Source organism: Eleutherodactylus coqui, chromosome 6 (genome assembly GCF_035609145.1).
Source record: "Eleutherodactylus coqui strain aEleCoq1 chromosome 6, aEleCoq1.hap1, whole genome shotgun sequence".
In the NCBI taxonomy this organism is placed as follows: Eukaryota; Metazoa; Chordata; class Amphibia; order Anura; family Eleutherodactylidae; genus Eleutherodactylus; species Eleutherodactylus coqui.
In genome coordinates, this window is record NC_089842.1 from 82,996,635 (window position 1) to 83,549,768 (window position 553,134).

General features: G+C 45.9%; 12 protein-coding genes across 12 annotated transcripts; all 12 read right to left on the reverse strand.

The window, feature by feature from the left end:
- Window positions 1-25,986: 25,986 nt before the first annotated feature.
- LOC136633624 (formyl peptide receptor-related sequence 4-like) lies at window positions 25,987-30,565 on the reverse strand. The gene is made up of 2 exons (XM_066609383.1): window positions 30,480-30,565; window positions 25,987-26,989 (listed from the first exon to the last, which is right to left on the reverse strand). Exons 1-2 carry the CDS (start codon window positions 30,563-30,565, stop codon window positions 25,987-25,989), a joined length of 1,089 nt encoding a protein of 362 aa, XP_066465480.1.
- Window positions 30,566-36,085: 5,520 nt separating this feature from the next.
- On the reverse strand, window positions 36,086-37,507 carry LOC136633625 (formyl peptide receptor-related sequence 4-like). Its single transcript, XM_066609384.1, has 2 exons — window positions 37,449-37,507; window positions 36,086-37,088 (listed from the first exon to the last, which is right to left on the reverse strand). Exons 1-2 carry the CDS (start codon window positions 37,505-37,507, stop codon window positions 36,086-36,088), a joined length of 1,062 nt encoding a protein of 353 aa, XP_066465481.1.
- Window positions 37,508-57,448: 19,941 nt separating this feature from the next.
- Window positions 57,449-58,345, reverse strand: LOC136633626 (formyl peptide receptor 2-like). Its single transcript, XM_066609385.1, has one exon. The coding sequence runs from the start codon at window positions 58,343-58,345 to the stop codon at window positions 57,449-57,451; it is 897 nt and encodes a 298-aa protein (XP_066465482.1).
- A 53,722-nt stretch (window positions 58,346-112,067) lies between these two features.
- On the reverse strand, window positions 112,068-351,086 carry LOC136631374 (formyl peptide receptor 2-like). The gene is made up of 2 exons (XM_066605646.1): window positions 351,043-351,086; window positions 112,068-113,149 (listed from the first exon to the last, which is right to left on the reverse strand). The coding sequence occupies exon 2, from the start codon at window positions 113,116-113,118 to the stop codon at window positions 112,171-112,173; it is 948 nt and encodes a 315-aa protein (XP_066461743.1). The 5' UTR covers window positions 113,119-113,149; window positions 351,043-351,086; the 3' UTR covers window positions 112,068-112,170.
- LOC136631371 (C3a anaphylatoxin chemotactic receptor-like) lies at window positions 130,510-133,365 on the reverse strand. Its single transcript, XM_066605643.1, has 2 exons — window positions 133,285-133,365; window positions 130,510-131,826 (listed from the first exon to the last, which is right to left on the reverse strand). The coding sequence occupies exon 2, from the start codon at window positions 131,772-131,774 to the stop codon at window positions 130,731-130,733; it is 1,044 nt and encodes a 347-aa protein (XP_066461740.1). The 5' UTR covers window positions 131,775-131,826; window positions 133,285-133,365; the 3' UTR covers window positions 130,510-130,730.
- LOC136631372 (formyl peptide receptor-related sequence 1-like) lies at window positions 160,454-161,799 on the reverse strand. Its single transcript, XM_066605644.1, has one exon. It carries the CDS (start codon window positions 161,772-161,774, stop codon window positions 160,782-160,784), a length of 993 nt encoding a protein of 330 aa, XP_066461741.1. The 5' UTR covers window positions 161,775-161,799; the 3' UTR covers window positions 160,454-160,781.
- Window positions 198,568-199,857, reverse strand: LOC136631373 (chemerin-like receptor 1). Its single transcript, XM_066605645.1, has one exon. It carries the CDS (start codon window positions 199,827-199,829, stop codon window positions 198,825-198,827), a length of 1,005 nt encoding a protein of 334 aa, XP_066461742.1. The 5' UTR covers window positions 199,830-199,857; the 3' UTR covers window positions 198,568-198,824.
- LOC136633627 (formyl peptide receptor 2-like) lies at window positions 239,344-294,922 on the reverse strand. Its single transcript, XM_066609386.1, has 3 exons — window positions 294,030-294,922; window positions 244,413-244,484; window positions 239,344-240,355 (listed from the first exon to the last, which is right to left on the reverse strand). Exons 2-3 carry the CDS (start codon window positions 244,469-244,471, stop codon window positions 239,344-239,346), a joined length of 1,071 nt encoding a protein of 356 aa, XP_066465483.1. The 5' UTR covers window positions 244,472-244,484; window positions 294,030-294,922.
- LOC136633629 (C3a anaphylatoxin chemotactic receptor-like) lies at window positions 312,864-314,302 on the reverse strand. The gene is made up of 2 exons (XM_066609387.1): window positions 314,292-314,302; window positions 312,864-314,173 (listed from the first exon to the last, which is right to left on the reverse strand). Exons 1-2 carry the CDS (start codon window positions 314,300-314,302, stop codon window positions 313,159-313,161), a joined length of 1,026 nt encoding a protein of 341 aa, XP_066465484.1. The 3' UTR covers window positions 312,864-313,158.
- On the reverse strand, window positions 340,319-341,272 carry LOC136633630 (formyl peptide receptor 2-like). Its single transcript, XM_066609388.1, has one exon. The coding sequence runs from the start codon at window positions 341,270-341,272 to the stop codon at window positions 340,319-340,321; it is 954 nt and encodes a 317-aa protein (XP_066465485.1).
- A 109,715-nt stretch (window positions 351,087-460,801) lies between the features above and the next one.
- On the reverse strand, window positions 460,802-466,800 carry LOC136633631 (formyl peptide receptor 2-like). The gene is made up of 3 exons (XM_066609389.1): window positions 466,786-466,800; window positions 464,851-464,945; window positions 460,802-461,834 (listed from the first exon to the last, which is right to left on the reverse strand). The coding sequence occupies exons 1-3, from the start codon at window positions 466,798-466,800 to the stop codon at window positions 460,802-460,804; spliced, it is 1,143 nt and encodes a 380-aa protein (XP_066465486.1).
- Window positions 466,801-533,129: 66,329 nt separating this feature from the next.
- LOC136633632 (formyl peptide receptor 2-like) lies at window positions 533,130-534,083 on the reverse strand. Its single transcript, XM_066609391.1, has one exon. The coding sequence runs from the start codon at window positions 534,081-534,083 to the stop codon at window positions 533,130-533,132; it is 954 nt and encodes a 317-aa protein (XP_066465488.1).
- Between the last annotated feature and the right edge of the window lie 19,051 nt (window positions 534,084-553,134).

Below are 553,134 nucleotides of genomic sequence, written 5' to 3' on the forward strand. Positions count from 1 at the left end.
GGGCCTGTCTTGAGTGCTACTATTACTGAAATAGAACGAAGACTGCGCTCCCACTATACTGCTGCTTCGGAATTGTTACTGGGGCCTGTCTTGAGTGCTACTATTACTGAAATGGAACTAATACTGTGCTCCCCCTATAATGCTGCTAGTGATATGTTAGTGGGGCCTGTCCTAATGCTACGGCTGAAATAGGCTCTGCCTATACCGCTGCTAATGGTATGTCTCTGGGGTGTGGAAACAGAGGCTTCCCAAAGACATGATGGCGGCGAGGCCATTTCCCACCAACGCGGTTACTGTTAAGGTGCATATAACCACGGACACGTGGAGAGGACACGTAGTGCCTCAAAAACATCCCCCTCCTCCTCCAACAATGAAAACATTCTTGGCAAATGCCTTTGCATTGGTTCGTCTGGTGGCAGTCCAATAATTTCACCTTTACCGACACAACAAGAGAGCCCCCCCACCATCCCCCCGCCACGGCCCACTTAATCCTGGCCACATTCCGAAAACCAACAAAATAAAACCGCGCTACTAGGTCCGCAGTCACCACCACATTACCACCAACGCGGTTACTGTTAAGGTGCATATAACCACGAACACGTGGAGAGGACACGTAGTGCCTCAAAAACATCCCCGTCCTCCTTCTCCAACAATGAAAACATTCTTGGCAAATGCTTTCGCAGTGGTCTGTCTGGCGGCAGACCAAGAATTTCACCTTAAACGATACAATGAGAAATCCTGGCCACATTCCGAAAACCAACAAAATACAACCGCGCTACTAGGTCCGCAGTCACCACCACATTACCACCAACGCGGTTACTGTTAAGGTACATATTAACAGTCTGACTGGGGCATACAGACACCTTGACAGAATGAATAGTGTGTGGCACATAGGTTCCCCATTGCTATGCCCACGTGTGCAGCTCCTGGTGGAGGTGGCACAGGATTGGATTTCTCATTGCTTCTGTACAGCATTGTGGGCTATCGCCCCACCACTTTTAAAGAGGGTCGCTGCCTAGCCGTGCCAACCCTCTGCAGTGTGTGCCTGCAGTTCCTCCTCATGGCAGACGCACTTATAAATAGACATGAGGGTGGTGTGGCATGAGGGCAGCTGAAGTCTGCGCAGGGACAGTTTGGTGTGCGCTGTGGACACTGTGTCGTGCAGGGGGGAGGGGGGTTGGGCAGCATGTAACCCAGGAGAAGTGGCAGCAGAGTGTCATGCAGGCAGTGATTGTGCTTTGTTGTAGGTAGTGTGGTGCTTAGCTAAGGTATGCCATGCTAATGAGGGCTTTTCAGAAGTAAAAGTTGTTGGGAGGGGGGGGCCCACTGTTGCCGGTATTGTGGCTTAATAGTGGGACCTGTGAACTTGAGATGCAGCCCAACATGTAGCCCCTCGCCTGCCCTATCCGTTGCTGTGTCGTTCCCATCACTTTCTTGAATTGCCCAGATTTTCACACATGGAAACCTTAGCGAGCATCGGCGAAATACAAAAATGCTCGGGTCACCCATTGACTTCAATGGGGTTCGTTATTCGAAACGAACACCCAAGCATCGCGAAAATTTCGTCCCGAGTACCGAGCACCCGAGCATTTTGGTGCTCGCTCATCTCTAGTCTTGTGTTGATGCACTATGCAGAAAATGTCTTGTCATTTTGTTATCTGTATTACACAGCTGCAGCGTGGAATGGGTTAATGTCTGCAAAGTGTGAGCTGGCTGTCTACAAAAGTATCCATTCTATCCTGTCATGTGGTGTGAGAGCAGGTATAAATGTGAGTGCTTGAGAGCGCGAAAGGAGTCTTCAATCTGTCTTCTATCTTGAGTTCCACCTCAGGGAAAACACAGAGGCACATGGGGACACCTTCAGCCCTCATGTGTTGAAGATGGAAGAGGAGGAGAGGTTTCCTGAATGCAAGGACCTGCATGAATCGTAAGTGAGCCCCAGAGAGAGAGAGTGAGCAGAGAGCAAGTAGAGTTTGTCAAGGCCTAGTGCAGAAGTGCTCAATTATCTGTTTTTCATACCCTTGCATCCTGAAGTCTGAGACCACCCGGTGGAGGTACCTTATACTCTCATTGTTCACACTCAAGCTTGTGAGTCCCGCTGAGAGCAGGTACACATCTTTATTTAATCACACACAGGCATCCTGAAGTCTGGGTCTGCCATGTGGAGGTACTCTAGATTCTCTAATTCCTGCACTATTCAAACCTGTCATTTGTGCCTTGCATTGCTAAGGTTAAGTTTCCAAGTAAAAGTCATAGACCATTCCTGGGGACCTGAGGTACTACGCTACTGTCTGTGGCTTGTTTATTTCCCCGCCGATGTTCATGCCAAGGGGTACCGGAACGGTGGCGTCACTTGTGACAACTACAACCCCAGTTTCCCAGTTTATTGGTCATCCCCATGCCTGGGGTGTCTGGAAGAGGTCCAGTGCTGCCTTGGCCCTGGTTGCATGCGTCCTCCAGGATGGAGTGTGGTAAGTGCCGCCGTGAGAAGCCAGCATCTTGCCCTCCCAGCTCCTCAGCGTATTTCATGTGTCCGGGGTTACCCTACGGGATGCTGCACCTATAAGGTACTGTGTTCAGCTACATAAAAGTCAGTATTACTGCAGATCTGACTCTCTCTGCTAAATAAACTCTACCCCAGCCCTTTGTGCGCCCTGACCACTGCAGGCGTTACTGCAGCTGTTCCACACAGTATATTCTGTGCCACAGTATAAGCAAGTATTGACAACACTTGCAATGATATTGAATATATTGTATGCGGAAAAGTCAGCAGTAGTCAGCAGTCACGTCAGCTAGAAATAGCTATAAAACATAAATGGAACTTAGAATAGACACTGCCAGAGAGGGCAGCAGCTTGATGTCACGTTTTCATGTCATTCCTGCATTGGTAGGAAAGTAGAAGCTTAAGGCCGGTTTCACACAGGTGACAAAATTGTGCGATTTTCTAGCAATGCGACAGCGCTACAAATTGTATGTATGGGAAGCCCCTGCTTTCCAATAGGTTCTTTCACATTAGTGATGTTTTGTAGGCTGCTACATTGCAAGAATACGAAATCGTGAGTTGCTGAATATTGCCGCGATTTGCTATATTTTGTAGCCTTTTGTTGCCTATGGAGCCTTTCTTTCTATTGCATTGTATTGCATGAAAACACGGTTTTCGTGCAGTGCAATGCAACTTTTACAGTAGGAAGTTCAAAAACCCCACCTCCAGGAAGTGTTGGCTATGACTTGTTCATCGAGTGGTGCGGCTCAGCCAATCACTGCAGCACTCGATGAACCAATCACTGCCATTCAATGCAATGGCTGTGATTGGTTCATTGAGCGCTGCAGTGATTGGCTGAGCCAAGGCACTCAAGAACCAATCAGAGCCAGAAAGCGCTGGCTAAAGAATACAAGCAAGTGTGCTGTGGACCTTCGGATGGGACAATGCCTGTGAGATAATGTATTTTTTTTCCATACACCCAGGGCTTATTTTTGGGGTAGGGCTAATATTTCAAGCCCCCCCCCCCTCCAAAAAAATCCCGCCCAAAGAGCTCTATAACGTAGTACTCACAAAATGGCGATATTGCCGTTAGAAGATACAGCAATATTACACAGAACACAGATGCAACATTGCTGCTATTTTTTACGGTGATATTGCTGTAGCCCATATGAAAGTGGCTTAAAAACAGAGCTACACGTCAGGATGAAGTTAGGAGCAACACAGCGTTTCATCCATGCAGTTAAAGTCAAAGCTACACCTTACCTGATCCAGACAGCTGGTAGCATTCCAAATCTAGACTGTGGTCTGCAGTTGAGTACCCCTGATCTACAATAGGTTTAGAAGTTTGTTATTCTGGAAATTACCATTATTGCTCTTCCTTTCTAGTTTAAACTGCTACCTAATGCAAGCACTCATGAATATTCTTAGTTTGTGAAATGCTTTATTGATTTTTATTCTTTATCTCAAAATACTGAAAACAATATACACAAAATTTTCTAAGAATATTAATTTGTATAACTTTATAAAAAGCAAATACACACATTGTACAGCTTTACTTTCTATTAAAACACGTAGCAAAAGAATGAAAACAGAAGACACTATAAATACAGATTTTTTCCCCCCCAAAATTACAAATGAGTCTGGTAATACACTTTTAAAAACACTAGACAGGTAGATAGATATTTGGAGAGCGTTACAGCACTCTAGGTGGTGCAATAAAAGGGAAAAAATACTGTATTTACTCATGTTCGGTGCATTGCTTCAGTCCCACCATGGGAAGTTATTTTAGCCATTGACCTTGAAAAAAGTCTCATGATAGGACTGAAATGTCCTGCTGTACATGAGTGAATGAATTTCTATTAGACCTTTTGGATTGCTGCAACAATCTTCAGCTATTGGTTAAAAATGACATAACTGTCAGCTAAACTTCTCTCCATATATAGATATGTAATAATGCTTTTATTAAATATTTGAATTTCTAAAAATGTTTATAGTTAGTACTAGAGATGAGCGAGCATACTCGTCCGAGCTTGATACTCGTTCGAGTATTAGGGTGTTCGAGATGCTCGTTACTCGTAATGAGCACCACGTGATGTTCGAGTTACTTTCACTTTCTTCCCTGAGAAATGTGCGCGCTTTTCTGGCCAATAGAAAGACAGGGAAGGCATTACAACTTCCCCCTGCGACGTTTAAGCCCTATACCACCCCCCTGCAGTGAGTGGCTGGGGAGATCAGGTGTCACCCGAGTATAAAAATCGGCCCCTCCCGCGGCTCGCCTCAGATGCGTTGTGACTTAGCTGAGGGAAAGTGCTGCTGCTGGTGCTGCTGTAGGGAGAGTGTTAGGAGTTAGTGTAGGCTTCAAGAACCCCAACGGTCCTTCTTAGGGCCACATCTAACCGTGTGCAGTACTGTGGAGGCTGCTGTTAGCAGTGTTGCACTTTTTTTTTTTTGGTATATCGGCCGTGCAGAGCATTGCGCCCTGCAGTAATACTACAGGGACAGAAGTGGTGGTTAGGCAGGGAGAGTGTTAGGAGTTAGTGTAGGCTTCAAGAACCCCAACGGTCCTTCTTAGGGCCACATCTAACCGTGTGCAGTAGTGTGGAGGCTGCTGTTAGCAGTGTTGCACTTTTTTTTTTGGTATATCGGCCGTGCAGAGCATTGCACCCTGCAGTAATACTACAGGGACAGAATTGTGTAGGCAGGGCCAGAAGACATCTTATAGATTGAATATACGCAGTGGTCCTTTTGCAAAAAAAGATTTGAAAAAAATCTATTTGGCCTGCCTGTCACTCTGCTCAGTGTTGTGGGTCCGTGTCTGCTGCGGGTAAAATTTCTCCAAATAAATACGCAGCCAGCTAAGTGTTATAGCAGGCTTGCGCCAAATTATTTCCTGGCTCTGAAATCACCGCTCTGTTGCACTTAATAACAGTGCAACACTGCAGTTCCGTCACACACATCAGGGACAGAATTATGTAGGCAGGGCCAGAAGACATCTTATAGATTGAATATACGCAGTGGTCCTTTTGCAAAAAAAGATTTGAAAAAAATCTATTTGGCCTGCCTGTCACTCTGCTCAGTGTTGTGGGTCCGTGTCTGCTGCGGGTAAAATTTCTCCAAATAAATACGCAGCCAGCTAAGTGTTACAGCAGGCTTGCGCCAAATTATTTCCTGTCGTTCCGTAAGCGAACTCAGCCTCCAACCACAGGCCAATAAGAGGCACATTTAATTACAGTGTTGTGTTTCTGCATTCCTGGTAATACAGCATGCTGAGGGGTAGGGGTAGGCCTAGAGGACGTGGGCGCGGCCGAGGACGCGGAGGCCCTAGTCCGGGTGTGGGCACAGGCCGAGCTTCTGATGCAGGTGTATCGCAGCCGACTGCTGCGGGATTAGGAGAGAGGCACGTTTCTGGTGTCCCCACATTCATAGCACATTTAATGGGTCCACGCGGTAGACCTTTATTAGAAAATGAGCAGTGTGAGCAGGTCCTGTCGTGGATGGCAGAAAGTGCTTCCAGCAACCTATCATCCACCCAGAGTTCTGCGCTGTCCACTGCTGCAACTCAGAATCATCTGGCTGCTGCTCCTCCTTCCTCCCAGCCTCCTCACTCCATGAAAATGAGACATTCTGAGGAGTGGGCAGACTCCCTGGAACTGTTCTCGGGCCCCTGCTCAGATTGGGCAGCAGTGGTTCCTCTCCCACCAGAGGAGTTTATCATCACTGATGCCCAACCATTGGAAAGTTCCCGGGGTCCGGGGGATGAGGATGGGGACTTTCGGCAACTGTCTCAAGACCTCTCAGTGGGTGAGGAGGCCGATGACGATGAGACACAGTTGTCTATCAGTGAGGTAGTAGTAAGGGCATTAAGTCCGAGGGAGGAGCGCACCGAGGATTCTGAGGAGGAGCAGCAGGAGGACGATGAGGTGACTGCCCCCCCCTGGTTTGCTACGCCTACTGAGGACAGGTCTTCAGAGGGGGAGGCAAGGGCAGCAGCAGGGCAGGTTGCAAGAGGCAGTGCAGTGGCCAGGGGTAGAGGCAGGGCCAAACCGAATAATCCACCAACTGTTTCCCAAAGCGCCCCCTCGCGCCATGCCACCCTGCAGAGGCCGAGGTGCTCAAAGGTCTGGCAGTTTTTCACTGACAGTGCAGACGACCGACGAACAGTGGTGTGCAACCTTTGTCGCGCCAAAATCAGCCGGGGAGCCACCACCACCAGCCTCACCACCACCAGCATGCGCAGGCATATGATGGCCAAGCACCCCACAAGGTGGGAAGAAGGCCGTTCACCGCCTCCGGTTTGCACCGCTGCCTCTCCCCCTGTGCCCCAACCTGCCACTGAGATCCAACCCCGCTCTGAGGACACAGGCACTACCGTCTCCTGGCCTGCACCCACACCCTCACCTCCGCTGTCCTCGGCCCCATCCAGCAATGTCTGTCAGCGCAGCGTCCAGCCGTCGCTAGCGCAACTGTTTGAGCGCAAGTACGCCGGCACGCACCCGCACGCTCAAGCGGCCCCGCGCTACTCGGTTCCCAGTCGCCACTACTTTTCCCGATGTGCCGTCCCAGCCCTGCACGACCACGTCTCCCACAACATTGTACGCGCCCTCACCAACGCGGTTACTGCCAAGGTCCACTTAAAGGGGTTGTTCCGCGAAAGCAAGTGGGTCTATATACTTCTGTATGGCCATATTAATGCACTTTGTAATATACATTGTGCATTAATTATGAGCCATACAGAAGTTATCAGAAGTTTTTCACTTACCTGCTCCGTTGCTAGCGTCCTCGTTTCCATGGAGCCGTCTAATTTTCAGCATCTAATCGCCGGATTAGACGCGCTTGCGCAGTCCCGGTCTTCTTCTTTTCTGAATGGGGCCGCTCGTGCCGGAGATCAGCTCCGTGTAGCTCCGCCCCGTCACATGCCGATTCCAGCCAATCAGGAGGCTGGAACCGGCAATGGACCGCACAGAAGCCCTGCGGTCCACCGAGGGAGAAGATCTCGGCGGCCATCTTCACCAGGCAAGTAAGAAGTCACCAGAGCGTGGGGATTCAGGTAAGCGCTGTGCGTTTTTTTTTTTAAGTCCCTGCATCGGGTTTGTCTCGTGCCGAACGGGGGGGCTGTTGAAAAAAAAAAAAAACCCGTTTCGGCGCGGGACAACCCCTTTAACAGCGGACATGTGGACAAGCACAGGCGGGCAGGGCCACTATATCTCCCTGACCGCACATTGGGTGAATTTAGTGGAGGCTGGGACAGAGTCAGAGCCTGGGACCGCTCACGTCCTACTCACCCCCAGAATTGCGGGCCACAGCTCGGTGGTGGTATCTGCGGCGGTGTATGCTTCCTCCACTAAACCACACTCCTCCTCCTCCTCCTCCAACGCAACCTCTGTCTCGCAATCAAGATGTGTCAGCAGCAGCACGTCGGCAGCAGTCGGTGTCGCGCGTCGTGGCAGCACAGCGGTGGGCAAGCGTCAGCAGGCCGTGCTGAAACTACTCAGCTTAGGAGATAAGAGGCACACGGCCCACGAACTGCTGCAGGGTCTGACAGAGCAGACCGACTGCTGGCTTGCGCCGCTGAGCCTCCAACCGGGCATGGTCGTGTGTGACAACGGCCGTAACCTGGTGGCGGCTCTGCAGCTCGGCAGCCTCACGCACGTGCCATGCCTGGCCCACGTCTTTAATTTGGTGGTTCAGCGCTTTCTGAAAAGCTACCCACGCTTGGCAGACCTGCTCGGATAGGTGCGCCGGCTCTGCGCACATTTCCGCAAGTCCCACACGGACGCTGCCACCCTGCGCACCCTGCAACATCGGTTTAATCTGCCAGTGCACCGACTGCTGTGCGACGTGCCCACACAGTGGAACTCTACGCTCCACATGTTGGCCAGGCTCTATGAGCAGCGTATAGTGGAATATCAACTCCAACATGGGCGGCGCAGTGGGAGTCAGCCTCCTCAATTATTTTCAGAAGAGTGGGCCTGGTTGGCAGACATCTTCCAGGTCCTTCGAAACTTTGAGGAGTCTACCCAGGTGGTGAGCGGCGATGCTGCAATCATTAGCGTCACCATTCCTCTGCTATGCCTCTTGAGAAGTTCCCTGCAAAGCATAAAGGCAGACGCTTTGCACTCGGAAACAGAGCCGGGGGAAGACAGTATGTCGCTGGATAGTCAGAGCACCCTCTTGTCTATATCTCAGCGCGGTGAGGAGGAGGGGGAAGACACAGCTTGGCCCACTGGTGAGGGTACACATGCTGCTGGCCTGTCATCCTTTCAGCGTGTATGGCCTGAGGAGGAGGAGGAGGAGGAGGAGGGGGAGGATTCTGAAAGTGATCTTCCTAGTGAGGACAGCCATGTGTTGCGTACAGGTACCCTGGCACACATGGCTGACTTCATGTTAGGATGCCTTTCTCGTGACCCTCGCGTTACACGCATTCTGGCCACTACGGATTACTGGGTGTACACACTGCTCGACCCACGGTATAAGGAGAACCTTTCCACTCTCATACCCGAAGAGGAAAGGGGTTCGAGAGTGTTGCTATACCACAGGACCCTGGCGGACAAACTGATGGTAAAATTCCCATACGACAGCGCTAGTGGCCGAAGGCGCAGTTCCGAGGGACAGGTAGCAGGGGAGCCAACACTCTTTAAGGCCCTTGACAGCTTTATGGCTCCCCAGCAAGACTGTGTCACCGCTCCCCAGTCACGGCTGAGTCGGCGGGAGCACTGTAAAAGGATGGTGAGGGAGTACGTAGCCGATCGCACGACCGTCCTCCGTGACTCCTCTGCCCCCTACAACTAGTGGGTGTCGAAGCTGGACACGTGGCCTGAACTCGCGCTGTATGCCCTGGAGGTGCTTGCTTGTCCTGCGGCTAGCGTCTTGTCAGAGAGGGTGTTTAGTGCGGCTGGGGGAATCATCACAGATAAGCGTACCCGCCTGTCAACCGACAGTGACGATAGGCTAACACTCATCAAGATGAACAAAGCCTGGATTTCCCCAGACTTCTCTTCTCCACCAGCGGACAGCAGCGATACCTAAGCAATAGGTAGGCTGCACCCGCGGATGGAAGCATCGTTCTGTATCCCCATCAAAAACGGGGACCTTTTCGCTTCATCAATCTGTGTATAGTATTTTTCCTCCTCCTCCTGCTCCTCCTCCAGAAACCTCACATAATCACGCCGAACGGGCAATTTTTCTTAGGCCCACAAGGCTCAGTCATATAATTTTTCTAAACAATTTTTATATGTTTCAATGCTCATTAAAGCGTTGAAACTTTCACCTCCACCAATTTTTATTTTAACTGGGCTGCCTCCTGGCCTAGTTACCAATTAAGCCACATTAACCAAAGCGATTAATGGGTTTCACCTGCCCTCTTGGTTGGCCATAGCCAATTTTTCTGATGTACATTAGTACTTTTGATACAGCAATTTTTGTGGGCCCTCGCCTACAGTGTAATCAAATGAATTTTTAGTCCACCTGCATTACAGCTGACGTTACATCCGCTGTGTTGGGCAATGCAATGGGATATTTTTATGTACCGCCGGTGGGTTCCAGGGAGCCACCCATGCTGTGGGTCCACAGGGAGTTGTAAATGCATCTGTTTCCACTTCTAAAGAACCCCGGTCTGACTGGGGCATGCAGTGTGGGCCGAAGCCCACCTGCATTAAGCACGACATTACTACCTCAGCTGTGATGGGCAATGCAATGGGATATTGTTATGTACTGCCGGTGGCTTCCTGGCACCCACCCATGCTGTGGGTCCACAGGGAGTTGTAACTACATGTGTCCACTTCTAAAGAACCCCAGTCTGACTGGGGCATGCAGTGTGGGCCGAAGCCCACCTGCATTAAACATGACATTACTACCTCAACTGTGTTGGGCACTGCAATGGGATATATTTATGTACCACCGGTGGCTTCCTGGCACCCACCCATGCTGTGGGTCCACAGGGAGTTGTAAATGCAACTGTTTCCACTTCAAAAGAACCCCAGTCTGACTGGGGCATGCAGTGTGGGTCGAAGCCCACCTGCATTAAGCACGACATTACTACCTCAGCTGTGTTGGGCACTGCAATGGGATATATTTATGTACCGCCGGTGGGTTCCAGGGAGCCACCCATGCTGTGGGTGCACACGGAATTGCCATTGCGGAGTTGTACCTGCCTGTGACTATATATAAAAAAACGCGGTCTGACTGGGGCATGCAGACACCTTGACAGAATGAATAGTGTGTGGTACATAGGTTCCCCATTGCTATGCCCACGTGTGCAGCTCCAGATGGAGGTGGCACAGGATTGCATTTCTCATTGCTTCTGTACAGCATTGTGGACTATCGCCCCGCCCCTTTTAAAGAGGGTCGCTGCCTACCCGTGCCAACCCTCTGCAGTGTGTGCCTGCTTTTCCTGTGGCAGACGCACTTATAAATAGACATGAGGGTGGCGTGGCATGAGGGCAGCTGAAGGCTGGGCAGGGACAGTTTGGTGTGCGCTGTGGACACTGGGTCGTGGGGGGGGGGATTTGGCAGCATGTAACCCAGGAGAAGTGGCAGCGGAGTGTCATGCAGGCAGTGATTGTGCTTTGTTGGAGGTAGTGTGGTGCTTACCTAAGGTATGCATTGCTAATGAGGGCTTTTCAGATGTTAAAGTTGTTGGGGGGGGCCCACTCTTGCTGCTATTGTGGCTTAATAGTGGGACCTGGGAACTTGAGATGCAGCCCAACATGTAGCCCCTCGCCTGCCCTATCCGTTTCTGTGTCGTTCCCATCACTTTCTTGAATTGCCCGGATTTTCACAAATGAAAACCTTAGCGAGCATCGGCGATATACAAAAATGCTCGAGTCGCCCATTGACTTCAATGGGGTTCGTTACTCGAAACGAACCCTCGAGCATCGCGAAAAATTCGTCTCGAATAACGAGCACCCGAGCATTTTGGTGCTCGCTCATCTCTAATTCTGACATTAGTTCAGGGAAAGTGCTATCGTGTTGGAGCTGCTATAGGGAGAGTGTTAGGAGTATTTTAGGTTTCAAGAACCCCAATGGTCCTTCTTAAGGCCATAAATCTTCTCTATATGCGCTCAATGGGGCCGGCGGCAGCAGCGCCGACCCCATTGAGAACATATAGAAGACAAATCCTTTTTCTCTGCCACAGCTGTAACAGCTGTGGCAGAGAAGAACGATGTTTGCCCATTGAATTCAATGGAGCCAGCAATACAGCAGGTTCCACTGAAAGCAATGGGCTGCCGGCGATCGCAGGATGAATTGTCGGGAAGGGGTTAAATGTATAACCCCTTCCCTGCAATTCATCGAGAAATGTGTTACAATAAAAATATATACCGTATATACCGGCGTATAAGGCGACCGGGCGTATAAGACGACCCCCCAACTGTCACCTTATACGCCGGCAATACAGTGGAGCAAAGAATAAAAATCATTACTTACTTCTTCTGACGTTCTGCGGCGCTCCTGCAGGCTGTCACTCCCTCCTGGTGTTCTGCGGTGCTCCTGCAGGCTGTTGCTGCCTCCTGGTTCCCGGCAGAGCATTCATTTCTCTACGAAGGGTTTTAAATCCCCGCCTCCAGAAACACACGTGCCTTCAGCCAATCACAGCCAATGACAATGATGTCATTGAATGGCTGTGATTGGCTGTGTTTCTGGAGGCGGGGATTTCAAGCCCTGCCTCCAGAAAGCAATACTCTGCCGTGGACCAGGAGGGAGCAACAGCCTGCAGGAGCGCCGCAGAACGTCAGAAGAAGTAAGTAATGATTTTTATTCTTTGCTCCACTGTATTGCCGGCGTATAAGGTGACAGTTAGGGGGTCGTCTTATACACACCGTCGCCTTCTACGCCGGTATATATTTTTATTGTAACACATTTCTGGATGAATTGCAGGGAAGGGGTTATATATTTAACCCCTTCCCGACAATTCATCCTGCGATCGCCGGCAGCCCATTGCTTTCAGTGGAACCTGCTGTATTGCTGGCTCCATTGAATTCAATGGGCAAACATCGTTCTTCTCTGCCACAGCTGTTACAGCTATGGCAGAGGAGAGCGATCTTTACGCTGACAGTGCGGGGGGGGGCACTCTTGCCGCTATTGTGGCTTAATAGTGGGACCTGGGAACTTGAGATGCAGCCCACCATGTAGCCCCTCGCCTGCCCTATCCGTTGCTGTGTCGTTCCCATCACTTTGTAGAATTGCCCAGATTTTCACAAACAAAAACCTCAGCGAGCATCGGCGATATACAAAAATGCTCGGGTCGCCCATTGACTTCAATGGGGTTCGTTACTCAAAACGAACCCTCAAGCATTGCGAAAATTTCGTCCCGAGTAACGAGCACCCGAGCATTTTGGTGCTCGCTCATCTCTAGTTAGTACATTTTAATTTTCTTCTTTTTACACGTGTATAGAATAGTTTGTAATGTACTATATAAATACTTTTATATCAGTGTGGTATACATTTATGAAGTATGAGGCTGCACATTCTCTAAATTGTGATAACCTATCAAGATAAGACCGTCATATGATGATTTGTGCCACATATCAAATGCAGCACTGCCACATCTTAAAAAACTCATACAGCATGCCTCAAAATGTCTAATAAATAAAGTGTATAAAAGAGTGCTTAACAGCATTGTTCAGAAATAGCAGAAAATGGCTGCAGTGAGTGCTTGGAAAACCAATGCAGCATGTCTTGTTTTGCTCATTGTAGGTTTTGAGGATTTTTAAAAATGCAGTAAATACGCATGTTACATGTGTAGTTAACTGTGTACTGGATATTACACATATGAACAATACACGCGTAATATTGAGAACCCATAAACCCATGTGAGTGAACCCTTAGACTCCACTCTATCCACAGCCTTGCTCCTTCCTTGTTGCACATAAATTTACCTTTCAGTGCACCATTAGGCTCTGCTCAGTGCCCCACCCCTTTCCCTCTCTCATTTTGAATTCTCCCATTCTAGTATGCATTTCCACAAGCTGCTCTGACAATTGCCTTTTTATTCAATTCTGAGACAACACAGTTTAAGAAACATATTTAATATTGATAAAACCTTGATAAGACACCAGTGATAGTGAGATGAGCTTCCTGACTCAGTCCCAGTTTACACACCAAAATTGGAAAGTGAGTTGCATAAAGCCAAAAATGTCAGCATATTTTATGTGCTCCATTGGTCAGTATGAAAACTGGAATATTTCAGGATTTTTTCCATAAATAATAATCGTACGAAAACAACATGTTTTTAACATGTTAAAGAATAGACATGGGGCGTGGCTAGCGGATGGCCGAGCAGGACGCATAAGGAGAGCGCTCCCGGTCAGATTTCCCCCAGAGACCACCATTTTCCTCCGAAAAACGGCGAAAACGACAAAAATGAGTCAAGCAAGGAAGCGGGCGACGGCAGAGGCGAAGATTCCGGCGGATAGCAGAAAGAAAAGCGGCATGGAACGCTATCTCGGAGCGCCGGGGCCGCACGTGAGGAAGAGCACGATGGCGCCGGAGTGCTCCGAGACCTCCCTCCCACAGGCAGCCGGCTCACTACAACAGCGCTCACCACCGCAACCCCCGCAGGCTAAAGAGATGAGAGGAGCGGCAGCAGCGGACCACAATGTCGGCACCCCACAGAGGGGAAGTCAGAAGACAAAGGTGACGCCGGAGAGCTCCGAGACCTCCCTCCCACAGGCAGCCGGCTCGTCACAGCAGCGCTTACCACCGCAACCCCCGCAGGCTAAAACGATGAGGGGAGCTGCAGCAGTGGACCACAATGTCGGCACCCCACAGAGGGGAACACAGAAGATAAAGAAAATGCCGGCATCAGATAGCACACGTGGAACGGAGCCCCCCGCCGAGCAGACAGAACAGCAGCACTCACCCCTGCAGTGCTCACTGACAGGCAGCTCATCAGGAGAAGAGGAGCAGAGGGGACATCAAGAAACAGACAACGAGGACCAAGAGACTCCACAGACAACGCCAGAAAGCAGCAAAACAGTGAGTAAAGGGCACAGCAGCCCACCCACACTTACGCTGCACACAACACCCCACAGGGAACCACAAGCAGTCCCCAAAGTAAACAAGAAGGCAGACATTACGGGGTGGTCAATATCACCAGACCCAAGTCCCTATAGCAGCCCAGAGCGCGCCACAAACACAAAAAACGCAAGCAGAGAGGAAAATGATGCTTGGAAAGAGCGCATAATGTCCATACCCACTAAAGACGAACTACACGCCTTATTCGCCAGATTCGAGTCATCTAACAAAGAAGCGCTAGGGCGGATGCATACAGATATACAGCAAATGGGCCACAGACTTATAGAAGTAGAAGAAGCCCAGGAAGAAACAACGGCTATACTTGAATCACATAGGCAGGCCATTCAACATCAGGCAGACCAGATCCACAATCTTACAATGCATCTCGACGACCTCGAGAATAGAAATAGAAGAAATAATCTACGTATCCAAGGTCTAACAGAGGAAATTGAAGGCCATCAATTAGAAGACTGGGCACAAGCATTCTTCTCACAACTCCTGGGCCGCTCACCTGAAAACCCCATCATGATGGACAGAATCCATAGGGCTCTAGGGCCCAGAGCAACAGATCCAAAACGACCCCGGGATATAATCTGTAGAATTCATTTCTACAAAGAAAAAGATGCGATCCTGCGCGCCGCTAGGGAGAAGAGGGAGGTTCTACATAAGGACAGACCGATAATTATATTGCAAGATCTCGCTCGCCACACACTCCGGCTCAGAGGAGCGCTGAGACCGCTCCTGACAGCAGTTAAAGACAACAACATATCATATCGCTGGGGGTTCCCGTTCTCCCTGACGGCCACGAAAGAAGGCAAAACATCCACAATACGCTCACTAGGAGACCTGCCCAAGTTCTTAGTAACATTTCAGCTACCGCAGATAAACCTCCCACACTGGCCCACAATGCCAAATCTACTCACACAGAGGACCAAAGACCAGTGGCAAACAGCACAACCCAAGCATCGCCGTGATCGACGCAGAGGGCATGCAGCAGATATCTGAAAACTACATGACCTACATAGCTGCATGACTCTGATTAGGGGCCCGCACCCCACCACTGAATAGCTCAGGACCACTGATGACACTATTCGCCCGTTGATTATTTTGATTATTTTGTTTACGCTCATTTAAAGTTCGGATTCAGAATTTATTACAGTTTAAGCTTGCCAAAAATTCGGAGGACTCAAACATGACAAGGACCCCCGTGGGTTCCCCAGCTTACTCATATTCACTCTGGGGGGAAGGATGACCGGAGTCCGATCCCATCCTTGCAGACCTCCCTCCACTTCCCACCCAGGGTGAACCGTCGCAGAACACAGCGACTAATAGCATTATTGCTATCACTTTACCAAGAAGTCATTTGCAGCTGTCTTTAGCTGCATAAGGTTTAATAAACAAAACCTTACCCCCACTTCTTTCTACCCCCCCTCCAATTCTTTCCCTCTCCCTAACCTTCCTCTCTCCCCCTCAAAGCTACCTCTACCACCCCTAGCCAACCTAAAAACAACAGCAGTAACTGAGGCTACAAATGGAAGACATCTCGTTTGGCACATATAACGTGAGGGGGATGAACAGCCCCGCCTAGAGGGGACAGATTTTGGACCACCTCCACAGACACAAAATTAAGATAGCTCTTTTGCAAGAGACACATTTTCAGGCCAACAAAATTCTCAAAATTAGGAACAGCAACTACACTACCTGGCATCATAGTCCACATCCCACTAAAAAAGCGGGTGGTACTTCGATCGCAATTCACAGACAGTTCCCCCACAAACTCATCTCCTCATCAATAGATCCAGAGGGACGGTACCTGTTCTTAAAAGTTCAAACTGGAAGTGAAATCTTAACCCTCGCTAACGTATACTTTCCAAACCAAGCATACGCTACGGAATCCGGATACTGGGGGCACTGAGAGCCTTCGCCGACGGTTCCAACACAATTCTCGGAGGCGACCTCAACCTCAGCCTGGACCCCGCGCTCGACTCCTCTGGGGGTAAGTCTAAAACCACACACACAGCACTACGCAGACTCCGCAGGGAGCTCCACGACCTTAGGCTGGTTGACCTGTGGAGGACACTACATCCAAAAACAAAAGATTAGTTTCTTTTCCCCCTCCCACAACTGCTACCAGCGTTTAGACTACCTACTAGTCTCACATAGACTCCTAGACCGAAGCCCCCTCAGCTCGATAGGATCCTTTATATGGTCTGACCACGCTCTGGTATGGGGATCACTGAGAGGGACACAAGGGGAACAGAAAGAGTTTAACTGGCGCCTAAACGATAACCTGCTGAATGACACAACATGCGTGCAGGAAATTCAGCAGACTATCGAAAACTTTACAAACGATCACACCTCCGACCCCACCCCCGCACCGATAAAGTGGGAAGCACTTAAGTGCGTGATCCGCGGAATCCTCATCTCACACGGGGCGCGGTTAAAAAGAGAAAAGGCCAATACTCTAAAAGGTCTCCTTGATCAACTAAGTCACTTAGAAAACCTAAACAAAAAAGCAACCCTAAGCACCAGGACAGCGGAAATATCCGCCACCCGAAACAAAATACTCCTCCTGATGGACCAGATCTCATTGTGCCAACGGGACAGAGCCCATGGGAAATTTTATGAATACGGCAATAAATGCAGCAGAGGACTAGCCAGGGCCCTGAACCCCCGAACACCTCAGACATATATCTTCGCAACTCAAACCCCAGGGGGACAACTGACCCACACCAATATGGGAATAATAGACAATTTTTATAACTATTACCACAACCTATACAACCTGCCAGACAAATACAGGGAACAAAATACGGACTTGATTCAAGACAGAGATTAGTATCTAAATAATTACGCCCAAAAAGAGATAGCAGAGACCACACAAGAGGCCTTGGAGGAAGACATCTCCCCCCAGGAAATAAAAGAAGCGATCCACTCCCTCAAAAATGGCAAAAGCCCAGGACCCGACGGCTATACCCCTCGCTTCTTCAAACTAATGGGAGAAAAACTAGCCCCCTTGATGCTTAACGCATTCAACGCCGTATGAAAGACCTGCCCCTTCCCCGCTAAAGACTACAGGCAGTAATAACCGTAATACCCAAACCAGGCAAGGACCCAGCTGCCTGTAGTAGCTATAGGCCAATATCACTCTTAAACATAGACACGAAAATATTTGCAAAAATTTTGGCCACGCGTCTCCAGACATGTATTCCTACCCTGGTACACAGGGATCAAGTGGGCTTTGTCATGGGGAGGGAGGCAGGGGACAGTACAATAAGAACATTGGCCCTCATGTCCAGAGCCCGCAAAACCAGGGAGCCCCAGTGCCTACTCTCGGTGGACGCTGAGAAGGCGTTTGAAAGAGTGAGTTGGGGATTCATGGAGGCAACTTTGCAACGCACTGGCCTCGGCCCCAGGTTCATGGAATAGGTGATGGCACTCTATAGAGACCCCTCAGCTGGTGTGAGGGTTAACGGCCTACTATCACGCCCAATTAGCATCCATAACGGCACCCGACAGGGCTGCCCCCTGTCCCCCTCCCTGTACATCCTAGTAATGGAGACACTAGCAAGCGCACTTAGGACAAACCCCAACAGGCAGGGAATTAGAACAGGAGAAAACGAGCATAAGGTAGCTCTATATGCAGATGATCTACTGATCTATATAAGAAAACCAAGAATAGCACTCCCCAATATGCTAGAAGAATTTAAAAGATTTGGCAGACTATCCAATTTCAAAGTTAATCTAAGCAAATCAATGATCCTTAACGTGACTCTGCCAAACACAGAAGTCGAGCTCTTAAAACCATCCCTCCCATTTCAATGGAAATCAGAAGAAATAACATATTTGGGAACAGTACTTTCTACGGACCCAGACAAACTCTTTATAAAAAACTACACACCTCTCTTAACTAAATTAGAGTCAGACTTCGATAGATGGAAGGGCGTCCACCCATCCTGGTTCGGAAAGATCAGCACAGTAAAAATGAATGCGCTCCCGAGGTTTCTTTATATCCTCCAGACAGTTCCAATCGCCCTACCGAGCTCATTTTTAGCACGGGTCAGGAAGGCGATTATGAGCTTCATATGGGGAGGTACCAAACCTAGGCGTAGGTGGAAAGCCCTAACCAGCCTAAGAGAGTCAGGGGGCATGGGGGTCCCGAATATAGCCCTATACTACAAAGCGACGTTATCCAAACGCATACTGGATCTTTTTCACAGCAGATCACAGAAACTATGGGTGGAGACGGAGCAAGACATGACACATTTTCAAGGCAAAGGGATTATTTGGCTACTTGGCAAGGGGAAACATAGAGGGTTGGGATTATCCCCATTCATAGAAGACATGGTGACAGCCTGGATAGGCCCTGCAACCAAGACGGGTCTGATCAACAGGCCGGGCCCACTCACACCTCTGGTAGGAAACCCAGATGCTCCCTCTTTCTTGCGGGGATCCACGTTAACTAATACGATCACGAACACAATCCTAAGAGTACGAGACGTGATCTCTGACACTGGCATTAAACCGTTGCACGAGATGGTGGGGGAGCAGCGGCCCCATCCCAGAGCATGGTATCAGTACCTACAACTGTGCCACTATGTTGGCTCATTAGGGGACACACGACAGCTGAGGTGCTCCACCAGCCCCTTCGAGAATCTATGCATTTCAACATCCACAGATCATCACAAAATCTCAAATCTATACCGGATGCTCTTAGTTGAAGACACACAACATTGTAATAGAGTGCTGGAGCAGGAGTGGGAGGGCGAACTGAACATTACACCCTCAGAGGAGTCATGGTCAAAGGCCTATACGTTAACCCACAAAATAAATATATCCAGCAAGCTACAGGAACTAAATTATAAAATTTTAGCTAGATGGTATCAGACACCAGCAAAACTGGCAAGGATATTCTCCCTGTATCCGGATACCTGCTGGAGATGCATGACGGGAACAGGAACATTCACGCACATCTGGTGGGGCTGCCCACTGATCTGTCCCCTCTGGCGGGAAATCAACTCTCTCTATACCGCAGTTAGCAGAAACCAAATACAGCTCACCCCCGAAATCGCATTACTATCAATACTCCCGGGCCCCCTGACACAGTCAAAATGTTCTCTGCTAAGATTCTTCATACTGGCAATGCGACTGATAATCCCTAAAAAATGGAAATCCCCAACACCCCCCTCCAGACTAATGTGGCTAGAGGAGCTAGATCATATTAAATACATGGAGGAGCTCTGTGCCAGAGACGAGATGAAACTTGACAAACACCAAGCCACATGGATGTTGTGGAATCAATTCCGGTTCCCCCGCGACTTGGACCCATGGCTTGAAAGGGGGTTACTCCCCAACACAAATACAGCCAATAACCCCTCTGACATCACTAGACCTTGAAACGTAACCCTCATCTCGAGGTGCGAAACAACTCCCCTCCCCTCTCTCTCCCTACCCCTGACCAACCCTCTCTCCCCCTTCCTATTCTTAACACTCCAACCCTCCTTATCCCTCTCTCTATTCCCATTATTTTCTTTATAGGAAGTTACCATATTAGACTTGTTAAATCTTACTTTTTTTTCTTATCTCAACCAATCAGTAACTAGAATCAGAGATTTTAGATAAGTACTCGAGAGTTACAAGCTATAAATGTTGATAGAATTATAGTTAATGTTAATGCTTAAATAGTCTGTTTAAGAGAACAAGAAAATAGGTCAGGCAAAGAAAATCACTTTCGGTTAATGTAAAAATGTTTATTTGATGAAAATGACACTACAACCTTGTAACTTTCGTATACTCATAATAGACAAAATAAAAAACTTTTTGAACCATAAAGAATAGACATTTCTCTAATTTCCTTTTCAGTTTTTCATCACCACTTTCCAAGGGTTGCATTTTATTTTTTGTTGACATGGTTGTATGACTCTTTTTTGGCAGAATGAGTTGTATTTTTTAATATTTCTATTTAATGTACCATAAAACAATTTTTAAGTGGGGTGAAGAAGAAAACACTATTGCACCATTGCTTTTAGGGTTTTGTTTTTATGGTGTTTGTGGTGCAGCAAAATTAACTTTTTAACTTTATTTTGCAGTTCAGTACAAATGTGGCAATACTAAATTTATATCATTTTTAATATAAGATATAACAAAATAAAAACTTATTAATAAGGCAAATAGAATATGGGAAGAGGAAACCTGCAAATCTCACAAGGGTGATAAGTTCTTGAAAACAATTAAATATAAATACCCTATCGTTATAGTAATAGATGTGTATATATATATATATATATATATATACAGAGAGAGAGAGAGATTGGTACAGCTTCCTTCTTAGAGAATAGCTAGCATATAAATGGTTAACTTGTCCTTGGTATGCACTGGTATGTATTAGATGCTGGCACATACTCCCACATATCCATCTTTGGCTTTGAAATGTCCTGAGATAGCGGGGTCTGACCCCCTCCATTCAGGGAGGAGCTTTTAGAACAATGAACACAGAATAAGCCTATTCTTCCTCTTGAGTTTCATTTCCTAAGAAACACCTGTTTAGTAGTAACACACACCTTAAGGCGTTAACATATGTTAAACCATTAGCACCTAGAGCTAATCATGAGTTCTTGTGATTACAGGGGAGCATGTATTTCTGATCCTGCGTAATCTAGAGTATATTTGTATGTGTTGATGTTAATAAAGACAGAAGAGCTTTATTGTCATATGATACTAGCTGGTGTCATGTGTCAGGGATTTGTGTACACAACTTCTCAAGTGTAATTTGGAGCAGGCAATGAAGCAATGTATGGAGTTCCGTTGAAGCTCCGACAACAACACTTACCCAAATTGTATGGGAGCCAACCAGAGGGAGGGCTATTGTGAACTTATTATTAACTAACAAACTGGACAGAATCACGGGGGTGCAGATTGAGGGACACTTGGAAAATAGTGACCACAATATAATTAATTTCCAGCTGTCATTCAATAGGAAGCCTTATCAGGGAGTGACAAAAAACTAAACTTTAGCAAAGCAAAATTTGATCAGCTCAGAACTACTATCGGCAACATTAATTGGGATAGCGTCCTCAAAAATAATAGTACAAGCGACAAATGGAGGAAGTTTAAAAACATCGTAAATTCCTCATGGGAGCAGTTCATACCTTTTAAAAATAAAAGAACTACAAATAAAAAAAAAACAACGCGGCTCAATAAGACTGCAAGGGGGGGGCAATAAGTAAAAAAAAGGAAGCATTTAAATTATTAAAACAAGAAGGAAGTGAAGAAGCGCTAAAATATACATGAAAAAAAACATATAAGGAAAGGATAAAAAAGCAAAAGAGGAGGCAGAGGGACTTATTGCCAAAGAGAGCGAAAATAACCCTAAGCTATTTTTCAGTTATATAAGCGATAAAAAGGATTTGCACTGAGAGCACTGCCCCTTTAACAAATAATTAAGGAGAAATGATAGAAGATGATGGTGGAAGGGGAATCTATTAAATATTTTTTTTCTCTGGTGTATTCACGAAGAAAAAAGAATTGTCACATGGGATGCAAGGGCACAAAACGACACCCCCACTCCCCCTCAAAATATCACCTGCATAACTCAGGTGGAAGTTCATAACCGGTTAAAAAAGAAATAAAATTGACAAATCGCTGGGCTCTGAAGGAGTACACCCAAGGGTTCTAAAGGAACTATAACTCCTATCCCGCTGCTGGGCAATTCTTCACCAGCGGGGGGCAGTATGGGACTCTTTCCACCTCTCTCTCCAAGGGATTTCCCTATAGCGGGTAAAGAGTGGGGGTGGGGTTACAGGGCTTTCCCGAGAGCGTGGAAAGAGAGGGTGGGGCTATAAGGATCCACTATCTAGCAATGCCCTTCTAGCCCTGCCCCTTCTATATTTGCCATGGGGAATCTCTGTGAGAAGTCGTATAGACCCACCAACTCTCTCTGTGGTATGGGGATATCCCTCAGGTGTCCCCAGAGCAGGGAGAGAGAGAACAGCACTTTGGAATAATACCCCATAGCAGGGAGAGAGAGTGGAGCTATGGGGGATTAACCCATAGCCCCACTCTGTCTCACTCTTCTATGGGTTAATTTCCCATAGCTCCGCTCTCTCTCTCCCTGTTATGGGGAAATCCCAAAGCCCTGTGGGGCTTCTTCTCTCTCTCTCATCCTGGTGTGGCAGCACTTTTTAAAGCGCCGGTGCCCCAGTGAATGGACGATTTTCATGCACATGAAGCTCTGGTCTTCTGCGCATTAAACATTGCCCGTTCAAGTGATTGTTACTCATGTGAGCGGCATTTTTTTGCTCGCCTATTTATGCGCAAAAAACCCGCTCGTCTGACCGACGTTAGTAAGGAAAGCAGAAGACAAGTAGATCTGCATCATGGTATCAAAATAATAATACAGGCAGGATGGAAATTATTTGCATAGACATCTTATAAAAAGAAAACATAACTTAAGAGGGGAACAGGTATTGTACCATTTAGCAAATAAACAAAAATTTGGCCTCATAAGTTCAATGTAATTTAAAATTTAACCAGCAACAACAACAAGGAACACAAACAGACAAAGTCAGGTGAACACTAGAGTTGAGCGAATGTACACTGCCAAGCTTAATGCTCGTTCGAGTATTAGCGTACTCGATGGTGCTCATTACTCGAAGGAGCATCAAGTCGTGTTTGACCCCGCCCCTGTTTTTGGCTCCTCCCTGCTGTGACATGCTTGTTTTGCCCCTGCCCCTTCCCCCGCAATGCAGTGCGCGTCATTGGCAAATTTTTTGTCTGGTAGGGGAGAGAGAGAGAGAACACGAACCAAGGGAAAAAAAAATCTCGGGACCCGGCATCCCACATACAAAAATGCTCGAATCTCCCATTGTAGTCAATGGGGTTCGTTACTCGAGTAGAGCTCTCGAATTTTAGGAAAAGCTTGACTCGAATAACGCGGTCCTGAGCATTTGGGTGCTTGCTCATCTCTAGTGATCACATACCAGTCGCACAACAACAGCAGAACCATGAGAAGAATAAAGGGAGACTGAGAAAGAGAGACTTATATAAGTCATTAGCCATGTCCCCACTGTCCTTATATCTATCCAATAGCCCCAAGTGTGATAGAATGCATCAATCTTGTAATTATCAGCCATTATACTCTTCATGCATTGCAAGTAATTGACTTCTGATATCCATTCAGGGACAGATAGAACAGTGGGGGATTTCCAATATCTCAGAATGACTGTCCTTACTGCTGAAAGAAAATGTCACAGAAGCCTTTTCTTAATGCTAGAAAACAAGCTTGGAATGCTTCTTAAGGGCTCCCACTCACCTGCGTTTTTTTAACACTGCGATAACGCAGCGTTTTTTAAAAGTGAATGTTAATGGGACTTTCTAATGTTAAAAATGCATCGCACAAAAATCTCAAAGCACAAACTTACATAATTACAAAATACATAAAAAAGTCCATGTCACACCTGCCCTGGGATAGGGGAAAGGACACAAGAATCACAGATTCATTGCCTGCTGCTTTCTGCTCCCCCCTCCTACTTTGCTCTGTATGCACTGGAAAGAGACAGCTCTATATTCAGTATTCCCAACCCCATTCCAAATGGCTGCAGTCTCGGTTCCATTGGTAATTTTGACAGAATTAGGCCTTAGTCACACGGGCGTTTTTTTGCGCGATTTGCGCATCGCATGACGGATGCGCATGCGCAAATCGCGTGACCGTCGCCGAAAAATCGGCCCACAAATCGCCCGAAAATCTGCTGCTAGCCGCGTTTCATTAGAAACGGGCTGGAGCTGTCCAGCGCATTGCATTCAATGGAGCCGGCAATACAGCCGGCTCCATTGAAAGCAATGCGCTGCGGGCGAGTGTGGGATGAATTGTCGGGAAGGGCTTAAATATATAAGCCCTTCCCTGCAATTCATCCAGAAAAGTGTTAAAATAAAAAAATATATATATACTCACCTGCTCCCGGCAGCCGGAGATCCACACGGCCGGCCTGCAGTGGGTGTGAAGGAGGTGTGACTCAGACTTGCCCCTGATTGGCTCAGCGCTGAGCCAATCAGAGGCAAGTCTCAGTCACACCCATTCATGAATTCATGAATGGGTGTGACTGAGACTTGCCTCTGATTGGCTCTGGCTGAGCCAATCAGGGGCAAGTCTGAGTCACACCCCCTTCACACCCACTGCTGGCCGGCCGCGGAGATCTCCGGCTGCCGGGAGCAGGTGAGTATGTATATTTTTTTTTATTTTATCACTTTTCTGGATGAATTGCAGGGAAGGGCTTATATATTTAAGCCCTTCCCGACAATTCATCCAGCGCTGTCCGGCAGCCCATTGCTTTCAATGGAGCCGGCTGTATTGCCGGCTCCATTGAATTCAATGGGTAAACATCGTTCTTCTCTGCCACAGCTGTTACAGCTGTGGCAGAGAAGAATGATTTCTCTTCTATATGTTCTCAATGGGGTCGGCTGCCGCCGGCCCCATTGAGCGCATATAGAGAAGAGAACAGGAATCGCAGATCGCAGATAAGTGCGATCTGCGATTTCTGTTTTATAATTTATCAGTCGAGCGCATAAAAAGGGCTCATGTGTCCGATACCATTGCAAAGCAATGGTTTTAAAAAATCGCCGGACGCATGCGCAAATCGGGCAAAAAAACGCCCATCTGACTAAGGCCTTATAGTGTTATTTTAAAGACAAGAATCTCAACATGTCGGCAGCACTGATAGAACCAGAGCTACAGCTGTTTTAAGTAGAACAAGCTCTGTTTTTCCAAAACTATAATGTTCAATTTCTACAGAATAAACATAACTTGTCCTAAACTGTAGGGAGAGTTAAAGTCCAATTGTAGTCAACCGTTTTAGGCCGTTAAAATCATTGTATTGAGATGATAAAAGACAATAGCCTCATAAACTATAGGCCCATTTACACAGGGCGGGTTTTGGGCAAACGATGGCTGACACTCGTTCCTGTGTCTCCGTGCTCCTGTGCTCCTGCATGGGAGCTAGCAGAGCTGGCTAGGTCACAGAGTGGCCAGCAGGGGGGCAGGGCAGTGCAGGAGGTTTCTCTTCTCTCGCTCCCCCTCCTCCCTCCATTGAGATAACTACTGAACAGCCACTGTTTAAACTGCATGATGAGCGATGAGCTTCATCGTCTAATTGTTTATGCAGCAAAAAAGCTGAGCGATGAAGCTCATCACTCATCATGCAGTTTAAACAACGGCCGTTCAGTAGCGAACTGCTGCTGTGTTATCTAAATGGAGGGGGGCGGGGGAGCAAGAGGAGAGAAATCTCCTGCACTGCCCCGCCTCCCTGCTGGCTGCTTCATGTGCGAGCCAGCTCTGCTAGCTTCCATGCAGGAGCTCGGGAGCGCGGAGACACAGGGCCGAGTATCGGGCATCATTTGCACAACACTCGTCCTGTGTAAATTGGCATTTACTCTCTTGCCAGAGGAAAACACATTATGACTTCAACTGAGATATAATTTGCTAAGGATTTTTTACCTAATTACAAAAAACAATCAGAAGTTCCTCCAACAACAATCAGTGAAGAACCATGTGTTACAGTATTCGATGTGGTAGGTGGACTGACATCATAATCAATGTCTGTCCTTTCATTAAAAACTTTCTCCAGCATGGTTGGTATGGACTTCAAAAAATTTTTCAAAATTTTTTTCTGAAAATCTTGGGAAAATAAAATGTAAAGAATGGGGTTGACACAACTACTGAAGTAAGCCAGGCAGACAGATATTTCTGTAATTATCATATCTATTTGCCAGTATTCAGAACTGACTTTTACTAAAGGCCATGTGTTATATGGAAACCAGCATATAAAGAAACTCACAATGACAGTGGTGATGACTTTAAAAGGCCGTCGAGACTTCTTGTTTTTTTTCATTTTTCTCAACTTGAAAAAAAGTAATATATATGATAGGAGAATAATAGCAAATGGGAAAGCAAACATGCAGATATTTTTGGTGATAAACATCGCATTTCTCTTCCCAATTGTGTGAATTTCTTGAAAGCTATCATATTTTGGAATGCACTCAGTGACATCATCAAAAGCATGATTAAATACCATATAAGGGACACTTAGAAGAAGACTTAACATCCAAGTAAGTAAAGCAATAATGGTGGCCAACCAACGAGTTCTGTGATGTCTGGTCCATATTGGGCAAAAAATTGAGACACATCGATCAATGCTGATGACTGTCATAAAATACACACTACATAACATATTTATGAATAAAATAGTAATACCAGCTTTACATAAGAAATGATCATAAAGTATGTGCCAATACAAAGCCCACTCTGAAATACGCAAAGGAAGAGATATGCATGTAATGAAATCAGCGATGGCAAGGTTGAGGAACCATATAGCATTGACAGTCTTCATCCTGAAGCCAGCGATCCAGATGACCAAACCATTTCCGATAACCCCCAAAACTAAAGTGACGCTGTACCATACAATGCACAATCTTTGTATGTGATTTTGTACGATGAAGAAACTCCTGCAAAATAGGTTATATAAATATAATAGAATTAAAAGTAATAAGTATAATATTACCAAACAGCTAATATATTATTACTTCTGAAAATATACTGTAGTCATGTCTCTGTAGGTGCTTGTAATGAAAAAGGTTTGGTACCGTGTTAGCCAGTAGAGAAAAATGTGATGGTTCTCAGCAAGATTAACCAAGTAATCTTGTAGATATGATACCTTTTGATGGCTAACAAAAATACATGATGTTACAGCAACCTTTCGAACCTCTCAGGATTTGGATATAGCATTCGGAAATCTGAGAAATATTTCCCATTTTGATTACTTCAAGAAGATTTATTTTAATTATGCTACATAATAAGAATATTACCCAGAATCATCTGTCTCATATTCTTGACTGTGATTCAGCGTTATATTGGCTTTTTCCATATTGTCCGGGTCAATAACTATACTTTATATATAGGAAACCTAAAATGAATTCAAAAAGTTTAATGTTAGCTATACAGGTCATGCTGGGAGTCATATGCTTTATGAGTTTTAGAGATTTTTTATTGTAATGACATAACACACATTAGCAGAGGAGTTTCAGTGCAGGTGTTCCACTTAACATTTTTAGAAGAGTCTCTCTTATTTGAAATAGCATATATAAGGAATCTTGATTTGAAATTGATGGATCTGTAGTATAAACATTATCCTCTTCACATGTAAAAATAGCTAAGGTGGCTGTCTGGTGCAAAACCCCTATTTGCAAATACCCTATTAGGAAATTCTTGAGTTGATAGAGAGAGAGGGAAAACCTCAATTCAGGACCTCATCTATTAGCAAAAGTAGATAACGTTTATGGAAAGCATTTCCCCCCTCACTCTCTAGAGGACCTGTCACATCAGTGCATTAGATGGCAGCTCATTGATTTCAGAAGGCACTGTGTATTACCTCATTTCTCCTGTGGTGGCGCTGCAGGGGAAATGAACACTGTTTGCTGAGTCCCAAAAATAGGATACCTTGTTACCAAAGTGGACAAATCAATGAACTTTAAAATAAAGCAGTCATAGTGATTTACACTGTTTTATAAGACCGATTTGTGTTTTAGAGGGGTGGTCCTCTCAAAGAAGACCGCCAGTATGCATAGCTCAATATATCATGGAACTGGAAATCTTTGACAGAAAATCTGATTCAGATAAAGAGGTGGTTTTCTCAAAGAGAAGTGTAGAGGTATGAGAAAGGATATCTCTGCAAAACACAATACACAAGAAAATACACAAGATTCCTGACATTTATAACCCAGCAACACATTTTGGACCATGTCCAATAATAATAATAGTGTTACTCTGCCTCCGTCTGAATCAACTTGGGATTGTTAAAGCAACCCTCTGGTTTTGGGATAAAATTCTGTCCTGACTCAGGAGAGGGAGGGGGTTATATTACCTGAGGCTGTTCTACCCTGTCGTTCCTTCAATCTGCTAGTATCAAGCCTGTATCTGATAAGTATGTTTAACATGCACGAGAATTCTAGTGGTGAAAAGTCTCAATTTTGGTGCAAGTGCCAAAATTGTGACTTCTCTGACATTTACACTGTGCCTAGCCACGTTTTTAGGGTTTGGCATTAGAGGGCCATGGCCGTGTGTCACCTGTCATATTTACTATAATTTATGCCAGAAACTGCAGTAGATTGCAGCAAAACATTGTCTCCAGCTCCTAGCTGTTGTAGGTTTTCATGTGACGCACAGAGCTGCCGCCACATGAAACAAATATATTAAGAGGCTTACAGCTCTTAATACATTTGTTGCCCATAGCCAGATGTAGGCTTCACTTAGACAGGTGTGTGTAACATCGATTTAAGGAAATAAGTCTCATTGTCCATAACTCTAGTGAATTCAGTTCATGGTGCCCAGGATGTGAGCACTGGTATGGCCTCCAATTGGCTGCAGCAGTCACCTGACTTCCTGCAGTGGAGTATATGGATGGGCAGCAGGAGCCAGTTAGTTGTGCCCTGGGGGTATAAAGACAGGTGAGTATATGTTAATTTTTTATTTTAACTCATGCCCAGCCCTCGCGAATTTTAATAGTTAAACTACACAATTCTTTTCAGTAGAAATTCTAACACTGAAGTCCATTTAAATTAGAAGAAGCTTAGTATCTTACCTGATCTATTTGAAGAAATGATCTTGTAGAACCGTATTCGTCTCCTCTACAGCTGGTGTTAAAATGTCACAGAATTACTGAGAATGGTGTATGTAGAATCTTCTGTTTTGCAGTTCTAAGTCTCTCATGGGAACGTATCCTTGAGGCGGTACATCATTATCTGTTTTGGCATGACTTATTAAGTGATTAGATGTTCAGATATTGAAACGGCTGAAACCCTCAAGTCTGTTGAAATAACTACAGGAATTAAAGGGAATGAACACAAATTGAAATAAATACGAACATATAGTGATGTGGTTCTGTCCATATTCAGTCAAAATATCTGATCTGTCAATCAACATTCATTGCTGACAGAGGTGCATGAAAATATCTCGTCCACAGTGCCTGACCATGGTGGTCAATCACTGCATGTGTAGTAGCCCAGAGTTAGGGGCCCCTCCATCACTTTAGAGAGTATGTTATATGTATGTCTTGTGCACTGTCTTGAATGTAGAATGAGTCAGATTTATGTGTATTGGAAGTTTGCAGGCATGAATGGGTTAAAGTCTGGTCATGTCTGAGGTTGTCTGAAAAATGTATCATTTTGTCCTGCCTGTAGTATAAAAGTGTGGTCATGTGATAGTTAGTGTGAAGTGAAGGGAAAAGTCAGTCGGTAGAGTTTGTGTTGGAGAGAAGAGTGATGTGGTTCTGTTCATAGTCAGTTAAGCTATCTGATCTATCAATCAACACTCACTACTTACAGAGGTGCATGAAGATATCTCATCCGCAGTGCCTGACCATGGTGGTCAATTACTGCAGGCCATGTTGATATCACTATGGATAGTACAAATATTATGGAACAGCACTCGATACTATGGATAATATATATATGAAATGTTATTAATTTCTTAAGGACGCGGCTTAGTTTGCTAATTAATGAGGCAGTGATTTTTAGGACTTTTTCATCTCCACTTTTTAAAAGCCATAACTTTCTTATTCCCTTGCCATATAAGGGCTTGTTTGTTGTTTGGCAAACTGTAGTTTCTTTGATATCATAATAAGAATAATCACATACTGGTGCAGTGGCAAGGTCAGGCTTTTATAATGAGCCCAACCAGGAGCAGAGGCGAGGTCAGGACCAGGGGGCAGGAACTAGATAACCGGAATCAGGGAACAATGGAAAGAGTCATGCAGTGGAACTGTCCACAGGCTGGATGGCTCAGTAGTGCCATGAGGTCCCCCTTTCAATTCCTGACAGGAACTCATGAAAGACCAGTGTTTCCAAGATTCAGTGGACAACTTTGAGGCATGTGTGTGGTGGTTGTTTTGTATGGTTGTAAAGCATTTCCTTGGGAACTATAACTGTGGCCGAAAAATACGGTGAACTTCTGGAGAATATGTTCACTTCTGTTTCTGAACACTTGGGTGTAACACGAGCATCAAATTGCATGTTCTGCAGGGTCATTTTGGATCAAATTACATATTGCCTTGGTGATGTAAGTGATGAACAGGGTGAATGATTACACCAGGAAATGAGGACCATAGAAGAACAGTATTGCTGAAAAACCTAGAGCGAATGTCCAGAAACATCTAATTGCAGGAAATCATAGAAATGTAGTTTCAGCGATGTGTTTCAATGAAGAAACATTTTTGCTTTGTTTGTGTTCTAGGATTTATCTTACCTTCAACTTGTGGTTTGCAGTCATAACAGATACCATACAATATGTGTATATATATGTGTGTGTATATATATATATATATATATATATATATATATATATATATACAGAGAGAGAGAGATTGGTACAGCTTCCTTCTTAGAGAATAGCTAGCATATAAATGGTTAACTTGTCCTTGGTATGCACTGGTATGTATTAGATGCTGGCACATACTCCCACATATCCATCTTTGGCTTTGAAATGTCCTGAGATAGCGGGGTCTGACCCCCTCCATTCAGGGAGGAGCTTTTAGAACAATGAACACAGAATAAGCCTATTCTTCCTCTTGAGTTTCATTTCCTAGGAATCACCTGTTTAGTAGTAACACACACCTTAAGGCGTTAACATATGTTAAACCATTAGCACCTAGAGCTAATCATGAGTTCTTGTGATTACAGGGGAGCATGTATTTCTGATCCTGCGTAATCTAGAGTATATTTGTATGTGTTGATGTTAATAAAGACAGAAGAGCTTTATTGTCATATGATACTAGCTGGTGTCATGTGTCAGGGATTTGTGTACACAACTTCTCAAGTGTAATTTGGAGCAGGCAATGAAGCAATGTATGGAGTTCCGTTGAAGCTCCGACAACAACACTTACCCAAATTGTATGGGAGCCAACCAGAGGGAGGGCTATTGTGAACTTATTATTAACTAACAAACTGGACAGAATCACGGGGGTGCAGATTGAGGGACACTTGGAAAATAGTGACCACAATATAATTAATTTCCAGCTGTCATTCAATAGGAAGCCTTATCAGGGAGTGACAAAAAACTAAACTTTAGCAAAGCAAAATTTGATCAGCTCAGAACTACTATCGGCAACATTAATTGGGATAGCGTCCTCAAAAATAATAGTACAAGCGACAAATGGAGGAAGTTTAAAAACATCCTAATTACCTCATGGGAGCAGTTCATACCTTTTAAAAATAAAAGAACTACAAATAAAAAAAAACCAACGCGGCTCAATAAGACTGCAAGGGGGGGCAATAAGTAAAAAAAAGGAAGCATTTAAATTATTAAAACAAGAAGGAAGTGAAGAAGCGCTAAAATATACATGAAAAAAACATATAAGGAAAGGATAAAAAAGCAAAAGAGGAGGCAGAGGGACTTATTGCCAAAAAGAGCGAAAATAACCCTAAGCTATTTTTCAGTTATATAAGCGATAAAAAGGATTTGCACTGAGAGCACTGCCCCTTTAACAAATAATTAAGGAGAAATGATAGAAGATGATGGTGGAAGGGGAATCTATTAAATATTTTTTTTTCTCTGGTGTATTCACGAAGAAAAAAGAATTGTCACATGGGATGCAAGGGCACAAAACGACACCCCCACTCCCCCTCAAAATATCACCTGCATAACTCAGGTGGAAGTTCATAACCGGTTAAAAAAGAAATAAAATTGACAAATCGCTGGGCTCTGAAGGAGTACACCCAAGGGTTCTAAAGGAACTATAACTCCTATCCCGCTGCTGGGCAATTCTTCACCAGCGGGGAGCAGTATGGGACTCTTTCCACCTCTCTCTCCAAGGGATTTCCCTATAGCGGGTAAAGAGTGGGGGTGGGGTTACAGGGCTTTCCCGAGAGCGTGGAAAAAGAGGGTGGGGCTATAAGGATCCGCTATCTAGCAATGCCCTTCTAGCCCTGCCCCTTCTATATTTGCCATGGGGAATCTCTGTGAGAAGTCGTATAGACCCACCAACTCTCTCTGTGGTATGGGGATATCCCTCAGGTGTCCCCAGAGCAGGGAGAGAGAGAACAGCACTTTGGAATAATACCCCATAGCAGGGAGAGAGAGTGGAGCTATGGGGGATTAACCCATAGCCCCACTCTGTCTCACTCTTCTATGGGTTAATTTCCCATAGCTCCGCGCTCTCTCTCTCTGTTATGGGGAAATCCCAAAGCCCTGTGGGGCTTCTTCTCTCTCTCTCATCCTGGTGTGGCAGCACTTTTTAAAGCGCCGGTGCTCCAGTGAATGGACGATTTTCATGCACATGAAGCTCTGGTCTTCTGCGCATTAAACATTGCCCGTTCAAGTGATTGTTACTCATGTGAGCGGCATTTTTTTTGCTCGCCTATTTATGCGCAAAAAACCCGCTCGTCTGACCGACGTTAGTAAGGAAAGCAGAAGACAAGTAAATCTGCATCATGGTATCAAAATAATAATACAGGCAGGATGGAAATTATTTGCATAGACATCTTATAAAAAGAAAACATAACTTAAGAGGGGAACAGGTATTGTACCATTTAGCAAATAAACAAAAATTTGGCCTCATAAGTTCAATGTAATTTAAAATTTAACCAGCAACAACAACAAGGAACACAAACAGACAAAGTCAGGTGAACACTAGAGTTGAGCGAATGTACACTGCCAAGCTTAATGCTCGTTCGAGTATTAGCGTACTCGATGGTGCTCATTACTCGAACGAGCATCAAGTCGTGTTTGACCCCGCCCCTGTTTTTGGCTCCTCCCTGCTGTGACATGCTTGTTTTGCCCCTGCCCCTTCCCCCGCAATGCAGTGCGCGTCATTGGCAAATTTTTTGTCTGGTAGGGGAGAGAGAGAGAGAGAGAACACGAACCAAGGGAAAAAAAATCTCGGGACCCGGCATCCCACATACAAAAATGCTCGAATCTCCCATTGTAGTCAATGGGGTTCGTTACTCGAGTAGAGCTCTCGAATTTTAGGAAAAGCTTGACTCGAATAACGCGGTCCCGAGCATTTGGGTGCTTGCTCATCTCTAGTGATCACATACCAGTCGCACAACAACAGCAGAACCATGAGAAGAATAAAGGGAGACTGAGAAAGAGAGACTTATATAAGTCATTAGCCATGTCCCCACTGTCCTTATATCTATCCAATAGCCCCAAGTGTGATAGAATGCATCAATCTTGTAATTATCAGCCATTATACTCTTCATGCATTGCAAGTAATTGACTTCTGATATCCATTCAGGGACAGATAGAACAGTGGGGGATTTCCAATATCTCAGAATGACTGTCCTTACTGCTGAAAGAAAATGTCACAGAAGCCTTTTCTTAATGCTAGAAAACAAGCTTGGAATGCTTCTTAAGGGCTCCCACTCACCTGCGTTTTTTTAACACTGCGATAACGCAGCGTTTTTTAAAAGTGAATGTTAATGGGACTTTCTAATGTTAAAAATGCATCGCACAAAAATCTCAAAGCACAAACTTACATAATTACAAAATACATAAAAAAGTCCATGTCACACCTGCCCTGGGATATGGGAAAGGACACAAGAATCACAGATTCATTGCCTGCTGCTTTCTGCTCCCCCCTCCTACTTTGCTCTGTATGCACTGGAAAGAGACAGCTCTATATTCAGTATTCCCAACCCCATTCCAAATGGCTGCAGTCTCGGTTCCATTGGTAATTTTGACAGAATTAGGCCTTAGTCACACGGGCGTTTTTTCGCGCGATTTGCGCATCGCATGACGGATGCGCATGCGCAAATCGCGTGACCGTCGCCGAAAAATCGGCCCACAAATCGCCCGAAAATCTGCTGCTAGCCACGTTTCATTAGAAACGGGCTGGAGCTGTCCAGCGCATTGCATTCAATGGAGCCGGCAATACAGCCGGCTCCATTGAAAGCAATGCGCGGCGGGCGAGTGTGGGATGAATTGTCGGGAAGGGCTTAAATATATAAGCCCTTCCCTGCAATTCATCCAGAAAAGTGTTAAAATAAAAAAATATATATATACTCACCTGCTCCCGGCAGCCAGAGATCCACACGGCCGGCCTGCAGTGGGTGTGAAGGAGGTGTGACTCAGACTTGCCCCTGATTGGCTCAGCGCTGAGCCAATCAGAGGCAAGTCTCAGTCACACCCATTCATGAATTCATGAATGGGTGTGACTGAGACTTGCCTCTGATTGGCTCTGGCTGAGCCAATCAGGGGCAAGTCTGAGTCACACCCCCTTCACACCCACTGCTGGCCGGCCGCGCGGATCTCCGGCTGCCGGGAGCAGGTGAGTGTGTATATATTTTTTTATTTTAACACTTTTCTGGATGAATTGCAGGGAAGGGCTTATATATTTAAGCCCTTCCCGACAATTCATCCAGCGCTGTCCGGCAGCCCATTGCTTTCAATGGAGCCGGCTGTATTGCCGGCTCCATTGAATTCAATGGGCAAACATCGTTCTTCTCTGCCACAGCTGTTACAGCTGTGGCAGAGAAGAATGATTTCTCTTCTATATGTTCTCAATGGGGTCGGCTGCCGCCGGCCCCATTGAGCGCATATAGAGAAGAGAACAGGAATCGCAGATCGCAGATAAGTGCGATCTGCGATTTCTGTTTTATAATTTATCAGACGAGCGCATAAAAAGGGCTCATGTGTCCGATACCATTGCAAAGCAATGGTTTTAAAAAATCGCCGGACGCATGCGCAAATCGGGCGAAAAAACGCCCGTCTGACTAAGGCCTTATAGTGTTATTTTAAAGACAAGAATCTCAACATGTCGGCAGCACTGATAGAACCAGAGCTACAGCTGTTTTAAGTAGAACAAGCTCTGTTTTTCCAAAACTATAATGTTCAATTTCTACAGAATAAACATAACTTGTCCTAAACTGTAGGGAGAGTTAAAGTCCAATTGTAGTCAACCGGTTTAGGCCGTTAAAATCATTGTATTGAGATGATAAAAGACAATAGCCTCATAAACTATAGGCCCATTTACACAGGGCGGGTTTTGGGCAAACGATGGCTGACACTCGTTCCTGTGTCTCCGTGCTCCTGTGCTCCTGCATGGGAGCTAGCAGAGCTGGCTAGGTCATAGAGTGGCCAGCAGGGGGGCAGGGCAGTGCAGGAGGTTTCTCTTCTCTCGCTCCCCCTCCTCCCTCCATTGAGATAACTACTGAACAGCCACTGTTTAAACTGCATGATGAGCGATGAGCTTCATCGTCTAATTGTTTATGCAGCAAAAAAGCTGAGCGATGAAGCTCATCACTCATCATGCAGTTTAAACAACGGCCGTTCAGTAGCGAACTGCTGCTGTGTTATCTAAATGGAGGGGGGCGGGGGAGCAAGAGGAGAGAAATCTCCTGCACTGTCCCGCCCCCCTGCTGGCTGCTTCATGTGCGAGCCAGCTCTGCTAGCTTCCATGCAGGAGCTCGGGAGCGCGGAGACACAGGGCCGAGTATCGGGCATCATTTGCACAACACTCGTCCTGTGTAAATTGGCATTTACTCTCTTGCCAGAGGAAAACACATTATAACTTCAACTGAGATATAATTTGCTAAGGATTTTTTACCTAATTACAAAAAACAATCAGAAGTTCCTCCAACAACAATCAGTGAAGAACCATGTGTTACAGTATTCGATGTGGTAGCTGGACTGACATCATAATCAATGTCTGTCCTTTCATTAAAAACTTTCTCCAGCATGGTTGGTATGGACTTCAAAAAATTTTTCAAAATTTTTTTCTGAAAATCTTGGGAAAATAAAATGTAAAGAATGGGGTTGACACAACTACTGAAGTAAGCCAGGCAGACAGATATTTCTGTAATTATCATATCTATTTGCCAGTATTCAGAACTGACTTTTACTAAAGGCCATGTGTTATATGGAAACCGGCATATAAAGAAACTCACAATGACAGTGGTGATGACTTTAAAAGGCCGTCGAGACTTCTTGTTTTTTTTCATTTTTCTCAACTTGAAAAAAGGTAATATATATGATAGGAGAATAATAGCAAATGGGAAAGCAAACATGCAGATATTTTTGGTGATAAACATCGCATTTCTCTTCCCAATTGTGTGAATTTCTTGAAAGCTATCATATTTTGGAATGCACTCAGTGACATCATCAAAAGCGTGATTAAATACCATATAAGGGACACTTAGAAGAAGACTTAACATCCAAGTAAGTAAAGCAATAATGGTGGCCAACCAAAGAGTTCTGTGATGTCTGGTCCATATTGGGCAAAAAATTGAGACACATCGATCAATGCTGATGACTGTCATAAAATACACACTACATAACATATTTATGAATAAAATAGTAATACCAGCTTTACATAAGAAATGATCATAAAGTAAGTGCCAATACAAAGCCCACTCTGAAATACGCAAAGGAAGAGATATGCATGTAATGAAATCAGCGATGGCAAGGTTGAGGAACCATATAGCATTGACAGTCTTCATCCTGAAGCCAGCGATCCAGATGACCAAACCATTTCCGATAACCCCCAAAACTAAAGTGACGCTGTACCATACAATGCACAATCTTTGTATGTGATTTTGTACGATGAAGAAACTCCTGCAAAATAGGTTATATAAATATAATAGAATTAAAAGTAATAAGTATAATATTACCAAACAGCTAATATATTATTACTTCTGAAAATATACTGTAGTCATGTCTCTGTAGTTGCTTGTAATGAAAAAGGTTTGGTATCGTGTTAGCCAGTAGAGAAAAATGTGATGGTTCTCAGCAAGATTAACCAAGTAATCTTGTAGATATGATACCTTTTGATGGCTAACAAAAATACATGATGTTACAGCGAGCTTTCGGACCACTCAGGATTTGGATATAGCATTCGGAAATCTGAGAAATATTTCCCATTTTGATTACTTCAAGAAGATTTATTTTAATTATGCTACATAATAAGAATATTACCCAGAATCATCTGTCTCATAGTCTTGACTGTGATTCAGCGTTATACTGGCATTTTCCATATTGTCCGGGTCAATAACTATACTTTATATATAGGAAACCTAAAAAGAATTCAAAAAGTTTAATGTTAGCTATACAGGCCATGCTGGGAGTCATATGCTTTATGAGTTTTAGAGATTTTTTATTGTAATGACATAACACACATTAGCAGAGGAGTTCCAGTGCAGGTGCTCCACTTAACATTTTTAGAAGAGTCTCTCTTATTTGAAATAGCATATATAAGGAATCTTGATTTGAAATTGATGGATCTGTAGTATAAACATTATCCTCTTCACATGTAAAAATAGCTAAGGTGGCTGTCTGGTGCAAAACCCCTATTTGCAAATACCCTATTAGGAAATTCTTGAGTTGATAGAGAGAGAGGGAAAACCTCAATTCAGGACCTCATCTATTAGCAAAAGTAGATAACGTTTATGGAAAGCATTTCCCCCCTCACTCTCTAGAGGACCTGTCACATCAGTGCATTAGATGGCAGCTCATTGATTTCAGAAGGCACTGTGTATTACCTCATTTCTCCTGTGGTGGTGCTGCAGGGGAAATGAACACTGTTTGCTGAGTCCCAAAAATAGGATACCTTGTTACCAAAGTGGACAAATCAATGAACTTTAAAATGAAGCAGTCATAGTGATATACACTGTTTTATAAGACCGATTTGTGTTTTAGAGGGGTGGTCCTCTCAAAGAAGACGGCCAGTATGCATAGCTCAATATATCATGGAACTGGAAATCTTTGACAGAAAATCTGATTCAGATAAAGAGGTGGTTTTCTCAAAGAGAAGTGTAGAGGTATGAGAAAGGATATCTCTGCAAAACACAATACACAAGAAAATACACAAGATTCCTGACATTTATAACCCAGCAACACATTTTGGACCATGTCCAATAATAATAGTGTTACTCTGCCTCCGTCTGAATCAACTTGTGATTGTTAGAGCGACCCTCTGGTTTTGGGATAAAATTCTGTCCTGACTCAGGAGAGGGAGGGGGTTATATTACCTGAGGCTGTTCTACCCTGTCGTTCCTTCAATCTGCTAGTATCAAGCCTGCATCTGATAAGTATGTTTAACATGCACGAGAATTCTAGTGGTGAAAAGTCTCAATTTTGGTGCAAGTGCCAAAATTGTGACTTCTCTGACATTTACACTGTGCCTAGCCACGTTTTTAGGGTTTGGCATTAGAGGGCCATGGCCGTGTGTCACCTGTCATATTTACTATAATTTATGCCAGAAACTGCAGTAGATTGCAGCAAAACATTGTCTCCAGCTCCTAGCTGTTGTAGGTTTTCATGTGACGCACAGAGCTGCCGCCACATGAAACAAATATATTAAGAGGCTTACAGCTCTTAATACATTTGTTGCCCATAGCCAGATGTAGGCTTCACTTAGACAGGTGTGTGTAACATCGATTTAAGGAAATAAGTCTCATTGTCCATAACTCTAGTGAATTCAGTTCATGGTGCCCAGGATGTGAGCACTGGTATGGCCTCCAATTGGCTGCAGCAGTCACCTGACTTCCTGCAGTGGAGTATATGGATGGGCAGCAGGAGCCAGTTAGTTGTGCCCTGGGGGTATAAAGACAGGTGAGTATATGTTAATTTTTTATTTTAACTCATGCCCAGCCCTCGCGAATTTTAATAGTTAAACTACACAATTCTTTTCAGTAGAAATTCTAACACTGAAGTCCATTTAAATTAGAAGAAGCTTAGTATCTTACCTGATCTATTTGAAGAAATGATCTTGTAGAACCGTATTCGTCTCCTCTACAGCTGGTGTTAAAATGTCACAGAATTACTGAGAATGGTGTATGTAGAATCTTCTGTTTTGCAGTTCTAAGTCTCTCATGGGAACATATCCTTGAGGCGGTACATCATTATCTGCTTTGGCATGACTTATTAAATGATTAGATGTTCAGATATTGAAACGGCTGAAACCCTCAAGTCTGTTGAAATAACTACAGGAATTAAAGGGAACGAACACAAATTGAAATAAATACGAACATGTAGTGATGTGGTTCTGTCCATAGTCAGTCAAAATATCTGATCTGTCAATCAACATTCATTGCTGACAGAGGTGCATGAAAATATCTCGTCCACAGTGCCTGACCATGGTGGTCAATCACTGCATGTGTAGTAGCCCAGAGTTAGGGGCCCCTCCATCACTTTAGAGAGTATGTTATATGTATGTCTTGTGCACTGTCTTGAATGTAGAATGAGTCAGATTTATGTGTATTGGAAGTTTGCAGGCATGAATGGGTTAAAGTCTGGTCATGTCTGAGGTTGTCTGAAAAATGTATCATTTTGTCCTGCCTGTAGTATAAAAGTGTGGTCATGTGATAGTTAGTGTGAAGTGAAGGGAAAAGTCAGTCGGTAGAGTTTGAGTTGGAGAGAAGAGTGATGTGGTTCTGTTCATAGTCAGTTAAGCTATCTGATCTATCAATCAACACTCACTACTTACAGAGGTGCATGAAGATATCTCATCCGCAGTGCCTGACCATGGTGGTCAATTACTGCAGGCCATGTTGATATCACTATGGATAGTACAAATATTATGGAACAGCACTCGATACTATGGATAATATATATATGAAATGTTATTAATTTCTTAAGGACGCGGCTTAGTTTGCTAATTAATGAGGCAGTGATTTTTAGGACTTTTTCATCTCCACTTTTTAAAAGCCATAACTTTCTTATTCCCTTGCCATATAAGGGCTTGTTTGTTGTTTGGGAAACTGTAGTTTCTTTGATATCATAATAAGAATAATCACATACTGGTGCAGTGGCAAGGTCAGGCTTTTATAATGAGCCCAACCAGGAGCAGAGGCGAGGTCAGGACCAGGGGGCAGGAACTAGATAACCGGAATCAGGGAACAATGGAAAGAGTCATGCAGTGGAACTGTCCACAGGCTGGATGGCTCAGTAGTGCCATGAGGTCCCCCTTTCAATTCCTGACAGGAACTCATGAAAGACCAGTGTTTCCAAGATTCAGTGGACAACTTTGAGGCATGTGTGTGGTGGTTGTTTTGTATGGTTGTAAAGCATTTCCTTGGGAACTATAACTGTGGCCGCAAACTACGGTGAACTTCTGGAGAATATGTTCACTTCTGTTTCTGAACACTTGGGTGTTACACGAGCATCAAATTGCATGTTCTGCAGGGTCATTTTGGATCAAATTACATATTGCCTTGGTGATGTAAGTGATGAACAGGGTGAATGATTACACCAGGAAATGAGGACCATAGAAGAACAGTATTGCTGAAAAACCTAGAGCGAATGTCCAGAAACATCTAATTGCAGGAAATCATAGAAATGTAGTTTCAGCGATGTGTTTCAATGAAGAAACATTTTTGCTTTGTTTGTGTTCTAGGATTTATCTTACCTTCAACTTGTGGTTTGCAGTCATTACAGATACCATACAATATGTGTATATATGTGTGTGTGTATATATATATATATATATATATATATATATATATATATATATATATATATATGGACAAATGTCATATCTTGATAAACAGACCTGATGGAAAAATAACTAATATAAATTTTCCTCATCTATAACCCCAAAATAACCCTTAAAATGTTCTAACATCTCAGTTGTGTTCCCTAGTGTAATCATATGAAAACAACATGTTTTAACCTGTTAAAGAACAGACATTGCTGCGCATGCAGAAGACCTGTGCGGCGCGAGCACACCGGAGCTGGACAGAAGAGGGAAAACAGCCCAAGCGCATCTAATCGCGGCAGGAGAAGGCGTTAGTCGGAGCCATGGAGACGGGGACGCCAACGCCGGAGGGGGTAAGTATATAACTTCTGTATGGCCAATATTTAATGCACGATGTATATTACAAAGTAATAGGTAAAGGAAGCCTGGAAGAACATCCATTTTTACAGCATTTAGTCTGACAAACTACAACAAATGCTTTCTCTTATATTCTCTCAGAGTCAAAATAGTTTTCAGTAAAGATTGTGAGTAATTTACAGAATATAATTGTGGAAGTTGAGTAGGAATCTGAGTCCTGAGATACCCAAGCGAACGCGTATGCCACCAAATAAAAATGTCTGAGATAAATAAAGCACCTGAGAAGCAAGAATAAAGATATGAAGGGCTTCCATTTTTCATAATTTACCTTAAAATTACTAACTCTACCATATCTTTCAAATTCCTGGATCACAGAAGGAAAGGAAATACGGGGTGAGATAATAAACAGAAGCATATCATCACATTATAATGCTAGCTTGTGTGTCCGGCCAACCAGGTCCATCCCCTTAATACTGAGGCTTGCTCTCAATGCAAGTGCTAAATGTTCAATGAGCAAAGTATACAGGAGACTTAAAAAAAGGAGATCCAATTCAGACCTATTACAATCAAAATCAAAAATGCTCTTGGCAGGCCCTGTATAACCTTAACAAAGAGTCCTCCCTGTTACAGCCTTCTAAAAGCGAAATGGATCGCTTTCTGTCCTCCATTCAACTTCCAAAATTGAGTGAAAAACAGCTAGAGGATTTAAATGCCCCTATCTCCTTAAAAGAAATTCTGCATGTTATTAACAATTCCAAGAAAGATAAGGCCCCTGGCCCAGACGGCTTTACTAATGAATAGAGATGAGCGAACACCAAAATGTTCGGGTGTTCGTTATTCGGAACGAACTTCCCGCGATGCTCGAGGGTTCGTTTCGAACAACGAACCCCATTGAAGTCAATGGGCGACCAGAGCATTTTTGTATTTCGCCGATGCTCGCTAAGGTTTTCATGTGTGAAAATCTGGGCAATTCAAGAAAGTGATGGGAATGACACAGAAACGGATAGGGCAGGCGAGGGGCTACATGTTGGGCTGCATCTCAAGTTCACAGGTCCCACTATTAAGCCACAATACCGGCAAGAGTGGGCCCCCCCCCCCTCCCAACAACTTTTACTTCTGAAAAGCCCTCATTAGCATGGCATACCTTTGCTAAGCACCACACTAGCTACAACAAAGCACAATCACTGCCTGGATGACACTCCGCTGCCACTTCTCCTGGGTTACATGCTGACCAACCGCCCCCCCTCCCCCCCACAGCGCACACCAAAGTGTCCCTGCGCAGCCTTCAGCTGCCCTCATGCCACGCCACACTCATGTCTATTTAGAAGTGCGTCTGCCAGAGGAAAAGCAGGCACACACTGCAGAGGGTTGGCATGGCTAGGCAGCGGCCCTCTTTAAAAGGGGCGGGGCGATAGCCCACAATGCTGTACAGAAGCAATGAGAAATAGAATCCTGTGCCACCGCCATCAGGAGCTGCACACGTGGGCATAGCAATGGGGAACCTATGTGCCACACACTATTCATTCTGTCAAGGTGTCTGCATGCCCCAGTCAGACTGGTAATATGTACCTTAACAGTAACCGCGTTGGTGGTAATGTGGTGGTGACTGAGGACCTAGTAGCACGGTTGTATTTTGTTGGTTTTCGGAATGCGGCCAGGATTAAGTGGGCCGTGGCGGGGGGATGGTGTGGGGGCTCTCGTTGTGTCGGTAAAGGTGAAATTCTTGGACTGCCACCAGACGAACCAATGCAAAGACATTTGCCAAGAATGTTTTCCCTGTTGGAGGAGGAGGGGGATGTTTTTGAGGCACTACGTGTCCTCTCCACGTGTCTGTGGTTATATGCACCTTTACAGTAACCGCGTTGGTGGTAATGTGGTGGTGACTGCGGACCTAGTAGCACGGTTGTATTTTGTTGGTTTTCGGAATGCGGCCAGGATTAAGTGGGCCGTGGCGGGGGGATGGTGTGGGGGCTCTCGTTGTGTCGGTAAAGGTGAAATTCTTGGACTGCCACCAGACGAACCAATGCAAAGACATTTGCCAAGAATGTTTTCCCTGTTGGAGGAGGAGGGGGATGTTTTTGAGGCACTACGTGTCCTCTCCACGTGTCCGTGGTTATATGCACCTTTACAGTAACCGCGTTGGTGGTAATGTGGTGGTGACTGCGGACCTAGTAGCACGGTTGTATTTTGTTGGTTTTCGGAATGCGGCCAGGATTAAGTGGGCCGTGGCGGGGGGATGGTGTGGGGGCTCTCGTTGTGTCGGTAAAGGTGAAATTCTTGGACTGCCACCAGACGAACCAATGCAAAGACATTTGCCAAGAATGTTTTCCCTGTTGGAGGAGGAGGGGGATGTTTTTGAGGCACTACGTGTCCTCTCCACGTGTCCGTGGTTATATGCACCTTTACAGTAACCGCGTTGGTGGTAATGTGGTGGTGACTGCGGACCTAGTAGCACGGTTGTATTTTGTTGGTTTTCGGAATGCGGCCAGGATTAAGTGGGCCGTGGCGGGGGGATGGTGTGGGGGCTCTCGTTGTGTCGGTAAAGGTGAAATTCTTGGACTGCCACCAGACGAACCAATGCAAAGACATTTGCCAAGAATGTTTTCCCTGTTGGAGGAGGAGGGGGATGTTTTTGAGGCACTACGTGTCCTCTCCACGTGTCCGTGGTTATATGCACCTTTACAGTAACCGCGTTGGTGGTAATGTGGTGGTGACTGCGGACCTAGTAGCACGGTTGTATTTTGTTGGTTTTCGGAATGCGGCCAGGATTAAGTGGGCCGTGGCGGGGGGATGGTGTGGGGGCTCTCGTTGTGTCGGTAAAGGTGAAATTCTTGGACTGCCACCAGACGAACCAATGCAAAGACATTTGCCAAGAATGTTTTCCCTGTTGGAGGAGGAGGGGGATGTTTTTGAGGCACTACGTGTCCTCTCCACGTGTCCGTGGTTATATGCACCTTTACAGTAACCGCGTTGGTGGTAATGTGGTGGTGACTGCGGACCTAGTAGCACGGTTGTATTTTGTTGGTTTTCGGAATGCGGCCAGGATTAAGTGGGCCGTGGCGGGGGGATGGTGTGGGGGCTCTCATTGTGTCGGTAAAGGTGAAATTCTTGGACTGCCACCAGACGAACCAATGCAAAGACATTTGCCAAGAATGTTTTCCCTGTTGGAGGAGGAGGGGGATGTTTTTGAGGCACTACGTGTCCTCTCCACGTGTCCGTGGTTATATGCACCTTTACAGTAACCGCGTTGGTGGGAAATGGCCTCGCCGCCATCATGTCTTTGGGAAGCCTTTGTTTCCACACCCCAGAGACATACCATTAGCAGCGGTATAGGCAGAGGCCAGAATTCGTAACATTTCAGCCGCAGCATTAGGACAGGCCCCACTAACATATCACTAGCAGCAGTATAGCGGGAGCGCAGTCTTCGTTCCATGTCAGCAATAGTAGCACTCAAGACAGGCCCCAGTAACAATTCCGAAGCAGCAGTATAGCGGGAGCGCAGTCTTCGTTCCATGTCAGCAATAGTAGCACTCAAGACAGGCCCCAGTAACAATTCCGAAGCAGCAGTATAGCGGGAGCGCAGTCTTCGTTCCATGTCAGCAATAGTAGCACTCAAGACAGGCCCCAGTAACAATTCCGAAGCAGCAGTATAGCGGGAGCGCAGTCTTAGTTCCATTTCAGTAGCCTTAGTATAGCCAAGGCCCAAGTTACATTTATGTAGCTAAAGTGTAGGCCAACCCCACACACCTTTCTGTACCATGAGTGCAGGCGAAGAACATACAAATTGCTATGATTACACTGTAGGTGAGGGCCCCAAAAATTTGGTGTACCAACAGTACTAATGTACCTCAGTAAAAATTGGCCATGCCCAACCAAGATGGCAGGTGAATCGCTTTGGTTAATGTGGCTTAAGTGGTAACTAGGCCTGGAGGCAGCCCAGTGTAACGAAAAATTGGTTCAAGTTAAAGTTCCAACGCTTTTAAGCGCATTGAAACTTATAAAAATTGTTCAGAAAAATTATTTGAGTGAGCCTTGTGGCCCTAAGAAAAATTGCCCGTTCAGCGTGATTACGTGAGGTTTCAGGAGGAGTAGCAGGAGGAGGAGGAGGAATATTAGACACAGATTGATGAAGCAGAAATGTCCCCGTTTTGGATGGTGAGAGAGAACGTAGCTTCCATCCGCGGGTGCAGCCTACGTATTGCTTACGTATTGCTGCTGTCCGCTGGTGGAGAACAGAAGTCTGGGGAAATCCAGCCTTTGTTCATCTTGATGAGTGTTAGCCTGTCGGCACTGTCGGTTGACAAGCGGCTACGCTTATCTGTGATGATTCCCCCAGCCGCACTAAACACCCTCTCCGACAAGACGCTAGCCGCAGGACAAGCAAGCACCTCCAGGGCATACAGCGCGAGTTCAGGCCACGTGTCCAGCTTCGACACCCAGTAGTTGTAGGGGGCAGAGGCGTCACCAAGGATGGTCGTGCGATCCGCTACGTACTCCCTCACCATCCTTTTACAGTGCTCCCGCCGACTCAGCCGTGACTGGGGAGCGGTGACACAGTCTTGGTGGGGAGCCATAAAGCTGGCCAGGCCCTTAAAGACTGTTGCACTGCCTGGGATGTACATGCTGCTCGATCTACGCACATCCCCTGCTACCTTGCCCTCGGTACTGCGCCTTCTGCCACTAGCGCTGTCGGGTGGGAATTTTACCATCAGCTTGTCCGCAAGGGTCCTGTGGTATAGCAACACTCTCGAACCCCTTTCCTCTTCGGGAATCAGAGTGGGCAGGTTCTCCTTATACCGTGGATCGAGCAGTGTGTACACCCAGTAATCCGTCGTGGCCAGAATGCGTGCAACGCGAGGGTCACGAGAAAGGCATCCTAACATGAAGTCAGCCATGTGTGCCAGGGTACCTGTACGCAACACATGGCTGTCTTCACTAGGAAGATCACTTTCAGGATCCTCCTCCTCCTCCTCCTCCTCCTCCTCAGGCCATACACGCTGAAAGGATGACAGGCAATCAGCCGGTGTACCGTCAGCAGCGGCCCAAGCTGTCTCTTCCCCCTCCTCCTCATCCTCCTCATGCTCCTCCTCCTCCTCCTGTACGCGCTGAGAAATAGACAGGAGGGTGCCCTGACTATCCAGCGGCATACTGTCTTCCCCCGCCCCCGTTTCCGAGCGCAAAGCAGCTGCCTTTAGGCTTTGCAGGGAATTTCTCAAGATGCATAGCAGAGGAATGGTGACGCTAATGATTGTAGCATCGCCGCTCACCACCTGGGTAGACTCCTCAAAATTACCAAGGACATGGCAGATGTCTGCCAACCAGGCCCACTCTTCTGAAAGGAATTGAGGAGGCTGACTCCCACTGCGCCGCCCATGTTGGAGTTGGTATTCGACTATAGCTCTACGTTGTTCATAGAGCCTGGCCAACATGTGGAGCGTAGAGTTCCACCGTGTGGGCACGTCGCACAGCAGTCGGTGCACTGGCAGCTTAAAGTGATGTTGCAGGGTGCGCAGGGTGGCAGCGTCCGTGTGGGACTTGCGAAAATGTGCGCAGAGCCGGCGCGCCTTTACGAGCAGGTCTGACAAGCGTGGGTAGCTTTTCAGAAAGCGCTGAACCACCAAATTAAAGACGTGGGCCAGGCATGGCACGTGCGTGAGGCTGCCGAGCTGCAGAGCCGCCACCAGGTTACGGCCGTTGTCACACACGACCATGCCCGGTTGGAGGCTCAGCGGCGCAAGCCAGCGGTCGGTCTGCTGTGTCAGACCCTGCAGCAGTTCGTGGGCCGTGTGCCTCTTATCGCCTAAGCTGAGTAGTTTCAGCACGGCCTGCTGACGCTTGCCCACCGCTGTGCTGCCACACCGCGCGACACCGACTGCTGGCGACATGCTGCTGCTAACACATCTTGATTGCGAGACAGAGGAGGAGGAGGAGGAGGAGGAGGGTGCTTTAGTGGAGGAAGCATACACCTCCGCAGATACCACCACAGAGCTGGGGCCCGCAATTCTGGGGGTGGGTAGGACGTGAGCGGTCCCGGGCTCTGACTCTGTCCCAGCCTCCACTAAATTCACCCAATGTGCCGTCAGGGAGATGTAGTGGCCCTGCCCGCCTGTGCTTGTCCACGTGTCCGTAGTTAAGTGGACCGTGGCAGTAACCGCATTGGTGAGGGCGCGTACAATGTTGCGGGAGACGTGGTCGTGCAGGGCTGGGACGGCACATCGGGAAAAGTAGTGGCGACTGGGAACTGAGTAGCGCGGGGCCGCCGCCTCCATGATACTTTTGAAGGACTCCGTTTCCACAACCCTATACGGCAGCATCTCAAGGCTGATGAATTTTGCTATGCGGACGGTTAACGTTTGAGCGTGCGGGTGCGTGGCGGCGTACTTGCGCTTGCGCTCCAACAGTTGCGCAAGCGACGGCTGGACGGTGCGCTGAGCTACACTGCTGGATGGGGCCGAAGACAGCGGAGGTGAGGGTGTGGGTGCAGGCCAGGAGACGGTAGTGCCTGTGTCCTGAGAGGGCGGTTGCATCTCAGTGGCAGGTTGGGACACAGGGGGAGAGGCAGGGGTGCAAACCGGAGGCGCTGAACGGCCTTCGTCCCACCTTGCTGGGTGCTTGGCCATCATATGTCTGCGCATGGTGGTGGTGGTGAGGCTGTTGGTGTTGGCTCCCCGGCTGAGCTTTGCGAGACAAAGGTTGCACACCACTGTTCGTCGGTCGTCAGGTGTCTCTGTGAAAAACTGCCAGACCTTAGAGCACCTCGGCCTCTGCAGGGTGGCATGGCGCGAGGGGGCGCTTTGGGAAACAGTTGGTGGATTATTCGGTCTGGCCCTGCCTCTACCCCTGGCCACCGCACTGCCTCTTGCAACCTGCCCTGCTGATGCCCTTGACTCCCCCTCTGAAGACCTGTCCTCCTGAGTAAGCGTTGCACACCAGGTGGGGTCAGTCACCTCATCGTCCTGCTGCTCTTCCTCCGAATCCTCTGTGCGCTGCTCCCTCGGACTTACTGCCCTTACTACTACCTCACTGCAAGACAACTGTGTCTGATCGTCATCGTCCTCCTCACCCACAGAAAGTTGTTGAGACAGTTGGCGGAAGTCCCCAGCCTCTTCCCCCGGACCCCGGGAACTTTCGAATGGTTGGGCATCAGTGACGATAAACTCCTCTGGTGGGAGAGGAACCGCTGCTGCCCAATCTAAGCAGGGACCCGAGAACAGTTCCTGGGAGTGCTCCCGCTCCTGAGCAGGTGTTATTGTAGTGGAGTGAGGAGGCTGGGAGGAAGGAGGAGCAGCAGACAGAGGATTCGGATTGGCAGCAGTGGACGGCGCAGAACTGCGGGTAGACGATAGGTTGCTCGAAGCACTTTCTGCCATCCAGGACAGGACCTGCTCACACTGCTCATTTTCTAATAACCGTCTCCCGCGTGGACCCATTAATTGGGCGATGAATGTGGGGACGCCAGAAACGTGCCTCTCTCCTAATCGCGCAGCAGTCGGCTGCGACACACCTGGATCAGGAGCTTGGCCTGTGCCCACACCCTGACTTGGCCCTCCGCGTCCTCGGCCGCGTCCACGTCCTCTAGGCCTACCCCTACCCCTCAGCATGCTGTATTACCAGTGATTTGATTTCACAGGCAGGAAATAAATTGGCGCAAGACTGCAGGCCAAATATAATTTTTTCCCTTTTTTGAAAACGAAAGGCCCCACTGCCTCTAGTGAATGAATAATCTAAGTTTAATAACTGTGCTGTTTTCCTGCTAATGTGTCACAGAACGTGAGGGTAGCAGAGTTATTAACTGTGGCAGAGCAGGTATTTTTTTTCCCAATTAAGGAAAGCAAATGGCGAAGCCAGGAGTAAAACGTAGCTGGGTGCGTATGATTTTTAAAGGTGTCACACGCAGCCGACACGTGTCCACCGCCCTTAGGACGGACAGAGGCCGGACAAATAGAATTATTTTCCGTTTTTTGGCACCAAAAGGCAGCACTGCGTATATTCTATGAACATGAGAAGTTTAATAACTGTGCTGTGTCCCTGCTAATGTGTCACAGAACGTGAGGGTAGCAGAGTTATTAACTGTGGCAGAGCAGGTATTTTTTTTCCCAATTAAGGAAAGCAAATGGCGAAGCCAGGAGTAAAACGTAGCTGGGTGCGTATGATTTTTAAAGGTGTCACACGCAGCCGACACGTGTCCACCGCCCTTAGGACGGACAGAGGCCGGACAAATAGAATTATTTTCACTTGTTTTACAAGCAAAAGGCAGCACTGCATATATTCAATGAATAATAACTGTGTTGTGGCCCTGCCTATACAATTCTTTCCCTGCAGTATCAATGGAGGGTGCAATGCTCTGCAGAAGCGATTTTGAGAAGCAAAAAAAAATGCAGCACAGCTAACAGCAGCCTGGACAGTACTGCACACGGATAAATATGGCCCTAGAAAGGACCGTTGAGGTTCTTGAAGGCTACACTCACTCCTAACACTCTCCCTGCCTATGCAGCACTTCTGTCCCTAATGCCAGGTGCAACGGTCTGCAGAGGCGATTTTGAGAAAAAAAAAATTGCCACTGCTAACAGCAGCCAACACACAGCTATAAGTGGCCCTAATAAGGACCTTTGGGGGGTCTTGAAGCCTACACTAACTACCAATTCTTTCCCTACAGCAGCTCCGGTACAAACAGCACTGTCCCTCATCTAACTCACACGGCATCTGAGGCGAACCGCGGGAGGGGCCGACTTTTATGTTCGGGTGACACCTGATCTTCCCAGACACTCACAGCAGGGGGGTGGTATAGGGCTTGAACGTCACAGGGGGAAGTTGTAATGCCTTCCCTGTCTTTCAATTGGCCAGAAAAGCGCGCTAACGTCTCAGGGAAGGAAGTGAAAATAACCAGAACACCGCATGGTGTTCGTTACGAATAACGAACATCCCGAACACCCTAATATTCGCACGAATATCAAGCTCGGAAGAACACGTTCGCTCATCTCTACTAATGAATAATATAAAACTTTCAAATTACAACTAGCTACTCATTTGTTAACCCCTTGAGTGGCAGGTTTCCTACCACCCTGTCGTGCCCACCAGGGCAGGTTTTTTTTAATGGTCTAATCATTGAATTTCAACTAATTTTGCAGTTGCGTCTCAAGAGCCATAACTTTTTCATTTTTCCATTGACATGGCCATATGAGGGCTTGTTTTTTGCGGGACAAGTTGTGTTTTTTTTAAACAGGGGGGAGGAAAAAAAGAAATGGGGAAAAAAGAAAAAAAGGGGCCATGTCATTAAGGGGTTAAATAATGTATTAACTTCCTTCTCTGGGTCATTACGATGTATGGATACCACATGTGTGATTGTATTTTTGATTTTTTTACAAAATACAGGGAGACAAGTGTTTTTATAATTTTTTTAAATAATTTTTTACCTTTTTTTTTTTTTTTAATTTTTTTTTTTTGTCCCTTTAGGGGACTTCCACAGGGACCCATCAGGACCCCTGATCACATTCCAGGGGTCCGATGGTGACAGCCCTTTACATGCTGCAGTGACAGCCCTTTACATGCTGCAGTCACATAGACTGCAGCATGTAAAGGGTTAACACAGCAGAGATCGGAGGTTTTCTCTGATCTCTGCTGTAAGAGCAGGTACCTAGCTGTCCTCTGACAGCCAAGCACCAAGCTCTCCCTGCCACAGAGACCATCGGCTTGCTTCTGACAAGCCGATGGTCTCTATGGCAACCTGTAAACAAAGCAGGAGGTTGCCGACATATCGGCAATATCTTCTGCTGGTTTTTCAAAGCCCTTGCTTTGTTCTCTGTGGGTCTGTGCAGGCAGAGCACAATGTCACAGCTTGTGGCATTGTGCTCTGCAGCTCCCATAGTGATACATAGCCCGGAAATCTTCCGGGCTATGTCACTATGAGCAGTGGAGCTCGTCCCGGAAAAGTTGAAACCCTTTGCTGATTTACAGCGTAGATATGGTCTCTTAGATAGCGAATTTTTCATTTACTCTCAAATAAGTATCATCTGGACAAATCTCCCATCCTTAAAACTTTCGCTACCGGTATATTTATTTAGATTCATATCCAACCCTCCCCCTTATAAACTAAAGCTTAAGACTATTTACTAAACTTTCTGTAGTGAAGGAGACTATGACCCCAATCCTAATGAAAAAGCCCACATTCTAAATTGGGAGAGAGAGCTAGGATGACCCTTTTCATTAAACCAATGGAACATGGCGCACAGATGGTCAAATAAAGCGTCATCGTGTGCAACTTTAATGGAGGTTCGCAGCAAAGTAATCACAAGATGGTATAGGTCCCCTGCCAGACTTTCTGATTTTTTCCCAGAAATATCTGATAGATGTTGGAGGGGCTGTGGAGAACGTGGTTCTCTTCTGCACATTTTTTGGAATTGCCCCCATATACGAGGGGTTTGAGGAGAACTTTCCACCCTATTTCAAAGAATAGTGGGGATTGGCTTTCGTCCCTCGCCGAAGTTGGCAATCTATCCGATAGGTGTTGACGGAATCCCATTCGGATTCAGAAAACTAGTTATACATGGCCTCCTAGCGGTCAAATTACTAATCGTTAGAAACTGGAGATCTAATGTTATACCATCCATAACAGATATATCCCAATTGCTTTTTTAGAACATTGTTTCTATGAAAGTCTGTTTACTTTTAGGCAGGACAGAGTAAGCCAGGTTGAGAAGATTTGGAGGCCCTGGATGGATCATTTTCGAATGGAATATTCCAGGTCTTGATACGGTCCATGGAGTCGATTGCTCTGAAGCTTACCTTTCCACCTCTGGAGATCAATCTGTTACCAATTTATATAGTGCATTGGTCTGATCCTTTAACCTGTATTCTTCCTTCCATCCTATTTTTTCTTCCCCCCCTCCTCCCCTTTCATCCCTCCCTCTTTTACCCCATTCCTCCCCCCATGGTCATTTTATGCTTGCTTAATTTAAATAATTATTGAAGCCTTACAGCAGTTTATTACATATATGTAAAACACACCAGCTCTTTTCAATTGAGAATTTCTAGTCAGTCATGTACCTTTTGATATAACCAATCATTTCTGGTGATGATGTGTTTATACAATTGCCTTCAATAAAAAATGATTGAACAATAAAAATGCTCTTGGCATAAGCAATAACAAGGAATTGGTTCGCTTAAAAATAGTTTTATTGATTTATTGAATTACACAAAGATTGTACGTAGAACGAAAACATTTAAAAGCCCAGTATATGCTACAGACTATATATATATATATATATATATATATATATATATATATATATATATATATATATATATATATACACATATATAGTGGTTTATTACTATCCACATTATCAATGTTATCCCATATTCAGATAGCTGTCAGTCTATGGCTTGCATCTCAAGTCACAAATATTATTGTTGGTCGCATGCTTGATTTTCATTTTATATGCATAAATGTTATATTTTAGGTTCATAACTGCAAGATATTTAAAGCTTCTTTGAACCTAACACCAGCCCTTTGTGAATTTTTAACAAACTATTGAAAAGATCAATTACAAATATTTCTTTGATTCAGTCTTCAGATTCTACATTATTTATTGCATATGTCAATCATATAGATGTCATATGTTTTCATATAGACATAATAATCAGTCTGTTCATTCAAAATGAAGCAGTTAAAATACTATGGGATTTCTGTATACAAACAGACAAAGTCTTGGCCCATAACGCACCCAGTTTGACCATTATTGAAAAGTGTTCTACAAAGTTTTAGACTCTAAGCAACTGAGATCTGGGATATAGATCTATTTAAGGTGTTTATTTTCTTCAGTTGGTAAGGATCATCTTCAGTATGTAGTCAGTTATTCTGGAAATCACCACTTCCTTTCTATTTAAAATTTTTGCCTAATGCAAACAATTATAATAAGTCTTTGTTTTTAAAATGTATTTTATTGATTTTTATACATTAGTATTTCAAATTATTGAAAACAATAAACACAACATTTGCTTAGAATATCAATTTGTATAACATTTTGAAAAACAAATCTCTTTATAGTAAAAATGAACAAGCTATTAAAACATAACAAGAATTGAAACAAGAAACCTTTACATACAATATCTTTCTTTCCAAAAATTACAATTGAATCTGGTGCTATACCTTCAAAAACACATGATAGATAGATAGATAGATAGATAGATAGATAGATAGATAGATAGATAGATAGATAGATAGATAGATAGATATGAGATAGATAGATATGAGATAGATAGAAGATAGATAGATATGAGATAGATAGATAGATAGATAGATATGAGATAGATAGATAGATAGATTGATATGAGATGGATAGATAGATATGAGATAGATAGATATGAGATATGAGACAGATAGATAGATTGATAGATAGATAGATATGAGATAGATAGATAGATATGAGATAGGTAGATAGATAGATATGAGATAGGTAGATAGATAGATTGATATGAGATGGATAGATAGATATGAGATAGATAGATAGATAGATATGACATATGAGATAGATAGATAGATTGATAGATAGATATGAGATAGATAGATAGATAGATAGATAGATAGATAGATAGATAGATAGATAGATAGATAGATATGAGATAGATAGATAGATAGGTAGATAGATAGATATGAGATAGGTAGATAGATAGATAGATAGATAGATATGAGATAGATAGATAGATAGATATGAGATAGGTAGATAGATAGATATGAGATAGATAGATAGATAGATAAAACAAATTAATTTAAAAATGTAGTTGTTTATTTACTTATGTTCAGTGCATTTCAGTTTCACTATGGAAATGTATCTCTTCTCATGAAGCTTGAAAAAAGTCCCATGGTGGGACTGAAATGTTGCTCTGTACATGAGTAAATATGCACTGAATTTTTACAGCACTTTAGGACTGCTGCAGCATTCTTTAAATATTAGAGTGTATTTACATGGACAATACTCCCATTTGAGTTCTGTTTGATTGCGATATAGACGTAATTTGCATGGGAAAATAACCCGTTCATTTGAACAGATTCATGAAATACAAGCTATTTTTCTTTTTTGCTCTGGGATCAATGGTCTAATATAAAAACTCGCTGCATGTCCCAGTTTGGTGCGAGTCTGTAATGTGCGGTGCCCCACACATCAGACAGTGCAGGGACACAGTGTCTGTGCACTGTGCAATGCAAGTTGTGTGAGAGAATCTTGGGTGCAAAGTGAACTGCAGCCTTAGTTTATTGGAGGAAGGTTTATTTAGCTGCACCCATCACATGTGCTGAATTTAAAAAACTGCTGGTTTTCTCATGGCATAAATTTAAAGATTTCATAACATGTATAAAAAAAACTGCAGTACCTAAAGGGAACCTGTCACCAGCATATAGGTATCTAAGATGTCCCCACAGTGTAAATCAGCAAAGCTGCAGCATACCTTAGCTACCTCTGTGCTGGTGACAGGTTCTCTTTAAAGAAATATACAGTACTTTGCATTGATGAAACCTTGATAGGATAACAATGATAATGAAATGACTCTACTGACTGTACACAGTTTACACAACAAAGCTGGAATGCGAGTTTCAGAAAATCAGAAGCCTCAGCCTATTTTGTGTGCTCCACTGGTTAGTATGAAAACTGAAATATTTCAGGAATTTTTATAGAATAATCATATGAAAAGAAAAACATTTTTCTTTAAATATGCTTATGGTATGAACCTGATTTTAATGAAATATTAGCAAATGAAAGTTCCCTTTAAATCCTTAAAAACTCCTTTAAGAGGTTTCCATATAGATAACAGGAATATATTTTTAAAAAATCTTTAGTTGTAAATTTATACAATTTATGCATTAATTAAATTGTTTAAGTACAAAACTAATGCTCTATAATTATTTAATATAATGAAGTGAAACTGATCTTGATGTAATGCAATAAAGCTGCCAAACTATTTGCAAATCTTCAAGAGTGCTGTTGATTTCCCCTATAATTCTGAACTAGAAGAAAGAAAAGGTAGATACAAATAGTTAAAAACAAACAAGCTACAAGGCTAAAAGCAAAGATGGGAGTAGAAAATCAAAGGAGTAACACATAATGCCAAGAGACAAAGCTAGGAAGAAACAAAATTACTAGACACATACAAGGAATCACAAGGCTAGTCTAGCAACAAGCTACTAGAAGCAAATAAGAAATACTGGATTTTGAATGCGTACAGAATGTACTATAACCAGCAACCCACTGCAGATGTCAGGAAAAATTAAAGGAGATGTCTCGAGGAAGCAGTGATTTTTTTTTTTGCCCAGTCCCCCCCATTAAGTATACATTACTAAGCCCCCTTGTAAATGACATTTCTAGCTGGTTTGTACTTACCGTTCCGGCGTTTCAACAACTTATAAAAGTTTCCCCAAGATGGCCGCCGGCTCTTTTCCCGTCGCTCGCTGCAGCCCGACGTGCGCGCTCCCGAGACGCTGCCAGCTGTGTCTCCATGGCAACACGACGCCCCGCAGCCGCCGACCGGACCCACCGCAGCCGCCGACCAGTCACCCACCGCCAGGCAGCAGGTAACCGGCGCTAGCCCCCGGCTCCCCAGCGCTACGCTCCCGGCTCGCCAGCGCTACGCTCCCGGCTCGCCAGCGCTACGCTCCTGGCTCCCCAGCGCTAGACCCTCAGCCCAGGTGAAGGCCCCGGAGCCCAGCGCTAGGCCCCGGAGCCCAGCGCTAGGCCCCGGAGCCCAGCGCTAGGCCCCGGAGCCCAGCGCTGGGTTCCGGAGCCCAGCGCTGGGCTCCGGGGCCTTCACCTGTCAGTGAACATCACCCCCGACCCATCACTTACCTGGGCGGCTTCTCGGGACAGCTGGACACCTGGGCGGCTTCTCAGGACGGCAGCTCCAGTTTCTGCACCTTCCTCTAACAGAGGAAGGTACAGAATGGCCGCTCCAGCGCGCTCCCGAGCAGTGACAGCTCGTCTGCGCATGCGCAGAAGAGCTGTAGCGGGGAGCACACTGAAGCGGCTCGTGCTGGAAGGAGAAGACCGGACTGCGCAAGCGCGTCTAAAAAAGCAAGCTGCCAGCGAATTTAGACGGAACCATGGAGACGAGGACGCTAGCAACGGAGCAGGTAAGTGGAATAACTTCTGTATGGCTCATATTTAATGCACGATGTACATTACAAAGTGCATTAATATGGCCATACGGAAGTGTATAACCCCACTTGGTTTCGCGAGACCACCCCTTTAAGGACAGACAAGCCAAAGAAGAAATGTTCCCCCAAAAAGGTTGGGTTGTAACAGTGTGGTAAGCTGACCCCCTTTAATGGAACAGTTGTGCGACATTTGCACAGTAACTGTGCCATTAACAAGCTAGAAGACATGAGATGATGATGAAGCAGGAGAATTGCTGATGATTTACACAGTAGTGCAAGCATGTTCAAAATCCTCTTGTTTTCTGCATAGATCATAAGGCTGTTCACTTAAAGGGGTTCTGACATGAATAATTTTTTTATGCTTTAGCAGCCATTGTTCCCTGGTCTGCCTAATGGACCCAGGGAACCCATGGGTTAATGGCTTCTAAAGCATAAAAATCTTATACTTACCGGTTCTCCTGTTGTTGTTGACATCGGGGGGTCATCTCCCGGCAGCATATTAGCACTTTCTGCTTCGGTTAAGCAGCCTGACTAGAGCCACCTGATTGGTGCACGCTGTGCAGTCACGTGGTGCCGAAGAGCCAATCAGGTGGCTCTAATCAGCAGCGCTGCTTAACCTAAGCAGAAAGTGCTAGTATGCCTCCCGTTAGGCAGTCTTCTTCCTCCAGCAGCCGCGCCGCTCCGGGATCGCGCGCATGCGCAGTGGAGAGGTGCCCTCTGACAGGAGTCAGGACGGGCTGCGTCTCCACTGCGCATGCGCAGCACTCCGGAGTTCAGCCGGACGGACGGGCCGCCCACAGCAAGCACTGCTTGTGACGTGCTTGCTGTGGCGGTCCGTCCGTTGACCTCGGAAGTGCCTGACGGACGGACCAGAGCAGGAAGCGGTCTTTTTGACCGCTCCTGCTCTGCTTTAAAGGCACAGAAGAAGATGCCGGCTGGAGGGGACATGCCTGGCGATTGGGCCAGGCCAGGCAAGGTGAGTACAATTTTTTTTTTTTCATGTCAGAACCCCTTTAAGGCTTTTTCAAGCCTGAAGGGGATAGATCTTAAGAAACCATGTTTAAAATCTTGGCCCATAAAAACATAAATGATTGGATTGATGCAACTGTTAAGGCAAGCCAGGTTGATGATAATATTATTTAAAATAACTAAACGAGTGTTATCTGATTCATACTGCGTTGTTAGTGGCCAAATGTAATAAGGAAACCAGCAGATAAAGAAACACAATATAACCGCAGTGATGATCCTGTAGGGTCTCTGTGATCTCTGGGGTCTCCTCCTTTGTCTAAGTTTCAGGAAAATGGTAACATAACTGATAAGGATAACAAGAAAAGGGATGGCAAACATTATAGATAACCTGAGCAGTTGAAAGATCTGTGTACTCCTACTTGGTTGCTGTCCAAAGTCATAGATTACACACCATTCCTTTAAATCATTAAAATGGAATACATATAAGTAAAACAGTAAACCAGTAAAAAGTAAACTGAACACCCAAATGATTGCCACAGTGATTTTCACTAGTTTACTGATCCTATGAAATTTTGCCCAAAATGGCCACACGACAGATATACAGCGGTCAATACTCATGGCTGTCAAGAGAAGAACACTGACATTCATGTTTATACCAAACAAAAATATGCTCAGTATGCATAAAAGACCTTGTATGTCTGAGTTAATGTAAACCCACTCTGTTATTCTCAGAGGAAGAGATGCACAGCATAGGAAGTCTGCAATGGCCAGATTAAGGAACCACATGGCACTGATTGTCTTCTTCATCCTGAATCCGGCAATCCAGATGACTAATCCATTACCAATAGTCCCAAGAACAAAAATAATGCTGTATAAAGTAATTGACATCTTTGAAATTTCGAAACCACTAAAATCGCTGGAAGTTGTCATTTTACTTGTCTTGTATTCTTTGAAAGATGACCTTAGAAGATTTGATAAGGCAGAAGTTAGGCATATGAGAGATGTATGGCTTCATGAATATCTACTTTATAAAATGGGGTATACATGGTGAACAGAGAAAAAAACCAAGTAAAGTCACATTGTGCGGTCATCCCACCACATCCCCATATCTTGCTTTTAATTTTATTTTTGACTGGTAAGACACTATTGCCAGTTTCCTCTTTTACCTTTCTGCAATTTCTTTGAAGAGAAATAACCTTTTACTGGGTCCAAACTGAGCTGCACCCCTCCTTTGCAGCCATTTTACCTCTACCTTATGCTAATCTTTAGTTGCATTGATATAGAGAAGGAGGCACCAAGACTATTAGGAGGTAAGAATAGCATATATATGAAAAGGTCACAATTTTGGGGGCAGATGAGGCATGCATTAAAGTGCATCAAAATTTGCAACCTTTTATTGCCATAATTTTTCTAACAAAGCATGAAGAAAATTCCCTCCATGTCTTTCAGTTGCTTATAATTTTCAAGATCTGTGATGTCATTGACAGAGAACATATGTCTGCAAGACAGCATCCCTCCCGACTTGCAAGACAAACCACACAGATCTAATATTCCTGAAAGCACAGAGTTTGGTATGTTGGGTGAAGATGACAATTCATGTGAGCTAACATTCCTGAGTCCAGAGTGACATTCGGTACCTACACTGCTACATTGTGGCACAGCAGTACAGTGCAGTTGGCATAGACCCACTGTGCTATTTACTGTTTTGGCTTGGGCTACTACTAAAAAGGGGTTAAAGGGTGAAGAAATGGGACCCTTTAGAGCAGCCCTCAGGAGTAAAGGTAAAGTCCCCTGGTGCAAGCACCGAGTCATGACTGACGCCTTGGGTGATGTTACATGAGGACTCAGTCATGACTCGGTGCTTGCACCAGGGGACTTTACCTTTACTCCTGAGGGCAGTTCTAATGGGTTCCATTCCATCACCATTGAACCCCTTTTTAGAGGGATATAGCCTGTTCTGCAGGGAACCTCCAGGTTGTTTCCCCAGAAGTAGTTTCAGTACACCGGCAGCTGACTCGGGCAGGCCAGAAGTCATGTAGATGTAAATAAAGCCTTACATTATTTTAATGAATGTTGATTTTTTGCTTACTTTGATTAATAAAGACTGATGAATATAAACATACTTATAATCGAGAGTTATGGCAGGTAAATAACTTTCTCATTGTTAACCGAAAAGAACAATTAATAAAAAACAAAAAAAGAAACAGGTTAATGTAATCATCACAATTGTAGAAGGTGTTGCTGTACATTTGGCTCCCCTGTACGCTGCGTATACTATCTACATTATGTTGAGAAAAGTAATGGGACACATTTTGAGCTCTAGGGCTATTTAGACAGGCGTATGTCGGCCGCGTCTTCACGCCCGGCTGATATACGTTGTGCCTCTCTGCAATGGGAGGAGGTGGGCCTGGCTGGGAGCTAGTGCACCGAGCTTCGGCCTCCTCTCCGCCCTCTCCCCACCCCTTGCCACTGCTTGCAATAGGAGAGCTGGGACTGGGGAGGAGCTAAATTCACCCGTCCTGCCCCTTCCTATTGCAAACAGTGACGAGGGATGGAGAGGGAGCGGGAGCTCAGTGCACTTGCTTCCAGCCAGATCCGCCTCCTCCCCTTTGCAAAGAGGAACAGCGTATATCGGCTGGGTATGAAAATTCAGCCGATATACACCTCTCTGAATAAGCCCTTTATTGTGAAATAATAATGGTACCATAGCAACATTACTCGTGTACTTGGGTCGATCCAAAAGTGATTTTACCTGGATGCGCAATTGTCACTTGTATTTGGAAACTGTTTTTCAGAAAAAGTGCTTTATTATTCTATTTAGTAACGTGTCGGCCCTCCTTTTGCTTGTATTACAGCAACACATCGAGGCATACTTTTCACACATTTTCTGTACTTCTGGGCAAGAACAGCTTGTCATTCCTCGTGCAAGACTGTGAGAAGAGATTGTTCTGAAGATGGGCGTGGGTGGCGGTGTCGTACCCGTCACTCCAGTTCATCCCACAAGTGCACGATTGGATGAATGAATAGTTATTACAAGACGAGCAGCTTTTTATTTTAGTCATGCCCTTCCCAGCATTCCATTTGGCAAACTTAGCATTTACATATTTGCTAATTTTCTGCAGTGTCCAAATGCTTTTTTTCATATAGTGTATATTGCGTGAATAGTGTCACAAGCAAGTCAATAAAAGATCCTATTCCTTTCAAATATATATCAGAATAAACCTTTCTTCAAAAGGGGATTTAATGTCTATCAGAAATACTAAAGCAGTCAATTGTTTATGGGGTAGCAGGAAATGTGGATTAGATGGAGATCTTATGTCTATCAGTCTTTATTAATGAACAGACATTGTGCATAGTCCGCTTGCTAATATTAAGTGTATTGTTGTTATAAGTATCCACTGTACATGTGCATGTTAATAAACGTCTTTTTATTCACACATAGATTTTTCTAATGTAATGGATAACAGTAGACCCTGGATATACATAAAGCATCTATTCAGTTATCAAACGTGCATTATTAGTAAGCGGCAGTCTTTTAATATATAGGTGAACATAAACTAGTGGTCTCTTATGGTGTTAGGTGACATGAGGCAGAAAATCCTCAAACACTTCTGTTCCTTCAATAAATAGTTCCTGCTGTCTGCTAACTCAGAATGGCTGTCTATACCCTGCTTGATTAACTGCAGATGAAGACACCAGAGTGCCTCTAAATGCTGTCTGAACCCCCAGTAGTATCAGTCTATCAGCTGTCTACAGAAGTTGTAATAAACTCTCCCCTCAGCTGTCTATAAAGATCTCACTACAACTATTTCTCTAGTTGAATTATAAAAGAAAGAGAAATATATATATCATATCACCTGTGTATTATCCTGGATGAGGATCCATAAATCTGGGAAATATATAAGGTCGTGTATACCTGTGTGTTTAATGGCTGTGTCACCACAGTATTATAATCAACATTAATAAAAGTTAACTTTTAATTTTACTTCTCTTCGGTGAGTTTCATTACTATGATGATTTATATTTATAGTATACTAGACAAAAAAAAGCCATGCTTTAATGTATGCATTGAAAAATCTAATACAAATTATTTGGAGAAAAACATAAGTGTACTATAAAATTCACCTCTGGTATCTTCTTGACACGATGATCTCCTTCTTGTACAGTATACAAACAGATTCCAGCAGCACTCAATATATCTGCCAATCTTGCAGGGGTGAAGATATTCAAGCTCATGCAAAGTCACTTCCACTGGGACCATGGACCTCCGGCTTGACAAAGACTATATGTCGAAACGTTGCCTGTTCTGCTTTTAACATGGAGCAATAAAGAAGTACATTTACTTTACACCTTTGATGCTGCTGCATATCTTTACAACTTGATCTCCTTCTTGTAGACACTCAATGCAGACATTGATTCAGGCTTCATTCACCAGGATGTATATCAACCACGTTTTCATAGCCAGCTGATATACGCCACCCATCTGATGTATTAGTTTTCAATGCATGTGATTAAAAGTGACCAGCCGGCCAAAATAGTGCATATGGTGTGCAATCCAGCTGGACACTTTTACACCAGACAGAAAAGATAGTTCTGGGGCGTAGCATAACTGCAAGACAAGACGGACGCCACTGTGTGAGCTCCACACCAAGACAGCCGGCTAAAGATTTATAATATCTAACCAACCAGTAGTAAAGAACATTGAAGGAGGCCATCCTCTTGCTAAAGCTTCAGACATGACTAAAAGAAAATCTTCTAAAACACCACCGCAAAGGGTAGCTGACTTCTTTGCGGCACACACCGCTGACAAGGAGATGACTGGGGGGCCCACGTGAGCTCCCCTTCCTCGCTGATTCCTCCAGTGAAGACAAAGCAGTAAGAGCACTCACCAGCCCTGGACATCACAGCAGTGATCGGAGGTACACTGAGGAGGCCTGCTACACAGTGTCACAATCGGGGGGCGGGTGAGTGGAACAGAGGCATGCAAATAAATCCAAAATGGTGCTGAGGCACCCATCCCACTTTCCCCCCTCTTACCTCCACCTCTGCAAGCCCCTGAGAAATAGAGGATCAAGCATACACACCAGCCAGCCTCAGGGGAATATACCTCTGGTGAAGAAGACCCTTTAGCTTCTGTCCCCTCTTCCAGCCATCTGGCAACTGAAGATTTTATTAAGAATATGGTACTTGCTTTGATAGGATCTATACAAAGTGACATAAATCGTATGTCATCAATATTTAATGTATCCCTGAAGGAGCTGGGGTCCTGTACAGACCACGCTGAAAACAAAATAGAGGAGCTTACAACCTCTGACAACAGCTTCATAGATGGACATTATGCCTTAGAGGAACAGGTCACCTTCATGAAAAGCAGACTGGCTGATCTGGAGGATAGGAGCAGGAGGAACAACATTAAATTCAGAGGTGTCTCAGAAAATATTACCCAAGCTGGATTGAGTGAGTTTCTGATAAAATTAATGTCTGCCCTACCTTCAAATAGCTCTGAACAAGATTGCATAATCGATAGAGCACACAGATTGCCTAAACCAAGATCTCTCCCAGAAAATATGCCTCGTGACGTAATAGCGAGGATTAATTTTTTTTCACATAAAGGAAGCATTAATGTTTGCAGCTTGCAAGCTTCCCTCTTTACCCAGCCCTTTCTTTAACATTCAACTTTATGCAGACCTATCTTCTACCATAATTCAAGCAAGGAAAGCTCTTGCCCCCATTACATTGGCCCTGTGCTCCGCCGACATAACGTATAAGTGGGGTTTCGCAACAAAATTTCTAATACACAAAGACAGAACCCTACACATCAACCCCTCTGTAAAGGAAGGAGGAAAGTTCCTAGAATCATGGAACCTTTATCCAGAAAGCCAAAAGAGTAACGTCACAACTGGAACAAAAAAAGTTACCAAGGGCTGCAGCTTTCTTGTAAATGGCAAGGCCTACCTTTCATTTAAAATAGGCTAAAGCTCCACACCAACAGCTGGTTTGTAAAATTTCATAGAAACCCTGGGAAAGGCCGTCTACTGTGAGGCAAACTTTTATTGCTCTCTAACAATCTTTGCGGGTATTGAAACCTGTTTTTCCGATATATGGTTTAATTTTCTTACCTTTCAGGTTCGCCCAATCAGTCTGAACATAGGATCAATGTTGGATTCTACAGATGGGAGACACACCTTCTGTTCTAAGTATATCTTTCTTTTTAAGTTCTTTACCATGATTATAGAGTTTTTTAATGTTTTTTGCTGTAATCAAATGCCAGATATCTATGAGAATATGTCAGTTAACATACAGTCACAGAACACCAAAGGGTCAAATTCTCCTTTCAAAAGGGCCCAGGTCTGGACAGACGCAGAGAGGTCTAGTGCAGATATTGTGTGTCTGCAGGAGACACATTTTTCGGCAAAGGATTGCCCTAGATTTTCCAACAAAAAGTTCCCCAAGATTTATATGTCCTGCACCCCAAAAAAGCATGCAGGGGTCCTCATAGCCTTAAGAGAAAATTGACAATTTACTCTATGTGAACAGGTGATAGATCCGAAGGGAAGATACATATTCCTTACGGATTCCATTAATAGGAAACTTGTTACTTTGGCAAATATATATGCCCCAAACACCTCAGTTCTGAAGAAAATCAAGAAGATCCAAAAGGGATATCTAATTGTTGGTGGGGATTTTAACATGATTCCTGATAAATCCACAGACTTCACAACGAGCAACAGAACATTCTCTACACTATGCCCCTAGTTACATAATGTTGCCTTATAGGACACCTATAGATTTCCTAATTCCTCATCAAGGGAGTACACTTATTTTTCTCCATGCGATACATCTTTTTCATGTATAGATCTGTTTTTGGTGGACAGATAGATGCTACCCACAATTCTTTCATCAGATATAGGAATAACCACATGGTCTGACCATTCCCCCATATATTTGAAAATTGCCTTGGGCACTCCCCTGAACCATGCAAGAATATGGTGGAATAATGTAAACCTGCACTTAAATCTCCAAGGTATTAAACCCTAATAGGTGAAGCCTTGAAAGAGTATTTTGAACTAAATGACAATCCAGGGATAGGTAGGTTCTCTTTGTGGAACGCACATAAGGCAGTCATTAGAGGAATACTAATAAAATTTATTACCCAACTAAAGAAGGGAAAAAAATGTCAAAATAATGACTTGGTTGCCAAAATACAACTGCAGGAATCAGCTGTTCAAAATCCCCATCAGCCAGACAATCTAACAGCATTAAAGGGGTTGTCTCGCGAAAGCAAGTGGGGTTAAGCACTTCTGTATGGCCATATTAATGCACTTTGTAATATACATTGTGCATTAAATATGAGCCATACAGAAGTTATTCACTTACCTTCCCTGCGCTGGCGTCCCCGTCTCCATGGCTCCGTCTAACTTCAGCGTCTAATCGCCCGATTAGACGCGCTTGCGCAGAAGGGTCTTCTGCCTTCGGCTCAGTCTGGCATGAGCGGCGTTCTGGCTCCGCCCCTTCTACGCATCACCATGTAGCTCCGCCCCATCACGTGTGCCGATTCCAGCCTCCTGATTGGCTGAAATCGGCACACATGACGGGGCGGAGCTACGCGATGACGCGTAGAAGGGGGCAGAGACAGAATGCTGCTCATGCCAGACTGAGCCGAAGGCAGAAGACCCTTCTGCACAAGCGCGTCTAATCGGGTGATTAGACGCTGAAGTTAGATGGAGCCATGGAGACGGGGACGCCAGCGCAGGGAAGGTAAGTGAATAACTTCTGTATGGCTCATATTTAATGCACAATGTATATTACAAAGTGCATTAATATGGCCATACAGAAGTGCTTAACCCCACTTGCTTTCGCGAGACAACCCCTTTAATGGCACTTCAGCACAAACTATGAGCTCTTCTGTTGGAGGAATTCAGTAAAAATCGCAAGTTCATGCAAGCAAACTACTACACATCACAGAACAAACCCATAAAAGTGAATGGCAAATCTACTAAAAAAAATGTGAAGCACAAAATCCCATACCTCACAATGCCTAATAATCCACACGTTAAATTGTTTCATATTCAGACTATAGTCGAGGAATTTAAAAACTTCTATGCAGAATTATATCATTTAAAGGATGGCCCCTCAACTTCTCAACCCAGCGTAGATTATATAAAAGTATTCCTAAACAAAATATCCCTTCCCATCAAAGAAGATCCACAACACATCCTGGATAAACCAATATCAATGGAAGAAGTAATTAAAGCCATTAATATTTCCAAGAACAACAAATCACCAGGGCCTGATGGCTTCTATAATCAATATTACAAAATATTTTCACACATCTTAGTCTCACATGTCACCAAAATCTGCAATAAAGCAATGATTAATTGGAAGCTTCCAGTAGAAATGTAAGCCTTCAGATTCAGTAGCCAATTATAGACCAATTTCCCTCCCTAATTCAGACACCAAACTCTATTCTAAAATTCTGGCTACTAGACTTCTAGAAATTCTTCCTGAAATAATTCACAAAGACCAATTCGGATTCACAAAAGGTAGACAGGCCTCACATGGCACAAGAAGAACCTTTAACTTATTGGCTGCCATGGGGTCGAGTGGGTTGCTTTCTCTTCAGGGCGAAGAGATAAACTGTCTCTCTCTTCCTAATGGTATTCCGGGTGCAGCCGTGTCAAGCAGTGTCATATTTTGTAGCAAACCCTTCAAAATAGAGCATGTATAATCCACTGCGTTATTAGACAATAATAAGTGGCAAAAAGGGCCATCATTAAAAGTACTACTAAAAACAAATGTGGAAAGAAGGGAGGGAGAGGGAAGAAGGATAAATCTTGAGGTGAATAAGTGATTCACAAAGAAATGGAAAAGAGGCAAGCAAGGAAGGGCCATTGTGATGGCCAGGAGTGGCTAGTCAGAAACCTCTACATGTAGAGTAAAAAGAATTCTAGGTCAGCATCTTACCTACCAGCTTCCTAAGTCCTTCTATAACAGGCTTCTACTTTTTAAGATTATTTATGTTGTCCAGTTTTATTATTATTATTATTAATAGAGATGAGCGAGCACCAAAATGCTTGAGTGCTCGTTACTCGAGTCGAACTTTCAGTGATGCTCGAGAGTTCGTTTCGAGTAACGAACTCCATTGAAGTCAATGGGCGACTCGAGCATTTTTGTATATGACTGGTGCTCCGCTAAGGTTTTTATTTGTGAAAATCTTAGCAAATCACCAAAGTCATGTAAAAAACACAGAAATGGATAGGGCAGGCGAGGAGCAAAATGCAGGGCTGCATTTCGGGCTCCGAGGTCTCACTATTAAGCCACAATACTGGAGAAAAACGATGTTAGCTCATTGAATTCAATGGAGCCGGCAATACAGCCGGCTCCATTGAAAGCAATGGGCTGCCGGCGAGCGCGGGATGAATTTTCGGGAAGGGCTTAAAAATATAAGCTCTTCCCTGAAAAAGAAACATTTTAGTGCAAAACAAAAAAAGAATAAAATAAAACGTACCTCTCCGCCGCTGCTGTGACCCCCGCGGGCATGAAGAACACATCTGCCGCATGCAGCAGATGTATCCTTCACCCCCGCTAGTTAAAATAATTCCCTGCTGCTACATCTGCCACATCTGTGGCAGATGCAGCAAAAGGAATTCTTCAGTTCTCACACATGACAGCTACGGTAGAGAATCCTGCTGCCGGCATCCTGTCAATGGCTTTTCAGGGAAGGGCTTCATAAGCCCTTCCCTGAAAAGCCATTTAAATTAGTGCAAAAAATTTAAAAAAAACAATTCTCACCTCCCTTCAGTTGCCGGGGCTCAGTCGCGACTTCTAGCGCTGTCCCAGGCTCTGTAGTTCTGAGCTATCAGCAGCCGGGGATTTAAAATTCCCAGCTGCTGATAGCTCAGCAGCGCTACAGAGTCGGGGACAGCGGCAGGAGTCCCCGCTGAGCCCTGGCAGCTGTTAGTGGCTTTGCAGGGAAGGGCTTGAAGCCCTTCCCTGAAAAGCCTTTTAAAATAGTAAAAAAAAAATAAAATAGGTACTCACCTCCCTTCAGCTGCCGGAGCACAGCCGCGTCTTCTCCTGCTGTCCCCTGCACTGTGTTGCTGAACTGCTGATCTATCACGAGCCGGGGATTTAAAATCCCCGCCTGCTGAAAGAGCTGAATGTAATTGGCTGAGGTGCTCAGCCAATCACAGGCAGATCTCACCTGTCATTCATTCGGGGAGAGCTGCCTGTGATTGGCTGAGCACCTCAGCCAATCACATTCAGCTCTTTCAGCAGGCGGGGATTTTAAATCCCTGGCTGGTGATAGATCAGCAATTCAGCACCACAGTGCAGGGGACAGCAGGAGAAGACGCGGCTGTGCCCCGGCTGCTGAAGGGAGGTGAGTATTTATTTTTTTGTTTTTAAATCACTTTTAATTCATTTCCAGGGAATGGCTTATATGTAAAGCCCTTCCCTGAAAAAGAATTCAGGTGTGCCAGCAGACCATTGTCTTCAATGGAGTCGCCGGCAGCAGCAGCGGCTCCATTGAAGAGAATGCCTGCATTTTTATTCTTTTTTACACCAAAATCTTTCTTTTTTCAGGAAAGGGCTTATATGTAAAGTCCTTTCCTAAAAAGGAATGCAGGGAGCCAGCAGGCCATTGTTTTCAATGGAGCCGCCGGCAGCAGCCGCGGCTCCATTGAGAACAATGCGTGCATTCCCTATGGTGCATGCATGTCCTATCTTTGCAGGTACGCACCTGCAAAGTACGGATATGTGCACACACCATAGGGAATGCAGTGTTGTAAATACAAGCGTGCTTTTGTGCGTGCCTATGCACGCACCAAAACACGCAAGTCTGAACGTACCCTTAAGGATGATTTTCAGGTAAGGGCTTATATTTTTAAGCCCTTCCCGAAAATTCATCCCGCGCTCGTCGGCAGCCCATTGCTTTCAATGGAGCCGGCTGTATTGCCGGCTCCATTGAATTCAATGGGCTAACATCGTTCTTCTCTGCCACAGCTGTTACAGCTGTGGCAGAGGAGAACGATCTTTATGCTGACATAATTTTTTTTTTTTTTTTTTACACATCTTAGGATGATTTTCAGGTAAGGGCTTATATTTTTAAGCCCTTCCTGAAAATTCATCCCGCGCTCGCCTGCAGCCCATTGCTTTCAATGGAGCCGGCTGTATTGCCGGCTCCATTGAATTCAATGATCAGTGCTCGTTTAATCGAGACGAGTACCACATGGTGCTCGTCTCGAGTAACGAGCATCTCGAGCACCCTAATACTCGAACGAGCATCAAGCTCGGACGAGTCTGCTCGCTCATCTCTAATTATTAATAATAATAATAATTTATTATATATTTTTTTCTTATTTATATTGACTAGTATTCTTGCCTTGCGCATTCTTTCACAAGAATAACTACCTATTGAATTAATTGGATGTTATCTGTCTAGTTACCATATTTTCCAGCGCATAAGATGACTTTTTAACCCGGCAAAATCTTCTCCAAAGTCGGGGGTTGTCTTATACGCCGGGAATACGCTGTAGAAAAAAAAATCAATACTCATCTACCGTGGCGCTGCTGCAGGCTGTCGCTCCCTCCTCCACGCCAACAGAGCATTGCTTTCTGGATGTGGGGCTTGAATGCCCAACCTCCAGAGAGCTTATGCTCTGATTGGCTAATTCAGCGCAGCGTCAGCCAATGAAAGCCGGCGCTGGGTTAACCATTCACAGTCATTCAATGATGTCATGATGTATTCCCGGCATATAAGTTGACAGTTAGGGGTCATCTTATACGCTAGAAAATACGGTAAGTAATTATGCTGCAATAGGATTAATATATAATACCTCCTTTTTTCCTTTACCGGAACCATGAATGAGTTCAACATTATTTATCAGTTCTAGCTCTCTATTTGTTTAATCTCATTTGGAAGGATCAATCATGGAAATCTCTTTCATTCAGTCTTCAGATTCTAGCTCATTGTTTTCTTTTGTCAATCATATAGATATGTCATATGTGCTCAATACTGATACTGACACATAATGAGCAAGCTGTTCATCAAAAACAACATCAGCGATTTCAGGAAAACCAAGGGGTTACCAAGGGGGGTTTAGAAATGGGGTAAATGGAGAAGAATTTCCTATGCTAAATCAAACATATACTGTGGCTCACTCATTTCGATTTTAGTTTTAGTATTATTTACTGTACTGCATACATTTTCGTAGTATAGCTGGTATACTATTATTAGTATTAGTAGTTGTCTACTGAGGCACATTTATCAAGAGAAATACACCAAAAATGTGCCATGACATTTCAACTGTTAACCCTGAATATGCAGCTGTCAATTTTGACAGTAGCATTCAAACACTCCAATTGGAGTTCAGTGTCTTTGAACAGCCCCAGCAATGAGATCGCAGAGTGGCATTCAGTTGTCAAGACAGCTGGGAGCCTTCAGAAAGCCCACAGGGCTGTTAATGCAGATGGCCTGTCAGATCGCAATTTAATGTAATACTATGGTATTATACATACGGCAGGAGCAATCAAACCATCGCAAGTTCATGTTGAAAAAAATTAAATAAAAGTTTTAAAAAATCCATTTTCCTGCATTTATAATAAATGAATCTAAATTAAAAAAAAAAAAAAAACATATTTGGTATCACTAAATCTATGAAAGTCCAATCTATCAAAGTATTAAATTATTTATCCCGCACAGTGAACATCATCACAAAAAAAAGTAGACAAAGTCGGAACTTTTCTTTCTTAGTCATTCCATCTCCAAGAAAAAAATGTAATAAAAAGTGATCAAAAAATCATTTGCACTCCAAAATTGTACCAATAGAAACTACAGGATGTCCCACAAACAATGAGTCACAAGAACTAAAAAAAAATATGGCTGAGAAAAGATGGTGGCAGAAAATAACTTTTTTTTTCCAAAGACTTTTAATTTTTTTACAGCTGTACAACAAAAAAAAAACTATATAAATTTGCTATCATATTAATTGTACTGACGCATAGAATAAAGTTATCATGGCATTTTTGCTGCAGTACGTACACTGTGAAAACAAGAACCACTCTAAAGATGGCGGAATTGTGCTTCTTATTCCATTTCACTCAACTTAGAGGTTTTGTTTTATGTTTTTCGGTACATTTTATGGTGCATTGTATAATACAATTGAACGATACAACTCATCCTGCAGAAAAACAAGCCTCAGGCAGCGATGTTGATGCATAAATAAAAGAGTTATGATTTTTTTAAAGTGGGCAGGAAAAAAGAAAAAAGGGTGACGTCATTAAGGGGTTAATCTTTTTTTGCAACTTTTATGGAAACTTCCATTGAGGTTTCTTGGGCTTAATCCTAGATGGCTGCCACCAAGATGGCCAGCAGGCACCAACGTAGTGCCAAAGAATTCTTCATTAAGATATTGTACTTTATTTTGGCAGTAAAGTTTAATTAATGCATTTTGTGTTTAGTTATTAAAAAATGTGAAATTTACAGAAAGTTTCCAGTGTTCAAAGTTTAGAGTTTCCTGCTATTATTTCTAATATACACATAATCTGCAGAACCTCTTTTTAAATAGTAAGAGAGAGATATCTGACCACCATTGATTAATATGAAATTTCATATCTGCAGCAGTTAACATGTGTATTACATTGTTCTCCAGCGGCTGAGGTGTGTATTATAAGGTTCTGCAGATGCTAATGTTCTGTAGAGGCCCAATGCAGTAACATCACTTACAATGTAATAAAACTATAACGTAACATTTATATCTGCTGACTGAATTGTTTCTATAACATACTAGGCTCTAATATCAGGTTTTATCATGATGCCTTCATTCACTTACCTTAGAATTTCTCACTTTTCTTGTGCAGCAGTTAGAATGTATCAAGTTGATCATACAAGTCAACAAATGACTAATCAAGAAATTAAAGATGTGACTTCATATAGACTGACAATATGAAAAATAGCATGACAAGATAATGAGGCAATGTAACTGATTGGTTGGAGAAACCTTTACTGTTAGTCTATCTTGGCAGGCACATAAAGATAGGGCTGACTAATAAAACCACATTTTACAAGGAATTACTTACTTGATATGACTTGGCCACTAATCACATTGAGAAATCTCAGTATGGCTGGTAGCTCTAGTAAAGCTTCTTAGTATGGTAGACAGTGGTACTTTGCTTCCTGCTCAGTAGATAGATTCTTCCACTTCTAGTAGCAGCCATCATTGTACAGTATAAGAGATACGAGGATCAATAATTACCATTAAGGGTCAAGGGACATTATTACCCATTGGAAGGTAACGCTGTAATGGAGAACTGTAAGTGGCTGCATCTTCTGGCCAATACGGCATTCTATAAAATCAGTGAAGACAATCAATAGTTTATCATAGGGGATTGTTTGGATTTTAAACACAATCGTCCATATCCACAAAGCATTTCTGAATAGTTTGTGGCATAAACTGTCTCTAAAATGTTGCAAAAGATGGAATGCAACTTTTAGTCACAAAAGTTATGATTTTTCTCATCACCCACCAAATTTGGAAGTTGAAGAGAAAACATGGCGCAGTCTCCAAGAAATGTAGTATAGGTCAGATTTCTTGAGTGAAATGGATGTAAATGATGCAAATCTAGCAAATCCCGCTAGCTCATTTATTAATACGGCCGCTCTCAGATGAGCATATTAAATCTGTGCTGAGAGAAAAGTAATATAGAGCTAAATTAAATCTATAGGGCTAATGACAAGGCTGTATTTTTATGGACATTTTTCAAAAACACAGTGTGATTTTTTTTTTGCATATTTGCCTCCACATTTGTTTTTGTTTTTTTTGTATTGGGCAAATACGGATTGGTAGAATTGAAACTAATAAACACTCAGAGACAAATATGGATAAAAAATTGATCACATACAGATGTAATGACTTTGAGGCTGAGATCAGACGTACATGTTTTTTGTGCGCCTATGTGCGCAAAAAATGTGCTGCTTGCATAAGATGAAAATGTGTGAATGAGAAAAATTTCATATATGCAGCGCATGAAACTTTACCCTTTTACTGGAGCAGCTGTGCTTGTAGAAGAGCAGCTGCTCCATGAAAGTTCCTTCATCACTGAACACTGTGACAGCACTGACACAGAGTTCAGTTAAAAGGGGGGACTTCTTGTGGGAATGAAAGAATCATCATATCACAGCTCTGATCTTCTCCCATTGCTTTCAATGGGACAGGCACTGCTGCCACCCCATTAAGAGCAATAAGATGAAGGCAACCCAGCAGGGATTTTGGGGGAAGCACTTGAAATGTAATCCCTACCCTGAAAAAAAAAGCCCTAGCTGCATGAAAAAAAAACCAAAACATCATTGAATTGCTATGGTTGGTCAAAGCGCTCAGCTAATCAGAGACAGCGCTTCCAGGAGGTGGGGATTTTTTAATCCCCAGGCAGGTGTAATGAAGTACAGTGCCAGGGAGAGACAAAGCACCAGGGCTGGCCAACGCTTTTAGGTGATGTATTTTTTTTAAATTATTATTATTATTTTATGCAGCTTGGGCTTTTTTTTCAGGGTAGGGCTTATATTCCAATCCCTTCCCCAAAAATCTCTGTGGGGGTTGCCTTCATACAAATTCATATTACAGATGTGTTTTTACCCACTTATATGAAACCAGCCTAAAAGGAAGCTGATGACTCAAAAGGGTTAATTGAGTTTAAATCAGAAGAGATCTCATTTTCTTTCCCCATACAACAATGTCCTCCTTGTCTTTTGGCTGTATTTGATAGTGCTGCTACCTCTGGGCGATATGGCCTAAAATTAAAATCCCAATTACTTTTTCCCAAGTGGTTCTCAATTTTATTTTATTTTTTTTCTTCTAAAAAAGACATATTTTAATATATAAAGAATGCACAGCAAATCCTTAAAAGTGTTGTACCAGAATTACAAGTTATATCCTAACCAAAGAGTAGGTGATAACTTGCTGATCGATGGAGGTCTCACCGCTGAGACCCACACCGATCCCGAGAATTGAGGTCCTGTGTTCCCCTCTTATCATCATTGCGGGGATACTTCTCTCACTCACAGTAACATCACACTGAATGGAGCACCCTGTGCAATCGACATTCTATTCACTTTTAAGGGGCTGACAGATATACCTGACCACTTGCCGATTTGGCTATCTCCACAGTCCCATTGAAAGTGAATGGAGTGGCAGTGTGGTTGCATAACCGTCAATCCATTCTCCTTCTCACTGCAGGGTTGCAGTAAGCCTGTGAAAAATAATACGGAGGGACATGGGACCTCCATTCTCAGGATTGATATAAATCTCAGATTTGAAACCCTCACTGATCAGCAAGTTATCCACTATCCACATGACAGGGGATAGATTGTAATTCTGGTACAATCCCTTTAATCAATACTGTTTATCAGAATTATAAGGAGCAGTTGTGATAATTAGTACATATTAAAGAAAGCCTGTCATTATGGGGTTCAAAGTTGAGGGAACAGGGAGTCTGAGGAGTTGTGTTTCTTTTCAGAAGTCTCTCTATGCACATTCTCCCATAAAAGTGGTCCCGCCCGCGGCTCTCCTCAGACTCACATTGGGAGAGATTAGGGAAAGTGCTGCTGCTGATATAGGGAAAATGTTAGTGTAGAATCCTGTCCGCAAGAACCCCAAAGGTCCTTCTTAGGGCCACATCTGACCGTATGCATTACTGTTGTGGCGGCTGGGAGCAGTTTTGCACCAAAATCTTTTTTTTCATCTCGGGCTGTGCAGGCCATTACAACTATAGCGTTCTCAGTAGAGATGAGCGAGCACCAAAATGCTGGGGTGCTCGTTACTCGGGACGAACTTTTCGCGATGCTCTAGGGTTCGTTTCGAGTAATGAACCCCATTGAAGTCAATGGGCGACCCGAGCATTTTTGTATTTCGCCGATGCTCGCTAAGGTTTCCTTGTGTGAAAATCTGGGCAATTCAAGAAAGTGATGGGAACGACACAGCAACGGATAGGGCAGGCGAGGGGCTACATGTTGGGCTGCATCTCAAGTTCACAGGTCCCACTATTAAGCCACAATAGCGGCAAGAGTGGGCCCCCCCCTCCCAAAAACTTTTACTTCTGAAAAGCCCTCATTAGCATGGCATACCTTTGCTAACCACCACACTACCTCCAACAAAGCACAATCACTGCCTGCATGACACTCCACTGCCACTTCTCCTGGGTTACATGCTGCCCAACCGCCCCCCCTCCCCCCCACAGCGCACAACAAAGTGTCCCTGCGCAGCCTTCAGCTGCCCTAATGCCACACCACCCTCATGTCTATTTAGAAGTGCGTCTGCCATGAGGAGGAACCGCAGGCACACACTGCAGAGGGTTGGCACGGCTAGGCAGCGACCCTGTACAGAAGCAATGAGAAATAGAATCCTGTGCCACCGCCATCAGGAGCTGCACACGTGGGCATAGCAATGGGGAACCTATGTGCCACACACTATTCATTCTGTCAAGGTGTCTCTGCATGCCCCAGTCAGACCAGGCTTTTTAATTCATAGACACAGGCAGGTACAACTCCCTATTGTGAAGTCCCTGTCGACCGACAGCATGGGTGGCTCCCTGGAACCCACCGGCGATACACAAAAATATCCCATTGCATTGCCCAACACAGCTGAGGTAGTAATGTCGTGCTTAATGCAGGTGGGCTTCAGCCCACACTGCATGCCCCAGTCAGACTGGGGTTCTTTACAAGTCGAAACAGATGCATTTATAATTCCCTGTGGACCCACAGCATGGGTGGGTGCCAGGAAGCCACCGGCGGTACATAGAAATATCCCATTGCATTGCCCAACACAGCTGAGGTAGTAATGTCGTGCTTAATGCAGGTGGGCTTCGGCCCACACTGCATGCCCCAGTCAGACTGGGGTTCTTTACAAGTGGACACATGTAGGTTAAACTCCGTGTGCACCTACAGCATGGGTGGCTCCCTGGAACCCACCGGCGATACACAAAAATATCCCATTGCATTGCCCAACACAGCTGAGGTAGTAATGTCGTGCTTAATGCAGGTGGGCTTCGGCCCACCCTGCATGCCCCAGTCAGACTGGGGTTCTTTACAAGTGGACACATGTAGGTTAAACTCAGTGTGCACCTACAGCATGGGTGGCTCCCTGGAACCCATCGGCGATACACAAAAATATCCCATTGCATTGCCCAACACAGCTGAGGTAGTAATGTTGTGCTTAATGCAGGTGGGCTTCGGCCCACACTGCATGCCCCAGTCAGACTGGTAATATGTACCTTAACAGTAACCGCGTTGGTGGTAATGTGTTGGTGACTGCGGACCTAGTAGCGCGGTTTTATTTTGTTGGTTTTCGGAATGTGGCCAGGATTAAGTGGGCTGTGGCGGGGGATGTTTTTGAGGCAATACGTGTCCTCTCCACGTGTCCGTGGTTATATGCACCTTAACAGTAACAGCGTTGGTGGGAAATAGCCTCGCCGCCATCATGTCTTTGGGAAGCCTCTGTTTCCACACCCCAGAGACATACCATGAGCAGCGGTATAGGCAGAGCCCATAATTAGTAACATTTCAGCCGTAGCATTAGGACAGGCCCCACTAACATATCACTAGCAGCATTATAGGGGGAGCACAGTATGCGTTCCATTTCAGTAATAGTAGCACTCAAGACAGGCCCCAGTAACAATTCCGAAGCAGCAGTATAGTGGGAGCGCAGTCTTCGTTCCATTTCAGTAGCTGCAGTATAGACAAGGCACAAGTTACATTTATGTAGCTAAAGTGTAGGCCAACCCCACACACCTTTCTATACCATGAGTGCAGGCGAAGAACATAGAAATTGCTATGATTACACTGTAGGCGAGGGGCCACAAAAATTGCTGTATCAACAGTACTAATGTACATCCAAAAAATTGGCCATGGCCAACCAAGAGGGCAGGTGAAACCTATTAATCGCTTTGGTTAATGTGGCTTAAGTGGTAACTAGGCCTGGAGGCAGCCCAGTTTAACGAAAAATTGGTTCAAGTTAAAGTTTCAACACTTTTAAGAGCATTGAAACGTATAAAAATTGTTTAGAAAAATTATATGAGTGAGCCTTGTGGCCCCAAGAAAAATTGCCCGTTCGGCGTGATTACGTGAGGTTTCAGGAGGAGGAGCAGGAGGAGGAGGAGGAGGAATATTATACACAGATTGATGAAGCAGAAATGTCCCCGTTTTGGATGGTGAGAGAGAACGATGCTTCCATCCGCGGGTGCAGCCTACGTATTGCTTAGGTATCGCTGCTGTCCGCTGGTGCAGAAGAGAAGTCTGGGGAAATCCAGGCTTTGTTCATCTTGATGAGTGTAAGCCTGTCGGCACTGTCGGTTGACAGGTGGGTACGCTTATCCGTGATGATTCCCCCAGCCACACTAAACACACTCTCTGACAAGACGCTAGCCGCAGGACAAGCAAGCACCTCCAGGGCATACAGCGCGAGTTCAGGCCACGTGTCCAGCTTCGACACCCAGTAGTTGTAGGGGGCAGAGGCGTCACGGAGGACGGTCGTGCGATCGGCTACGTACTACCTCACCATCCTTTTACAGTGCTCCCGCCGACTCAGCCGTGACTGGGGAGCGGTGACACAGTCTTGCTGGGGAGCCATAAAGCTGGCAAAGGCCTTGGAGAATGTTCCCCTGCCTGCGCTGTACATGCTGCATGATCTCTGCGCCTCCCCTGCTACCTGGCCCTCGGAACTGCGCCTTCTGCCACTAGCGCTGTCGGATGGGAAGTTTACCATCAGTTTGTCCACCAGTGCCCTGTGGTATAGCATCATTCTCGAACCCCTTTCCTCTTCAGGAATGAGAGTGCAAAGGCTCTCCTTATACCGTGGGTCGAGCAGTGTGTACACCCACTAATCCGTAGTGGCCAGAATGCGTGTAACGCGAGGGTCACGAGAAAGGCATCCTAACATGAAGTCAGCCATGTGTGCCAGGGTACCTGTACGCAACACATGGCTGTCTTCACTAGGAAGATCACTTTCAGGATCCTCTTCCTCCTCCTCTTCCTCCTCCTCAGGCCATACACGCTGAAAGGATGACAGGCAAGCAGCATGGGTACCGTCAGCAGTGTGCCAAGCTGTCTCTTCCTCCTCCTCCTCATCCTCCTCATGCTCCTCCTCCTCCTCCTGAACGCGCTGAGATATAGACAGGAGGGTGCTCTGACTATCCAGCGACATACTGTCTTTCCCCGGCTCTGTTTCCGAGCGCAAAGCGTCTGCCTTTATGCTTTGCAGGGAACTTCTCAAGATGCATAGCAGAGGAATGGTGACGCTAATGATTGCAGCATCGCCGCTCACCACCTGGGTAGACTCCTCAAATTTTCCAAGGACCTGGCAGATGGCTGCCAACCAGGGCCACTCTTCTGTAAATAATTGAGGAGGCTGACTCACACTGCGCCGCGCAAGTTGGAGTTGGTATTCCACTATAGCTCTACGCTGCTCATAGAGTCTGGCCAACATGTGGAGCGAAGAGTTCCACTGTGTGGGCACGTCGCACAGCAGTCGGTGCACTGGCAGATTAAACCGATGTTGCAGTGTCCGCAGGGTGGCAGCATCCGTGTGGGATTTGCGGAAATGTGCGCAGAGCTGGCGCACCTTTCCGAGCAGGTATGACAAGTGGGGGTAGCTTTTCAGAAAGTGCTGAACCACCAAATTAAAGACATGGGCCAGGCATGGCACGTGCGTGAGGCCGCCGAGCTGCAGAGCCGCCACCAGCTTACGGCCGTTGTCACACACGACCATGCCCGGTTGGAGGCTCAGCGGCGCAAGCCAGCGGTCAGTCTGCTCTGTCAGACCCTGCAGCAGTTTGTGGGCCGTGTGCCTCTTCTCTCCTAAGCTGAGTAGTTTCAGCACGGCCTGCTGACGCTTGCCCACCGCTGTGCTGCCACGCCGCGTGACACCGACTGCTGGCGACGTGCTGCTGACACATCTTGATTGCGAGACAGAGGTTGCGTTGGAGGAGGAGGAGGAGGAAGGTGCTTTAGTGGAGGAAGCATACACCGCCGCAGATACCACCACCGAGCTGTGGCCCGCAATTCTGGGGGTGGGTAGGACGTGAGCGGTCCCAGGCTCTGACTCTGTCCCAGCCTCCACTAAATTCACCCAATGTGCCGTCAGGGAGATATAGTGGCCCTGCCCGCCTGTGCTTGTCCACGTGTCTGTTGCTAAGTGGACCTTGGCAGTAACCGCGTTGGTGAGGGCGCGTACAATGTTGCGGGAGACGTGGTCGTGCAGGCCTGGGACGGCACATCGGGAAAAGTAGTGGCGACTGGGTACAGAGTAGCGCGGGGCCGCCGCCGCCATCATGCTTTTGAAAGCCTCCGTTTCCACAAGCCTATACGGCAGCATCTCTAGGCTGATCAATTTTGCAATGTGCACGTTTAACACTTGAGCGTGCGGGTGCGTGGCGTCGTACTTGCGCTTGCACTCAAACTGTGGCGCTAGCGACGTCTGGACGCTACGCTGAGAGACATTGCTGGATGGGGCCGAGGACAGCGGAGGTGAGGGTGTGGGTGCAGGCCAGGAGACGGTAGTGCCTGTGTCCTCAGAGGGGGGTTGGATCTCAGTGGCAGGTTGGGGCACAGGGGGAGAGGCAGTGGTGCAAACCGGAGGCGGTGAACGGGCATCGTCCCACCTTGTGGGGTGCTTGGCCATCATATGCCTGCGCATGCTGTTGGTGGTGCCTCCCCAGCTGATCTTGGCGCGACAAAGGTTGCACACCACTGTTCGTCGGTCGTCAGGCGTCTCTGTGAAAAACTGCCACACCGTAGAGCACCTTGACCTGTGCAGGGTGGCATGGCGCGACGGGGCGCTTTGGGAAACAGTTGGTGGATTATTCGGTCTTGCCCTGCCTCTACCCCTGGCCACCGCACTGGCTCAGCCTGTGCCCACACCCTGACTTGGGCCTCCGCATCCTCGCCCGCGTCCACATCCTATAGGCCTACCCCTACCCCTCAGCATGGTGTATTACCAGTGATTTGATTTCCCAGGCAGGAAAGAAAGTGGCGCAAGCCTGCAGCCAAAATAGAATTTTTTCCCTTGTTTTTCAAAGGACAAGCCACACTGCGTGTATTCAATGAATACTACTAAGTTTAATAACTGTGTTGTGGCCCTGCAAATGTGTCACAGAACTGCAGTGATGCAAAGTTATTCGCTACAGCAGATCAGGGATTTCCCATGCAGGAAAGAAATTGGCGAAAGCCTGCAGCCAAAATAGAATTTTTTTCCCTTGTTTTTCAAAGGACAAGCCACACTGCGTGTATTCAATGAATACTACTAAGTTTAATAACTGTGTTGTGGCCCTGCAAATGTGTCACAGAACTGCAGTGATGCAAAGTTATTCGCTACAGCAGATCAGGGATTTCCCATGCAGGAAAAAAATTGGCGCAAGCCTGCAGTAAAACGTAGCTGGCTGCGTCTGATTTTTATTTAACGTTCTGCACACAGCACACACGTACCCAGAGCACTGAGGACTGTCAGAGGCAGGCGAAATAGAATTTTTTCCCTTGTTTTTCAAAGGACAAGCCACACTGCGTGTATTCAATGAATACTACTAAGTTTAATAACTGTGTTGTGGCCCTGCAAATGTGTCAGAGAACTGCAGTGATGCAAAGTTATTCGCTACAGCAGATCAGGGATTTCCCATGCAGGAAAAAAATTGGCGCAAGCCTGCAGTAAAACGTAGCTGGCTGCGTCTGATTATTTTTAACGTTCTGCACGCAGCACACACGTACCCAGAGCCCTGAGGACTTTCAGAGGCAGGCGAAATAGAATTTTTTCCCTTGTTTTTCAAAGGAAAACCCACACTGCGTCTATTCAATGAATAATGTATGTCTTCTGGCCCTGCCTACACAATTCTATCCCTGTAGTATTAATGCCGGGTGCAATGGTCTGCACAGCCGGTTTTGAGAAGAAAAAAAAATATGCAACACTGCTAACAGCAGCCTGGACAGTACTGCACACGGATAGATGTGGCCCTAGAAAGGACCGTTGGGGTTCTTGAAGCCTAACACTCTCCCTGCCTAACCACCACTTCTGTCCCTATTGCAGGGCGCAATGCTCTGCAGATCCAATTTTGAAAAAAAAAAAAAAATATACAGTGCTAACACAGTACTGCACACTATTAGATGTGGCCCTGAGAAGGACCGTTGGGGTTCTTGAAGCCTACACTAACTCCTAACGCTCTCCCTACAGCAGCTCCAGCACGATACCACTGTCCCTCAGCTAACTCACAAGGCATCTGAGCCGAGCCGCGGGAGGGGCCGATTTTTATACTCGGGTGACATCTGATCGCCCCAGCCACTCACAGCAGGGGGGTGGTATAGGGCTTGAACGTCACAGGGGGAAGTTGTAATGCCTTCCCTGTCTTTCAATTGGCCAGAAAAGCGCGCTAACGTCTCAGAGAGGAAACTGAAAGTAACCGGAACACCGCGTGGTACTCGTTACGAGTAACGAGCATCCCGAACACCCTAATATTCGCACAAATATCAAGCTCGGACGAGTACGTTCGCTCATCTTTAGTTCTCAGTCTGCAGTCTATTATACAGAGTATAGGGAAAGTGCTCCTGAGGGGACAGTGGTAGTGTAGGATCCTGTCTACAAGATCCCCAACGGTTCTTCTTAGGGCTACCTCTGACCGTCTGCATTTTACTGGGTGGCTGCTGGGAGTTGTAGTGCTTCACTATTACGCAGCTAGGCCTGTTTGCACCCTTCTGTATAATTTTTTTTCTGGCTGCAGTTTGCGTTACAATACCGCTGTCAGAGTGAAAGTGTACGCAAAAAATTCCATAATTATTAACACCGGTCTGTGTCTGCAGTGAATTATACGCACAGCCCAGGGCCAACACAGTATACAGCCTGTATTCTTTTTCGCAAAAAAAAACAAAAAAACCTTCGTTGGGCTGCCTCTCAGCGTCTGCATTTTACTGGGTGCCTGCTGGGAGTTGTACTGCTTCACTATTTTACAGCTAGGACTGTTTGCAGCCTTCCTTATAATTTTTTTCTGGCTGGAGTTTGCGTTACAATACCGCTGTCAGCGTGAAAGTGTACGCGAATAATATAATAATTATTTACACCGTTCTCTATCTGCAGTGAATTAGACTGCGGTCTCACCGCTAAACAGTGCTGTAATATTTCCTGGGCCATTGCAAAGTATTTCAGCTCAGCCGCTGTGCAGAGCGTCTCACAATACCATTTCCGTTGGTGGGGTTGAGATCGCCGCAGTTACCAGCACTATCCACTGGCTTTACAGTCTTCTCCCACTCCACACAGCCTCTATTATCTACAAGTCTCTGCGAGCGGTAAATTACCCTAAGGTATCAGCACGAGACAGCTGGTTTCTTTTTTTCTATTCACAGCATAGAGCCTCCGCTATCTACAAGTCTCTGTGTGCGGTGAATTAAGGCCCAGTTGTCAGTGCTGTACAGTGGAGTAATTTATTTGGCCCCTGCCCTATTTGTAATCCGCCGTGATAAGGGGTAGGGGTCGAGGACGTGGACGTGGATGCGGGCGAGGACGCGGAAGTCCAAGTGAGTGTGAATCACAGCCGGCTGCTGCGGGATTAGGAGAGAGGCAAGTTTCTGGGCTCCCCAGCTTCATATCACAATTTATGGGTCCACGTGGTAGACCTTTATTACAAACAGAGCAGTGTGAGCAGGTCCTGTCGTGGATGGCTGAAAATGCATCCAGCAATGTATCGACCACCCAGTCTTCTACGCAGTCCACTGCTGCAACTCTGAATCCTCTGGCTGCTGCTCCTCCTTCCTCCCAGCCTCCTCACTCCATGAAAATGACATATTCTGATGAGCAGGCAGACTCACGGGAACTGTTCTCAGGTCCCTGCCTTGAGTGGGAAAAAATGGTTCCTCTCTCTTACCTGAGGAGTTTGTCGTGACCGATGCCAAACCTTTGGAAAGTTCCGGGTCCGGGTGATGAGGCTGGGGACTTCCAGCAACTGTCTCAAGAGCTTTCAGTGGGTGAGGAGGACGATGATACTGAGACACAGTTGACTATCAGTGAGGTAGTAGTAAGGGCAGTAAGTCCGAGGGAGGAGTGCACAGAGGATTTGGAGGAAGAGCAGCTGGACGATGCGGTGACTGACCCCACCTGGTTTGCTAAGCCTACTGAGGACAGGGCTTCAGAGGGGGAGGAAAGTGCAGCAGCAGGACAGGTTGGAAGAGGCAGTGGGGTGGCCAGGGGTAGAGGCAGGGCCAGAACAAAGATTCCCCCAACTGTTTCCCAAAGCACCCCCTCACGCCAAGCCTCTGTGCAGAAGGCTAGGTGTTCAAGGGTGTGGATGTTTTACAGTGAGAGCCCGTACGACCGACGAACAGTGGTGTGCAACGTGTGTCGCACCAAGATCAGCCAGGGAGCCACCACAACCAGCCTCACCACCACCAGCATGCGCAGGCATATGATGGCCAAGCACCCCACAAGGTGGGACGAAGGCCATTCACCGCCTCCGGGTCACACAACTGCCTCTTCCCCTGTGCCCCAACCTGCCACTCAGATCCAACCCCCCTCTCAGGACACAGGCACAAGCACCTCCCGGCCTGCACCCACACCCTCACCTCCACTGTCCTCGACCCCATCCAGCAATTTTTGTTCAGCGCAGCGTTCAGCTGTCACTAGCACAAGCGTTGGAGCAAAAGTGCAAACGTGCACATCACCAAATTAATCAGCCTGGAGTTGCTGCCGTACAGGCTTGTGGAAACGGAGGCTTTCAAACACATGATGGTGGCGGCAGTCCCCTGCTACTCGGTCCTTAGTCGCCACTATTTTTCCCGGTGTGCCGTCCCAGCCCTACAACAGCACGTCTTCTGCAACATAAATCGTGCCCTCACCAACGCGGTTACTGGGAAGGTCCACTTAACCACGGACATGTGGACAACTACTGGCGGGCAGGACCATGTTATCTCCCTGATGGCACATTGGGTGAATTTGGTGGAGGCTGGGACTTTGTCAGAGCCTAGGACCGCTCACGTCCTACCCACACCAAGAATAGCGGGTCCTACCTCGGTGCTGGTATCTGCGGCGGTCTATGCCCCCTCCTCTAAACCCTCCCCCTCTTCCTTCTCCTACGCAACCTCTACCTCTCAATTAAGAAGTATGAGCAGCACGTTGCCAGCAGTCGGTGTGGCGTGATGCGGCAGCACAGCGGTGGGCAAGTGTCAGCAGGCCGTGCTGAAACTAGTCAGCTTAGGTGACAAGAGACACACGGCCCCCAAACTGTTCAGGGTCTGACAGAGCAGACTGACCTCTGGCTTTTGCCGCTGAGCCTCCAACTGGGCATGATCGTGTGTGACAACGGCCATAACCTGGTGGCGGCTCTGCAGCTTGGCAGCCTCACACACGTGCCATGCCTGACCCACGTCTTCAATCTGGTGGTTCAGCAGTTTCTGAAAAACTACCCACACATATCTGACCTGCTTGGCAAGGTGCGCCACATCTGCGCACATTTCCGCAAGTCCAACACGGATGCTGCCACCCTGAGGACCCTGCAACATTGGTTTAATCTGCCAGAGCACCAACTGCTGTGCGACGTGCCCACACGGTGGAATTCTACGCTGCACATGTTGGCCAGGCTCTATGAGCAGCGTAGAGCAACAGTGAAATACCAACTCCAACATGGGCGGCGTAGTGGTAGTCAGCCTCCCCAATTCTTTACCGAGGAGTGGGCCTGGATGGCAGATATCTGCCAGGTCCTCGGAAACTTTGAGGAGTCTACCCAGACAGTGAGTGGCGACGCTGCAATCAGTAGCATTACCATCCCGCTGCTATGCCTGCTGAGAAGTTCGCTGCAAGGCATAAAAGCCGATGCTTTGCGGTTGGAACAGGAGACGGGGGATGACAGTATGTCGCTTGATAGCCAGACCACCCTCATGTCTATATATCAGCGCGTTTTGGAGGAGGAGGAGGGGTAGGAGCAGGAGGAGGAGCAGGAGGAGGGGGAAGAGACAGCTGGGCACACTGCAGAGGGTACCCATGCTGCTTGCCTCTCATCTGTTCAGCGAGTATGGGCTGTAGAGGAGGAGGAGGATCCTAAAAGTCATCTTCCTAGCGAGGACAGCCATGTCTTGCATACTGGCACACTCGCACACATGGCTGACTTCATGTTAGGCTGCCTTTATCGTGTCCCTCACGTTAGACGCATTGTGGCCAACACAGATTAGTGGGTGTACTGCCTTCTCGACCCATGGTACAAGGAGAACCTTTCCACTCTCATTCCCGAAGAGAAAAGGGGTACGATAGTGATGCAATACCACAGGGCCCTGGTGGACAATGTGATGCTAAACTCTCCAAGGCTTTTGCCAGCTTTATGGCTCCACAGCAAGACTGCATCACCACTCCCAAGTCAAGGCTAAGTAGCAGGGAGCACTGTAAAAAGATGGTGAGGGAGGACGTAGCCGATCGTACCACCGTCCTCCGTGATGCCTCTGCTCCATACAACTAGTGGGTGTCAAAGCTGGACACGTGGCACAAACTTGCGCTGTATGCCCTGCAGGTGCTGGCTTGCCCTGCCACTAGCGTCTTGTCGGATAAGCATACCCGCTTGTCAACTGCCAGTGCCGACATGCTTACACTCATAAAGATGAACAAAGCCTGGATTTCCCCAGACTTCTCTTCTCCACCAGCGGAGAGCAGCGGAACCTAAAGATTCTTTTCGCTGCCACTGCAGATAAAAGCACCTGAAACATCTTGTCATCACGCTGAACTGCCAATTTTTCTGCGGCCCAAAAGGCTCATCTAACAATTTTTTTTCCAATTTTTCAAATTTTTAAAAATATTGATACTTTAACATGAACCAATTTTTTGAACAGGGCAGCCTCCAGGCTGTGTTACAAATTAAGCAACAGTGAGCTGTATCTTTAAACAAATATTTATAGGTTTCACCTGCCCTCTCGGTTGAGCAATTTTTCAGGGGTACATTTGTACTCTTGGTACACTAATTGTTCTGGCCCTCGCCTATACTGTTAACTTACTAATTTTTCCGCCCTTCGCCTACAGTCATGGTACCCCAATTTTCAGGGGTTTCGCCTATACTCTTGCTACAGAAATTTTACTGGGGTCTGACTATACTTCTCCTACATAAATATTACTGGGTCTGCCTAAACTTCTGCTACATACATGTTACTGGGGTCTTCCTATACTTCTGCCACATAAATGTTACAGTGGTCTGCCTATACTTCTGCTACAGAAATGTTACAGGGGTCTGCCTATACAGCTGCTACAGAAATGTTACAGGGGTCTGCCTATACTGCTGCTACAAAAAATGTTACAGTGGTCTGCCTATACTGCTGCTCCAAAAATGTTACATGGGTCTGCCTATACTTCTGCCACATAAATGTTACAGGGGTCTGCCTATACTTCTGCCACATAAATGTTACAGTGGTCTGCCTATACTTCTGCTACAGAAATGTTACAGGGGTCTGCCTATACAGCTGCTACAGAAATGTTACAGGGGTCTGCCTATACTGCTGCTACAAAAAATGTTACAGTGGTCTGCCTATACTGCTGCTCCAAAAATGTTACATGGGTCTGCCTATACTTCTGCCACATAAATGTTACAGGGGTCTGCCTATACTTCTGCCACATAAATGTTACAGGGGTCTGCCTATACTTCTGCCACATAAATGTTACAGGGGTCTGCCCATACTTCTGCTACAGAAATGTTACAGGGGTCTGCCTATACTTCTGCCACATAAATGGAAAAATGATGTAGTGGGTAGCGCTCCACGAAGTGGATAGAGAGTAAAACAAAAGAAAAGTATGTAGAATTTGGAATGCTGTAGAGAGATTACTCACCCCGTGACGCCGGGCCCGTGTATTGGGCTCCGGTACGTCAGAATCCAGGATGGCGTATCAATCCACAGTATGGGTAAAGCTTCCTTACACCGGTCACCAGGGACATCTTGAAGAGAGCGTCATGGTTGCTCCCGGAGGTGAAAAAACACACCACGGGATGGGAAACAAACCGGTAGAATACAAAGAAATAAACCAGCGCACCGGTGTTTTGGAAGATAGCAGTCAGAAGGTGCAGCTGTTTGTATTGAAATTTAAGTTATGCAATCGCTCCATAGATATAACCAACAGAGGCATGTGATCCACGTCATATCGCGTCACTGTTTCTCATGCGGTCATGTGACATTTCCCCATAGACACAACGAATAGAGTCACGTGACCTGCGTCATCAATGATTGTGTGTGGCACCGCCCCATGTGTCACGGCTTCACTGCTGGCGTCCCTGAGCGCACTTGGCGCTTACTGACACCCTTAGACACACCCACCATGAGCCGCGGCGCCACTAGTGACTTCTGCGACCATGTGATAACAGCCTTTGCTAGAGTGACGCCCCATATGCTACGTCACGTGACGGCATCTTTTGTCAAATTAAAATACTCATCGCAGGACTCTCGGATCGTTATATTACTTATTTTACAGTGTCTTTCACACAAACATCATTTGGCTATATAGATTGTTTCACCATTCATTATATAGCGAGGTATATATATATATATATATATATATACATACATTAAGCAGTCATCCAGCTCCATTCCATGATGTGTAATCCCCTCCATGTTTTCCAGCTAATCTGCTACAACGTCATTTCAGCAGGCCATGACTAGAGATGAGTGAACGTACTCGTCCGAGCTTGATATTCGTGCGAATATTAGGGTGTTCGGGATGCTCGTTACTCTTAACGAGTACCACGCGGTGTTCCGGTTACTTTCAGTTTCCTCTCTGAGACGTTAGCGCGCTTTTCTGGCCAATTGAAATACAGGGAAGGCATTACAACTTCCCCCTGTGACGTTCAAGCCTTATACCACCCCCCTGCTGTGAGTGGCTGGGGCGATCAGATGTCACCCGAGTATAAAAGTCGGCCCCTCCCGCGGCTCGCCACACATGCCTTGTGAGTTAGCTGAGGGACAGTGGTATCGTGCTGGAGCTGCTGTAGGGAGAGCGTTAGGAGTTAGTGTAGGCTTCAAGAACCCCAACGGTCCTTCTTAGGGCCACATCTACGTGTGTGCAGGCTGCTGTTAGCAGTGGAGAATTATTTTTTTTTCTCAAAATCGGCAGTGCAGAGCATTGCACCCGGCATTAGGGACAGAAGTGGTGCTTAGGCAGGGAGAGTGTTAGGAGTGAGTGTAGCCTTCAAGAACCTCAACGGTCCTTTCTAGGGCCACATTTAACTGTGTGGAGTACTGTGCAGGCTGCTGTTAGCTGTGTCGCTTTTTTTTTTTTTTTTCTCAAAATCGGCGGTGCAGAGCATTGCACCCTGCATTGATACTACAGGCACAGAATTGTGTAGGCAGGGCCACAACACAGTTATTAGTCATTGAATAGGCACAGTGGGCCTTTCCTTTTAAACAAAAGGGAAAAAAGTATATTTGCCCTGCCTCTGACAGCCGTCAGGGCTCTGGGTACGTGTGTGCTGCGTGGAGAACGTAAAAAAATCAGCCGCAACCAGCTACGGTTGAGTGCAGCCTTGCGCCAATTTCTTTCCTGCCTGGGAAATACCTGCTCTGCCACAGTTAATAACTCTGCAACAGTAAAGTTCTGTGACACTTTTGCAGGGCCGCAGCACAGTTATATTAGTCATTGAATAGGCACAGTGAGCGTTTCCTTTAAAACAGAAGGGAAAAAAGTATATTTGCCCTGCCTCTGACAGCCGTCAGGGCTCTGTGTATGTGTGTGCTGCGTGGAGAACGTAAAAAAATCAGACGCAACCAGCTACGGTTGAGTGCAGCCTTGCGCCAATTTCTTTCCTGCCTGGGAAATACCTGCTCTGCCACAGTTAATAACTCTGCAACAGTAAAGTTCTGTGACACTTTTGCAGGGCCGCAACACAGTTATTAAACTTAGTAGTATTCATTGAATACACGCAGTGTGGCTTGTCCTTTGAAAAACAAGGGAAAAAATTGTATTTTGGCTGCAGGCTTGCGCCACTTTCTTTCCTGCCTGGGAAATCAAATCACTGGTAATACACCATGCTGAGGGGTAGGGGTAGGCCTATAGGACATGGACGCGGGCGAGGACGCGGAGGCCCAAGTCAGGGTGTGGGCACAGGCCGAGCCAGTGTGGTGGCCAGGGGTAGAGGCAGGGCCAGACCGAATAATCCACCAACTGTTTCCCAAAGCGCCCCCTCGCGCCATGCCACCCTGCACAGGTCAAGGTGCTCTACGGTGTGGCAGTTTTTCACAGAGACGCCTGACGACCGACGAACAGTGGTGTGCAACCTTTGTCGCGCCAAGATCAGCTGGGGAGGCACCACCAACAGCATGCGCAGGCATATGATGGCCAAGCACCCCACAAGGTGGGACGATGCCCGTTCACCGCCTCCGGTTTGCACCACTGCCTCTCCCCCTGTGCCCCAACCTGCCACTGAGATCCAACCCCCCTCTGAGGACACAGGCACTACCGTCTCCTGGCCTGCACCCACACCCTCACCTCCGCTGTCCTCTGCCCCATCCAGCAATGTCTCTCAGCGTAGAGTCCAGACGTCGCTAGCGCCACAGTTTGAGCGCAAGCGCAAGTATGACGCCACGCACCCGCACGCTCAAGCGTTAAACGTGCACATTGCAAAATTGATCAGCCTAGAGATGCTGCCGTATAGGCTTGTGGAAACGGAGGCTTTCAAAAGCATGATGGCGGCGGCGGCCCCGCGCTACTCGGTTCCCAGTCGCCACTACTTTTCCCGATGTGCCGTCCCAGGCCTGCACGACCACGTCTCCCGCAACATTGTACGCGCCCTCACCAACGCGGTTAATGCCAAGGTCCACTTAACAACAGACACGTGGACAAGCACAGGCGGGCAGGGCCACTATATCTCCCTGACGGCACATTGGGTGAATTTAGTGGAGGCTGGGACAGAGTCAGAGCCTGGGACCGCTCATGTCCTACCCACCCCCAGAATTGCGGGCCACAGCTCGGTGGTGGTATCTGCGGTGGTGTATGCTTCCTCCACTAAAGCCCCTTCCTCCTCCTCCTCCAACGCAACCTCTGTCTCGCAATCAAGATGTGTCAGCAGCACGTCGCCAGCAGTCGGTGTAACGCGGCGTGGCAGCACAGCGGTGGGCAAGCGTCAGCAGGCCATGCTGAAACTACTCAGCTTAGGAGAGAAGAGGCACACGGCCCACAAACTGCTGCAGGGTCTGACAGAGCAGACCGACCGCTGGCTTGCGCCGCTGAGCCTCCAACCGGGCATGGTCGTGTGTGACAACGGCCGTAAGCTGGTGGCGGCTCTGCAGCTCGGCAGCCTCACGCACGTGCCATGCCTGGCCCGTGTGTTTAATTTGGTGGTTCAGCGCTTTCTGAAAAGCTACCCCCACTTGTCATACCTGCTCGGAAAGGTGCGCCAGCTCTGCGCACATTTCCGCAAATCCCACACGCACGCTGCCACCCTGCGGACACCGCAACATCGGTTTCATCTGCCAGTGCACCGACTGCTGTGCGACGTGCCCACACAGTGGAACTCTACGCTCCACATGTTGGCCAGACTCTATGAGCAGCGTAGAGCTATAGTGGAATACCAACTCCAACTTGCACGGCGCAGTGTGAGTCAGCCTCCTCAATTATTTACAGAAGAGTGGCCCTGGTTGGCAGCCATCTGCCAGGTCCTTGGAAAATTTGAGGAGTCTACCCAGGTGGTGAGCGGCGATGCTGCAATCATTAGCGTCACCATTCCTCTGCTATGCATCTTGAGAAGTTCCCTGCAAAGCATAAAGGCAGACGCTTTGCGCTCGGAAACAGAGCCGGGGGAAGACAGTATGTCGCTGGATAGTCAGAGCACCCTCCTGTCTATATCTCAGCACGTTCAGGAGGAGGAGGAGGAGCATGAGGAGGATGAGGAGGTGGGGGAAGAGACAGCTTGGCCCACTGCTGACGGTACCCATGCTGCTTGCCTGTCATCATTTCAGCGTGTACGGCCTGAGGAGGAGAAGGAGGAGGAGGAGGAGGATCCTGAAAGTGATCTTCCTAGTGAGGACAGCCATGTGTTGCGTACAGGTACCCTGGCACACATGGCTGACTTCATGTTAGGATGCCTTTCTCGTGACCCTCGCGTTACACGCATTCTGGCCACTACGGATTACTGGGTGTACACACTGCTCGACCCACGGTATAAGGAGAGCCTTTGCACTCTCATTCCCGAAGAGGAAAGGGGTTCGAGAATGATGCTATACCACAGGGCGCTGGTGGACAAACTGATGGTAAACTTCCCATCCGACAGCGCTAGTGGCAGAAGGCGTAGTTCCGAGGGCCAGGTAGCAGGGGAGGCGCAGAGATCAGGCAGCATGTACAGCGCAGGCAGGGGAACATTCTCCAAGGCCTTTGCCAGCTTTATGGCTCCCCAGCAAGACTGTGTCACCGCTCCCCATTCACGGCTGAGTCGGCGGGAGCACTGTAAAAGGATGGTGAGGGAGTACGTAGCTGATCGCACGACCGTCCTCCGTGACGCCTCTGCCCCCTACAACTACTGGGTGTCGAAGCTGGACACGTGGCCTGAACTCGCGCTGTATGCCCTGGAGGTGCTTGCTTGTCCTGCGGCTAGCGTCTTGTCAGAGAGTGTGTTTAGTGTGGCTGGGGGAATCATCACGGATAAGCGTACCCACCTGTCAACCGACAGTGCCGACAGGCTTACACTCATCAAGATGAACAAAGCCTGGATTTCCCCAGACTTCTCTTCTGCACCAGCGGACAGCAGCGATACCTAAGCAATACGTAGGCTGCACCCGCGGATGGAAGCATCGTTCTCTCTCACCATCCAAAACGGGGACATTTCTGCTTCATCAATCTGTGTATAATATTCCTCCTCCTCCTCCTCCTGCTCCTCCTCCTGAAACCTCACGTAATCACGCCGAACGGGCAATTTTTCTTGGGGCCACAAGGCTCACTCATATAATTTTTCTAAACAATTTTTATACGTTTCAATGCTCTTAAAAGCGTTGAAAGTTTAACTTGAACCAATTTTTCGTTAAACTGGGCTGCCTCCAGGCCTAGTTATCACTTAAGCCACATTAACCAAAGCGATTAATAGGTTTCACCTGCCCTCTTGGTTGGGCATGGGCAATTTGTCTGAGGTACATTAGTACTATTGATACACCAATTTTTGTGGGCCCTCGCCTACAGTGTAATCCAATTAATTTTTGGCCCACCTGCATTACAGCTGACGTTACATCAGCTGTGTTGGGCACTGCAATGGGATATATTTATGTACCGCCGATGGGTTCCAGGGAGCCACCCATGCCGTGGGTCCACATGGAGTTGTAACTACATGTGTCCACTTCTAAAGAGCCCCAGTCTGACTGGGGCATGCAGTGTGGGCCGAAGCCCACTTGCATTAAACATGACATTACCTCAGCTGTGATGGGCAATGCAATGGGATATATTTATCTACCACCGGTGGCTTCCTGGCACCCACCCATGCTGTGGGTCCACAGGGAATTATAAATGCATCTGTTTCCACTTGTAAAGAACCCCAGTCTGACTGGGGCATGCAGGGTGGGCCGAAGCCCACCTGCATTAAGCACGACATTACTACCTCAGCTGTGTTGGGCAATGCAATGGGATATTTTAGTGTATCGCCGGTGGGTTCCAGGGAGCCACCCATGCTGTAGGTGCACACGGAGTTTAACCTACATCTGTCCACTTGTAAAGAACCCCAGTCAGACTGGGGCATGCAGTGTGGGCCGAAGCCCACCTGCATTAAGCACGACATTACTACCTCAGCTGTGTTGGGCACTGCAATGGGATATTTCTATGTACCGCCGGTGGCTTCCTGGCATCCACCCATGCTGTGGGTCCACAGGGAATTATAAATGCATCTGTTTCCACTTGTAAAGAACCCCAGTCTGACTGGGGCATGCAGTGTGGGCCGAAGCCCACCTGCATTAAGCACGACATTACTACCTCAGCTGTGTTGGGCAATGCAATGGGATATTTTTGTGTATCGCCGGTGGGTTCCAGGGAGCCACCCATGCTGTCGGTCGACAGGGACTTCACAATAGGGAGTTGTACCTGCCTGTGTCTATGAATTAAAAAGCCCGGTCTGACTGGGGCATGCAGAGACACCTTGACAGAATGAATAGTGTGTGGCACATAGGTTCCCCATTGCTATGCCCACGTGTGCAGCTCCTGATGGCGGTGGCACAGGATTCTATTTCTCATTGCTTCTGTACAGCATTGTGGGCTATCGCCCCGCCCCTTTTAAAGAGGGTCGCTGCCTAGCCGTGCCAACCTCTGCAGTGTGTGCCTGCGGTTCCTCCTCATGGCAGACGCACTTCTAAATAGACATGAGGGTGGTGTGGCATTAGGGCAGCTGAAGGCTGCGCAGGGCACTTTGGTGTGCGCTGTGGGGGGGAGGGGGGGCGGTTGGGCAGCATGTAACCCAGGAGAAGTGGCAGTGGAGTGTCATGCAGGCAGTGATTGTGCTTTGTTGGAGGTAGTGTGGTGCTTAGCAAAGGTATGCCATGCTAATGAGGGCTTTTCAGAAGTAAAAGTTTTTGGGAGGGGGGGGCCCCACTCTTGCCGCTATTGTGGCTTAATAGTGGGACCTGTGAACTTGAGATGCAGCCCAACATGTAGCCCCTCGCCTGCCCTATCCGTTGCTGTGTCGTTCCCATCACTTTCTTGAATTGCCCAGATTTTCACACAAGGAAACCTTAGCGAGCATCGGCGAAATACAAAAATGCTCGGGTCGCCCATTGACTTCAATGGGGTTCGTTACTCGAAACGAACCCTCGAGCATCGCGAAAAGTTCGTCCCGAGTAACGAGCACCCGAGCATTTTGGTGCTCGCTCATCTCTAGCCATGACCTATTGTCTTTTAACTACATGCACTATAAATTGTTAGTATGTTCTATGTGTTTTATGCTTGAAAAAGGCCGAAATTACGGCCGAAACGCGTCGCAAATAAAGGATTATCTTATACATCGTTTGAATTCTGCCTGCCATCTTGGACCCAGGGGTGCTTTTTAACAAGCACCCCTGTGAAATAAGTAATACTCATTGCATAACTTAAATTTCAATACAAGCAGCTGCACCTTCTGACTGCTATCTTCCAAAACACTGGAGCGCGGGTTTATTTCTTTGTCTGCCACATAAATGGTACAGGGGTCTGCCTATACTGCTGCTACAGAAATGTTACAGTGGTCTGCCTATACTGCTGCTACAAAAATGTTACAGGGCACTACCTATACTTCTGCTACAGAAATGTTACTGGGGTCTTTGCTGGCACCGAGCCTGACCAAGGGCCCGCTCACATACTTCCCACACAGGCTACAGCGGGTCCTGGTCATGGTTTCTTGGCCTTGTAAGGCCACCTCCTCCTCATGCTTGGGGTCAGGGTTTCAGCACTGGGCATCATGTATTTTGTCTCGTGTTACCACAGTTATCTGAGACACAGGTTTGGGTGAAAGAAGAGGAGCGTTGCTGCTTTCATGACACATTCACTGCTGTACTAGCATCAGAGTCCGCTTCATGCTCGCGATTGCTGAGGGTGTGGGCAGAGGCCTATGTCCTGGGAGAACTGCAACTGCGCCAGGTTGGGCCCTTGGAACTTGTTCCTCGTTAATGCAGCCTTTGGAGCGGTGAAAGAAAACGTAACTGATTTAATGAGACCTTCACAGCTGTACTAGCATCGAAGTCCGCTTCATACCGCGTTTGCTGAAGGTGTGGGCTGAGGCCTATATCCTGGGGGAAATGGCAACTGCGCCAGGTTGGGCCTGTGGAACTTCTTCCAGGTTAATCCAGCCTTTGGAGCTGTGAAAGAAAAGGTAACTGATTTAATGAGACCTTCACAGATGGACTAGCATCGGAGTCCGCTTCATGCCCGCGTTTGCTGAGGGTGTGGGCTGAGGCCTATGTCCTGGGGGAACTGCAACTGCGCCAGGTTGGGCCTGTGGAACTTGTTCCAGATTAATCCAGTCTTTGGAGCGGTGAAAGCAACCGCAACTAATTTAATGAGACTTTCACAGCTGTACTAGCATCGAAGTCACCTTTATGCCCACGATTGCTGAGGGTGTGGGCCGAGGTCCTTGGCAGGGTGTAACTTTGCCAAGTTCTGGCGCTGTGATTTCTTTATGCGTAATACCATCCTTAAGTTCCTGGGGCTCGCCTATGCTGTGGGTGCACACAGACTTCCCATAACGGAATTGTACCTGCCTGTGACTATTAATGAAAAAACCCCAGTCTCACTCGGGCATGCAGTGTGGGCCGAAGCCCACCTGTATTTTATCTGGTGTTAGCTCAGCTGTCCGGGGCACTGCAATGGGATTTATAAATGTACCGTCGGTGGCTCCCTGGGACCCGCCCATGCTGTAGGTCCCCACACACTTCCCATAGCGGAGTTGTACCTGCCTGTGACTATTAATGAAAAAAACCAAGTCTGACTCAGGCATGCAGTGTGGGCCGAAGCCTACCTGTATTTTATCTGACGTTAGCTCAGCTGTCCGGGGCACTGCAATGGGATTTATTTATGTACCGCCGGAGGGTTCCAGGGAGCCACCCATGCTGTGGGTGCACACAGACTTCCCATAGCGGAGTTGTACCTGCCTGACACAAACCCACTGACTGACTAGGACAGAAAAGTAGGCCGAGGCCCTTTGCAGGGTGAAACTCTGCCATGTTTGGGAACTCTGATTTCGTCATGTGTAATACCATGCATGAGTTTCTTGGGCTAGCCTATGCTGTGCGTGTACAATGAGTTCCCATTGCGTTGCTTTACCTGTTTGGCACAAATACACTGACTGACTAGGGTAGAAATGTGGGCCGAGGTCCTTGGCGGGGTGAAAGTCTGCCATGTTTGGGCGCTCTGATTTCTTCTTGTGTAATACTATTTTTGTGCACCGACAGCATAGGCAAGCCAAAGGAACTCGAAGACTTTCCACTGCTGTGTTGAGCTATCTAACACCTACACAGAATGAATTGTGTGGGGACACATTGATTTCCCATTGCTCTGCAACTCGTGGCACCTTTGGTCACACAAGATGGAGGCTGGGACCGAGCCTGACCCTGGGCCCGCTCACGTTCTTCCCACACAGAATATTGCTGCATTGTGGAGATGTGTGAAAGTGCTGGCACCTAAGTCCCCTTTATGCCCACGTTTGCGGCTCCTGACTATTTTGCGACGGAGGTGGCACGGGATTGGAATGATGATCGTACATTAATTTATCATCGATTCTCAACAGCATTGCGGGCGATCGCCCCTCCTCCCCTTTTCAAAGAGGGTCGGCGCTGCCTGGCCCTGCCAACCCTCTGCAGTGTGTGCCTCCAGTTTATCCTCATGGCAGACGCACTTAGAAATAGACATAAGGGTGGTGTAGCTATGAAGCGAGCGTGTGGCATGAGGGCAGCTGAAGGCTGCACAGGGAAACTTTTGTGTGCGAAGTGGACGCAGGGTCGTGCGGGGGGTTGGGCAGCATGTAACCCAGGAGAAGAGGCAGCGGTGTGACCCCCAGGCAGTTATTGTCCTTAGTTGCAGGTAGTGTGGTGGTTTGCTAAGGTGTGCCTTGCTAATGAGGTTTTGTCCGAAGTAAAAATTGTTAGGGTGGGGGGTGGGGGCAGACTCTTGCCCCTATTGTGGCTTAATAGTGGGACCTGGGAGCCTGAGATGCAGCCCTGCATGCTGCCCCTGCCCTATCCGTTTCTGTGGTGTTTCCATGACTTTCGGATGTTTTCCAGAGTTACACAAGTCATGACCTATGCGGAGCATCGTTAACATACAAAAATGCTTGAGTTGCCTATTGACTTCAATGGGGTTCGTTACTCGAAACGAACTCTCGAGCATCGCGGAAAGTTCAACTCAAGCAATGAGTACCCGAGCATTTTGGTGCTCACTCATCTCTATTCTTTACTGTAAGAGCAGTGAGACAAGACGCTAGCTCCAGGGCGTACAGCGCAAGTACGTGGGACGTGTCCAGCTTTGACACCCAATAGTTGTATGTAACAGAGGCATCACGTAGGACGGTGGTACGATCGGCTTCGTACTCCCTCACCATCTTTTTACAGTGCTCCCTCCGACTTAGCCTTGACTGGGGAGTGGTGACACAGTCTTGCTGGGGAGCCATAAAGCTGGCAAAGGCCTTGGAGAGTGTTCCCCTGCCTGCGCTGTACATGCTGCCTGATCTCCGCGCCTCCCCTTCTACTTGGCCCTAGGAACTGCGCTGTCAGATGGGAAGTTTAGCATCACTTTTTCCACCAGGGCCCTGTGGTATTGCATCACTCTTGTACCCTTTTCCTCTTCGGGAATGAGAGTGGAAAGATTCTCCTTGTACTGTGGGTCGAGAAGGGTGTACACCCAGTAAACCGTGTTGGCCAGAATGCGTCTAACGCGAGGGTCACGAGAAAGGTGACCTAACATGAAGTCAGCCATGTGTGCCAGGGTACCAGTATGCAAGACATGGATGTCCTCACTTGGAAGATGACTTTCAGGATCCTCCTCCTCCTCCTCCACAGCCCATACACGCTGAAGAGATGACGAGCAAGCAGCATGGGTACCCTCTGCAGTGTGCCCAGCTGTCTCTTCCCCCTCCTCCTCCTCCTCCAAAACGCGCTGAGATATAGACATGAGGGTGGTCTGGCTATTAAGTGACATACTGTCATCCCCCGTCTCCTGTTCCAACCCCAAAGCGTCGGCCTTTATGCTTTGCAGCGAACTTCTCAGCAGGCATAGCAGGGGGATGGTAACACTAATGATTGCAGCATCACCGCTCACTATCTGGGTAGACTCCTCAAAGTTTCCGAGGACCTGGCAGATATCTGCCATCCAGGCCCACTCCTCGGTAAAGAATTGGGGAGGCTGACTACCACTACGCCGCCCATGTTGGAGTTGGTATTCCACTATTGCTCTACGCTGCTCATAGAGCCTGGCCAGCATGTGCAGCATAGAATTCCACCGTGTGGGCACGTCGCACAGCAGTTGGTGCTCTGGCAGATTAAACCAATGTTGCAGGGTCCTCAGGGTGGCAGCGTCCGTGTTGGACTTGCAGAAATATACACAGACGTGGCGCACCTTACCGAGCACGTCAGACAAGTGAGGGTAGTTTTTAAGAAACCGCTGACCAACCAGATTGAAGACGTGGGCGAGGAATGGCACGTGTGTGAGGCTGCCGAGCTGCAGACCCGCCACCAGCTTACGGCCGTTGTCACACAGGACCATGCCCAGTTGGAGGCTTAGCGGCGAAAGCCAGAGGTCGGTCTGCTCTGTCAGACCCTGAACAGTTCGGGGGCCGTGTGCCTCTTGTCACGTAAGCTGAGTAGTTACCCACTGCTGTGTTGCCACGCCGCGCCATACCGACTGCTGGCGATGGGCTGCTCACACTTCTTAATTGGGAGGCAGAGGTTGCGTAAGAGAAGGAGGAGGGGAAGGGTTTAGAGGAGGTGGCATAAACCGCCACAGATACCAGCACCGAGGTAGGACCCTCTAATCTGGGTGTGAATAGGACGTGAGCGGCCCCAGGCTCTGACTCGGTCCCAGCCTCCACCAAATACACCCAATGTGCCGTTAGGGAGATATAGTGGCCCTGCCTGCCAGTACTTGTCCACGTGTCCGTGGTTAAGTGGACCTTTCCAGTAACCGCGTTGGTGAGGGCACAATTTATGTTGCGGGAGACGTGCTGGTGTAGGGCTGGGACGGCACACCGGGAAAAATAGTGGCGTCTAAGGACCAGGTAGCGCGGAACCGCCGCAGACATCACATTTTATGAAAGCCTTTGTTTCCACAAGCCTGTACAGCAGCAACTCCAGGCTGAATAATTTGGCAATGTGCACGTTTAAAGCTTGTGCGTGCGGGTTGCGTTGCGGCGTATTTGTGCTTTCGCTCCAACGCTTGTGCTAGCGACAGCTGAACGCTGCGCTGAGAGACATTGCTGGATGGGATGGAGGACAGCGGAGGTGAGAGTGTGGGTGCAGGCTGGGAGGCGCTCGTGCCTGTGTCCTGAGAGGGGGGTTGGATCTGAGTGGCAGGTTGGGGCACAGGGGAAGAGGGAGTGGTGTCACCCGGAGGCGGTGAACGGCCTTCGTCCCACCTTGTGGGGTGCTTGGCCATCATATGCCTGCGCGTGCTGGTGGTGGTGAGGCTGGTAGTGGTGGCTCCCCGGCTGATCTTGGTGCGACACAGGTTGCACACCACTGTTCGTCGGTCGTCCGCACTCTCACTGAAAAACATCCACACCTTTCAACACCTAGCCCTCTGCACGGAGGCTTGGCGCGAGGGGGTGCTTTGGGAAACAGTTGGGGGATTCTTGGCTCTGGCTCTGGCTCTGCCTCTACCCCTGGCCACTCAACTGCCTCTTCCAACCTGTCCTGCTGCTGCACTTGCCTCCCCCTCTGAAGCCCTGTCCTCAGTAGGCGTAGCAAACCAGGTGGGGTTAGTCACCGCATCGTCCAGCTGCTCTTCCTCCGAATCCTCTGTGCACTCTTCCCTCAGACTTACTGTCCTTACTACTACCTCACTGATAGACAACTGTATCTCATCATCATCATCCTCCTCACACACTGAAAGCTCTTGAGACAGTTGCCGGAAGTCCCCAGCCTCATCACCCAGACTCTGGGAACTTTTCAAAGGTTGGGCATCACGACAAACTCCTCAGGTGAGAGAGGAACCATTTTTTCCCACTCAAGGCAGGGACCCGAGAACAGTTCCTGAGAATCTGCCTGCTCATCAGAATATGTCATTTTCATGGAGTGAGGAGGCTGGGAGGAAGGAGGAGCAGCAGCCAGAGGATTCAGAGTTGCAGTCCCTAAGCCTGGAGTAGTGGACTGCGTAGAAGACTGGGTGGTCGATACATTGCTGGATGCATTTTCAGCCATCCACGATAGGATCTGCTCACACTGCTCTGTTTGTAATAAAGGTCTACCACGTGGACCCATAAATTGTGATATGAAGCTGGGGAGCCCAGAAACTTGCCTCTCTCCTAATCCCGCAGCAGCCGGCTGTGATTCACCTGGACCAGGAACTCGGTCTGTGCCCACACACTCACTTGGACGTCCACGTCCTCGACCCTTACCCCTACTCCTCATCATGGCGGATTACGAATGGAGCAGGGGCCAAATAAATTACCCCACTGTACAGCACTGACAACTGGGCCTTAATTCACCGCACACAGAGACTTGTAGATAGCAAGGGCTCTATGCTGTGACTAGAAAAAAGTAACCCGCTGTCTTGCGCTGATACCTAGGGGTAATTTACTGCTCGCAGAGACTTGTAGATTATAGAGGCTGTGTGGAGTGGGAGAAGACTGTAAAGCCAGTGGATAGTGCTGCTAACTGCGGCGATCTCAACCCCACCAACGGAAATGGTATTGTGAGACGCTCTGCACAGCGGCTGAGTTAAAATACTTTGCAGTGGCCCCGGTAATATTACAGTACTATTTAGCGCTGAGAGTGGTATTTTACTGCACACTCCAGCCAGAAAAAAATTAAAAGGAAGGCTGCAAACAGGCCTAGCTGCGTAATACTAAAATGGAAGCACTACAACTCCCAGCAGCCACCCAGTAAAATGCACACAGTCAGATGTAGCCCAACGACGGAGCTTTTGGTTTTTTTGCACAGAGGATACAGGCTGTATAGTGTATATCACTTTCCCTCTGGATGTGGCTCTGGCCCTACGCTGTGCGTCTAATTCACTGCAGACACAGAATGGTATAAATAAGTATGGAATTATTTGCGTGCACTTTCACGCTGAGAGCGGTATTTTAATGCACACTCCAGCCAGAAAAAAATATTACGGAAGGCTGCAAACAGGCCTAGCAGCGTAATACTAAAATAGAAGCATTACAACTCCCAGCAGCCACCCAGTAAAATGCACACGGTCAGATGTAGCCCTAAGAAGGACCATTGGGGTTCTTGAAGACAGGATCCTACACTACCACTTTCCCTATCTCAGCAGCACTTTCCCTATACTCTGTATAATAGACTGCAGACTGAGAACGCTATAGCTGTAATGGCCTGCACAGCCCGAGATATAAAAAAACTGTGTGCAAAACTGCTCCCAGCCAGACACAATAGTAATGCACACGGTCAGATGTGGCCCTAAGAAGGACCGTTGGGGTTCTTGAAGACAGGATCCTACACTAACAGTTTCCCTATAGCACCAGCAGCACCCTCCCTAATCTCTGCCAGCGTGTGTCTGAGGCGACCCGCGGGCGAGACCGCTTCAAATACTCAGCGGGCACTTGATCTCGCCAGCCACTCACTGCAGGGAGGTGGGATAGGGCTGGCACGTCATAGGAGGAAGTGGTAGTGCCTTTCCTGCATGTCTATTGGCTTAAAAATGGCGCTAAACATGCGGGGAAGGAAATTGAATTGACTCGAGTACCGCGTGGTGCTCGTCTCGAGTAACGAGCAACTCGAGTACCCTAATGGTTGAACGAGCATCAAGCTGGGACGAGTGTGCTCGCTCATCTCTAGTAAAAAACCCTTTTCTGTGTTGGTGATGAAACCTGCTTTCTTCTAGACGTAGCGTATGCCCTCTTGTTACCGTCGCAGTCCTGGGTGTAAACAGATTGTGGGAGAGATCCTTCAATTTAATGTATTCATGTACACAAATGATTTTTCTTTCTTCTGGGTCAATGGTTCAATTTGAGAATAGGACATGTAATGTGCGGTGCCCCACATATCAAACAGTGCAGAGACACAGTGTCAGTGTGCCATGCGATGTCACTCATGCAGAAGAGTCTCGGGCACAACTTAAAATGCCGGTGTAAATGCAGCCTAACGGTCCATTTACACGGGACAATTCTCATTTGGAATAGTTCAGATTCCTGTGTTCCTGTGGGAATTTGAACAATATATTCCTATGTGAATGCATACAGCGACTGAACGAGAATTGTTTAGTCCTTTAGTTTTTGCAGAAAACTGAGCAATGTGCCGTTCAGTGTAAACAGCAGTCGTTCACTTCTGAATGACTGTCTACTTAGTTAATCGAGGCAGATGGGGGAGAACACTCCCCGACCCGCTCCGCCTCCATGCTGGCAGCGCTTGCAGCGATACTTGCTCCTGCGTAACACCACAGGGGCGAGCATCACTGGGACGAGCTGCTGGGCATCACTTGACCAACAGCTCGTCATGCCTAAATGGGCCATTAGTTAAAAGGTTTATTGGATGGAGGTCTATTTAGCTGCATCCATCACATGTGCTGCTAGAATTCTCTTTACATAGACAAAAGATATAAAATGATTTAATTAAATATATAAATTCCTCAAAATAATTTAAAATGTTTACATTTTGATTCTCCTCCTCTGACAAATGTACAATATATTTTGTGGTACATTAATGTTGTTATATCAATCTGGTATAAGTTTATGAAGTACAAGGCTCCATAGCTTGTAAATTATGATAACCCATCAAGATAAGACAGTCACATGACTATAAGTTGTGCCACATATCAAATGCAGCGCTGCCACCTCTGACAAACTTCTGTGTCTCAGAACGTCTAATACTTGTATAATGTGTATAAAACACTGCAGTACTTAAAGGGAACCTGTCACCAGTATATAGATATCAAAGATGTCCCCGCAGTGTAAATCCGCAAAGCCACACCACACCATGCATATATTTAGGTGAATGAATCCATTAGCTAAAACCCCAAAATCTTTTGCCGTGTGCCCAACAGACAAATGTGCTGCCTTGAGTCAAAGAGAAAGCGCCCTTCTAGTTCTGAGTCTGTCACTTTGAAAACAGATTCCAAAACACAAGATTTCTACAGCACTTATATGAAGTTAAAATCATAACTAGAGTATCCTTGAAAAGATCTTTAGAGATGGAAGAAAGGAGGAGAGGAGATCATAAGTGAAGATGTTGTGGCTCACAAATACCAAACCCATAAGGGGCAGCAAAACATTTTATGACTAATGATGAGGAGCATTTAACTGTGCTTAATTTATCTGCATCTTTATATTGTTCGATTCACAAATTAAATTACTGGAAAAAGGGTTAAACTTTGTACCGGATAGAGATTTTTGTTTGTACCGCACCCTACTAGATGTGAATAGGTTTGTGTGCTTGCTAACTGTAAGGAGACATTTTTTTGACGATAAAAAATCGTGATCTCCAACATAAGGGTATTAGTGAATCAGAGACTAACATTTTTACAAGTTTATCATTTTCGGAAAAGATGACCTTGAGGGATCCAAGGGTTAATGGGATTACGGCACGTACAAGATATTTCAGTGACTAATAAAGCTTTTTACACTATACATCAGATGCAGTCATGGAGGATTTCCAAAATCATACTGAATGTGAATTATGGCATTTATTCAATGCTAAACACAATAAACACCATAACTTGTCGGCAAAAGAGTTACAATACAACTCTATTGCTATCTATCCTGCAGACAAGGGAGGGTCAATTGCTATTTTGGATTAGGACACTCTGCAGCTTCACAACGTACCGGCGCTTAAGGGGAGACCCCACACCTGTAGTTCAAACTAAACTTCAAGTCCTACTGGAGGAGGGACTGAATATGGGTTTTATAACAGAGAACCAAAGGATTTTTTTCTAGAAGAAAATCCATCTGTTTCTATTTATTTAAAAACCTCTTTTTATTGGCATTTAGTTATACCTTAGCCATGAGAATAATAGAAATAATGGTACATAATAAGAATAATAAAAATAATGTTTATTTGTATAGCGCCAACGTATTCTGCAGCGCTTTCAGGCATGGATAAATGCAAAACAATACAACAATTACAATATGAGATACATTGGGGTAGACACAAATGGGTTGAGGGTGGTACAGGAGGTGCAGGGGGTGGGGAACACAGGCAATAGGAAATTTAATGTACAGATCATTTATTAGAAAGCAAACAGGGTGGGGCACCATAGGGAGGGGCGAGGGACTAGGTCAGGAGATTTGGTATGCTTCCCTGAAGAGGTGCGTTTTTAAGGCACGTCTGAAATTTCGTGCATCGGGAATTGTCCGGATGCCTTAGGGTAGAGCATTCCAGAGGATGGGTGCTGCTCTGGTGAAGTCCTGTAGGCGAGCATGTGAGGTTCGTATTACAGGGGTGTTTAGTCTGAGTATGTTAGCCGATCGGAGTGAGCGGGCTGGGTGGTGTACTGACAGTAGGGAGGCGTTGTATGGTGGTGCAGCGCCATGCAGAGCTTTGTGAGTGAGGTAGAGGAGTTTAAATTTAGTTCTGCAGTGGATGGGCAGCCAATGCAGTGACTGGCATAATGCAGAGGCGTCTGAATAAGACTGGATAGAAAAATGAGCCTAGCTGCTGCATTTAGTATGGATTGGAGTGGAGCGAGTCTAGTGCGGGGGAGGCCGATGAGTAGCATTACAATATGAAAACTGCGTGAGCTTGTACATAAACCTGTAAGATTCTGGTGGTTAGAGCTTCCAGTTACCTATATTCCAATGTCAGAACATACATTTAAAATAAAATGACAAGACATGAAATAGAGGAAGGAAAAAAGAAAAACAAAACCGGGATGTATTCATATACCTTACATAACGTCTTAAATGTATCACAAACATCCAAAAATTTAACTTTGGACCTCGGACTCTCCACTCTCGTTTATATGTGGACCATATTCAAAATATAGAAACCTGAGTTATTTGAAATTCCTTATAGTTTAGCCATGTAGTTTCAACCTCCCTAGCTGGCTGGCATTTTCCAAGGTGAGGTATCAGGTAGTATCTTTAAAGGAGTACACACATGATCTTATTTCTGAGGTAATGAGAAATGTTTCTATGAAGTAACACTATTGTCGGAAGAATCTTTTGGCCTGTGATTCTGCCCGTTGTTCTGTTCCTAGCCTATCCATATGGAGGAGGTGTTTGATCTGTTGTATTATATCACATTTTGTTGAAACCTGTGGTTGTGGGGGTGGAGCCTGACCGCGTAGCAACATGGCTGCTTGAGACCGGAGCTCCCTCAGCACAGCGCTCACCGAGGTCTCCCCGCTTCATCCACAGCCGCGGAAATGAGAAGGATCGCGAGGGACAAGGGAGGAGAACAACCCTGCACCCCCAAATCATCCAAAAATCAGACAGGCATGCAGCGCTACCTGAAGGAGCGAGGCTCCAGCTCTCCACATCTGTCCTCTAAGATGGCGCCAGCTCAAGGACCTGCTGCAGCTCACAGTAAGGAGGGGGAGGGTGACCTTTCCTCAGACGAGGAGGACTCTGAGAGTGTGTCCCGAGGTTTTTTGAGGGAGTTAATATCTAATGCCCTTAACCCTATCATGGCTGATCTCACAGAAATAAAAGAAGATATCAAACAGATGGGCCGCAGGGTGGAAGATTTAGAGACTGCCTCAGCCTCCTATACCTCCCATGCTTTAGCCACTGCCAATATACTAAAAGAACATCATGACTGTCTGAACCGTGCACTTATCCTCCAGGAGGACCTAGAAAAGCGCAACAGGAGATGCAATCTGCGATTCAAGGGACTCCCTGAGACCTGGGCCACTGAGTCTCTGCACAAGGTAACCTCAGAAATTTTTGTACAGCTCCTTGGTGCAGACAGAGCAGCCTAAATAACCATTAAAAGGGTGCACAGGGCCCTCAGACCCCCCCCTCCCCCTGCAGATCCTCCCCGGGATGTAGTCTGCAAACTGCTGTCTTTCCAGGACACTTCTGCTGTACTAAAAGCCGCAAGACTCAGCAAAGGTGTTAGGTACGGGGATTCCCCTATTCAGATTTACCAAGACCTTTCCCCGGCCACCCTAGCAAAACGCCGCATCCTCCGTCCCCTCCTGGAGGCTCTAAGAGCGAGGGACATACGTTATGCCTGGCTGTTTCCCTTCGGCATCAGCATATTTTATAAAAGCCGCAGACTCATTGTCCGCTCCCCAGAGGATCTTTGTAGCTGCTGGGAGCACCTGGAGATGGACCCTATAGAATAGCCTTGTTGGTTACCTCTCCCTGAGTTTCCAAGCCTGCCTAAGCTTTCTCCACCTGAAGCATGGCAGGTGGCTGGTAATTCTAAGTCCCCCAAAGGAAAAAGAAAGAAGATGAAGGAACCTCCAACCATTCAGGATACCTGAGCAAGAAGGTGCACCTTCTTCTTTCCTATGTCTGATGTTGCACTCAGCTGGACTGCCCTCAAGGACCTAGTTTTCAGGATTGTTCGAAGCAACGTGTCTGTCTGCTTTCACCCCTTTGACCAGGCCCTATGGGGTCTCGTTATCCATCAAGTGGTCCAGAGAAGATAGGCATTTCCCTCTCTACTCATCAGCCCAGCTGACTTGTGCATTGCTGTTGCATTGTTTAACTTTTGTCTCCTCCCTCTCCTCTCCTTTTCCTTTTTCTTTTTTAAGAAGGTTTCCTCTTCCCGCGACTGTTACATCTGTTCATTCAATGTTAAACGACCCGGTGAGCGCCTGTCTGACCAGGCTGATTTCATAGTTGTCTGTCCTTTGATTTTAAAGCACAGACAACTCGCTCCCACTTAGACCCAAGTCCACACCCACCTGGACTTGGTGTCACTAATTTACTATCTGTTCACATGATTGTAATTTTTGTCTGTCCGTCTCCTACTCCTACTCCTACCACCCATCCACCCCTATACCCCAACCCCCCCTTCCCGCTCTTTTCCTTACCACCCCTCCTGCTCTCCGAGTCCACTCCCTTTAGCCTCTGTCCGCATTTTGGCTAAAGTAGAGGTAAAATCAAGCTCTGTACGACATAGTTTATCAAGCGGGTAACTCTTCTTCCTTTTCTTCCCTTCAAGCAGGAGAAATACTCGTCTGCTCTGTCCTGGCAACATGAAGCACCTCCTTCGCGTCACCACACTTAACGTCAATGGCTTGAATTCCCCAGCTAAGAGGCACCACATAGCACTGCTGTTAAAGAGATACGGTTCCGGAGTCGTGTTCCTGCAGGAGACCCACTTCAGGGGAGACAGATGCCTGGCCCTACCAGGTAAGCAGTATCCACTCGCATTCCACAACTCTCACCCATCATCCGCCTCAAAAGGGGTCTCTACCTTGCTACACAAATCACTCAATTTCACTTGCGGGGCTCGCCACTCGGATGAGGAAGGTAGGGTTCTCTTCCTGAGAGGACTGCTTAACAATACCAAAATAACCCTTGCAAACTTATATACTCCAAATACTGACCAGGTAGCTTGGCTGACTAAACACTTAGAGACACTTAAACACTTCGCTAACGGCCTGATTATTCTCGGCGGCGACCTAAATCTCACTCTCTGTCGCCTGCTAGACTCCTCGGTAGGGAAATCGCACATATCCCAGAGAAAACTGAGCAAACTCATTCGTTCCCTCTCCGAGTTGGATCTGGTAGACAGCTGGAGATCTCTGAACCCGACTTCTAGGGACTACACCTTCCTATCGCGGGTCCACTCCTCCTTCCAACGCCTTTATTATGTATTTGTGTCCTCCCCCCTCCTCCAACACGTAGAAAAGGCCTCAATCGACCCTATAGTAATTTCGGACCACGCTCCGGTCCATCTGGACCTACACCTTCCGAACCTCCTCCCTCGCGAATGGCGCTGGAGACTCAACCCCTCCCTTCTGGACTCAGAAGAGGAAAGACTGCAGCTTAAGGAAAGGCTAGAAGAATTCTTTCAACTAAATACGTCAGACGATATCCCTCCCCCTGTAATATGGGAGGCCCAAAAGGCCTTTACAAGAGGTCTCTTGATTGCTGCTGGTTCTAGAGCAAAGAAAAAACAGCAAAAAGAAATCGACCACAAACTATCTCAAATCTCCAAACTTGAACGCGCTGTGAAACTTTCCCAGTGTAAGACCTCTTCTGAGGAATTGGCGTCCCTTAGAAGGGAACTCAAACTCATACTTGAATCCAAGTACAACAAAAAACACCTTTACCTCAGACATGTCACCTATGCACAGGGGAACAAGGGTAGTAGATATACGCCTGCACTTATTAAAAAGGCCCGAACTAGAAATTTCATTAAAACTATTAAAACCGCAGAAGGCCATAGAGTTTCCTCCACACCCGAAATCGCTAGGGAATTCCAAAGTTTCTACTCCCGCCTTTATAATCTTCGCGATCCCCTCTCCCCCAACGCTACTATCAACTTCAAGAAACAGGTTGACTCTTTCCTCAAAGAACTCGACCTCCCTAAATTAGATGAGGAAGAGGCTGCCTCCCTTTTGACTCCAATTACCTCCCAGGAAATTGAAGGTCTCATTAGTACTCCTCCTCCAGGCAAAAGCCCAGGCCCAGACGGCTTCCCCCTTATATATTATAAAACATTTAAAACCACTCTTATACCAAAGCTAACCGATCTCTTTAACTCACTCCTCCAGGGAACTCCCCTCCCAAGACAGGCGCAGGAAGCTCATATTGCTCTTGTCTTTAAGGAAAACAAGGACCCCGAATCCTGCGAGAGCTATCACCCTATTTCCCTCATCAACTTCGATATGAAGCTCTGGGCCAAAATTCTGACAAAACGACTCGAAAAATTCATCCCTAAACTAATCAACCCAGAACAATCGGGCTTCGTTAAGGGAAGGGAGGGCAGAGACGGTTGCCTCAGGCTCCTCCATGCAGCGAAATACTCCCAAACACATAATATACCTCTCGCCTTTGTCGGCACAGACGCCGAAAAGACGTTTGACCGAGTCAATTGGCTGTACATGGAGCAAGCTCTGAGGCAGTTTAACATCCCGCCGGAATTTGTTTCAGCAATATTTTCCCTATATGCGATGCCCCAAGGCTCTACGCACAATTTTTTCCAGATACCTATGGTCGGGAAAGAGACCCAGGCTTGCTCACTGTCTACTCATCAAGAGGCGATCGGAAGGTGGAGTGGACCTGCCATGCCCCCGGGAGCTTTATTTGGCTACCCAGCTCAACCACTGGTTAGAGCTGGTCCACCAGATTAAGGACCCTATGATCCAGTCCCTGGCTAAGGGAGCCTACGGTCCCACCTTCTGTGAGGATATGTGGTTCCCGCGGGGGAGAGGTAGGGGAAGACAGAGAAGCAACCCCCTTTTAAGAGGTGTAATAGAAACCTGGGCAACGCTAGGGAAGACTCTCGCCCCTGGTCCTTCCCCATTTGCACCCCTGTCAGCATTACATAGATTCATGGGCCTATCGATAGACTCTTGCTCCGCGGGAGTCTGGAAGACCCTAGACGGTAAAAACTTTCAAGATGCTTTGTCCCTAGCAAATGCGGCCCCCCTTTCCTCCCTAGAGGACCGTCTCCCGGGTCGCACGTTCTCGTTCCTCGTCTCTACCCATCTGTTGAAAGTCCTAAATGAATTTCTGAAATCACACAAAACCCCCAGACCACTCATCCCATTTGAATCGGTAATTGAGGGGCTTTCCCTCAATTCTAGAAAAATATCTTACATCCGCAAACACTTTATTTCCCCCTCAAAGCCTGCGAAGCCTGCCTTCCTCACCTCGTGGGAGAGAGAACTTCATATAGCATTATCTCCTAGTGAGACTAAGCTCATATTAAAGACTGCGTTTGGTCTCTCTCCTTGTGTCACCTCTCAGGAATCACATTACAAACTTCTAGCAAGGTGGTATAGAACCCCACAATGGCTTTATGACCACAAACTAGCTGCATTAGACAGTTGCTGGAGATGCGAGATGGATACTGGTTCATATCTACATATATGGTGGGAATGTCCCCGTATAACTCCCTTTTGGAGAGACGTGGGCGAGATTCTGAAAAAGCTGTCACCTGGTCTGTCGCTCTCCCCTGGGGTGGTTCTCCTGTGGAGACCGACCTCTACCTTTCACCCCATCAAACACAAATTGATCGCTCTGCTATTGGACACTGCCAAGGCCCTAATTCCCTTGCTTTGGAAACAAAAAGAGCCTCCCACTGTCGACTTATGGAGGGATAGAGTTAACCTCCTCGCTAACCTAGAGGAGCTTTCAAGCTGGGCGAATGGGACCCATGATAAATTTATTGAGACTTGGGCCCCCTGGCGAGCAGTGGGGTATGTCCGTCCTGGAGCCAACGTGGAGCAGACGACAACCTGAGATCCTTGCACTGACCCTGTACAATGTAAGTACTTTGGGCCTCCACGTAATCCCAACTCCCCGCGCCGTCACCCCCTCTCTTAGAGGCTTCTCCTCTCTGGAATTCATGCGTTGACCGCCTTTTCTCTGATACGCTCTAGGTTAAACCCCATGGAGCAGACTGAGCTTCTTAACCCAACCTAACCCCTCCCCCCCTCTCCCTACTCCCACCCCTCCCTTGCCCCCCCTAGCCCCCGCCCCCGTTTGTTTCCCCCTTTTCTCTTATGTATAAGGGGTCTACGTCTATGTTTATCTCTCCTTTTGAAAATGTTCTCTTGTGCCCAGGCGCGTCGTTTAAGTTAATTCCCGCATTGGGATTGCGTGCTAGCTCAAGCTTTTATTTGCTTCACTAACAGCATATATTATGTTTTGACGAGACGGGTGGATACCGTGCTCAGACCCATGTGTTTGTATGTATGTTTATATGAAAAATTTCAATAAATACTGATTAAAAAAAAAAAAAAATAAACTGCTACATAAGTATTTAAAAAAAAAAAAAAAAGAAACCTGTGGTTGTAGCCAATATTGTAATACACAGTGTTTACCTGTTCCCATTTTTCACGCAATACCAAAATTACATAAGCCGCAGTTCCCTCCTCCATTGAGGTCCATTGAAGTGTTGGGTCTCTCCTTGACAGATTATCTGCCACCCATAGTAAAGAAGCTACCTGGATTTATTAGTGACGCCGTTGATATTCTTAACATTTTGCAGACAATAACATGGCAGCATAATCCTATGTGGGTTACTTGTGATATTTCAGTGTTATAGTCATCAATACCCCATGACAAGGCATTGTCTGCTCTGTCACATTGCTTAAACACGTAGACCACTTTTTCAAATGAATTGAAAGAATATCTTATCTCTGTCACTTCTTTTCTGCTACAAAATAATTATTTCATGTTTGATCGAGATTTTTACCTCCAGGTATACAGCTGTCCTACGGGCTCTTCTTTGTCACCCACCCTGGCCAATCTGTATATTGTTATATAGGAGGAGTTTTCCATACATTTAGATGTGCTTTCCATGCGAGCGACTTTATTAACAGTTCCAATACACATGTAGTATATGTCAATAGTTGTTGCTCATGTAAATTACAATGCGTGGGCTAAACCATAAAACTGCTAAAAAAAACTATAGCGGAGCATATGTATGATACCTCTTATTTAGTACTTGCAGAATTTCTGCGATATCACAACAATTCAAATCTGTGCACTTGGGCACTCCTATATCATTTAAGGTTCTGGGTCTTGAGAGGATTAACAAGGGACAAAATTAAGAAATAGAGAAGCCTTTTGGATATTGGTTCTGGACAGTTGCCATTTACACTGATTGATGTTCGTGTTATCATGTTCTAGTATACGGTACTGTTGATTTGAGGTCATGTGCATCCTTAATGTGATTTATTATTAACCATATATGTAGTAATGGTTGATTTTTAGCCAGAGGCATGAGGTTGGGAATAACAATATGGGGAAGAGCCTGATTTAAATGAAATGTCATCAAAAAAGATCCCATTAAATCGTTAAATCTCCTTTAATCGTTTTTCATACAGATAAGAGGAATATTTTTAAAAAATCTGTAGTTGTAAAGACACCAGCTGGACACTAGATGGTAGATCTGGACTTTACCTACAGCAGTCACCCTTGCTGGGTATTAATGGTGTCTCCCAGTACTCACATACCTCAGTACTTACAGTGGAGTCAAATTTTGTAACAACCAGATAGTCTAATGAACAAATATATGAAGAAAAGAACCATACTGGCAGGAAATACTAAATTAGGAGCTCATAACAGATAACAGCAACAGGCATCAGATGATGAATGATGATGATGATGATAGTCAGCTAATAGAGCAGATGGGTGATGGAAACAAACATAATAACCTGATGATACCTAATTCTATCTCTAGCTCTCCCTAAAACCTTTTGCAAGCAAAAATTGGAAAGATAAAGAAAGAAATGTCCTTTTTTCTTTTTGCAAAATACTGTGTAATTTCTCTATTTTTTATAATATTAGGGATTCTTCTTTTTTTGTCTTTTTTTCTTTTCTTCGTTTGGCTCTTTTTCTACTTGATTTTTCTCTTGTCTGTTATAATACTGTATTGAAATTTTGAAATTCAAGAATACTTTATGATTGGTTTTAATTATACAGTATAACATACTCACACTCCCTGCGTTATAGATATAGCACCGAGGAAGGTCTTTTGACCGAAACATCCAGTACTTACTAGTCAAATAGATATTCTAACAACCTATGCATTAATTATATTGTTTAAGTATAGAACTGATACTCTATAATTTAGCAATATGATGAAATAAAACTGAACTTCAGGTTATGAAATAAAGCTAACAAATTATTTGAAAATCTTCAAGAGTGCTGCTGATTTCCTCTATAATACGGAACTAGAAGCTAAGATGTGAGTAGAAAACCAAAGGAGTAAACCATACTGACAAGTAATAAAGCTAGATAGAAACAAAAAAACTAGACCAATACAAGGAATCACAAGCCTAGACCAGCAACAAAGTGCAAGAAGCAAACAAGAAATTTTAAATGCATACAGTATGCAATATAACCAGCAGCATACTGCAAAAGGAATATTTAATAAGAGGCTAGGTAAAGAAGAACTGTTCCTCAAATAAGGTTGAGTTGCAACAGTGTGGTAAGCTGACCCACTTTAATGGAACAGTTGTGGGACAGTTGCACAGTAACTGCCCGTTAACAAGCTAGAAGACAGGAGATGATGATACAGCAGAAGAATCCCTGCTGATTTAAACAGTAGTGCAATCATGGTCAAAATCCTCTGGTTCTCTGCATAGGTCATTAGGTTGTTCACTTAACGCTTTTTCAAGCCTGAAGGGGATAGATCTTAAGAAACCATGTTTAAAATCTTGGCCGATAAAAACATAAATGATGGGATTGATGCAACTGTTAAGGCAAGCCAGGTTGATGATAATATTATTTAATATATAGAGAAGAATGTTATCTACTTTATACTGGGGTGTTAGTGGCCAGATGTAAAAAGGAAACCAGCAGATAAAGAAACACAATATAACAGCAGTGATGATCCTGTAGGACCTCTGTGATCTCTGGGGTCTCCTCCTTTGTCTAAGTTTGAGAAAAATAGTAACATAACTGATCAAGATGACAAGAAAAGGGATGGCAAACATTATAGATATCCTGATCAGTTGGAAGATCTGTTTCATCCCATAATTATATTTATAGTCAGGGAATAAACACCATTCCTTTAAATCATGAAAATAGAATACATATAAATAAAACAGTAAACCAGTAAAAAGTAAACTGAACACCCAAATGATTGCCACAGTGATTTTAACTAGTTTACTGGTCCTATTAAATTTCGCCCAAAATGGCCACATGACCGATATACAGCGGTCAATACTCATGGCTGTCAAGAGAAGAACACTGGCATTCATGTTTATGCTGAACAGAAAAATGCTCAGTATGCAAAAAATAATTTGCACGTATGAAAAAAAATAAAACCGTTCTACTATTCTCAGAGGAAGAGATGCACAGCATAGGAAGTCTGCAATGGCCAGATTAAGGAACCACGTGGCACTGGTTGTCTTCTTCATCCTGAATCCGGCAATCCAGATGACCAATCCATTACCAATAGTCCCAAGAAAAAAAACAATGCTGTATAAAGTAATCGACATATTCCGTATAATGTCTTCATCAATAAAATTGTAACTGGGCATAGTACGTGTCTCGAAGTCTTCGTAAGATGACCTTAGAAGATATAATAAGGCAAGAGTTAGGCATATGAAGGATGTATGGCTTCATAAATATCTGCTTTGTAAAATGGTGTATACATGGTGAACAGGGAGAAAAAACAAATAGTCACATTGTGCTGCTTTGTCATCCCACCCCACCCCCTAACCTCGTTTTTAATTTTATTTTTGACCAATAAGACACTTTTGCCAGTTTCCTATTTTACCTCTCTGCAATTCCTTTGAAGAGGAGGAACCTTATACTGGTTGACTCTTGTGGAGAGGATGGTTTACAGGGTCAAACTGAGCTGCACCCCCTGTTTGCAGTTATGCTACATATAGTTGAAAAACTTTTGTGCTTGAAAAATCTGCCATTTTCTTCATATACTATGTGGAGATTTACTAAAGACCTGATGCCAGCCTTTAGCAGCAGTGAGATGGAGAAAGATGCACCAACTCTATTAGAAGGGAAGAATTGTGTAGAAATAAAAAAATATACATTTTTAGGCAGATCGTGCATGTATCAAAATTTGTAACCTTTTACTGCCATTGCAGTAAAAGGTTGTTTATCATTGCTTATCATTTTCAAGATCTGTGATGTCATTGACAGAGAGCATACATAACTGCAAGGAAACCCTTACAGATCTAATATTCCTGATAGTGGAGAGCTTGGTAAATTGGCTGAAGACTGAACAATTCATGTGAACTTCCAGCGGCGAGTCCAGAGTGACATACTTCATCTACACTGGTACAATGTGGCATAGTAGTTCAGTGCAGCAGGCATAGACCAACTGTGTCATTTACTGTTTTGGCTTGGGCTGCTCCTAAGGCCTGCTCTAAGAGGTCCCTGTTCTACACTCTTTAACTCCTTTTTGGAGGGATCTAACTTATTCTGCAGGAAACCTCCATGTTGTTTACCCAGGAGTAGTTTCAGTACACTGACAGCTGACTGGCAGGCCAGAAGTCATGGAATTTTGGTACTAAAAGGACAGGTAAGGATGTAGTTAGTACAACAGGAAAAAGGTCAGGGCAGGTGGCAATCAGGCAAATCATAGTCAAGAACAAGGCTAAGGTCAGGACAAGAAGAGTTCAGGAAAACTGGGTGCACACACAGAGGGTAAACCAAGCATCAAGCACATACTGGAAAGCTTAACTTGGATCACTGGGAACCTCTTGACTTAAGTACCTTTCAGTGTGGGAGAATGCTTTAAATAATTATTTTAATCAGGGAAACAACTGTTTAGGCTAGAGAGAGAAAAGCTGGGTACGTGCACTGGCCTTTTAAGAGGTGAGCCGAGCATGTATGCATGTATTACTGGCAGAGGAAGCAACCAGGAGCATAGAGTGGCATCTGCCACATAGAAGACTAGGAGGATGCCAATGGTGGTAATAGGTAGAAGGGGAGGGGAAGAAAAGTACTGACGGCCATAACAAGTTGACAGATTTTTGTTGCTGATATGTCTTTATTGCATAGACTACACTGATACTGCTCTTTTAACAAACCGTCTTCTGGAAAGTATATAGAATTTGAAATACAAAGAATGTTATAACTTTTAACTATGTCCTATTACATATGTTTGCTTCATTTGTGCTACTAAATTCAATTTCCTGAAGTGCCACCACAGGAGAAATGATGATTCAATTAATTGTGTAATTGCAGCATTGGCCAATCAAAGCTGCATGTTGTCATGCACAGTGTCTATCAGATCATCAGAGAACAGTTACAGCCATCTTTTTTTCAGGAACAGAGGATTGTTTTCTAATGCAGTGAGAAGGTCTATGTGAGGACTCTTTTCCATGAGCATACATATACTGTGTGATCTGATGCATTCCCCGCCCATTGTCCATAGCCATCAATGGGAGGAGGCGGGACGGGACGGAGCTTAGTTCCATCCCCGCCCCCTCCCATTGCAAAGAACGAGCTGGGAGGAGAGCACAGGTGAGCCTTCGAGGGGGATAGGAGCGAAGGCATGGTGACCTCGGCACAAATGCGCCAGGGCCCATGCCGTGTGAATGGGTGCACAAACATTAGATTTGTGCACCCATTCACAAGCTTCTATGCCCCAGATGACAGCTTATATCGGCTGACCATGAAAACACTGGCCGATATGCGCTCGTGAGAAAGAGCCCTAAGGCTGCGTTCACACTTGTATCGTGATTATAAGCAAACTATGTTGCAGTATCTTATCCATTGCATGATGGACCCCAGCTTATAATGTGGTCTGACACGTTGAGGTTCTATGTATACTATCCAATTTGATGGAATTTACAACAGAGCTGCCAATGTAGATGTAAATAAAGCCTTACAGTATTTTGATTAATTTAGATTTTTTTTTTTTTACTTTGGTTAATAAAGACTGAGGAATATAAACATACTTATAGTAATCCAGAGTTATGGCAGGTGGGTTCAGGCTTAAATCAGCAGCATCCATTCTTATTGTTGACCTAAAAGAACAATTAATAAAAAACAAGCAAAGATTACTTTAATTATCACAACAGTAGAAGATGGTGTCATTGTATATTTAGCTCCACTGTACACTGTGTATACTATCTACATTATGATGACAAAAGTATTGGGACACACATGGAAGGTGATGAAATTCAATATTATTCATATTTTTCAGTACAGTGTTGGGCCACCTTTGGCCTCAGTGACTAAAGTAACCCTTGATTATAGGCATGATTTCTACCAAATTCCGATCAATGTGTGGAAGGACTCTATTCTTGGAGGAGAGCTTCAGATAGTGATGTGGACATGATGGACATTTCAGCATGCATGGATATGGAATTCTAGTTCATTCCAAAGATAGTCAATGGGATTAAGATTTGGGCTTTGAGCTGGCCAATGAAGTTCACAGACATTCTGCTCTTCAACATTGCTGTATTATATGGTGGCTGGTCATTTTGGTAGAGACACGGATCTGTAGCAAAGTATTGCCACAGGGTAGGTAATGCCACATTGCCCAGAATATCTCTGTGCACATTGGAGTTGAGGGTGGACTTCACTATAATGAATTACCTTAGTCCTTCCCAGCAGAAACACCCCACACCATAACAGAGCCTGTCCAAACTTCATTATTAGGACAATGCAGTCGCATAAAAATCATTCACCAGACAACCGCCACACCCAAATGTGGTCATCCAAAGACAGTGTATTGTGATTCAGTTGTCTACAACACTTGCTTCCACTTATTTACAGTCCAAGAACAACACTCCAAGCACCATCGCAGGTGCCTCTGTGCATTCACTGCTGTAAAGTAGGTGTCACACTTGACCTGGACGCAATTCACAGCTCACTCGGGACAGACGCAAGATTATGTCAACACTGGACAAATCAGAAGTGCAATGCTCTGATAAGTGCGAACCTGCTGAATGCCTCTCGGACTATGGGCTGATAGGGGGCAAGGGAGAATACTGAACCACAGTACGAATAACCAAGCCTGAGGGAAATAAATTGCAACTTAACTGAAAGATGCAAAACTAACTCCAGGAGGACTTGACATAGCTCAAACCACCATGACCAACTGAACTGCAATAAACAACAATGATCTAAGGAAGGGGTAGGAATATAAAGTCTTCCTACCTGCTGATCGGTAGACCAGAGAAGAAGCCACATCTAATAAAACCTCTCAGAGGTGGGGGACTCTGAAAGAAATACCAACATACAACAATATAGATACAGATAAAGTAACGGGCAACCCACACACAAAATGTGTCAACCAGCAACCTGTACAGGAGCAGAGCGACTAGTCTGCTTTCCCATTGTGGTTACCATGCCACGACACTGTCGCAACTGACAAGCTGCGAACGTGGGCTTGTGTGAGCTGCTCATCCATGTTAACCCTTTGCATGTAGTTCCCTACAGAAGGTTCTGGTGTTAATGAATGTTCCAAATGCCTTTCAGACCTGCTGAGCAAGTGTTTGCACATACAATGTGTAACCTTTTTTAACACGGGCTAGAATATTGCATGATTTTGTAGCAATGCGACATTGCTACAAAATGCATGTATGTGAAGCCCATGGTTTCCAATTGATTCTTTCACATGAGTGATGTTTTGTAGCCTGAAAGAACCCACTGGAAACCATTGCCTTCACATACATGTGTTTTGTAGTGATGATTTTGTAGTGCGATTCTGTAGCTCGTGTGAAAAAGCCTATTTCAAACTATGGGCTTCACATATATGTGTTTTGTAGCGATGTTGCATCGCTACAAAATCATGTCATTTTTTTTAGCCCATGTGAAACAGCCCTTATCTATATATATAAAAACGAAAGCCCTCACTGACTCACTCACTCACTCACTCACTCACTGACTGACTGACTGACTCGCCAAAAGTTCTCCAACTTCCCGATGTCGTAGAAACATGAAATTTGGCACACACATAGATTATCTCCCAAATAGGAAAAGTAATTGGGTCCCAACTCGATTATTCAATTCTAGCGCAAAAGAATTGGCGTCGAAATTTTACGTGCGTAATCTAAATCTGTCACTTTCCAATGTCATAGAAACTAAAAATTTGGCCCGAGCATTGATTTTGTCATAAATTGGAAAAGTTAATGGGTCCCAACTCGATTATTCAATTATATGCGCAAAAGAATTAGCATCCAAATTTTACGTACGGAATCTAATTCTCTCACTTCCCGGTGTTATAGAAACTCGAAATTTGGCAGGAGCATTAATTATGTCATAAATAGGAAAAGTTAATGGGTCCCAACATGATTATTCAATTCTATGCGCAAAAGAATTAGCGTCCAAATTTTACGTACGGAATCTAATTATCTCACTTTCTGGTGTCATAGAAACGTGAAATTTAGCACGAGCATTGATTATGTCATAAATAGGAAAAGTTCATAGGTCCCAACTCGATTATTCAATTCTAGCGCAAAAGAATTGGCGTCGAAATTTTACGTGCGGAATGTAATTTTTTCACTTTCCGGTGTCATAGAAACGTGAAATTTGGCACGAGCATTGATTATGTCATAAATAGGAAGCGCTAATGAGTCCCAACCAGATTATTCAATTCTATGCGCAAAAGAATTGGCGTCAAAATTTTACGTACAGAATCTAATTTTCTCACTTTCCGGTGTCATAGAAACGTGAAATTTGGCACGAGCATTGATTATGTCATAAATAGGAAAAGTTCATAGGTCCCAACTCGATTATTCAATTCCAGTGCAAAAGAATTGGCGTCGAAATTTTACATGCGGAATGTAATTTTTTCACTTTCCGGTGTCATAGAAACGGGAAATTTGGCACAAGCATGGATTATGTCATAAATAGGAAAAGCTAATGGGTCCCAACTCGATTATTCAATTCTATGCACAAAAGAATTAGCGTCCAAATTTTACGTGCGGAATGTAATATCTTCACTTTTCGGTATCATAGAAACAGGAAATTTGGCACGAGCATTGATTATGTCATAAGTAAGAAAAACTAATGGGCCTCAACTCGATTATTCTATTCTATGTGCAAAAGAATTAGCGTCCAAATTTTACGTACGGAATCTAATTTTCTCACTTTCCGGTTTCATAGAAATGTGAAATTTGGCACGAGCATTGATTATGTCATAAATAGGAAAAGCTAATGGGTCCAAACTCGATTATTAAATTCTAGCGCAAAAAAATTGGCGTCGAAATTTTACGTGCGGAATGTAATTTTTTCTCTTTGCGGTGTCATAGAAACGGGAAATTTGGCACGAGCATTGATTATGTCATAAATATTAAAAGCTAATGGGTCCCAACTTGATTATTCAATTCCATGCGCAAAAGAATTAGCGTCCAAATTTTACGTACGGAATCTAATTTTCTCACTTTCCGGTGTCATAGAAACGTGAAATTTGGCACGAGCATTGATTATGTCATAAATAGGTAAAGTTCATATGTCCCAACTCGATTATTCAATTCTAGCGTAAAAGAATTGGCGTCGAAATTTTACATGCGGAATGTAATTTTTTCACTTTCCGCTGTCATAGAAACGGGAAATTTGGTACGAGCATTGTTTATGTCATGAATAGGAAACGCTAATCGGTCCCAACTCGATTATTTAATTCTATGCGCAAAAGAATTAGTGTCTAAATTTTACGCGTGGAATGTAATTTTCTCACTTTCCGGTGTCATAGAAACAGGAAATTTGGCACGAGCATTGATTATGTCATAAATAGGAAAAGCTAATGGGTCCCAACTCCATTATTCAATTCCATGCGCAAAAGAATTAGCATCCAAATTTTAAGTGCGGAATGTAATTTTCTCACTTTCCGGTGTCATAGAAACGGGAAATTTGGCACGAGCATTGATTATGTCATAAATAGGAAAAGCTAATGGGTCCCAACTCCATTATTCAATTCTATGCGCAAAAGAATTAGCGTCCAAATTTTACGTACATAATCTAAATCTCTCACTTCCCAATGTGATAGAAACATGAAATTTGGCATGTGCATTGATTATGTCATAAATAGGAAAAGTTAATAGGTCCCAACTTGATTATTCAATTCTATGCGCAAAAGAATTAGCGTCCAAATTTTACGTACGGAATCTAATTTTTTCACTTTCCGGTGTCATAGAAACGGGAAATTTGGCACGAGCATTGATTATGTCATAAATAGGAAAAGCTAATGGGTCCCAACTCGATTATTCAATTCTATGCGCAAAAGAATTAACGTCCAAATTTTACGTGCGGAATGTAATATCTTCACTTTCCGGTGTCATAGAAACAGGAAATTTGGCACGAGTATTGATTATGTCATAAGTAAGAAAAACTAATGGGCCTCAACTCGATTATTCTATTCTATGCGCAAAAGAATTAGCGTCCAAATTTTACATACGGAATCTAATTTTCTCACTTTCTGGTGTCATAGAAACGTGAAATTTAGCACGAGCATTGATTATGTCATAAATAGGAAAAGTTCATAGGTCCCAACTCGATTATTCAATTCTAGCGCAAAAGAATTGGCGTCAAAATTTTACGTGCGGAATGTAATTTTTTCACTTTCCGGTGTCATAGAAACGGGAAATTTGCCACGAGCATTGATTATGTCATAAATAGGAAAAGCTAATGGGTCCCAACTCCATTATTCAATTCTATGCGCAAAAGAATTAGCGTCCAAATTTTACGTGCGGTGTCCAAATTTTATGTACGTAATCTAATTCTCTCACTTCCTGATGTCATTTTATATGAAGGAAACGTCGCATGTTTACCTCCACGTGGTGTTTCCTGGGTAACGCAGAGAACTATGCAAAATGGTGAACATATTTTTTTCCTCAGTATCTCTAAAGTAAGCACGACTTCATAAGATTTTCCGTGTGAACACCAGATAAACACCAGTACCAAATTAACTCGGGCGAAGCCGGGTATATCAGCTAGTACCTAATACTTACACATCCGATTTGCATATCCCCTTCACCTCCAGCAACTCCTGACTACACTATTGTTTCAATATCTATCTATCTATCTATCTATCTATCTATCTATCTATCTATCTATCTATCTATCTATCTGTCTGTCTGTCTGTCTATCTCATATCTATCTATATGGCCTCCAATTGATTTAAAATTAAGCCCTCAAGTTGCAACTAAAATATAACCTTTTTAAAGCGATTTCCCATTTTTTCTTTAAATATACCAGGCAGCCATCGGAGCAGGCACTTCAGTAATACAGGGGTTTTACCAGTCCTATGGCCATACTGACTGGCTGCACCTTTCAGCCAATTGCATGTGTACCACCGAAGTGGTACTGTGGCACTGTGGCACTGTATGCTGCTTGTGTTTTCAACTGACAATGGGCAATAAAAGACTATTATAATGTAACATGTGTGACCTCTCTCTCTCTCTCTCTCTCTCTCTCTCTCTCTCTCTCTGTATATATATATATATATATATATATATATATATATTTCAATTAAATTAGAATTTATTAATGACTTACCTTAAAAGTTCTTCTACTGTTTTGAAGGCAATGTTCTCACATTGTCTTTTTTGCTTCTTCTACAGCAGTCTATTACAGAACAACATAGCATGACTATAATCTACTTGTTCCTTTTCAATGTTCTCATGGGACTGGAATTTTATGCAACTCTATCACGTGCTGCATGACTCTTTGGCTGATTAGATGTCTGATAGATTAATTTTATAGCACTTTGTACTCTAAGTTTTTGACCAAGCTTGTATGAATATATATGTATATGGTAGGATAATTACAGATGTAGCAGACTTTAATTTAACCCCTTAGTGACGAAGCCTGTTTGCACCTTAGTGACGGAACCAAATTTTGGAAATCTGACATGTGTCACTTAACATAGCATAACTCCATAAAGGCTTTGCATATCCAAGTGGTCCTGACATTGTTTTTTCGCCACATATTGTACTTCATTTAAGTTGGAAAAATAGACCAATAGAACTTGTGTATATTTATTAAAAGTGCCAATATTGAGAAAATTTTGAAAAAATTGTCATTTTTTTCACATTTTTAACTGTAATATCTCAAATATGTACAGAAATACTGTTCACATTTTTGCTGATATATATTTTCATGTGTTTACTTTATTCTCAATGCACACTTGAAAAACTTTAGTATTTTTTTGTTTTAACATTTAGATTACGTACAAATTTAACATTACTTCTCAGCATTTTGAGGAACCCTTTGTTTTCCTACACTAAGCCAAGATTGCAATGGCTCATAGGTGTCAGAATGATAGATACCTCCACAAATCACTGTATTTTAAAAACGACACCCCTTAATGTATTCACTGAGGGGTGTTATGGTTATTTTTACTTCACAGTTTTTTTCAGGAATTAATGCAATTTAGAGGAGTAAAAAATATAATTTCATATTTTTGCAAATATGCCATTTTAAAGACATTTTTTTTCTATAGTGCACATGAAAATGAGGATTAACACCCCAAAATGGATACCTCTGTTTGTCCTGTGTTCAGAGAAATACCCATTGTGGCCCTAATCTTATGTCTGGATGCACAACGGGGCCGTAAAGGAAAGGAGTAGTCAGTGTATTTCCGGACAGAAATTTTGCTTGAAGGTCTTTTATGCCCCATAGCACACTTGTAGAGCTCTTGAGCAGTCAAAACCATAACGAAACCCCACAAATGACCCCGTTTTGAAAACTAAACCCCTTAAAGAATTTAGCTAGGGGTGTATTGCCTATTTTGACCCCCTAGTTTTTGAATAAATTTAAGCAAAGCAGAGGGAAAAAAGTATGAGTTTCGTTTTTTTGGCAATTCTGTCATTTTAAAAACAGCTTTTTTTGTACAGCACACATATGAAGGAAGACTTGTACCCCACAATGGATACCCATGTTTCTCCCATGTTCAGAAATATACGCATTGTGGCCCTAATCTTATGTCTAGATGCACAATGGGGCCCAAAATGAAAGGAGTAATCAGTGGCTTTCAGGACAGAAATTTTGTATGAAGGTGATTTAGGCCCCATTGCCCACTTGTAGAGCCCTTGAGCGGCCAAAACGATGAAGAACCCCAACAAATTATCTCATTTTGAAAACTAGACTCCTTAACTAATTTATATTGGCATCTAATAAGTATTTTTACCCTACAATTTTTGAATAAATCTAAGCAAAGCAGTAGGGAAAATTAGGATTTTCATTTTTTTGGCAATTGTGTCAATTTAAAATTGGTTTTCCTGTACAGCACGCATATGAATAAAGACTTTCACCCCAAAATGGATGCCCCTGTTTGTGCCGTGCTCAGAAACATATCCATTATGGCCCTAATCTACTTATAGGACACAATGCATGGCCTATAAGGGAAGGAACACCTGTTGGATTTCAGGGTACAACTGAATAAATTTCAGGCCCCATTGCTCACTTGTGTGGAAAAAAAATTGACTCCCTAAAAATAATTCCCCCGCCCGCTGCGCCCTTTTTGGCATTTCCCAAATCTTAGATAAAAGTAACAATGTAAACTGTGTGGTATTTCCAAAGACAGGGGTAATTATGGGGGCCTGGTTGGGATGGGCACATAGGGCAATAAAATTGGGTATTCCCCCTCCCCTAATGCTTTTTGGGAGGTATTTCTTGACCTCCGCAGCAGGGATGGGGTGTAAAAAGTGGCGCTATGTGAAGCTCTGTAAGCTGGCTAAGTTATGGTGGTCTCACACAGAAGGCGCTCAACAAGCTGCTCCTGGAACTGCAGGAAGGCTATCTGAATAACGCTGGGCTCACATGGCCGAATGTGGAATCCGCTTGAGGAGGCCCGCAGAGGATCCCAGCTGTGAGCCCGGCCTTGGCCCTGCATATGGCCGCATAATGTACTGCACATAACTGCGTACTCACACAAGCGGTCATGTACAGTACACCTTTTTTTATTTGTATTTCCCTCACCGTCAAAAACACAGGTACCCACAGCCCTAAACAATGTAGATACGTATGGGCGGCGGGTATAGCCGCGACCATAGAGCACAATGGGCTCTACGTTGCGGATATCCCTGGTAAAAGAGAAGATGCTGCGTTCTGTTTTCTGCAAGTGGATTACGTAATTCTAACCTGCTAATTTGAGTGGAATTGTGTAATCCAATGCCATTGATCTGCGTATTAACGCAGATCAGACGCATGTGGAATTCGTAATTCCTATCCGGTCATGTGAGACCGGCCTAACGTAGTTCGCTACCTTTTTATCATATGATCAGGGACCACTCAATGAGGCCACTGGTCACTGCTCCAGGATCTCGGCGACCTTTGGTCGCTAAGAGCAAGTAGATTTTAAATGATGACTGTCAAATGACTTTAAATGATGACTGTTATCCATTGGATAACAGTGATCACGTCACCGGGAACCGCATACAGAGGTCCCCGGTGACATCTCTCTGCTACTGGCTACACATGGTTGGAGGACTGGGACATTGCAGAGGACCCAGGGTGAGTATTTTCACTTCCCCTCATGGATTTGATCGTACTTAAAGCCCACTTAGCTAGGACATAAAATGGCAATTGGGCTGTCATTAAGGGGTTAAAATGTAATGCATTATGATAACTTAATGTGCCACGGTTTATTTATCCTTTTCATTGGGTTACAATGGGTTTTGTTGTGTTAAAGGTGTTTTCCAAGAAAAAATTAAAAAGGGTTAGAATAATGAGGAATTGAATACTCACCTACTCTTGCAGCTCCCCGTCCAGCTTTGCAGCCCTGTTGCCACTGCATAGAACCTGTAAGAAGCGGCTGGCGATCATGTGCTGAACATTGTGCACGTGATCACACATCCAATCATAGCCTTCAGCAGCCATAGAAGAATTACTGCTGAAGCCTGTGAGTGGCCTAGCGGTCATGTGCACAATGAATTGTATATGAACGCTACAGTTTCTTCCAGGTCCTGTGCAGCAGGCACATTCAACAACTGTCAGATGAACGATCATTTGTAGGACAATTGTTTACCCCAGCTGCCCCATACACATGAATATTCATGTGTTTGGGGAGGTAAGCTACAGGCAGACAGCTTTGACACTGGGTAATCTGCTGGAGAAAAATAGAATCAGGTGTTGATATCATCTGACTCCCATACAGATTAGACAGTTATGAGGGTAATGACTGTGCATAGATATCTATGGAGAAGGGAGTAAGGAAGAGGTAGAGACAGAAACAGAAACTCACACACACCGCAGCAGAGAATAGTGATTTACAGCTACTTAATTCACATCTACACTGATCAGTACTAATGTATCATGTTCCTCAATCCTGACATTATTTGTCCATGTGCAACAGAGATGTTAGAAAGCATAGTCTGCTGATTTCTTCCTCCCACCAGCTCATAGAAGTCTGAAAATCAGATATACAACCTGCAGGGGAATACTGATAAAAAATGCAGATTGCAAGTCATATAATAGCCAGAAATAGCTCATTGCTCGTGTTCACATGGTAGCTTATTCTGAAAAGTCACCTAAAAAGTTAAGTACTCTAAGGGCATTTAAACTGACAGATGATCGGGAACAAATGTTCATCAGAACATGGTTGCTCCATGTGAAGGTGTTTGCTTATTTGTCAGATGATAGCATCTTTTATGTAGCATCAACAAATTATCTATCGTCGGCAGCACGTCATCCTATGCTAATGGTCATTTTGGCATTTACTGATTGCTCCGTGTAAATGGAATTGAGCAAGTGCAAATTATGGTTGCAACTTTTTTAACAATAAAACTACAGAGTGAAGTAAAAAGGACAATTCTTTGGAGGCATGGTTTAACACAGTGTGTGATTTTGCCCATTTTTGACCCTACCTCAGTACTACTGCACCCTTTATGGCCTCCTCCACAGTAATAGTATATCCTATGTGGCCTCCACCACAGTTATAATGCCCCCTTTGTGGTATTACTTACTGTATTTCCTGACTGCTCAGTTACTGAACTCTGCCTTAGTGACCTGTTCGGAGTCTCACACATTGCGGTGCAAATGTTGGATCAAGCAGAGGTGAAGGTTAGGGTATGTCCCTATCCACCAGGGAGGCTAAAGCTATAGTATGTAGGCAGCTGGTGGAGCAGTGACTGGAGTAATGGGAGCTATCGCTGTCTGTATAGCAGTTCAGGCCTTTCTTTGGGTCCTTGTAGCTTTATCCGCAGTGGCAGGGAAGATCCTCATCAGGGCCTCACGGCCAGGGTTTGGCCAGCTGAGATGATATGGGGTCTGATGGAAAATCTCTTTATACTGATGTAGTGGCCCACAAAAACGGGGACCCTCCATAACTGTATGCATGCATTTGTCTATGTAATGTCAAAATCTTCAGTGTTGCATGAATGATGTGTATTGCATAACTGCAGCACTGAAAGGGCTAAGTGTCTGGTATGTGAACTGACTGTCTGGAGAATGTATCTGTTTATTTGTCACGTGACCTTGTATTTTATATGTAATTGCAAGGGGTGTACAAGTGTGTTCTTTTCTGGGCTTGAAACAGAGAGGAGTCAGATCTGGAGAGTTCTGCAAGAGGACCCCGCAGACACCTTGAGCCTGTGTGGCCCAGAATGGCAGCGGCTGAACGAAATCTACAGCCTGCCCTGGGATTGCGGTACCCAGGAAATATGAGAGAACTTCTATACCAAAAGTGAGAGAATGAGGAACCGCCATGCAGTGCACCCTGATTTATCAAATGTGAGTGTTGACCGGTAGAGTGTTGGAGAGAAGAAAGTGTGTTGCCGGGATCAGGAGCTACAGATAAGGAGCCTGAGATTTCTTCTGTTCACCCGTGAGTCCTCCCTGTCACACCACTTTGATGTGTGTGCACTGTTTTCCTGCTGACGTGTATTCTGCAGTTGTGATCAAGTTTTTACAAGTAAAGCGACTAGTCGCCCATCTGTTTCTGGAGGCTGTGTCTTAAAAGAACCCCGTGTGTGTGTGTGGATTTACTCCAACAACTAGGAATTCCCCCAAGGAGGCCACGTGAGGGTGAGTTTATTCCACCATCCAGGAATTCTCCCGCGGCAGAAGAAATGGTGGTGTCACGCGTGACATGAGAGACTAAGGTAATCCAGCATTGGGTTTCCTGTTTATTTACCTGCCCTTGGCCTTTGGACGTGTCACTGGTTACCCTCTGAGTGGGAGACAGTAGAGCCACCGTGACAATGCCCAAACTCTACTCCGCTGTCTCCTAGGCCGTGGCCCACTCCTCGGACGCTGCACTGAGCCCTAGGCGTAATGGGAATTTTGGAGCTACATGAATTACTGGTGAAAGGAATGCTGTCAGTCATGGCTGATGCTTAATAAACTTTAATAAAATAACAAAGCCAGTCTAGCTGCTTCTAATATGCTTCCACAACTGATAGAAAAAAGATCTGTGGAAAAGTGCAATGATACTTGTAAAGTTCCAAACAATATGAAGGCCATATAGGGCTCAAGTCCTCAACCCTGTGATATATCCAGCTTACTCCCAAAGGCCAGTCTGGCTGTGAATTAAACAATATAACTGTCTCAATGGATACAGTAACTGCTTAAATGAGTTTTTCTCATGATAGATTTCCAGTAACTTAACAGAGCTCAGAAGGAGGATTCCTCTCACCTCAATGCGCAGGTGTGAGGTTCTGTGCAGGAGAGATAAAGAGTGTGAAAATGCCGGGTATCATCCATTTCCGAAGGAGAGCGAGGATTGAAGTTTTATGTGCTCGCTCCATAATAAATGCAGGTATGCAGGTAGTTGACTCTAGGGCTATTAGCACTGGTTTCCTGCAAGGTCCATGCCACGGTGCAGACCTCCAGCTGCCTGCTTTGCTCTGCTCTGTGGCCAGATGCTGATCAGAGATTGCAGGAAGAAAGGGACCACACAAAAAAATCCTCGCTCCCCCTATGTACTCCAAGCTCTGTAAACTTAAACTAGTATAACAATAAAGAAACATCTTCTCCCCAAGCAATACCCCCTTACACATGGTCCGGCACCTTATGTATCTTCAATGCTGCTCTCCTGTACCCTGCTCTCTGGTTCGTCCTCCTCTGGGGTCCTGGAGAGGAGCTGAAGACAAGAGAGCACAACTGAAGATACAGAGACAGCTGCACCACAATGTGTGAGGCTCAGACTAGGGCATTAAGAAGGAGCTCAGTAACAAGTAACAGTGCAGTCAGACTCTGTTAATATTATCAGCAATTAATATAGTCAGTAAAAAATAGTTACTGACACCGACCTTTGATGGAATTCCTTTACCTTGGAACTGATTCCCGGGGTCCTGCCTTACACACATGAATGCTGAGTAGAGATGAGCGAGTATACTCGCTAAGGCACATTACTCGAGCGAGTAGTGCCTTAGCCGAGTATCTCCCCGCTCGTCTCTAAAGATTCGGGGGCCGGCGCGGGTGACAGGTAAGTTGCGGCGGGGAGACGAGCGGGGAGATACTCGGCTAAGGCACTATTCGATCGAGTAATGTGCCTTAGCAAGTATACTCGCTCATCTCTAATGCTGAGTCCAAAATGTCTCCCATTAACTAGTAAAAAAGAGCAAGAGAAGAAAAAAATACTTTGCTGATAAGGAGGATGATGAAGGTACTTATAACTTAAATGAATTGAGGAGGGGGTATGCAAGGTCTCAAATATAGAGAAAAACTCACTTCCCCTTAGGTTGGAGCATAACTTAATCAGGAGTAATCCACATGATTGTTACAATAGTCTTTAATCCAGGAGCGTGGGTAGAATGGTGTAGTGCGTTTTGCTACTGGCATACACCTTTATCAAGCCTTTGTTCGTATTCATTATTGGCACCTTTTTTGGCATATTTATGATGCGCTGTTCTGCTTACATATGTTAGTTTTTTCCATTGACTAGTGGAAACTACAAGGCAGATATTTTTGCACAAGAATCTGCATCAGTCATTTTGTATGTGGATGGGCCTCATTGAAAACGATCTGCTGTAAACTGAGGGCAGATCCTCAACTTAGCTGCAGGCTTGTAGTGGGTTTTGAGGTCGAATCTATGCAGAAAAATGCAATGTGATTCCACCATCTGAATGTAGCCAAAGACTCCACAGCAACACAGGCCGTTCAGCTTCTAAATCCTTCTAACAAACAAAACCGTTTTTGGAAGAAATATTGGATCCTATGACTTCTAAAAGATTTCCTTAATGAAGATCTTGATTAGAGAATGAGATCTATGTCCCCAGTGACTAACTGCTGGGTACATTATGAGATAAGATATCTGATACAGTAACAGTCGTAGGCTATATTAAGTGCAGAAACAACTGTTTTTAATCTTAAAGTGTTATTGCAGAACATCCCAATTCCATTTTCTCGTAAAATAATGCTTTTCCCTATAGATGCCCTTAATCACCTCCGTTGAAAGTCTACAAATGTATGTAACCAAATGCCTGTTGGTTGTCTTACCTGTTTTCTGGTACCTGTATATATAGATGTCTTAACTTTTAAGACTGATAGGATGAATTATTAATATGTACTGTATAGTGTTGGGTTTTTTACATATTTACAATTAAGTAAGTGCAAAAACATTTCAAGGCCAAAAAAAACCATTTTATAAACATTCAAAACATTTGACAAGATACACATGTATACACAACAAAATAAAAAATTGATGGCAGTAGCTTTCGGAGTCCATCTGGAGTAGAAAGTCCTATTATTTTAGGCCAATATTTATAAATTTTTTTTAGCTGTAGCATTTTCTTTTACAAAAACATACATTGTATATTTGAGATCGTCTATATCCCAAATAGCAGTCCATGTGGATGATAGGGGGCCCTTAGAAAGAGGGGGCCCATCCCTAGTTTATCCCATGCCATCAATAACTGAGTGGCTACAACCTGTGTGACGTTACCTTCTACAGGTAAACAAGGTGGTGGAAAATTTGCATGCCCAGAGGGCATAGAGTGGAAAGCGAATATTAGGGTCAACACCATAAAGACTCTTTCACAGAGGTAAAATATTTCTGCATTCTGCAGCTAAAAAGGCAGCTAAATCTGCTGTTGCAGATATCCACTTCCATTACTCATAAATATACATGCAAATTTTGGAGTGGAATTTTTATTCATTTTTAGCTGAAATATTCCACCTATGTGAAAGGTTGACTTCACACTGACGTTGGTGATATCATGGCCCGATATCACCCTTGCCATCCATGTGAAAGCCCTGTGGATGCAAGGTGTTTTTATGTGAAAACAGCATCACATCACTGTGGGGATGAAGGAAATATCCTACCACGGCTATCACAGCCACAGCAGAGGATTGAAGAGTTCTCCCATTGCTTTCAATGCTGCCGCCAGCCCCATTGACAACAATGGATGATATTATAGAAAGATAAGACATGCTGCGATTTGTTTTCTGCACAGCATTGCATTGTGTTCTCATACAGGAAAACATCGGTAATGTGTATGAACCCATTCAAAACAATGGGGTTCATATTTGTGCCTCTCCCAACACACAAATCTCACTCGATTTTCACGCCAGTGTGAGGGCAGCCTAATGGGGTTCTTTTTATCTTTGCAATATGGCCCCTTCTATTTCAAATACAGTACATCACTGCTTTTACCTTTAGGTGGTGTCACATACAGGTTCTGATGGCGCTTTTTATGACAGTTTTTAATGCCGTTTTTTGAGCCAAAGCAAGATGTGGATTCTAAAGATAAGGGAGGGGTAAAAGAAAGATTCATGCTTTTCTTTCCTGCTGGATCCACTTCTGGCTTTGGCTCAAAAAACCTGCCGCAAAAACCTGTGTGTGAAACCATCCTTAGGGTGCTTTCACACATACAAGAATATTACAACACACAGGGCATTATTCTGTAGTGCAGAAAAATCTACACCAAAATCTACATATCTAGCATGTGGATTTTGACACAAATTTAGAAATGGCTAAATTCTGTTTGCGGAATATTCCGGCAGGTGTGAAGGCACCCTTTCATTCTTTTTCATATGCTCATGAAGATAAAAGGAGCAGGCCCCACTCTTAGTGAGCTTGGTGAATCCATATATTGTATACATGATCCAGTAGTTTTAATGAGTGGCATATAATAGTTCATTATCATCCAGAAAGTGAAGGGGGCAAGTACGTTTGAACGCTGCTCTATCTTACAATAACAACTGTTCATTGAGGGTCCCACCAAGGAAGGCAAATTTTTGCTGAATCGAGGTTGTTAAAAAAATCAAAAATCACACATTTTTTGTGTTTATATTACACGCTGGTATCCAATGCTTTAGTTCTGTTATTTGTGTCATTTTCATAACTTCCATCAATGAAGTCACCAGGATCACTCAGGATAATTTCTACCCTTTTGGGTATGGATTTCACAAAGTTGTTTTTAAAGTCTTTGCCCAGAAAGACGTAGAGTATAGGATTGATGGCACAGTTGAAACATGCCAAAATGGTGGAAATTTCACTTATGATTAGATCAGTTTTCCAACTATAAATGTTGGTTAAAGACATCAGTGACCAAGCGTGGTATGGAAACCAACATACAAAGAAACTTATCAGAATTGCAACTATGATCATGAATGTTCGGGGTGACTGACGTCTTCGAAGGGTCTTTAGTTTTAATACAATGAGTCCATATGAAACAAAAATAGTAAGAAATGGTATGGCAAATATGAAAATATTCCGTACAATAATTGCTACATCTTCTAAAATTCTGTACCTGATTCTGTCTTGTGTATAAAAAGTCAAAGAGCATTCGGAAACACTTAAAATGTCAAACTCAAAAATGAATGGAAGGATAAAGATAATGATATTTAATAACCACATGAATCCTGAGAGGGTAAAGGCCATCCTTCTAGTTCTGTGTACTTTGGCCCATAAAGGCCACATGACTGATATGCAACGATCAAGACTTATGACGATTAGGAAATGGACGCTTGTTACCATGTTTGCCAACAGTGCCGTAAAACTAATAGTACACATGAAAAAAATATAGATTGAGTGAAGCTCCAAAATCCTTTGTATGACACGAAAAACGAGACAGATGCAAGATATAAAGTCAACAATGGCCAGGTTGAGGAACCACACAGAACTGACTGTCTTCATCTTAAATCCCGAAATCCAAATGACCAGAGCATTTCCTGCTAATCCCAACACAGTAGTGATACTGTAGCAAGTAATGGAGAGGATCTGTAGAAACCAATAGATGCTAAAGTATGATTCTGTCCAAATATTAATAAAATCATCATAATAGAAGTAGTCTGTGTAATTATAAAAATTCTTGGTTAGGTTATGAATCTCCATGACGGTTCTAAGCTTCCACCAGTGATGAGGTAATGGTAACTAATGATGAAGACTAAAAAAAAGAGAATGCAAAAAGCACCATCAACATTGAATGAAGGAGAAAACAAAGAGCCTAAATATAGATAAAAGCATGTCTTAGAATGGCCAAAACAAAGTAAAGATCTCAATGAAACTCAGGATCTGTGCATGAATTGAGGACTGCTATACACCAGCACAACTCATCTGACCCAGCTCCCTATCCCCTCCCCCCCTCTTCATTCATTCATTCACGGCTGCTGTTGACACCGAACGATCGTCGTTCAGGATTTTAAGCATGCTTGAAACTGAACAACTGGATGACTCTTGTCCAATCATTCAGTTTCTCAATGCTTTTACACAGGACAATTATTGTTCAAAACCCAGCTGGAGCGCAGGCTTTCGAATGACCAGAACAATAATTGTCCCGTGTAAAAATGCCTTTAGAGAAGAATTAGAAAGAATTTGAGTCTTCAAATATGCTAAGCTAATGGAGACAGCAATAGATATGCTGGAACGTGGGTGTCTATACAGTCAATAAGGTACTGATCTGTTACAATGGTCTCAATGGACTCCTATAGTTGCGTAGCCACTTAGAAGAATATGTACTCATTTTTCTATTACTGTTCTTATATTTTCATTCAGCGTTGTATGTTCTTTTTACTATTACAAGCATATTTGGCATTTTGTATGGTATATTTATTAGTTTTGCTTTTAATGTACTGTGACGTGAATTTGTAATTAGTGGGATGTCTCATCAGGCTTTCCCACTTTATCCATTATAAAAACAATGTTAAATATACCAATTTTTATGATCTGATGAAGAGACCATTCCCTAATATAGACTGCTTTCAAACAATCATATTGCACCCCTATTTGGTCTGTATTTTGGGGATCAGTAATACAGTGTTAGGCCTCAGTCACACGGGTGTAAATAAGCTCGTATATACGCGCGTATATACTCGCGTATATACGCACGTACAAAAAAGTGTGACCATGTCCATTGCCAGCAATATGTTCTATCTTTTGTAGGTGCATTTTTACGTTCGTATATACGCGCGTAAAAATGCCCGTGGGTTTTTATGCGCGTATTTATGCCCGTGTGACTGAGGCCTTAATGTAAGTCGTTAGGAATATTCACATGACCTATTTTTTGCTCATTTGCCTCCATATTTTATTATTTTCTATTGGGCAAATATGGATCAGTATTTGCTCAGTAGTAAGTAAAATATAAGAGGCAGGCAAATACTGATGAAATACAGTTGTAATATCTTCTGAAACACATCCATGATACACATCAGTATAACGGACGTATTATAATATACTCATCTTAAACCAGCCCTAGACTGTATCTCAGGGTCAGTAAAACATGAATAATACAATCTATATGTGAAGTGCCACAAAGTTTTATGCAGATGGATTCCATATATAAACTCAGAGCTGTTATTATAAAGTCAGAAATATAAATGTAAATGATCAGTAGAAACTACCTTACCTCTACTTGTGGAGTGGATGTGAGTCGTCTCAGATTTTCTTCCTTGTAGAAAAACAACTTGTTATGTCTTTCTGTTCTTGCAGTCCATCACGGAGGAGTTAGATTTTCATCTATCTAACCAGACTATATCAGTTTCTTTGTAGAGCAGATACAAGAACATGAAAAGACGATTAGATGATTCGATTATGAGTGTAGATCTTCTGGCTTTGTTACTTTACATTTTGTGTGCAATAGAGCTTGTTTATCTGCTAGTGTTGGTCTTAACAGGGGTTTCTGAAAAAAAAAACTTTTGAAGGGGTTATAACTAAAGATGAGCAAGCACAGAAATGCTTGGGTGCTCGTTGCTCAAGTCGAACTTTCCTTAATACTTGAGAGCTCGTTTCGAGGTTCAAACCCCATTGAAGTCAATGGGCGACTCAAGCATTTTTGTATGGGACCGATGCTCCGCATAGCTGATGACTTGTCAAACACCAGAAAACATCACAAAGTCATGGAAACACCACAGAAACTGATAAGGAAGGGCAGGGGCAGCATGCATGGCTGCATCTAAGGCTCCCAGGTCCCACTATTAAGCCAAAATGGGGGCAAGAGTCTGGCGTCACCCCCTAACAATTTTTACTTTGGACAAACCCTCATTAGCAAGGCACACCTTAGCTAAGCATCACACTAACTGCAACCAAGGACAATCATTGCCTGCGGGTGACACCGCTGCCTCTTCTCCTGGGTTACATGCTGGCATTGCTGCCCCCCCCCCCTTTCCCCGAACGATCCTGCGTCCACAGCGCACCCAAAAGTTTCCCTGCGCAGCGTTCAGCTGCCCTCATGCCACACGATCATGCCACTCCACCCTCATGTCTATTTATAAGCGCGTACTGGTTGAGGAGGAACCGGAGGCACACACTGCAGAGGGTTGGCAGGGCCAGGCAGCAACCCTCTTTAAAAGTGAGGGCGATAGCCCACAATACTGTTGAGAATTGATGATAAATTGACGTACGATCATCATTCCAATCCCGTGCCACCTCCATCACAAAACTGTCAGGAGCCGCAAACGTGGGCATAATGGGGACTCAGGTGCCAGCACTTCTACACATCTCCACAATGCAGCAATACTCTGTGTGGGAAGCACGTGAGCGTGCCCAGGGTCAGGCTCGGTTCCTCCTCCCCCTTGTGTGACCCAAGGTGCCCTGAGTTACATAGCAATGGGAAATCCATGTGTCCCCACACAATTCATTCTGTGTAGGTGTTAGATAGCTCAACACCGCAGTGGAAAGTCTTTCAGTTCCTTGGGCTTGCCTATGCTGTCGGTGCACAAAGATGGTATTACACAAGAAGAAATCAGAGCACCCAAACATGGCAGAGTTTCACCCTGCCAAGGACCTCGGCCCACATTTCTACCCTAGTCAGTCAGTGTATTTATGCCAGACAGGTAAAGCAACGCAATGGGAAGTCTTTGTGCATTCACAGCATAGGCGAGCCCAAGGAACGCAAGCATGGTATTACACATGGGGAAATCAGAGTGCCCAAACATGACAGATTTTCACCCTCCTAAGGGCCTCAGCCTACTTTTCTGCCCTAGTCAGTCAGTGTATTTGTGTTGGACAGGTAAAACACCGCTATGGGAAGTCTTTGTGCACTCACGGCATAGGCGAGCCAAAGGAACCCAAGGAAAGTATTAAACATGTAGCAATTACAGTGCCCAAACATGGCAGACTTTCACTCCCCTGAGGACCTTGGCCTCTGCTCACACCTCAGCAATCGTGAGCATAAAGCGGACACCGATGCTAGTACAACTGTGATCGTCTCATTTAATTAGCTGTGGTTGCTTTCATTGCTCCAAAGACTGAATTAACCAGGAAGATGTTCTACGGGCCAAACCTGGCGCAGTTGCATTTCCCCCATGACATAGGCCTCTCCCCACACCCTCAGCAATCGTGAGCATAAAGCGGACTCTGATGCTAGTACAGCTGTGAACGTCTCATTAATGCAGTAACACTTCTTTTGTTTGGCCCAAACCAGTGTTTTTAGTTAACTGTGGTAACACAGGAGAAAATATATGTTACCCAGTGCTGATCCCCTGACTCAAGCAGGAGGAGGAGGTGGCATTACAAGGCCAAGAAACCATGACCAGGACCCGCTATAGTCTGTGTGGGAAGTATGTGAGCGGGCCCTGGGTCAGGCTCGGTCCCAGCCTCCACCTTGTGACTCAAGGTGCCCTGAGTTACATAGCAATGGGAAATCCATGTGTCCACACACAATTCATTCTGTGTAGGTGTCAGATAGCTCAATTAACACCGCAAGGGGAAAGCCATCTGCACTTTGCACCCTACCCAAGTCAGTCAGTGTATTTGTGCCAGACAGGTAAAACACCGCTATGGGAAGTCTTTGTGCACCCACAGCATAGGCGAGCCAAAGGAACCCAAGGAAAGTATTAAACATGAAGTAATTACAGTGCCCAAGCATGCCAGACGTTCACTCCGCCGAGGACATCGGCCTCTGCCCACACCCTTAGCAATCGTGGGCATAAAGCGCACTCCGATGCTAGTACAGCAGTGAACGTCTCATTAATGCAGTAACGCTCCTTTTGTCTCAGATAACTGTGGTAACACAAGAGAAAATACATGTTGCCCAGTGCTGATCCCCCGACCCCAAGCAGGAGGAGGAGGTGGCATTACAAGGCCAAGAAACCAAAACCAGGACCCGCTATAGTCTGTGTGGGAAGTATGTGAGCAGGCCCTGGGTCAGGCTCGGTCCCAGCCTCCACCTTGTGTGACCCAGGGTGCCCTGAGTTACATAGCAATGGGAAATCCATGTGTTCCCACACAGATAGCTCAACACCGCAAGGGGAAGTCTTTGAGTTCCTTGGGCTCGCCTATGCTGTCAGTGCACAAAGATGGTATTACACAGGAAGAAATCAGAGTGCCCAAATATGGGAGAGTTTCACCCCGCCAAGGACCTTGGCCTCGGCCCACATTTCTGCCCTAGTCAGTCAGTGTATTTGTGCCAGATAGGTAAAACACTGCGATGGGAAGTCTTTGTGCACTTATAGTATAGGCAAACCCCAGCAACATTCTTGTAGCAAAGGTATAGGTGAACCCCAGTAACATTTCTGTAGCAGAGGTATAGGCAGACCCCTGTAACATTTCTGTAGTAAAAGTATAGGGAGATCCCAGTAACATTTCTGCACCAGAAGTATAGGCAGACCCTAGTAACATTTCTGTAGAAAAAGTGTAGGCAGACCCCAGTAACATTTCTGTAGCAGAAGTATAGGCAGACCCCAGTAACATTTCTGTAGTAAAAGTATAGGCGGACCCCAGTAACATCTCTGTGGTAAAAGTATAGGCAGACCCCTGTAACATTTCTGTAGTAAAAGTATAAGCAGACCCATGTAACATTTCTGTAGCAAAAGTATAAGCAGACCCCAGTAACATTTCTATAGTAAAAGTATAGGCAGACCCCTGTAATATTTCTGTAGTAAAAGTATAGGCAGACCCCTGTAACATTTCTGTAGTAAAAGTATAGGCAGACCCCTGTAACATTTCTGTAGCAGAAGTATAGGCAGACCCCTGTAACATTTCTGTAGCAGAAGTATAGGCAGACCCCTGTAACATTCCTGTAGCAAAGGTATAGGCAGACGCCAGTCACATTCCTGTAGCAGAAGTATAGGCAGACCCCTGTAACATTCCTGTAGCAAAGGTATAGGCGGACCCCAGTAACATTTCTGTAGCAGAAGTATAGGCAGACCCCTGTAACATTTCTGTAACAAGAGTGTAGGCGAACCCCTGAAACATTGGTGTACCATGAGTGTAGGCGATGGCTCGAAAAATTAGTTAGATAATAGTATAGCGAGGGCCAGAAAAATTTGTGTACCAAGAGTACAAGTGTACCCCTGAAAAATTGCTCAACCGCAAGGGCAGGTGAAACCCATAAACATTTTTTAAAGATACAGCTCGCTGTTGCTTAATTTGCAACAGAGCCTAGAGGCAGCCCTGTGAAAAAATTGGTTTCTGACTTGTAAAGTATCAATACAATACTTTTGAAATGTTAAAAAATTGTAAAAAAATTGTAAGCAAAGCTTTTTGGGGGGCAGAAAAATTGGCAGTTCAGCGTGATGACATGCTGTTTTAGGAGGAGGAGTGGGAGGAGTAATAATATCCGAGAGTGATTGACAAAGCTAATTCCCCCTTTTTTTCTGGTGATAGAGAATGCTTTTTTCTCTGGTTGCGGTGGTGGAGAAGACAAGTCTGGGGAAATCCAGGCTCTGTTCATCTTTATCAGTGTAAGCATGTTGGCACTGGCAGTTGACAGGCGGGTATGCTTATCCATGATAATTCCCCCAGCTGCACTAAGCACCCTCTCTGACAAGACGCTAGCGGCAGGGCAGGCCAGCACCTCCAGGGCATGCAGAGCAAGTTCATGCCCCGTGTCCAGCTTTGAAACCCAATAGTTGTATGGAGCAGAGGCATCACGGAGGACAGTGGTACGATCGGCTACGTACTCCCTCACCATCTTTTTACAGTCCTCCCTCCGACTCAGCCTTGACTGGGGAGTGGTGACACAGTCATACTGAGAAGCCATAAAGCTGGCAAAGGCCTTGGAGAGTGTTCCCCTTCCTGCGCTGGACATGCTGCCTTATCCCCGCGCCTCCCCTGCTAGTTGGCCCTCGGAACTGCGTCTTCTGCCGCTAGCGCTGTCAAAAGGGAAGTTTAGCAGCACTTTTTCCACCAGGGCCCTGTGGTATTGCATCACTCTCGTACCCCTTTCCTCTTCGGGAATGAGAGTGGAAAGGTTCTCCTTATACAGTGGGTCAAGAAGTATGTACACCCAGTAATCCATGTTGGCCAGAATGAGGGTCACGAGAAAGGCAGCCTAACATGAAGTCAGCCATGTGTGCCAGGGTACCAGTAAGCAACACATCGCTGTCCTCACTAGGAAGATCACTTTCAGGATCCTCCTCCTCCTCCTCCTCTACAGCCCATACACGCTAAAAAGATGACAAGCAAGCAGCATGGGTACCCTCTGCAGTGTGCCCAGCTGTCTCTTTCCCCTCCTCCTCCTGCTCCTCCCCCTTCTCCTCCTCCTCCAAAACGCGCTGAGTTATAGACATGAGGGTAGTCTGGCTATCAAGCGACATACTGTCATCCCCCATCTCCTGTTCCAAAGGCAAAGCGTCGGACTTTATGCTTTGCAGCGAACTTCTCAGCAGGCAAAGCAGCAGGATGGTAACCAGGTTGCGGCCGTTGTCACACATGACCATGCCCGGTTGGAGGCTCAGCGGCGAAAGCCAGAGGTTGGTCTGTTCTGTCAGACCTTGCAACAGTTCGTGGGTCGTGTGCCTCTTCTCTCCTAAGCTGAGTAGTATCAGCTTGGCCTGCAGACGCTTGCCCACCGCTGTGCTGCCGCTCCACACTATACCGACTGCTGGCGACGTGCTCACACTTCTTAATTGAGAGGTAGAGGTGGTGGAGGAGGAGGAAGGGGAGGGTTTGGAGGAGGTGGCATAAAACGCCGCAGATACCAGCACCGAGGTAGGACCCGCTATTCTGGGTGTGGGTAGGACGTGAGCGGTCCCAGGCTCTGACTCTGTCCCAGCCTCCACCAAATTCACCCAATTTGCCATCAGGGAGATATAGTGGCCCTGCCCGCCAGTACTTGCCCACGTGTCCGTGGTTAAGTGGACCTTCCCAGTAACCGCGTTGTGAGGGCACGATTAATGTTGCTGGAGACGTGCTGTTGTAGGGCTGGGACGGCACACCGTGAAAGATAGTGGCGACTGGGGAACGAGTAGCGCGGGACCACCGCATCCATCATGTTTTTGAAAGCCTCTGTTTCCACAAGCCTGTACAGCAGCATCTCCAGGCTGATTAATCTGGCAATGTGCACGTTTAAAGCTTGTGCGTGCGGGTGCGTGGCGGCATATATGCGCTTTCACTCCAACGCTTGTGTTAGCGGCAGCTGCCGGTGCGCTGAGAGACATTGCTGGATGGGGTCGAGGACAGTGGAGGTGAGGGTGTGGGTGCAGGCCGGGAGGCACTCGTGCCTGTGTCCTGAGAGGGGGGTTGGATCTGAGTGGCAGGTTGGGCCACAGGGGAAGTGGCAGTGGTGCGACCTGGAGACGGTGAACGGCCTTCGTCCCACCTTGTGGGGTGCTTGGTCATCATATGCCTGCGCATGCTGGTGGTGGTGAGGCTGGTAGTGGTGGCTCCCCGGCTGATCTTGGTGCAACACAGGTTGCACACCACTGTTCGTCAGTCGTCCGCGCTCTCACTGAAAAACATCCACACCTTTGAACACCTAGTCCTCTGCATGGAGGCTTGCCGCGAGGTGGTGCTTTGGGAAACAGCTGGGGGATTCTTCGCTCTGGCCCTGCCTCTTCCCCTGGCCACCCCAGTGCCTCTTCCAACCTGTCCTGCTGCTGCACTTGCCTCCCCCTCTGAAGCCCTGTCCTCAGTAGGCTTAGCAAACCAGGTGGGGTCAGTCACCTCATCGTCCAACTACTCTTCCCCTGAATTCTCTGTGCGCTCCTCCCTCGGACTTACTGCCCTTATTACCTCACTGAGAGACAACTGTGTCTCATCATCATCGTCCTCCTCACCCACAAAAAGCTCTTGAGACAGTTGCCGGAAGTCCCCAGCCTCATGACCCAGACCCCGAGAACTTTCCAAAAGTTGGGCATCGGTCACGACAAACTCCTCAAGTGAGAGAGGAACAATTTTTTCCCACTCATGGCAGGGACCTGAGAACAGTTCCTGGGAGTCTGCCTGCTCATCAGAATATATCATTTTCTTGGAGTGAGGAGGCTGGGAGGAAGGAGGGGCAGCAGCCAGAGGATTCAGAGTTGCAGTCCCTAAGCCGGGAGTAGTGGACTGCGCAGAAGACTGGGTGGTCGATACATTGTGGATGCATTTTCTGCCATCCACGACAGGAACTGCTCACACTGCTCTGTTTGTAATAAAGGTCCCCTACTCCTCATCATGGTGGATTAAGAATAGAGCAGGGCCCAAATAAATTACCCCACTGTACAGCACTGACAACTGTGGCTTAATTCACCACACATAGAGACTTTTAGATAGCGGAGGCTCTATGCTATGACTTGAAAAAAGTTACCCGCTGTCTAGTGCTGATACCTAGGGGTAATTTACCGCTCACAGAGACTTGTAGATAATAGAGGCTGTATGGAGTGGGAGAAGACTCTAAAGCCAGTGGATAGTGCTTGTAACTGCAGCTATCTCAACACCACAAAGGAAAGGGTATTGTGAGACGCTCTGCACAGCAGCAGAGCTGAAATACTTTGCAGTGGCCCCGGTAATATTACAGTACTGCTTAGGGGTGAGACCTCTGTATAATGCACTGCAGACACAGAACGGTATAAACAAAGTCGTTCGCAGTAGGCTAGGAAATATTTGAGTGCGTAATACAAAAACAGATCCATTACAACTCCCAGCAGGCCCCAACTAAAATGCACACCGTCTGATGTAGCCCAACGAAGGAGCTTTGGGGTTTTTGCACGGAGGATACGGACTGTATAGTGTATATAACTTTCCCTATAGAAGTGGCTGTGCCCCAACACTCTGTGTTTAATTCTCTATAGACAGAGAACGGTGTAAATGAAGTTGTTCGCAGCAGGCTAGGAGTTATTTGAGTGCAGTTTCACCATGAGAGCGGGATTGTACGGCACTGCAGCATGAAAAAAATATTACTGAAAGGCAACGAACAGGCCTAGATACGCAATACAAAAATGGATGCACTACTACTCCCAGCAGGCCCCAACTAAAATGCACACGGTCAGATGTAGCCTAACGAAGGAGCTTTGGGGTTTTTGAAGACAGGATCCCACTCTAATACTTTCCTGAAAAAGCTATTACTGAAAGGCTGCTAACAGGCCTAGATGCGTAATACAAAAATAGATGCACTACTACTCCCAGCAGGCACCAACTAAAATGCACACGGTCAGATGTAGCCCAACGAAGGAGCTTTGGGGCTTTTGAAGAAAGGATCCTACACTAACACTTCCCCCATATCAGCAGCAGCACTTTCCCTATACTCTGTATAATAGACTGCAGACTGAGAACGATATAGATGAAATGGCCTGCACAGCCCGAGATGAAAAAAAAATGGTGCACTACTGCTCCCAGCAGCAATAACAGTAATGCACACGGTCAGATGTAGCCCTAAGAAGGACCGTTGGGGTTCTTGAAGACAGGACCTACGCTAACACCTTTCCTATAGCAGCAGCAGCACTTTTCCTAACCTCTGCCAGCGTGTGTCTGAGGCGAGCCGCGGGCGGGACGGCTTTAAGTACTTGGCGGTCACTTGATCTCGCCAGCCACTCACTGCTGGGGGGTGGGATAGGGCTTGCACATCACAGGAGGAAGTGGTAATGCCTTCCCCGCATGTCTATTGGCTATAAAATGGCGCTAAACATGCAGGGAAGGAAATGGGATTGACTAGAGTACCGCGTGGTGTTCGACTCGAGTAACGAGCATCTCGAGTACCCTAATGCTCGAACGAGCATCAAGCGCGGACGAATGTTCTCGATCATCTCTAAAGGTAATGCACAGGGGCAGATAAAAGGGGGTTCTTTACTGTAAGGGCAATGCGACTTTGGAACTCTCTGCCTGAGGACATCATGGGGATGGCAAATTTGATAAGAGTTCAAGAGGAGCCTGGACGCCTTTCTTGAGCAATACAATATTATATGTTCTAATCATTAATAACTTCCAAAAGGTTGTTGATCCGGGGATTATTCCAATTGCCAGATTTGAGTCAGGAAGGATTTTTTTCCCTTAGATGGGGAAAATTGACTTCTACCTAATTGGTGTTTTTTATTGCCTTCTTCTGGATCAACATTGGGGGAAATAGGCTGAACCGGATGGACACATGTCTTTTTTCAGCCTTATATACTATGTTACTGTGAAGCGCAAAGGATGATTAGGTAGGAAAATGTTCATCTTCCCACCTTTGTAGTTAAAAAAATACCTCCCACATTTGTGACAATCATAGAGCACAAGGAAAGTTCCTGTATAAAGCCCCACACATAACAGTAACATGATAAATCTTTCCTCCTGCCTTTATCTAAGCTCCATCCCATACTTTTATTTTCCAGTTAGAACAAGGCTTTAAATCAATATTAAAAGATTTTTTTGAGGTTTACCTATAGGTGCAGAGGCAATAGTCATACACAGGCTTTGGTGACTGAGGAGGGCACAAAAGTCTTGGTGCCATATAAGACACCAGTATGATAAATAACACACAGATTTCACATTGGGACCCAGAGGCTTTAAGTTACACTTCTTTATGTATTACATTTTACAGTTATTGTTGGGACTTTCAAATTGTAGAACAGTTTAGCTATAAATACAGAATAATGGTAAATACATGAAGAGTCAATTTGTATATTGTTTTTATTCTTGTAAATTCTTTACAATTTTTGTCTCACACGAGTTTATTTGGATCGCAGATTCCGCGATCGCGGTCTGTATGAAAGATCCGCAGTAAAACGTGAACATTGAAAGGCATGTATTTTTAAAGTTTCTTTCACATTTGTGGGTTTGAATTGTGTATTCCGCGATCGAAAGAAAAATTGCAGCACGCTCTAATTTAGCGCGGATTCTGCATGGAAGGCCTCCATTGATCTCTATGGATGAGTTTAAATTGTAGTGCAGATGAAATTGCATTGCAGATGGATGCAGATTTTTATGCGGATTCATACACAGGTTGCTAGGAGACCAGATAGTAAATGGAATAAAAGAAAATAGGAATGTGTGGGCAGGTAGTGCAGGACAGAGTTTTGTCCACTATAGTAGCCATGGTTTTTGATATGGGCAGGTTCATTGATCTAATACAGGACTTTCCTGTAATCTCGAACACGAACAAGTCAGACTATCAGGAAAGGACTGTGAAGGACAGGGCCTGGGATGAGCTGGCATCCCAGAGCTATGGAGAGCAGTGGACCTCTACCCCCACTGACACCGAAAAGAATTTCTGTAAGTATTGTTTTACCCTAATGTTTTGCACATGTTTTGTATGATATTTATGCTTAGTAAATTTAATGCTGGGTGTGTTTGCAGTATCGTTAAAGTATTGTGTGGTTTTGGAGCATAGACAGAAAAAAATCTATATTTTTTTTAATATTACATCTTGACATAAGGGAATGGTTTAGGCCGGCTTCACATGGCCATGACGGGCTCCGCTGCGGAATTCCGCAGCGGAGCCCGTCACTGCGCCCCCGAGAGACCCCAATACTTACTTCCGGATCCGGCGTTCTACATCCCGCATGACGCTTCAGCGCGCATGCGCAATAGAGCTCACAGCGTCACATGATGCGCCGGCCGCGTCATACAACGCGGCTGGCGGTAGGCGGGAAAGCAGTTTCACGCTATCTTCCGCTGTGCTACAGCGGAAGATAGCATGACGTACGGCTTCCATTGACTGCAATGGAAGCCGTCCGCGCGTACACACCCGGCAAATAGAGCATGCCGTGGGTGAGGACGGGTGATTTAACGGTGCGGAATTCCGCGTTGGAATTCCGCCCTGTAAGCATTGTGCTATTAGGTTCAATAGAACCCAATAGCTGCGGGCAACGCCGTCCGTGGGAAGGAACCCTTAATTGCTTCTATTCTGTTTACTAGTGTGTGCCAAAAATAAATATTGCAGTATGCTGCGCAATTGTCTATTATCAAAGAAATAGGAAAGCAGATCTGCTCCTTATTGTACAGATGATGGAATGTTTTTGTGAGATAAGAAATGCATTAAATACTTATATGTATGTTTTTTGTTTCTTCCTGTTTTTGCAGTGGATGGAATCAAGCAGAAGTGGCAAACCATGCAACCAGCTCCATAAGGAGTACACAGCTATGCCCAGAAGAGGATCAGGAGGTACCAACTAGGAGCCTCTATTAGAGTAAGCTGCAATATCTCCAGCATTTCCTCGACCCTGGAAATGGGGCAGGTCAACAGCTTTAGTCAACATTCAAACAACAGAAATGCAGCAGTGAGTCCTGGACCTGCTACAGCATCAAAACCTGCTGCAGGACGTGGCTGAAAGTTTTGGACAGTATGTAGCGCAGGTTTCCATCGTCACCTGGAGAATGTTCAACTTGTCACCCAGAGTACATATTGTATTTGCTGAAGGTGTCCTTACCACCAAACGCCTCTTTCAAACTTCATTACATTGTTGACCAGTACAGTTGTCGAAGGTCTCAGCGCCAGTTCACCACACCACTGCCACCCCCATCCCACTCTACCCCAAGGTAGTCATGGCTATTTGTCTTTTGGGCATGGCTACCCAGAAAACCCAACTGCTGAGTATGCTCCTGTAATGGCCCACAGTTTCCCCGAGCCTTAACTTTAATAACAAGCCCTATAAATCACAGAACTGATATGCTAGTGTGTGCGTAATCATACACTGACATGCTGTTTGAGCATTTTGGTTCATCTGGCTATGATCCTAGGATCTAGTATCAGGATTTGCAAGGAGCCACATCCTATTAATCTGTCATGGAATAAAATAATTTTTTTGTTGTTTTTCTACTAAAGTTTTATTTTTAGACATTTGTTGTAGTTATGAAATAATTTTTTTGTTCAAGGACTGTGTTTGGTGAATTTTTTATGTTTTTATCTCAGCACTTCTCCTCTGTTAAATTCGGCTGAGATAAGGTATTGCATGCCAACTAGATTAGCCTTCTGGTGTACTTTTAACTACTCACCCGGTCTTTATCCACCACTGTAGAATAGACAATGCACATGGGTTATTTTTCAAAACATTTATTTTTTTTTTACATTTTTGGAGTGCCCAAGCAAAGGGTAAAATTAGGTATTAGTTTATAATATGGACACATTTTGCAAATGCAAAATAACTGTTAATAAAGCAATAGAACATTTTTAAGGAACACTTGAGCTAATTAGGCCATATTTTATAAGCTTGCAACCCACATCAATGGTTCTCATTGTCTTGCGAGTACCTAACTAAAAATGCAAAAAGACTAGTTAAAAAAATAATTTGGAAGCCAGTGGATAGAGTCCATCTTCATGGAACTTCTCCCTGAGGAGTCAGGAAGTAGTCTGCGAAGCGGTCTCTAACCTGAAGTCTAGATGATGCTGGCCTACGTTGTTGGTTCTGATCCATGTCTGCAGAACCACAGTGGCTTTAATTTCTGTACACATATTTTTGGACTCCATTTGAATGGTGCACAGTAAAACTCGCCACTTACTGGTAAGAATCCTGAAGGCGCATTTGACAAAACTCAAAGCGCGTGTGAAACGAGTTAAATACACGTCCTCTGGTGCCTAAGCCTCTGTGCAGAAATGGTCGCAGAATGTGGGTTGACAAGCCAAAGCTCTCATCTGCAACAATAGTGAATGGGGCTTGTGGACCTAAAGAACCAGGAAGCAGCCATGGCTCTGACAGGGACAGCCAATTGGAAAGAAGCCGCTGCCTCATTCTGGAAGACTTAAAAATGTGAGCATCCATAAAAGCTTACATAGGCCCAGATATCCACAAGTACAAACCGTTGGTTACTGTCGGCTGTGGCCAACAGAACTATGGAACAGTATTGCTTATAGTTGTAATATCGGGACCCTGGGTACGAAGGCTTCATTACAGATATGCTTACCATTCAGGGCCTTAATGTAACTCAGAAACTGTGCAGCAGCTTGAAATCCTACAACAATGTCAAGCCAGTCTTGCGTAGAGGGCAGCAACATCATCAATGGCTTCAACCACTCCCAAATAACATGGCAAGTCCTCCTGATGATCCCACAGATGATGGAGTGCCCCAACAGGAACTCGAAATGCAGTGACGCAAATGAGTTCCTGATGGTGAGAAATCAGAAATGACAAGATCGATACAAATATTTAGGATGTTACAAAAAAAATAATGGAAACACATTCTGGGAAAAAAAAGATCTCTAAACCACAAAACAAACATGAAAACCTACTTGCTCTTACCTCAGGGGGACCAGCAAACATTCCTCAGGGGAGATACACTGGAGCATGTTAGTGTCCGCATAGCTCAATCCAGGTCGCACCTCCTCCAGCAGCTTAGTAACATAGTGTATATAAGGCTAAAAGAAAAAATGTCCATCCAGTTCAGCCTGTTTCATAGTAACATAGTATAGTAACATAGCTTGTCAAATGATGACAGGGACATTCGACAGAAGGCTTAGATACCGAGTAGTGTTTTTATTTATTTATTTATTTAATACACTTATCTTACCCCCTGGTATATTTAAAAAAAAATGGAGAAGCACTTTAGAAAGTCTATACTTTAGTCGCAACTTAAGGGCTTTATTGCAAATCAATTATGGTGATGTACAGATAGATAGATAGATAGATAGATAGATAGATAGATAGATAGATAGATAGATAGATAGATAGATAGATAGATAGATAGATAGATAGATAGATAGATAGATAGATAGAAATTCTCTTGCGCGACCATATGCATTTTTCTTAAAATTCTTTATTAAGTCACTTTTTGTGTAAAACTGCGGTTCAACAATGACATAATGCAAAGGTTATACACAAGTATAAAAATTTAATCGTGTACCAGAACATCCGACAAAATATAAAACGGAAAGATCATGGCATAATATACTTCAGAAAAAAAATTCTATTTGGTGGTAAACAAATAAACGATAAAATAGTATTCTAATTTGCTGTAAGCCAATGTTCCCTTTAAAATACAAAACAGTGGTTAACCCCCATCTATTAAAAGTAGAGGAAGGGAGGGGGCGTGGCTTGTGCATGGACGGGTAAGCAGCTTCCTCTAGTAGCTCCCCGCCACTACCGACTAATCTTGCTGAAATAGGCACTTACCGGCAGCTGAAACAATCCCCTGCCAACAATGACGGGAAGGAGAAAGCGTCAGGAGGGTCCTGGAGCAGCGGAGGGGAAGGAGACTGGTCAAATCGGCCGCTACTTCGGAACACCGGAGGTCGCGCGACAGGCGTCCAAGATGGCGGCGGCACGTGGGCGCTCTACATCCCGGCAGCCTGCACATGAAGAGGAGCCCAGCGGAGCCGGCAGGAGCGCAGTGGAGGACACAGGAGAATGCCAGGAGTGGGGTAAGACGCCTCTCACACTACCAGCCAGCAGCAGAAGCAGGCAATCTCCCCCCTCCGGCATAGCAGAGACACATGGGCACTGTAACTCCCCACGGAGGGAGACACTTGCAGCGTCCTCAGCCCACAGTGAGAGGGAGAGGTCTCCCCCCTCCAGCCCCACAAATTCACAACAGCACAGCAGTCCTTCAGGTGGGAACTCACCCACAATAACTCCAGCTCTCAGTGTAAAAAGAAAACCCTCCATACCCAGAGCTGCAGACTATCCTGAAGCACAGAGCCTCTCACAGGAGAAATCATCTGCAGCTGCAGCAGCCCACAAGGCCAGAGGAAAGCCCCCCTCCCCCAACACTGCAAATCTACAAGGGACCTGCAGTCCTTTACAAAACAAAACAGGGAAAGTGTCTCCAACTCACAGTGACCTGGGAAAATCACATACCCACAGTGCAGCAGGAAGCTCTGGGACTTGTAGTTCTACACAGGAGAAAATGTATCCTGAACAATGCACATCCCCAGCATTAAATATTAGGTCACTTAGAAATGATGCCACACAGCAGGAAGTGGATTGGGACTGGAAACAACATCTAAAGACCCTTCCTACGACTGCTGATATTGTCCTGCTATTCCAGCAGTTCGAGGAGAAGCAACTGCAAACTCTGTCCTCCCTTCAAACTGAGGTCCACCAGATAGGGAACAGAGTAAACAAATTAGAGGAAATGCAGGAAGAAACACAATCCACCCTGTCTGCCCACGACCAAGCGATAACAACCCAGGCTGCGCAAATCACTGACATCATGTCCCATCTAGAAGATTTGGAAAACAGGCACCGCAGGAACAATCTGCGCATAAGGGGCCTACCCGAGGATATAGAGAACGAACAACTGGAATCATGGGCACAGAACTTTTTCTCCTCATTGCTACAAAGACCCGCAGACCAACAGCTCGACATTGACCGTATACATAGAGCCCTGGGTCCGAGATCTACAAACCCCAAAAGGCCGCGTGATATTATTTGCAGGATCCATTTCTTTAAAGAAAAAGAGGCAATTCTTAGGCGGGCGCGCTTCTGCAAAGATTTATCACATGAAGGTTCCACAATCCTGATATTGCCAGATCTGGCTAGACGCACACTTCAACAACGCAAAGCCCTAAAGCCGGTGGTGGACGCCCTGCGGGAACGAGATATTCCCTACCGCTGGGGCTTTCCCTTTCAACTCATAGCCACAAGAGAGGGGAGATCAGCCTCATTCCGAACCCTGAACGATCTCCCGAAGTTCCTCGAGACTCTAAACCTGCCACCAACTACACTACCGGACTGGCCGGTGCCGCTGTCGCTGCCCTCCAGACCACCAAGAGAGCAGTGGGAAACCATGAACCCAAAATCTCAAAGAAATGCAAGACGTCGCAAAGATAATCAAAACTAGAAGGAAATTAATAGAACTTTCCATAATACTACGTCATAATACATGCCAGCTATGAGCTTTGTGTACTTCCAGACACACTGTAAGAAAATACACCATAACGAACTCGACAATATAGGACATCTTTCGGGTCCTCTGGCATAACGCTGATGCCGCTGGGAGGAGGGAGACAACTTCTCCATGCATAATTTGAGAGGGACGCGGGTGGAGGGAGTGTGAGGGGTAGGGAGCAAACCCAGGGAGAGTTCTGTTTTGTTATGTTGTGCCCTGTTCTCCTCCTCCTTCTCTCCATCTTTTCCTCTGTCCCTGTCACCCAGGGTAGTCAGTCCCAGGGGAAAATGTAGGTCAGAGAGGAATAAGCACAAGAATGTAACATCCCTATTTGGAAGAGTTTAAAATTGGCGCAACTATTCAACATATAAGACAGGTCGTAGTATTTAGAGTGAAATGGGTTGTTTACCTAGTAAGCCGTAGTGTTTGCCTATTGATTGACAAGGTCCAGATAGGACCCCAACTGTCCGGTCGGAGTGAACGGGGACATATCCCTGCCATGCACCTCTTCGCCCCCCAAGGGATGGACGGACGTTTTTGCCGTCCCTGCACTAGTCGTCAACTAGTAGCATCCCAAACAACTCTGGACTGGTTTCCGGAGGTCCCTTCTCTTCCCACACCCCTCTTCGGGTGTGTTAGTGTTCATCTTTCTCTTACTCTTTATTTCTTTCTTTCTGTCTCCTTGTGCTCGGTGAATGGGGCCGTCTTTGCTACACCAATTACATGATGGAGCTGACGTTTTGCACATTTAACGCCAGGGGCCTAAACAAACCCGCAAAGAGAGGACAAATCTTGTCCCATTTGCATAGGAAGGGCATAATGATAGCGCTTCTACAAGAGACTCATTTTACCTTAGCCAGCACTCCAAGATGCACGACACGACATTACACCACGTGGCATCATAGCGCCCACAGGGACAAAAAAATCGGGGGGGTCTCGATTGCAATTCACAAGCAGCTCCCCCATCACCTACTGGGATCCAAGTTAGATCCCGAAGGCCGATATTTATTCATCAAAATTTCAGTTGGTTACCAAGTATTGACAATTGCTAATATGTATTTTCCCAATCAGGGACAGGTCCAGTTCGGTCTGAAAACCCTTGACGAGCTGGCGCAGTTCGCAGCGGGATCAAAAGTGGTCCTGGGCGGAGATCTCAACGTGTGCTTGGACCCCCTTTTAGACTCATCTACTGGTAAGTCTGGCGTCTCCTTTGCGGCACTGTGCAGACTTAAGAGGGTACTGACTTCTATGAAGTTAGTAGATCTTTGGAGAATCTTACATCCAGGATCTAGAGATTACAGTCACTACTCAGTAGCCCATAACAGCTACGGTAGATTAGACTACCTGTTGGTGTCACACACACTCCTAGACTCGTCCCCTACAAGCTCTATAGGAAACATTGTATGGTCGGACCACGCTCCGGTCTACGGATCGCTTAGAGTTCTTACGGGGGACCGAGGGGGAAGAAACACATGGCGGTTAAATGATAATATTCTAAACGATGCAATATGCCTGAGAGATATTCGGTCCACGATAAAAAATTTCGAGGAAGACCATAAATTAGATAGTACGGCAGCGCCGATAAAATGGGAGGCCTTAAAATGTGTGGTTCGGGGGGTGTGCATATCGCATGGCACAAGACTTAAAAAGGAGCGTTCTCAAAAGCTAGAAAGGAAACTGGAGGAATTGGGAGCTTTAGAAACCTCAAACAAAAAATCACCTTCAGATAAATTACGGGCGGACATATCGAACCTGCGTGGCCAGGTTTTGGACATATTAGATCAGGCAACCCTTTGCCACAGGGACAAAATTAAGGCGAGTTATTACGAATATGGCGACAAATGTGGCAAGTGGCTCGCAAAGGCTATAAACCCTAAGACCGCACAGTCCCATATATTTGCCATTAATTCTGCCAACAGTGGAACGCTGCATTCCACGGGAGAGATCCTTGACAGATTTCAAACATATTACCAAGGTTTATATAACATTAAAAGCGAAACAAATATTAGCCAGTCTAAAGACGATGCAATAGCACAAGCCTACCTAAACAAGAATGCACCTCCCGCTATCCCGACCGAAGAGGCCCAGGCATTAGAGATGGACTTCACGGATCAAGAGGTGTCGGCGGTAATTAAGGACCTAAAAGTGGGCAAGAGTCCGGGACCCGACGGGTTTACGCCGCGATTTTACAGACTATGCGGGGATCTGCTTGGCCCTATCCTAGCAAAAACCTTTAATACCATATCAAACAAGTGTCCCTTCCCCCCACAGGCCCTACAGGCCATCATTACGGTCTTGCCCAAACCAGGGAAAGACCCGCTAGAGTGCAGTAATTACCGCCCCATCTCACTTCTTAACCAGGATACAAAAATTTTCTCCAAAATAATAGCCACCCGACTGCAACCCCTGGTACCAACCCTAATACATAAAGAACAAGTGGGGTTTGTACCGGGTCGCGAGGCTAGGGATAATACCCTTAGAACCCTCTCCATCATCTTGAGGGCACAGAAATCCAGGGAGCCCCTTAGTTTACTGACAGTCGATGCTGAAAAAGCCTTCGATAGGGTCCACTGGGGCTTCCTAGAGGCAACACTACAAAAGATAGGCTTGGGAACTAGGGCTAGAGAGTGGATTATGGCCCTATACAAAAATCCATCGGCTAGAGTGAGGGTCAACGGATTCCTTTCACGGCCCTTAGAAGTGAGAAACGGGACCAGACAGGGGTGTCCGTTGTCACCCACACTCTACATACTCGTCATGGAATCCCTGGCAAATGCCATAAGGAATAACCCAAACATTAAGGGATACAGGACGGAAACCTCAGCACAGAAACTGGCCCTGTTTGCTGATGATTTGCTAATATTTATGACCAACCCCAGAATTGCCCTTCCCAGTATTCTTAAAGAATTTGAACAATTTGGGAGGTTAAGTAACTTTAAAGTTAATACACATAAATCCGAAATCCTTAATATTACGGTAAAACCAGAGGAAGCTGCTCACTTAAACGATTCCTTTCCCTTTCGGTGGCGCGCTGACAAAATAAACTACTTAGGAATAACTCTACCCTCAGACCCGGACCAACTCTTCGAACTTAACTTTAAACCAGCACTCTCCAAACTAGAGAAAGATTTACAACTTTGGAGGTCTCTAACAATGTCCTGGTTTGGCCGGATCAACGTCTTAAAAATGGTTTCACTCCCTAGACTTCTGTATCTATTCCAGACCCTTCCCATTAGGCTTCCCAGAAACTTTATGCTCCGCATCAGACGATTAACGACGAAATTTGTTTGGGGAAGATCTAGGCCGCGATTAAAATTCAAAACGCTCATTAGAATGAAAGAAGTGGGAGGAGTGGGTCTACCAGAATTTGACCTATATTACAAAGCGGCGATATGCAAATGCGTTCTGGATCTCCTACATAATAGAAACACCAACTTGTGGGTGGCTATGGAGCAGGACTCAGTACCAGGGCAGGCCCCGGGGTTGTTCTGGATACCTAGGGGAGAAAATAGGAAAGGACTGAGACTACCACCCCTCTTAACAGTAATCCTGGATATTTGGGATGGTTTTGCGAAAAGGAAAGGCTTGGTATCGTGTCCTGGACAACTCACCCCACTAATGGGAAACCCTGGACTGCCAATCCCAACAGGTGATAGATCATTGGTGGCTAGACTAGGGGCTACAACACCACGTATCAGAGATGTAATGGAGAACGGGAATTTTAAAAAGTTACAAGATATTCTGGGATCAGAGGGACCGGTGGTCGGAGCGTGGTTCCAGTACTTGCAGATCCGTTGTTATGCCCTCTCTCTGGGAACAATGACACTATTAAATAAGCCCTTGACGAGGTTCGAGGAGCTGTGTGTGGCCAAGGTCCCGCCAACAAACGAGATTTCCCTTTCATATCGCATCCTGCTAGCAGAGGAGACAAAGGATGAAACTGTGGGGTTTAAGGTACAGTGGGAGAAGGAACTGGGGAGACTAATCCCAGATGGAGAGTGGTCAAAGGCTTTGATCCTGACACATAAGGTGTCAATTTCAAGTAAATTGCAGGAAATGAATTACAAGTTAGTTTCCCAGTGGTATAAAACACCATACAAATTAGCTAGAATCTATCCCCAGCTATCAAATAGATGCTGGAGGTGCCTGACAGGCGAAGGGAATTTCCTTCATTTGTGGTGGTCTTGCCCTGGGATCCGGAACTTGTGGGAGGATGTCAATAGGCTATACAATGCTTTAACTCATGCTGGGATCGTCTTCTCCCCAGAAATAGCCTTGTTATCAATTTTTCCAGGCTCCATATCAGGGGCAAAAAAGGGTCTACTTAGATTCTTCATCTTGGCCATGAGACAGGCGATCCCAAGGCTATGGAAGTCAACAACATCTCCAACCAGAATTACCTGGCTGGAAAACATAGACCATTTAAGACAATTAGAAGAGACCATTGCCAGAGATGACAGTAGGCTTCAGAAGTTCTACGCGACGTGGACGATATGGTTGATGTTGAGACCATCTGATCGACTCAAGGAATGGCTCCTTAGAGGGGATATATCCAAGTAAACTGTCACAGTTCCAGTTTCCTAAACAAAGGTACAAACGAGCGAGCGGGGACGGTGCCCCTATTGGGCGCATCGGAGATCTTCTGTGTCTATTTCTTTTCTATCCCTTTTTTTTTTTCTTTCTCTCTCTTTTTCCTATTTTCTACTTCCATGCTCTAATTTCCGAAGTTTTTCTACAAGTATTTCGTTTGGAAAATATAGTCATCGTATTGCAAAGTAAGCTATTGGAACAGTGTTTAATGTTGGTGGCAGGGCATGATGGATAACTACATTATGTGATTGCCTGCGTTAGTTGAATGGATGACTAAATACAATTTGTTTGAACCATAAAAGTAGAGGAAGGAAGAGGGGTTCCACACTGCAGGGCAAAAGGAAGGGGACGGGAAAGGTTTGCGGTGGAGGGGGAAACCAAACAGACGAGACCCCAGGCTGATGAGGAAGAGGAGGAAAAAGAAAAAGAAAGAGGAAAAAAAAACAATTAATATATAAGGAAAGGGGGAGGTGCAAGTGCCTGTCCTTACATACCATTGAAGCGGTAACCGATGTTGGGGAATCTACTTAGCGCTCTGTCCAGCGAGGTTCTTATATTCATCTGAACCTTGGAACTCAACCCAATGATGCCATGTTTTGGTAAACTGTTCCTGAGTTTCTTTGAGAGATGCTGTTAGGTCCTCCATTTCCTTGATTTCGCGAATAAGATGGAACCACAAAACAATGGAGGGATACATGCCCTTGCTGCATTCACCAGATGTCTCACCTGTAAGTATATTCTGGATGTCACTGAGATGCAGGAGGAAGAATGCAGGAGATTTTGGCAAGGCAAAATCTGTGAATTTGGAGGTAATACGCCACACCTTCGACTAGAAACCTGTCAACACTAGGCGATCCTAGAAAATGTGCAGTAGGGTCCCCTGTCCTGCACCCCATCTCCAGCAAAGTGGGGAGATCGCGGGAAACATTTTATGTAACCGGGAGGGCACCCTGTACCACCAAGAGAGGATCTTGAATCCTGTTGTGTAAGCGAAATCCCCAACTCCTTCCCCCAGGCCAGGACATAAGACGGTGTAGTGTTCTCCATGTCAGACATCAAAATATTATACATGGAGAGAGGGTATGGCGAGAGGGGCCCATCCCACTACATAGTTGCTTAAATGGGGTCTTTGATCGCGAGAATCCCTGTGCTGGGGGTAGAGAAAGGAGGAAATTCCTAATTTGATGGATCTGCCAGATGTTCACTGATACCGGGTTTGTGACATTCGCCAGCTCTTCTACAGGCAGCCATTGCCCTTCCAAGATAAAGTGGAATGCTCTAAACCTACCATTGTGGAAGCAACATTGAAACCCACCACCCTCTAAACTCGAAGGGAAGGCCAGGTTACCCAAAATGGGAAATAAGGGAGAGAGCCCAAGTGAGACCCCTGTCTTGTGGAGAGATTAAGAGATTACTCTAAGGGTGGGCCCTATTGTGAGATGCAGCCTAATCCCTGGCAGGATGTCTCTCTGTATCCAAGGGAGGACCAACAAGGGTATTGAGGAAAATGTCTGTTCCATTGAGATCCATTGCTTACTATCTGAATGTCTAAGCCAGTCAACCACTCTCACTAGTTGGGAAGGCCTGATGGTAATCCACAAGGTCTGGGAGGCCGAGGCCCTCCATCAACTTGGGCCTTGACAGGAGGCTCCATGCAATCCGGGTTGGTTTATTGGCCCAGACAAACTTCGTGAGTAGGAAAGACAGGTGTCAGCTGACAGTCCACCACTAGGACAGTCATGCCACCGCTTTTCTCTTTCATTTATTTTGTTTTGCTGCTTATTTGATTTATCCTTTATCTAGACAGGAAAGGGACTCTATATTGTTACATTATGTAGAATCCTCCCTGTTATGTTGAGACAGCATATACAAGAAACGAGGAGCTTAGATAGATGAGTACTATAATCTATTCATCTCTGATAGGTACATACTAGCTCACTCTGGAAAGATTTTAATCTACGGCATATAGTTAATCTAGGAATAGCTCCAGGGTGCATACTATCTATGGGATTGAACTAGATAGTTCCCCAAAAGGAACTACCGCACCTGAGTCTATACCATTATTTCTAGATTATGCAATACTGCCTAATGCACTGACCAGTCTACAATAGGGACTAATTATAACCATCTGACCAACTATACTTAGCAGTGGGTACAGAACTAACTAAGTACCCGGTACAAAATTATCCGCACTGATTAACGGATTATAGTCATCTCCATTGAATACTATCGGTGGTTACGTTTTTCTACTAGACACACTCCAGGAAGATAGATCTGGAGAAATTGAAGCCCCTGAGGAGCCCACCCTGTGGGCGAAACGCGTAGGGAGACTAGGGGAGCTATCTCACAACTGTATCATCCATCATTCTTTATTTTGGACTATAAGGAATACATCTAATTCCGATTAGATATCAGTGTTTGGGAACATATTATTCTCAGACACTGTGAAGTCTCAGATTGCGGTCCTTTGCTGACTATTGGAATAAATGAGATATTATGCTGATCATAGCCAGATATAGATTGCATAAAGTCGTATGATAAGTACCGGTTGTTGAACTGTGATTGGACAGCATATCTATTCATCCCCTACCTTTTACCGGATATTTTTGTTTGTTTGTTTGAACATAAAGTTTTAACGATACTTTAATAAAGGTTAATTTTTATATTTCTATACTTTGGGTCCTAGTAGTAAGCACTACTACGTAGTCATGAAGGGCATCAGGTGGAATGTCCTCGGAAAGACCTCTGACTTTTAAGTTGTTACGGTTCCCCCTGCTTTCAATGTCATCAAGGTGCAGAGCAAAGTCTCTCTTCTGTGCCTCTTGTTACTTAGAGATTGGGATAAGTGCTGCACATCCAGGGAGGTAGTAGAAGAAGTTTGTTCTAGAGCCAGAAAACATTCTGTTAGGGATCAAATTGACTGATTCACGGCTTGGATTGCTAATGTGATAAAAGTTAGGGTGGAAAAATCTGTAACACTGATCTATGTTTGAACATTTTTATTTTGTGCTGAGCTATTTGTGCTATACAGTTTGAAGGCACTGATTCCAAATATGAAGTCAGAAAAGACACATAAGGTCAAATGCTTTTACAAGTGAGAAATAATTACATGTAATATTGGCCTAGTAAAAGGATACGTTTGTACATGAAAGAGAAGATGAATAGTTCTGTAAATTGTTTTTCTGTTATTCTGGAGATCGCCACTTCCTTTCTAGTTAAAATTTTTGGCTCAAACAATTATGAAAATTCTTAATTTTACAAATTAATTTTATTGATTTTTTTATGCATTGAAAACAATATATACAACATTTGCTTAGATCAGTTTGTACACAGAATCTTTCTTTCCAAAAATCTAAAATAAACCTGGTGCTGTACCTTTAAAAACAAACAGCAGATACATAGATAGATTTCAATAAAAAAAATAATTGTTGATTTATTCATGGTCAGTGTGTTTCAGTTCCACTATGGGAATGTATTTTTTTCCCATGTAGCTTGAAAAAGGTCCCATGATGGGACTGAAATGTTGCAATGTACATGAGTAAATACACAATGAATTATTACATGAGCCTTTTGGAGTGCTGCAGCATTCTTTAAATATTAGAGTGCATTTACATGCATAATACGCCCATGTGCTTTTCGTCCAATTGCTATATGGACAGAACTTTCATGAGAAAAAAAACTGTTTATTTGATTGGGATCATGCACATAAATTCTAGGCACTGCTAGATTTCTCTTTACATTGATTGAAAATATTTTTTTAAATACATGAATAGTTTTTGATTATCTTCCTTTGACATAAGTACAGTATATTGTGTGGTACATATATGTTTGTCATATCAATCTGGTATAAGTTTATGAAGTACAAGGCTGCATAGTTTGTACATTATGATAACCCATCAATATAAGGCAGTCATATGTACAAAAGTGTTGCCTGTAACTATCTATATACAAAAAGGAGTACAGAAGTGTTGCCTGTAACTACCTATATATAGATGTTAGTGCAAACCAATATTTGCTATACCATATGCTATTGGGGTCCAAATTCAATTGTTAGAGGTAAGCTGAGCTCAGAATACTAACATTAAGTCACACAGCATGGTATGTGATCCAAAGTAATTTATCTATTGAGTGACAGGTGACAGTTTATATAGAGTCACATGTTCAATTACAATAATTCAAGTCTATTATAATTCATTTATTACCATTGGTCAAAGAAACACAAACAAAATATAAATATACAAGATAAGGAATTTAACATCTAAAATGCCACCCAGACTGGCACAGGCGCAGAGTTGACCATACATGATTATCTTCTTGAAACAGCAAATCTAAACAATAAGTAATTTAGAGAGAATGTTTAGGAACATATCTGAACAGCTTGGAGCATGTCAGTTTGACCCGCTGCCCAGTCTAAATGCCATATATCTATCTTCTGGAACAAAAGCCCTAGTGTTTCACCTAAGGCTTATTAAATAATCATTTAATATCCATTAATTCTCCAGAAAAAGGACAAATTAATACAGTGAAAAGAGACACAGAAAATGGCTACTTGCTTACAAAATGGCTATGTATATGATAGAACATGGAGTCATATTCATTTCACTAACACAGAATTTACAGAAGTGTTGCCTGGAACTACCTATATAAAAGAAGATTACTGAAGTGCCTGCTGAAATCTCTACAAATAAATTATTGTTTATTGTTCAACTATTATCTGGTCTCTTGAAGCACCTTCTCACCCAAAGACCACTTGCACCGAGTACTACATCACCCTCCAGGGAAGGAACAACAACCGCCAACATCCTCCTTTTATTTTTCCCTTTTATTTTTGCTCGTAGCAGGTCTAGGCCTGTTTATGACCTGGTGTCATGACAAATATAACTTTAAATTACCACCACAGCCTACCCAGCCGCGGGTAGCCAAATCTGTTTTATAGTAATTACGCCATTTTTGTTATACCCTGTCAGCTGCCACCATTGTGAGGGACAGCAGAGTTTTTGCTGCCACAAGCTGCAAACCCCTGACAATTTCGGTCTGGCATGCCACAACAGTAGGGTTGAATTTTGTAACATTCAGACAGTCTAATGAAAAAATATGTGAAGCACACATCCATACTGGCAGGTAATACTAAATTAGGAACTCACAATAAATGACAGGAACAGGGTGGTGACAGGCATCAGATGATGAATCCATTGTGTGATGATGATTGTAGTCAGATAATGTAGCAGACGGTTGATGGGAACAAAAATAATAACCTAACTATACGTAACCCTAAGGCCTCATGTCCATGGGGAAAATCAGGCCCGCCGCGGATTCTTCATGCAGAATCCCGCAGTGGGTCCCTCCTTTCCCGCGGACATGAGGCTTAAAAGTAAGCATTACTTACCTGTCCGGACACTGCGGATCTGCCCTCCGTCATGGACAGATCTTCTTTCTTCGGCCCGGCGGATGTGCTCGGCACGCCAGCGTGCCGCGCGCATGCGCCGTGCACTTCAGTTTTTCTTTAACTCCTGCTTACCCGCGCTCCCATGCCGGAGAGCAGGAGTTCAGCTGCGTGTGTGCCGCGGATCCGGACGGCTTCCATAGGCTTCAATAGAAGCCTGCAGGAGCCGTCCCCGCGGGAGACCCGCACTAAAATGGAGCATGCACCGGGGGTTTTCCTGCACACGCAATCCACGCCTTAAGGGAAAATGACATCCGCAGGTATTTAATTACCTGAGGGTGTCCAATGCACCCCTATGGGGCGCGGATCACGCGTGCGGGTGACCCGCTGCGGATCTGTCCCCGTGGACATGAGGCCTAAGTCTAGCTCTCCCTAAACTTTTTACAAGAAGAAAAAAGGTAAACAAAGAAACAAATTTCCTTTTTTTCTTTGCAAAAGACAGTGTCACTTCTTACCTGTTTATTATTTGTGTTTCTTATTCCTTATTTTTCTCTTTTATCTTTTCTTGGTTTTGGCTCTAAATCTTATTCTACTTGTTTTTCTCTTGTCTATTATTATACTGGATTCAGATTTTGCACATAAACAATACTTCATGATTAGTTTCAATTATAGAGTATAACATACTAACACTTCTTGTGTTATAGATATACCACTGTGGAAGGTCTTTAAGACCAAAACGTCCAGTTCTTAATACTTTAACAGCTATTCTAACAACTTATGCATTAACTATTTTTTTAAGTATAGAACTAATAATCTATAATTCTATAATATGATGAAATGAAACTGAACTTGATAGTATATAATAAAACTACCAAACTATTTGCAAATCTTGAAGAGTGCTGTTAATTTCCTCTATAGAAGCAAGAGAAGTTGGATACAAACAAGGAAAAACAAGGTACAAGGCTAAAAGCAAAGACAACAGTAGAAAAACAAAGGAGTAAACCATACTAACAAGAGACAAAGTTAGGTAGAACCAAAAAAACTGGACACATACAAGGAATCACCAGGCTACACCAGGAACAAGGTACTAGAAGCAAGCAAGAAATACCGGATTTTAAACTCATACAGCATGCACTCTAACCACTAAAGAAGCCAGTAATATTTAAGCAGAAGCTTAAAATGAGACTGAGATGCAACATTGTGGTCTGTTGACACACTTTAATGAATTAGTTGTGGGACAGTTGCACAATAATTGCCCAATCAGCAAACCTGCTGATTATAACAGTAGTGCAGGCATGCTAAAATCCTCTTGTTCTCTGCATAGGTCGTTCGGCTGTTCACTTAAGGCTTTTTTAAGCCTGGAGGGGATAGATCTTAAGAAACCATGTTTAAAATCTTGGCCCATAAATACATAAATGATGGGATTGATGAAACTGTTAAGGCAAGCCAGGTTGAAAATAAAATTATTTAAAATCTCGAAACAACTATAATCTAATTTATAATTCTATAATATAATTAAAATAAACTAATCCTGAAGTTATGCAATTTAGCTACCAAACTACTTGCAAATCTTCAAGAGTGCTTTTGATTTCTTCTATAATACTGAACTAGAAGCAAGACAAGGTGGATACAAACAGGGGAAAATAAGCTAGAAGCAAAGATAGGCTAGAAGCAAAGATAGGAGTAGAAAACCAAAGGAGTTAAAGCATACTGACAAGAACTGAGGTAGAAGCAAAAACTAGATACATACAATGAATCACAAGGCTTGACCAGAAACAAGATAACAGAAGCTAACAAGAAATACTGGGTTTTAAATGCATACAGTATGCACTATAACCAGCACGCCGCTGCATAGGCCAGGACTATCTAAGAAGAGGCTAGCCAAAGAAGGATTGTTCCCCAAATGAGTTTGGGCTGCAACAGTGTCATAAGCTGACCCACTTTAATGGATCAGCTGTGGGCAGTTGCACAGTAACTGCTATATCAACAAGCTAGATGACAGGAGATGATGACAAAGCAGGAGAATTCCTGTTGATCATAACAGTAGTGCAAGCATGTTCAAAATCCTCCTGTTCTCTGCATAGGTCATTAGGCTGTTCACTTAAGGCTTTTGCAAGCCTGGAGGGGATAGATTTAAAGAAACCATGTTTAAAATCTTGTCCCATAAATACATAAATGATGGGATTGATGCAACTGTTAAGGCAAGCCAGGTTAAAAATAAAATTATTTAAAATCTCGAAACAACTATAATCTAATTTATACTGGGGTGTTAGTGGCCAGATGTAATAAGGAAACCAGCAGATAAAGAAACACAATATAACCGCAGTGATGATCCTGTAGGGTCTCTGTGATCTCTGGGGCCTTCTACTTTGTCTAAGTTTAAGGAAAATGGTAACATAACTGATAAAGATAACAAGAAAAGGGATGGCAAACATTATAGCTAACCTGGTCAGTTGAAAGATCTGTTTCATCCCATGAGGATCATGTACAGATATATTGAATAAACACCATTCTCTTAAATCATAAACATAGGCTGCATATAAGTAAAACACTAAACCAGAAAAAAGTAAACTGAACAACCAAATGATTGCCACAGTGATTTTCACTAGTTTACTGGTCCTATGAAATTTCACCCAAAATGGCCACATGACCGATATAAAGCGGTCAATACTCATGGCTGTCAAGAGAAGAACACTGGCATTCATGTTTATACTGAACAGAAAAATGCTCAGTATGCAACAAAAATCTTGTATGTCTGAGTAAAGCCACTCTGCTATTCGTAGAGGAAGAGATGCACAGCATAGGAAGTCTGCAATAGCTAGATGAAGGAACCATGTGGCACTTATTGTCTTCTTCATCCTGAATCCGGCAATCCAGATGACCAATCCATTACCAATAGTACCAAGAGCAAAAACAATGCTGTATAAAGTAATTGACATCTTCTGTATAATGTTGTAATCAATCAAATCACTGTAAGTAGGCATAATACTTGACTCGTAGTCTTTGTAAGATGACCTTAGAAGACATGATAAGGCAGAAGTCAGGCATATGAAGGATGTATGGCTTTATAAATATCTGCTTTGGTGAACAGGTGGGAAAACCAATTTAAAGTCACAATGTGCTGCTTGGTCATCCCACCACACTCCCATCCTTCGCTTTGAATTTTGTTCTGACCAGTCAGACACTTTTGCCAGTTTCCTGTTTTGCCTCTCTGCAATTCATTTGAAGAAAAGGAAACTTATACTGGTTGACTCTGGCAAAGAGAAAAGTTTATCGGGTCAAACTGAGCTGTACCCCTCTTTTGTAGCCATGTTACCTCTAGGACAAGAACTTTCTTGCTTGAAAATCCTGCAAGTTTTTTGCATATACTATAGGAAGATTTACTAAAGACCCTTTACCAGTCTTTATCAGAAGTGAGCTGGAGAATGATGCAGCAATGCTACCGTATTAAGAGGCAAGAATTTAGTAAAAATGAAAAAGTCAAAATTTTTTTGAGCAGATGAGGCATGAATTATAATGCATCAAAAATTTTTTACTGCCATAATCTTTTGAACAATGCATAAATAAATTTCCTTCTATGTATTTCAGGTGTTTATCATTTTCAAGATCTCTGATGTCATTGCCTGAGAACATACATGTCATAGTTAAGGACAAGGCTGAGGTCTGGACAAGAAGAGTTCAGGAAAACTGGGTATAAAGTTAGAAGGTCAAACCAAAAATCAAGCACATACTAAAACAGCTTAACTTGGATCACTGGGAACCTCATGACTCAACCAGCTTTCAGTGTGGGAAGATGCCTTAAATAATAAGGGAAGCAAATGTTCAGGCTGGAGATGATAAAGCCGTGTATGTGCACTGCCCTTTTAAGAGGTGAGCCGAGTATGCACACCTGTCCTTCTGGCAGAAGAAACTACCAGGAGCACAGAGTGGTATCTACCACATTGAAGACTAGGAGGATGCCAATGGAGGTAACAGGCAGAAGGGGAGGCAAAGAGAAGCACTTTACCTTTTAACAAACCCTCAGATAAAAAATATAGAGAAGATCAAATACAAAGAATGCTATAACTTTTAATATATGCCCTATTACATACGTTTGCTTCATTTATGCTACTGCATTCAATTTCCTGTAGTGCCACCACAGGTGAAATAAAGCATTACATAATTCAATTAATTGTGTAATTTGCTGCATTGGCCAATCAAAGCTGCATGTAGTTATTCACAGTGTCTATCAGATCATCAGAGAACTGGTACGGCCATCTTTGTTTCAGGACCAGAGGGTCATTTTCATGCAGTGAGAAGGTCTACGTAAGGCTGTGCTCACACCTCTGTCGTGATTATAAACAAACTATGTTGCAGTACCTTATGCATTGCATGATGGACCCCATCCTATGATGTGGTCCAACATGTCCAGTTTCTATGTATGCTATTCAATTTTAATTTGAAACGGAGCCACCAATGCAGATGTAAATAAAGCCTGATATTATTTTGATTTTGTTTTTATTTTAGTTGGTAAAGACAAAGGAATATAAACATACTTATAGTTGTAATCCGGAGTTATGGCAGGTGAGTTCAGGCTTAAGTCATCAGTATCCATTCTTATTGTTAACCTAAAAGAACAATTAATAAAAAAATAATAATGTTATCATCACAACAGTAGAAGGTGTCATTGTACATTTGGCTTCAATGTACACTGTGTATACTATCTACACTATGTTGACAAAAGTATTGGGAAACTTATCGAAGGTGACGAAATTTGATTTTATTCATTTTTTTCTATATGGTCTTGGGCCACCTTTGGCCTCAATGACTGCACTAACCTTTCTAGGTCGCTTTCCACCAAATTCCAATGAATATGTAGAGGGAATTGTCTCGATTCCTGGGGGCGAGCTTCAGATAGTGATGCATGGGATAATGGGCATGTTCAGCGTGCACAGATACGGTATTTTAGTTCATTGCAAAGTTGCTCGATGGGATTGAGATCTTATTTTTGGGTTGGCCAATGAAGTTTGCAGACATTCTGCTCCTCAACACTACATGCTGTATGACATGGTGCTCGGTCATGTTGGTAGAGACACAGAGCAGTAGCAAAGTATTGCCACAAGACAGGTAATGCCATAATGTGCCCATTGGAGTTGAGGGTGCACTTTACTACAACCAATGACACTAGACCTTCCCAGCAGAAACCCCCCCACACCATAACGGTACCTCCTCCAAACTTCACTATTAGGAAATTGCAGTCGTTTAGAAACCATTCTCCAGAAAACAGCCACACCGAAGTACAACCATCCGATCGCAAGATGGTGTACTTTGATTCAGCTGTCAACAACACTTACTTCCACTCATTTATAGTCCAGTAAAAATGCTCCAAGCACCATTGTGGGCACCTCCGTGCATTCACGGCTGTGAAGTGGGCTTGTGTGCAGCTGTTTGCCCATGGTAATCTTTTGTATGCAACTTCCTACAGATGGTTCTGGTGTTAATGGATGTTCCAATAGCCTGTGAGACCTCCTGAGTGAGTGTTTGGGTGAACGATGTGCATGTTGCCTCACCACTTGTACTTTCGCAGCATAAGACCCAGCAGCAACTCCTAGCCACTATTATTTCAATATCTATCTATCTATCTATCTATCTATCTATCTATCTATCTATCTATCTATCTATCTATCTATCTATCTATCTATCTATCTATCTATCTATCGGCATAACTAAAGGCTCAGAGGCCTGAATACAAAAGTTCAGCTCGGGCTTCACCCCCACCCCACCCTATACCCATATCTAAATCATGCTGCATACAGCTGCTAAATGAATTTACATACATGAGCTAGCCCCTTGGCTTTTCATGCATGACTCATTTCCTACACTACATAAAATATTTGTTTATAGTCTCTTAGGCCACTCTCACACACAAACGTCATTTTTTACCGCTTTAAGCGCAGCATCCTGAGTGCCGTGCTAACCACGGTAAAACACTCCCATTAATTTTTATGGGGTTACTCAGACCTGCGTTCAAACACGGTGTTTCTAACGCCGCAGTTTTCAAGAGCTGTCGGTTCTATTTCTGCATTTTCAGTTTTTTTAATGCACCTCCTTACCCACCACAATGATGGGGTGCAGTAAAAAATGCTGTTACATCCTGTACCATGCGTTCAAAAATGCAGCTCAAAATTGCGATAAAAATGCCATGATTTTGAGCTGCAATTTCTGAATACATGTTTTCTGAACGCATGTAAGAGTGGCCTTTGGGTGTGTTCATGTTTTTTGTTGTACTTTTAAATCAAGATTAAGAAAAACATCACAGAAGGGGAAATAAAAAATTAAGAACCATCACAGAAAATGGCCGCTACTTACTGAATGACGAGTGCATATAGATGGAAATGCAGGGCCACCTGCCAAATTAAAATGGCGTCATTAATAGGTTGCTGGTCTGCATGGTGAACTACATATATCAGAATGGTCTGGCACCCTGTATCCACTATGTGTGGGAGTTTACACCAAGCATCCACCCCCCTCATTATCAAGAGGCAGTGTGAGTGGTTGTCTTATCGGTGTCTTATCGGTAAGAGGATGCATCTATATGCACTCCTCAGTCAGTAAGTAACGGCCATTTTCTGTGAAGATTAAGAAAAACATATTAAAAAAAACAGCATGCGATATTCAAAGACCATATATGTTTTTGAAAAACTGCATACACTATTAAACACTACTGCATGTATGCAAATATATACAGCATAAACAGGACAATTTATATCCTATACCAGCCATAGATAGAGATTATATATATATATATATATATATATATATGTATATATATATATATATATATATATATATATATATATATATATATATATACTGACATGAGGATAGATATAAGATAGATAGATAAATATGAGGATAAATAGATAAATATAAGATACAATATAAGGACAAAAGCATTTGGACACTGCAGAAAGTCATGCTAATACTGTGTTTGCCAAACTGTATGCTCGGAAGAGTATGGGTAAAATATGAAGCTGCTCGTTTTGTAATAACTATTCATTCATCAAATCGAGCATTTGTGGGATGAACTGGAGTGACGGGTATGACACCGCCACCCACGCCCATCTTCACAACAATCTCTTCTCACAGCATTGCATGAGGAATGGTGAACTACTCCTGCCCAGACTTACAAAGAATTTGTGGAAAGTATGCCTCGATGTGTTGCCGCTGTAAGGGCTCACACTCACTAGCAATAGCGTTTTTGCGATGTGGCAAGGCTGCGTTTTATTGTATGACATTGAAATGCACTGAGTCTAATGTAGCTGTGCTCATTTGTGATGTTTTCACGTCTGCGAGGCTGCGTTTTTTTCTTGCATGCTATGGTCCTTTTTCTTTGCGATGTGCTATTTTCTTCTCGCCGATGTAAGTCAATGAAGTGCTGTAATAAAGCATCGGAAAACGCATAATGCGTGCAGGAATGCGAAGGTGCTATACTTTCTATGTGGAATAGTGACTAATGGGAAGGGCGACCTTTTACAAGGAAACAGCAGTATGTCAGCAGTGTGGAGGAAGTTTGGACAAAAGCAAGACCATAAAAAACGCAAGAGAGGCATTAAATACTCCTACCATGCGATGCGAGTTTTCAGAGAACAAAAACGCATCGCAATCACACAAAAAACGCAAGTTCGCACCTGCGATACCGCTGCAATTTTTTTCTCGCAAAAACGCTATCGCAAGTGAGTCAGAGCCCTAATACAAGCACAATGATAGCCTACATGTTACTAAATAGAAAAATAAAGCACTTTTTCTGAAAAACATGCAATGTCCACATACTTTTGTCCATATACTGTAGATAGTTAGATAGATAGATAGATAGATAGATAGATAGATAGATAGATAGATAGATAGATAGATAGATAGATAGATAGATATGAGATAGATAGATAGATAGATAGATAGATGGATAGATATGAGATAGATAGATAGATAGATAGATAGATAGATAGATAGATAGATAGATAGATATGAGAGAGATAGATAGATAGATAGATAGATAGATAGATAGATATGAGAGAGAGAGATAGATAGATAGATAGATAGATAGATAGATGGATAGATATGAGATAGATAGATAGATAGATAGATACTCTGGACCACTTTTCTGTGTGAAGAGAGCAGCGGGGAACGCAGACACGGCCCCTGTACACTTTGTCATCTATCCATCTATGTGCGGCTGGTATAAGTTATACATCTCCCTGTATATAGTGTGTATAATTGTACACCTTACACACAATTAAAAAAAAAAAACATCAAAAACACGTGGTATTATTAGTGCATGCAGTTTTTTTAAAACATATGTGGTCTTTGAGTATCTCATGCAGTTTTTCTTATGTTTTTCTTAATCGTAGTTCAAAAGTACAACAAAAAAAAATGAACACACCCTAAGGCCACTCTCACAGATGCGTTCAGAAAACTAGGCTCGAAATCGTGGCATTTTTATTGCAATTTTGATTAGCGTTTTTGAACGCATGGTACAGCATGTGGCAGTGCTTTTTAATGCACTCCATTACTGTGATGGGTGAGGAGGTGCATTAAAAAATGCAAAAACGAAAAAACAGAACAGACAACTCTCTAATCGCGGTGTTAGAAAAACCGTGTTCAAACGCAAGTCTGAGTAACCCAATTAAAATCAATGGGAGCGTTGTACCACATTTAGCACAGTGCTCAGGATGATGTGCTAATAGCAGTAAAAAGTATGTAAATTTGTTTTGCAGTTGCATGCAGCACGATTTAGGTATGCATAGGGAAGGGGCCCCAGAGCTGAACTTTTGGACCTGGGCCCCTGAGCCTTTAGTTATGCCCCGGAATCTATCTATCTATCTATCTATCTATCTATCTATCTATCTATCTATCTATCTATCTATCAACTAAACCTGTTTAATGCACAGAGGATATTGTAGAGTAGACTATCCACATTATCAATTACAGTTCCGAATGCTTCTATTTATTAGCTTTATTGCAAATCAATAACTAATAAAAGCAAGATCCCAATAAAAATACAGGGGTATAGTATAACATATTAGGTAGAGATGAGCGAACGTACTCGGATAAGCACTACTCGTCCGAGTAATGTGCTTTATCCGAGTACCGCTGTACTCGTCCTGAAAGATTCGGGACGCGCTGCGGAGCGGGGAGCTGCAGGGGAGAGCCGGGAGGAACGGAGGGGAGATCTTTCTCTCCTTCTCTCCTGCCCGCTCTGCCCCGCTCCCCGCTGCGACTCACCTGTCAGCAGCGGAGCGCCCCGAATCTTTCAGGACGAGCACAGCGGTACTCGGATAAGGCACATTACTCGGACGAGTAGTGCTTATCCGAGTACGTTCGCTCATCTCTAATATTAGGACATACCAAACACAATTCCAATACATATAATTAACTAGAAGCACCCATGAAAATAAATCTACCAAGAGCTTAGAATACATATGTAATTGAACAATATTAATATACAGACAAAGCACATGGCAGATGTCACAGAAATAGAGCTTAAATAGGGATGCCATGCAACCGCAATATAAATCTCACTACCGCAAATTACAGGAAAGTGCTATTAACTAGTTAATTAGTGGTAAATGTGAGGACTAAAATACCTTGGGAATAATCATAAATGCAGATAGCAGTAAGGATATTATTTGACACGACCCCTGCACCCCAATGCACATTTTGCACTGCTTCGTCATCAGCGTTTATAATGCACCAAGGATATTATAAACTATTCACATTGTTAACCCATTTTATAGTCTTCAGGTAAATATACTATTCTTGCATTGCTTTACCAGCCCCATGCCCATACTGATTGGCTGCACCTTCCACCCTATTGCATATGTACCACAGAACTGGACTGTCTGTCTGTAGCACTGTATGTTGCTTGTGGTTTCAACTGACAATGGCCAATAAAAAAACAGTATATGCTGGAAATATTGCTAACTGATGCCACTGTAACATGTGTGACCTCTGTATATTTATATATGTATTTATAGTTCAATTAAATTAGAATTTAATTAATGTCTTACCTTAAAATTTATTTTACTTTTTTGAAAGCAATGTTCTCACATTGTCTTTTTCTGCTTCCTCTACAGCAGTCTATTACTGAACAACATAAAATGATTATAATCTACTTGTTCTGCTTGAATGTTCCCATGAGGCTGTAATTTTATGGAACTGTCAAGTGATGCATGACTCTGGCTGATCAGATGTCTGATAGATTAAATTTATAGCACTTTGTGCTCTAAGTTTTTGGTCCCGTTCACACAAGTGTGGTTTTAGCGCTTTATAGGCGCACAAAAAAAATGGCACCTACACTGCACTAAACATGCAGTGTAAAAAAAAAGCCCTTCCCTGAAAAGCCAATTAAAAGTAGTGTAAAAACAAAAAAGAAATTTGCTTACCTGTCGGCCGCTGCTGTGTCCCCCGCGGGGATGAAGAACACATTTGCATGCAGCAGATGTTTCCTTTATCCCTGCTAGTTGAAAGAATTCCTTGCTGCTACATCTGCCACATCTGAATTCTTTAATTCTCTACAGCAGCTGTCACACATGTCAGCTGCGGTAGAGGATTCTGCTGCCGGCAATGGATTTCAGGGAAGGGCTTTGAATATAAGCCCTTCCCTGAAAATCAAGTAAAAGTGGTTTAAAAAACAAAAAAAATACATACTCACCTCCCTTCAGCTGCGGGGGCACAGCCGCGTCTTCTCCTGCTGCCCCCTGCACTGTGGTGCTGATCTATCAGCAGGTGGGGATTTAAAATCTCCTCCTGCTGAAAGAGCTGAATGTGATTGGCTGAGGTGCTCAGCCAATCGCAGGCAGCTCTCGCCCGTCATTCATTCGGGGAGCAAGCAGGGGTGCCGGCAGAGTATTGTTTTCAATGGAGCCGCCGGCAGCAGCCGCGGCTCCATTGAAAACAATGCTTGCATTCCCTATGGTACACTCATGTCCTATCTTTGCAGGCACGCGCCTGCAAAGTACGGACATGTACACACACTGTAGGGAATGCATTGTTGCAAATAGAAGCGTGTTTTTGTGCGTGCGTATGTACGCACAAAAACACGCTCGTGTGAATGCACCCTTAGCTGCAGGCTTGTAGTTGATTTTGAGGCTGAATTTATGCAGAAAAATGCAATGTTATTCCACCATCTAAATGTAGGCAAAAACTCCATAGCAACTCAGGCCATTTAGCTTCTGAATCCTTGTAAGGCTGCCTGTCCACAGGCGATAGTTCATTGCGTTACCCGCGGTGATAATCCAGCCATGGGTAATGCAGTGAATGCTTTCCATACCATTGTTATGGAGAGCACAGCCCCGCTGTCCACGAGTGGAGAATCATAACGATTCTACGCTCGCGGGATTTAAACCATGGCATGCCGTGATTTGCCACGATGCTCCACGGTGAGCCTATCTGTCAGATAGGCTCACCACATAGACCTGACCTCTCCCCCCCATCGTACCCCTAAGGCAGAATATCGCTAGCGATATTCCGTCAGGGCTGTGGACAGGGGGCCTTACAAACAAACCAGTTATTGGAAGAAATATTGGACCCTATGACTTCTAAAAGATTTCCTTAATGAAGATTTTGATTAGAGGATGAAATCTATGTCTGTAGTGACTAACTGCTGGGTACATTATGAGATAAGATATCTGATACAGTAACATTTGTAGCCTATATTAGGTGCAGAAACAACTGTTTGAGTTCTTAAAGTGTTATTGCAGGACATCTCATTTCCATTTTCTCATAAAAACAAGATGCTTTTCCCTATACATGCCCTTGCTCACCTCTGTTGAAAGTCTACAAACCTATGTAACCGAATGCCTGTTGGGTGTTTTACCTGTTCTCTGGTACCTGTATGCATAGATGTCTTAACTTTTAAGACTGAAATTAGGAATTATAAATATGTACTGTATAGCATTGGATTTTATCATATCTACTATTAACCCCTTGAGTGGCACGCCCGGAAAATTTCCGGGACGAGCTCCACTGCCCATAGTGATATACCCCGGAAGATTTCCGGGCTATGTATCACTATGGGAGCTGCAGAGCACAATGCCACAAGCTGTGACAGTGTGCTCTGCCTGCACAGTCCCACAGAGAACAAAGCAAGGGCTTTGAAAAACCAGCAGAAGATATTGCCGATATGTCGGCAATCTCCTGGTTTGTTTACAGGTTGCCATAGAGACCATCGGCTTGTCAGAAGCAAGCCGATGGTCTCTGTGGCAGGGAGAGCTGGTTGTTAGCTGTCAGAGGACAGCTAGGTACCTGCTCTTACAGCAGAGATCAGAGAAAACCTCCGATCTCTGCTGTGTTAACCCTTTACATGCTGCAGTCTATGTGACTGCAGCATGTAAAGGGCTGTCACTGCAGCATGTAAAGGGCTGTCACCATCGGACCCCCAGAATGTGATCAGGGGTCCTGATGGGTCCCTGTGAAAGTCCCCTAAAGGGACAAAAAAAAAAAAAAAATAAAAGTTAAAAAATAATTAAAAAAAAAATAAAAACACTTGTCTCTCTTTACTTTGTAAAAAAATCAAAAATACAATCACACATGTGGTATCCATGCGTCGTAATGACCCAGAGAAGGAAGTTAATACATTATTTAACCCCTTAATGACATGGCCCCTTTTTTTCTTTTTTCCCCATTTCTTTTTTTCCTCCCCCCTGTTTAAAAAATTACAACTTGTCCCGCAAAAAACAAGCCCTCATATGGCCTGGTCAATGGAAAAATGAAAAAGTTATGGCTCTTGAGACGCAACTGCAAAACTAGTTGAAATTCAATGATTAGACCATTTTAAAAAACCTGCCCTGGTGGGCACGACAGGGTTGTAGGAAACCCGCCACTCAAGGGGTTAAGTGCAAAAACATTTCAAGACCAAAAATATATATATATTTTCCAAAATATTCACAATATTTCCAAACATCACCACCACTGGCATCATTTTTTTTGTTTCATGGAGTTCATCTGGAATATAAAATGTTATTATTTTCTGCCAATATTTATTGAATGTGCTCCTCGTGGACACATTTTTTAGTTACAATATTTTATTTTACAAAAATGTACATTGTATCTTTGAGATCGCCTATATCCCTAATAGCAGTCCATGTGGATGGTAGGGGGCCCTTAGGAAGAGGAGGCCCTGCCCTAGTTTATCCCATGTTATTTGTAACTGAGTGGCTACAACCTGTGTGACATTCCCCTTTACAGGTGAACAAGGTGGTGGAAATTTTGCATGCCCAGAGGGCATAGAGTTGAAAAATAATATTAGGGTCAACGCTATAAAGACTCTTTCACATGGGTGGAATATTTCCACATTCTGCAGCTAAAAACACAATTATCTGCTGTTTCAGATTTCCACTTCTATTACCAGCATGCATACATGCAAAATTTGGTGTAGAATTGCTTGCATTTTTAGCTGAAATATTCCACCCGTGTGAAAGGGCCATAATGGGGCCCTTTTATCAAAGGAAAGATTTATGCTTTTCATCCTGCTGGATCCACTTCTGGCTTTGGCTCAAAAAACTGCATGAAAAACTGCCACAAAAACCTGTGTGGAATATTATCCTTAGGCCTCATGTCCACGGGGAAAATAAGATCCGCTGCAGATTCTCCATGTAGAATCTGCAGCGGGTCCCTCCTGCCCCGCGGACATGAGCGCCGAAAATAAGAATTTAAAAGCATTTACCTATCCGGCGCGGGCGGGGAAGGTCAGCTGTTCCTCACGGCCGGATCTTCTTTTTCGGCCGGCGGATGAATTCCTCACGCCGGCGGCACGTCGCCGGCACGTCGTCGACGTGCCGCTCGCATGCGCCGGGCACATCCGCCGAGCCGAAGCAAGGAAGATGCGGCCGTGAGGAAGAGGAGACCTTCCCGGTCCGCTACGGATGGTAAATACTTTAAATTCCTATTTTAGGTCTCCCGCGGATTCGGATGGCTTCCATAGGCTTCAATAGAAGCCCGCGGGAGCCGTCCCCGCGGGAGACCCGCACGAAAATGGAGCATGGTCCAGATTTTTCCATGCTCCATTTTTTTTTAAATCCCTTTTATTGACGATCCGCGGGTATTTATCTACCCGCGGGTGGTCAATGCATCCATTAGGCCTCATGTCCACGGGCAAAATAAGAATTAAAATCCGCAGCGGATTTTAACTCTTCTTCTGCCCGCGGATCCGCACCCCATAGGGATGCATTGACCACCCGCGGGGTAGATAAATACCCGCGGATGGTCAATAAAAGGGATTTAAAAAAAATGGAGCATGAAAAAATCCGGACCATGCTCCATTTTCATGCGGGTCTCCCGCGGGGATGGCTCCAGCGGACTTCTATTGAAGCCTATGGAAGCCGTCCGGATCCGCGGGAGACCTAAAATAGGAATTTAAAAGAATTACTCAACCGGAGCGGGCGGGGAAAGCCCTCTCTTCCTCACGGCCGGATCTTTCTTGCTTCGCCTCGGCGGATGTGCCCGGCGCATGCGCGCGGCACGTCGCCGACGTGCCGGCGACGTGCCGCCAGCGTGACGAATTCATCCGCCGGCCGGAAAAGAAGATCCGGCCGTGAGGAAGAGAAGGCTTTCCCCGCCCGCTACGGATGGGTAAATGCTTTTAAATTCTTATTTTCAGCGCTCATGTCCGCGGGGCAGGAGGGACCCGCTGCAGATTCTACATGGAGAATCTGCAGCGGATCTGATTTTCCCCGTGGACATGAGGCCTTAGGCTGGATTTACAGAAACGTATATCGGCTCGGTTTTCACGCCGAGCCGATATACGTCGTCCTCATCTGCAGAGGGGGGAGGATGGAAGAGCCAGGAGCAGGAACTGAGCTCCCGCCCCCTCTCTGCCTCCTCTCCGCCCCTCTGCACTATTTGCAATGAAAGGAGTCGGGATGAGAATTAGCCCCACCGAGTTCCGCCTCTACCCATTGCAAATAGTGCTGAGGGACGGAGAGGAGGCAGAGAGGGGGTGGGAGCTCAGTTCCTGCTCCTGGCTCTTCCATCCCCCCCCCCCTCCTGCAGATGAGGACGACGTATATTGGCTCGGCGTGAAAACCGAGCCGATATGCATTTGTGTGAATCCAGCCTTAGGGTGCTTTCCCACATACCAGAATATTTTAATACGTATGGAAATATTCTGTCATGCAGAAAAATCCACACCAAAATCTACAACTAGGATGCGGATTTTGACACAGATTTACAAATGGCTGAATTCTGTTTCATATCCATGTCAAAATCCGTATGATATACTCCCATATACCACCAAGCACCCTAAAACCTGGACGCCAGAGAATCTCTGGAATATCTTTGACGGAAGATCAATACACGACCCACAAAACATCATACATGGTACCTAATGTCATAGTTAACTTATTAAGCTCACAAAATAAGCTACAAGACCTTCACATCGCGCACATTACAAACACAAATGCTGATTTTAAAAAAGAACACCTTTCCTCAAGACCGACAACAGAATTTGAAAAGTTAATAAAATCTCAAAATACAGAGTCCAGGAAAATAGCACTCTTAACCAAAAATTTCACAATAACTCGCACCTTAGGCAGACCAACCTTTATCTCCTCATGGGAGTAGGAGTTAGACATAAGAATATCAGATGCAGAACTTTAAGATATTTAAATCTTCTTATGGTGTCTCCCCATGTGTTCGCCTCCAAGAAAACCATTATAAATAGAGATGAGCGAGCACCAAAATGCTCGGGTGCTCGTTATTCGGGACGAACTTTTCGCGATGCTCGAGGGTTCGTTTCGAGTAACGAACCCCATTGAAGTCAATGGGCGACCCGAGCATTTTTGTATTTCGCCGATGTTCGCTAAGGTTTCCTTGTGTGAAAATCTGGGCAATTCAAGAAAGTGATGGGAACGACACAGCAACGGATAGGGCAGGCGAGGGGCTACATGTTGGGCTGCATCTCAAGTTCACAGGTCCCACTATTAAGCCACAATAGCAGCAAGAGTGGGCCCCCCCCAAACAACTTTTACTTCTGAAAAGCCCTCATTAGCATGGCATACCTTAGCTAAGCACCACACTACCTCCAACAAAGCACAATCACTGCCTGCATGACACTCCACTGCCACTTCTCCTGTGTTACATGCTGCCCAACCGCCCCCCCCCCCCCCACAGCGCACACCAAAGTGTCCCTGCGCAGCCTTCAGCTGCCCTAATGCCTCACCACCCTCATGTCTATTTAGAAGTGCGTCTGCCATGAGGAGGAACCGCAGGCACACACTGCAGAGGTTGGCACGGCTAGGCAGCGACCCTCTTTAAAAGGGGCGGGGCGATAGCCCACAATGCTGTACAGAAGCAATGAGAAATAGAATCCTGTGCCACCGCCATCAGGAGCTGCACACGTGGGCATAGCAATGGGGAACCTATGTGCCACACACTATTCATTCTGTCAAGGTGTCTCTGCATGCCCCAGTCACACCGGGCTTTTTAATTCATAGACACAGGCAGGTACAACTCCCTATTGTGAAGTCCCTGTCGACCGACAGCATGGGTGGCTTACTGGAACCCACCGGCGGTACATAAAAATATCCCATTGCAGTGCCCAACACAGCTGAGGTAGTAATGTCGTGCTTAATGCAGGTGGGCTTCGGCCCACACTGCATGCCCCAGTCAGACTGGGGTTCTTTACAAGTGGACACAGATGCATTTATAATTCCCTGTGGACCCACAGCATGGGTGGGTGCCAGGAAGCCACCGGCGGTACATAAATATATCCCATTGCAGTGCCCAACACAGCTGATGTAATGTCGTGCTTAATGCAGGTGGGCTTCGGCCCACACTGCATGCCCCAGTCTGACTGGGGTTCTTTACAAGTGGAAACAGATGCATTTATAATTCCCTGTGGACCCACAGCAGGGGTGGGTGCCAGGAAGCCACCGGCGGTACATAGAAATATCCCATTGCATTGCCCAACACAGCTGAGGTAGTAATGTCGTGCTTAATGCAGGTGGGCTTTGGCCCACACTGCATGCCCCAGTCAGACTGGGGTTCTTTACAAGTGGACAGATGTAGGTTAAACTCCGTGTGCACCTACAGCATGGGTGGCTCCCTGGAACCCACCGGCGATACACAAAAATATCCCATTGCATTGCCCAACACAGCGGATGTAACGTCAGCTGTAATGCAGGTGGGCTAAAAATTCATTTGATTACACTGTAGGCGAGGGCCCACAAAAATTGCTGTATCAACAGTACTAATGTACATCCAAAAAATTGGCCATGGCCAACCAAGAGGGCAGGTGAAACCCATTAATCGCTTTGGTTAATGTGGCTTAAGTGGTAACTAGGCCTGGAGGCAGCCCAGTTTAACGAAAAATTGGTTCAAGTTAAAGTTTCAACGCTTTTAAGAGCATTGAAACATATAAAAATTGTTTAGAAAAATTATATGAGTGAGCCTTGTGGCCCTAAGAAAAATTGCCCGTTCAGCGTGATTACGTGAGGTTTCAGGAGGAGGAGCAGGAGGAGGAGGAGGAATATTAGACACAGATTGATGAAGCAGAAATGTCCCCGTTTTGGATGGTGAGAGAGAACGTAGCTTCCATCCGCGAGTGCAGCCTACGTATTGCTTACGTATCGCTGCTGTCCGCTGGTGGAGAAGAGAAGTCTGGGGAAATCCAGGCTTTGTTCATCTTGATGAGTGTAAGCCTGTCGGCACTGTCGGTTGACAGGTGGGTACGCTTATCCGTGATGATTCCCCCAGCCACACTAAACACACTCTCTGACAAGACGCTAGCCGCAGGACAAGCAAGCACCTCCAGGGCATACAGCGCGAGTTCAGGCCACGTGTCCAGCTTCGACACCCAGTAGTTGTAGGGGGCAGAGGCGTCACGGAGGACGGTCGTGCGATCGGCTACGTACTCCCTCACCATCCTTTTACAGTGCTCCCGCCGACTCAGCCTTGACTGGGGAGCGGTGACACAGTCTTGCTGGGGAGCCATAAAGCTGGAAAAGGCCTTGGAGAATGTTACCCTGCCTGCGCTGTACATGCTGAATGATCTCTGCGCCTCCCCTGCTACCTGGCCCTCGGAACTGCGCCTTCTGCCACTAGCGCTGTCGGATGGGAAGTTTACCATCAGTTTGTCCACCAGCGCCCTGTGGTATAGCATCATTCTCGAACCCCTTTCCTCTTCGGGAATGAGAGTGCAAAGGCTCTCCTTATACCGTGGATCGAGCAGTGTGTACACCCAGTAATCCGTAGTGGCCAGAATGCGTGTAACGCGAGGGTCACGAGAAAGGCATCCTAACATGAAGTCAGCCATGTGTGCCAGGGTACCTGTACGCAACACATGGCTGTCCTCACTAGGAAGATCACTTTCAGGATCCTCCTCCTCCTCCTCTTCCTCCTCCTCAGGCCATACACGCTGAAAGGATGACAGCCCAGCAGCATGTGTACCCTCACCAGTGGGCCAAGCTGTCTCTTCCCCCTCCTCCTCAACCTCCTCATGCTCCTCCTCCTCCTCCTCCTCCTCAACGCGCTGAGATATAGACAGGCGGGTGCTCTGACTATCCAGCGAGCCACACTGTCTTCCCCCGGCTCTGTTTCCGAGCGCAAAGCGTCTGCCTTTATGCTTTGCAGGGAACTTCTCAAGATGCATAGCAGAGGAATGGTGACACTAATGATTGCAGCATCGCCGCTCACCACCTGGGTAGACTCCTCAAATTTTCCAAGGACCTGGCAGATGGCTGCCAACCAGGGCCACTCTTCTGTAAATAATTGAGGAGGCTGACTCCCACTGCTCCGCGCAAGTTGGAGTTGGTATTCCACTATAGCTCTACGCTGCTCATAGAGTCTGGCCAACATGTGGAGCGTAGAGTTCCACCGTGTGGGCACGTCGCACAACAGTCGGTGCACTGGCAGATTAAACCTATGTTGCAGTGTCCGCAGGGTGGCAGCGTGCGTGTGGGATTTGCGGAAGTGTGCGCAGAGCTGGCGCACCTTTCCGAGCAGGTATGACAAGTGGGGGTAGCTTTTCAGAAAGCGCTGAACCAGCAAATTAAACACATGGGCCAGGCATGGCACGTGCGTGAGGCTGCCGAGCTGCAGAGCCGCCACCAGCTTACGGCCGTTGTCACACACGACCATGCCCGGTTGGAGGCTCAGCGGCGCAAGCCAGTGGTCGGTCTGCTCTGTCAGACCCTGCAGCAGTTCGTGGGCCGTGTGCCTCTTCTCTCCTAAGCTGAGTAGTTTCAGCACGGCCTGCTGACGCTTGCCCACCGCTGTGCTGCCACACCGCGTGACACCGACTGCTGGCGACGTGCTGCTGACACAACTTGATTGCGAGACAGAGATTGCGTTGGAGGAGGAGGAGGAGGAGGAAGGTGCTTTAGTGGAGGAAGCATACACCGCCGCAGATACCACCACCGAGCTGTGGCCCGCAATTCTGGGGGTGGGTAGGACGTGAGCGGTCCCAGGCTCTGACTCTGTCCCAGCCTCCACTAAAGTTACCCAATGTGCCGTCAGGGAGATATAGTGGCCCTGCCCGCTTGTGCTTGTCCACGTGTCCGTTGTTAAGTGGACCTTGGGAGTAACCGCGTTGGTGAGGGCGCGTACAATGTTGCGGGAGACGTGGTCGTGCAGGGCTGGGACGGCACATCGGGAAAAGTAGTGGCGACTGGGAACCGAGTAGCGCTGGGCAGCCGCCGCCATCATGCTTTTGAAAGCCTCCGTTTCCACAAGCCTATACGGCAGCATCTGTAGGCTGATCAATTTTGCAATGTGCACGTTTAACGCTTGAGCGTGCGGGTGCGTGGCGTCGTACTTGCGCTTGCGCTCAAACTGTGGCACTAGCGACGTCTGGACGCTGCGCTGAGAGACATTGCTGGATGGGGCCGAGGACAGCGAAGGTGAGGGTGTGGGTGCAGGCCAGGAGACGGTAGTGCCTGTATCCTCAGAGGGGGGTTGGATCTCAGTGGCAGGTTGGGGCACAGGGGGAGAGGCAGTGGTGCAAACCGGAAGCGGTGAACGGGCATCGTCCCACCTTGTGGGGTGCTTGGCCATCATATGCCTGTGCATGCTGTTGGTGGTGCCTCCCCAGCTGATCTTGGCGCGACAAAGGTTGCACACCACTGTTCGTCGGTCGTCAGGCGTCTCTGTGAAAAACTGCCACACCGTATAGCACCTTGACCTGTGCAGGGTGGCATGGCGCGAGGGGGCGCTTTGGGAAACAGTTGGTGGATTATTCGGTCTGGCCCTGCCTCTACCCCTGGCCACCGCACTGGCTCGGCCTGTGCCCACACCCTCACTTGGCCCTCCGCGTCCTCGGCCACGTCCACGTCCTCTAGGCCTACCCCTACCCCTCAGCATGCTGTATTACCAGTGATTTGATTTCCCAGGCAGGAAATAAATTGGCGCAAGCCTGCAGGCCAAATATAATTTTTTCGCTTTTTTGCAAAGGGAAGGCCCCACTGCCTATATTCAATGAACAATACGTTTAATAACTGTGGTGTGGCCCTGAAAAAGTGTCACACAACTTTAGTGTAGCAGAGTTATTAACTCTAGCAGAGCAGGTATTTGCCAGTCAGGAAAGACAATGGCGCAAGCCTGCAGTAAACCGTAGCTGGTTGCGTCTGATTTTTGTACGTTCTCCACGCAGCACACACGTACACGGAGACCTTAGGACTGACACTGGCAGGCCAAATATAATTTCTTTTCCTTTTTTGCAAAGGGAAGGACCCACTGCGTATATTCAATGAACAATAACTTTTAGAACTGTAGTGTGGCCCTGAAAAAGTGACACACAACTTTAGTGTAGCAGAGTTATTAACTCTAGCAGAGCAGGTATTTGCCAGTCAGGAAAGACAATGGCGCAAGCCTGCAGTAAACCGTAGCTGGTTGCGTCTGATTTTTGTACGTTGTCCACGCAGCACACACGTACACGGAGACCTTAGGACTGACACAGGCAGGCCAAATATAATTTCTTTTCCTTTTTTGCAAAGGGAAGGACCCACTGCGTATATTCAATGAACAATAACTGTGTTGTGGCCCTGCCTACACAATTCTGTCCCTGTAGTATCAATGGAGGGTGCAATGCTCTGCACAGACGATTTTTAGAAAAAAAAATATGCAACACTGCTAACAGCAGCCAGCACAGTACTGCACATGCTTAAATTTGGCCCTAGAAAGGACCGTTGAGGTTCTTGAAGGCTACACTCACTCCTAACACTCTCCCTGCCTATGCACCACTTCTGTCCCTAATGCCGGGTGCAATGCTCTGCACTGCCGATTTTGAGAAAAAAAAAACAAAAAAAACACTGCTAGCAGCAGCCTGCACACAGGTAGATGTGGCCCTAAGAAGGACCTTTGGGGTTCTTGAAGCCTACACTGACTCCTAACGCTCACCCTACAGCAGCACCAGCACGATAGTACTTTCCCTCAGCTAACTCACAAGGCATGTGTGGCGAGCCGCGGGAGGGGCCGACTTTTATACTCGGGTGACATCTGATCTTCCCAGCCACTCACTGCAGGGGGGTGGTATAGGGCTTGAACGTCACAGGGGGAAGTTGTAATGCCTTCCCTGTCTTTCAATTGGCCAGAAAAGCGCGCTAACGTCTCAGAGAGGAAACTGAAAGTAACCAGAACACCGCGTGGTGCTCGTTACGAGTAACGAGCATCCCGAACACCCTAATATTCGCACGAATATCAAGCTCGGACGAGTACGTTCGCTCATCTCTAATTATAAACTTCTATCCCGATGGTATAAAACCCCTGAATGGCTGTTCACTTACAAACTCTCAGAATCGGATAAATGCTGGAGATGTCAGGAAAATATTGCAACTTATATACACATTTGGTGGAACTGCAAGAAAATCAAACCCTTCTGGTCAGAAATTGAAAGCGAAATCGCAATAATTCTCAATAAAACACTTCATCTTACCCCGGACATGATAATATTAAACAGACCGAAAAAGTCATTTAACCCCCTGAAAGACAAACTCGCTGCTTTTATGATAGCGGCAGCAAAAGCATTAATCCCCCTATATTGGGGAAGCCCAGTACCTCCTTCTACCAGGATGTGGAAAGATAAGATCAACCATATCCACCAGTTTGAGGAGATCCTAAGCTGGACAAACTCGACTTATATTGCACACCTGAACGTCTGGTCTCTCTGGGAAAGCTACTGCTCAAAAACCTCATCAGCCGATCAGCCCTCCTCCCTAGATTAATCTCCTTCTATCTAGTGAAGTTACTGCAACCGAGCACTCACTTCGTCCTCCTCAGCCGACCCCACCAGACTAGCGAGGAGACCGCTCTGACATTGGCTTAGCAATATCTCCAAATAGCAAGCAGGAAAGCCAACAGCGGTTTCCTCACAACCTCATATCTATATATATAAAGCTGAAAGCCCTGACTGACTCACTGACTCACTGACTGACTGACTGACTGACTGACTGACTGACTGATTCACTGACTCACTGACTGACTCACTGACTCACTGACTCACTGACTCACTGACTGACTCGCCAAAAGTTCTCCAACTTCCCGATGTCGTAGAAACATGAAATTTGGCGCAAGCATAGATTATCTCCAAAATAGGAAAAGAAATTGGGTCCCAACTCGATTATTCAATTCTAGCGCAAAAGAATTGGCATCGAAATTTAACGTACATAATCTAAATCACTCACTTCCCAATGTCATAGAAACGGGAAATTTGGCACGAGCACTGATTATGTCATAAATAGGAAAAGTTAATAGGTCCCAACTCGATTGTTCAATTCTATGCGCAAAAGAATTAGCGTCAAAATTTTACGTACATAATCTAAATCTCTCACTTCCCAATGTCATAGAAACGTGAAATTTGGAAGGAGCATTGATTATGTCATAAAAAAGGAAAAGCTAATGGGTCCCAACTCGATTATTCAATTCTATGCGCAAAAGAATTAGCGTCCAAATTTTACATGCGGAATGTAATTTTCTCACTTTCTGGTGTCATAGAAACGGGAAATTTGGCACGAGCATTGATTATGTCATAAATAGGAAAAGTTAATAGGTCCGAATTCCATTATTCAATTCTAGCGCAAAAGAATTGGCGTCGAAATTTTACATGCGGAATGTAATTTTTTCACTTTCCGGTGTCACAGAAAGAGGAAATTTGGCAGGAGCATTGATTATGTCATAAATAGTAAAAGCTAATGGGTCCCAACTCCATTATTCAATTCTATGCGCAGAAGAATTAGCGTCCAAATTTTACGCACGGAATCCTATTTTCTCACTTTCCGGTGTCATAGAAACGGGAAATTTGGCACGAGCATTGATTATGTCATAAATAGGAAAAGCTAATGGGTCCCAACTCCATTATTCAATTCTATGCGCAAAAGAATTAGCGTCCAAATTTTATGTGCGGAATGTAATCTTTTCACTTTCCGGTGTCATAGAAACAGGAAATTTGGCACGAGCATTGATTATGTCATAAATAGTAAAAGCTAATGGGTTCCAACTCGATTATTCAATTATATGCGCAAAAGAATTAGTGTCCAAATTTTACGTGCGGAATGTAATTTTCTCACTTTCCGGTGTCATAGAAACGGGAAATTTGGCACGAGCATTGATTATGTCATAAATAGGAAAAGCGAATGGGTCCCAACTCCATTATTCAATTCTATGCGCAAAAGAATTAGCGTCCAAATTTTACGTGCGGTATGTAATTTTCTCACTTTCCGGTGTCATAGAAATGGGAAATTTGGCACGAGCATTGATTATGTCATAAATAGGAAAAGCTAATGGGTCCCAACTCCATTATTCAATTCTATGCGCAAAAGAATTAGCGTCCAAATTTTACGTACATAATCCAAATCTCTCACTTCCCAATGTCATAGAAACATGAAATTTGGCACAAGCATTGATTGTGTCATAAATATGAAAAGTTAATAGGTCCCAACTCGATTATTCAATTCTAAGCGCAAAAGAATTAGTGTCCAAATTTTATGTACGTAATCTACTTCTCTCACTTCCTGATGTCATTTTATATGAAGGAAACGTCGCATGGTTACCTCCACGTGGTGTTTTCTGGGTAACGCAGAGAACTATGCAAAATGGTGAACATATGTTTTTTCTCAGTATCTCTAAAGTAACCACGACTTCATAAGATTTTCCGTGTGAACACCAGATAAACACCAGTACCAAATTAACTCGGGTGAAGCCGGGTATATCAGCTAGTAGTGTATACAATTTTAAAACAAAATACACTGAGAGCCGACCGGGTTCTATTGCCTTACGCCATTTCACATCCCCAGATACTAGACATGACTAACTTTCATTCTTGCCGAACAGCGACTCTCTGGTGCGTACGGGTGGTACCACCCCAAAGAGTATTAAGTGTAGCGCCACCCGGACGGCTGTCTCTGCAATCCACCGGCGGAGTTACAGCCACCTACCCATGGGCGATTATGCTCGGGGGAGTCGCTGCAAAATTTTAAATTTGAAAAGAAAAAAGGGGCGCCTCTGGGAGCACCGGAGCCATATGTTACAAACAACACAGTGGAGTAAGCCGCAGAATAAAAAGTTAAAGTATAAATGCGGATAACAGTGACCCCTCCCCCCCACCCCTCTATTCTCCTTGTTCCCCTCCCTTCCTTTCCTCCCCTGCCTAGTTATCACTCTATTAATCATTTAATAACTCATTAAGTTAATATAAGTCTCAGGAGCATGAACGCGTTCAGGGAGTGGCCACCGCCGCCCACCCTGGCCCAGAAAATAAAGCCTTTAAGCCTGGGTGAATGGGCCAGAGAGAGCGACGAGACCAGAGATTAGTGATTAGAGTTATTTAGCCAATATTGTAATGTTTGTATACGTTTGTTGAAAACTCGACTGAACCATGCAATGTTATACTTTAGTCAAATAATGTGCACCTATATAATGCTATTACTCTGTACAAGAAAAACTTTCAATAAAAAGTGAATTAAAAAAAAAAAATACGTATGATAGACATGCAGATTTTGGTGTGGATTTCCACTGTGCAATATTCAGTTGTGTGTTGCGGAATATTCTTGTATGTGTGAAAAGCACCCTTTTATTCTTTTCCATATGCTTATGGAGATAAAAGACGTAGACTTCACTCATGGTGAGCTTGGTGAATCCATATATTGCATATATCATTCAGTAGTTTTAATAAGTGGCATATAATGATTCCTTATCATCCAGATAGTGAAGGGGGCAAGTATGTTTAGACGCTGCTCAATCTTACAATACAGTGCCCAAGTGTGGTATGGAAACCAACATACAAAGAAACTTATCAAAATTACAGCAATGATCATGAAAGTTTCTGGGGAACTGATGTCTTCGAAGGGTCTTTACTTTTAATATAATGAGTCCATGTGAAACAAAAATAGTAAGAAACGGTATGGTGAATATGCAAATATTACATACAATAATTGCTACCTCTTCTAAAATTCTGTACCTGATTCTGTCTTGTGTATAAAAAATCAAAGAGGATTCGGAAAAACTTAAAATGTCAAACCCAAAATAGAATGGAAGGATAAAGATAATGATATTTATTGACCACATGAATCCTGAAGAGGGTAAAGGCCATCCTTGCAGTTCTGTGTATTTTGGCCCATAAAGGCCACATGACTGATATGCAACGATCAAGACTTATGACGATTAGGAAATGGACGCTTGTTACCATGTTTGCCAACAGTGCCGTAAAAACTAATAGAACACATGAAAAAAATATAGATTGAATGAAGCTCCAAAAATGAGAAAGATGCAAGATATAAAGTCAACAATGGCCAGGTTGAGAAACCACACAGAACTGACTGTCTTCATCTTAAATCCAGAAATTCAAATAACGAGAGCATTTCCTGCTAATCCCAACAAAGTAGTGATACTGTAGCAAATAATGGAGAGGATCTGTATAAACCAATAGATGCTGAAGAATAATTCAGTCCAAATATTAATAAAATCATCATAATAGAAGTAGTCTGTGTAATTATAAAAATTCTTGGTTAGGTTATGGACCTCCATGACGGTTCTAAGTTTACACCAGTGATGAGGTAATGGTAACTATTAACTAGTGATATAGACTTAAAAAAAGAGAATGCAAAAAGCACCATCAACATTGAATGAAGGAGAAAACAAAGTGTCTAAACATAGATAAAAGCATGTCTTGAAATTGCCAAGTCAAAATACAGATCTCAGTCCAACTGAGAATCTGTGGCATGACTTAAGAACTGCTATACACCAGCACAACCCATCTGACTCGAGGACTTAAGGCCCTTTTACACAGGACGAGTGTCAGGCAAACGATGCCCGACACTTGTCCCCATGTATACTCGCTCCCGTGCTGTTACATGGGAGTGAGTATTGTTGGATCGCTCACAGCACAGCAGTAGGGAGCCGATCGACTGGAGGAGAGTTCTCTTCCTGCTCTCCCCCCACCTGCCTCCATTCAATGTAAGCAGCGGCCGTTCAGTACTGAATGGCTGCTGTTTACACTGAACAATTGTTGTTGAGGATTTTAAGCATGCTTAAAACGGAACGACTGGACGACTCTCGTCTAGTCATTCAGTTTCTGCATGCTTTTCCACAGAACGTAAAGCGGGATGGTTCATACAGTTGTAATGTCATCTGAAACACATCTATAATACGCATCAGTATTCAGGACGTATTACAATAAACTCATCTGAAACCAGCCGTGGGCTGTAACTCAGGGTCAGTAAAACATGAATAATACAATCTATATGTAAAGCGCCACAAAGTTTTATGCAGATGGATTTCATATATAAACTCAGAGCTGTTATTATAAAGTCAGAAATATAAATGTAAATGATCAGTAAAAACTACCTTACCTCTACTTGTGGAGTAGATGTGAGTCGTCTCAGATCTTCTTCCTTGTAGAACAACAACTTGTTATGTCTTTTTGTTCTTGCAGTCCATCACGGAGGAGTTAGAATTTCATCTATCTATCCAGAATGTGATTTCCCCTTCATGTAGAGCAGATAAAAGAACATGAAAACTTGGTTAGATGATTAGATTCTGAGTGTAGATCTTCTGGCTTTGTTACTGTACATTTTGTGTGCCATAGAGCTTGTTTATCTGCTAGTGTTGGTCTTAACAGGAATTTCTGTAAAAAAAACTTTGAAGGGGTTATAACAGTATAAAACAAAATAAAAAGACTTTACTCCCCTTTTAAATCTCTAACCGATCTAGTGGTTTTGGTCTGTTCTTTCTAGTCCCAGAAGCAACTGTAGTGGTCACATGGATTTCATCCTTCATGTGAACACTGCAGCCAATCACTGGCCTCAGCAGTCATATCTACATAAGCAGCCGGTGATGCTGAGGCCAGTGATTGGCTGCAGCAATCATGTGAACGTGCACGTCCCTCTACAGGAGCTTTTGGAAGCAAAGTGGAAGTAACAGATTGGTAGTGCTGAACTGGCAGGACATTTAAAAAGTGAGAATAAGTTTTCTTTCTTTGCTGTATACCATCACATGCCTCCTGTCATTTGCTTAAGCTTGGAAAACTAATTTAAATGGAATCTATCACCACCATCTCAACCCTAAAACTGACTCCATTGTCTGGCAACAGATGAAAAAGCAATCACTTTTAATACCCCCTTTTTCCTAATAAGCCAATGTGCATCTACAATTTGGTCCCAAAGTCACCCCAATCCATATGCAAATTGGCAGAGAAGAGTCATGTGGGCAAGAAAGTCATGCTGATTCATGAGCTGCTGAGCTAACTATGCCCCTTTTCTCTTAACCAACAGGATTTCTCATGTAAAGTGGGATGTGATGAGCTGTCTATCATGAGGAAGGGGGCGTGGTTAGCATGGCTGCCCATGAATCGGCATGCTGCTGATTTCCATATGGCAGGGGATGACTTTGGAACCAAATATTGAAGGTGCATGGGCTCATTTGAGAAAAGAGAGGGCAGTAGAAGTGATTAGCTTTCATCCACTGCTGGCCTGTGAATTAGGTTTTGGGGTGAGATGATGGTGACAGATTCCTTTTAACCCCCTAATGGCACAGGATATAACTATATATCTAGGGTTTGTATGGAGAGGGATAGGGGGTTGATCCCCCTCCATACAATGTGGGTACCAGCTGTTTTTTTACAGCTGACACCTGCCGGCAACACTTGCAATTAGCACTCCTACTGATCGTGACTGTTAACTCTTTAAATGCGACTGTCAATTATGACAGTGACATTTAAATGCCAGGGCTGTCATGCCGTCGCATCTGTGCTTTATTTGCTTTATTTGTTTTATTTTCTGTTAGGGAGGCATCTTACCTTCTCTGAACAGTAGAATACTCTCTAGAATTGGCACTATGAGGGTAGTTTAATTTATTGAGCTTTGAAGGACTTATTTAAGTTCACTCTGAAAGTTATCTAGCAGTAAGCGTTGGGCGCAATTAGTAGCTCTCTAGTGATGCCTGCCATTTTGGCTTTAACCCACTAACTATCCATTGTAGGGATCACGTAATCTATGCTACTATCAATGACTAGCTGTGAGATATATTGTTCATATCAGTAATTGACCGTACCTAAGCAACCAGACGTTATAGTAGAGTATCCAGTTCATGTAGTACTCTCTACCAAGCTTAACCTAGGGACTTTTTCATCTTTAGTCCGCCACAATAAATAGACTTTGCTAGTACATCAGCCTCCTCCTAATATAAGACATCTGGAGTTAATCCTAGCCCCTGAGGAGCCCACCCAGTGGGCGAAACGGGTTGGGAAAATTGTGAGGGCTTATTCTATGATATGCAACAACATTGTGCATTCTGCTATAGAACGGGTTACGATAGATCCACACAAATCTGGTTGACTACGATTTACCAAAATCTATGACCTTTTAGTCACGGATAGCCTCTGCTTTGTGGGTACAATTCTGTCCATAAAGTAATATATACAGAAAGTTTCATTATAAACGTCACTAATCCGGCATTGTTACCAGACAGTAGACTTGTCTATTCACTCTACTAGTAAAATATATGTTTGTCTGTCTGTTCATAGTTTTTAATACATATTTAATAAAAGTTAATTTTTAGAATTTTCAATTTATGGGCCCTACCAGTAAGCTACAATAATTGTGTTTGGGACCCTTCTGCCTCTGTGAAGTGATTTGTAATATCGGGACCCTGAGTACGACGGCTTCTTTTCATAGATATGCTTGTGACTACAGGACAAATCAGACAAAGTGCAGTTAACTACAGAGCTCATATGTGATGTTATCTTTAATTGTAGTTGTCTGCTATTCTCTATATGGGTCCAGATGTCCATGAAGATTTCTTGCAGCCATGATTTGTCTCTGCATACTCTTTCCCTCCTGCAGCTATGCCCAATGCTCTTCTCAGTGCCCCACATAGTACTAGTTTCCCCCCCCCTTTTATTCCCCACAAAGTAATAGTGCCCCCACACAGTGTTCACAGTAATAATCTCCCATAGTGTTCACGACAAGAAATAATGCCTCCTTTTGCCTTGACTCAGTAATATTACCCACTTTTACCCTAACATAGTACTAATTTCCACATTTTGCCCCCAAAGATAATAATACCGCTCTATGAATCCACAAAGAAACTTTGCCCCGCCACCCCCACCCCTAGAAAGTAATTGTAGTCCTCTGTGACTCCTGGAAAGTATCTGTGTACTCTTTGTGGTCCTCCAGAAAGTAATTATCCCACCAAAAAGTGATTTCCTCTGTGGCTCCCATTAAGCGATAGTGGATCCCCTCTGTGGCTACCATTAATAGTGCATCTTCTCTGTGATCATCATTATCAGTTAAAGGGGTTTTCCCCTTTAAATATAATTAAACAAGGTATTTACAATATATCAATGTTTTTAAACATTATAGGCAAGATTGTGTGGCCATTGGCCACCACAACTGGGAAAGGCTGCAGCTGCAAGTGATTTCTGCTGTGTGGGAACGTAGCCATAGTAACTTGGGGTTATACTGTGAAGCTTAACTATTCCCTTAACTTTTTTGAGCAGTGTATATGACAAACCCTGCATTAAACCTACACGGAAAAAGACTTAAAGGGGTTGTCCCGCGAAACAAAGTGGGGGTATACACTTCTGTATGGCCATATTAATGCACTTTGTAATGTACATTCTGCATTAATTATGAGCCATACAGAAGTTATTCACTTACCTGTTCCGTTGCTAGCGTCCCCGTCTCCATGGTGCCGTCTAATCTTCAGCGTCTAATCGCCCGATTAGACGCGCTTGCGCAGTCCGGTCTTCTCCCTTCTGAATGGGGCCGCTCGTGCCGGAGAGCGGCTCCTCGTAGCTCCGCCCCGTCACATGTGCCGATTCCAGCCAATCAGGAGGCTGGAATTGGCAATGGACCGCACAGAAGACCTGCGGTCCACCGAGGGTGAAGATCCCGGCGGCCATCTTCACAAGGTAAGTCAGAAGTTGCCGGAGCGCGGGGATTCGGGTAAGTACTGGACGGTTTGTTTTTTTTATGCCTGCATCGGGTTTGTCTCGCGCCGAACGGGGGGGCTATTGAAAAAAAAAAAAACCTGTTTCGGCGCGGGACAACCCCTTTAAGGATATTCGTGAAAAGCAAATGGAATTATAGTAACCAGTGCCAAACAACTTCTGCTATGGCAACTTATGGGATGCAGTAAAATACAGTATGAAAAGATAGTTTTATCTTTTTCCAACCACTAGTTAGATCGAAAATGGAATATTGTGTTCAATTTATAGCAAGATGTAGTGTAGCTGAAACGGATTTGCAAGTGGACAAAAAAAATTGTGAATCCAATAGGTGGACTACAGCCCCCTGGAAAATCATCAAAACTTTGGTTATTTCATTTAGAAAACATAGCATAAGGTGATCTAATCTAATACAAATAAGCCTACATGCTTTTTCTTGCACCACACTTTGACCAGTTTGCCTCATCTTAGGCGCGTGATTTTGGTGTCATTTAACTGCTTAGATACTGACAACAGCCATTAAATCCAAAAATTGGAGGCGGGTACATTCAGTGACCCATCAGGCCCTGTCAAAGTTCCCTATGTTAAGTATAGCAGTGCTTCAGCTAGCAGAGCCGTTATGCAGATTGAAGCGTTGCTAAGCGATGTTCATAGTCTCACAACGTCTCTCTCTAGGGAGACTATGAACGTCCCTGCTTGCTAAAGCGGTGCTATGAAATTAGCGTCAGACGCACAGACACAGATACACACAGACACACACACAGATACACCCCCCCCATCTCCGTCTTGCCTCCGGGCCGGAGCACAGCCGGGAGCTGACAGGGCTGTATAAGCGTTGCTAAGCGATTTTAATAGTCGCACAGCGTCTCTCTCCCTCACCATTGCATGACTATGAATGTCGCTGCTGGCTGAAGCGCCACAGAGAGACAGAAGTGACGGTGAGAGAGAGAAGCCCTCATGAGAGATACAGACACACACAGAGACACACACACCGGAGGAGGGGGGAGCAGCATGGACGGGGGAAGAGAAGCAGCATGGAAAAGGGGGGAAGAAGCGGCATGCAGACGTAAATAAAGAAAATTTAAATTCAATAGCAGCAAACAGAGACCTTACTAATCACAAGAAATTGACACAGAAAGTAAATTGGAAAATCGCAGAACATTTCATTATGCAAATAAAAATTATTATATGCAGTAACCAGAATAATCACTTAACATCATCTGGTGTACGAGTGCGCCCATTTACGGTGGATGCCAGCTGTTGTGGCCAGGAATAGAGATAACTCTGATCCCGGCTGTTCAACCATTTAGATGCTTGGATAGGGAAAGGGGGCTAACTCTGCCCCCTGATAATTCTGGTGTCATTATGACTGGTGTAAAACTGTAAACTGTAAGCTCCAGTTCAGTTTCAATTGTAAAGATACAATTGTAAAGAGACAATTCCAACTTTTTGCAGCCAATAAGATCCCAGGTTGCCGTGCAGTTGTCATGACAGCCAGGGGCCTTCTGAAAGGTCCCAGGGTTGTCATTGCATAGTGCCTATCAAGCCACGCCACAGGCGCCATACGCCTTGCTTCACCATCAGAGCCATAGGCTTTATCATTTGATTTTCTGTTTATTTTTATTTGGTATCCTAGCGTTATTTGAGAGTTTAATATTAGACTCAGTACAATTACTTCCTATCAGGAATAGGGCACTTTCTACTAGGCTAACTTTATCCTGATATAAGTCTCTCTATTTCTCTGATTGAGAATCTCATCTATGCTCTATAATGAGCAGGTTAGTCTGAGTGTACTAATCCTACTCCTCTAATATTTGGGTTTATCATTACCCCTCGAAACTCTCAGTCTATTGAGACTATCTGCTTTATTACGTCAGACACTAAATCACATTTTGGTGTCTCTCGTAACCCTAAGGATACCACTATATCCGGTCTGACAAGGATTGACTTTAAAATAGTCCACTGCCTAATAGCAATCCAATAATTTTCAGGGTTACTAATTTATAGCTCCTGATAAACTGCTGGCCAATTCAGCAGGGAAACACGTTGAGCTGTTACACCTCTGAGTGAATCACTTTAATCTAGTATTGATCAATAATTATAATTGATGATCGATCCTAGTTTAAAATTTAACTTATAGGCCCATTCATCTTGGCACTTCAATTTCTGGGCTATTACATATTGTCTCGGATCAAATTCAACATAAGCTGCAGTTCCTACACAGAACTCAATGATTTGCACACTGTGTATGGAAACTTGAGCATATAATCAAAGAAGATCCTCATCGAGACCACATAGTCACAATACCTCATCGGGTCTGCCGATAATGACTGACTATTATTGAGATCATACAGCCACAATATAATATTGGCTCCACCGACAGTGACTGACCATCCAAATAAGTTTATGTCTCCTTGTCATTAATGTTGTTTGTCTGTGAGCCCACTTATATGTTTTTAAAGAATCCTAATAAAGGTTATTTTTTATTTTTTAGTCTACATAATCAGGACAAAGCCGGCTGGTAAGAAACTGTTATTCTTATCCCTCATTGTGTCTCTGTGATTCTGTCTGGTCAAAGTTGGGTAAGTTTGTTTATTTATATTGAGTGGTTCATTTAAGGTCTAAACTCGGTCTATTTTATGACAAAGAACCCTGTCAAATAAGCTGTCTCGTTGTCTAGGTTGGAATGAATGTGTAACTCAGTGTGTTTGAAGGCCATAATAATATCAATAGGTTGAATAATTGTCCTAGTGTGGCTATTCTATGATCTAAGTTCCCTAATCTACTGGTAACGTGTTCCGGATCCCTGACGAGGGACCGATGGTTTAGGTGGGTCCTGCACTGTGAAGCCTGAGTTTTTAGGGTCACGCAGCGGGAACACCTGTGTATATGGTTTAAGTGGGTCCTGCACTGTGAAGTCTGAGTTTTTAGAGTCATGCAGCGGGAACACTTGTACTGTATGTTGTCTGTAGGAAAAGTGTCTGATTTGTGACTCTTGCCATAGTTGACATGATATCCTTAGACAGGGTTACCCTCTCCTAAGATAAGGAGGAAAAAGGTTATTAAAAACCCATATAGATTACCAGTGAAACATGGGTAATGGATGGTCTAAGAAAGCTACCTTGGATGAGTCAGAATGGACAATGGCCTAAAACATAGTAAGGAATATGTAAGGTAAAGAGATAGCTAAAGAATGTAAGGCTTTGATGTCTATCATAAAACAAGACACCAGACATGGAACCCTTAGTCCCCGTCTGTGGTCAAATGCAATGATAGAATATAAAGGCAGTTTTAAAAATGCTAAACTCCTGGAGGCAGCTGAAGGTTGGGACAGATGTGCCTGCCTGGTTGCTAAAGGGAAGATAGAAGAAATAATTGAAAATGATGGTGTCAGTAAGTACAGAATAAGAATGCCAGATCCTGAGAAACAGAGCTTGTCTACAGTTAGCAGGAGTTTATGACGGCTGTTATAAAGACCTAGAAGAAGTGGACAGACATAAGGCTGATCACTTCTTCTTCCCCTTGATGATGGAGGAATTTAATCCACCACCTGACCCTAAGGTGTCAGGTTCAGGGGCTATTTTCCTATGTCATCTGAAAGACTGAGCTTCAAAGCATATGACAGAGTTAGGAATTACTTGCATGATGTTAGGCAGGAGGACACAGAATCAGCAGAAAATTTTTTGTCTAGGATTCTGGTAGTCTGGAGGGACTTGGGATACAGTCCTAATGTCCCTGCACATACTCAACTTCTTACGCAAGCCTTTGTGGGAGGTCTTAAAAAAGAATCTGAAGGACAAACTAGAAAACCGCCTGTCCTGAATGGCGTACTCTAGAGGCTCAGGCTCTTCTTCAAGTTGTCAGCGGTTTGGAGCTAGGCTCCTGTACCACAGTACTTGTAAACCTGGACAATAATGAATTCCGAAAACCTATCACTTGCTACAACTGTGGCAAACAGGGTCACATGCGTAGACAATGTAGGGCTCCTTCTTAAGGCTTAGAATGGACAGTCCAAATCCAGACCGTCCTCCCCTGACCATTAGGAAACAGGCAATCCGGTGTCTGTACTCATTGATGACGTCTGCCCTTTGCAAGTTAGTAAATCCATAAAGGGCCCAGTGCCTATTGTCTCTGACTGTTTAAAAGGTCCTCTCCCCTTTCTGGTAGACACCAGAGCAGCCACTAGTGTAATACACAACAGACATGTCAAAGAGAGTGACGTCAGTAAACAAAGTCTTTTATGTGTAGGAGTAGATGGAACACCAAAAGATACTCCTTTGTCTAAGCCAATGGAAGTGAAGTTCACAACCAATTATTCTCTGACTACTCGATTGTTGGTTAGTGAAACCACTCCTCTCAACCTATTAGGAGCAGATTTGCTGCAGAAAATCCACACCTCTTAGAGTTCAGGGAGGATTGGTCGATTAAAATCATGGGTCAGTTAGCAGAGAAAGAAATCTTTATACTAGCTTCTTGTTGTCAATCTTCAGAAACCCCTATAGCCGTATGCACACCTTGTCAGGGGAGGAGCTGTAACAATGCTTACAACAAGTTCCAGCCCTGCCTTTGGAGTGAGGGAACAACGGATATAGGCAGACTAGCAGTACCACCAGTTCAGATTAGGTTGAAACCAGGAGTCCCATTGCCATGTATTTCTCTATCCAACTGTATAAAAGACAGTAGGTATTTGTTTGCTTTTACACACATAGGCAAACAATATACCTGGGTTGTGACTCTGCAGGGAGCTCAAATATCACCCTCCCTGTTCTCACAGCTCATGGGTCAAGTGTTGGAAGGCTAACAACCTAAATCACAGGCTGTTGTTTTGTTACAATACCTTGATGAACTTTTGCTCTGTGCTCCAGACAAAGCCACATGCGTAGAAGCTTCAATTTCTCTTCAATTCCTGGTAAAGAACGGATGTAAGGCGTCAAAGAAGAAGCTCCAGTTTTGTTGTTCATCTATGACTTTTCTTGGACATTGACTCACGGCAGGAGCTCGTAATCTGACCCAGGATCATAAATCTGCCGTTATGGATATTAAGGTACCCGCTTCTGTCTCTAAACTACGTACCTTTCTAGGACTTGTTTCCTATTGTAGACCATGAACTGTGAATGCTTCACAGCTGATGTAGCCACTGTATGATTGTCTCAAGAAAGAACCCTTCCAACTTACAGAAGTAGCCATCTTGGCAGCCCCAGCCCTGGGCCTGCCCAACTACGACAAACCCTTCAGGCTCTACTGCAATGAGAACAATGGACATGCAGCAGCAGTCCTCACACTGCTACACGGAGGGCACCAACGACACGTAGCCTACTACTCCAGCGGGTTAGACACTGTCGTCAGACGATCATCTCCCTGTCTACGAGCAGTAGCGGCAATCTTCAGGATGTTGGACAAGTCAGCGGACCTAGTTCTGGCTCATGAGGTACAACTGTTAGCACCACATGATATCTCTGCCATTCTAACACCAGTTCAGCCCAAGTACTTGTCTGCAGCCCGTTGTCTGAGACTCCAATGTGCCCTCCTGATGCCTGCCAACATTACCATCACCCGCTGTCAGACTTTGAATCCTGATACTCTTTTACCGGAACAGGATGACACTGAGCAAGAGACTCAAGAAGAACCTCACAACTGTGCCCAGCTCATGCAGATGGAAATTTGTGGGTTTGATTCCGTCAAGGACACTCCACTACTTAGTCCCGACTTAACGTTGTTGAGTGATGGCTCCAGGTATGCTGTAGATGGACAATTTTACACTGGATATGCGGTCAACACACAAATCCCTGTCCTTCATCAACAGTCATTCCTTGCAGGCTGAACTGCAGGCCCTTACACATGCCTGTACGCTGGCACAAGACAGCTAACATTTACACAGACTCTAGATATGTCTTGGTAGACCAAGCAACCAAAGAAGCAGCCCTGCTGCCCCTCACACCAGCAGTTCTGGCCACCTGCCAAGAAGAAGATGACATGTCACCATCGCTAAATGTCTCACAACATCTTCTTTCATCTTTTTTTAGAAACAAGCATCTTCCCATGAAGTGTTGGGTTGGTAAGCAAAAGGAGCCACTTCAGATTCCAGTGGCATGTGGACACTTCACGGGAAGCCGTGTCTTCCAAGAGCCTCGTTTCCAGTGCTAGCCACCATAACACATGACCTCACGCATGCCTCTAAAACTGCAATGTGTGATCTTGTTTCCAGGTATTGCTATGCGCCCGGTTTTTCGGTAGTTGCTGTCTCTTATACTCAGGGATGTATGACTTGTGCATTGTCCAACCCAGGTAGGACTGTGAAAACCCCTTATAAACACACTCCTAGGCTCTTGTACTCCTTCCAGAGGTCGCAGATCGACTACATACAACTTCCTCAAATCTGGACCATTTCAATACGTCTTTGTATGTATTGCTCTCTTCTCTGGCTAGAGACTTACCCTGTTTCTGCGGCTAATGCCAAAAATACAGCCAATAAGCTTCTCTCTGAAGTGGTCTGTAGGTTTGGTGTTCCAGAAACCATTGAGAGTGACCGTGGTACTCACTTTACTGAGATGGCAGGGATGTTAGGCATCGAACACGCATTCCACACACCCTACCATCCTCAAAGCAGTGGGAAAATTGAGAGGCTAAATAGGACCATAAAAAAAAAAGATAAAATTTTAAAAGCAATGACCGAATTGAATAAACCTTGGCCTGAGTGTCTTTCCTTGTCTCTCTTGTCAATAAGACAGATGCCCACCAAACAGACAGGTCTCAGTCCTTATGAGCTTCTGTTCGGCCCCTCGTCTAGGCCTATACTTTCCTCAGCAATTACAGGTTCAATTTGAGCATATGTTACCCCCATTGCAGGATGTCTGGTGGATTTGTGGTGATAGTAGGATGCGTGCAATCCTGCCCAAATTTTGGAAAGGTAAGTGCGCACCTACAAAAGTGCTCCTCCCCTTTCTGGATGGACAGGACACACAATCACACCCCCACCTGGACATAAATAATCTCTGCGTGGACTGCGATGTAATCTTCCTGGTGGATCTTTTGATGCAGGTATTTATATTGATGATATGGGGGTACTCAGAGGTGTGCCAAATGAGTTTAAAGCCAGAAACCAGATTGCAGGAGAAATCAAATCATTCTTTTGTCCTTGGTGCACAATTAATAAAAATATTGATTTGATTAATTATATAAATTATAATCAACAGAGATTTGTAAACTACACCAGAGGTGCCATACAAGGATTATTGGAACAACTAGAACCAACATCCTCTATGGCTTTTCAGAACCAACTTGCTCTGGACATGTTCCTAGAAGAGAAAGGAGAAGTCTGCAAGATGATTGGGGATTCATGCTGCACCCACATCCCCAACAGCACGGCTCTGGACGGATCAGTGACTAAAGCTTTGCACGGACTACAAAGTCTATCTATAGAACTTGCAGAAAATTCTGGTTTTTATGATCCATTTACATCATGGTTGGAGGACATTTTTGGACAATGGAGTGCTTGGGTCACATCTCTTCTTACCACTTTGACTATTATAGTAATTGCTTTTGTAGTAGTAGGTTGTTGTGTAGTATCGTGTATACGCTGCATATTAGCAAAATCTGCTAAAAAGGTGATACCTACTATGATAGCACAAAATGGTATGTATGCCCAGCTGTTATGTTCACCAGGCTATGATTATTCTTGTATTGGTCAGAACAATAGTGAAATGTAATATAAAGGCTGGCAGACATCACTAGGATGGACTGAAGTACTTCAAATATTTACTGTTGTTCTGGGACAAGATAAGAAACAAAAGGGGGAAATGTCATGGAATATAAAGTGTTAAGTTTCAGAATGCAATAAGTGTATGTTTCTTACCTTGTATTTGACTATTGGCCCTTAAATAGAAGACTAAAACCTATGCTTTGTAGTGCCTGTAACTAGGATTTTAAGATAAGAAGTCAACAGACAAATTAAATAAGGCTAAGCTTTGTTAACAGAGAAGACACACAATTATTGAAGAACTATTGTCTAATGCAGCTCAATATCCTGACTTAGGTAATTTCTATGTCTGAGACGAGCCTTAAGAGCTTTGAGACTATTTGGTAGATGTCAATAAGCCTTATGATTAGAGATGAGCGAACACGTTCGGCCCCGCCCCTTTTTCGCCCGAACACCGAACTTTGCGAACACCTCGGTGTTCGGGCGAAAAAGTTCGGGGGCCGCCGTGGCAGCGCGGGGGGGTGCGGCGGGGAGTGGGGGGGAGAGGGAGAGAGAGAGGGCTCCCCCCTGTTCCCCGCTACTGCCGCCCGCGCCGCCGCGCATCTCCCCGCCCCCCGGCGGCACCCGGACACTTACGCGCGAACACTGCAGTGTTCGCTAAAGCCGGTGTCCGGGTGCGGATGTGTCCGTAACGGACACGTTCGCTCATCTCTACTTATGATCAATCAGATTTGTCAACTACGAAACACTAATCTTTGTACCAAGTAACTCTTGAATCCGCCTTCTTTCTGTATAAGAGTTGGTAATGTTGATAATAAAGTAGAATTCATAGAGTTCTCATGGAGACGTATCTTGATATAGCATGGAATGATTTCATGCTATTGATAGATAATTGCTAGCAAATCTTCTTATCACGGGCTTCCATATCTACCAATTTGGCACCTGGCAAAGAGGTCATCAGATCAGTACCGGCGTGGTCCGATAACAGCCCCATGCACAAAATGAAATAGAATAGTGCATGCTGTGAATTTTTTTTCATGTGCACTGTGTGTCTGTATGAATTGATGTGTGAATTGACATACTGATGGGTCCACCTGCTGTCAATGTTAAACCTCATTTGCTATTTTTCTGCCCAAGCCCCCAACTTATCCAGATCCTCTTGCAGCTGCCTTATGTCCTTCTCTTGTGTTAATTACTCTACAAAGTTTTGTGTCATCTGCATCTGAATAATTTGAATCTGGCTAGTTTGAAGGGACACACTTTTAGGTATAATCCAATGGTGAATTCTGAGACCTTACAAAAGGGTCCCCCATTCAGGACCCTTATCAAGCAACTAGAGTGGTGAGCAGCTACAAACAATGTCTATGACTTTGGAGGACCCAGCAGATCCATAGATTCAATAATTTTAATAGGAAATGTGTAATACTACCCTTGTATTAGTTCTATAGGAAACGGAATATTTACTTTGAGGTTCCTCCACCGATTACAGAAGATCAATTTGAGTCATTGTAAAGAAAGATCTGTTATCAGCTCATCATGGGACCTTTCTAATAAAAATGAATGGTCGAAAGTGGAACCTCACTGTGCTAGCCAACCATTGGGACAACCTGCCCTTGATCCAATCAGTATGGTCAGCAGGGGTTTTGTAAGTTATTTTCAATGTTGCATTTGATTCTACAATAGGAAAGTCTCTCCAACACTAGAACAGCACACTTTAATCATGGCAGTCCTCAGTGTTGAAAGACCAAATGACAAATTTCTGAATCTTTAATACTATACGATTAACAATCATTACAAATTTGTCTTTTCAGATCATTTAGTCCAGTAATGTATTTTGGGCACCTTTATAGTCAAACATGAAGTTCAGATGTGATTCTCAATTAGCCCACCTAGGAGTCAGGTACAGACTTGGTCTTGATCTTGAGATCTTTAGGCATAGAGTCCTTTCTTGAATAAGGAATTGACAGACTTCCAGAAAGTATTCCTAAAGTCTTGACTAATAAAAGCATAGAGAAAAGGGTTGACACACTTCTTCAGAAATGCCAGGTTGGAGGCAAGAGGAATACCAACAAGCAATATGTTATGTAGATAATCATCATTCCGAGAAAGTGAATGCAATTCCAGAAAGGTGAAAATTTGATAAGGAGCATAACAGATGAAGAAAGAAATTAACACTGCAATTATAACTTTGAAAGGCTTTCTAGAGGTGGTCTTGCGTTTTTTTTGGATACGTAGGGCAATCACAGAGTAACATGTGACAATGATGGTGAAAGGAATAAAAAATCCCACGATGGATCTCATTATGACTGTTCCTCTGTGTCGAGAAATACCAATATCTTCTGATTCTCCACGGTTAAAATTGTTATAGCATATGGTTCCATCTATATCCTCAAAGGTGTCTCTGAAGATAAAGTATGGTAAGCTAAACATAATAGCCAGAATCCAAACACCCATGACGACAAATAAAGCCAGTCTTGGAGTACGGTGGTTTTGACACCAAACTGGGAAAATAACAGAGATACACCGATCAATACTGATAACAGTGAGCAGGAAGACACTTGCAAACAAGTTGATGAAGGCCACCATAGTATTCAGCTTGCACATGAAGTTCCCAAAGGTCCAGTTAAAATTATTAACCAGGTAGATTATACTCAAAGGAAGAAATAATGTGAAAGTAAAGTCAGCGAGTGATAAATTAAGCAACCAAATTACATTGACTGTCTTCTTCATCTTGAAGGTTGTGAAAAAGAGGACTAGGCCATTGACAGTAGTACCCAGTAGAATATCCAAAGAAAAGACCACCAAAGTGAAGTAATATATATGAGATTTCTCATAGTATTCATCTTCATAGTCATAGTAATCAGGGATATTGCTAGAAGTGTTGTACAGGAATGTAACTTCGGAGATGGGATACAGTGTTGTGATATTCTCCATGAACTCCTGTCGTGGATAGTTCCCCCAAAAAAGCTATAAATGTAAAACAAAAATGAATACAAATAATTAATATTGCCAATTTGTCCATTGATTTCAATGTAATGGCACCCTTATACTTTGCTAATTTACCCTAAGTTTACCTGTGCAGTCTTTATAGAGCTTTCAAGAGGCTAAAACATTTACCAAACCTTTTTATGCCAACCATTAATCTTTATGATAGGAAATGTAAGGGTGTGACTGCCTCCCCCAATCATCCATCAAAACTGAGAATTGGGCACACAATAAACAATTAAACAAGGTGTCTACAATACTGTATCAATATTTTTTCTAATCATTGCTCTTATGTCACCAGGCTGGTGCATATTATCTGAGGAAGAAATTACGGAGGTGTTCCGAGTTATAATTCTTTAGTAAAAGTCTGTTCTTCATGCAGTAAAATAACAAATCGGCATATACTCACCTCTCCCCACTCCAACTGTGTCTTGCACCACCGCAGGTGCGGTACACACCCCTCTGATGTGATGTTTACAGGTTTCCCCAGCCTGTTTATGGGACATCACAGGTGCTCCAGCCAATAACCGAGTTCAGCAATCGATCGCTGAGCTCTGTTATCGGCTGCAGTGCCTGTGACGTCCCGTAACTGGGTGGGCCTGCTGCCTGTAGACAAACAGAGTAGCAGGGGATGGAGCGATGCCATTCAAAGTGAGAGTGAGCAGTATATGTTTTTTTATTTTACTGCATTCAGAACACATTTTTTTCTGAAAAAAAACCTCATAAGACCAGTTCAAGTTTGAGCTAGATTCAAATTACCCAGAAAAGTAACTTTGGTGAATCTTATCACAGTAACTCATAATGTGACCCAGTGTGTATGGCCTCCATGTGCCTGTCTGCACTACTAAAAATGTTTTGGCATGTTTCTGATGAGACGGTGGAAGGTGTCCTGGTGGATCTATCCATAGACCTGGATCAGGGCATTAGTGAACTCATGGACAGTTTGTGGTGCTACTTTGCAGCATCAAATGCACTGATACAGAATGTCCAGAGATTCTCGAATGGATTCTGGTTTGGGGAATATGAGTGTCAGTCAATGGTATCAATGTCTTTGTCATCCAGACACTGTCTATGCACTCTCGCCAAATGACAACAGGCAGCAAAAGGAACCCAGTGTAATGTCTGACAATGGCTCTGAGAATCTAATTCCCGGTACCTCACAGATTCAGGCTACTGTTGATTATCACGTGGATGTTTGTGCAATCCTCCAAGGACGTGCCTTTTCAGATCATCACTGACCCACCACCAAACTGCTCAACCAGGATGATGTTGTAGGAAGCATAACAGTTACCAAGCTATCTCCAGAGTCTTTTACATTTGTCATGTGTGCATTGTGAACCTGCTTTCTGTGAAAAGAATGAGGTGCCAGTGGTGAACCTGCCACAATTTTGGTGTTATTTGGTGAATGTTAATCAAGGCTGTGCTGGGAGACTTTTACCACCATACAGCCTATGGAAGGTGGCAGGGACTGCTTGGGTTAATTTGGTGATGGGAGCAAAAAGTACATGGAGGAAAGTATACAGGAGCTGGTTGGTTAGGTGCATACAAAAGCAGAGGGGTTGACAGCTAAATAATAAAGCATAGAATGGTTGTTTTCCCCTCTCTTACCTCTGTACCAGTGAGCTGTTCCCACTGTTGTGGATAGGGACCAAGACAAATGCATTCTTCTGTTGAGATAACTGATGAGCTTTTGCATCAGGTGGAACAGTGGGTTGCCTTGGAGGGTACAGACTGGCTCCAGGATTTCATGCCGCATCAGCCTTTCTTAGCTGTGAGAAGTGCCATGTGGCGCTGTGGGGTAGGCCATAGTGAATAACCTGGCCGCCTTCCAGGCTTAACCCCTCTGCTTCTCAGTGTGCAGTCAGAGGAGGAGGAGTAGTGGGAGCTACCCCTGAACTGATTCTATCTACTGCCCCCTCCACTGCCGAACTCTATGTTACAGGGCACAATTGTGGGCTGTGTACACATCAGTTGAGCAGACCTTACACTGGTTTTTCTCACCATCCTTTTTACAACAGAACCCAGGAGGCTCCAGGTGGCCCACTTCACAGACTTGCCTGCCTACTGATATTTCCAGCAGACGCAGGTGTCGCCCTATTACCATGATAACCTGAACTGCTGTACCCTTCTTTCTACCAATGCGGGGGTTACTACTTTCAGTGTTCCAGTTCGGCTGCAAGGCATGAGCAATTACTTTTCTATTTATCTGAGCTGAGAGTCCTGTCTCATTGCCTTAGTGTTGGTGTATGTTGTGTCACAGTTACCGAGCCTGGTCTCTATTTCTATATTCCTACTTGTTCTTTGCCTAGTGCTTTTCTCAGTATATGTTTATCCATTGCCTTCCTGACTTTGTATAATTTTCATCTCTATAGTAAGCCTCAACTGTTTTGCGTTTATTGTGCTGCATCGCTCATTGAAATAAATGGGGTGCGTTAAAAACACTGTAAAACGTGTATCTTATGACTTGATACAGTAGTCCTCCGCCTTGCTCAGTTCCAATCTAGTTGCTTTGCAGCGTAATTTGCTCTAACAGTGAAGTAAAATCACAGAGGTGAGGAAAAAGAAAAAAACACATATTCACTGAAAAAGCCAAAAATACCTGAAAGTCTGCGAAGCAGACACGGTCGCCATAGGCACGATCGCCATAAGGCAGGCACAATCGCCACCGGCACAATCGCCGTAGGGCAGGCGCAATGGCCTTAAGCCCTGAAAATATGTAGTCAGCCAGACAATAATGTGTGGAGGAGCAGCTTGTTCCTGGCAGGCTAATATGCAGTCACCCACTCAACCCAGCCCAGTTTGGGGAGGAGCGACTGCATATACTAATAGCCTGCACATGTGAATGATACCAAAGATGTCAGCCATAGATGGGTGGTGAAGTAACTAGTACAAGCTGTCAACTGTGATCTTCAGGTTCTCAGCAATACTTTGCTCTCCAGCAGCAGCTTCTCCTGGCTCACAACTCTCTGCATTTTTGCCCTTGTGCCTCAGCTGAAGGTTTTATTCACACGAGCGCATATACACCACGTTTTTATGTCCAACCGATATACACGACTATCTGAGGCATTGGTTTCCAATGCATTTGTTCATTTGTTGATTTGTGCACCCGCTGACCAGATTTTTTTTACTAACAATGTAACGTATATTGACCAGCTGTGAAAATGGCCGGCCGATATGCGCTCGTGTGAAAGAAGCCTAAGCATGATAGCCACTTGAGTGGCTGCCTTGCGAATACGAGCTCTCTTAAGTGTGGGCTGGATCAAGTGTTTTATGCAGTGTGACAGGACAGAAGATAGGTAGGCCACAAACTCTGCATAAATGCCTTGTACTTCAAAGCTATCACTAATGCTGTCACATCTGTCCTCATCTTTGCTGTCAGTTTCAGAACCTCTTTCCAATTCCCACCTCCGGGGCATTCTATTCACATCAGCCCCTCTCTCCTATCCTCAACCATGCACAGTTCACATGCTCTCTTTACTTTCTTACTAAGCCTCAAACGCCCTAATGCCACTGACAAACACAACAGTCGTCCTCAAAAATTTCCTAACTATGTGCTCACAATCGCTATCTTGCTGCTACTAGCAGCTAGGTATATCTCTCCCAACCCTGTCTCACCCTTCACTGCTCTTAACTATTACCCCCTACCTGTCTCACTTAGACATCCCTCAAGCCCAACTACTAGCCCATGCATACCCTCCCCTAACTCCTTTAAATGTGCACTCTAAAACTGTCAGTCAGCATGCAATACATTCCCCACCATCAACGACTTTTTTTTACTGCTGAATCTCTAAATCTGCTAGGTCTCACAGAAACATGGATACAGCAGTTTGCTGCATTGTCTTATAACGCCTGCAGTTCTCCCATACCCCTGGACCAGAAAACAGGCAAGGTGGAGGAGTAAGTGCTCTTCTCTCTCTGAAATGTACCTACCAGGTCATCCCCCCATACCCTCACTCACTTTCCCATCGTTTGAGGTACATATGCCATGACTTTTCCGGAATATGTTAGCGCTATATAAATAAAGATTATTATTAGAGATGAGCGAACCTACTCGGCCATGCCCCTTTTTCTCCCGAGCGCCGCGATTTTCGAGTACTTCCGTACTCGGGCGAAAAGATTCGGGGGGGCGCCGTGGGTGAGTGGGGGGTTGCAGCGGGGAGTGGGGGGGAGAGGGAGAGAGAGAGGGCTCCCCCCTGTTCCCCGCTGCTACCCCCCGCGCCGCCACGCCTCCCCCCGCCCCCCGGCGCCCCCAGAATCTTTTCACCCGAGTACGGAAGTACTCGAAAATCGCTGTGCTCGATCGAGTAATTACTCGAAACGAGTATATTCGCTCATCTCTAATTATTATATACAGCGCGTAAAAAAATTGCACCATAAAAAATGGAACATACACCACCAAAATAGTACATTATTGCTCAAGAGAGGGAAATAATATATTCTGCTCAGCTGGATGCATACTTAGCATTAGACTTGTTCACTAGTTACATGGTGACAATACAATTCTCTGCAATATTTGTATTTTATAAAGTAGTAAAGTAACTTGTGTGAACATAAGAGCCCTAAGTCTTCCCAGTTATACCTGTCACTGCCCATTGGCTGATACATTCTATGTATAATGATTGCTTACTTGCTTATCTTGAGGACCTGTTCTTGTTGAGATACTTTGCTTTCTAAAAATATTCTCCAGATCTCTCAAATATATAGAAACCCAACCGTGACATCAGCCTTTACATCAGGAGCCTGAGTCAGCGGACTCTTACTGTCAATAGGAAATCCTCTTTTTTTTTTTAACTGAAAGGTATCCTGCCCCCCAGTAGAGGTCTAATTCCACAAGTCCTATCAGTGCTGTGCCCTTGTACCTTGATTTAGCCCACGAGAAACTGCTCCAAAAAGTAATCTATAGTAGGAAAACAGTTTATGATGGGAATGATCAGGTCAGTTATTGGGATTACATCATCCGTTTTTCCTATTGACGTCTGTTCTGTTGCTCAACTGCAACAAGTAAACTACGTACAACATACAGGAAATCCTCCACTTGCCGAAACAAGAGAAGATTGTGTCACGCTGACCAGAAGGACCAAAAGTGACCTAATTGGCTTACAGATTCACAGTTCTAATATACTTAAACCGCCTTGCAAAAGTGTTCACCACATTAGCATATTTTGTACTGTGATGCAAACAATAATTAAGACAAAAACAGAGAATATTATTGTGTATTCACAGCCTCAAACCCATACTTTGTAGAGCAAATGCCAATACAAGCCTCTTGGGGTGTCTTTATTAGCTTAGCACATCTAGACTTGTGGATGTTTGCCCAATCTAACAGGCAAAACTGCTCCAACTCCTTCAAGTTAGATGGGCTGGGTTGGTGTACAGTAGAGATGAGCGAGCATACTCGATGAGGCAAACTACTCGAGCGAGTAGTGCCTTATTCGAGTACCTGCCTGCTCGTCTCTAAAGATTCGGGGGCCGGCAGGGGGTGGGGAGCGGCGGGGGAGAGCGGGGAGGAACGGAGGAGAGATCTCTCTCTCCCCCCGCTCCCCCCTGCTCACCGCCGCAAGTCACCTCTCACCCGCGCCGGCAGCCGAATCTTTAGAGATGAGCGGGCAGGTACTTGAATAAGGCACTACTCGCTCATCTCTAGTGTACAGCAGTCTTCAGGTCATGCCACAGCTTCTCTATTGGATTGAAGTCTGGGTATTATCTAGGCCATTCCAGGATATTTAAATGTTTCCCCATCGGGCATGTACACACTTGGGCTATGGATTCTGCTTTTCTGCTCCATTATAAGAGCAGGGAAATGGTACCCGCTGCTGAATGGATCTGTCTCATGACAGCACTGAACAACTCTCATTGACTATAAAGGGGGTCTATTAGCTTTTTATCCAGGTGTCCAGCATTTTTCTGGATGCCATAGAGCAGCATACTGCACTATTTCGATAGGGACCTTTGTGGAAATCAGCCACGGAAACTCAGAACAAAACCTCCATGGCCAATGTGAACACAATCTTACACCTCCATTGCAGTCTGAAATCTCTGGCAGCTAGAAACAGTTTTTCTTCAAGAATTGCCCTGCATTCCACATTAGAGTTCTTATCTATGGCTTGTGTCATAGTGAAAAAAAAATATATATTTTATACCTTCAAAACAGTAGGCTTGTTGTGTAAATCGAATGGTACAAAGCCTACAGAACGTCTATTTTAATTCTCAGTTATAACGCAACAGGCAGGAAAAAAAACTTTTGCAAGGCACTGTATATAATAACATTTATAAAGTGCCTCACAGTAAATAGCTCCATACAGATAGAGCTCCTGAAAGTGTGTCTTATTAAAGCATTTTGTGATACAAAATCTCTCAAAGTGTCCCTTAGTAAAATATGCTGTATATGGTGTCACCCTAAGGTACTAATATAAAATGATGTCTTAAATATGGAATTGACAAGGCAACTGTTAGGTGGATTCACAACTGGCTGAGTGTTCGTACTCAAAGGGTGGTCATAAATGGCTGCACATCCAAATGAAAGAATATTTCAAGTGGGATACCACAAGGCTCTATTCTAGGCACAGTGGTGTTCAACATTTTTAAACATTATCTAGAAGAGGAAATCGAGGGGAAACTGTTCAAATTTGCTGACAACACAAAGCTAGGAGGGATAGCTAACACTAGGGAAAAAAAGAGGATTCAAAAAAATCTAAATAATCTTGACCAGTGTGCACCAACCAACAGAATGGTATTTAACTAGAAGAAATGCAAGGTCCTACATTTGGGACAGAAAAATGAAAAAAAAAATACATACAAAATGAGCGGAATTGAGCTAAGCATCAGCACGTGTGAAAAAAACTTGGGTATTCTAATAGATCACAAACTGAACATGAGTCAACAGCGTGATGCAGCAGCAAAAAAAGTAAACACAATTTTCTGATGTATTAAGAGAAGCATAGAATTTAGATTATGTGAGGTAATTATTAGAGATGAGAGAGCACCAAAATGCTCGGGTGCTCGTTACTCGGGACGAACTTTTCGCGATGCTCGAGGGTTCGTTTCGAATAACGAACCCCATTGAAGTCAATGGGCGACCCGAGCATTTTTGTATATCGCCGATGCTCGCTAAGGTTTTCATTTGTGAAAATCTGGCCAATTCAAGAAAGTGATGGGAACGACACAGAAACGGATAGGGCAGGCGAGGGGCTACATGTTGGGCTGCATCTCAAGTTCCCAGGTCCCACTATTAAGCCACAATAGTGGCAAGAGTGGCCCCCCCTCCCAACAACTTTGACTTCTGAAAAGCCCTCATTAGCAATGCATACCTTAGCTAAGCAGCACACTACCTCCAACAAAGCACAATCACTGCCTGCATGACACTCCGCTGCCACTTCTCCTGGGTTACATGCTGACCAACCCCCCCCCCCCCCCCCGCGCGCGCTCGCGCACGACGCAGTGTCCACAGCGCACACCAAAGTGTCCCTGCGCAGCCTTCAGCTACACTCATGCCACGCCACCCTCATGTCTATTTATAAGTGCGTCTGCCAGAGGAAAAGCAGGCACACACTGCAGAGGGTTGGCATGGCTAGGCAGCGACCCTCTTTAAAAGGGGCGGGGCGATAGTCCACAATGCTGTACAGAAGCAATGAGAAATCCAATCCTGTGCCACCTCCATCTGGAGCTGCACACGTGGGCATAGCAATGGGGAACCTATGTGCCACACACTATTCATTCTGTCAAGGTGTCTGCATGCCCCAGTCAGACTGCGGTTTTTTATAAATAGTCACAGGCAGGTACAACTCCGCAATGGGAATTCCGTGTGCACCCACAGCATGGGTGGCTCCCTGGAACCCACCGGCTGTACATAAACGTATCCCATTGCAGTGCCCATCATAGCTGAGGTAACGTCCAATTAAATGCAGGTGGAGTTCGGCCCACACTGCATGCCCCAACCTGACCGGGGTTTTTAATTCATAAACACAGGCAGGTACAACTCCCTATTGTGAAGTCCCTGTGGACCGACAGCATGGGTGGGTGCCAGGAAGCCACCGGCGGTACATAAATATATCCCATTGCAGTGCCCAACACAGCTGAGGTAATGTCGTGCTTAATGCAGGTGGGCTTCGGCCCACACTGCATGCCCCAGTCAGACTGGGGTTCTTTAGAAGTGGACACATGCAGTTACAACTCCCTGTGGACCCATGGCATGGGTGGGTGCCAGGAAGCCACCGGCGGTACATAAATATATCCCATTGCAGTGCCCAACACAGCTGATGTAACGTCAGCTGTAATGCAGGTGGGCTAAAGATTCATTTGCTTACACTGTAGGCGAGGGCCCCCAAAAATTGGTGTACCAACAGTACTAATGTACTGTTGGATGTAATGAAATCCATTAATCGCTTTGGTTAATGTGGCTTAATTGGTAACTAGGCCTGAAGGCAGCCCAGTTAAAAGAAAAATTGGTTCAGGTGAAAGTTTCAACGCTTTAAAGAGCATTGAAACGTATAAAAATTGTTTACTAAAATTATATGACTGAGCCTTGTGGGCCTAAGAAAAATTGCCCGTTCGGCGTGATTATGTGAGGTTTCAGGAGGAGGAGCAGGAGGAGGAGGAGGAATATTATACACAGATTGATGAATCAAAAAGGTCCCCGTTTTTGATGGGGATAGAAAACGATGCTTCCATCCGCGGGTGCAGCCTACGTATTGCTTAGGTATCGCTGCTGTCCGCTGGTGAAGAAGAGAAGCCTGGGGAAATCCAGGCTTTGTTCATCTTGATGAGTGTAAGCCTGTCGGCACTGTCGGTTGACAGGTGGGTACGCTTATCCGTGATGATTCCCCCAGCCACACTAAACACACTCTCTGACAAGACTCTAGCCGCAGGACAAGCAAGCACCTCCAGGGCATACAGCACAAGTTCAGGCCACGTGTCCAGCTTCGACACCCAGTAGTTGTAGGGGGCCCCAGTAGTTGTAGGGGGCAGAGGCGTCACGGAGGACAGTCGTGCGATCGGCTACGTACTCCCTCACCATCCTTTTACAGTGCTCCCGCCAACTCAGCCTTGACTGGGGAGCGGTGACGCAGTCTTGCTGGGGAGCCATAAAGCTGGCAAAGGCCTTGGAGAGTGTTCCCCTGCCTGCGCTGTACATGCTGCCTGATCTCCGCGTCTCCCCTGCTACCTGGCCCTCGGAACTGCGCCTTCTGCCACTAGCGCTGTCGGATGGGAAGTTTACCATCAGTTTGTCCACCAGCGCCCTGCGGTATAGCATCATTCTCGAACCCCTTTCCTCTTCGGGAATGAGAGTGGAAAGGTTCTCCTTATACCGTGGGTCGAGCAGTGTGTACACCCAGTAATCCGTAGTTGCCAGAATGCGTGTAACGCGAGGGTCACGAGAAAGGCATCCTAACATGAAGTCAGCCATGTGTGCCAGGGTACCTGTACGCAACACATGGCTGTCCTCACTAGGAAGATCACTTTCAGGATCCTCCTCCTCCTCCTCCTCTTCTGGCCATACACGCTGAAAGGATGACAGGCAAGCAGCATGTGTACCCTCAGCCATGGGACAAGCTGTCTCTTCCCCCACCTCCTCATGCTCCTCCCCCTCCTCCTCAACGCGCTGAGATATAGACATGAGGGTGCTCTGACTATTCAGCGACATACTGTCTTCCCCCACCTCCGTTTCCGAGTGCAAAGCGTCTGCCTTTATGCTTTGCAAGGAACTTCTCAAGAGGCATAGCAGAGGAATGGTGACGCTAATGATTGCAGCATCCCCGCTCAGCATCTGGGTAGACTCCTCAAAGTTTCCAAGGACCTGGCAGATGGCTGCCAACCAGGTCCACTCTTCTGTAAATAATTGAGGAGGCTGACTCCCACTACGCCGCCCATGTTGGAGTTGGTATTCCACTATAGCTCTACGCTGCTCATAGAGCCTAGCCAACATGTGGAGCGTAGAGTTCCACTGTGGGGGCACGTCGCACACCAATCGGTGCACTGGCAGATGAAACCGATGTTGCAGGGTGCGCAGGGTGGCAGCGTCCGTCTTGGAGTTGCGGAAATGTGCGCTGACCCGGCGCACCTTTCCGAGCAGGTATGACAAGTGTGGGTAGCTTTTCAGAAAGCGCTGAACCACCAAATTAAAGACATGGGCCAGGCATGGCACGTGCGGTGCGTGAGGCTGCCGAGCTGCAGAGCCGCCACCAGGTTACGTCCGTTGTCACACACGACCATGCCCGGTTGGAGGCTCAGCGGCGCAAGCCAGCGGTCGGTCTGCTCTGTCAGACCCTGCAGCAGTTCGTGGCCCGTCTGCCTCTTCTCTCCTAAGCTGAGTAGTTTCAGCACGGCCTGCTGACGCTTGCCCACCGCTGTGCTGCCATGCCGCGCGACACCGACTGCTGGGGACGTGCTGCTGCTGACACATCTTGATTGTGAGACAGAGGTTGCGTAGGAGGAGGAGGAGGGTGGTTTAGTGGAGGAAGCATACACCGCCGCAGATACCATCACCGAGCTGGGGCACGCAATTCGGGGGGTGGGTAGGACGTGAGCGGTCCCAGGCTCTGACTCTGTCCCAGCCTCCACTAAATTCACCCAATGTGCCGTCAGGGAGATATAGTGGCCCTGCCCGCCTATGCTTGTCCACGTGTCTGTTGTTAAGTGGACCTTGGCAGTAACCGCGTTGGTGAGGGCGCGTACAATGTTGCGGGAGAGGTGGTCGTGCAGGCCTGGGACGGCACATCGGGAAAAGTAGTGGCGACTGGGAACCGAGTAGCGTGGGGCTGCCGCCGCCATCATGCTTTTGAAAGCCTCCGTTTCCACAAGCCTATACGGCAGCATCTCCAGGCTGATCAATTTGGCAATGTGCACGTTTAACGCTTGAGCGTGCGGGTGCGTGGCGGCATACTTGCGCTCGCGCTCTAACAGTGGCGCTAGCGACGTCTGGACACTGCGCTGAGAGACATTGGTGGATGGGGCCGAGGACAGCGGAGGTGAGGGTGTGGGTGCAGGCCGGTAGGCACTCGTGCCTGTGTCCTCAAAGGGGGGTTGGATCTCAGTGGTAGGTTGGAGCACAGGGGGAGAGGCAGTGGTGCAAACCGGAGGCGGTGAATGGCCTTCGTCCCACCTTGTGGGGTGCTTGGCCATCATATGCCTGCGCATGCTGGTGGTGGTGGCTCCCCAGCTGATCTTGGCACGACAAAGGTTGCACACCACTGTTCGTCGGGCGTCTCTGTGAAAAACTGCCACACCGTTGAGCACCTTGACCTCTGCAGGGTGGCATGGCGCGAGGGGGCGCTTTGGGAAACTGTTGGTGGATTATTCGGTCTGGCCCTGCCTCTACCCCTGGCCACCGCATTGGCTTGGCCTGTGCCCACACCCTGACTTGGGCCTCCGCGTCCTCGCCCGCGTCCACGTCCTATAGGCCTACCCCTACCCCTCAGCATGGTGTATTCTGCAGTAGTGCAGAAACAGAACGCTGTAATTAAATGTGCCGCTTATTGGCCTGTGGTTGGAGGCTGACTTCGCTTACGGAACGCCAGGAAATAATTTGGAGGACTACTACACCCAGCAGAGACCCAGAACACTGAGGACAGTCACAGGCAGCCCAAATGGATTTTTTTCCACAAATGCTTTTGCAAAGGCCCGCTGCCTATATTCAATCAATATGTCTTCTGTCCCTGCCGAACCACCACTTCTGGCACTGGAGTATGTCAAAGAACTGCAGAGTGTTGCACTGTGGACTGCAATACAGCGGTGATTTAACAGCCCAGACAGAGCCAGGAAATAATTTTGCGCAAGCCTGCTGTAACACTTAGCTGGCTGCGTATGAATTTGGAGAACTACTACACCCAGCACAGACCCAGAACACTGAGGACAGTCACAGGCAGCCCAAATAGATTTTTTTCCCCACATGTTTTTGCTAAGGCCCACTGCCTATATTCAATCAATATGTCTTCTGTCCCTGCCTAACCAGCACTTCTGGCCCTGGAGTATTACTGCAGGGCGCAATGCTCTGCACGGCCGATATACAAAAAAAAAAAAGTGCAACACTGCAAAAAGCAGCCTCCACAGTACTGCACACGGTTAGATGTGGCCCTAAGAAGGACCGTTGGGGTTCTTGAAGCCTAAAATACTCCTAACACTCTCCCTATAGCAGCTCCACCAAGACAGCACTTTCCCTCCTCTATGTCAGAACGCATCTGTGGCGAGCCGCAGGAGGGGCCGATTTTTATACTCTGGTGACACCTGATCTCGCCAGCCACTCACTGCAGGGGGGTGGTATAGGGCTTGAACGTTGCAGGGGGAAGTTGTAATGCCTTCCCTGTCTTTCTATTGGCCAGAAAAGCGCGCTAACGTCTCAGAGATGAAAGTGAAAGTAACCCGAACATCACGTGGTACTCGTTACGAATAACGAGCATCCCGAACACGCTAATAGTCGATCGAGCATCAAGCTCGGACGAGTACATTCGCTCATCTCTAGTAATTATCCCTCTCTACAATTCCTTTGTCAAACCTCATCTGGAATACTATGTCCATTTGTTTGCAACCCAATAAAAAAAGCATTAACAAACTGGAGCAAGTTCAGAGAAGAGCTACCTGGGTGGTGAGTGGTTTGCAAACCATGTACTAGGAGGAACAGTTAATGAGTCTTGGAATATTTAGCTTGCAAAAAAGAAAGCTGAAAGGAGACTTAATAGCTGTCTACAAATATCTGAAGGGCTGTCACAGTGCAGACGGATCAGCCCTATTCTCATTTGCACAAGGAAAAACTAGAAGCAATGGGATGAAAGTGAAAAAACACAAAAGAGATAATAAAAATACCCTTTTTTAACAGTAAGGGTAATCAATGAGTGGAACGGGTTGCCACAGGCATTGGTCAGTACTCCTTTAATGAAAGTTTTCAAACAGAGGCTGAACAGACATCTTTCTGTGAAGATTTAGTGAACCCTACATTAAGCAGGGGGCTGGACCCGATGACCTTGGAAGTTCCTTTCATCTCTAGGATTCTATGATAATGCCCCATAGAGTACTTCACGATCAATTATGTCCCTGAAAGGGCTTCAGAGAGTGCCCATATGAAATTGTGCCCCAAATAAAATTATGCCCCCCAAAGGGCCTCATATAAAATTATTGCCACACTTTATGATGCTTACAAATACACTGACCCCCCATCCCCCCCAAAATGTCCCATATAAAATAATGACCCCATTTCCTCACAATACCCTTTAAATCTATGTCCCCCAAGAGCTCGGACTAGCCCACTGGGAGCCAGTGAATCTGTGACCCTCTTATGTGCCCCCCTTCTACTCTGTCTGCACTGTCACTGCCATCCCTAGCAATTACTTATGTGCTCATATAATAAACTATGTAGGTAGCCACTTAGGGTTTATTCATACAGCAGATTTTCAAATTGTATTTGCAATTGACTGTACTTGGGCATCGCACTGATCCATTTTAGTCAATGGGGCTATAAAGAAATGCATTTTTTTACATAGACTACAAAAAGACCACAGCATGTCTCATCATGGCCCAACCTCTTGGACAATGGTCAGCCATTAAAGTCACTGGGTGTGCATTTTTTTTTTTTTAAATATGTCACGTGCACAGAGAACATCCATGAGTGCTCTCCTATTGCTGATCACTGCTAAGCAAATATTTTAAAAAATTGTGCTGCCTTCCATTATTTTCTGCATGCAATAAAAAAGATGACACTCGGATCAGAGACAAATATAAAAGTAGAAACACACATAACACCTACATATGTCACATGGACATACACCCTGTGAAATTGGTCCATTTTCTTGCACTAAAATTAGACATCCGTAGTGCACGAGGGTTAATATAGCAGTTAGTGGCTTCACTAACCTGAGGTTCCCGGGCTCCACACCATAACTTTTGTCAAGGGAGCTTTTCCAGTTATACAGAGAGCAGGATTGACTTCTGACACTGAGATTTTGTGAAACAACTTGGAAGTTTACTGTAACTGGTTATGCATATTCAGGTTACAACACTTCATTGCACCATAACATGAAGTATTTCAACACAGCAGTAAACGGGTGATAATTTGGTTATCGTTAGAGATGAGCGAACGTACTCGTCCGAGCTTGATACTCGTTCGAGTATTAGCGTGTTCGAGATGCTTGTTACTCGTAACGAGTACCACGCGATGTTCGAGTTACTTTCACTTTCATCTCTGAGACGTTAGCGCGCTTTTCTGGCCAATTGAAAGACAGGGAAGGCATTACAACTTCCCCCTGCGACGTTTAAGCCCTATACCACCCCCCCTGCAGTGAGTGGCTGGCGAGATCAGGTGTCACCCGAGTATAAAAATCGGCCCCTCCCGCGGCTCGCCTCAGATGCGTTGTGAGATAGCTGAGGGACAGTGCTGTTGGTGCCGGAGCTGCTATAGGGAGAGTGTTAGGAGTTAGTGTAGGCTTCAAGAACCCCAACGGTCCTTCTTAGGGCCACATCTAACCGTGTGCAGTACTGTGGAGGCTGCTGTTAGCAGTGTTGCACATTTTTTTTTTTTTGGTATATCGGCCGTGCAGAGCATTTCGGCCTGCAGTAATACTACAGGGACAGAAGTGGTGGTTAGGCAGGGAGAGTGTTAGGAGTTAGTATAGGCTTCAAGAACCCCAACGGTCCTTCTTAGGGCCACATCTAACCGTGTGCAGTAGTGTGGAGGCTGCTGTTAGCAGTGTTGCACATTTTTTTTTTTTTTGGTATATCGGCCATGCAGAGCATTGCGCCCTGCAGAAATACTACAGGGAAAGAAGTGGTGGTTAGGCAGGGAGAGTGTTAGGAGTTAGTGTAGGCTTCAAGAACCCCAACGGTCCTTCTTAGGGCCACATCTAACCGTGTGCAGTACTGTGGAGGCTGCTGTTAGCAGTGTTGCACTTTTTTTTTTTTTTGGTATATCGGCCGTGCAGAGCATTGCACCCTGCAGTAATACTACAGGGACAGAATTGTGTAGGCAGGGCCAGAAGACATCTTATAGATTGAATATACGCAGTGGTCCTTTTGCAAAAAAAGATTTGAAAAAAATCTATTTGGCCTGCCTGTCACTCTGCTCAGTGTTGTGGGTCCGTGTGTGCTGGGGGTAAAATTTCTCCAAATAAATACGCAGCCAGCTAAGTGTTACAACAGGCTTGCGCCAAATTATTTCCTGGCGTTCCGTAAGCGAACTCAGCCTCAAAGCACAGGCCAATGAGCGGCACATTTAATTACAGTGTTGTGTTTCTGCATTCCTGGTAATACAGCATGCTGAGGGGTAGGGGTAGGCCTAGAGGACGTGGGCGCGGCCGAGGACGCGGAGGCCCTAGTCCGGGTGTGGGCACAGGCCGAGCTTCTGATGCAGGTGTATCGCATGCCGACTGCTGCGGGATTAGGAGAGAGGCACGTTTCTGGCGTCCCCACGTTCATAGCACATTTAATGGGTCCACGCGGTAGACCTTTATTAGAAAATGAGCAGTGTGAGCAGGTCCTGTCGTGGATGGCAGAAAGTGCTTCCAGCAACCTATCGTCCACCCAGAGTTCTGCGCTGTCCACTACTGCAACTCAGAATCCTCTGGGTGCTGCTCCTCCTTCCTCCCAGCCTTCTCACTCCATGAAAATGAGACATTCTGAGGAGCGGGCAGACTCCCAGGAACTGTTCTCGGGCCCCTGCTCAGATTGGGCAGCAGTGGTTCCTCTTCCACCAGAGGAGTTTATCGTCACTGATGCCCAACCATTGGAAAGTTCCCGGGGTCCGGGGGATGAGGATGGGGACTTCCGGCAACTGTCTCAAGACCTTACAGTGGGTGAGGAGGCCGATGACGATGAGACACAGTTGTCTATCAGTGAGGTAGTAGTAAGGGCATTAAGTCCGAGGGAGGAGCGCACCGAGGATTCTGAGGAAGAGCAGCAGGAGGACGATGAGGTGACTGACCCCACCTGGTTTGCTATGCCTACTGAGGACAGGTCTTCAGAGGGGGAGGCAAGGGCAGCAGCAGGGCAGGTTGAAAGAGGCAGTGCGGTGGCCAGGGGTAGAGGCAGGGCCAGACCGAATAATCCACCAACTGTTTCCCAAAGCGCCCCCTCGCGCCATGCCACCCTGCAGAGGCCGAGGTGCTCAAAGGTCTGGCAGTTTTTCACTGAGAGTGCCAAGATCAGCCGGGGAGCCACCACCAGCATGCGCAGACATATGATGGACAAGCACCCCACAAGGTGGGACGAAGGCCGTTCACCGCCTCCGGTTTGCACCACTGCCTCTCCCCCTGTGCCCCAACCTGCCACTGAGATCCAACCCCGCTCTGAGGACACAGGCACTACCGTCTCCTGGCCTGCACCCACACCCTCACCTCCACTGTCCTTGGCCCCATCCAGCAATGTCTGTCTGCGCAGCATCCAGCCGTCGCTAGCGCAAGTGTTTGAGCGCAAGCGCAAGTACGCCGCCACGCACCCGCACGCTCAATCGTTAAACGTGCACATAGCCAAATTTATCAGCCTGGAGATGCTGCCGTATAGGGTTGTGGAAACGGAGTCCTTCAAAAGTATGATGGCGGCGGCGTCCCCGCGCTACTCAGTTCCTAGTCGCCACTACTTTTCCCGATGTGCCGTCCCAGCCCTGCACGACCACGTCTCCCGCAACATTGTACGCGCCCTCACCAACGCGGTTACTGCCAAGGTCCACTTAACAACAGACACGTGGACAAGCACAGGCGGGCAGGGCCACTATATCGCCCTGACGGCACATTGGGTGAATTTAGTGGAGGCTGGGACAGAGTCAGAGCCTGGGACCGCTCACGTCCTACCCACCCCCAGAATTGCGGGCCACAGCTCGGTGGTGGTATCTGCGGCGGTGTATGCTTCCTCCACTAAACCACACTCCTCCTCCTCCAATGCAACCTCTGTCTCGCAATCAAGATGTGTCAGCAGCAGCAGCACGTTGCCAGCAGTCGGTGTCACGCGGCGTGGCAGCACAGCGGTGGGCAAGCGTCAGCAGGCCGTGCTGAAACTACTCAGCTTAGGAGAGAAGAGGCAGACGGGCCACGAACTGCTGCAGGGTCTGACAGAGCAGACCGACCGCTGGCTTGTGCCGCTGAGCCTCCAACCGGGCATGGTCGTGTGTGACAACGGCCGTAACCTGGTGGCGGCTCTGCAGCTCGGCAGCCTCACGCACGTGCCATGCCTGGCCCACGTCTTTAATTTGGTGGTTCAGCGCTTTCTGAAAAGCTACCCACGCTTGTCAGACCTGCTCGGAAAGGTGCGCCGGCTCTGCGCACATTTCCGCAAGTCCCACACGGACGCTGCAACCCTGCGCACCCTGCAACATCGGTTTAATCTGCCAGTGCACCGACTGCTGTGCGACGTGCCCACACGGTGGAACTCTACGCTCCACATGTTGGTCAGGCTCTATGAGCAGCGTAGAGCTATAGTGGAATACCAACTCCAACATGGGCGGCGCAGTGGGAGTCAGCCTCCTCAATTATTTTCCGAAGAGTGGGCCTGGTTGGCAGACATCTGCCAGGTCCTTGGAAAGTTTGAGGAGTCTACCCAGGTGGTAAGCGGCGATGCTGCAATCATTAGCGTCACCATTTCTCTGCTATGCCTCTTGAGAAGTTCCCTGCAAAGCATAAAGGCAGACGCTTTGCGCTCGGAAACAGAGCCGGGGGAAGACAGTATGTCGCTGGATAGTCAGAGCACCCTCCTGTCTATATCTCAGCGCGGTGAGGAGGAGGAGGAGGAGGAAGATGAGGAGGAGGGGGAAGACACAGCTTGGGCCACTGGTGAGGGTACACATGCTGCAGGCCTGTCATCCTTTCAGCGTGTATGGCCTGAGGAGGAGGAGGAGGAGGAGGAGGATCCTGAAAGTGATCTTCCTAGTGAGGACAGCCATGTGTTGCGTACAGGTACCCTGGCACACATGGCTGACTTCATGTTAGGATGCCTTTCTCGTGACCCTCGCGTTACACGCATTCTGGCCACTACGGATTACTGGGTGTACACACTGCTCGACCCACGGTATAAGGAGAACCTTTCCACTCTCATACCCGAAGAGGAAAGGGGTTCGAGAGTGTTGCTATACCACAGGACCCTGGCGGACAAACTGATGGTAAACTTCCCATACGACAGCGCTAGTGGCCGAAGGCGCAGTTCCGAGGGCCAGGTAGCAGGGGAGGCGCGGAGATCAGGCAGCATGTACAGCACAGGCAGGCCAACACTCTTTAAGGCCCTTGACAGCTTTATGGCTCCCCAGCAAGACTGTGTCGCCGCTCCCCAGTCACGGCTGAGTCGGCGGGAGCACTGTAAAAGGATGGTGGGGGAGTACATAGCCGATAGCACGACCGTCCTCCGTGACGCCTCTGCCCTCTACAACTACTGGGTGTCGAAGCTGGACACGTGGCCTGAACTCGCGCTGTATGTCCTGGAGGTGCTTGCTTGTTCTGCGGCTAGCGTCTTGTCAGAGAGGGTGTTTGGTGCGGCTGGGGGAATCATCACAGATAAGTGTACCCGCCTGTCAACCGACAGTGCCGACAGGCTAACACTCATCAAGATGAACAAAGCCTGGATTTCCCCAGACTTCTCTTCTCCACCAGCGGACAGCAGCGATACCTAAGCAATAGGTTGGCTGCACCCGCGGATGGAAGCATCGTTCTGTATCCCCATCAAAAACGGGGACCTTTTTGCTTCATCAATCTGTGTATAATATTCCTCCTCCTCCTCCTGCTCCTCCTCCTGAAACCTCACATAATCACGCCGAACGGGCAATTTTTCTTAGGCCCACAAGGCTCAGTCATATAATTTTTGTAAACAATTTTTATACGTTTCAATGCTCATTAAAGCGTTGAAACTTTCACCTCCACCAATTTTTATTTTAACTGGGCTGCCTCCTGGCCTAGTTACCAATTAAGCCACATTAACCAAAGCGATTAATGGGTTTCACCTGCCCTCTTGGTTGGCCATAGCCAATTTTTCTGATGTACATTAGTACTGTTGATACAGCAATTTTTGTGGACCCTCGCCTACAGTGTAATCAAAGGAATTTTTAGCCCACCTGCATTACAGCTGACGTTACATCCGCTGTGTTGGGCAATGCAATGGGATATATTTATGTACCGCCGGTGGCTTCCAGGGAGCCACCCATGCTGTGGGTGCACAGGGAGTTGTAACTACATGTGTCCACTTCTAAAGAACCCCAGTCTGACTGGGGCATGCAGTGTGGGTTGAAGCCTACCTGCATTAAGCACGACATTACTACCTCAGCTGTGTTGGGCAATGCAATGGGATATTTTTATGTACCGCCGGTGGCTTTCTGGCACCCACCCATGCTGTGGGTCCACAGGGAGTTGTAACTACATGTGTCCACTTCTAAAGAACCCCAATCTGACTGGGGCATGCAGTGTGGGCCGAAGCCCACCTGCATTAAACATGACATTACTACCTCAGCTGTGTTGAGCACTGCAATGGGATATTTTTATGTACAGCTGGTGGGTTCCAGGGAGCCACCCATGCTGTGGGTGCACACGGAATTCCCATTGCGGAGTTGTACCTGCCTGTGACTATTTTTAAAAAACCGCGGTCTGACTGGGGCATGCAGACACCTTGACAGAATGAATAGTGTGTGGCACATAGGTTCCCCATTGCTATGCCCAAGTGTGCAGCTCCAGATGGAGGTGGCACAGGATTGGATTTCTCATTGCTTCTGTACAGCATTGTGGACTATCGCCCCGCCCCTTTTAAAGAGGGACGCTGCCTAGCCGTGCCAACCCTCTGCAGTGTGTGCCTGCTTTTCCTGTGGCAGATGCACTTATAAAAAGACATGAGGGTGGCGTGGCATGAGGGCAGCTGAAGGCTGGGCAGGGACAGTTTGGTGTGCGCTGTGGACACTGGGTCGTGCAGGGGGGGTTGGTCAGCATGTAACCCAGGAGAAGTGGCAGCGGAGTGTCATGCAGGCAGTGATTGTGCTTTGTTGGAGGTAGTGTGGTGCTTAGCTAAGGTATGCATTGCTAATGAGGGCTTTTCAGATGTTAAAGTTGTTGGGGGGGCACTCTTGCTGCTATTGTGGCTTAATAGTGGGACCTGGGAACTTGAGATGCAGCCCAACATGTAGCCCCTCGCCTGCCCTATCCGTTTCTGTGTCGTTCCCATCACTTTCTTGAATTGCCCAGATTTTCACAAATGAAAACCTTAGCGAGCATCGGCGATATACAAAAATGCTCGAGTTGCCCATTGACGTCAATGGGGTTCGTTACTCGAAACGAACCCTCGAGCATCAAGAAAAATTTGTCTCGAGTAACGAGCACCTGAGCATTTTGGTGCTCGCTCATCTCTAGTTATCGTTTCTTTATACGGGACTGCTTTAGCAGAGTTACTGAAGATACAGCCTATATTGCTTTTGGGGAATGTCTACCATGGGGTTGGTAACAGGAGTATCTTTGTTAACAGTTATTGATTCACTTCTTTACATGCACAGTCCAATTTAGATTAACCTCTGCTGTGGTGCTCCACTTAAATTGCATTATAAATCCACTTGTTACTCAAGTCAGTTCTGTCATGCGGAACCTGGAAGGACGCATGCAGCAACGATTCATCAACGTGGTAGCTGTCTAGCACTGTTTCCACCAGAGGTTAGAAAACAGCAAACACAGAGGGATCCTTGTTCACCTTATCCTCTCTGGATATAGCCTCATCTTTGTTCCATTTCTCAGAGCTTGTGACACAGCAACTCCCTTTACAGCATTGATTGGCACAAAAATCAACATTGCACAAATGGCAGGGTGGGTGAAAATCTAGGGGCTCTTTCTCATGGCTTTTTAATAAGCTGACAGGCTGCACTTCTCTCTCACTGTACATCCCAAAAACTGAAAATTCTGACTGTCTGGCTGCTGTCTGGCTCCTCCCACATTCCCGGGGATCCCCTGTAAAACGGATACAATTCGGTTTTGCAAAAACTGATGCACTCTTCAAAATTTGCTGAGGTTCTGTTTGATAACCAAAATCACATCTCATTTGTACACTTGAACCCTTATGCAATGCAAAGTACAAATAATATACATTATTATGTATATAGATAATATGCTTTATGCAACCACATGACAACATTGCACTGGGGTATAACAAGAACTTTTGTTTTAGGACACTACATACACTTGTGTGATACGGCCTTATTCTCTTCTGCTTAATGTGTCACCCCACAGGTCCAAACCCTTTTTCGTTATGTGTAATATAGTATGTAAGGCTGAAAAAAGACATATGCCCATGCAATTCAACCTATTATCCTACAGTATTGATCTTGGGCAAGGCAAAAAAATTTGAAAGGTCGAAGTCGATTATTGTCATTTTGTGGTTAAAAAATTCCTTCCCAACTCCAAATCTGTCAATCAAAATGAATCCCTGGAACAATGATCCTTCTAAAGTAATTAGTCACTATAACAAGTAACATTGTTACACTCAAGAAAGGCGTCCAGGCCCTTCTTGAACTCTTTTAGTGAGTTCGCCATCACCATGTCCTCAGGCTAGCTGTTCAGTAGTCTTAACTGCTTTCACAGTGAAGAATCCCCTTATATATCAGTGTAAAATTTTTCTTATTTCTGGATCAGTGTTTCTCAACTCCAGTCCTCAGGAACCCCCACCAGATCATGTTTTCAGGATTTCCTCAGTATTTCACAGGTGATGTTATTATTATCGGTGCCTCAGACATTGCCAAACGTGTTCACACTATAGGATATCCTGAAAACATGACCTGTTGGGGTGTCCTGAGGACTGGAGTTGAGAAATGCTGCTCTAGATGTAGAGGATGGCCCTTTGTTACAGTCACAGTCCTTGGTATGAATAGATGATGGGAGAGATTTCTGTATTGTCCCATAATATAGTTATACTTAGTTACTAGGTTGCCCGCAGACATCTTTTTCTAAACTAAATAACCCTAATTTTTATACGTTCTGGATATTGTAGTCAGGCCATTCCATTTATTACTTTAGTTGTCCACCTTTGAACCTGCTCAAGCCCTGAAATGTCCTTCTTGAGTACCCATCCTTAAAACTGTACATAATGAAGGTAATATTGAGTTTTGTGCAGTGATTTTTATTCATTAATAGTATTGTGGTATTGTTTCATCACTGTGTGTTGTTAATATGCAATTATGGTATAGTAGTATTATTTGGACCTCAGTGGTATTATCGGTGGTATTCCATCACTCCTATTAAAATGAGTGGAGCTCCAGCTGCAAACCTGTGCTCTATCCAACTAATGTCACTATGGGTGGGAGAAGACACCCTAAAGTGAGGAGGAATGAGGAAATGGGTCCCTCCTTTCTCAGGATCTTTGGGGATCCAGTAGTTGGGCATCCACCAATTTATTAGTTTTCTCTTATCCAATGGATTGGTGAAAACTTGAAATTGGTGTAAACATGAAGTTATCAGAATACCCCATTAATTTAATCCTTATTTTTCGCCCTTTGTACCAGATAATCAAATATGTTTAGCCGGTTAATATGATGCAACATCTTATCCAGACACATCTAGTATGTGGTAACTTTAAGATTCAAAGTTTTTGTGCAATCCTGAGTCAGTTACAGGTCGAAGGGCTTCCTCATCTCTAGACTACAAAATGTTACCTTGCAAACAGAAATAATCCTGCTTTGAAACTCATACAGTTTGTCTTGGCTAAACTCACTAAAATAATATTCCCCATAAATGTTTGTACTATATATAAAGGTGATTATTTTGAAGAAGAAACCCACAACACAGGGAGAACATACAAACTGCATGCAAATGTTGTCCTTGATCAGATTTGAACCGAGGATCCCAGCACTGTACAGCTACAATGCTAACCACTGATAATTGTGTTTGTTCTTCCTTATCCTCCTTCTTCTTTCAGAGGAGGAGGAAGAATAAAGTGGTTGGCATTGTAGCTCATACAGTGCTGGGGTCCTAGCTTCAAATCTGACCAAGGACAATATCTGCATTGAGTTTGTTTGTTCTCCCTGTGTTCTTAGCAAAGTATTTTTTATTTTTTAATCAACGTTTATTAAGATTTTCACAAATCCAGAAATCACAAAACATATATGGCATTACATGGACTTAAACTTGAGGAGTACAGCTGTAGTTTCGATAGTCTTGTGGAGTACATTTGGCAACAAGATGCATCAACTGAGATCTTCCAAGTCTCATGTGTGAAAGCTGCAACTCATCCTCTCTTCATATATTTACCTAAACCATGCATATTATTACTATAGCAACCTATCCAAAAACAACATCTATAAACAGCTAGAAAAAATAAAAGAAGAGAAATAAACTAAAATTAAAAGAGGGGGGAAAGGAAATGGATAGGAAGGGGCTAGAGTGGAGGGGGGGAGGTCCATAGCTCTCGCGTGGGCCTACCTTTGTCCAACACACCGTACTCTGCCTCTAGCATACGCACATGCAGTCCAGTCTCACTCCGTTCAACGGTCTAGCGGTCCTCAAGATACTCTGAGGTCTTTCCTCCAGGTCCTCCAAGGATCCCAGATATGTATGAAATTCTCACATGTGCCTCTAGACCAGCTAGTGATCTCCTCCAGGTTGTAAACAAGGTCCACCTTGTCTATCCACTGCTCTAAAGTAAGGGATGATTTTTGAAGCCAGAGCCACAGGATGAGGGCCTTTGCCGTGTGTATCAAAAAGGCTACCAGTTTGTGTCTCAAAGGGTGAAAAAATTGAGATGGCCTCCAAAGTAAAATCATCTCAGGTGTAATTTTCAGATCTTGAGAGGAAAGCTTCTGCAACACCACCTCCACATCCTTCCAAAAAGGTACCACCATCGGACACTCCCACCATATATGAAGGAAGGATCCGACTCCAGCATTGCATCTCCAATATCTGTTGTGAGGAGCCATTTTATGATCAAATAACCATTTAAAAAGTCAGGTACCACCTCACTAGTAGTTTATAGTGGTTTTCCTGAGACAGGATACAGGAAGAGTGTCTGAAAGTGGTCCTCAATACCATTTTAGTGTCATCTGAGGAGAATGTATGTTGCAGCCGTACTGAGGTTTCCACCTTGCTTTCAGGCCAGACCAGGGTTTAGCAGCATTCCTACCTCTCCTGGAGCTGAGAGGTGTGGTGGTCGCAAGATTAATGTCAGTCAGCACCTGGTGCTAAGTAGCTCTGCTCCTATTTAAGCAGGGCTAACAGTGACTCCTGTGCTGGTCAATTCACTTCAGTCCTATGTTGGACAGCGATGGAGCAACACAGAGAGGTGGAAGCTCTTCATATTAAGCTAAGTTCTTTGCTGTTTGGTTTTGTTTCCCCTTTTGTTTTGTGCTAGGGCTCCCTGATAGGGACTGGTCAGTGGCCCAGGCACTAGTGCAGGCTCGCACTTATCAGCACGGTCGGTCTGCCGAGTAGGCAGGGCCCCCTCCCGGGTTAGGGGACGATAGGGAGAGCATTCCCCTTTAGTTTTTGTTTCCTTTTGCACAGTTGTGCCTTTTATTTATGTTATTGAGGTTGCACGCCCAGAGGACGCAACAATGTAAAGCCAAGCTACTTTTTCCAAGAATTGAGGAAGGCAGGTTTAAAGTTAACTGGGAGCTACAAAGTTTTTCCGGAGAGAAGCAATTTTTCTAGAGTTTAGCCTCCTGTCCTCTAGGTTTTCCTCAAAAGGAGTTAAAGGTCTGGTAGACTTATAGAGTTTAAAGAGATCCCCAAACACCCCAGCTTTGTCAGTCTTCTGTAGAAAAGTAAAATTTTGGTTTGACAAAAGAGCTTGTAGGATCTCTTAAGAGTTTAAATGTGCTAAGACTTGCAGATCTCTGAGTTGAAACCCGTCAAATTTTTTCCAGAGTGCCGCCTTAGGGCGCCCACCCACTGGCGTTTTTTTTCCCTGCGAAATTCGCAGCATTTTTTTCTCTGCAGGGGTCTATGGGACTTGTAATGTTAAAATCGCGATCGCGCAAAATCGCGATTTCGCGGTAAATTGCGATTTTGCGCGATCGCGATTTTAACATTACAAGTCCCATAGACCCCTGCAGAGAAAAAAATGCTGCGAATTTCGCAGGGAAAAAAATCGCCAGTGGGTGGGCGCCCTAAGGCCTCCTTCCCACGAGCGTGACGGGCTCCGCCGCGTAATATTACGCTGTGAAGCCCGTCACGGCGCCCCCCAGAGCCCCTATACTTACCTGCGGGAGATAGCGTGAAATCGCTTCCCCGCCCACCGCCGCCGCGTCACCGCCCGTCACCGCCCACCGCCGCCGCGTCACCGGCCGTGTCACGTGCACGGCCGGCCGTGTCACGTGACGCGGCCGGCCGCGTCATATGGCGTCATATGACGCGCGGCGGTGGGCGGGAAAGCGTTTTTTCACGCTATCTACAGCGGGAGATAGCGTGAACGGACGGCTTCCATTGACTGCAATGGAAGCCGTCAGTGCGTACAGCCCGTCCTCACCCGCAGAAAATAGAGCATGCTGCGGATGAGGACGGGAGAAATCGCGGTGCGTAATTCCGCGGTGGAATTACGCATCGTGAGCATTGTGCTATTAGGTTCAATAGAACCTAATAGCTGCGGGCAACGCAGCGGATTTTCGCCGCGAATTACGCGGCGGAAATCCGTTCGTGGGAAGGAGGCCTTAGAGTGGCTTCACATGAGCGTGTTTTTGTGCGTACATATGTGCGCACCTCTATACACGCAAAAACATGTGTGTATGTAGCTGCGTGCATTGTTTTCAATGGAGCCGTGGCTGCTGCCGGCGGCTCCATTGAAGACAATGGTCTGCCAGCACCCCTGAATTGTTTTTCATGGAAGGGCTTTACATATAAGCTCTTCCCTGAAAAACAAGAATTTTAGTGTAAAAAAAGATAAATCGAAAAAGAAATTCCCTGTCCGCCACTACCGTGTCCCCCACAGGGATGAAGAACACATCTGCCGCACGTGGCAGATGTTTCCTTCATCCCCGCGGGAACACGGCAGCGGTGGCCAGGTACGTTTTGGGGTTTTTTTTACCCCAAAATTCTTGTTTTTTAGGGAAGAGCTTATATTTAAAGCTTTTCCTTGAAAAACAATTCTGGGGTGCCAGCAGACTATTGTCTTAAATGGAGCCGCTGGCAGCAGCCGCGGCTCCATTGAAGACAATGCGTGCATTCCCTATGGTGCACGCATGTCCTATTTTTGCAGGCAGATGCCTATAAAGCAAGGACATGTGCACACACCATATGGAATGCATTGGTTCTAATAGAAGCGCGTTTTGTGCGCGTATGCTCGCACTAAGAACACGCTTGTGTTAAGCCACCCTAAGGTGGATTCACAACTGACTGAGTGATCGAACGCAAATAGCAGTCATAAATGGCTGCACATTCAATTGGAAGAATATCTCAAGAGAAGAGAGAGGACTCAAATAGATCTAGATAAGCTTGAACTAACAGAGTGGTATTTTACAAGGAGAAATGCAAGGTCCTACATTTGGGCAAGAAAAATGAAAAAAACACATACAGAATAGGAGGAATTGAGCTAAACAGTACATGTGAAAAAGACTTGTGTATTTTAATAAATCCATATCTTCTGCTTGTCCAGATTGTCTATAGTAAATGCTTACAATGGTGTCCTTTCTCTTGTTCTTGCCTTGTATTCTTACCCAAACAGTTTCCACAGAACTACCATTCTTTGAAGCTTCAATCTCTGTGGAGATGGACACCCACATACAATGCAACACCTCTACCCCTTTTATAAAGTCTGTTTCTAATAAATAAGTTGTATTCTTCAAGCCTTGTATTCCTAACGTGTATCATCCCAACAAGTTTCTGTGATGCCTATGACATCATATTTCTATTCCTGTCTTAGGAGTCCTAATTCTCCTTGCTTGTTTCCCATGCTCTGTGCATTTTGGTAGAAACATTTTAGTTTATGATTGGTGTCTAGAGATGAGCGAGCGCCAAAATGCTCAGGTGCTCGTTGCTCGAGTCGAACTTTTCGTAATGCTCAAGAGTTCGTTTCGGGTAATGAACCCCATTGAAGTCAATGGGGGACTCGAGCATTTTTGTATGGGACCGATGCTTCGCATAGCTGATGACTTGTCAAACACCAGAAAACATCAGGAAGTAATGGAAACACCACAGAAATGGATAGAGAAGGGCAGGGGCAGCATGCATGGCTGCATCTGAGGCTTCCAGGTTCCACTATTAAGCCAAAATGGGGGCAAGAGTCTGGCGGTCACCCCCCCTAATAATTTACTTCAGACAAAGCCTCATTAGCAAGGCACACGCGCTGGCACATCTTAGCTAAGCACCACACTATCTGCAACCGAGGACAATCACTGCCTGCGGGTGACACCGCTGCCTCTTCTCCTGGGTTACATGCTGGCTTTGCTGTCCAACCCCCCGCCCACTCCCGCACGACTCTGCGTTCACAGCGCGCACAAAAGTTTCACTGCGCAGCGTTCAGCTGACCTCATGCCACATGCTTGCTTCACAGCCACACCACCCTAAGTGCATACTGGATGAGGAGGAACCGGAGGCACACAATGCAGAGGGTTGGCAGGGCCAGGCAGTGACTCTCTGAAAATGTGGGCGATAGCCCACAATGCTGTTGAGAATTGATGATAAATTGACGTACGATCACAAGTCCAATCCCATGCCACCTCTGTCACAAAATTGTCAGGAGTCGCAAACGTGGACGTAAAGGGGACTTAGGTGCCAGCACTTCTACACATCTCCACAATGCAGCAATACTCTGTGTCGGAAGCACGTGAGCGGGCCCAGGGTCAGGCTCGGTCCCAGCCCCCACCTTGTGTGACCCAAGGTGCCGCGAGTTACATAGCAATGGGAAATCCATGTGTTCCCACACAATTCATTCTGTGTAGGTGTCAGATAGCTCAACACTGCAATGGGAAGTCTTTGAGGTCCTTGGGCTCGCCTATGGCAGAGTTTCACCCCGCCAAGGACCTCGGCCCACATTTCTACCCTAGTCAGTCAGTGTATTTTTGCCAGACCGGTAAAACATCGAAATGGGAAGTCTTTGTGCACCAACAGCATAGGCGAGCACAAGGAACTTAAAGATGGTATTACACATAAAGAAATCACAGCACCAAAATATGGCAGAGTTTCACCCCGCCAAGAACCTTGGCCCACATTTCTACCCTAGTCAGTCAGTTTATTTGTGCCTGACCGGTAAAACATCGCAATGGGAAGTCTTTGTGCACCCACAGCATAGGCAAGCTCAAGGAACTTAAAGATGGTATTACACATAAAGAAATCACAGCACCCAAACATGGCAGTTTCACCCCACCAAGGACCTTGGCCCACATTTCTACCCTAGTCAGTCAGTGTATTTGTGCCAGACTGGTAAAACACCGCAATGGGAAGTTTTTGTGCACCCACAGCATAGGCAAGCCCAAGGAACCCAAGGAAAGTATTACACATAAAGAAATCACAGCACCCAAACATGACAAAGTTTCACCCCACCAAGGACCTCGGCCCACATTTCTACCCTAGTCAGTCAGTGTATTTGTGCCAGCCGGTAAGACACCACTATGGGAAGTCTTTGTGCACCCACAGCATAGGCGAGCCCAAGGAACTTAAAGATGGTATTACACATAAAGAGATCACAGTGCCCAAACATGGCAGAGTTTCACCCCACCAAGGAACTTGGCCTTGGCTCACACCCTCATTAATCATAGGCATAAAGCTCGGAATGCTTGAGCAGCTGTGAATGTTCCATTAATGCAGTAACGCTCCATTTGTTTGGCCCAAACCAGTGTCTCAGATAACTGTGGTAACAAAAGAGAAAATACATGTTGCCCAGCGCTAATTCACAGACCCCAAGCAGGAGGAGGAGGTGGCATAATAAGGCAGAAAAACCATGACCAAGGTAGGACCCGCAATACTCTATGTGGGAAGTTCGTGAGCGGGCCCTGGGTCAGGCTAGGTCCCAGCCTCCACCTTGTGTGACCCAAGGTGCCATGAGATAAATAGCTATTGGAAATCCATGGGTCCCCACACACTTCATTCTGTGTAGGTGTAAGATAGCTCAACACTGCAATAGGAAGTCTTTGAGTTCCTTGGGCTCGCCTATGCTGTCGGTGCACAAAGATGGTATTACACAGGAAGAAATCAAAGTGCTCAAACATGGCAGAGTTTCACCCCACCAAGGACCTCAGCCTTGGCCCACATTTCAGTCCATGTCAGTCAGTGTATTTGTGCCAGATAGGTAAAACACCACAATGGGAAGTCTTTGTGCACCCACAGCATAGGCAGACCCCAGTAACATTTCTGTAACAAAAGTATAGGAAGACCCCTGTAACATTTCTGTAGCAAGAGTATAGGCAGAACCCCAGTAACATTTCTGTAGCAAAAGTATAGGCGAACCCCTCAAACCATTCAGTAGAAACTGCATAGGCAGACGCCAGTAACATATCTGTAGCAAAAATATAGGCAGACCCCTGTAACATTTCTGTAGGAAGAGCATAGGCGGACCCCAGTAACATTTCTGTAGCAAAAGTACAGGCAGACCCCAGTAACATTTCTGTAGCAAAAGTATAGGCAGGCCGCAATAACATTTCTGTAGCAAGAGTATAAGCGATCACCTGTAACATTTCTGTAGGAAGACTATAGGCGAGCCCCTCAAGCCATTCAGTAGAAACGGTATAGGCAGATCCCAGTAACATGTCAGTAGAAAAGGTATAGGCAGACCGTAGTAACATTTCTGTAGCAAGAGTGTAGGCAAACCCCTGAAACATTGGTGAACCAAGAGTTGAGGCAAACCCCTGAAAAAATTTGGTTACCAAGAGTGTAGGCGAAGGCCGGAAAAATTAGTTAGATAAGAGTATAGGTGAGGGCCAGAAAAATTGGTGTACCAAGAGTACAAGTGCAGCCCTGAAAAATTGCTCAACCACGAGGGCAGGTGAAACCCATATACATTTCTTAAAGATACAGCTCGCTGTTGCTCAATTTGTAACAAAGCCTGGAGGAAGCCCTGTGAAAAAAATTGGTGTCTGTTAAAGTATCAATACTTTTGGAACGTTAAAAAATTGTAAAACACTTTTAAACAGAGCCTTTTGGGCCGTAGAAAAGTGGGCAGTTAAGCGTTATGACATGCTGTTTTAGGAGGAGGAGGAGGAGGAGTAATAATATTCGAGAGTGATTGACAAAGCTAATTCCCCCTTTTTTTGTGGTGATAGAGGATGCATTTTTGTCCTGTTGCAGCGGAAAAAATCATTAGGTTCCGCTGCTTTCCGCCGGTGGAGAAGAGAAGTCTGGGGAAATCCAGCCTTTGTTCATCTTTGAGTGTAAGCATGTCGGCAATGGCAGTTGACAGGTGGGTACGCTTATCCGTGATGATTCCCTCAGCTGCACTAAACACCCTCTCTGACAAGATGCTAGCGGCAGGGCAGACCAGAACCTCCAGGGCGTACAGCGCAAGTTCGTGCCACGTGTCCAGCTTTGACACCCAATAGTTGTAGGGAGCAGAGGCATCACGGAGGACAGAGATACGATCGGCTACGTACTCCCTCACCATCTTTTTACAGTGCTCCCTCCGACTCAGCCTTGACTGGTGAGTGGTGACAGTCTTGCTGGGGAGCCATAAAGCTGGCAAAGGACTTGGAGAGTGTTCCCCTGCCTGCGTTGGACATGCTGCCTGATCCCCGCTCCTTCCCTGCTACTTGCCCCTCTGAACTGCATCTTCTGCCACTAGCGCTGTCAGATGGGAACTTCAGCATCACTTTTTCCCCCAGGTGCCTGTGGTATTGCATCACTCTCATACCCCTTTCCTCTTCGAGAATGAGAGTGGAAAGGTTCTCCTTATACCGTGGGTCGAGAAGTGTGTACACCCAGTAATCCATGTTGGCCAAAATGTGTGTAACGTGAGGGTTACGGGAAAGGCAGCCTAACATGAAGTCAGCCATGTGTGCCAGGGTCCCAGTACGCAATGCATCGCTCTCCTCACTAGGATGATGAGTTTCAGGATCCTCCTTCTCTTCAGGCCATACACGCTGAACTGATGAGAGGCAAGCAGCATGGGTACACTCTGCAGTGTGACCAGCTGTCTCTTCCCCCTCCTCCTTCTCCAAAACACGCTGAGATATAGACATGAGGGTGGCCTGGCTATCAAGCCACATACTGTCATCCCAAGTCTCCTGTTCCGAGCGCAAAGCGTCGGCCTTTATGCTTAGCAGCGAACTTCTCAGCAGGCAAAGCAGCAGGATGGTAACGCTAATGATTGCCGCATCGCCGCTCACCATCTAGGTAGACTCCTCAAAGTTTCCGAGGACCTGGCAGATATCTGCCATCCAGGCCCACTTCTCAGTAAAGAATTGCGGGGGCTGACTACCACTCCACCACCCATGTTGCAGCTGGTATTCCACTATTGCTCTACGCTGCTCGTACAGCCTGACCAACATGTGCAGCGTAGAATTCCAGCATGTGGGCACGTCGAACAGCAGTCGGTGCTCTGACAGCTGAAACCGACGTTGCTGGGTCCTCAGGGTGGCAGCGTCCGTGGTGGTCAGACAATTTTTTCAGAAACCGCTGAACCACCAAATTGAAGACGTGGGCCAGGCATAGCACGTGTGAGGCTGCCGAGCTGCAGAGCCGCCACCAGTTTACGGCCGTTGTCACACACGACCATGCCCGGTTGGAGGCTCAGCGGTGAAAGCCAGAGGTTGGTCCGCTCTGCCGTGTGCCTCTTGTCACCTAAGCTGATTAGTTTCAGCACGGCTTGCTGACGCTTGCCCACCGCTGTGCTGCCACATGCCACCGACTGCTGGCGACGTACTCACACTTCTTAATTGAGAGGTAGAGATGGCAGAGGAGGAGGAAGGGGAGGGTTTGGAGGAGGTGGCATAAAACGCCCCAGATACCAGCACCGAGGTAGGACCCGCTATTTTGGGTGTGGGTAGGACGTGAGCGGTCCCAGGCTCTGACTCGGTCCCAGCCTCCACCAAGTTCACCCAATGTGCTGTCAGGGAGATATAGTGGCCATGCCCGCCAGTACTTCACACAAAATACAAAGAAGCAGGAGCACTCAGTCGTAAAGCACCATCTTGTGCGAGGTGTGGGTCCTGAATGCAGGCTCCACTGGTCCCCACTTCTGGTTCCCCAGTAGCAAGCGATTGTAGAAAAACAGAGCAGCACCACAGGTCTTCTAAAAAGGTGTTGTTTTTATTTAATCAATAAAAATGGGGCAGCGACGTTTCAACTCCTACGGAGTCTTTTTCAAGCCGTTTTTCTACACTTTCCTGCCAGTACCTGTCCCCGTGTCCGCGGTTAAGTGAACCTTCCCAGCAACCGCGTTGGTGAGGGCACGATTTATGTTGCAGGAGACGTGTTGGTGTAGGGCTCGGACGGCACACCGGGAAAATAGTGGCAACTGGGGACCGAGTAGCGTGGGACAGCCGCCATCATGTTTTTGAAAACCTCCGTTTCCACAAGTCTGTACGGCAGCATCTCCAGGCTGATTAATTTGGCAATGTGCACGTTTAAAGCTTGTGCATGTGGGTGGGTGGCGTCGTATTTGCGCTTTCGCTCCAATGCTTGTGTTAGCGACAGCTGAGCGCTGCGCTGAGAGACATTGCTAGATGGAGTGGAGGACGGTGGAGGTGAGGGTGTGGGTGCAGGCCAGGAGGTGCTCGTGCCTGTGTCCTGGGAGGGGGATTGGATCTGTGTGGCAGGTTGGGGCACAGGGGAAGAGGCAGTGGTGTGACACGGAGGTGGTGAATGGCCTTTGTCCCACCTTGTGGGGTGCTTGGCCATCATATGCCTCCGCATGCTGGTGGTGGTGAGGCTGGTAGTGGTGGCTCCCCAGCTGATCTTGGTGAGACACAGGTTGCACACCACTGTTCGTCGATCGTCCATGCTTTCACTAAAAAGCATCCACACCTTTGAACACCTAGCCCTCTGCACGGAGGCTTGCCATGAGGGGGTGCTTTGGGAAACAGTTGGGGGATTCATCGCTCTGGCCCTGCCTCTACACCTGGCCACCCCACTGTCTCTTGCAACCTCTCCTGCTGCTGCACTTGCCTCCCCCTCTGAAGCCCTGTCCTCAGTAGGCTTAGCAAACCAGGTGGGTCAGTCACCTCATTGTCCAGCTGCTCTTCCCCTGAATCCTCTATGTGCTCCTCCCTCGGACTTACTGCCTTTACTACTACCTCACTGACAGACAACTGTGTCTCATCATTCTCATCCACAAAAAGCTCTTGAGACAGTTGCCAGAAGTCCCCAGCCTCATTACCCGGACTCCGGGAACTTTCCAAAGGTTGGGCATCGGTCACTACTAACTCCTCAGGTGAGAGAGGAACCGTTTTTTCCCACTCATGACAGGGACCCGAGAACTGTTCCTGGGAGTCTGCCTGCTCAGAATATGTAATTTTCATGGAGTGAGGAGGCTGGGAGGAAGGAGGAGCAGCGAGAGGATTCAGAGTTGCAGTCCCTAGCTGGTAGTAGTGGACTGCGTAGAAGACTGGGTGGTCGATACATTTCCGGAGGCGGTTTCTGCCATCCATTCTGCTGTCAGGATCTGCTCACACTGCTCTGTTTGTAATAAAGCTCTACCACGCGGACCTGTAAATTGTGATATGAAGCTGGGGACCCCAGAAACTTGCCTCTCTCCTAATGCCTCAGCAGCCCTCAGCGTCACCCCCCCCCCCACCCCCCACTTATCCTTTTTCTCTCTTCTTTCCTCCCCCCCCCTTTTTCCCCCTCCCCCCTCCTCTGTTAATATGCTTTAACAACGTATAAGGTTATTACATGTTTCCAGAGGCATGAGCACGCCCAGGGAGAGGGGGCAGCCGCTCATTCCGGCCCGGGAAGTGGCGGGAAGGGGCAACTGCGACCAGCTATCAGATATAGGTAATACTTACAGTAATGTCTATATATAACTCGAAACAACCTGTTTGATCCTTGCAATGTTAATCTATATATATGTAAAGCGCACCCTCCCTCTGATGTTTAACTCTGTTATAAAGAAAAACTTTCAATAGAAAGTGAATTAATAAAAAAAAAAAATCAGGATGTATTTACATGGATAATACCTCCGTATGAGTTATGTCTGATTGCGATATGGATGGAACTCGTATCGAAAAAAAGAACCCATTCAATTTAATGGGTTCATGTACTCAAGCAATATTACATTCTCCTGGACAAATGCTTCAATTTGAAAACTCACTGCATGTCCTAGCTTTGTTCAAGTCTCACATGAGAATAGGACATGTAATTTGCGGTGCCCCACATATCAGACAGCGCAGGAACACAGCGTCCATGCGCCATGCGATGTCACTTGCACATGAGAGTCTCATGCACAAATCGAAATGCCCATTTACACGGGACAATTATAATTTGGAACAGTTCAGATTCCTGTGGGAATTTAAACGATAATTGTCCCGTGTAAATGCATGCACTGACTGAATAAGAATTGTTGAGTCGTTTAGTTTCTGCATGCAGAAAGCTGAAAAATGTGCCGTGCAGTGCAAACAGCAGTCCTTCTCTTTTGAACAACTGTCTACTTACAGTTGATGGAGGCGGATGGGGTAGATCGCTCCCCAGCCCACTCTGCCTCCATGCCGGCAGCGCTTGCAGCGATACTTGCTCCTGCGTAACACCACAGGGGCGAGCATCACTGGGATGAGCTACCAGCCATCATTTGCCCGAAAGCTCGTCCTGTCCAAATGGTCCATTAGTTAAAAGGTTCATTGGATGGAGGTTTATTTAGCTGCACCCATCACATGTGCTGAATTCAAAGCACTCCTAGAATTCTCTTTACATAGATTGAAAGATATAAAAATGCTTTTATTAAATATACAAATTCCTCAAAATGATTTAAAAATGTTTACATTTTTATTATCTTCTTTTCACATATGTACAGTGTATTGTGAAGCACAGTAATGTTGTCATATCAATCTGGTATAAGTTTATGAAGTACAAGGCTGCATAGTTTGTACATTATGATAACCCATCCAGATAAGACAGTCACATGACTATAAGTTGTGCCACAAATTCACACGTCTCAGAATATCTAATACTTGTATAACGTGAATAAAAGATTGTAGTACTTAAAGGGAACCTGTCACCAGCATATAGATATCTAAGATGTCCCCATTGTTTAAGTCAGCAGAGCTGCAGCACACCATGCATATATTTGAGTGAATGGATCCATTAGCCCAAACCCCAAAATGTTATTTTTGTTGCAGCACACCCGACAGACAAATATACTGCCTTGAGTCAAAGAGGCAGCACCCTTCTATTTCTGAGTATGCAAGTCACTTTGAAAACCCGATTCCAAAACACAAGATTTCTTCCAGCGTTCCTATGAAGTTAAAAACAAAACTTTCATTATAGTATCCTTAAGAACAACTTTATAAATAGAAGAAAGGAGGTGTGGAGTCTCACCGCTATACACACCATGTGAACATCAACGGTGAGACCTGCCGAATGCACACTAAGGGCTTTTACCCACTAGCTTTTTTTTAACGCTGCGATATCGCTGTTTTTTTCAATGGGACTTTCTAAAGTTAAAAGCGCATCACACAAAAATCGCAAAAGCCCAAACTTTCGATTTTTGTGCGAAACAATTTTAACATTAGAAAGTCTAATTGAAAAAAAAATGCAGCTATATTGCAGCATAAAAAAAATGCTAATGGGTAAAAGCCCTAAAGCAGGCTGCCGAGGATCGGCATTCCCTGCTAGGCAGTGAACGCTACATCACTTGTGATTTAGCGTACATTGAGCTGCAGGAAGGAGAATGTTGTTAATGTACACTGCGTCACCGGAAGAAGAGGATCTGGGCGGCTAGAGGTGAGGTGACCTGGGGGACTGGAAGAGCCAGGAGAAGATCGACGAGGTGAAGACCTGGTAAGAAGGCTACCTGGGAAGGAATAGGCGAGTACAGACACCCCCCCCCCCCCCCCCCCCCACACACACCCTGGTAGTTCAATTTAAACTCTGTGTCCTACTGGAGGAGGGACTGAATATGGGTTTTATAACACAGAAACAGAAAGGATTTTTCTACTAGAAAGTTAATCTGTTCCCATTTTTCATGCGAAACCAAAATTACATGAGCTTTTTCACTTCCCACGCCCCTGACTCCTGCCAAAGTCAGAGCTCACAGCGCTGATACCCCCCTACTGACTTATCCTCCGGCGCATGTGCAGTGCAGTGGTGAAGCTAAGTCGTCTGAACTTTGCTTTCTGTTCTGGAAGATGAGCCAGGATAAGGGTGCAGTGCTTGCACGAGACTTTAGCACTGGAGCGCTGTTGTCGGCAGAGGAAGGGGTGCTGCAAGTGAATGAAGAGGTCAGGTTTTCAAAATGACATGCAGACTTGGAGCTAGAAGGGTGCTGCCTCCTTGCACATTTGCTTATCGAATACTCTGCAACAAAAGTAAGATTTGAGAGATTTGGCTTATGGCTCAATTTAACTAAAAAAGTGTACGTTGTGCTGCAGTTTTGCTGATTTACCCTGTGGGGACATCTTAGCTACTGATATGCTGGTGACAGGTTCCCTTTAAAGAGATGTACAGTATTTCACATTGATGAAACCTTGATAGGCTACCGATGATAATGAGATGACTGCTGACTGTACACAGCTGGAAGGTGAGTTGCCAAAAAACAGAAGCATCAGTCTATTTTGTGTTCTCCACTGGTTAGTATAAAAACTGAAATATTTTAGGAATTTTTATAAAATAATTATATATCTTTAAATAGGCTAATTGTTCAAACTGGATTTACATGAAATGTCAGAAAATAGAAGATCCCTTTAAATCCTTGAAAACTCCTTTAAGAGTTTTCCATACAGAGAAGGGAATATTTTTTAAAAATCTGTAGTTGTAAAGACACCAGCTGGACACTAGGTGGCACATCTGGGCTTTACCTACAGTAGTCACCCTTCTTGGGTGCTATCAGTGTCTGCCAGTACTCACATACCTCAGTACTTACAGTAGGCTTGGATTTTGTAACAACCAGATAGTCCAATGAACAAATATATGAAGCAAAGAACCATGCTGGCAGGTAATACTAAATTAGGAGCTCATGACAGATAACAGGAACAGGGTGGCGACAGGCATCAGATGATGAATGATGATAGTCAGCTAATAGAGCAGATGGGTGAAGGAAACAAAAATAACCTGATGATACCTAACCCAGGGGCGTACCTAAGGGCTCAGGGGCCCGGGTGCAAAAGTTCAGCTCCGGCCCCCTCACCCCGGGCTTCCACCCCACACTCCCCCGTACCCATATCTAGAACGTGCTGCAAACATGAACTAGCATCTTGGCGTAATCTTTCCAAACATGACGCATTTCCTGCACATGAAAATTTGTTTGTAGCCCCACAGGCCACTCTCACACACACCGCTTTTTACCGCTATTAGCACAGTGTCCCGAGCGCCGTACTAACCGCGGTACAACACTCCCATTGATTTTAATGAGCTTACTCAAATCTGCGCTGTAACGCGGTGTCCCTATCGCTGTGATTTTGAGGAGCTGTCTGTTCTACTTTTGCGTTTTCACGGTTTTTAACACACCTCCTCACCCATCACAATGATGGGGTGCATTAAGCGCTGTCAAACCCTGTAACCTGTGTCCGAAAACACTGCTTGAAATTCCGGTAAAAATACCATGATTACAAGCTGCGTTTTCTGAACACGTGTGTGAGAGCGGCCTTAGCAGGGGTCAGGTTTTTGCTGTACTTTATAAAGAAAAACACATAAAAAACCTGCATGCAGTATTTAAAGACCACGTACGTTATTAAGGAGCTGCGGACACAGTAATTACTGCATGCGGTTTAGATGTGTTTTTTTATTGTGTGTAAAGTGTGAATACAGTAAATCCAGGGAGATGTATAACTTATACCAGAGATAGATAGATAGATAGATAGATAGATAGATAGATAGATAGATAGATAGATAGATAGATAGATAGATAGATAGATATGGGATAGATAGATATGGGATAGATAGATATGATATAGATTTACTTTGTGTGATGTATAACATATTAGATAGATAGATAGATAGATAGATAGATAGATAGATAGATAGATAGATAGATAGATAGATAGATAGATAGATGGAGAGATAGATAGATAGATGGAGAGATAGACCTTGGGGCCCCCTTAGCGCAGGGGCAGGGTTGCCATGGCGACCCCAGCAACCCCTGACGCTACGCCTATGACCTAACCCTAAATCTAGCTCTACCTAAACTTTTTGCAAAGGAAAAATGAAGAAAGACATTTCCTTTTCCCTCTTGCAAAAGGCCGTGTTATTTCTTAATTGTTTATTACAATTGTGTTTCTTTTTTTTTTCTTTTTTTTGTCTTTTTGGCTCGAAATCTTATTGCACTTGTTTTTTTTCTCTCTTGTCTGTTATTTTACCGGACTGAGATTTTGAACTTCAAGAATACCTTATGATTGGTTTCAATTATGCAGCATAACATACTACTACCCCTTGTGTTATAGATATACCACAGAGGAAGGTCTTTTGACCAAAACATCTAGTGCAGCTATTCTAACAAACTATGCATTAATTATATTATTTAAGTATATAACTAATACTCTATAATTCTATAATATGATAAAATTCAAATGAACTTGGTGTTATACAATAAAGCAAACTATTTGCAAATCTTCAAGAATGCTGCTGATTTCCTTTATAATACTGAACTAGAAGCAAGACATGGTGGATACAAGCAAGGACAAGGAAAAACAAGTTACAAGGCTAGAAGCAAAGATGCGAGCAGACAACCAAAAGAGTGAACTGTACTGACAAGAAATAAAGTTAGGTAGAACCAATATAAGTAGACACTTACAAGGAATCACAAGCCTAGACTAGGAACAAGGTACTATAAGCATAAAAGAAATACTGGACTTTAAGCAGCAACCCACTGAAGGAAGTAAGGAATATTTAAAGGGGTTGTCCCGCGAAACAAAGTTGGGGTATACACTTCTGTATGGCCATATTAATGCACTTTGTAATGTACATTGTGCATTAATTATGAGCCATACAGAAGTTATTCACTTACCTGTTCCGTTGCTGGCGTCCTCGTCTCCATGGTGCCGTCTAATTTTCAGCGTCTAATCGCCCGATTAGACGCGCTTGCGCAGTCCGGTCTTCTCCCTTCTGAATGGGGCCGCTCGTGCCAGAGAGCTGCTCCTCATAGCTCCGACCCGTCACGTGTGCCGATTCCAGCCAATCAGGAGGCTGGAATCGGCAATGGACCGCACAGAAGACCTGCGGTCCACCGAGGGTGAAGATCCCGACGGCCATCTTCGCAAGGTAAGTAAGAAGTCACCGGAGCGCGGGGATTCGGGTAAGTACTATCCGGTTTTTTTTTTTAAACCCCTGCATCGGGTTTGTCTCACGCCGAACGGGGGGGCTATTGAAAAAAAAAACAAACCCGTTTCGGCGTGGGACAACCCCTTTAAGGAGAGGCTAGCTAAAGAAGAACTGTTCCCCAATAGGGTTGTAATAGTGTGTTCAGCTCACTCACTAATGTATCAGTTGTGGGATAGTTGCACAGTAACTGCCCCATCAACAAGCTAAAAGACAGGAGATGATGACTAAGCAGGAGAATTGCTGTTGATTATAACAGTAGTGCAAGCATGTTCAAAATCCTCCTGTTCTCTGCATAGGTCATTAGGCCGTTCACTTAAGGCTTTTTCAAGCCTGAAGGGAATAGATCTCAAGAAACCATGTTTAAAATCTTGGCCCATAAAAACGTAAATGATTGGATTGATGCAACTATTGAGGCAAGCCAGGTTGATGATAATATTATTTATTATATGGAGATGAAGGTAGTATAATTTACACTGGGGTGTTAGTGGCCAGATGTAATAAGGAAACCAGCAGATAAAGAAACACACTATAACAGCAGTGATGATCCTGTAGGGCCTCTGTGATCTCTGGGGTCTCCCTCTTTGTCTAAGTTTGAGGAAAATAGTAACATAACTAATCAAGATGACAAGAAAAGGAATGGCAAACATTGTAGATAACCTGAGCAGTTGGATGATCTGTTTCATCCCATCAGGATCGTATTTATAGCCATAGAAAGAACACCATTCACTTACATCATTAAAATGGAATATGTATAAGTAAAACAGTAAACCAGTAAGAAGTAAACTGAACACCCAAATGATTGCAGCACTGATTTTCACTAGTTTACTGGTCCTATGAATTTTTGCCCAAAAAGGCCACATGACCGATATACAGCGATCAATACTCATGGCTGTCAAGAGAAGAACACTGGCATTCATGTTTATACCAAACAGAAAAATGCTCAGTAGGCATAAAAGACCTCCTATGTCTGAGTCAATGTAACCCCACTCTGCTATTTTCAGAGGAAGAGATGCACAGCATAGGAAGTCTGCAATGGCCAGATTAAGGAACCACGTGGCACTGATTGTCTTCTTCATCCTGAATCCGGCAATCCAGATGACTAATCCATTACCAATAGTCCCAAGAACAAAAATAATGCTGTATAAAGGAATTGATATCTCGTGTATAATGTCTGCTTCATCACTTAAATCGTTGTAGCTAGGCGGAATACTTGTCTCGTAGTCTTTGTAAGATGACCTTAGAAGATATGATAAGGTAGAAGTTAGGTATATGAAGGCTTTGTAAAATGGGGTATACACGGTAAACAGGGAGGAAAAAACAAGGTAAAGTCACATTGTGCTGCTTGGTCATCCCACCCCACTCCATGCCTCATTTTTAATTTTATTTTGACCAGTAAGGCACTTTTGCCAGTTTCCTCTTTAACATCTTTGCAATCCCTTTAACCCCTTAAGGACATGGCCTATTTTGGGGAGAGAAAACGCATCAATTCTGCCATTGATTTTTTTAAAGCATTAATGATGCAGCATAACTGACAATACATTGTTTTCTGCGGGCCAGTACGTTTACAACGATACCAAAATTCTTATATTTTTTTTTAGAGGTTTTTCCACTTTTTTGCAATCAAACCCCCTTTTTTGGATTTTTTTTTTTTAAATCGTTGTGTTTAAAGTCCTATAACTTTATTTTTCCATGTACAGAGCTCTGTGAGGGCTTATTTTTGCGAGACAAGCTGTAATTTTTATCAGTACCATTTTGGAGTACATGCAACTTTTTTGATCACTTTTATTGCATTTTTTGGGAGGCAAAATACTAAAAATTACATTTTTTAGCATTTTTTTACGCTTTTTGCCATGCAGGATAAAAGCATGCTCAACTTATTGTACGTGTTGTTAGGGACATGATGATACCAAATGTGGGATTTTTTGGATTTTTGTATGCTAATATGGGAAAAAGCCACCCAAAAGGCTTTTTTTACATTTTTTTTGTGCATTTTATTATCTTTTTTATACACCTTTTGCATCTCTTTGGGGGACTTACACAATACCACCTCCAGTCGCTATAATAAGGCATTGCAGGACTTCTCTCCTTCAATGCCTTATCGCTTATTAAAACGATTATAGACAATGGTAATACAGGACACCTGTAGGTAGCGTCCTGTTACCATGGCAACCTGCCGGGCTCCCTGCAATTACATCTGTGAACCCTTACCATGCAGCAATCTACATAGATTGCGGCAGTAAAGGGGTTAACAGCGGGAGTCCGGCTCCCGCCACCGGATAGTGCAAGATTGCTTATGATCTCACGCTAGCCACATGACGTAAGGGTACTTCCAGTTGCGGGAAGTACCCCACCTCCAGGACGTACCCTTACATCATATGGAGGGAAGGGGTTAAAGAGAATGAACCTTATACGGGTTGACTCTGGCAGAGAGAAAGGTTTATGGGGTCAAGCTGAGCTGGACCTCTCTTTTGCAGTCATGTTCTTCTAGGTCAAGTACTTTCTTACTTGAAAATTCTGCCATTTTTTCATATACTATAGGAAGACTTACTAAAGACCTGATGACAGTTTTTAGTAGCAGTGAGATGGAGAAAGATGCACCAATGCTATTAAGAGGGAAGAATTGTGTATAAATAAAAAGTTTCAATTTTTTTAGGCAAATGAGGCATGTAGTAAAGTGCATCAAATTTTGCAACCTTTTACTGACATAATTTTTCCAACAAGGCATCCACAAATTGCCCTCTATATGTTTTAATTGCTTAGCATTTTCAAGATCTGTGATGTCATTGACAGAGAGCATACATAAAGCCGCCTGCAGACGAGCGGGTCGGATCCGTCAGCGAGAATTCTCGGCGCGGGACCCGACCCGAGAGCCTGCAGAGACGAGCGCGTACTCACCCGCGCCTGGCGGCCCTGCCTCTTTCATGTGCCGGCTGCGGCGCAGCCGGCGCATGCGCAGACCGGAGCCAGCGGCAGGGTGAGCCCCGCACAAAAATAGGACATGCCGCGGTTTGTTTGCCGCGCGAGATTTCACACGGCCAAACCGCGGCCGTCTGCATAGGAGTGCGTATTATAATGCACTCCTATGCAAACTCTCAGTGGCGGAAATCCCGCGGGAAATAACACCGCGGGATTTCCGCCCGTGTGCAGGCAGCCTAACTACAAGAAAACCCACGCAGATCTAATATTCCTGATAGCAGAGAGTTTGGTATATTGGGTGATGACTAGACATCATAGTAAAGAACAAAGCTATGGTCAGGACAGGAAAAGTTCAGAGAAACTGGGTACACAGTAAGACGGTCAAACCAGGAATCAAGCACATACTAAAACAGCTTAACTTGGATCACTGGGAACCTCTTGACTCAAGTACCTTTCAGTGTGGGAGGATGCCTTAAATAATCAGGAAAGCAACTGGTTAGGCTGGAGATAGTAAAGCTGGGTACGTGCACTGGCCTTTTAAGAGGTGAGTTGAGCATATACGCATGCCCTTCTGGCAGAGGAAACTACCAGGAGCACAGAGTGGCATCTGCCACATAGCAAACTAGGATGCCAATGGTGGTAATAGGTAGAATGGGAGGCGAAGAGAAGCACTGATGGCCATACCAAGTACACAGATTTAGGCTGCATTCAGACGAACGTATATCGGCTCGGTTTTCACGCAGAGCCGATATACGTTGTCCTTGTGTGCAGGGGGAGGAGGATGGAAGAGCCAGGAGCAGGAACTGAGCTCCTGCCCCCTCTCCGCCCCTCTGCACTATTTGCAATGGGGAGAGGCGGGGCTAATTCGCAGAACTTAGCCCCGCCCCGGACCGCCTCTCACCATTGCAAATAGTGCAGAGGGGGTGGAGAGGAGGCAGAGAGGGGGCGGGAGCTCAGTGCCTGCTCCTGGCTCTTCCATCCTCCCCCCCCCCCCCTGCACACGAGGACAACGTATATCGGCTCGGCGTGAAAACCGAGCCGATATACGTTCGTCTGAATGCAGCCTTATGTTGCTGATATGTCTTTATTGGGTTGTCTACACTGATACTGTATCTTTTAACAAACCTTCTGCCAGAAAATATAGAGAAGTTAAAATACAAAGAATGTTAGAACTTTTAATTATGTCCTATTATATACGTTTGCTTTATTTATGCTACTGCATTCAATTTCCTGAAGTGCCACCACAAGAGAAATGCTGATTCAATTAATTGTGTAATTGCCGCACTGGCCAATCAAAGCAGCGTGTAGTCATGCACAGTGTCTATCAGATCATCAGAGAACTCGTACGGCCATGTTACGTGTGCTGCTGGGATCTGTAGTTCTAGGCTTCCTAGCAGCACAGCTCCACAGGAGGTGGAGGGTTAATTGATTGAACTGGCTGGGTGTGGTACTTCCTGCTAGCCAATCCCCTGGATCTGTGCTCACATATAAACCCAGCTCATGGTCAGTCTCTGTATGGCCCCTAAGGTGAGCAGTCATGAATGCTTGTCTGGTGAGGTTTGCAGTGTGATCTGGTTTATATCTGTTTCTATGTTTAAATTCTATCAGTTTTGTGTTAGCTTGCTGTGTGACCTGCAATCTGTGTAATGTGCTGTTGCAGCATGCTGTGTGAACTCTGTCCAGTTCTGCAGGACTCCTGGTAAGTGTAGGGACTAGCAGTATAACCAGGAGCCGTGAAGTGGCCTGCTAGCTTCCACATATTGTACAACATGTCAACTAATACCTGGTATTTATATTCAGCTTCCTATCTGTTACTAGTTGTTGCATGTTGTATGCAGTGTATTCTGAGTCTGTCATGTGGCATGTGAATGCATCCTGTTCTGGTGCGTGGCTCCTAGGATCAGCTAGGGCCCAGATCCGAAGACCGCTGGGCTGCCCTTATTGGGGCAATGTCCCCGCTTAGGTAGGGCCAGGTCTACCTCTTTATAGCCAGGGCCAGTTGCATGAATCCTGTGTGTCCCCCTTTGGCCATGATCGTGTGGGCCCTGTGCTTTTCCTGCCCACACGATCGTAACAGGCCATCTTTGTTTCAGGACCAAAGGGGTTGTTTTCAAATGCAGTAAGAAGGTCCATATAAGGCTGTGTTCACACCTCTGTTATGATTATTAGCAAACCATGTTGCAGTACCTTATCCATTGCATGATGGACCCTGGCTTATAATGTGGTCCGACACGACCAGATTCTATGTTTGCTATCCACGTTGATGGAATTTACAAAGGAGCCGCCAATGTAGATGTAACTAAAGCCTTTCATTATTTTGATTAATTTTAATTTCTTTTTTACATTGGTTAATAAAGACTGAGGAATATAAACATACTTATAGTTGTAATCCAGAGTTATGGCGGGTAAATTCAGGCTTAAATCAGCAGCATCCATTCTTATTGTTGACCTAAAAGAACAATAAATAAAAAACAAAAAAATAATAATTTAATTATCACAACAGTAGAAGATGGTGTCATTGTACATTTAGCTGCACTGTACACTGTGTATACTATCTACATTATGATGACAAAAGTATTGGGACACACATGGAAGGTGATATAATTCAATATTATTCAGTACAGTGTTGGGCCACCTTTGGCCTCAATGACTATAGTAACCCTTGATTATAGGCATGATTTCCATCAAATTCCGCTGAATGTCTGGAGGAATTTGCCTCTATTCCTGGAGCAGAGCTTCAGATAGTGATGCGGACATGATGGGCATTTCAGCATGCACGGATTTGGCATTCTAGTTCATTCCAAAGATGCTCGATGGGATTAAGACCTGGACTTTGAGCTGGCCAATAAAGTTTCCAGACATTCTACTCCTCAACATTGCATGCTGAATGATATGGTGCTTGGTAGAGATGAGCGAGCACCAAAATGCTCGGGTGCTTGTTACTCGAGACGAACTTTTCGCGATGCTCGAGGGTTTGTTTCGAGTAACGAACCCCATTGAAGTCAATGGGCGACCCGAGCATTTTTGTATATCGCCGATGCTCGCTAAGGTTTTCATTTGTGAAAATCTGGGCAATTCAAGAAAGTGATAGGAACGACACAGCAACGGATAGGGCAGGCGAGGGGCAACATGTTGGGCTGCATCTCAAGTTCACAGGTCCCACTATTAAGCCACAATAGCGGCAAGAGTGCCCCCCCCCAAACAACTTTTACTTCTGAAAAGCCCTCATTAGCAATGCATACCTTAGCTAAGCACCATACTACCTCCAACAAAGCACAATCACTGCCTGCATGACACTCCGCTGCCACTTCTCCTGGGTTACATGCTGACCAACCCCCCCCCCCCCCACGACCCAGTGTCCACAGCGCACACCAAACTGTTCCTGCCCAGCCTTCAGCTGCCCTCATGCCACACCACCCTCATGTCTATTTATAAGTGCGTCTGCCAGAGGAACCGCAGGCACACACTGCAGAGGGTTGGCACGGCTAGGCAGCGACCCTCTTTAAAAGGGGCGGGGAGATAGCCCACAATGCTGTACAGAAGCAATGAGAAATCCAATCCTGTGCCACCTCCATCTGGAGCTGCACACGTGGGCATAGCAATGGGGAACCTATGTGCCACACACTATTCATTCTGTCAAGGTGTCTGCATGCCCCAGTCAGACCGCATTTTTTTATAAATAGTCAGACAGGTACAACTGGGAATCCCCAACTCCGCAATGGGAATTCCGTGTGCACCCACAGCATGGGTGGCTCCCTGGAACCCACCCGCTGTACATAAATATATCCCATTGCAGTACCCTGGACAGCAGAGCTAACGTCAGATGAAATGCAGGTGGGCTTCGGCCCACACTGCATGCCCCAGTCAGACTGGGGTTCTTTAGAAGTGGACACAGATGCATTTACAACTCCCTGTGGACCCACAGCATGGGTGGGTGCCAGGAAGCCAGCGGCGGTAAATAAAAATATCCCATTGCATTGCCCATCACAGCTGAGGTAGTAATGTCATGTTTAATGCAGGTGGGCTTCGGCCCACACTGCATGCCCCAGTCAGACTGGGGTTCTTTAGAAGTGAACACAGATGCATTTACAACTCCCTGTGGACCCACAGAATGGGTGGGTGCCAGGAAGCCACCGGCGGTACATAAAAATATCCCATTGCATTGCCCATCACAGCTGAGGTAATAATGTCATGTTTAATGCAGGTGGGCTTCGGCCCACACTGCATGCCCCAGTCAGACTGGGGTTCTTTAGAAGTGGACACATGTAGTTACAACTCCCTGTGGACCCACAGCATGGGTGGCTCCCTGGAACCCACCGGCGGTACATAAAAATATCCCATTGCATTGCCCATCACAGCTGATGTAACGTCAGCTGTAATGGAGGTGGGCTAAAAATTAATTTGATTACACTGTAGGCGAGGGCCCCCAAAAATTGGTGTATCAACAGTACTAATGTACCTCTGAAAAATTGCCCATGCCCAACCAAGAGGGCAGGTGAAACCCATTAATCGCTTTGGTTAATGTGGCTTAATTGGTAACTAGGCCAGGAGGCAGCCCAGTTAAAATAAAAATTGGTTGAGGTGAAAGTTTCAATGCTTTAATGAGCATTGAAACGTATAAAAATTGTTTAGAAAAATTATACGACTGAGCCTTGTGGCGTGATTATGTGAGGTTTCAGGAGGAGGAGCAGGAGGAGGAGGAGGAATATTATACACAGATTGATGAAGCTAAAAGGTCCACGTTTTTGATGGGGATACAGAACGATGATTCCATCCGCGGGTGCAGCCTACGTATTGCTTAGGTATCGCTGCTGTCCGCTGGTGGAGAAGAGAAGTCTGGGGAAATCCAGGCTTTGTTCATCTTGATGAGTGTAAGCCTGTCGGCACTGTCGGTTGACAGGTGGGTACGCTTATCTGTGATGATTCCCCCAGCCGCACTAAACACCCTCTCTGACAAGACGCTAGTCGCAGGACAAGCAAGCACCTCCAGGGCATACAGCGCTAGTTCAGGCCACGTGTCCAGCTTCGACACCCAGTAGTTGTAGGGGGCAGAGGCGTCACGGAGGACGGTCGTGTGATCGGCTAAGTACTCCCTCACCATTCTTTTACAGTGCTCCCGCCGACTCAGCCGTGACTGGGGAGCGGTGACACAGTCTTGCTGGGGAGCCATAAAGCAGTCAAGGGCCTTAAAGAGTGTTGTCCTGCCTGTGCTGTACATGCTGCCTGATCTCCGCGCCTCCCCTGCTACCTGGCCCTCGGAACTGTGCCTTCGGTCACTAGCGCTGTCGTATGGGAATTTTACCATCAGTTTGTCCACCAGGGTCCTGTGGTATAGCAACACTCTCGAACCCCTTTCCTCTTCAGGTATGAGAGTGGAAAGGTTCTCCTTATACCGTGGGTCGAGCAGTGTGTACACCCAGTAATCCGTAGTGGCCAGAATGCGTGTAACGCGAGGGCCACGAGAAAGGCATCCTAACATGAAGTCAGCCATGTGTGCCAGGGTACCTGTACGCAACACATGGCTGTATTCACTAGGAAGATCACTTTCAGGATCCTCCTCCTCCTCCTCAGGCCATACACGCTGAAAGGATGACAGGCAAGCAGCATGTGTACCCTCACCAGTGGGCCAAGCTGTCTCTTCTCCCTCCTCCTCATCATCTTCCTCCTCCTCCTCCTCCTCCTCCTCACCGTGCTGAGATATAGACAGGAGGGTGCTCTGACTAACCAGCGACATACTGTCTTCCCCCGGCTCTGTTTCCGAGCGCAAAGCGTCTGCCTTTATGCTTTGCAGGGAACTTCTCAAGAGGCATAGCAGAGGAATGGTGACGCTAATGATTGCAGCATCGCCGCTCACCACCTGGGTAGACTCCTCAAAGTTTCCAAGGACCTGGCAGATGGCTGCCAACCAGGCCCACTCTTCTGAAAATAATTGAGGAGGCTGACTCCCACTGCGCCGCCCATGTTGGAGTTGGTATTCCACTATAGCTCTACGCTGCTCATAGAGCCTGGCCAACATGTGGAGCGTAGAGTTCCACCGTGTGGGCACGTCGCACAGCAGTCGGTGCACTGGCAGATGAAACCGATGTTGCAGGGTGCGCAGGGTGGCAGCGTCCGTGTGGGACTTGCGGAAATGTGCGCAGAGCCGGCGCACCTTTCCGAGCAGGTCTGACAAGCGTGGGTAGCTTTTCAGAAAGCGCTGAACCACCAAATTAAAGACGTGGGCCAGGCATGGCACGTGCGTGAGGCTGCTGAGCTGCAGAGCTGCCACCAGGTTACGGCCGTTGTCACACACGACCATGCCCGGTTGGAGGCTCAGCGGCGCAAGCCAGCGGTCGGTCTGCTCTGTCAGACCCTGCAGCAGTTCGTGGGCCATGTGCCTCTTATCTCCTAAGCTGAGTAGTTTCAGCACGGCCTGCTGACGCTTGCCCACCGCTGTGCTGCCACGCCGCGCGACACCGACTGCTGGCGACGTGCTGCTGCTGACACATCTTGATTGCGAGACAGAGGTTGCGTTGGAGGAGGAGGAGGAGGAGGGTGGTTTAGTGGAGGAAGCATACACCGCCGCAGATACCACCACCGAGCTGTGGCCCGCAATTCTGGGGGTGGGTAGAACGTGAGCGGTTCCAGGCTCTGACTCTGTCCCAGCCTCCACTAAATTCACCCAATGTGCCGTCAGGGAGATATAGTGGCCCTGCCCACCTGTGCTTCTCCACGTGTCCGTTGTTAAGTGGACCTTGGCAGTAACCGCGTTGGTGAGGGCGCGTACAATGTTGTGGGAGACGTGGTCGTGCAGGGCTGGGACGGCACATCGGGAAAAATAGTGGCGACTGGGAACTGAGTAGCGCGGGGCCGCCGCCGCCATCATGCTTTTGAAGGACTCCGTTTCCACAACCCTATACGGCAGCATCTCCAGGCTGATAAATTTGGCTACGTGCATGTTTAACGCTTGAGCGTGCGGGTGCGTGGCGGCGTACTTGCGCTTGCGCTCAAACACTTGCGCTAGCGACGGCTGGACGGTGTGCTGACAGACATTGGTGGATGGGGCCGAGGACAGCGGAGGTGAGGGTGTGGGTTCAGGCCAGGATACGGTAGTGCCTGTGTCCTCAGAGCGGGGTTGGATCTCAGTGGCAGGTTGGGGCACAGGGGAAGAGGCAGCGGTGCAAACCGGAGGCGGTGAACGGCCTTCGTCCCACCTTGTGGGGTGCTTGGCCATCATATGTCTGAGCATGCTGGTGGTGGTGAGGCTGGTGGTGGTGGCTCCCCGGCTGATCTTGGCGCGACAAAGGTTGCACACCACTGTTCGTCGGTCGTCTGCACTCTCAGTGAAAAACTGCCAGACCTTTGAGCACCTCGGCCTCTGCAGGGTGGCATGGCGCGAGGGGGCGCTTTAGGAAACAGTTGGTGGATTATTCGGTCTGGCCCTGCCTCTACCCCTGGACACCGCAACCTGCCCTGCTGCTGCCCTTGCCTCCCCCTCTGAAGACCTGTCCTCAGTAGACGTAGCAAACCAGGTGGGGTCAGTCACCTCATTGTCCTGCTGCTCTTCCTCACAATCCTCGGTGCGCTCCTCCCTCGGACTTAATGCCCTTACTACTACCTCACTGATAGACAACTGTGTCTCATCGTCATCGGCCTCCTCACCCACTGAAAGGTCTTGAGACAGTTGCCGGAAGTCCCCAGCCTCATCCCCCGGACCCCGGGAACTTTGCAATGGTTGGGCATCAGTCACGATAAACTCCTCTAGTGGGAGAGGAACCACTGCTGCCCAATCTGAGCAGGGGCCCGAGAACAGTTCCTGGGAGTCTTCCCGCTCCTCAGAATGTCTCATTTTCATGGAGTGAGGAGGCTGGGAGGAAGGAGGAGCAGCAGCCAGAGGATTCTGAGTTGCAGCAGTGGACGGCGCAGAACTGTGGGTGGACGATAGGTTGCTGGAAGCACTTTCTGCCATCCACGACAGGACCTGCTCACACTGCTCATTTTCTAATAAAGGTCTACCGCGTGGACCCATTAAATGTGCTATGAATGTGGGGACGCCAGAAACGTGCCTCTCTCCTAATCCCGCAGCAGTCAGCTGCGATACACCTGGATCAGGAGCTTGGCCTGTGCCCACACCCGGACTAGGGCCTCCGCGTCCTCGGCCGCGCCCACGTACTCTAGGCCTACCCCTACCCCTCAGCATGCTGTATTACCAGGAATGCAGAAACACAACACTGTAATTAAATGTGCCGCTTATTGGCCTGTGGTTGGAGGCTGACTTTGCTTACGGAACGCCAGGAAATAATTTGCCGCAAGCCTGCTGTAACACTTAGCTGGCTGCGTATTTATCTGTAGAACTACTACACCCAGCAGACACGGACCCAGAACACTGAGCAGAGTGACAGGCAGGCCAAATAGATTTTTTTTCAAGATTTTTTTCAAAAGGACCACTGCGTATATTCAATCTATAATATATGTCTTCTGGCCCTGCCTACACAATTCTGTCCCTGATGTGTGTGTCACGGAACTGCAGTGTTGCGCTGTTATTAACTGCAACAGACCGGTGATTTCAGAGCCAGGAAATAATTTGGCGCAAGGCTGCTGTAACACTTAGCTGGCTGCGTATTTATTTGGAGAAATACTACCCCCAGCAGACACGAACCCAGAACACTGAGCAGAGTGACAGGCAGGCCAAATAGATTTTTTCCAAATATTTTTTTCAAAAGGACCACTGCGTATATTCAATCTATAATATATGTCTTCTGGCCCTGCCTACACAATTCTATCCCTGGAGTATTACTGCAGGGCGCAATGCTCTGCACGGCCGATATACCAAAAAAAAAAAATGTGCAACACTGCTAAAAGCAGCCTCCACAGTACTGCACATGGTTAGATGTGGCCCTAAGAAGGACCGTTGGGGTTCTTGAAGCCTACAATAACTCCTAACGCTCTCCCTGCCTCCACACTTCTGTCCCTGGACTATTACTGCAGGGCGCAATGCTCTGCACGGCCGATATACCAAAAAAAAAAATGTGCAACACTGCTAAAAGCAGCCTCCACAGTACTGCACACGGTTAGATGTGGCCCTAAGAACGACCGTTGGGGTTCTTGAAGCCTACACTAACTCCTAACACTCTCCCTACAGCAGCTCCAACACGATACCACTCTCCCTCAGCTATCTCACAACGCATCTGAGGCGAGCCGCGGGAGGGGCCGATTTTTATACTCGGGTGACACCTGATCTCCCCAGCCACTCACTGCAGGGGGGGTGGTATAGGGCTTGAACGTCGCAGGGGGAAGTTGTAATGACTTCCCTGTCTTTCAATTGGCCAGAAAAGCGCGCTAACGTCTCAGAGAGGAAAGTGAAAGTAACCCGAACATCGCGTGGTACTCGTTACGAGTAACAAGCATCTCGAACACGCTAATACTCGAACGAGTATCAAGCTCGGACGAGTACGTTCGCTCATCTCTAATAATTACAGATGTCGCAGACTTTAACTGGAGATGTAATGTGTTACAATAACTTTTTGCACCACGGCTTATTTACCCTCCTAATTGCTCTACAAGGTGTTTTGTTATGTTAAAGAGATTTTCTGTGGAAAAAATTAAAAAGGGTTAGAATAACGAGAAATTGAATACTTTTAAAGGATCACTCTGGTGATTTTTAAAATTCATTCATTATGTAGCTATCCCGCCAGTATATATAAGTAAGCTAGTATTATCTTGGTTGATTATTTTTTTCTGTCTGAAACTCCCAGACTCTTTTTTTTCCTCAGATGGTCATGTGGTCCCAAATCTGACCAGCTCAGATCTACTTTGAGTTATGTATTCTTTTTTTAGTTAGATTCTTAGTTTACCTCACTGGCGTACATATAGGGGGCGCTGGGGGTGCAATTGCGACCCGGCCCCTAAGCCCCTGGGGGCCCAGGGGGCTTACTTTCCACCACACTGACTGACTGCACTTACTTCCACTAATGTCTCTGTGCAGGCAGGCAGCTTCTCCTGCACATCGGCACTTCCTCCCGGACCTCTGCTCAGACCCCTCCCCCATCTGGTTCTCCAGCACTAAGATCATCAGAGGGGAGGAGTCTGAGGGGAGGTCTGGGAGACAGCGCCGATGTGCAGGAGAAGCTGCCTGCCCACGCAGAGACCATAGTGAAAGTAAGAGCAGTCAGTGAGAGGAAACATCCTCCTGTGTGATGGGGGAGAACGAGCAGTGTTCAGTATGATTAAGAGGGGGGGGGGGATCCTGTGTGATGGGGAGTGGGGGGGAAACGAGGGGTGTTCTGTGTGTGATGGGATGTGGGGGCAAGTAAGGGGTGTTCTATGTGATGTGGAGTGGGGGGGGACGAGGGGTGTTCTGTGTGTGATGGGGAGTGGGGGGGAAGTGAGGGGTGTTCTGTGTGTGATGGGGAGTGGGGGGGGGGAAGTGAGGGGTGTTCTGTGTGATATGGAGTGGGGGAGAACGAGGGGTGTTCTGTGTGTGATGGGGAGTGGGGGGGACGAGGGGTGTTCTGTGTGATATGGAGTGGGGGGGGGGGGAACGAGGGGTGTTCTGTGTGTGATGGGGAGTGGGGGAAGTGAGGTATTCTGTGTGCGATGGGGAGTGGGGGAAACGAGGGGTGTTCTGTGTGTGATGGGGAGTGGGGGAAGTGAGAGGTATTCTGTGTGCGATGGGGAGTGGGGGGAATGAGGGGTGTTCTGTGTGTGATGGGGAGTGGGGGGAATGAGGGGTGTACTGTGTGTGATGGGGAGTGGGGGCAAGTCAGGGGTGTTCTATGTGATGTGGAGTGGGGGGGAAACTTGGGGTGTTCTGTGTGTGATGGGGAGTGGGGGAAGCAAGGGGTTTTCTGCAGAATGGTGGCTGAAAAAAGCCCTAATGGTGGTCTGGGCCGGCTAGAGATGAAAAAAGTGACGATCACCAGCGATCACTGGAGGTAACTGCACGGTAATCACTATCAGCAACCCAGCACCTGACTGCACTATTAGAGGTATGCTAGAACTGAGCTGCTGTTTTGGTGACTGAGGGCTCAATGCCACAGCCATAAGTGTACAACACTGTGGGAGACCACCAGCATGTCACACATTTCCCAGTCATGCATGCTGCCAGCAGGGACCGCATATGGCTTTGTGTGGCACTGCGCATGAACAGTGGGATTTTTTATTTTAATTCCCCACTCTGTTTAGAGTGACAATGCGTATGGAAACAATGTATTGTGTATGGGCAGTGAATCATACAAGTGTACAGGGCTCACGTTGCGTGGTACGCAGCGTAAGAGAGCATGCTGGGATTTATTTCTTTTGCATATCTACACGCAGTCCATTGGCTTTCACTGACTCCGTTCACTGCGCACCACATGTGTGTGCACGCAACGCATGCATAATACGCGGTGAAAACCCGGTCGTGGACATGAGCCCTAACATGTTATAAAAGTTAGTTTATGCTGTCTCTATTGTATATATTATTATTATGCTGTCTCCAATGAATGTGTATGTATGTATATATATATAATGGCTGATATACCCAGCTTCGCCCAAGTTATTTTGGTACTGGTGTCTATCTGGTATTCACACGGAAAATCTTATGAAGTCGTGGTTACTTTAGAGATACCGAGAAAAAAATATGTTCACCATTTTGCATGGTTCTTTGCGTTACCCAGGAAACACCACGTGGAGGTAACTATGTGACATTTCCTTTATATAAAATGACATCAGGAAGTGAGAGAATTAGATTACGTACGTAAAATTTGGAAGCTAATTGTTTTGCGCTTAGAATTGAACAATCGAGTTGGGACCCATTAGCTTTTCCTATTTATGACATAATCAATGCCCGTTCCAAATTTCACATTTCTATGACACAGGAAAGTGAGAGAATTACATTCTGTACATAAAATTTGGATGCTAATTCTTTTGCGCTTAGGATTTAATAATCGAGTTGGGACCTATTAACTTCTTCTATTTATGACATAATCAATGCTCGTGCCAAATTTCACGTTTCTATTACACCAAGAAGTGAGAGAATTAGATTTTGTACGTAAAATTTGGACGCTAATTCTTTTGCGCATAGAGTTGAATAATCGAGTTGGGACCTATTCGCTTTTCCTATTTATGACATAATCAATGCTCGTGCCAAATTTTAAGTTTCTATGACATTGGGAAGTGAGAGATTTAGATTATGTATGTAAAATTTCGACGCCGATTCTTTTGCACTAGAATTGAATAATCGAGTTGGGACCCAATTACTTTTCCTATTTTGGAGATAATCTAGGCTTGTGCCAAATTTTACGTTTCTACGACATCGGGAAGTTGGAGAACTTTTGGCAAGTCAGTCAGTGAGTGAGTCAGTCAGTGAGTCAGTGAGGGCTTTCGTCTTTATAGATATATAGACTAGCTGATATACCTGGCTTCGCCCAAGTTAATTTGGTACTTGTGTTTATCTGGTGTTCACACGGAAAATCTTATGAAGTCGTGGTTACTTTAGAGATACTGAAGAAAAACATATGTTCACCATTTTGCATAGTTCTCTGCGTTACCCAGGAAACACTACGTGGAGGTAACCATGCAACGTTTCCTTTATATAAAATGACATCAGGAAGTGAGAGAATTAGATTCCATACGTAAAATTTGGACGCTAATTCTTTTGCGCATAGAATTGAATAATCGAGTTGGGACGCATTAGCTTTTCCTATTTATGACATAATCAATGCTCGTGCCAAATTTTACATTTCTATGACACCGGAAAGTGAGAAAATTACATTCCGCACGTAAAATTTGGACGCTAATTCTTTTGCGCATAGAACTGAATAATCGAGTTGGGACGCATTAGCTTTTTCTATTTATGACATAATCAATGCTCGTGCCAAATTTTACGTTTCTATGACACCGGAAAGTGAGAAAATCACATTCCGTACGTAAAATTTGGACGCTAATTCTTTTGCGCATAGAATTGAATAATCGAGTTCGGACCCATTAGCTTTTCCTATTTATGACATAATCAATGCTCGTGCCAAATTTCACGTTTCTATGACACCGGAAAGTGAGAAAATTACATTCCGTACGTAAAATTTGGACGCTAATTCTTTTGCGCATAGAATTGAATAATTGAGTTCGGACCCATTAGCTTTTCCTATTTATGACATAATCAATAGAGTTGAGCGAACGTGTTCTTAACGAACACTTACGCACCCGGACACCGGCTTTGCCGAGGACTTCAGTGTCCGCGCGTAAAGCTTCGGCGGGCGCCGGGGGGCGGGGAGAGGCGCGGCGGCGCGGGCGGCAGCAGCGGGGAACAGGGGGGAGCCCTCTCTCCCTCTCCCCCCCACTCCCCGCCGCACCCCCCCGCGCTGCCACGGCGACCCCCGAACTTTTTTCGCCCGAGCACGGAATTGCTCGCAAAGTTCGGTGTTCGAGCGAAAAGGGGCGGAGCCGAACACGTTCGCTATCTTTAATAATCAATGCTCGTCCCAAATTTCACATTTCTATGACACCGGAAAGTGAGAAAATTACATTCCGTACGTAAAATTTGGACGCTAATTCTTTTGCGCATAGAATTGAATAATTGAGTTGGAACCCATTAGATTTTCCTATTTATGAAATAATCAATGCTCGTGCCAAATTTCACGTTTCTATGACACCGGAAAGTGAGAAAATTACATTCCGTATGTAAAATTTGGACGCTAATTCTTTTGCGCATAGAATTGAATAATCGAGTTGGGACCCATTAGCTTTTCCTATTTATGAAGTAATCAATGCTCCTGCCAAATTTCGAGTTTCTATGACACCGGGAAGTACGAGAATTAGATTCTGTATGTAAAATGTGAACGCTAATTCTTTTGCGCATAGAATTGAATAATCAAAAGGGTTCAGACCTTGAAGTCGGGGCTTGGGGGACCCTGTAGGCCAAACTCTGGTTCAGGCTTCCCCATCCTAGGCCAGCAGCACAAGTTGCTGCACTAAAATTACTATATCCGTAGCCTTATTTGCTACGTGAAATTACACAGGAGGCGGGGCCTTCTTGGCCTAAGACCCCGTCTCAACATGTTATATGTGTTTTGCTTAACCTTTCTTCTTTTTTTTCCCTTTCTCTCTACCCCTGATGTTTTACCTTCCATCATCACCCCCGTGTCTATCAACACCCCGAGGTCTTCTTCCGCCAATTTCAGGGGTCTACCACCCGTGGATCCCGGCAATGTCCCCCCGGATACAGTAAGATGGCATCATTAACCGTGAGTTCATATAATGTCAGAGGCTTGAACAACCCTAGTAAGAGAAACCAAATTCTGTACAGCCTCCACAAAAAGAGAGTAATGATAAATTTTTTCCAAGAAACTCACTTCACTGCGGCAAGCACCCCTAGCTGCCATAACCGATACTACCCGTACTGGTATCATGCCCCGCACCCAGACCGCAAGGTAGGAGGGGTCTCCATAGCATTTCATAGGCTATTAAAACCACAAGTTCTGGAAGTGGAGAGGGACGACGAAGGGAGATATATATTCTTGAAAATAAAATTGCTAAATGACACGTATACGCTAGCTAACCTATATTTTCCCAATCAGGGACAGGTGGCCTTCGGCTCCAGAGCTCTCCGGAGACTGTCGGAATTCGCAGAGAACTCGATGATCGTGGCAGGAGGGGACTTTAATATCCCAATGGACCCGCTTCTGGATACCACCTCGGGGCGCTCCTCGGTCTCCCACTCGGCCGTCCGTAGACTCAAGAAGATACTGGTGAGTTTACACCTAGTCGACCTATGGAGAATTCTCCACCCGGCCGACAGGGATTACAGTTGCCATTCGCGGGTGCACAACACATACAGCAGGATCGATTATATTTTTGTATCGCACAGACTCTTAGAAGGCCTCCCCAAGTGCTCCATAGGCCAATACGTCTGGTCAGACCACGCACCCATATTAGGGGAACTCAACCCCTCCCGACAAGAGTACAAAGGGTTCAATTGGAAACTTAATGATAATCTTCTCAAGGACCCCATATGCTTAACTGACATAAAAAGGACAATAGAGGTTTTCTTAGAGGCCCATGAAATTGACACGACCCCTGCTCCGATAAAGTGGGAGGCCTTAAAGTGCACTCTGAGAGGGGTGTTTATGGCCCACGGAGCGAGACTTAAAAAAGAAAGGTCCCAGAATCTCAAGAAGCTATTTCGGGAATTAGAAATCCGCGAGACGGCCAACAAAACCCAGAAGTCAGAGACGCTCCTGACAGAAATCATAGACATCAGACATAAAATTCTCACCATACTGGAACAGAACTTCCTACACATTAGAGACAGATTTAGAGCAGGATGTTATGAGTACGGCAATAAGAGTGGGAGATGGCTCGCAAGGGCCTTGAGACCTCGGGCCCCTCAGACGAATATCATGTCCATCTGGAACTCTTCCGGGAGCGAGGTGCATACACCAAGCGAGATCCTGGAAGTCTTCAGGACTTACTACTCCGACCTTTACAATATCCCTAGCCCCTTAGATACGGAAGAGCCCATGCAAAAAGAACGAACAGCACACTATCTTCAGCAAAACATCCATAGAACCATCTCAAACACAGAGGCGGAGGCCCTTGAAGTGGACCTCTCCGCCGGGGAACTAAGTCAGGTCATACGAGATCTAAAAGTAGGGAAGAGCCCCGGCCCCGACGGCTTCACGCCGAGATTCTATAAAACCTTCGGGGACCAGCTAGCAGGAAGCATGCTGGCCGCGTTTAACGCGGTATCAAGGGGATGTCCATTCCCCCCCCAGGCGCTACAGGCCAACATCGCGGTAATCTTGAAACCAGGAGGGGACCCTCGGTCATGCAAAAGCTACAGACCCATCTCCCTCATAAACAGTGACCTAAAAATTTTTTCGAAAATACTGGCAAATAGACTCAATCCCCTTATACCGGCCCTCATACATATGGACCAAGTGGGATTCGTCCCTGGCAGGGAAGCCAGCGATAACACCATTAGAACAATCTCCTTAATTAACAAAGCTCGAAGCACCAATACACCACTGTGCCTACTAGCGCTAGACGCGGAGAAGGCCTTTGACAGGGTGAAATGGACCTTCCTGGAGTCGGTGTTGAGGGGGGTGGGTCTAGGTCAGAGGGTCCTTTCCTGGATCATGTCCCTCTATAGTACCCCCTCAGCTAGAATCAGGGTCAATGGGCTCCTATCAGCATCCCTCGCGATTCGGAATGGCACCAGACAGGGCTGCCCCCTGTCCCCCCTTTTATACATCCTAGCGATGGAACCCCTGGCGGAAGCCCTGAGAAGAAACCCCGACATTAGGGGAATAGTGGGAGGAGGCAGAGAACACAAATTATCCATTTTTGCGGATGACCTAATGTTGTACGTGTCGAGCCCTAGCACATCAATTCCCGAGATTGAAAAGGAACTCGCTGGATACGGGAGCCTCAGCAATCTCAAAATTAATGCCCAAAAATCAGAAATTTTAAACGTCTCTCTACCAATCTTAGAGGCCAATCAGATGAGCAGGTCCCTCCCATATACCTGGAGAAACGACGCTATAAAATACCTGGGCATACACATCCCTGCCGACCCACAAGACATCTTCAATCTGAATTACAGGCCGCTCCTCTCGATATTTGAATCCGAGATGAACGACTGGTCAAAGCTAAATCTATCATGGTTCGGCAGGATTAATTCCCTTAAAATGAATCTGTTACCCAGGATTTTGTACGTCTTTCAGACTGCTCCTTACGACATACCTCGGAGCTTCTTCTGCACACTACAAAAGGCACTAGTGAAATTTGTGTGGAAAAAACAAAAATCTAGAATCAGCCACAAGACCTTAACAAGATCTAGGGTTTCCGGGGGAGCAGGTCTGCCAGACCTCGAACTCTACCACAAAGCAGCTATAGGCAAATGCATATCAGACATATTTCACCACTCAGAGAGAAAATCGTGGGTAGCGCTGGAGCTAGAACAAAATGACCTGAACCTGGAGGGAGCTTTCTGGATCCCAGGAAGGGTAGACTGGAAAGGTCAGAGGACTTCCCCATTGGCGCTACACCTAATAAGAGCATGGAGGCGAGTAACCAGACACAGCAAGATAGCGAACATACCTGGCCCCCTCACACCTCTAACCGGAAATCCTCAACTTGCAGCCACACTAACGACTAAGACATTACACATCCTCCCAGACAACATTAAATGCATTACGCGAGAAGTTTGGGGAACGGGGGGTATGCGCCCTTTGAATGACATCCTGGGGAATCATAGAGCCAAACCGGGAGCCTGGATGCAATATTTGCAAATCAGGAGCTACCTGAGTTTACTGGGGACACCAAGACAGTTAACCTCAGACCTAACTCTTTTTGAGGAAATATGCTTAGCCCCTAACGCCCCGACACATACGATATCTCTGCTGTATGGGTTGTGGCTCGAGAGTAGGCTGGGGGACACACGGCCGCAGTGGGAGACAAGATGGGAAGAAGCAATCGGGAAGAGGTTCTCCGGGGAGCTCTGGGGCAGAGCGTACAAGCTCTCCCACAAGATGTCCATCTCCACTAAAGCTCAGGAACTCAATTATAAGATCATCTCGCAATGGTATAGGACCCCAGAGAGACTCCACAGAATCTTTCCTGACGTCCCAGAGGAGTGCTGGAGATGCGGTTTGGAGGTAGGCTCCATGATACACATATGGTGGCTATGCCCATTAGTGGCTCCATTATGGGGGGACATTGCCGGGTTATATAACAAAATTTGTCGGTCCAATATAGTATTAACTCCAGAAATTGCTCTTCTATCCATGATACCGGGCACCATATCAAGAATCAAAAAAGGCCTCTTGAGACACTTTTTAGTGGCTATGCGCCTCATCATCTCCCAGCATTGGAGACAAAGAGGCGAACTCCGTAGATCGGCCTGGATAGAGGCAATGGAACACATAAAACACATGGAAGTCCTCAGGAGCTCAGATTCAGTTCCTGGAACCACACGAGAAACTACAGTCGATGTCTGGACTACCTGGATAGACTTTAAAGAGTCACCCACCTACCACACGTGGCTGATTAACGGCTCATTATGAGCACTCAAGTAATAGAGGACTCGAGTCATCAGAAGGAACCTAGCCCGGTTATAGCTCACCCTAAGTTAGGCTCTATTTGTTGTGCATAGATGTATAATGTTGGTTAGTGGCGGTAGAGGACCTAAGCCCCCCCCCCCTCTTCTCTTCCCCACCTTCCCCCCCTCCCCCTCTTCTATCTTCCTCCCTTTCGTTATGTTTTTCCCCTCATCCCGCCACTTATCACCCCTATCTTACCCTACTATGTTTGTCCTGGCACCTCAGCTAGGACTATAGTCTTAGTTAAAAATTATACCTACTAGTAAAATAGTATATCTTGCATTGATGTTTTTGTTCTGTCTCGCCTGAGGTATATAAAAGATTTCATCAGAGGCCGGGGGCGTGGGGGACGCCGGGAACCCCCAGTAACAACCAACAACACCAGTAGAGAAAGGGGAGTCATCCGAGGACTGGTGGGAGAGGCGACTGACTCAGGACTCTGGAAAATGACACATAGACCAAATGGTACATGTCCGCTGGGTGGCGCCTCCAAATGGGTCTATCTTCGGCGTCCCCTCCGCACCTCCTTTAGGCATATAGACTGTTAAGTTAATTCATTTTCTTTGAAGCATTTATCAATGCAATGTTGCATATGTCTTTGTAAACCAATAAACATATTTTGAAAGAATTGAATAATCAAGTTGGGACCAATTAGCTTTTTCTATTTATGACATATTCAATGCTCGTGCCAAATTTTAAGTTTCTATGACATTAGGAAGTGAGAGATTTAGATTATGTACGTAAAATTTTGACGCCGATTCTTTTGCGCTAGAATTAAATAATCGAGTTGGGACCCAATTACTTTTCCTATTTTGGAGATAATCTATGCTTGTGCCAAATTATATGTTTCTACGACATCAGGAAGTTGGAGAACTTTTGGCGAGTCAGTCAGTGAGTGAGTCAGTGAGGGCTTTCGTCTTTATATATATACTAGCTGATATACCCGGCTTCGCCCGAGTTAATTTGGTACTGGTGGTTATCTGGTGTTCACACGGAAAAGCTTATGAAGTCATGGTTACTTTAGAGATACTGAGGAAAAAAAACATATGTTCACCATTTTGCATAGTTCTCTGCGTTACCCAGGAAATAGCACGGGGAGGCAACCATGCGACGTTTCCTTTATATAAAATGACATCAAGAAGTGAGAGAATTAGATTACATACGTAAAATTTGGACACTACTTCTTTTGCGCTTAAAATTGAATAATCGAGTTGGGACCCATTAGCTTTATCTATTTATGACATAATCAATGCTCGTGCCAAATGTCCTGTTTCTATGACACCGGAAAGTGAAAAAATTACATTCCGTACGTAAAATTTTGACGCCAATTCTTTTGCGCTAGAATTGAATAATTGAGTTGGGACCCATTAACTTTTCCTATTTATGACATAATCAATGCTCGTGCCAAATTTCCTGTTTCTATGACACCAGAAAGTGAAAAAATTACATTCCGCACGTAAAATTTTGACGCCAATTCTTTTGCGCATAGAATTGAATAATCGAGTTGGGACCCATTAGCTTTTCCTATTTATGACATAATCAATGCTCGTGCCAAATTTTACATTTCTATGACACCGGAAAGTGAAAAAATTACATTCCGCACGTAAAATTTGGACGCCAATTCTTTTGCGCATAGAATTGAATAATCAAGTTGGGACCTATGAACTTTTCCTATTTATGACATAATCAATGCTCGTGCCAAATTTCCTGTTTCTATGACACCGGAAAGTGAGAAAAATACATTCCGTACGTAAAATTTGGACGCTAATTCTTTTGCGCATAGAATTGAATAATCGAGTTGCGACCCATTAACTTTTCATATTTATGACATAATCAATGCCCGCGCCAAATTTTAAGTTTCTAAGGCATTGGGAAGTGACAGATTTAGATTATGTACGTAAAATCTCGACGCCAATTCTTTTGCGCTAGAATTGAATAATCGAGTTGGGACCCAATTACTTTTCCCATTTTGGAGATAATCTATGCTCGTGCCAAAATTCATGTTTCTACGATATCGGGAAGTTGGAGAACTTTTGGCCAGTCAGTCAGTCAGTCAGTGAGGGCTTTCAGCTTTATATATATATAGATATAGACTAGCTGATATACCCGGCTTCGCCTGAGTTAATTTGGTACTTGTGTTTATCTGGTGTTCACACGGAAAATCTTATGAAGTCGTGGTTACTTTAGAGATACTGAAGAAAAACATATGTTCACCATTTTGCATAGTTCTCTGCGTTACCCAGGAAACACTACGTGGAGGTAACCATGCGACGTTTCCTTTATATAAAATGACATCAGGAAGTGAGAGAATTAGATTCCATTAGAGATGAGCGAACGTACTCGGATAAGCACTACTTGTCCGAGTAATGTGCTTTATCCGAGTACCTCCCCGCTCATCCTAAAAGATTCGGGACGCGCTGCGGAGCGGGGAGCTGCAGGGGAGAGCGGGGAGGAACGGAGGGGAGATCTTTCTCTCCTTCTCTCCCGCCCGCTCTGCCCCGCTCCCCGCTGCGACTCACCTGTCAGCAGCGGAGCGCCCCGAATCTTTCAGGACGAGCGGAGAGATACTCGGATAAAGCACATTACTCGGACGAGTAGTGCTTATCCGAGTACGTTCGCTCATCTCTAGATTCCATACGTAAAATTTGGACGCTAATTCTTTTGCGCATAGAATTGAATAATTGAGTTGGGACCCATTAGCTTTTCCTATTTATGACCTAATCAATGCTCGTGCCAAATTTCACGTTTCTATGACACCGGAAAGTGAGAAAATTACATTCCGCACGTAAAATTTCGACGCCAATTCTTTTGCACTAGAATTGAATTGAGTTGGGACCTATTAACTTTTCCTATTTATGACATAATCAATGCGCGTGCCAAATTTTAAGTTTCTATGACATTGGGAAGTGAGAGATTTAGATTATGTACGTTAAAATTTCTACGCCAATTCTTTTGCACTAGAATTGAATAATCTAGTTGGGACCCAATTACTTTTCCTATCGGGAAGTTGGAGAACTTTTGGCGAGTCAGTCAGTGAGTGAGTTAGTCAGTCAGTGAGTCAGTGAGGGCTTTCGCCTTTATATATATATATATAGAGATATAATATGAATTATTTTTTTCTTTCTTGGGGAAGCAAAGCGTGCCTTGAGGCTTGTGTTCTGGATGTTTTAAAAACCTGCTAAAACCCCTGATTACTAATGATCCATTGATGGGTCATTAAAAAAAAGAAAACAGTAATGTAGCTAAAAGTGATATACAAGGAGTAGCCATGAAAAGGAGTGGCAGTTGGACGGGTCTGGAAGGGGGCCCCAAGGTAAACTTTTCACCCGGGCCCATGAGCCTCTAGCTACGCCCCTGGTTTACGTGATGCTATTACATGTACCTACAACTGCGACTGTCTGTAGGGGGACACAAGCACTCCTGTCACGGTTACTGATGATGATCATACAATTATAGTAGAGGAGGTAACAGCTCATCCACCTGAGGGTTTGATTATTTAGAAGACTATAAAAGGTAATGATAATAAATCTGTCCCTCCAGCAGGTAAAAAAAAGTGGTATAGCCTCAGCAAATGCTGTGCTGATGCTTCATGAGATTCATGTGAATCTGAAAGAAGAAACATCTCACTCAGTAAATGGTACCTGCTAAGCATCATACAGTTGGCTGCACTTCAGGAAAGTGGCTGGAATACACAGAGGAGATAAACAGAATGTGACAGGCAATCAGGTTAGGGGTCAGGGATGGGCTTCAGATAATATAACTTGTCGCAGAAAGTTATCACACCCAAATTAAAACTCTGCTACTGGTACATTGATAATGTGATTGTTTTCAGTCCATTTCTTCTAGATGTCTAGTTTAATGCATCATTTACATATGAGATTCTGTAAAGTTCTGATATGTTAGATAAGCTTTATAATCTAAAATAGTCCGAAGGTTTACAACAAACTTATGCATATAGGATTGCCATTGTGGTAACTACCAAAAGTGCTATTCACTCTACATCTATATATATTAATGTATATAAAAGCGAAAACCCTCACTGACTGACTGACTCACTCACTACTAATTCTCTAACTTCCCGGTGTAAGGCCTTTCTCACACAGGCACTTTTTACCGCAATTAAAGCAGCGTTTTTAACTTCCCGGTGTCGTACAAACTTGAAATTTGGCACAACCATTCTTTAGGTACTAAATAGGAAAATTAACAGGGTCCCAACTTGATTATTCAATTCTAAGAACAAGTGACTCCCTATATTATCTACCTAGTCTAATTCTATAACTTCCCGGTGTCGTTCAAAGTTGAAATTTGGCAAGACCATTCTTTAGGTTCTAAATAGAAAAAGAAAAGGGATCGCAACATCAATATTCAATTCTGTGCACGAAAAACTGTGAAAATACAGAATAAATGAGATAGTTCTTTCCTCAGAAACCATAAAGCCTAGGGAAATGATTTGTATACTGAGAGAATCTACCTCACATCTATGTGTATATACTGAGGAGAATCTAACACTCTTCTATGTGTATATACTAAGGAAAATCACCTTTATGTGTATATACTGTAGATACTCTAATGCTCTTCTATGTGTATATACTGAGGAGAATCTAATGCTCCTCTATGTGTATATACTAAGGAGAATCTACCTCACCTCTATGTGTATATACTGAGGAGAATATAACTGACCACTGTGTGTATATACTGAGGAGAATATAACTGACCTGTGTGTGTATACTGAAAGGCTGTAAAGTACATAAGGAAGCGGCCATGGACTGCAAGGATTGAGCATGCTTTTAAGGACAGGAAGGGGCTGCAACCTCCTGTGGGTAAATTTGAATAAAAAAAAGAGGCTTTACCTTTACGGGTAAAAAGTGTGTAGAGTGGGAAGTGTGGCAAATTCTGCAGAGGAACATTGGTACATGCAGTCTAAGGAGAATCTGATGCTCCTTTATGTGTATACATATTTTATTTCTCGGTTCCTCTGAAGTAACCATGACTTGATCAAATTACACCTGTAACAAATTTATTCCGGTAAAGCCAGGTATATCAGCTATTTTTTCATATATATATCTTTATATATTTTATATACAATTACAAAGTGAATTGTACTTTTTGTGGGTATCACATTGTCAATCATATACGTATTCTTCTCCCCAGTAATATATGTAATGAGGAGGTTAAACCTGGCGAAAAACAACGCCCACCTGGCCTGACAAGCTGTGAGTCTCTTAGCATTGGCGAGATATACCAAGTTTTTATGATCAGTATACACAGTAATGGGATGCCTTGCCCCCTCAAGATGGTGACGCCACTTTTCTAGAGACCACTTAATCGCCAATAACTCACGATTACCCACGTCGTAGTTACGTTCCACCGAACTGAACTTCTGCGAGAAAAACGCACATGGACTATACCCACGTCTCTCGCTGACTTCGTGGGACAATACATCCCCCGCCCCCACCTCAGACGTATCGACCTCAATGAAGAACGGTCGCCGCGTGTCAGGCTGTACTAGCACCGAGGCAGCAGTAAACACCCTTTTGAGATGACTAAAAGCCTCTAGGGCCTCTGGCGACCATCTTACCAAGTCGGCACCCTTCTTGGTAAGATCGGTCAGGGGTTGAGCAATAACAGAATAATTCTTAATGAATTTACGGTAAAAATTTGTGCTACCTAAAAACCGCTGGAGAGCTTTCAGGTTATCTGGTCTGACCCATTGGGAGATTGCTGCCACCTTATCAGAATCCATTTGAATCTCCGTGGGTGAAATCACATAACCAAGGAAAGACACTTGTTTAGTACCAAAAATGCATTTCTCCAACTTAACAAAAAGTTAGTACTCACGCAAACGGGTCAGAACCAGCCTCAGGTGCCACACATGTGAATCCCAGTCTGGGGAGTACACCAGAATGTCATTAAGATATATGACGAAAAATACCCCCAGGAAGTCATAGAAGTTTGCGTTCATAAATCCCTGGAACACAACGGGGGTATTACAAAGTCCGAAGGGCATGACTAGACATTCAAAATGTCCGAACGAGGTGTTGAATGCGGTCTTCCACTCATCTCCCTTTAAGATACAAATTAAATTGTAAGCCCCCCTTAAGTCCAATTTGGAAAACCTGTGTGCCCCTACGACCTGATTCAATAAATCAGGAATCAGAGGCAAGGAGCACTGGTTCTTCACTGTAATTTTATTCAAAGCCTGATAATCCACACAAGACCTCAATGTCCCATCCTTCTTCTCTACAAAGAAGGGACCTGCCCCGGCAGGGGACCTGGATGGCCTGATATGTTGTTTGGCCAGAGATTCTGAGATATAGGACTTAAGGGTTTCATGCTTACGCCCAAACAAATTCAAAATGGCTCCCTTAGGGATGGGACTGTCGGGGATCAAATCAATACTACAGTCCCACTCCCTATGGGGAGGCAAGTCTCAGACAGTTTCTTGGAAAATACGTCATGAAAATCAGACAAATACTCATGGGATATAGTAGCTAAGTGACTATGACAGGACAACCCCCAATGTGTCAATTCGGCGATTGTGCAGTGCCAACCAGGGCATACCAAGCCCTACATCAACGAACATCCTTTTCATTACCAAGAACGACAGATTCTCAGAATGGAGAATACCCACAGTGAAATGTAACATGGGAGTCCTCCATTGGACAACCCCTGCAGATAGAGGGGTAGAATCAATACTAGTGAAGCGTATTGGAATCTTTAATGCCGCGAATTCAGTCATCAGAGGTCTGACAAAACCTAAACTAATCAAATTGGCAGCAGCACCCGAATCAATAAAAGCTTGACCGAACCAAGTGAAATTTCGGAAGCCATTCTGACAAGGCACCAACAACTTACAAGATGTGTTGAATCAGCACTCCAGGGGTTAATTATGAATAAAACAGCACTTTATTCCTCAATGGTAAAAACATGGCTGCAACGTTTCGATCCTACACACACAGGATCTTTGTCAAGCATAAAGCAGCATACCAACCCCCCTAGTTAAATACCCCCACATATAACACACAAAACCAATCAAAATCCCAGGGTAGGTTCACACCCATCCCACACAGGTAGTCATAGGGCCAGGATCATGCAGTGCAGCTGGAGAATAAACATCAAACGAGCAGCAAAGACAAAGATAAAGTTTAAAAAAAAAAAAAGATATTTTTACTAAGAAACTGACAATAACCCAAATGGACTCAAAAGCGCTGCTGCGCATACGTTAATGACACAGCTCGGCGGCCATATAGTAGGGAATTACACATTGGCCCAAACGAACCCAAAAGATCACTGAGCATGCGCTAAAAGCGCAGCCATACTCTGAGAGATTTATATTTGCCCTTACGGGCTCAAAAAGACTACTGCGCATGCGCCGATGCCGTAGCGCAGCGGTCATATAGTGGGGAAATTTACATCCACTCTGATGGACTAATAGATCAGCATGTCTGGATCGCTGATAACATCTTCTATGCATGCATTATCAGTGTACGCAGAATTCATTCAAGCTGAAGCATGGTTACAGCGATGTGTGACTCGATGTGTTTTATAATGTACACGTCCAATATGAAATTGAGGCCCATACTAGACAATACTAGGACAAATGTATGCCTGATTGTACTTGTATATGTCCCCATGCGTATACATCCATAAGGTACACACGCATGTACATATATTGTGTAATAATCCCAAGGGACATAGTCCATTACATTACACATCAAGTTGGTCCTATTGTAATCCCCATAAAAAAGGGGGGGGGGGGAAATCGGCACCCAACTCAGATAGCCCAAAAACAGAAGTGTTACACCATAGATGCTGCTCGAAAAGATTTTTTATTGACAATTTTTTGCTCAAAACATAAAGTATTTTATTCAAAAGAATATCCAAAATAAGTATAGAAATTATCCAAAGACAGAAAAAAGGTAATCAGCCCGCTACATGATACTGGTTCCCTATCACCACCTGTAAGCAAAGACACAAATTATTAAAATATAAAATCACAAGATTTCATAGTAATCAAATAGACATCCCTTTTTTGTTTATCTATATTCTATATACTATATTGTACACGTAGCAAGATGCATATATATACGGGAATGATTAGAATCTATATACTATATTATACACGTAGTAAGATGCATATATATACGGGAATGATTAGAATTGATATAACATACAAAGATTCAAGATGGTTATCAAAAGATAGCAGATGGAAACAGATGAGCTAGACTGGACAAGATATCAGTGGGGAGTTGATCAGATCTTATATATACGGTGTCATATTGAATTCCAGATTCAGGCCCTCAGGCGACAAGGAGTTTAATTCGTAGATCCATTTAAGTTCGAGGAGTTTTAACTTCCCCTCTCGATCACCCCCCCTAGGGGAATCATGAACTTCGTCTATGATCCGATAGCGGAGCTGACTCACATTATGTCCAGCTTCTTCAAAATGTTTCGATACCGGAGCATCCTTGTTTTTTGTGCGGACCGTGCTTTTATGTTTGGAGATACGCTGGCGTATCTCCATCGTTGTCTCCCCAACGTAAATCAGCCCACACGGACACACAATCATGTAGATTACGTGCGTTGAACGACACGAAAAGGAACCCTTAATACGATATCTTCGTCCCGTTCTGGGATGTGTGAACACATCTCCTTTAATCATATTCCCACATGAGGTGCAGCCCATACAGGGGAAACACCCCCGATGACGGGCATACTGAACATCAGATGTATTGTGAGAAATCACTCTGTTAGTACAGACTACTTTGTCTTGTATGTTAGGTCCTCTTCGGTATGACATGAGGGGAGGCGCCTGGAACTCCTGAATAGTAGGATGACTAATCTTCAGGAGATGCCAGTGTCTTCTCAGAATGTTTGAGATAGATGGACTTACCATGGAGAAGGTAGTGACAAAAGGCATACGGCAACAACCCCTCTTAGATTCCTTAATAGATAATAAATCCCCTCTCGATTTATCTCTTACCCTATCTTTATATTCCTGTACCAGCTCGCAAGGGTATCCCCGATTCAGAAATCTGGCCGCCATCTCCTCAAGTCTGGTTTCAAAAAATTCATCGTTTGTGATTCTCCTTACACGGAGCATTTGGCTCCATGGAAGGGACTTTATAGTGCCTGGAGGATGGAAGCTAGAATATTGTAAAACATTGTTTTTGTCTGTCGGTTTTCGGTAGATGTCAGTAATTAGTGTATTATTCTGCCTCAGTACTTTGACATCTAGAAATTGTATCTCCTCACGTGAATGTGTCATGGTAAATTTGAGTGAGGGCAACAGTGCATTTAATTCGGCATGAAAAGATTTCAAATCGTCCTCCGAGCCCCTCCAAATAAAGAATATGTCATCAATATACCTCCACCAGGCCTGGACAAAGGTCCAGGCTGGGGAGGTATAGATGAACAATTCTTCGACGTGGGCGAGAAACAGGTTGGCATAATTGGGGGCCATATTAGACCCCATGGCAGTCCCCCGTTAGTGCCTATAGAGACTGCCGTCATATGCAAAAACGTTTTTACAAAGCACGTCTTCCAACAGGCTTAACGTGAAATTTAATTGGTTATTGGTTAATTGGGACTTGGTGAGATGCCATTTTACTGCTTCCAAACCATGTTGGTGATCTATGATAGTGTATAAGGAGACCACATCAAACGACCCCAGAATGCAATCGCCACTGATTTCGACATCCTGAATTTTATGTAAAAATGATGTAGTATCACGGATATATGACTTGCTGTTCTCCACAAATGGTTTCAAAACCTTGTCCAGAAACATGGATACATTGGAGAACAGTGACCCCCGGCCAGAGATGATAGGACGACCTGGTGGGTCATTTAGACATTTGTGCACTTTTGGCAGGGTATATAAGATAGGTAGAATTGGATATTTTGGGCACAAAAAATTAGCTAATTTTCTATCAATGACTCCATTTAAGACTGCTTCATCAACATCCAATTTTAACTGCATGTGATATTGATGGGTGGGGTTGGTGGTGAGTGACTCATAAACAGCGGAGTCACTTAGTTGTATCATAATTTCCTGGTGGTATTTTAAAGTATCCATCACCACCACCCCACCCCCTTTATCAGCAGGTCGAATTGTGATCGTGGAGTCTGAACTTAATGTTTGTAGTGCTTTATTCTCCTCCCTTGTTAGATTATACACTCTATTGTTTCTATTGCTTTTCTTAAGTTTTACAATATCATTGTGGACCAACTTGCCAAAGGTACTGACGGCTGCATCCTTGGATGGTGGGTTAAATGTGCTCTTAGGTCGTAAACTCAACCCTTTTGAAGAAAAACAACCATCCAACTCGGAGCCGCCAGTCTCCCGTCCGCGGGTATTACTAGAATCTGAAAAGCAGCATTTCAAGTTAAGCAGACGGAGAAAACGTTTACAGTCTAATTCGATATTAAACCAGTCAGGTTTGTTATTCGGGCAGAAGGTTAAACCTTTAGATAGCAGTTCTATCTCAGTAGTAGTAAGAGTCTTAGATGAAATGTTGATTACAAGGGATTTGTCAGAAACAGCGTCTGATGTAATCTCACCTCCTATTTCCGTATGCGAGAGTTCGGGCGTGTTGGAATTCTTCTGTTCCTCTCTTCTGTTGCGGCGATGCTTGCGCCCCCCACGTCTCCTCGACGGTTTCTTGTGCGTGGGTAACCACGGCCTCTCGCAGATGGTTGTGTCTCTAAAAAAGAGGCGGGAGCAACCAAGGGAGGAACCCTCTCTTTGTTAGTAATTTCATCACGCATATTCTCATCAGCTGATTCTGAGGTGTAGGAGGGAGGTTGACGCCCAAAGTATCTACGTCCAAAAGTTCTATTCCTTCCCCTAGGTTGAGTTACCTTCCTTGGGGATCTGGATTTACGTGAAGGGGTTTTGCCACCCAAAAACAAACCCGCTTTGGTAGTCTTTGAGGTCCCTTTGCCACTTATTGCGTTTACTTTCTTCCAGGTCAGATTTATGTCTGGCAAGTGAATCATCCATTTTCTTTTTAAAGATTTGCCAATCATCTCTATGCATAAATGTCTGTAGTTCTTGCTCAGCTTTAGCCACACCCTCTGTGCATATAGCAATCTCTTTTTGTAAAAACACTAGGTTTAACAATATGAGGTCAAAAGCATACTTATTGGTGATGCTAATAAAGCGGGCACAACATTCGGCATCATGAGCCATAAGGGTGGGTTGAATGTGCGGTCGGAGGCCCCTAGGGATCCGTTTGACAGTATAGTACTCCCGTAATATGATAGCATGTAACTTCAAAGAGATTAATTTACGGTTAATTGACTCACAGTTACGCTGCATAATCCTGATGTTGGGATTATTCAGAAATGAAGTGTCCGATTCCATTCCAGATAAAATAAGGTCCGCATCATCATTGGAGTAAGAAAAGGGTATTGAGGTATCCGAGGACCCCTCCTCCAGATGTAAGGTTAAATCCATAGACATAGTGGGTGCACGCTCCCTCAGGTCCACACAGAATGTAGAAAGAGATGAGAAGGGGAACAGCACTTCCAATCAATATACTGTAGCACTTACAGGCTTGCAGGGTGCACGATCCACAGCCAAGGTCTGGACCCAAAGACCGGAAGAAGCAGGAAATCCTTACAAGATGTGTTGAATCAGCACTCCAGGGGTTAATTATGAATAAAACAGCACTTTATTCCTCAATGGTAAAAACATGGCTGCAACGTTTCGATCCTACACACACAGGATCTTTGTCAAGCATAAAGCAGCATACCAACCCCCCTAGTTAAATACCCCCACATATAACACACAAAACCAATCAAAATCCCAGGGTAGGTTCACACCCATCCCACACAGGTAGTCATAGGGCCAGGATCATGCAGTGCAGCTGGAGAATAAACATCAAACGAGCAGCAAAGACAAAGATAAAGTTTAAAAAAAAAAAAAAAGATATTTTTACTAAGAAACTGACAATAACCCAAATGGACTCAAAAGCGCTGCTGCGCATACGTTAATGACACAGCTCGGCGGCCATATAGTAGGGAATTACACATTGGCCCAAACAAACCCAAAAGATCACTGAGCATGCGCTAAAAGCGCAGCCATACTCTGAGAGATTTATATTTGCCCTTACGGGCTCAAAAAGACTACTGCGCATGCGCCGATGCCGTAGCGCAGCGGTCATATAGTGGGGAAATTTACATCCACTCTGATGGACTAATAGATTAGCATGTCTGGATCGCTGATAACATCTTCTATGCATGCATTACACCTCAGAATCAGCTCATGAGAATATGCGTGATGAAATTACTAACAAAGAGAGGGTTCCTCCCTTGGTTGCTCCCGCCTCTTTTTTAGAGACACAACCATCTGCGAGAGGCCGTGGTTACCCACGCACAAGAAACCGTCGAGGAGACGTGGGGGGCGCAAGCATCGCCGCAACAGAAGAGAGGAACAGAAGAATTCCAACACGCCCGAACTCTCGCATACGGAAATAGGAGGTGAGATTACATCAGACGCTGTTTCTGACAAATCCCTTGTAATCAACATTTCATCTAAGACTCTTACTACTACTGAGATACAACTGCTATCTAAGGCCTCCTTCCCACGAACGGATTTACGCCGCGTAAATCCGCGGCAAAAATCCGCTGCGTTGCCCCCTGCTATTAGGTTCTATTGAACCTAATAGCACAATGCTCACGATGCGTAATTCCACCGCCGAATTACGCACCGTGAAATCTCCCGTTCTCACCCGCAGCATGTTCTATTTTCTGCGGGTGTACGCGCTGACGGCTTCCATTGCAGTCAATGGAAGCCGTCCGTTCACGCTATCTCCCGCTGCAATCAGCGGAAGATAGCGTGAAAAAACGCTTTCCCGCCTACCACCGCGCGTCATATGACGCGGCCGGCGCGTCACGTGACACGGCCGGCCGCGTCATGTGACGAGGTGGGCGTGTCACATGACGCAACGGCGGTGGGCGGGGAAGCGTCTTCACGCTATCTTCCGCTGGTAAGTATGGGGTCTCTGGGGGGCGCCATGACGGGCTTCACTGCGGAATATTTTGTGGCGGAGCCCGTCACGCTCGTGGGAAGGAGGCCTAAAGGTTTAACTTTCTGCCCGAATAACAAACCTGACTGGTTTAATATCGAATTAGACTGTAAACATTTTCTCCGTCTGCTTAACTTGAAATGCTTCTTTTCAGATTCTAGTAATACCCGCGGACGGGAGACTGGCGGCTCCGAGTTGGATGGTTGTTTTTCTTCAAAAGGGTTGAGTTTACGACCTAAGAGCACATTTAACCCACCATCCAAGGATGCAGCCGTCAGTACCTTTGGCAAGTTGGTCCACAATGATATTGTAAAACTTAAGAAAAGCAATAGAAACAATAGAGTGTATAATCTAACAAGGGAGGAGAATAAAGCACTACAAACATTAAGTTCAGACTCCACGATCACAATTCGACCTGCTGATAAAGGGGGTGGGGTGGTGGTGATGGATACTTTAAAATACCACCAGGAAATTATGATACAACTAAGTGACTCCGCTGTTTATGAGTCACTCACCACCAACCCCACCCATCAATATCACATGCAGTTAAAATTGGATGTTGATGAAGCAGTCTTAAATGGAGTCATTGATAGAAAATTAGCTAATTTTTTGTGCCCAAAATATCCAATTCTACCCATCTTATATACCCTGCCAAAAGTGCACAAATGTCTAAATGACCCACCAGGTCGTCCTATCATCTCTGGCCGGGGGTCACTGTTCTCCAATGTATCCATGTTTCTGGACAAGGTTTTGAAACCATTTGTGGAGAACAGCAAGTCATATATCCGTGATACTACATCATTTTTACATAAAATTCAGGATGTCGAAATCAGTGGCGATTGCATTCTGGGGTCGTTCGATGTGGTCTCCTTATACACTATCATAGATCACCAACATGGTTTGGAAGCAGTAAAATGGCATCTTACCAAGTCCCAATTAACCAATAACCAATTAAATTTCACGTTAAGCCTGTTGGAAGACGTGCTTTGTAAAAACGTTTTTGCATATGACGGCAGTCTCTATAGGCAGCAACGGGGGGACTGCCATGGGGTCTAATATGGCCCCCAATTATGCCAACCTGTTTCTCGCCCACGTCGAAGAATTGTTCATCTATACCTCCCCAGCCTGGACCTTTGTCCAGGCCTGGTGGAGGTATATTGATGACATATTCTTTATTTGGAGGGGCTCGGAGGACGATTTGAAATCTTTTCATGCCGAATTAAATGCACTGTTGCCCTCACTCAAATTTACCATGACACATTCACGTGAGGAGATACAATTTCTAGATGTCAAAGTACTGAGGCAGAATAATACACTAATTACTGACATCTACCGAAAACCGACAGACAAAAACAATGTTTTACAATATTCTAGCTTCCATCCTCCAGGCACTATAAAGTCCCTTCCATGGAGCCAAATGCTCCGTGTAAGGAGAATCACAAACGATGAATTTTTTGAAACCAGACTTGAGGAGATGGCGGCCAGATTTCTGAATCGGGGATACCCTTGCGAGCTGGTACAGGAATATAAAGATAGGGTAAGAGATAAATCGAGAGGGGATTTATTATCCATTAAGGAATCTAAGAGGGGTTGTTGCCGTATGCCTTTTGTCACTACCTTCTCCATGGTAAGTCCATCTATCTCAAACATTCTGAGAAGACACTGGCATCTCCTGAAGATTAGTCATCCTACTATTCAGGAGTTCCAGGCGCCTCCCCTCATGTCATACCGAAGAGGACCTAACATACGAGACAAAGTAGTCTGTACTAACAGAGTGATTTCTCACAATACATCTGATGTTCAGTATGCCCGTCGTCGGGGGTGTTTCCCCTGTATGGGCTGTGCCTCATGTGGGAATATGATTAAAGGAGATGTGTTCACACATCCCAGAACGGGACGAAGATATCGTATTAAGGGTTCCTTTTCGTGTCGTTCAACGCACGTAATCTACATGATTGTGTGTCCGTGTGGGCTGATTTACGTTGGGGAGACAACGATGGAGATACGCCAGCGTATCTCCAAACATAAAAGCACGGTCCGCACAAAAAACAAGGATGCTCCGGTATCGAAACATTTTGAAGAAGCTGGACATAATGTGAGTCAGCTCCGCTATCGGATCATAGACGAAGTTCGTGATTCCCCTAGGGGGGGTGATCGAGAGGGGAAGTTAAAACTCCTCGAACTTAAATGGATCTACGAATTAAACTCCTTGTCGCCTGAGGGCCTGAATCTGGAATTCAATATGACACTGTATATATAAGATCTGATCAACTCCCCACTGATATCTTGTCCAGTCTAGCTCATCTGTTTCCATCTGCTATCTTTTGATAACCATCTTGAATCTTTGTATGTTATATCAATTCTAATCATTCCCGTATATATATGCATCTTACTACATGTATAATATAGTATATAATTCTAATCATTCCCGTATATATATGCATCTTGCTACGTGTACAATATAGTATATAGAATATAGATAAACAAAAAAGGGATGTCTATTTGATTACTATGAAATCTTGTGATTTTATATTTTAATAATTTGTGTCTTTGTTTGCTTACAGGTGGTGATAGGGAACCAGTATCATGCAGCGGGCTGATTACCTTTTTTCTGTCTTTGGATAATTTCTATACTTATTTTGGATATTCTTTTGAATAAAATACTTTATGTTTTGAGCAAAAAATTGTCAATAAAAAATCTTTTCGAGCAGCATCTATGGTGTAACACTTCTGTTTTTGGGCTATCTGAGTTGGGTGCCGATTTCCCCCCCCCCCCCTTTTTTATGGGGATTACAATAGGACCAACTTGATGTGTAATGTAATGGACTATGTCCCTTGGGATTATTACACAATATATGTACATTAGAGTTGAGCGAGGACCAAAATGCTCGGGTGCTCGTTACTCGGGACGAAATTATCGCGATGCTCGAGGGTTCGTTTCGAATAACGAACCCCATTGAAGTCAATGGGCGACCCGAGCATTTTTGTATTTCGCCGATGCTCGCTAAGGTTTTCATGTGTGAAAATCTGGGCAATTCAAGAAAGTGATGGGAACGACACAGCAACGGATAGGGCAGGCGAGGGGCTACATGTTGGGCTGCATCTCAAGTTCACAGGTCCCACTATTAAGCCACAATAGCGGCAAGAGTGGGCCCCCCCCCCCTCCCAACAACTTTTACTTCTGAAAAGCCCTCATTAGCAATGGATACCTTAGCTAAGCACCACACTACCTCCAACAAAGAACAATCACTGCCTGCATGACACTCCGCTGCCACTTCTCCTGGGTTACATGCTGCCCAACCCCCCCTGCACGACCCTGTGTCCACAGCGCACACCAAATTGTCCCTGCGCAGCCTCATGCCACGCCACACTCATGTCTATTTATAAGTGCGTCTGCCACAGGAAAAGCAGGCACACACTGCAGAGGGTTGGCACGGCTAGGCAGCGACCCTCTTTAAAAGGGGCGGGGCGATAGCCCACAATGCTGTACAGAAGCAATGAGAAATATAATCCTGTGCCACCGCCATCAGGAGCTGCACACGTGGGCATAGCAATGGGGAACCTATGTGCCACACACTAGTTATTCTGTCAAGGTATCTGCATGCCCCAGTCAGACCGCGGCTTTTAATTCATAGACACAGGCAGGTACAACTCCCTATTGTGAAGTCCCTGTGGACCCACAGCATGGGTGGGTGCCAGGAAGCCACCGGCGGTACATAAATATATCCCATTGCATTGCCCAACACAGCTGAGGTAGTAATGTCGTGCTTAATGCAGGTGGGCTTCGGCCCACACTGCATGCCCCAGTCAGACTGGGGTTCTTTAGAAGTGGAAACAGATGCATTTATAATTCCCTGTGGACCCACAGCATGGGTGGCTCCCTGGAACCCACCGGCGGTACATAAAAATATCCCATTGCATTGCCCAACACAGCTGAGGTAGTAATGTTGTGCTTAATTCAGGTGGGCTTCGGCCCACACTGCATGCCCCAGTCAGACTGGGGTTCTTTACAAGTGGACACATGTAGGTTAAACTCCGTGTGCATCTACAGCATGGGTGGCTCCCTGGAACCCACCGGCGGTACATAAAAATATCCCATTGCATTGCCCAACACAGCTGAGGTAGTAATGTCGTGCTTAATGCAGGTGGGCTTCGGCCCACACTGCATGCCCCAGTCTGACTGGGGTTCTTTAGATGTGGTTTCAGATGCATTTATAATTCTCTGTGGACCCACAGCATGGGTGGGTGCCAGGAAGCCACCGGCGGTACATAAATATATCCCATTGCATTGCCCAACACAGCTGAGGTAGTAATGTCGTGCTTAATGCAGGTGGGCTTCGGCCCACACTGCATGCCCCAGTCAGACTGGGGTTCTTTACAAGTGGACACATGTAGGTTAAACTCCGTGTGCACCTACAGCATGGGTGGCTCCCTGGAACCCACCGGCGGTACATAAAAATATCCCATTGCATTGCCCAACACAGCTGAGGTAGTAATGTCGTGCTTAATGCAGGTGGGCTTCGGCCAACACTGCATGCCCCAGTCTGACTGGTAATATGTACCTTAACAGTAACCGCGTTGGTGGTAATGTGGTGGTGACTGCGGACCTAGTAGCGCGGTTTTATTTTGTTGGTTTTCGGAATGTGGCCAGGATTAAGTGGGCTGTGGCGGGGGATGTTTTTGAGGCACTACGTGTCCTCTCCACGTGTCCGTGGTTATATGCACCTTAACAGTAACAGCGTTGATTGGAAATGACCTCGCCGCCATCATGTCTTTGGGAAGCCTCTGTTTCCACACCCCAGAGACATACCATTAGCAGCGGTATAGGCAGAGCCCATAATTAGTAACATTTCAGCCGTAGCATTAGGACAGGCCCCACTAACATATCACTAGCAGCATTATAGGGGGGAGCACAGTATTCGTTCCATTTCAGTAATAGTAGCACTCAAGACAGGCCCCAGTAACAATTCCGAAGCAGCAGTATAGTGGGAGCGCAGTCTTAGTTCCATTTCAGTAGCTGCAGTATAGACAAGGCCCAAGTTACATTTATGTAGCTAAAGTGTAGGCCAACCCCACACACCTTTCTGTACCATGAGTGCAGGCGAAGAACATAGAAATTGCTATGATTACACTGTAGGTGAGTGCCCAAAAAAATTGGTGTACCAACAGTACTAATGTACCTCAGTAAAAATTGGCCATGCCCAACCAAGATGGCAGGTGAAACCCATTAATCGCTTTGGTTAATGTGGCTTAAGTGGTAACTAGGCCTGGAGGCAGCCCAGTTTAACGAAAAATTGGTTCAAGTTAAAGTTCCAACGCTTTTAAGAGCATTGAAAAGTATAAAAAATTTTTAGAAAAATTATATGAGTGAGCCTTGTGGCCTTAAGAAAAATTGCCCGTTCAGCGTGATTACGTGAGGTTTCAGGAGGAGGAGGAGGAGGAGGAATATTATACACAGATTGATGAAGCAGAAATGTCCCCGTTTTGGATGGTGAGAGAGAACGATGCTTCCATCCGCGGGTGCAGCCTACGTATTGCTTAGGTATCGCTGCTGTCCGCTGGTGGAGAAGAGAAGTCTGGGGAAATCCAGGCTTTGTTCATCTTGATGAGTTTTAGCCTGTCGGCACTGTCGGTTGACAGGCGGGTACGCTTATCTGTGATGATTCCCCCAGCCGCACTAAACACCCTCTCCGACAAGACGCTAGCCGCAGGACAAGCAATGACCTCCAGGGCATACAGCGCTAGTTCAGGCCACGTGTCCAGCTTCGACACCCAGTAGTTGTAGGTGGCAGAGGCGTCAGGGAGGACGGTCGTGCGATCGGCTACGCACTCCCTCACCATCCTTTTACAGTGCTCCCGCCGACTCAGCCTTGACTGGGGAGCGGTGACACAGTCTTGCTGGGGAGCCATAAAGCTGTCCAGGACCTTAAAGACTGTTGCACTGCCTGTGCTGTACATGCTGCTCGATCTCCGCACCTCCCCTGCTACCTGGCCCTCGGAACTGCGCCTTCTGCCACTAGCGCTGTCGGGTGGGAATTTTACCATCAGCTTGTCCGCAAGGGTCCTGTGGTATAGCAACACTCTCTAACCCCTTTCCTCTTCGGGAATGAGAGTGGGAAGGTTCTCCTTATAGCGTGGGTCGAGCAGTGTGTACACCCAGTAATCCGTAGTGGCCAGAATGCGTGTAACGCGAGGGTCACGAGAAAGGCATCCTAACATGAAGTCAGCCATGTGTGCCAGGGTACCTGTACGCAACACATGGCTGTCCGCACTAGGAAGATCACTTTCAGGATCCTCCTCCTCCTGCTCCTCAGGCCATACACGCTGAAATGATGACAGGCAAGCAGCATGGGTACCGTCAGCAGTGGGCCAAGCTGTCTCTTCCCCCTCCTCCTCATCCTCCTCATGCTCCTCCTCCTCCTGAACGCGCTGAGATATAGACAGGAGGGTGCTCTGACTATCCAGCGACATACTGTCTTCCCCCGGCTCTGTTTCCGAGCGCAAAGCGGCTGCCTTTATGGTTTGCAGGGAACTTCTCAAGATGCATAGCAGAGGAATGGCAACGCTAATGATTGCAGCATCGCCGCTCACCACCTGGGAAGACTGCTCAAAGTTTCGAAGGACCTGGCAGATGTCTGCCAACCAGGCCCACTCTTCTGAAAAGAATTGAGGAGGCTGACTCCCACTGCGCCGCCCATGTTGGAGTTGGTATTCCACTATAGCTCTACGCTGCTCATAGAGCCTGGCCAACATGTGGAGCGTAGAGTTCCACCGTGTGGGCACGTCGCACAGCAGTCGGTGCACTGGCAGATTAAACCGATATTGCAGTGTCCGCAGGGTGGCAGCGTCCGTGTGGGACTTGCGGAAATGTGCGCAGAGCCGGCGCACCTTTACGAGCAGGTCTGACAAGCGTGGGTAGCTTTTCAGAAAGCGCTGAACCACCAAATGAAAGACATGGGCCAGGCATGGCACGTGCGTTAGGCTGCCGAGCTGCAGAGCCGCCACCAGGTTACGGCCGTTGTCACACACGACCATGCCCGGTTGGAGGCTCAGCGGCGCAAGCCAGCGGTCGGTCTGCTCTGTCAGACCCTGCAGCAGTTCGTGGGCCGTGTGCCTCTTATCTCCTAATCTGAGTAGTTTCAGCACGGCCTGCTGACGCTTGCCCACCGCTGTGCTGCCACGACGCGCGACACCGACTGCTGGCGACACGCTGCTGCTGCTGACACATCTTGATTGCGAGACAGAGGTTGCGTTGGAGGAGGAGGAGGAGGAGGAGGGTGGTTTAGTGGAGGAAGCATACACCGCCGCAGATACCACCACCGAGCTGGGGCCCGCAATTCTGGGGGTGGGTAGGACGTGAGCGGTCCCAGGCTCTGACTCTGTCCCAGCCTCCATTAAATTCACCCAATGTGCCGTCAGGGAGATGTAGTGGCCCTGCCCGCCTGTGCTTGTCCACGTGTCCGTAGTTAAGTGGACCTTGGCAGTAACCGCGTTGGTGAGGGCGCGTACAATGTTGCGGGAGACGTGGTCGTGCAGGGCTGGGACGGCAGATCGGGAAAAGTAGTGGCGACTGGGAACTGAGTAGCGCGGGGCCGCCGCCGCCATCATACTTTTGAAGGACTCCGTTTCCACAACCCTATACGGCAGCATCTCAAGGCTGATAAGTTGGGCTATCTGGACGGTTAACGCTTGAGCGTGCGGGTGTGTGGCGGCGTGCTTGCGCTCAAACACTTGCGCTAGCGACGGCTGGACGGTGCGGTGCGAGACATTGCTGAATTGGGCTGAGGACAGCGGAGGTGAGGGTGTGGGTGCAGGCCAGGACACGGTAGTGCCTGTGTCCTCAGAGGGGGGTTGGATCTCAGTGGCAGGTTGGGGCACAGGGGGAGAGGCAGCGGTGCAAACCGGAGGCGGTGAACGGCCTTTGTCCCACCTTGCGGGGTGCTTGGCCATCATATGTCTGCGCATGCTGGTGGTGGTAAAGCTGTTGGTGGTGGCTCCCCGGCTGATCTTGGCGCGACAAAGGTTGCACACCACTGTTCGTCGGTCGTCATGCGTCTCTGTGAAAAACTGCCAGACTTTAGAGCACCTTGGCCTCTGCAGGGTGGCATGGCGCGAGGGTGCGCTTTGGGAAACAGTTGGTGGATTATTCGGTCTGGCCCTGCCTCTACCCCTGGCCACCGCACTGCCTCTTGCAACCTGCCCTGCTGCTGCCCTTGCCTCCCCCTCTGAAGAGCTGTCCTGAGTAGGCGTTGCACACCAGGTGGGGTCAGTCACCTCATCATCCTGCTGCTCTTCCTCCGAATCCTCTGTGCGCTCCTCCCTCGGACTTACTGCCCTTACTACTACCTCACCGATAGACAACTGTGTCTCATCGTCATCGTCCTCCTCACCCACTGAAAGGTCTTGAGACAGTTGCCCCTGTGTTGTGCCCCTGCAAATGTGTCACAGAACTTTAGTGTTGCAGAGTTATTAACTACAGCTGAGCAAGGAATTTCACAGGCAGGAAAGAAAGTGGCGCAAGCCTGCTGTAAAACGTAGCTGGTTGCGTCTGATTTTTTTACCTTCTCCACGCAGCACACACGTACCCAGAGCCCCGAGGACTGTCAGAGGCAGGCCAAATATACTTTTTTCCCTTTTTTTTAAAAGGATAGGCCCACTGCGTCTATTCAATGAATAGTAAGTTTAATACCTGTGTTGTGCCCCTGCAAATGTGTCACAGAACTTTAGTGTTGCAGAGTTATTAACTACAGCTGAGCAAGGAATTTCACAGGCAGGAAAGAAAGTGGCGCAAGCCCGCTGTAAAACGTAGCTGGTTGCGTCTGATTTTTTTACCTTCTCCACGCAGCACACACGTACCCAGAGCCCCGAGGACTGTCAGAGGAAGGCCAAATATACTTTTTTCCCTTTTTTTTAAAAGGATAGGCCCACTGCGTCTATTCAATGAATAATAAGTTTAATAACTGTGTTGTGCCCCTGCAAATGTGTCACAGAACTTTAGTGTTGCAGAGTTATTAACTACAGCTGAGCAAGGAATTTCCCAGGCAGGAAATAAATTGGCGCAAGCCTGCTGTTAAACGTAGCTGGCTGCGTATGAATTTTTTACTATCTCCACCCACCACACACGTACACAGAACGCTGAGGACTGACAGAGGCAGGGCACATAGAATTTTTCCCTTTTTTTAAAAAGAAAAGGCCCACTAACTATATTCAATCAGATAAGAAATCTGTTCCACAGAAATGCAGTTATATGAAGTGCAGCAGAGCAGTGATTTTTCCCAGGAAGGCAGGAAATAAATTGGCGCAAGCCTGCTGTTAAACGTAGCTGGCTGCGTATGATTTGTTTACTATCTCCACCCACCACACACGTACACAGAACGCTGAGGACTGACAGAGGCAGGGCACATAGAATTTTTCCCTTTTTTTGGTAAAGAAAAGGCCCACTGACTATATTCAATCAATAATATATGTCTTCTGGCCCTGCCTACACAATTCTGTCCCTGTAGTATTACTGCCGGGCGCAATGCTCTGCACAGCCGATTTTGAAAAAAAAAAAAATGCAACACTGCTAACAGCAGCCTGCACAGTACTGCACACGGTTAAATGTGGCCCTAAGAAGGACCGTTGGGGTTCTTGAAGCCTACACTCACTCCTAACACTCTCCCTGCCTAACCACCACTTCTGTCCCTGGACTATTACTGCAGGGCGCAATGCTCTGCAGACAGCCGATTTTGAAAAAAAAAATTTGTGCAACACTGCTAACAGCACCCTCCACAGCACTGCACACGGATAGATGTGGCCCTGAGAAGGACCGTTGGGGTTCTGGAAGCCTACACTCACTCCTAACACTCTCCCTACAGCAGCACCAGCAGCAGCACTTTCCATCAGCTAACTCAGTCACAAGGCATCTGAGGCGAGCCGCGGGAGGGGCCGACTTTTATACTCGGGTGACATCTGATCGCCCCAGCCACTCACTGCAGGGGGGTGGTATAGGGCTTGAACGTCACAGGGGGAAGTTGTAATGCCTTCCCTGTCTTTCAATTGGCCAGAAAAGCGCGCTAACGTCTCAGAGAGGAAACTGAAAGTAACCGGAACATCGCATGGTACTCGTTACGAGTAACGAGCATCCCGAACACGCTAATATTCGCCCGAGCATCAAGCTCGGACGAGTACGTTCGCTCATCTCTAATGTACATGCGTGTGTACCTTATGGATGTATACGCATGGGGACATATACAAGTACAATCAGGCATACATTTGTCCTAGTATTGTCTAGTATGGGCCTCAATTTCATATTGGACGTGTACATTATAAAACACATCGAGTCACACATCGCTGTAACCATGCTTCAGCTTGAATGAATTCTGCGTACACTGATAATGCATGCATAGAAGATGTTATCAGCGATCCAGACATGCTAATCTATTAGTCCATCAGAGTGGATGTAAATTTCCCCACTATATGACCGCTGCGCTACGGCATCGGCGCATGCGCAGTAGTCTTTTTGAGCCCGTAAGGGCAAATATAAATCTCTCAGAGTATGGCTGCGCTTTTAGCGCATGCTCAGTGATCTTTTGGGTTCGTTTGGGCCAATGTGTAATTCCCTACTATATGGCCGCCGAGCTGTGTCATTAACGTATGCGCAGCAGCGCTTTTGAGTCCATTTGGGTTATTGTCAGTTTCTTAGTAAAAATATCTTTTTTTTTTTTTTTTAAACTTTATCTTTGTCTTTGCTGCTTGTTTTATGTTTATTCTCCAGCTGCACTGCATGATCCTGGCCCTATGACTACCTGTGTGGGATGGGTGTGAACCTACCCTGGGATTTTGATTGGTTTTGTGTGTTATATGTGGGGGTATTTAACTAGGGGGGTTGGTATGCTGCTTTATGCTTGACAAAGATCCTGTGTGTGTAGCCATGAAACGTTGCAGCCATGTTTTTACCATTGAGGAATAAAGTGCTGTTTTATTCATAATTAACCCCTGGAGTGCTGATTCAACACATCTTGTAAGGATTTCCTGCTTCTTCCGGTCTTTGGGTCCAGACCTTGGCTGTGGATCGTGCACCCTGCAAGCCTGTAAGTGCTACAGTATATTGATTGGAAGTGCTGTTCCCCTTCTCATCTCTTTCTACAAGGCACCAACAACTTAGGGAGTACCTGTGATCCTAGGCGATCCTCCCAAAGATTGCCTAGGATCTGAAGTTTTCTGCCGGTTCAAAGTGATGTTGTAGACGCTTCTGAGGACAGGTTGCTACACGATATCTGACTTTCTCACAATAGAGGCAGAGGCGATGAGTCATCCGGAACAGTCGCTGTTCCTCGGGTTTTAGCTGATCCACTTCCATAGGCTTAGCACCAGAAGTTGCATGGGAGAAGTGGGAGCGGGTCTGCTGGATTCCCTAGCCTTACCGGCCTGAGGTTCCTCTTTTCTAGATCTCAGCCTCCTATCAGCTTTGACTGCCAATTCTATTGCATCATTGAGTGTCACAGGGGCGGGGTGAGAAATGAGTAGATCTTTGACAGCGTCAGAAAGACCCAACAAAAACACATCTTTAACCCTTTCCAATCCAATTTATATCCTGGTTTTCCTAGGGGGCTTACTCTTTTTCTGCCGTTATACAACGGCGCTATATGCTGGCTAAAGCCAGTACTGCATGAGGTGACACATTGGATAGGCTCCGACAGCAGAGGCGCTGACAATATACAGTAAGAGAACCCCGACGGACATCTTCCAACATTGGAGCTGTACAGCCTTAAATCATAATGTCTTCACAGGTCAGACAGTGGATTGGAAAGAGTTAAGGGCGCTATCGTTCCAAGAAGTTTCACCTGCATACAGTCTAAATTTAGAGCAATAGTCCTCTACCCACTGCTGCCCCTGATGTAGAGACATGAGATGAGATACCAACCCCGCACAGTCCAGCTCATCAAAAATACCTCCAAGTTCCTGAAAAAACAAATCAACTGACTGCAGGCAAGCCAAACTCTCGGGTAAGGACATAATCAATCCAACTTTCTGGGATTCTGAGCCGGAGGAGCGAGACCGCAATCGAAAATACAATCTACATGCCTACTGAAAAACAAAAAACTTGCTCCTCTCCCTGAAAATACCTCAGGAAGAGGACACTTGGGCTCAGGAATAGAAGGGGCGGCAGAAACATGCACTAACTCCCGCTGCTCCTGGGCCACCATATGACCGGACAGGTCTTGGATCATGACCACTAAATCCTGCAACTGACTTGTGAGGGTACTCATGGCCTCCATTGGAGAGCAATTTTAAGGGCCAGTTATTATGTTATGGTATACTACCCGTGATAACCCAGCCCGGGTGCCCTAGATCTCACCCACAACCCCTGTACCTACCTGCTTTCCTCCACTCCTGGCTAACCCCAGGTGGGCAACTGAGTGGCGGTCCCTACTCTCACTAGGGACTGAAAAAGGGATGCTGGTGTACCTAGATGGAATGGGTAGAATACCAACAGAAAAGGCAGATGTAAATAACCAACACGAACAATACTAAGCAGAACTGAGGCATATGGAAAAACCTGGTGGATAATGCAAAGTATAGCAGACAAGATGACAGAAGCAGGAGATCAACAGAGGCAGACTAGCTAGCACACTGAGGGAAACGAATAACTGGCAGTGATTGCAAGTCTCTTGGCCACATCCAAAAATACAATCTACATGCCTGCTGGAAAATAAAAAACTTGCTCCTCTCCCCTGAAAATACCTCAGGAAGAAGACACTTGGGTTCAGGAATAGAAGCCCACTCAGGGAAACCAATAACTGGCAGTGATTGCAAGTCTCTGCCCGACCTAGACAGCCAACTCCCAACAGACCATAATCAAAGGGAACTCGTGCATGGCAGCTGCACTCACAAGTGTGCCGCGCGCCACCAGCACCACGCCAGCCAGGCACCCGCGCTCCCGGCAGCTGGACAACAAGTCGGGGGGGGGACGCGCCTCGACCGCGGGACCCCGCACACCACCTCCCCAGGGGGACCAGCAACTGCCGCATGGTAACACTGAGATTCTGGAGAGAAGATGAGGATGAGAGCACAACTGAAGATACACAGACTGCTGCACCAATGTGTGAGGCTCAGACCAGGGCATTAAGAAGGAGCTCAGTAACCAGTAACTGTGCAGTCAGACTCCGCTAATATTATTAGCAATTAATATTGTCAGTAAAAAATAGCTACTGACACCAACCTCTTGATGGAATTACAGGCTAGACCAGTGGTTTAGTGGCTAAGTGACAATTATAGCACTGGTCTTCTTGCTAAATATTACGATCTGCGCTCATTCTTGGCAGAAAATCTATCAGTGTTAAAGTACCTTCACCTTGGAACTGATTGCCGGGGTCCTGCCAAACACACATGAATGCTGAGTCCAAAATGTCTTCCATTAACTTGTTGAAATTTTAAGGCAATTTTTTTTTCCACAAGCAGATTTCAAATTTGTCACTTCTTGACACAGAATCAGCATGGAGTCTGTATTAGTCATTTTGTATGTGGATTTGCGCTATTGAAAAGGATCTGCTGTAAACTGAAGAACAGTTCTTCAATTTAGCTGCAGGCTTGTAGTGGGTTTTGAGTCTGAATCTATGCAGAAAATGCAATGTGATTCCACCATCTGAATGTAGCTAAAGACTCCAAAACAATACAGGCCATTTAGCTTCTGAATCCTTCTAACAAACAAAACCGTTTTTGGAAAAAATATTGCATCCTATGACTTCTAGAAGATTTTCTTAGTGAAGATCTTGATTAGAGGATGAGATCTATGTCCCCAGTGACTAACTGCTGGGTACATTATGAGATAAGATATTTGATATAGTAACAGTTTTAGCCTAAATTAAGCACAGAAATAACTGTTTGTGTTCTTAAAGTGTTATTGCAGGACATCCCATTTTCATTTTCTCATAAAAACAAGATGCTTTTCCCTATACATGCCCTTGCTCACCTCTGTTGAAAGTCTACAAATGTATGTAACTAAATGCCTGTTGGGTGTCTTACCTGTTCTCTGGTATCTGAATGCAAAGATGTCTGAACTTTAAAGACTGAAATGAGGAATCATCAATATGCACTGTATACTTGTGGATTTTAACATATCTACTATTAGGTGCAAAAGCATTTCAAGACCAAAAAAAAAAATTTCTTTTCCAAAATATTCACAACATTTCCAAACATTTGACAAGATACACATCAAAAACTACTCGTATAAATTTTTTTTTGTTTCACTGAGTTCATCTCTTTATTGAATGTCCTCCTTGTGGTCATGTCCTCCAGTCTACCATCAAGGCTGAAGGCTCTACCTTTTTTTTTGTTGTTTTACATTGTTCATCTCTGATACCTGAACTGGTAGCTAGGTACCTGCCTTAGAAAATTTAATCTACATAGAGTATTAGGAGGGTGAGAGTCACACTAGGTGTCAGTTCTCCAGGCAGGGATTTCTGGCCATAGATGGTGAATTTAGTAATAAACTAAGGGACCTGATACTGACTGCTGATAAAGCTTTCTAGATAGATTGCAGACAGAGGAGTTAGTCCTGGTTTTAATCGGCTAAAAATACCACTGAGCCAGATCAGCCAACTACGAGGTCTCCCTTCATCTCCATATATCATAGTGGATTATCTACCCAGTTTAGTCGTTGACCTATGCAACATTCATTATTAGAGATGAGCGAGCATACTCACTAAGGGCAATTGCTCGAGCGAGCATTGCCCTTAGCGAGTACCTGCCCGCTCGAGAGGAAAGGTTCGGGTGCCGACGCGGGGGAGCGGTGAGTAGCGGCAGTCAGCAGGGGGGAGCGGGGAAGGGAGGGAGAGAGAGATCTCCCCTCCGTTCCTCCCCGCTCTCCCCCGCAGCTCCCTGCTCGTCGCCGGCACCCAAACCTTTTCTCTCGAGCGGGCAGGTACTCGCTAAGGGCAATGCTCGCTTGAGCAATTGCTCTTAGCGAGTATGCTCGCTCATCACTATTCATTATACATTAGCACTACTGAAATTAGTTATGCCATGTGAAAGATTCCTGATGAAATGTCTATATTTGACATAGAAACAGGTCGCACTTTGAATTATCTTACACCTTTTAAGCAAGGACTGTCGGTCTCTTGCTCTTAATCTTGCTTTTCAAACCAGGGGGAATATATATACTATATAAGGCTTGCTCCTTCTGATATGTGAAAGGAAATAGACGTGTGTTGGTATACACCATCGCTTAGCAGAATGACTTAGCCTATATATTACTTTTGTCTCTGAGTCTTGCACTTCCTACAAACAGAAATACTTACCCTTGTGTAAGCTCTAGACTAATGCGGGTCTACTCAGCTCACTAAGCTCTGCTTATTCATAATCAGGTATAGCGAAGCAAGCCAGAGACCATCATCTCTCTCCCTGGGCTGCAGTTTATTCTATCATCAACAGCCCAGTGTAGTGAGAGAAGTTTGTGTTTTTTAAGTTTTATGCTAGTCTGTCCGGGTCAGCCGTCTAATCTTTTAATAGTTGTTCATAAAGAAATATTATTTTAAGTCTCTATAACTGTGAAGGTTTTCCTTGTGGTTACAATTTTTAGCTGTGACATTTTCTTTTACAAAAACGTGCATTGTATCTTTGAGATCGCCTATATCCCAAGTAGCAGTCCATGTGGATGGTAGGGGGCCCTTGGGAAGAGGGGGCCCAGCCTGAGTTTATCCCATCACATTTGTTACTGAGTGGTAACAACCTGCGTGACATTCCCCTCTACAGGTGAACAAGGTGGTGGAGATTTTGCATGCCCAGAGGGCATAGAGTAGAAAGCGAATATTAGGGTCAACACCATAAAGATTCTTTCACATGAATGGAATATTTTGACATTATGCATCTAAAAACATAACTACATCTGCTGTTGCAGATTTCCACTTCTATTATCAGCATGAATACATGAACATTTCGGTGTAGAATTGTTTGCATTTTTAGCTGAAATATTTCATCCCTGTGAAAGGGCCCTAATTGGGTCCTTTTTATCTTTGCAATGTGAGCCCTTTTATTGCATATACAGTACATCACTGTTTTTCTTTTAGGTGGTGTCTAGGGATGAGCGAGCATACTCGGAAAAGCACTACTCGCTCGAGTAATGTGCTTTATCCGAGTATCGCAGTGCTCGTCCCTGAAGATTCGGGTGCCGACACCGAGCGGGGAGCTGCAGGGGAGAGCGAGGAGGGACGGAGGTAAGATCTTTCTCTCCCTCTCTCCCGCCCGCTCTCCCCTGCTCCCAGCTTCGACTCACCTGTCAGCCGCAGCGGCACCCGAATCTTCAGGGACGAGCACTGCGATACTCGTATAAAGCACATTACTCGAGCGAGTAGTGCTTTTCCGAGTATGCTCGCTCATCCCTAGTGGTGTCACACACAGGTTCCTATGGTGCAATTATGGCAGGTTTTTGAGCTAAAGCAAGATGTGAATTCTAAAGATTTGGTAGGTGTAAAGGAAACATTTATGCTTTTCCTTTCTGCTGGATGCACTTTTAGTTTTGGCTAGAAAAAAACTGCATTAAAAAAACTACTACAAAAACCTGTGTGTGAAACCATCCTTAGGCCTTAGGCCTCCTTCCCACGAGTGTGACGGGCTCCGCCGCGTAATATTCCGCTGCGAAGCCCGTCACGGCGCCCCCCAGAGACCCCATACTTACCAGCGGAAGATAGCGTGAAGACGCTTCCCCGCCCACCGCCGTCGCGTCATATGACACGCCCACCGCGTCACATGACGCGGCCGGCCGTGTCACGTGACGCGCCGGCCGCGTCATATGACGCGCGGCGGTAGGCGGGGAAGCATTTTTTCACGCTATCTTCCGCTGGTTACAACGGATGGCTTCCATTGACTGCAATGGAAGCCGTCAGCGCGTACACCCGCAGCAAATAGAATATGCTGCGGGTGAGAACGGGAGATTTTACGGTGCGTAATTCCGCGGTGGAATTACGCATCGTGTGCATTGTGCTATTAGGTTCAATAGAACCTAATAACAGGGGGCAACGCAGCGGATTTTTGCCGCGGATTTACGCGGCGTAAATCCGTTCGTGGGAAGGAGGCCTTAGTCAGATGGGCGTTTTTAGCCGCGATTTGTGCATGCGCATGCGTCCGGCGATTTTATAAAACCATTGCTTTGCAATGGTATCGGACACATGAGCGCTTTTTATGCGCTCGTCCGATAAATTATAGAACAAAAAATTGCAGATCGCACCTATCTGCGATTCCTGTTCTCTTCTGTATATGCGCTCAATGGGGCCGGCGGCAGCAGCGCCGACCCCATTGAGAACATATAGAAGACAAATCATTCTTCTCTGCCACAGCTGTAACAGCTGTGGCAGAGAAGAACGATGTTTGCCCATTGAATTCAATGAAGCGGCAATACAGCCGCTCCATTGAAAGCAATGGGCTGCCGGCGTGCGCGGGGTGAATTGTCGGGAAGGGGTTAAATATATAAGCCCTTCCCTTCAATTCATCCTAAAATGTGTTAAAATAAAAAAAAATTGTATACTCACCTTTCCGCTGCAGCCGGAGTCCAGCCGCGGCCGCTGTCAGTTCTCCTGAACTGCTTCTCGGCACTATTCAGCCGGCGGGGCTTTAAAATCCCCGCCTGCTGAATGATCTGCCTCTGATTGGTCACAGCCCTGACCAATCAGAGGCCGGTTTCACTCACACACCCATTCATGAATTCATGAATGGGTGAGTGACTGCTGCCTCTCAGCGCTGAGCCAATCAGGGGCAGGTCTGACTCACATCCATTCATGAATTCATGAATGGGTGTGAGTGAGGCATGCCTCTGATTGGCTCAGCGCTGAGCCAATCAGGGGGCAGGTCTGACTCACACCCCCTTCACACCCACTGCAGGACGGCCGCACGGAGCTCTGGCTGCCGGGAGAAGGTGAGTATAAAATTTTTTTTTATTTTAACACATTTTAGGATGAATTGCAGGGAAGGGCTTATATATTTAAGCCCTTACCGACAATTCATCCCGGGCTCGCCCGCAGCGCATTGCTTTAAATGGAGGCGGCTCTATTGCCGTCTCCATTGAATGCAATGCGCTGGACAGCTCCGGCCCGTTTCTAATGAAACGGGGCTAGGAGCAGATTTTCGGGCGATTTGCGGGCGACTTGCGCGCAGCGGTCACGCGATTTGCGGATGTGCATCCGTCATGCGATCCGCAAATCGCTCGAAAAAACACCCGTCTGACTAAGGCCTTAGGGTGATTTCACATATACCAGAATGCTGCAATACGAATGGCATTATTCTGTCATGCAGAAAAATCCACACCAAAATCCACATATCTAATGTGGATTTTGATGCAGATTTACAAATGGTTGAATTTTGTTTCAAATTCATGTCAAAATCCGCATAATAGACATGCAGATTTTATTGTGGATTTCCGCTGTGCAATATTCAGCTGTGTGTTGCAGAATATTTTGTTATGTGTGAAAGCACCCTTTCATTCTTGTCCACATGCTCATGAAGATAAAAGGAGCAGGCTTCACTCTTGGTGAGCTTGGTGAATCCATATATTGCATACATGATCCAGTAGTTTTAATGAGTGGCATATAATAGTTCATTATCATCCGGACAGTGAAGGTGGTAAGTATGTTTAGATGCTGCTCTATCTTACAATAACAACTGTTCATTGAGGGTCCCAGCAAGGAAGGCAAATGTATGCTGAATGGGGGTTGTTAAAAAATCAAAAAGTACAAAAAGGTTTTGTTTTTATTACACACTGGTATTCAATACTTTAGTTCTGTTATTTATGTCATTTTCATAACTTCCATCATTGAAATCACCAGGATCACTCAGTATAATTTCTACCCTTTTGGGTATGGATTTTACAAAGTTGTGTTTAAAGTCTTTGCCCAGGAAGACGTAGAGTATAGGATTGATGGCACAGTTGAAACATGCCAAAATGGTGGAAATTTCACTTATGATTAGATCAGTTTTCCAATTATGAAGTTTAGTTAAAGATATCAGTGACCAAGCGTGGTATGGAAACCAACATACGAAGAAACTTATCAAAATTGCAGCTATGATCATGAAAGTTCGGGGTGACTGACGTCTTCGAAAAGTCTTTAGTTTCAATATAATGAATCCATATGAAACAAAAATAGTGAGAAACGGTATGGCGAATATGCAAATATTCCGTACAATAATTGCTACATCTTCTAAAATTCTGTACCTGATTCTGTCTTGTGTATAAAAAATCAAAGAGCATTCGGAAACACTTAAAATGTCAAACTCAAAAATGAATGGAAGGATAAAGATAACAATATTTAATAACCACATGAATCCTGAGAGGGTAAAGGCCAATCTTCTAGTTCTGTGTACTTTGGCCCATAAAGGCCACATGATTGATATGCAACGATCAAGACTTATGACGATTAGGAAATGGACGCTTGTTACCATGTTTGCTAACAGTGCCGTAAAACTAATAGTACACAAATAAAAAAAAAAGATTAAGTTAAGCTCCAAAATCTTTTGTATGACACGACAAATAAGAAAGATGCAAGATATAAAGTCAACAATGGCCAGGTTGAGGAACCACACAGAACTGACTGTCTTCATCTTAAATCCCGAAATCCAAATGACCAGAGCATTTCCTGCTAATCCCAACAGAGTAGTGATACTGTAGCAAGTAATAGAGAGGATCTGTATAAACCAATAGATGCTGAAGTATGATTTTGTCCAAACATTAATAAAATCATCATAATAGAAGTAGTCTGTGTAATTATAAAACTTCTCAGTCATGTTATGGACCTCCATGTCGGTTCTAAGCTTCCACCAGTAATGAGGTAATGGTAACTTATGATGAAGACTAAAAAAAAGAGAATGCAAAAAGCACCATCAACATTGAATGAAGGAGAAAACAAAGAGCCTAAACATAGATAAAAGCATGTCTTAGAATGGCCAAGTGAAAGTACAGATCTCAGTTCAACTGAGGATCTGTGGCATGAATTGAGGACTTGTAGAAGTTTTGCCTTGAAGAATAGGCAAAAATCCCAGTCTTTAGATAAGCTAATGGACATACGTCAAGTGATTTACATCTGTAATTGCAGCAAAAGAGGGTTCCACAAAGTATAGACTTTCAGAGAGTGAATACTTATAAACATTAATGTTCAGACACAATATATATATAATGTATGGCAGGCGTCTATACAATCAACAAGATGCGGAACTGTTGCAATAGTCTCCATGAGCTCCCATAGTTATATAGCCACTTAGAAGAATATGTACTCATTTTTCTGTGACTGTTATTATATTTTATCAGCCTTGCCTGTTCTTTTTCCTGATGCTAGAGTATTTCGCATTTTAAATGGGATTAATATTTATTCTTTTTTGCTTCTAATGCACTATGACATGAATTTGTTATTAGTGGGATGTCTCATCAGGCTTTCCCACTTTATCCATTATAAAAGCAAAGTGAGTTATACCCTGTTTTATGATCTGATGAAGACACCATACCCTAATACAGACTTCTTTTAGACAACCGTATTTCATCTCCATATTTAGTCCATATTTTGGGGGCCATAATATGGAACTAATATAAGTCATTAAGAATATTCACATGGCCATTTTTTAAAAACACTACCTGGACTATTTTTTGCGTACTTGCCTCCGTATCTATTCTTTCCTATTGGGCAAATATGGATCAGCATTTGCTCAGTAGAAAGTAAAATACACAGAGGCAAATACTAATAAAAGACTGATGACATACAGTTGTAATGTCATCTGAAAAATATCTGTTTTATGCATCAGTGTTACGGACGTATTATACCATAATTACCTCAAACCGGCCCAAGGCTGTAATTTAGCATCAGTAAAACATGAATAATACAATCTATGTCAATACAATATTATGTTGGAAATATAATTGCAAATGATCAGTAAAAACTACCTTACCTCTACTTGTGGAGTGGATGTGAGTCGTCTCAGATCTTCCTTGTAGAACAGCAACTTGTTATGTCTTTCTGTTCTTGCAGTCCATCACGGAGGAGTTAGAATGTCATCTATCTATCCAGAACGTGTCAGTTTCTTTGTAGAGCAGATACAAGAACATGAAAAGATGATTAGATTGTTAGATTATGAGTGTAGATGTTTTGGCTTTGTTACTTTACATTTTCTGTGCTATAGAGCTTCTTTATCTGCTAGTGCTATGTGGAGGGTGGTTGGAAGCACACCATTGTGAGTGGGCTGACCCGCGAGACTTCCTAAAAGGAAAAGTGTAGCAGACCATGCATTGTTCAAAACTAAGGAAGTTCCAAGCAAACCTGGTAAAACCCTTAGTGGGGTGTCATAGATAGACAAAAGGCAAACTCTGTTGTAAGCCAACTTATTTTTTTGTGCCGCTGGAAAGTTATGTTTTTTTCAGAATTTGTCCATTTCTGCTTGGCTCTTACTCTTTATTATGACTGCAGGCTCCCTGCTCTTGTTTCTTCCAGGCTTCACCAGCTTGTGAATGGTCTGTGTGCTAATACATGCTAAAGTTTCAGGTAGCTCGTATGTTTAATAGATAGCCATTATTCCTTCTCGCCAATTCCCCTCAGGGACCTTCTGTATTGTCAGATATTAAAGAATGGTGATTTTGGTATTCACTGCAATATATGATGTGTTGTAACTGAACCGGTGTATACTTAGGAAGAAAGTAATATAGTATGGGAAAAAAAAATATATAGAACTTACTTCACAGGGGTGCCTGGTCCTCGGCACCCCTAATCCCAGATGGCGTGTATAATTGCAGGTGTAGCACAATAGGAAAGTTAGCAAGATGACTGATTGAATTTATTGGTCAAATGCAACGCATTTCGGCTTCACTTGTAAGCCTTTCTCAAGTATACTTTTACAACCTACTTATCTAAAGTTGTCGTTCATCCGGTAGAAAGCAGAGCTGGCTTGAACAGACATCAGGTTTGGAAAAACAGAAAGTCTCTCTCAGCATCAGGGTGATTTATGAGCAGCTGCACATAGGATTTCTTGAAAGTTTACATAACAAGTCTCTAATTACAGCAGGACAAAGGAAAAGGAAGAAGCTGGGTTTTGACATGGCTATCTGCTTCCTCCAAGTCTGTCCCCTCTGAGTTACCTCTTCACTGTCTCACTCCATACTCTCTACACCCTTTCACTTTTGTCTTCTAACACTGTTATCAATTTCTAAGTGTGCAGGACAAAATGATTGATGAATGGCTAAGTGCTATCTGTAATTGGCTGAGCGCTCAGCCAATCAGCACAGCCCTTTCAGGAGGTAGGAATTTTTATATCCCAGCCTGCTGAAAGAGCTTCACAGCAGTGCTGGGGAGCCAGCCAGAGGATGCATCTGAGCGGCGGACAGGCGAGTATATAATTTTTTTTTTCACCAGCTAGGAATGATATTCAGGGAAGGGCTTATATTTCAAGCCCTTCCCCCGAAAATCATCACTGCGGGGGTTGCCTACGACCCACTATTTTCAATGGGGCCATCAGCAGTAGCGCTGACCCTATTGAAAGAAATGGGATAGCATCCTGGACTTCTGCCACAGCTGTCACAGCTGTTGCAGAAGTCCACGATATACTCCCTATGCTTTCAATGGGGCTGGCGCTGCTGCTGCTGCTGCCGGCCCCATTGAAAGTATTTAGTGATATCACAGTGGTTTTTTTCTGCTGTGAGGCAAGTGCAAGAAAAAAACACTAGTGGGTAAAAGCCCTTAAAATGACATATTTGAAAAAATATGAAATTTTATTTTTTCTCCTCTAAATTGCATTAATTCCTAAAAAAAAAAACAGTGGGGTCAAAATACTCATGACACCCCCAATTTTGCATGGTCATTGTTAAGACTGAAGTTCTGTAAATCTCCATTTTGTCCTGTCTCATACAACATTAACTATGAATAGAGATGAGCGAACCTACTCGGCCACGCCCCTTTTTCGCCCGAGCGCCACGATTTTTGAGTACTACTGTACTTGGGCGAAAAGATTCGGGGGGGCGCCGTGGGTGAGTGGGGGGTTACAGCGGGGAGTGGGGGGAGAGGGAGAGAGAGAGGGCTCCCCCCTGTTCCCCGTTGCTACTCCCCGCTCCGCCACGCCTCCCCCGCCCCCCGAATCTTTTCACCCAAGTACGGAAGTACTCGAAAATCACGGTGCTCGATCGACTAATTACTCGAAACGCGTAGGATCGCTCATCTCTAACTATGAACTTTAGCCCAATTCCGTTTTCAATCTGAGATGATGATTTACCTGGGCGTGCAGCCATTATTTTGATTTTTCAGAATCTCTCATGAAATATAGTTTGTTCAGTTATCACAGAATGTTACAGTAGAAATTTTACAAGTTTTTGTAGATATGTAATGTGTGTTAGTTTCACATGAGAATGAAAACTTGCCTACGTGAATAGTTTCACACGAGACCTTATGTGAAGCTTTGGCATAAAGCCATGTATACTCCTTTCTTTTCTTGATAAAAACTCTTGTCTGTAGTAATAAACTTAGAATTCTTTTAGATACAACAACCTGTGTGTGTCCACAAATTCATCAGGACTGAAAGAACATATAGTAATTCGGAACTAGGCAACATATCATTTGGGGTCCCTGGAATATCCCTAACAAAATTGGTGCCCAGCGTGGGGCTTGAGGCAACAGGAGGACAATCTCAGAACATGAGTTCTTTGTGTAAATGTTAACTGTGTGATTGATTGGATGTGTGTGTAATTGCTAAATGGTGTAACTGTTGTACTCTCTCTATGAGTTCTATCTCACCTGTCTCTAGTCAGCCTTTTTGTAGAGGATTATATGGTTCTTAATATTTATATGAGAAAGACAGACTTGACTGTATGGATGGGAGGAAATTAATCACCAGTGTTCCGGCTATGATGAATGTAAAATGTGTGATGCAGATATTGAAAAGAGTGTGGAAAAATACTGGTGTGAAGGCGCAACACTCTAAGCTACTAAAAGATTAAGGTCCAATATGTACAAATAAATAGTGGAGGAGTAAGAAAGAACGGGAAGCGAGAAAAAAAAGGAAGAGGGGAGGGGAAAATAAACAAAATTCATATGCATAATGAAATCTTACAAATGTATCAATAAGTACGATAAATATATAATAAGAACATAGATATAAATAGTGATAAAATATATATGACAAAAAACATAAATCTAAAAGAGATTCTGTACATGTAAAACGACATTAAATTTATACAAAGCAAATATCTGTTATAAAATAGAATGAAGACAAATTATGAGTTTAATAACAATCTTGAAAAATGCCAATATAAAAGCAGATGGACTGAAAATCGTGTGGTTGCTTTCAGCTAACCAGAATGACTACAGAATTAAAATGAATGTATAGCCTATTGGGAAATATAATACAATTGCTCCACCCAAGTGTGTATATGCATACGCATGTGAAAATGAGAAAAAAATGTCTATTGGAAAGCTACTTCAGAATTGTGTGCATCTACAGCATTGAGTTCATGGTAAGAAATGTTATCTTCATCCTATTTGTCTTCATCCTATTTTATAACGAGGATGGCTGGCTCCTGGGTTCTCTGTAGCTGCTGCATCATTTGTCCAAACTTGCATGATCTGTGCCATGAGCAACCCAGGATAGAAGGTAAAGGTGCCACAAAAACACTTGCCTAGGCCACTCTACCCATTTCAGAGATTGCAAATTGACTACATTCAGCTCCCACCTGTTGGAAAGTATGAATATGTGCTTGTTGTTGATGTCTTTTTAGGTTGGAGGCCTACCCTGTTACCAAGGTAACTGAGCAGGTAACCGCAAAGAAGCTCATGAATGAGGTAATCTGCAGATACGGGGTACCAGAAGTAATTGAGTTAGACAGAGGTACACACTTCACAAGTCAAATAATTCAAAACATCATGTCTACTCAGGGTGTATCCCGGGCCTTTCACACACCCTACCATCCACAGAGTAGTGGGAAAGTAGAAAAGATGAAAGGTATCCTGAAATTGAAAATATAAAAGGCATGAAAGGAGGTGGATGCAATGGGCAGAAGAGCATGCCAATATGTGGGAACACCTGGCCCAAGATGTATTAAATATTACTAATATGTGTATGGCAAATAAGAGCAGTGAGGACATACTGTGTACCTGCCTGTTGACAGTACCCACCTCAACTTCAGTATTAAAAAGTGTATTCTCAATGATTCATAATGACACCGAGGTAGAGGACAGTGATATCCAGAATTTTGTAAATATCTATGACTACTGCCCAGGGTGCCCACAAGTAGAACATACCCAGTGGGCAAATATGACCAAGTTTCAAGTCAGACAGGTGGCGGGAGCAGAAGTCTGTTTTAACTTCACCTGCAACAAGTCAGAGATAGGGAAATGTGCACCAATAACACTCAACCAAGTGTCAGCAACATCTGATTCAATGATGTTGTGTAACCGAACAAAGTGCCAAAGTATGACCAACCGAATGAAATGTAACTTTACCGTAAAAGTCCTAGTCACTTTAGACATGTCAAGTTACCTACAGGCTGGGTCTTTTCTTGCATGAATATTACATATACCTACATTCCTGCAAATATTACAGGAGGACCATGTGCGCTGTCCAATCTAAGTATTTTTAGTATCAGAAGCCAGACACTCTGCACAGAAGTAAGTGAGAGACAAAAGAACTGGACGAGAACTGTGAAGGACCTCCAACTAGAGTTGAGCGAACATACTCTGCCAAGTTTGATGCTCGTTCGAGCATTAGTGTACTCGATGGTGCTTGTTACTCGAACAAGCATCAAGCCGTGTTCGACCCCCGCCCCAGTTTTTGGCTCCTCCCTGCTGTGACGTGCCTGTTTTGGCCCCTCCCTGCCGCAACGCAGCGCGCGTCATAGGCAAATTTTTTGGCTGGCTGGCTGGATAGAGAGAGAGAGAGAGAAAGAGAGAGAGAGAACGAAGCTAGGGAAAAAAAAGCTCGGCACCCGGCGTCCCACATACAAAAATGCTCGAGTCTCCCATTGTAGTCAATGGGGTTTGTTACTCGAGTAGAGCTCTCGAATAATGCGGACTCGAGCATTTGGGTGCTCGCTCATCTCTACCTCCAACCCTTTTAAGTAATTCTGAGGTGATAGCGTTGGAAGCCTCTATAATAGGAGTATGAGGCTTGGTAATATACAATGGCTGAGTAATAAATGGGATAGCATGTGACATGGCCAAGGCTCCGAATGTTACTTCTCAAGCCCTGGAATTATTGCTTCTAAATGTACAAGGGGTGCGTAAAGCCACTTTACAGAATAGGGCCACAATTGACTACATGCTGCTGGCCTTAAATCACCAGTGTGAGGAGTTTGAGGGAATGTGCTGTTCTAATTTGACTAACAACGCGGAATCCATACATAAAAAGATACAGGGGATACAGAGCATAGTGCAATCAATAAAAGAGGAAAAGAATCAGGGATGGTTTGATTGGTTGTTTGGATCCTGGTTCAGCCTATCTTGGCTCCGACAGTTGTTAGGGATAGTATGCAGGGTCGTGGTAATTTGTATATTGCTGTGTTACTGCATACAATGTATACCTTCATTAATATCTCTAAGTATGGGATGTTTTGGACACAGCAGAAACCGTCTTGATGAAACTCTTAACTTAACCATGCGTTAAAGGGGTTGTCCCGCGGCAGCAAGTGGGTCTATACACTTCTGTATGGCCATAATAATGCACTTTGTAATATACATTGTGCATTAATTATGAGCCATACAGAAGTTATAAAAAGTTTTTTACTTACCTGCTCCGTTGTTAGCGTCCTCGTTCCCATGGAGCCCGACTAATTTTCGCCCTCCGATGGGCAAATTAGCCGCGCTTGCGCAGTCCGGGTCTTCTGTAGTCTTCTATGGAGCCACTCGTGCCAGAGAGCGGCTCCGTGTAGCTCCGCCCCGTCACGTGCCGATTCCAGCCAATCAGGAGGCTGGAATCGGCAGTGGACCGCACAGAAGAGCTGCGGTCCACGAAGCAAGAGGTTCCCGGCGGCCATCTTCACAGGTAAGTATAGAAGTCACCGGAGCGCGGGGATCAAGGTAAGCGCTCCGGTAAGCTGTCTGTACGTCCCTGCATCGGGGTTGTCTCGCGCCGAACGGGGGGGGGGGTTGAAAAAAAAAAAAACCCGTTTCGGCGCGGGACAACCCCTTTAAACAGAAGTAATAATAATGCAATCTGTTATTGTACCCTGTGGTAATTTTGTTTTTTTTTTCTTTGTCATTTTATGTTTGATAAATATTTTGGTTCTGCTGAACACAGAGACAAGCAAGGATAATTCAGAACGCCTACCTGTAAATACAACAGCCACTAAAGAGTACGTGACACTGGAAATCTGGCAAAGACACAGCTGAACGTATCTTTAATGCAACGTCACAAAGAATCTTAAGATGAACTGCTTTAAACAAGGGAACTGTTAAGACTGAAGTTCTGTAAATCTCCGTTTTTTTTTTTGTCTCATACAACATTAACTATGAACTTTATCCCTAAATACACAGAGGTTGGAGCGGAAGCCTCCACGATGAACTCTGTATTTAACTATTAAGGATAGGTCATCAACAGTATTTCCCTGGAAAACCACTTTAAAGATAGGGCTGATCGATGCATCCACATATTATAAGGAATTACTTATTTGATATAACTTGGCCACTAATCCTATTGAGAAATCTCAGTATGGCTGGTAGCTCTAGTAAAGCTTCTTAGGATGGTAGACAGTGGTACTTTGCTTCCTGCTCAGTAGATAGATTCTTCCACTTCTAGTACCAGCCATCATTGTACAGTATGAGAGAACTAGTATGCGAGATAGAAGGACCATTAGGCCACTCTCACACAAGAGTTTTTTTGATACGTGTTACGCACGTCTTTCACGTGCACAAAATACACAGCACTAAACCTCCATTTATTTAAATGAGGCCTCTCACACTAGCGTTTTTGCGCTGCATATTAAACACGTGCCAAATTGCATGAGCATGTCCTATTTTCGGCATCTTAGCTCATATTTGAAACACTAGACAGCTCATTCAAATGAATGGACTGCATAGAAAAACACAGTAAATATGCTAGGGCACATGTAATACTTTTTATACATTTAAATACAATTTTTATGCATTTTTTATACAACTTATTATGCCACCGGGAGGGAGGAAATAGTTGTGACATCTGCTTACTTTCCTGCGCTGCTACTGCGCAAAAAATGCAGTAAAAAGGCAGGCAATGTGCACGAAAATGCATGAAAACGCAGCTCTGCATGCAGTAAAACGCTGCATTAAAAAAAGGTTTTTTTCATGCACTTGTGTGAGAGTGGCCTTATGGGTCAAGGTCAAGGAACATTGGACCCATTGGAAGGTAACGCTGTAATGTAGAACTGTAAGTGGCTGCATCTTCTGGCCAACACGGCATTCTGTGAAGTCGGCGAAGACAATCAATAGTTTAATATAGGGGATTGTTTGCATTTAAAACACGGTCGTTCAAACTCACAAAGCATTTCCACCAATTTGTGGCATAAACTGTCTAAAATGATGCAAAAAAGGAAATGTGACTTTTAGTGGCAAAATGTATGATTTTTGTCATCACTCACAAAATTAGGAACGTGAAGAGAAATCAGAGCGCAGTCTCCAAGAAATGGAGTATAAGTCAGATTTACTTCATGTTTTAATAAGGCCGCTTTCAGATAAGCATATTTTTGCTCCGCATTAGGTCCATTTTGAGGGGAAAGTAATACAGAGCTACAGCACATCTATAGGGCTAATGTCATGGCTGTATTTTATATTGCCGTTTTAAAAAAATGCAGCATGATTTCCTTTTTGCATATTTGTCTCCACATTTGTATATTTTTATATTGGGCAAAAACAGATCAGTGGAATAGAAAATAATAAATACTTGGAGACAATTACGGATGAAAATTGATCCTTTGAAACACATCTGTAATACAGATCCAAGGCTATTTTAATAATTACTACACATTTTAGAGGAAGCCTGTCATCCCCTTTGAGACTCATAAACTACATTATGGGATTCAAAGGGGAGGGAAGAGGGAGTTGTGTTTCATAGTCATTAGGTGCCAAGTGAAGTTGGTGCCCGCACACAGTGTGACTCTTTTCAGTTGGTTCTGTATGCCCACACTCCCATAGAAATGAATGGGATAGCACACACGCAGCGCTATCTGCAAAGAGTCACTCTGTGTGCATGCACCAACTTTGCTAGGACACAGTGCAGGAACAGGTACAGTATCTCTTGCTAGCACTTCCTCTTGGCTCGATATTCGCCCCATCCATATGGGGCAAGGCTAATATTGATTTCATGACTCTGATGAAAATCAAAATTGTGCGTCATTAAAGTGGGAAATTAATCCAATTCATTAAATTAAATGCCCAGCCCTGATCGCAAGTAAATGGGGCTGAGCTGCATCACCAGCTACAGCTCATGGACACTTTAGGGCTCCTTCACAGGGGCACCAGTTTAATGCTCAGATAGTCACACTAAAACATCATGGCTATCTGAGCATTAAATTGAGTCAATAAAAACAGCCATGAGCATATCGTGGCTGCCATTGACAAGTATGCCTCTCCGATTCCCACCCCCTTCATTTGTCGGTGGGCTCACAATAGGAGTCTATTGCAGCTGCCGATGTTTGGACATCAAAAGATAGGTCAAGTCCTATCTTTTGACAAAATGAAATATCATAGTCAAAAATACGTGCCCATTACGCTTTTATTTTTATGCACAATATTTTCAGTGCGTCCAAAAATTGTTCATCTAAAAGAACCCATAGGATACCATTGGTTCTTTTAGATGTGATTTTTTTTTTCACTTGCCTGCCCTGCGTTAAACTGACACCCATGTGAAAAAGCCTATATCCTTGCAAATACTATTGACAAGCTGTGGTCATTTTCCCACTGGTGCTAGAAGCAACCTGAAGCAACTGAGATCTGGGATATAGAGCTACTTAAGGTATTCCTGTGCTTCAGTTGGTAAGGATCATCTACACTGTGCAGTCTGTTATTCTGGAAATCACTACTTCCTTTCTTAAATTTTTGGCTAATGCAAATAATTATGAAAATTCTTAGTTTTTGAAAGTTGTTTTATTGATTATAATGCATTGAATACAACATACACAACATTTGGTTAGAATATCAGCTTGTATAACTTTTTGAAAAACAATCTATTAACACATATAACGAAAAAAATAAACAAGAAAACTACAGATACAATATCTTTCATCCAAAAATTATAAATCTGGTGCTATGCCTTTAAAAACACTAGATAGATAGATAGATAGAAAGAATGAAATATAAATGTAATTGTCTATTTACTCATGTTCAGTGTATTTCAGTTCCTGTATGGAAATGTGTTTTTTCCATGGAGCTTGAAAAAGTCCCATGGTGGGACTGAAATGTTGCCCTGTGCATGAGTAAATATGCACTGAATTTGTACAGCACCTTTTGGAGTGCTGCAGCATTCTTTATATAATAGGCCTCGGTCACACGGGCGATTTTTCGTGTGATCTGCGCATGCGATCGCCGATTTTATAGAACCATTGCTTTGCAATGGTATCGGACACATGAGCACTTTTTATGCGCTCGTCCGATTAATTATAGAACATAAATCGCAGATCGCGCCTATCTGCGATCTGTGATTCCTGTTCTTCTCTATATGCGCTCAATGGGGCCGGCGGCAGCAGCGCCGACCCCATTAAGAACATATACTACACAAATCATTCTCCTCTGTCACAGCTGTAACAGCTGTGACAGAGAAGAATGATGTTTGCCCATTGAATTCAATGGAGCCGGCAATACAGCCGGCTCCATTGAAAGCAATGGGCTGCCGGCGATCACAGGATGAATTTTCGGGAAGGGCTTGGCTTAAAAATATAAGCCCTTCCCTGAAAATCATCCAAAAATGTGTAAAAAGTAAAAAAAATATATACTCACCTTGTCCCGGGAGACAGAGTTCTGCCTCTGATTGGCTCAGCGCAGGGACCAATCAGGGGCAGCTCTCAGCTGTCATTCAATAGCTGGGAGTTGCCCCTGATTGGTCCCTGCGTTGAGCCAATCAGTGGCAGCACTCACTCACCCATTCATGAATTCATGAATGGGTGAGTGAGAGCTGCCTCTGATTGGTGAGGGCTATGACCAATCAGAGGCAGCTCATTCAGCAGACGGGGATTTTAAATCTGAGTACTACTCACAGCAGTTCAGGAGAACTTCCAGCCGGCCGTGGCTGAACTCGCTAAGCAATGGCGCGGGAAATACAAACAGGATTATAAAACTATACTGCGCATGACTGTCTCCAAGCTTTGGCTGTCATGCGCAATACATTAAAGTGTCATATGCAGGGTCACCGGGTGGGCTCACAGCCGGAATCCGCTGTGGGCCTCCTGCGTACGAAATCTGACTCGTTCATGTGAGCCCGGCCTAAATTCTGCCACATATCAAATGCAGCGCTGCGACATCTGACAAACTTCAGTTTCTCAGGATGTCTAATAATTATATAATGTGTATAAAACACTGCAGTACTTAAAGGGAACCTGTTACCAGTATATAGATAACTAAGATGTGCCCACAGTGTAAATCAGCAAAACTGCAGCACACCATACATATATTTAGGTGAATTCAGTCATTAGCAAACCCCCCATATCTTATTTTTGTGACAGCGCCCCCAACAGACAAATGTGCTGCCTTGAGTCAAAAAGGCAAATGACCTTCCAGCTCGGAGTCTGCACATCACTTTGAAAACCCGATTTCCAAAACACAAGATTTCTTTCAGCACTTATATGAAGTTAAAAACAAAACTTTTATTGTATCACCCTTAACCCCTTCTCGCCACAGGGCATAACTGTACGTCCTGGCAGGGGGGTACTTATTGCAATAGGATGTACAGTTACGTCCTGGGGAGAGCACAATATCATAAGAGATCTTGCGCTATCCGGCAGTGGGAGCGGCTGGCACGATAGCCGGCCTCCCACTGCAACAGCATGGGTGCATCGGGACAGCAATCCCCGCTGTTAACACCTTTGATGCCACGGTCTATGTATGTCATGGCATGTAAAGGGTTCACAAAGGGAGCACGCTCCCTCTGTGATGTAATCGGACTCTTGCAATGTAATCATGGACAGCCTGACAGGTTGCCATGGCAAGAGGATACCAGATACAGGCGTCCTGCATTGCCAGTGCCTCTGATCACTAATACAAGCGATAAGGCATTGCAGCACAGAAGTCCTGCAATGCCTTCTCATAGCGATCATAGGTGTTATTGTACAAGTCCCCTACAAAGTTTAAAAGAAAGATAAAAATAATGTAAAAAAAGAAAAATGTAAAAAAAAAAGTAAAAAAAACCCGTTTTTGTGTGTTTTTTTCCCATATTAGCATAAAAAATGTTTTTAAAATTAAAATCCCACATATTTGGTATTGTCGTATCCATAATGATGCGTACAATAAATTGACCATGCTTTTTGGCAAAAAGCATTAAAAAAAACTAAAAAAAACAGGGCAAAATTCTTATTTTTTTTCATGCTGCCTCCCAAAAAAATGCAATAAAAGTGATCAAAAAAGCTTGTGTGTATGTATTGGTAAAATAAAAACTACAGCTTATTTCGCAAAAAATAAGCCCTTACAGAACTCCGACCATGGAAATAATAAAAAAGCTATATTAAAAAAAAAAGCTTTTTATTGCGGAAAAGTGGAAAACCCTAAAAAAATATAAGAATTTTGGTATTGTAATCGTACCGACAAGCAGAAAAAATTGTGTCATTTATGCTGCATGATTAACGGTGTAAAAAAAAATCTATGGCAGAATTGATGTGTTTTCTCTCCATGCTATCAAAAAAAATTATAAAAGTTTTAAAATAAAAGTTTTAAAATGGCACCAATAAAAACTACAGTTCTCGACGTAAAAAACAAGTCCTTATATAGCCATGTTGACTGAAAAAATAAAAAAGTTATTGGCTTTTGAAAAAGGAGATGAAAATCCGCCAAAAATTGTTGCGTTCTTAAATCCAAAACAGGCCATGTCCTTAAGGGGTTAAAAGCATCCTCATGCAAGCAGACGGAAGAAAGAAGGAGGACAGGTCATAACTAGAGATACCGCAGCTCACATATAGCAAACCTGCAAAGGCTATCAGAAAATTGAATCACTAATGACAAGGAGGATTTAACTGTGGTTAATCTATCTGTATGTATGCTGTCCGATTCAGATTGATTCACACATTAAATTACTCAAAATAGGATTAAACTTAGTAGCAGATAGAGGTTTTGATTGGTACTACACCCTGCTAGATGTGAATAGGTTTGCTAACAGTAAAGAGACATTTTTTGGACAATAACAGATGAAAATGTGGATCTCCAACATGAGGATATTAGTAAACCAGAGACTAATGTTTTTAGAGATTTATCATTTTCGGAACAAATGACATTGAGCGATCTAGTCTCATTGCAAAATGAACAGGACTAGAGATGAGCGTGTATACTCGCTAAAGGCAATTGCTCGAGCGAGCATTGCCTTTAGCGAGTACCTGCCCTCTCAAGACAAAAGGTTCGGGTGCCGGCGGCGGGCAGGGAGCTGCGGGGGAGAGCGGGGCGAAACGGAGGGGAGATCTCTCTCTCCCTCTCTTCCCCCTGCTCCCTCCTGCTGACTGCCGCTACTCACCGCTCCCCCGTGCCGGCACCCGAACCTTTCGTCTCGAGCGGGGAGATACTCGCTAAAGGCAATGCTCGCTCGAGCAATTGCCTTTAGCGAGTATACTCGCTCATCTCTAAATAGGACCCACAAGGGTTATTGGGATTACAGCATGTACAAGATATTTTGGTGACTAGCAAAACTTTTTACACTATACATGGGATACAGTCATGAAGAATTTCTAAAATAATGTGGAACGTGAATTATGGCCTTCCTATGAAGCTTAACACAATAAGCACCATGTCTTGTCCAGAAAAGAATGAACAGCTATGCCAGAGTTACAAGAGAACAACTTAATTACTATCCGTCCTGCTGACAAGGGTGAATTAATTGCTATTCTTGATCAGGACTTGTACACACTTCAGGTTCACAATATTTTGAATGATACCTCAACTAATCGACGCTTAAGGGGAGACCCCATCCCAGTAGTTCAATCTAAACTTTGGGTCCCACTGGAGGAGGGACTGAATATGGGTTTTATAACACAGGGACACAGGGATTTTCTTTTAGAAAGTCCATCTGTTCCCATTCTTCATGCATCAGTAAAATTACATAGGCCCCAGTGCCCTCCTCCATTGAGGCCCATAGTTTCTGGCGTAGCGTATTTTCTCGATAGATTATCCTTGTGGTTGGATGGGTTTCTGCAACCTATAGTAAAGAAGCTACCCGGATTTATTAGGGACTCCTTTGATCTGAACATTTTACACAACACACCAGCATAATCATGTGTGGGTTACTTGTGTGCTACATCTGCTGGGCGCACCACGCCTCTGCACGGATGCACGAGTTCCAAAACCAGAAATACTATGCACACACGGAACATCAAGGAACAGTGAACTAGAACTGGACTTATGGGCAGACATAAATCATAAGGTTGACAAATGTCAAAAACACTCATCTTGCATGCCTGAATGCATAACCAGATGGAATAGCTATCATATGTACAAGATATTGGTACATGGATTGGTCAAGCTTCTTAAGCCCATGTTACTGGTCCTTGTTGTCTGCGGGTCCCTACTCTAATGAGACAACTAACCCCAGAAAACCTGCCTGCAAGCAGCGAGATCATTCTGATAAGGGCAGCCCCACATTGGAACCTAAGAACCTAACTCACCCAGAGATGGTAAACGATCTACAGCAGGACAGGACACAGTTCACACCAACACACTAGGAATAGCATGCAACACAGAACAGGACAGTTGTTCATACCTAATGTCTGGCAACCTGCGCAGACCCACAGAACACATCACTGTTCACACACATATACCACTTTTTCAAATGAATTGAAAGAATATCTTATTTCTGTCACTTCTTTTTTGTCACAGAATAATTTTTTCATGTTTGATCTGGAGTTTTACCTCCGGGTATGCAGCTGTCCTACAGGCTCTTCTTTCTCATCCTCCCTGGGCAATCTGTATGATGTGGTGTGGGAGTTTTCTGTACATTTGGATGGTGCTGTCCATGTGGGGAACTTTCTATTAACTGTTCCACTGCACATGTAGAATATGTAATTGGTTGTTCCTCTTGTAAATTACAATGCAAGTGATACTATAAGGACTGCTAAAAAAACGTATGGCGGAGCATATGTATGATTCCTCTCATGTTGGTAACTGCAGAATCTCTGCGATATTGCAACACTTCTTATCTATGCACTCAGGCAATCCTATATCAATTTAGGTTCTGGGTTTTGGGAGGGTTTACAAGCCTCATAGAGGTGGTGACTGGGAGGTAAAATTAAGAAATAGAGAAGCCTTTTGGATAATGGTTTTGGACAGTCCCCATACTGGACTTTTTATTCACTCACAATGCCCATGTCTCCAGCCGAAAAAAAGCACTCTCAGCCTCTCCTGGCTTGTCTTCCGACGCATGTGCAGTGCGGATGTGAAGTTAAGTAGTCTGCACCTTGTTTCACTGCACATGTGCTGGAAAACGAGCCAGGAGAGGCGTGTGGTGCATGCACAAGATTTCAGCAGAAAATGGGGGCCTGGTGAGTGAATGAAAAGGCAAGGTTTGCAAAGTGATGTGCAGACTTGGAGCTAGAAGCGTGCTGTCACTTTGACTCGAGGCGGTGCATTGGCATATTGAGCGCACTGCAACAAAAGAAGATTTGAGGGTCTTAGCTAATGGCTCAATTCACCTAAAGTTTGTATGTCGTGCTGCAGCTTTGCTGATTTACACTGTGGGGACATCTTAGTTACCTAGAAGGTGGTGACAGGTTCCCTTTAAAGAGATGTACAGTATTTCACATTGATGAAACCTTGTTAGGATACCGGTGATAATGAGATGACTGCTGACTGTACACAGTTTACACAACAAAGTTGGAAGGTGAGTTGCAGAAAACCAGAAGCATCAGCCTATTTTGTGTGCTCCACTAGTATGAAAACTGGAATATTTTATAAAATAGTTATATGAAAAGAAAAACATTTTTCTTTAAATATTCTTACAGTACAGACCTGATATAAATGAAATGTCAGCAAATGAAAGATCCCTTAGCCTGCTCTCACACATAGGTTCAGAAAACACAGTGTGAAACTGCAACATTCTATTGCAATTTCACAAACACTTTACAGCATTTGACAGTGTTCTTTAATGCACCCCATTACTGTAATGGGTAATGATGTGGGTTAAAAAGCACTGAACGGCACGAAAGTAGAGCAGACATTGCTCAAAAATCATGAAGTTAGGAACGCCATGTTCAAGCACCACTCTGCGAGGCCCAATTTAAAGCAATGGTGACGTTGTACCGTGCTTAGCCATGCTAATCGCGGTAGAAAGCTGTGAGTGTGAGAGTGGTCTTAGGCTACTTGCACACAGATGAGTGCAATATTGGGCTGTGAAACACAGCCCGATATCGCGCTTGCCAATGTGCAATGTCCCAGCAGGTGTGAGGCATTTTCTTCTTAATACCGCCTCACATCACTTTAGGAAAGTAGCGATGCTCCACCATGGCTAAAAGAATTGCAGAGTGTTTCTCATTGCTTTTAATGGGTAAATCTTGCAACGCACTCGCGTGCATCTCGCACGCTGTGTAATGCTGTGCCGGCCCCATTGAAAACAATGGGCGATGAATTCGGAACACCAAAGATAGAACATGCCGCGATTTTTGTGTATGTGTATGACCCCTTTCAAAAGAATGGGGTTCATATTCGCTTGAGATTTGTGCTTCTAGTAATGCACAAATCTTGCAGGGTATTCTTGGCCATGTGAAAATGGCCCTAAATCCTTAAAAACTCCTTTAAGAGGTCTCCATAAAGATAAGAAGAATATACTTTAAAGATCTGTAGCTGGACACTAGATGGCAGATCTGGACTTTACCTACAGTAGTCACCCTTCCGGGTACTAAGGGTGGCTTCCCACGAGCATGTTTTTATGAGTACATAGGTGATGTTTCCTTCATCCCCGTGAGGAAAAAGAATTATCTGCCACACCTGCCACATCTGTGACAGATGCAGCAAAGGAATTCTTCAACCCTGCAGGGAATAAAGAATTCCCTACCACAGCTGTCACAGATGACAGCTGTGGTAGGGGATCCAGTTGCCAGCATCCTGTAATTGTTTTTTAGGGAAGGGCTTAAATATATGCCCTTTCCTGAAAAGCAAGAAAAAATGGTGATCAAAATAAAAAAAAAACATACTCACCTTTCTTCAGCTGCTGGGGCTCAGACGAGTCCAGTCGGTTCTTCTCCCTGCACTGCTCTCAGTAGTATTCAGCAGGCGGGGATTTAAAAATGGGGATTTAAGAATGGGCTGCCATTGATTGGCTGTGCAATGTGACCAATCAGAGGCAGCTCTCAGTTATTGAAAGACCAGCCAATCAGAGGCAGCACTCACCCATTCATGAGTTCATGAATGGGTGAGTGCTGTCATTCAATAGCTGAGGCAGCACTCACCCATTCATGAATTCATAAATGGGTGAGTGTTGCCTCTGATTGGCTGAGCACAGGAACCAATCAGAGGCAGCTCTCAGCTGTCATTCATTAGCTGAGAGCTGCCTCTGATTGGTCACAGTGCTCAGCCAATCAGCGGCAGCCCATTCAGCAGGCAGGGATTTTTAAATCCCCACCTACTGAATACTTCTCACAGCAGTGCAGGGAAAAGAGCTGGCTGGATGCAGCTGAGCCCTGGCAGCTGAAGAAAGGTGAGTATTTTTTTTAAATTATTTTATCCACCATTTTTTCTTGTTTTTCAGGAAAGGGCTTATATTTAAAGCCCTTCCCTGAAATTCAATGATGGGTGCTGGCAGCAGGATCCTCTACCGCAGCTGTCATGTCTGACAGCTGTCTTAGGGAATTGAAGAATTCCTTTGCTGCATCTGTCACAGATGTGGCAGATGCAGCAGCAGGGAATTCTTTTTACTAGCAGGTATGAAGGAAACATCTGCCGCATGCGGCTGATACGTTCTTCATCCCAGCGGGTTACATGGCAGCGGCAGAGAGGTAAGTTTTATTTTATTTTTTTTACACTAAAATTCTTGGTTTTTAGGGAAGAGCTTATATGTAAAGCCCTTCCCTGAAAAACAATTCAGGGATGCCGGCAGACCATTGTCTTCAAAGGAGCCGCTGGCAGCAGCCATGCATTCACTATGGTGCATGCATGTCCTATCTATGTAGGCACACGCCTGTAAAGCACGGACATGTGCACACACCATAGGGAATGCATTGGGGCTAATAGAAGCATGTTTTTGTGTGCACATATGCACGCACAATATACACACTCGTCTGAAGCCACCCTAATAGTGTCTTACAGTACTCACATACCTCAGTACTTATAGTAGGGTCGAATTTTGTACCAACCAGATAGTTTAATGAACTATATGAAGCACACATCCATACTGGCAGGAAAAACTAAATTCTGAAGTCACAATAGATGAGAGGAACAGGCGACAACTGGTGACAGGCATCAGATGATGAATCCATTGGATGAGGATGATGGTAGTCAGATAATGGAGCAGATGGGTGAGGGAAACAAAAATAATAACCGGAGGATACCAACCCTAAATCTAGCTCTACCAAAACTTTTAGCAAGAAAAAAAAGGAAAAAGGGAAATTAAAGAAGGATTTTTTTTCTTACTTTTGCAAAAAGGTGTGTCATTTCATAAATGTTTATTATATTAGTGTTTCTTATTTTTTTCTCTCTTCGTTTTTGGCTCTAAATCTTAATTTACTTTTTTTTTCTCTTGTCTGTTATTATAATGTACTGAGATTTTGCAGTCCAAACATAATTCTCGATTGGTTTCAATTATACAGTATAACATACTCCTTGTGTTAGACCGCTTTCACACGAAGAGCAGTCAAAACTTGTGTGCTGCGAGACACGCAAATCTTGCACGAATATGAACCCCATTATTTTGAATGGTGTCATACACATGAGTAATTTTTTCACACATCACATCAATCTACGGGAAAACAATTGTGGCATGTCCTATCTTTGGGTGTTCCCTGTATTGCTTTCAATGAGGCTGGAAAACACATTGCACAGTGTGCAATATACTTGCAAATGCCATGCGAGGTTTCCCATTGAAAACAATGGGAAACACTTGCCGATTGCAACTGTACTGAAGTGATGGGAGGTGTTTTTAACATAAAAACACCTCACATGCTCATGACATTGAACGTGTATGAGCATGAAATGGGGCCAAGTTTCATGGCCCAATATTGTGCTTGGCCGTGTGAAACTCGCCTTATAGATAAATCTCTGAGGAAGGTCTTTATGACTTTCGTGATGTCCAGTATTTACTAGTCCAACAGCTACTCTAACAACTTATGCATTAATTATATTCTTTAAGTATAGAATTAATTTTCTATAATTTTATAATATAATGAAATTAAACTGTTATGCAATTTAGCTATCAAACTACTTGCAAATCTTCAAGAGTGCTTTTGATTTCTTCTATAATACTGAACTAAAAGCAAGACAAGGTGGATACAAACAGGGAAAAATAAGCTACAAGGCTAGAAGCAAAGATGGGAGTAGAAAACCAAAGGAGTTAAACCAAACTGTCAAGAAACAAAGCTAGGTAGAAACAATAACTAGATAATACAATGACTCACAAGGCTTGACCAGGAACAAAGTATCAGAAGCTAACAAGAAATATTGGGTTTTAAATGCATCCAGTATGCACTATAGTAAATGAAGAATAGCTGCTGTTTCTTTGAGTGGACTAAGCCCATCGTTGAAGTGGAAACAGCACGGTAGTCGGCAGGTGAGCTATTGCTTTTTCTTATCTGCAAGTATGCACTGTAACCAGCACACCGCTGCAAAGGCCAGGACTATCTATGAAGAGGCTAGTCAAGGAAAGATTGTTCCCCAAATGAGGTTGGGCTGCAACAATGTCATAAGCTGACCCACTTTAATGGATCGGCTGTGGACAGTTGCACAGTAACTACCACAACAACAAGCTAGAAGACAGGAGATGATACAGCAGGGGAATTTCTGCTGATCATAACAGTAGTGCAAGCATGTTCAAAATCCTCTTGTTCTCTGCATAGGTCATTAGGCTGTTCACTTAAGGCTTTTTCAAGCCTGAAGGGAATAGATCTTAAGAAACCATGTTTAAAATCTTGTCCCATAAATACATAAATGATTGGATTGATGCAACTGTTAAGGCAAGCCAGGTTGATGATAATATTATTTATTATATGGAAATGAATGTAATCTAATTTATCCTGGGGTGTTAGTAGCCAGATGTAATAAGGAAACCAGCAGATAAAGAAACATAATATAACTGCAGTGATGATCCTGTAGGACCTCTGTGATCTCTGGGGTCTCTTTTTTTGTCTAAGTTTCAGGAAGATGGTAACATAACTGATCAAGATGACAAGAAAAGGGATGGCAAACATTACAGATAACCTGAGCAGTTGAACGATCTGTTTCATCCCATAACGGTCAAATACATTGTGATAGAGTATACACCATTCCCTTACATCATTAAAATAGAATGCATTTAAGCAAATAATTAAACCAGTAAGAAGTAAACTGAACACCCAAATGATTGCCACAGTGATTTTCACTAGTTTACTGGTCCTATGAAATTTCGCCCAAAATGGCCATATGACTGATATATAGCGGTCAATACTCATGGCTGTCAAGAGAAGAACACTGGCATTTACGTTTATACTGAACAGAAGAATGGTCAGTAGGCAAAAAAAAACTTGTATGTCTGATAAAATGTAAACCCACTCTGCTATTCTCAGAGGAAGAGATGCACAGCATAGGAAGTCTGCAATGGCCAGATTAAGGAACCACGTGGCACTGATTGTGTTCTTCATCCTGAATCCAGCAATCCAGATGACTAATCCATTACCAATTGTCCCAAGAGCAAAAACAATGCTGTATAAAGTAATTGACATGATCTTTAACGTGCCGTGATCGCTAAGAGCTCTGTTACTTGTCTTGTAATCGTTGTAAAATTTGCTAAAAAGATATGATAAGGTAGATGTTAGGCATTTGAAGGATATATGTAAAATGGGGAATACAGGGAGAACGGGGAGAAAAACAAGGTAAAGTCACGTTTTGAGCTTAGTCATCCTACCACATCCCCATACCTTGCTTTTAATTGTATTTTTGACCAGTAAGACACTTTTGTCAGTTTCATCTTTTACCTCTCTGCAATTTCTTTGAAGAGAAAGAACCTTATACTGGAGACAGACTAAGCTGCGCCCCTCCTTTGTAGCCATGTTACCTCTGGGGCAAGTATTTTCTTGCTTGAAAATGTTGCCATTTTTTTCATATACTATTGGGGGATTTACTAAAGACCTGGTGCCAGTCTTTAGCAGCAGTGAGTTTACCAATGTTATTAGAAAGCAAAAGTTGTGTATAAATGAAAAAGTTGCAATTTTTTGCAAACATAAGGCATGCACCAAGTTGTCTGGCGAAGCATGTCAGGGGGGGCTCTAGTGCTATGTTTTAGATTTATGCTCCAGGCATTTATCTCCGCACTACTGTTAGGGGTATTTTCAGTATATTTGTACCACTGATACCAGTCAGTAACTAGTGTTATATATGCACTAGTCCACTTGGTCATATTGGTTTCTATGACTCAGTGTGCAAAAGCCATTGTGCTGGAGTCAGTGGAGTGAGCGCTAGCTCCACCGTTCCTAATAAAGTATAAATACACCTAATCTATTTAATGAGGTAAGTATTCTATATGTTCAGACGCCTAGAGTCAGCATAATCATTTTTTTCTACTGCTACAGCATATCTGTTATTTTTATATCTTCTTGAGGTGACATTTTATATATGATTCTATGTTAAAAAGACACGTCAGATTTCAAAAGAGTGGCCTGGCTACTAAGGCACAAACAGGCTTGGAAACTACGAGGTTAACAAACCCGAAGGTAGAAAATATGAAGAACTTGAAATACAACGAATGCTATAACTTTTAATTATGTATGCCTTATTACATACCTGTGCTTCCTTTATGCTACTGCGTTCAATCTCCTGAAGAGCCACCACAGAAGAAATAACGCATTACACAATTCAATCAAAGCAGCGTGTAGTCACGCTGAGGCAGGTTTTACATGAGCGTTTTATAGCAGCAATTTTGCAGCGATAAACCGCCGACCAAAAATCGTGACCATCCGATGCATTGGATTCCAATGCATTAGTTAAAATTGAATTTGTGTAAAATTGGATGGCCAGAAATGATAGGTCTTGTCCTATCTTTTGCCAAAATATGACAGACGTTCCCATAGGCTCCTATGGGAGAAGATGAGAGCCATCATAAAACGGAAGGGCGAGGGAGTTTAGCAGCGGCTTGCATTGCTAAAATCCCTCCCCCTCCCTTTGCCGGCAGCTCCCAAAGGCTGGGGAGGGAGTTTAGCAGACTAGCTCTGCTAAGCTCCCACCCCCTACCTTTGTTGACAGCTGGCAATGGGCAGAGAAGGGGAGTGAGTTTAGCAGAGCTGAACTCTCTCCCCTCAGCCGACGGAATTCCAGGTTGCGGCATATATACACTGCAGCCAGGCTTTCTGAATGGGCGTGAAAACGGAGATGCAGCTGAGACTTGGTCTCGGTTGCCTCTCATTCATGCGATTTTCGGCCGCAGTGCAGGCAGATGAAAATCACAGCACCCCTGTGAAGGAGCCCTTAGGCCTCCTTCCCACGAACGGATTTCCGCCGCGTAATTCGCGGCGAAAATCCGCTGCGTTGCCCGCAGCTATTAGGTTCTATTGAACCTAATAGCACAATGCTCACGATGCGTAATTCCAGCGCGGAATTACGCACCGCGATTTCTCCCGTCCTCACCCGCAGCATGCTCTATTTTCTGCGGGTGAGGACGGGCTGTACGCACTGACGGCTTCCATTGCAGTCAATGGAAGCCGTCCGTTCACGCTATCTCCCGCTGTAAACAGCGGGAGATAGCGTGAAAAAACGCTTTCCTGCCCACCGCCGCGCGTCATATGACGCCAAATGACGCGGCCGGCCGCGTCACGTGACACGGCCGGCCGTGCACGTGACACGGCCGTTGACGCGGCGGTGGTGGGCGGTGGTGGGCGGTGACGGGCGGTGACGCAGCGGTGGTGGGCGGGGAAGCGATTTCACGCTATCTCCCGCAGGTAAGTATAGGGGCTCTGGGGGGCGCCGTGACGGGCTTCACTGCGTAATATTACGCGGCGGACCCCGTCACGCTCGTGGGAAGGAGGCCTAAGTGTGTATCAGATCATCAGAGAACTGGTACGACCATCTTTATTTCAGGACCAAAGGGTTGTTTTCTAATGCAGTGAGCAGGTCTATGTAAGGCTGTGTTCACATCTCTGTCGTGATTAGAAACAAACCATGTTGCAGTACCTTATCCATTGCATGATGGACCCCAGCTTATTATGTGGTCCGACACGACCAGATTCTATGTATGATACCCACGTTGATGGAATTTACAATGGAGCCGCCAATGTAGATGTAAATAAAGCCTTACAGTATTTTTAATAATGTTAATTTCTTTTTTACTTTGATTAATAAAGACTGAAGAATATAAACATACTTATAGTAATCCAGAGTTATGGCAGGTGAGTTCAGGCTTAAATCAGTAGTATCCATTCTTATTGTTAACCTAAAAGAACAATTAATAAAAAAAACAAAAAAGAAACAGAATTAGATTAATCATCACAACAGTAGAAGGCGCCATCGTACATTGTGTATACCACTCTGTACACTGTGTATTCCATCTACACTATATTGACAAAACTACTGGGAGACCAATTTTAAGCTTAAAGGGGTTGTCCCGCGAGAAAACCCCGATGCAGGGGTTAAAAAAGAACACCGGACAGCGCTTACCTGAATCCCCGCGCTCCGGTGACTTCTTACTTACCCGGTGAAGATGGCCGCCGGCATCTTCTCCCTCCGTGGACTGCAGGGCTTCTGTGCGGTCCATTGCCGATTCCAGCCTCCTGATTGGCTGGAATTGGCACGTGACGGGGCGGAGCTACACAGAGCTACACGGAGCCCCATTGAGAAGATAAGAAGACCCGGACTACGCAAGCGCGTCTAATTTGGCAATTAGACGGCGAAAATTAGACGGCAACCATGGAGACGAGGACGCCAGCAACGGAACAGGTAAGTGAATAACTTTTGATAACTTCTGTATGGCTCATAATTAATGCACAATGTACATTACAAAGTGCATTAATATGGCCATACAGAAGTGTATAGACCCACTTGCTGCCGCGGGACAACCCCTTTAATGTCTTAAACAGATGGCCATTTTTTTGTCACAGTTTGTGGGCGCGAGAATACAAAATCATAGATTTCAATAGTTTCATTTTCACTAGAGTGATTCTTGTGTGATATTACTACATGCAAGGCCTTGCCCTATCTTTCCAGCATGCAGTTTTTATACGAGCGAGAAAAGATAGGGACAGGACCAATCTTTCTGCTTTTTTAAAATTTTACCTGTGCAAAAGCGCAAAGTTTAAACAGAGAAAATTTTTTTGGACTAATTCATGTGAAAATATGCTCTGCAGCTGTGAGTATATTTGTGTGTGCCCATCATAATGGTAGCATAGCAATATTACACATGTACTTGGGACGATCCAAAAGGGATTTTACATGGATGTGCAATTATCATAGGTGTTTACATCATGTCTTCATTTACGTTCCCAGTTTGTTCTCCAGAATTCTGTCTGACTATGTAATAACGATATTCAGACAGAACCCTTAACAGATTAACCCTTCCCTATTCATATACATTTTAGTACTTCCACAAAAACCCTTTAACATACCAAAATGATAATAAAAAATAAAATTCAAGTTTAGTTCGTTTCTAGTTTCATTTTTCAAGCCAGATGATGTCACCTGCAGTCCTATGTAACAACACAGAGAACACACAGTAATAACGCTAAGGACAGATAATGATGCCACCTGCAGTCCTGTGTAACAGCACAGAGAACACAATTTTAGATGTTTGTTATTGTGGAAATGTATACTTGCTGGAAATATATCTGTACAGCAAGTTAATTTACCCCACACAGGCACAACAGGTGTATTTATGGAGTGGGGTTAAGAAAGATGGTTGTGGTTGTTTAAACGTTGCCATGGGAAGCTTGCACATGTGTATTACCCTGTATCAGAGCTAGATCAATAAAGATGGCCGCCATTATTCTCGCGGGGTTTTGAAGTTCCGCGCATGCACAGAGGGAAGATATGCCAGACGGCTGTTGCGGCTCTCGCGTTGAGATGGGATACTTGCACATGCGCAGTTTGATTGATATCATCAGAGCCGGAGGAACCAAGATGGCCGCTGTTATTCTCGCGGGGTGTCTAGATCCTGCGCATGCGCAAAGAGAAGTCATGCCAGCCGGCGAGAGATGGGGGACATGAGTTTAAAATGGCGTGTCACAGCTGATGCAGCAGCTTTCAAAATTTCCATTCACGTGTCAGCCTATGGCAGGGTAAGATAAGGTAGCTAACACAAATGTGAGGGAGGTTTTATGTAATGGGGATGTGATGATTGGATTTCTTTTGTATTTAAACATGAGCAATGATGGTGTATGTTAAATCAGCCTGAGAAAGACCCAGGGGGTGGGTCAAAATGTCGCTGTCTTGACCATGGAATAAAGAATTTCTACTATATTTGGAAAAATACAGGCTAAACGGACTTCTTTGTTACACCTCTGATTCTGCTTTGATCATTGGATTGAGTGGATACTGCTGGGATATGGGTCTGATCCCATTTTAAAGTTGGGGAATCGGTGAGTGCCAACGGCTGCCTTTTTTCTTATATTGAAGTTAGCACAGAGAACACAGTGATAACGCAAAGGACAGATGATGTAGTAGATGTGACTTGCAGTCCTAAGTAACAGCACAGATAACACACAGTAATATGTTCAATAATATGTTAAATGTTCATTTATTCTTTACAGTAGTCTTTTATATTCATTTGTTATTGTTTTTGCTATTAAATACCATATTTATTCTCTATTAAATGTGGTTCGGTGTGTTTTTTTGGAAGCGTCTAGAACAAGTTAATTGGATTTACATTGATTCCTATGGAAATAATTGCCTCAAGTTTTTTTTATTGGTTTCAAGTGTAGCCGATTGCTTTCGAACGGATTACTAATGAAACTAGAGGTTTGACTGTATATAGATATATCTAATATATTTGATTTGTAGTGGCATCATTATTTCTGTATGCTAAAGGGGTTCGCTTTGGGCAGGTTAAAGGTTAATTGTTCTGATCAGACTTCTGTATTAATACCGTTTTCACAGATTCAGACACAACACTGAATCTGTTGTGTGTGTGTATATGTGTATATATAATAGTAGCCATAATAATAAGGTTTAAAAAGAGTTTCAAAGCGCAAAAACATTCTGCCAATATTTCCAAAAAAAGATAAGAAAATGCAATAATAATGATATCTTGAAGTAAATAACACATTGCTGGTGGAGGAAAAATGCAGCAGAAGAGCAAAAGTTCAGCTTATGATAGATAAGATGATTCTGGAGAACTGCAAAAAGAGAAAAATGAATCGATACATGATATGGATCGACTACAAGAAGGCGTTTGATTCCTTTCCACACAGCTGCATCATTAAATGCCTGAAAATTATAGGCATCAGCCGAAACATCTGCTTATTCATGGAAAATGCGATGGAAGACTGGAAGGCAGAATTGTTTGTTGAAAACAAAAGTTATGGAACACTTAACATCAATCATGCAGTCTTCCAGGGTGACTCCCTGTACCTACTATTGTTTATCCTCACTATGATCCCACTGTCCATCATTCTTTGAAACAAAAATCTTGGCTATCAAATAGAGATGAGCGAGCACCAAAATGCTCGGGTGCTCGTTGCTCGAGTCGAGCTTTCCGCGATGCTGGAAAGCTCATTTCGAGTAACGAACCCCATTGAAGTCAATGGGCGACTCGAGCATTTTTGTATATCGCCGATGCTCGCTAAGGTTTTCATTTGTGCAAATCTGCAAAACCTACGAAAGTGATGGAAACGACACAGAAACGGATAGGGCAGGCGGGGAGGGGGGGGGGGGGGGCAACATGCAGGGCTGCATCTCAGGTTCCCAGGTCTCACTATTAAGCCCCAATAGTGGCAAGACTGGGCTCCCCCCCACCCCCCCAACAATTTTTACTTTGGACAAACCCTCATTAGCAAGGCACACCTTAGCTAAGCACCACACTACCTCTAACCAAGCACAATCACTGCCTGCGGGACACACCGCTGCCTCTTCTCATGGGTTACATGCTGCCCAACCCCCCTGCACGACCCTGCGTCCGCAGCGCACACAAAAGTGCCCCTGCGCAGCCCTCAGCTGCCCTCATGCCACACGCTGGCCTCATAGCCACACCACCCTTATGTCTATTTATAAGTGCATCTGCCATGAGGAGGAACCAGAGGCACACACTGCAGAGGGGTGGCAGGGCCAGGCAGCGACCCTCTTTGAAAGTGTGGGCGATAGCCCACAATGCTGTAGAGAATTGATAATAGATTGACGTTCCATCTTTATTCCAATCCTTTGCCACCTCCGTCAGGAGCTGCAAATGTGGCCGTAAAGGGGAGTCAGCTGCCAGCCCAGCACTTCTACACATCTCCACAATGCAGCAATACTCGGTGTGCGAAGTATGTGAGCGGGCCCTGGGTCAGCCTCTGTCCCAGCAAACACCCTGAGTGGCCCAAGGTGCTGCGAGTGACATAGCAATGGGGACTCCATGTGTCCACACACTACTCATTCTGTTTGGGTGTCGGATACCTCATCAACAACGCAAGGTGTAAACCATCTGCACTCTGCACCCTACCCAAGTGTGTCAGTGTTTTGGGGACAGACAGGTAAAATACCTCAATGGGAAGTCTGTGTGCACCCACAGCATGGGTGGCCCCCAGGAACCCACAGACGGTACATAAAGAAATCCCATTGCAGTGCCCCGGATAGCTGAGGTTACGTGATAGAAAATACATGTTGGCTTTGGCCCACACGCCATGCCCTAGACATTCGTGGTTTCTTTAAAAGTGCCAGCCAGGTCCAACTCCGCTATGGCAAGTCTGTGTGCACCCACAGCATGGGTGGCCCCCAGGAACCTGCGTGAGAGGAAATACATGTTGGCTGTGGCCCACACGCCATGCCCTAGACATTCTGGGTTATTTTAAAAGTGCCAGGCAGGTACAACTCCGCTATGGCAAGTCTGTGTGCACCTGCAGCATGGGTCGCAAGCAGGAACACACAGACGGTACAGAAAGAAATCCCATTGCAGTGCTTCAGATAGCTGCGGTTACGTGAGAAGAAATACATGTTGGCTGCGGCCCACACGCCATGCCCTAGTCAGTCTGGGTTGTTTTTCGGGCCAGATAGGTAGAACACCGCGATGGGAAGACTCAGTGCACCCATGGTATACACAACCCACTGTAATATTCCTGTAGCAAAGGTATAAGCTGAACCCAGTAACAGTTATTTGGCAAAAGTCTAGGGAGACCCCAGTAACATTTCTGTAGTAACAGTATAGGCAGACCCCTGTAACATTTATGTAGCAGCAGTATTGGCAGACCCCTGTAACATTTGTGTAGCAGCAGTATATGCAGACCCCTGTAACATTTTTGCAGCAGTATAGGCAGACCCCAGTACCATTTCTGTAGAAGTAAAGACAGACCCCAGTAACATGTTTGTCGCCACTGTATAAGCAGACCCCTGTAACATTTATGTAGCAGAAGCATAGGCAGACCCCAGTACCATTTTTGTAGCAGAAGTATACGCAGACCCCAGTAACATTAACGTGGCGGAAGTATAGACAGACCCCACTAACATTTCTGTGGTAATGGTATAGACAGAGCCGAGTAACATTTCTGTAGTAACAGTATAGGCAGATCCCAGTAACATTTCTGTAGCAGAAGTATAGGCAGACCCCTGTAACATTAACGTGGCAGCAGTATTGGCAGACCCCAGTAACATCCTTGTGGCAGCAGTATAGGCAAACCCCTGTAAAATTAACATGGCAGCAGTATAGGCAGACCCCAGTAACATCCTTGTGACAGCAGTATAGGAAGACCCCTGTAACTTTCTTGTAGCAGAAGTATAGGCAGGCAGACCCCAGTAAAATTTCTGTAGTAATAGTATAGGCCAACCTCTGAAACATTGGGATACCATGAGCATAGGTGAAGGCCGGATAAATTAGTTGGATAAGAGTGTAGGCGTAGGCCCCAAAAATTAGTGTACCAAGAGTACAAGTGTACCTATGAAAAGTTTATCAACCTAAAGGGCAGGTGAAACCCATAAACATTTTTTTAAAGATACAGCTCACTGTTGCTTAATTTGTAACAGAGCCTGTAGGCAGCCCTGTTGAAAAAATTGGTTCATGTTACAGTCTCAATTCTTTTGAAACTTAGAAAAATTGTAAAAACATTGGTAGATGTAGATAAGCCTTTTGGGCTTCAGAAAACTTGGCCGTTCAGCACGATGACATGTTGTTTCTGGAGGAGGAGCAGCAGGAGGAGGACTAATGTCAGAGATAGATTGACAAAGATAAATGCCCCGTTTTACCGGTGACAGAGAAGAGTGCTTTTATCTGCGGTTGCAGCGAAAAGAATCTTTAGGTTCCGCTGCTCTCCGCCGGTGGAGAAGAGAAGTCTGGGGAAATCCAGGCTTTGTTCATCTTTATGAATGTAAGCATGTCGGCACTGTCAGTTGACAGGTGGGTACGCTTGTCTGTGATGATTCCCCCAGCTGCACTAAACACCCTCTCTGACAAGACACTAGCGGCAGGGAAAGCCAGCACCTCCAGGGCATACAGCACAAGTTCGTGCCACGTGTCCAGCTTTGACACCCAATAGTTGTATGGAGCAGAGGCATCATGGAGGATGGTGGTACGATCAGCTGCGTACTCCCTCACCATCTTTTTACAGTGCTCCCTCCGACTCAGCCTTGACTGGGGAGTGGTGACGGAGTCTTGCTGGGGAGCCATAAAGCTGGCAAAAGCCTTGGACAGTGTTCCCCTGCCTGTGCTGAACATGCTGCCTGATCTCCACGCCTCCCCTGCTACTTGGCCCTCGGAACTGCGCCTTCTGCCGCCAGGGTCCTGTGGTATTGCATCACTCCCAAACCCCTTTCCTCTTCAGGAATGAGAGTGGAAAAGTTCTCCTTATACCAGGGGTCGGAATAATAAAATAGGACCCCGGTTCTATTTTGTTGGTTTTCGGAACTGGGGCTATGATTAAGAGGGACGGCCGGGGACATTCGTATTGTGCCGCTAGAGGTGAAATTCTTGGACCGGCGCAAGACGGACCAAAGCGAAAGCATTTGCCAAGAATGTTTTCATTGTTGAAGGAGGAGGAGTGGGAGGGTTTAGAGGAGGTGGCATAGACTGCCGCAGATACCAGAACCGAGGAAGGACCCGCAATTCTCGGTGTGCGAAGGACGCGTGCAGTCCCAGGCTCTGACTCAGTCCTAGCCACCACCAAATTCACCCAATATGCCGTCAGGGAGATATAGTGGCCCTGCCCGCCAGTACTTGTCCATGTGTCCGTGGTTAAGTGGACCTTCCCAGTAACTGCGTTGGTGAGGGCACGATTGATGTTGTGGGAGACGTGCTGGTGTAGGGCTGGGATGGCACACCGGGAAAAATAGTGGCGACTTGGGACCGAGTAGCGCGGGACTGCCGCCGCCGCAATCATGTTTTTGAAAGCCTCCCTTTCCACAAGCCTGTACGGCAGCATCTCCAGGCTGATCAATTTGGCAATGTGCACATTTAATGCTTGAGCGTGCGGGTGCGTGGCGGCGTATTTGCGCTTGCACTCCTATGCTTGCGCTAGCGACAGCTAGACGCTGCGCTGAGAAACATTGCTGGATGGGGCCGAGGATAGCAGAGGTGAGGGTGTAGGTGCAGGCCAGGAGGCGCTCGTGCCTGTGTCCTGAGAGCGGGTTTGGATGTGAGTGGCAGGTTGGGGCACAGGGGGAGAGGCAGTGGTGCAAACCGGAGACTGTGAACGGCCTTCGTCCCACCTAGTGGGGTGCTTGCCCATCATATGCCTGCGCATGCTGGTGGTGGTGAGGCTGGTACTGGTGGCTCCCCGGCTGATCTTGGCGTGACACAGGTTGCACACCACTGTTCGTCGGTCGTCCGCGCTCTTACTGAAAAACATCCACACCTTTGAAGACCTAGGCCTCTGCAGGGTGGCTTGGCGCAAGGGGGTGCTTTGGGAAACAGTTGGGGGAGTCTTCGCTCTGGCCCTGCCTCTACCCCTGGCCACCTCTTCCAACCTGTCCTGCTGCTGCACTTGCCTCCCCCTCTGAAGACCGGTCCTCAGTTGGCTTAGCGAACCAGGTGGGGTCAGTCACCTCATCGTCCAGCGGCTCTTCCTCCGAATCCTCTGTGCGCTCCTCCCTCGGACTTTCCTGATCACTTGCCGATTGGCTATCTCCACAGCCCCATTGAAAGTGAATGGAGCGGCAGTGTGGTTGCATAACTGTCACTCCATTCTCCTTCTCACTGCACGGTTGCAGTAAACCGGCAATTAATAATACGGAGGGACATGGGACCTCCATTTGCAAGATTGATGTAGATCTCAGATTTGAAACTTTCACCGATCAGCAAGTTATCTCCTATCCACATGACAGGGATAGATTGTAATTCTGGTACAATCCCTTTAATTAATACTTTTTATCAAAATTACATGGAGCAGTTTTGCTAATTAGTACATAATAAAGGAAGCCTGTCCTTATGGGGTTCAAAATTGAGGTAACAGGGAGTCTGGGAAGTTGTGTTTCATACTCACCAGGTGCCCTGTACCTACGCTGTGTCCCTGCGAAGTTGGCGCACGCACAAAAAGTGAGTCTTTTCAGATGCCTCTCTATACACGCTCCCATAGAGAAGAATGAGCTAGCATGCTCAGAGCTATCTTAAAAGAGTCCCTCTGTGTGCATGCGCCAACTTCGCAGGGATACAATACAGTAATGGGGTACCTGGTGAGTATGAACACAGCTTCCTGTTCCCTAACATTTCATTGTTTATGGGGCTCAAAAGTATTATGAAAAGTCTTAGTTTATGATTGTTTTATTGAGTTTTATGCATTGAAAACAATATACACAACGTTTGCTTAGAATATCAATTTGTATAATGTTTTGAAAAACAGATACAATATCTTTCTTTCCAAAAAATGAAAATAAATCTGGTGCTATACCTTTAGAAATATATGATGGATAGATAGATTAATAAAATGAAATTTAAAAAATGTAATTGTTTATTTACTCATGTTCAGTGTATTTCAGTTCCATTGTGGACATTTATCTTTCCCATGGAATTTGAAAAAAGTCCCATTGTTGGACTGAAATGTTGCTCTGTACATGAGTAAATACACAGTGAATTCTCACAGCACCTTTTGGAGCGCTGCAGCATTTCTTAAATATTAGGGTATATTTACATGGATAAAACTTCCGTATGAGTTGCATCTGATTGCGATATGGATAGAACAAGTATGGGAAAAGAACACGTTCAATTTAATGTATTCATGTACACAAGCAATTTTTCTTTCTTTTGATCAATGGTTCAATTTGAGAATAGGACATGTAATGTGCGGTGCCCCACATATCAGACAGTGCAGAGACACAGTTTCCATGTGCCATGTGATGTCACTCATGCACAAGAGTCTCAGGCGCAATTTGAAACACCCTTGTAAATGTAGCCTAACACGGGACATTTACACGGGACAATTATCATTTGGAATAGTTCAGATTCCTGTGTTCCCGTGGGAATTTTTTCCTACGTAAATGCATGCAGCGACTGAATAAGAATTGTTCAGCCATTCAGTTTCTGCAGAGAACTGAGCAATGTGCCGTTCAGTGCAAACAGTGCAAGGAGCCTTCTAGTTTACTAGTTAACAAGGCTTCTCTTGCTTTGGAGCGCTGGATCTTTTTTTCCTTTTATATTCCGTTTTATCCAGTCGCATCCCTGTCTAGGGATGTGACAAATCCCTGCTTGCTCTGTCGCATCATTTCCTTATTTCCGGACGGGAGAGAGGAGAGTGTACCTTATATACAACACCTACCGGGACGTGGAGGTGTTAGGTGGTGGGTCCCTCAGCATAGGCCCATCCACCTTTACCGGGTAAGTCCCCAGTTTTCCGTTTCATTGTGTTTGAAATATTGCATTCCAGTGGGTGGAGCGCCGTCTCTCATCAGCATTTTATAAAACTTTTACTATGGTATCCTTAAAAAGATCTTTATAGATGGAAGAGAGGAAGAGAGCAGATCATAAGTGGAGATGTTGTGGCTCACAAATATCAAACCAACACGGGGCACCATAGAATGTAATGACTAATGATGAGGAGCATTTAACTATGGTTAATTTATCTGCATGCATGCTGTTCGATTCACAAATTAAATTACTCAAAAAAGGGTTAAACTTTATACCAGATAGAGATTTTGATTTGTACCGCACCCTACTAGATGTGAATAGGTTTGTGCACTTGCTAACTGTAGAGACATTTTTTGGACGTAAAAAATGTTGATCTCTAATATAAGGATATTAGTAAATTCGAGATTAACATTTTTACAACTTTATCATTTTCGGAACAGGTAACCATGAGGGATCTAAGGGTTAATTGGATTACGGCACATACAAGATATTTCAGTGACTAATAAAGCCTTTTACACTATACATCGGATACAGTCATGGAGGATTTGCAAAATCATACTGAATGTGAATTATGGCATTTATTCAATGCTAAAGACAATAAACACCATAACTTGTCGGCAAAAGAGTTACAACTTACAAGACAACAACTTTATTGCTATCCGTCCTGCAGACAAGGGTGGATCAATTGCTATTTTGGATCAGGACACACTGCAGCTTCACAACATATCAGCGCTTAAGGGGAGACCCCACACCTGTAGTTAAAACTAAACTTCAAGTCCTACTGGAGCCGAGACTGAATATGGGTTTTATAACAGAGAAACAAAGGATCTTCTTCTAGTAGAAAATCCATTTGTTTCTATTTTTTTAAAACATCTTTTTATTGGCATTTAGTTATAAGATAACAATGAGAATAATAGAAATAATGGTACATGGCATTACAATATGAAAACTGCGTGAGCTTGTACATAAACCTGTAAGATTCTAGTGGTTAGAGCTTCCAGTTACCTATATTCCAATGTCAGAACATAGCTTTTAAAGCTATATTTCTTATTGGCTCAATACATAAAAGCTTGTGACTGATCATACATTTATAACTGACATACTCCCAACTTGTCGTTTGCATAGAAAATACAACAAGCATTCAGTTACGCATATTTTATATATTTTTAATAATAAAAGTTACATTTTACCATTAGTGGTTCCTTTCAGTGACTTAATGTCAGAACATACATTTAAAATGAAATGACAAGACATGAAATAGAGGAAGGAAAATGAAAAAACAAAACCGGGATATATTCATATACCTTACATAACGTCTTAAATTTATCTCAAACATCCTAAAACTTATCTTTGGACCTCGGACTCTCCACTCTCGTTTATATATGGACCATATTCAAAATATAGAAACCTGAGTTATTTGGAATTCCTTATAGTTTAGCCATCTAGTTTCAACCTCCCTGGCTGGCTGGCATTTTCCAAGGTGAGGTACCAGGTAGTATCTTTAAAGGGGTCTTATTTCTGAGGTAATGAGAAATGTTTCTATGAAGTGACGCCATTGTCGGAAGAATCTTTTGGCCTGTGATTCTGCCTGTTGTTCTGTTTCTAGCCTATCCATATGGAGGAGGTGTTTGATCTGCTGTATTATATCACATTTTGTTGAAACCTGTGGTGGTAGCCAATATTGTAATACACAGTGTTTACCTGTTCCCATTTTTCACGGGATACCAAAATTACATAAGCCCCAGTTCCCTCCTCCATTGAGGTCCATTGAAGTGTTGGGTCTCTCCTTGACAGATTATCCTTGTGGTTGGAAAGTTTTCTGCCACCCATAGTAAAGAAGCTACCTGGATTTATTAGTGACGCCTTTGAAATTCTAAACATTTTGCAGACAATAACATGGCAGCATAATCCTATGTGGGTTACTTGTGATATTTCAGTGTCAGGGCGAGCACCCACTGGCGTTTTTTTACCTGCGTTTTGCGTTTTGCGTATTTCCTGCACAGGCATAGAGATAACATGTGTTCCTGTCCACTGGCGTTTTTTTTGCGTTGCGTTTGCGTTTTTAACATAGGAACTGTCAGTTGCATATGTGTCCCTATTTTTCTCCTAATGCACCCATGACAGTCAATGGAAATTAATGGAAAAGCCGCGAAAATGCCGCGAAAAACGCCGCGAAAAACGCGCGGAAAAATCGCGGGAAACGCGGCGAAAACGCTGCGTTTTTTCCCCGCGGAAAACGCAAACGCCAGTGGGTGCTCGCCCTTATAGTCATCAATACCCCATGACAAGGCATTGTCTGCTCTGTCACATTGCTTAAACAAGTAGACCACTTTTTCAAATGAATTAAAAGAATATCTTATCTCTGTCACTTCTTTTCTGCTACAAAATAATTATTTCATGTTTGATCGAGATTTTTACCTCCAGGTATACAGCTGTCCTACGGGCTCCTCTTTGTCGCCCACCCTGGCCAATCTATATGTTGTGGTATAGGAGGAGTTTTCCATACACTTAGATGTGCTTTCCATGCGGGCGACTTTATTAACAGTTCCAATACACATGCAGTATATTTAAGTTGTTGCTGTTCATGTAAATTACAATGTGGGGGATAAACCATACAGCTGCTAAAAACTATAGCGGAGTATATGTATGATACTTCTCATGTAGTACCTGCAGAATTACTGTGATATAGCAACAATTCCAATCTGTGCACTTGGGCACTTCTATATCATTTAAAGGGGTTGTCCCACGAAACAAAGTGGGGGTATACACTTCTATATGGCCATATTAATGCACTTTGTAATGTACATTGTGCATTAATTATGAGCCATACAGAAGTTATTCACTTACCTGTTCCGTTGCTGGCGTCCCCGTCTCCATGGTGCCGTCTAATTTTCAGCGTCTAATCTCCCGATTAGACGCGCTTGCGCAGTCCGGTCTTCTCTGTGTTGAATGGGGCGCTCGTGCCGGAGAGCGGCTCCTCGTAGCTCTGCCCCGTCACGTGTGCCGATTCCAGCCAATCAGGAGGCTGGAATCGGCAATGGAACGCACAGAAGACCTGCGGTCCACCGTGGGTGAAGATCCCGGCGGCCATCTTCGCAAGGTAAGTAAGAAGTCACCGGAGCGCGGGGATTCCGCTAAGTACTACCCGTTTTTGTTTTTTTTTTATCCCTGCATCGGGTTTGTTTCGCGCCGAACGGGGGGGCTATTGAAAAAAAAAAAAAAAACCCGTTTCGGCGCGGGACAACCCCTTTAAGGTTCTGGGTCTTGAGAGGATTAACAAGGGGCAAAATTAAGAAATAAAGAAGCCTTTTGGATATTGGTTCTGGACAGTTGCCATTTACACTTATTGATGTTCTAGTATATGGCACTGTTGATTTGAGGTCATGTGCATCCTTAATGTGATTTATTATTAACCATATATGTAGAAATGGTTGATTTTTAGCCAGAAGCATGAGGTTGGGAATAACAATATGGGGAAGAGCCCGTTTTGTGAGACTTAAAGGGGTTGTCCCGCGGCAGAAATGTAAATTTTTTCTCTTCCCAGTCCCCCTTCTAAAGCAAACATACTACACTACCCGTGGAAAGCGTTTTTAAAGAGCGTTTCTACTCACCATTAGCTCGCTTCGTGAACTTATAAAAATTCTTCTTTCAAGATGGCCGCCGGTACTTTCCCAAGGTGCACCGCGGGTCTTCTCCCATGGTGCACCGTGGATGTTCTTCTCCAGTCTTGCGTTCCACTGCCGATTACAGCCACCTCATTGGCTGATCGGCACCACGTGATGGAGGCGGAGCTACGATGCCGCGGAGAAGAGGGAGGAGCCAGGACCCCGCTCGTGAGCCCGGACACAGCCAGCAGAGGATTCTTATCTGCGCAAGCGCCGACTGTTGCGGCGACCAAAGAAGAAGGCTTCAGTCGTCGCCATGGAGACGGGGACGCCAGCGCCAGAGGGGGTAAGTGTATAACTTCTGTATGGCTCATATTTAATGCACGATGTATATTACAAAGTGCATAAATATGGCCATACAGAAGTGTATAACCCCACTTGCGTTTCACGGGACAACCCCTTTAAAGCATGTAAATTGTTCCCTTTTTCTGTCTCATTCTATGAGGATGTTTTTAAGGATACTGTAATAAAAGTTTTGTTTTTAACTTCATATGAGTGCTGGAAGAAATCTTGTATTTTGGAAATGAATCCATCTGTGTCTGAGGCGGCTTCCTTCCATGCACCATGCTACTTAAATTCCAGGATAGTGTCCAGTGTGGGTGAGCTAGTTTCACTTTTTCACTTTGAAAACCTTTTCATTCACCTCTCACGTCCCGGAATCCTGCCAAAGTCAGAGCTCACACTGCTGAAATCTCGTACACCTACCCAGGGGCGTAGCTAGAGGCTCATGGGCCCGGGTGCAAAAGTTTAGCTTGGGGCCCCCTTCCAGACCCGTCCACCCACCACTCCTTTTCACAGCTACTCCTTGTATATCACTTTTAGCTACATTACTGTTTTTTTTTAATGACCCATCAATGGATCATTAGTAATCAGGGGTTTTAGATTTTTAAAACATCCAGAACACAAGCCTCAAGGCACGCTTTGCTTCCCCAAGAAAGAAAAAAATAATTATATATACACATACATAATACAGGCACACATACATTGGAGACAGCATGAGCTAACTTTTATAACATGTTAGGGCTCATGTCCACGAGCAGGTTTTCACCACGTATTATGCACACGTGGTAATCCCAGCATGCTCTCTTTCTCTGCGTACCACGTAACGTGAGCCCTGTACACTTGTATGATACGCTGCCCATACACATTACATTGTTTCCATACGCATTGTCACTCTAAACAGAGTGGGGATTTAAAAAAAGAATCCCCCTGTGCATGTGCAGTGCTACACAAAGCCATATGTGGTCCCTGCCGGCAGCGTGCATGGCTGGGAAATGTGTGAGATGCTGGTGGTCCCCCACAGTGTTGTAGGCTTACGGCTGTGGCATTGAGCCCTTAGTCACCAATACAGCGGCTCAGTTCTAGCATACCTCTAATAGTGAAGTCAGGTGCCGGCTCGCAGAACCCCCCTCACTCACCCCCACTCCCCATCACACAGAACCCCCCTCACTCACCCCCACTCCCCATCACACAGAACCCCCCTCACTCACCCCCACTCCCCATCACACACAGAACCCCCCTCACTCACCCCCACTCCCCATCACCCAGAACCCCCCTCTCTCACCCCCACTCTCCATCACACAGAACCCCCCTCACTCACTCCCACTCCTCATCACACAGAACCCCCCTCACTCACCCCCACTGCCCTCACACAGAACACCCCTCGTCCCCCCCACTCCCCATCACACAGAACACCCCTCGTCCCCCCCACTCCCCATCACACAGAACACCCCTCACTCACCCCCACTCCCCATCACACACAGAAGCCCCCTCACTCACCCCCACTCCCCATCACACAGAACCCCCCTCTCACCCCCACTCCCCATCACACAGAACACCCCCCCCCCCGTTTCCCCCACTCACCATCACACACAGACCACCCCTCACTCACCCCCACTCCCCATCACACAGAACACCCCTCACTCACCCCCACTCTCCATCACACACAGAACACCCCTCCCCCCCTCTTAATCATACCGAGGACGTTCCCTCTCACTGACTGCACTTACTTTCACTATGGTCTCTGCGCAGGCAGGCAGCCTCTCCTACATCGGCGCTTCCTCCCAGGACCTCCGCTCAGACTCCTCCCCTCTGATGATCTCTGTGCTGGAGAACCAGATGGGGGAGGGGTCTGAGCGGAGGTCCTGGGAGGAAGCGCCGATGTGCATGAGAGGCTGCCTGCCTGCGCAGAGACCATAGTGAAAGTAAGTGCAGTCAGTCAGTGTCGGAAAGTAAGCCCCGTGGGCCCCCAGGGGCTCAGGGGCCGGCTTGCAACCGCACCCCCAGCACCCCCTATATGTACGCCAGTGCACCTACCACATCCCTCTCCTGACTTATCCTCCGTCGAATGTGCAGTGAAGTGGTGAAGCTAAGCGGTCTGAACTTCGCTTAATGTGCTGGAAGATAAGCTATGAGAGGCACGCGATGCATGCACAAGATTTTAGCGCTGGACCACTGATGTCGGCAGAAGAAGGGGCGCTGTGAGTGAACAAAGTGGCCAGGTTTTCAAAGTGACGTGCAGACTCGGAGCTAGAAGGGTGATGTCTCTTTGACTTGAGGCAACACATTTGCATATCGAGTGCACTGCAACAAAAGTAAGATTTGAGGGTTTTGGCTAATCGCTCAATTCGCCTAAAAACATGTACGTTGTGTTTCAGCGTTACCAATTTACACTGTGGTAACATCTTAGCTACCTATAAGCTGGTGACAGGTTCCCTTTAAAGAAATGTACAGTATTTTGCTTTGATGAAACCTTGATTGGATGCTGGTGATAATAAGATGACTCTGCTGACTCTGTAGACAGTTTACACAACAAAGCTGGAAGGTGATTTGCAGAAAATCCACTGGTTAATATGAAAACTGGAATATTTCAGGAATTTTTATGAAATAATCATGTGAAAAGAAAAACAGGTTTCTTTAAATATGCTTGAAGTACAAACCTGATTTAAATGAAATGTCATAAAAAAAGATTCCTTTAAATTCTTAAATCTCCTTTAATGTTTTTTTTATACAGATAAGAGGAATATATTTTAAAAATCTGTAGTTGTAAAGACACCAGCTGGACACTAGATGGTAGATCTGGACTTTACCTACAGCAGTCACTCTTCTTGGGTAGGAGAGAGGACAGTTTTTTGGGGTCCCCAGCTTCATATCGCAATTTTTGGGTCCACGTCGTAGACCTTTATTAAAAACCGAGCAGTGTAAGCAGGTCCTGTCGTGGATGGCAGAAAGTGCATCCAGCAATCTATCGACCACCCAGTCTTCTACGCCGTCCACAGCTGCAACTCTGAATCCTCTGGCTGCTGCTCCTCCTTCCTCCCAGCCTCCTCACTCCATGAAAATGACACATTCTGAGAAGCAGGCAGACTCCCAGGAACTGTTCTCGGGTCCCTCCCCAGATTGGGCAGCAATGGTTCCTCTCCCACCGGAGGAGTTTGTCGTGACCGATGCCCAACCTTTGGAAAGTTCCCGGGGTCCGGGGGATGAGGCTGGGGACTTCCGGCAACTGTCTCAAGAGCTTTCAGTGGGTGAGGAGGACGATGACGATGAGACACAGTTGTCTATCAGTGAGGTAGTAGTAAGGGCAGCAAGTCCGAGGGAGGAGCGCACAGAGGATTCGGAGGAAGAGCCGCTGGACGATGAGGTGACTGACCCCACCTGGTGTGATAAGCCAACTGAGGACCGGTTTTCAGAGGGGGAGGCAATTGCAGCTGCAAGACAGGTTGGAAGAGGCAGTGGGGTGGCCTGGGGTAGAGGCAGGGCACGAGCGAATAATCCACCAGCTGTTTCCCAAAGCACCCCCTCGCGCCAAGCCACCATGCAGAGGCCGAGGTTCTCTAAGGTGTGGCAGTTTTTCACGGAGACGCCGGACGACCGACGAACAGTGGTGTGCAACCTTTGTCACGCCAAGATCAGCCAGGGAGCCACCACCACCAGCCTCACCACCACCAGCATGCGCAGGCATATGATGGCCAAGCACCCCACAAGGTGGGACGAAGGCCGTTCACCGCCTCCAGCTTGCACCACTGCCTCTCCCCCTGGGCCCCAACCTGCCACAGAGATCCAACCCCCCTCTCAGGACACAGACACGACCGTCTCCTGGCCTGGATCCACACCCTCACCTCCGCTGTCCTCGGCCCCATCCAGCAATGTCTCTCAACGCAGTGTCCAGCTGTTGCTAAGAGAATCGTTGGAGCGAAAGCGCAAATACGCCGCCACGCACCCGCACGCTCAAGCTTTAAATGTCCACATAGCCAAATTGATCAGCCTGGAGATGCTCCCCTACAGGCTGGTGGAAACTGAGGCATTCAAAAACATGATGGCGGCGCCAGCCCCACGCTACTCTGTCCCCAGTCGCCACTATTTTTCACGGTGTGCCGTCCCAGCCCTGCACGACTACATCTCACGCAACATCGTACGCTCCCTCACAAACTCGGTTACTGCCAAGGTCCACTTTACAACGGACACGTGGACAAGCACAGGCGGGCAGGGCCAGTATATCTCCCTGACGGCACATTGGGTGAATTTAGTGGAGGCTGGGACCGAGTCAGAGCCTGGGACTGCTCATGTACTACCCACCCCCAGAATTGCGGGCCCCAGATCGGTGCTGGTATCTCCGGCGGTGTATGCCACCTCCACTAAACCTTCCTCCTCCTCCTCCAACGCAACCTCTACCTCGCAAACAAGACTTGTCACCAGCAGCACGTTGCCAGCAGTCGGTGTAGCACGGCGCGGCAGCACAGCGGTGGGCAAGCGTCAGCAGGCCGTGCTGAAACTACTCAGCTTAGGAGAGAAGAGGCACATGGCCCACGAACTGTTGCACGGTCTGACAGAGCAGACCAACCACTGGCTTTCGACACTGAGCCTCCAACCGGGCATGGTCGTGTGTGACAACGGCCGTAACCTTGTGGCAGCTCTGCAGCTCGGCAGCCTCACGCACGTGCCATGCCTAGCCCACGTCTTTAATTTGGTGGTTCAGCGGTTTCTGAAAGGCTACCCACACTTGTCAGAACTCCTCGGCAAGGTGCGCCGGGTCAGCGCACATTTCCGCAAGTCCAACACGGACGCTGCCACCCTGCGCACCCTGCAACATCGGTTTAATCTGCCAGTGCACCGACTGCTTTGCGACGTGCCCACACGGTGGAACTCTACGCTTCACATGTTGTCCCGGCTGTATGAGCAGCGTAGAGCTATAGTGGAATACCAACTCCAACATGGGCGGCGAAGTGGGAGTCAGCCTCCTCAATTCTTTACAGAGGAGTGGGCCTGGATGGCAGATATCTGCCAGGTCCTTGGAAACTTTGAGGAGTCCACCCTGATGGTGAGCGGCGATGCTGCAATCATTAGCGTCACCATTCCCCTGCTATGCCTGTTGAGAAGTTCCCTGCAAAGCATGAAGGCTGATGCTTTGCGGGCGGAAACGGAGGCGGGGGAAGACAGTATGTCGCTGGATAGTCAGAGCACCCTCATGTCTATATCTCAGCGCGTGAAGGAGGAGGCGGGGAAGGAACCTGAGGAGGAAGAGACAGCTGGGCCCACTGCAGAGGGTTCCCATGCAGCTTGCCTCTCATCCATTCAGCGTGTATGGCCTGAGGAGGAGGAGGAGGATACTCAAAGTGATCTTTCTAGTGAGGACAGCCATATGTTGCGTACAGGTACCCTGGCACACATGGCTGCCTTTATGTTAGCATGCCTTTCTCGTGACCCTCGTGTTAGACGCACTCTGGCCACTACGGATTACTGCGTGTACACATTGCTTGACCCAGGGTATAAGGAGAACCTTTCCACTCTCATTCCCGAAGAGGAAAGGGGTTTGAGAGTGATGCAATACCACAGGGCCCTGGTGGACAAACTGATAGTAAACTTCCCATCTGACAGCGCTAGTGGCAGAAGGCGCAGTTCCGAGGGCCACGTAGAAGGGGAGGCGCGGAGATCAGGCAGCATGTTCAGCACAGGCAGGGGAACACTCTCCAAGGACTTTGCCAGCTTTATGGCTCCCCAGCAAGACTGTCTCACACCTCCCCAGTGAAGGCTGAGTCGGAGGGAGCACTGTAAGAAGATGGTGAGGGAGTACGCAGCCGATCGTACCACCGTCCTCCGTGATGCCTCTGCTCCGTACAACTACTGGGTGTCAAAGCTGGACACGTGGCCTGAACTCGCGCTGTATGCCCTGGAGGTGTTGGTGTGCCCTGCGGCTAGCGTCTTGTCAGAGAGGGTGTTTAGTGCAGCTGGGGGAATCATCACGGACAATCGTACCTGCCTGTCAACTGACAGTGCCGACAGGCTTACACTCATAAAGATGAACAAAGCCTGGATTTCCCCAGACTTCTCTTCTCCACCAGCGGACAGCAGCGCTACCTAAAGAACTTTGTAAATCTGTGTATGGTATTCGTCCTCCTCCTCCTCCTGAAACCTCTCGTAATCACCGCGAATGGGCAATTTTTCTGTGGGCCAAAAGGTTCATATAACTTTTCTAAATAATATTTATCTGTTTTAATTCTCATTAAAGCATTGAAACTTCCACCTGAACCAATTGTTTTTTAGACTGGGCTGCCTCCAGGCCTAGTTAAAAATTAAGCCACAGTACGCTAAGCGATTAATGGGTTTCACCTGCCCTCTGGGTTGGGCATGGGCAATTTTTCTGGGGTACATTTGTACTGTCGGTACAACAATTTTTCGGGCCCTCGCCTACAATGTAATCCAAGTAATTTTTATGGGCTTCGCCTGCACTCATGGTACACCACTGTGGCTGGGGTTGGCCTACACTTTTGCTACAGAAATGTAACTCTGTTCTGCCTACCTATACTTCTGCCACAGTAATGCTACAGGGGTCTGACTATACTTCAGCAACAGAAATGTTACTTCGGTCTGCCGATACTTCTGCTCCTGAAATGTTGGTTGGTGTATACTGTTACTACTGTAATTTTACTAATACTGGGCTCTGCCCATAATGCTTTAACGGAAATGTTACTGGGGCAGGTCTATACTGCTATAACAGAAATGTAACTAATAGTGGGCTCTGCCCATACTGCTTCTACCTTAATGTTACTGGGGTCTGACTATACTGCTACTACTGAAATGTTACAAATACTTTGCTCTCCCTACACTGCTGCCAGGGAAATGTTTTTCTGCTGCTTTGAGCATACTGCTTCTACGTTACTGCCGGTGGCTTCCTGGGACCCACCCATGCTGTCGGTCCACACGGAGTTGTAACTGCATGTGTCTACTTATAAAGAACCCCAGTCTGACTGGGGCATGCAGTGTGGGCCGAAGCCCACCTGCATCTAATCTGACGTTACCTCAGCTGTGCTGGGCACTGCAATGAGATATATTTATGTACCGCCGGTGGGTTCCAGGGAGCCACCCATGCTGTGGGTCCAGAGGGACTTCACATAGGGGATTTGTACCTGCCTGTGTCTATGAACTAAAAACCCCGGTCAGGTTGGGGCATGCAGTGTGGGCCGAAGCCCACCTGCATTTAATCTGACGTTACCTCAGCTGTGCTGGGCAATGCAATGGGATTTATTTATGTACCGCCGGTGGCTTCCTGGGACCCTCCCATGCTGTCGGTCCACACGGACTTCACAATAAGGAGTTGTACCTGCCTGTGTCTACTTATAAAAAACCCCAGTCTGACTGGGGCATGCAGTGTGGGCCGAAGCCCACCTGCATTTAATCTGACGTTAGCTCTGCTGTCCAGGGCACTGCAATGGGATATATTAATGTACCACCGGTGGGTTCCAGGGAGCCACCCATGCTGTGGGTGCACACGGAATTCCCATTGCGGAGTTGTACCTGCCTGTGACTATTTATAAAAAACCCCGGTCAGACTGGGGCATGCAGTGTGGGCCGAAGCCCACCTGTATTTAATCTGACGTTAGCTCTACTATCCGGGGTCACTGCATTGGGACAAACTACAGGAGCAATACAGCGCTAATGAGACGTGCAAAGCTACGCTAGCATAGGAGTCCGCTGTAGGCCGGCGATTGCTGAGGGTTTATGCAGAGGTCTATGTCCTGGGTGCAGTGAAAGTTCGCTTCCTGCCTAGGATTGCTGAAGCTGTGGGCTGAGGCCTATGTTGTGGGCGTGGTGCAAGTCTGCCATGTTTGGCCACTCAGATCAATTTTTTGTTCATGTTTTGGGTTTCCTAGGACCCACCTATGCTGTTGGTGCAAACTTAGTTCCCATTGCGGTGTTTGAGCTCTCTGGCACAAAGACACTGACTGACTTGGGTAGAGGGCAGAGCGCTGACGGCTTTCCCCTTGCAGTGTGGATTGAGCTATGCGACACCTTGACAGAATGAATACTGTGTGGCACATGGATTCCCCATTGCTATGCCCACGTTTGCAGCTCCTGACGGAAGTGGCACAGGATTGGATGTCTCATTGCTTCTGTACAGCATTGTGGGCTATCGCCCCACCCCTTTTAAAGAGGGTGGCTGCCTGGCCCTGCCAACCCTCTGCAGTGTGTGCCTCTGGTTCCTCCTTATGGCAGACGCACTTATAAATAGACATGAGGGTGGTGTGGCTGTGAGGCCAGCGTGTGGCATGAGGGCAGCTGAAGGCTGCGCAGGGACACTTTGGTGTGCGCTGTGGACACTGGGTCGTGCGGGGGGGATGGGCAGCATATAACCCAGGAGAAGAGGCAGGGGTGTGTCCCGCAGGCAGTGCTTGTGCTTTGTTGGAGGTAGTGTGGTGCTTAGCTAAGGTGTGGCTTACTAATGAGGGTTTGTCCGAAGTAAGAATTGTTAGGGGGGGTGGGCACTCTTGCCGCTATTGTGGCTGAATAGTGGGACCTGGGAACCTGAAATGCAGCCCAGCATGTTGCCCCTCGCCTGCCCTATCCGTTTCTGTGTCGTTTCCATCACTTTCTTGGGTTTTGCAGATTTTCACCAATGAAAACCTTAGAGAGCATCGGCGATATACAAAAATGCTCGAGTCGCCCATTGACTTCAATGGGGTTCGTTACTCGAAACGAACCCTTGAGCATCGCGGAAAGTTCGACTCGAGCAACGAGCACCCGAGCATTTTGGTGCTCGTTCATCTCTATTTATTATATTAGAGTTACTTTTTTTTTTTTCTTTTCTTGGTTTTGGCACTAAATCTTATTCTACTTGATTTTTCTCTTATCCGTTATAATACTGTATTGAGATTTTGAAATTCAAGAATACTTTATGATTGGTTTTAATTATACAGTATAACATACTCACACTCCTTGCGTTATAGATATAGCACCGAGGAAGGTCTTTTGACTGAAACGTCCAGTACCTGCTAGTCCAAAAGCTATTCTAACGACCTATGCATTAATTATAGTGTTTAAAGGGGTTGTCCCGAGGCAGCAAGTGGGTCTGTACACTTCTGCATGGCCATAATAATGCACTTTGTAATGTACATTGTGCATTAATTATGAGCCATGCAGAAGTTATAAAAAGTTTTATACTTACCTGTTCCGTTGCTGGCGTCCTCGTCTCCATGGTGCCGACTAATTTTCGCCCTCCGATGGCCAAATTAGCCGCGCTTGCGCAGTCCGGGTCTTCTGCAGTCTTCTATGGGGCTCCGTGTAGCTCCGTGTAGCTCCGCCCCGTCACGTGCCGATTCCAGCCAATCAGGAGGCTGGAATCGGCAGTGGACCGCACAGAAGAGCTGCGGTCCACGGAGGAAGAGGCCATCTTCAGCGGTGAGTAGAGAAGTCACCGGAGCGCGGGGATTCAGGTAAGCGCTCCGGTGAGCTTTCTTTACCTCCCTGCATCGGGGTTGTCTCGCGCCGAACGGGGGGGGGGGTTGAAAAAAAAAAAAACCCGTTTCGGCGCGGGACAACCCCTTTAAGTATAGAACTAATACTCTATAATTCTGCAATATGATGAAATAAAACTGAACTTCATGTTATGAAATAAAGCTAACAAACTATTTGAAAATCTTCAAGAGTGCTGCTCATTTCCTCTATAATACTTAACTAAAAGCTAAGATGTGAGTAGAAAACCAAAGGAGTAAACCATACTGACAAGAAATAAAGCTAGATACAAACAAAAAAACTAGATCCATAAAAGGAATCACCAGGCTAGACTAGCAACAAGGTGCAAGAAGCAAACAAGAAAAACTGGATTTTAAATGCATACAGTATGCGATATAACGAGCAGCTCACTGCAGAAGCAAGGAATATTTAAGAAGAGGCTAGCTAAAGAAGAACTGTTCCTCAAATAAGGTTGGGTTGCAACAGTGTGGCAAGCTGACCCACTTTAATGGAACAGTTGTGGGACAATTGCACAGTAACTTCCCCATTAACAAGCTAGAAGACAGGAGATGATGATACAGCAGGATAATTGCTGCTGATTTAAACAGTAGTGCAATCTTGGTTGAAATCTTCTGGTTCTCTGCATAGGTCATTAGGTTGTTCACTTAACGCTTTTTCAAGCCTGAAGGGGATAGATCTTAAGAAGCCATGTTTAAAATCTTGGCCGATAAAAACATAAATGATGGGATTGATGCAACTGTTAAGGCAAGCCAGGTTGATGATAATATAATTTATTATATCGAGATGAGTGTTAGCTAATTTATACTGGGGTGTTAGTGGCCAGATGTAAAAAGGAAACCAGCAGATAAAGTAACACAATATAACAGCGGTGATGATCCTGTAGGGTCTCTGTGATCTCTGGGGTCTCCTCCTTTGTCTAAGTTTGAGAAAAATAGTAACATAACTGATCAAGATGACAAGAAAAGGGATGGCAAACATTATAGATAACCTGAGCAGTTGAAAGATCTGTTTCATCCCATGAGGATCGTATTTATAGCCATAGAAAGAACACCATTCACTTACATCATTAAAATGGAATCCATATAAGTAACACAGTAAACCAGTAAAAAGTAAACTGAATACCCAAATTATTGCCACAGTGATTTTCACTAGTTTACTGGTCCTATGAATTTTTGCCCAAAATGGCCACAGGACCGATATACAGCGGTCAATACTCATGGCTGTCAAGAGAAGAACACTGGCATTCATGTTTATACCAAACAGAAAAATGCTCAGTAGGTAACAAATAAGTTCCACATATGCCAAAATATAAAACCGTTCTACTATTCTCAGAGGAAGAGATGCACAGCATAGGAAGTCTGCAATGGCCAGATTAAGGAACCACATGGCACTGATTGTCTTCTTCATCCTGAATCCGGCAATCCAGATGACTAATCCATTACCAATAGTCCCAAGAACAAAAACAATGCTGTATAAAGGAATTGATATCTTCTGTATAATGTCGTAATCACTAAAATCGATAAAATTGGGCATAGTACGTGTCTCGTAGTCTTTGTAAGATGACCTTAAAAGACATGATAAGGCAAGAGTTAGGCATATTTATGTTTATGGGGTCAAACTGAGCTGCACTTCCTGTTTGCAGTTATGTTACCTCTAGGTCAAGTACTGTCGTGCTTGAAAAATCTGCCATTTTCTTCATATACTATGTCAAGATTTACTAAAGACCTGATGCCAGTCTTTAGCAGCAGTGAGATGGAGAAAGATGCACCAACTCTATTAGGCCTTAGTCACACGGGCGTTTTTTTCCCGCGATTTGCGGATCGCATGACGGATGCGAATCCGCAAATCGCGTGACCGGGGCCGAAAAATCACCCGAAAAAACTGCTCCTAGCTGCGTTTCATTAGAAACGGGCCTGTATTGCCGGCTCCATTGAATTCAATGGGCAAACATCATTCTTCTCTGCCACAGCTGTTACAGCTGTGGCAGAGGAGTATGATTTGTCTACTATATGTTCTCAATGGGGTCGGCGCTGCTGCCGCCGGCCCCATTGAGCGCATATAGAGAAGAGAACAGGAATCGCAGATCGCAGATAGGTGCGATCCGCGATTTCTGTTCTATAATTTATCGGACGAGCGCATAAAAAGCGCTCATGTGTCTGATACCATTGCAAAGCAATGGTTCTCTAAGATCGCAGATCGCAGGCGCAGGTCGCACGGAAAATCGCCCGTGTGACCGAGGCCTTAGAAAGAAAGAATTGTGTAGAAATAAAAAATATACATTTTTAGGCAGATCATGAATGCATCAAAATTTGCAACCTTTTACTGCCATTGCAGTAAAAGGTTGCTTATTAGAGATGAGCAAACGTACTCGTCCGAGCTTGATATTCGTGCGAATATTAGGGTGTTCGGGATGCTCGTTACTCGTAACGAGTACCACGCGGTGTTCCGGTTACTTTCAGTTTCCTCTCTGAGACGTTAGCGCGCTTTTCTGGCCAATTGAAAGACAGGGAAGGCATTACAACTTCCCCCTGTGACGTTCAAGCCCTATACCACCCCCCTGCTGTGAGTGGCTGGGGCGATCAGATGTCACCCGAGTATAAAAGTCGGCCCCTCCCGCGGCTCGCCACACATGCCTTGTGACTTAGCTGAGGGAAAGTACTATCGTGCTGGTGCTGCTGTAGGGAGAGCGTTAGGAGTCAGTGTAGGCTTCAAGAACCCCAACGGCCCTTCTCAGGGCCATATCTAATAGTGTGCAGTACTGTGTTAGCACAGTATTTTTTTTTTTTTTTGTCCAAAATTGGATCTGCAGAGCATTGCGCCCAGCAATAGGGACAGAAGTGGGGGTTAGGCAGGGAGAGTGTTAGGAGTTAGTGTGAGCTTCAAGAACCCCAACGGTCCGTTCTAGGGCCACTTCTATCCGTGTGCAGTACTGTCCAGGCTGCTGTTAGCAGTGTTGCATATTTTTTTTTTTTTCTCAAAACCGGCTGTGCAGAGCATTGCACCCGGCATTAATACTACAGGGATAGAATTGTGTAGGCAGGGCCAGAAGACATTTATTATTCATTGAATACACGCAGTGGGGTCTTCCCTTTGCTAAAAAGGAAAAAAATTATATTTGGCCTGCCTGTGTCAGTCCTAAGGTCTGCGTGTACGTGTGTGCTGCGTGTACAACGTACAAAAATCTGACGCAACCAGCTACGCTTTACTGCAGCCTAGCGCCATTGTGTATCCTGACTGGCAAATACCTGCTCTGCTAGAGTTAATAACTCTGCTACACTATACTTGTGTGACAATTTTTGAGGGCCACACCACAGATATTAAACTTCTTGTTCATTGAATATACGCAGTGGGGTCTTCCCTAAGCTAAAAAGGAAAAAAAATATATTTGGCCTGCCTGTGTCAGTCCTAAGGTCTGCGTGTACAACGTACAAAAATCTGACGCAACCAGCTACGCTTTACTGCAGCCTAGCGCCATTGTGTATCCTGACTGGCAAATACCTGCTCTGCTAGAGTTAATAACTCTGCTACACTATACTTGTGTGACACTTTTTGAGGGCTACACCACAGATATTAAACTTCTTGTTCATTGAATACACGCAGTGGGATCTTCCGTTTGCAAAAAAGCGAAAACATTATATTTGGCCTGCAGGCTTGCGCCAATTTATTTCCTGCCTGGGAAATCAAATCACTGATAATACAGCATGCTGAGGGGTAGGGGTAGGCCTAGAGGACGTGGACGCGGCCGAGGACGCGGAGGGCCAAGTGAGGGTGTGGGCACAGGCCGAGCTCCTGATCCAGGTGTGTCGCAGCCGACTGCTGCGCGATTAGGAGAGAGGCACGTTTCTGGCGTCCCCACATTCATCGCCCAATTAATGGGTCCACGCGGGAGACCTTTATTAGAAAATGAGCAGTGTGAGCAGGTCCTGTCCTGGATGGCAGAAAGTGCTTCGAGCAAGCTATCATCCACCCACAGTTCTGCGCCGTCCAGTGCTGCAAATCCGAATCCTCTGTCTGCTGCTCCTCCTTCCTCCCAGCCTCCTCACTCCACTCCAATGACACCTGCTCAGGAGCGGGAACACTCCCAGGAACTGTTCTCGGGCCCCTGCTTAGATTGGGCAGCAGCGGTTCCTCTCCCACCAGAGGAGTTTATCGTCACTGATGCCCAACCATTCGGAAGAGGCTGGGGACTTACGCCAACTGTCTCAAGAAGTTTCTGTGGGTGAGGAGGACGATGACGATGAGACACAGTTGTCTTGCAGTGAGGTTGTAGTAAGGGCAGTAAGTCCAAGGGAGCAGCGCACAGAGGATTCGGAGGAAGAGCAGCAGGACGATGAGGTGACTGACCCCACCTGGTGTGCAACGCCTACTCAGGACAGGTCTTCAGAGGGGGAGGCAAGGGCATCAGCAGGGCAGGTTGCAAGAGGCAGTGCGGTGGCCAGGGGTAGAGGCAGGGCCAGACCGAATAATCCACCAAGTGTTTCCCAAAGCACACCCTCGCGCCATGCCACCCTGCAGAGGCCGAGGTGCTCTAAGGTCTGGCAGTTTTTCACAGAGACGCCTGACGACCGACGAACAGTGGTGTGCAACCTTTGTCGCGCCAAGATCAGCCGGGGAGCCACCACCAACAGCCTCACCACCACCAGCATGCGCAGACATATGATGGCCAAGCACCCCACAAGGTGGGACAAAGGCCGTTCACCGCCTCCGGTTTGCACCGCTGCCTCTCCCCCTGTGCTCCAACCTGCCACTGAGATACAACCTCCCTCTCAGGACACAGGCACAACCGTCTCATGGCCTGCACCCACACCCTAACCTCCGCTGTCCTCGGCCCCATCCAGCAATGTCTCGCACCGCACAGTCCAGCCGTCGCTAGCGCAAGTGTTGGAGCGCAAGCGCAAGTACGCCGCCACGCACCCGCACGCTCAATCGTTAACCGTCCACATAGCCAAATTTATCAGCCTTGAGATGCTGCGGTATAGGGTGGTGGAAACGGAGTCCTTCAAAGCTATGATGGCGGCGGCGGCCCCGCGCTACTCAGTTCCCAGTCGCCACTACTTTTCCCGATGTGCCGTCCAAGCCCTGCACGACCACGTCTCCCGCAACATTGTACGCGCCCTCACCAATGCGGTTAGTGGCAAGGTCCACTTAACAACGGACACGTGGACAAGCACAGGCGGGCAGGGCCACTATATCTCCCTGACGGCACATTGGGTGAATTTAGTGGAGGCTGGGACAGAGTCAGAGCCTGGGACCGCTCACGTCCTACCCACCCCCAGAATTGCGGGCCCCAGCTCGGTGGTGGTATCTGCGGCGGTGTATGCCTCGTCCACTAAACCACCCTCCTCCTCCTCCTCAACCTCTGTCTCGCAATCTAGATGTGTCAGCAGCAGCAGGACGTTGCCAGCAGTCGGTGTCGCGCGGCGTGGCAGCACAGCGGTGGGCAAGCGTCAGCAGGCCGTGCTGAAACTACTCAGCTTAGGAGATAGGAGGCACACGGCCCACGAACTGCTGCAGGGTCTGACAGAGCAGACCGACCGTTGGCTTGCACCGCTGAGCCTCCAACCGGGCATGGTCGTGTGTGACAACGGCCGTAACCTGGTGGCGGCTCTGCAGCTCGGCAGCCTCACGCACGTGCCATGCCTGGCCCACGTCTTTAATTTGGTGGTTCAGCGCTTTCTGAAAAGCTACCCACGCTTGTCAGACCTGCTCGTAAAGGTGCGCCGGCTCTGCGCACATTTCCGCAAGTCCCACACGGACGCTGCCACCCTGCACACCCTGCAGCATCGCTTTAATCTGCCAGTGCATCGACTGCTGTGTGACGTGCCCACACGGTGGAACTCTACGCTCCACATGTTGGCTAGGCTCTATGAGCAGCGTAGAGCTATAGTGGAATACCAACTCCAACATGGGCGGCGCAGTAGGAGTCAGCCTCCTCAATTCTTTTCAGAAGAGTGGGCCTGGTTGGCAGACATCTGCCAGGTCCTTCGAAACTTTGATCAGTCTACCCAGGTGGTGAGCGGCGATGCTGCAATCATTAGCGTCACCATTCCTCTGCTATGCATCTTGAGAAGTTCCCTGCAAACCATAAAGGCAGCCGCTTTGCGCTCGGAAACAGAGCCGGGGGAAGACAGTATGTCGCTGGATAGTCAGAGCACCCTCCTGTCTATATCTCAGCGCGTTCAGGAGGAGGATGAGGAGGATGAGGAGGAGGGGGAAGAGACAGCTTGGCCCACTGCTGACGGTACCCATGCTGGTTGCCTGTCATCATTTCAGCGTGTATGGCCTGAGGAGGAGGAGGAGGAGGAGGAGGATCCTGAAAGTGATCTTCCTAGTGCGGACAGCCATGTGTTGCGTACAGGTACCCTGGCACACATGGCTGACTTCATGTTAGGATGCCTTTCTCGTGACCCTCGCATTCAACGCATTCTGGCCACTACGGATTACTGGGTGTACACACTGCTCGACCTACGCTATAAGGAGAACCTTCCCAGTCTCATTCCCGAAGAGGAAAGGGGTTCGAGAGTGTTGCTATACCACAGGACCCTGGCGGACAAGCTGATGGTAAAATTCCCATCTGACAGCACTAGTGGCAGAAGGCGCAGTTCCGAGGGCCATGTAGCAGGGGAGGTGCGTAGATCGAGCAGCATGTACAGCCCAGACAGTGCAACAGTCTTTAAGGGCCTGGCCAGCTTTATGGCTCCCCAGCAAGACTGTGTCACCGCTCCCCAGTCAAGGCTGAGTCGGCGGGAGCACTGTAAAAGGATGGTGAGGGAGTACGTAGCCGATCGCACGAGCATCCTCGGTGACGCCTCTGCCCCCTACAACTACTGGGTGTCGAAGCTGGACACGTGGCCTGAACTCGCGCTGTATGCCCTGGAGGTGCTTGCTTGTCCTGCGGCTAGCGTCTTGTCGGAGAGGGTGTTTAGTGCGGCTGGGGGAATCATCACAGATAAGCGTACCCGCCTGTCAACCGACAGTGCCGACAGGCTTACACTCATCAAGATGAACAAAGCCTGGATTTCCCCAGACTTCTCTTCTCCACCAGCGGACAGCAGCGATACGTAAGCAATACGTAGGCTGCACCCGCGGATGGAAGCTACGTTCTCTCTCACCATCCAAAACGGGGACATTTCTGCTTCATCAATCTGTGTCTAATATTACTCCTCCTCCTCCTCCTGCTCCTCCTCCTGAAACCTCACGTAATCACGCTGAACGGGCAATTTTTCTTAGGGCCACAAGGCTCACTCATAATTTTTTTAAACAATTTTTAGATGTTTCAATGCTCTGAAAAGCGTTGGAACTTTAACTTGAACCAATTTTTCGTTAAACTGGGCTGCCTCCAGGCCTAGTTACCACTTAAGCCACATTACATTAACCAAAGCGATTAATGGGTTTCACCTGCCCTCTTGGTTGGCCATGGCCAATTTTTTTCAGGTACATTAGTACTGTTGATACAGCAATTTTTGTGCGCCCTCGCCTACAGTGTAATCAAATAAATTTTTAGCCCACCTGCATTAAGCACGACATTACTACCTCAGCTGTGTTGGGCAATGCAATGGGATATTTCTATGTACCGCCGGTGGGTTCCAGGGAGCCACCCATGCTGTAGGTGCACACGGAGTTTTTACTACATGTGTCCACTTGTAAAGAACCCCAGTCTGACTGGGGCATGCAGTGTGGGCCGAAGCCCACCTGCATTAAGCACGACATTACTACCTCAGCTGTGTTGGGCAATGCAATGGGATATTCCTATGTACCGCCGGTGGCTTCCTGGCACCCACCCATGCTGTGGGTCCACAGGGAATTATAAATGCATCTGTTTCCACTTGTAAAGAACCCCAGTCTGACTGGGGCATGCAGTGTGGGCCGAAGCCCACCTGCATTAAGCACGACATTACTACCTCAGCTGTGTTGGGCAATGCAATGGGATATTTCTATGTACCGCCGGTGGGTTCCAGGGAGCCACCCATGCTGTAGGTGCACACAGAGTTTTTACTACATGTGTCCACTTGTAAAGAACCCCAGTCTGACTGGGGCATGCAGTGTGGGCCGAAGCCCACCTGCATTAAGCACGACATTACTACCTCAGCTGTGTTGGGCAATGCAATGGGATATTTCTATGTACCGCCGGTGGCTTCCTGGTACCCACTCATGCTGTGGGTCCACAGGGAATTATAAATGCATCTGTTTCCACTTGTAAAGAACCCCAGTCTGACTGGGGCATGCAGTGTGGGCCCAAGCCCACCTGCATTAAGCACGACATTACTACCTCAGCTGTGGTGGGCAATGCAATGGGATATTTTTATGTACCGCCGGTGGGTTCCAGGGAGCCACCCATGCTGTGGGTCGACAGGGACTTCACAATAGGGAGTTGTACCTGCCTGTGTCTATGAATTAAAAAACGCGGTCTGACTGGGGCATGCAGACACCTTGACAGAATGAATAGTGTGTGGCACATAGGTTCCCCATTGCTATGCCCACATGTGCAGCTCCTGATGGCGGTGGCACAGGATTCTATTTCTCATTGCTTCTGTACAGCATTGTGGGCTATCGCCCCGCCCCTTTTAAAGAGGGTCGCTGCCTAGCCATGCCAACCCTCTGCAGTGTGTGCCTGCTTTTCCTGTGGCAGACGCACTTATAAATAGACATGAGGGTGGCGTGGCATGAGGGCAGCTGAAGGCTGGGCAGGGACTGTTTGGTGTGCGCTGTGGACACTGGGTCGTGGGGGGGGGAATTTGGCAGCATGTAACCCAGGAGAAGTGGCAGCGGAGTGTCATGTAGGCAGTGATTGTGCTTTGTTGGAGGTAGTGTGGTGCTTAGCTAAGGTATGCATTGCTAATGAGGGCTTTAAAAAGGGTCGCTGCCTAGCCGTGCCAACCCTCTGCAGTGTGTGCCTGCGGTTCCTCGTCATGGCAGACGCAATTCTAAATAGACATGAGGGTGGTGTGGCATGAGGGCAGCTGAAGGCTGCGCAGGGACACTTTGGTGTGCGCTGTGGGGGGGAGGGGGGGGGGGTTGGGCAACATGTAACCCAGGAGAAGTGGCAGTGGAGTGTCATGCAGGCAGTGATTGTGCTTTGTTGGAGGTAGTGTGGTGCTTAGCTAAGGTATGCCATGCTAATGAGGGCTTTTCAGAAGTAAAAGTTTTTGGGAGGGGGGGGGGGGCCACTCTTGCCGCTACTGTGGCTTAATAGTGGGACCTGTGAACTTGAGATGCAGCCCAACATGTAGCCCCTCGACCTGCCCTATCCGTTGCTGTGTCGTTCCCATCACTTTCTTGAATTGCCCAGATTTTCACACAAGGAAACCTTAGCGAGCATCGGCGAAATACAAAAATGCTCGGGTCGCCCATTGACTTCAATGGGGTTCGTTACTCGAAACGAACCCTCGAGCATCGCGAAAAGTTCGTCCCGAATAACGAGCACCCGAGCATTTTGGTGCTCGCTCATCTCTATTGCTTATCATTGCTTATCATTTTCAAGATCTGTGATGTCAGTGACAGAAACATACATAACTGCAAAGAAACCCATGCAGATCTAATATTCCTGATAGCAGAGAGCTTGGTAAATTGGCTGAAGACTGAACAATTCGTGTGAACTTCCAGCCATGAGTCCAGCGTAATATACTTTATCTACACTGGTACATTGTGGCACAGTAGTTCAGTGCAGCAGGCATAGACCAGATGTGTCATTTGCTGTTTTGGCTTGGGCTGCTCCTAAGGGCTGCTCTAAGAGGTCCCTGTTCTATACTCTTTAACTCCTTTTTGGAGGGATCTAGCTTATTCTGCAGGAAACCTCCATGTTGTTTCCCCAGGAGTAGTTTCAGTACACTGACAGCTGACTGGCAGGCTAGAAGTCATGGAATTTTGGTACTAAAGGGACAGGTAAGGGTGTAGTCAGTACAACAGGAAAAAGGTCAGGACTGGTGGCAATCAGGCAAATCACAGTCAAGAACAAGGCTAAGGTCAGGACAAGAAGAGTTCAGGAAAACTCGGTACACACACAGAAGGTAAACGAAGAATCAAGCACATACTAGAACAGCTTAACTTGGATCACTGGGAACCTCTTGACTCAAGTACCTTTCAGTGTGGGAGGATGCTTTAAATAATAATTATTTAATCAGGGAAACAACTGATTAGGCTGGAGATAGTAAAGCTGGATACGTGCACTGGCCTTTTAGGAAGTGAGCCGAGCATGTACGCATGCCCTACTAGCAGAGGAAACTATCAGGAGCACAGAGTGGCATCTGCCACATAGAAGACTAGGAGGATGCCAATGGTGGTAATAGATAGAAGGGGAGGTGAAGAAAAGTACTGACGGCCATAACAAGTTGACAGATTTATGTTGCCAATATGCCTTTATTGGGTAGACTACACTGATACTGCTCTTTTAACAAACCGTCTGCTGGAAAGTATATAGAATTTGAAATACAAAGAATGTTATAACTTTTAACTATGTCCTATTACATATGTTAGCTTCATTTGTGCTACTAAATTCAATTTCCTGAAGTGCCACCACAGGAGAAATGATGATTCAATTAATTGTGTAATTGCAGCATTGGCCAATCAAAGCAGCATGTAGTCATGCACAGTGTCCATCAGATCATCAAAGAACTTGTGCATCCATCTTTGTTTCAGGACCAGAGAATTGCTTTCAAATGCAGTGAGAAGGTCTATGTGAGGGCTCTTTTCCATGAGAGTACATCGGACGGCCGTTTTCATGGCCAGCTGATATACTCTGTGATCTGATACATTCCCCGCCCATTGTCCGAAGCCATCAATGGGAGGAGGCGGGACAGGACGGCGCTTAGCTTCGTCCTCGCCCCCTCCCATTGCAAAGAACCAGCTGGGAGGAGAGCACAGGTGAGCCTGCGTGGGGGAGGGAGGGGAAAGGAGCGACGGCATGGTGACCTCGGCACATATGCGCCAGGGCCCATGCCGTGTGAACGGGTGCACAAACATTAGATTTGTGCACCCATTCACAAGCTTCTATGCCCCAGATGATAGCTTATATCGGCTGACCGTGAAAACGCTGGCCGATATGCGCTCGTGAGAAAGAGCCCTCAGGCTGTGTTCACACTTGTGTCGTGATTATAGGCAAACCATGTTGCAGTAGCTTATCCATTGCATGAAGGACCCCAGCTTATAATGTGATCCGACATGTTGAGATTCTATGTATACTATCCATATTGATGGAATTTACAACGGAGCCGCCAATGTAGATGTAAATAAAGCCTTGCATTATTTTGATTAATTTTGATTTCTTTTTTACTTTGGTTAATAAAGACTGAGGAATATAAACATACTTATAGTTGTAATCCAGAGTTACGGCAGGTAAATTCAGGCTTAAATCAGTAGTATCCATTCTTATTGTTAACCTAAAAGAACAATTAATAAAAAACAAAGATTACTTTAATTATCACAACAGTAGAAGATGGTGTCATTGTACATTTAGCTCCACTGTACACTGTGTATACTATCTACATTATGATGACAAAAGTATTGGGACACAGATGGAAGTTGATGAAATTCAATATTATTCACATTTTTTCAGTACAGTGTTGGGCCACCTTTGGCCTCAATGACTATAGTAACCCTTGATTATAGGCATGATTTCTACCAAATTCTGATGAATGTGTGGAAGGACTCTATTCCTGGAGGAGAGCTTCAGATAGTGATGTGGACATGATGGACATTTCAGCATGCATGGATATGGCATTCTAGTTCATTCCAAAGATAGTCAATGGGATTAAGATTTGGGCTTTGAGCTGGCCAATGAAGTTTGCAGACATTCTGCTCTTCAACATTGCATGCTGTATTATATGGTGCTTGGTCATTTTGGTAGAGACAGGGATCGGTAGAAAAGTATTGCCACAGGATAGGTAATGCCACATTGTCCAGAATATCTCTGTGCACATTGGAGTTGAGGGTGGACTTCACAATAATAAATGACCTTAGTCCTTCCCAGCAGAAACACCCCCACACCATAAGAGAGCCTTGTCCAAACTTCATTATTAGGACAATGCAGTTGCATAGAAATTGTTCTCCAGACAACCGCCACATCCGAGTGTGGTCATCCGATCTAAAGATGGTGAATTGTGATTCAGTTGTCTACAACACTTGCTTCCACTTATTTACAATCTAAAAACAACACTCCAAGCACCATCGCAGGTGCCTCTGTGCATTCACTGCTGTGCAGTGGGTGTCGCACTTGACCTGGGCGCAGTTCACAGCTCGCCTGGGACAGACGCAAGATTATGTCAACACTGGACAAATCAGAAATGCAATGCTCTGATAAGTGCGAACCTGCTGAATGCCTCTCGGACTACTACCTGACCCTAATAGGGGGCAAGGGAGAATACTGAACCACAGTACGAATAACCAAGCCTGAGGGAAATAAATTGCAACTTAACTGAAAGATGCAAAACTAACTCCAGGAGGACTTGACATAGCTCAAACCACCATGACCAACTGAACTGCAATAGACAACAATGAGCTAAAGGAGGGGTAGGAATATAAAGTCTTCCTACCTGCTGATAGGTAGATCAGAGGAGAAACCATACCTAATAAAACCTCTCCCAGAGGAGGGGGACTCTGAAAGAAATACCAACATGCAACTATATAGATACAGATATAGAAACAGGCAACCCCCACACAAAATGTGTCAACCAGCAACCTGTACAGAAGCAGAGTGACTAGTCTGCTTTTGCATTGTGCTTAACATGCCACGACACTGTTGCAACTGACAAGCTGCGAACGTGAGCTTGTGTGAGCTGCTCATCCATGATAACCCTTTGCATGTAGTTCCCTACAGATGGTTCTGGTGTTAATGAATGTTCCAAAAGCCTTTCAGACCTGCTGAGCAAGTGTTTGCACAGACAATGTGTAACCTGTTTTACACGGGCTAGAATATTGCATGATTTTGTAGCAATGCGACATTGCTAAAAAATGCATGTATGTGAAGCCCATGGTTTCCAATTGGTTCTTTCACGTGAGTGATGTTTTGTAGCCTGAAAGAACCCATTGGAAACCATTGCCTTCACATACATGTGTTTTGTAGTGATGTTGCATCGCTACAAAATCATGTGATTTTTTTTAGTCCATGTAAAAAAACAGCCCTTATACCTAATACTTACACATCCGATTTGCATAGCCCCTTCACCTCCAGCAACTCCTGGCTGCACAATTGTTTCAATATCTATCTATTTATCCATCCATCTATCTATCTATCTATCTATCTATCTATCTATCTATCTATCTATCTATCTCTCTCATATCTATCTATCTCATATCTATCTATCTATCTATCTGGCCTCCAATTGATTTGAAAGTAAGCCCTCAAGTTGCAACTAAAATATATCCTTTTTAAAGCGATTTTCCATGTTTTCTTTAAATATACCAGGGGGTTGAATGAGTGTATAAAATAAATGAATAAAAACACTACTCGCTATCTTTTTCCATTCATTGATTTTTTAAACATGTTTTTTTAATGTACAGAAGATATTGAAGGCTATCCACATTATCAATAAGCCCAAAGTAGGTCCAAATAAATATGGCACAGTAACTTAGAGAATGCTCCTACATAACTATCAAATCTACAAAAAACTAGATCATTTTGTAGCTTTATTGGAAAGCTATAGATAACATAAGCAAGGTCCCACTAAAATATATAGGGGGTCTAGGATATCCTATCATGACTAGAGATGAGCGAGCACCAAAATGCTCGGGTGCTCGTTACTCGAGACAAATTTTTCGCGATGCTCGAGGGTTCGTTTCGAGTAACGAACCCCATTGAAGTCAATGGGCGACTCGAGCATTTTTGTATATCGCCGATGCTCGCTAAGGTTTTCATTTGTGAAAATCGGAGCAATTCAAGAAAGTGATGGGAACGACACAGAAACGGATAGGGCAGGCGAGGGGCTACATGTTGGGCTGCATATGAAGTTCACAGGTCCCACTATTAAGCCACAATAGCAGCAAGAGTGGGCCCTCCCCCCAACAACTTTAACATCTGAAAAGCCCTCATTAGCAATGCATACCTTAGCTAAGCACCACACTACCTCCAACAAAGCACAATCACTGCCTGCATGACACTCCGCTGCCACTTCTCCTGGGTTACATGCTGCCAAATCCCCCCCCCCTCACGACCCAGTGTCCACAGCGCACACCAAACTGTCCCTGCCCAGCCTTCAGCTGCCCTCATGCCACGCCACCCTGATGTCTATTTATAAGTGCGTCTGCCATGACGAGGAACCGCAGGCACACACTGCAGAGGGTTGGCACGGCTAGGCAGCGACCTTCTTTAAAAGGGGCGGGGCGATAGCCCACAATGCTGTACAGAAGCAATGAGAAATGCAATCCTGTGCCACCTCCATCTGGAGCTGCACACGTGGGCATAGCAATGGGGAACCTATGTGCCACACACTATTCATTCTGTCAAGGTGTCTGCATGCCCCAGTTAGACCGCGGTTTTTTATATATAGTCACAGGCAGGTACAACTCCGCAATGGGAATTCCGAGTGTGCACCCACAGCATGGGTGGCTCCCTGGAACTTAAAAACATCCCATTCCATTGCCCATCACAGCTGAGGTAGTAATGTCATGTTTAATGCAGGTGGGCTTCGGCCCACACTGCATGCCCCAGTCAGACTGGGGTTCTTTAGAAGTGGAAACAGATGCATTTCCAACTCCCTGTGGACCCACAGCATGGGTGGCTCCCTGGAACCCACCGGCGGTACATAAAAATATCCCATTGCATTGCCCATCACAGCTGAGGTAGTAATGTCATGTTTAATGCAGGTAGGCTTCGGCCCAACCTGCATGCCCCAGTCAGACTGGGGTTCTTTAGAAGTGGAAACAGATGCATTTACAACTCCCTGTGGACCCACAGCATGGGTGGCTCCCTGGAACCCACCGGCGGTACATAAAAATATCCCATTGCATTGCCCATCACAGCTAAGGTAGTAATGTCATGTTTAATGCGGGTGGGCTTCGGCCCACACTGCATGTCCCAGTCAGACTGGGGTTCTTTAGAAGTGGAAACAGATGCATTTCCAACTCCCTGTGGACCCACAGCATGGGTGGCTCCCTGGAACCCACCGGCGGTACATAAAAATATCCCATTACATTGCCCAACACAGCTGAGGTAGTAATGTCATGTTTAATGCAGGTGGGCTTCGGCCCACACTGCATGCCCCAGTCAGACTGGGGTTCTTTAGAAGTGGAAACAGATGCATTTACAACTCCCTGTGGACCCACAGCATGGGTGGGTGCCAGGAAGCCACCGGCGGTACATAAATATATCCCATTGCATTGCCCAACACAGCTGAGGTAGTAATGTCATGTTTAATGCAGGTGGGCTTCGGCCCACACTGCATGCCCCAGTCATACTGGGGTTCTTTAGAAGTGGAAACAGATGCATTTCCAACTCCCTGTGGACCCACAGCATGGGTGGCTCCCTGGAACCCACCGGCGGTACATAAAAATATCCCATTACATTGCCCAACACAGCTGAGGTAGTAATGTCATGTTTAATGCAGGTGGGCTTCGGCCCACACTGCATGCCCCAGTCAGACTGGGGTTCTTTAGAAGTGGAAACAGATGCATTTACAACTCCCTGTGGACCCACAGCATGGGTGGGTGCCAGGAAGCCACCGGCGGTACATAAATATATCCCATTGCATTGCCCAACACAGCTGAGGTAGTAATGTCATGTTTATGGCAGGTGGGCTTCGGCCCACACTGCATGCCCCAGTCAGACTGGGGTTCTTTAGAAGTGGAAACAGATGCATTTCCAACTCCCTGTGGACCCACAGCATGGGTGGCTCCCTGGAACCCACCGGCGGTACATAAAAATATCCCATTGCATTGCCCATCACAGCTGAGGTAGTAATGTCATGTTTAATGCAGGTGGGCTTCGGCCCACACTGCATGCCCCAGTCAGACTGGGGTTCTTTAGAAGTGGAAACAGATGCATTTACAACTCCCTGTGGACCCACAGCATGGGTGGGTGCCAGGAAGCCTCCGGCGGTACATAAATATATCCCATTGCATTGCCCAACACAGCTGAGGTAGTAATGTCATGTTTAATGCAGGTGGCCTTCGGCCCACACTGCATGCCCCAGTCAGACTGGGGTTCTTTAGAAGTGGAAACAGATGCATTTACAACTCCCTGTGGACCCACAGCATGGGTGGCCCCCTGGAACCCACCGGCGGTACATAAATATATCCCATTGCATTGCCCAACACAGCTGAGGTAGTAATGTCATGTTTAATGCAGGTGGGCTTCGGCCCACACTGCATGCCCCAGTCAGACTGGGGTACTTTAGAAGTGGAAACAGATGCATTTACAACTCCCTGTGGACCCACAGCATGGGTGGCCCCCTGGAACCCACCGGCGGTACATAAATATATCCCATTGCATTGCCCATCACAGCTGAGGTAGTAATGTCATGTTTAATGCAGGTGGGCTTCGGCCCACACTGCATGCCCCAGTCAGACTGGGGTTCTTTAGAAGTGGAAACAGATGCATTTACAACTCCCTGTGGACCCACAGCATGGGTGGGTGCCAGGAAGCCACCGGCGGTACATAAATATATCCCATTGCATTGCCCAACACAGCTGAGGTAGTAATGTCATGTTTAATGCAGGTGGGCTTCGGCCCACACTGCATGCCCCAGTTAGACTGGGGTTCTTTAGAAGTGGAAACAGATGCATTTACAACTCCCTGTGGACCCACAGCATGGGTGGCTCCCTGGAACCCACCGGCGGTACATAAATATATCCCATTGCATTGCCCATCACAGCTGAGGTAGTAATGTCATGTTTAAAGGGGTGGTCTCGCGAAAGCAAGTGGGTCTATACACTTCTGTATGGCCATATTAATGCACTTTGTAATGTACATCGTGCATTAAATATGAGCCATACAGAAGTTATTCACTTACCTGCTCCGTTGCTAGCGTCCCCGTTGCCATGGTTCCGTCTAACTTCGGTGTCTTCTTGCTTTTTTAGACGCGCTTGCGCAGATGCATCTTCTCCCTTCGGCTGGTCTTGGAAGCATCAGAGTTTTGGCTCCGCCCCCTTTTCGCGTCATCGCGTAGCTCCGCCCCCGTCATGTGCCGATTCCAGCCAATCAGGAGGCTGGAACCGGCACACGTCATGGGGCGGAGCTACGCGATGATGCGTACAAGGGGGCGGAGCCAAAATGCCGATGCTGCCGAGCGGAGCCGAAGGGAGAAGAAGGGAGAAGACGGATCTGCGCAAGCGCGTCTAAAAAGGCAAGAAGACACCGAAATTAGACGGAACCATGGCGACGGGGACGCTAGCAACGGAGCAGGTAAGTGAATAACTTCTGTATGGCTCATATTTAATGCACGATGTATATTACAAAGTGCATTAATATGGCCATACAGAAGTGTATAGACCCACTTGCTTTCGCGAGACCACCCCTTTAATGCAGGTGGGCTTCGGCCCACACTGCATGCCCCAGTCAGACTGGGGTTCTTTAGAAGTGGAAACAGATGCATTTACAACTCCCTGTGGACCCACAGCATGGGTGGGTGCCAGGAAGCCACTGGCGGTACATAAATATATCCCATTGCATTGCCCAACACAGCTGAGGTAGTAATGTCATGTTTAATGCAGGTGGCCTTCGGCCCACACTGCATGCCCCAGTCAGACTGGGGTTCTTTAGAAGTGGAAACAGATGCATTTACAACTCCCTGTGGACCCACAGCATGGGTGGCTCCCTGGAACCCACCGGCGGTACATAAAAATATCCCATTGCATTGCCCATTACAGCTAAGGTAGTAATGTCATGTTTAATGCAGGTGGGCTTCGGCCCACACTGCATGCCCCAGTCAGACTGGGGTTCTTTAGAAGTGGAAACAGATGCATTTACAACTCCCTGTGGACCCACAGCATGGGTGGGTGCCAGGAAGCCACCGGCGGTACATAAATATATCCCATTGCATTGCCCAACACAGCTGAGGTAGTAATGTCATGTTTAATGCAGGTGGGCTTCGGCCCACACTGCATGCCCCAGTCAGACTGGGGTTCTTTAGAAGTGGAAACAGATGCATTTCCAACTCCCTGTGGACCCACAGCATGGGTGGCTCCCTGGAACCCACCAGCGGTACATAAAAATATCCCATTGCATTGCCCATCACAGCTGAGGTAGTAATGTCATGTTTAATGCAGGTGGGCTTCGGCCCACACTGCATGCCCCAGTCAGACTGGGGTTCTTTAGAAGTGGAAACAGATGCATTTACAACTCCCTGTGGACCCACAGCATGGGTGGGTGCCAGGAAGCCTCCGGCGGTACATAAATATATCCCATTGCATTGCCCAACACAGCTGAGGTAGTAATGTCATGTTTAATGCAGGTGGGCTTCGGCCCACACTGCATGCCCCAGTCAGACTGGGGTTCTTTAGAAGTGGAAACAGATGCATTTACAACTCCCTGTGGACCCACAGCATGGGTGGCCCCCTGGAACCCACCGGCGGTACATAAATATATCCCATTGCATTGCCCAACACAGCTGAGGTAGTAATGTCATGTTTAATGCAGGTGGGCTTCGGCCCACACTGCATGCCCCAGTCAGACTGGGGTACTTTAGAAGTGGAAACAGATGCATTTACAACTCCCTGTGGACCCACAGCATGGGTGGCCCCCTGGAACCCACCGGCGGTACATAAATATATCCCATTGCATTGCCCATCACAGCTGAGGTAGTAATGTCATGTTTAATGCAGGTGGGCTTCGGCCCACACTGCATGCCCCAGTCAGACTGGGGTTCTTTAGAAGTGGAAACAGATGCATTTACAACTCCCTGTGGACCCACAGCATGGGTGGGTGCCAGGAAGCCACCGGCGGTACATAAATATATCCCATTGCATTGCCCAACACAGCTGAGGTAGTAATGTCATGTTTAATGCAGGTGGGCTTCGGCCCACACTGCATGCCCCAGTTAGACTGGGGTTCTTTAGAAGTGGAAACAGATGCATTTACAACTCCCTGTGGACCCACAGCATGGGTGGCTCCCTGGAACCCACCGGCGGTACATAAATATATCCCATTGCATTGCCCATCACAGCTGAGGTAGTAATGTCATGTTTAATGCAGGTGGGCTTCGGCCCACACTGCATGCCCCAGTCAGACTGGGGTTCTTTAGAAGTGGAAACAGATGCATTTACAACTCCCTGTGGACCCACAGCATGGGTGGGTGCCAGGAAGCCACCGGCGGTACATAAATATATCCCATTGCATTGCCCAACACAGCTGAGGTAGTAATGTCATGTTTAATGCAGGTGGGCTTCGGCCCACACTGCATGCCCCAGTTAGACTGGGGTTCTTTAGAAGTGGAAACAGATGCATTTACAACTCCCTGTGGACCCACAGCATGGGTGGCTCCCTGGAACCCACCGGCGGTACATAAATATATCCCATTGCATTGCCCATCACAGCTGAGGTAGTAATGTCATGTTTAATGCAGGTGGGCTTCGGCCCACACTGCATGCCCCAGTCATACTGGGATTCTTTAGAAGTGGAAACAGATGCATTTCCAACTCCCTGTGGACCCACAGCATGGGTGGCTCCCTGGAACCCACCGGCGGTACATAAAAATATCCCATTACATTGCCCAACACAGCTGAGGTAGTAATGTCATGTTTAATGCAGGTGGGCTTCGGCCCACACTGCATGCCCCAGTCAGACTGGGGTTCTTTAGAAGTGGAAACAGATGCATTTACAACTCCCTGTGGACCCACAGCATGGGTGGGTGCCAGGAAGCCACCGGCGGTACATAAATATATCCCATTGCATTGCCCAACACAGCTGAGGTAGTAATGTCATGTTTAATGCAGGTGGGCTTCGGCCCACACTGCATGCCCCAGTCAGACTGGGGTTCTTTAGAAGTGGAAACAGATGCATTTCCAACTCCCTGTGGACCCACAGCATGGGTGGCTCCCTGGAACCCACCGGCGGTACATAAAAATATCCCATTGCATTGCCCATCACAGCTGAGGTAGTAATGTCATGTTTAATGCAGGTGGGCTTCGGCCCACACTGCATGCCCCAGTCAGACTGGGGTTCTTTAGAAGTGGAAACAGATGCATTTACAACTCCCTGTGGACCCACAGCATGGGTGGGTGCCAGGAAGCCTCCGGCGGTACATAAATATATCCCATTGCATTGCCCAACACAGCTGAGGTAGTAATGTCATGTTTAATGCAGGTGGCCTTCGGCCCACACTGCATGCCCCAGTCAGACTGGGGTTCTTTAGAAGTGGAAACAGATGCATTTACAACTCCCTGTGGACCCACAGCATGGGTGGCCCCCTGGAACCCACCGGCGGTACATAAATATATCCCATTGCATTGCCCAACACAGCTGAGGTAGTAATGTCATGTTTAATGCAGGTGGGCTTCGGCCCACACTGCATGCCCCAGTCAGACTGGGGTACTTTAGAAGTGGAAACAGATGCATTTACAACTCCCTGTGGACCCACAGCATGGGTGGCCCCCTGGAACCCACCGGCGGTACATAAATATATCCCATTGCATTGCCCATCACAGCTGAGGTAGTAATGTCATGTTTAATGCAGGTGGGCTTCGGCCCACACTGCATGCCCCAGTCAGACTGGGGTTCTTTAGAAGTGGAAACAGATGCATTTACAACTCCCTGTGGACCCACAGCATGGGTGGGTGCCAGGAAGCCACCGGCGGTACATAAATATATCCCATTGCATTGCCCAACACAGCTGAGGTAGTAATGTCATGTTTAATGCAGGTGGGCTTCGGCCCACACTGCATGCCCCAGTTAGACTGGGGTTCTTTAGAAGTGGAAACAGATGCATTTACAACTCCCTGTGGACCCACAGCATGGGTGGCTCCCTGGAACCCACCGGCGGTACATAAATATATCCCATTGCATTGCCCATCACAGCTGAGGTAGTAATGTCATGTTTAATGCAGGTGGGCTTCGGCCCACACTGCATGCCCCAGTCAGACTGGGGTTCTTTAGAAGTGGAAACAGATGCATTTACAACTCCCTGTGGACCCACAGCATGGGTGGGTGCCAGGAAGCCACTGGCGGTACATAAATATATCCCATTGCATTGCCCAACACAGCTGAGGTAGTAATGTCATGTTTAATGCAGGTGGCCTTCGGCCCACACTGCATGCCCCAGTCAGACTGGGGTTCTTTAGAAGTGGAAACAGATGCATTTACAACTCCCTGTGGACCCACAGCATGGGTGGCTCCCTGGAACCCACCGGCGGTACATAAAAATATCCCATTGCATTGCCCATTACAGCTAAGGTAGTAATGTCATGTTTAATGCAGGTGGGCTTCGGCCCACACTGCATGCCCCAGTCAGACTGGGGTTCTTTAGAAGTGGAAACAGATGCATTTACAACTCCCTGTGGACCCACAGCATGGGTGGGTGCCAGGAAGCCACCGGCGGTACATAAATATATCCCATTGCATTGCCCAACACAGCTGAGGTAGTAATGTCATGTTTAATGCAGGTGGGCTTCGGCCCACACTGCATGCCCCAGTCAGACTGGGGTTCTTTAGAAGTGGAAACAGATGCATTTCCAACTCCCTGTGGACCCACAGCATGGGTGGCTCCCTGGAACCCACCGGCGGTACATAAAAATATCCCATTGCATTGCCCATCACAGCTGAGGTAGTAATGTCATGTTTAATGCAGGTGGGCTTCGGCCCACACTGCATGCCCCAGTCAGACTGGGGTTCTTTAGAAGTGGAAACAGATGCATTTACAACTCCCTGTGGACCCACAGCATGGGTGGGTGCCAGGAAGCCTCCGGCGGTACATAAATATATCCCATTGCATTGCCCAACACAGCTGAGGTAGTAATGTCATGTTTAATGCAGGTGGCCTTCGGCCCACACTGCATGCCCCAGTCAGACTGGGGTTCTTTAGAAGTGGAAACAGATGCATTTACAACTCCCTGTGGACCCACAGCATGGGTGGCCCCCTGGAACCCACCGGCGGTACATAAATATATCCCATTGCATTGCCCAACACAGCTGAGGTAGTAATGTCATGTTTAATGCAGGTGGGCTTCGGCCCACACTGCATGCCCCAGTCAGACTGGGGTACTTTAGAAGTGGAAACAGATGCATTTACAACTCCCTGTGGACCCACAGCATGGGTGGCCCCCTGGAACCCACCGGCGGTACATAAATATATCCCATTGCATTGCCCATCACAGCTGAGGTAGTAATGTCATGTTTAATGCAGGTGGGCTTCGGCCCACACTGCATGCCCCAGTCAGACTGGGGTTCTTTAGAAGTGGAAACAGATGCATTTACAACTCCCTGTGGACCCACAGCATGGGTGGGTGCCAGGAAGCCACCGGCGGTACATAAATATATCCCATTGCATTGCCCAACACAGCTGAGGTAGTAATGTCATGTTTAATGCAGGTGGGCTTCGGCCCACACTGCATGCCCCAGTTAGACTGGGGTTCTTTAGAAGTGGAAACAGATGCATTTCCAACTCCCTGTGGACCCACAGCATGGGTGGCTCCCTGGAACCCACCGGCGGTACATAAATATATCCCATTGCATTGCCCATCACAGCTGAGGTAGTAATGTCATGTTTAATGCAGGTGGGCTTCGGCCCACACTGCATGCCCCAGTCAGACTGGGGTTCTTTAGAAGTGGAAACAGATGCATTTACAACTCCCTGTGGACCCACAGCATGGGTGGGTGCCAGGAAGCCACCGGCGGTACATAAATATATCCCATTGCATTGCCCAACACAGCTGAGGTAGTAATGTCATGTTTAATGCAGGTGGGCTTCGGCCCACACTGCATGCCCCAGTTAGACTGGGGTTCTTTAGAAGTGGAAACAGATGCATTTACAACTCCCTGTGGACCCACAGCATGGGTGGCTCCCTGGAACCCACCGGCGGTACATAAATATATCCCATTGCATTGCCCATCACAGCTGAGGTAGTAATGTCATGTTTAATGCAGGTGGGCTTCGGCCCACACTGCATGCCCCAGTCAGACTGGGGTTCTTTAGAAGTGGAAACAGATGCATTTTCAACTCCCTGTGGACCCACAGCATGGGTGGGTGCCAGGAAGCCACCGGCGGTACATAAATATATCCCATTGCATTGCCCAACACAGCTGAGGTAGTAATGTCATGTTTAATGCAGGTGGGCTTCGGCCCACACTGCATGCCCCAGTCAGACTGGGGTTCTTTAGAAGTGGAAACAGATGCATTTCCAACTCCCTGTGGACCCACAGCATGGGTGGCTCCCTGGAACCCACCGGCGGTACATAAAAATATCCCATTGCATTGCCCATCACAGCTGAGGTAGTAATGTCATGTTTAATGCAGGTGGGCTTCGGCCCACACTGCATGCCCCAGTCAGACTGGGGTTCTTTAGAAGTGGAAACAGATGCATTTACAACTCCCTGTGGACCCACAGCATGGGTGGGTGCCAGGAAGCCTCCGGCGGTACATAAATATATCCCATTGCATTGCCCAACACAGCTGAGGTAGTAATGTCATGTTTAATGCAGGTGGCCTTCGGCCCACACTGCATGCCCCAGTCAGACTGGGGTTCTTTAGAAGTGGAAACAGATGCATTTACAACTCCCTGTGGACCCACAGCATGGGTGGCTCCCTGGAACCCACCGGCGGTACATAAATATATCCCATTGCATTGCCCAACACAGCTGAGGTAGTAATGTCATGTTTAATGCAGGTGGGCTTCGGCCCACACTGCATGCCCCAGTCAGACTGGGGTACTTTAGAAGTGGAAACAGATGCATTTACAACTCCCTGTGGACCCACAGCATGGGTGGCCCCCTGGAACCCACCGGCGGTACATAAATATATCCCATTGCATTGCCCATCACAGCTGAGGTAGTAATGTCATGTTTAATGCAGGTGGGCTTCGGCCCACACTGCATGCCCCAGTCAGACTGGGGTTCTTTAGAAGTGGAAACAGATGCATTTACAACTCCCTGTGGACCCACAGCATGGGTGGGTGCCAGGAAGCCACCGGCGGTACATAAATATATCCCATTGCATTGCCCAACACAGCTGAGGTAGTAATGTCATGTTTAATGCAGGTGGGCTTCGACCCACACTGCATGCCCCAGTTAGACTGGGGTTCTTTAGAAGTGGAAACAGATGCATTTACAACTCCCTGTGGACCCACAGCATGGGTGGCTCCCTGGAACCCACCGGCGGTACATAAATATATCCCATTGCATTGCCCATCACAGCTGAGGTAGTAATGTCATGTTTAATGCAGGTGGGCTTCGGCCCACACTGCATGCCCCAGTCAGACTGGGGTTCTTTAGAAGTGGAAACAGATGCATTTACAACTCCCTGTGGACCCACAGCATGGGTGGGTGCCAGGAAGCCACTGGCGGTACATAAATATATCCCATTGCATTGCCCAACACAGCTGAGGTAGTAATGTCATGTTTAATGCAGGTGGCCTTCGGCCCACACTGCATGCCCCAGTCAGACTGGGGTTCTTTAGAAGTGGAAACAGATGCATTTACAACTCCCTGTGGACCCACAGCATGGGTGGCTCCCTGGAACCCACCGGCGGTACATAAAAATATCCCATTGCATTGCCCATTACAGCTAAGGTAGTAATGTCATGTTTAATGCAGGTGGGCTTCGGCCCACACTGCATGCCCCAGTCAGACTGGGGTTCTTTAGAAGTGGAAACAGATGCATTTACAACTCCCTGTGGACCCACAGCATGGGTGGGTGCCAGGAAGCCACCGGCGGTACATAAATATATCCCATTGCATTGCCCAACACAGCTGAGTTAGTAATGTCATGCTTAATGCAGGTGGCCTTCGGCCCACACTGCATGCCCCAGTCAGACTGGGGTTCTTTAGAAGTGGAAACAGATGCATTTACAACTCCCTGTGGACCCACAGCATGGGTGGGTGCCAGGAAGCCACTGGCGGTACATAAATATATCCCATTGCATTGCCCAACACAGCTGAGGTAGTAATGTCATGTTTAATGCAGGTGGGCTTCGGCCCACACTGCATGCCCCAATCAGACTGGGGTTCTTTAGAAGTGGAAACAGATGCATTTACAACTCCCTGTGGACCCACAGCATGGGTGGCCCCCTGGAACCCACCGGCGGTACATAAATATATCCCATTGCATTGCCCAACACAGCTGAGGTAGTAATGTCATGTTTAATGCAGGTGGGCTTCGGCCCACACTGCATGCCCCAGTCAGACTGGGGTACTTTAGAAGTGGAAACAGATGCATTTACAACTCCCTGTGGACCCACAGCATGGGTGGCCCCCTGGAACCCACCAGCGGTACATAAATATATCCCATTGCATTGCCCATCACAGCTGAGGTAGTAATGTCATGTTTAATGCAGGTGGGCTTCGGCCCACACTGCATGCCCCAGTCAGACTGGGGTTCTTTAGAAGTGGAAACAGATGCATTTACAACTCCCTGTGGACCCACAGCATGGGTGGGTGCCAGGAAGCCACCGGCGGTACATAAATATATCCCATTGCATTGCCCAACACAGCTGAGGTAGTAATGTCATGTTTAATGCAGGTGGGCTTCGGCCCACACTGCATGCCCCAGTTAGACTGGGGTTCTTTAGAAGTGGAAACAGATGCATTTACAACTCCCTGTGGACCCACAGCATGGGTGGCTCCCTGGAACCCACCGGCGGTACATAAATATATCCCATTGCATTGCCCAACACTACTGAGGTAGTAATGTCATGTTTAATGCAGGTGGGCTTCGGCCCACACTGCATGCCCCAGTCAGACTGGGGTTCTTTAGAAGTGGAAACAGATGCATTTACAACTCCCTGTGGACCCACAGCATGGGTGGCTCCCTGGAACCCACCGGCGGTACATAAAAATATCCCATTGCATTGCCCATGACAGCTGAGGTAGTAATGTCATGTTTAATGCAGGAGGGCTTCGGCCCACACTGCATGCCCCAGTCAGACTGGGGTTCTTTAGAAGTGGAAACAGATGCATTTACAACTCCCTGTGGACCCACAGCATGGGTGGGTGCCAGGAAGCCACCGGCGGTACATAAATATATCCCATTGCATTGCCCAACACAGCTGAGGTAGTAATGTCATGTTTAATGCAGGTGGCCTTCGGCCCACACTGCATGCCCCAGTCAGACTGGGGTTCTTTAGAAGTGGAAACAGATGCATTTACAACTCCCTGTGGACCCACAGCATGGGTGGGTGCCAGGAAGCCACCGGCGGTACATAAATATATCCCATTGCATTGCCCAACACAGCTGAGGTAGTAATGTCATGTTTAATGCAGGTGGGCTTCGGCCCACACTGCATGCCCCAGTCAGACTGGGGTTCTTTAGAAGTGGAAACAGATGCATTTACAACTCCCTGTGGACCCACAGCATGGGTGGGTGCCAGGAAGCCACCAGCGGTACATAAATATATCCCATTGCATTGCCCAACACAGCTGAGGTAGTAATGTCATGTTTAATGCAGGTGGGCTTCGGCCCACACTGCATGCCCCAGTTAGACTGGGGTTCTTTAGAAGTGGAAACAGATGCATTTACAACTCCCTGTGGACACACAGCATGGGTGGGTGCCAGGAAGCCACCGGCGGTACATAAATATATCCCATTGCATTGCCCAACACAGCTGAGGTAGTAATGTCATGTTTAATGCAGGTGGGCTTCGGCCCACACTGCATGCCCCAGTCAGACTGGGGTTCTTTAGAAGTGGAAACAGATGCATTTACAACTCCCTGTGGACCCACAGCATGGGTGGGTGCCAGGAAGCCACCGGCGGTACATAAATATATCCCATTGCATTGCCCAACACAGCTGAGGTAGTAATGTCATGTTTAATGCAGGTGGGCTTCGGCCCACACTGCATGTCCCAGTTATACTGGGGTTCTTTAGAAGTGGAAACAGATGCATTTACAACTCCCTGTGGACCCACAGCATGGGTGGCTCCCTGGAACCCACCGGCGGTACATAAATATATCCCATTGCATTGCCCAACACAGCTGAGGTAGTAATGTCATGTTTAATGCAGGTGGGCTTCGGCCCACACTGCATGCCCCAGTTATACTGGGGTTCTTTAGAAGTGGAAACAGATGCATTTACAACTCCCTGTGGACCCACAGCATGGGTGGCTCCCTGGAACCCACCGGCGGTACATAAATATATCCCATTGCATTGCCCAACACAGCTGAGGTAGTAATGTCATGTTTAATGCAGGTGGCCTTCGGCCCACACTGCATGCCCCAGTCAGACTGGGGTTCTTTAGAAGTGGAAACAGATGCATTTACAACTCCCTGTGGACCCACAGCATGGGTGGCCCCCTGGAACCCACCGGCGGTACATAAATATATCCCATTGCATTGCCCAACACAGCTGAGGTAGTAATGTCATGTTTAATGCAGGTGGGCTTCGGCCCACACTGCATGCCCCAGTCAGACTGGGGTTCTTTAGAAGTGGAAACAGATGCATTTACAACTCCCTGTGGACCCACAGCATGGGTGGGTGCCAGGAAGCCACCGGCGGTACATAAATATATCCCATTGCATTGCCCAACACAGCTGAGGTAGTAATGTCATGTTTAATGCAGGTGGCCTTCGGCCCACACTGCATGCCCCAGTCAGACTGGGGTTCTTTAGAAGTGGAAACAGATGCATTTACAACTCCCTGTGGACCCACAGCATGGGTGGCCCCCTGGAACCCACCGGCGGTACATAAATATATCCCATTGCATTGCCCAACACAGCTGAGGTAGTAATGTCATGTTTAATGCAGGTGGGCTTCGGCCCACACTGCATGCCCCAGTCAGACTGGGGTTCTTTAGAAGTGGAAACAGATGCATTTACAACTCCCTGTGGACCCACAGCATGGGTGGGTGCCAGGAAGCCACCGGCGGTACATAAATATATCCCATTGCATTGCCCAACACAGCTGAGGTAGTAATGTCATGTTTAATGCAGGTGGGCTTCGGCCCACACTGCATGCCCCAGTCAGACTGGGGTTCTTTAGAAGTGGAAACAGATGCATTTCCAACTCCCTGTGGACCCACAGCATGGGTGGCTCCCTGGAACCCACCGGCGGTACATAAAAATATCCCATTGCATTGCCCATCACAGCTGAGGTAGTAATGTCATGTTTAATGCAGGTGGGCTTCGGCCCACACTGCATGCCCCAGTCAGACTGGGGTTCTTTAGAAGTGGAAACAGATGCATTTACAACTCCCTGTGGACCCACAGCATGGGTGGGTGCCAGGAAGCCTCCGGCGGTACATAAATATATCCCATTGCATTGCCCAACACAGCTGAGGTAGTAATGTCATGTTTAATGCAGGTGGCCTTCGGCCCACACTGCATGCCCCAGTCAGACTGGGGTTCTTTAGAAGTGGAAACAGATGCATTTACAACTCCCTGTGGACCCACAGCATGGGTGGCCCCCTGGAACCCACCGGCGGTACATAAATATATCCCATTGCATTGCCCAACACAGCTGAGGTAGTAATGTCATGTTTAATGCAGGTGGGCTTCGGCCCACACTGCATGCCCCAGTCAGACTGGGGTACTTTAGAAGTGGAAACAGATGCATTTACAACTCCCTGTGGACCCACAGCATGGGTGGCCCCCTGGAACCCACCGGCGGTACATAAATATATCCCATTGCATTGCCCATCACAGCTGAGGTAGTAATGTCATGTTTAATGCAGGTGGGCTTCGGCCCACACTGCATGCCCCAGTCAGACTGGGGTTCTTTAGAAGTGGAAACAGATGCATTTACAACTCCCTGTGGACCCACAGCATGGGTGGGTGCCAGGAAGCCACCGGCGGTACATAAATATATCCCATTGCATTGCCCAACACAGCTGAGGTAGTAATGTCATGTTTAATGCAGGTGGGCTTCGGCCCACACTGCATGCCCCAGTTAGACTGGGGTTCTTTAGAAGTGGAAACAGATGCATTTACAACTCCCTGTGGACCCACAGCATGGGTGGCTCCCTGGAACCCACCGGCGGTACATAAATATATCCCATTGCATTGCCCATCACAGCTGAGGTAGTAATGTCATGTTTAATGCAGGTGGGCTTCGGCCCACACTGCATGCCCCAGTCAGACTGGGGTTCTTTAGAAGTGGAAACAGATGCATTTACAACTCCCTGTGGACCCACAGCATGGGTGGGTGCCAGGAAGCCACTGGCGGTACATAAATATATCCCATTGCATTGCCCAACACAGCTGAGGTAGTAATGTCATGTTTAATGCAGGTGGCCTTCGGCCCACACTGCATGCCCCAGTCAGACTGGGGTTCTTTAGAAGTGGAAACAGATGCATTTACAACTCCCTGTGGACCCACAGCATGGGTGGCTCCCTGGAACCCACCGGCGGTACATAAAAATATCCCATTGCATTGCCCATTACAGCTAAGGTAGTAATGTCATGTTTAATGCAGGTGGGCTTCGGCCCACACTGCATGCCCCAGTCAGACTGGGGTTCTTTAGAAGTGGAAACAGATGCATTTACAACTCCCTGTGGACCCACAGCATGGGTGGGTGCCAGGAAGCCACCGGCGGTACATAAATATATCCCATTGCATTGCCCAACACAGCTGAGGTAGTAATGTCATGTTTAATGCAGGTGGGCTTCGGCCCACACTGCATGCCCCAGTCAGACTGGGGTTCTTTAGAAGTGGAAACAGATGCATTTCCAACTCCCTGTGGACCCACAGCATGGGTGGCTCCCTGGAACCCACCGGCGGTACATAAAAATATCCCATTGCATTGCCCATCACAGCTGAGGTAGTAATGTCATGTTTAATGCAGGTGGGCTTCGGCCCACACTGCATGCCCCAGTCAGACTGGGGTTCTTTAGAAGTGGAAACAGATGCATTTACAACTCCCTGTGGACCCACAGCATGGGTGGGTGCCAGGAAGCCTCCGGCGGTACATAAATATATCCCATTGCATTGCCCAACACAGCTGAGGTAGTAATGTCATGTTTAATGCAGGTGGCCTTCGGCCCACACTGCATGCCCCAGTCAGACTGGGGTTCTTTAGAAGTGGAAACAGATGCATTTACAACTCCCTGTGGACCCACAGCATGGGTGGCCCCCTGGAACCCACCGGCGGTACATAAATATATCCCATTGCATTGCCCAACACAGCTGAGGTAGTAATGTCATGTTTAATGCAGGTGGGCTTCGGCCCACACTGCATGCCCCAGTCAGACTGGGGTACTTTAGAAGTGGAAACAGATGCATTTACAACTCCCTGTGGACCCACAGCATGGGTGGCCCCCTGGAACCCACCGGCGGTACATAAATATATCCCATTGCATTGCCCATCACAGCTGAGGTAGTAATGTCATGTTTAATGCAGGTGGGCTTCGGCCCACACTGCATGCCCCAGTCAGACTGGGGTTCTTTAGAAGTGGAAACAGATGCATTTACAACTCCCTGTGGACCCACAGCATGGGTGGGTGCCAGGAAGCCACCGGCGGTACATAAATATATCCCATTGCATTGCCCAACACAGCTGAGGTAGTAATGTCATGTTTAATGCAGGTGGGCTTCGGCCCACACTGCATGCCCCAGTTAGACTGGGGTTCTTTAGAAGTGGAAACAGATGCATTTACAACTCCCTGTGGACCCACAGCATGGGTGGCTCCCTGGAACCCACCGGCGGTACATAAATATATCCCATTGCATTGCCCATCACAGCTGAGGTAGTAATGTCATGTTTAATGCAGGTGGGCTTCGGCCCACACTGCATGCCCCAGTCAGACTGGGGTTCTTTAGAAGTGGAAACAGATGCATTTACAACTCCCTGTGGACCCACAGCATGGGTGGGTGCCAGGAAGCCACCGGCGGTACATAAATATATCCCATTGCATTGCCCAACACAGCTGAGGTAGTAATGTCATGTTTAATGCAGGTGGGCTTCGGCCCACACTGCATGCCCCAGTCAGACTGGGGTTCTTTAGAAGTGGAAACAGATGCATTTCCAACTCCCTGTGGACCCACAGCATGGGTGGCTCCCTGGAACCCACCGGCGGTACATAAAAATATCCCATTGCATTGCCCATCACAGCTGAGGTAGTAATGTCATGTTTAATGCAGGTGGGCTTCGGCCCACACTGCATGCCCCAGTCAGACTGGGGTTCTTTAGAAGTGGAAACAGATGCATTTACAACTAACTGTGGACCCACAGCATGGGTGGGTGCCAGGAAGCCTCCGGCGGTACATAAATATATCCCATTGCATTGCCCAACACAGCTGAGGTAGTAATGTCATGTTTAATGCAGGTGGCCTTCGGCCCACACTGCATGCCCCAGTCAGACTGGGGTTCTTTAGAAGTGGAAACAGATGCATTTACAACTCCCTGTGGACCCACAGCATGGGTGGCCCCCTGGAACCCACCGGCGGTACATAAATATATCCCATTGCATTGCCCAACACAGCTGAGGTAGTAATGTCATGTTTAATGCAGGTGGGCTTCGGCCCACACTGCATGCCCCAGTCAGACTGGGGTACTTTAGAAGTGGAAACAGATGCATTTACAACTCCCTGTGGACCCACAGCATGGGTGGCCCCCTGGAACCCACCGGCGGTACATAAATATATCCCATTGCATTGCCCATCACAGCTGAGGTAGTAATGTCATGTTTAATGCAGGTGGGCTTCGGCCCACACTGCATGCCCCAGTCAGACTGGGGTTCTTTAGAAGTGGAAACAGATGCATTTACAACTCCCTGTGGACCCACAGCATGGGTGGGTGCCAGGAAGCCACCGGCGGTACATAAATATATCCCATTGCATTGCCCAACACAGCTGAGGTAGTAATGTCATGTTTAATGCAGGTGGGCTTCGACCCACACTGCATGCCCCAGTTAGACTGGGGTTCTTTAGAAGTGGAAACAGATGCATTTACAACTCCCTGTGGACCCACAGCATGGGTGGCTCCCTGGAACCCACCGGCGGTACATAAATATATCCCATTGCATTGCCCATCACAGCTGAGGTAGTAATGTCATGTTTAATGCAGGTGGGCTTCGGCCCACACTGCATGCCCCAGTCAGACTGGGGTTCTTTAGAAGTGGAAACAGATGCATTTACAACTCCCTGTGGACCCACAGCATGGGTGGGTGCCAGGAAGCCACTGGCGGTACATAAATATATCCCATTGCATTGCCCAACACAGCTGAGGTAGTAATGTCATGTTTAATGCAGGTGGCCTTCGGCCCACACTGCATGCCCCAGTCAGACTGGGGTTCTTTAGAAGTGGAAACAGATGCATTTACAACTCCCTGTGGACCCACAGCATGGGTGGCTCCCTGGAACCCACCGGCGGTACATAAAAATATCCCATTGCATTGCCCATTACAGCTAAGGTAGTAATGTCATGTTTAATGCAGGTGGGCTTCGGCCCACACTGCATGCCCCAGTCAGACTGGGGTTCTTTAGAAGTGGAAACAGATGCATTTACAACTCCCTGTGGACCCACAGCATGGGTGGGTGCCAGGAAGCCACCGGCGGTACATAAATATATCCCATTGCATTGCCCAACACAGCTGAGTTAGTAATGTCATGCTTAATGCAGGTGGCCTTCGGCCCACACTGCATGCCCCAGTCAGACTGGGGTTCTTTAGAAGTGGAAACAGATGCATTTACAACTCCCTGTGGACCCACAGCATGGGTGGGTGCCAGGAAGCCACTGGCGGTACATAAATATATCCCATTGCATTGCCCAACACAGCTGAGGTAGTAATGTCATGTTTAATGCAGGTGGGCTTCGGCCCACACTGCATGCCCCAATCAGACTGGGGTTCTTTAGAAGTGGAAACAGATGCATTTACAACTCCCTGTGGACCCACAGCATGGGTGGCCCCCTGGAACCCACCGGCGGTACATAAATATATCCCATTGCATTGCCCAACACAGCTGAGGTAGTAATGTCATGTTTAATGCAGGTGGGCTTCGGCCCACACTGCATGCCCCAGTCAGACTGGGGTACTTTAGAAGTGGAAACAGATGCATTTACAACTCCCTGTGGACCCACAGCATGGGTGGCCCCCTGGAACCCACCAGCGGTACATAAATATATCCCATTGCATTGCCCATCACAGCTGAGGTAGTAATGTCATGTTTAATGCAGGTGGGCTTCGGCCCACACTGCATGCCCCAGTCAGACTGGGGTTCTTTAGAAGTGGAAACAGATGCATTTACAACTCCCTGTGGACCCACAGCATGGGTGGGTGCCAGGAAGCCACCGGCGGTACATAAATATATCCCATTGCATTGCCCAACACAGCTGAGGTAGTAATGTCATGTTTAATGCAGGTGGGCTTCGGCCCACACTGCATGCCCCAGTTAGACTGGGGTTCTTTAGAAGTGGAAACAGATGCATTTACAACTCCCTGTGGACCCACAGCATGGGTGGCTCCCTGGAACCCACCGGCGGTACATAAATATATCCCATTGCATTGCCCAACACTACTGAGGTAGTAATGTCATGTTTAATGCAGGTGGGCTTCGGCCCACACTGCATGCCCCAGTCAGACTGGGGTTCTTTAGAAGTGGAAACAGATGCATTTACAACTCCCTGTGGACCCACAGCATGGGTGGCTCCCTGGAACCCACCGGCGGTACATAAAAATATCCCATTGCATTGCCCATGACAGCTGAGGTAGTAATGTCATGTTTAATGCAGGAGGGCTTCGGCCCACACTGCATGCCCCAGTCAGACTGGGGTTCTTTAGAAGTGGAAACAGATGCATTTACAACTCCCTGTGGACCCACAGCATGGGTGGGTGCCAGGAAGCCACCGGCGGTACATAAATATATCCCATTGCATTGCCCAACACAGCTGAGGTAGTAATGTCATGTTTAATGCAGGTGGCCTTCGGCCCACACTGCATGCCCCAGTCAGACTGGGGTTCTTTAGAAGTGGAAACAGATGCATTTACAACTCCCTGTGGACCCACAGCATGGGTGGGTGCCAGGAAGCCACTGGCGGTACATAAATATATCCCATTGCATTGCCCAACACAGCTGAGGTAGTAATGTCATGTTTAATGCAGGTGGCCTTCGGCCCACACTGCATGCCCCAGTCAGACTGGGGTTCTTTAGAAGTGGAAACAGATGCATTTACAACTCCCTGTGGACCCACAGCATGGGTGGCTCCCTGGAACCCACCGGCGGTACATAAAAATATCCCATTGCATTGCCCATTACAGCTAAGGTAGTAATGTCATGTTTAATGCAGGTGGGCTTCGGCCCACACTGCATGCCCCAGTCAGACTGGGGTTCTTTAGAAGTGGAAACAGATGCATTTACAACTCCCTGTGGACCCACAGCATGGGTGGGTGCCAGGAAGCCACCGGCGGTACATAAATATATCCCATTGCATTGCCCAACACAGCTGAGGTAGTAATGTCATGTTTAATGCAGGTGGGCTTCGGCCCACACTGCATGCCCCAGTCAGACTGGGGTTCTTTAGAAGTGGAAACAGATGCATTTCCAACTCCCTGTGGACCCACAGCATGGGTGGCTCCCTGGAACCCACCGGCGGTACATAAAAATATCCCATTGCATTGCCCATCACAGCTGAGGTAGTAATGTCATGTTTAATGCAGGTGGGCTTCGGCCCACACTGCATGCCCCAGTCAGACTGGGGTTCTTTAGAAGTGGAAACAGATGCATTTACAACTCCCTGTGGACCCACAGCATGGGTGGGTGCCAGGAAGCCTCCGGCGGTACATAAATATATCCCATTGCATTGCCCAACACAGCTGAGGTAGTAATGTCATGTTTAATGCAGGTGGCCTTCGGCCCACACTGCATGCCCCAGTCAGACTGGGGTTCTTTAGAAGTGGAAACAGATGCATTTACAACTCCCTGTGGACCCACAGCATGGGTGGCCCCCTGGAACCCACCGGCGGTACATAAATATATCCCATTGCATTGCCCAACACAGCTGAGGTAGTAATGTCATGTTTAATGCAGGTGGGCTTCGGCCCACACTGCATGCCCCAGTCAGACTGGGGTACTTTAGAAGTGGAAACAGATGCATTTACAACTCCCTGTGGACCCACAGCATGGGTGGCCCCCTGGAACCCACCGGCGGTACATAAATATATCCCATTGCATTGCCCATCACAGCTGAGGTAGTAATGTCATGTTTAATGCAGGTGGGCTTCGGCCCACACTGCATGCCCCAGTCAGACTGGGGTTCTTTAGAAGTGGAAACAGATGCATTTACAACTCCCTGTGGACCCACAGCATGGGTGGGTGCCAGGAAGCCACCGGCGGTACATAAATATATCCCATTGCATTGCCCAACACAGCTGAGGTAGTAATGTCATGTTTAATGCAGGTGGGCTTCGGCCCACACTGCATGCCCCAGTTAGACTGGGGTTCTTTAGAAGTGGAAACAGATGCATTTCCAACTCCCTGTGGACCCACAGCATGGGTGGCTCCCTGGAACCCACCGGCGGTACATAAATATATCCCATTGCATTGCCCATCACAGCTGAGGTAGTAATGTCATGTTTAATGCAGGTGGGCTTCGGCCCACACTGCATGCCCCAGTCAGACTGGGGTTCTTTAGAAGTGGAAACAGATGCATTTACAACTCCCTGTGGACCCACAGCATGGGTGGGTGCCAGGAAGCCACCGGCGGTACATAAATATATCCCATTGCATTGCCCAACACAGCTGAGGTAGTAATGTCATGTTTAATGCAGGTGGGCTTCGGCCCACACTGCATGCCCCAGTTAGACTGGGGTTCTTTAGAAGTGGAAACAGATGCATTTACAACTCCCTGTGGACCCACAGCATGGGTGGCTCCCTGGAACCCACCGGCGGTACATAAATATATCCCATTGCATTGCCCATCACAGCTGAGGTAGTAATGTCATGTTTAATGCAGGTGGGCTTCGGCCCACACTGCATGCCCCAGTCAGACTGGGGTTCTTTAGAAGTGGAAACAGATGCATTTACAACTCCCTGTGGACCCACAGCATGGGTGGGTGCCAGGAAGCCACCGGCGGTACATAAATATATCCCATTGCATTGCCCAACACAGCTGAGGTAGTAATGTCATGTTTAATGCAGGTGGGCTTCGGCCCACACTGCATGCCCCAGTCAGACTGGGGTTCTTTAGAAGTGGAAACAGATGCATTTCCAACTCCCTGTGGACCCACAGCATGGGTGGCTCCCTGGAACCCACCGGCGGTACATAAAAATATCCCATTGCATTGCCCATCACAGCTGAGGTAGTAATGTCATGTTTAATGCAGGTGGGCTTCGGCCCACACTGCATGCCCCAGTCAGACTGGGGTTCTTTAGAAGTGGAAACAGATGCATTTACAACTAACTGTGGACCCACAGCATGGGTGGGTGCCAGGAAGCCTCCGGCGGTACATAAATATATCCCATTGCATTGCCCAACACAGCTGAGGTAGTAATGTCATGTTTAATGCAGGTGGGCTTCGGCCCACACTGCATGCCCCAGTCAGACTGGGGTTCTTTAGAAGTGGAAACAGATGCATTTACAACTCCCTGTGGACCCACAGCATGGGTGGCCCCCTGGAACCCACCGGCGGTACATAAATATATCCCATTGCATTGCCCAACACAGCTGAGGTAGTAATGTCATGTTTAATGCAGGTGGGCTTCGGCCCACACTGCATGCCCCAGTCAGACTGGGGTACTTTAGAAGTGGAAACAGATGCATTTACAACTCCCTGTGGACCCACAGCATGGGTGGCCCCCTGGAACCCACCGGCGGTACATAAATATATCCCATTGCATTGCCCATCACAGCTGAGGTAGTAATGTCATGTTTAATGCAGGTGGGCTTCGGCCCACACTGCATGCCCCAGTCAGACTGGGGTTCTTTAGAAGTGGAAACAGATGCATTTACAACTCCCTGTGGACCCACAGCATGGGTGGGTGCCAGGAAGCCACCGGCGGTACATAAATATATCCCATTGCATTGCCCAACACAGCTGAGGTAGTAATGTCATGTTTAATGCAGGTGGGCTTCGACCCACACTGCATGCCCCAGTTAGACTGGGGTTCTTTAGAAGTGGAAACAGATGCATTTACAACTCCCTGTGGACCCACAGCATGGGTGGCTCCCTGGAACCCACCGGCGGTACATAAATATATCCCATTGCATTGCCCATCACAGCTGAGGTAGTAATGTCATGTTTAATGCAGGTGGGCTTCGGCCCACACTGCATGCCCCAGTCAGACTGGGGTTCTTTAGAAGTGGAAACAGATGCATTTACAACTCCCTGTGGACCCACAGCATGGGTGGGTGCCAGGAAGCCACTGGCGGTACATAAATATATCCCATTGCATTGCCCAACACAGCTGAGGTAGTAATGTCATGTTTAATGCAGGTGGCCTTCGGCCCACACTGCATGCCCCAGTCAGACTGGGGTTCTTTAGAAGTGGAAACAGATGCATTTACAACTCCCTGTGGACCCACAGCATGGGTGGCTCCCTGGAACCCACCGGCGGTACATAAAAATATCCCATTGCATTGCCCATTACAGCTAAGGTAGTAATGTCATGTTTAATGCAGGTGGGCTTCGGCCCACACTGCATGCCCCAGTCAGACTGGGGTTCTTTAGAAGTGGAAACAGATGCATTTACAACTCCCTGTGGACCCACAGCATGGGTGGGTGCCAGGAAGCCACCGGCGGTACATAAATATATCCCATTGCATTGCCCAACACAGCTGAGTTAGTAATGTCATGCTTAATGCAGGTGGCCTTCGGCCCACACTGCATGCCCCAGTCAGACTGGGGTTCTTTAGAAGTGGAAACAGATGCATTTACAACTCCCTGTGGACCCACAGCATGGGTGGGTGCCAGGAAGCCACTGGCGGTACATAAATATATCCCATTGCATTGCCCAACACAGCTGAGGTAGTAATGTCATGTTTAATGCAGGTGGGCTTCGGCCCACACTGCATGCCCCAATCAGACTGGGGTTCTTTAGAAGTGGAAACAGATGCATTTACAACTCCCTGTGGACCCACAGCATGGGTGGCCCCCTGGAACCCACCGGCGGTACATAAATATATCCCATTGCATTGCCCAACACAGCTGAGGTAGTAATGTCATGTTTAATGCAGGTGGGCTTCGGCCCACACTGCATGCCCCAGTCAGACTGGGGTACTTTAGAAGTGGAAACAGATGCATTTACAACTCCCTGTGGACCCACAGCATGGGTGGCCCCCTGGAACCCACCAGCGGTACATAAATATATCCCATTGCATTGCCCATCACAGCTGAGGTAGTAATGTCATGTTTAATGCAGGTGGGCTTCGGCCCACACTGCATGCCCCAGTCAGACTGGGGTTCTTTAGAAGTGGAAACAGATGCATTTACAACTCCCTGTGGACCCACAGCATGGGTGGGTGCCAGGAAGCCACCGGCGGTACATAAATATATCCCATTGCATTGCCCAACACAGCTGAGGTAGTAATGTCATGTTTAATGCAGGTGGGCTTCGGCCCACACTGCATGCCCCAGTTAGACTGGGGTTCTTTAGAAGTGGAAACAGATGCATTTACAACTCCCTGTGGACCCACAGCATGGGTGGCTCCCTGGAACCCACCGGCGGTACATAAATATATCCCATTGCATTGCCCAACACTACTGAGGTAGTAATGTCATGTTTAATGCAGGTGGGCTTCGGCCCACACTGCATGCCCCAGTCAGACTGGGGTTCTTTAGAAGTGGAAACAGATGCATTTACAACTCCCTGTGGACCCACAGCATGGGTGGCTCCCTGGAACCCACCGGCGGTACATAAAAATATCCCATTGCATTGCCCATGACAGCTGAGGTAGTAATGTCATGTTTAATGCAGGAGGGCTTCGGCCCACACTGCATGCCCCAGTCAGACTGGGGTTCTTTAGAAGTGGAAACAGATGCATTTACAACTCCCTGTGGACCCACAGCATGGGTGGGTGCCAGGAAGCCACCGGCGGTACATAAATATATCCCATTGCATTGCCCAACACAGCTGAGGTAGTAATGTCATGTTTAATGCAGGTGGCCTTCGGCCCACACTGCATGCCCCAGTCAGACTGGGGTTCTTTAGAAGTGGAAACAGATGCATTTACAACTCCCTGTGGACCCACAGCATGGGTGGGTGCCAGGAAGCCACCGGCGGTACATAAATATATCCCATTGCATTGCCCAACACAGCTGAGGTAGTAATGTCATGTTTAATGCAGGTGGGCTTCGGCCCACACTGCATGCCCCAGTCAGACTGGGGTTCTTTAGAAGTGGAAACAGATGCATTTACAACTCCCTGTGGACCCACAGCATGGGTGGGTGCCAGGAAGCCACCAGCGGTACATAAATATATCCCATTGCATTGCCCAACACAGCTGAGGTAGTAATGTCATGTTTAATGCAGGTGGGCTTCGGCCCACACTGCATGCCCCAGTTAGACTGGGGTTCTTTAGAAGTGGAAACAGATGCATTTACAACTCCCTGTGGACCCACAGCATGGGTGGGTGCCAGGAAGCCACCGGCGGTACATAAATATATCCCATTGCATTGCCCAACACAGCTGAGGTAGTAATGTCATGTTTAATGCAGGTGGGCTTCGGCCCACACTGCATGCCCCAGTCAGACTGGGGTTCTTTAGAAGTGGAAACAGATGCATTTACAACTCCCTGTGGACCCACAGCATGGGTGGGTGCCAGGAAGCCACCGGCGGTACATAAATATATCCCATTGCATTGCCCAACACAGCTGAGGTAGTAATGTCATGTTTAATGCAGGTGGGCTTCGGCCCACACTGCATGTCCCAGTTATACTGGGGTTCTTTAGAAGTGGAAACAGATGCATTTACAACTCCCTGTGGACCCACAGCATGGGTGGCTCCCTGGAACCCACCGGCGGTACATAAATATATCCCATTGCATTGCCCAACACAGCTGAGGTAGTAATGTCATGTTTAATGCAGGTGGGCTTCGGCCCACACTGCATGCCCCAGTTATACTGGGGTTCTTTAGAAGTGGAAACAGATGCATTTACAACTCCCTGTGGACCCACAGCATGGGTGGCTCCCTGGAACCCACCGGCGGTACATAAATATATCCCATTGCATTGCCCAACACAGCTGAGGTAGTAATGTCATGTTTAATGCAGGTGGCCTTCGGCCCACACTGCATGCCCCAGTCAGACTGGGGTTCTTTAGAAGTGGAAACAGATGCATTTACAACTCCCTGTGGACCCACAGCATGGGTGGCTCCCTGGAACCCACCGGCGGAACATAAAAATATCCCATTGCATTGCCCATTAAAGCTAAGGTAGTAATGTCATGTTTAATGCAGGTGGGCTTCGGCCCACACTGCATGTCCCAGTCAGACTGGGGTTCTTTAGAAGTGGAAACAGATGCATTTACAACTCCCTGCGGACCCACAGCATGGGTGGGTGCCAGGAAGCCACCGGCGGTACATAAATATATCCCATTGCATTGCCCAACACAGCTGAGGTAGTAATGTCATGTTTAATGCAGGTGGGCTTCGGCCCACACTGCATGCCCCAGTCATACTGGGGTTCTTTAGAAGTGGAAACAGATGCATTTCCAACTCCCTGTGGACCCACAGCATGGGTGGCTCCCTGGAACCCACCGGCGGTACATAAAAATATCCCATTACATTGCCCAACACAGCTGAGGTAGTAATGTCATGTTTAATGCAGGTGGGCTTCGGCCCACACTGCATGCCCCAGTCAGACTGGGGTTCTTTAGAAGTGGAAACAGATGCATTTACAACTCCCTGTGGACCCACAGCATGGGTGGGTGCCAGGAAGCCACCGGCGGTACATAAATATATCCCATTGCATTGCCCAACACAGCTGAGGTAGTAATGTCATGTTTAATGCAGGTGGGCTTCGGCCCACACTGCATGCCCCAGTCAGACTGGGGTTCTTTAGAAGTGGAAACAGATGCATTTCCAACTCCCTGTGGACCCACAGCATGGGTGGCTCCCTGGAACCCACCGGCGGTACATAAAAATATCCCATTGCATTGCCCATCACAGCTGAGGTAGTAATGTCATGTTTAATGCAGGTGGGCTTCGGCCCACACTGCATGCCCCAGTCAGACTGGGGTTCTTTAGAAGTGGAAACAGATGCATTTACAACTCCCTGTGGACCCACAGCATGGGTGGGTGCCAGGAAGCCACTGGCGGTACATAAATATATCCCATTGCATTGCCCAACACAGCTGAGGTAGTAATGTCATGTTTAATGCAGGTGGCCTTCGGCCCACACTGCATGCCCCAGTCAGACTGGGGTTCTTTAGAAGTGGAAACAGATGCATTTACAACTCCCTGTGGACCCACAGCATGGGTGGCTCCCTGGAACCCACCGGCGGTACATAAAAATATCCCATTGCATTGCCCATTACAGCTAAGGTAGTAATGTCATGTTTAATGCAGGTGGGCTTCGGCCCACACTGCATGCCCCAGTCAGACTGGGGTTCTTTAGAAGTGGAAACAGATGCATTTCCAACTCCCTGTGGACCCACAGCATGGGTGGCTCCCTGGAACCCACCGGCGGTACATAAAAATATCCCATTGCATTGCCCAACACAGCTGAGGTAGTAATGTCATGTTTAATGCAGGTGGGCTTCGGCCCACACTGCATGCCCCAGTCAGACTGGGGTTCTTTAGAAGTGGAAACAGATGCATTTACAACTCCCTGTGGACCCACAGCATGGGTGGGTGCCAGGAAGCCACCGGCGGTACATAAATATATCCCATTGCATTGCCCAACACAGCTGAGGTAGTAATGTCATGTTTAATGCAGGTGGGCTTCGGCCCACACTGCATGCCCCAGTTAGACTGGGGTTCTTTAGAAGTGGAAACAGATGCATTTACAACTCCCTGTGGACCCACAGCATGGGTGGCTCCCTGGAACCCACCGGCGGTACATAAATATATCCCATTGCATTGCCCAACACTACTGAGGTAGTAATGTCATGTTTAATGCAGGTGGGCTTCGGCCCACACTGCATGCCCCAGTCAGACTGGGGTTCTTTAGAAGTGGAAACAGATGCATTTACAACTCCCTGTGGACCCACAGCATGGGTGGCTCCCTGGAACCCACCGGCGGTACATAAAAATATCCCATTGCATTGCCCATGACAGCTGAGGTAGTAATGTCATGTTTAATGCAGGAGGGCTTCGGCCCACACTGCATGCCCCAGTCAGACTGGGGTTCTTTAGAAGTGGAAACAGATGCATTTACAACTCCCTGTGGACCCACAGCATGGGTGGGTGCCAGGAAGCCACCGGCGGTACATAAATATATCCCATTGCATTGCCCAACACAGCTGAGGTAGTAATGTCATGTTTAATGCAGGTGGCCTTCGGCCCACACTGCATGCCCCAGTCAGACTGGGGTTCTTTAGAAGTGGAAACAGATGCATTTACAACTCCCTGTGGACCCACAGCATGGGTGGGTGCCAGGAAGCCACCGGCGGTACATAAATATATCCCATTGCATTGCCCAACACAGCTGAGGTAGTAATGTCATGTTTAATGCAGGTGGGCTTCGGCCCACACTGCATGCCCCAGTCAGACTGGGGTTCTTTAGAAGTGGAAACAGATGCATTTACAACTCCCTGTGGACCCACAGCATGGGTGGGTGCCAGGAAGCCACCAGCGGTACATAAATATATCCCATTGCATTGCCCAACACAGCTGAGGTAGTAATGTCATGTTTAATGCAGGTGGGCTTCGGCCCACACTGCATGCCCCAGTTAGACTGGGGTTCTTTAGAAGTGGAAACAGATGCATTTACAACTCCCTGTGGACCCACAGCATGGGTGGGTGCCAGGAAGCCACCGGCGGTACATAAATATATCCCATTGCATTGCCCAACACAGCTGAGGTAGTAATGTCATGTTTAATGCAGGTGGGCTTCGGCCCACACTGCATGCCCCAGTCAGACTGGGGTTCTTTAGAAGTGGAAACAGATGCATTTACAACTCCCTGTGGACCCACAGCATGGGTGGGTGCCAGGAAGCCACCGGCGGTACATAAATATATCCCATTGCATTGCCCAACACAGCTGAGGTAGTAATGTCATGTTTAATGCAGGTGGGCTTCGGCCCACACTGCATGTCCCAGTTATACTGGGGTTCTTTAGAAGTGGAAACAGATGCATTTACAACTCCCTGTGGACCCACAGCATGGGTGGCTCCCTGGAACCCACCGGCGGTACATAAATATATCCCATTGCATTGCCCAACACAGCTGAGGTAGTAATGTCATGTTTAATGCAGGTGGGCTTCGGCCCACACTGCATGCCCCAGTTATACTGGGGTTCTTTAGAAGTGGAAACAGATGCATTTACAACTCCCTGTGGACCCACAGCATGGGTGGCTCCCTGGAACCCACCGGCGGTACATAAATATATCCCATTGCATTGCCCAACACAGCTGAGGTAGTAATGTCATGTTTAATGCAGGTGGCCTTCGGCCCACACTGCATGCCCCAGTCAGACTGGGGTTCTTTAGAAGTGGAAACAGATACATTTACAACTCCCTGTGGACCCACAGCATGGGTGGCTCCCTGGAACCCACCGGCGGAACATAAAAATATCCCATTGCATTGCCCATTAAAGCTAAGGTAGTAATGTCATGTTTAATGCAGGTGGGCTTCGGCCCACACTGCATGTCCCAGTCAGACTGGGGTTCTTTAGAAGTGGAAACAGATGCATTTACAACTCCCTGTGGACCCACAGCATGGGTGGGTGCCAGGAAGCCTCCGGCGGTACATAAATATATCCCATTGCATTGCCCAACACAGCTGAGGTAGTAATGTCATGTTTAATGCAGGTGGGCTTCGGCCCACACTGCATGCCCCAGTCAGACTGGGGTTCTTTAGAAGTGGAAACAGATGCATTTACAACTCCCTGTGGACCCACAGCATGGGTGGCCCCCTGGAACCCACCGGCGGTACATAAATATATCCCATTGCATTGCCCAACACAGCTGAGGTAGTAATGTCATGTTTAATGCAGGTGGGCTTCGGCCCACACTGCATGCCCCAGTCAGACTGGGGTACTTTAGAAGTGGAAACAGATGCATTTACAACTCCCTGTGGACCCACAGCATGGGTGGCCCCCTGGAACCCACCGGCGGTACATAAATATATCCCATTGCATTGCCCATCACAGCTGAGGTAGTAATGTCATGTTTAATGCAGGTGGGCTTCGGCCCACACTGCATGCCCCAGTCAGACTGGGGTTCTTTAGAAGTTGAAACAGATGCATTTACAACTCCCTGTGGACCCACAGCATGGGTGGGTGCCAGGAAGCCACCGGCGGTACATAAATATATCCCATTGCATTGCCCAACACAGCTGAGGTAGTAATGTCATGTTTAATGCAGGTGGCCTTCGGCCCACACTGCATGCCCCAGTCAGACTGGGGTTCTTTAGAAGTGGAAACAGATGCATTTACAACTCCCTGTGGACCCACAGCATGGGTGGGTGCCAGGAAGCCACCGGCGGTACATAAATATATCCCATTGCATTGCCCAACACAGCTGAGGTAGTAATGTCATGTTTAATGCAGGTGGGCTTCGGCCCACACTGCATGCCCCAGTCAGACTGGGGTTCTTTAGAAGTGGAAACAGATGCATTTACAACTCCCTGTGGACCCACAGCATGGGTAGGTGCCAGGAAGCCACCAGCGGTACATAAATATATCCCATTGCATTGCCCAACACAGCTGAGGTAGTAATGTCATGTTTAATGCAGGTGGGCTTCGGCCCACACTGCATGCCCCAGTTAGACTGGGGTTCTTTAGAAGTGGAAACAGATGCATTTACAACTCCCTGTGGACCCACAGCATGGGTGGGTGCCAGGAAGCCACCGGCGGTACATAAATATATCCCATTGCATTGCCCAACACAGCTGAGGTAGTAATGTCATGTTTAATGCAGGTGGGCTTCGGCCCACACTGCATGCCCCAGTCAGACTGGGGTTCTTTAGAAGTTGAAACAGATGCATTTACATCTCCCTGTGGACCCACAGCATGGGTGGGTGCCAGGAAGCCACCGGCGGTACATAAATATATCCCATTGCATTGCCCAACACAGCTGAGGTAGTAATGTCATGTTTAATGCAGGTGGGCTTCGGCCCACACTGCATGCCCCAGTTATACTGGGGTTCTTTAGACGTGGAAACAGATGCATTTACAACTCCCTGTGGACCCACAGCATGGGTGGCTCCCTGGAACCCACCGGCGGTACATAAATATATCCCATTGCATTGCCCAACACAGCTGAGGTAGTAATGTCATGTTTAATGCAGGTGGGCTTCGGCCCACACTGCATGCCCCAGTCAGACTGGGGTTCTTTAGAAGTGGAAACAGATGCATTTACAACTCCCTGTGGACCCACAGCATGGGTGGCTCCCTGGAACCCACCGGCGGTACATAAAAATATCCCATTGCATTGCCCATGACAGCTGAGGTAGTAATGTCATGTTTAATGCAGGAGGGCTTCGGCCAACACTGCATGCCCCAGTCAGACTGGGGTTCTTTAGAAGTGGAAACAGATGCATTTACAACTCCCTGTGGACCCACAGCATGGGTGGCTCCTTGGAACCCACCGGCGGTACATAAAAATATCCCATTGCATTGCCCAACACAGCTGAGGTAGTAATGTCATGTTTAATGCAGGTGGCCTTCGGCCCACACTGCATGCCCCAGTCAGACTGGGGTTCTTTAGAAGTGGAAACAGATGCATTTACAACTCCCTGTGGACCCACAGCATGGGTGGGTGCCAGGAAGCCACCGGCGGTACATAAATATATCCCATTGCATTGCCCAACACAGCTGAGGTAGTAATGTCATGTTTAATGCAGGTGGGCTTCGGCCCACACTGCATGCCCCAGTCAGACTGGGGTTCTTTAGAAGTGGAAACAGATGCATTTACAACTCCCTGTGGACCCACAGCATGGGTGGGTGCCAGGAAGCCACCGGCGGTACATAAATATATCCCATTGCATTGCCCAACACAGCTGAGGTAGTAATGTCATGTTTAATGCAGGTGGGCTTCGGCCCACACTGCATGCCCCAGTTAGACTGAGGTTCTTTAGAAGTGGAAACAGATGCATTTACAACTCCCTGTGGACCCACAGCATGGGTGGCTCCCTGGAACCCACCGGCGGTACATAAATATATCCCATTGCTTTGCCCAACACAGCTGAGGTAGTAATGTCATGTTTAATGCAGGTGGGCTTCGGCCCACACTGCACGCCCCAGTCAGACTGGGGTTCTTTAGAAGTGGAAACAGATGCATTTACAACTCCCTGTGGACCCACAGCATGGGTGGCTCCCTGGAACCCACCGGCGGTACATAAATATATCCCATTGCATTGCCCAACACAGCTGAGGTAGTAATGTCATGTTTAATGCAGGTGGGCTTCGGCCCACACTGCATGCCCCAGTCAGACTGGGGTTCTTTAGAAGTGGAAACAGATGCATTTACAACTCCCTGTGGACCCACAGCATGGGTGGGTGCCAGGAAGCCACCAGCGGTACATAAATATATCCCATTGCATTGCCCAACACAGCTGAGGTAGTAATGTCATGTTTAATGCAGGTGGGCTTCGGCCCACACTGCATGCCCCAGTTAGACTGGGGTTCTTTAGAAGTGGAAACAGATGCATTTACAACTCCCTGTGGACCCACAGCATGGGTGGGTGCCAGGAAGCCACCGGCGGAACATAAATATATCCCATTGCATTGCCCAACACAGCTGAGGTAGTAATGTCATGTTTAATGCAGGTGGGCTTCGGCCCACACTGCATGCCCCAGTCAGACTGTGGTTCTTTAGAAGTGGAAACAGATGCATTTACAACTCCCTGTGGACCCACAGCATGGGTGGGTGCCAGGAAGCCACCGGCGGTACATAAATATATCCCATTGCATTGCCCAACACAGCTGAGGTAGTAATGTCATGTTTAATGCAGGTGGGCTTCGGCCCACACTGCATGCCCCAGTTATACTGGGGTTCTTTAGAAGTGGAAACAGATGCATTTACAACTCCCTGTGGACCCACAGCATGGGTGGCTCCCTGGAACCCACCGGCGGTACATAAATATATCCCATTGCATTGCCCAACACAGCTGAGGTAGTAATGTCATGTTTAATGCAGGTGGGCTTCGGCCCACACTGCATGCCCCAGTTATACTGGGGTTCTTTAGAAGTGGAAACAGATGCATTTACAACTCCCTGTGGACCCACAGCATGGGTGGCTCCCTGGAACCCACCGGCGGTACATAAATATATCCCATTGCATTGCCCAACACAGCTGAGGTAGTAATGTCATGTTTAATGCAGGTGGCCTTCGGCCCACACTGCATGCCCCAGTCAGACTGGGGTTCTTTAGAAGTGGAAACAGATACATTTACAACTCCCTGTGGACCCACAGCATGGGTGGCTCCCTGGAACCCACCGGCGGAACATAAAAATATCCCATTGCATTGCCCATTAAAGCTAAGGTAGTAATGTCATGTTTAATGCAGGTGGGCTTCGGCCCACACTGCATGTCCCAGTCAGACTGGGGTTCTTTAGAAGTGGAAACAGATGCATTTACAACTCCCTGTGGACCCACAGCATGGGTGGGTGCCAGGAAGCCTCCGGCGGTACATAAATATATCCCATTGCATTGCCCAACACAGCTGAGGTAGTAATGTCATGTTTAATGCAGGTGGGCTTCGGCCCACACTGCATGCCCCAGTCAGACTGGGGTTCTTTAGAAGTGGAAACAGATGCATTTACAACTCCCTGTGGACCCACAGCATGGGTGGCCCCCTGGAACCCACCGGCGGTACATAAATATATCCCATTGCATTGCCCAACACAGCTGAGGTAGTAATGTCATGTTTAATGCAGGTGGGCTTCGGCCCACACTGCATGCCCCAGTCAGACTGGGGTACTTTAGAAGTGGAAACAGATGCATTTACAACTCCCTGTGGACCCACAGCATGGGTGGCCCCCTGGAACCCACCGGCGGTACATAAATATATCCCATTGCATTGCCCATCACAGCTGAGGTAGTAATGTCATGTTTAATGCAGGTGGGCTTCGGCCCACACTGCATGCCCCAGTCAGACTGGGGTTCTTTAGAAGTTGAAACAGATGCATTTACAACTCCCTGTGGACCCACAGCATGGGTGGGTGCCAGGAAGCCACCGGCGGTACATAAATATATCCCATTGCATTGCCCAACACAGCTGAGGTAGTAATGTCATGTTTAATGCAGGTGGCCTTCGGCCCACACTGCATGCCCCAGTCAGACTGGGGTTCTTTAGAAGTGGAAACAGATGCATTTACAACTCCCTGTGGACCCACAGCATGGGTGGGTGCCAGGAAGCCACCGGCGGTACATAAATATATCCCATTGCATTGCCCAACACAGCTGAGGTAGTAATGTCATGTTTAATGCAGGTGGGCTTCGGCCCACACTGCATGCCCCAGTCAGACTGGGGTTCTTTAGAAGTGGAAACAGATGCATTTACAACTCCCTGTGGACCCACAGCATGGGTAGGTGCCAGGAAGCCACCAGCGGTACATAAATATATCCCATTGCATTGCCCAACACAGCTGAGGTAGTAATGTCATGTTTAATGCAGGTGGGCTTCGGCCCACACTGCATGCCCCAGTTAGACTGGGGTTCTTTAGAAGTGGAAACAGATGCATTTACAACTCCCTGTGGACCCACAGCATGGGTGGGTGCCAGGAAGCCACCGGCGGTACATAAATATATCCCATTGCATTGCCCAACACAGCTGAGGTAGTAATGTCATGTTTAATGCAGGTGGGCTTCGGCCCACACTGCATGCCCCAGTCAGACTGGGGTTCTTTAGAAGTGGAAACAGATGCATTTACATCTCCCTGTGGACCCACAGCATGGGTGGGTGCCAGGAAGCCACCGGCGGTACATAAATATATCCCATTGCATTGCCCAACACAGCTGAGGTAGTAATGTCATGTTTAATGCAGGTGGGCTTCGGCCCACACTGCATGCCCCAGTTATACTGGGGTTCTTTAGACGTGGAAACAGATGCATTTACAACTCCCTGTGGACCCACAGCATGGGTGGCTCCCTGGAACCCACCGGCGGTACATAAATATATCCCATTGCATTGCCCAACACAGCTGAGGTAGTAATGTCATGTTTAATGCAGGTGGGCTTCGGCCCACACTGCATGCCCCAGTCAGACTGGGGTTCTTTAGAAGTGGAAACAGATGCATTTACAACTCCCTGTGGACCCACAGCATGGGTGGCTCCCTGGAACCCACCGGCGGTACATAAAAATATCCCATTGCATTGCCCATGACAGCTGAGGTAGTAATGTCATGTTTAATGCAGGAGGGCTTCGGCCAACACTGCATGCCCCAGTCAGACTGGGGTTCTTTAGAAGTGGAAACAGATGCATTTACAACTCCCTGTGGACCCACAGCATGGGTGGCTCCTTGGAACCCACCGGCGGTACATAAAAATATCCCATTGCATTGCCCAACACAGCTGAGGTAGTAATGTCATGTTTAATGCAGGTGGCCTTCGGCCCACACTGCATGCCCCAGTCAGACTGGGGTTCTTTAGAAGTGGAAACAGATGCATTTACAACTCCCTGTGGACCCACAGCATGGGTGGGTGCCAGGAAGCCACCGGCGGTACATAAATATATCCCATTGCATTGCCCAACACAGCTGAGGTAGTAATGTCATGTTTAATGCAGGTGGGCTTCGGCCCACACTGCATGCCCCAGTCAGACTGGGGTTCTTTAGAAGTGGAAACAGATGCATTTACAACTCCCTGTGGACCCACAGCATGGGTGGGTGCCAGGAAGCCACCGGCGGTACATAAATATATCCCATTGCATTGCCCAACACAGCTGAGGTAGTAATGTCATGTTTAATGCAGGTGGGCTTCGGCCCACACTGCATGCCCCAGTTAGACTGAGGTTCTTTAGAAGTGGAAACAGATGCATTTACAACTCCCTGTGGACCCACAGCATGGGTGGCTCCCTGGAACCCACCGGCGGTACATAAATATATCCCATTGCTTTGCCCAACACAGCTGAGGTAGTAATGTCATGTTTAATGCAGGTGGGCTTCGGCCCACACTGCACGCCCCAGTCAGACTGGGGTTCTTTAGAAGTGGAAACAGATGCATTTACAACTCCCTGTGGACCCACAGCATGGGTGGCTCCCTGGAACCCACCGGCGGTACATAAATATATCCCATTGCATTGCCCAACACAGCTGAGGTAGTAATGTCATGTTTAATGCAGGTGGGCTTCGGCCCACACTGCATGCCCCAGTCAGACTGGGGTTCTTTAGAAGTGGAAACAGATGCATTTACAACTCCCTGTGGACCCACAGCATGGGTGGGTGCCAGGAAGCCACCAGCGGTACATAAATATATCCCATTGCATTGCCCAACACAGCTGAGGTAGTAATGTCATGTTTAATGCAGGTGGGCTTCGGCCCACACTGCATGCCCCAGTTAGACTGGGGTTCTTTAGAAGTGGAAACAGATGCATTTACAACTCCCTGTGGACCCACAGCATGGGTGGGTGCCAGGAAGCCACCGGCGGAACATAAATATATCCCATTGCATTGCCCAACACAGCTGAGGTAGTAATGTCATGTTTAATGCAGGTGGGCTTCGGCCCACACTGCATGCCCCAGTCAGACTGTGGTTCTTTAGAAGTGGAAACAGATGCATTTACAACTCCCTGTGGACCCACAGCATGGGTGGGTGCCAGGAAGCCACCGGCGGTACATAAATATATCCCATTGCATTGCCCAACACAGCTGAGGTAGTAATGTCATGTTTAATGCAGGTGGGCTTCGGCCCACACTGCATGCCCCAGTTATACTGGGGTTCTTTAGAAGTGGAAACAGATGCATTTACAACTCCCTGTGGACCCACAGCATGGGTGGCTCCCTGGAACCCACCGGCGGTACATAAATATATCCCATTGCATTGCCCAACACAGCTGAGGTAGTAATGTCATGTTTAATGCAGGAGGGCTTCGGCCCACACTGCATGCCCCAGTTAGACTGGAGTTCTTTAGAAGTGGAAACAGATGCATTTACAACTCCCTGTGGACCCACAGCATGGGTGGGTGCCTGGAACCCACCGGCGGTACATAAATATATCCCATTGCATTGCCCAACACTACTGAGGTAGTAATGTCATGTTTAATGCAGGTGGGCTTCGGCCCACACTGCATGCCCCAGTCAGACTGGGGTTCTTTAGAAGTGGAAACAGATGCATTTACAACTCCCTGTGGACCCACAGCATGGGTGGGTGCCAGGAAGCCACCGGCGGTACATAAATATATCACATTGCATTGCCCAACACAGCTGAGGTAGTAATGTCATGTTTAATGCAGGTGGCCTTCGGCCCACACTGCATGCCCCAGTCAGACTGGGGTTCTTTAGAAGTGGAAACAGATGCATTTACAACTCCCTGTGGACCCACAGCATGGGTGGGTGCCAGGAAGCCACCGGCGGTACATAAATATATCCCATTGCATTGCCCAACACAGCTGAGGTAGTAATGTCATGTTTAATGCAGGTGGGCTTCGGCCCACACTGCATGCCCCAGTCAGACTGGGGTTCTTTAGAAGTGGAAACAGATGCATTTACAACTCCCTGTGGACCCACAGCATGGGTGGGTGCCAGGAAGCCACCAGCGGTACATAAATATATCCCATTGCATTGCCCAACACAGCTGAGGTAGTAATGTCATGTTTAATGCAGGTGGGCTTCGGCCCACACTGCATGCCCCAGTTAGACTGGGGTTCTTTAGAAGTGGAAACAGATGCATTTACAACTCCCTGTGGACCCACAGCATGGGTGGGTGCCAGGAAGCCACCGGCGGTACATAAATATATCCCATTGCATTGCCCAACACAGCTGAGGTAGTAATGTCATGTTTAATGCAGGTGGGCTTCGGCCCACACTGCATGCCCCAGTCAGACTGGGGTTCTTTAGAAGTGGAAACAGATGCATTTACAACTCCCTGTGGACCCACAGCATGGGTGGGTGCCAGGAAGCCACCGGCGGTACATAAATATATCCCATTGCATTGCCCAACACAGCTGAGGTAGTAATGTCATGTTTAATGCAGGTGGGCTTCGGCCCACACTGCATGCCCCAGTTATACTGGGGTTCTTTAGGAGTGGAAACAGATGCATTTACAACTCCCTGTGGACCCACAGCATGGGTGGCTCCCTGGAACCCACCGGCGGTACATAAATATATCCCATTGCATTGCCCAACACAGCTGAGGTAGTAATGTCATGTTTAATGCAGGTGGGCTTCGGCCCACACTGCATGCCCCAGTCAGACTGGGGTTCTTTAGAAGTGGAAACAGATGCATTTACAACTCCCTGTGGACCCACAGCATGGGTGGCTCCCTGGAACCCACCGGCGGAACATAAAAATATCCCATTGCATTGCCCATTAAAGCTAAGGTAGTAATGTCATGTTTAATGCAGGTGGGCTTCGGCCCACACTGCATGTCCCAGTCAGACTGGGGTTCTTTAGAAGTGGAAACAGATGCATTTACAACTCCCTGTGGACCCACAGCATGGGTGGGTGCCAGGAAGCCTCCGGCGGTACATAAATATATCCCATTGCATTGCCCAACACAGCTGAGGTAGTAATGTCATGTTTAATGCAGGTGGGCTTCGGCCCACACTGCATGCCCCAGTCAGACTGGGGTTCTTTAGAAGTGGAAACAGATGCATTTACAACTCCCTGTGGACCCACAGCATGGGTGGCCCCCTGGAACCCACCGGCGGTACATAAATATATCCCATTGCATTGCCCAACACAGCTGAGGTAGTAATGTCATGTTTAATGCAGGTGGGCTTCGGCCCACACTGCATGCCCCAGTCAGACTGGGGTACTTTAGAAGTGGAAACAGATGCATTTACAACTCCCTGTGGACCCACAGCATGGGTGGCCCCCTGGAACCCACCGGCGGTACATAAATATATCCCATTGCATTGCCCATCACAGCTGAGGTAGTAATGTCATGTTTAATGCAGGTGGGCTTCGGCCCACACTGCATGCCCCAGTCAGACTGGGGTTCTTTAGAAGTGGAAACAGATGCATTTACAACTCCCTGTGGACCCACAGCATGGGTGGGTGCCAGGAAGTCACCGGCGGTACATAAATATATCCCATTGCATTGCCCAACACAGCTGAGGTAGTAATGTCATGTTTAATGCAGGTGGGCTTCGGCCCACACTGCATGCCCCAGTTAGACTGGGGTTCTTTAGAAGTGGAAACAGATGCATTTACAACTCCCTGTGGACCCACAGCATGGGTGGCTCCCTGGAACCCACCGGCGGTACATAAATATATCCCATTGCATTGCCCAACACTACTGAGGTAGTAATGTCATGTTTAATGCAGGTGGGCTTCGGCCCACACTGCATGCCCCAGTCAGACTGGGGTTCTTTAGAAGTGGAAACAGATGCATTTACAACTCCCTGTGGACCCACAGCATGGGTGGCTCCCTGTAACCCACCGGCGGTACATAAAAATATCCCATTGCATTGCCCATGACAGCTGAGGAAGTAATGTCATGTTTAATGCAGGAGGGCTTCGGCCCACACTGCATGCCCCAGTCAGACTGGGGTTCTTTAGAAGTGGAAACAGATGCATTTACAACTCCCTGTGGACCCACAGCATGGGTGGGTGCCAGGAAGCCACCGGCGGTACATAAATATATCCCATTGCATTGCCCAACACAGCTGAGGTAGTAATGTCATGTTTAATGCAGGTGGGCTTCGGCCCACACTGCATGCCCCAGTCAGACTGGGGTTCTTTAGAAGTGGAAACAGATGCATTTACAACTCCCTGTGGACCCACAGCATGGGTGGGTGCCAGGAAGCCACCAGCGGTACATAAATATATCCCATTGCATTGCCCAACACAGCTGAGGTAGTAATGTCATGTTTAATGCAGGTGGGCTTCGGCCCACACTGCATGCCCCAGTTAGACTGGGGTTCTTTAGAAGTGGAAACAGATGCATTTACAACTCCCTGTGGACCCACAGCATGGGTGGGTGCCAGGAAGCCACCGGCGGTACATAAATATATCCCATTGCATTGCCCAACACAGCTGAGGTAGTAATGTCATGTTTAATGCAGGTGGGCTTCGGCCCACACTGCATGCCCCAGTCAGACTGGGGTTCTTTAGAAGTGGAAACAGATGCATTTACAACTCCCTGTGGACCCACAGCATGGGTGGGTGCCAGGAAGCCACCGGCGGTACATAAATATATCCCATTGCATTGCCCAACACAGCTGAGGTAGTAATGTCATGTTTAATGCAGGTGGGCTTCGGCCCACACTGCATGCCCCAGTTATACTGGGGTTCTTTAGGAGTGGAAACAGATGCATTTACAACTCCCTGTGGACCCACAGCATGGGTGGCTCCCTGGAACCCACCGGCGGTACATAAATATATCCCATTGCATTGCCCAACACAGCTGAGGTAGTAATGTCATGTTTAATGCAGGTGGGCTTCGGCCCACACTGCATGCCCCAGTCAGACTGGGGTTCTTTAGAAGTGGAAACAGATGCATTTACAACTCCCTGTGGACCCACAGCATGGGTGGCTCCCTGGAACCCACCGGCGGAACATAAAAATATCCCATTGCATTCCCCATTAAAGCTAAGGTAGTAATGTCATGTTTAATGCAGGTGGGCTTCGGCCCACACTGCATGTCCCAGTCAGACTGGGGTTCTTTAGAAGTGGAAACAGATGCATTTACAACTCCCTGTGGACCCACAGCATGGGTGGGTGCCAGGAAGCCTCCGGCGGTACATAAATATAATCCATTGCATTGCCCAACACAGCTGAGGTAGTAATGTCATGTTTAATGCAGGTGGGCTTCGGCCCACACTGCATGCCCCAGTCAGACTGGGGTTCTTTAGAAGTGGAAACAGATGCATTTACAACTCCCTGTGGACCCACAGCATGGGTGGCCCCCTGGAACCCACCGGCGGTACATAAATATATCCCATTGCATTGCCCAACACAGCTGAGGTAGTAATGTCATGTTTAATGCAGGTGGGCTTCGGCCCACACTGCATGCCCCAGTCAGACTGGGGTACTTTAGAAGTGGAAACAGATGCATTTACAACTCCCTGTGGACCCACAGCATGGGTGGCCCCCTGGAACCCACCGGCGGTACATAAATATATCCCATTGCATTGCCCATCACAGCTGAGGTAGTAATGTCATGTTTAATGCAGGTGGGCTTCGGCCCACACTGCATGCCCCAGTCAGACTGGGGTTCTTTAGAAGTGGAAACAGATGCATTTACAACTCCCTGTGGACCCACAGCATGGGTGGGTGCCAGGAAGTCACCGGCGGTACATAAATATATCCCATTGCATTGCCCAACACAGCTGAGGTAGTAATGTCATGTTTAATGCAGGTGGGCTTCGGCCCACACTGCATGCCCCAGTTAGACTGGGGTTCTTTAGAAGTGGAAACAGATGCATTTACAACTCCCTGTGGACCCACAGCATGGGTGGCTCCCTGGAACCCACCGGCGGTACATAAATATATCCCATTGCATTGCCCAACACTACTGAGGTAGTAATGTCATGTTTAATGCAGGTGGGCTTCGGCCCACACTGCATGCCCCAGTCAGACTGGGGTTCTTTAGAAGTGGAAACAGATGCATTTACAACTCCCTGTGGACCCACAGCATGGGTGGCTCCCTGGAACCCACCGGCGGTACATAAAAATATCCCATTGCATTGCCCATGACAGCTGAGGAAGTAATGTCATGTTTAATGCAGGAGGGCTTCGGCCCACACTGCATGCCCCAGTCAGACTGGGGTTCTTTAGAAATGGAAACAGATGCATTTACAACTCCCTGTGGACCCACAGCATGGGTGGGTGCCAGGAAGCCACCGGCGGTACATAAATATATCCCATTGCATTGCCCAACACAGCTGAGGTAGTAATGTCATGTTTAATGCAGGTGGCCATCGGCCCACACTGCATGCCCCAGTCAGACTGGGGTTCTTTAGAAGTGGAAACAGATGCATTTACAACTCCCTGTGGACCCACAGCATGGGTGGGTGCCAGGAAGCCACCGGCGGTACATAAATATATCCCATTGCATTGCCCAACACAGCTGAGGTAGTAATGTCATGTTTAATGCAGGTGGGCTTCGGCCCACACTGCATGCCCCAGTCAGACTGGGGTTCTTTAGAAGTGGAAACAGATGCATTTACAACTCCCTGTGGACCCACAGCATGGGTGGGTGCCAGGAAGCCACCAGCGGTACATAAATATATCACATTGCATTGCCCAACACAGCTGAGGTAGTAATGTCATGTTTAATGCAGGTGGGCTTCGGCCCACACTGCATGCCCCAGTCAGACTGGGGTTCTTTAGAAGTGGAAACAGATGCATTTACAACTCCCTGTGGACCCACAGCATGGGTGGGTGCCAGGAAGCCACCGGCGGTACATAAATATATCCCATTGCATTGCCCAACACAGCTGAGGTAGTAATGTCATGTTTAATGCAGGTGGGCTTCGGCCCACACTGCATGCCCCAGTCAGACTGGGGTTCTTTAGAAGTGGAAACAGATGCATTTACAACTCCCTGTGGACCCACAGCATGGGTGGGTGCCAGGAAGCCACCGGCGGTACATAAATATATCCCATTGCATTGCCCAACACAGCTGAGGTAGTAATGTCATGTTTAATGCAGGTGGGCTTCGGCCCACACTGCATGCCCCAGTTATACTGGGGTTCTTTAGAAGTGGAAACAGATGCATTTACAACTCCCTGTGGACCCACAGCATGGGTGGCTCCCTGGAACCCACCGGCGGTACATAAATATATCCCATTGCATTGCCCAACACAGCTGAGGTAGTAATGTCATGTTTAATGCAGGTGGGCTTCGGCCCACACTGCATGCCCCAGTCAGACTGGGGTTCTTTAGAAGTGGAAACAGATGCATTTACAACTCCCTGTGGACCCACAGCATGGGTGGCTCCCTGGAACCCACCGGCGGTACATAAAAATATCCCATTGCATTGCCCATGACAGCTGAGGTAGTAATGTCATGTTTAATGCAGGAGGGCTTCGGCCCACACTGCATGCCCCAGTCAGACTGGGGTTCTTTAGAAGTGGAAACAGATGCATTTACAACTCCCTGTGGACCCACAGCATGGGTGGCTCCCTGGAACCCACCGGCGGTACATAAAAATATCCCATTGCATTGCCCAACACAGCTGAGGTAGTAATGTCATGTTTAATGCAGGTGGCCTTCGGCCCACACTGCATGCCCCAGTCAGACTGGGGTTCTTTAGAAGTGGAAACAGATGCATTTACAACTCCCTGTGGACCCACAGCATGGGTGGCTCCCTGGAACCCACCGGCGGTACATAAAAATATCCCATTGCATTGCCCATGACAGCTGAGGTAGTAATGTCATGTTTAATGCAGGAGGGCTTCGGCCCACACTGCATGCCCCAGTCAGACTGGGGTTCTTTAGAAGTGGAAACAGATGCATTTACAACTCCCTGTGGACCCACAGCATGGGTGGGTGCCAGGAAGCCACCGGCGGTACATAAAAATATCCCATTGCATTGCCCATGACAGCTGAGGTAGTAATGTCATGTTTAATGCAGGAGGGCTTCGGCCCACACTGCATGCCCCAGTCAGACTGTGGTTCTTTAGAAGTGGAAACAGATGCATTTACAACTCCCTGTGGACCCACAGCATGGGTGGGTGCCAGGAAGCCACCGGCGGTACATAAATATATCCCATTGCATTGCCCAACACAGCTGAGGTAGTAATGTCATGTTTAATGCAGGTGGGCTTCGGCCCACACTGCATGCCCCAGTCAGACTGGGGTTCTTTAGAAGTGGAAACAGATGCATTTACAACTCCCTGTGGACCCACAGCATGGGTGGGTGCCAGGAAGCCACCGGCGGTACATAAATATATCCCATTGCATTGCCCAACACAGCTGAGGTAGTAATGTCATGTTTAATGCAGGTGGGCTTCGGCCCACACTGCATGCCCCAGTTAGACTGGGGTTCTTTAGAAGTGGAAACAGATGCATTTACAACTCCCTGTGGACCCACAGCATGGGTGGCTCCCTGGAACCCACCGGCGGTACATAAATATATCCCATTGCATTGCCCAACACAGCTGAGGTAGTAATGTCATGTTTAATGCAGGTGGGCTTCGGCCCACACTGCACGCCCCAGTCAGACTGGGGTTCTTTAGAAGTGGAAACAGATGCATTTACAACTCCCTGTGGACCCACAGCATGGGTGGCTCCCTGGAACCCACCGGCGGTACATAAAAATATCCCATTGCATTGCCCAACACAGCGGATGTAACGTCAGCTGTAATGCAGGTGGGCTAAAAATTCATTTGATTACACTGTAGGCGAGGGCCCACAAAAATTGCTGTATCAACAGTACTAATGTACATCCGAAAAATTGGCCATGGCCAACCAAGAGGGCAGGTGAAACCCATTAATCGCTTTGGTTAGTGTGGCTTAATTGGTAACTAGGCCAGGAGGCAGCCCAGTTAAAATAAAAATTGGTGGAGGTGAAAGTTTCAACGCTTTAATGAGCATTGAAACGTATAAAAATTGTTTAGAAAAATTATATGACTGATCCTTGTGGGCCTAAGAAAAATTGCCCGTTCGGCATGATTATGTGAGGTTTCAGGAGGAGGAGCAGGAGGAGGAGGAGGAATACTATACACAGATTGATGAAGCGAAAAGGTCCCCGTTTTGGATGGGGATACAGAACGATGCTTTCATCCGCGGGTGCAGCCTACCTATTGCTTAGGTATCGCTGCTGTCCGCTGGTGGAGAAGAGAAGTCTGGGGAAATCCAGGCATTGTTCATCTTGATGAGTGTTAGCCTGTCGGCACTGTCGGTTGACAGGCGGGTACGCTTATCTGTGATGATTCCCCCAGCCGCACTAAACACCCTCTCTGACAAGACGCTAGCCGCAGGACAAGCAAGCACCTCCAGGGCATACAGCGCGAGTTCAGGCCACGTGTCCAGCTTCGACACCCAGTAGTTGTAGGGGGCAGAGGCGTCACGGAGGACGGTCGTGCGATTTACAGTGTTCCCGCCGACTCAGCCGTGACTGGGGAGCGGTGACACAGTCTTGCTGGGGAGCCATAAAGCTGTCAAGGGCCTTAATGAGTGTTGGCCTGCCTGAGCTGTACATGCTGCCTGATCTCCGCGCCTCCCCTGCTACCTGGCCCTCGGAACTGCGCCTTCGGCCACTAGCGCTGTCGTATGGGAATTTTACCATCAGTTTGTCCGCCAGGGTCCTGTGGTATAGCAACACTCTCGAACCCCTTTCCTCTTCGGGTATGAGAGTGGAAAGGTTCTCCTTATACCGTGGGTCGAGCAGTGTGTACACCCAGTAATCCGTAGTGGCCAGAATGCGTGTAACGCGAGGGTCACGAGAAAGGCATCCTAACATGAAGTCAGCCATGTGTGCCAGGGTACCTGTACGCAACACATGGCTATCCTCACTAGGAAGATCACTTTCAGGATCCTCCTCCTCCTCCTCAGGCCATACACGCTGAAAGGATGACAGGCCAGCAGCATGTGTACCCACACCAGTGGGCCAAGCTGTGTCTTCCCCCTCCTCCTCATCTTCCTCCTCCTGCTCCTCCTCCTCACCGCGCTGAGATATAGACAGGAGGGTGCTCTGACTATCCAGCGACATACTGTCTTCTCCCGCCTCTGTTTCCGAGTGCAAAGCGTCTGCCTTTATGGTTTGCAGGGAACTTCTCAAGAGGCATAAAAGAGGAATGGTGACGCTAATGATTGCAGTATCGCCGCTCACCACCTGGGTAGACTCCTCAAAGTTTCGAAGGACCTGTCTGCCATGTCTGCCAACCAGGCCCACTCTTCTGAAAATAATTGAGGAGGCTGACTCCCACTGCGCCGCCCATGTTGGAGTTGGTATTCCACTATAGCTCTACGCTGCTCATAGAGCCTGGCCAACATGTGGAGCGTAGAGTTCCACCGTGTGGGCACGTCGCACAGCAGTGGCAGATTAAACCGATGTTGCAGGGTGCGCAGGGTGGCAGCGTCCGTGTGGGACTTGCGGAAATGTGCGCAGAGCCGGCGCACCTATCCGAGCAGGTTTGACAAGCGTGGGTAGCTTTTCAGAAAGCGCTGAACCACCAAATTAAAGACGTGGGCCAGGCATGGCACGTGCGTGAGGCTGCCGAGCTGCAAAGCCGCCACCTGGTTACGGCCGTTGTCACACACGACCATGCCCGGTTGGAGGCTCAGCGGCGCAAGCCAGCGGTCGGTCTGCTCTGTTAGACCCTGCAGCAGTTCGTGGGCCGTGTGCCTCCTATCTCCTAAGCTGAGTAGTTTCAGCACGGCCTGCTGACGCTTGCCCACCGCTGTGCTGCCACGACGCGTGACACCGACTTCTGGCGTCGTGCTGCTGCTGCTCACACATCTTGATTGCGAGACAGAGGTTGCGTTGGAGGAGGAGGAGGAGGAGGAGGGTGCTTTAGTGGAGGAAGCATATACCGCCCTAGATACCACCACCGAGCTGGGGCCCGCAATTCTGGGGGTGGGTAGGACGTGAGCGGTCCCAGGCTCTGACTCTGTCCCAGCCTCCACTAAATTCACCCAATGTGCCGTCAGGGAGATGTAGTGGCCCTGCCCGCCTGTGCTTGTCCACGTGTCCGTTGTTAAGTGGACCTTGGCAGTAACCGCGTTGGTGAGGGCACGTACAATGTTGCGGGAGACGTGGTCGTGCAGGGCTGGGACGGCACATCGGGAAAAATAGTGGCGACTGGGAACTGAGTATCGCAGGGCCGCCGCCGCCATCATACTTTTGAAGGACTCCGTTTCCACAACCCTATACGGCAGCATCTCCAGGCTGATAAATTTGGCTATGTGCACGTTTAACGCTTGAGCGTGCGGGTGCGTGGCGGCGTACTTGCGCTTGCGCTCAAACACTTGCGCTAGCGATGGCTGGACGTTGCGCTGAGAGACATTGGTGGATGGGGCCGAGGACAGCGGAGGTGAGGGTGTGGGTGCAGGCCAGGAGACGGTAGTGCCTGTGTCCTCAGAGCGGGGTTGGATCTCAGTGGCAGGTTGGGGCACAGGGGAAGAGGCAGCGGTGCAAATCGGAGGCGGTGAACGGCCTTCGTCCCACCTTGTGGGGTGCTTGGCCATCATATGTCTGCGCATGCTGGTGGTGGTGAGGCTGGTGGTGATGGCTCCCCGGCTGATCTTGGCGCGACAAAGGTTGCACACCACTGTTCATCGGTCGTCTGCACTCTCAGTGAAAAACTGCCAGACCTTTGAGCACCTCGGCCTCTGCAGGGTGGCATGGCGCGAGGGGGCGCTTTGGGAAACAGTTGGTAGATTATTCGGTCTGGCCCTGCCTCTACCCCTGGACACCGCACTGCCTCTTGCAACCTGCCCTGCTGCTGCCCTTGCCTCCCCCTCTGAAGACCTGTCCTCAGTAGGCGTAGCAAACCAGGTGGGGTCAGTCACCTCATCGTCCTGCTGCTCTTCCTCAGAATCCTCTGTGCGCTCCTCCCTCGGACTTAATGCCCTTACTACTACCTCACTGATAGACAACTGTGTCTCATCGTCATCGGCCTCCTCACCCACTGAAAGGTCTTGAGACAGTTGCCGGAAGTCCCCAGCCTCCTCCCCCGGACCCCGGGAACTTTCCAATGGTTGGGCATCAGTGATGATAAACTCCTCTGGTGGGAGAGGAACCACTGCTGCCCAATCTGAGCAGGGGCCCGAGAAGAGTTCCTGGGAGTCTGCCCGCTCCTCAGAATGTCTCATTTTCATGGAGTGAGGAGGCTGGGAGGAAGGAGGAGCAGCAGCCAGAGGATTCTGAGTTGCAGCAGTGGACGGCGCAGAACTCTGGGTGGACGATAGGTTGCTGGAAGCACTTTCTGCCATCCACGACAGGACCTGCTCACACTGCTCATTTTCTAATAAAGGTCTACCGCGTGGACCCAATAAATGTGCTATGAATGTGGGGACGCCAGAAACGTGCCTCTCTCCTAATCCTGCAGCAGTCGGCTGCGCTACACCTGGATCAGGAGCTCGGCCTGTGCCCATACCCGGACTAGGGCCTCCGCGTCCTCGGCCGCGCCCACGTCCTCTAGGCCTACCCCTACCCCTCAGCATGCTGTATTACCAGGAATGCAGAAACACAACACTGTAATTAAATGTGCCGCTTATTGGCCTGTGGTTGGAGGCTGAGTTCGCTTACGGAACGACAGGAAATAATTTGGCGCAAGCCTGCTGTTACACTTAGCTGCCTGCGTATTTATTTTGAGAAATAGTACCCCCAGCAGACACGGACCCAGAACACTGAGCAGAGTGACAGGCAGGCCAAATAGATTTTTTTTAAATCTTTTTTTCAAAAGGACCACTGCGTATATTCAATCTAATATGTCTTCTGGCCCTGCCTACACAATTCTGTCCCTGGACTGTGTGACGGAACTGCAGTGTTGCACTGTTATTAAGTGCAACAGAGCGGTGATTTCAGAGGCAGGAAATAATTTGGAGCAAGCCTGCTGTAACACTTAGCTGCCTGCGTATTTATTTTGAGAAATAGTACCCACAGCAGACACGGACCCAGAACACTGAGCAGAGTGACAGGCAGGCCAAATAGATTTTTTTTTAATCTTTTTTTCAAAAGGACCACTGCGTATATTCAATCTAATATGTCTTCTGGCCCTGCCTACACAATTCTGTCCCTGGAGTATTACTGCAGGGCGCAATGCTCTGCACGGCCGATATAGCAAAAAAAAAAAAAAGTGCAACACTGCTAACAGCAGCCTCCACAGTACTGCACACGGTTAGATGTGGCCCTAAGAAGGACCGTTGGGGTTCTTGAAGCCTACACTAACTCCTAACACTCTCCCTACAGCAGCTCCAGCACGATAGCACTTTCCCTCAGCTAAGTCACAACGCATCTGAGGCGAGCCGCGGGAGGGGCCGATTTTTATACTCGGGTGACACCTGATCTCCCCAGCCACTCACTGCAGGGGGGTGGTATAGGGCTTGAACGTTGCAGGGGGAAGTTGTAATGCCTTCCCTGTCTTTCAATTGGCCAGAAAAGCGCGCTAACGTCTCAGAGATGAAAGTGAAAGTAACCCGAACATCGCGTGGTACTCGTTACGAGTAACGAGCATCTCGAACACCCTAATATTCGCACGAATATCAAGCTCGGACGAGTACGTTCGCTCATCTCTAATCACGACATACCAAACACAATTCCAATACATATAATCTACTAGAAGCATCATTGAAAATAAATATGGGTATAAGAGCTTAGCATGCATATGTAATTGAACAATATTATTATACAGACAAAGCACATGGCAGAGGTCACAGAAATAGAGCTTAAATATGGATGCCATGCAACCGCAATATAAACCTCACTACGGGAAATCAACTGCAAAGTGCTATGTATCTAGTTAGTTAGTGGTAAATGTGAGGACTAAAATACCTTGGGAATAATCATAAATGTAGACAGCAGTAAGCGATATTATTTGACATGACCCCTGCACCCCAATGCACATTTTGCACTGCTTTGTCATCGGCGGTTTTAATGCACCAAGGATATTGTAAACTATCCACATTGTTAACCCATTTTATAGTCTTACGGTAAATATACTATTCTTGCATTGCTTGTTTTCTTTTGGTTCTTTGTAACATTCATAGCACTGCAGTGCACTGTAATGTAAAGCAATAATATTTACTCTACTGGTAGGAAGCCACATAATACATGTAGTACTGTGCTGGAAAGAGTCACCACTAGGCAGCCATCAGAGCAGGCGCTTCAGTAATACAGGAGTTTTACCAGTCCTATGCCCATACTGACCGGCTGCACCTTCCAGCCTATTGCATGTGTTCCACTGAACTGGACTGTCTGCTTGTGGTTTAAACTGATAATAGTTAGAGATGAGCGAGCACCAAAATGCTCGGGTGCTCGTTACTCGGGACGGAATTTTCGCAATGCTCGAGGGTTCGTTTCGAGTAACGAACCCCATTGAAGTCAATGGGCGACCCGAGCATTTTTGTATATCGCCGATGCTCGCTAAGGTTTTCATTTGTGAAAATCTGGGCAATTCAAGAAAGTGATGGGAAGGACGCAGCAACGGATAGGGCAGGCGAGGGGCTACATGTTGGGCTGCATCTCAAGTTCCCAGGTCCCACTATTAAGCCACAATAGCGGCAAGAGTGCCCCCCCCCCCCCCCCACTGTCAGCGTAAAGATCGTTCTCCTCTGCCATAGCTGTAACAGCTGTGGCAGAGAAGAACAATGTTTTCCCATTGAATTCAATGGAGCCAGCAATACAGCAGGTTCCACTGAAAGCAATGGGCTGCCGGCGATCGCAGGATGAATTGTCGGGAAGGGCTTAAATATATAAGCCCTTCCCTGCAATTCATCCAGAAATGTGTTACAATAAAAATATATACCGGCATATAAGGCGACGGGGCGTATAAGACGACTCCCCAACTGTCACCTTATACGCCGGCAATACAGTGGAGCAAAGAATAAAAATCATTACTCACTTCTTCTGACGTTCTGCGGCGCTCCTGCAGGCTGTCGCTCCCTCCTGGTTCCCGGCAGAGCATTGCTTTCTGGACGCAGGGCTTGAAATCCCCACCTCCAGAAACACAGCCAATCACAGCCATTCAATGACATCATTGTCATTGGCTGTGATTGGCTGAAGGCACGTGTGTTTCTGGAGGCGGGGATTTAAAGCCCTTCGTAGAGAAAGCAATGCTCTGCCGGGAACCAGGAGGGAGCGACAGCCTGCAGCAGCGGCGCAGAACACCAGAAGAAGTGAGTAATGATTTTTATTCTTTGCTCCACTGTATTGCCGGCGTATAAGGTGACAGTTGGGGGGTCATCTTATACGCCCCGTCGCCTTATACGCCGGTATATATTTTTATTGTAACACATTTCTGGATGAATTGCAGGGAAGGGCTTATATTTTTAAGCCCCTCCCGACAATTCATCCCGCGCACGCCGGCAGCCCATTGCTTTCAGTGGAACCTGCTGTATTGCTGGCTCCATTAAATTCAATGGGCAAACATCGTTCTTCTCTGCCACAGCTGTTACAGCTGTGGCAGAGAAGAATGATTTGTCTTCTATATGTTCTCAATGGGGTTGGCGCTGCTGCCGCCGGCCCCATTGAGCGCATATAGAGAAGAGAACAGAAATCGCAGATCGCACATAGGTGCGATCTGCGATTTCTATGGCCTAAGAAGGACCGTTGGGGTTCTTGAAACCTAAAATACTCCTAACACTCTCCCTATAGCAGCTCCACCAAGATACCACTTTCCCTGAACTAATGTCAGAATGCATCTGTGGCGAGCCGCGGGAGGGGCAGATTTTAATACTCGGGTGACACCTAATCTCGCCAGCCACTCACTGCAGGGGGGTGGTATAGGGCTTGAACGTTGCAGGGGGAAGTTGTAATGCCTTCCCTGTCTTTCTATTGGCCAGAAAAGTGCGCAAATTTCTCAGGGAAGAAAATCAAAGTAACCCAAGCACCGCGTGGTGCTCGTTACGAGTAACGAGCATCTCGAACACCCTAATACTCGAACGAGTATCAAGCTCGGACGAGTATGCTCGCTCATCTCTAATAATAGTCAATAAGAAACCATTATATGCTGAAAATATTGCTAACAGAGGCCACTTTAATGTGTCTGACCTCTGTATATAAAAATTTAGAATTTAATTAACGTCTTATCTTAAAATTTCTTCTATTGTTTTGAAGCCAACGTTTTTACATTGTCTTTTTTTTCTTCCCCTACAGCAGTCTATTACAGAACAACATGGCATGACTATAATCTACTTGTTCCTTTTAAATGTTCTCATGGGGCTGCAATTTTATGGAACTCTGCCAAGTGCTGCATGACTCTTTGGCTGATTAGATGTCTGATAGATTAAGTTTATAGCACTTTGTACTCTAAGTTTTTGACCAAGGTTGTATTAATATATGTGTATATAGTAGGATAATTACAGATATAGGAGACTTTGATTTAACCCCTTAGTGATGAAGCCTGTGTGTGCCTTAGTGACGGAGCCAAATTTTGGAAATCTGACATGTGTCACTTAACATAGCATAACTCCATAAAGGCTTTGCATATCCAAGTGGTTCTGACATTGTTTTTTCACCACATATTGTACTTCATTTATGTTGGAAAAATAGACTGATAGAACTTGTGTATATTTATTACTGTCTTTTTTTTCACATTTTCAACTGTAATATCTGAAATATGTGCAAAAATGCTGTACAAATTTTTGCTAATTATATATATATATTCACTACCGTTCAAAAGTTTGGGGTCACATTGAAATGTCCTTATTTTTGAAGGAAAAGCACTGTACTTTTCAATGAAGATAACTTTAAACTAGTCCTAACTTTAAACAAATGCACTCTATACATTGCTAATGTGGTAAATGACTATTCTAGCTGCAAATGCCTGTTTTTTTGTGCAAAATCTACAAAGGTGAATAGAGGCCTATTTCCAGCAACTATCACTCCAGTGTTCTAATGGTACAATGTGTTTGCTCATTGGCTCAGAAGGCTAATTGATGATTAGAAAACCCTTGTGCAATCATGTTCACACATCTGAAAACAGTCTAGCTCGTTACAGAAGCTACAAAACTGACCTTCCTGTGAGCAGATTGAGTTTCTGGAGCATCACATTTGTGGGGTCAATTAAACGCTCAAAATGGCCAGAAAAAGAGAACTTTCATCTGAAACTCGACAGTCTATTCTTGTTCTTAGAAATGAAGGCTATTCCATGCGAGAAATTGCTAAGAAATTGAAGATTTCCTACAACGGTGTGTACTACTCCCTTCAGAGGACAGCACAAACAGGCTCTAACCAGAGTAGAAAAAGAAGTCGGAGGCCGCGTTGCACAACTAAGCAAGAAGATAAGCACATTAGAGTCTCTAGTTTGAGAAACAGACGCCTCACAGGTACCCAACTGGCATCTTCATTAAATAGTACCCGCAAAACACCAGTGTCAACATCTACAGTGAAGAGGCGGCTGCGGGATTTTGGGCTTCAGGGCAGAGTGGCAAAGAAAAAGCCATATCTGAGACTGGCCAATAAAAGAAAAAGATTAAGATGGGCAAAAGAACACAGACATTGGACAGAGGAAGACTGGAAAAAAGTGTTGTGGACGGATGAATCCAAGTTTGAGGTGTTTGGATCACAAAGAAGAACGTTTGTGAGACGCAGAACAAATGAAAAGATGCTGGAAGAATGCCTGACGCCATCTGTTAAGCATGGTGGAGGTAATGTGATGGTCTGGGGTTGCTTTGGTGCTGGTAAGGTGGGAGATTTGTACAGGGTAAAAGGGATTCTGAATAAGGAAGGCTATCACTCCATTTTGCAACGCCATGCCATACCCAGTGGACAGCGCTTGATTGGAACCAATTTCATCCTACAACAGGACAATGACCCTAAACACACCTCCAAATTGTGCAAGAACTATTTACAGCAGAAGCAGGCAGCTGGTATTCTATCGGTAATGGAGTGGCCAGCACAGTCACCAGATCTGAACCCCATTGAGCTGTTGTGGGAGCAGCTTGACCGTATGGTATGCCAGAAGTGCCCATCCAACCAATCCAACTTGTGGGAGATGCTTCTAGAAGCGTGGGGTGCAATTTCACAAGCTTACCTCAACAAATTAACAGCTAGAATGTCAAAGGTGTGCAATGCTGTAATTGCTGCAAAAGGAGGATTCTTTGACGAAAGCAAAGTTTGATGTAAAAACAATGTTATTTCAAATACAAATCATTATTTCTAACCTTGTCAATGTCTTGACTCTATTTTCTATTCATTTCACAACGCATGGTGGTGAATAAGTGTGACTTTTCATGGAAAACACAAAATTGTTTGGGTGACCCCAAACTTTTGAACGGTAGTGTGTATATATATATATATATATATATTTGCATCTGTTTACTTTATTCTAAATGCACATTTGAAAAACTTTTGTTTTTTTAAAACATTTAGGAGACATACAAATTTAACATTACTTCTCAGCATTTTGAGGAACACTTTGTTTTCTTATATGAAGCCAAGATTGCAATGGCTCATAGGTGTCAGAATTATAGATACCTCCAGAAAACACTGTATTTTAAAAACTACACCCCATAATGTATTCACTGGGGGGTGTCATGGTTATTTTGACTCCACAGTTTTTTTTTCAGGAAATAATGCAATTTTGAGGAGAAAAAAACAAAATTTTTATATTTTTGCAAATATGTCATTTTAAAGATATATTTTTTTTCTATAGTGCACATGAAAATGAGGATTGACACCCCAAAATGGATACCCCAGTTTGTCCTGTGTTCAGAGACATACCCATTATGGCCCTAATCTTATGTCTGGATGCACAACGGGGCCCAAAAGGAAAGGAGTAGTCAGTGTCTTTCCAGACAGAAATTTTGCTTGAAGGTCTTTTATGCCCCATAGCACATTTGTAGAGCCCTTGAGCATCCAAAACCTTGGAGAACCCCCACAAATGACCCCATTTTGAAAACTAGACCCCTTAACGAATTTAGCTAGGGGTGTATTGCTCATTTTGACCCCATAGTTTTTGAATAAATTTAAGCAAAGCAGAAGGAAAAAAATTATGATTTTCGTTTTTTTGGCAATTCTGTCATTTTAAAAACAGCTTTTTTTGTACAGCACACACATGAATGAAGACTTGCACCCCACAATGGATACCCCTGTTTCTCCCGTGTTCAGATACATACCCATTGTTGCCCTAATCTTATGTCTAGATGCACAATGGGGCCCAAAATGAAAGGAGTAATCAGTGGCCTTCAGAACAGAAATTTTGTATGAAGATGATTTAGGCCACATTGCCCACTTGTAGAGCCCTTGAGTCGCTAAAACGATGGAGAACCCCAACAAATGATCCCATTTTGAAAACTAGACCCCTTAACTAATTCATATTGGGGTCTACTGAGTATTTTTACCCTACGATTTTTGAATAAATCTAAGCAAAGCAGTAGATTTTCATTTTTTTGGCAATTGTGTCAATTTAAAAACTGTTTCTTTTTGTACAGCACACATATGAATGAAGACTTTCACCCCAAAATGGATACCCCTGTTTGTGCCGTGTTCAGAAACATACCCATTGTGGCCCTAATAGACTTACAGGATACAATGCTAGGCCTATAATGGAAGGAACACCTGTTGGATTTCATGGTACAACTGAATAAATTTCAGGCCCCATTGCTCGTGTGGAAAAAAAATTGACTCCCTAAAAATAATCCCCCCGCCCCCTTCACAGCTTTTTTGGCATTCCCCAAATCTTAGATAAAAGTAATAATGCAAACTGCGTGGTATTTCCAAAGACAGGGGTAATTATGGGGGCCTGGTTGGGATGGGCACATGGGGAATAAAATTGGGTATTCCCCCTCCTCTCATGCTTTCTGGGGGGTATTTCTTGACCTCTGCAGCAGGGATGGGATGTAAAAAGTGGCGCTATGTGAGTCTTTGTAATCTTGCTGAGGTGCGGAGGTCTCACACAGAAGGTGCTCAACAAGCTGCTCCTGGAACTGCAGGAAGGCAAGCGTTCCCTGGGCTTCTTGAAAATTACGTATTACAAGTAGCGATCTGAATAACGCTGGGCTCACATGGCCGAATGTGGAGTCCGCTTGCGGAGGCCCGCAGAGGATCCCAGCTGTGAGCCCGGCCTTGGCCCTGCGTATGGCCGCGTAATGTACTGCGCATAACTGCCTACTCACACAAGCGGTCATGCGCAGTACACCTTTTTTTGTTTGTATTTCCCACACCGTCGATGACACAGGTACCCGCAGCCCTACACAATGCAGATGCGTATGGGCGGCGGGTATAGCCGCGACCATGGAGAACAATGGGCTCTATGTTGTGGATATCCGTGGTAAAATAGAAGATGCTGCATTCTGTTTTCTGTGAGTGGATTACGTAATTCTAACCTGCTAATGTGAGCGGAATTGTGTAGTCCAATGCGATTGATCTGCGTATTACCGCAGATCAGAGGCATGCAGAATCCATAATTCCTATCCAGTCATGTGAGACCGGCCTAAGGTAGATCGCTACCTTTTTATCACATGATCGGGGACCACTCAACGAGGCCACTGGTCACTGCTCCAGGATCTCGGCGACCGTTGGTCGCTGAGAGCAAGGAGATTTTAACTGATGACTGTTAAATGACTTTTAAATTTCCCGGGCCATGAGCCCCTTTGTGCACGTCATTTATCGGGCGCGCATGCGCGGAAGGGAACTTCAGGTCCTGGAGGACCGGGACATCGTGGAGGACCCAGGGTGAGTATTTTCACTTCCCCTCATGGATTTGATCCCACTTAGCTAGGACATAAAATGTCAATGGGGCCATCACTAAGGGGTTAAATGTAATGCATTATGATGACTTTCTGTGCACAATGGGTTTTGTTGTGTTAAAGGTGTTTTCCAAGAAAAAAATTAAAAAGGGTTAGAATAATGAGAAATTGAATACTCACCTATTCTTGCGGCTCCCCCTCCAGCTTTGCAGCCCTGTTGCCATTGCATGGAACCCATAAGAAGTGGCTGGCGATCATGTGCTGAACATTGTGCACGTGATCACACATCCACTCATAGCCTTCAGCAACCATAGAAGAATCACTGCTGAAGCCTGTGAGTGGCCTATTGGTCACGTCCACAATGAACCGCATATGATCGCTACAGTTTCTTTCAGGTCCGTGAAGCAGGCACATCCAACAACTGTCAGATGAACGATCATTTGTAAGACAGCTGTTTACCTCAACTGCCCCATACACATGAATATTCATGTGTTTGGGGAGGTAAGCTACAGGCAGACAGCTTTGACACTGGGTAATCTGCTGAGAAAAATAGAATCAGGTGTTGATATCATCTAACTTCCATACAGATTAGACAGTCATGACGGTAATGACTCATGCTGTGCATAGATATCTATGGGGAAAGGAGTAAGGAAGAGGTAGAGACAGAAACAGAAACTCACACACACCGCAGCAGAGAATAGTGATTTACAGCTACTTAATTCACATCCACACTGATCAGTACTAATTAGGGATGAGCGAACGTGTCCGTTACGGACACATCCGCACCCGGACACCGGCTTTGGCGAACACTGCAGTGTTCGCGCGTAAGTGTCCGGGTGCCGCCGGGGGGCGGGGAGATGCGCGGCGGCGCGGGCGGCAGTAGCGAGGAACAGGGGGGAGCCCTCTCTCTCTCCCTCTCCCCCCCGCTCCCCGCCGCACCCCCCCCGCGCTGCCACGGCGGCCCCCGAACTTTTTCGCCCGAACACTGAAGTGTTCGCAAAGTTCGGTGTTCGGGCGAAAAAGGGGCGGAGCCGAACGTGTTCGCTCATCTCTAGTACTAATGTATCATGTTCCTCGATCCTGACATTATTTGTCCATGTGCAACAGAGATGTTAGAATGCATAGTCTGCTGCTTTCTTCCTCCCACCAGCTCATAGAAGTCTGAAAATCAGATATACAACCTGCAGGGGAATACTGATAAAAAATGCAGATTGCAAGTCATATAATAGCAAGAAATAGCTCATTGCTCGTGTTCACATGGTAGCTTATTCTGAAAAGTCACCTGAAAAGTTAGGTACTTTAAGGGCATTAAAACTGGCAGATGATCAGGAACGAATGTTCATCAAAACATGGTTGCTCCATGTGAAGGTGTTTGCTTATTTGTCAGATGATCGCATCTTTTATGTAGCATCAACAAATCATCTGTCGTCGGCAGCACATCATCCTATGCTAATGGTCATTTTGGCATATACTGATTGCCAATTATGGTTGCCACTTTTTAAACTATGAAACTACAGAGTGAAGCAAAAAAGGACAATTGTTTGGAGGCATGGCTAAACACAGTGTGTGATTTTGCCCTTTTTTCCTCCATTGTGGCCCCTACCTCAGTACTACTGCACCCTTTATGGCCTCCTCCACAGTAATAGTATATCCTATGTGGCCTCCACCACAGTTATAATGCCCCCTTTGTGGTATTACTTACTGTATTTCCTGACTGCTCAGTTACTGAACTCTGTCTTAGTGACCTGCTCTGAGTCTCACACATTGCGGTGCATATGTTGGATCAAGCAGAGGTGAAGGTTAGGGTATGTCCCTATCCACCAGGGGGGCAAAAGCTATAGTATGTAGGCAGCTGATGGAGCAGTGACGAGAGCAATGGGAGCTATTGCTGTCTGTATAGCAGTTCAGGCCTTTCTTCAGGTCATTGTAGCTTTATCCGCAGTGGCAGGGAAAATACTCATCAGGGCCTCACGGCCAGGGTTTGGTCAGCTGAGATGATATGGGGGCTGATGGAAAATCTCTTTATACTGATGTAATGGCCCAGTAAAACGGGGGCCCTTCATAACTGCATGCGTGCATTTGACCATGTAATGTCAAAATCTTCTGTGTTGCATGAATGATGTGTATTGCATAACTGCAGCACTGAAAGGGCTAAGTGTCTGGTATATGAACTGACTGTCTGGAGAATGTATGTGTCACGTGACCTTGTGTGATATATGTGATTGTAAGGTGAGCATTTCACAGCTACCGTTCCCTGTGTGCAGTGCATTCGGCAGAGTTCTCATCGCTAAACAGTACGCTAATATTTCATGGGCCCCTACAGAGCATTTCAGCTATACCGCTCTCTATGTGCAGTAGCCGCAGTTATCAGCACTATCCACTTGCTTTATAGTTTTCTGCCCCGGTGCAGAGCGTCTCACAATACCATTTCCTTGGGCGGGTTGAGGTAGCCGCAGTTATGAGCACTATCCACTGGCTTTACAGTTTTCTGACCCTGTGCAAAGCATCTCACAGTACCCTTTCCTTGGTTGCAGTGTAGGAGCCGCAGTTATTAGCACTATCCACTGGCTTTATAGTTTTCTGCCCCTGTGCAGAGCGTCTCATAATACCCTTTCCTTGGGTGCGGTGAAGTAGTCGCAGTTATCAGCACTATCCACTGGCTTTATAGTTTTCTGCCCCTGTGCAGAGCATCCCACAATACCTTATTCTTGGGTGCAGTGAAGTAGCCGCAGTTATCAGCACTATCCACTGGCTTTATAGTTTTCTGCCCCTGTGCAGAGCGTCTCACAATACCCTTTCCTGGGGGGGGGGGGGTTGAGGTAACCGCAGTTATCAGCACTATCCACTGGGTTAATAGTTTTTTGCCGCTCCATAAAGTCTCTCTTATCTACAAGTCTCTGTGAGCGGTAAATGACCCCTAGGTATCAACGCAAGACAGCGGTTTAATTTTTTCCGGTCACAACATAGAGCCTCCGGTATCTACAAGTCTCTGTGTGCGGTGAATTAGCCACAGTTCTCAGTGCTATATAGTGGGGTTATTTATCTGGGCCCTGCTCTATCCTTAATCCGACATGATGAGGAGTAGGGGTAAGGGTCGAGGATGTGGACATGGACGCGGGCGTCCAAGTCAGTGTATGGGCACAGGCCGAGGTTCTGGGCGGGGTGAATCACAGCCGGCTGCTGAGGGATTAGGAGAGCGCCAAGTCTCTACGCTCCCCTACGCTTCATATCACAATTTGCGGGTCCGCGTGGTAGACCTTTACTGCAAGTGCCAGTGCCAGCAGGTCCTGTCGTGGATCACAGATAACGAGTCCAGCAATGTATCAAATACCCAGTCTTCTACACAGTCCACTACTCCCGGCCTATGGACTGCACCTCTGAATCCTCTGGCTGCTCCTCTTTCCTCCCAGCCTCCTCACTTCATGAAAATTACAGATTCTGAGCAGGCAGACTCCCAGGAACTGTTCTCGGGTCCCTGTCCTGAGTGAGAAAAAATGGTTCCTCTCTCACCTGAGGAGTTTGTCGTGACTGATGCCTAACATTTGGAAACTTCCTAGAGTCCGGGTGATGAGGCTGTGGACTTCCGGCAACTGTCTCAACAGCTTTTTGTGGATGAGGTTGATGAGAGAGAGTTGTCTCTCAGTGAGGTCGTTGTAAAGGCAGTAAGTCCGAGGGAGGAGCACACAGAGAATTTGGAGGAAGAGCTGCTGGACGATGAGGTGACTGACCCCACTTGGCTTTCTAAGCCTACTGAAGAAAGGGCTTCAGAGGAGGAGGCAAGTGCAGCAGCAGAACAGGTTGGAAGAGGCAGTGGGGAGGCCAGGGGTAGAGGCAAGCCCAGAGCAAAGAAGCCACCAATTGTTTCTCAAAGCACCCCCTTGCGGCAAGCCTCTGTGCAGAGGGCTAGATGTTCAAAGGTGTGGATGTTTTTTAGTGAGAGCGCGGACAATCGACGAACAGTGGTGCACAACCTGTGCTGCACCAAGATCAGCCGGGGAGCCACCACTACCTGCCTCACCACCAGCATGCATAGGCATATGATGGCCAAGCACCCAACAAGGTGGATGAAGGCCATTCACTGCCTCCGGGTCACACCACTGCCTCTTCCCCTATGCCAAAACCTGCCACACAGATCCAATCCCCCTCCCAAGATGCAGGCACGAGCGCCTCCAGGCCTGCACCCACACCCTCACCTCCACCGTCCTCCACTCCATCCAGCAATGTCTCTCAGCGCAGCGTTCAGCTGTCACTAACACAAGCGTTGAAAAGAAAGCGGAAATACGCCGCCACCCACCCGCATGCACAAGCTTTAAACGTGCACATTGCCAAATTAATCAGACTGGAGATGCTGGCAAACAGGCCTGTGGAAATGGAGGCTTTCAAAAACATGATGGCGGCGGCGGCCCCGCGCTACTCGGTCCCCAGTCGGCACTGTTTTTCCCGGTGTGCCATCCCCGCACATAAACCGTGCCCTCACCAACGCGGTTACTGGGAAGGTCCACTTAACGACAGACACGTGGGCAAGTACTGGCAGCAGGGACATTATATCTTCCTGATGGCACATTGGGTGAACTTGGTGGAAGCTGGGACCAAGTCAGAGCCTAGGACCGCTCACGTGCTACCCACACCGAGGTTAGCGGGTCCTACCTCGGTACTGTTTTCTGCGGCGTATCATGCCACCTCCTCCAACCCCCCCACCCCTCCCTCCTCCTCCGCCACCTCCACCTCTCAATGAAGAACATGTCGCCGGCAGTCGGTAGCGCGCGGCAGCTTTGCGGTGGGCAAGCATCAGCAAGCCGTGCTGAAACTAATCAGCTTAGGTGATGAGAGGCACACGGCACCCGAGCTGTTACAGGGTCTGACAGAGCAGACCGACCTCTGGCTTTCGCCGCTGAGCCTCCAACTGGACATGGTCGTGTGTGACAACAGCCGTAACCTGGTGGCGGCTCTGCAGTTTAGCAGCCTCACACACGTGTCATACCTGGCCCATGTCTTCAATCTGGGGGTTCAGTGGTTTTTGAAAAACTACCCCCACTTGTCTGACCTGCTTGTCAAGGTGTGCCGCGTGTGCGCACATTTCCGCAAGTCCACCACCGATGCTGCCACCCTCAGGACACTGCAACGTCGGTTTCAGCTGTCAGAGTACTGACTGCTGCGCGATGTGCCCACACACTGGAATTCTGCGCTGCACATGTTGGCCAGGCTTTACGAGCAGTGTAGAGCAATTGCAAAATACCAGCTGCAACATGGGCGGCAGAGTGATAGTCAGCCTCCGCAGTTCTTTACAGAGGAGTGGGCATGGATGGCAGACATGCGTCCATCATTAGCGTTACCATCCTGCTGCTTTGCCTGCTGAGAAGTTCACTGCTAAGCATAAGCGGTTAGAACAGCAGATGGGGGATAACAGTATGTTGCTTGATAGCCAGACCACCCTCACGTCTATATCTTAGCGCGTTTTGGAGGAGGAGTAGGAGTGGGAGGAGGAGGAGAAGGAGGGGGAAGAGTCTGCTGGCCACACTGTAGAGGGTACCCATGCTACTTCCCTCACATCTGTTCAGTGTGTATAAGCTGAAGAGGAGGAGCATACTCCTAGTGAGGACAGCAATGCATTGCGTACTGGGACTCTGGCACACATGGCTGACTTCATGTTAGGCTGCCTTTCCCAAGACCCTCACGTTAGACGCATTTTGGCCAACACGGATTACTGGGTGTACACCCTTCTCGACCCACGGTATAAGGAGAACCTTTCCACTCTCATTCCCGAAGAGGAAAGGGGTACGAGAGTGATGCGATACCACAGGGCCCTGGTGAAAAAAGTGATGCTAAATTTCCCATCTGACAGCGCTAGCGGTAGAAGACGGAGTTCAGAGGGCCAACTAGCAGGAAAGGCGCGGGGATCAGGCAGCATCTCCAGCGCAGGCACGGGAACACTCTCCACGGCCTTTGCCAGTTTTATGGCTCCCTAGCAAGACTGTGTTGCCACTCCCCAGTCAAGATTGAGTTGAAGGGAGCACTGTAAAATGATGGTGAAGGAGTACATAGCTGGCCGTACCACAGTTCTATGTGATCCCTCTGCTCCATACAACTATTGGGTGTCAAAGCTGGACACATAGCTTGGACATGAACTTGCGCTGTACGCCCTGGAGGTGCTAGCCTGCTCTGCCACTAGCGTCTTGTCAGAGAGGGTGTTTAGTGCTGCTGGGGGATCATCACGGATAAGCGTACACGCCTGTCAACTGACAGCACCGACATGCTTACCCTCATAAAGATGAACAAAGGCTGGATTTCCCCAGACTTCTCTTCTCCACCGGCGGAAAGCAGTGGATCCTAAAGATTCTTTTCGCTGCAACAGGAGAAAAATGCATCCTCTATCACCCCAAAAAAGGGGAGAATTAGCTTTGTGTATCCCTGTCGGATATTACTCCTCTTCCTCCTAAAACAGCATGTCATCACGCTGAACTGCCAATTTCTATGCGGCCCAAAAGGCTCTGTTTAAAATTTTTTAAAGTTTTAAAAGTTAAACTTAAACCAATTTTTTCGGAGGGCTGCCTCCAGGCTCTATTACATATTAAGCAATAACGAGCTGTATCTTTTAAAAATGTTTATGGGTTTCACCTGCCCTCGGCGTATAGCAATTTTTCAGGGTAACACTTGTACTCTTGGTACACCAAGTTTTCAGGCCATTGCCAATACTGTTAGCAAACTAACAGCATATACTGTTCGCCTATACTATTGGTACACCATTGTTTCAGGGGTTCGCCTATACTCTTGCTACAGAAATATTACAGGGATCCACCTATACTCTTGCTACTGAAAGGTTTGAGGGGTTCGCCAAACGCTTGCTACAGAAATGTTACAGGGGTCCGCCTATACTTTTGCTACAGAAATGTTACTGGTGTCCGCCTATACACTTGCTACTGAAAGGTTACTGAGGTCTGCCTATACACTTGCCACTGAAAGGTTTGAGGGGTTCGCCTATACATTTGCTACAAAAATGTTACAGGGGTTTGCCTACAGTCTTGCTACAGAAATGTTACTGGGGTCCACCTATAAACTTGCTACTGAAAGGTTTGAGGGGTTCCCCTATACACTTGCTACAGAAATGTTACAGGGGTCCACCTATACTCTTGCTACAGAAATATTACTGGTGTCCGCCTATACACTTGCTACTGAAATGTTTGAGGGGTTCGCCTATACACTAGCTACAGAAATGTTACTGGGGTCCGCCTATACTCTTGCTACAGAAATGTTACTGGGGTCCGCCTATACACTTGCTACAGAAAGGTTTGAGGGGTTCGCCTATAGTCTTGCTGCAGAAATGTTACTGGGGTTCGCCTATACACTTGCTGCTGAAAGGTTTGGGGGGTTCGCCTATACACTTGCTACAGAAATGTTACAGGGGTTTGCCTACAGTCTTGCTACAGAAATTTTACTGGGGTCACCTATACACTTGCTACTGAAAGGTTTGAGGGGTTCGCCTATACACTAGCTACAGAAATGTTAGAGGGGTCTGCCGATACTCTTGCTACAGAAATGTTACTTGGGTCCGCCTGTACACTTGCTACTAAAAGGTTTGAGGGGTTCGCCTACAGTCTTGCTACAGAAATGTTACTCGGGTCCACCTATACACTTGCTACTGAAAGGTTTGAGGGGTTCGCCTATACACTTGCTACAGAAATGTTACTGGGGTCTGCCTATACACTTTCTACTAAAAGGTTTGAAGGGTTCGCCTATAGTCTTGCTACAGAAATGTTACTGGCGTCCGCCTATACACTTGCTACTGAAAGATTTGATGGGTTCGCCTACAGTCTTGCTACAGAAATGTTACTGAGGTCTGCCTATACACTTGCTACTGAAAGGTTTGAAGGGTTTGCCTATAGTCTTGATGCAGAAATGTTACTGGGGTCCGCCTATACACTTGCTACTGAAAGGTTTGAGGGGTTCGCCTACAGTCTTGCTACAGAAATGTTACTGGGGTCTGCCTATACGCTTGCTACTGAAAGGTTTGAGGGGTTTGCCTATGCACTTGCTACAGAAATGTTACAGGGCTCCGCCTATACTCTTGCAACAAAAAGGTTTCAGGGGTCTGCCTATACTGTGGGTGCACAAAGGTTTCCCACAGCAATGCCAGCATGTAACCCAGGAGAAGAGGCAGCGATGTCACCCGCACGCAGTGTTTGTCAATGGTTGCAGGTAGTGTGATGCTTAGCTAAGATTTGCCAGGGCGTGTGCCTTGCTAATGAGGGTTTTTTCCCAAGTAAATTGTTAGGGGGGTGATGCCAGGCTCTTGCCCTCATTTTGGCTTAATAGTGGGACCCGTGAGCCTCAGATGCAGCCATGCATGCTGCCCCTACCCTTCCCTATCTGTTTCTCTGGTGTTTACATGACTTTCTGATGTTTTCTGGTGTTTCACAGGTCATCACCTATGCGGAGCAACGGTCCCATACAAAAATGCTCGAGTCCCCCATTGACTTCAAAGGGGTTCGTTTCTCGAAACGAGCTCTCGAGCATTGCGAAAAGTTCGACTGGAACAACGAGCACCCGAGCATTTTGGTGCTCGCTCATCTCTAGTAAATATACTAATTAAAAGAAATAATTGGAAATGTTAAAAAAAATCATTGTTTTTAGCTTTTTACCCTCAATAAAACTAAAAAAAAACTGAAAAAAAGTCAGTAAAAAAGATATTAAAAAATAGCCCTATATATCAAAAACACAGCAAAAATAATTTTGATAGCTGAAGGAAAAAAATAGGGCAGTAAAACCACCATATGGGTAAAATCCCTAAAAGGTACAAAACAGCCTGGTCCTTAAGGGGTTAAAAAACACGGAGAATTAAAAAGTTCATTTTATTGGAAACTTACAGTCTATGCTGCCACATCTTTACTATTTCTGGGCAACCCATGTCAAATTGATTTAAAATCATTTTTGCTTCCTAACTGGACAGATTGATATACCTGAAATTTAAGGCTGCATTCTCACACCGCAAAAAATGTTTGCAACAGAAACTCATCCTAGTGATTTGGGTGTTATACTGTGATGCTTAAGTGTTCCCTTAGTTTTATGAACAGCGTGTATGACAAACCCTGGGTTAAAGGGGATCCGTCACCTGCTTTTAGCCCTATAAGTTAGGCCTATAGTCCGGGGATGTAAGTTTCATACACGCCTCCCCCAGTGTCGGCGCTGGAAGCTGCCACTAATTTTATAATGGGCAGACTACGTAGCTGCGATGCTCAATGCATTGGGCAGCAGCTTCCAGCACTGACACCAGGGGAACGAAGAGGAAGGTAAGAATAAAACTGACATCTCTGGACTTGTCATCTAGTTTAGTTTATAGGGATAAATGTAGGTGACAGATTCCCTTTAAATTTACATGGAAAAGGATTTGGGGATATTATTGCACAGCAAACTGTAGTAACCAGTGCCAAGCAGCTGCTGCCAAGGCAACTAATGGGATGTAGCAAAATACAGTATGAAAAAATAGTAGCATACGTAATCCTGACTATGGCCTACAACTTCTATGCATACCAGGAAATAATAGTTTTTTACACCTCAGATTAGATAATTACAATTTTATCAAAACATGCGTGCAATAAGGTAAATTAGACTTGAACACATTAATCACGCTTAATGTACACAGTTTGTAGATGGCGAGATTACTCTCTGTGACCAGCGGGTCTGCAAAACTCTAATGCCAGGTTCAAGCTTGATTCCTGCACAAGTCACAGTGACAGTTAGGTATTCAAGCCTCCTTGCAAATACCGAAGTCCCAAAGTGTTTGATGAGCTACACTGCTAGCAGGCCTGTTTAATCCCACATAGGTCACTTTTAGTGTGCACACTATTTGGCTTTTTACCCCTTAACAGTACAGGACGTACATTTACTTCCTGCAGGTTCGGGGTATGTATATGGGGATCGCGATCTCGCTCTATACAATGTGGGTGCAGGTTGTTTCTTACAGCCAACACCCACCTGCAACAGCTACGATAAGCCACGCTGCTCATCGGAACTGTTAACCCCTTAAATGCTGCAGTCAATTCTGACAGTGGCATTTAAGTGCACCGACCGATGTTTGGGTGCCCCTGCGGGTTGCCATACAGTTTTCGTGGCAGCTGGGGGCCTTCTGAAAGGCCCAGGACTGCCATTGCAGAGTAGCTAACAAGCCATGCTTGTGGAATGACTTGATAGAATGCCTGTCAGATAGTATAATGCTATGGCATTACCTCATACTGCAGGAGCGATCAAAGCATTGCATGTTCTTGTCTCTTATGGGGACTAAACAAAAAAGTAAAAAGAAATTTAAGAAAAGTTTTGCCATTTTTATAATAGAAGAATCTAAATAATAAAACAAAAAAACATATTTGGTATCGCTGCTTTCATAAAAGTCCGATCTATCAAAGTAATGTGTTATTTAGCCTGCACAGTGAACGTTGTCAGGAAAAAAAAAAGAACGTCTCCAAGAACAAATGTAATAAAATGGGATCAAAACGTCACATGTACTCCAACATGATAACAATAGAAACTACAGGATGTCCCACAAAAAAATGAGCCCTCTCACTATATCAACAGAAAAATAAAAAAGTTATGGCTGTCAGAAGATGGCAGTAGAAAATAATTTAAAAAAATTAAATATCTTTGAAAAAAAAATAAAAGTAGTACAGCAAAATATACACTACCGTTCAAAAGTTTGGGATCACCCAAACAATTTTGTGTTTTCCATGAAAAGTCACACTTATTCACCACCATGCGTTGTGAAATGAATAGAAAATAGAGTCAAGACATTGACAAGGTTAGAAATAATGATTTGTACTTGAAATAACATTGTTTTTACATCAAACTTTGCTTTCGTCAAAGAATCCTCCTTTTGCAGCAATTACAGCATTGCACACCTTTGACATTCTAGCTGTTAATTTGTTGAGGTAAGCTTGAGAAATTGCACCCCACGCTTCTAGAAGCATCTCCCACAAGTTGGATTGGTTGGATGGGCACTTCTGGCGTACCATACGGTCAAGCTGCTCCCACAACAGCTCAATGGGGTTCAGATCTGGTGACTGCGCTGGCCACTCCATTACCGATAGAATACCAGCTGCCTGCTTCTGCTGTAAATAGTTCTTGCACAATTTGGAGGTGTGTTTAGGGTCATTGTCCTGTTGTAGGATGAAATTGGTTCCAATCAAGCGCTGTCCACTGGGTATGGCATGGCGTTGCAAAATGGAGTGATAGCCTTCCTTATTCAGAATCCCTTTTACCCTGTACAAATCTCCCACATTACCAGCACCAAAGCAACCCCAGACCATCACATTACCTCCACCATGCTTAGCAGATGGCGTCAGGCATTCTTCCAGCATCTTTTCATTTGTTCTGCATCTCACAAACGTTCTTCTTTGTGATCCAAACACCTCAAACTTGGATTCATCCGTCCACAACACTTTTTTCCAGTCTTCCTCTGTCCAATGTCTGTGTTCTTTTGCCCATCTTAATCTTTTTCTTTTATTGGCCAGTCTCAGATATGGCTTTTTCTTTGCCACTCTGCCCTGAAGCCCAAAATCCCGCAGCCGCCTCTTCACTGTAGATGTTGATACTGGTGTTTTGCGGGTACTATTTGATGAAGATGCCAGTTGGGTACCTGTGAGGCGTCTGTTTCTCAAACTAGAGACTCTAATGTGTTTATCTTCTTGCTTAGTTGTGCAACGCGGCCTCCCACTTCTTTTTTTACTCTGGTTAGAGCCTGTTTGTGCTGTCCTCTGAAGGGAGTAGTACACACCGTTGTAGGAAATCTTCAATTTCTTAGCAATTTCTCGCATGGAATAGCCTTCATTTCTAAGAACAAGAATAGACTGTCGAGTTTCAGATGAAAGTTCTCTTTTTCTGGCCATTTTGAGCGTTTAATTGACCCCACAAATGTGATGCTCCAGAAACTCAATCTGCTCACAGGAAGGTCAGTTTTGTAGCTTCTGTAACGAGCTAGACTGTTTTCAGATGTGTGAACATGATTGCACAAGGGTTTTCTAATCATCAATTAGCCTTCTGAGCCAATGAGCAAACACATTGTACCATTAGAACACTGGAGTGATAGTTGCTGGAAATGGGCCTCTATACACCTTTATAGATATTGCACAAAAAACCAGACATTTGCAGCTAGAATAGTCATTTACCACATTAGCAATGTATAGAGTGCATTTGTTTAAAGTTAGGACTAGTTTAAAGTTATCTTCATTGAAAAGTACAGTGCTTTTCCTTCAAAAATAAGGACATTTCAATGTGACCCCAAACTTTTGAACGGTAGTGTATATATATATACATTTGGTATAGTAGTAATCGTATGGACCCATAGAATAAAGTTATCCACTTATTTTTGTTGCAATGTGTACCCCATAGAAACAAGACGCACCCAAAGATGGCAGTATGTCATTTTTTCCTATTTCACTCCAATTTTTAAAAGGTTTTTCAGTACATTATATGGTACATGAAATAATACCTTTAAAAAATACAAGTCGTCCTGCAAAATAACAAGCCCTTAGACATCTATGTTGATGGATAAATAAAAGAGTTATGATTTTTAAAAAGGGGGAGTAGAAAATGAAAAAGAAAGGGCTGTGTCCTTAAGGGGTTGAAGAGGCCGGCCTCACTTATGACTTGATACAAAAGTGCTCCTCGACGGCCTTCTTCAGTCCGATCCAGTTACTTTGCAGCACAGTTTTCCTGACAGTTTACTCTAATGATGAAGTAACTAGTGCAAGCGATGTCCACAATCTTCAGGTTCTCAGCTACACTTTGTTCTCCAGCAGCAGCTTCTCCCAACTCACAAGTTGTAAATAAGTAAATCGTTTTTTTACTGTAACAATGGTGTTCTGTTTGTAACCTTAAGGCCCTTTTACGTGCAGCTATTATCGCACAAATTTCATCGAAATGGCCAAAAATGATCGATAATAATTACATGTAAACACAGGCATCGTGAACTTTTTGTTTGAATGATGGATTTCAGCTCTGCATAAAATCCATCATTCAGCCACCGATGGACTGAGCAAATACACTCTTCGAATTCATTTCGCTCATCTTTCAAAAGTCTCCAGGATACACAGTGCACTCCTTATGTTTTGCTACATAATCAGTACACTGTGTACTCTGCCATGAGGAGAACAATGGAATCTGCCAGCAGATGTTTACTCAGCTGGGCATGTGTTTAAACACACACTGAGCTAAGCAAACAACTCCTGGAGGTACTTTTACATGCAAATGAAGATTATTAAAGAGTAAATGGCCATTAAAGCCATTAGCATTTTATGCAAATACATCACTAAAACGTTCAATCTTTTGGCCCCATGAAAGATTATTTTTGTGTGTAAAAGGACCTTTAGTTGTGGTGCATGAGTTCCCCTATTTAGACAAAACTTCTATGTGAATGGATTTTGTTATCTGGTAACCATAAATTGCAACTGAGGAAATACTGCATAGACAATATGTCAATATGTTTTGTTTGGTGTGATAATATCACTTACTTGCACTGGTGAAGCTGCAGCAGGACGTCTGCTCTGAGGCTGTAAGAGACAAACCAGTAGCAATTAAATCACTTTACAGAGAGACCCTAATAAGGATTGTGAGAGGTTCCACTAATATATAAGGGTCACACACAGAGCAATTATGGGGTAATTGATCAAAACACTGTATCTGTAGATTTAAGGACTTTCTGTTTTTGCCCATGTAAAGATCTGCAGCTTTCAATAAATGGCATATTGTTTTCAGTAAAGCAAGGTCTGTTCCTCCTTTGGAAATTCCAAGCTTCACACAAGTCTCTGCACTTTTCCCCTTGTGCCTCAGCTGAAGACTCACACAGGCGCAGTACCTGCTGCTACTACTTTCTGCACCCTTCCCTAAAGCTGCCTGCAGACAGTCGGGTCAGATCCTGCTGCGAGAATTCCCGCAGCAGGATCCGACCCGAGCCCCTGCAGGGACTAGCGCGGCGCTCACCTCTACCGCGGCTCCGGCAATGTGATGTGCCTCCTGCCGCCCAATCGGCGCAGAGCCACCGGCCGGGGAGTGACATTTCTATGCATGCTGCGATTTATTTTCCGCGCAAGATTTCGCGTGGACAAACCGCGTCCGTCTGCATAGGATTGCGTTTTCTAACGCAATCTTATGGCCGCTTCCACGGGCGAAATTCTGCGGGAAATCACGCCGCGGAATTTCCGCCCCTGTGCAGGGGGCCTAATGGTGCAGCTACTATGTTCCCTTAAACAGCCCCCTCAAAGCTTCAGGGCTTTTGTGGAGGCAGAAGGTGGGACTTAACAAACACTGGTAAGTGCTGCAATTTTTGTCATTCTGTGTGCCACATAAATATTCCTCCTCCACTTCCTGGACTGATCGGAGGATGGAGCTTGGCGTGGCTCGGAGCTGCCGTGATTTGTAACTGTGGAAAGTGGGACAGCGCTGTCTTATATCGGTGCTGAGCTGTGGAGCACATGCCACAGTTACTCCAGCAGTAGACAGCATTGATGGATGTGGGATTTGTCAAGCAGTGTGTTCTGTATCTCCTAAGACCGGATCCTGGAGGTACATAGACCAGGATGTAGTGCAGCCCCTGAAAGATGCTGCTTGCTGTCAGGATGACAAACAATGGGAGGCAGTTGTCCCTCTCTCTGGGTACAGGTTCTTGGCAGCTGGACTGCTGATCTTTATCTCATTTCTCACTGCTTCCTCTAGCCACTTTCACTGTCCTCTAGACCCCAATAAAAGAGGAGGGGAAACATGCCAGAATTGCTATTTTTGTCTATCCTGCTTTCCAAAAAATGGAATATAAAGTGATCAAAAAAACATATATACCCCAAAATGATAGCCATGAAAACCACAGATTGTCCAATAGACAAGTCGTCATAAAACTCCGATGCTGGAGAAATAAAAATACAATGGGTCTTTCAATATGGCAACACAAAAACAATTAAAAATATTATTACTGCGGAAAAGTAAGAAAACAAAAAAACTTTATAAATAAGGTATCCTCGTAACTGTACTGACTACAAAATACAGATAAGTCATTTGTACCACACAGTGAATGGCAGAAAAAATAAATCCCTAAAAACCATTGATGGAATTGCTGCTTTTTTTCACCACCATTCCCCATCCGCCCCCCCCCCCCCAAAAAAAAAAATAAACAAACTATAAAGTACAAAATTTATGAACAACTTTACACCAGGGTTGTGGCGTTTAAAAAGTCGCTTATTATTGCACAAGTACCACTTGCTTAACGTGTTTAATTTTCAGCACTTTAAACTGCCCTTACCACTTTTGTGAAAAGTAAACAGGTCAGGGCTTGGCGGGAGCAGTGGGGTCACCTGTGGCCCCTATAATGGCAGAAATTATAGAGCAAATCTATGGCAGATTTTACATGCTGTAGATTTTAGCACATGGTCTATGGCCGGCCCAAGCTGCACCAAATATAAAAAGAATTGTTGCACCTCTTACTACATTTGACACATTCGATTTCATTGCCACCTATCTAAGACCAACATGTAAAATACAATTCAATTTATGTGCCACTGTATGTCCTTCCAGCTACAGCAATGTGGTCTAAACATTTGACCACTGTGACCACTGGACAGTCACTGAGCAGAGCAGTGACCTCAGTCCTCGGAGGTATCGAGTATCGACACTTTATCACTACAGCCAATGGTTGGTCACAGTGGTTGCACATCATATTGACACATCATTGAAAAGTGGAAGGAATGAAGACCGGCAGGCAATCTGTGATGCTTCGGCATTGGAGTGTTATTGGTGTCTTAGATGTATATTGCTACTTTTGGTATTTAATACCATTGCAAGCAGTTTTAAGAATTGTCATGGGGTTGGAATCCCTTTAGGTTACTCAATGATACTCGGTATAGCTGGCCAACAAATTATTATTGTAATATATTTGAGTTTATTTATTTGTGCAACTCAAATAGCACAATATGTGATCTGTTATATTACATGGGACTGCTGCTAAACCTACTTCATTATATTCACTCAGAGAGATCGCTCAAGAGAGGGAAATAATCATTTCAGCTCAGCTAGATGCATCCTTATCATTAGACTTGCTCACTAGTTACATGGTGACAATACAATTCTCTGTAATATCTGTATTTTATAAAGTAGTAAAGTAACTCATGCTGAACATAAGAGCTCTAAGTCTGCCCAGTCATACCCGTCACTGCCCGTTGGCTGATACATTCTATACTATTCTATACATTGCTTACTTACTTGCTTTTTTTGACGACCTGCTTCTTGTTGAGGTGCTTTGCTTTCTAAATTATTCTCCAGATCTCTCAAATATATAGAAATTTAACAGTGACATCAGACTTTACATCAGGAGCCTGAGTCAGCGGAATAGGAAATCCTCTTTTTTAACTTAAAAGTATCCTGCCCACTCCAGTAGAGGTCCTATCTATGCTGTGAACTTGTATATTGATTTAGCCCACAGAATTTAATGAACCTCTAATTACAGTTAACTGCTACACAATCTAATCTATAGTAGGAATACAGTTTATGATAGGATTGAACAGATCAATAATTGGGATCACATGATCCATTTTTCCTGGTGATGTGTGCTGTGTTGCTCAACTGCAACAGTAAATGGTTTCATGCAGATAGAGCTCCTGGTTTATTGGCTGCTAAAGCATAAAAATCTTATACTTACCTGTTCTCCTGTTGTTGTTGACATCAGGGGGGTCATCTCCCGGCAGCATATTAGCACTTTCTGCTTAGGTTAAGCAGCCTGACTAGAGCCACCTGATTGGTGCACGCTGTGCAGTCACGTGGTGCCGAAGAGCCAATCAGGTGGCTCTAATCAGCAGCGCTGCTTAACCTAAGCAGAAAGTGCTAATATGCCTCCCGGCAGGCAGTCGTCTTCCTCCAGCAGCCGCGCCACTCCGGGATCGCGCGCATGCGCAGTTGAGAGGTGCCCTCTGACAGGAGTAAGGACGGGCCGCGTCTCCACTGCGCATGCGCAGCACTCCGGAGTTCAGCAGGACGGACGGGCCGCCCACAGCAAGCACTGCTTGTGACGTGCTTGCTGTGGGCGGTCCGTCCGTTCACCTCGGAAGTGCCTGACGGACGAAGCAGAGCCAGGAAACAGTCTTTTTGACCGCTCCTGCTCTGCTTTAAAGGCACAGAAGAAGATGCCGGCTGGAGGGGACATGCCTGGCGATCGGGCCAGGCCAGGCAAGGTGAGTACAATTTTTTTTTTTAATGTCAGAACCCCTTTAACAGAATGGTATTTAACATGGAGAAATGCAAAGTCCTAAATCTGGGTAAGAAAAATTAAAAAAACATACAGAATGGGAGGAATTGGGCTAAGCAGCAGTACACGTGAAAAAGACTTGGGTATATTAATAGATCACAGACTGAACATGAGTCAACAATGTGATGCAGCAGCAAAAACTATATCCCACAATATTCTTCCTTGGCCAGACCTCATCTGGAATTCTATGTCCAGTTCTGGGCACACCAACTTAAAAAAGACATTGACAAACTGGAGCAAGTTGAGAGAAGAGTTACCAAGATGGTGATCGGTCTGAAAATCATGTCCTATGAGGAACAGTTTATAGATCTTGGAATGCTTAGCTTGTAAAAAAGAAGGCTGACAGAAGACTTAATAGATGTCTACAAATATCGGAAGGGTTGCCAGTCCTATTTTCATTTGCACAAGAAAAGACTAGAAGCAATGGGATGAAACTGAAAGACACAGATTAGACATTAGAAAAAAACTTTTTGACAGTGCGGGTGATCAACTATTGAAGTGCTAGTGAATCTCCAACCCTCTCATGCGCCACCTCCCTCTTCTCACTGCCATCCCTACCAATCACTTATGTGTCCATATAATAAATCTATGTTTATTAACAGGATGCATAGCTAAGTGGCATGGTTTAACATCTGCAGGTAGCCGCATAGGGTGTATTCACACAGGAGAGTTTCACATCTGTGTGCTGTCTGTATTTGCAATTGACTGCACTCAGGCATCACACTAACCACTTTTCGTGAAGATGGTGGTACTGGGGGTACCATAGTGTGCAAAGCTAAAAAAGACATCCATCCAGCCTCTTATCCTACAGTGTTGATCCAGAGGAAGGCAAAAAAAACATAGAACCCACTTGTCATTTTGAGGGGAAAAATTCCTTCCTGACTCCAAATCTGGCAAACAGAATAAAGCCCTGGATCAACGCTCCTTCTGAATCTAGTGACTGTAACGTGTAACATTGTTACACTCTAGAAAGGTGTCCAGGTCCCTCTTGAACATTTTTAGTGAGTTCGCCATCACCACGTCCTCAGGTAAAGAGTTCCATAGTCTCACTGCTCTTACAGTAAAGAACCCCTTTCTATGTTGGTGTAGAGGAAGGCCCCTTGTTACTTTCACAGTCCTGGGTATATATAGATGATGGGAGAGATGTCTGCATTGCCCGTGATACATCTATACATAACTATTAGGTTGCCCCAGTCATTGGCTAGATGAAGCAGCCCCCATAGTAGCAGAATTTAAAAATAAGATCAAGCGGTTATGCACTGGCCCAGTACATGCTTTCCTGACCCCCTCCATAATGTCATACATGTATGTCTTATGTAGATGCTCTGTGCAAAACTGCCTTGTCATTCTGCAGCAAGTGAGAGGCTAAGTGTTTGCAAAGCCTGGAGACTGTCTGTAAATGGATCAATTTATGTCTTGTCATGTGGTATGAGAGAGGTTATAAAAGTGAGTGTTTGAGAGTGGGAAAGGATCCATGTCTTCTGGAGTCGTAGCCAAGAGGCCCAGCTACATGGGGGTACCTTTAGCCCTTGTGAAGTGAAGCATGGAAGAGGAAGAGAGGTTTTTCCAGCTTGGATGTGCATGTGAGGAGGAAGGAGTGAGCCCCACCTAAGCAGAGCAAGAGCGAGAGCAACCATAAGTGAGTGGTTGTCAAGGCCCAGTGCAGAGGTACTGTCTATGTGATCATTTCCTACGCAGCTGGACAGAGCTAGTGGATCACCATGTAGAGGTACACCCATTTTGTCTTTCACACCCAGCCATCCTGAAGTCTGGATCACCAGATGGAGGTACTCCTAAGTCTATCATTCACGTACAGGTGTTATGAAGTCTGGATCACCATGTGGAGGTTCTACTGTTCAAGTCTATTAATTTCCGGCACTGTCATTGCTCTAAATTGTGCCTTCTATTGTTGAAGTTTGCCAAGTAAAGTTTATTCCAGGCCCTGACTGTTACCATGGACCTGAGGTACTTCATATCTGTTTATTATTCTCCACCGGAGTTCATTCCCATGTGTACCGGAACGGTGGCGTCACTGATGACAATCTCTTTCACTGTACTACCATCTAGTGGGCATCCCTATCCTGGGGGTTTCCGGAAGGGGCCTTGACTGCGTGCATCCCTGCGGGAGAGAGAGTGGTAAGTGCCACCGTGGTAAGCCAGCATCTTACCCTCCCAGCTCCTCAACGTATGCCGTGTGTCCAGGGTCAGCTTACGGGACACTGCAGTTACCCGCCTGGGAAAGAGGGGTACACATTAAATGTAACACGGAGCACCAATATGATAAGATATGGATGAAGTGGATGTTAACATTTGGACTGACACCTCTTAGTCGATTGAATATTAGTGATGAAAGCAAAATAGACACGTGGACTTAAAAGAGTGCATACAGAAAACGAGAGTCAGGGGGACTCTTAACAAATTCCTCTGGCTACATCAGCCATACCAAAGTAATCCCCATTCCCACCCTTTCTCCCCTTGTGTAGCAACAATGCAGACTTTGATATATACCATCCTGCCAAGAAAATCTGGCATCTGAGCAAGAATTAAATGTATTTATTTACATATGTTAATATTTGGTTGGTTTCTTTTGGTCCTAATGACAACAAATACTTTCTGTAATATACCTTTTACTGCCGTCAAAGACACTTCAGCTGTTTTTTTTCCTCCATTTATACTGCAAATGTTTTGATAGCTCTCTCAATGAACCTGCCATTCCAGTTCAACTAAAAGATCTTCATTAGGTTTCAGCTTGGGACTTTGTGCATGCCAATCCAATCGTGGAACATCCATATGCTGAAAGCCACGTTAAACAGCATTGGATTTGTGATGAGGCTCATTGTTTTGTTGGAAGCATTGCTGAGAGAGATGAACACATGAAATGGCTGGAGTTTTAGTGCAGGACGACTTGTAGTTTTTATTGGTACGTCTTTTAGATTACTTTTTATTTAATCTGGCTAAGTAATGGGTTTGTGCAGAAAAGTGGCAAATGAGGTTTAACACTGATAAATGTAAAGTTCTGCACATGGGCAGGGAAATACATGTCATCATTACACACTAAATGAGAAACCACTGGATAACGCTGACATGGAAAAGGGCTTGGGGATTTTAGTTAACTATAAGTTCAGCTGGAGCAGCCAGTGTCAGGCAGCTGCTGCCAAGGCAGATGGGATCATGGGGGTCATCAAAAGAGGTCTAGGGGCACATGATGAAAACATTGTTTTTCTTCTTTACAAGTCACTGTTCAGATCACACATCAAATATTGTGTCAGTTTTTGGCACTGGTACCCAAGTAGGACATATCAGAGCTTGATCGGGTACAAACGCGGGCAACTAATAAATGGAATGGTTGGACTTCAATACCCAGAGAGGTTTTAAAATTGCAATTATTTAGCTTAGAAAAAAGACGGCTTAAGGGGTGACCTAATAACTATATTTAATTATATCAGGGGACAATACAGAGATCTCTCCCATCATCTATTTATACTTAGGACTCTGACTGTAACAAAGGTGTATCCTCTGCATTTAGAGGAAAGTTTCTACTAGAGATGAGCAAGCACACTCGTCCGAGGTTGATACTCAAACGAGTATTAGACTACTCGAGATGCTCGGTGCTCGAGTAAATTTCATTTCCCTTCCCCGCATGTTTAATGCCTTTTTTCAATAATAAGCATGCGGGGAAGGCTTTACTACTTCCTGCTGTGACAATCCAACCCTCTGCTCGTCTACAGCAGTGAGTGGCTGGCGGGATCAGGTGACCATCGAGTACTTAAAGTTCCGCCCGCGGCTCGCCTCAGACGCATGCTGGCAGAGGTTAAGGATAGAGCTGCTTAGATAGGGAAAGCGTTAGTGTAGCGATTAGGTTGCGGTTAGGCAGGGATCCTGACTACAAGAACCCATCAGTCCTTCTTAGGACTACTCCTCTCATTGTGTACATTATCATTTTGGCTGGCTGGGACCAGTAGTGCACCAATTTTTTTTTCAAGCATCCCGGCTGTATTCTGCCCACGTGTGTTTGTGTACGCTATAAACCCGTGTGTGGGTGCTGTTTTGCAGTGTATCTACCAGTGCTATACAGTGGGTTAATTTTTTCTGGCGCAGCTCAGTGCCTTTCAAGACTAAAAGTTTCTGTGCGCAGTGAATGATCCCTATTTCTTAGCGCTATACACTGGTTAAATTTGTTCGGGCCTTGTTCATATTTTCTCAAATCTAAAAGTCTCTGTGTGCGGTGAATTAGCCCTAAATCTCAGCGCTACATGCTGGTTACATTTTTTTCTGGGCCTGCATACAGCCTGTTATATCTACAAGTCTGTTGGCGGTGAATTTGGGCTAGGTATCTGCGGTGTACAGTGGGTTAATTATTTCTGGCGCATCTCAGCGTCTCTCAAATCTAACAGTCTCTGTGTGCGGTCAATTATCCCTATTTCTCAGCGCTACACACTGGTTAAATTTGTTCTGGCCTTGTTCACATTTTCTCAAATCTAAAAGTCTCTGTGTGCGGTGAATTAGCGCAAGATCTCAGCGCTACACGCTGGTTAAATTTTTTGGGGGCCTGCATACAGCCTGTCATATCTACAAGTCTGTGGGCGATGAATTATCCCTAGTTATCAGCGCTATACATTGGTTAATTTTTTTCTGGTCTTGCTAAGAGTTTCTCAAATCTAAAAGTCTCTGTGTGCAGTGAATTAGGCCTAGATCTCAGCGCTTTACACTGGTTCAATTTTTTCTGACCTTTCTCAGAGTCTCTCAAATCTACCAGTCTCTGTGGGCGGTGATTTAGGCCTAGGTCTCAGTGTTATACACTGGTTAAATATTTTCTGGCCTTGGTCAGAGTCTCTCAAAACTACCAGTCTCTGTGGGTGGTGAATTAGCCCGAGGGATAAGCGGTATCCACTGATTAATTTTTTTCCGGCCCTGCTCTATCCATTATCCTACATGATAAAGGAATAGGGGTAAGGGTCGAGGCCGAGGACGTGGACGTCCGAATGAGGGTGTGGGCAGAGGCCCAGGTCCTGGGTGGTGTGAAACAGTGCCTGCTGCTGAGGGATTGGTAGAGCACCACGTATCTCCACTCCCCAGCTTTATGCCACATTTTGCAGGTCCGCCTGGTAGACCATAATTAAAAGCACAGCAGTGCGATCAGGTGCTGACGTGGATAGCAGATAACGCATCCACTACTTTATCCAACACCCAGTCTTCCACACAGTCGACTCACTCTACCCAAGGGAATGCACCTCTGAAACCTCAGGCTTTCCTTCCAGCCTGGTCACTCCAGGAAAAGAAGAGATTATGATGAACAGGCATACACCCAAGAACTCTTCTCGGGTCCCTGCCCTGAGCCTGAAAAAAATGTTTCACAGCCATGTGAGGAGTTTTTCGTGACCGATGCCGAAAATTTGAAACTTTCACAGACATAGGGTGATGAGGGTAGGGACTTCGAATTACTATCTCAAGAGCTATTTGTGGATGATGAGGAAGAGACACAGTTGTCTGTCAGCGAGGTGGTTGTTAGTGCAGTAAGTCTAAGGGAGGAGCAGACTGAGGAGTCAGAGGAAGAGCTGATGGACGATGAGGTGACTGACCTCACCTGGCTTGCAAAGCCTACTGAAGACAGGGCTTCAGAGGGGGAGGCAAGTGCTGCAGCAGAACAGGTTGCAAGATGCAAGAGCGAGCACCCGAGCATTTTGGTGCTCGCTCATCTCTAGTTTCTACACTGACATAGAAGGGGGTTCTTTATTGTAAAAGCAGTGAGACTTTGGAACTCTCTACCTGGGGACATGGTGATGGCAAAAGGAGTTTAAGAGGGGCGTAGAGTGATACAATATTACATATTAGAGTCATTATAACTTCAAAAGGGTTGCGGATTTGGGGATTATTCCGATTGCCAGATTGGAGTCAGGAAGGATTTGTCTTCTAACTCATTGTTTTTGTTTTTTTTGTCTTCCTCTGGATGAACATTGAGTGGTAATAGGCTGAACTGGATGGACTTGTGTCTCTTTTCGGCCTTACATACTATGTTACCAAAGAGAGAGCAAGATCTCCCCTCACCAGTACCGGAACAAGTATATGTCAATAATTATATCTATAGCCAGACTGTACATTGCATCACAACATCAAACGTATGTATAGCAACATTTAGTGGGAAAGTATTTCTGTGGCCAGGAAATTGAGAAACGTCTGAACCGCAGACATTCTTCTTAAAAACACAACTGTGCTGATTCTCTTAAAATAATAAATACATTTAAAATAACTTGTAAAGGAAACCAAGTTTCATAGCACTGTCCAGCAGATGTATGCAGCAGCCTACATTCTGCGAAAGGGCCTCTCATAGATGCTGGCTGTTATTGTATTGTATGAGGTAGATCCATTGCACATGCAAAGGTAAGGTTCCGAACCAATGCATATAAGTAAAAAAAATTCTACATCCAAGAAAGTTCAACGTGATAGTTTATTCATAAATAAGTAAGTGTAGTGTGATGTTTCAGTCCACCAATCCTAATTAATACATTCCTATAATGACTGAGGTCGCACGGCCTGCAGTTTTTTGTATCAGATATATCCCTTTCATCTCTGATGTCTTTTATTCTTGACTAGCTGTGTTTGAAGAAGTCTCAATATCTGTGGACTTAAAGGGGTTGTCCCGCGCCGAAACGGTTTTTTTTTTTTTTCAACCCCCCCCCCCCCCCCCCGTTCGGCGCGAGACAACCCCGATGCAGGGACGTACAGAAAGCTCACCGGAGCGCTTACCTTAATCCCCGCGCTCCGGTGACTTCTATACTTACCTGTGAAGATGGCCGCCGGGATCCTCTGCCTCCGTGGACCGCAGCTCTTCTGTGCGGTCCATTGCCGATTCCAGCCTCCTGATTGGCTGGAATCGGCACGTGACGGGGCGGAGCTACACGGAGCTACACGGAGCCCCATAGAGAACAGGAGAAGACCTGGACTGCGCAAGCGCGGCTAATTTGGCCATCGGAGGGCGAAAATTAGTCGGCACCATGGAGACGAGGACGCTAGCAACGGAGCAGGTAAGTAAAAAACGTTTTATAACTTCTGTATGGCTCATAATTAATGCACAATGTATATTACAAAGTGCATTAATATGGCCATACAGAAGTGTATAGACCCACTTGCTGCCGCGGGACAACCCCTTTAAACGACACACAAAATTTAGATGGTCTTAAGGGTCTTTTAAGCCCCATTTACTTGCAAAGATGATAGCTCAAAATTTGTTCAAAAGATAGCTTAAATGACAGTTTGAGCAATCATTTTGCATGAACTACTAATGGGCACTAATTTCCATTAGTAGCTTATTTGCTTCATTTGCATGTAAATGACGCTACCTTCACTGTATGCAGATAACAGCGTCTGAAAACAATGTTGTCAGCGCTCTTGCAGAGAATCACAGCATGCGGTCTTTGCTATCAGCTGGCTGGCCGAACTATGTTTTTATGCTGAACTAAAAATCAACGATTATTGTTCAAAAGACATTGTTTGAACAAATGTTGAGTGATAATCGTTGCGTGTAAATGGGCCTTTACACAGACTGATGATTGGGTAACAATGTTTGTAAGAATGCTCTTTTGCCTGATAACTTGACCCTGTGAAGGTGCCATTAGTCATCTGATGAATTAGCCAATGCCCATTCCTTCAGTGATCACATTGTTCATGTAGAATGAACAATCATTGTTGTTGGCAGCTGTAGTGACCTGAAGTGTAGGACTACAGTAAAATTCCTCCTTTGAAGTACAGAATCACTGTCCTAGGGGCGCGGAGCCTGGACGCTGAACCTGATGGCCGCTTAAGCAGAGAGCTCCGTCAGCGCGGCACCCTTCCCGGACCTTACAGCTGCTATATTCAGCGGACATGCGGAAGAGTAGCAGGGAAAAGAGCAGCGAACAGCTGGGAACCTTTCACCCTCACAAAAGCCAGACGGAGATGCAGCGTTTCTTCAAAGAACGCGGCGCTTGTTCTCCCCACCCGGCCTCCAAGATGGCACCGGCACACGAGGCTGCATCCTCTCACAGTAAGGAGGGGGAGGGGGAGGATTTCTCTGAGGGAGAGGACAGAGAGGAGATCTCAAGAGGCTTTATGAGGGAGCTCATAAAAAACACCCTGCACCCAGTAATCTCTGACCTGGCAGAAATAAAGGACGACCTTAAACATATGGGGCGGAGAGTGGAGGATTTGGAAACATCATGTGCCTCGGTCATCCATCACACTATTGCCTTATCCAAAGCCCTGAAAGACCAGCACGATCACCTTAACCGGGCATTATTAATGCAAGAAGACCTAGAGAACCGGAATAGGCGCTCTAACATTTGCATTAAGGGCCTTCCTGAGTCCTGGGCTACGGATATCTTACACAAAGTGGCCGGTGAGATTTTCTATCTTCTACTCATCTCAATCTCCATTGAGCACATTCACAGGGTGCTTAGACCCCCTCCTCTGCTACAGAAACTCCCAGAGACGTTATATGTAAATTGCTTTCATTCCAAGACGCCTTTGCCATCCTGAAAGCAGCAAGATCCCATAAAGACCTAAGATACGGAGATGCTTCCCTCCAAATCTTTCAGGACCTGGCCCAATCCACCTTGACAAAGTGCCGCCTACTTCGCCCTTTGCTCGAAGCTCTAAGAGTCAAGGATATAAGGTACGCCTGGCTTTTCCCCTTCGGCCTGGAAATTACTCACAAAGGTCGCAGGCTTACCATCAGATCCACAGAGGATCTCTGGGGCTTTGCAACAAGCAAGTAACACCAAATCGCCAAAAAGCAAGAAGAAGAAGAACAAGGATGCTACGAATTTAGACACTTGAATCACCTGCCGCCTGACCAGGCTCACACATTAATACTCCCGCAGGGGAGCTTCGATGCGGTGCTGTCATTGTGCTTGGAGGGCAGCCAGCGAGGACTTTCCCTCTCTGACCATTTAGATTTCTCTCCTGTTCTATTTCCCTATTTGGTATTAATCATACTTTCACAATAAGTTAACCTATCTTCTCTTCCTCCCCGGAATGTTTGTTTCATTTATTACTTGTCCTTTAAATTTAAAAGCTCTTATTGGTGCCTACCAGACCAGGCTGTGTGATCAGTTACTGCTCTCTGCTACTTAGCAGTTCTGGTAACCCGCCTCCACCTATAGGCAACCAAGTTGTTTTCAGGTTTGCCTTCAACAGTACCTGTTTTTTCTTGTTTATCTTTCTCTCCGTCAGAAAGTACATTTGTCTACCCCCCTCCTTGTGTGTATCTCCTTCCTACCCCGTGTCTACCCTCCCTCCCCTACCTTTCCTAAAACCCTAAATCGCTAGGCTCCCATAATCTCTCAGAGCCTCTCTAACCCCTTCTCTCAGTTTACAATCTCTCTTTTAAACCTTATTATCAGGCGCACTACCACTTCGCCCGCCGGAACATCATGTCAGACCTGCTTCGTCTCACCACGTTCAACATACGGGGCCTGAACTCGTCCTCTAAGAGACATCATTTAAGTCTCCTGCTAAAAAGATATGGCTCTAGGGTGATTTTCTTACAGGAGACCCACTTTAAGGGGAGTAGATGTTTATCCCTGTCAGGGAAGCAATTCTCGCAAGGGTTCCATAGCTCTCACCCAATGTCATCCTCTAAGGGAGTCTCGATCCTGTTTCATAGATCCGTCACCTTCTCCTGCGAGGCCCAGTATGCTGACGAGGAAGGCAGGGTACAATTCTTGAGGGGCACATTAAACAATACTAAACTGACTATAGCAAAACTCTATGCCCCTAATATAGATCAAGTGCCTTGGGTGATTAAACAGCTGGAGATCCTCGGGCACTTTGCTACGAGCCCCATTCTCCTGGGAGGGGACTTTAATGTTACTCTTTTCCCATTATTGGACTCATCAGTCAGGAAATGACAGGTCTCTCAGATTAGACTGAGGAGATTGGCTCGCAGTCTGGCTGAGCTTGGAGTCATGGACGCATGGTGATACCGATCTCCCTCTACAAAAGACTACACATACTACTCCTCGGTCCACTCCTCATTTCAGCGTCTGGACTATATCTTTGTGTCCTCCACCCTCCTACCCTTAGTCCTAAAAGCTAGCATTGACCCCATAACCATTTCTGATCACGCTCCAGTACATATTGAACTCTGCCCTTCTCTGACCCCTTCCCCCCCGGGAGTGGAGATGGAGACTAAACCCTTCCCTGCTGGACTCAGAGAGTCACAGAGAACAAATCAATTCTCTTTTAGAAGAATACTTTCAACTTAACAAAATGCCCGACCTGACAATCCCGTTGGTGTGGAAGGCCCATAAGGCCTTCTCCAAAGGCCTGTTGATCGCCTTAGGCTCAAGAGTCAAGAAACAGCAACAGATTGAGATAGACGAAAAACTCCAACAAATCGCTAAATTAGAACAAGCCGCTAAATCCTCCCAAAATAAAACTAAGTTCGACGAACTAATCGCCCTTAGGAAAGACCTTAGACTATGCCCAGACACCAAATTTCATAAGAAGCATCTCCATCTCAAACACACAGTCTATGCCTAAGGAAACAAAGGCAGTAAATTTATGTCCACGCTTATCAAAAAGGCCCGCTCCAGAAATTTTATCAAATCTATTAAAACACCCTCAGGCTCCACGCTCACCATGACACAGGATATAGCTAAAGAATTTCACACCTTCTATTCTCAGCTGTACAACCTTAAGGAAATAATTACCCCGCAGACCGCCAATACTGCTAGAGACAAGATTAACGCCTTTCTAAAAGAGCTGAAACTCTCCACGATTGGAGACGTTGAGGCTGACGCACTGCTGACCCCTGTCACTACACGAGAGATTGAAGACTTACTTGCCTCATGCCTGCCTGGAAAAAGCCCTGGCCCTGACGGCTTCCCACTAATCCCTCAGCTTACAGAGCTCTTTAATTCCGTACTTCAAGGTTCCCCTCTTCCGAAACAGGCACAAGAGGCCCATATAACCCTAGTACAAAAAGAAAATAAGGACCCAGAGATGTGTGGTAGCTACAGGCCAATTTCGTTAATTAACTTCGATATGAAGCTCTGGGCAAAGCTCCTAGCTAAAATTACACCTCCCTATCCTAATTAACATAGAACAAACCGGCTTTGTAAAAGGAAGAGAGGGCAAAGACAATTGTCTTAGATTACTGCACGCATCGAGATTTGCCCAGACTCACAGTATCCCCCTAGCTTTAGTAAGCACAGACGCTGAAAAAGCATTCGATAGGGTGGATTTGGCTTTATATGGAATTGGTCCTGTTGCACTTCGGCCTACCTCCGAGGTTTGTGTCAGCCATATTCTCCCTATACGCTATGCCCTTCACCAGACTTAAAATTAATGACTCTCTCTCCCCCCCCCCCCCTTTAACATCAAAAACGGCACTCGCCAGGGCTGCCCTCTCTCCCCATCCCTTTTCATCCTAACATTAGAACCCTTTCTACAAAAGATCAGAGAAGACCCTGAGATTCAGGGACTGAAAATTAATAGAGATGAACTGTCCTTGGCTGCTTTTGCCGCCGACATTGTCTTCTGGCCTACCCAGATTGGTCAAACTCCTGGAAGAATTTGGCACCCTGTCTAATCTCAAAACCAATTTTGCTAAGTCCATTGCCCTCAACGTCTCTATCCCATCATCCCATTGCAGAGTTATAAGACCTCGTACCCCCTTTGCCTGGTCTGAATCTCAGATTGATTTTTTAGGTGTAAAAATCACCAAATGGACAGAAGACCTTTACTCTGCTAACTTTGTTCCCCTCCTGACTAAAGTTAAAAACCTTGTGCGTGCCTATGACCTGCCTTTTATTTCCTGGCTAGGCAGAAAAAATGTTCTAAAATCTTACGTGCTTCCGGTGATCCTTTATCAGATACGCCTCCTCCCGATACACCTCCCTGGCAGTTTCTTTAAAGCTCTCCGAACAATATTCTCAGGGTATGTATAGAAAAGGAAAAGACCTAGATTAGCTAATTGCCTCCTGGTGAAGAGGGTCGACGAGGGTGGCATCGGTATGCTTTGCGTCCATGACTTTTATCCAGCCTCCCAGCTGCACTACTGGATGGAGTTGGCACTCCTAAGTCGAGACGGCCTTATTTTCTCCTTGGCTGAGAAGACCTTCGGCCCGTCCCTCAGAGAGGATCTGTGGTACCCCGACAAGAGCAGCTCAAAAAGGGCTAGGGAGGACCCTCTATTCAGAGGCCCATTCGAGGTCTGGAACGTTATGAGAGAGTCCCTGGCACCCTCTCCATCCCCATGTGCTCCTCTCTGCTCTCTCTACAGAATCCTGGACCTACCTTTAGACCCGTGCTCAGCCAGTATCTGGAAAATCTTTAAGGATAAAAAACTTAGTGACATTCAGGTCTGGGCACACAGACCTCCCACTGAAGTATTCCAGGAGCTTTTGCCTAACCAGACACTACCTCTGCTCCAGTCCACCCACATAACAATTGTACTCCGGGATTTTTTCTCCCAATTTAAATCCACTATACCAAGGTCCGTCTTTGAGACAGCTTTAATGGGGAGTAATGAGACTAATAGGAAAATAGCTTTCCTACGCAAACACTTTATTTCTCCCCCCTCATCCTCTAAACCTGCCTTCCTAACCTCATGGGAGAGGGAACTTCACATATCCCTCTCCCTGAGTGACACCAACTTAATACTGAAGACGGCCTTTGGCCTTTCCCCCTGTGTCACCTCCCAGGAGTGCCATTATAAACTTTTGGCGAGATGGTACAGGACTCCTCAGTGGCTGTTCGATCATGCACTGGCCCTGCACGGAAGGTGTTGGAGATGTTACGCAGATATCGGCTCCTACCTGCACCTGTGGTGGAAATGCTCGCTTATCTCCTCTTACTGGACCGATGTTGAGGGAGTTCTGAAGAAGCTGTCTCCAAACCTTAAGCTCTCCCCTAAACTGGTTCTCCTATGGAAGCCTACCTCCGCCTTCCACCCCCTCATCCACGCGGCCAAGGCACTTATCCCATTACTTTGGCGTCAACAAACCTCTCCATCTTTGTCACAGTGGAGGGATAGAGTTGACCTTCTTGCTAATCTTGAAGAACTAGTCAGTTGGTCAAATGGTACCCACGACAACTACCAAAAAACCTGTAGTCTGTGGCGCTCGTTGAGGAACAAATTTTAAGCTACCCAGCTATAGGGGCCCCTGCCTGTTGGGCGAGCTGAGATGAAGTAGGTCTTAAGAGATACTTCCTCCTCTGACTCTCTACATTAGACGAGTTGGCCCCATGCCTTTTTGGGGCCCTACCCTATACAACTCCTCCCCCCCTGCCTGTCTGGTCTGTCCTGTCTGTCTGTATTCTTGTTGATGTTCATCTTTATTGCTCTCCGGGGTAGCACTGGCTGGGCAATCTGTCCAGGGGCTGCGGACCACGATCCTCCCCGAGATGAGCATTCTAGTTTGCAATGTTTTACACTATTTGTAATACGCTTGTTATCCTGCTTGAATATTGTGACTTTATTTGTATGTCTTGATTTAAATATAAAAATCTCAATAAATACTGATTTAAAAAAAAAGAACCACTGTCCTAGCTACTGCTTATTTGTCAAAATTAGTGGTTCAGGTTTCCATTTAATAAAAAAGTTGGCCAGAATAGGTAATTAATGGGTAAATTTAGCTTAGTTAATTCACTTTAGTACAATTATTTGAGGAGCAGTGAAAATTCTCAGTATGCAGCAAATAAGACCTTCCACTGCCATTGATGCACATAATCCAGCAGAAGAAAGGAGCTCTCATATTGGTTGTGGGGCGGAACTAACTGCAGCTGATTTGAGAGTAGAGTCCTGGTTAGAGGAGACTGGGGAAATTCCCTTTGTCACAATCTGTGGTGCAGTACCTAAATATATACGAGTAAAAGTGAGAGACAGGAAAAAGTGAGTAGTATAGAGTAGAGTCAGAATAGAGATGGAGTAGAGTGGAGTGCAGAGAGAGGAGAGTCAGATGATGGGGGAGGAGGAGATCTGCAGCCAGCGGAGTGCAAGAGAAAATATCGTTACTGCTGGCATCCTCGCTGTCCTGTTGCTGGAGAAACTTGCTGACCACTTCAAGGAACCCCTTTTGCAATTAATTGTTCACCCACTACGCTTAGAGAAGCTGGCCCTTGTCTTCAAAACCAGAAATCCTTCCAAGCTGTGCCTTACCTCCAGTCTTTCACCGAACTGTCAGAAAAGTTACAGCATTGTGCTCTGCCAAGTCCAGAGAACCTTTTGAAGGTCCTGCTGACTGAGTAATGGAGAATCTTAGCTCGTGTTTCAGGCTGGCAGTTGACTGTTAGTTGGGTTAAAGGGGTTTCAGTCCTAGTCAGTCTCTCTATAGCTTTCCCTTATTTCAGGCATCTTCTCCCCGGGGCTTATTTGTTAGTAAATAAAGTGTTAAACTGTGTATCCACATGTTTTACAGTTCAAGATTTTTTCAGACTGACACTTTCAACAGTAAATGGTGTGCCTGCAGTTTACTTAAATGTGTGTGTCAGTCTTATTTCTTAACAAAGTTCCTTTCAATCAGGCACTGGTGTCATGACTCTATAATTTCACTACACGACCAAATCCTGTTGTATTCCTTCACTTGTGTACAAGATTGTATAGAGCGAACTACACACATCGCCACTGTGACACGGCTTCTTAGCCACCCCTTTGAAACCACTCTGAGAGTGCAGGCCTCTTCATGCTTGTGGCAGGTTGCACAGCACATCTTTTTTCTCAAGAGGAGATATGCTGCTGACAGTAGTGAAACAGTATTGGGGACAATTGATAGCATGAACAATTCTTTGTCCTCCATGCTGTCTTAATTGGCCTATGTGAATACCAGGTAAAGCAATGCTATTCTCACTGAATGGCGCTTGCTACACAGACCACATCGGGCCACGTAAAAGGAGGCTAAACTGTAGAATACACAATCTCTAAACTTCCTAGTAGTGTAGAATTGCTTTTTATTTGCTGCCTAGCGTTGGAACATTTTGTGTGGGTCCACTCACAGAATACAAGTTGCAAAAAACAGATGAACCCTGCAACAGTTAGGAGTAAAGATGAAGGGGAATTTTATTTACACATTATGTCAGAATTCTTACAGAAAAAAAAGCTTGCAAATTTTGATACACAAGACATTTGTGCACAAATTGAGATTTTTTTTTAAATTTTTGCAACACTGTCTACAGTTTTTTAAAAAGTGGGAGACCCTTAGCATGAAAGGCATGTCCCCGACTGAGTATCTATAATTTACACCAGAGCATACAGTAAATCTACACAAGCTTTTAGTTAATGTAGATTTGACTTTCTAGTAGATGGATGACTAATACTACAAATTTATTAAGAGGTGTGCGCCACTTAAATATTTTTGTGCATCTTACTCCTTGCTACTAGAGACTTGCATAAGATCACAGTTTTTATCAAGCTTCTTCCAAAGTTTCTATGGGTATGTTTATTGCATTGGTTTGTAAAAGAGAAAATATTTTCGATGGACATACATCTGCCCACAATATACAGCAGCTTTATTACATCAGACATAGTGCACAAAGATAATAGCTTTCATGTGGTAACATGTGATCTTATACTTGCGCAAAAAGAGAAGTCAAATGAAGAAATTACTCATTGGCACCTCTTAGTCATTGGAGGGAAAGAGGAACTGGTACAATAACAGAACTACATTTTCAGGCTAAATGATGAGAAGTAATTTTGCATAATTGGAATGAGAGTGAATTAGATTATTGTGTATTAATTAGATAGGATTACCTTAGCCTGGACTGGGTCAGGGTGCTGGGACACACAGTGTTTCTCTGCTGCACAATGCAGGTGAAGTTATACTGATTGCAAATTGCACCTGGACTTGTGAGTTCAATCACTATGATGATTCCAGGTGCCGGCCGTGATCAGCATTTCTCTGCCTATGTTTTGTTGTAAAGCATTTTTGCCATATAATAATAGCTTCACACGGGAGTATTGGTGCGCACAAAATTTGCACACGCAATGCACAGAGAATAGAACCCACTGATTATAATGGCTTCATTCACTTTTCTATATTTTAAGTGCACATTTTGGTCTCACAAAAAAATAGAACATGTTCTATTTTCAGCGTATTTGCAAAGCAAAGGTCCCCATAGAAGTTAATAGGGAGTGTGCAAATACACTCACAATATGCAAGGACATTTTTAATACACTGCCTAATTGATCTGAAAAAAGGACACATCAGGAACTAATTAGCCATTTCAATTCGTGCAACCACAAATAAACATGCCTTGCAGGAGCAAAAAGCACAGTAATACACACTGTTCCATGCACAAAAATTCATAGTTAATGCCTCAAAAACACAGCGCTGCGGTGCATAAAAATACACTTGCGCTCATGTGAAGCCAGCCTTAGGCAAGGTCCGTACTATCCGCATCTGCAAGTTAACTTGCATCATACAAGTCCTTGTGCTGTCCGATTTACGTTGAGGCAATGTAAAAAGGTAGCAGTGACACGCGCCCCCTTATTAGTGGCTCTAACAGTAGCAGTGAATAGTGAACGATGCGAGGTTTAGGGATTTATGATGTAAGGTGTATTGTGACAGGGACAGGATAGTTTGGGTATAGCAGCAGTATGCTCTAGAACGAGATAACATGAGAAGCTCGTGAGACAGAAGTGTACAAGAAACAGTAATACTGTTGTGTAGATGGCAATGTATCTGGGATATTGATTCACACATAAGGTGCATTTGAGGCCACAGTGACGCGGACCTCCGAGATTTAGTGAAGTATACTGGCACCTACAGTGCGTTAGGCCACGATGTTGGCATATCACGGACCTTCTGTAGTGTGGAGTACAATGTATATTGTGGAGCAATACAAGTATGATGGATAGTAATATGGTAGTGAAGTGTCCTATTACCCTGAGGAAAATGTACCCCTGCACCTTTGGTGCATTTAACCCACATGTTGTGCAATACTGAGACAGAGATATCTGTTATCTGTTACAAGTATAAATTCCACTTATTTATGCAACATCTAATTACTAATTATTAATTATTTCCCTGTTACAGATCGAGAGTCTTTACTATCGACTTTTTAAGTAAAGGCAGATTTTTGTAAAAATTTGCCACTTCTGCCTCCACCTGTCATAGTTGCACCATTCTAAACCTGGACACGTATGACCTGCTCTGTGAAACATAGAAGAATAGGCTATAACATGGGCCTTTTCAAATGGACCATCAGTCCACATAAACAAACGTCTGTAAGCATGTCCTCATAGACCTATAATGGAGCCATGCACTGTCTGTGAATTAACTAGAACTCAGCATTCTCCAGCACTCTCACTGAACCGAATGGAGCTCTGCTCCATTTGTCTGGTAATCGACCAGAACCCCATTCTGAGGATTGGTGGAGGTCCCAGCCGTTGGATCCCAATCGTGAATAAGGGGTAACTTGTTCCAACCAGAATAACCCTTTAAGTTACATCTATCTTTACAGCCAGACCTAGGCTAGTGCATGTCATATAGACATGTAATTATAGGGATGCTAAAGTATCAGTTATACACAGACCTGATGTCTGAGGAGATCTAAAGCCCCCCCGTCACATAAGAACGCAACAGTTGTATGAATGTCACATGACAGCTGAAACCCTGTCACAGAATTTATATTTTTGGCCCTGCAGCTTCAAGCTTTGTCACTACCCACTACATAACCATATGTTCAGGACAATGCATATGTATACAAGTTTCCATATGCAGCTAAACATGTACATATTATTCTCTTTTTAACATCTTTACCCACAATGATCTCTGTCTATCATAGTATATTAGGTTGGATGAGAACAATGTAAATCTAGTTCAGCCTGGCAATCAGAATAATCCCTGGTACAACCTTTGATAGTTCCTACCTGAATGTAAGACCCGGAACTACAAACCCGCTGGTCACCTAATGTCTATATCCTGTAATATCCTTCCGCTCGAGAAAGACGTCTAGTCCCTCTTTTAAACTCCTCTATGGATTTTGCCATCACCACATCCTCAGGCAGAGAGTTTTATAGTCTTACAGATTTTACAGTAGAGAACGCCCTTCTGCGTTGGTAATGAAACCTGCTTTCTTCTAGACGTAGCGGATGCCCTCTTGTTACCGACGCAGTCCTGGGTATAAACAGATCATGGGAGAGAGCCTTGTATTGTCCCCTAATGTATTTCTACAGTTATTTGATTGCCCCTTAGCCATCTTTTTTCCAGGGTGAATAATCCTAATTTTGATAGCTTCTTGGAGTATTCCAGTCCTCTCATTCCATTTGTTAATTTAGTTGCCCTTCTTTGAACCCCCTCAAGCACTGCAACATCTTTCCTGAGCACCAGTGTCCAGAACTGTACACAGTATTCCATGTGGGGCATGACAAGTGCCTTATATAGTGGGAGAATAATGTTTGTGTCCTTCGCCCCTATGCCTCTTTTAATGCACCCCAAGACTTTATTAGCTTTTGCAGCAGCTGACTGGCATTGGTTACTCCAGTTAAGTCTACAATTCACTAGTACCCCCAGGTCTTTTTCCATATCACTTTTTCCTAGCTGTACGCCATTTAGTGTATATTGGTGACATCCGTTTCTCCTGCCCATATGCATAACCTTACATTTATCAACATTGAACTTCATTTGCCATTTTTCTGCCCAAGCTCCCAGCTTATCTAGGTCATTTTGTAGCCGCACATTGTCCTCCATTGTATTAATTGTCTTATATAATTTTGTATCATCTGCAAATATTGATATTTTACTGTGCAGCCCCTCTATCAGGTCGTTGATAAATATATTGAACAGAATGGGGCCCAGTACTGAGCCCTTTGGCACCCCACTAGCCATGGTGGCACAATCAGAGTACAAACCATTTATTACCACCCTCTGCTTTCTATTTCTGAGCCAGTACTTTACCCAGATACACACGTTTTCGCCCAGTCCTAGCTGTCTCATTTTATATATCAACCTATTATGCGTCACGGTATCAAATGCTTTAGAGACATCCAGATATACAAGATCAATAGACTCTCCCAGGTCCAGCCTAGGACTTACTTCATCATAGAAGCTGATCAGATTGATCTGACATGATCGCCCCCTCATGAACCTGTGCTGATGAGGTATTCTAGAATAGCATCTCTCAGAAACCCCTTGAATATTTTTCCAGTTATTGAAGTGAGACTTACCGGCCTGTAGTTACCAGGCTCTCTTTTGGACCCCTTTTTGTAAATTGTAACCACATTGGCAATGTGCCAATTCAATGGTACAACCCTGGTCTTAATATTGTCAATAAATATAAGAAATAGTGGTCTAGCTATCACATCACTTAGTTCCCTTAGAACCCTTGGGTGTATTCCATCTGGACCCAGTGACTTATCGATTTTAATCCTCTTTAACCAGCTATGCACTTCCTCCTGTGTTAGGTATGCAATATTTAGCAGGGGGGTTGTTCTATTTTCCTGTATCTCGTGTGATATTTCCTTTTCATTCGTGAATACACTTGAAAAAAAAAAACCTATTTAATAGATTTGCCTTCCCCCTATTGTCTCCTATGATTTCTCCTGCATTATTCCTTAAAGGGCCAGTGCTCTCAGTGCTAATCCGTTTGCTGTTAGTATAGTTGAAGAATAGTTTAGTGTTATTTTTCCTCTCTTTGGCGATCAATATTTCTGCCTCCTCCTAAGCAATTTTGATCTTTTCTTCATATTTTGTTTTTTTTCCCTCTGTGATTTTAGCGCTTCTTTGCTATCTTCTTGTTTTAGTAGTTTAAACACTTTCCTTTTTTTCATTTACAGTCCCCCTTACAGTCTTGTTGAGCCACATTGGTTTCCTTCTACTTGTAGTTCTTTTATTTTAAAGGGTATGAACTGCTCACATGAGGTAATTAGGATATTTTTAAACTCTTCCCATTTGTTGTCTATACTGATATTTTTGATGCCCTCTTGTTACCGACGCAGTCCTGGGTATAAACAAATCATGGGAGAGAGCCTTGTATTGTCCCCTAATGTATTTCTACATAGCTATTTGATTGCCCCTTAGCCATCTTTTTTCCAGGGTGAATAATCCTAATTTTGATAGCTTCTTGGAGTAGGGGGATGTGAAGAGCTGTCTATCATGAGAAAGGGGCATGGTTAGTATGGTTGTCTATGAATCAGGATGCTGTTGATTTCCATATGGCAGGGGATGACTTTGGAACCAAATTTTGAAGGTACATGGGCTCATTCGGGAAAAGAGAGGGCATTAGAAGTGATTAGTTTTTCATGCCCTGCTGAACAGTCAATTAAGTTTTGGGGTGAAATGATGGTGACAGATTCCTTTTAACCCCCTTAGCGACACAGGATGTAACTGTACATCCTGTGCATTCAAGGTTTGTATGGGGGGGAGATAGAGGGTACCATTAAGACTCAAGGTCAAGGAACTATAAGTGGCTGCATCTTCTGGCCAACATGGCATTCTATGAAATCAGTGAAGACAATCAATAGTTTATTTAACATAGGGGGATTGTTTGAATTTAAAGCACAGTCATCCATATTCACAAAGCATTTCCCACCAGTTTGTGGCATACACTCTATCTTTGAAATGTTGAAAAGATGAAATGCGTCTTTTAGTGGCAAAAGCTTTGATTTTTGTCATCACTCACCAAATTTGGAAGGTGAAAAGAAAACAGGACATAGTCTCCAAAAAATGTAGTATAGGTCAGATTTCTTGAGTACAACTGATGGAAATGATGCAAATCTAGCAAATCACTCCATTTCATTTATTAATAAGGCTGCTTTCAGATGAGCGTATTTTTGCTCCGCATTAAGTCTGTGTTGAGGGAAAAGTAATACGGAGCTAAAGCAACTCTATAGACTAATGACATGGCTGAATTTTAAGGACATTTTTTAAAAAGACAGCGTGATCTTTTTTCTTGCATATTTGCCTCCATATTTGTATTCTTTTCTATTGGGCAAATACGGATCGGTAGAATAGAAAATATATAACACTTGGAGATACATATGAATGAAAAATTGATCACATTTGGATGCAATGTCTTTGAAACATGTCTGTAATATAGATTGGTATTATGGACATGTTTTTACAAGCTCATGTGAAACCAGCCCAAAAGGGAACTGATGACTTAAAAAGGTTATCTGAGTTTGAACAAGAGGTCTCTCTCATTTTCTTTCATCACTAAACAGCGTCCTCCTTGCCTTTGGGTGTGTTTGGTAATGCATGTACCTCTGAGCGTTATGGCCGGAAATAAAAATCCCAATTACTTCTTTGCAAATGTTCAATTCTCAATTTTCTTTTGTTTTTGCTTTTGTTCTAAACAAGCTAAAAGAATACCAAGACACATTTTAATATATAAAGGAATTGCATGTGCAGAAAATCCTTAAAAGTGTTGTACCAGAATTACAAGTTATATCCTAACCAAAGGGTAGGGAATAACTTGCATGCTGATGAAGGTCTCACCGCTGAGGCCCACACTGATCCTGAGAATGGAGGTCCTGTGCCCCCCCTCTTATGATCACTGCAGGGATGCTTTTCCCATCCACAATGACATCACACTGAATGGAGCACTGGCCGAGCATGTGTGATCGACACTCCATTCATTTCAAAGAGGCTTACAGAAATATCTTAGCACTTAACGATTGGCTATCTCCGCAGTCCCACTAAAAATGAATGGAGTGGCAGCGCAGTTGCATGACCGTCGTTCCATTCTCCTCCCCACCGTGCAGTTGCAACAAGCCTGTAATGAATAGGACGCGGGGACATGGGACCTTTCTTCTCAGGATTAGTGTAGATCTCAGATTTGAAACCTTCATTGATCAGCAAGTTATCCACTATCCACATGACAGGGGATAGCTTGTAATTTGTGTATAATCCCTTTATTCAATACTGCTTATCAGAATTAAATGAAGCAGTTTTGATAATTAGTACCGTTGCATCAATCTGCAGGATGACCTTGAACACATGGCATATGCTGAGGAGCTGGAAGGGCAAGATGCTGGCTTGTCACGGCAGCACTTACCACACTCCCTCCCAGAGGAACGCACGCAGCCAAGGCTAGGGCAGCGCTGGGCCTCTTCCTAGGTTAGGGATGCCGAATAGATGGTAGAACAGGTGCAGAGTTTGTCACGGGTGACGCCACAGTTCCAGTACTCACTGGCATGAACATCAGTGGGGAAATAATTGAGCCACTGACAGGGATAGAGTACCTCAGGAAAGTGCTGGAATTAAATAAGCTAGAGTACCTCCACACGGCAAACCCAGGCTTCAGGTCGCCTGTGTGTGACTAAATAAAGACGCGTACCTTCACTCAGCAGGACCCAGACTTCAGGACGCTTGAGTGTGAACAATTAAAGTAGAGTACCTCCACCTGGCAGTCCCAGACTACAGGATGCTCAGGTGTGAAACAATTGTGAACAAGTACCTCTGCTCTAGGCCTTGGAAAGATGCACTCACTTGCTGCTTACTTGCACTTTCTCTCTGGGAGCTTACTCTCTCTTCATTCCAGGAACACACATTTGGTGGAACCTCTGTTCTTCTTCCATCTTCACTGCATGAAGGTTGAAGGTACCATCATACAGCTCTGTACTTTCTCTCTCAGCTCTAGAAGATGGACCTCTTGACTACGACTCCAGAAGACATGGACCTTTTCCCTATCTCAAGCACTCACTTTTATAACCTCTCTCATACCACATGACAAGACATAAATTGATACATTTATAGACAGTCTCCAGGCTTTGCAAACAGTTAACCTGTCACTTGCTGCAGCTGTGCAATACACATAACAGAATGACAAGACAGTTTTGCACTGAGCATCTACATAAGACATTCATGTATAACATTATAGAGTGGGCCAGGAAAGCATGTACTGGGCCACTACACCGTGTTTTCCTGAAAATAAGACCCTGACTTATAGAAATTTTTGCCCCAAAGGAGGGTAAAGGTCTTATTTTCGGGGGATGTCTTATGATACTTACCTTGCAGGCTCGGTCCAGGTCCATCCTGCTGCTCTCCGAAGCTCTAACATGCTTCTTGCAGTCCTTCCGTAACCAGGAAGCCATAGCTCCAATTGGATATGGGCGCTGCTCAGTCGATCAATGCAGCGCTCGATGAACCAATGTGATTGCTGTCATTGGTTCATCGAACACTGCATTGATTGGTTTTTCAATCGCTGCTCAGCCAATCACAGCCATTACGTTGTGGAGGCAGAATTGGCGAATCATTGCTCAGCCATTTCATAAATCCTGCCTCCACAACACAATGGCTGTGATTGGTTCCTCGACTGTTGCTCAGCCAAACAATGCAGTGCTTGATGAGCCAATCACGGCCATCACATTGGTTCATCGAGCGCTGCATTGACTGGCTGAGCAGCGCTTGAGAACCAATCAAAGCTATCACTTCCTGGAGGTGGGATTTATGAATCCTGTAACCAGGAAGTCATCTTCTGTGGGTGCCCAAGGACTGCAAGAACTGCGTCAGAGCTCTGGAGAGCAGCAGGAGGGAACTGGACCGAGCATGCTACATAATTTTTTTAATGTAATGCAGCTAGGACTTATTTTTGGGGTAGGGTTTATATTTCAACCCTCCCCGAAAATCCCAAAACATTAGGGTAGGGCTTATTTTCAGGATAATTCCTATTTTTGGGGAAGCAGGGTATATATTAAAGGAAGCCTAGCATTAAAGGGGCACTTGGTGAGTATGAAACACAGCTCCCCAGACTCCATGTTCCCTAATCTTTCATTGTTTATGGGGCTCATAAGTGATGATGACAGGTTCCCTCTAAAAAAATTGATGTGTATGCACATCACTTATTTAAAAGTATGGGGTTAAAAGTTATTTACAAATGAAGGATCGGGTCCCACTTCGCTGCTGTTTTCACAAACTCATGTGTATTGTCCACCTCGATGTGATGATAGCCCCCATGTACTGTACAGCCAGCCCAGTCATTACAACTCTGTGATGAAAATCAAAATAGAGTATCATTAAAGTGGCAAATTAATCAAATAATTTGATTAATCGCCCAACCAGAAGTGAATGGGGCTGAGCTGCATCGTCAGCTATAGCTCATGGACACTTTATCCTCGCAAAGACTATTAACATACTGTGGTCATTTTGCCACATCTGGTGCTAGAAGCAACTGAGATCTGGGATATAATAATCTTTATTTGTATATTTGTATAGCGATTTGTATAGATCTGCTTAAGGTATTCCTTTGCTTCAGTTGGTAAGGCCTCCTTCCCACGAGCGTGACGGGCTCCGCAGCGTAATATTACGCAGTGAAGCCCGTCACGGCGCCCCCCAGAGCCCCTATACTTACCTGCGGGACATAGCGTGAAATCGCTTCCCCGCCCACCGCCGCCGCGTCACCGCTCGTCACCGCTCGTCACCGCCCACCGCCGCGCGTCACCAGCCGTGTCACGTGCACGGCCGGCCGTGTCACGTGACGCGGCCGGACCGCGTCATTTGGCGTCATATGACGCTCGGCGGTGGGCGGGAAAGCGTTTTTTCACGCTATCTCCCGCTGGTTACAGCGGGAGATAGCGTGAATGGACGGCTTCCATTGACTGCAATGGAAGCCGTCAGTGCGTACAGCCCGTCCTCACCCGCAGAAAATAGAGCATGCTGCGGGTGAGGACGGGAGAAATCGCGGTGCGTAATTCCGCGGTGGAATTACGCATCGTGAGCATTGAGCTATTAGGTTCAATAGAACCTAATAGCTGCGGGCAACGCAGCGGATTTTCGCCGCGAATTACGCGGCGGAAATCCGTTCGTGGGAAGGAGGCCTAAGGATCATCTACACTGTGCAGTCTGTTATTCTGGAAATCACCACTTTCTTTCTAGTTTAAAATTCTGGCTAGTGCAAACAATTATGAAAACTCTTTTTGAAATGTATTTTATTGATTTTTATACATTAGTATTTCAAAATATTGAAAGCAATATACACAACATGTGCTTAGAGTATCAGCTTATAGAACTTTTTGAAAAATAAATCTCTATAGTAAAAATGAACAATCTAGTAATAATAACCCATAACAAAAATTGAAACAACAAAACTACAGCTATAATATCTTTCTTTCTAAAAACTACAAATGAATCTGGTGCTACACCTTTACAAACAGATAGATAGATAGATATGAGATAGATAGATATGAGATAGATAGATAAATAGATGATAGATAGATTGAAATTAAGTAAAAATGTAATTGTTTATTTACTCATGCTCAGTGTATTTTACTTCGATTATGAACATTTAGGTTTCCCATGGAGCTTCAAAAAAAAGTCTCATTGTGGGACTGAAATGTTGCACTGTATATGAATAAATATTCTGTAAATTCTTTCAGCACCTTTTCAGAGTGCAGCACCATTTTTCATATATTAGGGTGTATATACATAGATATTATACTTCCATATGAGCTATGTCTGATTGCGATATGGACGGAACTCGTATGGGAAAATAACCTGTTCAACTCAATGTATTCGTGTGCACAAGCAATTATTCTTTCTCTCAGACCAATGGTTCAATTTGAAAACTCACTGCATGTCCTAGTTTTGTGCGAGTCTCACACGAGATTCAGCTTCAAAGATAAAAAATGCTCTTTCCGCGCTCCTGCTGGAGCTCCTCTTAGAACCAAAATAAACTGTCGTGGCAGACAGTATTAATATACATAAATCATAGATTTATTTCCAAAGTAAAATTGCACGCAAGTAGATACCTTGCAGCAAATAATGAATGGTACAACGCGTTTCAGCGTTCTATAAACGCCTTTATCAAGTATAAAAAACAATTGTAATACAGCATTTAAATAGCAAGTCTTACCTTTTTGGAGGTGGGAGTTCCGGGTGCTTGGCGCGCACCTCCGTACCGTGTCTCTCTGGCGCGGTATCTAGGTGTCATCGCTGTGTAACGGAGAGGGTGTTACAGCGTAAACATACGCTGATATTAAACGTAAACTCCGTAGTAATAGAGGGGAAGGTACGTCAAAAGCGTACCTCCCGATCTCATGAAAAAACGGGGGAAATCCAACCTCCAAAGGGAAGAACCTAATCAAATCCAAACCAGTGAAATAAAGGGCATTAGAATAAAAATTTTTAAGAAGGGATTATGATGCTCAAACACCCAATTATATAAAAATATTATAAATAGATGTTATAAATAATTAAAGATTATATTATGCACAGTGGAGATAATAAATAAATTCATCACAGAGGATTAAATGGAAGAAACGCCTAAAAAAGGGGGCCCAATGCCAAAAAATACACATACAATAAAAACACCTTATCATTAGGGGAGGGAGATAGATACCTAAAAATGCAATATAGAATGCAATATAAAGAATATGTAAAGCGGTGGTTGTGGGAAAAATATTGAATATCAAAATTTCTCTAAAACTTCGTTCAGACCAAACGGAATTAGGGTGTTCAATCTAAAAATCCAAAACATCTCTCTCGTCCTTAGGTGTGCGAACGAGAGAGTGTGGATATGTTCTACTGCTGTTATTTTCATATCCTTGGGATTTTTATTGTGTTTTTCCGAGAAATGGCGCGAAACGCTGTGTTTAGAGTAACCCGTTAATATATTGAATCTATGTTGATTCACCCTTATATTTAAGGAATTGGTGGTACGTCCTATGTACTGCAGTCCACATGGGCATTCGATCAGATATATTATAAATTTGGAACAGCAATTTAAAAATTGGTTGATTTTTATATCTTTCTGTTCTTTGGGACAATAAACTGATTTTCTCCCCTGTGTGATATTATCACAACATTTGCATTTTTTCTTGCCGCAGCAATAGACTCCTGTTATCATAGGTTTATTGACTGTTTCTTTAACAAATTTTTTTTGCGGGTTAGATGGAGCCAATGAATTTTGTATTGTTTTATTCCTACGGTAAATCACCTTGGGATTATCTTGTATTTCTTTATTTAGAATCGGATCTTTTAGCAGAATATTCCAATTGCTCCTCATTATTTTTTCAATCTTAGTTGATTGGCAATTGTATTTGGTGATGAATAACACATTTTTTTCTGCATCTAATGTTCCTGTTTTGTGGGACATTATAGTTGGGTTGGTGGACTCATTGAGTACCTTTGTATACGCCGCATCAATTAGATTAGCGGGATAGCCTTTTTGTTTAAAGCGATCTTTTAAAATCTGTGCTTGTGAGGAATATGTTTCAATTGATGAACAATTCCTACGGATTCTTTTGAATTGTCCATATGGAATGTTCGTCTTCCATTCTTTCTTGTGGCAGCTCGAGAATTTTAAAAAACTATTGCAATCAGTTTTTTTGAAATGGGTACTAGTCTCTATGTGACCCTTATCTGAGGATATCACTAAGTCCAGAAATACTACCTCAGTCTTACTCAGACTGTGTTCGAATTTTAAGTTAAAGGGATTGTTGTTTATCCCCAAAGTAAATCTTTTGAGGTCATCCATTTCACCTTCCCAAATTAATTGGATGTCGTCAATAAGACGTCTAAAGAATACAATTCTTGGGTCATTAAAAATAATCCGTTCGAAAAATCCCATAAACAGATTGGCGTAACTAGGGGCGAATTTCGTGCCCATCGCCGTACCGTTGGTCTGTAAATAAAAAATCCCATTGTATGTGAAATAATTATTTTTTAAAATAAAATTTATGGCATCAATTAAAATTTTTTTTTGTTTCAATGGCATTAAAGGGTCCATATTCAAGTAGTGTGAAATCGCTTCTGTTCCTAAAACTTAAAACTTACAATCCCTTTAACTTAAAATTCGAACACAGTCTGAGTAAGACTGAGGTAGTATTTCTGGACTTAGTGATATCCTCAGATAAGGGTCACATAGAGACTAGTACCCATTTCAAAAAAACTGATTGCAATAGTTTTTTAAAATTCTCGAGCTGCCACAAGAAAGAATGGAAGACGAACATTCCATATGGACAATTCAAAAGAATCCGTAGGAATTGTTCATCAATTGAAACATATTCCTCACAAGCACAGATTTTAAAAGATCGCTTTAAACAAAAAGGCTATCCCGCTAATCTAATTGATGCGGCGTATACAAAGGTACTCAATGAGTCCACCAACCCAACTATAATGTCCCACAAAACAGGAACATTAGATGCAGAAAAAAATGTGTTATTCATCACCAAATACAATTGCCAATCAACTAAGATTGAAAAAATAATGAGGAGCAATTGGAATATTCTGCTAAAAGATCCGATTCTAAATAAAGAAATACAAGATAATCCCAAGGTGATTTACCGTAGGAATAAAACAATACAAAATTCATTGGCTCCATCTAACCCGCAAAAAAAATTTGTTAAAGAAACAGTCAATAAACCTATGATAACAGGAGTCTATTGCTGCGGCAAGAAAAAATGCAAATGTTGTGATAATATCACACAGGGGAGAAAATCAGTTTATTGTCCCAAAGAACAGAAAGATATAAAAATCAACCAATTTTTAAATTGCTGTTCCAAATTTATAATATATCTGATCGAATGCCCATGTGGACTGCAGTACATAGGACGTACCACCAATTCCTTAAATATAAGGGTGAATCAACATAGATTCAATATATTAACGGGTTACTCTAAACACAGCGTTTCGCGCCATTTCTCGGAAAAACACAATAAAAATCCCAAGGATATGAAAATAACACCAGTAGAACATATCCATACTCTCTCGTTCGCACACCTAAGGACGAGAGAGATGTTTTGGATTTTTAGATTGAACACCCTAATTCCGTTTGGTCTGAACGAAGTTTTAGAGAAATTTTGATATTCAATATTTTTCCCACAACCACCGCTTTACATATTCTTTATATTGCATTCTATATTGCATTTTTAGGTATCTATCTCCCTCCCCTTATGATAAGGTGTTTTTATTGTATGTGTATTTTTTGGCATTGGGCCCCCTTTTTTAGGCGTTTCTTCCATTTAATCCTCTGTGATGAATTTATTTATTATCTCCACTGTGCATAATATAATCTTTAATTATTTATAACATCTATTTATAATATTTTTATATAATTGGGTGTTTGAGCATCATAATCCCTTCTTAAAAATTTTTATTCTAATGCCCTTTATTTCACTGGTTTGGATTTGATTAGGTTCTTCCCTTTGGAGGTTGGATTTCCCCCGTTTTTTCATGAGATCGGGAGGTACGCTTTTGACGTACCTTCCCCTCTATTACTACGGAGTTTACGTTTAATATCAGCGTATGTTTACGCTGTAACACCCTCTCCGTTACACAGCGATGACACCTAGATACCGCGCCAGAGCGACACGGTACGGAGGTGCGCGCCAAGCACCCGGAACTCCCACCTCCAAAAAGGTAAGACTTGCTATTTAAATGCTGTATTACAATTGTTTTTTATACTTGATAAAGGCGTTTATAGAACGCTGAAACGCGTTGTACCATTATTTGCTGCAAGGTATCTACTTGCGTGCAATTTTACTTTGGAAATAAATCTATGATTTATGTATATTAATACTGTCTACCACAACAGTTTATTTTGGTTCTAAGAGGAGCTCCAGCAGGAGCGCGGAAAGAGCATTTTTTATCTTTGAAGCTGGTTCATTTTACCCATTGAGGGGAGTCTCTCTCTTTGGGTTCGCTTCCTTCCTGGCGGCTCTCCTTCCCCACTGAAGGATCTCTGAAGTCTTTTCATACATTACGGGCATTCCTGGATCACAGGTGCCGGCGGGTTACTCCCTTAGGATCTAATGGTCTATGGGAACCCCGCAAGGCACCAGGTGAGTTACTTTCACTATTTACTTCATGGTGGCGCGGATCGTTATTTTGAATTATATCTCACACGAGATTAGAACATGTAATGTACGGTGCCCCACATTTCAGACAGGGACACAGTGTCCGTGTGCCATGCGATATCATTTGTGCACGAGAGTCTTGGGTGCAACTTGAAACGCCTGTGGAAATGTAGCCTAACAGCCCATTTACATGGGGTGATAATAATTTGGGATAGTTCAAATTCTCATGTTCTTGTCACAATTTGGACTATATCATCCCGTGTAAATGCATGCAGCGACTGAACGAGAATTGTTCACTTGTTCAGTCTCTGCATGCAGAAAACTGAAGAACGCGCCGTTCCATCTAAACAGCAGTCGTTCACTACTGAACGACTATCTACTTACACCTAATGGAGGCTAGTGGGGGGAGAACGCTCTCTGACCCGCTCCGCCTTCATGACGGCATCCAGTGATACTCTCTCCTGTGTAACACCACAGGGGCGAGCATCACTGGGACGAGCTGCCGAGCATTGTATGCCCAACAGCTCGTCCCGTCTAAATGGGCCATTAGTTAAAAGGTTTATTGGATGAAGACTTACTTAGCTGCACCCATCACATGTGCTGATTTCAAGGCACTCCTAGAATTCTCTTTAAATAGAGTGAAAGATATAAAATTTATTCAATAAATGAGTTCTTCAAAATCATTTAAAATGTTTACATTTTGATTCTCCTCCTCTGACATATGTACAGTATATTTTGTGGTACATAAATGTTGTCATATCAATCTGGTATAAGTTTATGAAGTACAAGGCTGCATAGTTTGTACATTATGATAACCCATCCAGATAAGACAGTCACATGACTATAAGTTGTGTCACATATCAAAGGCAGCGCTGCCACTTCTGACAAATTCACACGTCTCAGAATATCTAGTACTTGTATAGCGTGTATAAAAGAATGTAGTACTTAAAGGAAACCTGTCACAAGTACATAGATATCTAAGATATCTCCACAGTATGAATCAGCAAAGCTGCAGCACACCATGCATATTTTAGGAGATCGGATCCGTTAGCCAAAATCCCAAAATCTTATTTTTATTGTAGCGCACCCAACAGACAAATGTACTGCCTTGAGTCAAAGAGGCAGCGCCTTTCTAGCTCAGAGTCTGCATGTCACTTTGAAAACCCGATTCCAAAATACAAGATTTCTACACTTATATGAAGTTAAAAACAAAAATTTTATTATAAAAAAGGAGGCGGGAAGATCGTAAGTGGGGATACCGCGGCTTACAAATACCAAACCCACATGGGGCACCAGAAAATGTAATGACTAATAATGAGGAGCATTTAACTGAAGCTAAGTGGTCTAAACTTCGCTTCATGTGCTGGAAGATGAGCTATGAGAGGCACGTGATGCATGCACAAGATTTTAGCGCTGGAGCACTGTTGTTGGCAGAAGTTGGGGCCGCTGCGAGTGAATGAAGAGGCCAGGTTTTCAAAGTGAAAACACATTTGCATATCGAGTGCACTGCAACAAAAGTATATTTGAGGGCTTTGGCTAATCGCTTAATTCGCCTAAAAACATGTACGTTGTGCTGCAGCTTTGCCGATTTACACTGTGGTAACATCTTAGATACCTATAAGCTGGTGACAGGTTCCCTTTTAAAACAGCATTTCGCATTGATGAAACTTTGATTGGATGCTGGTGATAATAAGATGACTCTGTTTACACAACAAAGCTGAAAGAAAATCAACAGGTTAATATGAAAACTGGAATATTTCAGAAATTTTTATAAAATAATCATATGAAAAGAAAAACAGTTTTCTTTAAATATGCTTGAAGTCCAAACCTAATTTAACGTATATACTCGAGTATAAGCCGAGGGGGGCTTTTTCAGCACTTTTTTTTTGTGCTGAAAAAGCCCCCCTCGGCTTATACTCGAGTGAGTCGGGGCTCGATCATTCATAGCCATTCAGTGAATGACATCACTGAATGGCTGTGATTGGTTTATCGAGCGCTGGCTGTGATTGGCTGGCGCTCAATCCAATCACAGCGCTTCCTCACACAGCGCTGACGGCGGGGGATTTCAAAACCAAGCCAGGAAGATGACAGCGGGGAGAAGACTGAAGCAGCTTGCTGCACCGCCAGGGAGAGCATCGCTGGCTAAGAGGTGAGTATTGTGGGTTTTTTTTAACCTAGTATATACTTGAGTATAGCTCAGCTTGTACTTGAGTCAATAGGTTTTACCAGTTATTGACTCGGCTTATACTCAGGTTGGCTAATACTCGAGTATATACGGTAAATGAAAGGTCATGAAATAAAAGATCCCTTTAAATCCTTGAAAACTCCTTTAATGGTTTTTTCATATAGATAAGAGGAATATATTTTAAAAATCTGTAGTTGTAAAGACACCAGCTGGACACTAGATGGCAGATCTTGACTTTACCTACAGCAGTCACCCTTCTTGGGTACTAAGGGTGTCTCCCAGTACCCATATACCTCAGTACTTACAGTGGAGTCGAATTTTGTAACAACCAGATAGTCTAATGAACAAATATATGAAACAGAGAACCATACTGGCAGGAAATACTAAATTAGGAGCTCATAACAGATAACAGGGACAGGGTGTTGACAGGCATCAGATGATGAATGATGATGATGATAGTCAGCTAATAGAGCAGATGGGTGAGGGAAACAAAAATAACCTGATGATACCCAACCCCAACTCTAGCTCTCCCTAAAACCTCTTCCAAGAAAAAAAGGGAAGATAAAGAAGTAAATTTCTTTTCTTTTTTTTTGCAAAAAGTAATTTCTCTATTTTTTATTATATTAGGGTTTCTTCTTTTTTTTGGTCTTTTTTTCTTTTCTTGCTTTTGGTACTTATTCTACTTGATTTTTCTCTTGTCTGTTATAATACTGTATTGAAATTTTGAAATTCAAGAATACTTTATGATTGGTTTCAATTATACAGTATAACATACCAACACTCCTTGTGTTATAGATATAGCACTGTGGAAGGTCTTTTGACTGAAACGTCCAGTACTTACTAGTCTAACAGATATTCTAACAACCTATGCATTAATTATATTGTTTAAGTATAGAACTAATACCAGTATAATTCTGTAATATAATGAAACGAAACTGAACTTCAGGTTATGAAATAAAGCCAACAAACTATTTGAAAATCTTCAAGAGTGCTGCTGATTTTCTCTATAATACTGAACTAGAAGCAAGACACGTTGGATACAAATAAGAACAAGGAAAAACAAGTTACAAGGCTAGAAGCAAACATGTGAGTAGACAACCAAAGGAGTAAACCATACTGACAAGAAATAAAGCTAGGTAGAAACAATAAAACTAGACACATACAAGAATCACAAGGCTAGACTAGGAGCAAGGTGCTAGAAGCATAAAAGAATTACAGGATTTTAAACATATGCACTATAAGCAGCAACCCACTGCAGAAGCAAGGAATATTTAAGCAGAGACTAGCTAAAGAAAAACGGTTCTCCAATAGGCTTGTTATGGTGTTTTCAGCTGACCCACTTTAATGTATCAGTTGTGGGATAGTTGCACAGTAACTGCCCCATCAACAAGCTAAAAGACAGGGGATGATGACGAAGCAGGAGAATTCCTGCTTATTATAACAGCAGTGCAAGCATGTTCAAAATCCTCCTGTTCTCTGCATAGGTCATTAGGCTGTTCACTTAAGGCTTTTTCAAGCCTGAAGGGAATAGATCTTAAGAAGCCATGTTTAAAATCTTGGCCCATAAAAACGTAAATAATTGGATTGATGCAACTGTTAAGGCAAGCCAGGTTGATGATAATATTATTTATTATATGGAGATGAAGGTAGTATAATTTATACTGGGGTGTTAGTGGCCAGATGTAAAAAGGAAACCAGCAGATAAAGAAACACAATATAACAGTGGTGATGATCCTGTAGGGTCTCTGTGATCTCTGGGGTCTCCTTCTTTGTCTAAGTTTGAGGAAAATAGTAACATAACTGATCAAAATAACGAGAAAAGGAATGGCAAACATTACAGATAACCTGAGCAGTTGAATGATCTGTTTCACCTCATCAGGACCATATTCACGGATATATGATAAACACCATTCCTTTATATCATGAAAATAGAATCCATATAAGTAAAACAGTAAACCAGTAAAAAGTAAACTGAACACCCAAATTATTGACACAGTGATTTTCACTAGTTTACTGGTCCTATGAATTTTCGCCCAAAATGGCCACATGATCGATATACAGCGGTCAATACTCATAGCTGTCAAGAGAAGAACACTGGCATTCATGTTTATACCAAACAGAAAAATGCTCAGTATGCAACAAATAGTTCCAATGTATGTGAAAAAATAAAACCGTTCTACTATTCTCAGAGGAAGAGATGCACAGCATAGGAAGTCTGCAATGGCCAGATTAAGGAACCACGTGGCACTGATTGTCTTCTTCATCCTGAATCCGGCAATCCAGATGACCAATCCATTACCAATAGTCCCAAGAACAAAAACAATGCTGTATAAAGTAATTGACATATTCTGTATAATGTCTTCTTCATCACTAAAATCATTGTAACTGAGCGTAGTACTTGTCTCGAAGTCTTCGTAAGATGACCTTTGAAGATATGATAAGATGGAAATTAGGCATATGAAGGATGTATGGCTTCATACTTATCTACTTTGTAAAATGGTGTATACATGGTGAACAGGGAGAAAAAACAAAGTAAAGTCACATTGTGCTACTTTGTCATCCCACCACACCCCCTTATCTCGTTTTTAATTTTATTTTTGACCAATAAGACACTTTTGCCAGTTTCCTCTTTTACCTCTCTGCAATTCCTTTGAAGAGAAGGAAACTTATACTGGTTGACTCTTGCAGAGAGAAAAGTTTATGGGGTCAAACTGAGCTGCACCTCCTGTTTACAGTTATGTTACCTCTAGGTCAAGTACTGTCGTGCTTGAAAAATCTGCCATTTTCTTCATATGCTTTGTGGAGATTTACTAAAGACCTGATGCCAGTCTTTAGCAGCAGTGAGATGGAGAAAGATGCACCAACTCTATTAGAAGGGAAGAATTGTGTAGAAATAAAAAATATACATCTTTTAGGCAGACCATGCATGCATCAAAATTTGCAACCTTTTATTGCCATAGCTTTTCCTACAAGGTATAAACAAATTTCCCTCTATATGTTTCAATTGCTTATCGTTTTCAAGATCTGTGATGTCATTGACAGAGAGCATACATAACTACAAGAAAACGTTTACAGATCTAATATTCCTGATAGCGGAGAGCTTGGTAAATTGGCTAACGACTTGACAATTTATCTGAACTTCCAGCCACGAGTCCAGTGTAATATACTTTATCTACACTGGTACATTGTGGCACAGTAATTTACTGCAGCAGGCATAGACCAGCTGTGTTATGTACTGTTTTGGCTTGGACTGCTCTTAAGGGCTGCTCTAAGAGGTCCCTGTTCTATACTCTTTAACTCCTTTTTAGAGGGATTTGCCCTATTTTGCAGGAAACTTCCACGTTGTTTCCCTAGAAGTAGTTTCAGTACACTGACAGCTGACCGGAAGCCAAGAAGTCATTGAATTATTAGGAAAAAGGTAAGGGCTGGTCGCAATCAGGCAAATCATAGTCAAGAACAAGGCTAAGGTCAGGACAAGAAGAGTTCGGGAAAACTGGGTACACACACAGAAGGTAAACCAAGAATCAAACACATACTTAACTTGGATCACTGGGAACCTCTTGACTCAAGTACCTTTCAGTGTGGGAGAATGCTTTAAATAATTATTATATTCAGGGAAACAACTGTTTAGGCTAGAGGTGGTAAAGACGGGTACGTGCACTGGCCTTTTAAGAGGTGAGCCGAGCATGTACGCATGCCATACTGGCAGAGGAAACTACCAGGAGCACAGAGTGGTATCTGCCACATAGAAGACTAGGAGCATGCCTATGATGGTAATAGGTAGAAAGCGAAGTGAAGGGAATTACAGACGGCCACAGAAAGTAGTTACGCTTATGTTGCTAATATGTCTTTATTGGGTTGTCTAGACTGATACTGTATCTTTTAACAAACCCTCTGCTGGAAAATATAGAGGAGTTAAAATATAAAAAATGCTATAACTTTAAGCTATGTCTTATTACATATTTTTGTTTCATTTATGATACTGCATTCATTTTTTGGAAATGCCACCACCGGAGAAATGATGATTCAGTTAATTGTGTAATTGCAGCACTGGTATATCAAAGCTGCATGTAGTCATGCACAGTGTCTATCAGATCATCAGAGAACTGGTACAGCCATCTTTGTTTCAGGACCACAGGGTTGTTTTCTAATGCAGTGAGAAGGTTTATGTAAGGCTGTGTTCACACCATTGGCGTGATTAGAAACAAACCATGTTGCAGGACCTTATGCATTGCATGATGGACCCCAGCTTATAATGTGGTCCGACATGTTGAGATTCTATGTATACTATCCACGTTGATGGAATTTACAACGGAGCTGGCAATGTAGATGTAAATAAAGTGTTACAGTAGTTTGATTAATTTTGATTTTTTTTTTTTACTCTGGTTAATAAAGACTGAGGAATATAAACATACTTATAGTAATCCAGAGTTACGGCAGGTAAATTCAGGCTTAAATCAGTAGTATCCATTCTTATTGTTTACCTAAAAAAACAATAAAAAAACAAACAAAGATTACTTTAATTATCACGATAGTAGAAGGTGGTATCATTGTACATTTAGCTCCACTGTACACTGTGTATACTATCTACATTATATTGACAAAAGTATTGGGACACAGATGGAAGGTGATGAAATTCAATATTATTCCCATTTTTCCAGTACAGTGTTGGGCCACCTTTGGCCTCAATAACTTTAGTAACCCTTGATTATAGGCATGATTTCCACCAAATTTCGGTGAATGTGTGGAGGGGCTTGCCTCAATTCCTGGAGGAGAGCTTCAGATAGTGATGCAGACATGATGGGCATTTCAGCATGCATGGATATGCATTCCAGTTCATTCCAAAGATAGTCAATGGGATTAAGATTTGGGCTTTGAGCTGGCCAAGTTTGCAGACATTCTGCTCCCCAACATTGCATGCTGTATTATATGGTGCTTGGTCATTTTGGTAGAGACATGGATCTGTAGCAAAGTATTGCCACAGGGTAGGTAATGCCACATTGTCCAGAATATCTCTGTGCACATTGGAGTTGAGGGTGGACTTCACTATAATGAATGACCTCAGTCTTTCCCAGCAGAAACACCCCCACACCATAACAGAGCCTTGTCCAAGCTTCATTATTAAGACAATGCAGTCGCATAAAAACCGTTATCCAGACAACCGGTGTGGTCATCCGATCTAAAGATGGTGTATTGTGATTCGGTCGTCTACAACACTTGCTTCCACTTATTTACAGTACAAGAACGACGCTCTAAGCACCATCGCGTGTGCCTCTGTGCATTCACTGCTGTGCAGTGGGTGTCGCACTTGACCTGGGCGCAGTTCACAGCTCGCCTGGGACAGACGCAAAATTATGTCAACACCGGACAAATCAGAAATGCAATGCTGCAGGAAGACCCCTATTCAACAGAGGAAAACACAAAATAAGAGGAAACTGACCCTACTCCCAACTGGAAAAGGTCTGAACCTAAAAGCAAATTCACTGCTTTGATAAGTGCGAACCTGCTGAATGGCTCTCGGCCCACTTCCTGACCCTAACAGGGGACAAGGGAGAAAACTGAACCACAGTATGAATAACCAAAAGTGAGGGAAAGAAATTGCAACTGAACTGAAAGATGCACAAGTAATTCCAGGAGGACTTGACATAGCTCAAACCACCATGACCAACTGAACTGCAATAGACAACAATGAGCTAATGGAGGGGTAGGAATATAAAGCCCTTCCTACCTGCTGATCGGTAGATCAGAGGAGAAACCATACCTAATAAAACCTCTCTCAGAGGTGGGGGACTCTGAGGTAAATAGCAACATGCAATGTGGGCTTGTGTGAGCTTCTCATCCATGATAACCATTTGCATGCAGTTTTCTACAGATGGTTCTGGTGTTAATGAATGTTCCAAAAGCTTTTTAAACCTCCTTAGCAAGTGTTCACGCAGACAATGTGTAACCGGTTTCACATAAGCTACAATATCGCATGATTTTGTAGCAATGCGACATTGCTACAAAATGCATGTATGTGAAGTCCATGGTTTCCAATGGGTTCTTTCACATGAGCGATGTTTTGTAACCTGAAAGAACCCACTGGAAACCATAGGCTTCACATACATGTGTTTTGTACTGATGATTTTGTAACAGGATTTTGTAGCCTGTGTGAAAAAGCCTATTTGAAAGCATGGGCTTCACATACATGCGTTTTGTAGCAATTTTGCATAGGTACAAAATCGTGCAATTTTTTTAGTCCATGTGAAACAGCCCTTATACCTAATACTCACACATTCGATTTGCATAGCCCCTTCACCTCCAGCAACTCCTGGCTACACTATTGTTTCCATATCTATCTATCTATCTATCTATCTATCTATCTATCTATCTATCTATCTATCTATCTATCTTTCTGTGCTCCAATTGATATGAAATGAAGCCCTCAAGTTGCGACTGAAGTATAGACTTTTTTAAAGCGATTCTCCATTTTTTTTTAATATACCAGGGGATAAAATAAGTGTATAGAATAAATAAATAAAAACACTACTCAGTATCTTTTTCCATTCATTGATTTTAAAACATTTTTTTAAATGTACAGAAGATATTGAAGGCTATTCACATTATCAATAAGCCCAAAGTAGGTCCAAATAAATATGGCTCAGTAACTTAGAGAATGCTCCTACATAACTATGAAATCTACAAAAAACTAGAGCATTAAGTAGCTTTATTGGAAAGCTATAAATAACAAAAGCAAGGTCCCACTAAAATATATAGGGGGTCTAGGATAACATATCAAGACACCATAAACACAATTCCAATACATATAATTAACTAGAAGCATTCATGAAATAATATAGGTATAAGATAAATCTACCAAGAGCTGAAAATGCATATGTAATTGAACAATATTAATATAAAGACAAAGCACATGGCAGAGTTCACAGAAATAGAGCTTAAATATGGATGCCGTGCAACTGCAATATAAACCTCACTACCGCAAATCATCTGCAAAATGCCATGTATCTAGTGAGTTACTTGTAAATGTGAGGACTAAAATACCTTGGAAAAAATCATTATTGTAGAAAGCAGTAAGTCATATTAGTTGACATGACCCCTGCACCCCAATGCACATTTTGCACTGCTTCGTCATCAGCGTTTTTAATACACCAAAAATATTGTAAACTATCCACATTGTCAACCCATTTTATAGTCTTCAGGTAAATACATTCTTGCATTGCTTGTTTTCTTTGGTTCTGTGTAACATTCACTGTAATACAAAGCAAGAATATTTACTCTACAGGTAGGAAGCCTGTAATACATGTAGTACTGTGCTGGAACGAGTCACCACTAGGCAGCCATCGGAGCAGGCGCTTCAGTAATAGCGGGGTCGTACCAGTCCCATGCCCATGCTGACTGGCTGCACCTTCCAGCCAATTGCATGTGTACCACAGAACTGGACTGTCTGTCTGTGGCACTGTATGCTGCTTGTGGTTTCAACTGACAATGGCCAATAAAAAACCATTATATGCTGCAAATATTGCTAACAGAGGCTATTGTAATGTGTGACCTCTGTATATAAAAATTTAGAATTTAATTAATGTCTTACCTTAAAATTTCTACTTTTTTGAAGGCAACGTTCCCACATTGTCTTTTTTGCTTCCTATACAGCAGTCTAAAAGACCATGACATGATGAAAATATTGCTATGTGTGACCTCTGTATACCATATATACTCGAGTATAAGCCTAGTTTTTTAGCACATTTTTTTGTGCTGAAAAAGCCCCCCTCGGCTTATACTCCAGTCGGGGAAGGGTTAAAAAAATTTTAAAAACCTCCATACTCACCTCCCAGCCGTCATCTGTGTCTCCGGCGGTGGTGCGGCAGGCTGCTTGAATTCTTTCCGCTGTCATCTCCCGCCGTCCTCTCTGCTCGGCTCTGTCATCCCCTGCCATCAGCGCTGTGTAAGTAAAAGCTGTGATTGGATCGAGCGCCAGCCAATCACAGCCAGCACTTGATCATTCACAGCCAATCAAGCTGCTTTAGAATTCTCCCCACTGTCATCTCCCTGCTCAGCTTTCAAATCACCTGCCGTCAGCACTGTGTAAGTAAGCGCTGTGATTGGATCGAGCGCCTGCTGTGATTGGCTGGCGCTCAATCCAATCACAGCGCTTACTTACACAGCGCTGACAGAGCCGAGCAGAGAGAACGGCGGGGGATGACAGCGGGCAGAATTAAAGCAGCTTGTTGCACAGACTGGGAGGTAAGTATGGAGATTTTTTTTACCCAGTATATACTCGAGTATAGCTCGGCTTATACTCGAGTCAGTAAGTTTTCCCAGTTTTTTGTGGTGAAACTTATAGTCTCGGCTTATATTCGGGTCGGCTAATACTCGAGTATATGTGGCATATATATATATATATATATATATATATATATATATATATGTAGAATTTAATTAATGTCTTACCTTAAAATTTCTTCAACTTTTTTGGAGCCAACGTTCTCACATTGTCTTTTTTGTGTCCTCTACAGCAGTCTAATACAGAACAACATAACATGACTATAATCTACTTGTTCCTTTTACATGTTCTCATGGGGCTGTCATTTTATGGAACTCTATCACGTGCTGCATGACTCTTTGGCTGATAAGATGTCTGATATTTTAAGTTTATAGCACTTTGAACTGTAAGTTTTTAACCAAGCTAGTATGAATATATGTTTTGTTTTTTTTAAAATCCATCTTTATTGCAATTTCTTATTCAGTTACATATCATCAAATCAATGTCTGTACGCAAAATCATATAAGAATTATGCTTGACATATTGAGTAGTTTTGTTCATAGTAAGTATAGAATAACACCATAACAAAAAAAAAATCAGTATAAAACACCCAATGAAAGGTTCCGCTCTCTTGTTGTTCAGACAGGGTGAGATGAATGAGTGGAGCGAACTACAAGCACAGTAATAACCGGGGGGGGGGGGGACGGGTGGAATGGAAAGAAGGGAAAAGGAGGGGAACGTGATTAGGGTAGATGAAATCAGGGGGCAGAAAGGGGAATCTTGGCACATGGAGGGGAAAGATCTTGACTACATGGCTCAGAGGACTACTCCGGAGAGTCCACCCATCACCCCACTAGAACATCTTCATTTCTTAGTTTACGCCAAGGAGCCCATATACTCACAAAATTGTCATGGGATCCCCTGAACCAGCTTGACAGCTCTTCGAGGTTATAAATAAGGTCAACTTTCTCTCCACTGAGGCAGTGACGGAGAGGTTTTTTGCATCCAAAAGAGAGGTATCAAAGGCTTTGCTGCATCCAGCAGGTAAGCAATTCATTTGTGTTTCACCGGATGAAAAGAGGCAGAGGGCCTCCATAAGAAAATTATCTCAGGGGTAATTTTAAAGTCAGGAGAAAATTTCCGCAATATCCCACCAACACTTTTCCAGAAAGATGTCAAAACCGTACATTCCCACCAGATATGTAGGAATGAGCCCACGTCTGTATCACATCTCCAGGATCTGTTGTGTGGGGCTAACTTGTATGCGAAAAGCCACTGCGGAGTTTTGTACCACCTCACTAACAATTTATAGTGGCTCTATTGTGATAAGATACAGGGGGAGAGACCAAAGGCCATTTTCAGAATCAAATTTGTATCTTGTCTAGATAGCGAGATACCCAGCTCGTTCTCCCAAGAAATGATAAAGGAAGACCTAGAAAGTTTCAGGGGAAGGACAATATAATGTTTCCGTAAATTCGCCAATTTTCTAAATTTGCAATTATTCTCCTTCAGAATCTTTTGAAAAGGCATCAGCTGCCTGGTGCTTTTGTAACGCTTGATAAATTCCTCTAAAACTCTAGTCACATGAGCCCGTTGGAGGAAGGATAGGTTCTGGAAGGGTGAAAAAGACTACACTATATCATCAGGGGTTTTATGCGCAATATAACCGATATTTAACCCAACCAACTTCTTCCAGATGTTGTTGGTACCTGGGTCAGAAGGAACATCCAAAAGCCTGCAAAGGGCCTGAATCAATGTAGCTGGTGAAGGCTTTGGAGCCAGGATTTAACCTAAGCCCTCCCAGGTCTCTCAAGGACCCCTAATCAGTGGGTTAAAATGTTTAGACCTGAACCTTTCCCTAGGAGGGAACCAAAGATCCTCCATGAGAGTGTCTCCAAAAAAGCTCTCTGATAAGGGGTAAAGTAATTAATCTCCGACCGGAAGGGTCAGATCCATCCAATAACTCAGCTGGGACGCTCTATAATAATCGTGGACATTGAGAAGGTTGATGCCGCCCCCTGATCTTCTCTTAACCAATAGACTAAAGGCCAGTCTTGGTCTACTCTGCCTCCAGACATTTTAAAGAAGCTTACAGGAAGGTGTATGGGTAGCATCCTGATCCTATAGATTATTAGCGGAAGTATATACGATTTCACAATATTTTTCCTACCAAACCACAAAATAAAAGGAAGATCGTATTGCCGCAAAAGATTCCTGAATTGAGATAAGAGAGACTGAAAATTAGCTGAGAATAAATCACCTGTTTTCTTAGTAAGCTTGACTCCTAAATAGTCCATTAATGTCTCCGACCAGAGGAGTGGGAAGTTAGCTCTTATTGCTCCGCACCGAACTGCAGGGATGGAAGCATTTAGTACCGTGGACTTAGAGAAATTGACCTTGAAGTTAGAGAATGATGTTTCCAAACTCGCCCAGCAACTGTACAAGTCTAGGCAATGCCATCCTGGGGCTTGTTATTAGGATCACAAGATCATCTGCAAAGGCCGCAGAGGATAAAATGTGTCTCCCGCAGCTTAACCCTTTAATAACAGAGTCTTGAGGTTGTATGAATATATGTGTATGCAGTAGAATAATTACAGATGTAGCAGACTTTAATTTAAGATGTAATGCATTATGATAACTTTATGTGCCACGGTTTATTTACCCTTTTCTTTGGGTTACAATGGCTTTTGTTGTGTTAAAGGGGTTTTCAGAGAAAAAATGAAATAGGGATAGAATAACGAGAAATTGAATACTCAACTATTATTGCGGCTCCCCGTCCAGCTTTGCAGCCCTGTTGCCACTGCATGTAACCCGTAAGAACCCGAGCATGTGCTTAACATTGTGCACGTGATCGCTCAGCCACTCATAGCCTTCAACAGCCATAGACGAATTACTGCTGAAGCCTGTGCGTGGCCTAGCAGTCATGTGTACAATGAACCGCATATGATCGCTACTAGAGATGAGCGAGCATACTCGCTAAGGTTAACTACTCGAGCCTTATTCGAGTACCTGCCCTCTCGTCTCTAAAGATTCGGCTGCCGACAGGGGGCGGGGAGCGGCGAGGGAGAGCTGGGAGGAACGGAGGAGAGATCTCTCTCTCCCTCTCTCCCCCCGCTCACCCCTACTCACCGCCGCAACTCACCTCTCACCCCCGCTGACAGCCGAATCTTTAGAGACGAGCGGGCAGATACTCAAATAAGGCACTACTCGCTCGAATATTTAGCCTTAGTGAGTATGCTCGCTCATCTCTAATCACTACAGTTTCTTCAAGTTCTGTGCAGCAGGCACATTCAACAACTGTCGGATGAACGATCATTTGTAAAACAGCTGTTTACCCCAGCTGCCCCATACACATGAATATTCATGTGTTTGGGGAGGTAAGCTACAGGCAGATAGCTTTGACACTGGGCAATCTCCTGGAGAAAAGTAGAATCAGGTGTTGATTTCATCTGTCAGGGGAAAGATAAGCAGACCCTCATACACATTAGACAGTCATGATGGGCGCATAGATATCTATGGAGAAGGGAATAAGGAAGAAGTAATGTCAGAAACTCACACACACCGCAACAGATAGTAGTGATTTACAGCTACCTAATTCACATCTACACTGCTTAGTACTAATGTATGATGTTACTCTATCCTGACATTATTTGTCTGTGTACTACTGAGCATTATAACGCATAGTCTGCTGCTTTCTTCCACCCACAAGCTCATAGAAGTCTGAAATGAGATATATAGCCTGCAGATTGCAAGTCATATAATAGCCAGAAATAGCTCATTGCTCGTGTTCACATGGTAGCTTATTCTGAAAAGTCACCTGAAAAGTTAGGTACTCTAAGGGCTTTTAAAATGGTAGATGATCAGGAACGAATGTTCATCAAAACATGGTTGCTGCGTGTGAAGGTGTTTGCTTTTTTTGTCATATGATCGCACCTTTTATGTAGCATGAACAAATCATCTGTCATCAGCAGCACATCATCCTATGCTTGGATGGCACAAACTGATTGCTCCGTGTAAATAGAATTAAACAAGTACCAATTATGGTTGCCCCTTTTTAACTATAAAACTACAAAGTGAAGTAAAAAGGACCATTGTTTGGAGGCATGGCTAAACACAGTGTGTGATTTTGCCCATTTTTTCTCCATTGTGGCCCCTTCCTCAGTACTACTGCACCCTTTATGGCCTCCTCCACAGTATTAGAACCCTCTATGTGGCCCCCACCACAGTAATAATGTTCTTACATGGCCCCACCACAGTAATAATGCCCCCTCACACATTGCGGTGCATATGTTGGATCAAACAGATGTAAAAGTTAGGGTATGTTCCTATCCACCAGGTGGGCTAAAGCTATAGTATGTAGGCAGCTGGTGGAGCAATGACTGAAGCAGTGCGAGCTATTGCTGTCTGTATAACAGTTCAGGCCTTTCTTGGGGTCATTGTAGCTTTGTCTGCAGTGGCAGGGAAAATAGTCATCAGGGTCTCGTGGCTAGGGTTTCACCAGCTCAGATGAAGTGGGGCTGATGGAAAATCTCTTTATATTGAGCCCTAGACGTAATGGGAGGTCTGAAGCTACCTGAATGACTGGTGAAAGAATGCTGTCAATCATAGCTGATGCTTAATAAATTTGAATAATTTCAGGAAGAAAGGAAGGACTGACCACACAAAGAAATCCTCGCTCCCCCTATGTACTCCAAGCTCTGTAAGCTTAAACTAGTATAACAATGGGGGCGTGGCTTGGTGAGGCTCCGGAGCAGACGCTTGAGCTCACGCTCCGTTGTAATACAGACTCCCAGCGACTTCAAAGCGACCGAGGAGAGAAGGAAATCAGCCAAAAACCTCAGTAAACATCCCTGGCACCCGGTGATGCCAAGAAGGAAAAACACCAGAGGGAAGCCGGCGAGATTAGAGGACTTTTTCCCCGCACGTGTTACCTCAACTGTCATGGCGCCGGAGGAGCTGGCAGAGAGCGGAGAACAGATGAAGGAGAGGCTATCCACCCGGAGCGCTGCAGCAGCAGGGAAGCCGTCGGCACACAGCGTTCAGCAGGACTTCACCCCCAGGAGCGCTGTCTCACCTGTCAGGGCACTGGAGAAGCAGACAGAGAGCAGAGAGCAGACGGAGGGGGGACTGATCACCCGGAGCGCTGCAGCGACAGGACAGGCCGTCGGTACACAGCGCTGAGCAGGACTTCTCCCCCGGGAGTGCTGTCTCACCTGTCAGGGCACCGGAGAAGCAGACAGAGTGCAGAGAGCAGACGGAGGGGGGACTGATCACCCGGAGCGCTGCAGCGACAGGAGAGCCGTCGGTACACAGCGCTGAGCAGGACTTATCCCCCGGGAGCGCTGTCTCACCTGTCAGGGCACCGGAGAAGCAGACAGAGTGCAGAGAGCAGACGGAGGGGGGACTGATCGCCCGGAGCACTGCAGCGGCAGGAGAGCTGTCGGCATGCAGCGTTCGGCAGGACTTCTTCCCCGAGCGCGCTACCTCATCTGTCATGGCACCGGAGGAGCTGGCAGAGAGCGGGAAGCAGACGGAGGAGAGACAAATCACTCGGAGAGCTGCAGCGGCAGGTGAGCCACCGGCACATAGCGTTCCACACAAGGTCACATCAGTGAGCTTAAAATCACATCCAGGGTATCAAACACTGGGCTCACGGGGAGAGGGGGGAATCACTAAAGGGGACAAAAAGCATAAAATGGCGTCAGACATGCGGCCGTTACCCTCCCCCCCCCCTCCTCGCCCACTGACAGTCCAGAAAAACAAAGGCAGAAAATGTCGGACGACCCCTGCCTAACCAATTCCCTCTCACAGAATGAAACTGCCAACTCCCAGAGAGAAAACAGCTTAGCTGACCTCTCAGCATCCAACAAACCTGCATCGGAGCTGTATATTAAGGAGATCGTTATGGCGCTTCGCAACACTATTCAGCTAGATATAAAAAATATAACTTCCTATGTTGATTCATCAGTTAAAGAAGTTAATACCCGCATAGAGAAAACCGAGACAAAAATGGGAGAACTGGTGAAATCCCACAATTCCCTAATAGACGCCCATTACGACCTAGAGGCAAACGTAACCAGATTACAGCAAAAACTAACTGATCTCGAGGACAGGAATCGCCGTAATAATGTCAAGATAAGAGGGGTCTCAGAAAAAGTAACCAATGCGGAAATTACGAGTTTTGTGACACGATTTCTCCGCAAAATTCTACCGGAGGTCCCAGAGCAGGAGTTAAAAATTGATAGAGCTCACAGGCTCCCTCTTCCAAAATTCCTTAAGGAAGGCACTCCGAGAGACATTATTATACGCATTCACCACTTCAGCACCAAGGAAGCTCTGATGACCGCCGTTAGGAGGTTGAAAGTACTTCCAAGCCCTTACTCAGAGCTTCGCATCTTTATTGATTTATCACAGGCCACAATGGAGGCAAGGAAGGGGTTCGCCAAGATAACAGCGGCTCTCAGGGAGGCTAATGTCCCTTACAGGTGGGGCTTTCCTACAAAATTGATTGTTTCCAGAGCAAATACCACACACGTCCTCCTAAACCCCACCTCCGCTGCCGAGATGTTAAAATCCTGGGGTTTAAAGTGCCAAGACCAAACTACAACAACTCAGGGCAGAGGCGATACACGCAACCTCGATATCCGCGCCAAGAAGTATGCTACCTAACTGTACCACGAACTGTATTTTGAGTCCTAGGAAAAGAGACTGTTCCCTTTACCTCGCTTAAAACTAAGCATATAGGAGTCTTCTCACCGCAAGAGACTTATCCCCCCCAAATGGAAACGCAGGCGCAAGCTTGTGCAACACTTTGGTCAAAACCGTACCCTCGCTACAACAATTCTTCTGGGCACAACCACTTTGCCCGCTTTGGAGCGATGTTGGGTTGGTGGTTTATATGTTGTGCATCAACCGTTATTCAAAGAGTAGAATACCACCACCATTATGGGTTGACCGCAAAAGTTAGGCTACCTTACAATGTTGATATGCATATTGTTCTTATATGTTTTTGTAGTTTTTGTTTTCCGGCAGTGTCGCACAGGTTTCTTCATCCTCAGTCCCACCTCAGCAGAAGCAATCTCAAGAGAAAATGTCAATCAAAATGATGTCACAGAACGCCAACGGCCTGAACACTCCCTTTAAAAGAAACGCAGTATGGAAGGAGGCCTGCTGTATCGGCGCGGATGTAGTATGTATACAGGAGACGCACCTATTAGACACAGATAGCCACAGAATGTCACATAAAAAATTTCCTCAGATCATACATGCATGCGCGACAAAGAAACAAGCAGGAGTATTAATGGCATTTAAAGAGTCGGCTCCGTTTAAAATTGATTCACAAATCTGCGACTCAAAGGGGAGATACATAATCCTGAGTGGATCCCTAAAAAATACACATCTCACCATAGTGAATGTGTATGTCCCGAACTCAAAGCAGATAAGTTTTTTAAATAAATTGCAAAAAAAAATAAAACGTGTAGTAAGAGGCGCACTAATTGTTAATGGGGACTTCAACCTGGCCCCGGATAGACAATTGGACACCTCATCCCGTGAAACCAGAGGAAGCAGATCCTTAAACGGATGGATTAGAGGAGCAGCGTTATATGACACCTTCAGGTGTCTTAATGCATCATCAAAAGAATACTCTTTCTTCTCGTCCCGACATAGATCCTTTTCCCGCATTGATCTTAGTCTGGTGGATAAGTCACTCATTGGCTCGGTGGTCGAGGCAAATGTGGGAACAATAACGTGGTCGGACCATGCTCCGATAACGACATCCCTAGCATTTGGAATAAACCGTCAGACAAATAAAACGTGGAGGAATAGTACCTTTTTAATGAAACTTCCCAAAATCCAAAAAGAAATACATGATGAAATAAAATCTTACTTTGCATCAAACGTTACGCCAGATATCAGCCCTGAGGTTCTATGGCTGGCCCATGAAGCCTACATGAGAGGTATTTTCATCAAAATAGGGGCCAAGTACAAAAGAGAAAAACTAAAAAATACAGACACATTAATGCAAAAAATCCAAACTCTAGAAAAACAACTACAAACCAAAGCTACCCAGGAATTATATTCTGAGCTATTTACTACTAGATTAGAACTACGCAAGGTGCTACAAGGAGATTTTGATAAAGAGATCACCTCCCACCCGGCTAACATTAATCTTCAACCAACAAGCCAACAAAGTGGATGGCTAATAGGGTAAAAAGAAATGTAATCAAGGCCTCTATCCCATATGTTTGGAACTCCCAAAAAAAAGAACACAAAATAACCCACCCCGATCAAATATTGGAAACATTCCGATCATATTATAGCAGTTTATATAATCTAAAGGAGGACCCGCTAATTCCCCACCCCACAGAAGAGAGTATTGGGAAATTCCTGAATAAAATAGACCTTCCACAAATAGACAAATCTTTGTCAAACACCCTGGAAAGCCCAATTACAACTCCAGAACTACTGGAGACAATTCTCTCTATGAGAAGCCAGAAAGCCCCAGGGCCAGACGGCTTCTCGTCCGAATATTATAAATTGTTTGCAGACAGTCTCTCACCACATTTGGGGAACACCCTCAATTCAGTGATGTCTAAAGGAGTCTTCCCGGAGGAAATGCTCCAAGCCACTGTAGTTGTGCTGCCTAAACAGGGTAAAGAACCAAACGATCCTGCAAATTTCAGGCCAATTTCTCTGCTTAACACAGATACTAAGATTTACGCAAAGATATTGGCCAACAGACTGCTCAGCGTTCTCCCAGATGTGGTGCACTCTGACCAGACGGGATTTGTGAAGGGGCGGCAGGCTTCGGACGGCGCGAGGAGGCTTCTTAACCTTATCCATTCTACAAAAATCTCTGGCACACCGGCAATCATGCTGGCCTTAGACGCAGAAAAAGCATTTGATAGGGTCCATTGGGGGAACACTTTTCAAACGTTGGTGAAATTTGGCCTCGGGGAGGGAGGGATTCGCGCCGTCCGGGCCCTGTACTCCTGCCCGTCTGCTAGGGTTTTAATTGATGGGGTAATGTCGGACAAGTTTGTAATATCCAACGGCACCCGTCAGGGATGCCCGCTTTCCCCCATACTATACATTCTAATGGTGGAACCGCTGGCGGAGGCGATCAGATCCTCTCCAGAGATAAAGGGTATCTCACACAGCTTTCGCCAGCACAAGATCGGCTTATTTGCGGACGACATCGTCCTCACTATGTCCTCCCCTCTGGCTTCCCTGAGAGCAGCGCACCATATTCTACATCAATACTCTAAGGTCTCATATTATAAATTAAACATTAACAAATCAAAGATACTGGGACTCAACGTTGCAAAAGATCTAAAGCGGGCCCTTCAGGCAGAATTTTCATTTGAATGGAGTTCCGAGGGCATCCCATACCTGGGCACAATGATAACAGCAAACACCAATAGTCTTGAGACTGCAAACTTCGTACCACTCATGAGAACAATTCAAAAAGAGTTAGATTACCTCTCGGGGATTAACCTCTCTTGGCTAGGGAAAATAATGACGTATAAGATGAAAATCCTTCCAAAAATTTTGTATTTATTTAGAGTTTTACCAATCCCGACCTCAAATAACACCCTCAAAAAATTACAACGTCAGTTAACTGACTTTATCTGGCCCGGAGGTAGACCACGCATAGCCCTCCCCATCCTGTCTCTCCACCGCAGAAAGGGTGGCGCTGACATACCCGACGTAAAGAGTTACTTTAAAGCAACAATTTTGAATCAAACTAGGAACTGGGTAATAGGGGACGGAGCCATGGCATGGGTGGGCATGGAAACCTCCTGCATTAATCCCCCTAAAGGGAACTTACTATTATTAGCGGCATCTCTTGCGACATCGCGTGCCCATCCCGACCTAAAAATTATAATAAAAGACCCCTCTCCAATGGTAGTGGCTTCCATGGAGGTCTGGAAGGAATTTTCCAAAAAAGCGACGACACAGGATCTCTGCAAAAAACCAGACCTCCCACTGGAAATATTAAACATATTCATACCAGACATAAATGTGGAACCTTGGAGGCAGAAGGGCATTAAAACAGTGGATATGCTTGTCACTAAAAAGGGATTGAAATCATTTACAAACGTATGCGCAGAATTTAAATTAACGGACAGTGACATGTTCAATTATGCAAGAGTGTCGGCCTTCTTAAAGAAAAACCCCATATACAACACAAAAATCTCCAGACTTGTCTTGGGGAAAATTACGACTCCTCCTATAAAAGGTAAATCTGATACTAGATATTTTTACGACATACTAACCGACAATACCTCCCTACAAAAAAAGTCCCATATTCTTAATTGGGAAAAAGAATTAAAGGGGAAAATACCGACAGAAGCGTGGGGATCAGCATATAAAATAGCTTGCGGCTCCACCAAAGGAATGGGTATTTTAGAAACACAGATTAAAATCAACTTGAGGTGGTACTTCACGCCCAGCCTATTGGCCTCAAGATTCCATCACGGTAATGACCAATGTTGGAGAGAATGTGGCCAAAAAGGTACACTCACCCACATCTTTTGGTCATGCGCCAAATTAAACAATTACTGGACCCCAGTATTGAATCTTCTTGACAAAACTCTGAATATCCGTGTAGGTTACCAAAAATGATCTTACTCTTAATCGACTTAAACAAACACCCCCCAAACATCAGATATCTATTGGCCCACGCTCTGATGACGGCTAAGGCAATTATAGCTAGACGCTGGAAATCCCCTACCCCTCCCTCCTATAACGAATTTATCGACCGGACGGCGGAACAACAACTATTTGAAAAATGGTTGGCATTAAGAGATGGCTCTCTAAAGAAATACAAGGAGGTCTGGGGACTATGGAAAACAACATAACTTAAGACTGTGCGATCTGCCAAATGTTATGTTTAATTTCTGTTTTGTTATTCAAAGAGTTACCAAAAGTACATACTTAATGCAGATAATTTACCTAAGCTTAGTTACACATCGTGTGATTATTATTTCAACTTCTCGCAACCTGGGGCTCCAGGTTCCTTTCCCCTTCCCCCTCTCCCGCTCCCCTTGTACCTCCCCCTCTCCCCCCCCCACCTTTGCCTTCTCCCTTCTCACAAATAATAGGATAAGCGCCTTTGTGTAATATGTTATTTAGCACCTCATTTTATTGCAATTTTATTACTTGTACAATGTATGTTATTCAAATGCCAATAAAAATTTAATAAATAAAAAAATTTAAAAAAAAACTAGTATAACAATAAAGAAACATGTTCTCCCCAAGCAATACCCCCTAACACATAGTCCAGCACCTTATGTATCTTCAATGCTGCTCTCCTGTACCCTGCTCTCTGATTCCTCCTCCTCTGAGGTACTGGAGAGGAGCTGAAGACAAGAGAGCACAACTGAAGATACAGAGACTGCTGCACTTCAATGCATGAGGCTCAGACTAGGGCATTAAGAAGGAGCTCAGTAACCAGTAACAGTGCAGTCAGACTCCGCTAATATTATCAGCAATTATTACTAATTAATATAGTCAGTAAAAAATAGCTACCGGCAATGACCTCTTGATGGAATTACCTGCTAGACCAGTGGTTTAGTGGCCAAGTGGAAACTTTAGCACTGATCGACTTGCTAAATATGTCAATGTGTGATCACTTATGATAGAAAATCTGTCAGTGTTAAAGCACCTTTACCTTGGAACTGATTGCCGGGGTCCTGCCAAACACACATGATTGCTGAGTCTAAAATGTCTTCCATTGACTAGTAAAAAAGAGCAAGAGAAGAAAAAAAATACTTCGCTCATAAGGGTTGGTGAGGATGATGGAGGTACTTATAACTTACATGAATTGAGAAAGGGGTATAGGAGGTCTCAGAAATAGAGGAATACCCCTTTCCCCTTAGGTTGGAACATAACTTAATCAGGAGGAATCCACACGATAGTTACAATAGTCTTTAATCCAGGAGGGTGGGTACAATGGTGTAGTGCGTTTTTGTACTAGCATGCGCTTTGATCAAGCCTTTGTTCGTATTATTTATTGGCACTTTTTTGGCACATTTCTAAGGCGCTGTCCTGCTTACATATGCTATTTCTTCCATTGACTAGTTGAAACTACAAGGCAGATTTCAAATTGTCATTTCTTGACACAGAATCAGTGTGGAATCTGCATCAGTCAATTTGTATGCGGATGGGCCTCATTGAAAAGGATCTGCTGTAAACTGAAGAGCAGTTCCTCAACTTAGCTGCAGGCTTGTAGTGGGTTTTGAGGCTGAATCTATGCAGAAAAATGCAATGTGATTCCCCATCTGAATGTATCTAAAGACTCCACAGCAACACAAGCCATTTAGCTTCTAAATCCTTCTAACAAACAAAACCGTTTTTGGAAGAAATATTGGACCCTATGACTTCTAAAAGATTTCCTTAGTGAAGATCTTGATTGGAGGATGAGATCTATGTCCGTAGTGACTAACTGCTGGGTGCATTATGAGATAAGATATCTGATACAGCAACAGTTGTAGCCTATATTAAGTGCAGAAACAACCTTTTTGTTTATTTAGTGTTATTGCAGGGCATCCCACTTTCATTTTCTCATAAAAACAAGATGCTTTTCCCTATAGATGCCCTTGCTCACCTCTGTTGAAAGTCTACAAACATATGTAACCGCATGCCTGTTGGGTATCTTACCTGTTCTCTGGTATCTGAATGCATAAATGTCTTAACTTTTAAGACTGAAATGAGGAATTATCAATATGTGCTGTATAGCTTTGAATTTTAACATATTTACTGAGCAAAAAAAAAATTTTTTTTCAAAACATTTGACCAGATACATATCAAGAAACAAAAGCAAAAAATTGATGGCAGTAGTTTTTGGAGTTCATCTGGAGTAGAAAGTGCTATTATTTTCGGCCAGCATTAATTGAATGGCCTCCTTTTGGTCTCAATTTTTAGCTGTGACATTTTCTTTAACAAAAATTCACATTGTATCTTTGAGATCGTCTATATCCCAAGTAGCAGTCCATGTGGATGGTAGGGGGCCCTTAGGACGAGGGCACCCAGTCCTCGTTTATCCCATGCCATCTATAACTAAATGGCTACAACCTGTGTGACATTCCCCTCTACAGGTCAACTAGGCGGTGGAAAATTTGCATGGCCAGAGGGCATAGAGTGGAAAACGAATATTAGGGTCAACACCATAAAGACTAGAGATGAGCGAACGTGCTCGGCCACGCCCCTTTTTCGCCCGAATACCGCGATTTCCGAGTACTTCCGTACTCGGGCGAAACAATTCGGGGGGCGCCGTGGCGGCACGGGGGGTAGCAGTGGGGAGTGGGGGGGAGAGGGAGAGAGAGAGGGCTCCCCCCTGTTCCCCGCTGCTACCCCCCGCACCGCCACGCCTCTCCCCGCCCCCCGAATCTTTTCACCCGAGTACTGAAGTACTCGAAAATGGCGGTACTCGTGTGCGTAAGTACTCGAAACGAGTACGTTCGCTCATCTCTAATAAAGACTCTTTCACATGAGTGGAATATTTCCACATTCTGCAGCTAAAAACGCAACTTAATCTGCTGTTGCAGATTTCCACTTCCATTACCCGCATGTATACGCATACATACGAATTTTGGGGTGGAATTTTCAGCGGTTTTTAGTTGAAATATTCCACCCATACGAAAGGGAACTAATGGGGTATTTTTTATCTGTGCAATGTGACCCATTCTATTTCATATACAGTATATTCCTGCTTTTACCTTTAGGTACTTATGGTGCTTTTTATAGCAGTTTTTTGTGCATGCCAAAGCAAGATGTGAATTCTAAAGATATGGGAGGTGTAAAGGAAAGATTTATGCTTTTCAACCGGCAGGATCCACTTCTGGATCAAAAAATGGCATCTAAAATTGCCACAAAAACCTGCGTGTGAAACCATCCTTAGTGTGCTTTTATACATACTAGAATATTTTAATACCCAGGGCAATATTCTGATGTGCAGAAAAATCCACACCAAAATCTGCAAACTAATATGTGGATTTTGACGCGGATTTACAAATGGCTGAAGTCTGTTTCAAATCCATATTAACCCTTTTCAATCCACTGTCTGACCTCTGAAGACATTATGATTTAAGGCTGTACAGCTCCGATGTTGGAAGACATCTGTCGGGGCTCTCCTACTGTATATTGCCAGCCTCTCTGCTGTAGAAGTCTATCCAACGTGTCACCTCATGCAGTACTTGCTTTAGCCAGCATATAGCACTGTTGTATCACGGCAGAAAAAGAGTAAGCCCCCTAGGAAAACCAGGATACAAATTGGCTTGGAAAGGGTTCAAATCCGCATGATACACATGCAGATTTTGGTGTGGATTTCCGCTGTGTAATATTCAGTTGTGTGTTGCGGAATATTCTGGTATGTGTGAAAGCACCCTTTCTTTTCCCCATGCTTATACAGTAGACCCCACTCTTGGGGAGTTTTGTGAATTCGTATATTGCATGCATGACCCAGTAGTTTTAATGAGTGGCATATAATGGTTCATTATCATCCGGACAGTGAAGGGGGCAAGTACGTTTAGACACTGCTCTTTTTTTACAATAACAACTGTTCATTGAGGGTCCAAGCAACGAAGGCAAATGTCTGCTGAATAGGAGTTGTTAAAAAAATCAAAAATCACAAAAAGTTTTTGTTTTTATTACACGCTGGTATCCAATGCTTTAGTTTTGTTGTTTATGTCATTTTCATAACTTTCATCATTGAAGTTACCAGGATCACTCAGGATAACTTCTACCCTTTTGGGTATGGATTTCACAAAGTTGTTTTTAAACTCTTTGCCCAGGAAGACGTAGAGTATAGGATTGATGGCACAGTTGAAACATGCCAAAAGGGTGGAAATTTCACTTACGATTAGATCAGTTTTCCAGCTAGGCATTATAGTTAAAGATATCAGTGACCAAGTGTGGTATGGAAACCAACATACAAAGAAACTTATCAAAATTGCAGTGATGATCATGAATGTTCGGGGTGACTGACGTCTTTGAAGGGTCTTTAGTTTTATTACAATGAGTCCATATGAAACAAAAATAGTGAGAAATGGTATGGCAAATATGAAAATATTCCGTACAATAATTGCTTCATTTTCTAAAATTCTGTACCCGATTCTGTCTTGTGTATAAAAAATCAAAGAGCATTCGGAAAAACTTAAAATTTCAAAGTCAAAAATTAATGGAAGGATAAAGATAATGATATTTAATAACCACATGAATCCTGAGAGGGTAAAGGCCATCCTTCTAGTTCTGTGTATTTTGGCCCATAAAGGCCACATGACTGATATGCAACGATCAAGACTTATGACGATTAGGAAATGGACGCTTGTTACCATGTTTGCCAACAGTGCCGTAAAAACTAATAGTACACATGAAAAAAATATAGATTGAGTGAAGCTCCAAAATCCTTTGTATGACACGAAAAATGAGACAGATGCAAGATATAAAGTCAACAATGGCCAGGTTGAGGAACCACACAGAACTGACTGTCTTCATCTTAAATCCAGAAATCGAAATGACCAGAGCATTTACTGCTAATCCCAACAAAGTAGTGATACTGTAGCAAATAATGGAGAGGATCTGTAGAAACCAATAGATGCTGAAGAATGATTCTGCCTTAAAGGGGTTGTCCCGCGGCAGCAAGTGGGTCTATACACTTCTGTATGGCCATATTAATGCACTTTGTAATGTACATTGTGCATTAATTATGAGCCATACAGAAGTTATAAAAAGTTTTATACTTACCTGCTCCGTTGCTGGCGTCCTCGTTCCCATGGAGCCGACTAATTTTCGCCCTCTGATAGCCAAATTAGCCGCGCTTGCGCAGTCTGGGTCTTCTTCTTTTCTGAATGGGGCTCCGTGTAGCTCCGTGTAGCTCCGCCCCGTCACGTGCCGATTCCAGCCAATCAGGAGGCTGGAATCGGCAATGGACCGCACAGAAGCCCTGCGGTCCATGGAGACAGAGGATCCCGGCGGCCATCTTCAGCAGGTGAGTATGAAGAAGCCGGACCGCCGGGATTCAGGTAAGCGCTGTGCGGGTTGTTTTTTTAACCCCTGCATCGGGGTTGTCTCGCGCCGAACGGGGGGGAGGTTAAAAAAAAAAAAAAAAACCGTTTCGGCGCGGGACAACCCCTTTAATACTAATAAAATCATCAAAAAAAAAGTAGTCTGTGTAATTATCAGAATATTCGGTCATGTTATGGGCCAATGATGGTTCCAAGCTTTCACTGATGATGAGGTAATGGTAAATAATGAGGAGGACTAAAAAAAAAAGAGAATGCAAAAAGCACCATCAACATTGAATGGAGAAAACAAAGAATCTAAACATAGATAAAAGCATGTCTTGGGATTGCCAAGTCAAATTACAGATCTCAGTCCAACTGAGAACCTGTGGCATAACGTGAGGACTGCTGTACACCAACACAACCCATCTGACTCGAACAACTTGAAGAAGTTTTGCCTTGAAGAATAGGCAAAAATTCCAGTCTTTAGATATGCTATGCTAATAGAGACAAATCTCAACAGACTTACATCAGTAATTGCAGCAAAAGGTGGTTCCACAAAGTGTAGACTTTCAGACGGTGAACACTTAAACACATTAATGTTCTGTTTTTTAATTTTAATGACTGTTTTTCTCACAGTAAAAATTATTTTGCAACTTCAGAGGAGTCAGTGTGTTGTGTGAATCAAGTGGAATCCATTCTAAATCTACCTTGTAATTCTACAAAACAGGATAAAACAACCAAGAAGTGACGGGTTGGGGTAGGAATAATTTTGCAAGAGACAATAGATATAATGTAAGGCGGGTGTCTATACAATCAATAAGGTGCTGAACTGTTGCAATGGTCTCCATGGGCTCCCGTAGTTACGTAGTCACTTTGAAGAATATGTACTCATTTTATATTTTTATTAGCCTTGCCTGTTCTTTTTCCTGGTGCTAGAGTATTTCGCATTTTAAATATGACTAATATTTATTCTTTTTGCTTCTAATGCACTATGACATGTATTTGTAATTAGTGGGATGTCTCATCAGGTTTTCCCACTTGATCCATTATAAAAGCAATGTGAGTTATACCTTGTTTTATGATCTGATGAAGAGACCATTCCCTAATATAGACTGCTTTCAGACAACCTTATTTTACCTCCGTATTTGGTCTGCATTTTGGGGGCCATAATATGGAACTAATATAAGTCATTAAGAATATTAACATGCCCATCTTTTAAAAACACAGCCTGACCTATTTTTTGCTCATTTGCCTCCGTATTTGTATTCTTTTCTATTGGGCAAATATGAATCAGCATTTGCTCAGTAGAAAGTAAAATATAAAGAGGCAAATACTGATGAAAGACTGATGACATAAAGTTGTAATGTCATCTGAAAAATATCTGTTTTATGCATCAGTACTACGGACGTATTACACCCTCAGCTGTAATTTAGGATCAGTAAAACAGGAATAATATAAACTTTAGATGAAGTTCCTTAAAGTTTTATGCAGATGGATTTAATTTAAAAACTCAGAGCTGTTATTATAAAGTCAGAAATATAAATGTAAATGATCAGTAAAAACTACCTTACCTCTACTTGTGGAGTGGATGTGAGTCGTCTCAGAGCTTCTTCCTTGTAGAACAACAACTTGTTATGTCTTTTTGTTCTTGCAGTCCATCACAGAGGAGTTAGAATTTCATCTATCTATCCAGAATGTGATTTCCCCTTCATGTAGAGCAGATAAAAGAACATGAAAATATGATTAGATGATTAGATTCACATTTTGTGTGCTATAGACCTTGTTTATTTGCTAGTGTTGGTCTTAACAGGGATTTCTGAAAAAAAGATTTGAAGGGGTTATAACTAGAGATGAGCGAGCGCCAAAATGCTCGGGTGCTCGTTACTCGAGTCGAACTTTCCGCGATGCTCGAGGGTTCGTTTCGAGTAACGAACCCCATTGAAGTCAATGGGCGACTCGAGCATTTTTGTATATCGCCGATGCTCGCTAAGGTTTTCATTTGTGAAAATCTGGGAAATTCAAGCAAGTGATGGGAACGGCACAGAAACGGATAGGGCAGGCGAGCGGCTACATGTTGGGCTGCATCTCAAGTTCACAGGTCCCACTATTAAGCCAACAATTTTTACTTCTGAAAAACCCTCATTAGCAAGGCATACCTTAGCTAAGCACCACACTACCTCCAACAAAGCACAATCACTGCCTGCATGACACTCCGCTGCCACTTCTCCTGGGTTACATGCTGCCCAACCCCCCCCCCCCCCCCGCACGACCCAGTGTCCACAGCACACATCAAAGTGTCCCAGAGCAGCCTTTAGCTGCCCTCATGCCACACGCTGGCCTCATAGCCACACCACCCTCATGTCTATTTATAAGTGCGTCTGCCATGAGGAGGAACCGCAGGCACACGCTGCAGAGGGTTGGCAGGGCCAGGCAGCGACCCTCTTTAAAAGGGGTGGGGCGATAGCCCACAATGCTGTACAGAAGCAATGAGAAATCCAATCCTGTGCCACCTCCATCAGGAGCTGCAAACGTGGGCATAGCAATGGGGAATCCATGTGCCACACAGTATTCATTCTGTCAAGGTGTCGCATAGCTCAATCCACACTGCAAGGGGAAAGCCGTCAGCGCTCTGCCCCCTACCTAAGTCAGTCAGTGCCTTTGTGCCAGACAGGTCAAACACCGCAATGGGAACTAAGTTTGCACCAACAGCAAAGGTGGGTCCTAGGAAACCCAAGACATGAACCAAAAATTGATCTGAGCGGCCAAATATGGCAGACTTGCCCCGCGCCCACGGCATAGGCCTCGGCCCACAGATTCAGCAATCCTAGGCTGAAAGCGGACTTTCACTGCACCCAGGACATAGGCTTCTGCACAAACCCTCAGCAATCGCGTGCCTACAACGGACTCCAATGCTAGCGTAGCTGTGCACGTCTCATTAGCGCTGTATTGCTCCTGTAGTTTGTCCCAATGCAGTGCCCCGGATAGTAGAGCTAATGTCAGATTAAATACAACTGGGCTTTGGCCCACACTGCATGCCCCAGTCAGACTGGGGTTCTTTATAAGTAGACACAGGCAGGTACAACTCCGTGTGGACCGACAGCATGGGTGGGTCCCAGGAAGCCACCAGCATTACATAAATAAATCCCATTGCATTGCCCAGCACAGCTGAAGTAACGTCTGATTAAATGCAGGTGGGCTTCGGCCCACACTGCATGCCCCAGTCTGACCAGGGTTTTTAATACATAGACACAGGCAGGTACAAATCCCTAATGTGAAGTCCGTGTGGACCCAAAGCATGGGTGGCTCCCTGGAACCCACCGGCGGTACATAAATGTATCCCATTGCAGTGCCCTACTCAGGAGAACAATACAGGTGGGCTTCGGCCCACAGTGCATGCCCCAGTCAGACTGGTAATATGTACCTTAACAGTAACCGCATTGGTGGGAATGTGGTCGCGACTGCGGACCTAGTAGCGCGGTTTCATTTAATTGGTTTTCGGAATGTGGCCAGGATTAAAGGGGTTGTCTCGCGGCAGCATGTGGGGTTATACACTTCTGTATGGCCATATTAATGCACTTTGTAATATACATCGTGCATTAATTATGAGCCATACAGAAGTTATTCACTTACCTGCTCCGTTGCTAGCATTCCCGTCGCCATGGCTCCGTCTAAATTCGCTGTCTTCTGCCGTTTTTAGACGCGCTTGCGCAGTCCGGTCTTCTCCCTGGTGAATGGGGCCGCTCATGCCGGAGAGCTGGTCCCGCGTCGTCATCGTAGCTCCGCCCCGTCACGTGTGCCGATTCCAGCCAATCAGGAGGCTGGAATCGGCAATGGACCGCACAGAGCCCACGGTGCACCATGGGAGAATACCCGCGGTGCATCGTGGGTGAAGATCCCGGCGGCCATCTTGGTGAAGGAAGAAGAAGGAAGAAGGAAGACGTCGCAGAGCGGGGATTCGGGTAAGTAATGACTTTTTTTTTTTTTTTAACACATCCTTTGGGGTTGTCCTGCGCCGAATGGGGGGCCTATGGGGAAAAAAAACCCGTTTTGGCGCGAGACAACCCCTTTAAGTGGGCCGTGGCAGGGGGATGGTGGGGGGGCTCTCTTGTGTCGTTAAAGGTGAAATTCTTGGACTGCCACCAGACGGACCAATGCAAAGGTATTTGCCAAGAATGTTTTCATTCTTGGAGGAGGAGGGGGATGTTTTTGAGGCACTACATGTCCTCTACGCGTGTCCGTGGTTATATGCACCTTAACAGTAACCGCGTTGGTAGGAAATGGCCTCGCCGCCATGTCTTTGGGAAGCCTCCGTTTCCACACCCCAGTGACATAGCATTAGCAGCGGTATAGGCAGAGCCCAGAATTAGTAACATTTCAGCGGTACCATTAGGGACAGGCCCCAGTAACATATCACTAGCAGCATTATAGGGGGAGCACAGTATTAGTTCCATTTCAGTAGTAGTAGCAGTCCAGACAGGCCCCAGTAACAATTCCGAAGCAGCAGTATAGGGGGAACACAGTCTCAGTTCCATTTCAGTAATAGTAGCACTGAAGAGAGGGCCCAGTAACAATTCCGAAGCAGCAGTATAGGGGGAGCGCAGTCTTAGTTCCATTTCAGTAGTAGTAGCACTCAAGACAGGCCCCAGTAACAATTCCGAAGCAGCAGTATAGGGGGGGGGGTGCAGTCTTAGTTCCATTTCAGTAATAGTAGCACTCAAGACAGGCCCCAGTAACAATTCCGAAGCAGCAGTATAGGGGGAGCACAGTATTAGTTCCATTTCAGTAGTAGTAGCAGTCAAGACAGGCCACAGTAACATTCCCGTTGCAGCAGTTTAGGGAGATAACAGTCTCTTTCACATTTCAGTAGTTGCAGAATAGACAAGGCCCCAGTTACATTTATGTAGCAAAAGTGTAGGCCAACCCCACATACCTTGCTGTACCATGACTGCAGGCGAAGCCCATAAAAATTACAAGGATTACACTGTAGGCGAGGGCCCAAAAAAATTGGTGTACCAACAGTACAAATGTACCTCAGAAAAATTGCCCATGCCCAACCAAGAGGGCAGGTGAAACCCATTAATCGCTTTGGTTACTGTGGCTTAATTTATAACTAGGCCTGGAGGCAGCCCAGTTAAAATAAAAATTGGTTCAGGTGCAAGTTTCAACGCTTTAATGAGAATTGAAACGTATAAACATTGTTTACAAAAGTAATATGACTGAGCCTTGTGGGCCTAAGAAAAATTGCCCGTTCGGTGTGATTACGTGAGGTTTCAGGAGGAGGAGCAGTAGGAGGACGATGAATATAATACACAGATTGATGAAGCTAAAAGGTCCCCGTTTTTAATGGTGATAGAGAAAAATGCTTCCATCCGCGGGTGCAGCCTACGTATTGTTTAGGTACCGCTGCTGTCCGCTGGTGGAGAAGAGAAGTCTGGGGAAATCCAGGCTTTGTTCATCTTTATGAGTGTAAGCCTGTCGGCACTGTCAGTTGACAGGCGGGTACGCTTATCCGTGATGATTCCCCCAGCCACACTAAACACACTCTCTGACAAGACGTTAGCCGCAGGACAAGCAAGCACCTCCAGGGCATACAGCGCGAGTTCAGGCCACGTGTCCAGCTTCGACACCCAGTAGTTGTAGAGAGCAGAGGCGTCACGGAGGACGGTCGTGCGATCGGCTACGTACTCCCTCACCATCCTTTTACAGTGCTCCCGCCGACTCAGCCTTGACTGGGGAGCGGTGACACAGTCTTGCTGGGGAGCCATAAAGCTGTCAAAGGCCTTGGAGAGTGTTCCCCTGCCTGTGCTGTACATGCTGCCTGATCTCCGCGCCTCCCCTGCTACCTGGCCCTCGGAACTGCGCCTTCTGCCACTAGCGCTGTCGGATGGGAATTTTACCATCAGTTTGTCCGCCAGGGTCCTGTGGTATAGCATCACTCTCGAACCCCTTTCCTCTTCGGGTATGAGAGTGGAAAGGTTCTCCTTATACCATGGGTCGAGCAGTGTGTACACCCAGTAATCAGTAGTGGCCAGAATGCGTGTAACGTGAGGGTCACGAGAAAGGCATCCTAACATGAAGTCAGCCATGTGTGCCAGGGTACCTGTACGCAACACATGGCTGTCCTCACTAGGAAGATCACTTTCAGGATCCTCCTCCTCTTCCTCCTCCTCAGGCCATACACGCTGAAAGGATGACAGGCAAGCAGCATGGGTACCCTCTGCAGTGGGCCCAGCTGTCTCTTCCTCCTCAGGCTCCTCCCCCTCCTCCTCCTCCTCCACTCGCTGAGATATAGACATGAGGGTGCTCTGACTATCCAGCGACATACTGTCTTCCCCCGCATCCGTTTTTGAGCGCAAAGCGGCCGCCTTTATGCTTTGCAGGGAACTTCTCAAGAGGCATAGCAGAGGAATGGTGACGCTAATGATTGCAGCATCGCCGCTCACCATCTGGGTAGACTCCTCAAAGTTTCCAAGGACCTGGCAGATGTCTGCCAACCAGGCCCACTCTTCTGTAAAGAATTGAGGAGGCTGACTCCCACTACGCTGCCCATGTTGGAGTTGGTATTCCACTATAGCTCTATGCTGCTCATAGAGCCTGGCCAACATGTGGAGCGTAGAGTTCCACCGTGTGGGCACGTCACACAGCAGTCGGTGCACTGGCAGATTAAACCAATGTTGCAGGGTCCGCAGGGTGGCAGCGTCCGTGTTGGACTTGCGGAAATGTGTGCTGAGCCGGCGCACCTTTCCGAAAAGGTCTGACAAGAATGGGTAGCTTTTCAGAAAGCGCTGAACCACCAAATTAAAGACGTGGGCCAGGCATGGCACGTGCGTGAGGCTGCCGAGCTGCAGAGCCGCCACCAGGTTACGGCCGTTGTCACACACGACCATGCCCGGTTGGAGGCTCAGCGGCGCAAGCCAGCGGTCGGTCTGCTCTGTCAGACCCTGCAGCAGTTCGTGGGCCATGTGCCTCTTCTTTCCTAAGCTGAGTAGTTTCAGCACGGCCTGCTGACGCTTGCCCACCGTTGTGCTGCCACGCCGCGCGACACCGACTGCTTGCGACGTGCTGCTGCTGACACATCTTGATTGCGAGACAGAGGTTGTGTAGGAGGAGGAGGAGGGTGGTTTAGTGAAGGAAGCATACACCGCCGCAGATACCAGCACCGAGCTGGGGCCCGCAATTCTGGGGATGGGTAGGACGTGAGCGGTCCCAGGCTCTGACTCGGTCCCAGCCTCCACTAAATTCACACAATGTGCCGTCAGGGAGATAAAGTGGCCCTGCCCGCCTGTGCTTGTCCACGGGGGCCGCCGCCATCATGTTTTTGAAAGCCTCCGTTTCCACAAGCCTATACGGCAGCATCTCCAAGCTGATCAATTTGGCTATGTGCACGTTTAACACTTGAGTGTGCGGGTATGTGGCGGCGCACTTGCGCTTGCGCTCAAACAGTTGCGCTAGCGACGGCTGGACGCTGCGCTGAGAGACATTGCTGGATGGGGCCAAGGACAGCAGAGGTGAGGGTGTGGGTGCAGGCCAGGAGACGGTAGTGCCTGTGTCCTGAGAGGGGGGTTAGATCTCAGTGGCAGGTTGGGGCACAGGGGGAGAGGCAGTGGTGCAAACCGGAGGCGGTGAACGGCCTTCGTCCCACCTTGTGGGGTGCTTGGCCATCATATGTCTGCACATACTGGTGGTGGTGAGGCTGGTGGTGGTGTCTCCATGGCTGATCTTGGCGCGACAAACCTTGCACACCACAGTTCGTCGGTCGTCTGCACTCTCAGTGAAAAACTGCCACACCTTTGAGCACCTCGGCCTCTGCAGGGTGGCATGGCGCGAGGGGAGCGCTTTGGGAAACAGTTGGTGGATTATTCGGTCTGGCCCTGCCTCTACCCCTGGCCACCGCACTGCCTCTTGCAACCTGCCCTGCTGCTGCACTTGCCTCTCCCTCTGAAGACCTGTCCTCAGTAGGCTTAGCAAACCAGGTGGGGTCAGTCACCTCATCGTCCAGGTGCTCTTCCTCCGAATCCTCTGTGCGCTCCTCCCTCGGACTTACTGAAATTACTACTACCTGAATGATAGACAACTGTGTCTCATCGTCATCGTCCTCCTTACCCACTGAAAGCTCTTGAGACAGGTGCCGGAAGTCCCCAGCCTCATCCCCCGGACCCCGGGAACTTTCCAAAGGTTGGGCATCGGTCACGACAAACTCCTCTGGTGGGAGAGGAACCATTGCTGCCCATTCTGGGCAGGGGCCCGAGAACAGTTCCTGGGAGTCTCCCTGCTCCTCAGAATGTTGAGCTTGAGGAAGGTCTGTTGACCGAAACGTTGCTTGTTTGTTATGGGGTAAATAAACGCATTTGTATTTTTCCATACCTTGGATTGCTGCCAGTCATTCTAATTACGTGGACTGCTCCTCAGAATGTGTCATTTTAATGGAGTGAGGAGGCTGGGAGGAAGGAGGAGCAGCAGTCAGAGGATTCAGAGTTGCAGCAGTGGACGGCGTAGAAGTCTGGGTGGTCGATAGATTGCTGGATGCACTTTCTGCCATCCATGACAGGACCTGCTCACACTGCTCAGTTTCTAATAAAGGTCTGCCGCGTGGACCCATTAATTGTGAGATGAATCTGGGGACACCAGAAACTTGCCTCTCTCCTAATCCCGCAGCAGTCGGCTGCGATACACCTGGATCAGGAGCTCGGCCTGTGCCCACACCCTGACTTGGGCCTCCGCGTCCTCGCCCGCGTCCACGTCCTCTAGGCCTATCCCTACCCCTCAGCATGGTGTATTACGAGTAGAGCAGAAACAGAACGCTGTAATTAAATGTGCCGCTTATTGGCCTGTGGTTGGAGGCTGACTTCACTTATTGAACGCACAGCAGAGCCAGGAAACAATTTTGCACAAGCCTGTAGTGAGACGTAGGTGCGTATGACTGAGCTAGTGGAATTCACAGCGCAGAAGCAGTCAAGTGGCCAAAGGCCAGTGGTAGGCCTTAAGTATTTTGCTGCTATCTTTTTAAATGGTGAGCTGAAACACCAGACAGACCCTGTATGCAGCGTATATTATGTATACTGTTTCCCTCTGGCGGTATGACGGCGGTGATGTAACGGGCACAGCAGAGCCAGGAAACAATTTTGCGCATGCCTGTAGTGAGACGTAGGTGCATATGACTGAGCTAGTGGAATTCACAGCGCAGAAGCAGTCAAGTGGCCAAAGGCCAGTGGTAGGCCTTAAAGGGGTTGTCTCGCGGAAGCAGTGAAATTTTTTTTTTGCCCAGTCCCCCTTATTAAGCATACATTACTAATTACCCATGTTAATGACTTTTCTAGCTGGTTTGTACTTACAGTTCCAGCATTTCAGCAACTTATAAAAAGTTTCCAAGATGGTCGCCGGCTCTTTTTTCGTCGCTTGCTGTAGCCCGACGTGCGCGCTCCCGAGACGCTACCAGCTGTGTCTCCCTGACAACCAGACGCCCCGCAGCCGCCGACCGGACCCCGGGATTGAACGCGGCCGACCAGTCACCCACCGCCAGGCAGCAGGTAACCGGCGCTAGGCCCCGGCTTCCCCGCGCTAGCCCCGGCTTCCCCGCGCTAGCCCCGGCTCCCAGCGCTACGCCCCGGCTCCCCAGCGGTAAGCCCCGGCTCCCTCGCGCTAGCCCCGGCTCCCCCGCGCTACACCCCGTCTCCCCCGCGCTACGCCCTGTCTCCCCAGCGGTAGGCCCCGGGGCCACAGCGGTAGGCCTCGGGGCTACAGCGGTAGGCCTCGGGTCCACAGCAGTAGGCCTCGGGGCCACAGCGGTAGGCTCCGGGGCCCAGCGGTAGGCTCCGGGGCCCAGCGGTAGGCTCTGGGGCCACAGCGGTAGGCTCCGGGGCCACAGCGGCAGTCCGTCACGTGTCACCCCCCTTCAGTCCGTCACCCATCACTTACCTGGGCGGCTGGGCTGGACGGGGCGGCTGGGCGGCTCTGCTGGGCTGTTGGGCGGCTGGGCGGCTCTGCACCTTCCTCTAAGAGAGGATGGTAGCAGAATGGCCGCTCCAGCGCGCTCCCGAGAAGATACAGCTCTTCTGCGCATGCACAGAAGAGCTGTAGCGGCGAGCACACTGAAGCGGCTCGTGCTCAGAGCAGAAGACCGGACTGTGCAAGCGCGTCTAAAAAAAAGCAAGCCGCCAGCGAATTTAGACGGAACCATGGAGACGAGGACGCTAGCAACGGAGCAGGTAAGTGAATAACTTCTGTATGGCTCATATTTAATGCACAATGTACATTACAAAGTGCATTAATATGGCCATACAGAAGTGTATAACCCCACTTGATTTCGCGAGACAACCCCTTTAAGTATTTTACTTCTATTTTTTAAATGGTGAGCTGAAACACCAGACAGACCCTGTATGCAGCGTATATTATGTATACTGTTTCCCTCTGGGGGTATGATGGCGGTGATTAGAGATGAGCGAGCATACTCGTCCGAGCTTGATGCTCGTTCGAGTATTAGGGTGCTCGAGATGCTCCTTACTCGAGACGAGCACCACGCGGTACTCGTCTCGATTAAACGAGCACTGACCATTGAATTCAATGGAGCCGGCAATACAGCCGGCTCTATTGAAAGCAATGGGCTGCCGGCGTATGCGGGATGAATTGTCGGGAAGAGCTTAAATATATAAGCCCTTCCCTGCAATTCATCTAGAAATGTGTAAAAATAAAAAATATATATATACTTACCTGGTCCCGGCAGAACGATGTTAGCCCATTATATTCAATGGAGCCGGCAATACAGCCGACTCCATTGAAAGCAATGGGCTGCCGGCGATCGCGGGATGAATTGTCGGGAAGGGGTTAAATATATAAGCCCTTCCCTGCAATTCATCCAGAAATGTGTAAAAATCAAAAATATATATATACTTACCTGGTCCCGGCAGACGGAGTTCAGCGCGGCAGGCTGCAGTTCTCCTGAACTGCTCTAAACAGCTGTGAGTAGTATTCAGCAGCCGGGGATTTAAAATCCCTGCCTGCTGAATGAGATGCCTCTGATTGGTCACAGCCTGACCAATCAGAGGCATCCCTCACTCACACCCATTCATGAATTCATGAATGGGTGAGTGAGGGCTGCCTCTGATTGGCTCAGGGGCAGCTCTGCTGCACTTCATATAACTGCATTTCTGTGGAACAGATTTCTTATCTGATTGAATATAGTCAGTGGGCCGGCCTTCCCTTTAAAAAAAAAGGGAACAATTCTATTTGTCCTCCAGGCTTGCGCCAATTTATTTCCTGCCTGGGAAATCACTGGTAATACAGCATGCTGAGGGGTAGGGGTAGGCCTAGAGGACGTTGACGTGGCCGAGGACGCGTAAGCCCAAGTGAGGGTGTGGGCACAGGCCGAGCTCCTGATCCAGGTGTATCGCAGCCGACTGCTGCGCGATTAGGAGAGAGGCACGTTTCTGGCGTCCCCACATTCATCTCACAATTAATGGGTCCACGCGGTAGACCTTTATTAGAAAATGAGCAGTGTGAGCAGGTCCTGTCGTGGATGGCAGAAAGTGCTTCGAGCAAGCTATCATCCACCCACAGTTCTGCGCCGTCCAGTGCTGCAAATCCGAATCCTCTGGCTGCTGCTCCTCCTTCCTCCCAGCCTCCTCACTCCACTACAATGACACATGCTCAGGAGCGGGAAGACTCCCAGGAACTGTTCTCGGGCCCCTGCTCAGATTGGGCAGCAGTGGTTCCTCTCCCACCAGAGGAGTTTATCGTCACTGATGCCCAACCATTGGAAAGTTCCCGGGGTCCGGGGGATGAGGCTGGGGACTTCCGGCAACTGTCTCAAGACCTTTCAGTGGGTGAGGAGGACGATGACGATGAGACACAGTTGTCTATCGGTGAGGTAGTAGTAAGGGCAGTAAGTCCGAGGGAGGAGCACACAGAGGATTCGGAGGAAGAGCAGCAGGACGATGAGGTGACTGACTCCACCTGGTTTGCAACGCCTACTCAGGACAGGTCTTCAGAGGGGGAGGCAAGGGCAGCAGCAGGGCAGGTTGGAAGAGGCAGTGCGGTGGCCAGGGGTAGAGGCAGGGCCAGACCGAATAATCCACCAACTGTTTCCCAAAGCGCACCCTCGCGCCATGCCACCCTGCAGAGGCCAAGGTGCTCTAAGGTCTGGTAGTTTTTCACAGAGACGCCTGACGACCGACGAACAGTGGTGTGCAACCTGTGTCGCGCCAAGATCAGCCGGGGAGCCACCACCAACAGCCTCACCACCACCAGCATGCGCAGACATATGATGGCCAAGCACCCCACAAGGTGGGACGAAGGCCGTTCACTGCCTCCGGTTTGCACCGCTGCCTCTCCCCCTGTGCCCCAACCTGCCACTGAGATCCAACCCCGCTCTGAGGACACAGGCACTACCGTCTCCTGGCCTGCACCCACACCCTCCCCTCGCTGTCCTCGGCCCAATCCAGCAATGTCTCGCACCGCACCGTCCAGCCATCGCTAGCGCAAGTGTTTGTGCGCAAGCGCAAGTACGCCGCCACGCACCCGCATGCTCAAGCGTTAACCGGCCACATAGCCAAATTTATCAGCCTTGAGATGCTGCCGTATAGGGTTGTGGAAACGGAGTCCTTCAAAAGTATGATGGCGGCGGCCCCGCGCTACTCAGTTCCCAGTCGCCACTACTTTTCCCGATGTGCCGTCCCAGCCCTGCATGACCACGTCTCCCGCAACATTGTACGCGCACTCACCAACGCGGTTACTGCCAAGGTCCACTTAACAACGGACACGTGGACAAGCACAGGCGGGCAGGGCCACTACATCTCCCTGACGGCACATTGGGTGAATTTAGTGGAGGCTGGGACCGAGTCAGAGCCTGGGAACGCTCACGTCCTACCCACCCCCAGAATTGCGGGCCTCAGCTCGGTGGTGGTATCTGCGGCGGTGTATGCTTCCTCCACTAAACCACCCTCCTCCTCCTCCAACGCAACCTCTATCTCGCAATCAAGATGTGTCAGCAGCAGCAGCACGTCGCCAGCAGTCGGTGTCGCGCGTCGTGGCAGCACAGCGGTGGGCAAGTGTCAGCAGGCCGTGCTGAAACTACTCAGCTTAGGAGATAAGAGGCACACGGCCCACGAACTGCTGCAGGGTCTGGCAGAGCAGACCGACCGCTGGCTTGCGCCGCTGAGCCTCCAACCGGGCATGGTCGTGTGTGACAACGGCCGTAACCTGGTGGCGGCTCTGCAGCTCGGCAGCCTCACGCACGTGCCATGCCTGGCCCACGTCTTTAATTTGGTGGTTCAGCGCTTTCTGAAAAGCTACCCACGCTTGTCAGACCTGCTTGGAAAGGTGCGCCGGCTCTGCGCACATTTCCGCAAGTCCCACACGGACGCAGCCACCCTGCGCACCCTGCAACATCGGTTTAATCTGCCAGTGCACCGACTGCTGTGCGACGTGCCCACACGGTGGAACTCTACGCTCCACATGTTGGCCAGGCTCTATGAGCAGCGTAGAGCTATAGTGGAATACCAACTCCAACATGGGCGGCGCAGTGGGAGTCAGCCTCCTCAATTATTTTCAGAAGAGTGGGCCTGGTTGGCAGACATCTGCCAGGTCCTTCGAAACTTTGAGCAGTCTACCCAGGTGGTGAGCGGCGATGCTGCAATCATTAGCGTCACCATTCCTCTGCTATGCATCTTGAGAAGTTCCCTGCAAAGCATAAAGGCAGCCGCTTTGCGCTTGGAAACAGAGCCGGGGGAAGACAGTATGTCGCTGGATAGTCAAAGCACCCTCCTGTCTTTATCTCACGCGTTCAGGAGGAGGAGGAGGAGCATGAGGAGGATGAGGAGGAGGGGGAACAGACAGCTTGGTCCACTGCTGACGGTACCCATGCTGCTTGCCTGTCATCCTTTCAGCGTGTATGGCCTGAGGAGGAGGAGGAGGAGGAGGAGGATCCTGAAAGTGATCTTCCTAGTGAAGACAGCCATGTGTTGCGTACAGGTACCCTGGCACACATGGCTGACTTCATGTTAGGATGCCTTTCTCGTGACCCTCGCGTTGCACGCATTCTGGCCACTACGGATTACTGGGTGTACACACTGCTCGACCCACGGTATAAGGAGAATCTTTCCACTCTCATTCCCGAAGAGGAAAGGGGTTCGAGAGTGTTGCTATACCACAGGACCCTGGCGGACAAACTGATGGTAAAATTCCCATCCGACAGCGCTAGTGGCAGAAGGCGCACTTCCGAGGGCCAGGTAGCAGGGGAGGTGCGGAGATCGAGCAGCATATACAGCACAGGCAATACAACAGTCTTTAAGGCCCTGGAAAGCTTTATGGCTCCCCAGCAAGACTGTGTCACCGCTCCCCAGTCAAGGCTGAGTCGGCGGGAGCACTGTAAAAGGATGGTGAGGGAGTACGTAGCCGATCGCACGACCGTCCTCCGTGACGCCTCTGCCACCTACAACTACTGGGTGTCGAAGCTGGACACGTGGCCTGAACTCGCGCTGTATGCCCTGGAGGTGCTTGCTTGTCCTGCGGCTAGCGTCCTCTCAGAGAGGGTGTTTAGTGCGGCTGGGGGAATCATCACAGATAAGCGTACCCGCCTGTCAACTGACAGTGCCGACAGGCTTACACTCATCAAGATGAACAAAGCCTGGTTTTTCCCAGACTTCTCTTCTCCACCAGCGGACAGCAGCGATACCTAAGCAATACGTAGGCTGCACCCGCGGATGGAAGCATCGTTCTCTCTCACCATCCAAAACGGGGACATTTCTGCTTCATAAATCTGTGTATAATATTCCTCCTCCTCCCCCTGAAACCTCACGTAATGACGCCGAACGGGCTATTTTTCTTAGGGCCACAAGGCTCACTCATATAATTTTTCTTTACATTTTTTTATACGTTTCAATGCTCTTAAAAGCGTTGAAACTTTAACTTGAACCAATTTTTCGTTAAACTGGGCTGCCTCCAGGCCTAGTTACCACTTCAGCCACATTAACCAAAGCGATTAATGGGTTTCACCTGCCCTCTTGGTTGGCCAGGGCCAATTTTTCTGATGTACATTAGTACTGTTGATACAGCAATTTTTGTGGGCCCTCGCCTACAGTGTAATCAAATTAATTTTTAGCCCACCTGCATTACAGCTGACGTTACATCCGCTGTGTTGGGCAATGCAATGGGATATTTTTATGTACCGCCGGTGGGTTCCAGGGAGCCACCCATGCTGTGGGTCCACAGGGAATTATAAATGCATCTGTTTCCACTTGTAAAGAACCCCAGTCAGACTGGGGCATGCAGTGTGGGCCGAAGCCCACCTGCATTAAGCACGACATTACTACCTCAGCTGTGTTGGGCAATGCAATGGGATATTTTTATGTACCGCCGGTGGGTTCCAGGGAGCCACCCATGCTGTGGGTCCACAGGGACTTCACAATAGGGAGTTGTACCTGCCTGTGTCTATGAATTAAAAACCGCGGTCTGACTGGGGCATGCAGACACCTTGACAGAATGAATAGTGTGTGGCACATAGGTTCCCCATTGCTATGCCCACGTGTGCAGCTCCTGATGGCGGTGGCACAGGATTATATTTCTCATTGCTTCTGTACAGCATTGTGGGCTATCGCCCCGCCCCTTTTAAAGAGGGTCGCTGCCTAGCCGTGTCAACCCTCTGCAGTGTGTGCCTGCGGTTCCTCGTCATGGCAGACGCACTTCTAAATAGACATGAGGGTGGTGTGGCATGAGGGCAGCTGAAGGCTGCGCAGGGACACTTTTGTGTGCGCTGTGGACACTGGGTCGTGCGGGGGGGTTGGGCAGCATGTAACCCAGGAGAAGTGGCAGCGGAGTGTCATGCAGGCAGTGATTGTGCTTTGTTGGAGGTAGTGTGGTGCTTAGCTAAGGTATGCCATGCTAATGAGGGCTTTTCAGAAGTAAAAGTTGTTGGGAGGGGGGGGGGCACTCTTGCCGGTATTGTGGCTTAATAGTGGGACCTGTGAACTTGAGATGCAGCCCAACATGTAGCCCCTCGCCTGCCCTATCCGTTGCTGTGTCGTTCCCATCACATTCTTGAATTGCCCAGATTTTCACACATGAAAACCTTAGCGAGCATCGGCGAAATACAAAAATGCTCGGGTCGCCCATTGACTTCAATGGGGTTCGTTATTCGAAACGAACCCTCGAGCATCGCGATAATTTCGTCCCGAGTAACGAGCACCCGAGCATTTTGGTGCTCGCTCATCTCTAGTGCATAAGTATTCACAGACTCAAGCCCATACTTTGAGGAACCTTTTGCTGCAAATACACATGTAGACATTGGGATTTTTGCTCCAACTCCTTTAAATTCAATTTAGATGGGCTGGGTTGGTGTACAGCAGTCTTCAGGTCATGCCACAGCTTCTCAATTGGATTGAAGTCTGGGTTTTAACTGCGATATTCCAAGATAAGAGATGAGCGAACGTACTCGTCCGAGCTTGATGCTTCGAGACGAGCACCACGCAGTACTCGAGTCAATTCCATTTTCTTTCCCTGCATGTTTTGCGCCATTTTCTGGCCAATAGACATGCAGGGAAGGCATTACAACTTCCTCCTGTGACGTTCCAGCCCTATCCCACCCCCCTGCAGTGAGTGGCTGGCAAGATCAAGTGACCGCCGAGTATATAAAGCAGTCCCGCCCGCTGCTGGCCTCAGACACACGCTGGCAGAGATTAGGGAGAGTGCTGTTCCTGCTATAGGGAGAGTGTTAGGCTACTGTTTGCGTCTTCAAGAACCCCAACGGTCCTTCTTAGGGCCACATCTGACCGTGTCTATTACTGTTGTGGCTGCTGGGAGGAGTTTTGCACAAATTTTTTGTTTTCATCTTGGGCTAAGCAGACTATTGCGTTCTCAGTCTGCAGTCAATTATACAGAGTATAGGGGCAGTACTGGTGAGGCAGGGATAGTGGTAGTGTAGAATCCTGTCAACAAGTACCCCAACGGTCCTTCTTAGGGCTACCTCTGACCGTGTGCATTACTGTTGTGGCAGCTGGGAGCAGTTTTGCACTTTTTTTTTTATTCTTGGGCTGTGCAAACTATTGCGTTCTCTGTCTGCAGCCAATTATACAGAGTATAGGGGCAGTACTGGTCAGACAGGGACAGTGGTAGTGTAGAATCCTGTCAACAAGTACCCCCAAAAAACTCCTACTTAGGGCTACCTGTGAGCGTGTGCATTACTGTTGTAGTGGCTCACTATTAGCCAGCCAGGCCTTTCTGCAGCCCAGCGTATATTTTTTTCGGCCTACAGTGTGTGTTACATAACCGCTGTGACCCTCCAAGTGCAGGCCAATAATTGCCTACTTTTTAACACCGCTCTGTGCGTCCCGTCAACTTTACGCACAGCGTATGCCCACAGCTGCTGATAGCGGGAAAGACCTATACAAGCTATGTAGGCTGTTTGCTTTTCCAAAAAAAAATTGAAAAATAGCTCCTTCTTAGGGCTAACTCTGACCGCATTTTACTGCGTGGCCACTGGGAGTTGTAGTGGCTCACTATTAGCCAGCTAGTGGCTCACTATTAGCCAGCTTTTTGCAGCCTGGCGTATAATTGTTTACGGACTGCAGTGTGCGTAACATAACCGCTGTCAGCTCCCAACTGCACACCACTAATTGCATAATTATTCAGACCGCTCTGTGTCTGCTCTATTGGTAATACACCATGCTGAGGGGTAGTGGTAGGCCTAGAGGACATGGCCGTGGACGCGGGTGAGGACGCGGAGGTCCAAGTGAGGGTGTGAGCACAGGCCGAGTTCCTGGTCCAGGTGAATCGCAGTCGGCTGATGCGGGATTAGGAGAGAGGCAAGTTTCTGGGGTCCCCAGCTTCATATCACAATTTTTGGGTCCACGTGGTAGACCTTTATTACAAAATGAGCAGTGTGAGCAGGTCCTGTCATGGATGGCAGAAAATGCATGCAGCAATGTATCAACCACCCAGTCTTCTATGCTGTCCACTGCTGCAACTCTAAATCCTCTCGCTGCTGCTCCTCCTTCCTCCCGGTCTCCTCACTCCATGAAAATGACACATTCTGATGAGCAGGCAGACTCCCAGGAACTGTTCTCGGGCCCCTGCCTTGATAGGGAAAAAATGGTTCCTCTCCCACCTGAGGAATTTGTCGTGACCGATGCCCAACCTTTGAAAGGTTCCCGTGGTCCGGGTGATGAGGCCGGGGACTTCCGGCAACTGTCTCAAGAGCTTTCAGTGGGTGAGGAGGTCGATGATGATGAGACACAGTTGTCTATCTGTGAGGTAGTAGTAAGGGCAGTAAGTCCAAGGGAGGAGCGCACAGAGGATTTGGAGGAAGAGCCGCTGGACGATGAGGTGACTGACCCCACCTGGTTCGCTAAGCCAACTGAGGAGAGGTCTTCAGAGGGGGAGGCAAGTGCAGCAGCAGGACAGGTTGGAAGAGGCAGTGGGGTCGCCAGGGGTAGAGGCAAGGCCAGAGCGAAGACTCCCCCAACTGTTTCCCAAAGCCCCCCCTCGCGCCAAGCCACCGTGCAGAGGCCTAGGTGTTCAAAGGTGTGGATGTTTTTCAGTGAGAGCGCGGACGACCGACGAATAGTGGTGTGCAACCTGTGTCACACCAAGATCAGCCGGGGAGCCACCAGTAAAAGCCTCACCACCACCAGCATGCGCAGGCATATGATGGCCAAGCACACCACGAGGTGGGACAAAGGCCATTAGCCGCCTCTGGGTTGCACCACTGCCTCTCCCCCTGTGCCCCAACCTGCCACACAGATCCAACCCCCCTCTCAGGACACAAGCACGAACGCCTCCCGGCCTGCACCCACACCCTCACCTCCGCTGTCCTTGGCCCCATCCAGCAATGTCTCTCAGCGCAGCATCCAGCTGTCGCTAGCACAAGCGCAAATACGCCGCCACGCACCCGCACGCTCAAGCTTTAAACGTGCACATTGCAAAATTGATCAGCCTGGAGATGCCGCCGTACAGGCTTGTGGAAACGGAGGCTTTCAAAAACATGATGGTGGCGTCGGTCCCACGCTACTCGGTCCCCAGTTGCCACTATTGTTCCCGGTGTGCCATCCCAGCCCTTCCCCAGCACGTCTCCCGCAACATCAATCGTACCCTCATAAACGTGGTTACTGGGAAGGTCCACTTAACCACGGACACGTGGACAAGTACTGGCGGGCAGGGCCACTATATCTTCCTGACGGCACATTGCGTGAATTTGGTGGTGGCTAGGACCGAGTCAGAGCCTTGGACCGCTCACGTGTCAGGGAAATTTCTTGCGTACAGCACCAATCAGGCCCACCCCAATGCCCCGCTGCAGGCGGGAAAGAAGAAAACACCACACACGGAAGTCTGGTATAGCTCCTCACACGGGGACATGACTGCGCACTTTATTACAGATTACATGGGATCTTATACCCTTTGGTCTCATCACTAGGAATGGGTGATGGGCTCATTGGCTCAAATTCACTGCATAACCATATATGGGAAGTCCGGATTTCCGGCCTGAGACAGTGAAAGTTCAGATGCATAGTTGAACAGTCGTTATCTAGATATGGCGCTTCTGGGAAAACAGCCAAGCACGTGGCCTTCGTCCGATTCTTCTTTGCTGTGTTTAAAATACATTTTGTCTTCGCCTTGCAAGGCCTTTGGAATATCTGATGTAAGGCGACATATAAGTTTTTCACATTTTAGCTTTGAATAGAACTTGCATACAGGTATAAAAGCATAAAAAACATTTGGCAATATATACATATACCCTCACACACGTCCTACCCACACCTAGAATTGCGGGTCCTTCCTCGGTTCTGGTATCTGCGGCAGTCTATGCCACCTCCTCTAAACCCTTCCCCTCCTCCTCCTACGCAACCTCTACCTCTCAATTAAGAAATGTGAGCAGCACGTCCCCAGCAGTCGGTGTCGCGCGACAGCACAGCGGTGGGCAAGCGTCAGCAGGCCGCGCTGAAACTACTCAGCCTAGGTGACAAGAAGCACATGGCCCCCGAGCTGTTGCAGGGTCTGACTGAGCAGACCAACATCTGGCTTTCGCCGCTGAGCCTCCAACCGGGCATGGTCGTGTGTTACAACGGCCGTAATCTGGTGGCGGGTCTGCAGCTCGGCAGCCCCACACACGTGCCATGCCTGGCCCACGTCTTCAATCTGGTGGTTCAGCGGTTTCTGAAAAACTTGTCAGACGTGTTCGACAAGGTGCGCCGCATCTGCGCACATTTCTCCTTGTCAATCTGTCTCTGACATAAGTCCTCCTCCTGCTACTCCTCCTCCAGAAACAACATGTCATGGCGCTGAACGGTCAATTTTTCTGCGGCCCAAAAGGCTCATCTACATCTACCAATGTTTTTACAATTTTTCTAAGTTTCAAAAGTATTGAGACTGTTACATGAACCAATTTTTTCAACAGGGCTGCCTCCAGGCTCTGTTACAATTTAAGCAACAGTGAGCTGTATCTTTAAAAAAATGTTTATGGGTTTCATCTGCCCTCTCAGTTGATAAATTTTTCAGAGGTACACTTGTACTCTTGGTACACTAATTTTTTGGGCCCACGCCTACACTCTTATCCAACTAATTTCTCCGGCCTTCGCCTATGCTCATGGTATCCCAATGTTTCTGAGGTTGGCCTATACTATTACTACAGAAATTTTACTGGGGTCTGCCTGCCTGCCTATACTTCTGCTAAAGGGGTCTGCCTATACTGCTGCCACTTACATGTTACAGGGGTCTGCCTATACTGCTGCCACTTGAATGTTATATGGGCCTGCCTACACTTATGCTACAGAAATGTTACTGAGATTTGTCTATAGTGTTACTACAGAAATGATACAGGGGTCTGCGTATCCTTCTGCTACAAAATGTTACTGGGGTCTGCCTATACTTCAACAACAGAAATGGTACAAGGGTCTGCCTATACTGCTGCTACAGAAATGTTACAGGGCTCTGCCTATACTGCTGCTACATAACTGTTACTGGGGTCTGCCTATACTTCTGCCACATAAATGTTACAGGGGTCTGCCTATACTGCTGCCACTTAAATGTCACAGGAGTCTGCCTATACTTCTGCTACAAGAATGTTACTGGGGTCTGCCTATACTGCTGCCACTTAAATGTTACAGGAGTCTGCCTATACTTTTGCTACAATAATGTTACTGGGGTCTGCCCGTACTTCTGCCACATAAATGTTACAGGGGGTCTGCGTATACTGCTACAAAAATGGTACTGGGGTCTGCCTATGCTTCTGTTACAGAAATGTTAGAGGGGTCTGCTTACACTGCGGCGACAGACATGTTACTGGGGTCTGCCTTTACTTCTACTGAAATGGTACTGGGGTCTGCCTATACTGCTGCTACAAAAATGTTGCAGGGGTCTGCCTATGCTTCTGCTACATTAGTGTTTCAGGGGTTTGTTATACTGCTGCTACAGAAATGTTACAGGGGGCTGCCTATACTGCTGCTACAGAAACGTTACTGGGGTCTACCTATACTGTTACTACAGAAATGTTACTCGGCTCAGTCTATACTGTTACAACAGAAATGTTACTGTGGTCTGTCTATACTGTTGCAACTGAAATGTTACAAATACTGGGCTCTGCCTGTACTGCTGCTACTGAAATGTTACAAGGGTCTGCCTATACTGCTGCTACAGAAATGTTACAGGGCTCTGCCTATACTGCTGCTACATAACTGTTACCGGGGTCTGCCTATACTTCTGCCACATAAATGTTACAGGGGTCTGCCTATACTGCTGCCACTTAAATGTCACAGGAGTCTGCCTATACTTCTGCTACAAGAATGTTACTGGGGTCTGCCCGTACTTCTGCCACGTAAATGTTACAGGGGGTCTGCGTATACTTCTGCTACAAAAATGGTACTGGTGTCTGCCTATGCTTCTGTTACAGAAATCTTAGAGGGGTCTGCTTACACTGCGGCGACAGACATGTTACTGGGGTCTGCCTTTACTTCTACTGAAATGGTACTGGGGTCTGCCTATACTGCTGCTACATAAATGTTACAGGGGTCTGCCTATACTGCTGCTACTAAAATGTTACTGTGGTTCTGCCTATACTTCTGGCACGTAATTGTTACAGAGGTCTACCTATACTTCTGCTAATGAAATGTCACTGGGGTCTGTCTATACTGTTACTACAGAAATGTTACAGGAGTCTCCCTAGACTTCTGCAACATAACTGTTACTGGGGTCAGCTTTTACCTTTGCTACTGGAATATTACAGGGGTCTGTGTATACTATGAGTGCACTAAGTCTTCCCATCGCGGTGTTCTACCTATCTGGGCCAAAAGAAGAAAAACAGACTGTCTAGGGCATGGCATGTGGGCCGCAGCCAACATGTATTTCCTCTCACGTAACCTCAGCTATTCGGGGCACTGCAATGGGATTTCTTTCTGTACCGTCTGTGTGTTCCTGCTAGCCAACCATGCTGTGGGTGCACACAGACTTGCCATAGCAGAGTTGTACCTGTCTGTCCCCAAAACACTGACAGACTTGGGTAGAGTGCAGAGTGCAGATGGTTTACCCCTTGCATTGTCGATGGCTCCATTATAGGCCTATGAGGACATGCTTACAGACGTTTGTTTATGTGGACTGATGGTCCATTTGAAAAGGCCCATGTTATAGCCTATTCTTCTTTGTTTCACAGAGCAGATCATACGTGTCCAGGTTTAGAATGGTGCAACTATGACAGGTGGAGGCAGAAGTGGCACATTTTTACAAAAATCTGCCTTTACTTAAAGGGGTTGTCTCGCAAAATCAAGTGGGGTTATACACTTCTGTATGGCCATATTAATGCACTTTGTAATATACATCACTTACCTGCTCCGTTGCCGGCGTCCCCGTCGCCATGGTTCCGTCTAATTTCGGTGTCTTCTTGCTTTTTTAGACGCGCTTGCGCAGATGGGTCTTCTCCCTTCGGCTCCACTCGGCAGCATCAGCGCTTTGGCTCCGCCCCCTTGTAGGCATCATCGCGTAGCTCCGCCCCATGACGTGTGCCGGTTCCAGCCTCCTGATTGGCTGGAATCGGCACGTGACGGGGGCGGAGCTACGCGATGACGCGTACAAGGGGGCGGAGCCAAAACGCCGATGCTGCCGAGCGGAGCCGAAGGGAGAAGACCCATCTGCGCAAGCGCGTCTAAAAAAGCAAGAAGACACCGAAATTAGACGGAACCATGGCGACGGGGACGCCAGCAACGGAGCAGGTAAGTGAATAACTTCTGTATGGCTGCCTGCAGACGAGCGGAAATCCCGCCGCGGGATTTCCCGCGGGATTTCCGCCACTGAAAGTCTGCATAGGAGTGCATTACAATACGCACTCCTATGCAGACGGCCGCGGTTTGGCCGCGCGAAATCTCGCGCGGCAAACAAACCGCGGCATGTTCTAATTTCCTGCGGGGCACGCACTCACCTGGCCGCCGGCTCCGGTCTGCGCATGCGCCGGCTGCGCGGCAGCCGGCACATCAAAGAGCCGGGGCCGCCAGGCGCGGGTGAGTACGCGGTCGTCCCTGCAGGCTCTGGGGTCGGATCGCGCGGCGAGATTTCTCGCTGCCGGATCCGACCCGCTCGTCTGCAGGCGGCCTATGGCTCATATTTAATGCACGATGTATATTACAAAGTGCATTAATATGGCCATACAGAAGTGTATAACCCCACTTGAGTTCGCGAGACAACCCCTTTAAGAAGCTGATAGTAAAGACTCTCGATCTGTAACAGGGCAATAATTAATAATTAGTAATTAGATGTTGCATAAATAACTGAAATTTATACTTGTAACTAGAGATGAGCGAGCACCAAAATGCTAGGGTGCTCGTTGCTCGAGTCGAGCTTTCCGCTATGCTCGAGGGTTCGTTTCGAGTAACAAACCCCATTGAAGTCAATGGGCGACTCGAGCATTTTTGTATATCGCCGATGCTCGCTAAGGTTTTTATTTGTGCAAATCTTGAAAACCTACGAAAGTTATGGAAACGACACAGATATGGATAGGGCAGGCGATGGGCAACATACTGGGCTGCATGTCAGGCTCCCAGGTCCCACTATTAAGCCACAATAGCAGCAAGAGTGAGCCACCCCCCCCCCAATAATTTTTACTTTGGACAAACCCTCATTAGGAAGGCACACCTTAGCTAAGCACCGCACTACCTCCAAACAAGCACAAGCACTGCCTGTGGGACACACCGCTGCCTCTTCTCATGGGTTACATGCTGCCCAACCCCCCGCACGACCCTGCGTCCGCAGCGCACACAAAAGTGTCCCTGCACAGCCTTCAGCTGCCCTCATGTCACACGCTGGCCTCATAGCCACACCACCCTCATGTCTATTTATTAGTGCGTCTGCCATGAGGAGGAACCGGCGGCACAGACTGCAGAGGGTTGGCAGGGCCAGGTACCGACCCTCTTTAAAAGGGGCGGGGCGATAGCCCACAATGCTGTAGAGAATCGATGAGAAATTGACGTTTGATCTTCATTCCAATCCTGTGCCACCTATGTCAGGAGCTGCAAACGTGGGCATGAGTTACATAGCTATGGGGAATCCATGTGCCCACACAGTATTCATAGTGTCTAGGTGTCGCATAGCTCATTCGACACCGCAAGGGGAAAGCCATCTGCACTCTGCCCCCTACCCAAGTCAGTCAGTGTCTTTGTGCCAGACAGGTCAAACACCGCGATGGGAACTAAGTGCGCACCAACAGCATAGGTGGGTCCTAGGCAACCCAAGACATGAACAATAAATAAATAAGAGCGGCCAAACATGGCAGACTTGCACCGCACCGACGACATAGGCCTCAGGCAACACCCTCAGCAAACACGGGCATGAAGCGGACTTCGATGCTAGTTCATCTGCGACGGGCTCAGTAAATCAGTTACCTTTCCTTATACCGCTCTAATGACTGGATTAGCCAGGAAAAAGTTGCACAGCCCCAACCTGGCGCAGTTGCAGTTCCCCTGGGACATAGGCCTCAGCCAACAGCTTCAGCAATTGTAGGCAGGAAGTGGACTTTCACTGCACCAATAGGCCTCTGCACAAACCCTCTGCAATCGCGGGCCTAGAGCGGACTCCAATGCTAGCGCAGCTGTGAACGTCTCATTAGCGCTGTATCGCTCCTCTTGTTTGTCCCAATGCAGTGCCCTGGATAGCTGAGCTAACGTGAGATAACGTACAGGTTGGCTTCGGCCCATACTGCATGCCCGAGTCAGACTGTTTTTTTTTTATTAATATTCACAGGCAGGTACAACTCCGCTCTGGGAAGTCTATGTGGACCCACAGCATGGGTGGGTCCCAGGAAGCCACCGACGGTACATTAATAAATCCCATTGCAGTGCCCCAGATAGCTGAGCTAACGTAAGATAAAGTACAGGTTGGCTTCGGCCAACACTGCATGCCCTAGTCAGACTGGGTTTTTTTTATTAATAGTCACAGGCAGGTACAACTCCGCTATGGGAAGTCTGTGTGCACCCACAGCATGAGTGGCTCCCTGGAACCCACCAACAGTACATAAATAAATCCCATTGCAGTGCCCCATACAGCTGAGCTAACATCAGATAAAATACAGGTGGGCTTCGGCCCACACTGCATGCCTGAGTCAGACTGGGTTTTTTATATTAATAGACACAGGCAGGAACAACTTCGCTCTGGGAAGTCTGTGTGGACCCACAGCATGGGTGGGTCCCAGGAAGCCACCGACGGTACATTAATAAATCCCATTGCAGTGCCCCGGACAGCTGAGCTAACGTCAGATAAAATACAGGTGGGCTTCGGCCCACACTGAATGCCAGAGTCAGTCTGGCCTATTTTCATAGTCACAGGCAGGTACAACTCCGCTATGGGAAGACTGTATGCACCCACAGCATAGGTGGCTCTCTGGACCCACCGGCGGTACATAAATAAATCCCATTGCAGTGCCCCGGATAGCTGAGCTAACGTGAGACAAAGTACAGGTTTGCTTCAGCCCACACTGCATGCCCGAGTCAGACTGGGTTTTTTTTATCAATAGTCACAGGCAGGTACAACTCCGCTCTGGAAAATCTGTGTGGACCCACAGCATGGGTGGGTCCCAGGAAGCCATCGACGGTACATTAATAAATGCCATTGCAGTGCCCCGGACAGCTGAGCTAACGTCAGATAAAATACAGGTTGGCTTCGGCCCACACAGTATGCCCGAGTCAGACTTGTTTTTTTTTCATTAATAGTCACAGGCAGGTACAACTCCGCTCTGGGAAGTCTGTGTGGACCCACAGCATGGGTGGCTCCCTGGAACCCACCGACAGTACATAAATAAATCCCATTGCAGTGCCCCGGATAGCTGAGCTAACCTGAGATAAAGTACAGGTTGGCTTCGGCCCACACTACATGCCCGAGTCAGACTGGGTTTTTTTTATTAATAGTCACAGGCAGATACAACTCCGCTCTGGGAAATCTGTGTGGACCCACAGCATGGGTGAGTCCCAGGAAGCCACCGACGGTACATTAATAAATCCCATTGCACTGCGCCGGATAGCTGAGCTAACGTGAAATAAAATACAGGTTGGCTTTGGCCCACACTCCATACCCTAGTCAGTCAGTTTTTTTTTTAGGGCCAGATACGTAGAACACCGCGATGCGAAAACTTAGTGCATCCATACTATGCACAGACCCCTGTAATATACCTGTAGCAAAGGTATAAGCTGACCCCACTAACAGTTATGTTGCAGAAGTCTAGGGAGACCCCAGTAACATTTCTGTAGTTACAGTATAGACAGACCCCAGTAACATTTCCGTTGCAGCAGTATAGGGAGAGCCCAGTAACACTTCAGTAGCAGCAGTATAGGCAGAGCCCAGTATTAGTAACATTTCAGTGGTAACAGTATAGACAGACCCCAGTAACATTTCAGTTGCAGCAGTATAGGCAGAGCCCTGAAACATTTCAGTAGCAGCAGTATAGGCAAAGCCCGGTATTAGTAACATTTCAGTAGTAACAGTATAGGCAGAGCCCAGTAACATTTCAGTAGTAACATTATAGACAGACCCCAGTAACATTTACGTAGCAGCAGTATAGGCATAGCCCAGTAACATTTCAGTAGTAACAGTATAGAGAGACCCCAGTAAAATTTCAGTTGCAGCAGTATAGGCAGAGCCCAGTAACATTTCAGTAGTAACAGTATAGACAGACCCCTGTAACATTTCAGTTGCAGCAGTATAGGTGGAGCTCAGTACCATTTCAGTAGTAACAGTATAGACAGACCCCAGTAACATTTCAGTTGCAGCAGTATAGGCAGAGCCCAGTAACATTTCAGTAGTAACAGTATAGACAGACCCCAGTAACATTTCTGTAGCATCTGTATAGGCATAGCCCAGTATGAGTAACATTTCAGTGGTAACAGTATAGACAGACCCCTGTAACATTTCAGTTGCAGCAGTATAGGTGGAGCTCAGTACCATTTCAGTAGTAACAGTATAGACAGACCCCAGTAACATTTCAGTTGCAGCAGTATAGGCAGAGCCCAGTAACATTTCAGTAGTAACAGTATAGACAGACCCCAGTAACATTTCAGTTGCAGCAGTATAGGCAGAGCCCTGTAACATTTCAGTAGCAGCAGTATAGGTGGAGCCCAGTATTAGTATCATTTCAGTAGTAACAGTATAGACAGACCCCAGTAACATTTCAGTTCCAGCAGTATAGGCAGAGCCCAGTAACATTTCGGTAGCAGCAGTATAGGCAGAGCCTAGTATTAGTAACATTTCAGTAATAACAGTATAGACAGACCCCAGTAACATTTCCGTAGCAGCAGTATAGGCAGAGCCCAGTATTAGGTACATTTCAGTAGTAACAGTATAGACAGACCCCAGTAACATTTCCGTAGTAGCAGTATAGGCATAGCCCAGTATTAGTAACATTTCAGTAGTTTCAATATAGACAGACCCTTGTAACATTTCAGTTGCAGCAGTATAGGCAGAGCCCAGTAACATTTCAGTAGTAACAGTATAGACAGGCCCCAGTAACATTTTAGTTGCAGAAATATACGCAGACCCCAGAAACATTTATGTAGCAGCAGTATTGGCAGACCCCTGTAACATTTCTGCAGCTGAAGTATAGGCAGTCCCCTGTAACATTAATGCAGTTACGCTCCTCTCCTTTGGCTCAAACAACTTTCTCCGATACCTGTGGTAACACGAGAGAAAATACATGATGTGCATTGCTGACCCCCTGACCCCAAGCGGGAGGAGGAGGTGGCATTACAAGGCCAAGACACAATGACCAGACCTGATGAAGCACGTTAGCGGGCCCAGGGTCAGGCTCGGTTCCGCGCCTCCACCTTGAATTTTGCCTCCATGGGCAAAATCAAACCTTCAGATACGAATAATAGCCAATGGACAAAGGTAAAGCCACAGAACAAAAGTGGAAGCGACAACAGCTATGTGGAAAAGCTAGTATTTTCTGAGACAAGAGGGGCATTTGATAGCTATGTAAAGGATATTCTAGGTACTAAAAGTCTGAACTCCTCCTCATCTCAATCAGAAATATGGAAAGGCTTCATTCATATGTTTTCTGTTGACCATTTCAAAGTGTTAGCAATGCAAGTTTCTGGCTATACCACTCATCTTTGTCAGGAATTACCAAAGATGATCACAAGTGAAGGCCTCTTCAATCAGTCCAAAATCAGACCGGGAGTATGTGGCTCTCAGCTGGCCTGCTTCCACCAAGGATATATGCTCCTCTATCCCCAGCCCTGCAGGGATGCTGTGTTCTATAGTCGGCTCTATTCCTACCTCAGCTGTACACTAAAATATGTAATTATTATCAGTAACAACAAGATGGAAGCCACTATTGCTCTACCAGTCGGCTGAATGCTTCAGGTAGGAATAATCGAATACGACCTCGGTTGTATTTAGTTGGTTTTCGGAACTGTGGCCAGGATTAAGAGGGACGGGGGGGGGGGGGACATTCCTGTTGTGCTGGTTTAGGGGAAATTCTTGGACCGGCGCAAGACGGACCACAGCGAAAGCATTTGCCAAAAATGTTTTCATTGTTGGAGGAGGAGGAGGGGGAGGGTTTAGAGGAGGTGGCATTACAAGGCCAAGACACCATGACCAGGACCCGCTATGGTCTGTAGTCTACAGAGACTCTAGTAATATTTCTGTAGTTACAGTATAGACAGACCCCAGTAACATTTCCGCAGCAGCAGTATAGGCAGAGCCCAATAACATTTCAGTAGCAGCTGTATATGCAGAGCCCAGTGTTAGTAACATTTTAGTTGTAACAGTATAGACAGACCCCAGTAACATTTCCATAGCAGCAGTATAGGCAGAGCCCAGTATTAGTAACATTTCAGTAGTAACAGTATGGACAGACCACAGTAACATTTCAGGAGCAGAAGTATAGGCAGACCGAAGTAACATTTCTGTTGCAGAAGTATAGGCCTACCCCTGACACATTGGTGTACCACGAGTGTAGGCGAAGGCCAGAAAAATTACTTGCATTACAGTGCAGGCGAGGGCCCAAAAAATTAGTGTACCAACAGTACAAATGTACCCCAGAAAAATTGCTCAACTGAGAGGGCAGGTGAAACCCATTAATATTTTAGCTTACTGTGGCTTAATTTGTAACAGAGCCTGGAGGCAGCCCTGTTTAAAAAATTGGTTCATGTTGAAGTTTCAATGCTTTAGTTAGAAACGTAGAAATATTGTTTGAAAAAAGTTATATGAGCCTTTTGGACCGCAGAAAAATTGGCAGGTCAGCGTGATGACATGATGTTTCAGGAGGAGGAGCACGAGGAGGAGGACTAATATCATACACAGATTGACAACGGTAAATGTTCCTTTTTTTTACGATGATAGAGAACAATGCTTGCAGCGAAAAGAATGTTTAGGTCATGCTGCTCTCCGCTGGTGGAGAAGAGAAGTCTGGGGAAATCCAGGCTTGGTTCATTTTTATGAGTGTTAGCATGTCGGCACTGTCAGTTGACAGGTGGGCACGCTTATCCGTAATGATTCCCCCAGCTGCACTAAACACCCTCTCTGACAATATGTTGTAATAATCGCAGCACAACAGATATATAGGAGAGAAATACTCACTAGAGCTGAATGGGCTCACTGGGTGCCAAGCTGAAAATGGATGCAGACCTCCCATCCACAGTCAATCAAGATATGTAACGGTGTCTTCAGCAGCATCCAGGGTTGTTGAAAAATTTGCAGTAACTTCTTAGAAATTTAAAACTTCACCTTTAATCCATTTCGCATATAAATACAGCAACGTTTCGACTGTATAGTGTACAGTCTTTATCAAGCCAAATGCAGTAAAAACATGGCTGCACATGCAGCCCTTAAATATCCCATCACCATCAAATATCATACACAGATTGACAACGGTAAATGTTCCTTTTTTTTACGATGATAGAGAACAATGCTTGCAGCGAAAAGAATGTTTAGGTCATGCTGCTCTCCGCTGGTGGAGAAGAGAAGTCTGGGGAAATCCAGGCTTGGTTCATTTTTATGAGTGTTAGCATGTCGGCACTGTCAGTTGACAGGTGGGCACGCTTATCCGTAATGATTCCCCCAGCTGCACTAAACACCCTCTCTGACAATATGTTGTAATAATCGCAGCACAACAGATATATAGGAGAGAAATACTCACTAGAGCTGAATGGGCTCACTGGGTGCCAAGCTGAAAATGGATGCAGACCTCCCATCCACAGTCAATCAAGATATGTAACGGTGTCTTCAGCAGCATCCAGGGTTGTTGAAAAATTTGCAGTAACTTCTTAGAAATTTAAAACTTCACCTTTAATCCATTTCGCATATAAATACAGCAACGTTTCGACTGTATAGTGTACAGTCTTTATCAAGCCAAATGCAGTAAAAACATGGCTGCACATGCAGCCCTTAAATATCCCATCACCATCAAATATCATACACAGATTGACAACGGTAAATGTTCCTTTTTTTTACGATGATAGAGAACAATGCTTGCAGCGAAAAGAATGTTTAGGTCATGCTGCTCTCCGCTGGTGGAGAAGAGAAGTCTGGGGAAATCCAGGCTTGGTTCATTTTTATGAGTGTTAGCATGTCGGCACTGTCAGTTGACAGGTGGGCACGCTTATCCGTAATGATTCCCCCAGCTGCACTAAACACCCTCTCTGACAATATGTTGTAATAATCGCAGCACGACAGATATATAGGAGAGAAATACTCACTAGAGCTGAATGGGCTCACTGGGTGCCAAGCTGAAAATGGATGCAGACCTCCCATCCACAGTCAATCAAGATATGTAACGGTGTCTTCAGCAGCATCCAGGGTTGTTGAAAAATTTGCAGTAACTTCTTAGAAATTTAAAACTTCACCTTTAATCCATTTCGCATATAAATACAGCAACGTTTCGACTGTATAGTGTACAGTCTTTATCAAGCCAAATGCAGTAAAAACATGGCTGCACATGCAGCCCTTAAATATCCCATCACCATCAAATATCATACACAGATTGACAACGGTAAATGTTCCTTTTTTTTACGATGATAGAGAACAATGCTTGCAGCGAAAAGAATGTTTAGGTCATGCTGCTCTCCGCTGGTGGAGAAGAGAAGTCTGGGGAAATCCAGGCTTGGTTCATTTTTATGAGTGTTAGCATGTCGGCACTGTCAGTTGACAGGTGGGCACGCTTATCCGTAATGATTCCCCCAGCTGCACTAAACACCCTCTCTGACAAGACGCTAGCCGCAGGGCAAGCAAGCACCTCCAGGGCATACAGCGCGAGTTCGTGCCCCGTGTCCAGCTTTGACACCCAGTAGTTGTACGAGCAGAGGCATCACGGAGGACATTGGTACGATCGGCTACGTACTCCCTCACCATCTTTTTACAGTGCTCCCTCCGACTCACCCTTGACTGGGGAGTGGTGACACAGTCTTGCTGGGGAGCCATATAGCTGGCAAAGGCCTTGGAGAGTGTTCCCCTGCCTGCGATAAACATGCTGCCTGATCTCCGCGCCTCCCCTGCTACTTGGCCCTCGGAACTGTGCCTTCTGCCACTAGCTCTGTCAGATGGGAAGTTTTCCATCAGTTTGTCCACCAGGGCCCTGTGATATTGCATCACTCTCGAACCCCTTTCCTCTTCGGGAATGAGAGCCGAAAGGTTCTCCTTATACCGTGGGTCGAGAAAGGTGTACACCCAGTAATCCGTAGTGGCCAGAATGCATCTAACGCGAGGGTCACGAGAAAGGCATCCTAACATGAAGTCAGCCATGTGTGCCAGGGTGCCTGTACGCAACACATCACTGTCCTGACTGGGAAGATCACTTTCAGGATCCTCCGCCTCCACAGGCCATACACGCTGAACTGATGACAGGCAAGCAGCATGGGTACCCTCTGCAGTCGGCCCAGCTGTCTCTTCCCCTTCTTCCTCCTCAGGCTCCTCCCCCTCCTCCTCCTCCTCCAAAACGCGCTGAGATATAGACATGAGGGTGCTCTGACTATCCAGCGACATTCTGTCTTCCCCCATCTCCTGTTCCGACCGCAAAGCATCAGCCTTTATGCTTTGCAGCGAACTTCTCAACAGGCATAGCAGAGGAATGGTGACGCTAATGATTGCAGCATCGCCACTCACAATCTGGGTAGACTCCTCAAAGTCTCCAAAGACCTGGCAGAAATCTGCCATCCATGCCTACTTTTCTGTAAAGAATTGGGGAGGCTGACCTCCACTCCGCCGCCCATATTGGAGTTGGTATTCCACTATAGCTCTACGCTACTCATAGGGCCTGGCCAACATGTGCAGCGTAGAGTTCTACCATGTGGGCATGTCACACAGCAGTCGGTGTACTGGCAGATTAAACCGATGTTGCAGGGTCTGCAGAGTGGCAGCGTCCGTGTTGGACTTGCGGAAATGTGCGCTGACCCGGCGCACCTTGCTGAGAAGGTCTGACAAGTGTGGGTAGTTTTTCCGAAACTGCTGAACCACCAAATTAAAGACGTGGGCCAGGCATGGCACGTGCATGAGGCTGCAGAGCTGCAGAGCCGCCACCAGGTTACGGCCGTTGTCACACACGACCATGCCCGGTTGGAGGCTTAGCGGCGAAAGCCAGCGGTCGATCTGCTCTGTCAGACTATGCAACAGTTCATGGGCCATGTGCCTCTTCTCTCGTAAGCTGATTAGTTTCAGCACGGCCTGCTGACGCTTGCCCACCACTGTGCTGCCGCACGACACTGACTGTTGGCGATGTGCTGCTGACACATCTCAATTGCGAGGTAGAGGTTGCGTAGGAGGAGGGGGAAGGTTTAGTGGAGGTGGCATACACTGCTGCAGATACCAGCACCAAGCTGAGGCCCGCTATTTTGGGGGTGGGTAGGACGTGAGCGGTCCCAGCCTCCACTAAATTATTTGTCACTGAAAGTGCCTGAAACTAAAATATAACCTTTATTAATATTAATGATAAAAAACCAATACTGCTAAGGCAGGATGGTTCCGACCTAAACGGACACAAAATGACAGACAACCATACAAAACAACCACAAAATTAATTGCCTATGGGGTTAGCGCAATTTGCTTAAGTAATTAGAATGACTCAAATACAGAATTTTAATATATTATTTAAATTGATAATGATAAGAGGGGCTACCAGATAAGGTGGTGACCGTAGCGGGCCGTTATCAGGTATACAAGGGACCAGAAAGTGGTAGCGCCTACTGAGATAACTCCATGTTGTTATGCATTAATAAGAACATGCCTATTGATGGAAAGACACTGTTCCAAAACAACTAGAGAGCGTCACTCATAAAACCCTAAGTGGTGGATAATGACAATTAGATCATCCACACTAGACAAATATTATACTAGTACACTCGCTTATGGGAGCACTGTACTGAGTCCGTAACCTTATTTGTTACTAGACTTATTCACTTCCCCATAGGGTCATCGATCTGACAAGACCCAGTTCTTAAATTAGGTCAAAGTCTGTATCATCGGAAACAGGCTAGAAGGCTGGACTTGTAATGACAATTAAGTCAGGAGAAGTCCAAGCTACTTATAATATATGTCAATTCGCAAAATTGCGAATTTGATGAACATATAAATAGTTAGCTGAAATCCAATGTGGACCACGGCGAACAAGATCGTCCGTAATCGTCTAATCGTCAACGCGTTTCCGCAGCGCAAGACAGATTATTTGGCGCGCTGCTTCATCAGGACGAAAATAAAACTGAATGATGCCCAAAAATTGTGCGATGCCAATCAACTGCACACAATTTTTGTTGCAATGGGTTCGAATAGCAAACAGCAGTTGCACAAAAATTGCGCGTAAGAACTGGTTTTTTAATGCGCCAATGTAAGAAGGCTGGTAGATTAATTGCACATTATGTAAAAGCAAATAGAATGGTTTTTAGTGTAGTGTAATTAATAACACTGCTTTACACTAAACAGACGACTGTGGAGGCTGATTTACACAAACAGATTGATTTGCGATTATAATGCAATCAATCTTGTTGCCTTACACTAGACAGTCGACTGTAAAGGCAACCCGATTGGTTTGCAAATAGTGCAATTGACCATGCTGTTTTATAATGAACAGACAGCTGACATAGCAATCCTTATGTTAGATAGGTCCATTAATTGAACACTATTCAACAAACACAGGTGCTAGTGATTAAACAGTCTGAACACCTGATACTTGGCGTTTATTATCCCAGACTGACAAAAGAGCCAGGGAGGTCAATTAGAAATTGTGATGATAAATTTTCTAACCTGGCTAAAGTACAATACGGTCCTAGATGGTGACCGCTATCTAAACTACACTACCAGCCCCTGTGAGGCATTATTTCAAACTGACAGACCTCATTCACCCAATGTGCCGTCAGGGAGATATAGTGGCCCTGCCCGCCTGTGCTTGTCCACGTGTCTGTTGTTAAGTGGACCTTCACAGTAACCGCGTTGGTGAGTGCGCGTACAATGTTGCGGGAGACGTGGTCGTGCAGGGCTGGGACGGCACACCGTGAAAAATAGTGGCGTCTGGGGACCGAGTAGCGCAGGGCCGCCACCGCCATCATGTTTTTGAAAGCCTCCGTTTCCACAAGCCTGTACGGCAACATCTCCAGGCTGATCGATTTGGCAATGTGCACGTTTAAAGCTTGAGCGTGCGGGTGCGCGGCGGCGTATTTGCACTTTCGCTCAAAACTTGTGCTAGCGACAGCTGGACGCTGCGCTGAGAGACATTGCTGGATGGAACCGAGGACAGCAGAGGTGAGGGTGTGGGTGCAGGCCCGGAGACGCTCGTGCCTGTGTCCTGAGAGGGGGGTTGGATCTCAGTGGCAGGTTGGGGCACAGGGGGAGAGGCAGTGGTGCAACCCAGAGGCAGTGAATGGCCTTCGTCTTACCTTGTGGGGTGCTTGGCCATCATATGCCTGCGCATGCTGGTGGTGGTGAGGCTGTTAGTGCTGGCTCCCCGGCTGATCTTCGCGCGACAAAGGTTGCACACCACTGTTCGTCGGTCGTCCGCACTCTCAGTGAAAAACTGCCACACCTTTGAGCACCTTCGCCTCTGCACAGTGGCTTGGCGCGAGGGAGTGCTTTGTGAAACAGTTGGGGGATTATTCGCTCTGGCCCTGCCTCTACCCCTGGCCACCCCACTGCTTCTTCCAACCTGTCCTGCTGCTACACTTGCCTCCCCCTCTGAAGACCTGTACTCAGTTGGCTTATCAAACCAGGTGGGGTCAGTCACCTCATCCTCCAGCGGCTCTTCCTCCGAATCCTCTGTGTGTTCTTCCCTCAGACTTACTGCCCTTACTACTGCCTCACTGATAGACAACTGTGTCTCCCCTCTCATCCCCTTTCATTGTTAATCACTCCTTCATTATCTATTTGTACTTATCACACAGTCCTATCCAGCCGAACTGACGAAGGGGTTCTTCCCTGAAACGCGTATTCTACTGCTGGTTTTTAATTTGTGAAAAAATAATTAAAAAGAAGTGCTTTCACCATCACACATCGGACTTTGATCTACATCTTCTAGTAGCTTAGAGGGTTGCGCCTCCATGCCACTTCTTTTCACATCCTTTTCGTCATCACCATCATCGACCTCCTCACCCACTGAAAGCTCTTGAGACAGTTGCCGGAAGTCCACAGCCTCATCACCCGGACTCCGGGAACTTTCCAAAGGTTGGGCATCGGTCACGACAAACTCCTCAGGTGGGAGAGGAACCATTTTTTCCCAATCAGGGCAGGGACCCGAGAACAGTTCCGGGGAGTCTGCCTGCTCATCAGAATGTGTCATTTTCATGGAGTGAGGAGGCTGGGAGGAAGGAGGGGCAGCAGCGAGAGGATTCAGAGTTGCAGCAGTGGACGGCGTAAACTGGGTGGTCGATACATTGTTGGATGCACTTTCTGCTATCCACGACAGGACCTGCTCACACTGCTCTGTTTCTAATAAAGGTCTACCACGTGGACCCAAAAATTGTGATATGAAGCTGGGAACCCCAGAAACTTTCCTCTCTCCTAATCCCGCAGCAACCGGCTGCGATTCACCTGGACCAGGAACTCGGCCTATGCCCACACCCTCACTTGGACCTCCGCGTCCTCGCCCGCGTCCACGTCCACGTCCTCTAGCCCTACCACTACCCCTCAGCATGGTGAATTATAAAAAGAGCAGACACAGAGCGGTGTAAAAAAATTTTGAATTATTGGCGTGCAGTTGGAGGGAGACAGAGCTTATGTTACGCACACTGCAGCCAGAAAAAATATATATACGGAAGCCTGCAAGCAGGCCTAGCTCTGCAATATGCAATAGTGATGCACCTGAGCCACGCAGTGAAATGCAGACGGTCACAGGTAGCTGTAAGAAGGTTTTTTTTTTTTCATTTTTTTTGGAATGCAATGCAGGCTATATAGCGTGTATCTGACTTTCCCTCTATCAGGCGCTGTCGGCGTACACTGTGCCTGCAGTTGACGGCAGACACACAGCGGTGTAAAAATTTTTAGAATTATTGGCGTGCAGTTGGAGGGAGACAGCGCTTATGTTACGCAAACTGCAGCCAGAAAAAAAATTATACGGAAGACTGCAAGCAGGCCTAGCTGTGCAATATGCAATAGTGATGCACCTGAGCTCACAGCAGCCACGCAGTGAAATGCAGACGGTCACAGGTAGCCGTAAGAAGGTTTTTGTTTTTTTTTGGAATGCAATGCAGGCTATATAGCGTGTATCTGACTTTCCCTCTATGAGGCACTGTCGCTGTACGCTGTGCGTGCAGTTGACGGCAGACACACAGCGGTGTAAAAAATTTTAGAATTATTGGCGTGCAGTTGGAGGGAGACAGCGCTTATGTTACGCAAACTGCAGCCAGAAAAAAAATTATACGGAAGCCTGCAAGCAGGCCTAGCTGTGCAATAGTGAGGTATTACAACTCCCAGCAGCCACGGAGTTAAACGCACACGGTCACAGCTAGCCCTAAGAAGGACCATTGGTGTTCTTGTAGACAGGATTCCACACTACCCACTGTCCCTGCCTGACCAATACTGCCCCTATACTATGTAGTACAGACTGCAGCCTGAGAACGCTATAGCTGTAATGTGGCTGCACGCCCAATACACACAAAAAAAAAATGTGCTACCAGCAGCCACAACAGTAATGCACACGGTTAGATGTGGCCCTAAGAAGGACCGTTGGGGTTCTTGAAGATGCTAACAGCCTAACACTCTCCCTATTGCAGGAACAGCACCTTCCCTAATCTCTGCCAGCGTGTGTCTGAGGCGAGCAGCGGGCGGGACTGCCCTATATACTCTGCGGTCACTTGATCTCCCCAGCCACTCACTGCAGGGGGTTGGGATAGGGCTGGCACATCACAGGAGCAAGTTGTAATGCCTTCCCTGAATGTTTATTGGCCAGAAAATGGCGCAAAACCTTCAGGGAAGGAAATGGAATTGACTCGAGTAACGTGGGGTGCTCGTCTCAAGTAACGAGCATGTCGAACACCCTAATACTTGAATGAGCATCAAGCTCGGACGAGTACGCTCGCTCATCTCTAATGGTGACAGATTCCTTTTAATCCCCTTAGCGACACAGGATGTAACTGTACATCCTGTGCATTCAAGGTTTGTATGGAGGGGTATAGAGGGTACAATTAAGACTCAAGGTCAAGGAACTATAAGTGGCTGCATCTTGTGGCCAACATGGCATTCTATGAAATCAGTGAAGACAATCAATAGTTTATTTAACATAGGGGGATTGTTTGAATTTAAAGCACAGTCATCAATATTCACAAAGCATTTCGCACCAGTTTGTGGCATACACTCTATCTCTGAAATGTTGAAAAGATGAAATGCGTCTTTTAGTGGCAAAAGCTTTGATTTTTGTCATCACTCACCAAATTTGGAAGGTGAAAAGAAAACAGGACATAGTCTCCAAAAATGTAGTATAGGTCAGATTTCTTGAGTACAACTGACGGAAATGATGCACATCTAGTAAATCACTCCTTTTCATTTATTAATAAGGCTGCTTTCAGATGAGCGTATTTTTGCTCCGCATTAAGTCTGTGTTGAGGGAAAAGTAATACGGAGCTAAAGCAAATCTAAAGACTAATAACATGGCTGAATTTTAAGGAGATTTTTAGAAAAAAGACAGCAAGATCTTTTTTCTTGCATATTTGCCTCCACATTTGTATTCTTTTCTATTGGGCAAATATAGATCGGTAGAATAGAAATTACATAACACTTGAAGATACATATGAATGAAAAATTGATCACTTATGGATGCAATGTCTTTGAAACATGTCTGTAAGGGCTCCCACCTACTGGCGATATTTTCTTTCTTGCGCTGCGAGAGCACTAGAAAACTCTTGCATCGCAGCGCAAGAAAGAGGCCGGTATAGAACCGGCATATCGCAAGTGGTTTCAATGGGGCCAGCGACAGCAGCTCTAGCCCCATTGAAAGCATAGGGAGAATGCCGTGGACTTCTGCCACAGCGGTCACAGCTGTGGCAGGAGTTTCCTTCATCCCTGGGGGGACTGCGGGGATGAAGGAATCCTCTGCCACAGCTGTTACAGCTGTGGCAGAAGTCCGCGGCATTGTATTCTATTGCTTTCAATGGGATCGTCACTGCTGCCGATCCCATTGAAATCAATGGTTTCAGCCATCCCCGCAGAATGAATATCGGGGAAGGGCTTGAAATATAAGCCCTTCCCCGATAATCATCAATAAGTGATGAAAAAATAAAAAAATTATTACTCACCTCTCCTGCGCTCAGCCGCGTCCACCTGCTGGCTCCCCGGCAGTGCTATGAAGCTCTTTCAGCAGACGGGGATTTAAATGAATGAATAGCTAAGGGCTATGTGTGATTGGCTGAGCGCTCAGCCAATAGCTAAGCAGAAGCTGCTATTGGCTGAGCCCTCAGCCAATCTGCACAGCCCTTTCAGGAGGCAGGGATTTTTAAATCGCCGACTGCTGAAAGAGCTTCATAGCAGTGCCGGGGAGCCAGCAGGAGGATGCGGCTGAGCGCAGGAGAGGTGAGTATAATTTTTTACATTTTTTTTCACACTTTTGGCAGATTATCGGGTAAGGGCTTATATTTCAAGCCCTTCCCCAATAATCATTCCGAGAGGCTTAGCAGAAAGCAGTGCTTTCAATGGGATCCCATCGAAAGCAATGGAATAGAATGCAGGGGACTTCTGCCACAGCTGTCACAGCTATTACAGCTGTGGCAGAAGTCCCTGGCATTCTCCATCTCTTTTCAATGGGGCTAGCGCTGCTGTCGCTGGCTCCATTGAAAAAACTGGCGATATGTCGGCGTGATGCCGATATGTCGGCGTCATGCCGAATTTTTTCTCGCATTGCAATGCGAGACTTTAACTTTAGAATCGCTTCGCAGTGGAGAAAATATCGCCAGTGGGTGGGAGCCCTAATACAGATCGGTATTACAGACGTGTTTTTACAAGCTCATCTGAAACCAGCCCAAAAGGGAACTGATGACTTAAAAAGGTTATCTGAGTTTGAACAAGAGGTCTCTCTCATTTTCTTTCATCACTAAACAGCGTCCTCCTTGCCTTTGGGTTGTTTGCCAATGCATCTACCTCTGAGCGATGTGGCCTGAAATAAAAATCCCAATTACTTCTTCGCAAACGTTCCTCAATTCTCAATTTTCTTTTCTTTTTTGCTTTTGTTCTAAACAAGCTAAAAGAATATCAAGACACATTTTAATATATAAAGGAATTGCATGTGCAGAAAATTCTTAAAAGTGTTGTACCAGAATTACAAGTTATATCCTAACCAAAGGGTAGGGAATAACTTGCATGCTGATGGAGGTCTCACCGCTGAGACCCACACTGATCCTGAGAATGGAGGTCCTGTGCCCCCCCTCTTATGATCACTGCAGGGATGCTTTTCCCATCCACAATGACATCACACTGAATGGGGCACTGGCCGAGCATGTGTGATCGACACTCCATTCATTTTAAAGAGGCTTACAGAAATATCTTAGCATTTACCGATTGGAAAATGAATGGAGTAGCAGCGCAGTTGCATGATCGTCGTTCCATTCTCCTCCCCACCGTGCGGTTGCAACAAGCCTGTAATGAATAGGACGCGGGGACATGGGACCTTTCTTCTCAGGATAAGTGTAGATCTCAGATTTTAAACCTTCATTGATCAGCAAGTTATCCACTATCCACATGACAGGGGATAGCTTGTAATTTGTGTACAATCCCTTTATTCAATACTGCTTATCAGAATTAAATGAAGCAGTTTTGATAATTAGTACCGTTGCATCGATCTGCAGGATGACCCCGAACACATGGCATATGCTGAGGAGCTGGAAGGGCAAGATGCTGGCTTGTCACGGCAGCACTTACTACACTCCCTCCTGGAGGAACACACGCAGCCAAGGCTAGGGCAGCGCTGGGCCTCTTCCTAGGTTAGGGATGCCGAATAGATGGTAGAACAGGTGCAATTTGTCACGGGTGACGCCACAGTTCCAGTACTCACTGGCATGAACATCACTGGGGAAATAATTGAGCCACTGACAGGGATAGAGTACCTCAGGACCCCGGAAACGGTCAGGGCCTGGAATTGCTTAACTTCAGAGAAACTTCAACAATACACAAGGCACAAATTACAATTTTGGAAAGTGCAGGAATTAAATAAGCTAGAGTACCTCCACACGGCAAACCCAGGCTTCAGGTCGCCTGTGTGTGACTAAATAAAGACGCGTACATTCACTCAGCAGGACCCAGACTTCAGGACGCTCAGGTGTGAAACTATTGTGAACAAGTACCTCTGCACTAGGCCTTGGAAAGATGCACTCACTTGCTGCTTACTTGCACTCTCTCTCTGGGGGCTCACTCTCTCTTCATTCAAGGAACACACATTTGGTGGAACCTCTGTTCTTTTTCCATCTTCACTGCATGAAGGTTGAAGGTACCATCATACAGCACTGTACTTTCTCTCTCAGCTCTAGAAGATGGACCTCTTGACTACGACTCCAGAAGACATGGACCCTTTCCCTATCTCAAGCACTTACTTTTATAACCTCTCTCATACCACATGACAAGACATAAATTGATACATTTACAGACAGTCTCCAGGCTTTGCAAACGCTTAACCTCTCACTTGCTGCAGCTGTGCAATACACATAACAGAATGACAAGACAGTTTTGCACTGAGCATCTACATAAGATATACACTACCGTTCAAAAGTTTGGGGTCACCCAAACAATTTTGTGTTTTCCATGAAAAGTCACACTTATTCACCACCATGCGTTGTGAAATGAATAGAAAATAGAGTCAAGACATTGACAAGGTTAGAAAAAATGATTTGTATTTGAAATAACATTGTTTTTACATCAAACTTTGCTTTCATCAAAGAATCCTCCTTTTGCAGCAATTACAGCATTGCACACCTTTGACATTCTAGCTGTTAATTTGTTGAGGTAAGCTTGAGAAATTGCACCCCACGCTTCTAGAAGCATCTCCCACAAGTTGGATTGGTTGGATGGGCACTTCTGGCGTACCATACGGTCAAGCTGCTCCCACAACAGCTCAATGGGGTTCAGATCTGGTGACTGCGCTGGCCACTCCATTACCGATAGAATACCAGCTGCCTGCTTCTGCTGTAAATAGTTCTTGCACAATTTGGAGGTGTGTTTAGGGTCATTGTCCTGTTGTAGGATGGAATTGGTTCCAATCAGGCGCTGTCCACTGGGTATGGCATGGCGTTGCAAAATGGAGTGATAGCCTTCCTTATTCAGAATCCCTTTTACCCTGTACAAATCTCCCACCTTACCAGCACCAAAGCAACCCCAGACCATCACATTACCTCCACCATGCTTAACAGATGGCGTCAGGCATTCTTCCAGCATCTTTTCATTTGTTCTGCGTCTCACAAACGTTCTTCTTTGTGATCCAAACACCTCAAACTTGGATTCATCCGTCCACAACACTTTTTTCCAGTCTTCCTCTGTCCAATGTCTGTGTTCTTTTGCCCATCTTAATCTTTTTCTTTTAATTGCCAGTCTCAGATATGGCTTTTTCTTTGCCACTCTGCCCTGAAGCCCAAAATCCCGCAGCCGCCTCTTCACTGTAGATGTTAACACTGGTGTTTTGCGGGTACTATTTAATGAAGATGCCAGTTGGGTACCTGTGAGGCGTCTGTTTCTCAAACTAGAGACTCTAATGTGCTTATCTTCTTGCTTAGTTGTGCAACGCGGCCTCCCACTTCGTTTTCTACTCTGGTTAGAGCCTGTTTGTGCTGTCCTCTGAAGGGAGTAGTACACACCGTTGTAGGAAATCTTCAATTTCTTAGCAATTTCTCGCATGGAATAGCCTTCATTTCTAAGAACAAGAATAGACTGTCGAGTTTCAGATGAAAGTTCTCTTTTTCTGGCCATTTTGAGCGTTTAATTGACCCCACAAATGTGATGCTCCAGAAACTCAATCTGCTCACAGGAAGGTCAGTTTTGTAGCTTCTGTAACGAGCTAGACTGTTTTCAGATGTGTGAACATGATTGCACAAGGGTTTTCTAATCATCCATTAGCCTTCTGAGCCAATGAGCAAACACATTGTACCATTAGAACACTGGAGTGATAGTTGCTGGAAATGGGCCTCTATACACCTTTGTAGATATTGCACAAAAAACCAGACATTTGCAGCTAGAATAGTCATTTACCACATTAGCAATGCATAGAGTGCATTTGTTTACAGTTAGGACTAGTTTAAAGTTATCTTCATTGAAAAGTACAGTGCTTTTCCTTCAAAAATAAGGACATTTCAATGTGACCCCAAACTTTTGAATGGTAGTGTACATGTATGACATTATGGAGGGGGCCAGGAAAGCATGTACTGGGCCACTACACCGTGTTTTCCCGAAAATAAGACCCTGACTTATATAAATTTTTGCCCCAAAGGAGGCGATAGGTCTTGTTTTCAGGGGATGTCTTATGATACTTACCTTGCAGGCTCTGTCCAGGTCCATCCTGCTGCTCTCCGGAGCTCTGACATGCTTCTTGCAGTCCTCAGCCGTAACCAGGAAGCAATAGCTCCAATTGGATTTGGGCGCTGCACAGTCAATCAATGCAGCGCTCGATGAACCAATGCGATTGCTGTGATTGTTTCATCGGACACTGCATTGATTGGTTTTTCAATCGCTGCTCAGCCAATCACAGCCATTACGTTGTGGAGGCATAATTGGCCAATCATTGCTCAGCCATTTCATAAAACCTGCCTCCACAACACAATGGATGTGATTGGTTCCTCGACTGCTGCTCAGCCAAACAATGCAGTGCTTGATGAGCCAATCACGGCCATCACATTGGTTCATCGAGCGCTGCATTGATTGGCTGAGCAGCGCTTGAGAACCAATCAAAGCCATCACTTCCTGGAAATGGGATTTATGAATCCTGTAACCAGGAAGTCATCTTCTGTGGGTGGCCAAGGACTGCAAGAAATGCATCAGAGCTCTAGAGAGCAGCAGGAGGGACCTGGACCGAGCATGCTACGTAATCTTTTTTTAACGTAATGCAGCTAGGGCTTATTTTTGGGGTAGGGTTTATATTTCAACCCTCCCCGAAAATTCTGAAAAATTAGGGTAGGGCTTATTTTCCGGGTAATTCTTATTTTTGTGGAAACAGGGTAAATATTAAAGGAAGCCTATCATTAAAGGGGCACTTGGTGAGTATGAAACACAGCTCCCCAGACTCCATGTTCCCTAATCTTTCATTGTTTATGGGGCTCATAAGTGATGATAACAGGTTCCCTCTAAGAAATTGATGTGTATGCACATCACTTATGTAAACGTATGGGGTTAAAAGTCAAAGTTATTTACAAATGAGGGATCAGGTTCCACTTCCCTGCTGTTTTCACAAGCTCATGTGTATTGTCCACCTCCATGTGATGATAGCCCCCATGTACTGTACAGCCAGCCCAGTCATTACAACTCTGTGATGAAAATCAAAATAGAGTGTCATTAAAGTGGCAAATTAATCAAATAATTTGATTAATCGCCCAACCAGAAGTGAATGAGGCTGAGCTGCATCGCCAGCTATAGCTCATGGACACTTTATCCTCGCAAAGACTATTGACATACTGTGGTCATTTTGCCATATCTGGTGCTAGAAACAACTGAGATCTGGAATATAGATCTGTTTAAGGTATTTCTTTGCTTCAGTTGGTAAGGATCATCTACACTGTGCAGTCTGTTATTCTGGAAATCACCACTTCCTTTCTAGTTTAAAATTCTGGCTAATGCAAACAATTATGAAAACTCTTTTTGAAATGTATTTTATTGATTTTTATACATTAGTATTTCAAAATATTGAAAGCAATATACCCAACATTCGCTTAGAGTATCAGCTTATAGAACTTTTTGAAAAATAAATCTCTATAGTAAAAATGAACAATTTAGTAAACCATAACAAAAAATTCAAACAACAAAACTACAGCTATAATATTTCTTTCCAAAAACTACAAATGATTCTGGTGCTACACCTTTACAAACACAGATAGATAGATAGATAGATAGATAGATAGATAGATAGATAGATAGATAGATAGATAGATAGATAGATAGATAGATATGAGATAGATAGATAGATAGATAGATAGATAGACAGATATGAGATAGATAGATAGATAGATAGAAATTAAGTAAAAATGTAATTGTTTATTTACTCATGCTCAGTGTATTTTACTTCCATTATGAACATTTAGGTTTCCCATGGAGCTTAAAAAAAATTCTCATTGTGGGACTGAAATGTTGCTCTGTATATGAATAAATACTCTGTAAATTCTTACAGAACCTTTCAGAGTGCAGCACCATTTTTTATATATTAGGATGTATTTACATAGATATACTTCCATATGAGCTATGTCTGATTGCGATATGGACGGAACTCGTATGGGAAAATACGTTCAATTCAATGTATTCGTGTGCACAAGCAATTATTCTTTCTCTCAGACCAATGGTTCAATTTGAAAACTCACTGCATGTCCTAATTTTGTGCGAGTCTCACACGAGATTAGAACATGTAATGTACGGTCCGTATTTCAGACAGGGACACAGTGTCCGTGTGCCATACAATATCATTTGTGCACGAAAGTCTTGGGCGCAACTTGAAACGCCTGTGGAAATGTAGCCCAACAGCCCATTTACATGGGGTGATTATAATTTGGAATAGTTCAAATTCTCATGTTCTTGTCACAATTTGGACGATATCGTCCCGTGTAAATGCAGAAAACTGAAGAACGCGCCGTTCCATCTAAATGGCAGTCGTTCACTGGAGGCTAGTGGGGGGAGAACGCTCTCTGACCCGCTCCGCCTTCATGACGGCATCCAGTGATACTCTCTCCTGTGTAACACCACAGGAGCGAGCATCACTGGGACGAGCTGCCGAGCATTGTATGCCCAATAGCTCGTCCCGTCTAAATGGGCCATTAGTTAAAAGGTTTATTGGATGAAGGTTTATTTAGCTGCACCCATCACATGTGCTGATTTCAAGGCACTCCTAGAATTCTCTTTACGTAGAGTGAAAGATATAACATTTACTCAATAAATGAGTTCCTCAAAATAATTAAAAATGTTTACATTTTCATTCTCCTCCTCTGACATATGTACAGTATATTTTGTGGTACATAAATGTTGTCATATCAATCTGGTATAAGTTTATGAAGTACAAGGCTGCATAGTTTGTACATTACGATAACCCATCCAGATAAGACAGTCACATGACTATAAGTTGTGTCACATATCAAATGCAGCGCTGCCACCTCTGACAAATTCACACGTCTCAGAATATCTAGTACTTGTATAGCGTGTATAAAAGATTGTACTACTTAAAGGAAACCTGTCACAAGTACATAGATATCTAAGATATCTCCACAGTGTAAATCAGCAGAGCTGCAGCACACCATGCATATTTTAGGAGATCGGATCCGTTAGCCAAAATCCCAAAATCTTATTTTTGTTGCAGCGCACCCAGCAGACAATTGTACTGCCTTGAGTCAAAGAGGCAGCACCCTTCTAGCTCAGAGTCTGCATGTCACTTTGAAAACCCGATTCCAAAATACAAGATTTCTACAGCACTCATATGAAGTTAAAAACAAAAATTTTATTATAAAAAATGAGGCGGGAAGGTCGTAAGTCGGGATACCGCGGCTTACAAATACCAAACCCACATGGGGCACCAGAAAATGTAATGATGACTAACAATAAGGAGCATTTAACTGAAGCTAAGTGGTCTGAACTTCGCTTCATGTGCTGGAAGATGAGCTATGAGAGGCACGTGATGCATGCACAAGATTTTAGCGCTGGAGCACTGTTGTTGGCAGAACTTGGGGCCGCTGCGAGTGAATGAAGAGGCCAGGTTTTCAAAGTGAAACCACATTGCATATCGAGTGCACTGCAACAAAAGTATATTTGAGGGTTTTGGCTAATCGCTTAATTCGCCTAAAAACATGTATGTTGTGCTGCAGCTTTGCCGATTTACACTGTGGTAACATCTTAGATACCTATAAGCTGGTGACAGGTTCCCTTTTAAAACAGCATTTCGCATTGATGAAACTTTGATTGGATGCTGGTGATAATAAGATGACTCTGTTTACACAACAAAGCTGAAAGAAAATCAACTGGTTAATATGAAAACTGGAATATTTCATGAATTTTTATAAAATAATCATATGAATAGAAAAACAGTTTTCTTTAAATATGCTTGATGTCCAAACCTAATTTAACGTATATACTCGAGTATAAGCCGAGGGGGGCTTTTTCAGCACTTCTTTTGTGCTGAAAAAGCCCCCCTCGGCTTATACTCGAGTGAGTTAGGGCTCGATCATTCATAGCCATTCAGTAAATGACATCACTGAATGGCTGTGATTGGTTTATCGGGCGCCGGCTGTGATTGGCTGGCGCTCAATCCAATCACAGCGCTTCCTCACACAGAAAACCAAGCCAAGGAGATTACAGGGGGGAGAAGACTGAAGCAGCTTGCTGCACCGCCGGGGAGAGCATCGCACCGGGGACATAGACGGTGGCTAAGAGGTGAGTATTGTGGGGTTTTTTTTAACCTAGTATATACTTTAGTATAGCTCAGCTTATACTTGAGTCAATAGGTTTTACCAGTTTTTTATGGTAAAACTTATTGACTCGGCTTATACTCAGGTTGGCTAATACTCGAGTATATACGGTAAATGAAATGTCATAAAAAAAAAGATCCCTTTAAATCCTTGAAAACTCCCTTAATGGTTTTTCATATAGATAAGAGGAATATATTTTAAAAATCTGCAGTTGTAAAGACACCAGCTGGACACTAGTTGGCAGATCTGGACTTTACAGAGCACCAAAAAGCTCGAATGCTCGTTACTTGAGTCGAACTTCCCGCGATGCTCGAGGGTTCGTTTCGAGTAACGAACCCCATTAAAGTCAATGGGCGACTCGAGCATTTTTGTATATTGCCGATGCTCGCTAAGGTTTTCATATGTGAAAATCTGGGAAATTCACGAAAGTGATGGGAACGACATAGAAACGGATAGGGCAGGCGAGGGGCTACATGTTGGGCTGCATCTCAAGTTCCCAGGTCCCACTATTAAGCCACAATAGCGGCAAGAGTGCCCCCCCCCCCCCGCACTGTCAGCATAAAGATCGTTCTCCTCTGCCGCAGCTGTAACAGCGATGCTGTGGGTCCACACGGAGTTGTAACTGCATGTGTCGACTTCTAAAGAACCCCAGTCTGACTGGGGCATGCAGTGTGGGCCGAAGCCCACCTGCATTTAATCGGACGTTACCTCAGCTGTGATGGGCAATGCAATGGGATACATTAATGTACAGCCGGTGGGTTCCAGGGAGCCACCCTTGCTGTGGGTGCACACGGAATTCCCATTGCGGAGTTGTACCTGCCTGTGACTATTTATAAAAAACCGCGGTCTGACTGGGGCATGCAGACACCTTGACAGAATGAATAGTGTGTGGCACATAGGTTCCCCATTGCTATGCCCACGTGTGCAGCTCCTGATGGTGGTTGCACAGGATTATATTTCTCATTGCTTCTGTACAGCATTGTGGGCTATCGCCCCGCCCCTTTTAAAGAGGGTCGCTGCCTAGCCGTGCCAACCCTCTGCAGTGTGTGCCTCCGGTTCCTCCTCATGGCAGACGCACTTATAAATAGACATGAGTGTGGCGTGGCATGAGGGCAGCTGAAGGCTGCGCAGGGACAGTTTGGTGTGCGCTGTGGACACTGGGTCGTGCGGGGGGGGGGGGTTGGGCAGCATGTAACCTAGGAGAAGTGGCAGCGGAGTGTCATGCAGGCAGTGATTGTGCTTTGTTGGAGGTAGTGTGGTGCTTAGCTAAGGTATGCATTGCTAATGAGGGCTTTTCAGAAGTAAAAGTTGTTGGGGGGGCACTCTTGCCGCTATTGTGGCTTAATAGTGGGACCTGGGAACTTGAGATGCAGCCCAACATGTAGCCCCTCGCCTGCCCTATCCGTTGCTGTGTCGTTCCCATCACTTTCTTGAATTTCCCCGATTTTCACAAATGGAAACCTTAGCGAGCATCGGCGATATACAAAAATGCTCGAGTCGCCCATTGACTTCAATGGGGTTCGTTACTCGAAACGAACCCTCGAGCATCGCGATAATTTCGTCCCGAGTAACGAGCACCCGAGCATTTTGGTGCTCGCTCATCTCTAGTGGATACAAATAAGAACAAGGAAAAACAAGTTACAAGGCTAGAAGCAAAGATCTGAGTAGACAACCAAAGGAGTAAACCATACTGACAAGAAATAAAGCTAGGTAGAAACAATAAAACTAGACACATACAAGGAATCACAAGGCTAGACTAGGAGCAAGGTGCTAGAAGCATAAAAGAATTACTGGATTTTAAACATATGCACTATAAGCAGCAACCCACTGCAGAAGCAAGGAATATTTAAGCAGAGGCTAGCTAAAGAAAAATAGTTCCCCAATAGGGTTGTAATAGTGTGTTCAGCTGACCCACTTTAATGGATCAGTTGTGGGATAGTTGCACAGTAACTGCCCCATCAACAAGCTAAAAGACAGGGGATGATGACGAAGCAGGAGAATTCCTGCTTATTATAACAGCAGTGCAAGCATCTTCAAAATCCTCCTGTTCTCTGCATAGGTCATTAGGCTGTTCACTTAAGGCTTTTTCAAGCCTGAATGGGATAGATCTTAAGAAGCCATGTTTAAAATCTTGGCCCATAAAAACATAAATGATTGGATTGATGCAACTGTTAAAGCAAGCCAGGTTGATGATAATATTATTTATTATATAGAAATGAAGGTAGTATAATTTATACTGGGGTGTTAGTGGCCAGATGTAAAAAGGAAACCAGCAGATAAAGAAACACAATATAACAGCAGAGATGATCCTGTAGGGCCTCTGTGATCTCTGGGGTCTCCTTCTTTGTCTAAGTTTGAGGAAAATAGTAACATAACTGATCAAAATAACAAGAAAAGGGATGGCAAACATTATAGATATCCTGATCAGTTGGAAGATCTGTTTCATCCCATCAGGATCGTATTTATGGATAGATGATGAACACCATTCCTTTAAATCATTAAAATGGAATCCATATAAGTAAAACAGCAACCCAGTAAAAAGTAAACTGAACACCCAAATGATTGCTGCAGTGATTTTCACTAGTTTACTGGTCCTATGAATTTTCGCCCAAAATGGCCACAGGACCGATATACAGCGGTCAATACTCATGGCTGTCAAGAGAAGAACACTGGCATTCATGTTTATACCAAACAGAAAAATGCTCATTAAGCAACAACTAATTCGCATGAATGGGAAAAGGTAAAACCACCCTGCTATTCGTAGAGGAAGAGATGCACAGCATAAGAAGTCTGCAATGGCCAGATTAAGGAACCACGTGGCACTGATTGTCTTCTTCATCCTGAATCCGGCAATCCAGATGACTAATCCATTACCAATAGTCCCAAGAGCAAAAACAATGCTGTATAAAGTAATTGACATATTTTGTATAATGTAGTAATCACTAAAATCATTGTAACTGAGCGTAGTACGTGTCTCGTAGTCTTCGTAAGATGACCTTAGAAGATATGATAAGGCAAGAGTTAGGCATATGAAGGATGTATGGCTTCATAAATATCTGCTTTGTAAAATGGTGTATACATGGTGAACAGGGAGAAAAAACAAATAAAGTCACATTGTGCTGCTTTGTCATCCCACCACACCCCCTAACCTCGTTTTTAATTTTATTTTTGACCAATAAGACAAGTTTGCCAGTTTCCTCTTTTACCTCTCTGCAATTCCTTTGAAAAGAAGGAAACTTATACTGGTTGACTCTTGCAGAGAGAAAAGTTTATGGGGTCAAACTGAGCTGCACTTCCTGTTTGCAGTTATGTTACCTCTAGGTCAAGTACTGTCGTGCTTGAAAAATCTGCCATTTTCTTCATATACTATGTGGAGATTTACTGAAGACCTGATGCCAGTCTTTAGCAGCAGTGAGATGGAGAAAGATGCACCAACTCTATTAGAAGGAAAGAATTGCGTAGAAATAAAAAATATACATTTTTTAGGCAGATGGCGCACGCATCCAAATTTGCAACCTTTTATTGCCATTACTTTCCCTACAAGGTATAAACAAATTTCCCTCTATATGTTTTAATTGTTTATCATTTTCAAGATCTGTGATGTCATTGACAGAGAGCATACATACTGCAAGGAAATCCTCACAGATCTAATATTCCTGATAGCAGAGAGCTTGGTAAATTTGGTGAAGACTGGACAATTCCTCTGAACTTCCAGCCACGAGTCCAGAGTGACATACTTTATCTACACTGGTACATTGTGGCATAGTAGTTCCGTACAGCAGGCATAGACCAGCTGTGTCATTTACTGTATTTGGCTTGGGCTGCTCCTAAGGCCTGCTCTAAGAGGTCCCTGTTCTACACTCTTTAACTGCTTTTTTAGAGGGATTTGACCTATTCTGCAGGAAACCTCCATGTTGTTTCCCCAGGAGTAGTTTCAGTACACTGACTGCTGACCGGAAGGCCAGAAGTCATTGAATTATGGTACTAAAGGGACAGGCAAGGGTGTAGTCAGTACAGCAGGAAAAAGGTCAGGACTGGTGGCAATCAGGCAAATCATAGTCAAGAACAAGGCTAAGGTCAGGACAAGAAGAGTTAAAGGGGTTTTCTCGAGGAAGCAGTGAATTTTTTTTTGTTTTGCCCAGTCCCCCTAATTAAGCATACATTACTAAGCCCCCCTGTAAATGACTTTTCCAGCTGGTTTGTACTTACAGTTCCAGCGTTTCAGCAACTTATAAAAATTTTCCCAAGATGTCCGCCAGCTCTTTTCCCATCGCTTGCTGTAGCCCGACGTGCGCGCTCCCGAGACGCTATCAGCTGTGTCTCCCTGACAACCAGACGCCCCGCAGCCGCCGACCGGACCCCTGGATTGAACGCGGCCGACCACGGCACACAGTCACCCACCGCCAGGCAGCAGGTAACCGGCGCAGCCCCCCCGGCACAGCGACAGCCCCCCCCCCCCGCACAGCGACAGCCCCCCCCCCCCGGCACAGCGACAGCCCCCCCCCGGCACAGCGACAGCCCCCCCCCCCGGTACAGCGACAGCCCCCCCCCCCCCGGTACAGCGACAGCCCCCCACCCCCGGCACAGCGACAGCCCCCCACCCCCGGCACAGCGACAGCCCCCCCCGGCCCAGCGACAGCCCCCCCGGCCCAGCGACAGCCCCCCCGGCCCATCACTTACCTGGGGGGCAGGACGGCGGGACAGCTGTGCGGCTCTGCACCTTCCTCCAACAGAGGATGGTACAGAATGGCCGCTCCAGCGCGCTCCCGAGCAGTGACAGCTCGTCTGCGCATGCGCAGAAGAGCTGTAGCGGCGAGCACACTGAAGCGGCTCGTGCTGAGAGGAGAAGACCGGACTGCGCAAGCACGTCTAAAAAAGCAAGCTGCCAGCGAATTTAGACGGAACCATGGAGACGAGGATGCTAGCAACGGAGCAGGTAAGTGAATAACTTCTGTATGGCTCATATTTAATGCACGATGTATATTACAAAGTGCATTAATATGGCCATACAGAAGTGTATAACCCCACTTGGTTTCGCGAGACAACCCCTTTAAGGAAAACTGGGTACACACACAGAGGGTAAACCAAGAATCAAGCACATACTAGAACAGCTTAACTTGGATCACTGGGAACCTCTTGACTGAAGTACCTTTCAGTGTGGGAGAATGCTTTAAATAATTATTATAATCAGGGAAACAACTGTTTAGGCTAGAGGTGGTAAAGCCGGGTACGTGCACTGGCCTTTTAAGAGGTGAGCCGAGCATGTACGCATGCCCTACTGGCAAAGAAAACTACCTGGCGCACAGAGTGGTATCTGCCACATAGAAGACTAGGAGGATGCCAATGATGGTAATAGGTAGAAGGCGAAGTGAAGGGAATTCCTGACCGCCACACCAAGTAGATAGATTTATGTTGCTTATATGTCTTTATTGGGTTGTCTACACTGATACTGTATCTTTTAACAAACCCTCTGCTGGAAAATATAGAGAAGTTTAAATATAAAAAATGCTATAACTTTTAGCTATGTCTTATTATATATATTTGCTTCCTTTATGCTACTGCATTCAATTTCCTGAAGTGCCACCACAGGAGAAATGATGATTCAGTTAATTGTGTAATTGCAGCACTGGCCAATCAAAGCTGCATGTAGTCATGCACAGTGTCATCAGATCATCAGAGAACTGGTACAGCCATCTTTGTTTCAGGACCAAAGGGGTTGTTTTCTAATGCAGTGAGAAGGTCTATGTGAGGCTGTGTTCACACCTCTGTCATGATTAGAAGCAAACCATGTTGCAGGACCTTATGCATTGCATGATGGACCCCAGCTTACAATGTGGTCCGACACGACCAGATTCTATGTATACTATCCACGTTGATGGAATTTACAACGGAGCCGCCAATGTAGATGTAAATAAAGCCTCACATTATTTTCATTAATTTTGATTTCTTTTTACTTTGGTTAATAAAGACTGAGGAATATAAACATACTTATAGTTGTAATCCAGAGTTACGGCAGGTAAATTCAGGCTTAAATCAGTAGTATCCATTCTTATTGCTAACCTAAAAGAACAATTAATAAAAAACAAACAAAGATTACTTTAATTATCACAACAGTAGAAGATGGTGTCATTGTACATTTAGCTCCACTGTACACTGTGTATACTATCTACATTATGGTGACAAAAGTATTGGGACACAGATGGAAGGCGATGAAATTCAATATTATTCACATTTTTTCAGTACACAGTTGGGCCACCTTTGGCCTTAATGACTTTAGTAACCCTTGATTACAGGCATGATTTCCACCTAATTCCGATGAATATGTGGATGGACTTGCCTCTATTCCTGGAGGAGAGCTTCAGATAGTGATGCGGACATGATGGGCATTTCAGCATGCACGGATTTGGCATTCCAGTTCTTTCCAAAGATAGTTGATGGGATTAAGATTTGGGCTTTGAGCTGGCCAAGTTTGCAGACATTCTGCTCCTCAACATCGCATGCTGTATTATATGGTGCTTGGTCATTTTGGTAGAGACATGGATCTGTAGCAAAGTATTACCACAGGGTAGGTAATGCCACATTGTCCAGAATGTCTCTGTGCACATTAGAGTTGAAGGTGGACTTCACTCTAATGAATGACCTTAGTCCTTCCCAGCAGAAACACCCCCACACCATAACAGAGCCTTGTTCAAACTTCATTATTAAGACAATGCAGTCGCATAGAAACCGTTATCCAGACAACCGTCACAACACTTGCTTCCACTTATTTACAGTACAAGAACAATGCTCCAAGCACCATCGCGGGTGCCTCTGTGCATTCACTGCTGTGCAGTGGGTGTCGCACTTGACCTGGGCGCAATTTACAGCTCGCCTGGGACAGATGCAAGATTATGTCAACACTGGACAAATCAGAAATGCAATGCTGCAGGAAGACCCCTATTCAACAGAGGAAAACACAAAATAAGAGGAAAAACTGACCCTACTCCCAACTGGGAAAGGTCTGAACCTAAAACAAATTCCCCGCTCTGATTAGTGCAAACTTGCTGAATGGCTCAAGGCCCACTTCCTGACCCTAACAGGGGACAAGGGAGAAAACTGAACCACAGTACAAATAACTAAGAGTGAGGAAAATAAATTGCAACTGAACTGAAAGATGCACAACTAACTCCAGGAGGACTAGACATAGGTCAAACCACCATGACCAACTGAACTGCAATAGACAACAATGATCTAAGGGAGGTGTAGGAATATAAAGCCCTCCCTACCTGCTAATAGGTAGGCCAGAGAAGAAACCACACCTAATAAAACCTCTCTCAGAGGTGGGGGACTCTGAGGGAAATAGCAACATGCAGTGTGGGCTTTTGTGAGCTTCTCATCCATGATAATCCTTTGCATGCAGTTTTCTACAGATGGTTCTGGTGTTAATGGATGTTCTGGTGTTAAAGCTTTTAAGATCTTCTGAGCAAGTGTTCACGCACACAATGTGTAACCGGTTTCACACAAGCTACAATATCGCCTAATTTTGTAGCAATGCGACATTGCTACAAAATGCATGTATGTGAAGCCCATGGTTTCCAATGGGTTCTCTCACATGAATGATGTTTTGTAGCCTGAAAGAACCCACTGGAAACCATGGGCTTCACATACATGCATTTTGTAGTGATGATTTTGTAGCAGGATTTTGTAGCCTGTGTGAAAGAGCCTATTTGAAAGCATGGGCCTGTTCCCCAATTGATATGAAAGTTGCGATTAAAGTATAGACTTTTTAAAAGTGATTCTCCATTTTTTTTTAATATACCAGGGGATAAAATAAGTGTATAGAATAAATAAATAAAAACACTACTCGCTATCTTTTTCCATTCATTGATTTTAAAACATGTTTTTTTTAATATACAGAAGATATTGAAGGCTATCCACATTATCAATAAGCCCAAAGTAGGTCTAAATAAATATGGCTCAGTAACTGAGAGAATGCTCCTACATAACTATCAAATCTACAAAAAACTAGAGCATTAAGTAGCTTTATTGGAAAGCTGTAAATAACAAAAGCAAGGTCCCACTAAAATATACAGGGGGTCTAGGATAACATATTAGGACATACCAAACACAATTCCAATCCATATAATTAAAGGGGTTGTCCCGCGGCAGCAAGTGGGTCTATACACTTCTGTATGGCCATATTAATGCACTTTGTAATGTACATTGTGCATTAATTATGAGCCATACAGAAGTTATAAAAAGTTTTTCACTTACCTGCTCCGTTGCTGGCGTCCTCGTTCCCATGGAGCCGACTAATTTTCGCCCTCCGATGGCCAAATTAGCCGCGCTTGCGCAGTCCGGGTCTTCTGCAGTCTTCTATGGGGCCGCTCGTGTAGAATACCGGCTCCGTGTAGCTCCGCCCCGTCACGTGCCGATTCCAGCCAATCAGGAGGCTGGAATCGGCAGTGGACCGCACAGAAGCCCTGCGGCCAACGGAGACAGAGGATCCCGGCGGCCATCTTCAGCAGGTAAGTATGAAGACGCCGGACCGCCGGGATTCAGGTAAGCGCTGTGCGGGTTGTTTTTTTAACCCCTGCATCGGGGTTGTCTCGCGCCGAACGGGGGGGGGGGGTTAAAAAAAAAAAAAACCCGTTTCGGCGCGGGACAACCCCTTTAACTAGAATCATCCATGAAAATAAATATAGATGTAAGATAAATCTACCAAGAGCTTAGAATACATATGTAATTGAACAATATTAATATACAGACAAAGCACATGGCAGAGGTCACAGAAATAGAGCTTAAATATGGATGCCGTGCAACAGCAATATAAACCTCATTACCACAAATCAACTGCAAAGTGCTATGTATCTAGTTAGTTAGTGGTAAATGTGAGGACTAGAGATGAGCGAGCACTAAAATGCTCGGGTGCTCGTTACTCGGGACGAACTTTTCGCGATGCTCGAGGGTTCGTTTCGAGTAACGAACCCCATTGAAGTCAATGGGCGACCCGAGCATTTTTGTATTTCGCCGATGCTCGCTAAGGTTACCTTGTGTGAAAATCTGGGCAATTCAAGAAAGTAATGGGAACGACACAGCAACGGATAGGGCAGGCGAGGGGCTACATGTTGGGCTGCATCTCAAGTTCACAGGTCCCACTATTAAGCCACAATAGCGGCAAGAGTGGGCCCCCCCCCTCCCAAAAACTTTTACTTCTGAAAAGCCCTCATTAGCATGGCATACCTTTGCTAAGCACCACACTACCTCCAACAAAGCACAATCACTGCCTGCATGACACTCCACTGCCACTTCTCCTGGGTTGCATGCTGCCCAACCGCCCCCCCTCCCCCCCCCCCACAGCGCACACCAAAGTGTCCCTGCGCAGCCTTCAGCTGCCCTCATGCCACACCGCCCTCATGTCTATTTATAGAACCCTTCACAGATATAGATTAAAATTAAATGCCTTTTATTAGTATATTTTAAAATTGTGGGCTCACATATAACACTTCTTAACGATACAAAAGAAAAGGACAAGTGACATATAGACAAAAAATAGGCCCTAGTAGAAATATGTAGGGTAGCGTATCTCTCAGATAGATTTTTGGAGATTGATACCGCACAAGGATGAGGAGGAGGATAAAGGTCCAGATTTTTGGAAATCGATACCGCTCATGGATATGGAAGAGGATAAAGGTCCACAAGAAAAAGGAATATTATCCAACTCCAGAAAATATGCGTACCTAGGTATAGATGCGGTACGAAGAGTAATACCTCTTTAGGGCACAATGTTGTAATGTATATTCATGTTGCTAATATAATTTTTCGTAGCCTCTCATTAATAGCACAGTTGCCGCATATACGGGTGCTAATTGTATAGGCTCATTACAGGTCAATGATATTGACCAGCACGTAAAAACGGCTCGCTCGACGCGTTTCCCTGCCCCTGTAGGGGGCAGTTCCTCAGGAGCACGGGTAATGGTTGCCCGTAGATACGTGTTTCTAAGGTTGTCGCATAGAAATGATGGAGCAACAGGATTGATGCGTCAGGATGTAGTCCTGCTATAACTTAGTCCTGCTAAGATAAACCTACTCGATGTTTCCCGTTACCGCTCCTTACTAGTCACTTCCGGCGCGGCGCTTGTATTAGTGCCGCTGTCGGACTCTCTGAATGTTTGAGAGAGAGAGAGGGCCTTTCACTTAATCTGGTGTACACCGTGAGATATGTCAATATATGACTATCTCAAACAGCGCCTCCAGATACCAAATGGCGACCGCTATTTCGGCTTGATTATCAGCCACTAAAGCGATGCCCGGAGGTGCCCTCTTGGAGGATTCCTGCACTATCTATTCGGGTGTTCGCATTGGTCAGCACATTGCAATGACCGATGTGGATTGTTGCGACACCCAGATAGAGAAGGCTCTGTCACTCGATATTAGTAAAAACGAGTGTTCTTCTATGGTCCCTGGCCGACCCTTTTAACCTAGCTGGTAGGCATCCCAGCTGTGTTATATCCAGGTCAGGCGCCTTCACAGGTGAAGCTTGATTAAATAGCAGTATGTGCCTCAGGTAGATTAGCTTCAGATGAAGTGCACCAAACTCGGCTACATTTGGGGGATAATACCCCATTCAGAGTTCTATCATGAGGACCAAGAAAGACAGAGCCCCTCTAGTATCAATCCTAGCTGGATTGAGCAGGGGTAAGAAGCAGGGACAGAGTAGGAGAGGTAGCGCCTGCGGCTCTGATGGTGAGCGGCCGGCTATGAGGTGTCAGAGCTATTGACAGCGTTTAAAAGGAGTATAGCTCCTCCTCTTAGGGAGGGGTTATATCATCCAGCCTATTGGGACTCCAGGGGGCGGTATTAGTTATCCCCAGGAACACCCATCTTCACATTCTGTCTGGCCTGTATACTTCCACACAGTAAGGCAATCATGTAGTGGGGCAGTGTTGTAAGGCCTTTGTTGATGATCCTATCTATCCCATCCGATCATCAGAGGCCTCAATACGATGTCTTGTAGCGGGCATCCGTTCCCGAGCTTCCGCGTTCCACCGTGGAACGCATGACGCGCTGCGCGATGACGTCATCGCGCAGCGTGCCTCCTGATTGGTCAAAATGTCGGGACGGGTGGAGCATCATTCAGATGTACCTCCCATGTCAAATCTTGGTTGTTTAGCCTCATCATCCGTCCCTGGCAGGTAAAGGTGTATCTTTACTTATATAATAGTGTGCAGCTGCCCGCAAGGTAAGCCGTGCAGTACATCGTTTGGTGAATGTATCAAATATAACTTTATGTAGTCTGCCAGGATATCGCTCAGGGATGACAGTGAGGCGGGGAGGGGGCGTGGTTAACATTCAGAACTACCCTTACTGGATGCTGGCAAGGCATTTATGTGTAGTAAAGCTCCAGCCAAAAAAGAGAGCATCCTGCCGCTGTGTGGATTAACGTATCAGCCAGGCAAAACACCACACTGATGCTTGATAGGAACTGGTAAACATTATTGTGGTTACAGGTGCTGGATGGAGCAGATTTTTGAATAAAGTCTGCAGTTTATTTCTTTTTCTGTCATTATGCGCTCCATAGGAGTGTCATACGTAGATCATATGATGTCCCAAATATTAAATAGTGTTCACAGATAGATCAGATTATGCTAATTAGGTGCCGAGGAGAGTGTATGATGTCAAGATTTATATCTATAGGATAATGCCTAGGAAGGATTTGATACAATCATTCTGAAGAACCCTCATTCACATCAGAGGATAATTGTCTTTATATGATTGTTGGAGAAGCCTCTCAGAAATTATAGAAAGCAGTTGAAGCTTAGTGTCGCGTTGAGGCCTTCTGGTTTTACAGTATTTAACCTGAATATCCAGTTGGCCTCTTTTTGTAACAGCTTTTTGTCGATGTCACCTCGTCTTGCACTTGTCCGTAGGGTCTCTATACCCTGGAATTTGAGGTCATTTGGTTCACCCTGGTGACAGTCTCGGAAATGATCTGCTAATGGAGTGGACTCTCCACGTCGGATATTGCCCACGTGCCCCAGGATGCGGCGCCGGAATTCCTGTGTGGTCTTTCCGACGTAGTTCCTGGGGCACGGGCAGGAGGCCATATACACGACATTTCGAGTGCGACAATTGATGAATCCTCGGTTGGAATATATTTTATTTGTACTTGCACTCTTGAATGTGTTGCTTTTTAGGATGAATCCGCAAGCTTCGCAGCCGTGGCAAGGGAATGTTCCTGATGGCTTACGGCTGTTTAGCCAGTTTTCATTGGTGTCGGGGTTAAGGTGACTTTTCACGAGATGGTCTCTAATGTTGTGTCCTCTGCGGAAGGTAATCATTGGGGTGGATGGCAGAATTCCTGTAAGGTCTGGGTCATTTGCAATTATACCCCAGTAATGTTTTAATATGTTCCTTACTTCGTACGTGCCCGTGTCAAAAGTTCCTATGATTCTAGAGATCTGAGTGTTCTCCCTACGTCGTGGAGTTAGGAGATCTCTTCTTTGTTGCTGTTCCGCGTGTTTAAATGCTTCTTCAATAATGTCACACGGATAGTCCCTTTCTCGGAATCTCTGTATAAGACCCACACTTTTTAGTTTGAAGTCCTGATTATCGGAACAGTTTCTTCTAACGCGAAGAAACTGTCCTTTCGGAATACCCCTTTTTAGAGCAAACGGGTGGTGACTGTCCCATTTTAAAAGGCTATTGGTAGCAGTTGTTTTGCGGTGAAGCGTGGAAACAATCGACCCGTCTTCTTCTTTGGATATCTGCAGGTCCAGGAAGGTCACCGAGTTTTTATTTATTTCTGCCGTGAATTTCAGATTGAGGTTATTTACATTTAGTGTGTCCACAAAACTCTTGAAGGATCTCTCGGTGCCTCTCCAGAAAATCAGGACATCATCAATAAAACGTAGCCATAACAGGATCTTGTCTGACCATTCGGGGTTGGAATAAATGAACTTTTCCTCCCACCAGCCCAGGTAGACGTTAGCGTAGGATGGGGCACAAGATGTCCCCATCGCGGTCCCCCTGAGCTGGTGGAAGTACTGAGTGTTGAACAGAAAATAATTATGGGTCAAAATAAACAAGAGGAATTCGAGAACACAGTTGTTGTGTTGGGAGAAGTGTGATCCCCTTTGTTCTAGAAAAAACCGGGCTGCTCTAATGCCGCCCTCGTGTGGGATGGAACTATAGAGGGACTCCACATCGAGGGTGGCAAGAAGAGTCTCTGAATCCACCGTGATACCTTCGATTATTCTGAGGACGTCCATGGTATCCTGGACGTGTGATCTTAATGATGTCACAAAAGGTCTTAGAATTTTGTCCACATAGACACTCAGATTTTGTGTGAGATTATTTATTCCCGAGACTATTGGTCTCCCGCGGAGAGGGTTTGTACCCTTATGCACTTTTGGGAGGGCGTAGAATGTGGCCACGACAGGATGTTTGGGGTTAAGAAACTCCCATTCTTTATGGTCAATACATTTGTTCTCAAACGCAGTTAATAGGAGTTTATTAAGTTCCCTCTGAAACCGTATGGTCGGATCAGAGGATAATATCTTATATGTATCGATGTCCTCGAGTAACGCGAGGCACATCGACACATAGTTCTCCCGATTCATGATCACCACGTTTCCCCCCTTATCAGCAGGTTTTATTACCAGTTTGTTGTTAGATTTTAGTTTCTGTAGTGCTGAGCTTTCTATTTGGGGTAAATTAGGGTGTACTCTACGAGGTTTCAGTGTTTTCAGGTCATCTATTACAAGTTGTTCGAATATGTCCAGCTCCGGGCATGGACAAGCTGGGGGGTTTTTTGTATTAGGGGACTTCAGATCGGTAAATGGACCGAGTCCCACCGGTCTTTCATTTTCTTCTTCAAGTTGTTGTAGCATCTCATGTCCTGGAAGGTCCGAGACCTCCAGCCCTAGTTCCTTTGCGCGTTCACGATTTTTGATCGTGAAAAACTTGCGCCATCGTAGTTTCCGAGTGAAGAGGGAGATGTCCTTCGCCCACACGAACGCATCGTATTTGGTCGTGGGGACGAAGGACAGCCCCCTCTCCAATACTCGTCTCTCCTCCCCAGATAGATGATAATCAGATAGATTGATAACTTGTAATTTATCAGTGGATACATGTGTTGCCACCCTCATTCTCGTGTTGTTAGGATCGAGAGCAGTCAGTGTGTTAGGGCCCGGCTGCGGGTCCATATAGTGGCTTAATAGTCCCTCCTCCCTCGCAGGAAGTATTGTGATATTGGCTGTTCTAAAAAACCCCCTGATTGTGTCGTTTTCCCACGTCCTTTTGATTGTTGTGGGTAGCGGCCCCTTCTAGGTGGTTTTGGGGCCCTCCTGTTCCTACTTCTATCACTATCTGATTGTTCGTAGTCAGAAGAACTAGCGTCCGTCTCAGATTGTGTGTTTCTCTCTGGGTAAATTTTATTTTCCTTGAAATCTTGTAGATCTCTATTGAATTGTATATGCTTGCGTTCCTTTATTTGTGTTGCAAACTTTTCTATGTTATTCTGTACAGATTTTTCCTTAGCCGGGAATTCTGGATCAGAGGAAAATGTTTTTGCTTTTTCCAATAGGTCATTAAGTTTTTTCTGATTCGTAGTTAGTGACGCTTTTTCCTCGTCTAATAGTAGTTTAATCAATTGCAGAGAGAAGGTTGTAGATTCGCTTTCCCACTTTTTTATGAACTCAGGGTTTTTGATTCGTTTAGGTGGTAAAATGGGGTTTCTCAAGCCTCTTGGGATGATCTTATGTTCATCATATCTCTGAAGACCCTGCACCTCCCACCAATTGCGTGTAAACTCACGATATTGTGAAGTTAGTTCCTTAAAACATGTGTCAATAGAGTAATTCTGAGTTTGATGGCTTAATTCTCCTTCAGAGAAGACGGCACCAGCGTCTGATAGCCACTGGGTGGCAGTAAGGTCCCTCGAAAGGAAACCAGCCATACCATACAAAATTTAAACCAAATCACAGTGGTATGAAAATCTATATATTGTTTGCAGAACCCTTCACAGATATAGATTAAAATTAAATGCCTTTTATTAGTATATTTTAAAATTGTGGGCTCACATATAACACTTCTTAACGATACAAAAGAAAAGGACAAGTGACATATAGACAAAAAATAGGCCCTAGTAGAAATATGTAGGGTAGCGTATCTCTCAGATAGATTTTTGGAGATTGATACCGCACAAGGATGAGGAGGAGGATAAAGGTCCAGATTTTTGGAAATCGATACCGCTCATGGATATGGAAGAGGATAAAGGTCCACAAGAAAAAGGAATATTATCCAACTCCAGAAAATATGCGTACCTAGGTATAGATGCGGTACGAAGAGTAATACCTCTTTAGGGCACAATGTTGTAATGTATATTCATGTTGCTAATATAATTTTTCGTAGCCTCTCATTAATAGCACAGTTGCCGCATATACGGGTGCTAATTGTATAGGCTCATTACAGGTCAATGATATTGACCAGCACGTAAAAACGGCTCGCTCGACGCGTTTCCCTGCCCCTGTAGGGGGCAGTTCCTCAGGAGCACGGGTAATGGTTGCCCGTAGATACGTGTTTCTAAGGTTGTCGCATAGAAATGATGGAGCAACAGGATTGATGCGTCAGGATGTAGTCCTGCTATAACTTAGTCCTGCTAAGATAAACCTACTCGATGTTTCCCGTTACCGCTCCTTACTAGTCACTTCCGGCGCGGCGCTTGTATTAGTGCCGCTGTCGGACTCTCTGAATGTTTGAGAGAGAGAGAGGGCCTTTCACTTAATCTGGTGTACACCGTGAGATATGTCAATATATGACTATCTCAAACAGCGCCTCCAGATACCAAATGGCGACCGCTATTTCGGCTTGATTATCAGCCACTAAAGCGATGCCCGGAGGTGCCCTCTTGGAGGATTCCTGCACTATCTATTCGGGTGTTCGCATTGGTCAGCACATTGCAATGACCGATGTGGATTGTTGCGACACCCAGATAGAGAAGGCTCTGTCACTCGATATTAGTAAAAACGAGTGTTCTTCTATGGTCCCTGGCCGACCCTTTTAACCTAGCTGGTAGGCATCCCAGCTGTGTTATATCCAGGTCAGGCGCCTTCACAGGTGAAGCTTGATTAAATAGCAGTATGTGCCTCAGGTAGATTAGCTTCAGATGAAGTGCACCAAACTCGGCTACATTTGGGGGATAATACCCCATTCAGAGTTCTATCATGAGGACCAAGAAAGACAGAGCCCCTCTAGTATCAATCCTAGCTGGATTGAGCAGGGGTAAGAAGCAGGGACAGAGTAGGAGAGGTAGCGCCTGCGGCTCTGATGGTGAGCGGGCCGGCTATGAGGTGTCAGAGCTATTGACAGCGTTTAAAAGGAGTATAGCTCCTCCTCTTAGGGAGGGGTTATATCATCCAGCCTATTGGGACTCCAGGGGGCGGTATTAGTTATCCCCAGGAACACCCATCTTCACATTCTGTCTGGCCTGTATACTTCCACACAGTAAGGCAATCATGTAGTGGGGCAGTGTTGTAAGGCCTTTGTTGATGATCCTATCTATCCCATCCGATCATCAGAGGCCTCAATACGATGTCTTGTAGCGGGCATCCGTTCCCGAGCTTCCGCGTTCCACCGTGGAACGCATGACGCGCTGCGCGATGACGTCATCGCGCAGCGTGCCTCCTGATTGGTCAAAATGTCGGGACGGGTGGAGCATCATTCAGATGGAGGACATCTCCCTCTTCACTCGGAAACTACGATGGCGCAAGTTTTTCACGATCAAAAATCGTGAACGCGCAAAGGAACTAGGGCTGGAGGTCTCGGACCTTCCAGGACATGAGATGCTACAACAACTTGAAGAAGAAAATGAAAGACCGGTGGGACTCGGTCCATTTACCGATCTGAAGTCCCCTAATACAATAAACCCCCCAGCTTGTCCATGCCCGGAGCTGGACATATTCGAACAACTTGTAATAGATGACCTGAAAACACTGAAACCTCGTAGAGTACACCCTAATTTACCCCAAATAGAAAGCTCAGCACTACAGAAACTAAAATCTAACAACAAACTGGTAATAAAACCTGCTGATAAGGGGGGAAACGTGGTGATCATGAATCGGGAGAACTATGTGTCGATGTGCCTCGCGTTACTCGAGGACATCGATACATATAAGATATTATCCTCTGATCCGACCATACGGTTTCAGAGGGAACTTAATAAACTCCTATTAACTGCGTTTGAGAACAAATGTATTGACCATAAAGAATGGGAGTTTCTTAACCCCAAACATCCTGTCGTGGCCACATTCTACGCCCTCCCAAAAGTGCATAAGGGTACAAACCCTCTCCGCGGGAGACCAATAGTCTCGGGAATAAATAATCTCACACAAAATCTGAGTGTCTATGTGGACAAAATTCTAAGACCTTTTGTGACATCATTAAGATCACACGTCCAGGATACCATGGACGTCCTCAGAATAATCGAAGGTATCACGGTGGATTCAGAGACTCTTCTTGCCACCCTCGATGTGGAGTCCCTCTATAGTTCCATCCCACACGAGGGCGGCATTAGAGCAGCCCGGTTTTTTCTAGAACAAAGGGGATCACACTTCTCCCAACACAACAACTGTGTTCTCGAATTCCTCTTGTTTATTTTGACCCATAATTATTTTCTGTTCAACACTCAGTACTTCCACCAGCTCAGGGGGACCGCGATGGGGACATCTTGTGCCCCATCCTACGCTAACGTCTACCTGGGCTGGTGGGAGGAAAAGTTCATTTATTCCAACCCCGAATGGTCAGACAAGATCCTGTTATGGCTACGTTTTATTGATGATGTCCTGATTTTCTGGAGAGGCACCGAGAGATCCTTCAAGAGTTTGTGGGACACACTAAATGTAAATAACCTCAATCTGAAATTCACGGCAGAAATAAATAAAAACTCGGTGACCTTCCTGGACCTGCAGATATCCAAAGAAGAAGACGGGTCGATTGTTTCCCACGCTTCACCGCAAAACAACTGCTACCAATAGCCTTTTAAAATGGGACAGTCACCACCCGTTTGCTCTAAAAAGGGGTATTCCGAAAGGACAGTTTCTTCGCGTTAGAAGAAACTGTTCCGATAATCAGGACTTCAAACTAAAAAGTGTGGGTCTTATACAGAGATTCCGAGAAAAGGGACTATCCGTGTGACATTATTGAAGAAGCATTTAAACACGCGGAACAGCAACAAAGAAGAGATCTCCTAACTCCACGACGTAGGGAGAACACTCAGATCTCTAGAATCATAGGAACTTTTGACACGGAGCACGTACGAAGTAAGGAACATATTAAACATTACTGGGGTATAATTGCAAATGACCCAGACCTTACAGGAATTCTGCCATCCACCACAATGATTACCTTCCGCAGAGGACACAACATTAGAGACCATCTCGTGAAAAGTCACCTTAACCCCGACACCAATGAAAACTGGCTAAACAGCCGTAAGCCATCAGGAACATTCCCTTGCCACGGCTGCGAAGCTTGCGGATTCATCCTAAAAAGCAACACATTCAAGAGTGCAAGTACAAATAAAATATATTCCAACCGAGGATTCATCAATTGTCGCACTCGAAATGTCGTGTATATGCCTCCTGCCCGTGCCCCAGGAACTACGTCGGAAAGACCACACAGGAATTCCGGCGCCGCATCCTGGGGCACGTGGGCAATATCCGACGTGGAGAGTCCACTCCATTAGCAGATCATTTCCGAGACTGTCACCAGGGTGAACCAAATGACCTCAAATTCCAGGGTATAGAGACCCTACGGACAAGTGCAAGACGAGGTGACATCGACAAAAAGCTGTTACAAAAAGAGGCCAACTGGATATTCATGGTTAAATACTGTAAAACCAGAAGGCCTCAACGCGACACTAAGCTTCAACTGCTTTCTATAATTTCTGAGAGGCTTCTCCAACAATCATATAAAGACAATTATCCTCTGATGTGAATGAGGGTTCTTCAGAATGATTGTATCAAATCCTTCCTAGGCATTATCCTATAGATATAAATCTTGACATCATACACTCTCCCTCGGCACCTAATTAGCATAATCTGATCTATCTGTGAACACTATTTAATATTTGGGACATCATATGATCTACGTATGACACTCCTATGGAGCGCATAATGACAGAAAAAGAAATAAACTGCAGACTTTATTCAAAAATCTGCTCCATCCAGCACCTGTAACCACAATAATGTTTACCAGTTCCTATCAAGCATCAGTGTGGTGTTTTGCCTGGCTGATACGTTAATCACACAGCGGCAGGATGCTCTCTTTTTGGCTGGAGCTTTACTACACATAAATGCCTTGCCAGCATCCAGTAAGGGTAGTTCTGAATGTTAACCACGCCCCCTCCCCGCCTCACTGTCATCCCTGAGCGATATCCTGGCAGACTACATAAAGTTATATTTGATACATTCACCAAACGATGTACTGCACGGCTTACCTTGCGGGCAGCTGCACACTATTATATAAGTAAAGATACACCTTTACCTGCAGGGACGGATGATGAGGCTAACAACCAAGATTTGACATGGGAGGTACATCTGAATGATGCTCCACCCCCGTCCCGACATTTTGACCAATCAGGAGGCACGCTGCGCGATGACGTCATCGCGCAGCGCGTCATGCGTTCCACGGTGGAACGCGGAAGCTCGGGAACGGATGCCCGCTACAAAGACATCGTATTGAGGCCTCTGATGATCGGATGGGATAGATAGGATCATCAACAAAGGCCTTACAACACTGCCCCACTACATGATTGCCTTACTGTGTGGAAGTATACAGGCCAGACAGAATGTGAAGATGGGTGTTCCTGGGGATAACTAATACCGCCCCCTGGAGTCCCAATAGGCTGGATGATATAACCCCTCCCCTAAGAGGAGGAGCTATACTCCTTTTAAACGCTGTCAATAGCTCTGACACCATCATAGCCGGCCGCTCACCATCAGAGCCGCAGGCGCTACCTCTCCTACTCTGTCCCTGCTTCTTACCCCTGCTCAATCCAGCTAGGATTGATACTAGAGGGGCTCTGTCTTTCTTGGTCCTCATGATAGAACTCTGAATGGGGTATTATCCCCCAAATGTAGCCGAGTTTGGTGCACTTCATCTGAAGCTAATCTACCTGAGGCACATACTGCTATTTAATCAAGCTTCACCTGTGAAGGCGCCTGACCTGGATATAACACAGCTGGGATGCCTACCAGCTAGGTTAAAAGGGTCGGCCATGGACCATAGAAGAACACTCGTTTTTACTAATATCGAGTGACAGAGCCTTCTCTATCTGGGTGTCGCAACAATCCACATCGGTCATTGCAATGTGCTGACCAATGCGAACACCCGAATAGATAGTGCAGGAATCCTCCAAGAGGGCACCTCCGGGCATCGCTTTAGTGGCTGATAATCAAGCCGAAATAGCGGTCGCCATTTGGTATCTGGAGGCGCTGTTTGAGATAGTCATATATTGACATATCTCACGGTGTACACCAGATTAAGTGAAAGGCCCTCTCTCTCTCTCAAACATTCAGAGAGTCCGACAGCGGCACTAATACAAGCGCCGCGCCGGAAGTGACTAGTAAGGAGCGGTAACGGGAAACATCGAGTAGGTTTATCTTAGCAGGACTAAGTTATAGCAGGACTACATCCTGACGCATCAATCCTGTTGCTCCATCATTTCTATGCGACAACCTTAGAAACACGTATCTACGGGCAACCATTACCCGTGCTCCTGAGGAACTGCCCCCTACAGGGGCAGGGAAACCGCGTCGAGCGAGCCGTTTTTTACGTGCTGGTCAATATCATTGACCTGTAATGAGCCTATACAATTAGCACCCGTATATGCGGCAACTGTGCTATTAATGAGAGGCTACGAAAAATTATATTAGCAACATGAATATACATTACAACATTGTGTCCCTAAAGAGGTATTACTCTTCGTACCGCATCTATACCTAGGTACGCATATTTTCTGGAGTTGGATAATATTCCTTTTTCTTGTGGACCTTTATCCTCTTCCATATCCATGAGCGGTATCGATTTCCAAAAATATGGACCTTTATCCTCCTCCTCATCCTTGTGCGGTATCAATCTCCAAAAATCTATCTGAGAGGATACGCTACCCTACATATTTCTACTAGGGCCTATTTTTTGTCTATATGTCACTTGTCCTTTTCTTTTGTATCGTTAAGAAGTGTTATATGTGAGCCCACAATTTTAAAATATACTAATAAAAGGCATTTAATTTTAATCTATATCTGTGAAGGGTTCTGCAAACAATATATAGATTTTCAATACCACTGTGATTTGGTTTAAATTTTGTATGGTATGGCTGGTTTCCTTTCGAGGGACCTTACTGCCACCCAGTGGCTATCAGACGCTGGTGCCGTCTTCTCTGAAGGAGAATTAAGCCATCAAACTCAGAATTACTCTATTGACACATGTTTTAAGGAACTAACTTCACATATCGTGAGTTTACACGCAATTGGTGGGAGGTGCAGGGTCTCAGAGATATGATGAACATAAGATCATCCCAAGAGGCTTGAGAAACCCCATTTTACACCTAAACGAATCAAAAACCCTGAGTTCATAAAAAAGTGGGAAAGCGAATCTACAACCTTCTCTCTGCAATTGATTAAACTACTATTAGACGAGGAAAAGCGTCACTAACTACGAATCAGAAAAAACTTAATGACCTATTGGAAAAAGCAAAACATTTTCCTCTGATCCAGAATTCCCGGCTAAGGAAAAATCTGTACAGAATAACATAGAAAAGTTTGCAACACAAATAAAGGAACGCAAGCATATACAATTCAATAGAGATCTACAAGATTTCAAGGAAATAAAATTTACCCAGAGAGAAACACACAATCTGAGACGGACGCTAGTTCTTCTGACTACGAACAATCAGATAGTGATAGAAGTAGGAACAGGAGGGCCCCAAAACA

What these genes read in the sequence shown, in the direction of transcription:
- LOC136631371 (XM_066605643.1), bottom strand. Translation starts at nt 131,774, where the DNA reads ATGGAGATTCATAACCTAACCAAGAATTTTTATAATTACACAGACTAC.
- LOC136633631 (XM_066609389.1), bottom strand. An exon ending in CTTTTCCAGTTGGGAGTAGG is followed by an intron (nt 461,835 to 464,850) that starts GTCAGTTTCCTC and finishes ATATCTTCAAAG; the next exon opens with GTCATCTTACGAAGACTTCG.
- LOC136631372 (XM_066605644.1), bottom strand. Translation starts at nt 161,774, where the DNA reads ATGCCTACTTACAGTGATTTGATTGATTACAACATTATACAGAAGATG.
- LOC136633627 (XM_066609386.1), bottom strand. Translation starts at nt 244,471, where the DNA reads ATGGATGCTGCTGATTTAAGCCTGAATTTACCCGCCATAACTCTGGAT. An exon ending in ACTCTGGATTACAACTATAA is followed by an intron (nt 240,356 to 244,412) that starts GTATGTTTATAT and finishes ATATCTTCTAAG; the next exon opens with GTCATCTTACAAAGACTACG.
- LOC136633624 (XM_066609383.1), bottom strand. Translation starts at nt 30,565, where the DNA reads ATGACCCTGCAGAACATGCAATTTGATGCTCGTGTTACACCCAAGTGT. An exon ending in ATATTCTCCAGAAGTTCACC is followed by an intron (nt 26,990 to 30,479) that starts GTATTTTTCGGC and finishes CCTATTTTGCAG; the next exon opens with GAGTTTCTTCATCGTACAAA.
- LOC136633632 (XM_066609391.1), bottom strand. Translation starts at nt 534,083, where the DNA reads ATGTCAATTACTTTATACAGCATTGTTTTTGCTCTTGGGACTATTGGT.
- LOC136633626 (XM_066609385.1), bottom strand. Translation starts at nt 58,345, where the DNA reads ATGACAACTTCCAGCGATTTTAGTGGTTTCGAAATTTCAAAGATGTCA.
- LOC136633630 (XM_066609388.1), bottom strand. Translation starts at nt 341,272, where the DNA reads ATGCCCAATTTTATCGATTTTAGTGATTACGACATTATACAGAAGATA.
- LOC136633625 (XM_066609384.1), bottom strand. Translation starts at nt 37,507, where the DNA reads ATGGAAAATGCCAGTATAACGCTGAATCACAGTCAAGACTATGAGACA. An exon ending in TATGAGACAGATGATTCTGG is followed by an intron (nt 37,089 to 37,448) that starts GTAATATTCTTA and finishes CCTATTTTGCAG; the next exon opens with GAGTTTCTTCATCGTACAAA.
- LOC136631373 (XM_066605645.1), bottom strand. Translation starts at nt 199,829, where the DNA reads ATGGAGAATATCACAACACTGTATCCCATCTCCGAAGTTACATTCCTG.
- LOC136631374 (XM_066605646.1), bottom strand. Translation starts at nt 113,118, where the DNA reads ATGCCCAGTTACAATTTTATTGATGAAGACATTATACGGAATATGTCG.